This window comes from Manihot esculenta, chromosome 2, assembly GCF_001659605.2.
Source record: "Manihot esculenta cultivar AM560-2 chromosome 2, M.esculenta_v8, whole genome shotgun sequence".
NCBI classification, from domain to species: Eukaryota; Viridiplantae; Streptophyta; class Magnoliopsida; order Malpighiales; family Euphorbiaceae; genus Manihot; species Manihot esculenta.
The window spans coordinates 35,580,148-36,156,863 of NC_035162.2; the positions used below are offsets into that span (position 1 = coordinate 35,580,148).

At 34.1% G+C, this 576,716-nt stretch overlaps 10 protein-coding genes and 4 long non-coding RNA genes across 46 annotated transcripts in view; 4 read left to right on the forward strand and 10 right to left on the reverse strand.

The window, feature by feature from the left end:
- Positions 1–2,696, reverse strand: part of LOC122721296 — a 6,823-nt gene extending 4,127 nt beyond the window's left edge. The window contains exons 1-4 of the mRNA XM_043952110.1: positions 1,929–2,696; positions 1,154–1,843; positions 574–1,017; positions 1–492 (exon numbers count right to left, since the gene is read on the reverse strand). The exon at positions 1–492 is cut by the window's left edge and continues 243 nt beyond it. Of these exons, the coding sequence (XP_043808045.1) occupies positions 1–492; positions 574–1,017; positions 1,154–1,843; positions 1,929–2,696 (2,394 nt within the window). The remainder of the gene's footprint in view (positions 493–573; positions 1,018–1,153; positions 1,844–1,928) is intronic.
- On the reverse strand, positions 2,607–9,408 carry LOC110609187 (disease resistance protein At4g27190). The gene is made up of 6 exons (XM_043952104.1): positions 9,224–9,408; positions 6,397–8,887; positions 5,985–6,315; positions 5,398–5,829; positions 4,567–5,327; positions 2,607–2,744 (listed from the first exon to the last, which is right to left on the reverse strand). The coding sequence occupies exons 2-6, from the start codon at positions 8,796–8,798 to the stop codon at positions 2,720–2,722; spliced, it is 3,951 nt and encodes a 1,316-aa protein (XP_043808039.1). The 5' UTR covers positions 8,799–8,887; positions 9,224–9,408; the 3' UTR covers positions 2,607–2,719.
- Positions 9,409–164,061: 154,653 nt separating this feature from the next.
- On the reverse strand, positions 164,062–269,503 carry LOC110609174. Of its 8 annotated transcripts, none has more exons than XM_043952153.1 (13): positions 269,402–269,503; positions 269,004–269,067; positions 228,673–228,723; positions 225,466–228,371; positions 224,879–225,310; positions 224,047–224,808; positions 220,831–221,646; positions 220,065–220,754; positions 219,485–219,928; positions 218,589–219,311; positions 215,955–216,779; positions 215,769–215,831; positions 215,355–215,586 (listed from the first exon to the last, which is right to left on the reverse strand). In XM_043952153.1, the coding sequence occupies exons 4-12, from the start codon at positions 228,277–228,279 to the stop codon at positions 215,814–215,816; spliced, it is 7,524 nt and encodes a 2,507-aa protein (XP_043808088.1). In that variant the 5' UTR covers positions 228,280–228,371; positions 228,673–228,723; positions 269,004–269,067; positions 269,402–269,503; the 3' UTR covers positions 215,355–215,586; positions 215,769–215,813. The 8 variants fall into 8 exon arrangements, 7 of the variants coding, with proteins under 7 accessions (XP_043808068.1, XP_021604257.1, XP_043808083.1 ...); XM_043952149.1 differs by having other exon boundaries at positions 215,769–215,834; XR_006349063.1 differs by lacking the exons at positions 215,355–215,586; positions 215,769–215,831; positions 215,955–216,779; ... (7 more) ...; positions 269,004–269,067; positions 269,402–269,503 and adding exons at positions 164,062–164,329; positions 164,524–164,586; positions 164,703–165,531; ... (6 more) ...; positions 175,447–178,335; positions 229,022–229,177 and having other exon boundaries at positions 228,363–228,371.
- LOC110609179 lies at positions 203,983–206,889 on the forward strand. Its single transcript, XR_002486989.2, has 2 exons — positions 203,983–206,318; positions 206,443–206,889. It is a non-coding gene; the product is annotated as an uncharacterized LOC110609179 (long non-coding RNA).
- LOC110609192 (disease resistance protein UNI) lies at positions 266,629–268,931 on the reverse strand. Its single transcript, XM_021748609.2, has 2 exons — positions 268,832–268,931; positions 266,629–268,655 (listed from the first exon to the last, which is right to left on the reverse strand). Exon 2 carries the CDS (start codon positions 268,633–268,635, stop codon positions 267,814–267,816), a length of 822 nt encoding a protein of 273 aa, XP_021604301.1. The 5' UTR covers positions 268,636–268,655; positions 268,832–268,931; the 3' UTR covers positions 266,629–267,813.
- On the reverse strand, positions 266,629–297,404 carry LOC122722173. Of its 7 annotated transcripts, none has more exons than XR_006349098.1 (11): positions 297,304–297,404; positions 294,059–296,955; positions 293,472–293,903; positions 292,640–293,401; positions 290,069–290,884; positions 289,294–289,983; positions 288,714–289,157; positions 287,786–288,439; positions 284,637–285,468; positions 284,455–284,517; positions 283,998–284,261 (listed from the first exon to the last, which is right to left on the reverse strand). XR_006349098.1 is itself a non-coding variant. In XM_043952192.1 (11 exons), the coding sequence occupies exons 2-10, from the start codon at positions 296,867–296,869 to the stop codon at positions 284,500–284,502; spliced, it is 7,455 nt and encodes a 2,484-aa protein (XP_043808127.1). In that variant the 5' UTR covers positions 296,870–296,955; positions 297,304–297,404; the 3' UTR covers positions 283,998–284,261; positions 284,455–284,499. The 7 variants fall into 7 exon arrangements, 5 of the variants coding, with proteins under 5 accessions (XP_043808159.1, XP_043808127.1, XP_043808124.1 ...); XR_006349096.1 differs by having other exon boundaries at positions 284,455–284,520; XM_043952192.1 differs by having other exon boundaries at positions 284,641–285,468.
- A 27,254-nt stretch (positions 297,405–324,658) lies between these two features.
- LOC110609176 lies at positions 324,659–463,167 on the reverse strand. Of its 12 annotated transcripts, XM_043952159.1 has the most exons (12): positions 463,088–463,153; positions 462,800–462,864; positions 462,627–462,677; positions 459,491–462,352; positions 458,904–459,335; positions 458,072–458,833; positions 454,390–455,205; positions 453,615–454,304; positions 453,035–453,478; positions 452,204–452,953; positions 374,299–375,123; positions 373,709–373,929 (listed from the first exon to the last, which is right to left on the reverse strand). In XM_043952159.1, exons 4-12 carry the CDS (start codon positions 462,347–462,349, stop codon positions 373,840–373,842), a joined length of 7,668 nt encoding a protein of 2,555 aa, XP_043808094.1. In that variant the 5' UTR covers positions 462,350–462,352; positions 462,627–462,677; positions 462,800–462,864; positions 463,088–463,153; the 3' UTR covers positions 373,709–373,839. The 12 variants fall into 12 exon arrangements, 8 of the variants coding, with proteins under 8 accessions (XP_043808103.1, XP_043808094.1, XP_043808100.1 ...); XR_006349070.1 differs by lacking the exons at positions 373,709–373,929; positions 462,627–462,677; positions 462,800–462,864; positions 463,088–463,153 and adding exons at positions 324,659–324,915; positions 325,102–325,168 and having other exon boundaries at positions 459,491–462,424; XR_006349073.1 differs by lacking the exons at positions 373,709–373,929; positions 462,627–462,677; positions 462,800–462,864; positions 463,088–463,153 and adding exons at positions 324,659–324,915; positions 374,113–374,178 and having other exon boundaries at positions 374,295–375,123; positions 459,491–462,424.
- On the reverse strand, positions 329,051–387,219 carry LOC110609191. Of its 4 annotated transcripts, none has more exons than XM_043952225.1 (8): positions 337,267–337,330; positions 337,149–337,199; positions 333,898–336,799; positions 333,313–333,747; positions 332,490–333,242; positions 329,996–330,685; positions 329,467–329,860; positions 329,051–329,191 (listed from the first exon to the last, which is right to left on the reverse strand). In XM_043952225.1, the coding sequence occupies exons 3-7, from the start codon at positions 335,848–335,850 to the stop codon at positions 329,504–329,506; spliced, it is 4,188 nt and encodes a 1,395-aa protein (XP_043808160.1). In that variant the 5' UTR covers positions 335,851–336,799; positions 337,149–337,199; positions 337,267–337,330; the 3' UTR covers positions 329,051–329,191; positions 329,467–329,503. The 4 variants fall into 4 exon arrangements, with proteins under 4 accessions (XP_043808160.1, XP_043808166.1, XP_043808167.1 ...); XM_043952231.1 differs by having other exon boundaries at positions 333,898–336,714; positions 337,267–337,302; XM_043952232.1 differs by lacking the exons at positions 337,149–337,199; positions 337,267–337,330 and adding an exon at positions 386,937–387,219 and having other exon boundaries at positions 333,898–336,717.
- Positions 347,355–349,056, forward strand: LOC110609194. The gene is made up of 2 exons (XR_002486993.2): positions 347,355–348,485; positions 348,610–349,056. It is a non-coding gene; the product is annotated as an uncharacterized LOC110609194 (long non-coding RNA).
- On the reverse strand, positions 382,726–384,770 carry LOC122722177. The gene is made up of 3 exons (XM_043952235.1): positions 383,741–384,770; positions 383,154–383,585; positions 382,726–383,083 (listed from the first exon to the last, which is right to left on the reverse strand). Exons 1-3 carry the CDS (start codon positions 384,752–384,754, stop codon positions 382,874–382,876), a joined length of 1,656 nt encoding a protein of 551 aa, XP_043808170.1. The 5' UTR covers positions 384,755–384,770; the 3' UTR covers positions 382,726–382,873.
- Positions 463,168–480,888: 17,721 nt separating the features above from the next.
- On the reverse strand, positions 480,889–492,746 carry LOC122721276. Its single transcript, XM_043953849.1, has 9 exons — positions 489,933–492,746; positions 489,346–489,777; positions 488,514–489,275; positions 485,881–486,696; positions 485,106–485,795; positions 484,526–484,969; positions 483,731–484,444; positions 481,024–481,848; positions 480,889–480,903 (listed from the first exon to the last, which is right to left on the reverse strand). The coding sequence occupies exons 1-9, from the start codon at positions 492,744–492,746 to the stop codon at positions 480,889–480,891; spliced, it is 7,512 nt and encodes a 2,503-aa protein (XP_043809784.1).
- Positions 492,747–517,788: 25,042 nt separating this feature from the next.
- LOC110608237 lies at positions 517,789–527,249 on the forward strand. 6 transcript variants are annotated; one of them, XR_006349110.1, is made up of 7 exons: positions 517,789–520,028; positions 520,146–520,212; positions 520,372–520,644; positions 524,406–524,524; positions 524,625–524,697; positions 525,660–525,730; positions 527,073–527,249. It is a non-coding gene; the product is annotated as an uncharacterized LOC110608237 (long non-coding RNA). The 6 variants fall into 6 exon arrangements; XR_006349111.1 differs by lacking the exon at positions 524,406–524,524; XR_006349109.1 differs by lacking the exons at positions 524,406–524,524; positions 524,625–524,697.
- A 17,244-nt stretch (positions 527,250–544,493) lies between these two features.
- Positions 544,494–558,580, reverse strand: LOC110607877. Its single transcript, XM_043952183.1, has 9 exons — positions 555,715–558,580; positions 555,128–555,559; positions 554,296–555,057; positions 549,288–550,103; positions 548,513–549,202; positions 547,933–548,376; positions 546,874–547,608; positions 544,852–545,676; positions 544,494–544,731 (listed from the first exon to the last, which is right to left on the reverse strand). Exons 1-9 carry the CDS (start codon positions 558,526–558,528, stop codon positions 544,714–544,716), a joined length of 7,536 nt encoding a protein of 2,511 aa, XP_043808118.1. The 5' UTR covers positions 558,529–558,580; the 3' UTR covers positions 544,494–544,713.
- Positions 558,581–567,523: 8,943 nt separating this feature from the next.
- Positions 567,524–570,400, forward strand: LOC110607876. The gene is made up of 3 exons (XR_006349113.1): positions 567,524–568,870; positions 569,728–569,829; positions 569,954–570,400. It is a non-coding gene; the product is annotated as an uncharacterized LOC110607876 (long non-coding RNA).
- The last annotated feature ends 6,316 nt before the right edge of the window (positions 570,401–576,716 follow it).

A 576,716-nucleotide genomic window follows, 5' to 3' on the forward strand; every position in this document is an offset into this window, starting at 1 on the left:
TCCTTGGTGCTGAGCAACAATTTCCTCCACCCCACCACAACTTTCCACATCTAGTGTCTCTAGCTGCAGCAGATTTTTAGCTATCGTAGCTGGAAAAATAGCTTTTAGATTTGGACAATCCAAAACCACCACTGAACTTAGGTTATCAAACAAGACAAGTCCCATAGGATCCTTATTCCATACATGCTTCAAATTAGGGAGGTTTCTTATGTTCAGAGTTCTCAACTGAATGTTCACTGTTTCTTTCAATCTTATTATCTCTTGTAGATCAAATACCTCTTCCAGTGAATCACAATTGCCTATGATCAAATCCTCAAGATTCTGGAGGCGTCTCAACAACATGGATGGAAAGATTTTAAGTAGTTCTTCACAGTGCTCTGCCGTTAATGCTTTTATTTTGCAAAAAGAATCTGAATGGAGTTGATTATGCCATAGCATGTTCAAATAATCCATGTTAAGAATCTGCATTTTCTCCAAGTTTGGGAATGCAACCTGTATCAAAAGTCAATAGTCTCGGTGAATAAGCAAAAGGCTACATGTTAAGAATCATTGTTAAGGGAAGGAACAACATACCTTTTCATCAAATAAAGCAGAGTTTATAATTTCGAGTTCATTATTTGATGTTGGAGAATTGGAAACAAATGTTCTCATTTGAGGGCAGTTTTGTATGCAAATCTCTTTTAAGGCAGAGCATTCAACTAAATTAGTTGTGCAGAATCGGGTGAGTTTTGGCAGATCTTTGAGCTTCAGGGACTCTAGTTGATGGAGTAACATGATTTCTTCATCCAATCCCTCCCTGAGTATCACTTGCTCCATCATCTTACAATTGCATACCTCAAGTCTCTTCAGATGCACAATACTTGATGATGATAATAGACATTTTAGACTCCTACATCCATCCACAATCAAGCTTGTTAAATTCTCAGTATAAGAGGACATCTTCAAGTGTTGAGCATGCCACATCATCTCAACATCAATTGATGACAGTTTCAGGTCCTTCAGATTAGGAAAAAATACCTGCAGTGAAATGTTTTGCTTAATCACCATTCGTCCATATTTTCTAAGACTATCACTAGTCACCATATACTTCTTATGCCAGAAATTAAAGCATACTCAAAGTAAAGTTCTTAACAATTAGAAATAGACTACCAACCTTTCGCTCAACAATTTTATCAATTGCTGCATCTGCTTCCCTAAAGAATGAACAAGTGAATGTGGTTGGGCAATCAACTACAGCAATCTCTTTCAGAGATGGACAATGCACAGTACCGCTGCCGGAACTGAAATTGATTAATCTGGGCAAGGATTCAAGAATAATGGAGTTTAGTTGAGGAAATCTAATCTCATCCATAGATTCTTCTGTGATGATTTCTTCAACCATAGCACAACTTTTCACTTCAAGCACTTGGAGTTGCTCAAGGCCACAGCAGATGGTAGGAGTAAATATATATCTCAAACTGCTACAATTGTAGATTTTGAGCAGTTTAAGGTTTCTGAGATCTAAAATTCCTTTGGGAATCTCAATCCACACAAGCCTCAAAATTGGAAGATTTATCAATTTTAGCTCACTCAACTTGAACAAATTCCCAAATGGTCCATCAAAGTTTGGCCATTCTAGGCCAAATACTTGTTCCACTGAATCACAATTTCTGACCTCAAGCTTTTCCAAATCATTTAGAATTGGCAGTAGATTGGATGGAACAGCAACAGAGGAAAATGCAACCTCGTCTACTTCCAAGGAACTTAAATTGTAAAAGAAATTGACTGGAAGTTGGGTTTTCCATGCCTCTTTTAGTTGAGAAAATTCAGAGAGTTTCAAATGTTGTAGGCCACTGAATCCAACCTACCAAAGCAAAACAAGGAATTAATGATTATGTAAACAAAAATTACTTCAAGTACCTAACTATTATCTAGAGCAATGAACTTACCTTATCTGCATACAATTGTTTTATAGTGGAATTAAGATCCCCAACCCAACGCCACTTATCTCTTTCTTCTGTAAAATTTACTCTCTTTAGCCTTGGTGTGCTTATAGATCCTTGAGAAAAAACCTTCATTTTAGGGCACTGTGAGAGATCTACAACTTCCAAAGCTGGAAATTTTAATGTGCAACGTGCGGATGAGCAGAAAGTTTCGAGGCTTTTTAAGCAGTGAAGTCTCAAAGTTGTTAATTTCCACAAAATAATCTCATTTTGGGATTGGAAATTATTTTTGTCGCTTGACACAATTTCTTCAATCGTATCGCTTTCTTCTATAATCATTGTAGCGAGATTGTGCATACTTTCAGCAGTAGAAGAAGATACTATGCTTGACAATCCATTACACCTCCTCACAATCAGAGTCGTAAGATTTTGGAAAGTTGCAGAGGATGGTGCCAGATTAGTCAAACCATTGCAACTCCGTATTTGAAGAGTTTCAAGATTCTGAAAAAATGGAGAATCTTGATTCCATACATGTCTAATATTAGGAAGCCGAGACAGCTGTAAGCATCGGATCTGTGATAGAACTGGATCATGACCATGACCATGTTGCAGTAATTCTTCGAAATAGCATTCTCTCAAAACAAGTTTTTCCAAATTTGGAAACTTCTGAAGAAGATTAAGTGGCAAATTCAAGAAAGAATAACCAAAGCTTTGCAAGTGAAGAAATTTTAGTTTGACAAAGAGATCCATTGGAAATTGGCTTTGTTGTATCATTGCAGCATCCTGGTCATTTATTACTAATTCCTCCAAATTGCCAATAATCTGTTAATCATTCAAAAGAAAAAGTAGTTAGATCGAGGCAAAACAATTGAGAGGGATGAAATCAAGAACGAAAGCTTTTATAAAATATAATTAAATTAAAATTTTGAAATGTTTATACAAATCAAAATTACAAGATTGTTAAATAAAAAAATTAAAGTCTTTTTTGCACTTAGAAAAGAAAAGGATAGCATTATATGTAAGGGAATAAAATTTAGTTTTTAATTTCTTACAATGAAAATATTAATAAATTATTTTAACATATTGAGAATTAGAATTTTATAATATAATAAATTATATATTTATTTTGATATAATAAATTATGCAATGAGATTACGTTGATATATAAATGCATTATAGATAGGTTTGCTATTTTATTTTAAAATGCTTTTTTTTAATTTATTAAATAAAAAATCTATTATTAATAACGTTATAATCAAATACCATATAAATTTTAAAAAGAAATAAAATATATTAAAAAAGACTATAAATTATAAAATAATTCAATGAAGTAGTATAATAAACAAAACATGAATATTTTCTTTAAAAACTAACTAAAATATATTTTAATGTTCTTTTTTAATAAAATTTAATAGTAGTAAATTAACATTTTCTTTAAAAACTAACTAGTAATAGCAATTAAAGCTAAATTTAATTAATTTATTGTTCTATATATTATAATTATTGATAAGAAACATAATTGAAAAAAAAAAAAAAGAAACCGATAGTATATAAATTAAAAAACATAGGCCCAAACCGATAGTATCCATTTTTACAAATAAATTCTGTATATTAAATTTATTATGTATGATTTCAATATACTTATATATTTACATGCAATTAAATATATAGTAATAAATAATATATTTATTTATAATAATAAATGATATATATATATATATATATATATAATTTAAAATACACACAACATATTTTAAAACTTATAATATACATAAAAATACGCATAAGGGATGAACTCATCAATCGATTAATATACTTTTAAAATATACATAAAAATACTAAAAGACCATTAATTTTTATGTCATTTATTATAACTATAAATTTTACTAAAAGTAAAAAATAAAAATTACAAAAATGGATTACAAATAAATATTATAAAAATATAAAAGCCCCGTCTGAACTTGAAAAATGAAAATAAATAATATTATGTGAATGAAAATATATATTTTTATTTTTTCAATGATTTTATTATAATGCTAAAATTTTAGTATTATTTAATAAATTGACAATTTAAAATTTATAATATAATAAAGACTCAGTATATAATTTGCCCTTCAACCTTTACACAAAAAGATAGTGGCACCTTGATATTTTTTTAGCAAAATTTTTAACACGTAAAACTTATAAAAATATAATTATTTAATCTTTATACACATACAATTTACCCACATTTTAAATTTTTAAAAATTAAATAATTATAAAAATTAAGATATTAAATAGTTAAATTTTTATATAAGTTAAGTGTCAAATGTTAATAACAAAAACATCATAATACCAACTGATTTTTTATATAAATATCAAGAGTTACATTTATTTTTTATACAATCTCAGTAATCTTTTGTAATTTTATAATTATTATTATAAAATAAATTATTTATTTTGTGATGTGTGGACAGCATAATTAACAATTGAGTTAATTATTTTTAGAATTAAATATATTAATTAACTGTAATTAAGTGAGAATTAATATTGTTGACCAAAATTATAACTAGATATAAACATTAGGTCAATTCATTCAAATGCAAAATAACATAATTATTGGCATTTTACAGCAAATTAGCCAAATAAATATAGTGACACGTACCTCTCTAAATGAGAAAAGTGGTTGTGGAATTTGAAGTTCCAGTTCGTCCTCTTGCTTATCCATGAGCATTTCTTGTATTTCTTGAGATTTAAAATTGAAAGTTTGCAGATTTGCGCAGAAAACACATTTAAATGTTTTAGTTGTGGACAGTCTAGAGTGTGCTTTCCTGAGTAAAAATACTTCATTTCATCTAATCCCACAAGGACCATGGTCTTTAGCCCACGAAATTCAAACTTGGGAATAATAGCAAGTGCCTCTGCTCTTTCCTCCTTAGTAACGATTTCCTCCATTCCACAATCACCTATGCTTAGAAATTCAAGATGCGGTAGACATTGAGCTACTGAAAATGGGAAGAGTTTTTTCAAATTTGGACAATACCAAGCACACACTTCACGTAGGTTATAAAAGGAGAGAATCCCATGAGGATCCCTATTCCATATTTGAATTAAATTCGGAAAATTCTCAATATCCAAAGTTCTCAATTGAGTGTGCCTTACAACATGTACTTCTCTTTCTTTTATTATTGCTTGGAGATCAAACACCTCTTTCACTGAATCACAATTTTTTACGGTTAATGATTCTAGATTCACCAAGAACTTTTCCAACAATTTAGACGGAAAGATTTCCAGTAGCTGTTTTCCATTTAGTACCTTTAGCACTTTTAATCTACCAAAGGAATCTGCTAGGACTTCATCACACCATATCATCTTCAACATATGCATGTCCTCAACATGCAATTCCTCCAAATTAGGAAACCAAACCTAAAAATACAAACATTAGAGAAAAATATTTTAAATATGACATGAAGGAAGGATTGATAAAGATTAGAACCTTTTCATCGAAGAGAGCTGCGTTCACTTGTGTGGAGACAAATGTTTGCAAACGAGGACAATTCCCCATCTTCAACACTTTCAAGGAGGGACATTCAATTAACTTAGCTATGCAGAACCTTACAAGCTTGGGAAGACCTTTGAGCTTTAGAGAGTCTAATTTAGGTAATAATATTTTGTTCATCGTTTCTCCTTCTCCTGCTGCAAGTATTACTTCTTCCATAGATTTGCAGTCACATATCTCAAGCACTTTAAGATGTGCAAGACTTCCAACAATAGAAGATGTGAATAGAAAGTTCAAATTCCCACACCCATCTACAATCAATGTTGTTAATTTTTCAATACTCGGAGACAATGCTTTATGTTGACAAGGCCATATCATTTCCACATTAATTCCAACCAAGTTCATGTCTGCCAAATTAGGAAATCGAATCTGCAGGCACAATTTTTATTTCATGAGAAATATAATATTATCATTTAAAAGGAAGCCTGACAGAAGTAACAGAAGATTAGAGAATTAAAAAGTAAATTTCTTTAATGTCTAAAACATAGATAATTAGCAAAACAAAAATAGAGAGTGGATGAAACCTTTTCGTTGAAAAGTGCCACCAGAACTTCCGCATCAGCTTCACATACAATTTCATTGGAGGCCGTAGAAGCTATTTCTTGATTTCGTGCTCTTTGGGATGTAGAATGCACCTTCACTTGGGAACAAAAGCTTGTAAATCGGGGTAGATTTTCCAACGTTAAGGATCGCAGTTGCGTCAACTCACATTCTTCATCATCTTCACCTTCCTTAGCTACTATCACTTGTATAATTTCGCAATTATTCACATTCACTTCTTCTAGCTTCTTAAGGACATTAAACATAGAAAATGAGAAGAGACTCCTCAATGCATTACAATTTTCTACCTTTAATTTTCTCAAATCGCTAAAAGATCCCACTGTATAAGGCCCTCGATAAATCTTCTCCAAATTATTCAAATTGTGAAGAAATAATGACTCCAACTTGGGAAAAGCAGTGAAATAGTTCATTTTCATCCAGTCTACGATATATTGAATATCAAGGCTATTTTGAACATGAAGATGCTTTAACTCAGGAAAGCCTTGATCATCTAATTCATACAGAACACTTCTCACGCCCTTCAAGTCGTCCAAATATAGACTTTCGGTTTTCATCAGCAACACTTTTACTCTCTCCAACAAGGCGCTTCTATTCAGCTTGAGTTTCAATGATCTTGAGGTCTCATACTCATTATTAGCCCAATCCCACCCATCTCCAATGAATACTCTAAAACTTTCCAATTTTTCAGAAAATATATCTTTAGGCATGATATTTGCATCTATGATATGTATCTCAAGAGTGGACAATTTTGACAAAAGCTTCAATTCGGACAAGTTAGCGTTGTTGCTTCCTTCATCATGCCCTTCACCCTCCCATTGCACAAGGCTTCCCCCCAAGTATAATTCCTCCAATTGGGCTAGTGTTGATAGGACATTTGGCGGAATCACTTTAAGTCTTTGACATCTACTCAAATCCAAAAGTCGCAAACAAGTCAATTTTCTTACTTCATTCGGCAATTGAATAATTTTAGATCCCATCAAGCTGAGAACTTGCAGCTGTTTTAGCTCTCCAATTGCAGCTATGTCTTCCAAATCACAGAAATCCAAGCATAATGTTTGGAGGTTCTCAAGAGATTGAAGTGAGGAAGGCAGTGGTGACAAATTTATTTCCGTCAAATCCAAGACTTTGAGTTCTTTCATTCTACTGAATAAATTCTCTGAGATTTTAATTGTGAGATCTTGATTGAACAAAAAAAATGACTTGAGTTTTGGGCATTCAAATACTTCAGGGAGCTTAGGGATTTTGCAATATGCCAAAGAGATTGATGTGCACTGCTTAAAGAAGTCCTCGTTCGGCCATTCTTCCAATTCAGCTTCATATGCTGCAGCGAGCACTTGATCGTGCTTGGACACAAATGAGGCTGCAAAGCTGTGAACCACATCATGCATTTTGACTCGCTTATGGTCCCCATCTTCAAGTAACAAACAAGACAGCTTTAGATCACTGATTACTTTAAGCAGTCTATTTCTTGTTGCTTCTACTGTGATGAGTTCATTATATAAGCCCAACCCCACTACATATTTCAACAAGTCTTGGATGAGCACAACAGGTCTGAGTTGTCCTAAAAGTAGCAACAAAGACTTCTCCTCATTTCTCAAAAAGTTGTAACTTAACTCTAGGGCTGAGTAAAGTCTCTCTTCATATCCCTTGCCATCAAATTTTTTAAGACTTTCCAATGTATCCTTCCATTCAAACAACTGCTTGTTTTTCAATGCCGTCGCTACTGTCACAATTAAAATGGGCAAGCCTGCACATCTCTTTGCTACTTCCATAGCTATAGATTGTAAGTTGGAATCTTTAAGGTCTCCCACCTTCTTCTCAAATAGATTCCATGCCTCTTGATGCTCTAAAGCTTCAAGCCTTAAATCTCTCTGTACACCCATTTCCGACAATACAGATTGATTTCTGGACGTCATAAGTATTTTGCTTCCATTATGATCAGTGCCGTAAGGAATTCCTATCTCATCTAGTTTGATTGCTGCCCATATATCATCAAGAATTATTAGAATTTTCTCCTCCTTTTTTATTCGCTCACTCAATCGAGCTGCTCGTACCTCAATAGAGACTGCACCAAGTTCGAAGTGTAGCCATTCTGCAATTTCTTGCTGAACACTTCTCAAATCCACCATGTGGGTGACATTTGCTTTAACCACCAATTTGAAGATTCCGAGTTCCCTGACCAGAGTGGCAATGTGTTTCACAAGTGTGGTTTTACCCACGCCTCCCATTCCGTACACTCCAATGAGATTGACGTGAGCATCTTTTAAAGCATTCAAGATTTCATCTACAACAGATGTTCTTGATTCAAAGGCTTCACACTCTTTGACTGCCCCTATGCCCTGTGGTGGAGCACGGTAGGAAACTCTGGGAAAATTTCCCCCTTCTCGGGCTCCAACAATGATTGGTATTTCTTTACTGGCTTTTCTACTAATCTGGTGGCGCGTGATCAAATTTGGACACAATCCCATGAAGCACCTCCTTTTTCCTCCATCTTTATATTGAAGAAGAATTTTATCTGCATCTTCAGCGACACTATCCACCTTAGCCAACCAATGCTGAACATCTTGTTCAATTTGTTCTAGTGGATTCCGCCCAGCCACCTCCACAGTGTGCTTAACCCTTTGTTTAGCATCACTGAGCTTTTGAACTTCTTCTTCGAGATTGTGGATGTTGGCACTGTAGTTGAATACATATTTGATCTGACGCACAACAGGATTAACCAACAGTTCGAAAACTTTGGATACAATGGGATCCACCACTAAGCTTGCAAACTCCATTTGCTGCTTCTTTTTTTTTTTTTTGTAGAGAATAACAGCTACAGGTTACTAGAATAAAAAGAGAGGTGAAAACGAACAGAGTTGACTGTCTAAGATAAGCACAGAAAATAAATAATTAACGCTCATACAAAATCAAATGTGTAATGTAAAACAAACTCTTAAGTAATTTGCAAATAATAAGCAGGTAAAATAATAGAGTAGAGATTTCTAAGCATATATTTTAAATAAAAACAATATATAATGAAAGCATCTTTTGTTTTTACTGAGAAAAAAGTTTTAAAAAAAATTAATATTAAAATCAAATGCAAAACCCACTTTTTTAATTGAGAAATAAAAAGCAAAAGAATTCTAAAATAAGTCTATCTTAAAAATGAGACAAAGATACTATAGAATTGAGTGATAAAAATAAAAGGAGAGCTTGTTACCTTTAGCAATCAAAGAGAGACAGATCCAGCAAGATGATCAGCTGATTACCACTAAAGAGAGACAATGTACATAATTGAAGAAATGGTATCAAAGCAAATTAATATGAAAAAAAATAAATAAATAAAGTATCAAAGAAACTGATGGAGCAATATGATCAATTGATTACTATCGAAAATAATTAAACAAAATGATAAATAGAAACCAAACAGTAAAATAATTTTTATGTACAGATTTTTAAATAAAAATATAATACGAGAGACTAACAAAAACACCCCTTTTATCATATGAACAGATTTAAGGTAAAGGGAAATAATTAAATAACTGAAAAATAAAAAAAAATCAAAAGGGTTTCTTTTTTGCAAATCTATCATAAAAAAAAGGCATAAAATATGACCAAATAAATAAATAAAAAATTTGAATAAACAGACAACCAGTATCAAAGAAATTATGAAATTAAGTATTACATTTAAAAGAAACTTGTTACCTTCGGCAATCAGAGTTTTTTTTCGTTGAACAGCAATAGGAGTATGTAGAGCGACAGAGAGCAAAATGAATGGTTGATTTCTACTGAGAATTAAATCATTTATAGTCAATATGCTGAGCTCAATTATCATATGGGCTCCACACAATTGATTCCTCTGTTCTTTCCCATAGAAAAATTAAAATTATATTAAAATTATAAAATCAAGAATCACATTCCCCTTATTTAGGAAAGCAATGTCTTGCATAAATACTTCACTACGAATAAAGAAATTCTTCCACAATCTATCTTTGATATTACTTTTCTGTTTGATATCACCTTTTTGTTGATAATTTAATATTCTCTAACATTCTTTACATTATCAAAAATATTTAAATTTAATATTTTCTAACATTCTTTACATCATTAAAAATATTTAAAAACAACAATGTCAAGATTAAAAAGAAAATATATGTAATGTAATTATTTTATAGCTTATAAAGAAGTGGGAATTTGATTAGTTAACACATACATATCATTCTGTAAATAATTATTGTACATATTTATAAAATCTATATGATAAAATTAAAATAACAATCAATTTAGTTTATTGAAAATAGTTGCTTTTAGTCTAATTTATGATTTATTTATTTTCTTTTAATAATCTCAGTTATTTTGAGTTAATTAAATTGATATTGGCCTTTTAACCCTTATATTAAAATTTAAAAAAATTAATTTTGAGTATATTTATAAAGAAAAATTTAGAATATAATTATTAAAATTAAAAAGTTTAGATTTATTTTACGTACAATTATTCTTTTTAAATTATACTAAACTATTAATTTATGGTGCTTAATTAATATGATGATTTATTATTTTCATTAAAATTGATTTTTCAATTTAATAATATGATATATATAAATTTAAGTAGGAATATATATATATATATATATATTAAAACACGAATGGATTAAAATTATTTGCTATTATCTCTTATTGATAAATGCAATTAATTCAATAGTCATAAATTCAAAAGGAAAAAGAAAAGAAAAGAAGAAAAGTTATGGCAAGTGCAGAGGTCTATTATAGTGGCTCCACAACTATAAGGTAAACTAGTCAAACAGTATAACGCTTTTAAAGAGAGTTTGACTACCACACTTCAGGGAAGCCATTATTTACCACTGAAAATATGAAAATATTTTTATTATTTATTTTTAAAATTAAAATTATTAAAGAATTAAGGTTTCATTTATTTTTTTGTCGTTTATTAAAATTTAAAAAAAAATAAATTCTTAGTAATTTTTGTCTAAATTATTATATTCAACTATTCTTTATTACTTTTATCCTTTAATTTATATTTTAATATTTAATAACTTTAAAACTTTTTTAAATTACTTTTTCATTCAATTTTCATAAAAAATATGTTTTTAACCATTTTTAAGTAATACTTAGTAAGCTGAAGTAGGTTGTAAATTTTTATAAAAAATATTTTAAAAAAAAAAATTATTTTCAAGAGTTTAACCACCTATTGGCTTTAAACTAATATCTACAATAGATGGAATGAATGTAATTTTATGTGGATTAAATATAAATGACTTTAAAAAAATTAATTTTAAAAATATAAGTATTCATCAATTAATTATACTAAATTTTAAAAATTAAATTATAATTTTTTTAAAATGAAATATTTATCTACGTTTGTAGAGATTTAAGTAGTCATGATAATATTTTAAATATTTAAAATATTTATTCTCTGTTTAATTTATTGACTAATAAAATTATGAATAGAAAAAAATTTAATTCATTGTTAAAAACACATTAAAAAAAATCTTGAAAAATTAATATTTTAATGTAATTATAAAAGAAATTTTAATTTTATCAATTTGAGCGATTATTACTCTAAACTTTATTTTTTTTTCTTAATAAATATTCAAAATTAGTTTTAGTTTTATTAGGTTTAATTTTTTAATTTTAATTCAATTTATTTATAATTTTAAATAATATATTTTATGAATAGATAACTTACTTCCTAACACCTTTTGCATTGATAATATAATTTATGCATCATTATAGGTTGTGAGTATTAATGATACTACTTTTAAAAAATCAAGAATCACATTCTCCTTGTCTAGAAAAGTAATATCTTGCATAAATACTTTCATTATAAATAAAAAAGCCATTTCACGATCTATCTTTGATATGATTTTTATGCTTGGCATCACTTTTGCACCGATAATTTAATATTCTCTAACATTCTGCACATCATCCAAAACAAATATTTAAGGATAACAATGTCAGAATCAAAAAAAAAATACATGTAATGTAAGTATTCTATGACTTAGAAAGAAGTGGGTATTTGATTAATTAATAAATACATGCCATTTATGCAAACAATTATTGTACATACTTATCAAATCTATATAATAAAATTAAAATAACAATCAATTTAATTTATCGAAAATAGCTACTTTTAATCTAATTTATGATTTTTTTTTTCTAATAATCTCAGTCATTTTGAGTTAATTAAATTGATATTAACCTTTTAACTATTATATTAAAATTAAAAAAAATTAATTTTGAGTATATTTATAAAAAAATTTAGAATATAATTAATAAAATTAAAAAATTTAAGTTTTATTTTACGTACAATTATTCTTTTTGAATTATACTAAACTATTAATTTATAGTATTAATTAATATGATGATCTATTATTTTTATTAAATTTAATTTTTTAATTTAATAATATAATATATATAAATTTAAATAGGAATATATATATTAAAACACGAATGGATTAAAATTATTTGCTATTATTTCTTATTGATAAATGTAATCAATTTAATAGTCATAAATTCAAAACAAAAAAAAAAAGAAAAGAAGGAAAGAAAAAAAAGTTATGAGTCCATTATCATAAAAGAAAAGAAGAAAAGTTATGGCAAGTGCAGAGGTCTTTTACACTGGGCTCTACAAATAAATAATCAATCAATTTGAATTATTAAAAACTGAGTGGATTATTTGAATTTTAAATAAATTTTTTATGTTTTACTTTTTATTTTTAATATTTTAAAATTTAATTAAAATATTTTAATTTTAATATGATTTAATTTCTCTATATTATTAAAAATAATATATTATTATCATTAAATTAATTCGATTTTTTTAATTTTTTACTGATTAAAATTAAATTAAATTAAAATAATTAAAATTTTTAAAATTAAAAATCGAATCAAATTGAAATAAATAAAAGATTAAATTAAATTTTTAAATTAATTTAATATAATCAATTTTTTTAATTTGAATAGAATAATACTCATTCATCCTGTCCACTTGTTTATTCATTTTCTTGTCCTCTAATGACTATTTGTAATTAAATTAAAAATCTAGAAGAAGAAGAGTTGTGGATAAGTGCAGAGCTCAATTATTGAGTTTTTCGTATGGAAAAAAATTATTAAGATTTTTTTAATTAAATAAAAAAATTATATAAAATATATTTTCTTTTAAAATTAGACTGAAAGTTATTGTATATCTATAAAATATGATAGTGTTTAATTATTTTTTTTTTTAAAAATAACTCTTACCACACTTTTTTTTAAGACATCTCTTAACAAACTTTTTTTAAAAAATTTTATTTATACTTTTTTAATTACTAAATAATTTAGTGTTTAAAATTTTATTTTATTAATAAAATTATCATTATATTAATAAAATAGTCATTATATTAAAAATTGCATATTTAATTTGCAGTATAATCTACCATATAAATTTTAAACCTATAACCTTTAATTCTCTAATCTCCCATTTATATCAAAATATTTTATAACAATCTTATATTAAATATTTTTTAAATATATTAAATTAATAATTTTAACACAAATAAACAAATTAATTTTAAAAATTTATATACGTCTTTAATTTTGTAGATGTATGAAATAAAAAAAATATAAATATAAATACTTAAATAAATTACTTATATTAATATGATTGAAAAAATACTTAATGCAATAATGATATAAAATATGAAACAATTTAATTTTTAAAGTTGGATTTATTAATAAAATAATTATTTTGTTAAATTTTAATGTTGGACTATAGTAATTTAATTTTTTATAATTTTAATATTTATAATAATTTAATCTCTTCTATTTAAATTAATTTTTTTAATTAATAGTTAACTAGATAAAATTTAAAATTTAAAATATTTATTAATAAAAAATATAAATTTGATAAAGTCAGAAAATAAGAGTTGTATCTTATTATTACAAGATATAATTGTTAAAAAATTAGGGTATAATTACAAGATTTATAAAGTTTAAGTTTTTTTATTATTTTTCTTATTTTTTTAAATTAATTATAATAATTTTTTTCTATTTTTACTTTTTTTAAACTAGTATCACTACCGTACTATATGACTTAAATGATTAAAAAAATTATATTTATTGATATAAAAATGTGTCAAAAAGTAAGTTATTAATTTTTGTCATTAGAATTTATAAGTAAACTAAATTGAAATTAAAAAATTATATTAAATCAAAAAATTAAATTTGAGTATATTTGTAAAAAAAATTTAGAATATAATTATTAAAATTAAAAAGTTTAGATTTTATTTTACATACAATTATTTTTTTAAAATTATATTAAACTATTAATTTATGGTGCTAATTAATATAATAATCTGTTATTTTCATTAAATTTAATTTTTTAATTTAATAATATAATATATATAAATTTAAGTAGGAATATATATATATTAAAACACGAATAGATTAAAATTATTTGCCATTTTCTCTTATTGATAACCATAAAATGTAATTAATTCAATAGTCATAAATTTATAAGAAAAAAAAAAGAAAAGAAAAGAAGGAAAGAAAAAAAAAAAAAAAAAAGGGTTATGATTCCATTATCATAAAAGAAAAGAAAAAAAAAAAGAAAAGTTATGGCAAGTGCAGAGGTCTATTATAGTGGGCTCCACAAAGACCACGAATATATCCACTTGTTTAGCTACATTGACTATCAGTATCTTTATTTATTCATTTATTTCCTTATCCTATAATGACTATTTATATCTTAATTAAATTAATGTAACTTTGTGTACTAAAAAAAAAAAATCTACAAGATGAATAGTTGTGGGCAAGTGCAGGGGTCAATTATTGGGCTTTTGTCCAATCAAATAAAAAAAACTCTATATTTATACCAAAATTTAAAAAATAAATTTTCTTATATTAGAGTGAAAATTACCGTATATTTATAAAATATGATAGTATTTATTTTTTAAAAAAAAATAAAATAATTTTTACCATATTTTTAAAATTCGTTAAAGGTTATGTAATAAATTTAATATGAAAAAATTATTATTTGATTTTTTTAATATAAAAAATATACTAGTTGATTTATTGATTTTAAAAAATACATTAAAATATTTTTAACATTTTAAAAAATTTATTAATTAATTTTTCTATCCATTTTAATTTTTAAATATTGTAAAAAAATTTAAAATTCTCATGATATAAGAAAATTAATTAATAAATTTTTAAAAAATTTAAAAAAATTAATTAATAAATTTTTTAAAATCATAAAAATTAAATAATAAAAGGTGTAACAGTTAAAATTAATAAAAAAACTAATTTATAAATTTTTTAAAGTATTAAATACATTTTAATGTCTGGTTAGATTTTTTTTATTATAAAAATTAAATAATAATTTTTCATTTAATATTTATCATTGCCCTTACTACACTTTAAAACTATGTGGTAAGAGTAGTATTATGGATAATGTTTTATGTATATAATATTTAAAAACTTAAAACTTACGACTTTTTTAGTTATCAAATAATTTAGTGTTTAAATTTTTATTTTGTTAATAAAATAGTTATTATATTAAAAATTACATATTTAATTTGCAGTATAATCTACTATATAAATTTTAAATCCATAGCCTTTAATTCTCTAATATTTAATTTATATCAAAATATTTTATAATAATTTTATATTAAATATTTTTTAAATATATTAAATTAATAATTTTAATACAAATAATAAATTAATTTTAAAAATTTATATACGTCTTTATTAAATTTGTAGATGTATGAAATTAAAAAAAAATACAAGTACTTAAATAAATTACTTATATTAATATGATTGAAAAAAATACTTAATGCGACAATGATATAAAATACGAAACAAGTTAATTTTTAAAGTTGCATATTATTAATAAAATAATTATTTTGTTAAATTTTAATGTTTGACTATAATAATTTAATTTTTTATACTTTTAATATTTATAATAATTTATTTTTCAATTTAAATTAATTTTTTCAATTAATAGTTAACTAAATAAAATTTTAAAACTTAAATTATTTACTAACTAAAAAATATAGAGTTGATGAGGTTAGAAAACAGAACTGCGCTTTTATTAATTAGACGTGCTGAAAAGAAAGTGTGAGATAGTGGGTGCCCATGGTAGACACTCTGATACTTAAGCCAGTATATTGGAGGATAAGGCAAGTATAATGAATTGTTTAGAACTTGAATAGTGTAGAGAATAACTTATCTTTATCTTTGTGATTCTTCTCCTTTTATACTATAAGAAGATGAAGATAAATATAACATTTTCCTAATAATCTAGCGACAATGTGACTAACTGCTTGGTAAGAGATATTGTCAGTTAATAGGTCGGTGATCTCGCGATTATAGGCGTAATAGAGATACACTGGGCTATACCTAATGATGACCGCTGGATTTCTTTACTCCGGTCAGGGGCCAAGCCCATGGTATCAGCCCATTACTTAAAGGCCCTTAAGCCTCACTGATGCACTCGGCCCGGTCCGCTTAGCCTAGAGCCCGGACTCCTGTTGGTTTCTTTAACCAGGCCGGCTTAGCGCTTTCGGCTCAGCAGACAGATCCTCTTTGGGCCCAGTCCTAATCTTATCTTTCGGCCCAGCCCGGAACTAGAAAGGAGATCAACCCACTCGTCTTGTGGGGCCAATCGCATGCGCGCCCAGAGAGAATAAGAGGCCGTTACGCATAAAGCAGAGATCTGATATTCTCGTACGTCCAAATCAATGTGGCAGGGACGGGTGGTCTAATGATTGGCAGCTTATTTCACGTCACTAGCGGACAAAAGGAGATAGACAAAGGAAGGAGGATTCTCCTCTAGTTCTAAGTTTTATCCATTATTACAGAACCTCTGTAAAACCCTATTTTTTGGATCTTAGATCATCAATTGGCGCCGTCTGTGGGAACGAAGGAAATCTTTTCATCGCCGGAGTTCCACTCTTACAATACCCACTGAGATCCTAGATGGCTAATCATAATGAAAACAATGTTGTTAACACTCCAAATGACCTGAGTTCTGCCCAAGAGGGGCAACAGTTCTCTTTTTCCAGTCTTACAATTTCAAGCAACCAAATACCCATTCCGCACGTTTGAAGTACTGTAGTATTATTTTATATATAAAATAATATTATTATATATATATATATAATATATAAAAATAAAAATTAAAAATACTATTCTTACCGCACGTTTGAAGTACTATATGGATAATGTTTTATGTATATAATATTTAAAAACTTAAAACTTACGACTTTTTTAGTTATCAAATAATTTAGTGTTTAAATTTTTATTTTGTTAATAAAATAGTTATTATATTAAAAATTGCATATTTAATTTGCAGTATAATCTACTATATAAATTTTAAATCCATAACCTTTAATTCTCTAATATTTAATTTATATCAAAATATTTTATAAAAAATTTATATTAAATATTTTTTAAATATATTAAATTAATTTAGTGTTTAATTATTTTTTTTAAAAAAATAAAATAATTCTTACCATATTTTTAAATTTTGTTAAAGGTTATGTAATAAATTTATTATGAAAAAATTATTACTTGATTTTTTTAATATAAAAAATATACTAATTGATTTATTGATTTTGAAAAATACATTAAAATATTTTGACATTTTAAAAAATTTATTAATTAATTTTTTTTGTTAATTTTAATTTTCAAATATTGTAAAAAAATTTAAAATTCTCCTCAATTAAATCGTCAATCAGTCTGTTATTAAATCCTCAATCGGTTAATCATTTAATCAACATTTCATAATTTATGTACTCCTACATTAATGACTAATTAATAGAGTCAACATTTGAAGACAATTTCATCTATTATTTTAAGTAATATTAAAATAAATATATTGGTAAATTTTTGAATAGAAATTATTATTTAATTTTTATATTATAAAAATATTCATTTTAAAAAATATATTATAATATTTTTAATATTTTTAAAAAATTTATTAATTAATTCCTACATTAATTTTAATCGTTAAATATAAAAAAAATTTAAGATATTCTCTAAATAGAAAGTTAAACACAATTAAATAAGGCTACATAAACACAATTAATCTATACTCCTATGAAAGTTTATTAAATTTGGAAAAATCTTCCAACAAAAAAACCTTGGACAAATATAAGGTAAACTAGTAAAAAAGTAAAATGCTCTTTTAAAAAGAGGTTGACTACCACATCAGCAAAGCCCTTAACTGATGCAAGATACATAAAAAAAAAATAAAAATAAAATAAAAATAAAAATAAAAATAAAATAAAAAAACTTCCTATTTTATTTTGTCAGGCATATTAAAAAAATATTTTTATTAATTTTTTAAATATTTCTATTTTAAAAATATTAATTTAATTAAATATTAAAAAATAATTTTGAAAAATTTTTAAAAAATAAAATAAAATTAAATAGAACTATAATAGTTAATAAATATATTATTATAATAAAAAAATGAACAATAATTTTACAATAGCTAAAAAAATATAAATAAAAATTATAGGATTAAAAAAAATAACTAATATTAAATATGACAGACACAACAATAATATCTTATAAAAAAATAAAAGACTATTATCGAGAAATATTAGCGACAGTAAGTAAAATTAAATTTTAACCGAAATAATATATCAAATCGAATCAAAATAAATTTTTAAATTGATTTATTAAAAATTTGGTTCCCTTTTACTTTTAAAAAAATAAATTTAATTAATTTGATTCGATTTTGAAAAATAAAATTCATTTTTAACTGAACTAAATCACTATATTACATATGTCTTTATAATAGGTAAGTATATAGTATGGTGAAAAATGTTCATTTTAGACATTCAAAGATCTTGACTTCCATAAGATCTTTGACGCTTAGAATTGTAATGTATCTTTTATTTTTTTTAATAACTTAATACCAGAGGATTTTAACCATTTATTTTAATTAGAATGATCCAAGCTATATTTTTATTTTCATCGTCTTTCTCTTTTTTCTCTTCTCTAAATTCTCGATCTCTGATAACTTAATATTTTTCTTCCTTTGTCGCCTCTCTCCCTCTCACCATCACTCTCCCTCTCACTGCCTCTCTCCCTCTAGCCCGTCGCTCTTTTCTCTTGTGCTTGCCTACTGCTCTCCCTCATTTGTTACTGTAATGGTCCGGTTACCGGCGCTAGAATTTAGATCGACTTAAAGTCGCCGGAACCCGTAGCAAACTTATTATGCATTCAGTATACCTGATAAAATCTCATACATAATCATACATTTTCATAAAAATTTAACCGAACTAAATCATTGTATTATATATTGTTATATGTCTTTATAATGGGTAAGTTTATAATGGGTAAGCATATAGTGTGGTGGAAAGTGTTCATTTTAGACATTCAAAGATCTTGACTTCCATAAGATCTTTGACGCATAGGATTGTAATGTATCTTTTATTTTTTCCATTAACTTAATACCAGAGGATTTTAACCATTTATTTGAATTGGAATGATCCAAGCCATATTTTTATTTTCATCATTTTTCGCTTTTTTCTCTTATCTAAACTCTCGCTGATAACTTAATGTTTTTCCTCATTTATCGCTGCTCTCCCTCTCACTGTCTCTCTCCCTCTAGCCCGTCGCTCTTTTCTCTTGCCCTTGCCCGCTGCTCTCCCTCGTTTGTTACTCTCCTCTTATCCATCGCCGTCTTATCAGGAGTTTCGAAGCCCGACGCAAATCCATCCTGTCCTCCCCCCTTATCCTTCATTTTGCTATCATTGTCGCATTCTTTTGATCCTTCATTCATCTTCATATGTAATTTTGAATCTGAGTTCTTGTGATCTTGATTTGTAATAAATTTATTGAATTTTTATTACATTTGTAATAAAAATGAACATTTGTAATTCTTAATTTGTAATTATTTAGATCTTTGAAATTTTATATTTGATTTGTTAGTTGCTGGTTGCATTTTTTGAATTTGATAATTTCTTAAGCATGATTATTTCAATTCAGTGAAGAGACTGAATAATCAAACTGTATTGAACCAAATAAATTTAATTCGATTCAATTTAGTTATTTATTTTGAGGTTTGATTCGGTTTATAAAATTTTAATATTTCGATTTAATTTTTTAATTCAATTTGATTTTGAAATAAACTGACCGAATATTCAGCCCTAATCACTTAAGGTGACTGTTCAATACTCTATCTCTTATTAATTGAAATGTATAATAATTAATAATTAATTGCGTTGAGAAAAAATAATAATAAATATATTTCAATCAATAAAATGGAGAGTGGTAAATATCATAAACTTATAATGGATGCTTTTATTATGAATAATGGAAAATGGATGCCCGTGAATGTAGTCCAATGTAGAGGCAGCACTACAATAAAATTTTGTAATTTTCTTTTAATTGTTAATAAATTACACTTTAATATTTAAATTTAGTACAATTAAAGGATTTGATTTCTATATTTTTTAAATTAAATATTTAAATCTTTCTGACATTCAAACTCTAATTTTTCTATCGATTTCTTGCGGTTGAAAGTGTGAAAATATTTGTATTGGCCTTTTCAAAAAATGAATAATACTTTAGTGTTTAAGTTTTAATATAATTAATAGATTGATTCATATATTTTTACGGTTGAATACTTAAATTTCTATATAATTAGTCTGTCCAAACTTTATTTATTCTTTTTAATATTTGTTGCATAAAAATATAAAAATATCTTTATTGCCCTTTTTAAAATTAGAACTATTAAAAAGTTAGGATTCCATTTATTTTTTCTCGATCTATTAAAATTTAAAAAACACTCAAGTTCCTAATAACTTTTGTCCAAATTATCATATTCAACTATTTTTTTTTATCACTTTTATGCTTCAATTTCTATTTATTAAAATATTTCAGTATTTGATAACTTCAAATCTTTTTTAAATGGCTTTTTCATTCAATTTTCACAAAAAAAAAATTATATTTTAAACCATTTTTAAGTAGTACTAAGTAAGTTTAAGTAAGTCTAATTAAGTAAGTCGTAGATTTTTATAAAAAAACATTTTAGAAAGAAAATTATTTTCAAGAGTTTGACCATCCATTGGCTTTGAACTAATGTCTATAATAAATGGAATGAATGTGATTTTGTGTGGATTAAATATACATGGCTTTAAAGGATCGATTTTAAAAATATAAGAATTGATTTATTAATTATATTAAAATTTAGAGATTAAATTGTAATTTTTTTCAAAATAAAAGGTTAATCCACATTTGTAGGGACTTAAGTAGTCATGATGATATTTTAAATATTTAAAATATTTATTCTGATTAATAGAATTATGAATAAAAAAATTTTTAATTTGAAAGAATTAATTATAAAAAAATTTAATTGTTTTATTTTAAAAATATAGAGATCAATATGTTAATTATGATAAAAATTTAAGGATTAAAACGTATAATAATATTTTTTATTTATTTTTCAATCAAATAAAAGTAAGAAAATAATATTAGGAATATTATTTATATTTCTCTATTTATTGACAAAGAATTTTACATCTAAATTAAAATTTTATGTTTTATTCTCTTTTTTTTTTTATCTTCTGCTCAAAATGATAAAAAAACGCATCTCTCTCTTTTTTTTTTAACTACTATTTCAAAATAATTTAAATTTTTTTATTTTAATTTAAATGTAAAATTTTAATTATGAAAAATTAATTTTTTAATAATACTATTTTTAAAAATAAAAAAAATTTACAATATCATCTTTAAATATTATCATTATTTACAAATTAATCTTATATTTTTCCAAAGCATTCCTTATTTTTTTATTTGATTAATAATTTAATCCTTTCATTTAATTTCAATTTACTTTCCATTAAAAGATTTGGTCAAATAATAGAGAAAGAGTTTGAAAACCTAAAATTATCTTCTCTCATCAACTCTCACCAATTTTCTCTCTTTCCTTAAAGTTCCAGAATGGTATCAATATCTTGCCAATAATAGTAGTTAACGGCTATTAATTTTAATCAATATTGTTAGAAACATGTTAAAAAACAAAACTTGAATTATTCGCATTTTAATAAAAAAATAACTAATCATTTAAATTTATTTATATTATTAAAATAAACTATTAAATTTAATAAAAAAATCTCGTCATTCTTTAATCCACATTTTAAATTAATATTTTAATATAATTATAAAAAATTTAAAATTTACCAATTTCAGTGATTATTATTTAAACATTGTTTTTTTTCTTAACAAATGTCCAAAATTAATTTTAATTTTGTTAGGTTTAATTTTTCAATTTTAATTCAATTTATTTATAATTTTAAATGACATATTTTATGAATAGGTTATGAGTATTAATGATACTATCTGTAAAAAAATCAAGAATCACATTTTCCTTATTTAAAAAATTAGTTATATTTATCATATTTATATGATAAAACTAAAATAACAATCAATTTAATTTATTGAAAATAGTTTACTTTTAATCTAATTTATGACTTATTTAATTTTTTAATAATCTCAGTCATTTTGAGTTAATTAAATTGATATTAGCTTTTTAATTTTGTCGAATGAATATAGAAAGTATAATTAATTTTACAAATAAAAAATATGGTATTCTTGATTTCTTAGAACTAATATCAGTATAGTAATATGACTTAAATAATCCAAAAAATTACATTTATTGATGTTAAAAAGTAAGTTATTAATTTTTAAAAATGTATCATTGAAATTTATAAGTAAACTAAATTAAAATTAAAAAATTATATTAAATTAAAAAAATTAAATTTGAGTATATTTATAAAAAAAATTAGAATATAATTATTAAAATTAAAAAGTTTAGATTTTATTTTATTCATAATTATTTTTTTAAATTATACTAAATTATTAATTTATAGTGCTAATTAATATGATGATTTATTATTTTCATTAAATTTAATTTTTTAATTTAATAATATGATATATATAAATTTAAGTAGGAATATATATATTAAAACACGAATTGATATATGAAAAAAAAAAAAACACGAATAGATTAAATTATTTGCTATTATCTCTTATTGATAAATGTAATTAATTCAATAGTCATAAATTCAAAAGAAAAAAAAAAAGAAGGAAATAAAAAAAAGTTATGAGTCCATTATCATAAAAGAAAAGAAAAGAAGAAAAGTGCAGAGGTCTATTACAGTGGGCTCCACAAATCAATAATCAATCAATTTTTATTATATATATATCCACTTGTTTAGCCACATTGATTATCAGTATCTTTATTTATATCTTAATTGAATTAATGTAACTGTGTAGTGAGAAAAAAAAAAAATCTAGAAGAAGAAGAGTTGTGGGCAAGTGCAGGGGTCAATTATTGGGTTTTTATCCAATCAAATAAAAAAAAAAACTCTATATTTATAACAGAATTTAAAAAATAATTTTTATTTTAAATTAAAGTGAAAATTACCGTATATCTATAAAATATGATAGTGTTTAATTATTTTTTTAAAAAAATAAAATAACTCTTATCACACTTTGATAATGGTTATGTAATAAATTTAATAAAAAAAATTATTACTTAATATTTATAATATAAAAAACTTATTAGTTGATCTATTAATTTTAAAAAATATATTAAAACGTTTCTAATATTTTAAAAAATTTATTAGTTAATTTATTTTTTAATGTTAACTTTCAAATATTATAAAAAACTCTAAAATTTTTCGAATATAAAATGACTAATTAGTAAATTTTTTAAAAATTTAAGAAATGAATTGATAAATTTTTTAAAATCATAGGAATTAAATAATAAAATACGTAATAACTAAAATTAATAAAAAGACTAATTTATAAACTTTTTAAATGTTAGGAATGTTTTAATATATTTTTTAAAATAAAAAAACTAACTGATTAGTTTCTTCGTATTATAAAAAATTTTAAAACTTAAATTATTTACTAATTAAAAAATATAGAGTTGATGAGGTTAGAAAACAGATTTGTGCTGTGATTAATTAGACCTGCAGGAAAGAGAGCGTGAGATGGTGGGTGCCTATGACAGCCACTCCGATACTCAAGTTAGTATATTGGAGTATAAAGCGAGTATAATGAATTATTTAGAACTTGAGTACTGTGAGAGAATAACTTATCTTTACTTTTGTGATTCTTCTTTTTTATATTATAAGAAGATGAAGATAAATATAACATTTTCCTGATAATCTAGCGACGATGTGGCCGGTTACTTGATAAGAGATATTGTCAGTGAATAAGTCGGTAATTCCGCGATTATAGGCGTAATAAAAATACAGTGAACTGTTATAACATCCTTAAACTCATAGTTAGAGTAGTGACATCACTAGGTATGGGTTAGGCTATTTCACTATTAGAGTAAGTGACATTAGGGGAGGTACTAGCTTACCCTGAGCTATTTAGAAGAAGTACTAACATAATTCTACATTACTCATAGCAGAATCATAGAAAATTCAAAGAAAGAAACAGACATATTCAGAAATAAAATAGACAGTATGATTAGCGAGTCGGAAGCGAGTCGGAAATGAGTCACTTTCAGGAGATGTTTAGAGTTTTCCGACGTACTTGCTTGAGGTGTTTATTAAAATCCGTCATACTTACTTAAGTGAAGATAACTTCTAAAAACTAAAAGCATAATTTAGTATGTCAATCTATGAATATCGAAAGTTTGAAAACTAAAATGAAACATGGTAAAGAATTCAGTAAGTTAAAGTGTAAATATAGAAAATTTAAAGATATAATTCAGTTTAATCCTTCATGTTTTTTACCTTTTCACCTAAACCCTTCATGTGTCACCTAACTATGCATGAAAGAAATGATAAAGCAAATGAAAGATGGGTTGTGTTCTTCCCTTATGGCCATAGCTTACACCATTGAAAAACCAAAATCTTGTTTTGTCTTTCTTCCACCATATCCAAGCCAAACTCTCATCAAATCAACTTTCTTTTTTTTTAACAAAAATTCACCCTAAGATCAAGAGTTAAAGAAAGAGCCATATATTAAAAGAATTGAAGAAGAAGAGTTTAGGGTTCCATATACACCAAGCTTGAAAATCATAGGTGAGTTTAGAAATGTGTAGGAAATAACATCTTCTCATTTTTTCATGCATGAATTTGAATTATAAAGTTTTAATTTTCAATTTATTCAATCCTTCCCTAAGATATAAATTTACCTAGGTGAAAGAACATCAAAGGGAACGAACATCAAAGGGAAAGGAGATAGTTAGAGAGTAGAAGTGGAAAAGAAAGAGAAATTCAAGAAAGAAGCTACCGGCACAATATTTGCTAATTCATCCCATAGTTGTTTTAATTTAGTGTAGTATGTTGTCATCGAGAGATTCTCTTGAAAGATTGTTGCTATCCTCCACTTAATTTGATAAATCATCAGTCCGTTACTCTTACCATACCGTTCTCCCAATTCGATCCAAAGTTCTCGAGCAGTGGTGGCGTAGAGAAAGCTTTCAACCAAATTATTTGAGATAGAGTTGAGAATCCATGACGCTACCATGAAATTGCAGCGTCTTCACTTCTCGTAGTCTTCAGATCCATCTTTTGATATAACAAATTTTTCTTCCATGAACGCGAGCTTATTCTTAGCTCTGAGAGCCATTTTCGTCGCTTAATTCCAGCCTCTATAATTGACACCATTTAGTTGAACGGAGACAAGAATCATCATTAGATTATCAGACTTTTACAAGTCAAGGTGTCGTCGGTGATTGTCTTAGAGATGTCTTGCGTTGGAGCTGATTGGCTCTGCGACCTAACATAGCTACTTTCTTCCATTTTCTCGATCTAAGGGAGATTCTTTGAGGCAAGAGAAGAAAAGAAAGAAAAAAAAATCTAACGACCTACTCTGACACCATCTTAGTTTGATGAAAAATACTCTACTATAATGAGTATTATAAAGTAAAAAGTATATTTAATATATGTACAACACACCTATTTATAGGACGTTTAGATACAAAGGAAACTATAAGAATACACTATAATAATATGAGATTTGATGAATTCTCTAGGACATGACATTTGGATTAAAGTTTTGATCTCACGGGGAAATCAATGTGACATGGAGCAACTAGTCTTGGACTTTACTGCAGACTTGGACTGAACCTAACTTTTGCTGTCAACGTTCGATGGAGACCCACAATAGTTTTTCGGAAAGGAAATTTCGAGGCGCATGACTTTCAAAAGTGTGACTAAGGCCGCAGGCCTAGTTACCAAGTTCGATATAGAAATTCCATCGTTTAGGGGGTCAATTTTGTATTTTATTTTTTGGATATTTTGAATATTTTCATAAATTTGCATATTAGGATTTTGTTTCTATCATAAATAGCCTTCCTTGACTATTAGAAACTCACTTTTTCAATCTTTGAAGAATTTCAATAAGACTGTTCGTCTTTTCAGCCTATCTTTTCTCTTATATCGTCTTAGCCAAACAATATTGGTTAAAACTCTTGATGGAGTCTAATTAGTCCTTTATCAGATTGTTATCAGAGCAAATTTCAACCATGGCAGATAACTAAGAGGCGCGACTTGCTGCGATTGAGACATCTTTGGCAGAATTGAAGGAGATGATCGGACAGCTGACTCTACAGCAGAGATTCCACCAACCCACTGCCGCCGCACACCTCTAACTAGTCGCCAATCCTGTGCCTGCAAATCCCCAACAGAATTATCAGGAAGGTTACAAGATCAACATAGACCTTCAAAACTTTTCTGGTTCGTTAGATGTGGAATCTATTCTTGATTGATTGACAGAGGTTGAACGTTTCTTCGAAGTTATGAATGTGGAAGAGGATCGTAAAGTTCCGATTGTGGCCTATAAGTTTAAAGGGGGTGCAAAAGCCTGGTGGAATTTGATTCAAAACGAACGCTATTGAAGGAGGCTGGAACCCATACGAAACTGGGTGTTAATGAAGCAGATGATTGAACAACGGTTCTTGCCTAGCGATCACGCTCAAGTTTTGTATAAACGGTATCATAATTGTGTACAGGGGAACCAAAGGATAGATGAATATATCGATGAGTTTTTGAGGTTGCAGGCAAGGAGTGAAAATTGTGAGAACAAAGCCTAGCAGGTTGCTTATTATTAGAGAGGCCTGAATCACGAAATTCATTGTATGATGGGAGTAGCTGTGATTTTCACTTTGGCAGACGCCATTGAGATGGCAAAAAGAGCAGAAGAGCGTGTTGATTGGCAGCCACGACAGCAGTATAACTAGAATTTTAATTATAGAAATTCTGGTTCGACCGGGACACAGCAATATAGAGGCAATTACAGTGAACAACCTTCTAAGGTTGTAAATTCTGGCAATCTTCAGAATATTATGGAAGAAAGGAGAGATAATAAGGGAAAATAGTCACCACTACAGCATAAAAATGAGGCAAAACTAATCCTTATCAGAAGCCAATGGGAGACATATGTTACAGCTGCAGGCAACCTAGTCATCGATCGAATAATTGTCTCGAACGTAGAGGAGTTAATAATGATCGCCAACAGGTTAATATGGTTCTCTGTAACAGCCCGTAAATCCGGACCGCTACCGGCGCTAGGATACAGATCAGCGTAAGGCCGTCGGGACCCGTAGCAAGCCTGACATGTAACCTATAAACCTATAAATCCCATACATGATCAAACAAACTCAAAGAATCTATAAACATTCTCATATATCGACCAAGCTCAACCTGTGTATTACATAAACATAAACATAACTATACATTAATCCTCTAGGGATCTCATCATTTCCCCAAATGGGCAACATTCATACGTTGAGCTGGTTTACATCCATATCATGAAACATCTGAGATCATGTAATAAAAGGGATAACAAAACTCATATGGTCAAGCACAATCTCTAATCCTCCATACATTATACATAACATGTCTAATCACAACATTACATCATTATACAATTTGTCATGTCCACTTTCTATCTATTACATAAGCACGACTTTACTCTTCTTGACTTCTCTGTCTACCCTGTACCTGCAAGCCTGGGGGTTAAGGGAATGGGGTGAGCTACAAGAGCCCAGTGAGCAGAATAATAAAAACAATTTATTTTATTTCATGCTTTCATGAAATGCAACATAGCACAGACAAGTCACAACAAGGATGAACTTGTCACCACTAGTTCTCAACATAGTCCAATCATGCCAGGGGCGTAGAATGGGCCTCACTGGTCTTTCTCTTACTCTACATAACATAACATAACATTCCAATATGCCAGGGGCATAGAATGGGCCTCACTGGTCTTTCTCTTACTCTGTGCCAGGGGCGTAGAATGGGCCTCACTGGCCTTTCGTACCATAACATCATCACATCATAACATAAGAGGACTAGAGGATCATTCAACATTCATCCACAACATCATCAAGTATGCAATGCAACATATTCGTGGAATCTAATGCAAACAACCTAAAGTATCACATGGTATTCATGATGCATGTGTCATGCTCTGATTTCATATGTCGTTAATTTAAAAACATAAGGTTTATTCCACTCACCTCTGGCTAGCTCTGACAACTCTGTAGCAGCTGGCTCACTGCTGGGGTCATCGGTTCCTCGGGTCCGAACCTACACAGGTGGACTCCAATGAGGGACCAAACATACATAAACACAACTCTAATATCCTCCCCAAAAACCCCCTAAAACATCATGAAATAATCATAGGAACACATGCATGAAATGGCTGAACAGGGCACTTTCGGCGGCAGGTTCGGCGGCCGAAAGTCCCTCCAGAGCCGAAATTCAAGCACTTTCGGCGGCACCTTCGGCGGCCGAAAGTCCTAGACAGAGACGAAAGTCTTCTTTCAGGTGCAGGCTTCGGCAGCCGAAAGCTGCCTCCATAAGAGGGTTCGGCGGCCGAAAGTCCCTTCGGCGGCCGAACCTGAGCTTCTCCCGAATGGCAGAAACTCAGCTCTCCTATGCACATTTCGCCTCCCAAGCTTAAATCATGCATACCACTCAACAAAAACATGCATACAAGCTCCTAGGGGCCTCAAACAAACATATACCCCAACTACAACACTTCAAACATACTCAAACATGCCACATTGTCCATAAATCACATAAAACCTAACATAGCTCAACTAACTTAAACATGCATTTCTACCCCATAAAACTTCATAAAACTTGTTTAAAACATACATGGAGCTTAAGATCGGCTCTTACCTCTTGAAGATCGAGAATGAGACGACCAAAACTCGGAGATCCAAGCAAATGAGCTCCTGAGTTTCCAAAACTCCAAAACTTGTTTTAAATGCTCAAAACTTGCAATGTGAGGTTAAAACTCAAGAAAAATGGAGGAGATTTGGAGAAAGAACACAAGATTTGGGGAGAGGGAGGTCGAAAGCTAGCTGTGGCCGAAAATGGGAGAAAGCTCGCCCATTTCGGCTAAGTGCCCCTTTTATAGGTGGCTGGCCAGGCCACGTTCGGGGGCCGAAAGTGCCTCCGCATGCATGCCATGTTCGGCGGCTGAACTTGAGTTTCGGCGGTCGAACCTGGACTTCCCTCACTCATGCTTTCGGAGGCCTAACGTGCCTCCAAAAAGCATGCATGTTCGGCGGCCAAACTTGACTTTCGGAGGCCGAACCTGGGTTTTCCTCCAAAGATTTTTCATGTAAAAACTCCTTTAATTTCATACTTAAAACCATTAAAATACATGAAAACATTTTATAAAAAAACATGTTTCTACCCTTCTAGAGGTCTCCGACATCCAAATTCCACCGGACGGTAGGAATTCCGATACCAGAGTCTAGCCGGGTATTACATTCTCCCCCCCTTAAGAACATTCGTCCCCGAATGTTCCTCAACTAGTACATGCATAACACAATACATAACATACATATCTAACATATAAGCACATAGAGGTCTAACCTTAAAAGAGATGGGGATATTGCTGGAGCATGGACTCCCGTGTCTCCCAGGTGCATTCTTCTATATTGTGGTGGTTCCAAAGGACTTTCACCATCGGGATTTCCTTGTTCCTTAGCTTTCTGATCTGAGTGTCAAGAATCCGTACTGGCTGCTCTACATAGGTGAGATCCTCTTGGATCTCCACATCAGGCTCGCTAAGAACCTTGCCCGGATCTGACACAAACTTCCTTAACATGGAAACATGGAAAACCGGATGGATTCTTTGCATTGAAACAGGTAAATCCAGCTTGTACGACACATTCCCAACCTTTTGCAAGATCTCGAAGGGTCCGATGTATCGTGGAGCTAGCTTACCTTGCTTCCCGAACCGAACCACCCTTTTCATTGGAGACACCTTGAGCAATACTAGATCCCCCTCCTGAAACTCTACCTATTTTCTACGGATGTCTGCATAGCTTTTCTGCCTGCTTGTAGCAGTCTTGATCCTTTCTCTGATTATGGGCACCACTCTGCTGGTGATCTCTACTAACTCAGGCCCTGCCAAGGCCTTCTCTCCTACTTCTTCCCAACAGACGGGCGATCTGCACTTCCTCCCATACAAAGCTTCATATGGAGCCATCCCTATGCTGGCATGATAGTTGTTATTGTAGGCGAACTCCACCAAGGGTAGATGTTGCCTCCAAGAACTGCCAAAATCCAGCACACACATCCTGAGCATATCCTCTATAGTATGGATGGTCCTCTCTGACTGTCCATCAGTCTGGGGGTGAAAGGCAGTACTGAAATCCAACCTGGTACCCATAGCACTCTGCAGACTCCGCCAAAACCTAGAGGTGAACTGGGGCCCTCTATCTGACACTATAGACACTGGGACCCCGTGCAGTCTGACAACTTCATCCACATAGACCTGCGCTAACTTATCCACAGAGTAGTTGCTCCTAACAGGGATGAAGTGAGCAGATTTGGTGAGTCTGTCCACAATCACCCATATGGAGTCTAATCTGTTGGATGTTGCCGGTAACCCCACTACGAAATCCATAGCAATATTCTCCCATTTCCACTCTGGAATAGGTAGCGGGTTAAGCATCCCAGTCGGCTTCTGATGTTCCAGCTTCACCCTTTGACACACTTCGCAGGCTGACACGAACTGTGCCACTTCCCTCTTCATAGCTGGCCACCAATACACTCTCTTCAGATCTTGATACATCTTGGTGGCTCCTGGGTGAACACTGTACCTGGCATTATGAGCCTCTCTCATAATGTCTCCCTTTAGCCCTATGTCATCTGGTACACATAGTCTGTTCCCATAGCGGAGGATCCCCTTATTGTCAAATCTGAATTCACTATCTTTGCCTAACTGAACAGTCCTGGCAATCTTCACTAACTCTGGGTCCTCATGCTGTTTCTGAGCCACCTGCTCCAGAAACACGGGTGCCACTCTCATCTGTGCGATCAAAGCACCTGTACCAGACAACTCCAACTGTAGGCCTTCATTCATGAGTGTAATACCCGACTAGACTCCGGTATCGGAATTCCTACCGTCCGGTGGAATCTCGGATGTTGGAGACCTCTAGAAGGGTAAAAGCATGTTTTCATGAAATGTTTTCATGTTTTAATGATTTTAAATATGATTTTAAAAGAGTTTTTGCATGAAAATAGCTTGGAGGAAAACCCAGGTTCGGCCGCCGAACTTCACTTTCGGCCGCCGAACTTGCATGCGTTTTGGAGGCACGTTAGGCCCCCGAAAGCATAAGTGAAGGGAGTCCAGGTTCGGCCGCCGAATCTCATGTTCGGCCGCCGAACATTGCATGGATTCGGAAGCGCTTTCGGCCCCCGAACGTGGCCTGGCCAACCACTATAAAAGGGACCCTTAGCCGAAAATTCGCGAGTTTTCTCCCATTTTCGGCCACAGCAAGCTTCCGACCTCCCTCTCCCAAATCTTTTGTTCTTCCTCCAAATCCCCACCATTTTTCTTGAGTTTTAACCTCGCATTGCAAGTTTTGAAGTTTTGAAACGAGTTTTGGAGCTTTGGGAACTCAGGAGCTCATTTTCTTGGATCTCCAAGTTTAGGTCGTCTCTCTCTCGATCTTCAAGAGGTAAGAGCCGATCTTAAGCTCCTTGAATGTTTTAAGCAAGTTTTTATGAGTTCTTTGAGTAGAAATGCATGTTAGGTTATATGTTGAGTTTATGGGTTATATTGATGATTTGAGCAATGTGTGTTGATTTTGTGTGTTTGAAGTGTTGTAGTTGGGGTATATGCTAGTTTGAGACCCCTAGGAACTTGTATGCATGTTTTAGTTGAGCTATATGCATGATTTAAGGTTTGGAGGCGAAATGTGCAAAGGGAGCCAAGTTTCTGCCCTTGGCAGAAACCAGGTTCGGCAGCCGAAGGCACTTTCGGCCGCCGAACATGGCTGGGAAGGCAGCCTTTCGGCTGCCGAAGCTTGCCCCCGAAAAGGAGACTTTCGTCTCTGTCGGGCAGTTTCGGCCGCCGAAGGTGCCGCCGAACCTGCCTGACTTTCGTCTCTGGAGGGACTTTCGGCCGCCGAACCTGCCGCCGAAGGTGCCCTGTTCAGCCATTTCTTGCATGTTTCTATGTGATGTTTTCAGGGTGTTCTAGGGGGTTTTTGGGGAGTATATTAGAGTTGTAATTATGTATGTTTGGTCCCTCATTGGAGTCCACCTGTGTAGGTTCGGACCCGAGGAACCGAGGACCCCAGCAGTGAGTTCAGCTGCTTCGGTATTGTCAGAGTCAGCCAGAGGTGAGTGGAACTAAAACTCAATCTTTTAAATTAAATGCTTTATCATGTTTCATGCATCATGATTATGCAATAGGATGATTGCATTAGTTTTCACGAATATGCCGCATTGCATAAATTGTTGTTGTTGTGGGTGAATGTCGGATGACCCAGTTAGTCCATGACAGGAAGACCAGGCCCCATGCTACAGGCCTGGCACAGAGTAAGAAAGACCAGGCCCCAGTCTACAGGCCTGGCACAGAGTAAGGGAAGACCAGGATCTCATCCTATGGTCTAGCACAGTTATGGGACTTGAAGACCAGGAGCCAGAGGAGGCCCTGGGAAAATGGTAAGTAATGTATGTTCTGACAGGAAAGACCAGGACCCCATTCTACAGGCCTGGCACAGAGTTAACTTGGACTAATTGGTGACGAGTTCACCCAACCCTTATGTGAATTGTTTGTGTTATGATGCATTTCATTAAAGCATAGTGTTAAAATGTTTTATAGTTCAGCTCACTGGGCTTTTAGCTCACCCCTCTCCCTTTACCCCCAGGCTTGCAGGTACAGTATAGTGCGGGAGTCCGGATAGAGTAAAGAAGTCATGCTTATGTAATAGTTAGCAATGGACATGATCAAATTGTAATGTAATGTCTTAATCAGTATAGATATGTAAAGAGATGATGTATATGGATAATAGAATTGTGCTTGACCATAGATTGTTGTTATCCCTTGTTAATTACATGATCTGAGAGATTCTTATGATGTTTATGTAAACCAACTCAACAGAGGTTATGTCACCCATTGGGGGCACAGATGAGATCCCACAGAGGGATCAAAGTTATGTTTATGTTTATGCACAGGTTGAGTTTGGTTGATATTCATGAAAAGAATAGTTTTAATTTTTATGTATGTTGTTGATCATGTATGGGATTATACAGGTTTACAGGTTATATGTCAGGCTTGCTACGGGTCCCGGCGGCCTTAAGCCGATCTGGATCCTAGCGCCGGTAGCGGTCCGATTTTCGGGTCGTTACAGAATGGAATCAGAGCCCTAGGTTCATATGGTCGGACCTAGAGTGTCGGGCTCATAGATGTCATAGAAGGTCAAGCACAATAGGAAGATCATGTCCACTAGGATAGGATGTGGAGTCCTGTCTTGCATGATGATGTGAAATGCCATGACTTTACGCATGTGCATTAATGATATGCTATGCTATATGATGTATGTGAGGAGGGTTCATGTGTGCCCACATGAACCATATGATGCTAATGTCTATGTGTTGTGCACTGTTTTTCAGAAAACAGGATGAGAGGAACTCGTCGATCAGCAAGATTGACTGGAGTACCACCTGAGGATGAGGGCATGAGCGCCCGTCCCCCAGCATTGCCTAGGGCAATGTCTAGCAGGTCTAACAGAGAAAGAGCAGTAAGAGACCCTAGAAGGTCTTTGGATCTGGGAAGAAGCAGATCAGTAAGGGGGACTGTTCAAGGCGGTATGTCAGAAGATGTGGGAGATGACATGGATGTGGACCAGAGGAGGGATGGCAGTTTGGGGATAAGTATGTCAGAGGAAGGCATGGGAGAGTCCCAAGGAGGCACTCAGGCCTCGGGTTTTGTTCAACCACCTCATTACCCACCTTTCTCACAGAATCCCGGGTATTCGATGGGAGGTACATCGGATTACCCTAGTTTTACCCCTTATCCCACACAGATGCCATACCCACCATACTACCCACCATACTCTCAGTACCCAATGTATCCACCTCCACCCTACTATCCAAATCCAGCAAACCCTACCTCAGAAAATGTTGCACCACCTCCACCACCTACATAACCAGCAGCCCCAGTTACCCAGCCCCCTAGACCTAGCTCAGCCAGTGGGAGCAAGGTCAAGATGACAGACTACATGAAGTTGGGTGCTCCTCAGTATGAAAAAGGGGATGACCCATTTGTGTATCTGGAAAGGGTTAAGGCAATTACAGATGAGATTGGGGCTGATGACAGTAGAGCCATTCAGATGGCTGGGTTCACGCTTAAGTGCAAGAAGGCACGAGAGTGGTTCAAGAATTATGTGAACCCGAGAGTGGACAGCATGACTTGGGAAGAGTTTGCAAACGAGTTTGCAGGATGGGCTTTTCCCGATAGTTCAAGGGAGCTGAAGATGATAGAGTTTGAACAGTTGAGACAGACGGATGAAATGGGTGTGGAGGAGTTCACCGACAGATTTATGGAGCTGTTGCCTTTTTCTGGGCAGAGTCTGGATACAGATTCGAAGAGGTCAAGGAGGTATGTTATGAAACTCCATTCCAGGTATTCCTCCTTGATTCAGTCAGTGGACAGGGAGAGCTTCCATGCCATAGTAGATATGGCCAGGAAAATGGAGGCCAGTGCCATTGTTCAGGGGACAGTCAAGCAGTCAGTGGCACAGTCTTCCGGTTCTAAAACTCCGGGTGGGGGAAGGTTAGATCCCTCTACCCTGAGTGCAGCAGCTTCAGGCAGCAAGAGATGGGGTAAGCCCAAGGGTAAGAAGAACAAGTTCTGGAACAAAGTTAAGTCTAGTCTGGGATTTGGAAGTGGCTCAAGCTCTGGTGCGGATATTCCAAATTGTGCACGGTGTGGTAGACCACACAAGGGAGTGTGTTGACTAGGGACTACAGCCTGCTTTAGATGTGGTCAGGAGGGGCATATAGCTCGAGATTGTCCAAGAGCGGCCCCGATGGCTCAGTCCCAGCAGACAGCTTCAGGCAGTGTAGCGCAGCCAGCAGCTCCAGCCATGACTCAGGCCAGTGGCAGAGGCAGAGGGAGAGGAGCAGCCTCTTCTTCAGCGGGTTTCAGAGGTGAAGGTCCATCAGCCCCAGCACGGATCTTCACAATGACACAGCAGGAGGCAGACGCATCCAACACCGTGGTGGCAGGTAATCTCGTCATAGGTTGTTCGGATGTTTATGCATTGATGGACCCTGGTGCATCTCATTCTTTTATTGCTCCGAGGGCCGTAGAGAGGTTGGGATTGATGACCTCTGGGTTAGAGTGTCCTCTCTGGGTCAGTGGACCCAAGTGTGATCCATTAGTGGCAGAGTCAGTCTGTCAGTGTAGTCCAGTTTTTGTTGAGGGGAGATGCATGTCCGCCGACCTTGTGGTTCTAGATTTGACAGACTTTGACGTCATTCTAGGGATGGACTGGTTATCTACCCATGGTGCTACCTTGGACTGCAGGGACAAGGTAGTCAGGTTCAGAGGTCAGGATGGATCAGAGGTTGTCTTCAGAGGAGACAGGAGGGGTACACCTAGAGGTATGATCTCAGCTCTTCAGGCTCGTAGGTTGCTTAGGAGGGGATGTCAGGGGTATTTGGCTCATGTGAGAGAGCTTAATAGTCAGGTTAGAGAGCCCGCCTCGGTGCCAGTGGTTAGAGAGTTCTTAGATGTGTTCCCAGACGAGCTGCCAGGTTTACCACCTGCTAGGGAGATAGAGTTCGAGATAGAACTGATGCCTGGAACCCGACCGATCTCTATCCCTCCCTATAGGATGGCGCCAGCAGAATTGAAAGAGTTGAAGGAGCAGTTACAGGAGTTGGTAGACAAGGGCTTCATCCGACCGAGTACCTCACCCTGGGGTGCTCCAGTGTTGTTTGTGAGAAAGAAGGATGGATCCCTTAGACTTTGTATCGACTACAGGCAGTTGAACAAAGTCACTACCAAGAACAAGTACCCATTGCCAAGGATCGATGATCTATTCGACCAGCTTGCAGGAGCGGGTTGTTTCTCCAAAATAGATCTGAGATCGGGGTACCATCAGTTGAGGATCAGGGAAGAGGACATACCAAAGACGGCTTTCCGGACCAGATATGGGCATTTTGAGTTTCTTGTGATGCCGTTCGGGTTAACCAACGCCCCTGCAGCATTCATGGATCTCATGAATAGAGTGTTTGGTCAGTACCTAGATCACTTCGTTATTGTCTTCATAGACGATATCTTGGTGTATTCCAGGAATGCAGAGGAGCATGCCCATCATCTGAGGTTGGTTCTACAGACTTTAAGGGAGCATGGCTTGTATGCCAAGTTCTCTAAATGTGAGTTCTGGCTGAGGAGCATTTCGTTCTTGGGGCACGTAGTGTCAGAAAATGGAATAGAAGTGGACCCCAAGAAGACAGAAACTGTGGCTAACTGGCCTAGACCCACTTCAGTGACAGAGATCAGGAGTTTCTTGGGTTTGGCAGGTTACTACAGGAGGTTCGTTCAGGACTTCTCAAAAATAGCAGCTCCTCTGACCAGACTAACCAGGAAAAATCAGAAATTTCTGTGGACCGACCAGTGCGAGGAGAGTTTTGAAGAGCTCAAGAAAATATTGACTTCGGCACCAGTTTTAGCTCTGCCATCTAGTGGTGAGGACTTTACAGTCTTTTGTGATGCGTCCCGTGTGGGACTGGGTTGTGTGCTTATGCAGAATGAGAGGGTGATTGCTTATGCTTCTAGGCAGTTAAAGAAGCATGAGTTGAATTACCCCACACATGACCTAGAGATGGCAGCAGTAATCTTTGCACTCAAGATGTGGAGGCACTACCTCTATGGGGTAAAATGTGAGATCTTTACAGATCATAAAAGCCTGCAGTACATCCTGAGTCAAAGAGATTTGAATTTGAGACAGAGGAGATGGGTAGAGTTGCTGAGTGACTATGATTGCAAGATTCAGTATCATCCGGGTAAGGCGAATGTCGTGGCAGACGCCCTAAGCCGGAAGTCACTAGGCAGTCTATCCCACATCACGGCAGAGAGGAGACCAGTGGTGAAGGAGTTTTACAAGCTCATTGAGGAAGGTCTACAGTTGGAGTTGTCTGGTACAGGTGCCTTGGTTGCTCAGATGAAAGTGACACCCGTGTTTCTGGAGCAGGTGGCTCAGAAACAGCATGAGGACCCAGAGTTAGTGAAGATTGTCAGGACGGTTCAGTCAGGCAAGGACAGTGAGTTCAGATTTGAAGAAGGTTTATTGGTGGCCAGCGATGAAGAAGGAAGTGGCACAGTTTGTGTCAGCCTGCGAAGTATGTCAGAGGGTGAAGCTGGAACATCAGAAGCCGGCTGGAATGCTTAACCCGCTACCTATTCCAGAATGGAAATGGGAGAATATAGCTATGGACTTTGTAGTGGGGTTACCGGCGACGTCCAACAGATTGGACTCCATATGGGTGATTGTGGACAGACTCACCAAATATGCTCACTTCATCCCTGTCAGGAGTGGCTACTCTGTGGACAAGTTGGCGCAGGTGTATGTAGATGAGATAGTCAGACTGCATGGGGTTCCTGTTTCTATAGTGTCAGATAGAGGGCCCCAGTTCACCTCCAGGTTTTGGCGGAGTCTGCAGAGTGCTATGGGTACCAGATTGGACTTCAGTACTGCCTTCCATCCCCAGACTGATGGACAGTCAGAGAGGACCATCCAGACGATAGAAGATATGCTCAGAATGTGCGTGCTAGATTTTGGCGGTTCTTGGAGGCAGCATCTACCTTTGGTGGAGTTTGCCTACAATAACAGTCATCATGCTAGCATAGGGATGGCTCCATATGAAGCTTTGTACGGGAGGAAGTGCAGATCACCCGTCTGTTGGGAAGAAGTTGGAGAGAGGTCCTTAGCAGGGCCTGAGCTTGTTGAGATCACCAGCAGGGTGGTACCCATTATCAGAGAAAGGATCAAGACTGCTATGAGTAGGCAGAAGAGTTATGCAGACCTCCACAGGAAATAGGTAGAGTTTCAGGAGGGAGATCTGGTATTGCTCAAGGTGTCTCCTATGAAAGGAGTGGTTCGGTTCGGGAAGAAGGGTAAACTAGCCCCACGATACATCGGACCCTTTGAAGTCCTGCAAAGGATTGGGAATGTGTCGTACAAGCTGGATTTACCTGCTTCAATGCAAAGAATCCATCCGGTTTTCCATGTTTCCATGTTGAGGAAATTTGTGTCAGATCCGAGCAAGGTTCTTAGTGAGCCTGATGTGGAGATCCAAGAGGATCTCACCTATGTTGAACAGCCAGTACGGATCCTAGACACCCAGATCAGAAAGTTGAGAAACAAGGAAATCCCAATGGTGAAAGTCCTTTGGAACCACCACAATATGGAAGAGTGCACCTGGGAGACACGAGAGTCCATGCTCCAGCAATACCCTTATCTTTTCTAAGGTTAGTTCCTTGTGAGTTTTGTGTGCTTTGTGCGTTTGTTATATGTATGCCTTGCATGTGCTAGTTGAGGAACATTCGGGGACGAATGTTCTTAAGGGGGGGAGAATGTAATACCCGGCTAGACTCCGGTATCGGAATTCCTACCGTCCGGTGGAATCTCGGATGTCGGAGACCTCTAGAAGGGTAAAAGCATGTTTTCATGAAATGTTTTCATGTTTTAATGATTTTAAATATGATTTTAAAAGAGTTTTTGCATGAAAATAGCTTGGAGGAAAACCCAGGTTCGGCCGCCGAACTTCACTTTCGGCCGCCGAACTTGCATGCGTTTTGGAGGCACGTTAGGCCCCCGAAAGCATAAGTGAAGGGAGTCCAAGTTCGGCCGCCGAATCTCATGTTCGGCCGCCGAACATTGCATGGATTCGGAAGCGCTTTCGGCCCCCGAACGTGGCCTGGCCAACCACTATAAAAGGGACCCTTAGCCGAAAATTCGCGAGTTTTCTCCCATTTTCGGCCACAGCAAGCTTCCGACCTCCCTCTCCCAAATCTTTTGTTCTTCCTCCAAATCCCCACCATTTTTCTTGAGTTTTAACCTCACATTGCAAGTTTTGAAGTTTTGAAACGAGTTTTAGAGCTTTGGGAACTCAGGAGCTCATTTTCTTGGATCTCCAAGTTTAGGTCGTCTCTCTCTCGATCTTCAAGAGGTAAGAGCCGATCTTAAGCTCCTTGAATGTTTTAAGCAAGTTTTTATGAGTTCTTTGAGTAGAAATGCATGTTAGGTTATATGTTGAGTTTATGGGTTATATTGATGATTTGAGCAATGTGTGTTGATTTTGTGTGTTTGAAGTGTTGTAGTTGGGGTATATGCTAGTTTGAGACCCCTAGGAACTTGTATGCATGTTTTAGTTGAGCTATATGCATGATTTAAGGTTTGGAGGCGAAATGTGCAAAGGGAGCCAAGTTTCTGCCCTTGGCAGAAACCAGGTTCGGCAGCCGAAGGCACTTTCGGCCGCCGAACATGGCTGGGAAGGCAGCCTTTCGGCTGCCGAAGCTTGCCCCCGAAAAGGAGACTTTCGTCTCTGTCGGGCAGTTTCGGCCGCCAAAGGTGCCGCCGAACCTGCCTGACTTTCGTCTCTGGAGGGACTTTCGGCCGCCGAACCTGCCGCCGAAGGTGCCCTGTTCAGCCATTTCTTGCATGTTTCTATGTGATGTTTTCAGGGTGTTCTAGGGGGTTTTTGGGGAGTATATTAGAGTTGTAATTATGTATGTTTGGTCCCTCATTGGAGTCCACCTGTGTAGGTTCGGACCCGAGGAACCGAGGACCCCAACAGTGAGTTCAGCTGCTTCGGTATTGTCAGAGTCAACCAGAGGTGAGTGGAACTAAAACTCAATCTTTTAAATTAAATGCTTTATCATGTTTCATGCATCATGATTATGCAATAGGATGATTGCATTAGTTTTCACGAATATGCCACATTGCATAAATTGTTGTTGTTGTGGGTGAATGTCGGATGACCCAGTTAGTCCATGACAGGAAGACCAGGCCCCATGCTACAAGCCTGGCACAGAGTAAGAAAGACCAGGCCCCAGTCTACAGGCCTGGCACAGAGTAAGGGAAGACCAGGATCTCATCCTATGGTCTAGCACAGTTATGGGACTTGAAGACCAGGAGCCAGAGGAGGCCCTGGGAAAATGGTAAGTAATGTATGTTCTGACAGGAAAGACCAGGACCCCATTCTACAGGCCTGGCACAGAGTTAACTTGGACTAATTGGTGACGAGTTCACCCAACCCTTATGTGAATTGTTTGTGTTATGATGCATTTCATTAAAGCATAGTGTTAAAATGTTTTATAGTTCAGCTCACTGGGCCTTTAGCTCACCCCTCTCCCTTTACCCCCAGGCTTGCAGGTACAGTATAGTGCGGGAGTCCGGATAGAGTAAAGAAGTCATGCTTATGTAATAGTTAGCAATGGACATGATCAAATTGTAATGTAATGTCTTAATCAGTATAGATATGTAAAGAGATGATGTATATGGATAATAGAATTGTGCTTGACCATAGATTGTTGTTATCCCTTGTTAATTACATGATCTGAGAGATTCTTATGATGTTTATGTAAACCAACTCAACAGAGGTTATGTCACCCATTGGGGGCACAGATGAGATCCCACAGAGGGATCAAAGTTATGTTTATGTTTATGAACAGGTTGAGTTTGGTTGATATTCATGAAAAGAATAGTTTTAATTTTTATGTATGTTGTTGATCATGTATGGGATTATACAGGTTTACAGGTTATATGTCAGGCTTGCTACGGGTCCCGGCTGCCTTAAGCCGATCTGGATCCTAGCGCCGGTAGCGGTCCGATTTTCGGGTCGTTACAATGAGCTTATGAAACTCCTTCACCACCGGTCTCCTCTCTGCCGTGATGTGGGATAGACTGCCAAGTGATTTCCGGCTTAAGGCGTCAGCCACCACGTTAGCCTTACCCGGATGGTACTAGATCTTGCAATCATAGTCACTGAGCAGCTCTACCCATCTTCTCTGTCTCAAATTCAGCTCTCTCTGACTCAAAATGTGCTGCAGGCTCTTATGATCTGTAAAGATCTCACATTTTACCCCATAGAGGTAGTGCCTCCACATTTTGAGTGCAAAGATAACCGCTGCCATCTCAAGATCGTGTGTGGGGTAATTCAACTCATGCCTCTTTAGCTGTCTAGAAGCATAAGCGATCACCTTACCATTTTGCATCAACACACAACCCAAGCCTACTCTGGATGCATCACATAATACTGTGAAGTCCTCATTGCTGGTTGGCAGAGCTAACACTAGTGCTGAAGTCAACCTCTTCTTGAGCTCCTTAAAGCTTTCTTCACACTGATCGGTCCACTCAAACCTCTGATTCTTTCTGGTCAATCTGGTTAGAGGAGCTGCAATCTTTGAGAAGTCCTGAACGAACCTCCTGTAATAACCAGCTAAACCCAAGAAACTTTTGACCTCTGTCACTTAGGTGGGTCTAGGCCAGTTAGTCACAGCCTCTATCTTCTTGGGGTCTACTTCAATACCGTTCTCTGACACTACATGCCCCAAGAATGAGATGCTCCTCAACCAAAATTCACACTTGGAGAACTTGGCATATAAGCCATGTTCCCTCAAGGTCTGTAGAACTATCCTCAGATGATGGGCATGCTCCTCTGCATTCCTGGAATACACTAAGATATCATCTATGAAGACAATAACAAAGCGATCCAGGTACTGTCTCAACACTCTGTTCATGAGGTCTATGAATGCTGCAGGGGCGTTGGTTAACCCGAACTGTAACGCCCCGGAAATCCGGACCGCTACCGGCACTAGGATCCAGGTCGGCTTAAGGCCGCCGAGACCCGTAGCAAGCCTAACATACATCTTGAGAACCTGTTTAATCCTATACATGATCAACAATCACACATAAACATTAAAACTTTTCTTTCATACATTTTCTCATACACCAAACTCAACCTGTGCATGCACTGAACATAAACATAACTGTAAACATTGACCCCTCTGTGGGATCTCATCAAGCCCCAATGGGCAACATATCATGCGTTGAGTTGGTTCACATTAGTATCATAAGACATCTGAGATCATGTAATAAAAGGGATTATCAATATACATGGTCAAGCACAACTCTAATCCTCGAAGGACATCAATGTTACATAACTTAAACAATACTTTACATCATAATACAATTTATCATGTCCACAGCTACTCTATTACATTATCATGACATAATTCCTGCTGACCTCCCGGTCTAACCCGTACCTGCAAACCTGGGGATTAGGGGAGAGGGGTGAGCTATAAAGCCCAGTGAGCAGAATAGTAAAAACATTATATTATAATTCATGTTTTCATGAAATGCATCACATCACAAGTAAATCACATAAGGATGAATTTGTCACCAATAGCCCCTTACATAATCCATAGTGCCAGAACGTAGAATGGGTCCTGGTCTTTCTCTTAACATGCATACATAACATTCCAAAATGCCAGAACGTAGAATGGGTCCTGGTCTTTCCCTTAACATGGTGCCAGCGAACGTAGAATGGGTCCCACTGGTCTTTCATTCCGTACCGTACATAATCATATCATCTCATCATAGACTGAGGGCTATGGATCATCCTCATTCATCCACATCCTCAACATAAAATGCAATGCAACATATTCGTGATTACTAATGCAAACACCCTAGAATATCACATGGCATATATGATGCATGATCATGCTCAAAAGGTTATATTTCATTTATTTAAAACTTAAGAGTTTATTCCACTCACCTCTGGCTGAAGCTCTAAAGACTCTGAAGCAGCTAGCTCACTGCTGGGGTCTCTGATTCCTCGGGTCCGATCCTACATAGGTGGACTCAAATGAGGGACCAAACATACATGAACATCACTCTAAACATCTCCCCAAAAACCCCCTAAAAGATCACAAAACAATCATGGAAGAACATGTAAGAATCGGCTGGACAGGGCACTTTCGGCGGCACCTTCGGCGGCCGAAAGTGCCTCCAGAGCCGAAAGTCAGCAAGGTTCGGCGGCACCTTCGGCGGCCGAACCTCCCAGACAGATCCGAAAGTCATTTTTCGGGGGCAAACTTCGGCAGCCGAAGGCTGCCTTCCCAGGCAGGTTCGGCGGCCGAAACTCCTTTCGGCTGCCGAACCTGGTTTCTCCCGCAAGGGCAGAAACTCGGTTCTTCAAGCCTCCATGCCTCCCAAACTTCACATCATGCATTTAACTCATCCAAAACAAGCATACATGCATATAACAACACCTAGGGGTCTCAAACTATCATATACCCCATCTACAACACTTCAAACACACAAACACAACCCATATTGTTCATTAAAACATCAAAACTCATAAACTCATCAACAAGCCAAAACATGCATCTCTACCCATAAAACAACTTAAAGCTTGCTTAAAACACATAATGAGGGTGGATTCGAGCTTACCTCTTGAAGAAACAAGAGGAAGGGCGATCCTAGCTTGGAGATGGAGAGGTTGAGCTCTTTGAACCTCCAAGTACCCAAAACTTGCTCTTTGCTCACAGATCTTCAAAACAAATGTAAAAAGCTTGTCAAAACATGATAGATTTGAAGGAAAAGGTGCAAGATTGGTGAGGGGCGGCGGAGTGCTCACCTTGGCCGAAAAGGGGAAGAAAGCTCGCCCGTTTTCGGCTAAGGGACCCTTTTATAGGTGGCTGGCCAGGCCACGTTCGGGGGCCGAATGTGCCTCCGCATGCATGTAATGTTCGGCGGCCGAACTTGAGTTTCGGCGGCCGAACCTGCACTCCCCTCACTCATGCTTTCGGGGCCTAACGTGCCTCCCGAACGCATGCATGTTCTGCGGCCGAACTTGGCTTTCGACGGCCGAACCTGGGTTTTCCTCCAAAGAATTTTCATGCAAAACTCATTTAATTTCATACTTAAAAACATTAAAATACATGAAAACATTTTATGAAAACATGCTTTTACCCTTCTAGAGGTTTCCGACATCCAACTTCCACTGGACGGTGGGAATTCCGATATCGGAGTCTAGCCGGGTATTACATTATTCCCCCCTTAAGAACATTCGTCCTCGAATGTTCCTCAACAAGCATAATCATGGCATAACATAAACATAACATAACATATCATGCATACAAACACAGAACACACACCTCAGAAAAGATAGGGGTACTGCTGGAGCATAGACTCCCGTGTCTCCTAGGTGCACTCTTCCAAATTGTGGTGGTTCCAAAGGACCTTCACCATCGGAATTTCCTTGTTCCTCAATTTTCTGATCTGAGTGTCTAGAATCCGCACTGGCTGCTCAACATAGGTGAGATCCTCTTGGACCTCTACATCAGGCTCACTAAGAACCTTGCCCGGATCTGACACAAACTTTCGTAGCATAGAAACATGGAAAACCGGATGGACTCTCTCCATAGAAGCAGGCAAGTCTAACTTATACGACACATTCCCAATCTTTTGCAAGATCTCAAAGGGTCCGATATATCGTGGAGCTAGCTTACCTTTCTTCCCGAACCGAACCACCCCTTTCATTGGAGACACCTTGAGCAAAACCAGATCCCCCTCCTGAAACTCAATCTGCCTTCTGCGGAGGTCTGCATAACTCTTCTGTCGGCTAATAGCCGTTCTGATTCTCTCTCTGATCATGGGCACCACCCTGCTGGTGATCTCAACTAGCTCGGGCCCTGCCAAGGCCTTCTCTCCCACTTCTTCCCAGCAAACCGGTGACCTGCACTTCCTCCCATACAAAGCTTCATATGGGGCCATCCCTATGCTAGCATGATAGCTGTTATTGTAGGCAAACTCCACCAGAGGTAGATGTTGCTTCCAAGAACCGCCAAAATCTAGCACACACATTCTGAGCATATCTTCTATGGTCTGGATGGTCCTCTCTGACTGTCCGTGCGTCTGAGGGTGGAAGGCAGTACTGAAATCTAACCTGGTACCCATAGCCTCTTGCAAACCCCGCCAAAATCTGGAGGTGAACTGGGGTCCTCTATCAGACACTATAGACACAGGAACCCCATGCAACCTGACAATCTCATCCACGTACACCTGTGCCAACTTATCCACAGAATAGTTGCTCCTGATAGGGATGAAGTGAGCAGATTTGGTGAGTCTGTCCACAATCACCCATATGGAGTCTAGTCTGTTGGTCGCTGCCGGTAATCCCACTACGAAGTCCATAGCTATATTCTCCCATTTCCATTCTGGAATAGGTAGTGGGTTCAACATCCCAGCCGGCTTCTGATGTTCCAGCTTCACCCTCTGACATATCTCACAGGCAGACACGAACTGTGCTACCTCCCTCTTCATAGCTGGCCACCAATAAACTCTTTTCAGATCCCGATACATTTTGGTGGCTCCAGGGTGAACGCTGTACCTCGCATTATGAGCTTCTCTCATAATGTCTCCTTTTAGCCCAACGTCATCTGGTACACATAATCTACTCCATAGCGGAGGACTCCTTTGTCATCAAACCTGAATTCTTCATTCTTGCCTGACTGAACAGTCCTGGCAATTTTTACTAACTCTGGATCCTCGTGCTGTTTCTGAGCCACCTGCTCCAGAAACACTGGTGTTACTCTCATCTGAGCTATCAAAGCACCTGTACCAGACAACTCTAACTGTAGCCCCTCATTCAAAAGCTTATAGAACTCCTGTACCACTGGTCTCCTCTCTGCTGTGATGTGGGATAAACTGCCAAGTGACTTCCGGCTTAAGGCGTCGGCTACCACATTCGCCTTACCCGGATGGTACTGAATTTTACAATCATAATCACTAAGCAGCTCCACCCATCTCCTCTGCCTCAAATTCAGCTCTCTCTGACTCAAGATGTACTGCAGGCTCTTATGATCTGTGAAGATCTCACACTTAACCCCATAGAGGTAATGCCTCCACATCTTGAGTGCAAAGATTACAGCTGCCATCTCCAGATCGTGTGTCGGGTAATTCAACTCGTGCTTCTTCAGCTGCCTAGAAGCATAAGCAATCACTTTCCCATTCTGCATTAACACACAACCCAGTCCCACTCGGGATGCATCACAGAACACTGTGAAATCTTCACTACCAGTAGGCAGAGCCAACACTGGTGCTGACGTCAATCTCTTCTTTAACTCTTCAAAGCTCTCTTCGCATTGGTCAGACCATACAAACTTCTTACCCTTCTGAGTCAACCTGGTCATAGGAGCGGCGATTTTTGAGAAATCCTTTACGAACCTCCTGTAGTAACCTGCTAAACCCAAAAAGCTCTTGATCTTTGTCACTGTGGTGGGTCTAGGCCAATTAGCTACAGCTTCCACTTTCTTGGGGTCTACCTCAATCCTATTCTCTGACACAACATGCCCCAAGAAGGCTATGCTCCTTAACCAGAACTCACACTTGGAGAACTTGGCGTACAAGCTGTGTTCTCTCAATGTCTGCAATACTATCCTCAGATGCTGGGCATGCTCCTCTGCATTCCTGGAATACACTAAGATATCATCTATGAAGACAATAACGAAGTGATCCAGGTATTGACTGAAAATCCTATTCATGAGATCCATGAATGCTGCAGGGGCATTTGTTAACCCGAACGGCATTACTAGGAACTCATAATGCCCATATCTGGTCCTGAATGCTGTCTTGGGTACATCTTCTTCCCTGATCCTTAGCTGATGATACCCCGATCTCAGATCTATTTTGGAGAAACAACCTGCTCCGGCTAGCTGGTCAAATAGATCGTCGATCCTCGGTAACGGGTACTTGTTCTTGATAGTGACTTTGTTCAACTGCCTGTAGTCGATACAAAGTCTGAGGGATCCATCCTTCTTTCTCACAAAAAGCACTGGAGCACCCCAAGGTGAGGTACTCGGTCGGATGAAGCCCTTGTCTACCAGATCTTGCAACTATTCTCTTAACTCTTTCAATTCAGCTGGGGCCATCCTGTAGGGAGGGATAGATATCGGTCTGGTACCAGGCATCAATTCAATTTCGAACTCTATCTCCCTAGCAGGGGGTAATCCTGGAAGTTCGTCTGGGAACACATCTAGAAACTCATTAACTATGGGCACTGAGGCGGTCTCTCTGACATGACTATCCAGCTCTCTCACATGAGTTAAGAAACCCTGACAACCCCTCCTGAGCAGCCTACGAGCCTGTAGGGCTGATATCAAACCTCTAGGTGTACCCCTTCTGTCTCCTCTGAAGACAACCTCTGATCCATCCTGACCTCTGAACTTAGCTACCTTGGCTCTACAGTCCAAGGTAGCACCATGGGTAGATAGCCAATCCATCCCTAGAATGACGTCAAAATCTGTCAAATCTAGAACCACAAGGTCGGCGGACAAGCATCTTCCCTCTATAAAAACAGGACTACATAGACAGACTGACTCTGTCACAGACGGATCACATTTGGGTCCACTAACCCATAGGGGACACTCTAACCTGGAGACCATCAACCCCAACCTCTCGACGGCTCTCGGAGCAATAAAAGAATGAGATGCACCAGGGTCCATCAATGCATACACATCAGAACAACCAATGATGAGATTACCTGCCACCACGGTGTTGGATGTGTTAGCCTCTTGCTGCGTCATTGTGAAGATCCATGCTGGAGCTGACGGACCCTCACCTCTGAAACCCGCTGAAGAAGAGGCTGTCCCTCTCCCTCTACCTCTGCCACTAGCCTGAGTTGCTGCTGGAGCAACTGGCTGAGCTACACTGCCAGAACCTGTTTGCTGGGACCGTGCCATAACAGCTGCTCTAGGACAATCCCGAGCCATATGTCCCTCCTGCCCACATCTGAAGCAGGTCCTGGACCCATAAAGACACACTCCTCTGTGTGGCTTACCACACCTTGCACATTCTATGTTGTCTGCACCAGAGCTCGAACCACCTCCAAAACCCAGACCTGACTTGATCTTGTTCCAGAATTTGTTCTTCTTTGGCTTCTTGGTGGTATTACTCCACCTCTTGCTGCCTGAAGCTGCAGCATTCAAAGATGAGGGATCTAGCCTTCCCCCTCCTGGAGTCTTGGAACCCGAAGGCTGTGCCACTGACTGTTTAACTCTCCCTTCGATGATTGCACTAGCCTCCATTCTCCGAGCCATATCCACTATGGCATGGAAACTCTCTCTGTCTGCTGACTGGATCAAGGAGGAATACCTGGAGTGAAGCCTCATGATATACCTCCTTGACTTCTGCTGATCTGTGCCCAGATTTTGCCCTGCAAATGGCAGCAGCTCCAAAAATCTGTCCGTGTACTCATCTACACTCATCTCTTCCGTCTGCCTCAACTGCTCAAACTCCACCATTTTCATTTCCCTTGAACTGTCGGGAAAAGCCCATCCTGCAAACTCATTTGCAAACTCATCCCATGAAAGACTGTCCACCCTTGGTTTCACATAATTCTTGAACCACTCACGGGCCTTTTTACACTTTAGGGTGAATCCAGCCATCTGAATGGCTCTACTGTCATCCGCCCCTATTTCATCTGTTATCATCTTGACCCTCTCCAGATACACAAATGGGTCATCACCGGTTTCATACTGGGGAGCACCCAGTTTCATGTAGTCGGTCATCTTGACCTTGCTCCCTCCAGATGAGCTAGGGTTAGGTATTTGGGTTTCTGGGACAGTAGGTGCTACTGATGGTGGAGGAGGTGCAGCATCCCCAGGGGTAGGGTTTGCTGGATTTGGATGGTAAGGCGGGGGTGGGTACATAGGGTACTGTGTGTATGGGGGGTAGTAAGGTGGGTACGGCATGTGGGAAGGATAGGGTTAAAGCTGGGGTAATCCGATGTGCCTCCCATCGAATACCCTGGATTCTGTGAAAAAGGTGGGTATTGGGGTGGTGGAACAAACCCCGAGGCCTGAGTGCCTCCCTGTGACTCACCCATGCCCTCTTCTGACATACTTACTCCAAGGTCACCATCCCTCCTTCGATCCACATCCATACTATCCTCCACATCCACTGACATTCTCCTCTGTACTGTTCCCCTCACTGATCTGCTTCTGCTCAGATCCATAGACCTTCTAGGGTCTCTCACCGCTCTTTCTCTGTTGGACCTGCTTGACATCGCCCTAGGCAATGTAGGAGGACGGGCATCAGTACCCTCGTCCTGCGGTGGTACTCCAGTCAATCGTGCAGATCGACGAGTTCCTCTCATCCTGTTTTCTGAGAAACAACACACATCTCATAAACATTAGCATTAAATGGTTCATGTGGGCAAACATGAACCCTCACAGCTACATTACACACATAGCATATCATCATAGCATATCACACAATCATACAAGACAGGACTCCACATCCTATCCTAGTGGACATGATTTTTCCTATTGTGCTTGACCTTCTATAACATCTATGAGCCCGAGACACTATAGGTCCGATCATATGAACCTAGGGCTCTGATACCAATCTGTAACGCCCCGGAAATCCGGACCGCTACCGGCGCTAGGATCCAGGTCGGCTTAAGGCCGCCGGGACCCGTAGCAAGCCTAACATACATCCTGAGAACCTGTTTAATCCTATACATGATCAACAATCACACATAAACATTAAAACTTTTCTTTCATACATTTTCTCATACACCAAACTCAACCTGTGCATGCACTGAACATAAACATAACTGTAAATATTAACCCCTCTGTGGGATCTCATCAAGCCCCAATGGGCAACATATCATGCGTTGAGTTGGTTCACATTAGTATCATAAGACATCTGAGATCATGTAATAAAAGGGATTATCAATATACATGGTCAAGCACAACTCTAATCCTCGAAGGACATCAATGTTACATAACTTAAACAATACTTTACATCATAATACAATTTATCATATCCATAACTACTCTATTACATTATCATGACATAACTCCTGCTGACCTCCCGGTCTAACCCGTACCTGCAAACCTGGGGATTAGGGGAGAGGGGTGAGCTCTAAAGCCCAGTGAGCAGAATAGTAAAAACATTATATTATAATTCATGTTTTCATGAAATGCATCACATCACAAGTAAATCACATAAGGATGAATTTGTCACCAATAGCCCCTTACATAATCCATAGTGCCAGAACGTAGAATGGGTCCTGGTCTTTCTCTTAACATGCATACATAACATTCCAAAATGCCAGAACGTAGAATGGGTCCTGGTCTTTCCCTTAACATGGTGCCAGCGAACGTAGAATGGGTCCCACTGGTCTTTCATTCCGTACCGTACATAATCATATCATCTCATCATAGACTGAGGGCTATGGATCATCCTCATTCATCCACATCCTCAACATAAAATGCAATGCAACATATTCGTGATTACTAATGCAAACACCCTAGAATATCACATGGCATATATGATGCATGATCATGCTCAAAAGGTTATATTTCATTTATTTAAAACTTAAGAGTTTATTCCACTCACCTCTGGCTGAAGCTCTAAAGACTCTGAAGCAGCTAGCTCACTGTTGGGGTCTCTGATTCCTCGGGTCCGATCCTACACAGGTGGACTCAAATGAGGGACCAAACATACATGAACATCACTCTAAACATCTCCCCAAAAACCCCCTAAAAGATCACAAAACAATCATGGAAGAACATGCAAGAATCGGCTGGACAGGGCACTTTCGGCGGCACCTTCGGCGGCCGAAAGTGCCTCCAGAGCCGAAAGTCAGCAAGGTTCGGCGGCACCTTCGGCGGCCGAACCTCCCAGACAGATCCGAAAGTCATTTTTCGGGGGCAAACTTCGACAGCCGAAGGCTGCCTTCCTAGGCAGGTTCGGCGGCCGAAACTCCTTTCGGCTGCCGAACCTGGTTTCTCCCGCAAGGGCAGAAACTCGGTTCTTCAAGCCTCCATGCCTCCCAAACTTCACATCATGCATTTAACTCATCCAAAACAAGCATACATGCATATAACAACACCTAGGGGTCTCAAACTATCATATACCCCATCTACAACACTTCAAACACACAAACACAACCCACATTGTTCATTAAAACATCAAAACTCATAAACTCATCAACAAGCCAAAACATGCATCTCTACCCATAAAACAACTTAAAGCTTGCTTAAAACACATAATGAGGGTGGATTCGAGCTTACCTCTTGAAGAAACAAGAGGAAGGGCGATCCTAGCTTGGAGATGGAGAGGTTGAGCTCTTTGAACCTCCAAGTACCCAAAACTTGCTCTTTGCTCACAGATCTTCAAAACAAATGTAAAAAGCTTGTCAAAACATGATAGATTTGAAGGAAAAGGTGCAAGATTAGTGAGGGGCGGCGGAGTGCTCACCTTGGCCGAAAAGGGGAAGAAAGCTCGCCCGTTTTCGGCTAAGGGACCCTTTTATAGGTGGCTGGCCAGGCCACGTTCGGGGGCCGAATGTGCCTCCGCATGCATGTAATGTTCGGCGGCCGAACTTGAGTTTCGGCGGCCGAACCTGCACTCCCCTCACTCATGCTTTCGGGGCCTAACGTGCCTCCCGAACGCATGCATGTTCGGCGGCCGAACTTGGCTTTCGACGGCCGAACCTGGGTTTTCCTCCAAAGAATTTTCATGCAAAACTCATTTAATTTCATACTTAAAAACATTAAAATACATGAAAACATTTTATGAAAACATGCTTTTACCCTTCTAGAGGTTTCCGACATCCAACTTCCACCGGACGGTGGGAATTCCGATACCGGAGTCTAGCCGGGTATTACACGAACGGCATCACAAGGAACTCATAGTGCCCATATCTAGTCCTGAAAGCTGTCTTCGGTATGTCTTCTTCCCTTATCCTCAGCTGATGGTACCCTGATCTCAGATCTATCTTGGAGAAACAATCCGCTCCTGCTAGCTAGTCGAATAGATCATCGATCCTTGGCAATGGGTACTTGTTCTTGGTCTTGACTTTGTTCAACTGCCTGTAGTCGATACAAAGTCTGAGGGATCCATCCTTCTTTCTCACAAAAAGCACTGGAGCACCCCAAGGTGAGGTACTCGGTCGGATGAAGCCCTTATCTAGCAGATCTTGCAACTGCTCTTTCAACTCTTTCAACTCAGCTGGTGCCATCCTGTAGGGAGGGATAGAGATTGGTCTAGTTCCAAGCATCAACTCTATCTTGAACTCTATCTCCCTAGCAGGTGGTAAACCTGGCAGCTCGTCTAGGAAAACATCTAAGAATTCTCTGACCACTGGCACTGAGGCGGGCTCTCTAACCTGACTGTCTAGCTCTCTCACATGAGCCAAAAACCCCTGACATCCCCTCCTAAGCAACCTACGAGCCTGAAGAGCTGATATCAGACCTCTAGGTGTACCCCTTTTGTCTCCTCTGAAGACGACCTCTGACCCATCCTGACATCTGAACTTAACTACCTTGTTCCTGCAGTCCAAGGTAGCACCATGGGTAGATAGCCAATCCATCCCTAGAATGACGTCAAAGTCTGTCAAATCTAGAACCACAAGGTCGGCGGATAAGCATCTTCCCTCTATAAAAACTGGACTACACTGGCAGACTGACTCTGCAACTGACGGGTCACACTTTGGTCCACTAACCCATAGGGGACACTCTAACCCAGAGACCATCAACCCTAACCTCTGAACGGCTCTCGGTGCAATAAAAGAATGAGATGCACCCGGGTCCATTAATGCATACACATCAGAACACCCAATGACGAGATTACCTGACACCACGGTGTTGGATGTGTTCGCCTCCTGCTGTGTCATGGTGAAGATCTGTTGTCCCTTGAGGCAACCCAAGAGGGGGGGTGAATTGGGTTTATAAAAAATTTAATTGCAAAGACAAGAAATTAGAAGAGAATAGGGAAGAGAAAAATCAACACAATGATTTATAGAGGTTCAGCTATCCAAGCCTACGTCCTCTCCTCAAGGTCCACCTTGAGAGTTCAACTCCACTATCAAATCTTCTTTGGGTGAAGATCAAAACCCTTACAATCTTAGAGCAAGCCTTTGCTCTTTACAAATCTCTTTTTCAACTCAAGAGCAATACTTTGCTCAATGTCACACTCACAACAACAGAGTCTCTCAACAACCTTTACTCACTCTGAAAAGCCAACCAATTACAACTCAAAACGAGCTTTCAAGAAATCAATGCTTTGGCTCAAGGTTTTGAGAGAGAGAGAGAATGAAAAATGCTGTAATTTCAATAAATATTTTCTTAGATGGTTGTTGTAACCCCACAACAACAAAAACAAGTTGTATTTATAGCTCAGTCATAAATATGGCCGTTGGGGGTGCATTAAATGCAAATAGAGCCGTTTATGTTCAGAAATAACCGTTACACCGTGTTCAGAAAAACTCAGGTTCGGTGGCCTAAGCTTAGAGTTCGGCGGCCGAACCGTTTGGGGTGAAGAAACTATTCTCTTAAAACTGAACTTTCGGCGGCCTAAACTCAAGGTTCGGCGGCCGAACCTACTGGACTTTCGTTTCTGTCCCTCACTTTCGGAAGCCAAACTTTAGGCTTTGGAGGCAGAACCAAAACATACTTTCGGCGGCCGAAGGTTAAAAGTTCGACGGCCGAAAGTGTGGGACTTTCGTCTCTGTCCCTCACTTTCGGAAGCCGAAGGTTACACTTTGGCTGTAAAAAGAAAAACACACTTTCGGCGGCCGAAAGTCAATGTTCGGCGGCCGAACATGTGGGACTTTCGTCTCTGTCCCTGACTTTCGGAAGCCGAAAGTTGAGTTTAGGGGGCACAAAAATCCTTTCTTTAAAACTTTGAAAAATCATAACTTAGGCTATAAAAACCCATTTTTCAATCCGTTTGAATTTTTGCAACCTATATTTTTAGATCTTTCACTTTGACAAAAAATAATTTCAGAATCAGTTCTTTTAGAAAATTTCATTTTGGTCCCTGAAAGTCAAGTACTTCAACATTGGCCATATTTTAAAAAACTTTTTAGAGATGAAAGAAACCTTGAGCCATCACAATCAATTACTTGAAATTCACAATGAATAGAATGACAAGCATAATAAATAAAAATACTTTATGATCCCTTTCTTGTAGTATGCTTCCAAAAATGGCACTTTTCACTTTTTTGACTGAAGCAATATCATTTGTTTCAATAAGGGACCTGCAAGCTTAATACAAACACTTTTGGAAATAATTAGTAGCACACCAATTGTTTATTAATCATCAAAACAAGGATTAGGACATTTAGGTCCAACAATCTCCCCCTTTTTGATGATGACAAACAATTGGTAAACATAAGGATAATAATCATAAGTGTAGTGTGTGCATTTTAAAAAAAATTTCTCCCCCTTAATGTGCTCCCCCTGTCAAAAATACTTTATGCCATATTTAAAAAGTGAGAAGGCACATAAGGGAGGTTTTGACTCAATGCAATGCTATGAGATGTAATGGTTCCTATATGAATGAATGAGTCCAACAAAAAAGCATCTCAAATGAATACACACAATACTCACAAACCAAGAGAGAAAAATACTTAATCCAAAAGAGTCAAACAAAAATAGCCAAAATCCAAAAAAAATAGCCAATATCCACAAAAATAGCCAATATCCATAAAAAAGCTAATATCCATAAAAAGAGTCAAAGTATACATGAGTAATACCAACCATCTCTCCCCCTTTTGACATCATCAAAAAGTTACCACAATATCAAAAGGAAAAGAGTAAAAACAACTAGATAAACAAAACAGCAAAAAAATATCACTGAGGCGGCTGAGGAGGTGGCACGCCCGATGACTGCTGAATGAAGTGCAAAATCTGTCTCTGCTGCTCAATCATGGTTTGCTGCTGGTCTGTAAGGTGTGCTAACTGCTGCTCCATCTGAGTCTGGCGATCAGACATCTGAGCAACCTGCAGCTCCAGACAACCAATGGCATCATATAGATCAGATGCTGTCCAAGAAGATGTACCCTGCTCGGTGGACCGCCCGGTACTAGTATCGCCTCTGGGAGCTCGCTCTGTCTCAAGGTCAGCAGGAGAAACATCATCTGACTCCTCATCAGAACTATCATGTGCCTGTGCTGCTTCGTGTGCTGCTCTTCGGGCTGCAAAATCTCTCCTAGAATTATAAAATTCATTGCCTCTCCTAATAAGACCCATGTGGTGGAGGGTAGCCTCAGTGTAAGGAATGTACTCACTAGACAATGGTAAGGCAGACTCTGTGCCTTGATCAACCCCTAGAGCTCGGAGAATGAGAGTAAGATGACGACCAAAGGGGAGACAGCCCCTACTCAGCCTAAGGGAGTCAGCGATAGTGTGAATCATAATATGGGGCAGGTTAAGGGCTCGACCCTCTATCAAGCAGGATACTACAAACATGTCTGAGTAGGTGAGAGCAGTCCTATGACCCGCCCTAGGGAGAACCTCATATGTGACTATGTGGTGAACAACCTTAGGGAGAGTGGTGAGGTCACAGGCCATAAGCCTAGAGGGTGCCTCACGGTCTGCGTCTCCTGAAACAACCCTAGTCTGATGAAGGGAAGAGACCTCACCTGTAATCCACTTATGAGTGGTAGAGACAACAGCCCCAGAGTTGGGGATACCTAGGTGATGAGCAATTATGTCAGGAGTGAGGTAGACTCTCTGACCATTTACAAAACTGATCAGGTGGGGGGGAGTGTGACGGGTGAAGGTGTGTAGGTTTGCATAAAATTCCCTAACAATCCTAGGGTGGGTGTCTGCTGGAGTGATAAGAAGGTGCTCCCATCCCTGGACAATGAAGGGCTCTAGGAAACCCTGAGTGCGAAAAAGACGAATGCTATTGGGATGAATTGTTCTCCCAGGGTGAACAAACCTGAGAGAAAAAGGCTGAAAAGCAGGGTCACCCTCTCTAACTATAGGAAACTCAAAGGGTGGAGAGGCAGGAGGATCTGGGGAGGGGGACCTAGGAGCTCTACTGGATTGACCTCTAAAATATGGATGTCTACGTGCTGTGGTTTTTCTACCCATTCTAACCAAACAAAAGCTACAGAGGCAATGACAAAAACAGAAAAATTAACCATAAGCAACACAGTACCACAAACTCAACCCATAAACCATACAAATTCTCAACCTATAATCAACACAAAGTCTCATATATAAAACTAGGCATTGATATATAAAGATTGTATGTACCCAGCCAACAATATAAGAACTTAGCTGAACAGTTATTACACCATATCAATATTTAAAAAAAATTGAATTGCCTCATAAAATGCAGAACCACAAAAGAAATTTGTAAACCAAAGCAAACCAAAAAAAAATTAGGCAGTTTGTACACAAACTCAGCTATTAGTTAATCAACCCAGCTAACAGCTAACAGAGCAACTAAACAGAAAAAAAAATATAGGCAGTTTAAAAAATATATAATCATAGCTATCAATAGCCCAGCAAATCAGCCAAAAAAAAATGAGAGCTTCCTAATATGCAAAACAACCCAATTGGTAAAACAAAAACAACCCAGCTAACAGAGCAACAAAACAAAAAAAAATATTCAGCAGATTTTGAATACCCATATCAACAAATTCATCAAATACCCAACCCTAGACAAATCAGAGAGCTAAAGGCAAGATTAAATCAACAGAATAAAACAGCCCAGCTAACAATCAGCAACATAACAACAATAAAATAATAACAAAAAAATAACCAGCAGATTGTACATATATACCCATTTCAACAAAAACCCAACAAGAACACAACCCTAGTCATATTAGGAACTAAACACAAGACAAATCAACAGAAAATAGATCGAAAAAGCAAAAAAAAAAAAAACAGAAAACTTACCCAAATGAAAAAACTTGAAATGGGTTCCGTGAGAAGCAAAAAAAAAAAATGTGTTTTTCGGCGTTTAAGAGAAGAACAAGACGAAAAAAGGAAGGTTTTGGGAAAAAATGGCTTGGATCAGCCGATTTTCGAAGAGGGAGTTGAAGAGAGTTTCGGGAGAGAGAGAAAGCTTCGGGGAGAGGGAGAAGATGCGCGAGGAAGACGATGAGCTGTCGCGGGGGGTTTTTAAGGGACGCGCAGTTTCGGCGGCCGAACTAATCTTCAGCGGCCCAACCTGGGCAGGTTTAGGAGGCCGAACTTAATCTTCGGCGGCCGAACTTCACAATGTTCGGCGGCCGAATAAAATGTTAGGCGGCCGAAAAAGAGAAAAGAAAAAGACAACAAAAAATTTCCCGCTTTTCATATTGCCCTTGAAATTGAAGGTTAGGGGGCCGAAAGTGCCTCCGAACCTGGAATTTTTGGGCTTCCCCTCTCCCTTTTTTTTTTTTAAAAAAAAAAAAAATTAAAAACTATATCAAACAATTTTGACATGCTTTCAAAAAGATACACAAAAAAAAATACACTCAACAACCACCATCTAGCATTCCCAATTCCCTTTTAATGAAGTTAAATCTTTCTTCATTCAAAGGTTTAGTGAAAATATCAGCTAGTTGGTTGTTTGTATCCACAAACTCAAGAACAACATCACCATTTAACACATGATCACGAATGAAATGATGTCTAATGTCAATATGCTTAGTTCTAGAATGTTGAATGGGGTTCTTGGTTAGATTGATTGCACTTGTATTATCACATTTAATAGGAATGTGATCAAGAGATACTTCAAAATCTCTTAATTGTTGTTTAATCCAAAGGACTTGACTACAACAAAGACCCGCCGCCACATATTCGGCTTCGGCGGTTGAAAGTGCAACCGAATTTTGTTTCTTGCTACACCAAGAAACAAGAGATTGTCCTAGAAGTTGACAAGTACCCGAGGTACTCTTCCTATCAAGAATGCTTCCGGCAAAGTCGGCATCCGAGTAGGAACATAAACTAAAGGATGAACTTCTAGGATACCATAACCCCAAATGCAATGTGCCATGCAAATATCTAAGAATGCGTTTAACGGCATGCAAATGAGACTCTTTAGGACATGATTGAAAACGTGCACATAAACATACGGAAAACATGATATCCGGTCTAGATGCGGTGAGATATAAAAGGCTTCCGATCATACCTCTATAGAGCTTTTCATCAATAGGCTTACCCTTTTCATCCTTATCAAGCTTGGTGTTTGTGCTCATTGGAGTTCTACTTGGCTTGCTATTCTCCATTCCAAACCTTTTGATTAGCTCCTTTGTGTATTTGGCTTGGTTGATGAAGATGCCATCCTTAGCTTGTTTGATTTGAAGCCCAAGGAAGAATTTGAGTTCTCCCATCATGCTCATCTCAAACTCGCTTTTCATAACTTTTGAAAACTCTTCACACAAACACACATTAGTAGCACCAAATATAATATCATCAACATATATTTGCACTACAAGGATGTCATTTCCATGATTTTTGACAAAAAGAGTTGTATCCACTTTGCCTTTTGAAAAACCATTTTGCAAAAGAAAATTACTTAGTCTTTCATACCAAGCTCTAGGAGCTTGTTTTAAACCATATAAAGCTTTAGACAATTTAAAAACATGATTTGGAAATTCATGATTTTCAAACCCCGGAGGTTGCTCAACATAAACCTCCTCCTCAATAAAACCATTTAAAAAGGCACTTTTCACATCCATTTGAAAGAGATTAAAATTCATGTATGATGCATATGCAAGCAAGATTCTAATGGCTTCTAATCTAGCTACGGGGGCAAAGGTTTCATCATAGTCTATACCCTCCTCTTGGTTATAGCCTTTAGCTACCAACCTAGCTTTGTTCCTTATGATATTGCCATCTTCATCAAGCTTATTTCTAAACACCCATTTGGTGCCTATGGTGGGGTGATGTTTTTGTCTAGAAACTAAGGTCCAAACCTTGTTCCTTTCAAATTGGTTGAGTTCTTCTTGCATAGCAAGAACCCAACTCTCATCACCAATAGCCTCATCTATAGATTTTGGCTCTATATGAGATATGAATGCAATGTTATTACATACATGTCTAAGAGAGGATCTAGTAGTTACCCCTTGTGATGTATCACCAATTATTTGATCCTTGGAGTGATCCTTCTTGTAGGCCCAATCCTTTGGCAAGTCATGTTGGACTCCTTGACTTTGTGTAATTTGCATTTGTTGCTCTTGAGGTCCAACTTCATCTTCCTTTGCCTCTATTGAATCCTCCTTGGGTTGACTTTGATCTCCATGAGGTTGAGGATCTTCAATGGTCAACTCATCAAGGTTACCTACAAGATCATCATCACAAGATATCTCCTTTCTAGGAGCAAAGGGATTAGATTCATCAAAAACAACATGCATTGACTCTTCAACAATCAAGGTTCTTTTATTGAATACTCTATATGATTTACTAGATGTAGAGTATCCTAAAAAGATACCTTCATCGGTTTTGGAGTCAAATTTGCCTAGATTATCCTTGTTGTTTAATATGAAGCATTTACATCCAAAAACTCTAAAGTAACTAACTCTAGGTTTCCTTCCATTCCAAAGCTCATAAGGAGTTTTATTTAAGATAGGTCTAATTAAAACTCTATTTGAAACATAACAAGCCGTATTTATGGCTTCCGCCCAAAAATAAGTAGGTAAATTATATTCTCTTAACATAGTCCTCTCCATATCTAAAAGAGTTCTATTTTTTCTTTCAACAACACCATTTTGTTGGGGAGTCCTAGGAGATGAAAAATTATGAGTGATCCCTATCTTATTGCAAAAAGTTTCAAATTTTTCATTTTCAAATTCTCTACCATGATCACTCCTTATAGAAGAAATTTGAAAACCCTTTTCATTTTGAACTTTCTTTGTAAAACTTTTAAAAGCATCAAAACAATCATCCTTATGAGCAAGGAACACAACCCAAGTATACCTAGAGTAGTCATCAACTATAACAAACCCATAATGCATGCCACCAAGACTAGCTACTCTAGTTGGACCAAATAAATCCATATGCAAGAGTTGCAAGGGTCTAGAAGAGATTACCTTATTGATAGCTTTAAAAGAACTCTTAACTTGCTTACCCATTTGACATGCATCACATACTTTGTCCTTTTCATATTTGATCTTTGGAAGACCTTCAACTAGCTCATCTTTGCTCAAGTTTTTGAGGAGATCCATGCTAGCATGTGAAAGCCTTCTATGCCAAATCCAAGAGTTATCACTAATAGACACAAAGCACTTCATATCTTGGTTAGTCATAGCTTGTAAATCAATAAGATAAATATTTTCAACTCTTTCACCAACAAACAATATTTTGTTATCCGACATTCTAGAAACAAAACATGATTTTGGTTCAAAGATAACTCTACAACCTTTATCACATAATTGACTTACACTTAATAAATTATGCTTCAAACTATCAACTAAGAGAACTTTATCAAGAATAGGAGAGTTTTCCTTACCGACTTTACCTATACCAACAATTTTACCTTTTCCATTGTCTCCAAAGGTTACTTGTCCACTTCCGTCTTTCTTTTCAAGAGAGATGAAGTGACTTGAATATCCGGTCATGTGCCTTGAACATCCACTATCTAGATACCATTTGCTTTCAATTTTTGAGGATTTCAAGCACACCTAAAAGAAAGAATTCAAACACTTTTAGGTACCCAAATGTACTTGGGTCCTTGGGGGTTAGTCATTCCACTATCCAATTTCCATATGCTACCATATCCAAGATGCAATTTTCTAATAGAACATTTATAATTGGTATGACCAAACTTGCCATAATAGTGACAATGACCATTGAACCTTCTTACTCTAGGTCCATAGGTGAGTGAGTGTGTTTGAGTTCTCATGTGGCCATTTCTCCTTTGCTTATTAAAAGCATGTGAGCAAGAGATGTGATTAGAATGGTGATTTTGTGAACTATAAGTGTGTGTTCTATAATGATCATTTCTCTTATATGCAAAAGGCCTAGGTGTGTGTCTTATATGAGTGTTGTAACTAGTGGATTGGTGTACATGTGCATTCCTAGTAGGTGCATTCCTCATAGACAAATTGCTACTAGAAACTTTAGGCACATTTTCATTTGAGCTAGAAACCTTAGGTTCATGTGAGTTAGTAGCTTTAACAAAAACGATTTTAGAAAAGTTTGCTTGAGTTGATTTATCATAGCCAAGGCCATACTTGATGCTAGGAGACCTTTGAGAGTCTAAAATTTCATCAAGTTTGTCCTTGCCTTTTAAAAATTTTGAAAGAGAATTTTTCAACTCAAGGATTTCATTTTTCAAATTTTTATTTTCTAGTGAGAGCTCATCTAAGGATTTTTGTAAAGAATCATTTGAGGGCAAAGGTTCCTTAGGTGAGTTCTCACTTTCCTTTTTAAAGCTAGCTAACTCACATTTCAAAATTTTATTTTTCCTATGACTCTTTTCAAGCTCATCATTCATCAATTTTAAAGCACCTACAAGTTCATCATATGAAAACTCAACATCATCATCATTTAAAGTAAAGTCATCAAGAGTAGTTACCTCATCGGAGCTTTCTTCTAGAGCCATGAAGCACATGTTGGCAATTTCATCACCAACCTCTTCCTCTTCGGAATCACTTGACTCATCCCATGTTGCTTTGAAGGCCTTCTTCTTGAACTTCTTGATAGGCTTCTTCAACTTGGGACAATCCACTTTGTAGTGACCCGGCTTATTGCACTCATAGCAAGTGACCACTTTCCTTTTGCTTGATTCACCCTTTTCCTTTCTAAAATTCTTCCTTGGGATGAACCTTTTATTTTGGAGAAGCAAATTCCTTATTCTCCTAGTTACCAAAGCCAATTCTTCCTCACTTATCTCTTCTTCTTCCTCACTAGTATCTTCGGAGGCTACCCTTAGAGCAATGTTCTTTTTCATCTTGCTAGGTTCCTCCACTTGCTCTCTCTTTAGAGTCATCTCATAGTCAATGAGATTCCCCAAGAGTTCATCCAATTGCACTTTGGTCAAGTCTTTGGCATCCTTTAAGGAAGTTACCTTTGGTAGCCATTCTTTAGGTAGACATCTAAGGATCTTCTTCACCAACTCTTAATTTGTGAATGTCTTCCCAAGAGATTTCATCCCTCCAATGATCTCAATGAACCTATCATACATTTGGCTAATAGTTTCATCGGATTTCATCTTGAACAACTCATATTGATAGATGAGGGATTCCATCTTGTTTTCCTTGACTTGATTGGTACCTTTATGAGTGACAACCAAAGCATCCCAAATTTCCTTGGCGGTGGACTTCATGCATACTTTGTTGTACTCACTTCTACTAAGAGCACAAAACAAGATGTGAATGGCTTTGTCATTGAGGGCTACCCTTCTCTTCTCTAGCTCACTCCATTCACTCTTAGGTTTTTGCTCTTGGTTTCCATCAATGAATCTTGTGGGAAAGAAAGGACCATTCTCTACAATGTCCCACAAATCAACTCCTTCCGATTTAAGGAAATAATACATTCTATTTTTCCAATATAGAAAGTCATTTCCATCAAAGAAAGGTGGTCTCACAACCGATTGACCTTCTTGAGAATTGAGGGCTGCCATTTGATCTTTACTCCAAGATAATTATATCTTCAAGATAGGGAGACTTAGCTCTGATACCACTTGTTGTCCCTTGAGGCAACCCAAGAGGGGGGGTGAATTGGGTTTATAAAAAATTTAATTGCAAAGACAAGAAATTAGAAGAGAATAGGGAAGAGAAAAATCAACACAATGATTTATAGAGGTTCAGCTATCCAAGCCTACGTCCTCTCCTCAAGGTCCACCTTGAGAGTTCAACTCCACTATCAAATCTTCTTTGGGTGAAGATCAAAACCCTTACAATCTTAGAGCAAGCCTTTGCTCTTTACAAATCTCTTTTTCAACTCAAGAGCAATACTTTGCTCAATGTCACACTCACAACAACAGAGTCTCTCAACAACCTTTACTCACTCTGAAAAGCCAACCAATTACAACTCAAAACGAGCTTTCAAGAAATCAATGCTTTGGCTCAAGGTTTTGAGAGAGAGAGAGAATGAAAAATGCTGTAATTTCAATAAATATTTTCTTAGATGGTTGTTGTAACCCCACAACAACAAAAACAAGTTGTATTTATAGCTCAGTCATAAATATGGCCGTTGGGGGTGCATTAAATGCAAATAGAGCCGTTTATGTTCAGAAATAACCGTTACACCGTATTCAGAAAAACTCAGGTTCGGCGGCCTAAGCTTAGAGTTCGGCGGCCGAACCGTTTGGGGTGAAGAAACTATTCTCTTAAAACTGAACTTTCGGCGGCCTAAACTCAAGGTTCGGCGGCCGAACCTACTGGACTTTCGTTTCTGTCCCTCACTTTCGGAAGCCAAACTTTAGGCTTCGGAGGCAGAACCAAAACATACTTTCGGCGGCCAAAGGTTAAAAGTTCGGCGGCCGAAAGTGTGGGACTTTCGTCTCTGTCCCTCACTTTCGGAAGCCGAAGGTTACACTTTGGCTGTAAAAAGAAAAACACACTTTCGGAGGCCGAAAGTCAATGTTCGGCGGCCGAACATGTGGGACTTTCGTCTCTGTCCCTGACTTTCGGAAGCCGAAAGTTGAGTTTAGGGGGCACAAAAATCATTTCTTTAAAACTTTGAAAAATCATAACTTAGGCTATAAAAACCCATTTTTCAATCCGTTTGAATTTTTGCAACCTATATTTTTAGATCTTTCACTTTGACAAAAAATAATTTCAGAATCAGTTCTTTTAGAAAATTTCATTTTGGTCCCTGAAAGTCAAGTACTTCAACATTGGCCATATTTTAAAAAACTTTTTAGAGATGAAAGAAACCTTGAGCCATCACAATCAATTACTTGAAATTCACAATGAATAGAATGACAAGCATAATAAATAAAAATACTTTATGATCCCTTTCTTGTAGTATGCTTCCAAAAATGACACTTTTCACTTTTTTGACTGAAGCAATATCATTTGTTTCAATAAGGGACCTGCAAGCTTAATACAAACACTTTTGGAAATAATTAGTAGCACACCAATTGTTTATTAATTATCAAAACAAGGATTATGACATTTAGGTCCAACAATCTCCCCCTTTTTGATGATGACAAACAATTGGTAAACATAAGGATAATAATCATAAGTGTAGTGTGTGCATTTTAAAAAAAATTTCTCCCCCTTAATGTGCTCCCCCTGTCAAAAATACTTTATGCCATATTTAAAAAGTGAGAAGGCACATAAGGGAGGTTTTGACTCAATGCAATGCTATGAGATGTAATGGTTCCTATATGAATGAATGAGTCCAACAAAAAAGCATCTCAAATGAATACACACAATACTCACAAACCAAGAGAGAAAAATACTTAATCCAAAAGAGTCAAACAAAAATAGCCAAAATCCAAAAAAAATAGCCAATATCCATAAAAAAGCTAATATCCATAAAAAGAGTCAAAGTATACATGAGTAATACCAACCATCTCTCCCCCTTTTGACATCATCAAAAAAATACCACAATATCAAAAGGAAAAGAGTAAAAACAACTAGATAAACAAAACAGCAAAAAAATATCACTGAGGCGGCTGAGGAGGTGGCACGCCCGATGACTGCTGAATGAAGTGCAAAATCTGTCTCTGCTGCTCAATCATGGTCTGCTGCTGGTCTGTAAGGTGTGCTAACTGCTGCTCCATCTGAGTCTGGCGATCAGACATCTGAGCAACCTGCAGCTCCAGACGACCCATGGCATCATATAGATCAGATGCAGTCCGAGAAGATGTACCCTGCTCGGTGGACCGCCCGGTACTAGTATCGCCTCTGGGAGCTCGCTCTGTCTCAAGGTCAGCAGGAGAAACATCATCTGACTCCTCATCAGAACTATCATGTGCCTGTGCTGCTTCGTGTGCTGCTCTTCGGGCTGCAAAATCTCTCCTAGAATTATAAAATTCATTGCCTCTCCTAATAAGACCCATGTGGTGGAGGGTAGCCTCAGTGTAAGGAATGTACTCACTAGACAATGGTAAGGCAGACTCTGTGCCTTGGTCAACCCCTAGAGCTCGGAGCATGAGAGTAAGATGAAATTCAAATTTCAAATCACCAAGTTGCCTTTTCCTTATTCTAGAAGCCACATCTCAAGCTGCCATAATTGAAGAGCCAAAGAAGGAAAGTATTTTGAAATTCAAATCTCCAAGATTCATATTCAGATATTGGATTTCAAGATCCCACTCATTAAGGAAGCCAAATCTCAAGATCACATGTTTCCCACTTTATGCCATGCACATTCAAGTTTCCATAAAAGGCTCCACCTTCCTCTTTAGTGAATGGGCACACTCCAAAAACGTGGGCAGCCTCTTGGACACACCTTGGGCAGTATCTTGAAGATCTTGGACAGCAATTAAAAGACTAAAGAGCCCCCACTTGCATGCTCCACGTTTTTGCCTTCACCCATGCACAAAGAAGGCACATAACTCACTAAGAGCACTTTGGGAAGCCTCCAAAAGACTCATGGATACTAAAAAGGAAATAGGCAGCCTCTCAACACCTATTTAAAGGCCTCAAGAACACAAGAAGAGAGAGAATTCCTCCTCTCGGCAGCCCGGCGCAAGGCTCGGTTCTTTTCTTCTTTTCTCTTTTATTTTTATTTTTCTGTTTTTAATTCAGCCAATGAGTGGCTGATTTCTTTTATCTAGTTGAATATTGGTTGAAACTTTAGTTGGTTAATGGGTTGTGAGACTTGATCAAATATTGTTTAATTTTTGGGAATTCAATATTCATGCAATTTCATATTTAATTCTCATATTATTTTGTTATTGAGATCTACGTTGATTTTTGATTGCAAAATAATTATTTGTTAGTTTGAATGATTTAAGTCCGTAATTGCTTAGATTATTCTTACATGAGAACACTTGGGATCAAACCCAAGGAAATTGCATGATCTAGCATTGTCTCCATACGTTTGGGTAGCTAGGATTGGATCTCTCTATTTCTTAATGCAATTGACAATTGTTTTGATGCCTAAGGCCTAAGGACGTTCCTTGGCAATTTGTTAATTAGTAATTAATTAGAGGACGTTCCCTAATTAATTTATTCCTAAGGAGAGATAATGGTGGTGAGAAGCGTCTTCCATCTCCATAACTGATCTATTGAATCAACCCAAAAGAATAAAGTGTCTGTGATCAATCCCGACAACTAAAGTGGATCCAATACTTCAACTAGATCTTTCTTATTATTTATTTCTCTTTTATTTTATTATTCACTTTATTTTTATTGCTTTCAGTTTTAGATTAATTAAATCAATCTCAAAACCCCCCATTTTACTTTCAGTTTAGTTGGTTTCAATTTTATCTCGTTTCAAGTTTATTTTGCTTTCTGTTTATTTCTCTTTCAGTTTTATCTCATTTCAGATTTATCTCGTTTCAGTTTTATCTCGTTTTAGTTTTATCTCGTTTCAGTTTATCTTGTTTTCAGTTTATCTCGTTTTCAGTTTTCTTCTTTTTCAATTTATTTTTGTTTCAGTTTATTTTATTGGTCTTGATAAGGAAAATAGGTAAGTTCTCAATTCCCTGTGGATTCGATCCTTTCACTGCTATCTGCAGTTGTAAATTGTTGATAACCAGAAAGGTTATTTTTGACCGGCTTCGACAACCGCGAGTCAAAAATTGGCGCCGTTGCCGGGGAATTGATCTAACTTGTTTATTTTTCTTTTAGGGCCAAATCTGCACTCAAGGACATTCTTCCTTAAGATTCCAAAAAAAAAAAAAAAAAAAATTTGAGCACAAAAAGCTTCCATCGCAGATCTGAATCATGGATGAGGTAAGTACATCTGATCTTGATTTTCGAATTTCAAAACTAACCGCTCTTGTGGATAGCTATATCGTAGGTCGAGCTCAACACTTTCAGCCACCAAGACATGATCCCTACCATGACACATACAATCCATATTGGAGAGACCATCCAAATTGTGGCTATGCAAGGGACCAACAAGCACATGCGTATGGAAGATACTATGAACAGCCAAGGCATGATCCACGCTATAACACATATAGTCCATATTGGGGAGACCAACCGAACTACGGCTATATTGAGGCTAACTACTACCAGGATTATCAAGGATATCAAGTCCAACCAGAACCTCACAGTTCCAATCTTGATAAGATTATGAAGACTTTGCAAAGTATCCAACAGCAATAGGATCAATGGAACAAATCATTGAATGCAACCATGTTAAGTAGAGAGGAAGAGCTTCAAGATGTGTGGGATGATGATGAAAGTTCGCAAGTTCAAGAACAAGTTACTGAAAAAACACAGCCAGAAAATTGTTTGCCTAAACAAACTGATCAAACAGAACCTGTTGTTGAATTAGATGTCATTGATTATTTGAGCAAATATATTTTTTATACAAATCAAGATGATATACTAAACAATGATCCTTGCAGGGAAGAGAGTCAAAAAGAGCCAGAACTGAAAGAAACTAATTGTTACATCCAACAGGTGGACTGCGAATATGCACAGAACAAAGGAGAGCCAATCACACCTCTTCAGATCAATCTTGCGCAGTCAGAAGGAACTCCAACTGAACCACCTCAGCTTGGACCGCAGGACAGTCCTGCAACTCTTCTAGTTGCACCTCTTCAGCTTCCATCGCATGAAACTCCTTTCATTCTTCCATTGCAGATCAATCTTGCGCAAGAAGGAGTACCTGAAATCCTCTCAGGCGCGTCCTTTCAGCCTCCAACGCAGATCAGTCTTCCACCTCAGTTAGGTCCTATGCAGAAGGAGGAAACTGAAACTCCTTTCATCCTTCCAATGCAAACAGTCCATGCCCAGGAGGAACAAATGGTAGTCCAATGGCCCAAACCAAAGGAGCATGCAGATCAATGCCTTCCCAAACCTCCGGATAAGGTAGAATTTGTTTTGCCTGAATTCGGCACTAAATTGCAGCTAGCCATGAAGAAACATGAATTGGAGTTCAAAGTTCTTCCCAATCATCTCAAGAATGCAAACATAAGGGCTAGAGGCTGTTGGGAAATCCCGAGATTAATTGCAATCTAATTGCGCAGCGGAAAAATAAAATTTTGGATTTCCTTTCCCAGAATCCGAGTGCTCCGTTTAAATCATAAGAAAGATGTGAGACTAACCTGTTAATCTCGTAGTGAAGATACACTGGCGGACTGATGGTGCTGCCTTTTCAAACGAACACCCTCTATGGTATCCACACGAACGTCTTCTATCCTTCTAGAGTGCTAGCTCTTTTCAAGATGGATAGATTATGTGCTCTATGATCTACAATCTTTTAGATTGAGTTTTCTCAAAACTTTACAAAACCCACTACTCAATCTGTAGAAGGAGTATTTATAGGCCTCAGTCTTTTTGTAACGACCCGGAAACCGATACCCCTCTGTAACGGCCCGAACCGCCACCGGCGCTAGGATCCAGATCGGCTTAAGGCCGCCGGGACCCGTAGCAAGCCAAACATACATACTATTACCTGGTCAAATCCCATACATGATTAAAACTTAAACATAAAACGTGAAACTGAACATACACCAAGCTTGACCTGCATGCTACCTCATAACTGAAAACATAAACTTCCCCATGCTAGAGCCCTCATCAAATGCTCTAGCTGGGTCAACATTACATACTTCAAGCCTGGTTCTCAACTTAACATAAAAAAAAACATAAACATAACCATGCGATAGCAGGGATTAACCAGACTATAGGGCCAAGCACAACTAATCCATAAACATAAACTTTACTTAACATTACATTACATCTCATTAACTTATAATACATGTCCACTCTAACGTACTAAACATAAACATAAACTAAGCTATTACATGCATACTTCACTTAGCCTTGACTTTACCCTGAAAACTTCTGAACTCAACTTCAGACCTGCAAAACTGGGGTTAGGGGAAAGGGGTGAGCTATAAAGCCCAGTGAGTAGAAACAGAGAAAACAGTTCATTAATTATGATTTTATCTTACTAAAAACATTTGCTTTAATTCCTCCATTTTTAGGTATATTATTATTCATTTAACTTCTTCTTTCTTTCTTATTCATGCTTTCATGAAATGCGTCATAACACAGAGAAATCACATAATCTTGTCCGTCTCGGGGCTTATGCAAGATGTATTCCCCACGGACCCTGGTTTCTGAGAGTCTGACTTTTTGCATGCATCTTTCCTCTCAGAGGATGGACATGACATCAAAAATCCCTCTGTCGGTGCCCGGCTCCCCCATAGGAGCTCACAAAGGCCTGTAACATACATGACATGGTGTCTGGTCCACTGAGAGCTCACATGGACTTTCCTACAGGTACTTGTCCGGCTCTCAAAGGACTAAGACAAGACTCGTGACAGATATGGGCTATTGAAGTCGCCTCGGTCCACCCTACCTCAACATCAACATGAAATAATGCAATGCAACATATTCGTGAACTAGTGCAATCAACCTACTATACATAATCATGATGCATGCTCATGCTTTAGGCATTAGATTTTGTGCATAAAAGATTAAGTTTAGTTCTACTCACCTCCTGGCAGACGCTGACTGACTCTGCAACTGCTAGCACTACTGGCCTCCTCGGTCCCTCGGGTCCGATCCTACACAGGTGGACTCGAATGAGGTGCCAAACATACTCTATACAACTCATAAACATACCCCCAAAAACCCCTCTAAACATCACTTAAACATGCAGGGAAAACGCCCAAGAAAAGGCTGGACAGGGCACTTTCGGCGGCACCTTCGGCGGCCGAAAGTCCCTTCCAGAGACGAAACTCGGGCAGGTTCGGCGGCACCTTCGGCGGCCGAAACTCCCAGACAGAACCGAAACTTCACTTTCGGGGGCAGGCTTCGGCAGCCGAAACTGCCTCCAAAAGAGGGTTCGGCGGCCGAAACTCCTTTCGGCGGCCGAACCTGGTTTCTGCCAAAGGGCAGAAACTCGGCTCCAACATGCATTTTCGCCTCCCAAACACAACCAACAACCACAAACCTATTCTACAACACTCACAAACATGCATAACACATCATACATGCATATAGGGGCCTAAACCTTTACCACATTGCATCAAACACTTAGAATCCATCAATATTGATCAAGAACACATAACCCTCCTCATGAACTAAAACATGCATTTCTCTTCCAAATCCTCACATAATCTCCCCCAATCATGCATACTCACTCCCACAAGCATAAAGGAGCATAAACTAACATAAACTCCTCAACACAAACATCACATAACATACATTGGGTATAAAACCCACATAAGCCTAAACATGCATATCTACCCAAACTCAACCATAAAACTTACTTAAAACTTCATAAAAACACTAAGGAAGCAAGGATCTACACTTACCTCTTGAAGATCGAGGGGTGGTGTGAACCCTAACTCGGGGGTGTGGAGGATCCAAGCTCCAAAAGCCTCCAAACTCCCAAAACTCCTTTTAAGCTTTAAATCTCCAACACAAGGGTAGAAATCATGAAAAACTTGAGAGATGGGTAGAGAAAACACGAAAACGACCAAAGGAAGGCATAAACTCACCTGAGCTCGAGAATGGGGAGAAAACTCACCCATTTCCGATCTGAGGGCCCTTTATAGGTGGCCTGGTCGAAGACCTTCGGCAGCCTAACGTGCCCCCTAAACTCATGCATGTTCGGCGGCCGAACTTGACTTTCGGCGGCCGAACCTTGGCTCGTTTAAACAAGACTTTCGGAGGCCAAAGGCGCTCCCGAAGCCTTCCCATGTTCGGCGGCCGAACTTCACTTTCGGCGGCCGAACCTGGCAATTGCCTCCTTGGTCTTTTTCCTTTCAAAACTCAATTCTCTTTCAATTAAAACCATTGAAATCATTATAAAAACATTTAGAAAATACATTTTACCCCTTCTAGAGAGATCCAACACCCTAGATTCCGCCGGAGGGCAGGAATTCCGATGCCGGATTCTAGCCGGGTATTACATTCTTCCCCCCTTTAAGAACATTCGTCCCCGAATGTTCCTCAACTACTCATGCATAAAAACATAACATAAGAACATATCATCGTACATACACATCAAGCAAGCAATCAAGCAAGCAAGACCTCTAACTTTCTCCTAAAAGAGACACGGCATTGCCGGAGTCAAAACTCCTGGTTCTCCTAAGAACACTCCTCAAACTGGGGTGATTCTACAGGACCTCTCCATCTGAATCTCCTTGTTCCAAAACTAACTAACTGATGTGTCCATGATCCACAATAGCTGCTCAACTCAGGTGAGATCCCTTGGGACCTCCACCTCTAGTTCCTCAAGAACCCTACTTGGATCTGACACGAACTTTCATAAAGTGGAACGTGGAAATCTGAATGGATTCTCTCCCTTATGAATCGCCCTTCGCAAAGGAGACACCTCAAGCAATACCTCAACCTCCTTCTGAAACTCCTCCTACTTCCACTGCGCTACTCTGATCTTCTCTTCTGATCCGCAAGGATCCATCCTTCTTTTCCACAAAAACCGGCACTAGAACACCCCAAGGAGAGTGACTAGGTCGGATGAAACTCTCATCTACTAACTCCTGCAGTTGCTCCTCCAACTCAAAACTCTGCAGGTGCCAACCTGTAGGGAAGGATAGAAATGGTTCTGGGTCCAGACACCACTCCTATTCCAAGCTCTAACTCCCTAACAGATGATAAACCTGACAGCTCGCCTGGGAATACATCCACGACTTCTCTCGAACAACTGGCACTGAGGCTGGTTCCCCGACCTGACTGTTGAACTCTCAAACAAGAGCTAGGACCCTCTGACAACCCCTCCTACGCACCCTACGAACCTTACAGGCTGGCATCAAACCTCTAGGCATCCTTACTGTGTCCCCACAGAAGAAAATCTTTGACCCATCCTGTCCTCTGAACCAGACTACCTTGTCTTTGCAGGCCAAGATAGCACCACGAGTAGAAAAACCAAATCCATCCCTCGATTGACGTCCAGACAATCAAGTCTAGGACCTCAAAGTCGAGTGGAAGGCATCTACTCCCAACTGACACAGAACTGGACCGGCAGACTGACTCTGCCATAGATGAATCACACGAGAGTCTACTGACCAAAGAGAACACTCTAGCCCAGAAGCTATCAACTCAACCTCTCGACGGTTCCTAGAGCAACTAAAGAAAGAGAAAAACACTAGGGTTCACAAAACATACACATCAGAACATTCAAAAGTGAGCATACCTGGCACCACCATGTTCGATGTGTCTGCCTCTTGCTGAGCTTGGGTGAAGATCCGAGCTGAAGCTGACGGACCTTCTCCATGGGAACCTGAAGAATGAGGGACTGACCCTCTTCCTCTGCCTCGACCACTAACCTGAACTATGGCTGGAGCTACTGGCTGAGCTGATCTACCTGAAACTGCTTGCTGGGACAGAGCCAACCTGGGCGCAGTAGGACACTCACGTGCTATGTGCCCCTCCTGTCTGCACCTGAAACAAGCTGTAGTCCCCGCCAGACAGACTCCCTTGTGCGGCCTTCCGCACCTCAAGTATCTTGAACTGCCTGAGCCAGAGCTTGAGCCACCAAAACCCAAACTAGCCTTCAAATTCTGCCAAAACTTCTTCTGCGACTTCCTGAGACCTCTCTTCCATTTCTTACCTCTCGTGGCAGCTGTACTCAGAGTGGAGGGATCAATCCCTCCTGAACCTGAAATCCTAGAATCCTGAGTCTGAGCATCCTCCTGAGAATCTCCCATACCTTCTTCAGGTACTCTGACTCCCATACTGACATCCCTTCTCTGAACATCTGACTCTACTTCCCTCATACTAGCTGACATCCTTCTTGGAGCCATCGCTTCTCTGCTTGCATCAAAAGACCTTCCAGGGTCCCTTGATGTTTCCCATCTGCTAACTCCCCAAGACTGCGCTCTTGGCAGAGCAGGGGGAAAGGTGTCCATACCTTCCCTCTCAGATGGAACTCCAGTCGATTCCACAGATCGACGAGCACCTCGCATTCTGGCTCCTCTGAAGAACAACACACAAGCATACAATCCATCATTAGCATCATACGGTTCATATGAAAACACATGAACCCACACATACATAGCATATCATACATAACATTAATGCACATGCATAAAATCATGGCATATCACATCATCATAGCAAGACAGGACTCGACATCCTATCCTAGTGGACATGCTCTTACTCTTAATCTTTCTTAATGTGCTTGCCCTACTATGACCTCTAAGTCAACCTCTTTCCGATGTGCAACACACCGTACTCTCGAGGCCCAAAGCTCTGATACCACTCTGTAACGACCCGGAAACCGATACCCCTCTGTAACGGCCCGAACCGCCACCGGCGCTAGGATCCAGATCGGCTTAAGGCCGCCGGGACCCGTAGCAAGCCAAACATACATACTATTACCTGGTCAAATCCCATACATGATTAAAACTTAAACATAAAACGTGAAACTGAACATACACCAAGCTTGACCTGCATGCTACCTCATAACTGAAAACATAAACTTCCCCATGCTAGAGCCCTCATCAAATGCTCTAGCTGGGTCAACATTACATACTTCAAGCCTGGTTCTCAACTTAACATAAAAAAAAACATAAACATAACCATGCGATAGCAGGGATTAACCAGACTATAGGGCCAAGCACAACTAATCCATAAACATAAACTTTACTTAACATTACATTACATCTCATTAACTTATAATACATGTCCACTCTAACGTACTAAACATAAACATAAACTAAGCTATTACATGCATACTTCACTTAGCCTTGACTTTACCCTGAAAACTTCTGAACTCAACTTCAGACCTGCAAAACTGGGGTTAGGGGAAAGGGGTGAGCTATAAAGCCCAGTGAGTAGAAACAGAGAAAACAGTTCATTAATTATGATTTTATCTTACTAAAAACATTTGCTTTAATTCCTCCATTTTTAGGTATATTATTATTCATTTAACTTCTTCTTTCTTTCTTATTCATGCTTTCATGAAATGCGTCATAACACAGAGAAATCACATAATCTTGTCCGTCTCGGGGCTTATGCAAGATGTATTCCCCACGGACCCTGGTTTCTGAGAGTCTGACTTTTTGCATGCATCTTTCCTCTCAGAGGATGGACATGACATCAAAAATCCCTCTGTCGGTGCCCGGCTCCCCCATAGGAGCTCACAAAGGCCTGTAACATACATGACATGGTGTCTGGTCCACTGAGAGCTCACATGGACTTTCCTACAGGTACTTGTCCGGCTCTCAAAGGACTAAGACAAGACTCGTGACAGATATGGGCTATTGAAGTCGCCTCGGTCCACCCTACCTCAACATCAACATGAAATAATGCAATGCAACATATTCGTGAACTAGTGCAATCAACCTACTATACATAATCATGATGCATGCTCATGCTTTAGGCATTAGATTTTGTGCATAAAAGATTAAGTTTAGTTCTACTCACCTCCTGGCAGACGCTGACTGACTCTGCAACTGCTAGCACTACTGGCCTCCTCGGTCCCTCGGGTCCGATCCTACACAGGTGGACTCGAATGAGGTGCCAAACATACTCTATACAACTCATAAACATACCCCCAAAAACCCCTCTAAACATCACTTAAACATGCAGGGAAAACGCCCAAGAAAAGGCTGGACAGGGCACTTTCGGCGGCACCTTCGGCGGCCGAAAGTCCCTTCCAGAGACGAAACTCGGGCAGGTTCGGCGGCACCTTCGGCGGCCGAAACTCCCAGACAGAACCGAAACTTCACTTTCGGGGGCAGGCTTCGGCAGCCGAAACTGCCTCCAAAAGAGGGTTCGGCGGCCGAAACTCCTTTCGGCGGCCGAACCTGGTTTCTGCCAAAGGGCAGAAACTCGGCTCCAACATGCATTTTCGCCTCCCAAACACAACCAACAACCACAAACCTATTCTACAACACTCACAAACATGCATAACACATCATACATGCATATAGGGGCCTAAACCTTTACCACATTGCATCAAACACTTAGAATCCATCAATATTGATCAAGAACACATAACCCTCCTCATGAACTAAAACATGCATTTCTCTTCCAAATCCTCACATAATCTCCCCCAATCATGCATACTCACTCCCACAAGCATAAAGGAGCATAAACTAACATAAACTCCTCAACACAAACATCACATAACATACATTGGGTATAAAACCCACATAAGCCTAAACATGCATATCTACCCAAACTCAACCATAAAACTTACTTAAAACTTCATAAAAACACTAAGGAAGCAAGGATCTACACTTACCTCTTGAAGATCGAGGGGTGGTGTGAACCCTAACTCGGGGGTGTGGAGGATCCAAGCTCCAAAAGCCTCCAAACTCCCAAAACTCCTTTTAAGCTTTAAATCTCCAACACAAGGGTAGAAATCATGAAAAACTTGAGAGATGGGTAGAGAAAACACGAAAACGACCAAAGGAAGGCATAAACTCACCTGAGCTCGAGAATGGGGAGAAAACTCACCCATTTCCGATCTGAGGGCCCTTTATAGGTGGCCTGGTCGAAGACCTTCGGCAGCCTAACGTGCCCCCTAAACTCATGCATGTTCGGCGGCCGAACTTGACTTTCGGCGGCCGAACCTTGGCTCGTTTAAACAAGACTTTCGGAGGCCAAAGGCGCTCCCGAAGCCTTCCCATGTTCGGCGGCCGAACTTCACTTTCGGCGGCCGAACCTGGCAATTGCCTCCTTGGTCTTTTTCCTTTCAAAACTCAATTCTCTTTCAATTAAAACCATTGAAATCATTATAAAAACATTTAGAAAATACATTTTACCCCTTCTAGAGAGATCCAACACCCTAGATTCCGCCGGAGGGCAGGAATTCCGATGCCGGATTCTAGCCGGGTATTACACTTTTTATTTTCCCACAACTCTTTTCCTAAAAGAGTTGTGCTTAGAACCCACTATCACAATCTCACAGATACTCAAATATCTTTATGTGATAGAGTCCTTTATCTGTAACACTTACAGATAGACTGCAGATCTTTTAAATATTATTATCTCATAATAAATTATTATTATTAATAATAATAACACTTATTATTATTAATTATATTAATAATTAATATTAATAATAATATTAATAATAATAACACTTTATTATTATTAATTATACTAATGGGCTTTTAGCCCATTAATATAGCACATCAACAACGTTCTTGTGTGTGACCCAATAGGCTCATATTAATTGGCAATAGGCCCAGTCCAACAAGGCCTATAAGTCATAAGTGGCCTCTAGCAAGACATTATGACTACCCAACTAATATGAGGATCAATAGTCCGATAAAGCCTATTAAATAGAACATGTATTAATCCCTTTGTCTCACGATATCTAGTTTGAACATAAGTCATGGTCAATGTCAAACTTATAATGTTCAAACTTATGATTTCTCGATCTCTAAGTAGACTGATAAATTCAAATGATATTGATCACACTATCAATTCATTTGAGCACGGCCATGCATTTCTCAGTCTCACTTATCGAGGGGCCCAGAAGATATCTCTCTCATAGAGAGGGACAAATCCTATCTTGATTGTTCATTTTCCTCTACATAATTTCTATTATGCTCAATCATAACCTTTATGATTGTCCGATTAAAGACAACGTTTGATTATGTCAAAACATAACAGTCCTTATGTTGGAAACTATGACAATCTCAAGTCAAAGGATTAAGACATAACTACTTTGAGATTCACTTATGACAATGACCCATGTAGTGATCTCAATGCGGGTCCATCCAATACTTTGTTCTCTAACAAGTATTTATGATTATTGATTTATATCAACATATACATAATCATCTCATGATTATCAATCAATAATCATACTAGTTATATTTTATTATTATCAACATAATAATAAGTAACCAGGGATGATAATCATTATTATGTAACATGCAAACAAATAATAATGATAAAAACCTCTTTTATTTATAACAAAAATGACATACAAAAAGGTACAAGATAATGGCCTAGGGCATATACACTAACAATCTCCCACTTGCACTAGGCCTAATCATATAAGTATCTAATACCCATAGACCTAGCGTGCTGATCATGCTTGATCTGTGAAAGAGGCTTGGTCAGTGGATTTGCAATGTTGTCATTTGTGTCTACTTTGCATATTTTGATATCTCCTCTATCAATGATCTCTCGAATAAGGTGATATCGTCTGAGTATATGTTTAGATCTCTGGTGAGATCTAGGCTCCTTTGCCTGTGCTATGGCACCGTTATTATCACAATAAAAGTCCATAGGTTTTGCAATGCTGGGAACCATTCCCAACTCTGAGATGAATTCCTTCAACCAGACTGCCCTTTTTAGCTGCATCTGATGCTGCTATATACTCAGCTTCTATTGTAGAATCTGCTATAGTGCTATGCTTGGAACTCTTCCAACTAACAATTCCACCATTTAAAAATGAATATGAATCCTGACTGCGATCTTAACTCATCTATGTCGGTTTGGAAACTAGCATCTGTGTAACCACTTACAACTAGCTCGTCTTCCAACCCTCCATAAACTAGGAATGCATCCTTAGTCCTTCTAAGGTACTTTAGGATATTCTTAACAGCTATCTAGTGACTTTCACCGGGATCTGCCTGATATCTGCTTGTTGTGCTCAAGGCATATGAGACGTCTGGTCTAGTACATAACATGGCATACAAGATAGATCCAATAGCGGAAGCATAAGGGATCTTATTCATCCGTTCTCGCTCATCAGATGTCATAGGACATTGATTCTTGCTAAGATGAATACCATGAGACATGGGCAAGAATCCTCTTTTGGAATCTTGCATGCTGAACCTTTTCAGCACCTTGTCAATATAAGTACTTTGACTCAGACCGATTATCCTCTTGGATCTATCCCCATAGATCTTAATACCAAGGATATATGCAGCCTCACCTAAGTCCTTCATTGAAAAAGAATTCCCTAATCAAGTCTTAACCTTTTGCAAGGTAGGGATATCATTTCCAATGAGTAATATGTCATCTACATATAGGACTAGAAACACAACTGCACTCCCACTAACCTCTTTGTAAACACAAGATTAATGAGCAAAAGTTCACGATTATCAGTCATGAGAAATCCATATCTCTCAGGCTGATGACGTGTCTTATCAGATCTGCATGGGACTTGTGTCACCCTTTCAGTCTCCACAACTGTTTGTGGTACTGGAAGTGGTTCTACTGGCGGTTCAATGCTCTCTTGTGGTGCTTGAGTTTCCTCAAGTCGCACTGTACTCCCACTGAATCTCTGAGAGATAAATTCCTTTTCCAAAAAGGTACCATTTCGAGCAACAAACACTTTGTTCTCTGAGGGAGTATAGAAGTAGTATCCTTTGGTTTCACTAGGATACCCCACAAAATTGCACTTGATAGATTTTGGAGCTAGCTTATCTGAAATTGGACATTTCACATAAGCTACACAACGCAAATCTTAAGGAAAGACAAACTGGGCATTTTCCCAGTCCATAACTCATATGGTGTCTTTTCAACCGCTTTCATGGTACTCGGTTCAGAATGAATACAGCTGTTTCCAAGGCGTAACCCCAAAACTATAAAGGGAGATCTGTTTGACTCATCATAGATTGAACCATATCTAATAAAGTTCGAATTTTCCTTTTAGAAACACCAATCCATTGTGGAGTTCTTGGAGGAGTTAATTGTGAAACAATTCCACAGTTTCTAAGATATTCGTCAAACTCTTGGCTCAAATATTCACCACCTCGATCAGATCGAAGCATCTTAATAGTTCTACCAAGTTGATTTTGTACTTCATTTTGAAAAGTTCTAAACATTTCAAAAGATTCATGCTTATGTTTCATTAGGTAGACATAGCCATACCTACTGAAATCATCAGTGAATGTAATGAAGTACTGATAACCTCCCCTAGCACTAATGCTTAGTGGGCCACAAACATCTGTATGTATTAAGCCCAATAAGTCTGAAGCCCTTTGACCTTGTCCAGTAAAAAGGTCCTTTGTCATCTTACCTAGCAAACAAGATTCACAATTTTCAAATGATTCAAAATCAAACGAATCTAATAAACCATCTTTATGGAGCTTAGATATGCGATTCTCATTTATATGACTAAGATGATAGTGCCATAAATATATTGGGTTTAACTCATTTGGCTTAGTTTTCTTAGAAGTTATGTTATAGATATTGTTGTCTCTAGAATCATCTAGATTAAGGACATAAAGGCCATCATATGAATTTGCAATACAATAAAGCAAATCATCTTTATTAATGGAGCATTTCTTATTCTTAACAAGAAATGAAAAGCCTTCATCGTCCAAAACAGAAACTGAGATAATATTTCTACTCAAAGTAGGAACATAAAAGCAATTGTTCAGAACTAGCAAAAACCCATTGGGCAACACAAGTTCATATGTCCCTACAGCTATGGCAGCAACTCTTGCTCCATTGCTTACACGTAGGTCCACTTCGCCTTTTCAGTTTTCTACTCCTTTTGAGACTCTGCACATTTGTACAAATGTGAGAACCATATCCGGTATCTAATACCCATGAAGTAGAAATATATCTATAACATAAATACCTGAAGTCGTAGTCTTACTACTCTTCTTCTTCTTGCACTCATCCAAATAGAGTTTGCAATTTCTCTTCCAATGCCCTGGTTCCTTGCAATGGAAGCAGATTCCTTCCTTAGGAACTATTTCCTTAGGAACTTTTGCCTTGGATTGCCATTTAGGTTTGCCTCGTCCCTTAGGCCCATTTCCACCTTTAGACTTGGGCTTCCCCTTATTTTTCATGGGCTTACCCTTATTGACATTCAAAATTTGGGTAGGCCTTTTCTTAATATTTACCTCAGCTGTCTTTAGCATCCCATGCAACTCAGGAATGGATTTCTCCATATTGTTCATGTTATAGTTCATGACAAATTGAGAAAAACTGCTAGGTAAAGAATGTAGGATCAGATCCGTAGAAAGTTCTAAACTCAAAGGATAGCCAAGCCTAGCAAGGTGATCAATGTAGCCTTTCATCTTTAAAACATGAGCACTAACTGAATCACCTTCAGCCATTTTGCAATCATGCAATGCAATGGTAGTTTCATACCTATCCTGCCTAGCTTGTTGTTGGAAAGCTTGTTTGAGATGGACACTCATCTCATAGGCCTCAAGGTGCTCCAGATCTTTCTGAAGTTCTGGGCACATAGTCGCCAACATAAGACATCCAATGTCATTAGAATCATCCATATGCTTCTTATGCTTGTTCTTAACAGCATTAGTAGCATCAGCAGGAGGTGGTTCAGGGACAGCTTCATCAAGCACGTAGGACTTTTTCTCTTGCTTGAGAACAATTCTCAAGTTTCTAAACCAGTCAATAAAATTAGTCCCATTTTCTTTCAGTTTATCCTTCTCAAGGATAGATCGCAGTGATAAGGTGGAATTGTTATTAGCAGCTATAATTATCTACAAAAATATGCAAATATAATTAATCTAGTAGACAAATTAATATTGAGGTGATAATAATCTCCCACTAAAATATAACCCTCAAAATAATAATATTTTAGTGGGCTAAGATCCATATTTCACCTAATTCTAAGTCAGCTTTGGCATGACGCTTAGAATTAAGTTATTTAGGTAGGTAACCCCTTACCAATTACATCTAATGTAACTCTTAAATTATGAGGTATTGACATCATATGTCAAATGCATGTTATACCTCATCTAATGCCTTAGGCCCAAAACCGTTTTGATAGCCTAATTAAGCTCAACCAAAATTAAATAAATGAGTAACCATTACTCATCCTACCTTACTAGGATAATCCTAATGCACTTTGCTTTGGCAAAACCTGCATTTTGGTGATCTTAGTCTTGATAGGTTTTTAATATATGGGTGGCATTAAAACTTAAAATTTTAGAGTGAGGGTTTAACTTTTAATTTTAATTATTTTGTCTTGCATATATATATTATAGCATCCAATATGCATACATATATAAACCATCATGCATAGTATCTCATACTAATGTATAACAAAATAATAAAATTATTTTACATAGTCATTTAAATCTGATTTAAAGACTAAAATAAAATAATTTATTTTCTATTTTCTTATAATTATTTTGTCTTGCATATATATATTATAGCATCCTATATGCATACATAATGCATAGTATCTCATACTAACATATGACAAAATAATAAAATATAGTCATTTAAATCTGATTTAAAGACTAAAATAAAATAATAAAATATAGTCATTTAAATCTCATTTAAAAGACTAAAAATAATAATAAAACATAGCCATTTAAATCTAATTTAAAGACTAAAGAAAATAATTTAAAATATAGTCATCTAAATCTAATTTAAAGACTAATAATTTTAAAATTTATTTTCTTATTATTATTATTTTAAATGTTAATTTATTTTCCTTTTTTTTTTTTAATTTTTATTCAGGGGCAGTATGGTAATTTAGGGCTTCTTCTTCCTCAGGAAGAAGCCCTACCCGACATCCAGCAGCCCGCTCCTCTTCGCCAGCACGGATTGCCGTCGACGGTGAGGTCAACCACCAGATCGCGCAACAGTTGCGCAATCCCGATCTTCCATTCGCAGTTGAGCTCGAAAACGACTCCGGCGGCTCGCGATTCGAAGAAATCACGAGGAGCCGAGACACATCTCGGCTTCGAAGCCCCGGCGGCCCACCGGACATTCCTTGGCCGCTCAAGCCACCAGCCCCAGAGGCTGGAGACGGCGCAACACTTGCGCTCCCCGGAGACGTCGAGGCTGTTGGGTTCATCCTGCGATCGCTGCCGAGGAAACGCCAATCCCCGGGGCGCGCAACCCACTGGGCGCCCGACCCACGGGGCGCGCCACCGACGGGGCGCGCGACCCACGGGGCACACGACCCACGGGGCGCGCGGTCCACCGTCCATGCAACGCCGATTGACAGGCGTGCAACATCCGTTGTTTGGGCGTACTCAAACTGTCCATGCCCGCAAGAATAGTGTTCATTGTGAACACGATTTCCAGAAATTGAATTTCCCTTTTTTTTTTATTTAATGTTGTTGCTTTAATTTTAACAATTAAAATATAAAACAACGAATCAAAACAATTTTGATTCTAGATCCAAAAAGAAAAATTTTAATTTAATTTTTCTAACAATCTTAACGATCCAATCATTCATTCATAAATTTAACCATAATTATCATGCCATTCTAATAAATATATATCGCATATATAATTTCAATCATGGCATAATTAATTTAAACGAAAAGCACAGGTAGGCTCTGATACCACTGTTGGGAAATCCCGAGATTAATTGCAATCTAATTGCGCAGCGGAAAAATAAAATTTTGGATTTCCTTTCCCAGAATCCGAGTGCTCCGTTTAAATCATAAGAAAGATGTGAGACTAACCTGTTAATCTCGTAGTGAAGATACACTGGCGGACTGATGGTGCTGCCTTTTCAAACGAACACCCTCTATGGTATCCACACGAACGTCTTCTATCCTTCTAGAGTGCTAGCTCTTTTCAAGATGGATAGATTATGTGCTCTATGATCTACAATCTTTTAGATTGAGTTTTCTCAAAACTTTACAAAACCCACTACTCAATCTGTAGAAGGAGTATTTATAGGCCTCAGTCTTTTTATTTTCCCACAACTCTTTTCCTAAAAGAGTTGTGCTTAGAACCCACTATCACAATCTCACAGATACTCAAATATCTTTATCTGATAGAGTCCTTTATCTGTAACACTTACAGATAGACTGCAGATCTTTTAAATATTATTATCTCATAATAAATTATTATTATTAATAATAATAACACTTATTATTATTAATTATATTAATAATTAATATTAATAATAATATTAATAATAATAACACTTTATTATTATTAATTATACTAATGGGCTTTTAGCCCATTAATATAGCACATCAACAACGTTCTTGTGTGTGACCCAATAGGCTCATATTAATTGGCAATAGGCCCAGTCCAACAAGGCCTATAAGTCATAAGTGGCCTCTAGCAAGACATTATGACTACCCAACTAATATGAGGATCAATAGTCCGATAAAGCCTATTAAATAGAACATGTATTAATCCCTTTGTCTCACGATATCTAGTTTGAACATAAGTCATGGTCAATGTCAAACTTATAATGTTCAAACTTATGATTTCTCGATCTCTAAGTAGACTGATAAATTCAAATGATATTGATCACACTATCAATTCATTTGAGCACGGCCATGCATTTCTCAGTCTCACTTATCGAGGGGCCCAGAAGATATCTCTCTCATAGAGAGGGACAAATCCTATCTTGATTGTTCATTTTCCTCTACATAATTTCTATTATGCTCAATCATAACCTTTATGATTGTCCGATTAAAGACAACGTTTGATTATGTCAAAACATAACAGTCCTTATGTTGGAAACTATGACAATCTCAAGTCAAAGGATTAAGACATAACTACTTTGAGATTCACTTATGACAATGACCCATGTAGTGATCTCAATGCGGGTCCATCCAATACTTTGTTCTCTAACAAGTATTTATGATTATTGATTTATATCAACATATACATAATCATCTCATGATTATCAATCAATAATCATACTAGTTATATTTTATTATTATCAACATAATAATAAGTAACCAGGGATGATAATCATTATTATGTAACATGCAAACAAATAATAATGATAAAAACCTCTTTTATTTATAACAAAAATGACATACAAAAAGGTACAAGATAATGGCCTAGGGCATATACACTAACAGAGGCACACCTCATCTGAAAGAGGAGAGGCTAATCATGTTGCTTCATGAGTACATGGAAAAAATAGGATGGGCTATGACAAAATCAAAAGGAGTGCTACACTTTTTGCTCAATGCAGTTGGGACTCTTTTCCCTTCGCCAATCACTTGAGCCTTGATCAAATGGATCACGCCATGCACACCACACCCAGGGAAGTACTTAGTTTCCTTTGTTCTTTTATGTTTCCAATACATTGAGGACAATGCATGATTTAGGTGTGGGGGTGCATATCTCTGAATTTTTATTTTTAAGTCTGTTTTTGCTTTAATTTTTAGTTTGCTTGCATTAGGTGAAATTTTTTCATTTTTGTTATTTTTGCTTTCAATAAAACACACACAACCACAACCTTCTTTTTCTTTTTGTTTTGCTCTACTCAAACTGATGAACTATGTTAGATGAGTCCTTTCTTGCCATGACCCCATTGATGTGATAACTCTTTAAACTTATGTTGAATCAATTGCAGTGAGCTATATTCATGTTTGAGAATTACCTTTTGAATTGAATCTTAGAGCTTGCTAATGGTGAAAAATATACTGATGACCCTCGATTGAAGTGGACTAAAATAAAATTGTGTGAATGAACTTAACATGACTTGCTTTAGCAATAGGTGTTGATTTGCCCAAATCATTGAGAGAAAGAAAATTCAGCAAAGGCAAAGCCTTCAAAAGCACATAAAATAAAAAATAAAAAAATAAAAAAAAAACTGTTCCAATGGTCAAAAGACTATGAACAAGGCTAGTAGCCACTTGGATAGGTGACCAACTGAAATATCTAAAAGTATATCAAAAATAGGTTGGTGACCTTTCCAAGCAAGATCTAAAGTGCAAAAGCCTGAATAAAGTACTTCAAGGTAAGGGCAAGTCACACCAAAAGCTAGAAAAAGTCTTAACATATAATGTGCATGGTCCCTCTTGAGGAAAACAAATCCTAGCCATGGTAAGCAAAGGGAAACAAGGAGAAAGGTGAGTAATCTTCATGCATATATTCTTCACTGCAATGCTTCAAAATGGGTGTCTAGAGTAAGATCTTAAGTGGTAATAAGGATCTAGAGCAAGGAAAGCTTATTTGACTATGTTTATTTGCTTGAGGACAAGCAAAAGCTTAAGTGCGGGGGTATTTGATAGAGCATAATTTAGTCCATTTTATACTAATATTATTGATGAATATTTACATAATTTCTGCTTAATTTATTGCTTTTAATATTATTTTGCAGAAAATGGTATAAAAGGACACTTTGGAGAAAATACCCCTAAAACTACCTTATTAGGAGCAAAAGAGAGCAAGCCTGCCAAGTTGAAATCAAGTCAAGCTAAATATGGAAAGTTCTAAATAAGGAAAGTGGTAAAGAAGGAAAGAACATTCAGCCAAAGCAATTTGAAATTCAAATTTCAAATCACCAAGTTGCCTTTTCCTTATTCTAGAAGCCACATCTCAAGCTGCCATAATTGAAGAGCCAAAGGAGGAAAGTATTTTTGAAATTCATATCTCCAAGATTCATATTCAGATATTGGATTTCAAGATCCCACTCATTAAGGAAGCCAAATCTCAAGATCACATGTTTCCCACTTTATGCCATGCACATTCAAGTTTCCATAAAAGGCTCCACCTTCCTCTTTAGTGAATGGGCACACTCCAAAAACGTGGGCAGCCTCTTGGACACACCTTGGGCAGTATCTTGAAGATCTTGGACAGCAATTAAAAGACTAAAGAGCCCCCACTTGCATGCTCCACGTTTTTGTCTTCACCCATGCACAAAGAAGGCACATAACTCACCAAGGGCACTTTGGGAAGCCTCCAAAAGACTCATGGATACTAAAAAGGAAATAGGCAGCCTCTCAACACCTATTTAAAGGCCTCAAGAACACAAGAAGAGAGAGAATTCCTCCTCTCGGCAGCTCGGCGCAAGGCTTGGTTCTTTTCTTCTTTTCTCTTTTATTTTTATTTTTCTGTTTTTAATTCAGCCAATGAGTGGCTGATTTCTTTTATCTAGTTGAATATTGGTTGAAACTTTAGTTTGTTAATGGGTTGTGAGACTTGATCAAATATTGTTTAATTTTTGGGAATTCAATATTCATGCAATTTCATATTTAATTCTCATATTATTTTGTTATTGAGATCTACGTTGATTTTTGATTGCAAAATAATTATTTGTTAGTTTGAATGATTTAAGTCCGTAATTGCTTAGATTATTCTTACATGAGAACACTTGGGATCAAACCCAAGGAAATTGCATGATCTAGCATTGTCTCCATACGTTTGGGTAGCTAGGATTGGATCTCTCTATTTCTTAATGCAATTGACAATTGTTTTGATGCCTAAGGCCCAAGGACGTTCCTTGGCAATTTGTTAATTAGTAATTAATTAGAGGACGTTCCCTAATTAATTTATTCCTAAGGAGAGATAATGGTGGTAAGAAGCGTCTTCCATCTCCATAACTGATCTATTGAATCAACCCAAAAGAATAAAGTGTCTGTGATCAATCCCGACAACTAAAGTGGATCCAATACTTCAACTAGATCTTTCTTATTATTTATTTCTCTTTTATTTTATTATTCACTTTATTTTTATTGCTTTCAGTTTTAGATTAATTAAATCAATCTCAAAACCCCCCATTTTACTTTCAGTTTAGTTGGTTTCAGTTTTATCTCATTTCAAGTTTATTTTGCTTTCTGTTTATTTCTCTTTCAGTTTTATCTCGTTTCAGATTTATCTCGTTTCAGTTTTATCTCGTTTTAGTTTTATCTCGTTTCAGTTTATCTTGTTTTCAGTTTATCTCGTTTTCAGTTTTCTTCTTTTTCAATTTATTTTTGTTTCAGTTTATTTTATTGGTCTTGATAAGGAAAATAGGTAAGTTCTCAATTCCCTGTGGATTCGATCCTTTCACCACTATCTGCAGTTGTAAATTGTTGATAACCAGAAAGGTTATTTTTGACCGGCTTCGACAACCGCGAGTCAGTTCTGCCCAGCAAATGGCAACAACTCCATGAACCTGTCAGTGTACTCATCTACACTCATATCATCTGTTTGCCTCAGCTGCTCAAACTCTATCATCTTCAGCTCTCTGGAGCTTTCAGGGAAAGCCCATCCTGCAAACTCGTTTGCAAACTCCTCCCAAGACATGCTGTCCACCCTAGGGTTCACATAGTTCTTGAACCATTCACGAGCCTTCTTACATTTCAATGTGAACCCGGCCATCTGAATGGCTCTACTGTCATCCGCCCCTATCTCATCTGTAGTCACCTTGACTCTCTCAAGGTACACGAAAGGATCATCACCGGTTTCAAACTATGGGGCACCCAACTTTATGTAGTCAATCATCTTGACCTTACTCCCTCCAGATGAAGTAGGTCTAGGTGCTTGGGTTTCTGGGACAGTAGGTGCTGGTGGTGGTGGTGGAGGTGCAGCATCCCTTGGGGTAGGGTGTGCTGTATCTGGATAATATGGTGGGGGTGGGTACATGGGGTACTGTGTGTATGGTGGATAAGGCATGTAGGTAGGGTAGGGGTTAAAACTGGAGTAATTCGATGTGTTGCCCATCGGATACCCTGAACTCTGTGCAAAGGGTGGGTAATAGGGTGGAAAAATATACCCCGAGGCCTGTGTGCCTCCTTGTGACTCCCCTGTCCCTTCTTCCGACATGCTAACATCCAGATCCCCATCCCTCCTCTGATCTTCTTCCATAACCTCCCTCACATCTGAAAAACTTCCTCCTCTTTCTGTCCCCCTTCTGCTAGTATCAAAGGACCTTCTAGGGTCCCTTGGCACTCTTTCTCTGTTTGCTCTACATGACATTGCCCTAGGCAATGCTAGAGGACGGGCGCTCGTGCCCTTATCCTCTGGTGGTACTCCAGTCAATCGTGCAGATCGACGAGTTCCTCTCATCCTGTTTTCTGAAAAGCAGCACATAACTCATAAGCATTAGCATCATATGGTTCATGTGGAAACACATGAACCTACATCACATACATAGCATACATAACATATCATTTATGCTCATGCATATTATCATGGCATATCACATCATCATGGCAAGACAGGACTCTACATCCTATCCTAGTGGACATGACCTTTCCTATTGTGCTTGACCTTCTATAACCTCTATGAGCCCAACACGCTAGGTCCGACCATATGAACCTAGGTGCTCTGATACCACTCTGTAACAGCCCGGAAATCCGGATCGCTACCGGCGCTAGGATCCAGATCAGCGTAAGGCCGTCGGGACCCGTAGCAAGCCTGACATGTAACCTGTAAACCTGTAAATCCCATACATGATCAAACAAACTCAAAGAATCTATAAACATTCTCATATATCGACCAAGCTCAACCTGTGTATTACATAAACATAAACATAACTATACATTAATCCTCTAGGGATCTCATCATTTCCCCAAATGGGCAACATTCATACGTTGAGCTGGTTTACATCCATATCATGAAACATCTGAGATCATGTAATAAAAGGAATAACAAAACTCATATGGTCAAGCACAATCTCTAATCCTCCATACATTATACATAACATGTCTAATCACAACATTACATCATTATACAATTTGTCATGTCCACTTTCTATCTATTACATAAGCACGACTTTACTCTTCTTGACTTCTCTGTCTACCCTGTACCTGCAAGCCTGGGGGTTAAGGGAATGGGGTGAGCTACAAGAGCCCAGTGAGCAGAATAATAAAAACAGTTTATTTTATTTCATGCTTTCATGAAATGCAACACAGCACAGACAAGTCACAACAAGGATGAACTTGTCACCACTAGTCCTCAACATAGTCCAATCATGCCAGGGGCGTAGAATGGGCCTCACTAGTCTTTCTCTTACTCTACATAACATAACATAACATTCCAATATGCCAGGGGCGTAGAATGGGCCTCACTGGTCTTTCTCTTACTCTGTGCCAGGGGCGTAGAATGGGCCTCACTGGCCTTTCGTACCATAACATCATCACATCATAACATAAGAGGACTAGAGGATCATTCAACATTCATCCACAACATCATCAAGTATGCAATGCAACATATTCATGGAATCTAATGCAAACAACCTAAAGTATCACATGGTATTCATGATGCATGTGTCATGCTCTGATTTCATATGTCGTTAATTTAAAAACATAAGGTTTATTCCACTCACCTCTGGCTAGCTCTGACAGCTCTGTAGCAGCTGGCTCACTGCTGGGGTCCTCGGTTCCTCGGGTCCGAACCTACACAGGTGGACTCCAATGAGGGACCAAACATACATAAACACAACTCTAATATCCTCCCCAAAAACCCCCTAAAACATCATGAAATAATCATAGGAACACATGCATGAAATGGCTGAACAGGGCACTTTCGGCGGCAGGTTCGGCGGCCGAAAGTCCCTCCAGAGCCGAAAGTCAGGCACTTTCGGCGGCACCTTCGGCGGCCGAAAGTCCCAGACAGAGACGAAAGTCTTCTTTCGGGGGCAGGCTTCGGTAGCCGAAAGCTGCCTCCACAAGAGGGTTCGGCGGCCGAAAGTCCCTTCGGCGGCCGAACCTGAGCTTCTCCCGAATGGCAGAAACTCAGCTCTCCTATGCACATTTCGCCTCCCAAGCTTAAATCATGCATACCACTCAACAAAAACATGCATACAAGCTCCTAGGGGCCTCAAACAAACATATACCCCAACTACAACACTTCAAACATACTCAAACATGCCACATTGTCCATAAATCACATAAAACCTAACATAGCTTAACTAACTTAAACATGCATTTCTACCCCATAAAACTTCATAAAACTTGTTTAAAACATACATGGAGCTTAAGATCGGCTCTTACCTCTTGAAGATCGAGAATGAGACGACCAAAACTCGGAGATCCAAGCAAATGAGCTCATGAGTTTCCAAAACTCCAAAACTTGTTTTAAATGCTCAAAACTTGCAATGTGAGGTTAAAACTCAAGAAAAATGGAGGAGATTTGGAGAAAGAACACAAGATTTGGGGAGAGGGAGGTCGGAAGCTAGCTGTGGCCGAAAATGGGAGAAAGCTCGCCCATGTCGGCTAAGTGCCCCTTTTATAGGTGGCTGGCCAGGCCACGTTCGGGGGCCGAAAGTGCCTCCGCATGCATGCCATGTTCGGCGGCCGAACTTGAGTTTCGGCGGCCGAACCTGGACTTCCCTCACTCATGCTTTCGGAGGCCTAACATGCCTCCAAAACGCATGCATGTTCGGCGGCCGAACTTGACTTTCGGCGGCCGAACCTGGGTTTTCCTCCAAAGATTTTTCATGTAAAAACTCCTTTAATTTCATACTTAAAACCATTAAAATACATGAAAACATTTTATAAAAAAACATGTTTCTACCCTTCTAGAGGTCTCCGACATCCAAATTCCACCGGACGGTAGGAATTCCGATACCGGAGTCTAGCCGGGTATTACAGTTGAGCAGGTGGCTGAAAATGACAAGGAAGTGGAAGACAATGATGGATCCATTGCTGGTTCCGAAGATGGAGAGGTCACCTATATGGTGAAGAAAATCTTATGCTCAACAAAACAGGAGGATGAGATGCAAAGGAGGAAGATTTTCCAAGCAAAGTATCGAGTAGGAGAAGCAATTTGCAGGCTAATTATAGATAGCTACAGTTATGAGAATCTGATAGCTAAGCAATTAATGGAGAAATTGCAGTTGCCTACACAGCCACACCCTTCACCATACAAAGTTGGATGGATTAAGGAAGGTCCGACAATTGTGGTCAACAGAATCTGTAGCGTGTCTATCTCGATCGGTAAATATTCTACTCAACCCGTTAATTGAGAAGTTATGGATATGGATTGCTGAGGAATTTTGCTAGGTCGCCCTTGGCAGTTCGATGTTGATGCTTTGCATAAGAGGAAGGAGAATTCATAATGTTCACGTGGAATCAAAAAAAGATGACTATCTTGCCTTCCGGTTTTGCGAAACATTCTAAAGTGGAAGGGAAGAATGTTGCTATTTCCAAGGGAGTGCAAAGGCTATCAGGTGCAGTTGAAAAGTCTAGAGGCACACTGGCTTTATTGGTGAGAGCAAAAGGTGCAATGAAGGATGTAGCCTCTTTACCACCACCCGACAAAGAGCTATTGAAGGAGTTTCCTAAGATAGTGGAGGAATCATCTAAGCTTCCACCTCTGCGGGATATCCAACATCAGATTAATCTCATTCCTAAATTAAAATTACCAAATCTGCCTCATTATAAGATGAGTCCAAAGGAGAGTGAAATCCTCCAAGAACAAGTTGAAGAATTACTGAAGAAGGGGCATATTTGGGAGAGCATTAGCCCTTGTGGAGTACCTGCAATATTAGTTCCAAATAAAGATGGGACTTGGAGAATGTGCGTGGATAGTAGGGCCATCAACAAAATTACAGTTCAGTATCGATTTCCTATTCCACGATTGGATGACATGCTGGATCAGCTATCCGGGTCTAAAGTCTTCTCTAAGATCGATCCTAAAAGTGACTATCACCAAGTTCGGATCAAGGAGGGAGATGAATGGAAGACCGCTTTTAAGACTAAGGAAGGCTTGTATGAGTGGCTAGTTATGCCCTTTGGTTTGACGAATGCACCTAGCACATTTATGTGATTTATGAACTAAGTTTTGCGTCATTTTTTACGCAAATTTGTGGTTGTTTATTTTGATGACATCTTGATTTTTAGTCGCAGCGAAGAACAACATTTACAGCATCTCCGTCAAGTCATGACAGCCTTGCAAGAAGGTGAGTTAGTGATAAATCTTAAGAAGTGCATTTATATGACGGAGCGCATTCTATTCCTGGGATTCGTTGTTAGTGCAAAAGGGATACATGTTGATGAGAATAAGGTAGAAGCAATACAGAATTGGCCCATCCCAAAAACTATTTCTAAAGTTTGCAGCTTTCATGGCCTTGCTACTTTCTATCGACGGTTTATCAGAAATTTCAGTAGCATCGTTGCCCCTATCACAAATGACTTGAAGAAAGAGAGAGTGCAAAAATTTGCTTAGACTGATGCTACCAACAATATCTTTCAAGAGATTAAAGATAAGCTTACTTCTGCCCCTATTCTTGCTCTACCCGATTTTGATAAATTGTTTGAGGTTGAATGTGATGCTTGTGGAGTTGGGATTGGCAGAGTATTGTCACAGTCTAATAGGCCTATTGCTTTCTTTAGTGAGAAATTGAATGAAGCTAGAAAGAAGTGATCCACTTATGAGCAAGAGTTATATGCAGTATTCCGAGCTTTTAAAACTTGGGAGTAGTATCTGATGGGGCGAGAGTTTATTATTCACAAAGATCATCAATCTTTGATCCATTTTAAAACTCAAAAAATATGCGAATAAGATGCATGCTCAATAGGCAGCTTACTTTGGAGCCTTTCATTATGTCATAAAACAAAAGGCTGGCCATAGTAATAAGGTGGCAAATACTTTGAGTAGGAGGGCTGCTCTGTTGATTACAGTGAATCAAGAGGTTGTAGGTTTTGAATTTCTGAATGATTTGTATGCTACAGATGATGACCTTGTTGATTTATGGGCTAGAGTCCAGGCTCACCAGCCTGCTGATGGGTTCTTAATACATGATGGCTTTCTTTTTAAGGAGAACAGGTTATGCATTTCTCGATCTTCTTTGCGGGAAAAGCTGATTTGGGAGGTCCATGGAGGAGGTTTGAGTGGTCATTTGGGGCGTGATAAGACTATTGCTGGGTTGGAGGAGCATTTTTACTGGCCACAATTAAAAAGGGATACAGGTCGGATGGTCCAAAAGTGCCCAGTTCAGACTCAAAAGGGATATTCGCAAAATACAGTCTTATACACTCCACTGACTGTTCCTGTACATCCTTGGGAGGATTTGTCTATGTATTTTGTTCTTAGTCTTCCACGTACTCAACGTGGATCTGATGCCATTTTTGTTGTTGTTGACAGGTTCTCCAAAATTGCGCATTTCATTCCTTGCAAGAAAACTAATAATGCTTCTCATGTTGCAAAACTATTTTTCTAGGAGGTTGTTCGCTTACATGGCGTCCCTAAGACCATTACTTCTGACAGAGATGTGAAGTTTTTAGCTCACTTTTGGGTGACTTTATGGAAACATTTTGGAACTGAACTTCAATACAGCAGTGCTGCCCATCTCCAATATGATGGACAAACTGAAGTGGTGAAGCGCACACTTGGCAATCTTTTGTGCTGCATCTGCAGTAATAAGAAAACTGATTGGGATCTTGCTCTTGCACAAGTAGAATTTGTTTATAACAGTGTTGTCCACAGCTCCTCAAAGATATCACCATTTGCAGTTGTGTACAGGAAAGTCCCAGTGCATACAGTTGATCTTATTGCCCTTCCTACAGGTTCTCACAACAGTATTGCAGCAAGCAACTTGGCAAAGCAGCACGTGGATGTTTTCAAACAGGTACAACAATGCCTTACAAAAGCCAATGACAAATATAAAGCTATAGCTAATAAACATAGGCGTTTCAAGTCATTCAATGTCGGTGACCAAGTTATGGTGTATTTACGCAAAGAGCGTGGTGGAGGATAGAAATAACTTGACGCCAAGAAAATTGGCCCATTCCGGATCATTAGAATATTAATGACAATGCCTATGTTCTTGACCTCGCACATGAGATTAAAATTTCCAAGACGTTTAACGTGGCAGATCTATTTCAATACTACCCTGCTGATGATAACTCGAGGTCGAGTTCTTTACAAGTGGAAGGGAATGACATGGAGTAACTAGTCTTGGATTTTACGGTAGACTTGGACCAAACCTAACTTTTGCTGTTGATGTTCGATGGAGACCCACGATAGCTTTTCGGAAAGGAAATTTCAAGGTGTACGACTTTCAAAAATATGACAAGGATCGTAGGCCTGTCACAAAGTTTGATATGGAAATTCCATCATTTAGGGGTAAATTTTGCATTTTAATTATTTTTTGAATATTTTAGATATTTTCATAATTTTGCATATTAGGGTTTTGTTTCTATTATAAATAGCCCACCTTGACTATTAGAAACTCATTTTTTCAATATTTGAAGAATTTCAATAAGACTGTTCGTCTTTTCAGCCTATTTTTTTCTCTTATATCGTCTTAACCAAACGATATTGGTTAAAATTTCTGACGGAGTCTAATTAGTCATTTATCACAACGAGTTGGGATTGGTAGTTGGGGTATTAATAGAGCTGATCGTTGATGTAATACCCGGCTAGACTCCGGTATCGGAATTCCTACCGTCCGGTGGAATCTCGGATGTCAGAATCCTCTAGAAGGGTAAAATCATGTTTTTATGAAATGTTTTTATGTATTTTATGGTTTTAAGTAAGAAAGAAATTGAGTTTTGAATGAAAAAGACCATAGAGGGAAATCCAGGTTCGGCCGCCGAACATTGTGGAGTTTAGAGAGCACCTTTGGCCTTCGAAGGTGGTCTGGCCAGCCACCTATAAAAGGCCCCATGTCCGAAAACGGGCAAGTTTTCTTCCCCATTTTCGATCAACGGTGAGTCCATGCCCTCTCATGGTTGGTTTTGATGATTTTCCTCAAATCTTTCAAGTTTTAACAAGATTTAACTTGGTTTTTGAAGATTTTGAGCTTAGATTGAAGTTGTGAAGCTTGGAGATCTCCAGAACCCGTTTTCCCCAAATCTCCAAGTTAGGTCACACCTTCTCTCGATCTTCAAGAGGTAAGCGTCGATCCTTATCTTCTTCGATGTTTTAAGCAAGTTTTATGAAGGTTTATGGGGTAGAAATGCATGTTTAAGCTAGTTGTTGTTTAAGTTAGTTGTTTAATGTTAGGGTTTATGTGAGTTATATGGATAATGTATGTTGTATGAGTTGCTATATGTGTTGTTGTTGGGGTTTAGGCTAGTTTGAGACCCCTATATGCTTATGTGTGTGTATATGCATGTTTTGGAAGTGTTGGATGTGAGTTTGGAGAGTTGGGAGGCATAGATGCATTGAATGGCTGAGTTCTGCCATTTCTGGAAGAACTCAGGTTTGGCAGCCGAAGCCATATTCGGCCACCGAACGTACCTGTGGAGGCATGTTTTGGCCGCCTAAGCTTGCCCCCGAAAGTTTGGACTTTCGGCTCTGGAGGGCAGTTTCGGCCGTCGAACCTGCTGCCGAACATGCATGAGTTTCGGATCTGGAGGGAACTTTCGGCCGCCGAAGGTGCCGCCGAAGGTGCATGACTTTCAGATCTGGAGAGGGGTTCGGCCGCCGAAGGTGCCGCCGAAGGTGCCCTGTCCAGCCTTCCTTTGCCTGTTTTGCATGAAAGTTTTGAGGTGTTTTAGGGGGTTTTTGGGGAGTTGTTTAGAGTCATGTTAGTCTATGTTTGGTCCCTCATTCGAGTCCACCTGTGTAGGATCGGACCCGAGAAACCGAGGACCCCATGTAATATCCGGCTAGAGTGCGGCGTCGAAATTCCTGTAGTCCGGTGGATTCTAATGTCGGAATGCCCTAGAAGGGTCCGGGGTATGTTTTTATATGTTTTTAACAAGTTTTAAATGTTTTAAAGTGTTTAAAGGAATGAGTTTTTGAAAGAAAAGCACCAAGGCAGAACAGCCAAGGTTCGGCCGCCGAAGGTCACTTTCGGCCGTCGAACTTGCATGGCTTTCGGGTTTCACGTTTGGCCGCCGAAGGTGGTCTGGCCAGCCACCTATAAAAGGCCCTAGGTCGGTCAAATGGATAAGGTTTCCTTTCCATTTGCACGAGCTGAGGTGAGACTTGATCCTCCTTGTGTGATTCATGTGTTTTCTCAAATCTTTCATGGTTTTGAGTGATTTTCTTATGGTTTTGAAGTTTTTGAGCAAAAAGAGCAAGTTTGGAAGCTTGGAGATTTTGGGAGAAGAGTTCTTCATATCTCCACGTTAGGATCGTTGTTTTCCTTGTTTGATAGAGGTAAGTGAAGATCCTGAACTTCCTTTCTTAGTTTTTAAAGGTTTTAAGGGAGTTGTATGGGTAGTATGCATGATTAGGTTTTATGGAAGTTTTTGGTGATTTGTGTGTTTATGCATGTTTCAGTGTTGTTTGCTATGTTTGTTGGGGTTATAGGTTAGTTTTAGACCCCTTTGTGCATGTTATATGGCATGTGCTAGTTGGGAGTAGTTGATATGCATGTTGAATAGGTTTTGAGGTAAGTTTACATGAAACAGAGCAGGCTATTGCCCAACGGGCAAAGCCAAGTTCGGCCGCCGAAGGAAGGTTCGGCCGCCGAACCCTTTGTGGAGGCAGTTTCGGCTGCCAAAGCTTACTTCCGAAAATTGGGACTTTCGTCTCTGGAGGCAAGGTTCGGCCGCCGAAAGTGCCGCCGAAGGTTTGAGTTTCGTCTCTGGATGAGACTTTCGGCTGCCGAAGGTGCCGCCGAACATGCATGAGTTTCGTCTCTGGAGGGGGGTTTCGGCCGCCGAACCTGTCGCCGAAAGTGCCCTGTCCAGCCTTCTTTTGCATGTTTTATGTGATTGTTTTAGGATCTTTTAGAGGGCTTTTGGGGGAGTTTTTAGAGATGTTCTTGTGTTAGTTTGGTCCCTCATTTGAGTCCACCTGTGTAGGTACGGACCAGAGGAATCAGGGAGCTCAGCAGTGAGCATTGTTCAGAACCTGCAGAGTTAGTACAGAGTCAGCCAGAGGTGAGTGGAACTGAACTTAAACTCATTTTAACATGAGAAAATATATGTTTTAGCATTTTCCATGCATCATGATATATAGTAGGGTGTTTGCATTAGAACTCACGAAGATGTGCATTGCATAATTTGTTGTATGTGCGGATGGATATAGAGTTGATTCATTAGCCCTTACTCTTTAATAAAGACCTGAGGAGCCTCTTGAAGGCCGGGCATTGCATGATTATCAAGTCCTGAGGAGCCCGAAGGGCCGGGCAACTGCATGAGTAATAAAGACCTGAGGAGCCCCTTTGAGGGCCGGGCATTAATAAAGACCTGAGGAGCTCCTTTGCGGGCCGGGCATAGAGATGGGAGTTTTGTTTCAGTCCATCCGGAAGATGATTACTTGTGATGTGATGCATTTCATGAGATCATGTTTTATTCACATGTTTTACATGTTCTACTCACTGGGCTAGTATAGCTCATCCCTCTCCCTTAACCCCAGTTTTGCAGGTTCAGTCTTCAGAGTCCAGAGGTCTATAGAAGGGTGCAGCAGAGAGAGAAGAGATGTGTAATAGATAGTGTGGACATGTATTTGTAAAGAGATAGTGTATGTACAGTGTATAGAATGGTGCTTGATATATAAGAGTTGTTATCCCTTTTTGTATATACATGGTCTGTTTTATGCAAATGTTTTATTTCATATGTATTAAAAGCCAGACTTAATAGGTTATAGATTTGGCCCGCCTAGAGCAAAGATGAGAGCTCTAGCAGGGGTTTTACAGCACAGAGATAGAGTATGCACAGGTTAAGCCATGGTACAGAGAAAGTTTCAAATTTTTACAGAAAATATATGATCATGTATGGGATTTCACAGGTACACAGAGTTCACAGCAGGCTTACTACGGGTCCCGGCGACCTTAAGTCGATCTGGATCCTAGTGCCGATAGCGGTTCGGTTTCCGGGCTGTTACACCCCAGCAGTGAGATAACTGCTTTTGAGTCAGCCTGAGGTGAGTAGAACAGAACTATGTTTTAAATTATGAAAGTTTTAGCATGATTCATGCATCACGAATGCCATGAGATATATTAGGTTGTTTGCATTAGAGTTCACGAATATGTTGCATTGCATAATATGATGTTGATGTGGATGAACATTGGATGATCCATTAGCCCTCGTATGAAATAATATGATATGATGATGATACGTTATGGAAGTCCAGGAAGACCCATTCTACGTCCCTGGCACTATGTAAGAGAAAGTCCAGGAAGACCCATTCTACGTCCCTGGCACATTGGAATGTTATGATATGCTATGTAAGGGAAAGACCAGAGACCCATTCTACGTCCTGGCACTATTGGATATGTAGAGGGCTATTGGTGACAAGTTCATCCTTGATGTGATTTGTCTGTGATGTGATGCATTCCATGAATACATATGTTTTAAATAATATGTTTTACTATTCTGCTCACTGGGCTCTAGTAGCTCACCCCATTCCCCTAACCCCAGGTGTGCAGGTCAGAGACAGTCTCGGAAGTCGTCAAGGGTAAAAGAGAGGTCTATGTAATAGAATAGTAGTGGACATGATGAATTGACATGTAATGTAAAGAATAGTACAATGATGTAATGTAATGATGTTTTTGAGGTTTAGTATTGTGCTTGACCCTAGTATGTTTAGTTAATCCCTTTTGTATATATGATCTATGTAATGCTTTATGATGTTTATGTAAACCAAGCTTAATGTATGTTATGTTACCCCATTGGAGCATTTGATGAGTGTAATACCCAGCTAGACCCCGGCTTCGGAATTCCTACTTTTCGGTGGATTTTCCATTGGAATCCGGGATTCAAGGATGTCGGAGCCTTCCAGAAGGGTAGAACAGAGGTTTTTCAAAATGTTTTTACATATTTTTATGTTTTGTTTTAATAAAATTGAGTTTTGAAAAGGAAAAGACTAAGGAGGCAATTGCCAGGTTCGGCCACCAAAGGTGAAGTTCGGCCGCCGAACGTTGCATGGTTTTGCATGCAGCTTTGGTCGCCGAAGGAGAGGTGGTTGGCCACCTATAAAAGCCCTTTGACCGGAAATGGAGGGTGTTGAACTCTCTGTTTTTGGGTCAAAGGTAGGTATTGTCCTCCTTGGGGTGTTTTCTTGGTTTTTCTCTAAATCTTGCATGTTTTCACATGTTTTGAACTTGGTTTTTAGAGTGTTGAGCAAAGAAAGCAAAGTTAAGGAGCTTGGAGACTTTGGATCGTATTCCACCACAACTCTGAGTTAGGACCATCGATCCTCTCATTCTTCAAGAGGTAAGCATGGATCCTCACCTCCCCTTATGTTTAAAGCATGTTTTTAAGAGTTTAAGAGAGTTTTATGGGTTGGTTTTAAGTAGATCTTAAGGTTGAGGCATATGTTGATCATATGCTATTTGATGATGTTTGATGTTAGTTGTGGGGTTTGAGCTTGTTTTTAGGCCCCTATATGCATGATATATGATATGTGTAAGTTGTTGAGAGTTGGTATGCATGATATGGGTGTTTTTAGGTTTTTGGAGGCTGGAGACTTGAGTTGAGCATGGGTTCTGCCTTTCTGGAGAATCCAAGTTCGGCCGCCGAAGCAAGGTTCGGCCGCCGAACCCCTTGTGGAGGCTGTTTCGGCTGCCTAAACTTGCCCCCGAAAGTTTGGACTTTCGTCTCTAGAGGGGGGGTTTCGGCCGCCGAACATGCCGCCGAAGGAGGGTGACTTTCGTCTCTGGAAGGACTTTCGGCCGTCAAACCCGCCCCCGAAAGTGCCTGACTTTCGGATCTGGAGGGACCTTCGGCTGCCGAACCTGCCGCCGAAAGACCCCTGTCCAGCCTTCCTTTGCCCATTTTTCTATGCATGCTTATGATGTTTTAGAAGGGTTTTAGGGAGATGTTCAGAGTTATGTTAGAGTATGTTTGGTCCTCATTTGAGTCCACCTATGTAGGTGCGGACCCGAGGAACCAAGGAGGCCCACAGAGTTAGAGTTACAGAGACTGTTACAACAGTTGACAGAGGTGAGTGGAACAGAACTATGTTTTTAAATTTAATGAATGTTTTAGCATGATCCATGCATCATAAATGCCATGTTTATGATAGGGTGTATTGCATTGCATTAGTATACACGAAGATGTTGCATTGCATTATTACTTGACTATGGGACGGGCACAGTGTGGACCTATTAGCCTTCGAACGTGTATGTATAGAAGTCCTGAGGAGCTCCAGGAGGGCCGAGCACAGTGTATGATTACAGAAGTCCTGAGGAGCTCCTTTGAGGGCCGGGCAATTATAGAGGGAATTTTGGTGTCAGTCCGTCCGTGATGTGATTTACTTGTGTTGTGACGCATTTCATGATAGCATGTTTTAAATGTTTTATTGTTCTGCTCACTGGACTCGGGTAGCTCACCCCTCTCCCTAACCCCATGTTTTCAGGGCCTCAGAAAAGACAGGGTAACAGCAAGGGTAAAGGCATATGTAATAGTATAGAGTAGTGGACATGATGTAGAGTATAGAGATTGATGTAACAATTATGTAATGTACAAAGTTATAGTATTGTGCTTGACCCTAATGTATGTTTATCCCTTTTGTACATGATCAGTTTTTATGTTTTATGATGAGATATGATGAACCAGGCTTAACACATGATATGTTGACCCAACTGGAGCATTTGATGAGGGCTCCAGTAATGGGTTTCTATGTTTTTAGCTTCTGTATGGTGCCACAGCAGGTATCACTCTCTGAGTGCATACAGAGTATGCTCAGGTTAAGCCTGGTATATAGAGAAAAGTTGAAAATTTTTATGGAAATGTATGATCATGTGTGGGATTTATCAAGTACACAGAGTTCACAGTAGGCTTGCTCTGGGTCCCGGCGGCCTTAAGCCGATCTGGATCCTAGCGCCGGTAGCGGTTCGGTTTCCGGGCTGTTACAGGTTGGTATCAGAGCCCTAGATTCATATGGTCTGACCAGTGCGAAGAGAGCTTTGAAGAGCTAAAGAGGAGGTTGACTTCAGCACCGGTGTTAGCTCTACCTACTAATGGCGAAGATTTCACAGTGTTTTGTGATGCATCCCGAGTGGGATTGGGTTGTGTGCTGATGCAGAATGACAGAGTAATAGCTTATGCTTCTAGACAGCTGAAAAAGCACGAGCTGAACTATCCTACACATGACCTTGAGATGGCAGCTATTATCTTTGCACTCAAGATGTGGAGGCATTACCTCTATGGGGTTAAATGTGAGATCTTCACAGATCATAAGAGCCTGCAGCACATCTTGAACCAGAGAGAGTTATACTTGAGGCAGAGACGGTGGGTAGAACTGCTCAGTGACTATGATTGTAAGATACAGTATCATCCGAGTAAGGCTAATGTTGTGGCTAATGCCTTAAGTCGGAAATCACTTGGCAGTTTGTCCCACATCACAGTAGAGAGGAGGCCGGTGGTGAAGGACTTCTACAGGCTTATTGATGAAGGGTTACAGTTAGAGTTATCTAGTACAGGTGCTTTGATTGCATAGATGAGAGTTACACACGTGTTTCTGGAGCAGGTAGCTCAGAAACAGCATGAGGACCCAGAGTTGGTCAAGATTGCCAAGACTGTTCAGTCAGGCAAGAGCGAAAAGTTCAGATTCGACGACCAAGGGATTCTCCGCTACGGGAACAGACTATGTGTGACAGATGACATCAGTTTAAAGGGAGACATTATGAGGGAAGCTCATTATGCTAGATATAGCGTTCACCCTAGAACCACCAAGATGTATCAAGATCTGAAAAGAGTGTATTGGTGGCCAGCTATGAAGAAAGAAGTGGCACAGTTTGTGTCAGCCTGCGAAATATGTCAAAGGGTGAAGCTAGAAAATCAGAAGCTGGCTGGAATGCTTAACCCACTGCCGATTCCAGAGTTGAAATGGGAGAACATAGCTATGGACTTTGTAGTGGGGTTACGGGCGACGTCCAATAGGCTAGACTCCATATGGTGATTGTGGATAGACTGACTAAATCTGCTCACTTCATTCCTGTTAGGAGTAACTACTCTGTGGACAAACTGGCGCAGGTGTATGTTGAGGAAGTTGTCAGGTTGCATTGGGCTCCCAGTTCTATAGTGTCAGATAGAGGACCCCAGTTCACCTCCAGATTTTGGCGGAGTCTGCAAGATGCTATGGGCACAAGGTTGGACTTTAGCACTGCTTTTCATCCACAAACTGACGGACAGTCAGAGAGGACCATCCAGACTATAGAAGATATGCTCAGAATGTGTGTGCTAGATTTTGACGATTCTTGGAGGCAGCATCTACCCTTGCTGGAGTTTGCCTACAATAACAGCTATCATGCTAGCATAGGGATGGCTCCATATGAAGCTCTTTATGGGAGGAAGTGCAGGTCACCTGTTTGTTGGGAGGAAGTTGGAGAGAGGTCCCTAGCAGGGCCTGAGTTGGTAGAGATTACCAACAGAGTGGTGCCCATTATCAGAGAGAGACTCAAGACTGCTGTTAGCCGGCAGAAGAGCTATGCAGATGTCCGCAGGAAGCACATAGAGTTCCAGGAGGGAGATCTGGTATTGCTGATGGTGTCTCCAATGAAAGGGGTGGTTCGTTTTGGGAGGAAAGGTAAGCTAGCTCCAAGGTACATCGGACCTTTCGAGATCTTGCAGAAGGTCGGGAATGTGTCGTACAAGTTAGATTTACCTGCTTCTATGGAAAGAATCCATCCGGTCTTCCTTGTTTCTATGCTACGGAAGTTTGTGTCAGATTCGGGTAAGGTTCTCAGTGAGCCAGATGTGGAGATCCTAGAAGATCTCACCTATGTAGAGCAACCAGTACAGATCATTGACACTCAGATCAGAAAGTTAAGAAACAAGGAGATCTCGATGGTGAAAGTCCTCTGGAACCACCATAATCTAGAAGAGTGCACCTGGGAGACACGGGAGTCTATGCTCCAGCAGTACCCTACCTCTTTTGAGGTTAGTTTTTGTTGTTTTGTTGTTTCTTTATGTGCTTTTATGTTATGTTTATGGTATGCATGTGATAGAGGAGGAATATTCGGGGACGAATGTTTTTAAGGGGGGAGAATGTAATACCCGGCTAGACCCCTGCATCGGAATTCCTACTTTTCGGTGGATTTTCCATTAGAATCCGGGATTTAAGGATGTCGGAGCCTTCCAGAAGGGTAGAACAGAGGTTTTTCAAAATGTTTTTACATGTTTTTATGTTTCGTTTTAAGAAAATTGAGATTTGAAAAGGAAAAGACTAGGGAGGCAATTGCCAGGTTCGGCCGCCGAAGGTGAAGTTCGGCCGCCAAACATTGCATGGTTTTGCATGCAGCTTTGGCCGCTGAAGAAGAGGCGGTTGGCCACCTATAAAAGCCCTTTTACCGGAAATGGAGGGTGTTGAACTCTCTGTTTTTGGGTCAAAGGTAGGTCTTGTCCTCCTTGGGGTGTTTTCTTGGTTTTTCTCCAAATCTTGCATGTTTTCACATGTTTTGAACTTGGTTTTTAGAGTGTTGAGCAAAGAAAGCAAAGTTGAGGAACTTGGAGACTTTGGATCGTATTCCACCACAACTCCGAGTTAGGACCATCGATCCTCTCATTCTTCAAGAGGTAAGCATGGATCCTCACCTCCCCTTATGTTTAAAGCATGTTTTAAGAGTTTAAGAGAGTTTTATGGGTTGGTTTTTAGTAGATCTTAAGGTTGAGGCATATGTTGATCATATGCTATTTGATGATGTTTGATGTTAGTTGTGGGGTTTGAGCTTGTTTTTAGGCCCCTATATGCATGATATATGATATGTGTAAGTTGTTGAGAGTTGGTATGCATGATATAGGTGTTTTTAGGTTTTTTGAGGCTGGAGACTTGAGTTGAGTATGGGTTCTGCCTTTCTGGAGAACCCAGGTTCGGCCGCCGAACCCCTTGTGGAGGCTGTTTCGGCTGCCTAAACTTGCCCCCGAAAGTTTGGACTTTCGTCTCTAGAGGGGGGTTTCGGCCGCCGAACATGCCGCCGAAGGAGGGTGACTTTCGTCTCTGGAAGGACTTTCGGCAGCCGAACTCGCCCCCGAAAGTGCCTGACTTTCGGATCTGGAGGGACCTTCGGCTGCCGAACCTGCCGCCGAAAGACCCCTGTCCAGCCTTCCTTTGCCCATTTTTCTATGCATGCTTATGATGTTTTAGAGGGTTTTGGGGAGATGTTCAGAGTTATGTTAGAGTATGTTTGGTCCTCATTTGAGTCCACCTGTGTAGGTGCGGACCCAAGGAACCAAGGATGTAACAGCCCGGAAACTGAACTGCTACCGGTACTAGGATCCAGATCGACTTAAGGTCGCCGGGACCCGTAGTAAGCCTCCTGTGAACTCTGTGTACCTGTGAAATCCCATACATGATCATACATTTTCCATAAAAATTAAAACTTTCCCTGTACCAAGGCTTAACCTGTGCATACTCTATCTCTGTACTGTGAAACCCCTACTAGAGCTCTCATCTTGGCTCTAGGAGGGTCATCTCATATAATGTCAAGCCTGGTTTTCATACATAAAACATAAAACATTTTCATAAACAGACCATGTACATATACAAAAAGGGATTACACTCTTATAAGTCAAGCACCATTCTATACACATTATTCTATCTCTTTACAATTACATGTCCACTCTAGCTATTACATATCTCTTCTCTCTGCTGCACCCTGCTATAGACCTCTGGACTCTGAAGACTGAACCTGCAAAACTGGGGTTAAGGGAGAGGGATGAGCTATACTAGCCCAGTGAGCAGAACTATAAAACAAGTTATCAAAATCATGATCTCATGGAATGTATCACATCACAAGTAATTCATAGCAAGGATAGTATTGTCACTAATAGTCCTCAAGCTCTCCAAAAGTGCCAGGGGCGTAGAATGGGCCTCGACCTGGTCTTTCTCTTCCATAACATAGCATAACATAACATATGCCAGGGGCGTAGAATGGGCCTTGACCTGGACTTCCATACCGTATCATCATATCACATGAGAACTATTAGATCATTCAATAACCATCCACAACAACATCATAAAATGCAATGCAACATCTTCGTGAGTACTAATGCACTAATGCACACATCCTATAACATAGTCATGATGCATGGAACATGCTAAAAATATTTAAGTTCTCATATTAAAACATTAAGTTTAGTTCCACTCACCTTTGGCTGACTCTGAACTAACTTTGCAGGTTCTGAAGCAGTGCTCACTGCTGACTCCCCTGATTCCTCTGGTCCGTTCCTACATAGGTGGACACAAATGAGGGACCAAACTAACTCAAGAACATCTCTAATAATGTAACAGCCCGGAAATCCGGACCGCTACCGGCGCTAGGATCCAGATCGGCGTAAGGCCGCCGGGACCCGTAGCAAGCCTGACCTGTAACCTGTAAACCTGTAAATCCCATACATGATCAAGCAAACTCAAAGAATCTGTAAACATACTCATATATCAGCCAAGCTCAACCTGTATCATACATAAACATAACTATACATTAATCCTCTAGGGATCTCAACAATGCCCCAATGGGCAACATACATACGTTGAGCTGGTTTACATTCGTATCAAGATACATCTGAGATCATGTAATAAAGGGATAACAAACTCATATGGTCAAGCACAATCTCTAATCCTCCATTACATTTTACATAACATGTCTAATCATAACATTACACCATAATACAATTTGTCATGTCCACATTCTATCTATTACATAAGCATAACTTTACTCTTCTTGACTTCTCTGTCTACCCTGTACCTGCAAGCCTGGGGTTAGGGGAGAGGGGTGAGCTATAAAGCCCAGTGAGCAGAATAGGGAAAAACATATATTAAAATTTTATTTTATGCTTTCATGGAATGCAGCACATCACAAACAAATCACATAAGGATGGTATTGTCACCTATAGCCCTCAACATAATCCAATCGTGCCAGGGGCGTAGAATGGGCCTCACTGGTCTTTCTCTTACTATAACTGTAACATAACATAACATTCCAATATGCCAGGGACGTAGAATGGGCCTCACTGGTCTTTCTCTTACTCTGGCCAGGGGCGTAGAATGGGCCTCACTGGCAATCCGTACCATATCATCATCATATCATAACATAAGAGGACTAAAGGATCATCCAATAACCAATCCACATCCACAACATATTATGCAATGCAGCATATTCGTGAATACTAATGCAAACAACCTACTATATCTCATGGCATATATGATGCATGAACATGCTCAAAAAGTTATATTTCATTTATTTAAAACTTAAGGTTTATTCCACTCACCTCTGGCTACCTCTGACAAATTCTGTAGCAGCTGGCTCACTGCTGGGGTCCTCGGTTCCTCGGGTCCAAACCTACACAGGTGGACTCCAATGAGGGACCAAACACATATAAACATCACTCTAATATACTCCCCAAAACCCCCCCTAAAACATCATGAATTAATCATAGAAACATATGCATGAAATGGCTGAACAGGGCACTTTCGGCGGCACCTTCGGCGGCTGAAAGTCCTGGACAGATCCGAAAGTCAGGCACTTTCGGCGGCACCTTCGGCGGCCGAAAGTCCCAGACAGATCCGAAAGTCCTCTTTCGGGGGCAAGCTTCGGCAGTCGAATGCTGCCTCCACAAAGGGGGTTCGGCGGCCGAAACTCCCTTCGGCTGCCGAACCTGGTTTCTGCCAAAGGGCAGAAACTTGGTTCAAACGAACCTCTTGCCTCCCAAAGCCTCAAATCATGCATATTTCTCCTCCAAGACTTACACACACAGCATACATCACACCTAGGGGTCTCAAACTAACATATACCCCATCTACAACACTTCAATCAACACATAACAAGCTACATTATTCATCAAAACATCAAAACCCATAAACCCATCAACAAGCCTAAACATGCATCTCTACCCATAAAACAACTTAAAGCTTGTTTAAAACACCTAACAAGGGTGGATCCGAGCTTACCTCTTGAAGAAACGAGAGGAAAGGTGATCTTAGCTTGGAGATGGAGAGATTGAGCTCTTTGAACCTCCAAGTACCCAAAACTTGCTCTTTACTCACAGATCTTCAAAACAGAAGTTAAAACCCATGAAAACCATGGAAGATTTAAGGAAAAACACTCTAGATCGAGGGAGGAGCGGTGGAGACTCACCTTGGCCGACAACGGGGGAGAAAAAGGTCGCCCGTGCGGACCTAAGGGACCCTTTTATAGTGGCTGGCCAGGCCACGTTCGGGGGCCGAATGTGCCTCCGCATGCATGCCATGTTCGGCGGCCGAACTTGAGCTTCGGCGGCCGAACCTGGACTTCCCTTGCTCATGTTTTCGGGGCCCTAACGTGCCTCCTAATCACATGCATGTTCGGCGGCCGAACTTGACTTTCGGCGGCCGAACCTGGGTTTTCCTCCAAAGACTATTCATGCAAAACTCTTTTAATTTTTATACTTAAAATCATTAAAAACATGAAAACATTTTATAAAAACATGATGTTACCCTTCTAGAGGTTTCCGACATCCAAATTCCACCGGACGGTAGGAATTCCGATACCGGAGTCTAGCCGGGTATTACAAATAACTCCCCCAAAATCCCTCTAAAAGATCCTAAAACTATCACATAAAACATGCAAAAGAAGGCTGGACAGGGTACTTTCGGCGGCAGGTTCGGCGGCCGAAACCCCCCTCCAGAGACGAAACTCATGCATGTTCGGCGGCACCTTCGGCAGCCGAAAGTCTTGTCCAGAGATGAAACTCAAACCTTCAGCGGCACTTTCGGCGGCCGAACCTTGCCTCCAGAGATGAAAGTCTAAATTTTCGGAGGCAAGCTTTGGCAGCCGAAACTGCCTCCACAAGGGGTTCGGCGACCGAACCTTCCTTCGGCGGCTGAACCTGGCTTTGCCCGTAGGGCAGAAGCCTGCTCTGTTTCATGCAAAACTCACCCAAAACCTATCCAACATGCATATCAACTACTCCCAACTAGCACATGCCATATATGTAATACCCGGCTAGAGTTCGACATCGGAACTCCTGTAGTCCGGTGGAATCTCGGGTGTCGGAATTCTCTAGAAGGGTAATACATATGTTTTAAAGTATTTTTAAGAAAGTTTTTTAAAAGAGTTTTAGTGCCTTTAAAGAGTTTTAAGTATGTTTTTTAAAGAGTTTTAAGGTTTTAAAGGGTTAGAGAAGTGAGTTTTTGAAAGAAAAATAATAAGGGAGAAATGTTAATGTTCGGCCGCCGAAGGTCACTTTCGGCCGCCGAACATTGCATGGTTTCGGCTTCACGTTCGGCTGCCGAAGGTGGTCTGGCCAGCCACCTGTAAAAGGCCCGAGGGTCGGTGAGAGGAGAATATTTCTCCTCCCACCAGCAGCCAAAGGTGAGCAAAACCTCTCCATGTTGACTTTCATGATTTTTGAGTTTCTCACTAAATCTTCCATGAGTTTTAAAGGTTTTGTGGTTGTTTTGAAGTTTTGAGCAAAAAGAGTGAGTTTTGAAGTTTGGAGCTTGGAGAGCTGAGATCTTCACAGCTCCACGTTAGAGTCGTTTAACCTCAAGTTTCCAAGAGGTAAGGGATAGATCCTAAGCTTTTAACATGATTTTTAAAGGTTTTATGAAAGTTTATGTGGTAGTATGCATGATTAGGTTTATAGGAGGTTTTTGATGATTTTTGAGGTTCAAGCATGTTTAAGTGTTATATGTTGTGTTTGTTAGGGTTATAGGCTAGTTTTAGACCCCTTTGAGCATGTACAAGTGTATATGCATGTTGAGGAGTTGTGTGTGCATGTTGAGAGAAGGATAGGAGGAGTTGTGCATGAAGCAGAGCAGGTTTCTGCCCTTCGGGAGAAACCAGGTTCGGCCGCCGAAGAAGGTTTCGGCCGCCGAATGTGCTGAGGAGGTGGTTTCGGCTGCCTAAGCTTGCCTCCGAAAAATGGGACTTTCGTCTCTGGAGGGAAGGTTCGGCCGCCGAAAGTGCCGCCGAAGGTTGAGTTTCATCTCTGGACGAGACTTTCGGATGCCGAATGTGCACCCGAAGGAGTAGTAATAGGACTTTCGGCCGCCGAACGTAGAGGTTCGGCCGCCGAAAGTAGGTGAATTTCGTCTCTGGAGGGGAGTTTCGGCCGCCGAACCTGCCGCCGAAAGTGCCCTGTGCAGCTTTCTTTTGCATGTTTTATGTGATAGTTCTAAGGTCTTTTAGAGGGCTTTTGGGATAGTTAGTAGAGATGTCATGAAGTTAGTTTGGTTCCTCATCTGAGTCCAATTGTGTAGGAACGGACCAGGGAAACCAGGGAGATCAGCAGTGAGCATTGCTACAGAACCTGCAAAGTCAGTCTAAAGTCAGCCAGAGGTGAGTGGGACTAACTATGCATGATTTGAAATGATGTTTAAAGATAATAACTGCATGAGCATGAGACACGCATCATGGGTGCCATGTAATATTAGGTTGTTGCATTAGAATCCACGAAGATGCTGCATTGCATAATTTAATGAATATGCGGATGAACGTTGAATGATCCTGTAGCCCTCAGTATAGTATGCTATGATATGATATGAATGAATTAAAGAGTCAAGCATGACAGGTATGTGAGCAGGGAGGCCTGACCGCCCCTGTTATTATGTTAATGTAGTCAGGAGGCCTAATCGCCCTGATCAGGAGGCCTAATCGCCCTGACAAAACCTTTTCAGAAAATTAAGTCCTGGAGGAGGCCTAATCGCCCCAGGCACTATGCTTAGTAAAGTGCCACATGTGAGTCAGTTATGTGGAGGGCTATAGGTGACAACTTCTTCCTTGATGTGTATTTTTGTGAAGTAATGCATGGCATAAAGGCATATGTTTTATAAACTGTTTTTATAGTTCCTGCTCACTGGGCTATAGAAGCTCACCCCTCTCCCTTAACCCCAGTTTTGCAGGTTCTGAGTTCGGAAGAGAGTAAGAAGGGTACAGGAAGAATGTATAGAGACTATGTAATAGTTAGAATGGACATGTATTTGTAAAGAGATAATGTAATGTATAGTGTATAGATGGTACTTGACGTACAAGAGTTGTTATCCCTTTGAGTTTGTACATGATCTTTTTATGTAAATGTTCTATGTTTTATGTATGAAAAACCAGGCTTAACATAGTATGAGTTTGAGCTGCCTTGAGCTAAGAGGAGAGCTCTGGCAAGTTTTTTCAGTATAGAGATAGAGTATGCACAGGTTACGCCGTGTAAAAAGAAAAGTTTTAATTGTTACAGAAAGTGTATGATCATGTATGGGATTTCACAGGTACACAGAGTTCATAGTAGGCTTACTAGGGTCTAGGCGGCCTTAAGCCGATCTGGATCCTAGTGCCGGTATCAGTTCGGTTTTCGGGCTATTACAGAGTGGTATCAGAGCAGTTAGGTTCACATGGTCTGACCTAGATGGTATGAGATGGGTTCATAAAGGTTACAGTGAGTCAAGCACCATAGGAAGACAAGTCCATTAGGATAGGATGTTAGTCCTGTCTGTATGATGATGTGGAGTGCCATGATTCATGCATGTGCATTCTTTATATGTGATGTATGCTAGAGGTTCATGTGTTTCACATGGATTATAAGTCATTGATGTGTATGCTATGTGTTGTTTTCCAGATAGTTAAGATGAGAGAAACCCGTCGATCCGCGAGATTGACTGGAGTACCACTAGATAGAAAGGGAACAGCTGCTCGTCCTTCTGCAGTTCCAAGGGCAAGGACACATAGGTTAAGCAGGGAGGGAACGTCACAAGACCCTAGGAGGTCTCCGGACGAGAGCAGAAGAGGAGTAAGTAGAGGAAGAAGATTAGAGGAAGTAAGAGAAGCTGTAGAAGTAGAGCAGAGAGGAGATGAAAGCATGGGTGTGAGAAGATCAGAGGAAGGTATGGGGGAGTTTCAAGGAAGAGCACAGGGCCCTGAGTATCCGATGGGAAGTACGTCAGATTACTCCAGCTATGCCCCATATCCACCCTACATGCCTTATATGCCATATCCTTCTTTTTATCCACCCTACTACATGTATCCACCCCCACCTTTTCAACCAGGTCCAGCATATTCTGAACCTAGAGAAACAGTACCTCCACCACCACCACCAGAAACAGTAATCCCTGCGGTGGAAGTACAGTAACCTGGTTCTTCAGGGGGAAGTAAGGTGAAGATGACTGAGTACTTAAAGTTGGACGCTCCTAAGTTTAATACTGGAGATGATCCCTTTGAGTATCTCAATGCAGTCAGGATGATAACAAGCGAGTTAGGAGCAGATGACTGTAGGGCCATAGAGATGGCAGGGTTCACATTAAAATGTAAGAAAGCCAGAGAATGGTTTAAGAACTATGTAGACCCCCGGATAGACAGTATGTCTTGGGAGGAGTTTGCGAATGAGTTCGCCGGCTGGGCTTTTCCGGACAGTTCCAGGGAACGGAAGGTAGTAGAGTTTGAGCAGCTCTGACAGACGGAATAAATGAGCGTGGATGAGTATACGGACAAGTTCCTGGAATTGTTACCATACATGGGTCAAGCGTATGATACGGACCAGAAAAAGGCGAGGAGATATGCCACAAGGCTTCATCCTAGGTATTTCTCCTTGATCCTTCCGGTGGAGAAGGAGAGTTTCCACTCAATAGTGGATGCAGCTAGGAAGATGGAGGCCAGTGCCATTATACAAGGGACAGTCAAGCAGTCCGTGGCACAGTCTTCAGGTCCCAAGAACCTGGAGACAGGTGATGTTGATCTCTCCTCTTTGAACGAAGCAGTTACTAAGAGTAAAAAGGGAGGAAGAGGTCTTAGGAGATCAAAGAGGGGTAAGTTTTGGGATAAGACGAAAGCAGGATTGAGTTTAGACAGTGGCTCGAGCGCAAGCTCAGAGGTTCCAGCATGTGGGAAGTGTGGTAGGAGGCATGGAGGAGTTTGTCTATTTGGGACTTCAGTATGTTTCAGGTGCGGCCAGGAAGGACACATGGCTCGTGAGTGCCCTCAGGCATTTTTCACAGCACCGTCCCATCAGACAACTTTGGGAAGTGTACCACGACCAGTAGCTCCAGCCACGACACAGAGCAGAGGTAGAGGAAGAGGGTCAACCTCTTCACAGATGGGTTCCCGAGGTGAAGGTCCGTCAGCTCCGGCTCGGATCTTTACTATGACACAACAAGAGGCAGACACGTTTAACACCAGGGTGTCAGGTAACTACATCTTTGGATGTTTTGATGTGTATGTCTGTTTAAGCCCTAATGTTTTTCCCCTGTTGGTTTTAGAACCATAGAGAGAGTAGGTCTAATAGCTTCTGGGCTTAGAGTGTTGTGGAGTTAGTAGACTCCAGAGTGGTCCATCAGTAGTAGAGTCAGTTAGTGGTGAGTAGATGCCTTTTTTCTAACATTATGGTTATAGATTGGACAGTTTTGATGTCCTTCTAATGATAGATTGGCTAGCTACTCGTAGTACTGTCGAGTCTGCAGAGACAAGGTAGAGATGTTCAGAGTATAGGATGGATCAGAGGTAGTCCTTTAGAGGGACAGAGTATAGATGCTCAGAGGTTTGATATCAGCCCTACAGGCTCATAGGTTGCCCAGGAAGGGGTGAACAGGGGTTTGTAGCTCATGAAAGGAAGTAAGATGATCAAGATAGGAAAATAGTTTCAGTGCCTGTAGATAGAGTTAACGTTTAGCACGAGTAAAGCTAAGAGAGTTAGGAGTAGTTGAGAGACTTGGTAGAAAAGGGTTTAATCCGACTTAGTACCCCACTCTAGAGTGTTTAGTATGAATAGGGGGAAACGAAGGATTAATCCTTAAGACCTTGTACGTTTGAGAGCAGTTGAACGGGGATACGACCCGTTGAGAGTTAAAAAGGAAGCCAGGTTAGAAGAGATGAAGAGAGAAGGGCAAGGATCAGAGTGCACAGCGAAAGCTTGTAGAGCTTAGAGGATAGGTGATGAAGGATGGATATGTAGAGTATTGGGTACTAATGCGTGAAGGGCACAGATGGAAGTTACACCAGTGTTTCTAGAGCAAGTAGCTCAGAAACAAGTAGAAGAACACAGAGATGGTCAAGTTGCCAGGTATGGAGGTTCAGGCGGGAGATATGGTATTGCTGAAGGTGTCTTCGATACAAGGGAGGTTCACTATAGGAGGAATGAGCAGGAAGCTGAGAAACAAAGAGGTTTCGATGGTTAAGGTTTTGGTGAACCACTATTATTTAAAAGAAGTGCACCGGGGAGACACAGGAGTTATGTTTCAGCAATACCTATGTCTGTTTAGAGTTAGTTTTGCCCTTTTCTATGTGTTTATAAGTTTGAGGAACATTCGGGGACGAATGTTCTTAAGGGGGGAGAATGTAATACCCGGCTAGAGTCCGGCATCGGAACTCCTGTAGTCCGGTGGAATCTCGGGTGTCAGAATTCTCTAGAAGGGTAATACATATGTTTTAAAGTATTTTTAAGAAAGTTTTTTAAAAGAGTTTTAGTGCCTTTAAAGAGTTTTAAGTATGTTTTTTAAAGAGTTTTAAGGTTTTAAAGGGTTAGAGAAGTGAGTTTTTGAAAGAAAAATAATAGGGGAGAAATGTTAATGTTCGGCCGTCGAAGGTCACTTTCGGCCGCCGAACATTGCATGGTTTCGGCTTCACGTTCGGCTGCCGAAGGTGGTCTGGCCAGCCACCTATAAAAGGCCCGAGGGTCGGTGAGAGGAGGATATTTCTCCTCCCACCAGCAGCCAAAGATGAGCAAAACCTCTCCATGTTGACTTTCATGATTTTTGAGTTTCTCACTAAATCTTCCATGAGTTTTAAAGGTGTTGTGGTTGTTTTGAAGTTTTGAGCAAAAAGAGTGAGTTTTGAAGTTTGGAGCTTGGAGAGCTGAGATCTTCACAACTCCACGTTAGAGTCATTTAACCTCAAGTTTTCCAAGAGGTAAGGGATAGATCCTAAGCTTTTAACATGATTTTTAAAGGTTTTATGAAAGTTTATGGGGTAGTATGCATGATTAGGTTTATAGGAGGTTTTTGATGATTTTTGAGGTTCAAGCATGTTTAAGTGTTATATGTTGTGTTTGTTGGGGTTATAGGCTAGTTTTAGACCCCTTTGAGCATGTACAAGTGTATATGCATGTTGAGGAGTTGTGTGTGCATGTTGAGAGAAGGATAGGAGGAGTTGTGCATGAAGCAGAGCAGGTTTCTGCCCTTCGGGAGAAACCAGGTTCGGCCGCCGAAGAAGGGTTCGGCCGCCGAAGAAGGGTTCGGCCGCCGAATGTGCTGAGGAGGTGGTTTCGGCTGCCTAAGCTTGCCTCTGAAAAATGGGATTTTCGTCTCTGGAGGGAAGGTTCGGCCGCCGAAAGTGCCGCCGAAGGTTGAGTTTCGTCTCTGGATGAGACTTTTGGATGCCGAATGTGCACCCGAAGGAGTAGTAATAGGACTTTTGGCCGCCGAAAGTAGAGGTTCGGCCGCCGAAAGTAGGTGAGTTTCGTCTCTGGAGGGGAGTTTCGGCCGCCGAACCTGCCGCCGAAAGTGCCCTGTCCAGCTTTCTTTTGCATGTTTTATGTGATAGTTCTAAGGTCTTTTAGAGGGCTTTTGGGGGAGTTAGTAGAGATGTCATGAAGTTAGTTTGGTTCCTCATCTGAGTCCAATTGTGTAGGAACGGACCAAAGAAACCAGGGAGATCAGCAGTGAGCACTGCTACAGAACCTGCAAAGTCAGTCTAAAGTCAGCCAGAGGTGAGTGGGACTAACTATGCATGATTTGAAATGATGTTTAAAGATAATAACTGCATGAGCATGAGACACGCATCATGGATGCCATGTAATATTAGGTTGTTGCATTAGAATCCACGAAGATGCTGCATTGCATAATTTAATGAATATGCGGATGAACGTTGAATGATCCTGTAGCCCTCAGTATAGTATGCTATGATATGATATGAATGAAGTAAAGAGTCAAGCATGACAGGTATGTGAGCAGGGAGGCCTGACCGCCCCTGTTATTATGTTAATGTAGTCAGGAGGCCTAATCGCCCTGACAAAACGTTTTCAGAAAACAGTCAGGAGGCCTAATCGCCCTGACAAAACCTTTTCAGAACATTAAGTCCTGGAGGAGGCCTAATCGCCCCAGGCACTGTGCTTAGTAAAGTGCCACATGTGAGTCAGTTATGTGGAGGGCTATAGGTGACAACTTCTTCCTTGATGTGTATTTTTGTGAAGTGATGCATGGCATAAAGGCATATGTTTTATAAACTGTTTTTATAGTTCCTGCTCACTGGGCTATAGAAGCTCACCCCTCTCCCTTAACCCCAGTTTTGCAGGTTCTGAGTTCGGAAGAGAGTAAGAAGGGTACAGGAAGAATGTATAGAGACTATGTAATAGTTAGAATGGACATGTATTTGTAAAGAGATAATATAATGTATAGTGTATAGATGGTGCTTGACGTACAAGAGTTGTTATCCCTTTGAGTTTGTACATGATCTTTTTATGTAAATGTTCTATGTTTTATGTATGAAAAACCAGGCTTAACATAGTATGAGTTTGAGCTGCCTTGAGCTAAGAGGAGAGCTCTGGCAAGTTTTTTCAGTATAGAGATACAGTATGCACAGTTTAAGCCGTGTAAAAAGAAAAGTTTTAATTGTTACAGAAAGTGTATGATCATGTATGGGATTTCACAGGTACACAGAGTTCACAGTAGGCTTACTACGAGTCTAGGCGGCCTTAAGCCGATCTGGATCCTAGTGCCGGTATCAGTTCGGTTTTCGAGCTGTTACAATATAACATGCACAAAGGGGTCTAAAACTAACCTATAACCCCAACAAACATAGCAAATAACACTTAAACATGCATATACACCATAAAACTCCCTTAAAACCTTCAAAAATCAAGAAAGGAAGTTCAGGATCTTTACTTACCTCTTCCAAACAAGGAAATAAACGATCCTAACATGGAGTTATGAAGAAATCTTCTCCCAAAATCTCCAAGCTTCCAAACTTGCTCTTTTTGCTCAAAACCTTCAAAACCCCATGAAAATCATTCAAAACCATGAAAGATTTGAGAAAACACACAAATCACCCAAGGAGGATCAAGTCTCACCTCAGCTCGTGCAAATGGAAAGGAAATCTTATCCATTTGACCGACCTAGGGCCTTTTATATGTGGCTGGCCAGACCACCTTCGGCGGCCAAACGTGAAATTCGAAAGCCATGCAAGTTCGGCGGCCAAAAGTGACATTCGGCGGCCGAACCTTGGCTTTTCTGCCTTGGTGCTTTTCTTTCAAAAACTCATTCCTTTAAACACTTTAAAACATTAAAACTCTTTAAAAAAAACACATAAAAACATACCCGAACCCTTCTAGGGCATTCCGACATCAGAAATCCACCGGACTACAGGAATTCCGATGCCGGACTCTAGCCGGGTATTACATTCTCCCCCCTTAAGAACATTCATCCCCGAATGTTCCTCAAACATATAAACACACATAGCACATAGAAAAGGGGAAAGCTAGCTGACTAACCTCAAAACAGATATGGGTACTGCTGAAGCATTGATTCCCGTGTCTCCCAGGTGCACTCCTCTAGATTGTGGTGGTTCCACAGGACTTTTACCATCGGGATTTCCTTGTTTCTCAACCTTCTGATCTGAGTGTCGATGATCCGCACTGGCTGTTCTGCATAGGTGAGATCTCCTAGGATCTCTACATCAGGCTCACTTAGAACCTTACCAGGATCTGACACAAACTTCCGTAGCATGGAAACATGGATAATCGGATGGATTCTTTCCATAGAAGCAGGTAAATCCAGCTTGTATGACACATTCCCAATTCTCTGCAGAATCTCAAAGGGACCAATGTATCGTGGAGCTAGTTTACCCTTCCTCCCAAAGCGAACCACTCTCTTCATTGGAGACACCTTCAGCAATACCATATCCCCCTCCTGGAACTCTATCTGCTTCCTACGGACGTCTGCATAGCTCTTCTGTCTGCTTACAGCTGTTCTGATCCTCTCTCTGATGACAGGCACTAGTCTGCTGGTAATCTCCACTAACTCTGGCCCTACAAGAGCCTTCTCTCCTACTTCTTCCCATCAAACAGGTGTTCTGCACTTCCTTCCATACAAAGCTTCATAAGGAGCCATCCCTATGCTAGCATGATGGCTGTTATTGTCAAACTCCACCAAAGGTAGATGCTGCCTCCAAGAATCGCCAAAGTCTAACACGCACATTCTCAACATATCCTCTATGGTCTGGATGGTCCTCTCTGACTGACCGTCTGTCTGTGGATGGAAAGCCGTGCTGAAATCCAACCTTGTGCCCATAGCAGCTTGCAGACTCCGCCAAAACCTGGAGGTGAACTGAGGTCCTCTATCTGAGACTATCGACACTGGAACTCCATGCAGCTTCACTATCTCTTCTACATACACCTGCGCAAGTCTGTCCACAGAGTAGTTACTCTTGACTGGAATGAAGTGAGCAGATTTAGTCAGTCTATCCACAATCACCCAGATAGAGTCTAGTCTGTTGGACGTCGCTGGTAACCCCACTACAAAATCCATGGCTATGTTCTCCCATTTCCACTCTGGAATCGGCAGTGGGTTAAGCATTCCAGCCGGCTTCTGGTGCTCTAGCTTCACCCTTTGACATGTTTCGCAGGCTGACACAAACTGTGCCACTTCTTTCTTCATCGCTGGCCACCAATAAACTCTTCTCAGATCCTGATACATTTTGGTGGCTCCAGGGTGAATGCTATACCTTGCATTATGAGCTTCCCTCATAATGTCCTATTTCAAACTGCTGTCATCTGGTACACATAACCTCTTCCCGTGACGAAGAATCCCCTCACTGTCAAATCTGAACTCTGCACTGTTGCCAGACTGAACAGTCCTAGCAATCTTCACTAACTCAAGGTCCTCGTGCTGTTTCAGAGCCACCTGCTCTAGAAACACGGGGGTAACTTTTATCTGTGCGACTAAAGCACCTGTACCAGATAACTGTAACCGTAAACCTTCATCCATGAGCCTATAAAAGTCCTTCACCACCGGTCTTCTCACTGCTGAAATGTGGGATAAACTGCCGAGTGACTTCCGGCTTAAGGCATCAGCTACTACATTAGCCTTTCCCGGATGATATTGGATCTTGCAATCATAATCACTGAGCAATTCTACCCACCGTCTCTGCCTCAAGTTCAGTTCTCTTTGGCTCAAGATGTGTTGCAGGCTTTTATGATCCGTGAAGATCTCACATTTAACTCCGTAGAGGTAATGCCTCCACATCTTAAGTGCAAAGATAACTGCTGCCATTTCCAAATCATGTGTGGGGTAGTTCAACTCATGCTTCTTCAGCTGTCTAGAAGCATAAGCTATCACTCTGTCGTTCTGCATTAATACACAGCCTAACCCCACTCGAGATGCATCACAGAACACTGTGAAGTCCTCATGACTGATTGGCAGAGCTAAAACTGGTGCTGAAGTCAACCGTCTCTTCAGCTCTTCAAAACTTTCTTAACATTCTTCTGACCACACAAACTTCTGGTTCTTTCGGGTCAGTCTGGTCATAGGAGCAGCTATCTTCGAGAAGTCCTGAACGAACCTCCGATAGTAGCCTGCCAAACCCAGAAAACTCTTGATCTCTGTCACTGTAGTGGGTGTAGGCCAGTTGGCTACTGCCTCTACCTTCTTGGGGTCCACTGCTATGCCTTCGTCTGAAACTACATGCCCCAAAAAGGAAATGCTCCTCAACCAGAATTCGCACTTGGAGAACTTGGCATACAAGCCATGTTCTCTCAAAGTCTGCAGGACTATTCTCAGATGTTGGGCATGTTCATCTGCATCTCTAGAATACACCAAGATATCATCTATGAAGACGATCACAAAGCGATCCAGGTATTCTCTGAAAACCCTGTTCATGAGATCCATGAATGCTGCAGGGGCGTTAGTCAACCCGAACGGCATTACTAGGAACTCATAATGCCTATATCTGGTCCTGAAGGCTGTCTTCGGTACATCCTCTTCCCTGATCTTCAACTGATGGTATCCGGATCTCAGATCTATCTTAGAGAAACAACCTGCTCTTGCCATCTGGTCGAATAGATCATCGATCCTGGGTAAAGGGTACTTATTCTTGGTAGTGACTTTGTTCAACTGCCTGTAGTCGATACAAAGTCTCAGAGTTCCATCCTTCTTTCTGACAAACAGCACTGGAGCACCCCAAGGTGAGGTACTCGGGCGGATGAAACCCTTGTCTACCAACTCCTGCAACTGCTCTTTCAACTCTCTCAGCTCTGCTGGTGCCATCCTGTAGGGAGGAATAGAGATCGGTCTGGTACCAGGCATCAATTCTATCTCGAACTCTATTTCCCTATCAGGTGGAAGCCCTGGAAGCTCTTCAGGGAACACGTCTGGGAACTCTCTAACCATTGGTACTGAGGACGATTCCCTAACTCGACTGTCTAGCTCTCTCACATGAGCTAGGAATCCCTGACAACCTCTCCTCAATAACCTACGAGCCTGGAGCGCTGATATCAAACCTCTAAGTGTCCCCTCCTGTCTCCTCTGAAGACACACTCTGACCCATCCTGGTCTCTAAAACTGACTACCTTGTCCCTGCAGTTCAAGGTAGCATCCCATGTAGATAACCAATCCATCCCTAGAATGACATCAAAATCTGTCAACTCTAGAACCACAAGGTCAGCTGGAAAGTATCTACCCTCTATGCACACTGGACTGAATCGACAGACTGACTCTGCTAATGATGGGTCACATCTGGGTCCACTAACCGAAAGAGGACACTCTAACTCGGAGACTATCAAACCCAACCTCTCTGCGGCTCTAGAAGCAATAAAAGAGTGAGAAGCACCGGGGTCCATCAAAGCATACACCTCTGAACACCCAATGATGAGATTACCTGACACCACGGTGTTAGACGTGTCTGCCTCCTGTTGAGTCATGGTGAAAATCCATGCTGGGGCTGACGGACCTGCACCTCGGGAACCTATCCCTGATGAAGAGGTTGCCCCTCTTCCTCTACCTCTGCCACTGCTCTGTGGTACGGCTGAAGCTGCTGGTTGTGCAACACTGCCTGAGGTCATCTGCTGGGATGGTGCAACCAAAGTCGTCTGAGGACATTCCCGTGCATAATGTCCCTCCTGCCCACATCTATAGCAGGCTGTAGATCCCACCAGACAAGCTCCTCTATGCAGTTTCCCACACCTCTTGCAAACTGGATTATCTGTGCTAGAGCTGGAGCCGCTACCCATTCCCAGACTAGATCTGATCTTGTTCCAGAACTTGCCCTTTTTACCTCTCACTTTGTCCCATCTCCTCTTGCCCATACCTGCTGTACTCTGTGAGGAAGAAGCTGGCTTAGAACCAGAAGACTGTGCCTTGGGCTGCTTGACTGTTCCTTGTATAATGCCACTAGCCTCCATCTTCCTGGCGGCATCCACAATCGAGTGGAAGCTCTCCTTCTCTGCTGGAAGGATCAAGGAGAAATACCTGGGGTGAAGCCTTGTGGCATATCTCCTTGCCTTCTTCTGATCCGTGTCATACGCCTGACCCACGTATGGCAGCAACTCCAGGAACTTATCTGTATATTCATCCACGGTCATCTCCTCTGTTTGTCTCAACTGCTCAAACTCCACAACCTTCATCTCCCTGGAACTGTCAGGAAAAGCCCACCCAGCAAACTCATTGGCGAACTCTTCCCACATCATACTGTCTATTCTGGGGTCCACATAGCTTCTGAACCATTCTCTAGCTTTCTTACACTTCAATGTGAACCCTGCCATTTCAATGGCCCTACTATCATCTGCTCCCAACTCACTTGTTATCATCCTGACTGCACTGAGATACTCAAAGGGATCATCTCCTGTGTTGAATTTAGGAGCATCCAACTTTAAGTACTCTGTCATCTTCACCTTGTTCCCCCCTGAAGAACTGGGTTGCTGTGCTTCAACAACAGGGGCTACAGGTTCAGGTGGTGGTGATGGTGGAGGTACTGTTTCTCTAGGTTCTGGTTGTGCTGGACTTGGATGAAAAGGTGGGGGTGGATACATGTGATAAGGTGGATAAAAGGAAGGGTAAGGCATGTAGGGCATATAGGATGGATATGGGGCAAAACTGGAGAAATCCGACGTACCTCCCATCGGATACCCCGGGCCCTGTGGAAAGGGTGGATAGCTGTACCCCGAGGCCTGAGCACCTCCCTGAGACTCCCCCATACCTTCTTCAGACCTTCCTACTCCCATACTCTCATCCCTGTCCTGACTAACATCCATAGCTTCTCTCATCTCTTCTGATCTTCCTCCTCTATCCATTCCCCTTCTGCTCTCATTAGAAGACCTTCTAGGGTCTCGTGATGTTCCCTTCCTGCTTGACCTGTGAGATCTTGCCCTTGGCAATGCAGGAGGACGAGCAGCTGTACCCTCACTTTCAGGTGGGACTCCAGTCAATCTTGCGGATCGACGAGTTCCTCGCATCTTAACTCTCTAGAAAACAGCACATAACATAACACATCAGCAACACATATAGTCCATGTGAAAACACATGAACCTCAAAGATATATCACACATAAGATAATGCACATGCATGAATCATGGCATTCCACATCATCATATAGACAGGACTGACATCCTATCCTAGTGGACATGTTTTCCTATGGTGCTTGAATTACTAGAACCTCTATGAGCCCGACTCTACCTCTATAGGTCCGATCATATGAACTTAGGGCTCTGATACCAATCTGTAACAGCCCAAAAACCGAACTGCTACCGGCACTAGGATCCAGATTGACTTAAGGTCGCCGGGACCCATAGTAAGCCTCCTGTGAACTCTGTGTACTTGTGAAATCCCATACATGATCATACATTTTCCATAAAAATTAAAAATTTCACTGTACCAAGGCTTAACCTGTGCATACTCTATCTCTGTACTGTGAAACCCCTACTAGAGCTCTCATCTTGGCTCTAGGCGGGTCATCTCATATAATGTCAAGCCTGGTTTTCATACATAAAACATAAAACATTTTCATAAACAGACCATGTACATATACAAAAAGGGATTACACTCTTATAAGTCAAGCACCATTCTATACACATTATTCTATTTCTTTACAATTACATGTCCACTCTAGCTATTACATATCTCTTCTCTCTGCTGCACCCTGCTATAGACCTCTGGACTCTGAAGACTGAACCTGCAAAACTGGGGTTAAGGGAGAGGGATGAGCTATACTAGCCCAGTGAGCAGAACTATAAAACAAGTTATCAAAATCATGATCTCATGGAATGCATCACATCACAAGTAATTCATAGCAAGGATAGTATTGTCACTAATAGTCCTCAAGCTCTCCAATAATGCCAGGGGCGTAGAATGGGCCTCGACCTGGTCTTTCTCTTCCATAACATAACATAACATAACATATGCCAGGGGCGTAGAATGGGCCTCGACCTGGACTTCCATACCGTATCATCATATCACATGAAAACTATTAGATCATTCAATAACCATCCATAACAACATCATAAAATGCAATGCAACATCTTCGTGAGTACTAATGCACTAATGCACACATCCTATAACATAGTCATGATGCATGGAACATGCAAAAAATATTTAAGTTCTCATATTAAAACATTAAGTTTAGTTCCACTCACCTTTGGCTGACTCTGAACTAACTTTGCAGGTTCTGAAGCAGTGCTCACTGCTGACTCCCCTGATTCCTCTAGTCCGTTCCTACACAGGTGGACACAAATGAGGGACCAAACTAACTCAAGAACATCTCTAATAACTCCCCCAAAAGCCCTCTAAAAGATCCTAAAACTATCACATAAAACATGCAAAAGAAGGTTGGACAGGGCACTTTCGGCGGCAGGTTCGACGGTCGAAACCCCCCTCCAGAGACGAAACTCATGCATGTTCGGCGGCACCTTCGGCAGCCGAAAGTCTCGTCCAGAGATGAAACTCAAACCTTCAGCGGCACTTTCGACGGCCGAACCTTACCTCCAGAGACGAAAGTCCAAATTTTCGGAGGCAAGCTTTGGCAGCCGAAACTGCCTCCACAAGGGGTTCGGCGGCCGAACCTTCCTTCGGTGGCCGAACCTAGCTTTGCCCATAGTGCAGAAGCCTGCTCTGTTTCATGCAAAACTCACCTAAAACCTATCCAACATGCATATCAACTACTCCCAACTAGCACATGCCATATAACATGCACAAAGGGGTCTAAAACTAACCTATAACCCCAACAAACATAGCAAATAACACTTAAACATGCATATACACCATAAAACTCCCTTAAAACCTTCAAAAATTAAGAAAGGAAGTTCAGGATCTTTACTTACCTCTTCCAAACAAGGAAATAAACGATCCTAACGTGGAGTTATGAAGAAATCTTCTCCCAAAATCTCCAAGTTTCCAAACTTGCTCTTTTTGCTCAAAACCTTCAAAACCCCATGAAAATCATTCAAAAACATGAAAGATTTGAGAAAACACACAAATCACCCAAGGAGGATCAAGTCTCACCTCAGCTCGTGCAAATGGAAAGGAAATCTTATCCATTTGACCGACCTAGGGCCTTTTATAGGTGGCTGGCCAGACCACCTTCGGCGGCCAAACGTGAAACCCGAAAGCCATGCAAGTTCGGCGGCCGAAAGTGACCTTCGACGGCCGAACCTTGGCTTTTCTGCCTTGGTGCTTTTCTTTCAAAAACTCATTCTTTTAAACACTTTAAAACATTAAAACTCTTTAAAAAAACACATAAAAACATACCCGAACCCTTCTAGGGCATTCCGACATCAGAAATCCACCGGACTACAGGAATTCCGATGATGGACTCTAGCCGGGTATTACAAAGGAGGCCCACAGAGTTAGAGTTACAAAGACTGTTACAGCAGTTGACAAAGGTGAGTGGAACAGAACTATGTTTTTAAATTTAATGAATGTTTTAGCATGATCCATGCATCATAAATGCCATGTTTATGATAGGGTGTATTGCATTGCATTAGTATACACGAAGATATTGCATTGCATTATTACTTGGCTATGGGACGGGCACAGTGTGGACCCATTAGCCCTCGAACGTGTATGTATAGAAGTCCTGAGGAGCCCTAGGAGGGCCGGGCACAGTGTGTAATACCCGGCTAGACTCCGGTATTGGAATTTCTACCGTCCGGTGGAATTCGGATGTCGGAAACCTCTAGAAGGGTACAAACATGTTTTTATAAAATGTTTTCATGTATTTTAATGTTTTAAGTATGATTTTTAAATGAGTTTTTACATGAAAATTTTTTAGAGGAAAACCCAGGTTCGGCAGCCGAAAGACAAGTTTGGCCACCGAACATGCATGTGATTAGGAGGCATGTTAGGCCCCTGAAAGCATGAGCGAGGGAAGTCCAGGTTCGGCCGCCGAAGCTCAAGTTCGGCCGCCGAACATGGCATGCATGCGGAGGCATTTTCGGCCCCCGAACGTGGCCTGGCCAGCCACTATAAAAGGGTCCCTTAGGTCCGCACGGGCGAGCTTTTTCTCCCCTGTTGTCGGCCAGGGTGAGTCTCCGCCGCTCCTCCCTCGATCTTGAGTGTTTTCTTTAGATCTTTCAAGATTTTCACTTGTTTTAACTTTGTTTTGAAGATTTGAGCTTTTGAGCAAAGTTTTTTTGGGAGCTTGGAGGTTCAAGAACCCAATCTCTCCCACCCCCGAGTTTTTGGTTGTCTCTCTCTCGATCTTCAAGAGGTAAGAGCCGATCTTAAACCCATTGCATGTTTTAAGTAAGCTTTAAGTGGTTTTATGGGGTAGAATGCATGTTTAGGTTATGGGCATGTTTATGGGTTTATGTTGTGATTTTGAGCAATGTATGTTGATGTTTGTGTGTTTGAAGTGTTGTAGATGGGGTATATGATAGTTTGAGACCCCTAGGTGTAATGTATGTGAAGTATGCATGTTGTAAAACAAGTTTATGCATGATTTGAAGTTTTGGGAGGCAGGAGGTTCGTTTGAACCAAGTTTCTGCCCCTTTGGCAGAAACCAGGTTCGGCAGCCGAAGGGAGTTTCGGCCGCCGAACCCCCTTTGTGGAGGCAGCATTCGGCTGCCGAAGTTGCCCCCGAAAAGAGACTTTCGTCTCTGTCTGGGACTTTCGGCCGCCGAAGGTGCCGCCGAAAGTGCCTGACTTTCGGATCTGTCCAGGACTTTCGGCCGCCGAAGGTGCCGCCGAAAGTGCCCTGTTCAGCCCTTTCATGCATATTTTTTGTATGATGATTTCATGATGTTTTAAGGGGGTTTTTGGGGAGTATATTAGAGAGATGTTTATATATGTTTGGTCCCTCATTAGCGTCCACCTGTGTAGGTTCGGACCCGAGGAACCGAGAACCCCAGCAGTGAGTCAGCTGTGTCAGAGTCTTCAGAGCTAGCCAGAGGTGAGTGGAATAAACCTTAAGTTTTTAAATAAATGAAACATAACTTTTTGAGCATGCTCATGCATCATGTATGCCATGTGATATTATAGGATGTTTGCATTAGCTTTTCACGAATATGTTGCATTGCATAATTTGATGTGGATGTGGATAGGTTATTGAATGATCCTTTAGTCCTCTTATGATATGATATGATGAGGTTATGATAGAGAAAGACCAGTGAGGCCCATTCTACGCCCCTGGCACAGAGTAAGAGAAAGACCAGTGAGGCCCATTCTACGCCCCTGGCACAGTTGGACTATATGTTATGATATGTAAGAGAAAGACCAGTGAGGCCCATTCTACGCCCCTGGCACAGTTGGACTACGTTGAGGACTATAGGTGACAATACCATCCTTATGTGATTTTTTTGTGATGTGTTGCATTTCATGGAAGCATGGAACATTTTTAATATATGTTTTTTTTATATTCTGCTCACTGGGCTTCGCAGCTCACCCCTTTCCCCTAACCCCAGGCGTGCAGGTACAGGGTAGACCAGGAGATCAGCTAGTGTTATGAAGTTTTGTTCATGTAATAGATAGTTTGTGGACATGACAAATGATTAAGATGTAATGTAAAGTCTAGAACAGTTATGTAATTGCAAGTTATGTTATTGAGGTTAGATTTGTGCTTGACCATTATATGTTGTCAATCCCATTGTTATGTACATGATCTTTAAGTTATGATATATGATGTTAAGCTTCAACCAAGTTCATGTATGATGAGATACCCCATTGGAGCATTTGATGAGGGCTCCAGTGGAGGTTTGTGTTTATGTTTATGTTTATATACAGTTTGAGCTTGGTTGATGTAAGAGAGAATGTTTACAGACTTATGAGGATGTATGATCATGTATGGGATGAAACAGGTTCACAGGTTATATGTTAGGCTTGCTACGGGTCCCGGCGGCCTTACGCCGATCTGGATCCTAGCGCCGGTAGCGGTCCGGATTGCGGGGCGTTACAGAGTGGTATCAGAGCCCTAGGTTCACATGATCGGACCTAGCGTGTCGGGCTCATAGATGTTATAGGAGGTCAAGCACAATAGGAAAAGTCATGTCCACTAGGATAGGATGTAGAGTCCTGTCTTGATTGATGATGTGATATGCCATGATTATATACATGTGCATAAATGTTATGCTATGTTTGCCATATATGCGATGCAGGTTCATGTGTTTCCACATGGACCATATGATACTGATGTTTGAAGTTTTGTATGTGCTGTTTTTCAGAAAATAGGATGAGAGGAACTCGTCGATCTGCACGATTGACAGGAGTCCCACCAGAGGATGAGGGCACTAGTGCCCGTCCTCCAACATTGCCTAGGGCAATGTCATGCAGAGCGAACAGAGAAAGGGTACCAAGGGACCCTAGAAGGTCTTTTGATACTAGTAGAAGGGGGACAGACAGAGGAGGAAGTTCTTCAGATGTGAGGGAGGTTATGGAAGAAGATCAGAGGAGGGATGGAAACCTGGATGTCAGCATGACGGAAGAAGGGACAGGGGAGTCACAAGGAGGCACTCAGGCCTCGGGGTATGGTTTTCCACCCCATTATCCACCCTTTGCTCAGGGTACAGGGTATCCGATGGGAAACACATCGGATTACACCAACTATAGCCCCTACCCTACCTACATGCCCTATCCACCTTTCTATCCACCCTACCCACATGACTCGCGGTTGTCGAAGCCGGTCAAAAATAACCTTCCTGGTTATCAACAATTTTACAACTGCAGATAGTGGTGAAAGGATCGAATCCACAGAGAATTGATTACTTATTTATTTTTCTCAACAAGACCAATAAAATGAACTGAAACAATAATAAATTAAAGATGAGATAAAAGACTGAAAGTGGGATCAAATGAGATAAACTGGAAACATAATAAAATTAAATTGCAGTAAAAGTAAAATGGGGGGTTTGAGATTGATTGTAGTAAACTAATAATGAGAATAATAATAAAAAGCAAATAATTAAAATAAAAGAGGGAATCAATATGAGAAAAGTCTAGTTGAAGATATGGATCCACTTTGGTTGTTTGGATTGATCATTGAAACTTAGATTATCTCGATTGGTTCAATAGATTAGTTATGGGGGTGGAAGACGCTTCTCACCACCATGTCTCTCCTTATGATTAAATTAATTAGGGAACGTCCTCTAATTAATTACTAATTAACAAATTGCCAAGGAACGTCCTTGGGCCCTAGGCATCAAACAATTGTCAATTGCATAAAGAAATAGAGAGATCCAATCCTAGCTACCCAAACGTATGGAGATAACGCTAGATCATGCAATTTTCTTGGGTTTTATCCCAAGTGTTCTAAGGTCAGAATATTTCCAGCAATTACGGACTAAAAATAATCCCAACTAACAATCAATTAACTTTGCAATTAAAATCAAGTGGCCAATTTGATCAAAACAACAAAGTAATTATGGAATCAAAGCATCAATTGCATAAATATTGAACAGAACCAAAGACAATAATTTATGTTCAGATCTCACAACCCATTAAACAACCTTAGTTTCAACCAATCCTCAACTAGAATAAAGAAATTAGCCACTCATTGGCTAAATTAAAAACAGAAAATAAATAAAAGGGAAAAGAAAAATAAAACCGAAGAAATCCTTGCGCCGGGCTGCCGAAATCGCCGAACAGGAAATTGAATTTTTCTGTCTTGTTCTGACCACTGAAGGTTCTTTAAATAGAGTGCAGAGGAGTGCGTGACCTAGCTTCCACGTGCGCACAAACGGTGAAGTGCTGTCCGTGTGAAGGGATGCGCGGGTACTGCGTGAGTGGGCTGCGTGTGGTGGGTCCAAGCTGCGCTTGGCCCAAGGTGAATTGCTCCATGGTGCATGTGCGGATGGCTGGAGGTTGCGGACGAATTGATGAAGCTGGCCCACGTGCTTGAAGATTGGAATTATGAAATGTTGGCGGGCCATTGTGCTTGTCAATGTGCGGGCCATGTGCGCTTGGTACCGTGAGAAGCTTTGGCGTGGGAATTGAAGCGCCTTGGTTCTTGATTGTGAGGAATGGGCTGTACATTTATCTAATTGCTGGTGTGGGTCCATGTGCAGGTGAACGTGGGTCCTTAGTCCATTAGCTGCCCAATTGTTTCTTGGCTCCAAATAAGGCGATTTTAAGGAGGTTTTCTCGAGAATGTCTTTTTACACCATTTTCTGCAAAATAATATTAAAAATAATAAATTAGGCAGAAATCATGTAAATATTTATCAATAATATTAATATAAAATGGACTAAATTATGCTCTATCACCACAGTACCCAGCTTATCCACCCTCACCCTTCTATCCTAACCCAGCAAACCCCACCACGGGGAATGCTGCACCCCCACCTCCACCACCTACAGAACCAGCAGCCCCAATTGCTCAACCTACTAGACCTAACCCAGCCAGTGGGAGCAAGGTGAAGATGACAGCTTATCTTAAGCTGGATGCCCCCAAATACAAGTCAGGGGATGACCCTTTTGAATACCTGAGAGCAGTGAAGATGATCACTGATGAACTAGGGGCAGATGACAGGAGAGCCATTGAGATGGCAGGGTTCACCTTAAAGTGCAAGAAGGCACGGGAATGGTTCAAGTGTTATGTGGACCCGAGACTAGACGGCATGACATGGGAGGAATTTGCCAATGAGTTTGCTGGATGGGCTTTTCCAGACAGTTCCAGAGAGCTGAAGATGATTGAGTTTGAGCAGCTGAGGCAGACAGAAGATATGAGTGTAGAGGAGTACACGGATAAATTTCTGGAGCTACTACCTTTCTCAGGGCAAGCTCTAGACACAGATGCAAAGAAAGCCAGGAGATATGTCATGAGATTGCATTCCAGGTACTCCTCATTGATTCAATCAGTTGAGAGGGAAAGCTTTCACACTATAGTGGATATGGCACGAAGAATGGAGGCCAGTGCCATTATTGAAGGGTCAGTGAAGCAGTCAGTGACCCAGCCTACAAGGGTTAAGACCCCAGGCAGAGGAGGGCCAGGACCCTCTACTCAGAGCTCAGGAAGCAAGAGATGGAACAGTACCACCAAGAAACTAAAGAAGAACAAGTTCTGGAATAAGCTGAAATCCGGTTTGGGTTTAGGCGGTGGCTCAAGTTCAGGCTCAGACGGTACAGAATGCCTAAGGTGTGGGAGGCCACACAAAGGAGTGTGTCAAGCTGGGACTAATACATGCTTCAGATGTGGCCAGGAGGGACACATGGCTCGGGATTGTCCTAGAGCACCTTTTATGGGCCAGCCCCAGCAGACAGCTTTAGGTAGTGTGGCACAGCCAGCAGCTCTAGCCACAACTCAGGGCAGTGGCAGAGGTAGAGGGAGAGGGGCAGCCTCTTCTTCAGGTTCCCGAGGTGAAGGTCCATCAGCCCCAGCCAGGATTTTCACCATGACTCAGCAGGAGGCGAACACATCCAACACCGTGGTGTCAGGTAATCTCATTATTGGGTGTTCTGATGTGTATGCATTAATGGACCCGGGAGCATCTCATTCTTTTATTGCACCGAGAGCTGTTGAAAGGTTAGGGTTGATGGTCTCTGGGTTAGAGTGTCCCCTATGGGTCAGTGGACCCAAGTGTGACCCGTCAGTGGCAGAGTCAGTATGCCGGTACAGTCCAGTGTTTGTTGAGGGAAGATGCCTCTCCGCCGACCTTGTGGTTCTAGATTTGACAGATTTTGACGTCATTCTAGGGATGGATTGGCTATCTACCCATGGTGCTACCTTGGACTGCAGGGACAAGGTAGTCAGGTTCAGAGATCAGAACGGGTCAGAGGTCGTCTTCAGAGGAGACAAGAGGGGTACACCTAGAGGTCTGATATCGGCCCTACAGGCTCGTAGGTTGCTTAGAAAGGGATGTCAGGGGTACGTAGCTCACGTGAGAGAGCTAGATAGACAGGTCAGGGAGCCAGCCTCAGTGCCAGTTGTCAGGGAATTTCTGGATGTCTTTCCAGAAGAGCTTCCAGGACTACCACCTACTAGGGAGATAGAGTTTGAAATTTAGCTGATGCCTGGAACTAGGCCTATCTCTATTCCTCCCTACAGGATGGCACCAGCAGAATTAAAAGAGTTGAAAGAACAGTTGCAAGATCTGGTAGACAAGGGTTTCATCCGACCGAGTACCTCACCTTAGGGTGCTCCAGTGCTTTTTGTGAGAAAGAAGGATGGATCCCTTAGACTTTGTATCGACTACAGGCAGTTGAACAAGGTCACTACCAAGAACAAGTACCCATTGCCAAGGATCGATGATCTATTCGACCAGCTAGCAGGAGCGGGTTGTTTCTCCAAGATAGATCTGAGATCAGGGTACCATCAGCTGAAGATAAGGGAAGAAGACATACCGAAGACAGCTTTTAGGACCAGATATGGGCACTATGAGTTCCTGGTAATGCCGTTCGGGTTAACTAACGCCCCTGCAGCATTCATGGACCTCATGAACAGAGTATTCAGACCATACCTGGATCACTTTGTTATCGTCTTCATAGATGATATCTTAGTGTATTCCAGGAATGTAGAGGAGCATGCCCAGCATCTGAGGATTGTGTTACAGACCTTGAGGGAACATAGCTTGTATGCCAAGTTCTCCAAGTGTGAGTTCTGGTTAAGGAGCATCTCATTCTTGGGGCATATAGTGTCAGAGAATGGAATAGAGGTAGACCCCAAGAAAGTAGAGGCTGTGACTAACTGGCCTAGACCCACCTCAGTGACGGAGATCAGAAGTTTCTTGGGTTTGGCTGGTTATTACAGGAGGTTCGTCCAGGACTTCTCTAACATAGCAGCTCCTCTAACCAGATTGACCAGAAAGAATCAGAGGTTCGAGTGGACCGACCAGTGTGAGGAAAGCTTTGAAGAGCTCAAGAAGAGGTTGACTTCAGCACTAGTGTTAGCTCTGCCAACTAGCAATGAGGACTTCACAGTATTCTGTGATGCATCCAGAGTAGGCTTAGGTTGTGTGTTGATGCAGAATGGTAAGGTGATCGCTTATGCTTCTAGACAGCTAAAGAGGCATGAGTTGAATTACCCCACACATGACCTGGAAATGGCAGCAGTAATCTTTGCACTCAAGATGTGGAGGCACTACCTCTATGGGGTAAAATGTGAGATCTTTACAGATCATAAGAGCTTGCAGCACATCTTGAGCCAGAGGGAGCTGAATTTGAGACAGAGGAGATGGGTAGACCTGCTCAGTGACTATGATTGCAAGATCCAGTACCATCCGGGTAAGGCTAACGTAGTAGCTGATGCCTTAAGCCGGAAATCACTTGGCAGTCTATCCCACATCACGGCAGAGAGGAGACCGGTGGTAAAGGAATTTTATAAGCTCATGAATGAGGGTCTACAGTTGGAGTTGTCTGGTACAGGTGCTTTGATTGCACAGATGAGAGTGGCACCCGTGTTTCTGGAGCAGGTGGCTCAAAAACAGCATGAGGACCCAGAGTTAGTAAAGATTGCCAGGACTGTTCAGTCAGGCAAGGACAGTGAATTCAGATTTGACAGTAAGGGGATCCTCCGCTATGGGAGCAGACTATGTGTACCAGATGACATAGGGCTAAAGGGAGACATTATGAGAGAGGCTCATAATGCAAGGTACAGTGTTCACCCAGGAGCCACCAAGATGTATCAAGATCTGAAGAAGGTTTATTGGTGGCCAGCTATGAAGAGGGAAGTGGCACAGTTCGTGTCAGCTTGCGAAGTGTGTCAGAGGGTGAAGCTGGAACATCAGAAGCCGGCTGGAATGCTTAACCCGCTACCTATTCCAGAGTGGAAATGGGAGAATATTGCTATGGATTTCGTAGTGGGATTACCGGCAACATCCAACAGATTAGACTCCATATGGGTGATTGTGGACAGACTCATTAAATCTGCTCACTTCATTCCTGTTAGGAGCAACTACTCTGTGGATAAGTTAACACAGGTCTATGTGGATGAAGTTGTCAGACAGCACGGGGTCCCAGTGTCTATAGTGTCAGATAGAGGGCCCCAGTTCACCTCCAGGTTTTGGCAGAGTCTGCAGAGTGCTATGGGTACCAAGTTGGATTTCAGTACTGCCTTCCACCCCCAGACTGATGGACAGTCAGAGAGGACCATCCAGACAATAGAAGACATGCTCAGAATGTGTGTGCTGGATTTTGGCGGTTCTTGGAGGCAACATCTACCCTTGGTAGAGTTCGCCTACAATAACAGCTATCATGCTAGCATCGGGATGGCTCCATATGAAGCTTTGTATGGGAGGAAGTGCAGGTCACCCGTCTGTTGGGAAGAGGTAGGAGAGAAGGCCTTGGCAGGGCCGGAACTTGTAGAGATCACCAGCCTGGTGGTACCCATCATTAGAGAAAGAATCAAGACTACTACAAGCACGCAGAAGAGTTATGCAGACATCCGCAGGAAACAGGTAGAGTTTCAGGAGGGGGATATGATATTGCTCAAAGTGTCCCCAATGAAAGGGGTGGTTCGGTTTGGTAAGAAAGGTAAGCTAGCTCCACGGTACATCGGACCCTTCGAGATCTTGCAAAAGGTTGGAAATGTATCGTACAAGCTGGACTTGCCTGCATCTATGGAAAGAATCCATCCGGTTTTCCACGTTTCCATGTTAAGAAAGTTCGTGTCAGATCCGAGCAAGGTTCTTAATGAGCCTGATGTGGAGATCCAAGAGGATCTCACCTATATTGAGCAACCAGTGTGGATCCTAGACACCCAGATCAGAAAGTTGAGGAACAAGGAAATCCCGATGGTGAAAGTCCTTTGGAACCACCACAATATGGAAGAATGCACTTGGGAGACACGGGAGTCCATGCTCCAGTAATATCCCCATCTCTTTTAGAGGTCAGTGTTTATATGTTTATGTTACATATATGTTTGTTATGATTGTTGTGATATGCATGTGCTAGTTGAGGAACATTCGGGGACGAATGTTCTTAAGGGGGGGAGAATGTAATACCCGGCTAGACTCCGGTATCGGAATTTCTACCGTCCGGTGGAATTTGGATGTCGGAAACCTCTAGAAGGGTACAAACATGTTTTTATAAAATGTTTTCATGTATTTTAATGTTTTAAGTATGATTTTTAAATGAGTTTTTACATGAAAATTTTTTAGAGGAAAACCCAGGTTCGGCCGCCGAAAGACAAGTTCGGCCGCCGAACATGCATGTGATTAGGAGGCATGTTAGGCCCCCGAAAGCATGAGCGAGGGAAGTCCAGGTTCGGCCGCCGAAGCTCAAGTTCGGCCGCCGAACATGGCATGCATGCGGAGGCATTTTCGGCCCCCGAACGTGGCCTGGCCAGCCACTATAAAAGGGTCCCTTAGGTCCGCACGGGCGAGCTTTTTCTCCCCCGTTGTCGGCCAGGGTGAGTCTCCGCTGCTCCTCCCTCGATCTTGAGTGTTTTCTTTAGATCTTTCAAGATTTTCACTTGTTTTAACTTTGTTTTGAAGATTTGAGCTTTTGAGCAAAGTTTTTTTGGGAGCTTGGAGGTTCAAGAACCCAATCTCTCCCACCCCCGAGTTTTTGGTCGTCTCTCTCTCGATCTTCAAGAGGTAAGAGCCGATCTTAAACCCATTGCATGTTTTAAGTAAGCTTTAAGTGGTTTTATGGGGTAGAATGCATGTTTAGGTTATGGGTATGTTTATGGGTTTATGTTGTGATTTTGAGCAATGTATGTTGATGTTTGTGTGTTTGAAGTGTTGTAGATGGGGTATATGATAGTTTGAGACCCCTAGGTGTAATGTATGTGAAGTATGCATGTTATAAAACAAGTTTATGCATGATTTGAAGTTTTGGGAGGCAGGAGGTTCGTTTGAACCAAGTTTCTGCCCCTTTGGCAGAAACCAGGTTCGGCAGCCGAAGGGAGTTTCGGCCGCCGAACCCCCTTTGTGGAGGCAGCATTCGGCTGCCGAAGTTGCCCCCGAAAAGAGACTTTCGTCTCTGTCTGGGACTTTCGGCCGCCGAAGGTGCCGCCGAAAGTGCCTGACTTTCGGATCTGTCCAGGACTTTCGGCCGCTGAAGGTGCCGCCGAAAGTGCCCTGTTCAGCCCTTTCATGCATATTTTTTGTATGATGATTTCATGATGTTTTAAGGGGGTTTTTGGGGAGTATATTAGAGAGATGTTTATATATTTTTGGTCCCTCATTAGCGTCCACCTGTGTAGGTTTGGACCCGAGGAACCGAGAACCCCAACAGTGAGTCAGCTGTGTCAGAGTCTTCAGAGCTAGCCAGAGGTGAGTGGAATAAACCTTAAGTTTTTAAATAAATGACACATAACTTTTTGAGCATGCTCATGCATCATGTATGCCATGTGATATTATAGGATGTTTGCATTAGCTTTTCACGAATATGTTGCATTGCATAATTTGATGTGGATGTGGATTGGTTATTGAATGATCCTTTAGTCCTCTTATGATATGATATGACGAGGTTATGATAGAGAAAGACCAGTGAGGCCCATTCTACGCTCCTGGCACAGAGTAAGAGAAAGACCAGTGAGGCCCATTCTACGCCCCTGGCACAGTTGGACTATATGTTATGATATGTAAGAGAAAGACCAGTGAGGCCCATTCTACGCCCCTGGCACAGTTGGACTACGTTGAGGACTATAGGTGACAATACCATCCTTATGTGATTTGTTTGTGATGTGTTGCATTTCATGGAAACATGGAACATTTTTAATATATGTTTTTTTTATATTCTGCTCACTGGGCTTCGCAGCTCACCCCTTTCCCCTAACCCCAGGCGTGCAGGTACAGGGTAGACCAGGAGATCAGCTAGTGTTATGAAGTTTTGTTCATGTAATAGATAGTTTGTGGACATGACAAATGATTAAGATGTAATGTAAAGTCTAGAACAGTTATGTAATTGCAAGTTATGTTATTGAGGTTAGATTTGTGCTTGACCATTATATGTTGTCAATCCCATTGTTATGTACATGATCTTTAAGTTATGATATATGATGTTAAGCTTCAACCAAGTTCATGTATGATGAGATACCCCATTGGAGCATTTGATGAGGGCTCCAGTGGAGGTTTGTGTTTATGTTTATGTTTATATACAGTTTGAACTTGGTTGATGTAAGAGAGAATGTTTACAGACTTATGAGGATGTATGATCATGTATGGGATGAAACAGGTTCACAGGTTATATGTTAGGCTTGCTACGGGTCCCGGCGGCCTTACGCCGATCTGGATCCTAGCGCCGGTAGCGGTCCGGATTGCGGGGCATTACACAGTGCATGATTACAGAAGTCCTGAGGAGCTCCTTTGAGGGCCGGGCAATTATAGAGGGAATTTTGGTGTCAGTCCGTCCGTGATGTGATTTACTTGTGTTGTGAAGCATTTCATGATAGCATGTTTTAAATGTTTTATTGTTCTGCTCACTGGGCTCGAGTAGCTCACCCCTCTCCCTAACCCCATGTTTTCAGGGCCTCAGAGAAGATAGGGTAACAGCAAGGGTAAAGGCATATGTAATAGTATAGAGTAGTGGACATGATGTATAGTATATAGATTGATGTAACAGTTATGTAATGTACAGAGTTATAGTATTGTGATTGACCCTAATGTATGTTTATCCCTTTTGTACATGATCAGTTTTTATGTTTTATGATGAGATATGATGAACCAGGCTTAACACATGATATGTTTGTAACGACCCGGAAAACCGACCCGTTACCGGCACTAGGGTCCAGATCGGCTTAAGGCCGCCGGGACCCGTAGCAAGCCTACATACATCCTGTATACCTGTTTAATCCCATACATGGTCAACAAACATACTTAAGAATTAAAACTTTTCTTTTTCTTCATATACCAAACTCAACCTGTGCATGCACTGTATTCATCATATACATAAACACTAATCCCTCTGTGGGATTTCATCAAAGCCTCTATGGCAAAATACATTCAGTGTTGAGTTGGTTCGCATATACATCATAAAATAAGATCATGTACATACCAAGGGATTAACACATACTATGGTCAAGTACAACTCTATCCTCAAAAACATAGTTACATAAACATAACTGTCAAACTTTACATTACATTCTTATCGTATATCATGTCCACATACTCTAGCTATTACATACATATGACTTGACTTCACTCTAGCCGACTTCTTGATCTCTCCTGCACCTGCAACTCTGGGGATAAGGGGAGTGGGGTGAGCTAAAAGCCCAGTGAGCAGAAACTAAAAACATTTGTTTTAATTCCACCATTTTTAGGTATATTATTATTCATTTTTATTTTTATTATCAAATAACTTTTATTTTCATTTCTTTTCTTATTCATGCTTTCATGTATGCGTCATAACACAAACATTCCACAACAAGGATGAACTTGTCACCATTTAGCCCCTATCCTTCTTACTTATACGTGCCGGGGGCGTAGAGCCGTAGCAGGCACACCCGGACTTCCATAAACAGTCATAGTGCCAGGGGCGTAGAGCCGTAGCAGGCACACCTGGGCTCACATAGGCTATCATGACATACAAGGGCTAATGGATCATTCAATGTTCATCCACATCAACAACAAATTATGCAATGCAACATATTCGTGCATTCTAATGCAAACAACCTAATATTGCATGGCATAATGATGCATGGGCAATGCTTTATGATTCATTCATTTATTCATTTACTTTAAAACTTATGGGGTGTTCCACTCACCTGGTAACTGAAGCTTGACAACGAACTCTGAACAACTATCTCACAACCGGGGGTCTCGGTTCCTCGGGTCCGAACCTACACAGGTGGACTCAAATGAGGCACCAAACATACATGAACGTGACTCTGAAAAGCTCCCCAAAAACCCCCTAAAACATCCTGAAAACATCACATGAAAACATGCAAGAAATGGCTGAACAGGGCACTTTCGGCGGCAGGTTCGGCGGCCGAAAGTCCCTCTGCAGCCGAAAGTCATGCAGGTTCGGCGGCACTTTCGGCGGCCGAACCTCCCAGACAGAGACGAACCTTGAGTTTCGGGGGCAGGCTTCGGCAGCCGAAACTGCCTCCACAAGGGGGTTCGGCGGCCGAAAGTCACTTTCGGCGGCCGAACCTGAGTTTCTGCCGAAGGGCAGAAACTTGGCTCCCTTGTGTCCACAGCCTCCAAAACGCCTCAAAACCTGCATAAACTTGCTTCTACTCATGCATACACATCATACAAGTTCCTAGGGGCCTCAAACAAACATATACCCCTTCTACAACATTTCAAACACACATCAAACATGCAACATTGTTCAAAAATCACATAAACCTAACATATGCTCAACTAATTCTAACATGCTTCTCTACCCCTTAAAACTTCATGAAACTCATTTAAAACATACATTGAGCTTAAGATCGGCTCTTACCTCTTGAAGATCGAGAAAGAGACGACTCAACTAGGAGATCCAAGCACGAGAGCTCCTGAGTTTCCAAAGCTCCAAAACTTGCCTTTAAAGCTTAAAACTTGCAATGTGGGTTTAAAACTCAAGAAAGATGGAGGAGATCTAGTGAAAGAACACAAGATTTGAGGAGAGGGAGATCGGAAGCTTGCTGTGGCCGAAAATGGGAGAAAACCTCGCCCATTTCGGCTAAGGGTCCCTTTTATAGTGGCTGGCCAGGCCACGTTCGGGGGCCGAAGGTGCCTCCGCATGCATGCAAGGTTCGGCGGCCGAACTTGGAGTTCGGCGGCCGAACCTGCATTTCCCTCACTCAAAACTTTCGGGCGCCTAAAGTCCCTCCGAAAGCATGCATGTTCGGCGGCCGAACCTCAAAGTTCGGCGGCCGAACCTGGGTTTTCCTCCAAAGATTTTTCATGTAAAAACTCATTCAATTCTTACTTAAAAACATGAAATACATGAAAACATTTCATAAAATCATGGTTTTACCCTTCTAGAGATTTCCGACATCCGAGGTCCCACCGGACGGTAGGGATTCCGATACCGGAGTCTAGCCGGGTATTACATTCTCCCCCCCTTAAGAACATTCGTCCCCGAATGTTCCTCAACTAACATATAAAGCATGGCATGAATCATAACATACAACATATCATACCTGCGACACATAGAACAACTAACACTCACCTCAAAACAGATGGGGGTACTGCTGGAGCATGGACTCCCGTGTCTCCCATGTGCATTCCTCTAAGTTGTGGTGGTTCCAAAGTACCTTTACCATCGGGATTTCCTTGTTCCTCAACTTTCTGATCTGAGTGTCTAGGATCCGCACTGGCTGTTCTACATAGGTGAGATCCTCATGGATCTCCATATCAGGCTCACTAAGAACCTTGCCCGGATCTGACACGAACTTCCTCAACATGGAAACATGGAAAACCGGATGGATTCTCTCCATAGAAGCAGGCAAGTCCAGCTTGTACGATACATTCCCAATCCTTTGCAGGACTTCAAAGGGTCCAATGTACCGCGGAGCTAGCTTACCCTTCTTACCAAACCGAACCACCCCTTTCATCGGAGACACCTTGAGCAACACTAGATCCCCCTCCTGAAACTCTACTTGTTTCCTGCGGATGTCTGCATAACTTTTCTGCCTGCTGGTGGCAGTCTTTATCCTTTCTCTGATCATGGGCACCACCCTGCTGGTAATCTCTACCAGCTCAGGCCCTGCTAAGGACCTCTCTCCTACCTCTTCCCAGCAAACGGGTGACCTGCACTTCCTCCCATATAAAGCTTCATATGGAGCCATCCCTATGCTAGCATGATAGCTGTTATTGTAGGCAAACTCCACCAAAGGTAGATGTTGCTTCCAAGAACCGCCAAAATCTAGCACGCACATTCTGAGCATGTCTTCTACGGTCTGGATGGTCCTCTCTGACTGTCCATCGGTCTGGGGGTGGAAGGCAGTACTGAAATCTAACCTGGTACCCATAGCACTCTGCAGACTCCGCCAAAACCTGGAGGTGAACTGGGGCCCTCTATCTGACACTATAGATACCGGGACCCCATGTAGTCTGACGACTTCATCCACATAAACCTGCGCTAACTTATCCACAGAGTAGTTGCTCCTAACTGGAATGAAGTGAGCAGATTTGGTGAGTCTGTCCACAATCACCCATATGGAGTCTAGTCTGTTGGATGTTGCCGGTAACCCCACTACGAAGTCCATAGCTATGTTCTCCCATTTCCATTCTGGAATAGGTAGCGGGTTAAGCATTCCAGCCGGCTTCTGATGCTCTAGTTTCACCCTCTGACACACATCGCAGGCTGACACGAACAGTGCCACGTCCTTCTTCATAGCTGGCCACCAATACACTCTCTTCAGATCCTGATACATCTTGGTGGCTCCAGGGTGAACACTATACTTGGTATTATGGGCTTCCCCCATAATATCTCCCTTCAGACCAATGTCATCTGGCACACATAATCTGTTCCCGTAGCGGAGGATCCCCTTATCATCAAATCTGAACTCACTATCTTTGCCTGACTGAACCGTCCTGGCAATCTTCACTAACTCTGGGTCCTCATGCTGTTTCTGAGCCACCTGCTCCAGAAACACTGGTGTTACCTTCATCTGTGCAATCAAAGCACCTGTGCCAGACAACTCCAACTGTAATCCCTCACTCATAAGTCTGTGGAACTCCTTCACCACCGGCCTCCTCTCTGCTGAAATGTGGGATAGACTGCCGAGTGATTTCCGGCTTAGGGCGTCTGCCACAACATTCGCCTTACCCGGATGGTACTGAATCTTGCAATCATAGTCACTCAACAGCTCTACCCATCTCCTCTGCCTCATGTTCAGTTCTCTCTGACTCAGGATGTATTGCAGGCTCTTATGATCTGTGAAGATCTCACACTTTACCCCATAGAGGTAATGCCTCCACATCTTGAGTGCAAAGATCACTGCTGCCATCTCCAGGTCATGTGTGGGGTAATTCAGCTCATGCTTCTTCAGCTGTCTAGAAGCATAAGCGATCACCCTCTCATTTTGCATTAGCACACAACCCAGTCCCACACGGGACGCATCACAATATACTGAGAAGTCCTCATCACCTTTTGGCAGAGCTAACACCGGTGCTGAAGTCAACCTCCTCTTAAGCTCCTCAAAGCTTTCCTCACACTGATCGGTCCATATGAACTTCTGATTCTTCTTAGTCAATTTGGTCATAGGAGCAGCAGTCTTTGAGAAGTCCTGAACGAACCTCCTGTAGTAACCTGCTAAACCCAGAAAACTTTTGATCTCGGTCACTGTGGTGGGTCTAGGCCAGTTAGCTACAGCCTCTACCTTCTTGGGGTCTACTTCAATACCCTGTTCTGACACAACGTGCCCCAAGAATGAAATGCTCCTAAGCCAAAACTCACACTTGGAGAACTTGGCATACAAGCCATGCTCTCTCAAGGTCTGCAAAACTGTCCTCAGGTGATGGGCATGCTCCTCTGCATTTCTGGAATACACTAAGATATCGTCTATGAAGACAATAACGAAGTGATCCAGATACTGACTGAATACTCTGTTCATGAGGTCCATGAATGCTGCAGGGGCGTTGGTCAACCCAAACGGCATCACAAGGAACTCATAGTGCCCATACCTGGTCCTGAAAGCTGTCTTCGGTACATCTTCATTCCTTATCCTCAACTGATGGTACCCTGATCTCAGATCTATTTTGGAGAAACAACCTGCTCCTGCTAGCTGGTCGAATAGATCGTCGATCCTCGGCAAAGGGTACTTGTTCTTGATGGTGGCTTTGTTCAACTGTCTGTAGTCGATACAAAGCCTAAGGGATCCATCCTTTTTCTTTACAAAGAGCACTGGAGCACCCCAAGGTGAGGTACTCGGTCGGATGAAACCCTTGTCCACCAGTTCTTGCAACTGTTCCTTTAGCTCTTTCAACTCTGCTGGCGCCATCCTGTAGGGAGGGATAGAGATAGGCCTAGTTCCAGGCATCAGCTCTATTTCAAACTCTATCTCCCTTGCAGGTGGTAGTCCTGGAAGCTCGTCTGGGAAAACATCTAAGAACTCACTCACCACAGGCACTGAGGCGGGCTCTCTGACATGACTATCTAACTCCCTCACATGAGCTAGAAACCCCTGACATCCCCTCCTAAGCAACCTACGAGCCTGAAGAGCTGAGATCAGACCTCTAGGTGTACCCCTCTTGTCTCCTCTGAAGACGACCTCTGACCCATCCTGATCTCTGAATCTGACTACCTTGTCTCTACAGTCCAAGGTAGCACCATGGGTCGATAACCAATCCATCCCTAGAATGACGTCAAAATCTGTCAAATCTAGAACCACAAGGTCGGCGGAAAGGCATCTTCCCTCTATGAAAACTGGACTACATTGGCAGACTGCCTCTGCCACTGACGGGTCACACTTGGGTCCACTGACCCATAGGGGACACTCTAACCCAGAGACCATCAATCCTACCCTCTCCACGACTCTCGGAGCAATAAAAGAATGAGATGCACCCGGGTCCATTAAGGCATACACATCAGAACAACCAATGATGAGATTACCTGCCACCACGGTGTTGGATGTGTTGGCCTCCTGCTGAGTCATAGTGAAGATCCGTGCCGGAGCTGATGGACCTTCACCTCTGTATCCTGCTGATGAAGAGGCTGACCCTCTCTCTCTGCCTCTGCCACTGGCCTGTGTTGCGGCTGGAGCTACTGGCTGCACCACACTGCCGGAGGTTGTCTGCTGAGACGGTGCTGTAAAGGCTCCTCTAGGACAGTCTCGAGCCAAATGACCCGCCTGTCCGCATCTGAAACATGTGTTTGTCCCTGCCAGACATACTCCCTTGTGTGGTCTCCCACATCTCATACATGCTGTAACCTCTGCGCCAGAGCTTGAGCCACTGCCTAAACCCAGACCTGACTTGATCTTGTTCCAGAACTTATTCTTCTTAGATTTTCTGTGGCCTCTGTCCCACTTCTTACTGCCTGCAACTGCTGCACTTAGAGAAGAAGAGTCTACCCTTTCCCCACCTGGGGTCTTGGAACCAGAAGACTGTGCCACTGACTGTTTTACCTTCCCCTCAACGATAGCACTAGCCTCCATTCTCCTAGCCATATCCACTATGGCATGGAAACTCTCTCTCTCTGCTGACTGTACCAAAGAGGAATACCTGGAGTGCAGCCTCATAATATATCTCCTTGACTTCTTTTGATCTGTGTCCAAGTTCAGCCCAGCATATGGCAACAACTCCAGGAACCTGTCTGTGTACTCGTCTACACTCATGTCGTCAGTTTGCCTCAACTGCTCGAATTCTATCATCTTCAATTCCCTTGAACTATCAGGGAAAGCCCAACCTGCAAACTCATTTGCAAACTCCTCCCAATTCATGCTGTCCACTCTCGGGTTCACATAATTCTTGAACCATTCTCGTGCTTTCTTGCACTTAAACGTGAACCCGGCCATCTGAATGGCTCTACTGTCATCGGCCCCTATCTCATCTGTAATTGCTTTGACCCGCTCCAAGTACACGAACGGATCATCACCGGTTTCAAACTGGGGAGCACCCAGCTTCATATAATCGGTCATCTTGACCTTGCTCCCTCCAGATGAGGTAGGTTTGGGTACTTGGGTTTCCGGGACAGTAGATACTGGTGGTGGTGGAGGTACAACATCCCCTGGGGTAGGGTTTGCTGCACTGGTATAGGGAGGTGGAGGTGGGTACATGGGGTACTGAGAGTATGGTGGGTAGTAAGGTGGGTATGGCATATGTGGAGGATAAGGGCTAAAACTGGGGTAATCCGATGTACCTCCCATCGAATACCCTGGATGGTGTGAATAGGGTGGGTAGTGATGTGGCTGGACATAACTCGAGGCCTGAGTGCCTCCTTCTGATTCTCCCATGCCCTCTTCCGGCATGCTCACACCGAGACTGCCATCCCTCCTCTGGTCTACTTCCATATCCTCAGACATTCCTCCCTGCACTGTTCCCCTTACTGATCTGCTTCTTCCCAGATCTAAAGACCTTCTAGGGTCTCTAGCTACTCTGTCTCTGTTGGACCTACTGGACATTGCCCTAGGCAATGCTGGAGGACGGGCATCAGCGCCCTCGTCCTGAGGTGGCACTCCAGTCAATCGTGCAGATCGACGAGTTCCTCTCATTCTATCTTCTGAAAAACAGCACATAACATAGACAATCATTAGCATCATATGGTTCATGTGGAAACACATGAACCCTCATCACATACATAGCATCACATCATAGCATTTATGCACATGCATATCATCATGGCATATCATATCATCATATTGACAGGACTCTACATCCTATCCTAGTGGACATGATTTTCCTAGTGTGCTTGACCTTCTAGAACATCTATGAGCCCGACACTCTAGGTCCGATCATATGAACCTAGGGCTCTGATACCACTCTGTAACGACCCGGAAAACCGACCCGTTACCGGCACTAGGGTCCAGATCGGCTTAAGGCCGCCGGGACCCGTAGCAAGCCTACATACATCCTGTATACCTGTTTAATCCCATACATGGTCAACAAACATACTTAAGAATTAAAACTTTTCTTTTTCTTCATATACCAAACTCAACCTGTGCATGCACTGTATTCATCATATACATAAACACTAATCCCTCTGTGGGATTTCATCAAAGCCTCTATGGCAAAATACATTCAGTGTTGAGTTGGTTCGCATATACATCATAAAATAAGATCATGTACATACCAAGGGATTAACACATACTATGGTCAAGTACAACTCTATCCTCAAAAACATAGTTACATAAACATAACTGTCAAACTTTACATTACATTCTTATCGTATATCATGTCCACATACTCTAGCTATTACATACATATGACTTGACTTCACTCTAGCCGACTTCTTGATCTCTCCTGCACCTGCAACTCTGGGGATAAGGGGAGTGGGGTGAGCTAAAAGCCCAGTGAGCAGAAACTAAAAACATTTGTTTTAATTCCACCATTTTTAGGTATATTATTATTCATTTTTATTTTTATTATCAAATAACTTTTATTTTCATTTCTTTTCTTATTCATGCTTTCATGTATGCGTCATAACACAAACATTCCACAACAAGGATGAACTTGTCACCATTTAGCCCCTATCCTTCTTACTTATACGTGCCGGGGGCGTAGAGCCGTAGCAGGCACACCCGGACTTCCATAAACAGTCATAGTGCCAGGGGCGTAGAGCCGTAGCAGGCACACCTGGGCTCACATAGGCTATCATGACATACAAGGGCTAATGGATCATTCAATGTTCATCCACATCAACAACAAATTATGCAATGCAACATATTCGTGCATTCTAATGCAAACAACCTAATATTGCATGGCATAATGATGCATGGGCAATGCTTTATGATTCATTCATTTATTCATTTACTTTAAAACTTATGGGGTGTTCCACTCACCTGGTAACTGAAGCTTGACAACGAACTCTGAACAACTATCTCACAACCGGGGGTCTCGGTTCCTCGGGTCCGAACCTACACAGGTGGACTCAAATGAGGCACCAAACATACATGAACGTGACTCTGAAAAGCTCCCCAAAAACCCCCTAAAACATCCTGAAAACATCACATGAAAACATGCAAGAAATGGCTGAACAGGGCACTTTCGGCGGCAGGTTCGGCGGCCGAAAGTCCCTCTGCAGCCGAAAGTCATGCAGGTTCGGCGGCACTTTCGGCGGCCGAACCTCCCAGACAGAGACGAACCTTGAGTTTCGGGGGCAGGCTTCGGCAGCCGAAACTGCCTCCACAAGGGGGTTCGGCGGCCGAAAGTCACTTTCGGCGGCCGAACCTGAGTTTCTGCCGAAGGGCAGAAACTTGGCTCCCTTGTGTCCACAGCCTCCAAAACGCCTCAAAACCTGCATAAACTTGCTTCTACTCATGCATACACATCATACAAGTTCCTAGGGGCCTCAAACAAACATATACCCCTTCTACAACATTTCAAACACACATCAAACATGCAACATTGTTCAAAAATCACATAAACCTAACATATGCTCAACTAATTCTAACATGCTTCTCTACCCCTTAAAACTTCATGAAACTCATTTAAAACATACATTGAGCTTAAGATCGGCTCTTACCTCTTGAAGATCGAGAAAGAGACGACTCAACTAGGAGATCCAAGCACGAGAGCTCCTGAGTTTCCAAAGCTCCAAAACTTGCCTTTAAAGCTTAAAACTTGCAATGTGGGTTTAAAACTCAAGAAAGATGGAGGAGATCTAGTGAAAGAACACAAGATTTGAGGAGAGGGAGATCGGAAGCTTGCTGTGGCCGAAAATGGGAGAAAACCTCGCCCATTTCGGCTAAGGGTCCCTTTTATAGTGGCTGGCCAGGCCACGTTCGGGGGCCGAAGGTGCCTCCGCATGCATGCAAGGTTCGGCGGCCGAACTTGGAGTTCGGCGGCCGAACCTGCATTTCCCTCACTCAAAACTTTCGGGCGCCTAAAGTCCCTCCGAAAGCATGCATGTTCGGCGGCCGAACCTCAAAGTTCGGCGGCCGAACCTGGGTTTTCCTCCAAAGATTTTTCATGTAAAAACTCATTCAATTCTTACTTAAAAACATGAAATACATGAAAACATTTCATAAAATCATGGTTTTACCCTTCTAGAGATTTCCGACATCCGAGGTCCCACCGGACGGTAGGGATTCCGATACCGGAGTCTAGCCGGGTATTACAATGTTGACCCAACTGGAGCATTTGATGAGGGCTCCAGTAATGGGTTTCTATGTTTTTAGCTTCTGTATGGTACCACAGCAAGTATCACTCTCTGAGTGCATACAGAGCATGCTCAGGTTAAGCCTGGTATATAGAGAAAAGTTCAAAATTTTTATGGAAATGTATGATCATGTGTGGGATTTATCAAGTACACAGAGTTCATAGTAGGCTTGCTACGGGTCCCGGCGGCCTTAAGCCGATCTGGATCCTAGCGCCGGTAGCGGTCCGGTTTCCAGGCTGTTACAATGAGGGCTCCAGTGTGGGGTTTATGTTTATGAGTATGAGTATGCACAGATTAAGCTTGGTAAAGGAAAGAAAAAAGTTACAGTTTTATGTATATGTATGATCATGTAAGGGATTTAACAGGTATACAGGATGTATGTTAGGCTTGCTACGGGTCCCGGCGACCTTAAGTCGATCTGGATCCTAGCACTGGTAGCAGTTCGATTTCTGGGTCGTTATAGATTGGTATCAGAGCCCTAGGTTTCATATGGTTGGACCTAGAGAGTGTCGGGCTCATAGATGCTATAGAAGGGCAAGCACAATAAGAAAGATCATGTCCACTAGGATAGGATATAGAGTCCTGTCTTGTATGATGATGTGAAATGCCATGATAATATGCATGTGCATTAATGATATGTTATGTATGTGATGCAGGTTCATATGTTTCCACATGACCCATATGATGCTAATGTTTTATGTGATGTGTGCTGTTTTTCAGAAGACAGGATGAAAGGAACTCGTCGATCTGCACGATTGACTGGAGTACCACCTCAGGACGAGGGCACGGATGCCTATCCTCCTGCATTACCTAGGGCAATGTCATGCAGGTCTAGTAGGGAGAGAGTGTCAAGGGACCCTAGAAGGTCTTTTGATGCAAGCAGAAGAGGAGCAGTTCAGGGAGGAGTGTCAGCTGAGGGGGATGATATGGATGTGGATCAGAGGAGGGATGGCAGTCTTGGTGTGAGCATGTCTGAAGAGGGTATGGGAGAGTCACAGGGAGGCACTTAGGCCTCGGAGTTTGTTCAACCACCCCAATACCCACCCTTTTCACAGAATCCAGGGTGTTCGATGGGAGGTACATCGGATTACCCCAGTTTTAACCCTTATCCTTCTTACATGCCATACCCACCTTTCTACCACCATATCCACAGTACCCTATGTACCCACCCCATCTTCTATCCAGGAACAGCAAACCCTAACCCAGGGGATGTTGCACCTCCTCCACCACCAGCAGAACCTATGGTCCCAGAAGTCTAAGTACCTAAACCTAGCTCATTTGGAGGGAGCAAGGTCGAGATGACTGACTACTTGAAGTTGGATGCTCCCAAATATGAAACAGGTGATGATCCGTTTGAGTACCTCAGGACGGTCAAGATGATTACAGATGAGTTAGGGGCTGATGATACCAGAGCCATTCAGATGGCTGGGTTCACATTGAAATGTAAGAAGGCCCGAGAATGGTTTAAAAACTATATGAACCCGAGGTTGGAGAGTCTATCATGGGAGGAATTTGCCAATGAATTTGCAGGATGGGCTTTCCTTGATAGCTCCAGGGAGTTGAAGATGATCGAGTTTGAGCAGCTAAGACAGACGGAGGAGATGAGTGTAGATGAGTACACTAATAATTTCTTGGAGTTGTTGCCGTTTACAGGGCAAACCTTTGACACAGACCGGAAGAAGGCTAGGAGGTATATTATGAGGCTTCATTCTAGGTATTCCTCTTTGATCCAATCAGCAGAAAGGGAGAGCTTCCATGCCATAGTGGATATGGCCCGGAAAATGGAGGCTAGTGCCATCATTCAGGGGACAGTTAAGCAGTCAGTGGCACAGTCTTCTAGTTCCAAGACCCCAGGTGGGGGAAAGTTAGACCCTTTCTTCTTTGAGTGCAGCAGCTTCAGGCAGTAAAGGTGGGCTAATACCACTAAGAAGTCTAAGAAGAACAAGTTCTGGAATCGCTTGAAGTCAGGTCTGGGATTAGGAGGTGGCTCGAGCTCAGGTGCAGATAGTGCAGTATGTATGAGGTGTGGCAAGCCACACAAGGGAGTATATCGGTATGGGATGACGGCCTGCTTTAGATGGGGGCAGGAGGAACACATGGCACGGGAGTGTCCTAGAGCAGCTTATATGGCACAGTCCCAGTAGACAGCTTTTGGTAGTGTGGCTAAGCCAGTAGCTCCAACCGCGACACAGGCCAGCGGCAGAGGCAGAGGGAGAGGGGCAGCCTCTTCTTCAGCGGGTTTCAGGGGTGAAGGTCCATCAGCTCCAGCACAGATCTTCACTATGACACAGCAGGAGGCAAATGCATCAAACACTGTGGTGTCAGGTAATCTCATCATTAGTTGTTCAGATGTTTATGCCTTAATGGACCCTGGTGCATCTCATTCTTTTGTTACTCTGAGAGTCGTTGAGAGGTTGGGTTTGATGGTCTCTGGGTTAGAGTGTTCCCTTTGGGTCAGTGGACCCAAGTGTGACCCATCAGTGGCAGAGTTAGTCTGTCGGTTTAGTCCAGTCTTTGTTGAGGGAAGATGCCTTCCAACCGACCTTGTGGTTCTAGATTTGACGGATTTTGATTTCATTCTAGGGATGGATTGGTTATCTACCCATGGTGCTACCTTGGACTGTAGAGACAAGGTAGTCAGGTTTAGAGGTCAGGATGGGTCAGAGGTTGTCTTCAAGGGAGACAGGAGGGGTACACCTAGAGGTTTGATATCAGCCCTACAGGCTCGTAGGTTGCTCAGGAGGGGTTGTCAGGGTTTTCTAGCTCATGTGAGAGAGCTTGATAGTCATGTTAGAGAGCCCGCCTCAATGCCCGTGGTCAGAGAGTTTTTAGATGTCTTCCCAGACGAACTGTCAGGTTTACCACCTGCTAGGAAGATAGAGTTCGAAATAGAGTTGATGCCTGGAACCAGACCGATCTCTATTCCTCCCTACAGGATGGCACCAGCTGAGTTAAAAGAGCTAAAGGAATAGTTGCAAGAGCTGGTAGACGAGGGTTTCATCCGACCGAGTACCTCACCATGGGGTGCTCCAGTGCTTTTTGTGAGAAAGAAGGATGGATCCCTTAGACTTTGAATCGACTACAGGAAGTTGAACAAAGTCACTACCAAGAAGAAGTATCCGTTACCTAGAATTGACGATCTATTTGACCAGCTAGCAGGAGCAGGTTGTTTCTCCAAAATAGATCTGAGGTCCAGGTACCACCAGTTGAGGATAAGAGAGGAAGATGTGCCGATGACGGCATTCAGGACCAGATATGGGCATTATGAGTTCCTAGTGATGCCGTTCGGGTTAACCAATGCCCCTGCAGCATTCATAGATCTCATGAATGGGGTTTTCAGACAATATCTGGATCACTTTGTTATTGTCTTCATAGATGATATCTTAGTGTATTCCAGAAATGCAGAGGAGCATGCCCAGCATCTGAGGACAGTTTTACAGACCTTGAGGGAACACGGGTTATATGCCAAGTTCTCCAAGTGTGAGTTCTGGTTGAGGAGCATTTCATTCTTGGTTCATGTTGTGTTAGAGAAAGGAATAGAAGTAGACCCCAAGAAGGTAGAAGTTGTAGCTAACTGGCCTAGACCCACTACAGTGACAAAGATCAAGAGCTTTTTGGGTTTGGTAGGTTACTACAGGAGGTTCGTTCAGGACTTCTTGAAGATTGCCGCTCCTATGACCAGATTGACTAAGAAGAATTAGAAGTTTATGTGGACTGACCAGTATGAAGAGAGTTTTGAAAAGCTAAAGAAGAGGTTAACGTCAGCGCCGGTGTTAGCTCTGCCAACCAATAATGAGGATTTCACAGTGTTTTGTGATGCGTCCCGTGTGGGAATGGGTTGTGTGTTAATGCGGAATGAAAGGGTAATTGCTTATGCTTCTAGGCAGTTGAAGAAGCATGAGTTGAATTACCCTACACATGAACTAGAGATGGCAGCTGTGATCTTTGCACTCAAGATGTGGAGGCATTACCTTTATGGAGTTAAATGTGAGATCTTTACAGATCATAAAAGCCTGCAGTACATCCTGAGTCAGAGAGAGTTGAACCTGAGACAGAGGAGATAGGTAGAACTGCTTAGTGACTATGATTGCAAGATTCAGTACCATCCGGGTAAGGCTAACGTTGTGGCAGACGTCTTAAGCCGAAAATCACTTGGCAGTCTATCCCATATCATAGCAGAGAGGAGACCGATGGTGAGAGAGTTTCATAAGCTCATTAATGAAGGTCTACAGTTAGAGTTGTCTGGTACAGGTGCTTTAATAGCTCAGATGAGAGTGACACTTGTGTTTCTGGAGTAGGTGGCTCAGAAACAGCATGAGGACCCAAAGTTAGTGAAGATTGCCAGGACTATTCAGTTAGGCAAGAATGATGAGTTCAGATTTGACAACAAAGTGATCCTTCGCTATGGGAATAGATTGTGTGTACCAGATGAAGTCTGAAGGGAGACATTATGAGGGAAGCTCATAATGCTAGATACAGTGTTCACCCTGGAGCCACCAAAATGTACCAGGATCTGAAAAGAGTCTATTGGTGGCCAGCTATGAAAAGAGAAGTGGCACAGTTCGTGTCCGCCTACGAAGTATGTCAGAGGGTGAAGCTGGAACATCAGAAGCCGGCTGGAACATCAGAAGCCGGCTGGAATGCTTAACCCACTGCCGATTCCATAGTGGAAATGGGAGAATATAGCTATGGATTTCGTAGTGGGGTTACCGGCAACGTCCAACAGATTAGACTCCATATGGGTGATTGTGGATAGACTGACCAAATCTACTCATTTCATCCCTGTCAAGAGTGGATATTCTGTGGATAAGTTGGCGCAGGTATATGTTGATGAAGTTGCCAAGTTGCATGGGGCTCCTGTTTCTATAGTGTCTCATAGGGGACCCCAGTTCACCTCCAGGTATTGGCAGAGTCTGCAGAATGCTATGGGTGCCAGGCTAGACTTTAGCACTGCTTTCCATCCCCAGACTGATGGACAGTCAGAGAGGACCATCCAGACTATAGAAGATATGCTCAGAATGTGTGTGCTAGATTTTGGCGGTTCTTGGAGGCAGCATCTACCCTTGGTAGAGTTTGCCTACAATAACAGCTACCATGCTAGCATAGGAATGGCTCCATATGAAGCTTTGTATGGGAGGAAGTGCAGGTCACCTGTCTGTTGGGAAGAAGTTGGAGAGAGGTCCTTAGCAGGGCCTGAGTTAGTAGAGATCACCAGCAGGGTAGTGCCCATTATCAGAGAGAGTATCAGAACTGCTATGAGTCGGCAGAAGAGTTATACAGATGTCTGCATGAAGCATGTAGAGTTTCAGGAGGGAGATTTGGTGTTGCTTAAGGTGTCTCCTATGAAAGGAGTGATTCATTTTAGGAAGAAAGGTGAGCTAGCCCCACGGTACATCGGACCTTTTGAGATCTTGCAGAAGATTGGGAATGTATCGTACAAGCTGGACTTACCTGCTTCTATGGAGAGAATCCATCCGAATTTCCATGTTTTGAGGTTACAGAAATTCGTGTCAGATCCGAGCAAGATTTTTAGTGAGCCTGATATAGAGATCCTAGGAGATCTCACCTATATTGAGTAGCCAGTACGAATTCTTGACACACAGATCAGAAAGTTGAGGAACAAGGAAATCCCGATGGTGAAAGTCCTTTGGAATCACCACAACATCGAGGAATGTACTTGGGAGACACGGGAGTCTATGCTCCAGCAGTACCCTTATCTCTTCTAAGGTGAGTGTTATGTGTTTTGTATGTATATTTATGTTTTATGCTATGTTATGCTTGTTTGGTGAACATTCGGGGACGAATGTTCTTAAGGGGGGAGAATGTAACACCCGGTTAGACTCTGGTATCAGAATTCCTACCGTCCGGTGGAATCTCGGATGTCGAAATCCTCTAGAAGGGTAAAATCATATTTTTATGAAATGTTTTTATGTATTTTATGGTTTTAAGTAAGAAAGAAATTGAGTTTTGAATGAAAAAGACCATAGAGGGAAATCCAGGTTCGGCCGCCGAACCTCATGTTCGGCCGCCGAACCTCATGTTCGGCCGCTAAACCTCATGTTCGGCCACCGAACATTGTGGAGTTTAGGGAGCACCTTTGGCCTCCGAAGGTGGTCTGGCCAGCCACCTATAAAAGGCCCCATGTCCGAAAATGGGCAAGTTTTCTTCCCCATTTTCGGTTAACGGTGAGTCCATGCCCTCTTATGGTTGGTTTTGATGATTTTCCTCAAATCTTTCAAGTTTTAATAAGCTTTAACTTGGTTTTTGAAGATTTTGAGCTTAGATTGAAGTTGTGAAGCTTGGAGACCTCCGGAACCCGTTTTCCCCAAATCTCCAAGTTAGGTCACGCCCTCTCTCGATCTTCAAGAGGTAAGCGTTGATCCTTATCTTCTTTGATGTTTTAAGCAAGTTTTATGAAGGTTTATGGGGTAGAAATGCATGTTTAAGCTAGTTGTTTAATGTTAGGGTTTATGTGAGTTATATGGATAATGTATGTTGTATGAGTTGCTATATGTGTTGTTGTTGGGGTTTAGGCTAGTTTGAGACCACTATATGCTTATGTATGTGTATATGCATGTTTTGGAAGTGTTGGATGTGAGTTGGAGAGTTGGGAGGCATAGATGCATTGAATGGTTGAGTTCTGCCATTTCTGGAAGAACTCAGGTTTGGCAGCCGAAGCCATATTCGGCCGCCGAACCTACCTGTGGAGGCATGTTTTGGCCGCCTAAGCTTGCCCCTGAAAGTTTGGACTTTCGGCCGCCGAACCTGCCGCTGAACATGCATGAGTTTCGAATCTGGAGGGAACTTTCAGCCGCCAAAGGTGCTGCCGAAGGTGCATGACTTTCGGATCTGTAGAGGGGTTCGGCCCCCGAAGGTGCTGCCGAAGGTGCCCTGTCCAGCCTTCCTTTGCCTGTTTTGCATGAAAGTTTTGAGGTGTTTTAGGGCGTTTTTGGGGAGTTGTTTGGAGTCATGTTAGTCTATGTTTGGTCCCCCATTCAAGTCCACCTGTGTAGGATCGAACCCGAGGAACCGAGGACCCTAGCAGTGAGATAACTGCTTCTGAGTCAGCCTGAGGTGAGCAGAACAGAACTATGTTTTAAATTAATGAAAGTTTTAGCATGATTCATGCATCACGAATGCCATGAGATATATTAGGTTGTTTGCATTAGAGTTCACGAATATGTTGCATTGCATAATATGATGTTGATGTGGATGAACATTGGATGATCCATTAGCCCTCGTATGACATTATGATTAGGGCTGAGCAATTCTCGGTCTAAACCGAAAAACCGAACCGAACCGATTAAATTCGGTTTATCGGTTCGGTTAATCAGAAAGATCGGTTTGGTTCGGTTAGTAGATTTAAAATTATTCGGTTTTCGGTTCGGTTCGGTTTAAACATGTTAAATAACCGATCAAACCGAAAAACCGAACCCAACCCAGCCCAACCCAACCCAACCCAACCCAACCCAACCCAACCCAACCCAGCAGGCCAGCAACCCAACCCCCTCCATACCTTTCGCCGAATCCCTCCCCTCCATCCCATTTTCCACATTCTCCAATCTCCCAATTCCCCCACCCCTATTCTCCCGAAAGATGAGGACGACGAAGACTACGAACCGGTTCAGTCGGCGGACGACGACGAGGATGACGATGAAGATGACGATGGTGAAGGCGGAGACGACGATGACGATGACGATGACGATGACGATGACGACGACGACGACGAGGAGGAAGACGGTGACGAGGATGAAGACGGTGAAGAAGAGTTTGGCTCTCGACATCCAGCTCTTCGTCTACACCGTCGAAACGGCTCACACGCGAGAAGGGCCTGATCTCTCACCCTCCGATCCACAATGGAGGTCTAGTACAATTCCTGGACCAGACGAAGCCAAGCACTCAATCCTTCTAGAGAGACTTAGATTGAGGCACCTCAAGCACTCCTCAAAACCCTCACAAGCTAAAACCCAATCCCCACCAAAACCAGTTGTTGCTATCGAGAAGGATGAAGATGGTTTTAAGTCGAAGAAGGGGAAAAAGATGGTGGGAAGCTTTGAGGAGATTGGGCTTAGTGAAGAGGTGATGGGGGCTGTGAGGGAGATGGGGATTGAGGTTCCTACTGAGATACAGTGCATTGGGATTCCTGCTGTTTTGGATGGAAAAAGTGTGGTCTTGGGGTCGCATACTGGGTCTGGCAAAACTTTGGCTTATATGTTGCCTCTTGTTCAGGTGAATTTGCTTTCATGCTTGATTGATTTTCTTGTTCTATTGCTTTGACTAGAGCCCGCCAGAGCCCCAATAATTTGGCTTCTTAGGCTTCCGGCGGCACGTCCGCTGCTGGATTTAAGCTCGAGGAGAAGGTTTCTGCGTCGGCGTCGGCGCAGGCGGCGATAGAAGTGGAGTTTGAGGGTATTAGATCCAGAGATTAATAGAATATTTATTAAATTATTTTGTTGAAATTAAAAATAAAAAATTAAAAAAAATACAGATTTCGGTTTGAACCGAACCGAACCGAACCGAACCGAACCGATTTTTATCGGTTCGATTCGGTTCGGTTATACCTTCATAATCGGTTTTTTCGGTTTTATAAATTTTAACAAATCGGTTTTCGATTTTATCGGTTCGGTTCGGTTCGGAACCGAACCGACCGATTGCACAGCCCTAATTATGATATGATGATGATACGGTATGGAAGTCCAAGAAGACCCATTCTACATCCTTGGCACATTGGAATGTTATGATATGCTATGTAAGGGAAAGACCAGAGACCCATTCTACGTCCTGGCACTATTAGATATGTAGAGGGCTATTGGTGACAAGTTCATCCTTGATGTGATTTGTCTGTGATGTGATGCATTCCATGAATACATATGTTTTAAATAATATGTTTTACTATTCTGCTCACTGGGCTCTAGTAGCTCACTCCATTCCCCTAACCTCAGGTGTGCAGGTCAGAGACAGTCCAGGAAGTCGTCAAGGGTAAAAGAGAGGTCTATGTAATAGAATAGTAGTGGACATGATGAATTGACATGTAATGTAAAGAATAGTACAATGATGTAATGTAATGATGTTTTTGAGGTTTAGTATTGTGCTTGACCCTAATATGTTTAGTTAATCCCTTTTGTATACATGATCTATGTAATGTTTTATGTTGTTTATGTAAACCAAGCTTAATGTATGTTATGTTATCCCATTGGAGCATTTGATGAGGGTTCCAGTGTGGGGTTTATGTTTATGAGTATGAGTATGCACAGATTAAGCTTGATAAAGGAAAGAAAAAAGTTATAGTTTTATGTATATGTATAATCATGTAAGTGATATAACAGATATACAGGATATATATTAGGCTTGCTACGGGTCCCGGCGACCTTAAGTCGATCTGGATCCTAGCGCCGGTAGCGGTCCGATTTCGTTATAGTTGATTTGAATAAGTTAAGGTTTTTAGGGAAGAATCTTAGTGTATAGTTGAGATTAAAGAACTTCTTTGTTGATCTTATTTTGAATTAAATTTCTGAATGCCCAACAATCGTCAATATATATACCATGGCATCTCTAATAATCTCAGACTTTAATCACTTTCTTTGGTTGGCATCTAATTTTTTTTTTTTTGGAAGGACCAATAATTTTTAGAAAAAATTACTTTTTAGCCCCTGAGATATAAGGTTTAATTTCGTCAAAATTCAAGGTGCTTCCGTAAAAAATTGCTGTTAAGTCAATGATTTTCACTTAGTCAAAGGAAAGAGAATAAATATGATCCCAAAAATACCCTTATCAATAATAAAATGATAAATTACTATTTAATCCCTATAGTATGAAAAAACTCATTATTTAGTCCCTCAATTTTGAAAAATATATTAAAATATCATTGACATTTTAAAAAGTCTACTAGTTAGTTCCTCTATTAATTTTATCACTAAATATTTTGCTATTTAGTCCCTATAATTTAGAAAAAATTATTAGTTGGTCTCTCAAATTATTAAAAGTTTACTAATTAGTCCCTCCATATCAGGGGTATTTTAGATTTTTTTTTATAATACTTAATGACTAAAATTAACGGAAAGTCTAACTAGTAGACTTTTTAAAATGTTAGAAACGTTTTAATGAATTTTTCAAATAGCAAGAATTGATCGATAGCGAATGACATCACAAAAGCAATTTATATTAAGTTTTAACTTTTTATTTTTAATAATTTAAATTTTATATATTTTGACTTTTATTATCTTTACTGAATTGAAATCTTAAATTTATTGAAATTTTTATTTTTTTATAGAAATTGAATTTGAGATTTTCTTTCTTGAATTTTGACGAAATTAAATTTCAGGCACTAAAGTGTTGAATTCGAAAAATAGAGGGACAAATATGTTAATTATGTAATATCTTAGAGATAAAAATGTATTTTTTCCTTCAATTCTTTGAGAGAGTGACCTATAAATTTGTAGGAATTAAATTTCAGGGACTAAAGTGTTGGGTTCTAAAAATGGTAGTTCAGTCATTTTTTTGTCACTAACAACATTTTTGATGGAGGGACCTCGAATTTTGACGGAATTAAATTTCAGAGACGAAAGTGTTGGGTTCTAAAAATAGAGGGATGAATCCGTTAATTACGCTATACTTCAGGAACTAAAAAGTATTTTTCCCTAATTTTTACTTCAAAAGAAAATAAAAAATTTCTTCCACCCTTATTATATCAAAAAAAATATAAAATTATTATTGTATCTCTATAATAATTTGACATAACTAATTAAATTGCTTTTGTATTTTATAAATTATATTAAAATATCTTTATAATTTAATTTCATGATAACCGGTCATTTTTAATTATTTTAACTATTAGTCAATATAGTAAAATTTTCTAATTTTCGAAATACCCTCTATTAAAAATAAAATATGGTACTCCTCTCCTCCACTCTCTTCTCGGATTCCTCTCCTATTGTGCCTCTTACTTCTTTAAAGTAAATAATGCATTTCCATTATTGTCATGTTTGGGTCTTCACTTAGTTGTTTTATCTCTATAGGAGCTAAAGTAGATACCCTTGAGATAGTCCTCTGGTGCGCTTTGGATAACTACTCCTACATTCTTGCTGAATGTCTTGCACACTTCAATTATCTTACCTATATCTTACATTACTATTACATTTGGGGTTACTTTTTTTTTTTTTTTTTTTTTTTGCATCAAAGGCAACTCTTTGTCAAATTGTTGTTCAGTAAGTGCATCTACACAAGTTTTGTCTCTATAAGAACTCTTTTATGGTTCGGATCATGTGGTTTGGTTTCCAGTAATAACTTCTTGTTTTGCTACTATGACTTGATTTATAGTCCAAAACTTTCTCTATCAACGTTGATAAAAAAAAATAAAATTAGGTAATGTAGAATTGTATGTCCCATCAACAAATGAATATTGTATCATTTGATAAAGGCAAGCAGTGTTGAATTTGAGCATTGAGAGTGATGTAGAAATGATCCAATTGAGCATACCAAAATATTGTTTCCTTGCTAAATTAAATTATTATATTGAAACTCTAAAGAGCAACACTATGATCAAAAGTTTATGCGGTGTATTGTTAAAATTTTTTTTAGAGAATCCTAATTTGTAAATGATAGGTAGATAATAATGCTTCTTTATTAAGATTATTAAGTGTAGAAGAATTAAATCATAAAGTATTCATTATTCACTTTAAGTTCCTGTTTTTTTTTATTAATCTAATTCTTGAATTTTTTGCATTACATTCAGGTGAATAAGAAATAACAGTTTTATGAATTGTTTAAATAAAACATATTTGCTATTTTTATTTAATCTAATTCTTGAATTTTTTATTAATTAATTTTTTGTTTCAACTTTATATAAATGAAATATATTCAGAATTTCTCAAAAAATTTCCTAATAAATATACAAAAAGTTATATAATATTTTTTTATTATATCTATTATATTTATTTTAAACTTTTTAAAATAATATATATTAAATTAAGCAATTCAAAGTGAAGCAAGAATTTTTAGTTAATTTAGTTTTCACATAGCTTTCATATTCAATTAAGCATTTATTACTAATTTCAGAAATTAAACCATGATATCATATTTTTTAATATAATAAATATTGATATGTATCTAGCATATAGTAAGTGGTAGAAGATGGATTTTTATTCATTTTCTCATAAACATTAAGTATAAAGAGTCCTTGCTTACCATAGCATTTGAACATAAAAATATTAATTTTTTTCATTATAATTTATTAATCTTTTCTCATAAAGCCACATAAATTAAGTTTGCTATCATATTGGGTATACCAAAGATTTCACTAAAACCAAAACCGAAAGTAAAAGCATTTCTATTTATATAAATATGTCTGGTAGTACTAGAGTCTACCACTCATTTTAACATATTAGTCATAAGAATGCTCGAGAAATAATTAAAATAATTATATTTTATCTTTCAACCAAATTTGTTTTTAGCTAAGGAGGATTGTTATTTTTTTTTTTTTATCATTTTCTTACAATGAGATACAGATGACTTAAATTTTCATAAACAAAATAATTTCCCCTTCTTTTTAAACATAGGATTATTAGATTCAAGTACATAGTGAAATTTTCCATTTTCATATCTTTTTATAATCATTTCACAAATATGGCAATTTTTATGAATAGACCAACAAGTTCCTTTTACAATATTATATTTTTAAATATTAGGACTTTTATTACTTTATGGTACTCATTTATTTTCACTTTTCTATCTTGGTAATATACAATTTTATATCTTTAACACTGTATTTAGTAGTCATTGATTCATTAGAAGGTGCATGGTGAAAGTGCATTGATTCATATAATAATAATATACATGAAAATTGTTTATTAGAAAGTGCATGGTGAACCGTATGTCTATATAACTTATTTGAGTAAACCCACAACACCGACTATTTGGAAGATGATTCAGCTGGTTTAGTATTGTAAGTTCAAAAACAACTCCTTTCATATCTAGAATAGATAAGATTTGTTCTTGCAATCTCTTGAAATTGTCTCCAATAAAAATTTTAATCTTGAATATAGTAAAGGAATAATTTTGAAAAGGGCATAGGTTGGGCAATGGGCATAGCATTCATGATGGCAGCTGCAACTTTTTACCAAGAAGTATTGTTTGTAACAGGAGGTTCCATCATGCAAATTCCTTGAGATTGTTGAAAAGAAAGAGTAAAAGATTGAGAAGAAGACAAATGAGAATACGAAACATTTTGCTCTTAAGAAATTTATTTACAGAAGTTATGAAATCCCCTAAGGTATAATAGGTGTTAATTGGAAACTGTTGAAGTTAATGAGATTTTTTTTTATAGAAAATTGATAAAAATGAAAGTTAAAATTTATCCTATTTTAGAAAGTCTAAAAGTTCACGTAGATACTAAGTATTATATTAATAAAGTCTTTTAGTTTTTCATTAGTATGAATTATGTCTTTTAGGTTTTTTTAAAAAAACTTTTAGTTTTTTGTGCTGAGTTTATTATAATTTTGACCCTATTTATTATTTTATTAAAAAGTAGTCAAGAATCATCTATAAATAGTACTTATAATGTGAAGAAACATAATAAGAAAGTAAATTTCAAAACTCTTTCTATTTTCTCTGAATTTGTAATCTCCTAGTTTTAATTGTGGTACTAAAGCTCTTTATCTTTAAGAATTGTGGAGTTTTTGAAATATTATAAGTTTTTTGGTTATTGAGAGGATATTTTCTGTTAGTATTTATGTGTTATTTTCACTATGTTATGTTTCAGTTTTTCTCCAATTTATTCTCCAATATTTATGTAAGAAATTATTAAATTTGGGCTATCAAAATAAAAGTTAATGTAATACCCGGCTAGTTCAGGCATCGGAATTCCTACCGTCCGATGGAGTTTCGGATGTCGGAGTGTTCTAGAAGGGTATAACATGGGTAAAACAATGTTTTAACAAAGGTTTTCTAAGTAGTATTTAAATGTTTTGATGGTTTTGAAAGGAAAAGGATTTAAGTTTTAAAGAGAAAAGGCCAAGGAGAGTTTTGCCAGGTTCGGCCGCCGAAGTGAAGTTCAGCTGCCGAAGGTGCTTTAGGTTTGGCTTCCGAAACTCCAAGTTAGGCTGCTGAACGTTGCATGGTTTTGCATGCAGTTTAGGCTGCCGAAGGTGAGGCGGTTGGCCACCTATAAAAGGCCCGTTGACCGAAAATTGGAGGAGGTTTCTCTCTCTTTTCTGGCCTAGGTGAGTTTATGCTCTCCTTTGGTGATTTTATGGATGTTTCTTCAAATCTTTCAAGGTTTTTTATGAGTTTTGCTTTGTTTTGAAGAGTTTTGGGTTTTTAAGCAAGGTTTTGGAGCTTGGAGCTTTTAAAGCTTGGTTTCTCCATATTTTGGAGCTAGGATCACACCAACTCTAGTTCTTCAAGAGGTGAGTGTTGATCCTTATGTTTTATGATGTTTTAAGTAAGTTTATAGAGGTTTTATGGGTAGAGATGCATGATTAGGTTAAGGGTGGTTTTGGGGGTTTATGTGTGCAAGCATGCTATGTGATGTTGTGTGTTGTAGTTTTAGGGTGTTTTGAGCCCTATAGGCATGTTTATGGGTCTATGCATGGTTTTAAGAGGTTGTATGCATGATAGAAGGGTTTGGAAGGTTTGGGAGACTTGTTTATGCATGAATCTGGGTTCTGGATGAACTCAGGTTTGGCCGCCGAAAGGGTTTTCGGCCGCCGAACCCGCTTGTGGTAGCTTGTATCGGCTGCCGAAGCCTGCCTCCGAAAATGGACTTTCGTCTCTGGAGGGAAGGTTCGGCCGCCGAAAGTGCCGCCGAAGGTTGAGTTTCGTCTCTGGACGAGACTTTCGGCTGCCGAAGGTGCTGCCGAACATGCATGAGTTTCGTCTCTGGAGAGGACTTTCGGCCGCCGAACTTGCCGCCGAAAGTGCCCTGTCCAGCCTTCCTTTGCAAGTTTTTCCATGCATTTCCATGATGTTTTAGAGGGTTTTTGGGGACATGTTTAGAGCTATGCTAAAGTTGTTTGGCACCTCATGTGAGTCCACCTGTGTAGGATTGGACCTGAGACGAGGTGTTTAGTTCCAGAGTTAGAGTTGGCCCAGAGTTAGCCACTGCTTAGCTTCAGGTGAGTAGAACTGAACCTCATGTTTTAAAGTAAATCAAATGTTTTAAGCATATTCATGCATCATGATTACCATGTTATGAAATAGGTTGTTTGCATTAGAATTCACGAATATGATGCATTGCATAATATTGTGAAAGTGATGTGGATGAATATTGAATGATCCTTTAGCCCTTAATATGATATGATGATATGAAATGACATTTCATGATATGAGATAGAACGACCAGGTCGCCCCTTGTAATATGAAATATGTTAACGGTAAGCGAACACTAGGAGAGGTCTAATCGCCCCTGGTGGATTTGGACTTATTATGATATGAGTAACGAACTAGGTAAGCGAATACTAGGGTGGCCTCATCGCCCCTGGTAGAGTTGGACACGTAGTGATATGTAGAGGGCTATTGGTGACAATTTCATCCTTGATGTGATATGTTTGTGATGTGATGCATTCCATGTTAGCATACAATGATTAAACAGTTTTCTTTTATGGTTTCTGCTCACTGGGCTCTAGTAGCTCACCCCATTCCCTCACCCCCAGTTTTGCAGGGCCAGTATTAGCTATGGAAGATCAGAGTCCATCAGAGTGAGCGATGGAAAAGCAGAGTTTAAGCATGTTTGGATGTAATAGCATAGCTTAGTATTGTTAAGGTTATATGTATATGTATGGGAGAAGTTGGATGTATAAGTTTATGCAAGGGTAAAGCAAGATTAAGTGTTGCTATGTTATGTTTATATGCTATGTATGCTTGTTTAGAAGTTTAGTAGTGGACATGATTGTAAAGAAAAGATGTTTAAAGTGATGATTGTATAATAGATGTATGTTGATATAAGTTCTTAGAGTTGATGTATAGATATGACTATGATGTATAGAAAAGCTATGATATGTTGAGAAAAGTTTAAGTAAGGTTATGAATGTATAGAGCATGTTGTAAAGAGATAGAGTAAAGTTAAGAAAGATATGAGAAAAGTATATGAGACAAGGTATAGAGATGTGCTTTGCCTAGTGTTGGTTTAACCCTTAACCCTTTATGTCATACATGATCATGAGATGTTTTAAGGTAAAATGTTTTCCTTTGTATGAAATGTTTTCATGATGTTTTCATGGTAGCCAAGCTTAATGAGTTTCTACTCCATGGAGCGGCCCTTGTGGACTCCAGAGTGGGGTTGAGTTAAGAGTAAGTGCATGCACGAGTTAAGCTTGGTAAAAAGAAAAGAAAAGTTTTCAGTTACAGTCCATACCCAAGTTAAGCTTGGGATATGGAAAAAAAGTATAAAGTTTTATGAAAAGAGTGATCATGTATGGGTTTAAACCAGATATATAGAGAGAGTATAGCAGGCTTACTACGGGTCCCCGCGGCCTTAAGCCAATCTGGATCCTAGTGCCGGTGGCAGTTTGGGCCGTTACAGAGGGGTACCGGTTCCGGGCTGTTACAGTTAAGGCACGAGTAATGTCTTTGTAGAAAGTTACTAAAACATATGAAAAACCACCACAGTTGAGACGGAATCTAATTATTGCTCAACTAAAAGAAGTAAAAGGCCAAAGGCTTTGAACTACATTCATTTATCAGTGTGAGGCAATTTTCTACAGAATCATGGTTTGAAAAATACTTAAAGAGGCATGGGATAAGTTGAAAAAAATTTGAAAATGGAAAAGGCTGAGCTGGTCAAAGACTGCTCCTCCAGCATTATGGTTAATACTGATGATATAAGTTAATCGTGCCTCAAAATCATAAATAATTGATAATTTTACATTAAACAAAATATATAATTATATACATAAATAAAAGTTCATAAATTGAAAGGTAATATTTATTTTATTATAAAAATAATTTATTTAAATAAACAGGGCAAATTGAGAAAAGTAAATAAAAAAGTAGAGCGGGACACATTAATAGAGGTGGCGGGATCATTGGCAAAATTGAAGGTATATTGACCGGTTTTGTGGACTAGTAAATCAGATCAGATTGTTTGAAGAAAATTTTGAAGATCCAAAAGATGATTAAAAAAAGGGTAAACTGTAATTTAGTCCCTCTGGTTTAGTGAAATACAATCTTTTGTCCCTCTGTTTTAAAAAATCTTTAATTTAGTCACTGTGATTTTTAAAAACTATGACATTAGTCCCTCCCATTAGATTTTCAGTTAAATCACCGTTAATTTTAATTAAAAAGACTAAAATACCCATTCTCTTTCCTTCCTCTTCCTCCTCTTCTTCTTCTTCTTCTCTTTTCCGATCTCCTTCTTCTTCCTCCTCTTCTTCTTCTTCTTCTTCTTCCCGATCTCCCTCCCGGTAGATTTTCAGTTAACCCTAAAAAGACTATAACTATAACATCCACAACAAAAGTAATCATATTATTTTTTTTCCGTTCATCTAAAATCCACAAATAGCATTTAAGCAATATATAGGCAGAGGAATATTGTAAGAATTCAAGAAATCGTGAGAGGAAGAGATTCTTGTAGCATTTTCAGAAGGCCAAAATCAATGGCTAAACCTTTGACCTCTATATCAAATTATCCTTCTTTCACGTTTATGGTCTCTGTAGGGTTAATTTCTTCATTTTTGTTCTTCCACAATCTCATCACAGCAGAAAAAGGAAATCAAAATAACGGCAGTTAAATGTGTATATGATTAAGCTGAAACCTATCAATGAAATTTTAAGTAACCAAATCAAATGATATGTTGAATGAGATTACGATTAAAAAAAAAAGAAAAAAAAAAGGAAGGAAGAAAGAAACCCTTAGATCGAAAAGAGGATAAGAGAAAGCACCCGATAAGAGAAACTAGAGCAGTGTAGAAGAAGAAGAAGAAGAAGAAGCAGAAGAAGGAGATCGGGAAGGAGGAGAAAAAGAAGAAGAAGAAAAGGAGGAAGAGGAAGGAGAGAGAATGGGTATTTTAGTCTTTTTAACTAAAATTAACGGTGATTTAACTGAAAATTTAACGGGAGGGACTAATGTCATAGTTTTTAAAAATCACAGTGACTAAATTGAAGATTTTTTAAAACAGATGGATAAAATGTTACATTTCACTAAACCAGAGGGACTAAATTACAGTTTACCCTTAAAAAAAATTCTGGTCACACCACCAGAAACATTTGAAGCCAAAGTCTCAATTATTAAGAAATTTTGTGATCTCAAAACTATGTTTATTGTGGAGCTCATTAGGAAGCTTTAAGCTTAGGATAGAGATATTTCATGAAAAATAAAAAAGCTAGTGAAATTATCCTTCAAGCAAAGTATAGAGATAGGAAGTTTACCACAAGAGATTCAAGGATGAAGTCAAATGATAAGTTTGAAAAATCCAAAGATGAAAAGTTAGTCAAGTAACAACAAATCAAGAATTGTTATTGCACAGAATCCAATCTAACATGGAAGAATGAAGCACGTTAAAGTCTACATGTTGAGATGTTCAAACACATTAGGCCATTTTGATTCCTAAATATATCACAAAGGCTAATTAACACAAAATATAACTAATGCTGCATTAATGCATATTAAAAATAACTACGAAAAAACTTAACATACATCGTTCATTAAGCATTCGTTATCACACCATCCCAATATACATGTTCTAGGAATATAAAGTAAACACAAACCAGTAAGAATATACAAAATAAATACCAAAGCAGAAGTAACCATAGTTCGATAAGAATCCAATGGTAGACAGAAGCCATAATCCATGATTTTAGCCAAGTTGTTTGCAATAGTACCAAGCTCACATTAACCTAAGACATGACATTAGTGGGATTTGTTTCAGTTATAATTCCAAAAAAAAACAAATATAGAAGGCTTTTAGCAATAATAATATGAGGGCAAAATGGTTCTTATACCATTTTAAAATCTCAGAACAAAAAAAAAAAAAAGCAATATCTTGCATAAATGCTTCCATTATGAATAAAGAAGCCCTTTTACAATTTACCTTTGATATGACTTTTGTGTTTGGCATCACCTTTACACCGATAATTCAATATTCTCTAGCATTTTGTACATCACCCAAAACATTCAAGGACAACAATGTCAGGATCAAGAAGATAATACATATAATGTAAGTATTCTATGGCTTAGAAAGAAGTGGGAATTTGATTAACTAACACATACATACTATTTCTGGAAACAATTGTTGTATGGAAGCATTGAGATTGCCATTCCAATGCCATTGGTCATCTTTTTGTACACCCAGCAGGCTGCTTGTGCTTAAGACTCCTTTTGAAAAAACCTGCAGCTTGGGGCATTGCTTCACAGTTACATTTTTCAAAGAGGGGAATTTGAAGCTGTGTTCTGATGAACAAAAACAAACGAGGCTAGGCAAATAATGAAGTTCCAAACTTTCCAATTTTCTGAAGATAATATCCTCTTTCAATTCAATTTCATCTCCATCATTTGCAACTATCTCTTTCAATCCATCACATTCTTTTATACTCATTGTTGTGAGTCGCACAAGACTTTTTGCTGTGGAAGATGTTACCAGACTAAGTAATCGATCGCATTTCAACACGTTCAACGTGATTAGATTTTGAAAAGTAGAGGATGCTACTAAAGCAACCATACTGTTACACCTCTCAACATGAAGAAGTTCAAGAGACTGTAGAATTTGGTCTAGCTGGGAGTCTTGGTTCCCTATATCCGTCAAATTAGGAAGGTTACTCAACGTTAGTACCCGTACCAGTCTAAGAACCTCAACATATTTTTTCCCATCAACAGAGCCATCACATGGGAACAGCTTCTTGAATTGACTACAACCCACTTGAAGAATTTCCATAGGCTGAAATCTTTCAAGGAGATCAAATGGAAAAACTGCAGATTCATCATGAAAGCAATGTATCCCAATGTTTGTGAGTTTGTGAAAGAGATCAGCTGGAAACTGGCCTTCCAATATCATTGCCGCATCCTTTCTTGTTAGAGTTAACTTCTCCAAGTTGGAGACAACCTGTAAAAATCAATCAAATGAAAACATAGAAAAAATAACCATTTTGCACTCTTTTATAGCGAAAAAGGATCATTACAACTCATATTTAAATTTAATATGGTAATCACAAATTTCAACATATTATAACTATATTGTAAATTTTTATAATTACTTTCGTTAACCATTAATTTTCTTTTAATTCCTTACAATATTATAAGATGAAAAGACTTTAGGATGGGTATAATTAAATATAATTAACATTATTTATTGACTTCACGTGTTTTATGCATTTAAATAATTATATAGTCCAAATTTAATAATTAATTTAATCGACAATCATTTTTTTAGGATAAATTGTAAAAATCCATATTTTACCATTTTTTTTATAATTTTACCCTATATTTTTAAAAATAGCCAATTTAAATTTATATATTTAAATTTTTAAAAATTACACCTAACTATAAGAATTTCCTTTAACTTACTAACATAGATATCACATCAATGCTATATCATCGCCACTTCATTACCACATTATTCCTATATCATCCCAGTATAATGCAAAATGATCATCAAAAAAATTATAAATTTTATAATTTTTTGTAATTTTATCTCATACTTTAAAAATAAACAATTTAATTTTATACTTTAAAATTTCCACCAATTATACTTAACCGTTAAAAAAATATTAATTTATTATTGTCTCATTAATGAAATAAATACCACATTATCATTCACGTACTATAAAATTGGATAAAAAATAAAATTTACTTCAAATTATATAGCAGAGTTAAAATACTAAATTTCATATGTCAATTTAAATTTGCTCATAAACTATAATTAAAGATCAAATAAAACTATTAATCGTCTTTTTTTTTTATCATCAATCCATTTGATCTTATTTAATATTTTAATAATAGTTTATAATCAAACTTTCACTGAAAAATTAAATTTGAAAATTTTGGCATCAATATATAATTTAGGTGAAAATTTGACATTTTTATCTTATAAAATTATCACTTACAGTTTTATTAATTTTAATAATTATTTTATAAATGTAAACCCCATATAAACATAAACATCTCATATTTGATATTATATTATAATAATTCGGTGAGCTAATCCCAGCTTCTTCTATAACAAGTGTCGAGAATGAATTCAAAAAAAAAGTTTTTTAAACAGAAGAATCATAAAAATTGACGAGATAATAATGTGATAATGACATGGCATATCCGTCTTAAAAAATGTGGCATCTATTTGAGTGGATTAATAGTTTTTATTAATAGTTTATGTGGCATCTATTTGAGTGGATTAATAGTTTTTATTAATAGTTTTTTCAATGGTTTGGTATGCTTCGGTATAATTGATAAAAAATTTTAAATATATAAAATTATATTAGCTATTTTTAAAGTATAGAGTAAAATTATAAAAAATTGTAAAATACATAATTTTTTTCAAATATTTTACATTATATTGTAATGATGGGACAAAGATTTGGCGATAATATAATATCTCGGCTAATGGCTGATGGATTAAAGAACAGCCAAGTGCAATTTTTAAAAATTTAAAAATATAGTTTTAAATTGATTATTTCTAAAGTATATAATAGAATGCAAAAAATTATATAATATGGATAATTAATTCTAATAAGCCTAACTACAAAAATAAGTCAAAATTTGACAATTTAATTCAAACATTTATTTTTTTAACGTAATTTGACAAATTTTCAAAAGATATTTTACAAAATTTTGAAAAAATTGTGAAACATTATTAAACTTTATCCAGTTTCATTTAACATATTTATTATTACTGTTAAGTATTAACTAATTCTAAACTTCATTTCAATATTTGTGGCGTATCTATGTTGTTATCCATTTACTCAAATTTTGTACTTTAATTACACATGGCTCTCTCCTCACTTGCACTAAATCTTTATCACAATTTAATGGTCATTAACTTCAAAACTATATGTAAAGATTTCATTAACGAAAATCAAATAAAAGTTTAATAACTTCTAAAAATTTGGATTACTATTTAATCACTATGCTATAGAATTACGGACCAACTAATAAATTTATTCATAATATAAAAATTAAATAGTAGAATACTTAATATTTAAAAATTAACGAAATATTAATTAGTAGATTTTTTTAATAACTCAGAAATATTTTAATATGTTTTTATTCATAATATAAAAAATAAATAATTAGTTTCATGCTTACATGTGATAAGCATGTAATTACAAGAACTGACATTTGAAAATATTACTTATACACAAAATAATACCAAATTTTTTTTAAGATATCAAAAAGGAAAATTTTAATGTTGACATGAGGAAAAGTGGACTGAAGCTCATACCTTTCTAAACGAGAAAAGCGGTTGTGGATCCTGAATCATAGCTTGGCTCTCCCTATCTGTCTCTGGCAAGTTCTCAGATTCAGGGCAAAAGATATTTAATTTCTCACAGTGATACACAATTAAACACTTCAGTAATGGAGACTCCAAAGTGTGTATTCTTGAGTAGAAGCACTTGAGTTCATTTAATTCCCAAAGAATCAAGAACTTTAAGCAAGGAAAAAGAAACTCTATACTTGCTTCTGTTCCTTGGTCCTGAGCAACAATTTCCTCCACCCCACCACAACCTTTCACATTTAGATTCTCTAGCTGCAGCAGATTTTTAGCTATTGTAGCTGGGAAAATAGCTTTTAGATTTGGACAATCCCAAACCACCACTGAACTTAGGTTATCAAACAAGACAAGTCCCATAGGATCCTTATTCCATACATGCTTCAAATTAGGGAGGTTTCTTATGTTCAGAGTTCTCAACTGAATGGTCACTGTTTCTTTCAATTTTATTATCTCTTGTAGATCAAATACCTCTTCCAGTGAATCACAATTGCCTATGATCAAATCCTCAAGATTCTGGAGGCCTCTCAGCAACATGGATGGAAAGATTTTAAGTAGTTCTTCACAGTGCTCTACAGTTAATGCTTTTATTTTGCAAAAAGAATCTGAATGGAGTTGATTATGCCATAGCATGTTCAAATAATCCATGTTAAGAATCTCCATTTTCTCCAAGTTTGGGAATGCAACCTGTATCAAAAGTCAATAAAAAATTTTCTACTAATAAGATAGTCAATTTGTTAGACATTTATCTATTATATTTACAGCTTAGTCCATGCAATTATTCTTTTAAACAAAAGGCTACATGTTAAGAATCATTGTTCAGGGAAGGAACTACATACCTTTTCATCAAATAGAGCAGAGTTTATAATTTCAAGTTCATTATTTGAAGTTGGAGAATTGGAAACAAATGTTCTCATTTGAGGGCAGTTTTGTATGCAAATCTCTTTTAAGGCAGAGCATTCAACTAAATTAGTTGTGCAGAATCGGGTGAGTTTTGGCAGATCTTTGAGCTTCAGGGACTCTAGTTGATGGAGTGACATGATTTCTTCATCCAATCCCTCCCTGAGTATCACTTGCTCCATCATCTTACAATTGCATACCTCAAGTCTCTTCAGATGCACAATACTTGATGATGATAATAGATATTTTAGATTCCCACAGCCATCCACAGTCAGGCTTGTTAAATTCTCAGTATAAGAGGACATCTTCAAGTGTTGAGCATGCCACATCATCTCAACATCAATTGATGACAGTTTCAGGTCCTTCAGATTAGGAAAAAATACCTGCAGTGAAATGTTTTGCTTAATCACCATTCGTCCATATTTTCTAAGACAATCACTAGTCACTATATACTTCTTATGCCAGAAATTAAAGCATACTCAAAGTAAAGTTCTTAACAATTAGAAATAGACTACCAACCTTTCGCTCAACAATTTTATCAATTGCTGCATCTGCTTCCCTAAAGAATGAACAAGTGAATGTGGTTGGGCAATCAACTACAGCAATTTCTTTCAGAGATGGACAATGCACAGTACCACTGCCAGAACTGAAATTGATTAATCTGGGCAAGGATTCAAGAATAATGGAGTTTAGTTGAGGAAATCTAATCTCATCCGTAGATTCTTCTGTGATGATTTCTTCAACCACAGCACAACTTTTCACTTCAAGCACCTGGAGTTGCTCAAGGCCACAGCAGATGGTAGGAGTAAATATATATCTCAAACTGCTACAATTGTAGATTTTGAGCAGTTTAAGGTTTCTGAGATCTAAAATTCCTTTGGGAATCTCAATCCACACAAGCCTCAACATTGGAAGATTTATCAATTTTAGCTCACTCAAGTTGAACAAATTCCCAAATGGTCCATCAAAGTTTGGCCTTTCTAAGCCAAATACTTGTTCCACTGAATCACAATTTCTGACCTCAAGCTTTTCCAAATCATTTAGAATTGGCAGTAGATTGGATGGAACAGCAATGGAGGAAAATGCAACCTCGTCTACTTCCAAGGAACTTAAATTGTGAAAGAAATTGAGTGGAAGTTGGGTTTTCCATGCCTCTTTTAGTTGAGAAAATTCAGAGAGTTTCAAATGTTGTAGGCCACTGAATCCAACCTACCAAAGCAAAACAAGGAATTAATGATTATGTAAACAAAAATTACTTCAAGTACCTAACTATTATCTAGAGCAATGAACTTACCTTATCTGCATACAATTGTTTTATAGTGGAATTAAGATCCCCAACCCAACGCCACTTATCTCTTTCTTCTGTCAAATTTACTCTCTTTAGCCTTGGTGTGCTTATAGATCCTTGAGAAAAAACCTTCATTTTAGGGCACTGTGAGAGATCTACAACTTCCAAAGCTGGAAATTTTAATGTGCAACGTGCGGATGAGCAGAAAGTTTCGAGGCTTTTTAAGCAGTGAAGTCTCAAAGATGCTAATTTCCACAAAATAATCTCATTTTGGGATTGGAAATTATTTTTGTCGCTTGACACAATTTCTTCAATCGTATCGCTTTCTTCTATAGTCATTGTGGCGAGATTGTGCATACTTTCAGCAGTAGAAGAAGATACTAAGCTTGACATTCCATTACACCTCGTCACATGAAGAGTCGTAAGATTTTGGAAAGTTGCAGAGGATGGTGCCAGATTAGTCAAACCATGGCAATCCCATATTTTAAGAGTTTCAAGATTCTGAAAAAATGGAGAATCTTGATTCCATACATGTCTAATATTAGGAAGCCCAATCAGCTCTAAGCATCGGATCTGTGATAGAACTGGATCATGACCATGACCATGTTGCAGTAATTCTTTGAAATAACAAACCGTCAAAACAAGGGTTTCCAAATTTGGAAACTTCTGAAGAAGATTAACTGGCAAATTCAAGAAAGAATAACCAACGCTTTGCAGGTGAAGAAATTTTAGTTTGAGAAAGAGATCCATTGGAAATTGGTTTTGTTGTATCATTGCAGCGTCCTGCTCATTTATTACTAATTCCTCCAAATTGCCAATAATCTGTTAATCATTGAAAAGAAAAAGTAGTTAGATCGTGGCAAAACAATTGAGTGGGATGAAATCAAGAACGAAAGCTTTTATAAAATATAATTAAATTAAAATTTTGAAGTGTTTAAACAAATGAAAAATACAAGATTGTTAAATAAAAAAAAATCATTATAAAGAATTTTATCACCAATGAAGTTATATTTTATCCTCAATAAATAAATTATAGTAAAAAAATTTATTTTGATAAGATTACCTAAGTTAAAATCTTGAAATATTAATTGAATAAAGACAAGTAAAATTATCCTTAACTTTTAAATAATTTTTAGTATTATACATTTTAATAAAAACAAAATAAAATGCAACAATAAAATTAATAACAATAGTAAAATAATTATATAGTATAAATAGTACAATAAAAAAATTAAAATCTTTTTTGCACTGAGTAAATGTGAGTGGTTTTAGATTCTATTATCTCAACTTTCAGTTCCTATTTTAAAAAAAATACAATAAAAAAAATTAAATTCTTTTTTGCACTTAGAAAAGAAAAGGATAGCATTATATGTAAGGGAATAAAATTTAGTTTTTAATTTCTTACAATGAAAATATTAATAAATTATTTTAACATATTGAGAATTAGAATTTTATAATATAATAAATTATATATTTATTTTGATATAATAAATTATGCAGTGAGATTACGTTGATATATAAATACATTATAGATAGGTTTGCTATTTTATTTTAAAATGCTCTTTTTTTAATTTATTAAATAAAAAATCTATTATTAATAACGTTATAATCAAATACCATATAAATTTTAAAAAGAAATAAAATATATTAAAAAAGATTAACCTAAAACTTTTACAATTTAAATTAAAATAATAATAATATCTAAAAACTTATAAGTATTAAATGAAATAAAATAACTAAACTTTTAAGACTATAAATTATAAAATAATTCAATGAAGTAGAATAATAAACAAACATGAATATTTTCTTTAAAAACTAACTAAAATATATTCTAAAGTTTTTTTTAATAAAATTTAATAGCAATCAAAATTAGTAATAGCAATTAAACCTAAATTTAATTAATTTATTGTTCTATTTATTATAATTATTTAGGATTGTATTGTATTAAATAACATTTATAATATTATAATTATTAATTTTCTTGTTCTTATTTTCTTTTGTACTGAATACATGGTCTATACAAAATTAATATATTAAAAATCAAATCATATTGATAAGAAACATAATTGAAAAAAAAACCGATAGTATATAAAAATTTCTTTTCTATTTTCTAGCCATTTTTATGATCATTTAAAAGGAGGGGCACATTCAATCATTGTTTATCCATTAAACCAGGCTCTTACTCTCGAATTCACCGATTCAAATTCAGTTAAAAAAATTCAAACTCACCATAAGAGATTTTCAAAAGGAAAAAAAAAATGCAATCTATTATTAGAAATTTATCTATTTTCTTTAAATGTATGTCTTATGTATTGTTTAGAAAATTTTTACTTCAAACTTTATATTTAATTATTAGGCTATTTACATAAAAAAATATTAAAAATTTTATGTTATTTTATAATTTAATCTAAAATTTTAAAATTTAATAAAATTATTTAAAATTACAAATTTTGTTATAATTATATTCAATCTTAAAACTTGAATTAAAAAGAGAGTGTATTGCTGAAATAGCAAGATTGCATGAATTATTTTATTATACTTATATGTTATATAGATAAATGTTATTAATACGAAAAATTTAAAACTCTTAACTATTTTATAATTTAATTCAAAACTTTAAACATTGATATAATTCAATTCAAAATTTTTAAATTTATCCTTTTTCACTACTAAATTTCTAATACTCTATTATTATTATACTTCACTTCCATTTGTTAAATATAAAAAACTATAATAGAACTTCTTTTGTTACTGAATTTATCCTCTTTTGTTTTCAAGCATTGACTTATACTATTATGTAGCAGTAGAAAATTAATTCCACAACTGTAAATAGTAAGACCATAATTTTTATTTTTTATTATATTGAAAATTAATTTTTATTTTTTATTATATTTTCTTATAATAAATATAATGAAATTTATTGCGATAAACATTCAATAAGTTATTTAAAAAATAAAAATTAATAAATATGAGATTTTTTACAATTTTTATTGAAACTAATTGCAAATACAAATAAATTAAAGTAGAGAAAAATAAATTTAGAGATTTTGAGTTGAATTATATTAATTTTTATTTTTTTTAATTATTTTTGCTAAATTATATATAAGAGTACAAATGATAAGCCAAATTGATTGGCAAATTAAAAGACCATTAATTTTTATGTCATTTATTATAACTATAAATTTTACTAAAAGCAAAAAATAAAAATTATAAAACAATAATATAATGGATTACAAATAAATATTATAAAAATATAAAAGCTCCGTCTGAACTTGAAAAACGAAAATAAATAGTATTATGTGAATGAAAATAAATATTTTTATTTTTCAATTAATTTATTATAATGCTAAAATTTGAGTATTATTTAATAAATTGACAATTTAAAATTTATAATATAATAAAGACTCAGTATATGATTTGCCCTTCAACCTTTACACAAAAAGATAGTGGCACCTTGATATTTTTTTAGTAAAATTTTTAACACGTAAAATTTATAAAAATATAATTATTTAATCTTTATACACACATACAATTTACCCACTTTTAAATTTTTAAAAGTTAAATAATTATATATATATTTTATAAAATTAAGATATTAAATAGTTAAATTTTTATATAATTTAAATGTGAAATGTTAATAACAAAAACATCATAATACCAACTGATTTTTTATATAAATATCAAGAGTACATTTCATTTTTTATACTCTCTCGGTCATCTTTTGTAATTTTATAATTATTATTACAAAATAAATAATTTATTTTGTGATGTGTGGACAGCATAATTAACAATTGAGTTAATTATTAATATTGTTGACCAAAATTATAACTAGATATAAACATTAGGAAAATTCATTCATATGCACAATAACATAATTGTTGGCATCTTTCAGCAAATTAGTAAAAAAATAAAGTAGTGACACGTACCTCTCTAAACGAGAAAAGTGGTTGTGGAATTTGAAGTTTTAGTTCGTCCTCTTGCTTATCCATGAGCATTTCTTGCATTTCTTGAGATTCAAAATTGAAAGTTTGCAGCTTTCCGCATAGATGTACATTTAAATATTTTAGCTGTGGACATTCTAGAGTGTGCTTTCCTGAGTAAAAATAGTTCAATTCATCTAATCCCAAAAGGACCATGGCCTTTAGCCCACGAAATGCAAACTTGGGAATAATAGCAAGTGCCTCTGCTCTTTCCTCCTTAGCAACGATTTCCTCCATTCCACAATCACCTATGGTTAGCAATTCAAGATGCGGTAGACATTGACCTACTGAAAATGGGAAGAATTTTTTCAAATTTGGACAATCCCAAGCAATCACTACATGTAGGTTATAAAAGGAGAGACTGCCATGAGGATCCCTATTCCATATTTGAATTAAGTTGGGAAGATTCCGAATGTCCAAATTTCTCAATTGACTATGCCTTGCAACATGTACTTCTCTTTCTTTTATTATTGCTTGGAGATCAAACACCTCTTTCACTGAATCACAATGTTGTACAGTTAAGAATTCTAGATTCACCAAAAACTTTTCCAATAATTTAGACGGAAAGATTTCCAGTAGCTGTTTTCCATTTAGCACCTTTAGCTCTTTTAATCTACCAAAGGAATCTGCTAGGACTTCATCACACCATATCATCTTCAACATATGCATGTCCTCAACATGCAATTCGTCCAAATTAGGAAACCAAACCTAAAAATACAAACATTAGAGAAAAATATTTTAAACATGACATGAAGGAAGGATTGATAAAGATTAGAACCTTTTCGTCGAAGAGAGATGTGTTCGCTTGTGTGGAAACAAATGCTTGCAAACGAGGACAATTCCCCATCTTCAACACTTTCAAGGAGGGACATTCAATTAACTTAGCTGTGCAGAACCTTACAAGCTTGGGAAGACCTTTGAGCTTTAGAGAGTCTAATTTAGGTAATAATATTTTGCTCATTGTTTCTCCTTCTCCTGCTGCAAGTATTACTTCTTCCATAGATTTACAGTCACATATCTCAAGCACTTTAAGCTGTGCAAGACTTCCAACAATAGAAGATGTGAATAGAAAGTTCAAATTCCCACACCCATCTACAATCAATGTTGTTAATTTTTCAATACTCGGAGACAATGCTTTATGTTGACAAGGCCATATCATTTCCACATTAATTCCAACCAAGTTCATGTCTGCCAAATTAGGAAATCGAATCTGCAGGCACAATTTTTATGTCATGAGAAATATAATATTATCATTTAAAAGGAAGCCTGACAGAAGTAACAGAAGATTAGAGAATTAAAAAGTAAATTTCTTTAATGTCTAAAACATAGATAATTAACAAAACAAAAATAGAGAGTGGATGAAACCTTGTCGTTGAAAAGTGCCACCAGAACTTCCGCATCAGCTTCACATACAATTTCATTGGAGGCCGTAGTAGCTATTTCTTGATTTCGTGCTCTTTGGGATATAGAATGCACCTTCACTTGGGAACAAAAGCTTGTAAATTGGGGTAGATTTTCCAACGTTAAGGATCGTAGTTGCGTCAACTCACATTCTTCATCATCTTCACCTTCCTTAGCTACTATCACTTGTATAATTTCGCAATTATTCACATTCACTTCTTCTAGCTTCTTAAGGACATTAAACATAGAAAATGAGAAGAGACTCCTCAATGCATTACAATTTTCTACCTTTAATTTTCTCAAATCGCTAAAAGATCCCACTGTATAAGGCCCTCGATAAATCTTCTCCAAATTATTCAGATTGTGAAGAAATAATAACTCCAACTTGGGAAAAGCAGTGAAATGGTTCATTTTCATCCAGTCTATGATATATTGAATATCAAGGCTATTTTGAACACGAAGATGCTTTAACTCAGGAAAGCCTTGATCATCTAATTCATAGAGAACACTTCTCACGCCCTTCAAGTCGTCCAAATATAGACTTTCCGTTTTCATCAGCAACACTTTTACTCTCTCCAACAAGGCGCTTCTATTCAGCTTGAGTTTCAATGATCTTGAGGTCTCATACTCATCATTAGCCCAATCCCACCCATCTCCAATGAATACTCTAAAACGTTCCAATTTTTCAGAAAATATATCTTTAGGCATGATATTTGCATCTATGATATGTATCTCTAGAGTGGACAATTTTGACAAAAGCTTCAATTCAGACAAGTTAGCGTTGTTGCTTCCTTCATCATGCCCTTCACCCTCCCATTGCACAAGGCTTCCCCCCAAGTATAATTCCTCCAATTGGGCTAGTGTTGATAGGACATTTGGCGGAATCACTTTAAGTCTTTGACATCTACTCAAATCCAAAAGTCGCAAACAAGTCAATTTTCTTACTTCATTCGGCAATCGAATAATTGTAGATTCCAACAAGCTGAGAACTTGCAGCTGTTTTAGCTCTCCAATTGCAGCTATGTCTTCCAAATCACAGCCATCCAAACATAATGTTTGGAGGTTCTCAAGAGATTGAAGTGACGAAGGAAGTGGTGACAAATAAATTCCCGTCAAATCCAAGACTTTGAGTTCTTTCATTCTACTGAATAAATTCTCTGTGATTTTGAGCGAGCAATCTTGATTGAACAAAAAAAATGACTTGAGTTTTGGGCATTCAAATACTTCAGGGAGCTTAGGGATTTTGCAATATGGCAAAGAGATTGATGTGCACTGCTTAAAGAAGTCCTCGTCCGGCCATTCTTCCAATTCAGCTTCATTTGCTGCAGTGAGAACTTGATCGTGCTTGGACACAAATGAGGCTGCAAAGCTGTGAACCACATCATGCATTTTGACTCGCTCATGGTCACCATCTTCAAGTAACAAACAAGACAGCTTTAGATCACTTATTACTGTAAGTAGTCTATTTCTTGTTGCTTTTAGTGTCATGTGTTGATTAAATAAGCCAAACCCCACTACATATTTAAACAAGTCTCGGATGCCCTCATTAGCTTTGAGTTGTCCCAAGAGTCGGAATAAAGACTTCTCCTCATCTCTCAAAAAGTTGTAACTCAACTCTAGGGCTGAGTAAACTCTCTTTTCATGTCCCCTGCCATCAAATATTTTAAGCTTTTCCAGCGCATCATTCCATTCAAATGCCTGCTTATTTTTCAACGCAGTCGCTACTGCTACAATTAAAATGGGCAAGCCTGCACATCTCTTTGCTATTTCCACAGCTATAGGTCGTAAGTTGGAATCTTTAAGATCTCCCACTTTCTTCTCAAATAGACTCCATGCCTCTTGATGCTCTAAAACTTCAAGCCTGAAATCTCTCTGTACACCCATTTCCGACAATACAGATTGATTTCTGGACGTCATAAGTATCTTGCTTCCATTATGATCAGTGCCATAAGGAATTCCTATCTCATCTAGTTTGATTGCTGCCCATATATCATCAAGAATTATTAGAATTTTCTCTTCTTTTTTGATTCGCTCACTCAATCGAGCTGCTCGTACTGCAATAGACTCCGCACCAAGTTTGAAGTCTAGCCATTCTGCAATTTCTTGCTGAACACTTGTCAAAACCACACTGTGGGTGACAGTTGCTATAACCACTAATTTGAAGATTCCGAGTTCCCTGACCAGAGTGGCAATGTGTCTCACAAGTGTGGTTTTACCCACGCCTCCCATTCCGTACACTCCAATGAGATTGACGTCAGCATCTTTTAAAGCATTCAAGATTTCATCTACAACAGAGTTTCTTGATTCAAAGGCTTCACACTCTTTGACTGCCCCTATGCCCTGTGGTGGAGCACGGTAGGAAACTCTGGGAAAATTTCCCCCTTCTCGGGCTCCAACAATGATTGGTATTTCTTTACTGGCTTTTCTACTAATCTGTTGGCGCCTGATCAAATTTGGACACAATCCCATGAAGCACCTCCTTTTTCCTCCATCTTTATGTTGAAGAAGAATTTTATCTGCATCTTCAGCGACACTATCCACCTTAGCCAACCACTGCTGAACATCAGCTTCAATTTGTTCCAGTGGATTCCGCCTAGCCACCTCCACAGTGTGCTCAACCCTTTGTTTAGCATGACTGAGCTTTTCAACTTCTTCTTCGAGATTGTGGATGTTGGCACTGTAGTTGAATACATATTTGATCTGACGCACAACAGGATTAACCAACAGTTCGAAAACTTTGGATACAATGGGATCCACCACTAACTTTGCAAACTCCATTTGCTGCTCTTTTTTTTTTCTTGGTAGAGAATAACAGCTACAAGTTACTAGAATAAAACGAGAGGTGAAAACGAATAAGTAATTTACAATGTAAAACAAACTATTAAGTAATTTGCAAAGAAAATAAACAATTAATGCTCATACAAAATCAAATGTGCAATGTAAAACAAACTATTAAGTAATTTGCAAATAACAAGCAAGTAAAATGACAGAGTAGAGATTTCTAAGTATATATTTTAAATAAAAACAATATATAATGTGAGATAAATGAAAAGATCTTTCGTTTTTACTGACAAAAAAGTTAAAAAAAAAAAAAAAACAATTAATATTAAAATCAAATGCAAAACCCAGTTTTTTAATTGAGAAATAAAAAGCAAAAGAATCCTAAAATAAGTCTATCTTAAAAATGACACAAAGATACTATGGAATTGAGTGATAAAAATAAAGGAGATCTTGTTACCTTTTGCAATCAAAGAGAGACAGATCCAGCAAGATGATCAGCTGATTACCACTAAAGAGAGACAACGTACATAATTGAAGAAACGGTATCAAAGCAAATTAATATGAAAAAAAAAACAAAGCATCAAAGAAACTGATGGAGCAATATGATCAGCTGATTACTACTGAAAATAATTAAAGAAAATGAAAAATAGAAACCAAACAGTAAAGTAATTTTTGCAAGTAAAGATTTCTGAGTGCAGATTTTTAAATAAAAACATAATACATTGAGAGACACACAAAAACACCTCTTTTATCAGGAACAAATCTAAGGTACAGGGAAATAAATAAATAACTGAGAAATAAAAAAAAAATCAAAAGGGTTTCTTTTTTGCAAATCTACCATAAAAAAATGGCATAAAATATGACTAAATAAATAAAATCTGAATAAATAGACAAACAATATCAAAGAAATTATGAAATTAAGTACTACATTTAAAAGAAACTTATTACCTTCGGCAATCGGAGTTTTTTGAGTATGTAGAACTGACAGAGAGCAAAATGATGTTGATTTCTACTGAGAATTAAAGCCAAATTGAATACACTGAGAAGCACAAGAGCAAGTCAAGAAGTTACAGTCAATATGCTGAGCTCAATTATCATATGCGCTCCACACAATTGATTCCTCTGTCCTTTCCCACAGAAAAAAAAATGGGTCCTCTCTTTTTTTCTGTCGGTGATGCACTTACAAAGCTATAGTCAAATGCACAGTTTAGTAAAGTAAAAAAAAAAAAATAACACAAGAGTTTTTAATTAACTCAAATTAAAATAATATCATTCTAATTAATAAATTTCTTTATAAAATTATATTTTAAATCGTAAGTCATCAGATTAATAGGTCCATTATTAGGTCGTCAATTCATTATTAAATCGTAAGTCATCAGTCAGTCATTAAATTATTAGGTTGTCAAACAATTGTTAGTCAATAAATTATCATTCATATTTAATTGTTAAATCGTTAATCAACATTTCGTGGTTTATATATTTCTAAGTTAATGACTAATTAATAGAATCAACATTAAAAGATAATTCCATATATTATTTTAAGTAAAGTTGAAATAAATATATAGATAATTTTTTTAAATAGAAATTATTATTTAATTTTTATATTATAAAAATATTTATTTTAAAAAATATATTACACTATTTTTAATGTTTTAAAAAAATTTATTAATAAATTTTTATATTAATTCTAATAGTTAAATATTAAAAAAAAATTAAAATGTTGAACACAATAAAGTAAAGCTACATAAACACAGTTAATTCATACTCATATAAAAGTTTATTAAATTTAGATAAATCTTTTGAAAATTCAGTTCAGTTTATTTTTATTAAATCTATTTAGTTTAATTTAAAAAAAATTAATTTAATCGAACCAAATCACTATATTATATATTATTATATATTTTCATATTGAGTAAGCATATGTAGTGTATTGGAAAGTATTTATTTTAGACATTTAAAAATCTGAACTTCAATTTTTATAGGATTATAGTGTATTTTTTATATTTTTTTATATAACTTAATGTCAAAAAATTTTAACCATTCACTTTAATCGATGAATTCAAGCCATTCAAAAACCCTAGCCTTAGCCTTTTTCCTCAACTTCCTCCATATATTGCTATTTTTATTTTCTCATGTTTTCTTTTCTTCTCTCCCTCCATCTTTCATTTCGCTATTATTATCGCGTTCTTTTTATCCATCATTCATATTCATATATAATTTTAAATTTAAATTATTATAATCTTGGTTTGTAATAAATTTATTGAATTTTTATTACATTTGTAAGAAAGATAAACATTTGTAATTCTTGATTTGTAATTATTTAGATCTTTAAAATTTTATATTTATTTTGTTAGTTGCTGGTTGCATTTTCTGAATTTGATAATTTTTTTAAATACTAGTAAATCGAACTGACCGGATATTCAATCCTATCACTTGAAGTGATTTTTAACACTCTACTTTTATTAGTTGAAATGTATAATAATTAATAATTAATTGAGAAGAGATAATAATAAATACATTTCAATGAATGTTAAATAATCACATCTCAAGTGATTGTCACTATTATTTTTCTTAATAATAATTATAAAAAATTATTACGTAGTTTGAAAATAAAATCTTATATTTTAATTTATAATAAATAGGATTTTATATTTTCACGCCCTTAGTAAAATGAGATTTTTTCATCCATGCCATTAAATATTATTGATAAATTATAATTTAATGTATGAAAATTATATTTTAGTTTTTTTATTTTTAAATTTATTTTATTAAATTTTATTTGATTAATAAAATAATTTTTTAATTTAAATTTTATATTTTTAATTGAAATTAATCTGCATATTTTTATAGATATTATAATTACTAATAAATCTTTATATTTATGAATTACTCTTTTTATTTATTAAATTTTAATATCTTGTAGGTGAAAAATAATAAAATAAAATAAAATAAAATAAAAAATATAATATTTTCTTTTTATTTTAATTAATAAAAAATCATTAAAAAAGAAAATTTAGATTATAAACAACTTTTTGTACTTGATTGTAGACGTATATTGTATCAAAATTTTTTATTTAATATTTATTTTATTAATTTATTTTGAAATATTAAATTTAATAAATATGTGAGATTAATTTAGAAAAATATATAAATATTTTTGTAAATAATTATAATATTTAGGGATTAATTTATAAAAATATAAGAATAAATTATAATTAAAAGGATATTTTATTATAAAATAAAATTTTTTAAATAAATTTATAAATATTTGAACTAAATTATATATTTTATAAAAGGAAAAATTACTTTTTAGTCCCTGAGATTTAATGTAATTAACACTTCTGTCCTTCTATTTTGGTGATCCAACACTTAAGTCCCTCACTTTTTCTTCCGTTCAAATTCGTAGTCCTTCCATTCATTTAAGCCGTTTGGTCAAAGAGTCAAATGTGAGAGATGATAATTTTTTCCAAAAATACCCTCCTCTCAACGTGAAATCCCTATCTTTCTTCTCTTTCATATTTTATCCATTTTCTTTTATCCATTGTTAATTCTCCTCTCTTTTTTTTCTCTCTTTCTTTTATCTTTCTTCTCCCTCATATTTTCTCTATTTCTTTTTGACATGGTTGATTTTTCTTTTTTTTTTTTTCTCTTTTTCATCTTTTTTCTCCCTTATATTTTCTCTATTTTTTTTGACATTGTTGATTTTTCTTTTTTTTTTCTCTTTTTCATCTTTTTTCTCCCTTATATTTTCTCTATTTCATTTTGATATTGTTGATTTTTCTTTTTTTTTTTCTCTTTTTCATCTTTGTTCTCCATCATATTTTCTCTATTTCCTTTTGACATTGTTAATTTTTCTTTTTTTTTTTCTCTTTTCCATCTTTCTTCTCCCTAAAACATTATTTGAGAGTTGCAGAAAGGGTAGGAGTTATGGTGAAGAAGAAGGAGGAGGAGGAGAAAAAAGAAGGAAATGTGAAAAAATAGAATGAAAAAGAACTTCTAGAGGAGAAGAAGAAGAAGAAGAAGAAGAAGGAGAAAGAGAAGGAGAATGAGAAGGAGAAGGAGAAGAATGAGAAGAAGGAGAAGAAGAATCTATAGTGAAGAGGCATTGAAATAGCGAGACTTTTAGTGAGAGTCAATTTTATCAATTTTCGTGTCCCAAACAGCTATTTTGGACGGAAGGACTACGAATTTGGACAGAAGAGAAAGTGAGGGACTTAAGTGTTGGATCGCCAAAATAGAGGGATAGAAGTGTTAATTACGTTAAATCTCAGGGACTAAAAAGTAATTTTCCCTTTATAAAATTTCCATTTCAAAAAAAAAATTTATAAAATTTAAAATTAAAATATAATTTACCTTAATTAAAAATTAATTTTAAATATTAATTTATTAATAATATTAAATAAAAAAATATCACTTTATTAACGATTTAAAACTATGAAATTCTTTTTATTGTAAATTAAATTATAAAACTTTATTTTAAAAAATCATTAAACTATAATATAACTTTTTATAATTACCCTTTAAATCAAAAAGTCAATCTCGCACTTTATTATACATTTTTTTTCTTTATTTATACTTGTATTATATTTATTTCTTTCCCATAATTCTAAAAATTTGTTGTTTATTAACCTTTATTGTTCTCGTTATGGAGGTTCATGATCTTCATAATTAATCACAAGTTTCAACAGCAGGAAAATGTGAAAATTTTTTGTTATTTAAATTTTTTTAAATTTAATTTATTTTAAAAAATATAATTCCATTGAATTTTACCTAATTAAAAATTAAATTAATCATGTTGTCAATACCTCTTTGACATCTTAACAATTAGTTTTTGGTTTCCACAACCCCTCCTTTGAACTGTGCTAGAGTTGTTGTTTCAGATCTCATAATTAACCACAGATGGAACGAGAGTTTAATTGCACAGATGTTCAACGAAAGAGATAGAAGTTGTATTTTGAACATCCCTCTTAGTCTTTCATCGTGTTCTGATACATGGTGCTGGAAATTCGAGTCCAAAGGTCACTATTCGGTTAAGAGTGCATATAGGTTCCTGGTTGATGGCTTTCAACATAGGGAAGGGAGCGAGATATGGAAAAGGTTCTGGAAAGCTAAAGTTCCCCCAAAAGTGCTCAATTTCTGTTGGCGGGCTCTAGTTAATGTTGTCTCTTGCCTTTCGTCACTTCAGTCCAAGAGAGTCCCAGTTGATCCTTCATGCCCGTTGTGTCATGTAGCCCCTGAGAATGTCTTGCATATTCTGATTCAGTGCCCTTTTGCCCGCAGCTGCTGGTTAAGTTCGCCGTTGGGTTGGCCTGCGCCTTCTGTATCTTCTTTAAATGAGTGGTTTTCTTTAGCCTTCTCTTCTGCTTCTGTGGAAAATGCCTCCCTTATGCTAATGATCTTATGGGCTTTGTGGCAAAATAGGAACAATGTTGTATGGAAAGGCCAGGGTCAGACTGCGAGTGGTGTGTTCTTCATGGCTCTGAATTTTTTGCAGCAATGGAAAGCAGCCCGGGTCGTGTCCTCAGTAAGCACCATTGTCGACCCGGGTCGCCCGATCTGGTCTCCTCCGCCGCACTGTTGGATCAAGGCGAACATTGACGCCTCTTTAAGCTTGCAACGAGGTTCGGTAGGTTTCGGTTGTGTAATCCGGAAGGATGATGAGAGTTTTGTGGCTGCTAGAGCAGGCTCTTTTTATAGTCAGATGGATGCAAAGTGTGCTGAAGCTATAGCATTCCGGGAAGCATTGAGCTGGATTAAAGAGTGTGGATGGGATCGAGTTCTTTTCGAATTGGATGCTCAGATACTTGTGATGTCAATTAATTGTGATTTGTTAGATGATTTATCGTCTTTTGGCCTTTTGGTTCAATATTGTAAACTGCTTCTATCTAGTTATGAGGAAGCAAAGTGTATTTTTGTTCATAGATCTGCGAATGATGTCGCTCATGTTTTAACAATATCGGCTCATTCTGAGTCAGGTCAAGGAGTTTGGATTGATATCCCTCATCCTCATATTGTTTATTTGTTCTCTTTGAATTAATGAAGTTTTCTTGTTATTTCAAAAAAAAAAAAAAAACAATTAGTTTTTACTTTTTTTGTCACCATCTTCTTGCCATAATTATGATAAAGTAAATTTAAAATAATTTTTAAAAAAAAAAAAACAAATATAGTATGCCTTTTTTTAATTAAAAGAAAAAGGAAATAAAAAAACTCAATTATTATAAGCAATTTCATTTTCCACAAACAATCACTTTAGTTGTAAAGATTATAAAGGCTAATTTACCGCTCTTACAATAATTATTTGCATTTTATTATTTGTAGTCTAATGGTGAAGGTATGTATAAAAAAATTTAAGCTTTCTCAATTTTAATATATTTTTGTTGGAAAATCATAAATTTTTCATGATTATACAACTAAATATTGACCTTACATCACATAGTCTATATATAATTATATGTGAATTATACATATAATTCAGAATTTAAAAATTACATAAATTGTATTATGTTCCACAAGAATTCAAATACATGAATATTTTCAGATTTCATGACGGACGCTTTTCTTATTCCACACAAATATCGGAGGTCATTTAAGGCATAAAAGAGGTAGCCCGGTATTCATGATAAAATAATCAATTAGAAAATAAATTAAAATTAAATTTTTTATTTTGTTATTAAACTGTTTTGATAATTGATATTTTTTCAAGAAAAAAAAAATAGAATTTTTTTTTTCAAGGAGCATTGAGTAAGATTTCTCCATCGTTATTCAAAGAATAGTAAACAAAATTTACAATTAACAACTTTTAATTAACCCGTGAAACTTTAATTACCCCATTCATGGTCAAGTATAAAATTGTTACCAAAATTAGGGTATAATTACAAGATATATAAAGTTTAAGTTTTTTATTATTTTTTTTAATTTTTTTGAATTAATTATAATATTTTTTACCTGTTTTTAATTTTTAGGTTGATTTTATTATTGTGATATTTCTAACTTATAACTCTAATGAGACACTCTTTTGTGAAAGATTTATTTCTTTATAAATAAAGAATTATAAAGGGTAGATTTTTTATTCATGTATTATTCCTAAAATTAGATGAGAACCAAAACGTCTAACACTATAATTAGTAAAGGTATAGTTTTGCTTAGTTGAAGATAAAATTTTGTCCATTATAGTGAGAGACTTTTTTATTGTAGAAAAAATTTTACCCAATTGTGGAGAAAGGATTTTACTCATCACACTATGACACACTTTTATAATATATAATGTAATTATAGTAAATACGTGGGGTTATTCCTAAATTAGAGACACACTTTTATAGTGTATAATGTAATTATAATAAATATGTGGAGTTATTCCTAAATTGGAGATTGAGAGTGAATAATAAATATATTTATTATGATTAATTTTCAATGAGTGTAATTAGATTGATAGATAAATAACATGAGCTTATAATTGATAATGAAAAATAAATGCCCGTGTGGATGTAGTCCTATATTTAGGGGATGCACTACATTAAAATTTTGTATTTTTCTTTTAATTATTAGTAAATTACACTTTAATATTTGAGTTTAGTATAGTTAATGTATTGATTTTTATATTTTTTAAATTAAATATTTAAATCTTTCTATAATTAGGACATTCAAACTCTAATCCTTCTATCGATTTCTTGTGGTTGGAAGCTTGAAAATATTTTTATTACTCTTTTCAAAGAGTAAATAATAATTTAGTTCTTGAGTTTTAATATAATTAATAGATTGATTCATATATTTTTAAAGTTAAATACTTAAATCTCTATATAATCATGTCCAAACTTCATTTATTCTATTCATTATTTATCGTTGAAAATATAAAAATATCTTTATTACCTTTTTAAAATTAGAACCATAAAAGAATTAGGATGACATCTATTTTTTTTCATTTATTAAAATTTAAAAAACACTCAAATTCCTAATAATTTTTGTACAAATTATCATATTCAACTATTTTTTATCACTTTTATCCTTCAATTTCTATTTATTAAAATATTTCATATTTGATAACTTCAAAACTTTCTTAAATGACTCTTTCATTCAATTTTAAAAAAAAAAAAAGTTTAATTTTTAATCATTTTTAAGTGGTACCAAATAAGTTTAAGTAGGTTATAGATTTTTATAAAAATTATTTTAGAAAAAAATTAGATTAATTTTGAACTAATATCTATAATAGATGAAATGAATGTGGTTTTGTGTAGATTAAATATAGAGGGCTTTAAAAGTTTAATTTTAAAAATATAAAAATTAATTGATTCAAAAAAAAATATAAAAATTGATTCATTAATTATATTAAAATTTAGCAATTAAAGTATATTTTTTGTCAAAATGAAATGTTCATCCACGTTTGCAAGGAATTAAGTGGTCATAATAATATTTTAAATATTTTAAATATTTATTATCTATTTAATCTATTGACTAATAATATTTAAAATATTTATTATCTATTTAATTTATTGACTAATAAAATTATAAATAGAAAATTTTTAATTTGTAAAAACTAATTATAGAAAAATTTAATTGTTTGATTTAAAAAATGTAAAAATCGATCCATTAATCATATTAAAATTTAGGGAATAAAATATATTATCATAATAATCTCTTTACATCTAAATTAAAATTTTATGTTAATAATTTGTTGTTCTCATTTTATTTTATCTTCTGCTCAAAATAAGAAAAAAACGCATGTCTCCATATTTTTTTTTACTATTATTTCAAAATAATTTAAATTTTTTGTTTTAATTTAAATGTAAAATTTTAATTATGAAAAATTAATTTTTTGATAATATTATTTTTAAAAATAAAAAAATTTACAATTTTATCTTTAAATATTATCATTATTTATAAATTAATCTTATATTTTTCTAAACTCATTAAAACATTCCTTATTTTTTGTTTGATTAATAATTTAATCCTTTCATTTAATTTCTATTTACTTTCCATTAAAAAATTTGGTCACAAAATAGAGAAAGAGTTTCAAAACCTAAAATTATATTCTCTCACGAACTCTCAGCAATTTTCTTCTCTTTCCTTAAAGTTCCAAATTGGTATCAATATCTTGTTACATCATATACTAACCATTTAAATTTATCTATATTATATTGTTAAGTTAAACAATTAAATCTAATAAAAACATTTTATCATCGTTTAGTTAATATTTTAATATAATTATAAAAAATTTAAATTTTATCAATTTCAATTATTATTACTCTAAACTTTATTTTTTTCTTAACAAATATCCAAAATTAGTTTTAATTTTATTAGGATTATTTTTTTAATTTTGATTCAATTTATTTATAATTTTAAATGACATATTTTATGAATAGTTAACTCACTTCCTCTAACACCTTTTGCATTGATAATATAATTCACGCATCATTATAGATTATGAGTATTAATGATATTACCTCTAAAAAATCAAGAATCATATTTTTTTATTTAGAAAATTAGTCATACTTATTATATTTATACGATAAAATTAAAATAACAACCAATTTAATTTATCAAAAATAGCTACTTTTAATCTAATTTATAACTTATTTATTTTCTTCTATTAATCCATTCGTTTTGAGTTAATTGATATTAGCTTTTTATAAATAAAAAGTAGGGTATTCTTGATTTCTTAGAACAGTATCACATGGTACTATGACTTAAATGATTCACAAAAATTATATTTATTGATATAAAAATGTGTTGAAAAGTAAGTTATTAATTTTTAAAAATGTGTCGGAATTTATAAATAAACTAAATTAAAATTAAAAAATTATATTAAATCAGAACACTAATTTTGAGTAAATTTGTGTAGAAAAATTTAGAATATAATTATTAAATTAAAGTAAATTTGTATAGAAAAATTTTTCAATTTAGTAATATGATATATATAAATTTAAGTGGAATATATATATTAAAACGGGATTAAAATTATTTGCTATTATCTCTTATTGATAAATGTAATTAATTCAATAATCATAAATTTAAAAGTAAAAAAGAAAAAGAAAAGAAAAGAAGGAAAGAAAAAAAAAAAAAAAAAAAAGGTTATGAGTCCATTATCATAAAAGAAAAGAAGAAAAGTTATGGAAAGTGCGGAGGTCTATGACAGTGGGCTCCACAAATAAATAATCAATCAATTTTAATTATTAAAGACCACATATATAAGTTATGAGTCCATTATCATAAAAGAAAAGAAAAGAAAAGAAGAAAAGTTATGGTAAGTGCAGAGGTCTATTATAGTGGGCTCCACAAATAGAATATCAATCAGTTTTAATTATTAAAGACGACGTATATATCCACTTCAGTTGTCGGCAAGTGCAGGGGTCAATTATTGAGCTTTTGTCCAATAAAAAAAATATATATATATTTATACTAGAATTTAAAAAATAATTTTTTTTAAATTAGAGTAAAAATTACCGTATATCTATAAAATATGATAGTGTTTAATTATTTTTTTTAAAATAAAATTATTCTTACCACATTTTAATACAAAAAATTTATTAATTAATTTATAAATTTTAAAAAATATATTAAAATATTTTTGACATTTTATAAAATTTATTAATTAATTTTTCTGTTAATTTTAATTTTTAAATATTATAAAAAAATTTAAAATTTTCTGAATATAAAAAATTAATTAATAGATTTTTTAAAAATTTTAAAAATTAATTAATAAATTTTTTAAAAATTTTAAAAATTAATTAATAAAATATATAACGATTAAAATTAATAAAAAAATTAATTTATAAACTTTTAAAATATTAAATATATTTTAATATATTTTTTAATAAAAAACTAACTTATTAATTTTTTTAATTCAGTGTGATTTTGAAGTAAACTGAACAAATACTCCCCCTAATCATTTAAGGTGATTGTTCAACGCTCTATTTCTCATTAATTGAAATATATAATAATTAATAATTAATTGAGAAGAGAGAAAATAATAATAAATATATTTCCACCAATAAAATGGAGAGTGATAAACAATTGCATTTTAAGTTACTGTTGCTAATATTTTTGTTAGGGATAATTATAAAAAAACTGTTCCGTAGTTTGAAAATAAGATTCTACATTTTAATTTGTAACAAAAAGATTCTATATTTTCATACCATTAGTAAAGTGAGATTTTTCATTAATACCATTAATGTAACAGCTCGGCAATCGAACTGTTATCGGCGCTAGGATCCAGATCGGCTTAAGGCCGCCGGGATCCATAATAAGCCTACTGCTCTGTGTACCTGTGAAAACCCATACATGATCATACATTTTCTGTAAAAAATTAAACTGTTCTCTGTTCTAAGGCTCACCCTGTGCATACCCTTTCTCTATACTATAAAAACCCCTGCCAGAGCTCTCATCTTTGCTCTAGGCGGGTCATATACATATCATGGTAAGCCTGGTTTTTCATACATAACCAATAAAATCCTTTTCATAAAAAGATCATGTATACAAAAGGATTACAACTCTTATAATCAAGCATCATTCTATACACTGTACATTATACACTATCTCTTTATAGTTACATGTCCACACTAACTATTACATAGCTCTTCTCTTTCTCTGTACCCTGCTGACTTCCCTCTGAACTCTGAATCTGCAAAACTGGGGTTAGGAGAGAGGGGTGAGCTACTATAGCCCAGTGAGTAGAACAATAATAAAAATGAGTGATAAATCATGTTCTCATGGAATGCATCACAGCACAAGTAAATCACATCATCTCAGCCGGACGGATCAAAACTCCCTCTAACTATGTCCAGCCCACAAAGGAGCTCTTAGGACTGCATCTCAATCATTAGTACCGTAGTACCCTGTGCCTGGTCCCCTTGGGGCTGTTCCAGGTCTTTCCTACGAGGGCTATTGAATCCAAACTATGTCCGTACCGTACCATAGAAGCAATGTACAAGGAGCAGTGCCAAGTACAAGGTTAAATGCAATGCGTCATATTCGTGTGCACTAATGCAAACAACCTATAGCATTTTCATGATGCATGAAACATGATAAAAATATCCATTTCTCATATTAAAACATTAAGTTCAGTTCCACTCACCTCTGGCTGACTCTGTACTGACTCTGCAGGTTCTGAAACAGTGCTCACTGTTGACTCCCCTGATTCCTCTGGTCCGTTCCTACACAGGTGGACTCAAATGATGGACTAAACTAACTCAAGAACATCTCTAAAACCTCCCCCAAAAACCCTCTAAAAGATCCTAAAACAATCACATAAAACATGCAAAAGAAGGCTGGACAGGGTACTTTCGGCGGCAGGTTCGGCGGCCGAAAGTCTCGTCCAGAGACGAAACTCAACCTTCGACGGCACTTTCGGCGGCCGAACCTTGCCTCCAAAGACGAAAGTCCAAATTTTCGGAGGCAAGCTTTGGCAGCCGAAACTGCCTCCACAAGGGGTTCGGCGGCCGAACCTTCCTTCGGCGGCCGAACCTGGCTTTGCCTATTGGGCAGAGACCAGCTCTGTTTCATGCAAAACTCACCCAAAACTTACCCAACGTGCATATCAACTACTCCCAACTAGCACATACCATATATATGCACAAAGGGTCTAAATCTATCCTAAAACCTCAAACAAACATATCAAACAACACTTAAACATGCTTATACACAAAAATCTCCAAAAACCTCATCTAAACCTAATAATGCATACTACCCATAAAACTTCCATAAAACCTTCAAAAATCATCAAAGAAGCTCAGGATCAACCCTTACCTCCTAAAGAACTTGAGGATGAGTGATCCTAACGTGGAGATATGGAGAAATCCACTCCCAAAGTCTCCAAGCTTCAAAACTTAGTTCTTTTGCTCAAATCTTCAAAACAACAACAAAACTCATCAAAAGCTTGAAAGATTTGAGGGAAAACATGAAAATCTCCCAAGGGGACTCAGAGCCTCACCTCTGGTGGCGAAAATGGAGAAAACTTATCCAAATCACCGACCTTTGACCCTTTTAAAGGTGGCTGGCCAGACCACCTTCGGCGGCCAAACGTGAAGCCGAAACCATGCAAGGTTCGGCGGCCGAAAGTCACCTTCGGCGGCCGAACTTGCCATTTTCTCCCTTGGTGCTTTTCATTCAAAAACTCATTTCCTTTATACTTAAAACCTTAAAAACTCTTTAAAAACCCTTTAAAAACATAACTAATACCCTTTTAGGGAGTGCCGACACCCGAGATTCCACCAGACTACAGGAATTCCGATGCCGGACTCTAGCCGAGTATTACATTCTCCCCCCTTAAGAACATTCGTCCCCGAATGTTCCTAACACAACATAAAAACACATAGAAAAGGGGAAAACTAACCTTAAAACAGATATGGGTATTGCTGGAGCATAGACTCCCGTGTCTCCCAGGTGCACTCCTCTAGATTGTGGTGGTTCCACAAAACTTTTACCATCGGGATCTCCTTGTTTCTCAACTTTCTGATCTGGGTGTCAATGATCCGCACCGGCTGTTCTACATAAGTGAGATCTCCTAGGATCTCCACATCAGGCTCACTAAGAACCTTGCCCAGATCTGACACAAAATTTCATAGCATAGAAACGTGAAAAACCGGATGGATTCTTTCCATAGAAGCAGGTAAATCCAGCTTATACGACACATTCCCGATCTTCTGCAAGATTTCAAAGGGACCAATGTACCGTGGAGCTAGTTTACCCTTCCTTCCAAAGCGAACCACTCCCTTCATTGGAGACACCTTTAGCAATACTATATCCCCCTCTGTAACAGCCCGAAAACCGAACTGCCACCGGCACTAGGATCCAGATCGGCTTAAGGCCGCCGGGACCCGTAGTAAGCCTGACATTCCTTCTATACATCTGGTCTAATCCCATACATGATCAGTCTTTTCATAAAACTTTATATCTTTAAATACCCCAGGCTTACCCCGAGGGACTGTGACTAAAAACTTTTCTTTCCTTTTTCCAAGCTTAACTCATGCATGCTCTTACTTATTAAGCTTGGCCATCATAAAACATCTGTAAAACATTTCATACATCATAAAAGCATTTATTTCAAAACTCATGATCATGTACAACTTCTAGGATTAGCCAACCATAGGCAAAACACAACTCTATACATTAGGCAAAGCACATTTCTAAACCATATTTCTTATACTCTTTCTAGCTTTACTTTATCTCTTTACAACCTCCTCTTTCCATTCACATCATTACTCTTTACATTCATATCTTTTGACATTCCATATCCATATATCATTACTTTACATTACTACTCTTTACATTTCTATACATAATGTCCATACATCATGTCCACAACTATACTCTACTAGCATACAAACATGGCATAACATCACTTGGACTTTACATATAAAAAACCTTTTGAAAACCTTTGCTAAACCCTTACTGGCAACTCCGACATCCAGAATTTCCACCGGACGGTGAGAATTCCGATGCTTGAACAAGCCGGGTATTACACCCTCCTGAAACTCTATCTGTTTCCTACGGATGTCTGTATAGCTCTTCTGTCTGCTTACAGCTGTTTTGATCCTCTCTCTGATGATAGGCACTAATCTGCTGGTAATCTCTACAATCTCTGGCCCTGCAAGAGCCTTCTCTCCTACTTCTTCCCAGCAAACAGGTGTTCTGCACTTTCTTCCATACAAAGCTTCATAAGGAGCCATCCCTATGCTAGTGTGATGGCTGTTATTGTAGGCAAACTCCACCAAAGGTAGATGCTACCTCCAAGAACCGCCAAAGTCTAACACACACATTCTCAACATATCTTCTATGGTCTGGATGGTCCTCTCGGACTGACCGTCTGTCTGTGGATGGAAAGCAGTGCTGAAATCCAACCTCGTGCCCATTTCACTTTGCAGACTCCGCCAAAACCTGGAGGTGAACTGAGGTCCTCTATCTGAAACTATAGACACAGGAACTCCATGCAGCCTTACTATCTTTTCTACGTACACCTGCGCAAGTTTGTCCACAGAGTAGTTACTCCTGACTGGAATGAAGTGAGCAGATTTAGTCATTCTATCCACAATCACCCAGATGGAGTCTAGTCTGTTGGACGTCGCCGGTAACCCCACTACAAAATCCATGGCTATGTTCTCCCATTTTCACTCTGGAATCGGCAGTGGGTTAAGCATTCCAGCCGGCTTCTGGTGCTCTAGCTTCACCCTTTGACATATCTCGCAGGCTGACACAAACTGTGCCACTTCTCTTTTCATCGCCGGCCACCAATACACTCTTCTCAGATCTTGATACATCTTGGTGGCTCTAGGGTGAACGCTATACCTCGCATTATGAGCTTCCCTCATAATGTCTTCCTTCAAACTGTTGTCATCTGGTACACATAGCCTCTTCCCATGACGAAGAATCCCCTCACTGTCAAATCTGAATTCTGCACTGTTGCCTGACTGAACAGTCCTGGCAATCTTTACTAACTCAGGGTCCTCGTGCTGTTTCAGAGCCACTTGCTCCAAAAACATGGGTGTAACTCTCATCTGTGCAATCAAAGCTCCTGTACCATATAACTCTAACTGTAATCCTTCTTCCATGAGTCTGTAGAAGTCCCTCACCACCGGCCTTCTCTCTGCTGTAATGTGGGATAAACTGCCAAGTGACGTCCGGCTTAAGGCATCAGCTACAACATTAGCCTTTCCCGGATGATACTGGATCTTGCAATCATAATCACTGAGCAATTCCACCCACCGTCTCTGCCTCAAATTCAGCTCTCTCTGGCTCAAGATGTGCTGCAGGCTCTTATGATCCGTGAAGATCTCACACTTTACCCCATAGAGGTAATGCCTCCACATCTTAAGTGCAAAGATAACCGCTGCCATCTCAAGATCGTGTGTCGGATAGTTCAGCTCGTGCTTCTTCAGCTGTCTAGAAGCATAAGCTATCACTCTATCTTTCTGCATCAACACACATCCTAATCCCACTCGGGATGCATCACAGAACACTGTGAAGTCTTCATCACTAATTGGCAGAGCTAACACCGGTGCTGAAGTCAACCGTCTCTTCAACTCTTCAAAACTCTCGTCACATTCCTCCGACCATACAAACTTCTGGTTCTTTCTGGTCAGTTTGGTCATAGGAGCAGCTATCTTCGAGAAGTCCTGTACAAACCTCCGATAGTAGCCTGCCAAACCCAGAAAACTCTTAATCTCTGTCACTGTAGTGGGTGTAGGCTAGTTGGCTACTGCCTCTACCTTCTTGGGGTCCACTGCTATGCCTTCATCTGATACTACATGCCCCAAAAAGGAAATGCTCCTCAGCCAGAACTCGCATTTGGAGAACTTGGCATACAAGCCATGCTCTCTCAAAGTCTGTAAGACTAAACCTCAGATGCTGGGCATGCTCCTCTGCATCCCTGAAGTACACTAAGATATCATCTATGAAGATAATAACAAAGTGATCCAGGTATTCTCTGAAAACCCTGTTCATGAGATCCATGAATGCGGCAGGGGCGTTAGTCAACCCGAACGGCATTACTAGGAACTCATAATGCCCATATCTGGTCCTAAAAGCGATCTTAGGTACATCTTCTTCCCTGATCTTCAACTGGTGGTATCCGGACCTCAGATCTATCTTAGAAAAACAACCTGCTCCTGCCAGCTGGTTGAATAGATCATCGATCCTAGGTAAAGGATACTTGTTCTTGGTAGTGACTTTATTCAACTGCCTGTAGTCGATACAAAGTCTAAGAAATCCATCCTTCTTCCTGACAAACAATACTGGAGCACCCCAGGGTGAGGTACTCGGGCGGATGAAACCCTTGTCTACCAACTCCTGTAACTGTTCTCTCAACTCTCTCAGCTCTGCGGGTGCCATCCTGTAGGGAGGAATAGAGATCGGTCTGGTACCAGGCATCAACTCTATCTTGAACTCTATTTCCCTATCAGGTGGTAATCCTGGAAGCTCTTCAGGAAACACGTCTGGGAACTCTCTAACAACTGGTACTGAGAACGGTTCCCTAACTTGACTGTCTAGCTCTCTCATATGAGCTAGGAACCCCTGACAACCCCTCCTCAACAACCTATGAGCCTGGAGGGCTGATATCAAACCTCTAGGTGTCCCCCTCCTGTCTCCTCTGAAGACACACTCTGACCCATCCTGGTCTCTGAGATTAACTACCTTGTCCTTGCAGTTCAAGGTAGCATTATACGTAGATAATCAATCCATCCCTAGAATGACATCAAAATCTGTCAACTCTAGGACCACCAGGTCAGCTGGAAGGTATCTACTCTCTATACACACTGGATTGAACTGACAGACTGACTCTGCCAATGATGGGTCACATTTGGGTCCACTAACCCAAAGGGGACACTCCAGCTCGGAGACTATCAAACCCAATCTCTCTGCGGCTCTAGAAGCAATAAAAGAGTGAGAAGCACCGGGGTCCATCAAAGCATACACCTCTGAACACCCAATGATGAGATTACCTGACACCACTGTGTTCGAAGTGTCTGCCTCCTGCTGAGTCATGGTGAAAATCCGTGCTGGGGCTGACGGACCTGCACCTCGGGAACCCATCCCTAATGAAGAGGCTACCCCTCTTCCTCGACCTCTGCCACTGCTCTGTGGTACGGCTGAAGCTGCTGACTGAACTACACTACCAGAGGTCATCTGCTGAGATGGTGCCACCAAAGTTGCCTGAGGACATTCCCGTGAGAAATGTCCCTCCTGCCCACACCTGTAGCAGGCTGAGGATCCCAACAGATAAACTCCTCTGTGTGATCTCCCACACTTCTTGCACACTGTACTGCCTGTGCCAGAACTGGAGCCACTACCCATTCCCAGACCAGATCTGATTCTGTTCCAGAACTTTCCTCTCTTAGACTTGAACTTCTCTCCCTTTTTGCTGCCAGAAACTGCTATACTAGGGGCCTTAAAACCCGAAGACTGTGCCACCTGCTGCTTCACTGTTCCCTGTATGATGGCACTCGCCTCCATCTTTCTGGCTGCATCCACAATAGAGTGGAAACTCTCTTTTTCTGCTGGAAGGATTAAGGAGAAATACCTGGGGTGAAGCCTTGTGGCATATCTCCTTGCCTTTTTCTGGTCAGTATCATAAGTCTGACCCACAAACGGTAACAACTCCAGAAACTTATACGTATACTCATCCACGCTCATATCCTCTGTTTGTCTCAATTGTTCGAACTCTACAACCTTCCTCTCCCTGGAACTGTCAGGAAAAGTCCACCCAGCAAACTCATTGGCGAACTCTTCCCAAGTCATGCCATCTATTCTGGGGTCCACATAGTTTTTGAACCATTCTCTTGCTTTCTTGCACTTCAATGTGAACCCTGCCATCTCAATGGCTCTGCTATCATCTGCTCCCAACTCACTTGTTATCATTCTGACTGCACTGAGATACTCAAAGGGATCATCTCCCGTATTGAATTTAGGAGCATCCAACTTTAAGTACTCTGTCATCTTCACCTTACTTCCCCCTGAGGAACTAGGCTGCTGTGCTTCAACAACAGGGGCTACTGGTTCGGGTGGTGGTGGTGGTGGAGGTACTGTTTCTCTAAATTCAAGGTGTGATGGACTTGGATTACAAGGTGGGGGTGGATACATGTGATATGGTGGATAAAAGGAAGGATAAGGCATAAAGGGCATATAGGGTGGATATGGGGCAAAGCTGGAGTAATCCGACGTACCTTCCATCGGATACCCCAGGCCCTGAGCACCTCCCTGAGACTCCTCCATACCTTCTTCAGACCTTCCCACACCCATACTTACATCTTCTCTCTGATCTACATCCATAGCCTTTCTTGCTTCCTCTAATCTTCCTCCTCTGTTTACTCCTCTTCTGCTCTCGTCAGAAGACCTTCTAGGGTCTCGTGACGTCCCCTCCCTGCTTGATCTGTGAGTCCTTGCCCTTGGCAATGCAGGAGGATGAGCAGCTGTACCCTCACTTTCTGGGGGGACTCCAGTCAATCTTGCGGATCGACGAGTTCCTCGCATCTTAACTCTCTGGAAAATAGCATATAACATAGCACATCAGTAAGATATAGCCCATATGGGAACACATGAACCCTCTAACATACATCACATATAATATAATGCACATGCATGAATCATGGCACTTCACATCATCATAAAGACAGGACTGGCATCCTATCCTAGTGGACATGTTTCCCTATGGTGCTTGACCTGCTAAAACCTCTATAAGCCCAACTCTGTCTATATAGGTCCGACCATGTGAACCTAGTACTCTGATACCACTCTGTAACAGCCCGGCAATCGAACTGTTACCGGCGCTAGGATCCAGATCGGTTTAAGGCCGCCGGGACCCATAGCAAGCCTACTGAGAACTCTATGTACCTGTGAAAACCCATACATGATCATACATTTTCTGTAAAAAATTAAATTGTTCTCTGTTCCAAGGCTCACCCTGTGCATACCCTTTCTCTATACTATAAAAACCCCTGCCAGAGCTCTCATCTTTGCTCTAGGCGGGTCATATACATATCATGGTAAGCCTGGTTTTTCATACATAACCAATAAAATCCTTTTCATAAAAAGATCATGTATACAAAAGGATTACAACTCTTATAATCAAGCACCATTCTATACACTGTACATTATACACTATCTCGATACCACTCTGTAACAGCCCGACAATCGAACTGTTACCGGCGCTAGGATCCAGATCGGCTTAAGGCCATCGGAACCCGTAGCAAGCCTACTGAGAACTCTGTGTACCTGTGAAAACCCATACATGATCATACATTTTCTGTAAAAAATTAAACTGTTCTCTGTTCCAAGGCTCACCCTGTGCATACCCTTTCTCTATACTATAAAAACCCCTGCCAGAGCTCTCATCTTTGCTCTAGGCGGGTCATATACATATCATGGTAAGCCTGGTTTTTCATACATAACCAATAAAATCCTTTTCATAAAAAGATCATGTATACAAAAGGATTACAACTCTTATAATCAAGCACCATTCTATACACTGTACATTATACACTATCTCTTTATAGTTACATGTCCACACTAACTATTACATAGCTCTTCTCTTTCTCTGTACCCTGCTGACTTCCCTCTGAACTCTGAACCTGCAAAACTGGGGTTAGGGGAGAGGGGTGAGCTACTATAGCCCAGTGAGTAGAACAGTAATAAAAACGGGTGATAAATCATGCTCTCATGGAATGCATCACAGCACAAGTAAATCACATCATCTCAGCCGGACGGATCAAAACTCCCTCTAACTGTGTCCAGCCCACAAAGGAGCTCTTAGGACTGCATCTCAATCATTAGTACCGTAGTACCCTGTGCCTGGTCCCCTTGGGGCTGTTCCAGGTCTTTCCTATGAGGGCTATTGAATCCAAACTATGTCCGTACCGTACCATAGAAGCAATGTACAAGGAGCAGTGCCAAGTACAAGGTTAAATGCAATGCGTCATATTCGTGTGAACTAATGCAAACAACCTATGGCATTTTCATGATGTATGAAACATGATAAAAATATCCATTTCTCATATTAAAACATTAAGTTCAGTTCCACTCACCTCTGGCTGACTCTGTACTGACTCTGCAGGTTCTGAAACAGTGCTCACTGTTGACTCCCCTGATTCCTCTGGTCCGTTCCTACACAGGTGGACTCAAATGAGGGACTAAACTAACTCAAGAACATCTCTAAAAAGTCCCCCAAAAACCCTCTAAAAGATCCTAAAACAATCACATAAAACATGCAAAAGAAGGCTGGACAGGGCACTTTCGGCGGCAGGTTCGGCGGCCGAAACTCCCCTCCAGAGACGAAACTCATGCATGTTCGGCGGCACCTTCGGCGGCCGAAAGTCTCGTCCAGAGACGAAACTCAACCTTCGGCGACACTTTCGGCGGCCGAACCTTGCCTCCAGAGACGAAAGTCCAAATTTTCGGAGGCAAGCTTTGGCAGCCGAAACTGCCTCCACAAGGGGTTCGACGGCCGAACCTTCCTTCGGCGGCCGAACTTGACTTTGCCCATTGGGCAGAGACCAGCTCTGTTTCATGCAAAACTCACCCAAAACTTACCCAACATGCATATCAACTACTCCCAACTAGCACATACCATATATATGCACAAAGGGTGTAAATCTATTCTAAAACCTCAAACAAACATATCAAACAACACTTAAACATGCTTATACATAAAAATCTCCAAAAACCTCATCTAAACCTAATCATGCATACTACCCATAAAACTTCCATAAAACCTTCAAAAATCATCAAAGAAGCTCAGGATCAACCCTTACCTCCTAAAGAACTTGAGGATGAGTGATCCTAACGTGGAGATATGGAGAAATCCACTCTCAAAGTCTCCAAGCTTCAAAACTTAGTTCTTTTGCTCAAATCTTCAAAACAACAACAAAACTCATCAAAAGCTTGAAAGATTTGAGGGAAAACATGAAAATCTCCCAAGGGGACTCAGAGCCTCACCTCTGGTGGCGAAAATGGAGAAAACTTATCCAAATCACCGACCTTTGACCCTTTTAAAGGTGGCTGGCCAGACCACCTTCGGCGGCCAAACGTGAAGCCGAAACCATGCAAGGTTCGGCAGCCGAAAGTCACTTTCGGCTGCCGACTTGCCATTTTCTCCCTTGGTGCTTTTCATTCAAAAACTCATTTCCTTTAACACTTAAAACCTTAAAAAATCTTTAAAAACCCTTTAAAAACATAACTAATACCCTTCTAGGGAGTGCCGACACCCGAGATTCCACCAGACTACAGAAATTCCGATGCCGGACTCTAACCGGGTATTACAATTAAGTATCACTGGTAAATTACAGTTTACTTCTTGTTATTTAACAAAAGTTATATTTTTAATTCTTGTATCTTTAAATTTATTCTATTAAGTTTTGTATGATTAATAAAATATTTTTTTAATAATTTTGTAATTCTTATATTTTTAAATTTATTCTATTAAGTTTTATTTGATTAATAATTTTTCACTAACACTATTAAATATCACTAATAAATTACAATTTACTTTTTATGATTTAACGAGAGCTACATTTTAATTTTTATATTTTTAAATTTATTCTATGTTGTCAATATTTTTTTGACATTTTAACTATTGGTTTTTACTTTTTTGTCACCATCTTCTTGCCCTAATTACGGTGAAGCAAATCCAAAACAACTTTCTTTTTAACAAAAAAAATGGTATGCCTAAAATAGATAAAACTCAATTATTATAAACAGCTCTATTTTCCACAAACAATCACTTCAGTTGTAAAGATTATAAAGGTTAATTTTACCGCTCTTACAATAATTATTTGCATCTTATTGTTTGTAGCCTAACGGTGAAGGGTATGTAAATTACAAATAATAATTATAATAGCAAAAAAATTTAAGCTTTCTCAGTTTTAATGTATTTTTGTTGGAAAATCATAAATTTTTCATGATTAAAATAATTAAATTATACAATTAAATATTGATCTTATATCACATAGTTTATATATAATTACTTATTTTTTGCGAACCATGCATATAATTCAGAGTTTAATAATTATATGGAATTATAGTATGTTTCACAAGAATTTAAATACTTGAATATTTTCAGATTTCACGACGGACGCTTTTTTTTATTCTACACAAATATAGAAGGTCATCATCTAAGGCATACAGGAGGTAGCCCGATATTTACGATAAAATAGTTCGTTAGAAAAATAAATTAAGAGTAAATTTTTTATTCTCCCATTAAATTGTTTGGATAATTAATAGTTTTTTAAGAAAAAAAATCTGTTCAGAGAGCATTGAGCAAGATTTTTTCATCGTTATTCAAAGAACAGTAAACAAAATTACAATTAACAGCCTTTAATTACCCCATTCACGGCAAAGTATAATTGTTATAAAAATTATGGTATAATTACAAGATATATAAAGTTTAAGTTTTTTATTATTTTTCTTAATTTTTTTGAATTAATTTTAATATTTTTTTATTTATTTTTAATTTTTGGATTGATTTTATTATTGTGATATTTCTTACGTATAACTCTAATGAGATAGAGTTATAAAATACTCATTTGTTAAAGATCTAATTCTTCAAGGATAGAGAATTATAAAGAATAGATTTTTTATTCATGTATTATTCCTAAAATTAGATGAGAACCAAAGGGTCTTAAAAGTATAGTTAATAGATTATTTGACTTTGCTTAGTTGAAGATAAAATTTTGTCTATTATAATGAGGAGCTTTTTTATTGTAGAAAAAATTTTACCCAATCATGTAAAATGATTTTTATCCTGACACATTTTTATAGTGTATAATATAATTATAATAAATACGTGGAGTCGCACTCACAGGTTTAATCTGTTAATAAGTGCATCCGAGTAAATCTGAGAGATTTCAGGTTCGAATCCCCCACTTCCTATTTAAAAAAATAATAATAAATACGTGGAGTTATTTCTAAATTGGAGACTGAATAACAAATATGAATAGTTTTGTGTGAATGGTTAATTGCGTATAATTAATATATTATTTTTTTTAATTATTAATAAATTACATTTTAATATTTAAATTTAATATAATTAATATATTAATTTTTATATTTTATAAATTAAATATTTAAATTTTTCTATAATTAAGATATTCAAACTCTAATTCTTCTATCGATTTCTTGGGTTGAAAGCGTGAAAATATTTTTATTGTCCTTTTTAAAAAATAATTATTATTTTAGTACTTAAGTTTTAACATAATTAATAGATTGATTCATATATTTTTACAATTAAATACTTAAATTTCTATATAATTAGTCAGTCTAAACTTTATTTATTCTATTTATTATTTGTTGTATAAAAATATAAAAATATTTTTATTGCCCTTTTTAAAATTAAAACTATTAAAGTGTTAGGATTTCATTTATTTTTTCTTGATCTATTAAAATTTAAAAAACACTCAAGTTTCTAATAACTTTTATCCAAATTATCATATTCAACTATTTTTTACCACTTTTATCCTTCGATTTCTATTTATTAAAATATTTCAGTATCTTATATTTATTAAAATATTTCAGTATTTGATAACTTCAAAACTTTCATAAATGGCTTTTTCATTCAATTTTCACAAAAAAAAAAATTATATTTTTAATCATTTTTAAATGGTATCAAATAAGTTTAAGTAGGTCATAGATTTTTATAAAAAATATTTTTAAAAAAATTATTTTCAAAAGTTTAACCCCCTATTAGTTTTAAACTAATGTCTATAATAAATTAAATAAATGTATTTTTGTATGGATTAAATATAGAAGGTTTTAAAAATTCGATTTTAAAAATATAAGAATTAATTCATTAATTATATTAAAATTCAGTTTGATAATACTATTTTTAAAAATAAAAAAATTTACAATTTTATCTTTAAATATTATCATTATTTATAAATTAATCTTATATTTTTCCAAACTCATTAAAACATTTCTTATTTTTTGTTTGATGAATAATTTAATCCTTTCATTTAATTTCTATTTACTTTCCATTAAAAAATTTGGTCACAAAATAGAGAAAGAGTTTCAAAACCTAAAATTGTATTCTCTCACAAACTCTCAGCAATTTTCCTCTCTTTCCTTAAAGTTTAAAATTGGTATCAATATTTTGTCTCGTATACTAATCATCTAAATTTATTCATATTATATTATTAAATTAAACAATTAAATCTAATAAAAACATTTCGTCATCATTTAGTTAACATTTTAAATTAATATTTTAATATAATTATAAAAAATTTAAATTTTACCAATTTCAACTATTATTACTCTAAACTTTGTTTTTTTCTTAACAAATATACAAAATTAGTTTTAATTTTGTTAGGATTAATTTTTTAATTTAGAATATAATTATTAAATTAAAAAGTTTAAATTTTGTTTAACGTATAATTATTCTTTTTGAATTATATTAAATTATTAATTTATGGTACTAATTAATATGATGATCTATTATTTTCACTAAATTTAACTTTTTAATTTAATAATATAATATATATATATATATATAAATTTAAGTAGGAATATATATATATTAATGGATTAAAATTATTTGCTATTATCTCTTATTGATAAATGTAATTAATTCAATAGTCATAAATTCAAAAGAAAAAAGAAAAGAAAAGAAAAGAAAAAAGAAAAGAAAAGAAGAAAAGTCATGGCAAGTGCAGAGGTCTATTAGAGTGGGCTCCACAGATAAATAATCAATCAATTTTAATTATTAAAGACCACATATATAAGTTAAGAGTCCATTATCATAAAAGAAAAGAAAAGAAGAAAAGTTATAGTAAGTGCAGAGGTCTATTATAGTGGGCTCCACAAATAGAAAATCAATCAGTTTTAATTATTAAAAACGACGTATATATCCACTTCAGTTGTGGGCAAGTGCAGGGGTCAATTATTGAGCTTTTGTCCAAAAAAAAAAAAAACTATATTTATACTAGAATTTAAAAAATAAATTCTCTTAAATTAGACTAAAAATTACCGTATTTCTATAAAATATGATAGTGTTTAATTATTTTTTTAAAAAATAAAATTATTCTTACCACATTTTAATATAAAAATTTATTAATTGATTTATAAATTTTAAAAAATATATTCAATTATTTTTAGTATTTTAAAAAATTTATTAATTAATTTTTTGTCAATTTTAATTTTTAAATATTATAAAAAAATTTAAAATTTTTTGAATATAAAGGGATTAATTAGTAGATTTTTTTAAAAATTTAAAAAATTAATTAATAAATTTTTTAAAATTATTTTGGAGTATTTACAACTTCTACTAGTGGCAGAGCTTTTGAGTCTATTGAAATCTTTGAACAAGACCCATCTGTAAGGAAAGCTTTGATAGTATGCAGAGTAATAGCTGGGAGAGTTCATAAGCCTTTGGATAATATACAAGAAATATCTGGCCAAACAGGGTTTGATTCATTAGCAGGAAAAGTTGGTCTCTACTCAAATATTGAGGAGCTGTATCTTCTAAATCCCAGAGCTCTTCTTCCTTGCTTTGTGGTAATCTGCAAAACCTGACCAGAAGACAGTAAAAGAATCACTTACAATTTGCTATCAAGTTATGTGAATCCCTTTTTTAATCTTTTGATGATAGAAGATTCTTCTCAATCTTCTATTTTGAAGAAATTTGATTCTTCCTCTTACAATCTTTCTGCCCTTTTTTTAGTGTAATTGTTTCTGCCCTTATTTACAGTTGCATAATTTCTTCATTTTCTTGTCCATTTTTAAGATCAATGATGCATATATTTCAAATTAGATTGCTGTTATTTGCACATATATAAACATGGAGACCATTCTTTTTTCTAAGTTGAATATGGTTATCTGTATTGGTGAAGAAATTGAAAGTACATGGATTTTGTAGTATAATAATATGTATAACTTCTGACAAGCTAGAGCATCAAGGCACAATGCAGATGTAGGCATCTCACTTCAGTTATGAGCTGGCAATACAATTTGAAAAGTACTTGGATACAGAGTTTGATTTGATTTACTTGAAAACTCCAAAGAAACAAATAATTATATGAATCATGCCCAGAAGTCACATTTGAGAAACAGAGAAAGTTTATATACCTAGCTTGATTCTACATAGTTTTGAATATAAATTCTTCAATGTAAATTTGTGTGATTTGCTTCACATGCTTGCAAGGCATTATTTGATGTATGTAAACTGGAAAGTTTGCATGTGGGCTTTGTTGGAAGGTTAAGGTTGAAACAAAAGGCTAGCCCAAACCAAGAGGACAATTATGTGCTCACTATATGACTTTGATTTTGTCAGTTCTGTTCCCAGTTTCGGTCACTATTTGAATTTATGCCTGAATATCCTTGTTCTGTTTTTTGCCTTTTTTTCCTTTTTTGGTTTGGTTTTTCCTCTGTAGCTTGACTCAAAAGCTCTGCCACTAGTAAAGATTTCATTGTATGGCTTGTTTCAATGTCTAGATAGTTAGGCTTTTTCTGTAATAAAGATGGTTATTTATTGTGCAAAGAAAAGGGAGCTTGTCATTCATATAGTAGACTATATGTCTATATCTCATGTATTGAATATGCGGATATTGTTTGAAATTCAACGATCTTATCATATTCATGAGGACAGTGTTTGTTTAGGGAGTGAAACAAAGGAAGAGAAGTGATGTCAAATGTAAGTTTGATAGATTTTTTAAATCATTATTGTCTTGTATGTTTAATGAATATCATCGACAAAGAAGTCAGAGATTGAACTGAATAATGCTTATTGTCTTAATTCTGAAAGTTACAAGGCAGTATATTTATACAATAATTCTAATATAGTAATATTCTAAATTAGGAAATTAGGATATACAAAAAATATAAATATTTCTTTTACAACCTTTTAGGAACCTTAGGAAATATCTCATGTCCCATCTTGCAAATTAAATTATGGAAATATTTGCTATTGATTCCCTTAATGAAAATATCAATCAACTGATTCCATAAATCACACAAGCAATATCCGAAACTCCACTATTTAGTTTCTCTTTGATGAAATATTGATTGAATTTTTATGTGTGTTGTTTAATCATGCTGAACTAGAATGTTGGGCAATGCTAATGGCAGTCTTATTATTGCAGTATAAGGACACTTTTTTTTTTTAAATCCAGCAATTCTAGCTCCTGTATTGATCTCTGAATCCATAGAAGTTCACAAACACCTTGAGCCATGACTCTGTATTTAGCCTTTGTACTTGATCTTGTCACTATGTTATGCTTCTTGCTTCTCCATGTGTCTAGATTTCCATTGAAAAATGTGCAATAACCCTATGTAGATCCACCTTAATTTGCATCTATATAGCCTTCTACTTTTAGATGACCATGTTTGGCAAGCAACCGTCTCTTGGAGCTGATTTCAGATAACTTAAAGTACGAAGTACAGCTTCTAAATGTGAATCCGGAGGATTGTATGCATAAATTGACTAATACCACTTGAAGCAAAAGATCATGCATAAATTTTCTTGTCTAAATACGGTTCTGGTGCAGAAATCCACCGCTTTGGGGAACAGTGAAATATCTCTCTGAGAAAATTCCAAAAGATACTTCTAGCAAGGTGCGGATAAATCGCGATCTCTATTCTCATGAAAAGTAAGTGGTGCTTTCAAAAGTTGAGTTTGCTTTCTTCTGATTTGTTTATCTTCAAATTTGCTTCGATAATAATTGTAACGTTGAAACAATCCTGAAACCTTTGTTTTGGTGGTGATGACTGAAGAATAATGGAGACAGCACCGACATTGCCCGATTTTGCTTTGTCCTTGAAACTCGACGAGTATCAACTTCCTTCGCTGGATTCATCTTGGAACGAAGAGAATGTGAATGGAGGGTAAGCCTATTCCGACAAATCAAGAGTGAAGGCTGTTTGTAATCTTTGCAGAAAGAAGCTATACTAGAAAAGCCATCTCAAAAACTTGGAGTGGCCAATTAAACAGGTGTATCATTCTTCAACTGTGTACCAAAGGTCCACTTTAGCCCCACATTTTTTAAGTAAAGTTTTCTTTTTCTTTTCCAAGATTTCTTTTCCAACCTTAAAGCTTTGTAGCTTACCCTGTAATAGAGCTTTGTGCAAGTTCCCGTTGTGTGTAAATTTCTTACTGCGAAAAAAGAATTGTTTTCCTTGCTTGTAAAATTGATTATAGCAATAAACATGATTTTCTCTCTCCCTCTCCCTCTCCCTCTCTAGTATATTAGCTGGTGGAGTTTTTCATATAGAAAACAGCAAGCTATTGGGTTTAGAGTTGGTTAAATGAAAAGATGGTCTTAGTTTTGATGAAAAATACTTATTGTAATGAGTATTGTAGAGTAAAAGGCACATTTAATGTATGTACAATACATTTATTTATAGAACGTTCAGAGACAAAGGAAATTACTAGAACTTAAGGAATCTACTAGAACCTACTTAATTATCTAACGCTATATGCTAACATCCCCTCAAGTTAGATCAGGGGAAAAGCAACCAAATGCTACTCGGAGATAAAAAAAATTTGTGTTGTGGAATGGGAATTGATTTGATGGTGATAATATGTGGGTAGGAGTAATAAAATTTTTTTGTAGTTGTTTTTAGACCAAGTGACAATTAATGTCAAGATACTTGGTTCTCGTGTTTTTCTATATGAATAGTTGCTTGGTTATTACACTGTAGAACCATGGAAAACAGAGTTGTTAACTATATGAATAGTTGCTTGGTTATCACACTGTAGAACCATGAAAAACAGAGTTGTTAACTATATGAATAGTTGCTTGGTTATTACACTGCAAAGAAACATGAAATTATACATTTAACTCGTAAATCTTTGAGTATATATGAAATTTATAAAAGTTCATACACGACGGCTTCTATACTTCGATACTCTACTTCGGCAGAAGATTTAAAAACTATTTTCTATTTCTTGATCTTTCAACTAATAAAAGAGTTTCTAAAAAAAAAAAAAATCCAGTAACAATTGCATAAAAAAGGAACAAGTGGTCTAATTTACATCACAATAAGTTGAAAGATGAGACAAGTTAGATGTAGCAGAAAAATATAATTCTCTAGCTAAACATGTCTGAAGATATATTAAACCATGGCAAGCGGCATCTCGATGTAGTTTTCTACGACTAGACATAAAGTAACTCAAGTAATAAATAGTAAAGCTAATGTTTGGCCTAGTAGTGTGAATGTATAACAATTTGCCAATTAGTCTCTTATATTTATCAGGTTCAGAAAGTAAATCACTAGTAGAAGGATCAAGATTCAAACCTTTGGGCAGCGGAGTGGAGGCACTCTTAGCATGTAACATGCTGGTATCACTTAACACATCAAAAATAAACTTTCTCTGACTGATAAGGGTGTCAGAAGCAAACCTGACGATTTCTAAACCAAGGAAATATTTCAAATGTCCAAGATCTTTGATAGTAAATTCACAATATAGAGCACATTTAATTTGATCGATGATAGAAATAGAGGTACTAGTTGTGATTACATCATCTACATAGATAAGCATAAAAGTGAAGGTACCATTAGCATCCCTCGTGAAAAGACAATTGTCATGTATTGACTGGCTAAAACCAAAAGACCGTAGGAAGGATGTGAAATTCAAGTTCCACTGTTTTAAACTATAAAGCGATCTTTTCAACAAGCAAACTTGACCTAGACTAGCTTTTGAATAACCTGCAAGGGGCTGCATGTATACTTCCTCTTCCAATAAACCATATAGAAAAGCATTATCGATGCCAAACTAAAATATAGGCCAATGTTTAGATGTGGCTAAAGAAATAAAAATTTGAATAGTAACAATCTTGGCTACAGGAGAAAATCTAAATACAAATTTGAATGGTAATGATCTTGGCTATAGGAGAATCTATCTTTAAAATGCAATCCCTCCACTTGATTATATCCCTTGGCCACTAAATAAGCCTTATATCTATTAATCCTCATCCCCATTCGGCTTGCTCTTAACCTTGTAAAACCATTTTGAACCAATGACCTTTTTGCCGAGGTTGGTAAGCATTCATGTTCCATTTTTTTAACAGCTAAAAGCTCACAATACATTGCCTCAACCCAATTAGGATCAACTGAAACTTGAGTTTAAGTATAAGGTTCTTGAATGTGAGAGATTGTGTTGAGATAAATATGATGTGAATTGTAAAGTTAATAGACAAATCAAGATTAGAAGCAGTGGATAAGTGTTTCACAATGAAGTCTTGCATCTAAGATGGTTTATTATGTGTTCTGGTACTCTTTCTTAAAGGTAGGAGAGGAGGAATGACCATTTCTTCTGAATGTGATTGGGAGACACAATCAAACTGTGTGGGAATCTGATCAAAACCAGAAAAAAAAAACTCGAGGTATCATGAGGTAAACTAATGGGAAGAACTAGAACCGAAACAGAAGGCTTCTAAGAAGAATTCTTTTCAAAAGGGGAAATAGACTCATGGAAAAGAACATTTCTACTAACAAATTTTTGTTTTGTGTCTAAATGTATCAAAAGAGAATGCATTTGGCAGATCTAGGATCAAATTTATTTTTCTTACAATTGTGATGATAACAAAGCATAGACAACCAATAGTTCTTAGGTGATCATAAGTAGGTGGCTTGTGAAATAAGGCTTCAAAAGGAGTTAACCAACCTAAAGCTTTGACTAGTATACTGTTAAGAATGTAAGTAGCTGCCAAAATACATTCGGACCGTTAAGTTTTTCAGAATTGAGCCTGGAATTGAATGACCCTAGCTAGATTGAGAATATGTTTATGTTTAATTTCTACTATGCCATTTTGTTGAGGTGCACAATGGTAAGTGGTTTAATGAACAATTTCATGAGAAGAAAATAAGATGCACACTTTTTATTAAGTAATTATCCTCTATTATCAGATCTAATAGTTTTGATGGTTGTGTCAAATTGTGGATTGACATATTGAAGGAAGGAGGTCAGAATAGAATATGTTTGGTCTTTAAATTTAAGCATATAGGTCTATGTTGTTCTAGTTTTATCATTAACAATGGTTAAAAAAATCTAGCATCAATAATAGAATGAACAAAAAAAAAGTCCTCATAAGTCCATATGAACAAGGTCGAAAGGATTAGCAGTGATACTGTTACTGTTATGAAAAGGTATCCTAGACATTTTAGCTAGAGGACACAAAGCACACATGTGATTAGTATCAACAAATTGTTTAAAAATAGGTATATGAGACATTTTATGACAAAGAAGAGTGCCCTAGTCAAGCATGAAAAACAGAAAAGGAACCTTTGTTATAGAATTTTTAAGAGAGGCAACTTTTTATTACAATTATAAAATTCAGTAGGATTTACAATGAGATTTGAAGCAATCAAATTACAAACAGAATCAATATAGGACTGAATAGTGGAATTAAAAAGACTATTATTATCTAAAATGTATAACCCACTTATTATTCTTTCAATAGCTATAATAGATCTAAGCTTCTGGTTCTGAAAGGAGCAACAAGATGAATAAAACTATAATGTCAAATTAGTGTCTTTAAGCTGTTTGGATACAGATAAAAGATTCATAGTAAAATCAGGAACAATGAGAACATCAATTACTTCATGTGTGTATGTAATGCAATAGTTTCAGTATATGAGACTTGTATGGAAGAGCCATTTGGTAAATGCACAGTTATTGGTGCAGAAATAGAACAAATAGACATCATATGGTGTTTATATGCTGTGACATGATCTAATGCATCAATGTTAATAATCCATGCCTTTGTTCCAGTTATCATAGTGCAACAAGTAAAGATTGAGGAAGAAATTTTAAGATTGAGATAGTAAGGGTTGAGGTTATTACCAGAATAATCAGATGGATGATAAGTATAGGCTGAGTGTGAATTAACAGTATTTACTATAGCAACTGCTTTATTTTTTATTAGCCTGCTCATCTCTTGTTGCAGTAGCTCAAGCTTTACACTAACTTCTTCCATTTTGTTCAATTTAGCGGTGACTAGTCTAGTGTCAGCTATTGACGTTTTTGGGATCAATCCTATATTGTGACCTTCGATATGTGACATGTAAGCTGCATATTTTGGTTTGAAGGTCCCTGGATTAATGAAGTTCTTATTCTTATTCTTGAACTATTCTGGATAACCAATTAACTTGAAGCATCCTGCTTGTGTATGTCCATCTAGGTTTCAGTAGTCACAGTGGCCATTTCTCGCATCATATTTCCTGTATTCTCACCTGTTGCTTTGAGATCGAGCAGTGACCTCAGTATGCTCTTTGAGGTTGGTTTGAACTTCCTTTTGAGATTCCACTTGCAGAACCATTGAGAAGGCTTTATTTACCGTCGGTAATGGATCTAGGAGCAATACTTGACTGCGGACTTGATCGAAGGCATCGTTGAGTCCCATAAAAAATTGCATTAGATGATCGACATTATGAATTTCTGTGGTGAGCTTTTCAGACCCAGAGCTGCGTGGAGCTATCGACACAATATTTGCTAATTCATCCCGTAGTTGTTTTAATTTAGTGTAGTATGTTGTCACCGAGAGATTCTCTTGAGAGATTGTTGCTATCCTCCGCTTAATTTGATAAGTCATTGGCCCGTTGCTCTTACCATACCATTCTCCCAATTCGATCCAAAGTTCTCGAGCAGTGGTGGCGTAGAGAAAGCTTTCAACTAGATCCTTTGAGATAGAGTTGAGAATCCATGATGTTACCATGTAATCGCAGCGTCTCCACTTCTCGTATGTTCAGATCCATCTTTTGGTATAATGAATTTGTCTTCCACGAATGCGAGCTTATTCTTAGCTCTGAGAGCGATTTTCATCCCTCGATTCCAGCCTTTATAATTGACGCCATTTAGTTGAACGGAGACAAGAATCATCACTAGATTATCAGACTTTGCAAGTCAAGGTGTCGTCGGTGATGGTCTTAGGGATGTGTTTCGTTGGACCTGATTGGCTCTGCGACCTAGCAGAGCTACTTTCTTCTATTTTCTCGATCTAAAGGAGGTTCTTTGAGACAAGAGAAGAAAAGAAAGAAAAAAAATTCTAACAACCTGCTCTGATACCATCATAGTTTGATGAAAAATACTCTACTATAATGAGTACTATAGAGTAAAAAGTATATTTTATGTATGTACAACACACCTATTTAAGGATGTTTAGATACAAAGGAAACTATAAGAATATACTATAATAATTTGAGATTTGATGAATTCGCTAGGACAGGACACTTGGATTAAGGTTTTGATCTTACGGGGAAATCAATGAGTCGGGATTGGTAGTTGGGGGATTAATAGAGCTCATCATTGATTTGAGTAAGTTGATATTTTTGGGGAAGAATCTTAGTGTATAGTTGAAATCAAAGAACTTATCTGGTAATCTTATTTTGGATTAAATTTTTGAATGGTTCCATGTACCATAACATCTCTAATAAATTCAGACTTTAATCACTTTGTTAGCATCTAATTTTTTTTGGAAGGACCAAAAATTTTTACTTTAAAAAAAATAAAAAATTTCTTCCACACTTATCATATCAAAAAAGTATTGTTATTAAGTAAAATATAATAAGTATTGTTATTAGGTAAAATTATTATCACATCTCTATAATATTTTGATATAACTAACTAATTTACCTTTTATATTTTATAAATTACATTAAAATGTCTTTATAATTTAATTTTGTTAATATAAAAAGACAACCAATATTTTAATTATTTTAACTATTAGTCAATATAATAAAATTTTTTAATTTCGAAAATACCTTCTATTAAAAATAAAATATGATACTACTCTCCTCCACTCTCTTTTTTCGCATCCTTCTCCTGTTGTTTTTTGCTTCTTTAAAGTGGATGGATGCATTTCCATTATTGTCATATTTGGGTTTTCACTTAGTTGTTTTGATCATAAATTTAATTCCTTTGTTTTCTTTGCTTAAAAAAAAAAAAAAATGGAGTTCCCATTTTAGCTCTATTTTACTTCTCTAAAATTTATTTGTCATCTACAGCAATACAAGGAAGCTGACAACAAATAATTATATTTTTGGGCCAACAAGGGAAGTAATTTAAACCATTTCTGCTTTCATGAAATATTAAACAGTGGCCTATCTTTTATTTATTTTTATTAATTTACTACTTTATTTTAGATTTTTTTTTCATTTTTATAATTTCAGCTATTCTATTACCTTACTGCTTAGCCATATCCTATTTATATTTTCTATTCAACACTAATAAAAACTAATATTGATATTGATTCTTCTACTGTTTCCATCAAAATATTTAGAAAATATATTTAGATATATATAATTTGGTTTCATTCAAAATCTCCATTAAATTATTTTGATTAAGCTAAAGACTCGCATTAGTACCTATCCACATGTCTAGTGCTTCGTTGTTAAATTCTTAACACAACGACCTCTTGTCACCCTGCAGTTTCATAATCCACGAAGCATCAAATTTTCTATCTTGCAGGATCATGTCACCAGCACTTTTTGCAGTTGGTTCCTTAGGAGAAGCCAACGATGAAACAATGCATTATTCTAAATAAGGCTTTTTGCTTTTAGTATGATGTCCTTGCTTTGATCGTACTATCATCCTCCATAGATGGTCCCATTGCATCTGGTCATCAGAAAACCCGTTGGGAGCATTTTTTGTCATTTGCCTATTTCAATCCTCATAGATAAGAATGAAAAGGATTGGGGGTTAGGGAATTATTTTGCTATTTTGTGCAATGAGGGCAATTTAGTATTTTATATATAGACTAACAGTAAAAAGAGTTTAAAATTAACCGATGTCCCTTTAAATTGATAGAAATAAATTACAGACATATTTTAATATAATTAAAAAATATATATTTTAATTAGTTAAGTAAAACTATAGGAATACTATATTAATTATCCTTTATTATTATTAAATGCTTTCCTCTTTGGTTAAAAGGGCTTTGCCGGTTTAGATAATGCAGAACAAACATAACTTTCTGCATTAATAAAGTCACCATGGATGTCTTTATCTTTTATGTTTCGTCCTTAGTTGATTTTTCATAATCTCCTGGAAGACTATTTAAAGTTCTTACAGCTTGCATAGGAAGAGCAACAACTTTTGGAGTTGTTTTTCCCTTGTGAGGCGGTTGATAGTGTTGGTTGCTTCTCTTGGAAGCTCCATGTACCTCATTGGATTTTTGGATGTTAGTCGCTGTGTGACCAACGGATGCCCCTGCCTGCCAACTTCAGGTGAAGTTCTCCTTGACCCTTGCCAATTTGTGCTACTAAAGTAGACACCCTTGAGATAGTTCTCCGGTGCATTTTGAATAACTACTACATTCTTGGTGAATGTCTTGCACACTCCAATTATTTTACCTATATCTTGCATTACTATTACATTTGGTGTTACTTTTTTTGCATCAAAGGCAACTCTTTGTCGAATTGTTATTCAATAAGTGCATCTACACAAAGTTTTATCTCTATAGAAACTCTTTTATAGTTCGGATCAGACAGTTCCGTTTCCAATAATAACTTCTTGTTTTGCCACTATGACTTGATTCATAGTCCAAAACTTGTTCTATCAATATTGATAAAAAAAAAAAAAAAAGGGTAATGTAGAATTATATGTCCCATCAAGTGACTAAAGGAATGTTGTGTCATTTGATAAAGGCGAGCAGTGTTGAATTTGTGCATCGAACGAGTGATGTAGAAATGATCCAATTGAGCATGCCAAAATATTTTTACTTTGCTAAATTAAATTATTGTATTGAAACTCTAAAGAGCAACATTATAATCAAAAGTTTATGTGGTGTATTGTTAAATTTTATTTTTAGAGAATCCTAATTTGTAAATGACTGATAGATAACAATGTTTTTCTATCAAGATTATTAAGTGTGGAAGAATTAAATCATAAAGTATTCATTATTCATTTTAAGTTCATGCTTTTCTTTATATTATTACATTACATTCAAATAAATAAAAAATAACAATTTTGTGAATTGTTTAAATAAAATATATTTGCCATTTCTATCTAAGCTAACTCTTGATTTTTCTATTAATTAATTGTTTATTTCAACTTTATATAAATAAAACATATTCAGGATCTCTCGAAGAATTTCTTAGCAAATATACGAAAAGTTATATAATATTTTTTATTAAATCTATTATATTTATTTAAAATTTTTTAAAATAATAAAAATTAATTTTTTATCATTTTCTTGCAGTGAGATATACAATGACCTAAATTTTCATAAACAAAATAATTTCTCTTTTTTTTTTTTTAATATGGGATTATTAGATTTAGGTACATAATCAAATTTTCCATTTTCATATTTTTTTAATAATCATTTCACAAATATGGCAATTTTTATGAATAGACCAACAAGTTATTTTACAATATTATATTTTTTTAATATTGGGACTTTTATTACTTTATGGTACTCATTTATTTTCACTTTTATATCTTTATAAGATACAATTTCATATCTTTAACACTTTGTTTGGTGATCATTGATTCTCAACTTTCACTTGATTTATTATAATAATAATATACATGAAAATAATTCATTAGAAAGTGCATGGAAAACCGTATGTTTACAAAACTTACTTAAGTAAACCCACAACACCGACTATTTGGAAGATGATTAAGGTGGTTTAGTTTTTGTAAGTTCACCTAGCACAAAATATAACTAATGATGCATTCATATATATTAAAAATCACAAGGAAAAAACTTTAACATATATCGTCTATTAAGCACTCGGTATCACACCGTCCCAATATACATGTTCTACGATTATAAAGTACACACAAATCAGTAGGAATATATAAAACAAAGACCCAAGCAGAAATAATCATAGTTCGATAAGAATCCAATGGTAGACAGAAGCCATAGTCCATGATTTTAGCCAGGTTGTTTGCAATAGTACCAAGCTCACATTAACCTAAGACATGACATTAGTGGAGTTTGTTTCAGTTATAATTCCGAAAAAACAAATATAGAACGGTTTTAGCAATAGTAATATGAGGGCAAAATGGTTCTTATACCATTTTAAATTCTCAGAAAAAAAAATATATCTTGCATAAATTCTTCCATTATAAATAAAGAAGCCCTTTCACAATTTACCTTTGATATGACTTTTGTGCTTGGTATCACCTTTGAACCGAGAATTCAATATTCTCTAGCATTTTTCTGTACATCATCCAAAACATTCGAGGGCAACAATGTCAGGATCAAGAAGAGAATACATATAATATAAGTATTGTATGGCTTAGAAAGAAGTGGGAATTTGATTAACTAATACATACATACCATTTCTGCAAACAATTGTTGTATGGCAGCATTGAGATTGCCATTCCAATGCCATTGGTCATCTTTTTGTACACCCAGCAGGCTGCTTGTACTTAAGACTCCTTTTGAGAAAACCTGCAGCTTGGGGCATTGCTTCACAGTTACATTTTTCAAAGAGGGGAATTTGAAGCTGTGTTCTGATGAACAAAAGCAAACGAGGCTCGGCAAATAATGAAGTTCCAAACTTTCCAATTTGCTAAAGATAATATCCTCTTTCAATTCAATTTCATCTCCATCATTGGCAACTATCTCTTTCAATCCATCACATTCTTTTATACTCATTGTTGTGAGTCGCACCAAACTTTTTGCTGTGGAAGATGTTACTAAACTAAGTAATCCATTGCATTTCAACACTTCCAACGTGATTAGATTTTGGAAAGTAGAGGATGGTGCTAAAGCAACCAAACTGTTACACCTCTCAACAAGAAGAAGTTCAAGAGACTGTAGAACTTGGTCTAGCTGGGAGTCTTGGTTCCATATATCCATCAAATCAGGAAGGTTATCCAACACTAGTCCCCGTATCAATTTAAGAACCTCAGCATATTTTTTCCTACCAACAGAGCCATCACAAGGGAACAACTCCTTGAATCGACTACAACCCACTCCAAGAATTTCCATAGGCTGAAATCTTTCAAGGAGATCAAATGGAAAAACTGCAGATTCATCATGAAAGCAATATATCTCAATCTCTGTGAGTTTGTGAAAGAGATCAGATGGAAACTGGCATTCCAATATCATTGCCGCATCCTTTCTTGTTAGAGTTAACTTCTCCAAGTTGGAGACAACCTGTAAAGATCAATCAAATGAAAACATGTTGAACATTTCTATAATTACTTTCATTAACTATTAATTGTCTTTTAGTTCCTTAGTCTATGATGAAAAGACTTTTAGGATGGGTGTAACTAAATACAATTATTATTATTTATTGACTTTCGTGTTTTGAAAAAATTTCACCAATCAATCAATTTTTATACATTTAAATAATCAGTCCAAAATTAATAATTAATTTACTTGACAATCAATTTTTTTTGAGTTAATTATCAAAAAAATTTATGTTTTACAATTTTTTTATGATTCTATTCTATATTTTAAAAATAGCCAATTTAAACTTATATATTTAAATTTTTAAAAATTACACCTAACTATTAAAATTTTCGTTAACTTATTAACATAGATGTCATATCAGCGCCATATCATTACCACTTTATTACCACGTTATTACCATATCATCGCAATATAATGCAAAATGATCGTAAAAGAAATTATATATTTTATAATTTTTTACAATTTTACTTCACACTTTAAAAATAGCCAATTTAATTTTATATTCGGAGTCAAAATGCTAAATTTCATATGTCAATTTAAATTTGCTCATAAACTATAATCAAAGATCAAAAATAACCATTAATTGTCCTTTTTTTTTTGAATCAATAATTGTCTTTTTTTTGTCGTCAATTCATTTGATCTTATTTAATATTTTAATAATAGTTATTACCAAACTTGCACTGAGAAATTAAATTTGAAAATTTTGGCATCAATATATAATTTAGGTGAAAATTTTTTTTTTTGAAATAGGGGTTGGGGGAGTCGAACCTTAGACCTTTCAAGGCTACATGATGCACTTTCCACCAGGCTAAGCCTTGGAGTGCAATTTAGGTGAAAATTTAACTTTTTATTCTATAAAATTACCATTTAAAATTTTATTAATTTTAATAATTATTTCATAAATGTAAACACCATATAAATATAAACATCTCATATTAGATATTATATTGTAATAATATGGCGTTTTGAAAAATTGTAAAATATTATTAAACTTTATCCAGTTTTATTTAGCATATTTTACCATTTAATTTTCTAGCTGAGCTAACCTTATTATTAGTGTTAAGTATTAACTAATTCTAAACTTCATTTCAATATTTGAGGCGTATCTATGTTCTTATCCATTTATTCAAATTTTTTACTTTAATTACACATGGCTCTCTCCTCACTTTGCACCAAATCTTTATCACAATTTAATGGTCATTAACTTGAAAACTATATGTAAAGATATTTCATTAACGAAAATAAAATAAAAGTTTAATAACTTGTAGAAATTTGGATTAAAAAAAACTACTATTAAAGATCAACTAATAAATTTATTCATAATATAAAAACTAAATAGTAGAATACTTAATATTTTAAAATTAACGAAATACTAATTAATAGATTTTTTTATTAACTCAGAAATGTTTTAATGTGGTTTTTAAAATTAATGAACTAACTATTGAGTTTGTCTGTATTATATGAACTAAATAATAAATTATGCTACAAATTGTATTATGATATATATTTTTTTCAAAGTGTATTAAATAAATGAATATAAACACATTATTTTTCTATTTTTCACCATACATTCCAGTAGATGTGTAAAACAAATTCAACCCCATGCTTCCTATATATAATAATTAATATAATGCTCTAATAAGTTTCATGCTTACATGTGATTATGAGAACTGACATATTACTTATATACAAAATAATACCAAATTTTTTTAAGATATGAAAAGGAAAATTTTAATGTTGACACGAGGAGAAATGGACAGAGGCTCATACCTTTCTAAATGAGAAAAGCGGTTGTGGATCCTGAATCATAGTTTGGCTCTCCGTATCTGTCTCTAGCAAGTTCTCAGATTCAGGGCAAAAGATATTTAATTTCTCACAGTGATACACAATTAAACACTTCAGTAATGGAGATTCCAAAGTGTGTATTCCTGAGTAGAAGCACTTGAGTTCATTTAATTCCCGAAGCATCAAGGACTTTAAGCAAGGAAAAAGAAACTCTATACTTGCTTCTGTTACTTGGTCCTGAGCAACAATTTCTTCTACCCCACCACAACTTTTCACATCTAGTGTCTCTAGCTGCAGCAGATTTTTAGCTATCGTAGCTGGGAAAATAGCTTTTAGATTTGGACAATCCGAAACCACCACTGAACTTAGGTTATCAAACAAGACAAGTCCCATAGGATCCTTATTCCATACATGCTTCAAATTAGGGAGGTTTCTTATGTTCAGAGTTCTCAACTGAATGGTCACTGTTTCTTTCAATCTTATTATCTCTTGTAGATCAAATACCTCTTCCAGTGAATCACAATTGCCTATGATCAAATCCTCAACATTCTGGAACATGGATGGAAAGATTTTAAGTAGTTTTTTACAGTGCTCTACCGTTAATGCTTTTATTTTGCAAAAAGAATCTGAATGGAGTTGATTATGCCATAGCATGTTCAAATAATCCATGTTAAGAATCTGCATTTTCTCCAAGTTTGGGAATGCAACCTGTATCAAAAGTCAATAGTCAATTGGTTAGACATTTATCTATTATACGTATCAAAATCCATTTAAGCAAATATTTCATTGAGATTTGAAGCATGCAATTTACTGACCAAAATTATTCTTTTAAACAAAAGGCTACATGTTAAGAATCATGGTTAAGGGAAGGAACTACATACCTTTTCATCAAATAGAGCAGAGTTTATAATTTCAAGTTCATTATTTGAAGTTGGAGAATTGGAAACAAATGTTCTCATTTGAGGGCAGTTTTGTATGCAAATCTCTTTTAAGGCAGAGCATTCAACTAAATTAGTTGTGCAGAATCGAGTGAGTTTTGGCAGATCTTTGAGCTTCAGGGACTCTAGTTGATGGAATAACATGATTTCTTCATCCAATCCCTCCCTGAGTATCACTTGCTCCATCATCTTACAATTGCATACCTCAAGTCTCTTCAGATGCACAATACTTGATGATGATAATAGATATTTTAGATTCCCACAGCCATCCACAGTCAGGCTTGTTAAATTCTCAGTATAAGAGGACATCTTCAAGTGTTGAGCATGCCACATCATCTCAACATCAATTGATGACAGTTTCAGGTCCTTCAGATTAGGAAAAAATACCTGCAGTGAAATGTTTTGCTTAATCACCATTCGTCCATATTTTCTAAGACAATCACTAGTCACTATATACTTCTTATGCCAGAAATTAAAGCATACTCAAAGTAAAGTTCTTAACAATTAGAAATAGACTACCAACCTTTCGCTCAACAATTTTATCAATTGCTGCATCTGCTTCCCAAAAGAATGAACAAGTGAATGTGGTTGGGCAATCAAATACCGCAATCTCTTTCAGAGATGGACAATGCACAGTACCACTGCCGGAACTGAAATTGATTAATCTGGGCAAGGATTCAAGAATAATGGAGTTTATTTGAGGAAATCTAATCTCATCCATAGATTCTTCTGTGATGATTTCTTCAACCATAGCACAACTTTTCACTTCAAGCACTTGGAGTTGCTCAAGGCCACAGCAGATGGTAGGAGTAAATATATATCTCAAACTGCTACAATTGTAGATTTTGAGCAGTTTAAGGTTTCTGAGATCTAAAATTCCTTTGGGAATCTCAATCCACACAAGCCTCAACATTGGAAGATTTATCAATTTTAGCTCACTCAACTTGAACAAATTCCCAAATGGTCCATCAAAGTTTGGCCATTCTAGGCCAAATACTTGTTCCACTGAATCACAATTTCTGACCTCAAGCTTTTCCAAATCATTTAGAATTGGCAGTAGATTGGATGGAACAACAATGGAGGAAAATGCAACCTCGTCTACTTCCAAGGAACTTAAATTGTAAAAGAAATTGACTGGAAGTTGGGTTTTCCATGCCTCTTTCAGTTGAGAAAATTCAGAGAGTTTCAAATGTTGTAGGCCACTGAATCCAACCTACCAAAGCAAAACAAGGAATTAATGATTATGTAAACAAAAATTACTTAACTATTATCTAGAGCAATGAACTTACCTTATCTGCATACAATTGTTTTATAGTGGAATTAAGATCCCCAACCCAACGCCACTTATCTCTTTCTTCTGTAAAATTTACTCTCTTTAGCCTTGGTGTGCTTATAGATCCTTGAGAAAAAACCTTCATTTTAGGGCACTGTGAGAGATCTACAACTTCCAAAGCTGGAAATTTTAAAGTGCAACGTGAGGATGAGCAGAAAGTTTCGAGGCTTTTTAAGCAGTGAAGTCTCAAAGTTGTTAATTTCCACAAAATAATCTCATTTTGGGATTGGAAATTATTTTTGTCGCTTGACACAATTTCTTCAATCGTATCGCTTTCTTCTATAATCATTTTGGCGAGATTGTGCATACTTTCAGCATTAGAAGAAGATACTAAGCTTGACAATCCATTACAGTTCCACACATGCAGAATCGTAAGATTTTTGAAAGCTGCAGAGGATGGTGCCAGATTAGTCAAACCATCGCAACCCCGTATTTTAAGAGTTTCAAGATTCTGAAGAAATGGAGAATCTTGATTCCATACATGTCTAATATTAGGAAGCCAAAGCAGCTCTAAGCATCGGATCTGTGATAGAACTGGATCATGACCATGACCATGTTGCAGTAATTCTTTGAAATAACAATTGGTCAAATCAAGTCTTCCCAAATTTGGAAACTTCTGAAGAAGATTAAGTGGCACATTCAAGAAAGAATAACCAAAGCTTTGCAGGTGAAGAAATTTTAGTTTGACAAAGAGATCCATTGGAAATTGGCTTTGTTGTATCATTGCAGCGTCCTGGTCATTTATTACTAATCCCTCCAAATTGCCAATAATCTGTTAATCATTCAAAAGAAAATTTTGAGTGGGATGAAATCAAGAACGAAAGCTTTTATAAAATATAATTAAATTAAAATTTTAAAATGTTTAAACAAATGAAAAATACAAGATTGTTAAAAAAAAAATCATTATAAAGAATTTTATCACCAATGAAGTTATATTTTATCCTTAATAAATAAATTATAGTAAAAAAATTTATTTTGACAAGATTTTACGAATTATTTATCTAAGTTAAAATCTTGAAATATTAATTGAATAAAGACAAGTAAAATTATCCCTAACTTTTTAGTATTATACATTTTAATAAAAATAAAATAAAATGCAACAATAAAATTAATAATAGTAGTAAAAAAATTATATATTATAAATAGTACAATAAAAAAAATTAAAGTCTTTTTTGCACTTAGAAAAGAAAAGGATAGCATTATATGCAAGGGAATAAAATTTAGTTTTTAATTTCTTACAATGAAAATGTTAATAAATTATTTTAACATATTGAGAATTAGAATTTTATAATATAATAAATTATATATTTATTTTGATATAATAAATTATGCAGTGAGATTACGTTGATATATAAATGCATTATAGATAAGTTTGCTATTTTATTTCAAAATGCTCTTTTTTTAATTTATTAAATAAAAAATCTATTATTAATAACGTTATAATCAAATGCCATATAAATTTTAAAAAGAAATAAAGTATATTAAAAAAGATTAACCTAAAACTTTACAATTTAAATTAAAATAATAATAACATCTAAAAACTTATAAGTATTAAATGAAATAGAATAACTTAACTTTTAAGACTATAAATAAAATAATTCAATGAAGTAGTATAATAAGCAAACATGAATATTTTCTTTAAAAACTAACTAAAATATATTTTAATGTTTTTTAATAAAATTTAATAGTAATAAAAATTAGTAATAGCAATTAAACCTAAATTTAATTAATTTATTGTTCTATATATTATAATTATTTAGAATTGTGTTGTATTAAATTAACATTTATAATATTATAATTATTAAATGTTATAAAAATTAGTAATTAGCAATTAAACCTAAATTAACATTTATAAAATTTATAATAATATTATAAAAATTAGCAATAGCAATTAAACCTAAATTAACATTTATATATGATACCCTATTTTTATACTTCACTTACATCTGTTTAATAAAAACAATTATAAACGAATTTTTTTTTCTATTTTTTAGTTATAATTCTCTTAATTTTTTTTAATTTTAATTATGTCTACTCTTAATATAATATATGCGCTTTTATTTTATATTGACTTATACTATTAAGTAATAACAAAAAATTAATTATATAACTGCAAATAGTAATATTATAATTTTTATTTTTTATTATATTGATATGTTTTCTCATAATGAATATAATAAAATTTATTCCAATAAATATTCAATAAAATATTTAAAAAGTAAAAAATCAATAAATATGAAATTTTTTTACTATTTGTATTGAAATTAGTGGCAAATACAAATGAATTAAAGTTATATTTTTTATATTAAATCAGACAATAAAAAAATAAATTTTAAGATTTTAAGTTGAATTATATCAATTTTTATTTTTTTTATTATTTTAGCTAATTTATATATAAAAGGGCAAATGATAAGCCAAATTAATTGATTGGCAAATTAAAAGACCATTAATTTTTATGTCATTTATTATAATTATAAATTTTACTAAAAGTAAAAAATAAAAATTATAAAAATGGATTACAAATAAATATTATAAAAATATAAAAGCCCCGTCTGAACTTGAAAAATGAAAATAAATAGTATTATGTGAATGAAAATATATATTTTTATTTTTTTCAATGATTTTATTATAATTCTAAAATTTTAGTATTATTTAATAAATTGATAATTTAAAATTTATAATATAATAAAGACTCAGTATATAATTTCCCTTCAACCTTTACACAGAAAGATAGTGGCACCTTGATATTTTTTTAGTAAAATTTTTAACACGTAAAATTTATAAAAATATAATTATTTAATCTTTATGCACACATACAATTTACCCACATTTTAAATTTTTTAAAAATTAAATAATTATATATATATATATATATATATATTATAAAATTAAATATTAAATAGTTAAATTTTTATATAAGTTAAGTGTGAAATGTTAATAACAAAAACATCATAATACCAACTGATTTTTTATATAAATATCAAGAGTACATTTCATTTTATATACTCTCTCGGTAATCTTTTGTAATTTTATAATTACTATTACTAAACAAATCATTTACTTTGTGATGTGTGGACAGCATAATTAACGATTGAGTTAATTATTTTTAGAATTAAATAAATTAATTAACTATGATTAAATGAGACTTAATAAATAAAGTAGTGACACGTACCTCTCTAAATGAGAAGAGTGGTTGTGGAATTTGAAGTTTCAGTTCGTCCTCTTGCTCATCCATGGACATTTCTTGTATTTCTTGAGATTCAAAATTGTAAGTTTGCAGCTTTGCGCAGATACCCACATTTAAAAGTTTTAGTTGTGGACATTCTAGAGTGTGCTTTCCTGAGTAAAAATACTTCAATTCATGTAATTTCGAAAGGAACATGATCTTTAGCCCACGAAATGCAAACTTGGGAATAATAGTAAGTGCCTCTGCTCTTTCCTTCTTAGTAACGATTTCCTCCATTCCACAATCCATTATGCTTAGCAATTCAAGATGCGGTAGACATTGAGCTACTGAAAATGGGAAGAGTTTTTTCAAATTTGGACAATCCCAAGCACGCACTACACGTAGGTTATAAAAGGAGAGAATGTCATGAGGATCCCTATTCCATAATTGAATTAAATTCGGAAGATTCTTAACCTCCAAAGTTCTCAATTGACTGTGCCTTACAACATGTGCTTCTCTTTCTTTTATTATTGCTTGGAGATCAAACACCTCTTTCACTGAATCACAATGTCGTACAGTTAATGATTCTAGATTTACCAAGAACTTTTCCAACAATTTAGACGGAAAGATTTCCAGTAGCTGTTTTCCATTTAGCACATTTAGCACTTTTAATCTACCAAAGGAATCTGCTAGGACTTCATCACACCATATCATCTTCAACATATGCATGTCCTCAACATGCAATTTCTCCAATTCAGGAAACCAAACCTAAAAATACAAACATTAGAGAAAAATATTTTAAACACGACATGAAGGAAGGATTGATAAAGATTAGAACCTTTTCATCAAAGAGAGCTATGTTCACTTGTGTGGAGACAAATGATTGCAAACGAGGACAATTCCCCATCTTCAACACTTTCAAGGAGGGACATTCAATTAACTTAGCTCTGCAGAACCTTACAAGCTTGGGAAGACCTTTGAGCTTTAGAGAGTCTAATTTAGGTAATAATATTTTGCTCATCCTTTCTCCTTCTCCCGCTGCAAGTATTACTTCTTCCATAGATTTGCAGTCACATATCTCAAGCACTTTAAGATGTGCAAGACTTCCAACAATAGAAGATGTGAATAGAAAGTTCAAATTCCCACACCCATCTACAATCAATGTTGTTAATTTTTCAATACTCGGAGACAATGCTTTATGTTGACAAGGCCATATCATTTCCACATTAATTCCAACGAACTTCATGTCTGCCAAATTAGGAAATCGAATCTGCAGGCACAATTTTTATTTCATGAGAAACATAATATTATCATTTAAAAGGAAGCCTGACAAAAGTAACAGAAGATTAGAGAATTAAAAAGTAAATTTCTTTAATGTCTAAAACATAGATAATTAACAAAACAAAAATAGAGAGTGGATGAAACCTTGTCGTTGAAAAGTGCCACCAGAACTTCCGCATCAGCTTCACATACAATTTCATTGGAGGCCGTAGTAGCTATTTCTTGATTTCCTGCTCTTTGGGATGTAGAATGCACCTTTACTTGGGAACAAAAGCTTATAAATTGGGGTAGATTTTCCAACGTTAAGGATCGTAGTTGCGTCAACTCACATTCTTCATCATCTTCACCTTCCTTAGCTACTATCACTTGTATAATTTCGCAATTATTCACATTCACTTCTTCTAGCTTCTTAAGGACATTAAACATAGAAAATGAGAAGAGACTCCTCAATGCATTGCAATTTTCTACCTTTAATTTTCTCAAATCGCTAAAAGATCCCACTGTATAAGGCCCTCCATAAATCTTCTCCAAATTATTCAGATTGTGAAGAAATAATGACTTCAACTTGGGAAAAGCAGTGAAATGGTTCATTTTCATCCAGTCTATGATATATTGAATATCAAGGCTATTTTGAACATGAAGATGCTTTAACTCAGGAAAGCCTTGATCATCTAATTCATAGAGAACACTTCTCACGCCCTTCAAGTCATCCAAATATAGACTTTCGGTTTTCATCAGCAACCCTTTTACTCTCTCCAACAAGGCGCTTCTATTCAGCTTGAGTTTCAATGATCTTGAGGTCTCATACTCATTATTAGCCCAATCCCACCCATCTCCAATGAATACTCTAAAACTTTCCAATTTTTCAGAAAATATTTCTTTAGGCATGATATTTGCATCTATGATATGTATCTCTAGAGTGGACAATTTTGACAAAAGCTTCAATTCAGACAAGTTAGCGTTGTTGCTTCCTTCATCATGACCTTCACCCTCCCATTGCACAAGGCTTCCCCCCAAGTATAATTCCTCCAATTGGGCTAGTATTGATAGGACATTTGGCGGAATCACTTCAAGTCTTTGACATCTACTCAAATCCAAAAGTCGCAAACAAGTCAATTTTCTTACTTCATTCGGCAATCGAATAATTTTAGATCCCATCAAGCTGAGAACTTGCAGCTGTTTTAGCTCTCCAATTGCAGCTATGTCTTCCAAATCACAGCCATCCAAACATAATGTTTGGAGGTTCTCAAGAGATTGAAGCGATGAAGGAAGTGGTGACAAATAAATTCCCGTCAAATCCAAGACTTTGAGTTCTTTCATTCTACTGAATAAATTCTCTGTGATTTTGAGCGAGGAATCTTGATTGAACAAAAAAAATGACTTGAGTTTTGGGCATTCAAATACTTCAGGGAGCTTAGGGATTTTGCAATCCTGCAAAGAGATTGATGTGCACTGCTTAAAGAAGTCCTCGTTCGGCCATTCTTCCAATTCAGCTTCATTTGCTGCAGTGAGCACTTGATCGTGCTTGGACACAAATGAGGCTGCAAAGCTGTGAACCACATCATGCATTTTGACTCGCTTATGGTCCCCATCTTCAAGTAACAAAGAAGACAGCTTTAGATCACTTATTACTGTAAGTAGTCTATTTCTTGTTGCTTTTAGTGTGATGTGTTGATTAAATAAGCCAAACCCCACTACATATTTCAACAAGTCTTTGATGTGCTCATTAGCTGTGAGTTGTCCCAAGAGTCGGAACAAAGACTTCTCCTCATCTCTCAAAAAGTTGTAACTCAACTCTAGGGCTGAGTAAACTCTCTTTTCATGTCCCCTGCCATCAAATATTTTAAGCTTTTCCAACGCATCATTCCATTCAAATGCCTGCTTATTTTTCAACGCAGTCGCTACTGCTACAATTAAAATGGGCAAGCCTGCACATCTCTCTGCTATTTCCACAGCTATAGGTCGTAAGTTGGAATCTTTAAGATCTCCCACCTTCTTCTCAAATAGACTCCATGCCTCTTGATGCTCTAAAACTTCAAGCCTGAAATCTCTCTGTACACCCATTTCCGACAATACAGATTGCTTTCTGGACGTCATAAGTATCTTGCTTCCATTATGATCAGTGCCATAAGGAATTCCTATCTCATCTAGTTTGATTGCTGCCCATATATCATCAAGAATTATTAGAATTTTCTCTTCTTGTTTGATTCGCTCACTCAATCGAGCTGCTCGTACTGCAATAGTCTCCGCATCAAGTTTGAAGTCTAGCCATTCTGCAATTTCTTGCTGAACACTTTTCAAATCCGCGTTGAGGGTGACAGTTGCTATAACCACCAATTTGAAGATTCCGCGTTCCCTGACCAGAGTGCCTATGTGTTTCACAAGCGTGGTTTTACCCACGCCTCCCATTCCGTACACTGCAATGAGATTGACGTCAGCATCTTTTAAAGCATTCAAGATTTCGTCTACAACAGATGTTCTTGATTCAAAGGCTTCACACTCCTTGACTGCCACTATGCCCTGTGGTGGAGCACGGTAGGAAACTCTGGGAAAATTTCCCCCTTCTCGGACTCCAACAATGGTTGGTATTTCTTTACTGGCTTTTCTACTAATCTGGTGGCGCCTGATCAAATTTGGACACAATCCCATGAAGCACCTCCTTTTTCCTCCATCTTTATGTTGAAGAAGAATTTTATCTGCATCTTCAGCGACACTATCCGCCTTAGCCAACCACTGCTGAACATCAGCTTCAATTTGTTCTAGTGGATTCCGCCTAGCCACCTCCACAGTGTGCTCAACCCTTTGTTTAGCATGACTGAGCTTTTCAACTTCTTCTTCGAGATTGTGGATGTTGGCACTGTAGTTGAATACATATTTGATCTGACGCACAACAGGATTAACCAACACTTCGAAAAATTTGGATACAATGGGATGCACCACTAACTTTGCAAACTCCATTTGCTGTTTTTTTTTTTTTTTTTTTTTTTTTTTTTATATATAGAATAACAGCTACAACGAATAAAACTAGAGGCGAAAACCAACAGAGTTGCCTGCGTAAGATAAGCAAAGAAAATAAACAATTAACACTCCTACAAAATCAAATGTGCAATGTAAAATAAACTATTAAGTAATTTGCAAATAACAAGTAAGGAAAAATGATAGAGTAGAAATTTCTAAGTATATATTTTAAATAAAAACAACATAAAATGTGATACAAAATGAAAGGATTTTTTTTTTTACTGAGAAAAGAGTTAAAAAAAAACAATTATTATTAAAATCAAATGCAAAACCCACTTCTTTAATTCAGAAATAAAAAGCAAAAGAATCCTAAAATAAAGGAGAGCTTGTTACCTTTAGCAATCAAAGAGAGACAGATCCAGCAAGATGATCAGCTGATTACCACTAAAGAGAGACAACGTACATAATTGAAGAAATGGTATCAAAGCAAATTAAAATGAAAAAGAAAAAAAAATATCAAAGAAACTGAGTGGTAAAACTGAGAAATAAAGAAAACATAATACAACGAGAGACACACAACAGCACCTCTTTTATCAGGAACAGATCTAAGGTAAAGGGAAATAAATAAATAACTGAGAAACAAAAAAAAAAAAAAAAGAGTTTCTTTTTTGCAAATCTACCATAATATCTGAATAAACAGACAAACAGTATCAAAGCAATTCATTTAAAAGAAATTTGTTACCTTCAGCAATCGGAGTATGTAGAGTGACAGAGCAAAATGATCGGTTGATTTGTACTGAGAATTAAAGCCAAATTGAATACACTGAGAAGCAGAAGAGCAAGTGAAGAAGTTATAGTCAATATGTTTTAGCTCAATTATCATATGGGCTCCACACAATTGATTCCTCTGCCGTCCTCTGTTTTTTTGTGTGTGTTTCTTCTATTATCAGTACCACAAATAATAAATTAATGTAATTAATGGAGTAGGTTGTTCAAAGGTATTTATATTAAGCTTTGAAACTTATCTCGTCCAATGCACAGTATTTTTAAATGACTCAAATTAAAATAATATCATCCTAATTAATAAATTTCACTTACAAAATAATACATTTCGATCATTAAATCAATTATCAGATCATCAGATTAATAAGTCTATTATTAAATCAATTTTCAGGTCATCAGATTAATAAGTCTGTTATTAAATCGTCAATCAGTCTATTATTAAATCCTCAATCGGCTAATCATTTAATCAACATTTCATAATTTATGTACTCCTATATCAATGACTAATTAATAGAGTCAACATTTGAAGACAATTTCATCTATTATTTTAAGTAATATTAAAATAATATATTGATAAATTTTTAAATAGAAATTATTATTTAGTTTTTATATTATAAAAATATTTATTTTAAAAAATATATTATAATATTTTTAATATTTTAAAATATTTATTAATTAATTTTTACATTAATTCTAATCGTTAAGTATAAAAAAATTTAAAATATTCTCTGAACAAAAAGTTAAATACAGTTAAATAAGACTATATAAACATAGTTAATTCATACTATCATGAAAGTATATAAACATAGTTAAAGGCTATATAAACTATATAAACACAGTTCAGGATATTAAAGGATCGATTTTAAAAATATAAGGATTGATTCATTAATTATACTAAAATTTAAGAATTAAATTGTAATTTTTTTGAAAATAAAATGTTAATCCACATTTATAAAGACTTAAGTAGTCATGATGATATTTTGAGTATTTAAAATATTTATTCTGACTAATAGAATTATGAATAAAAAAATTTTTAATTTAAAAGAACTAATTATAAAAAGAATTTAATTACTTGATTTTAAAATATAGAGACCAATCTATTATGTAACAGCCCGGAAATCGGACCATTACCGGCACTAGGATCCAGATCGGCTTAAGGCCGCCGGGACCCGTAGTAAGCCTGCTATGACCTCTGTGTACCTGTAGAAACTCATACATGATCATACATTTTCTGTAAAAATTTAAAACTTTCTCTTTTCCAAGGCTTAACCTGTGCATACTCTGTCTCTATACTGTAAAACCCCTGTTAGAGTTCTCATCTCTGCTCTCAGCAGGTCATAAACTGTTAAGCCTAGTTTTTCTTTCATACATATGCAATAAAATCATTTTCATAAACCGATCATGTATCTACAAAAAGAGATTACAACTCTTATAAGTCAAGCACAAGCCTATATTCTATACAACAGAAACTATCTCTTTACAAGTTCATGTCCACACTAACTATTACATATGTCTTTGCTTCTCTATACCCTGTTGACTTCTCTTTCTGAATTCTGAAGACTAAAACCTGCAAAAACTGGGATGAGGGGAGAGGGGTGAGCTATACTAGCCCAGTGAGTATAAGAATAAAACATGCTCTCATGGAATGCATCATAGCACATTTATTGCATCGTCTGTTATTCATATCCGTATGGGTTCACGCAAGCGTCCTTCCCCAGAGAGTTCACGCAAGCGTCCTTCCTCTCACGGAATGATCATCATTTCATCAACATAGAATAATGCAATGCGTCATCTTCGTGGTTTCTAATGCAACAACCTAAGTACATCATGATGCATGAAACATGCTAAAACAATTAATTTCCATATTAAAATAGTTACGGTTAGTTCCACTCACCTCAGAAAGACTCTTGAACAAACTTAGCAGGTTTTGACACTGTGCTCACTGCTGGACTCCCTGAGTCCTCTGGTCCGTTCCTACACAGGTGGACATACATGAGGGACCAAACTAACACAAAAACATCTCTGATAAACTCCCAAAACCCCTCTAAAAGATCCTGAAACAATCACATAAAACATGCAAAAGAAGCTGGACATGGCACTTTCGGCTGCAGGTTCGGCGGCCGAAACCCCCTTCTAGAGACGAAACTCATGCATGTTCGGCGGCACCTTCGGCGGCCGAAGGTCTCGTCCAGAGACGAAACTCACACACTTTCGGCGGCCGAACTCCCTCTTTCGGCGGCCGAAAGTCCCTTTCTAAATCGAAAGCCTAGCTTTCGGGGGCAAGCTTTGGCAGCCGAAACTGCCTCCACAAGGGGTTCGGCGGCCGAACCTTCCTTCGGCGGCCGAACCTGGTTTTGCCCGAAAGGCAGAACCTGCTCTGTTTCATGCAAAACTCACCCAAACCTTTCTCAACATACATATCAACTACCCCCAACTAGCACATACCATACAACCTGCATCAAGAGGTCTAAGGCTCTCCTAAAACCTCAAACAAACACATCAAACAACACTTAACATGCTTGATCATGAACATCTCCCAAAAACCTCACCTAAACCTAATCATGCATACTACCCATACAACTCCCATAAAACCTTGAGAAAACATGCTAGAAGCTTAGGATCTACCCTTACCTCTTGAAAATCTTGAGGATAAGTGACCCTAACGTGGAGATATGAAGATCCAAGCTTCCAAAACTCCAAGCTTCCAAACTTAGCTTCTTTTGCTCAAAACCTTCAAAACACACCAAAACCCTTGTAAACCTTGAAAGATTTGGTGAAAAACATGAAAATCATGAAAGTCAACTTGGAGAAGGTTGGAGTCACCTCTGGCTGAAGATGGAAGCAAAATATCATGCTTCCACCGACTTAGCGCCCTTTATAGGTGGCTGGCCAGACCACCTTCGGCGGCCAAACGTGCATCCGAAACCATGCAGGGTTCGGCGACCGAAAGTGACCTTCGGCGGCCGAACCTTTGCATTTCTCCCGTATTGCTTTTCTTTCAAAACTCAATCCTTTTAAGTACTTAAACATCAAAAACACTTAAAAACATTTTGAAAAACACATATATTACCCTTCTAGATGCTTCCGACACCCGAAATTCCACCGGACTACAGGAATTCCGATACCAGACTCTAGCCGGGTATTACATATTAATTACGCTAAAATTTAAGAATTAAAACGTCTTATCATAATAATTTTTTTAATTTATTTTTCAATCAAATAAAAGTAAGAAAATAATATTGAGGAATATTATTTATATTTCTCTATTTATTGACAAAGAATTTTACATCTAAATTAAAATTTTATGTTAATTTTATTTTATCTTCTGCTCAAAATGATAAAAAAACGCATCTCCCTTTTTTTTTTAACTACTATTTCAAAATAATTTAAACTTTTTTATTTTAATTTAAATGCAAAATTTTAATTATGAAAAATTAATTTTTTAATAATACTATTTTTAAAAATAAAAAAAATTTACAATATCATCTTTAAATATTATCATTATTTACAAATTAATCTTATATTTTTCCAAACTCATTAAAGCATTCCTTATTTTTTTATTTGATTAATAATTTAATCCTTTCATTTACTTTCCATTAAAAAATTTGGTGAAATAATAGAGAAAGAGTTTGAAAACCTAAAATTATCTTCTCTCATCAACTCTCACCAATTTTTCTCTCTTTCCTTAAAGTTCCAAATTGGAATCAATATCTTGTCAATAATAGTACTTAACGGCTATTAATTTTAATCAATATTGTTAGAAACATGTTAAAAAAAAATTGAATTATTCCCATCTTAATAAAATATATCTCAAATTATAAAAAAATAACTAATACATCATATCTAATCATTTAAATTTATTTATATTATTAATTTAAACTATTAAATTTAATAGAGATGTCTCCTCATTCTCTAATCGATATTTTAAATTAATATTTTAGTATAATTATAAAAAATTTAAATTTTACTAATTTCAGCAATTATTATTTAAACTTTGTTTTTTTCTTTAAAAAATGTCCAAAATTAATTTTAATTTTGTTAGGTTTAATTTTTTTAATTTTAATTCAATTTATTTATAATTTTAAATAACATATTTTATGAATAAGTAACTTACTTCCTAACACCTTTTGCATTGATTGTATAATTTATGCATCATTATAGGTTATGAGTATTAATGATACTATCTCTAAAAAATCAAGAATCAGATTTTCCTTATTTAAAAAATTAGTTATATTTATTATATTTATATGATAAAACTAAAATAAAAATTAATTTAATTTATCGAAAATAGCTACTTTAAATCTAATTTATGACTTATTTATTTTTTTTAATAATTTCAATCATTTTAAGTTAATTAAATTGATATTAATTTTTTAACTCGGTCAAAATAAATATAAAAAGTATAATTAATTTTATAAATAAAAAATATGGTATTCTTGATTTCTTAGAACTAATATCACTATAGTACTATGACTTAAATAACTCAAAAAATTACATTTATTGATGTCAAAAAGTAAGTTATTAATTTTTAAAAATGTATCATTGCAATTTATAAATAAACTAAATTAAAATTAAAAAATTATATTAAATTAGAAAACTAATTTTGAGTAAATTTGTATAGAAAAATTTAGAATATAATTATTAAATTAAAAAGTTTAGATTTTATTTAACGTATAATTATTTTTTTAAATTATATTAAATTATTAATTTATGGTTCTAATTAATATGATGATCTATTATTTTCACTAAATTTAATTTTTTAATTTAATAATATGATATATAAATTTAAGTAGATATATATATATATTAAAATACGAATGGATTAAAATTATTTGCTATTATCTCTTATTGATAAATGTAATTAATTCAATAGTCATAAATTCAAAAGAAAAAAAGAAAAGAAAAGAAAAAGAAGAAAAGTTATGGAAAGTGCAGATCAGTTTTAATTATTAAAGACGACCTATATATCCACTTCAGTTGTGGGCAAGTGCAGGGGTCAATTATTGAGCTTTTCTCCAATAAAACAAAAACTATATTTATAAAATATGATAGTGTTTAATTATTTTTTTAAAAAAATAAAATTATTCTTACCACACTTTAATATAAAAAATTTACTAATTAATTTATAAATTTTAAAAAATATATTAAAATATTTTTTATTTTTTTTAAAATTATTAATTAATTTTTCTGTTAATTTTAGTTTTTAAATATTATAAAAAAATTTAAAAATTTTCTGAATATAAAAACACTGTAAATTTTTTAAAAATTTAAAAAATTAATTAATAAATTTTTTAAAATTATAAAAATTAAATAATAAAATATATAATAATTAAAATTAATAAAAAAATAATTTATAAACTTTTTAAAATATTAAATATATTTTAATATGTTTTTTAAAATAAAAAATTAACTTATTAATTTTTTAATATCATAAAAATTAAATAATAACTTTTTCATTTAATATTTATCATTGCCCTTACCACACTTTAAAAATATGTGGTAAGAGTAGTATTATTTTATATATAAAATAATATTATTATATATATATAATATATAAAAATAAAAATTAAATATATTATTTTTACCGCACGTTTGAAATACTGTATGGGCAATGTTTTATTTATATAATATTTAAAAACTTAAAACTTACGACTTTTTTAATTACCAAATAATTTAGTGTTTAAATTTTTATTTTGTTAATAAAATAGTTATTATATTAAAAATTGCATATTTAATTTGCAGTATAATCTTCTCTAGGAAAAATTATTTTTTAGTTCTTAAAGTTTAACGTAATTAATACTTTTATCCCCTCTATTTTGGCAATTCAACACTTAAATCTCTCACTTTCTCTTTCATTTCAATTTATAGTCCTTCCGTCTAAAATGGTCGTTTGGTCAAAGAGTCTAAAGTGAGAGGTGAAATTTTTTACTAAAAATGCTTTTAATGAGCTTGATAAACCTTTTAAAAGAAGAGTGATGAAGAGTGATGAACGCATAAACTTACGGGTGAAGGATTTGGATGGTCGAAAATATCAAAAGGAAGCGGGGCAACGACAAGTCCATTAAGTGAAGGGTTAAGGAGAGGAAAGGCCTTTGCGGGTTTGTTGTTGTGTTCACCATCGTCTCTCTCTCCTATGTCGGAGTCACAGTCCAGTAGATGGTTCATGATGAAGCAGGCTGCTGGGTCAAGAGACTCCATTTTTTAATAGAGAAAAGTGAAAGTGATTTATCAGAAATAGCAAAGAGAAGGAAGGGTTGGTACTAATAGAGAGAGAAAGGGGGTTTGGGTATATGAATTATCATCAAATCGAGGGATGATAAATTTTGATTTTTTTAATTTTCTTTTTTTATTTTTTATTTATAAAATCTTGCATAGGGTAAGTATCAATATGCACTTCACGCTCTTTTCTTGCAACTTCATTAACATACCCTTCTCTAATTAACTTCGGTAAGCTAAGAAAGAGAGAAGATATGAGGGAGAGAGAAGGATGAAGAAATTTTACGTTGATAAGGGTTTATCAAGTTTATTAAGGGTATTTTTGATAAAAAAATTTCACCTCACTTTAGACTATTTGACCAAACATTCATTTTAGACGGAAGGACTACGAATTCGGACGGAAGAAAAAGTGAGAGATTTAAGTATTGAGTCGCCAAAATAGAGGGACAGAAGTGTTAATTACGTTAAACTTCAATGACTAAATAATAATTTTATATTAAATATTTTTTAAATATATTAAATTAATAATTTTAATATAAATAAATAAATTAATTTTAAAAATTTATATAGGTCTATTTTAACTTTTCTTTTTACGAAGCTAAGTCCCTTCAGAAGATGGATATTACCAAGACAATGAGAAATACTGTTCTGTTTGGTAGATTCATTTGCAGGCGAGTTAGATTAGGGATCCACCAAGACAGTGAGAAATACTGTTCTGTTTGGTAGATTCATTTGCAGGCGAGTTAGATTAGGGATCCTCACCCACCAGCCTTCTTACCCATGGGAGAGTATCTTCTTTAACTGGAAATCAAATATTTTCTTCTTATTTTTTTTTTAGATTTCAAACAACTAAAAAAATTAGAAATTATTGCAATTCAAAATTACACAATGAAAAATAAAGTCTTTATTTCCATTTTCAGAATCTGAGTATTTCACTTATTTCGAAAGAAATAATAAGAGACTAACAATTAAAATTAATATTATTAGAAACATGTTAAAAAAAATCTTCAATTTATTCATATTTTAATAAAATATATCTCAAATTATAAAAAATTAACTAATACATCATATATTAATCATTTAAATTTATCTATATTATTAAGTTAAACAATTGAATTTAATAGAAACATCTAGTCATCCTTTAATCGACATTTTGAATTAATATTTTAATACAATTATAAAAATTTAAATTTTATTAATTTCAACTATTATTATTTAAACTTTATTTTTCTCTTAATAAATATCAAAAATTAATTTTAAATTTATTAAGTTTAATTTTTCAATTTTAATTTAATTTATTTATAATTTTAAATGTAATATTTTATGAATAGGTAACCTACTTCCTCTAACACTTTTTGCATTGATAATATAATTTATGCATGAGTATTAATATATTAACTTTAAAAAATCAAGAATCACATTTTTTATTTAAAAAATTAGTCATATTTATTATATTTATAGGATAAAATTAAAATAACAATCAATTTAATTTATAAAAATAAATACTTTTAATCTAATTTATTATTTATTTATTTTATTTTAATAATCTCAATCATTTTGAGTTAATTAAAGTGATATTAGAGTTTTAACTAAATCCAACTGAATATAAAAAATATAATAATTTTATAAATAAAAAATAGGGTATTCTAAAATTACAGCTACTATGACTTAAATGATTCAAAAAAAAATTATATTTATTGATATAAAAATGTGTCAAAAAATAAGTTATTAACTTTTAAAAATGTGTATTTGGAATTTATAAGTAAACTAAATTACAATTAAAAAATTAAATTTGAGTATATTTATAAAGAAAAATTTAGAATATAATTATTAAAATTAAAAAGTTTAAATTTTATTTTACATACAATTATTTTTTCTAAATTATATAAAACTATTAATTTATAATGCTAATTAGTATAATGATATGTTATTTTCATTAAATTTAATTTTTTAATTTAATAATATAATATATATAAATTTAAGTAGAAATATATATATACTACAGATATAATCTAATAATAAATATAACTCAATAAATTTAAAAAATTTTAAATTCTACCCCTTTAATTTTTAATTTATATATATATATATATATATATATATATATATATATATATATATATATATATATAGATATATATATGAAGAAAAAAAAAAGGGGTTATGAGTCCATTATCATAAAAGGAAATAAAAGAAGAAAAGTTATGGCAAGTGCAGAGGTCTATTATAGTGGACTCCACAAAGACCACGTATATATCCGCTTGTTTAACTTAAAGTGAAAATTACCGTATATCTATAAAATATAATAGTGTTTAATTTTTTTAAAAAAAAATAAAGTAACTCTTTTATTGCACTTTTAAAATTCAATAATAATTATGTAATAAATTTAATAAAAAAATTATTATTTAATTTTATACTATGTAAAACTCATTAATTAATTTATTAATTTTAAAAAATATATTAAAATATTTTTAATATTTTAAAAATTTTATTAGTTAATCTCTTTATTAAATTTAATTTTTAAATATTATAAAAAAATTTAAAATTTTTTGAATATAAATAGACTAATTAATAAATTTTTTAAAATTTTAAAAATTAATAAATAAATTTTTTAAAATTATAAAAATTAAATAGTAAAATATTAAATGATTAAAATTAATAAAAAGACTAATTTATAAATTTTTTAAAATATTAAAGATATTTTAATATATTTTTTATAATCGAAGAACTAACCAATTAATTTTTTAGTATCATAAAAATTAAATAATAATTTTTCTATTTAATATTTATCATTGCACTTAGAAGCTATCAGTATTCGGTTTAAATCGAAAAAATCGATCGAATTAAATTAATTTAAAAATTCAGTTTGATTTTTTATTCATTTCGGTTCGATTCAGTTTTTAATTTCAGAAATTTTGATTATTTCAATTCGGTTCGGTTTTGATAAAAAAATTAAAAAATCAAACCGAACCGATTAGTGATAATAATATATTTTTTTTAATAATATAGAGAAATTAAATCATATTAAAATTAAAATATTTTAATTAATTTTTAAAATATTAAAAATAAAGTATAAAAAATAAAAAGATTTATTAAAAATCAAAATCGACTAAATTGAACCGAATCAAATTGGTTCAGTTCGATTCAATTTTTGATCAAAATCGATTCGATTCAATTTTTGTAAATATTAAAATTTCAGTTTTCAGGTTATTCGATTCGGTTTAATTTTGAACTGAATCAACCGAATACTTACTATATATTTACCTCACTTTAAAAATGTAGTAAGAGTAGTATTATTTTATATATAATAATAATATTATTAAGTATATATATAAAATATAAAAATAAAAATTAAATATACTATTCTTACCGCATGTTTGAAGTATGTATGGACAATATTTTATGTATATAATATTTAAAAACTTAAAACTTACGACTTTATTTAGTTACTAAATAATTTAGTGTTTAAAGTTTTATTTTGTTAATAAAATAGTTATTATATAAATTTTAAATTCATAATCTTTAATTCTCTAATACTCAATTTATATCAAAATATTTTATAATAATTTTATATTAAATATTTTTTAAATATATTAAATTAATAATTTTAATACAAATGAATAAATTAATTTTAAAAATTTATATATGTCCTTATTAAATTTGTAGATGTATGAAATTAAAAAAAAATACAAATACAAATACTTAAATAAATTACTTATATTAATATGATTGAAAAAATACTTAATGCAATAATGATATAAAATATGAAACAAGTTAGTTTTTAAAGTTGCATTTCATTAATAAAATAATTATTGTGTTAAATTTTAATGTTGGACTATAATAATTTAACTTTTCATAGTTTTAATATTTATAATAATTTAGTCTCTTCAATTTAAATTAATTTTTTCAATTAATAGTTAACTAAATAAAATTTCAAAACTTAAATTATTTACTAACTAGAAAATATAGAGTTGATGAGGCTAAAAAACAAAGTTGATGCTGTGATTAGTTAGACCTGCAGAAAAGAGAACGTGTGAGATGGTGGGTGCTCATTGCAGTCACTCTGACGTTCAAATCAGTATATTTGTATACTTGAGGATAAGACAAATATAATGAATTGTTTAGAATTTGAGTATTGTGAGAGAATAGATATTTGTATACTTGAGGATAAGACAAATATAATGAATTGTTTAGAATTTGAGTATTGTGAGAGAACAAAGTATATTTACCTCTGTGATTCTTTTCCTTTTATACTATAAGAAGATATAGTTTTTCTTGATAATCCAGCGATAACGTGGCCTGTGCTTGATGAGAGATATTTCCAGTGAATAGGTAGGTAATCTTGCAATTATAGGCGTAATGGAGATATACTAAACTGTACCTGATAACATTAATTTTATGTTGAGACTCGTCTTATCCAGAGGAGAGCGAGTCTTGATGATAAATTGGATGTTGGAGATGTTCGAGTCTTTATTTCCTTGAGTGAGACCATGTTTCTCATTTATCAGATTCTTGCCACGTGACCCTGTCTTGTGATGCCAGCTCATGGCTTACTTTAGACGATCATTATACAATATCAGAGATCCCACCGCTGATCTTCGATTTTTCAAGTTTGAAGGTGATAATTGTTTTCACGATCCGGGGCACGTGGCTTATGGAAATTGATTTTTTCTGGCTAATGTCGCTTTGCCTACCTAAATTTTCAATGATGGCTGCCTTGTTTCTCGAGTTATATTTAAAGCCTGCCATCAAAACCGTCTTATAAGAACCTTTCTTATTCTTCTCTAAATATTATTTTTGCTCTCAACTGTAATCTTTACTTTCAGAAAGACTTGGTCGCTCCTTCTTTTTCGATCACACTCTCCTTACTTTCACGGTAATTTTTGTTTCTTTTTCTTCTTAAAATGAATAGGAATACTTCTTCTCTTACCCCTAGTGAAGGTTCTGCCTCAAGCTCCTACTCCGATGGCCTTATCCGTACCCGCCCCCTATCGTTCCATTGAGGGAGGCACTAGAAAGTGAAGGTAGCTCGATTAATAACATCTCGTCCACCCTATCAAAGCAAGATGTAGACTGCTTTTATGATACATACCAAATTTCTCGATAGACTTTTCATGTCTTTGCCCATTCCTCACGCGTTTGTATGAATGAATTGATTCCTGAAGAGGATACTATTATGGTCTTCGAGGAGCAGTTGAAGGCAGGTCTTCGGTTCCCTATAGATCCATTTTTTATTGATGTCTTACGGTTCCATAAGCTTTCAGTTGCCCAGTTGCATCCTAATAGCTGGAGAATCTTGGTGGCTTTTCGGTTCGTCTATCTTAATAACCACATCGAATTGAGTGTAGTGCTTTTCTTCCAGCTGTACTAGTTAGGTACCCATAAAAATGAAGATTTCTAGTTTTTTATTCGATGGAAATGCCAGATGATGTTTGACCGGATACCTTCTTTATTAAACCGGTGAAAAAATAAGTTTTTTATCGTCAGACACCGGATGTCCTGGGGTTTTGGACACCTCAACACGAACTGAAATCTATGGGTGGTACTGAGGAAATGTAATACCCGGCTAGACCCCGGCATCGAAATTCCTGCTTTCCGGCAGAATCTCGGATGTCGGAACCCCCCAGAAGGGTAAAATCATGTTTTTATGAAATGTTTTTACATGTTTTATGGTGTAAACAAAGAAAGAATTTGAGTTTTTGAAAGAAAACCACCAAGGAGGAAAACCCAGGTTCGGCCACCGAACCCCATGTTCGGCTGCCGAACTTTGTGGACTTGCGGAAGCTCTTTTGGCCCTCGAAGGTGGTCTGGCCAGCCACCTATAAAAGGCCCCTTGACAGAAAATGGCGAGTTTTTCTCTCCATTTTCTGGCAAAGGTGAGATTTCGCCCTCCTTTGGTCGATTTTGCATTTTCCTTCAATCCTCTTAAGTTTTTAACAAGTTGTCACTTGGTTTTGAAGATTTTTGAGATTATTTTGAAGTTTTGAAGCTTGGAGACTCCGGAACCCGTTTTCCCCCAAACCTCCAAGTTGGGTCACGCACTCTCTCGATCTTCAAGAGGTAAGCGTCGATCCTCACTCCCTTTCTTGTTTTAAACAAGTTTTATGAAAGTTTTTGGGGTAGAAATGCATGTTGAGGATTGTTGTAGAATGATAGGGTTTGATGAGTTTTATGATGAATGTATGTTTTGAGGCATGTTTTATGTGATGTTTTGTTGGGGTTTAGGCTAGTTTGGGGACCCCTATATGTTTATTTTCATGTTTATGCATGTTGGGAGAGTTGTGTGTGAGGTTGGATTGGTTGGAAGGCAATTTGTGCATGAGAGACCCGAGTTCTCCCATTCTGGAAGAACTCAGGTTCGGTAGCCGAAGGGACTTTCGGCCGCCGAACCTGCCTTCGGAGGCATTTTGGCCGCCTAAACTCGCCCCCGAAAGTTTAGACTTTCGGCTTTGGAGGGGAGTTTCGACCGCCGAAGGTGTCGCCGAAGGTGGGTGAGTTTCGGATCTGGAGGCACTTTCGGCCGCCGAAGGTGCCGCCGAAGGTGCTTGACTTTCGGCTCTGGAGGGACTTTCGGCCGCCGAACCTGCCGCCGAAAGTGTCCTGTCCAGCCTTCTTTTGCATGATTTTCTATGCATGTTTGTGATGTTTTAGGGGGTTTTGGGGGATTGTTTAGAGTCATATTAGTATATGTTTGGTCCCTCATTTGAGTCCACCTGTGTAGGTTCAGACCTGAGGAACCGAGGACCCCAGCAGTGAGATAGCTGCTTTAGAGCCAGTCAGAGGTGAGTAGAATAGAACTATATTTTTAAATTAATGAAACTTTTAGCATGATCATGCATCATCAATGCCATGTTATGTAATAGGTTGTTTGCATTAGAATTCACAAATATGTTGCATTGCATTATATGATGTTGGTGTGGATGGACTTTGGATGACCCATTAGCCCTAAAAATGACATGCTATGTTATGAGATGGTTTGAGAGACCAGTGAGGTCCATTCTACGCCCCTGGTACTATGAAAGAGAAAGACCAGTGAGGCCCATCCGACGCCCCTGGCATAATTGGTATGATATGATATGCTATGCTAAGAGAAAGACTAGTGAGGCCTATTCGACGCCCCTAGCATGGTTAGATATGTAAATGGTTAATGGTGACAAATCCATCCTTGATGTGATATGGTTGTGATGTGATGCATTTCATGAATGCATATGTTTTAAATTTAATGCTTTATTATTATACTCACTGGGCTCTAGTAACTCACCCCTTTCCCTTAACCCCCATATTTGCAAGTTCGGAATAGGCCAGGAAGTCAGCACGAGTAAAAGTTCATGTATGTAATAGTTAGTGTGGATATGAAAAGTAATGTAATGTAATGTAATGGAACATGATGTAATAATGTATATTGAGGATTAGTATTGTACTTGACCCTAGAGTTTATGTTAATCCCTTGTACATGATATTGTCAATGAAATGTTTTAATGATGTCTAATGATCGAGAACTGATGAGCCAAGCTTGATATATATTATGTTGATCCACTAGAGCATTTGATGAGGGCTCTAGTTGGGATTTTATGTTATGGTTATAGTGCATGCACAGGTCAAGCTTGGAAAATGTAAAGTTTAAAATTTTTATACAATGTATGATCATGTATGGGATGTTAACAGGTTTACAGAATGTATGTCAGGCTTGCTACGGGTCTCGGCAGCCTTAAGCCGACCTGGATCCTAGCGTCGATAGCTGTTCGATTTTCGGGTCGTTACAGATTGGTATCAGAGCCTTAGGTTCATATGGTCGGACCTAGAGAGTGTCGGGCTCATAGAGGTTATAGAAGGGCAAGCACAATAGGAAAAATCATGTGCACTAGGATAGGATGTAGAGTCATGTCTTGATGATGATGTGAATGCCATGATTTTATGCATGAGCATTAATGATATGATATGTATGTGTGGGTTCATGTGTTTCCACATGAACCATATGGTGCTGATCTTTATGTGTATGTTATGTTGTTTTTCAGAATCAGTATGAGAGGCACTCGTCGATCTGCACGATTGACTGGAGTACCACCAGAGAATGAGGGCATGGATGCCTGTCCCCCTGCATTGCCAAGGACAATGTCATGCAGATCAAGTAGAAAGAGAGTGTCAAGGGACCCTAGAAGGTCTTTTGATGCTAGCAGAAGGAGAACAGATCAAGAAAGGAGGTCTTCAGATGTGATGGAGGCCATGGAAGAGGATCAGAGAAGGGATGGAAACTTGGATGTGGGCATGTCTGAGGAAGGTACAGGGGAGTCTCAGGAAGGCGCTCAGGCCTCGGGGTTTGGTTATCCACCCCAGTATCCACCCTTTCCACAGGGCCCAGGGTATCCGATGGGGGGCACATCGGATTACTCCAGCTTTAACCCCTACCCTACCTTCATGCCCTATCCACCTTTCCACCCACCATACCCACAGTATCCAATGTATCCACCCTCACCTTTCTATCCAGGCATAGCAAACCCTGTCTTGGGGAATGCTGCACCTCCTCCCCTACCTACAGAACCAGTAGCCCCAGTTGCCCAACCTCCTAGACCTAGCTCATCTGGGGGGAACAAGGTAAAGATGACTGACTACCTAAAGATGGATGCTCCCAAATACAAGTCAGGTGATGATCCCTTTGAGTACCTTAGAGTGGTGAAAATGATAACCGATGAGCTGGGGGCAGATGATAGTAGAGCCATTCAGATGGCAGGGTTCACTTTAAAGTGCAAGAAGGCACGAGAGTGGTTTAAGAACTATGTGGACCCAAGACTGGATAGCCTGTCCTGGAAAGAGTTTGCTAATGAGTTTGCTGGGTGGGCGTTTCCAGACAGTTCCAGAGAACTGAAGATTGTTGAGTTTGAGCAGCTAAGGCAGTCAGAGGACATGAGTGTAGAGGAGTACACCGATAAATTCCTGGAGCTTTTGCCATATGTGGGTCAGGCATATGACACGGATCTGAAGAAGGCTAGGAGGTATGTCATGAGACTTCACTCTAGATATTCCTCCTTGATTCAGTCAGTTGAGAGGGAAAGCTTCCACGCTATAGTGGATATGGCCCGAAAGATGGAGGCTAGTGCAATAATTAAGGGGTCAGTGAAACAGTCAGTGGCTCATTCTTTGGGTTCTAAGACCCCAGGCAGAGGAAAGTTGGGTCCCTCTTCTCAGAGTTTAGTAGCTTCAGGTAGTAAAAAGCGGGGCAGTACCACTAAAAAGCTAAAGAAGAATAAGTTCTGGAATAAGTTGAAGTCCGGTTTGGCATTAGGCGGTGGCTCGAGCTCGGGTTTAGACGGTGCAAAATGTTTGAGGTGTGGTAAGCTACACAAAGGAGTATGTCGATTTGGGACGACAGCCTGCTTCAGATGTGGGCAGGAGGGACACATGGCACGGGAGTGTCCTAGGGCACCTTTCATGGCACAGTCCTAGCAGACGGGTTCTGGTAGTGTAGCTCAGCCAGTAGCTCCAGCCACGATGCAGGGCAGTGGTAGAGGCAGAGGGAGAGGGGCAGCCTCTTCTTCAGCAGGTTCCCGGGGTGAAGGTTCATCAGCTCCAGCTCGGATCTTCACAATGACACAGCAGGAGGCGAACACATCCAACACTGTGGTGTTAGGTAATCTCATCATTGGGTGTTCAGATGTGTATGCTTTAATGGACCCTGGTGCATCTCATTCATTTGTTGCTTCGAGAGCAATTGAGAGGTTGGGTTTGATGGTCTCTAGGTTAGAGTGTCCCCTCTGGGTCAGTGGAACCAAGTGTGATCCATCAGTGGCAGAGTCAGTCTGCCGGTTTAGTCCAGTGTTTGTGGAGGATAGATGCCTTCTAGTCGACCTAGTGGTTTTAGATTTGACAGATTTTGATGTCATTATAGGGATGGATTGGCTATCTACCCATGGTGCTACCTTGGACTGCAGAGACAAGGTAGTCAGGTTCAGAGGTCAGGATAGGTCAAAGGTCGTCTTCAGAGGAGACAAGAGAAATACGCCTAGAGGTTTGATATCAGCCCCACAGGCTCGTAGGTTGCTTAGGAGGGGATGTCAGGGGTATTTGGCTCATGTGAGAGAGCTTAATAGTCAGGTTAGGGAGCTCGCCTCAGTGCCCATGGTGAGAGAATTTCAGGATGTCTTCCCAGACCAGCTTCTAGGACTACCACCTGATAGGGAGATAGAGTTTGAAATAGAATTGATGCTAGGAACCAGACCAATCTCTATCCCTCCCTACAGGATGGCACTAGCAGAGTTGAAAGAGTTGAAAGAGCAGTTTCAAGAGTTGGTAGATAAGGGCTTCATCCGACCGAGTACCTCACCTAGGGGTGCTCCAATACTGTTTCTAAAGAAGAAGGATGGATCCCTCAGACTTTGTATCGATTATAGGCAGTTGAACAAAGTCACTACCAAGAATAAGTATCCGTTGCCCAAGATCGATGATCTATTTGACCAGCTAGCTGGGGTGTAACAACCCGGAAACCGGACCGCTACCGGCGCTAGGATCCAGATCGGCTTAAGGCCGCCGGGACCCGTAGTAAGCCTAACATTCAACCTATAAACTTGTGATATCCCATACATGATCATATATTTTCATAAAAATTAAAACTTTTCATTTTCCAAGCTTGACCTGTGCATGCACTAAAAATCAAAATCATAAAATTCCCAATTAGAGTCCTCATCAAATACTCTAGTGGGTCAACATAACATACATCAAACTTGGCTCATTTTTCTCATAAGACATCATTAAAACATTTCATTAAAAGATCATGTATCAAAGGGACAACTCATACATAACTAGGGCAAAGCACAACTCTAACCATTACATATCCTTACAATATCTTACATTACATTATTCTCCAAATCAACGCATTACATTACTATTCATGTCCACACTAACTATTGCATACTTAGAGCTTTACTCTTGCTGAACTCCTGTTCTATCCCGAACCTGCACACTTGGGGGGTTAAGGGAAAGGGGTGAGCTACTAGAGCCCAGTGAGCAGAATAATAAAACATTTAAAACATATGATAGTATGGAATGCATCACATCACAATAAATCACATCAAGGATGGAATTGTCACCAATAGCCCTCTACAATCATTCCAATGTGCCAGGGGCGTAGAATGGGCCTCACTGGTCTTTCTCTTAACATAACATAGCATAACATTCCAATGTGCCAGGGGCGTAGAATGGGCCTCAACCTAGACTTTCTCTTAACATCGTGCCAGGGGCGTAGAATAGGCCTTGACTTGGACTTCCATACCGTATCATCATCATATCATATCATATGAGGACTAAAGGATCATCCAATATCCACCCACATCATCATCATATTATGCAATGCAACATATTCGTGGATTCTAATGCATACAACCTAACATATATATATATCATGGTATTCATGATGCATAAAACATGCTAAAAGCCTTCATTAATTTAAAGTATAGTTCTATTCTACTCACCTCTGGCTGACTCTGAAGCAGTTATCTCACTGCTGGGATCCTCAGTTCCTTGGGTCCAAACCTACATAAGAGGACTCAAATGAGGGACCAAACATGGACTAACATGACTCTAATCAACTCCCTAAAAACCCCTTAAAACACCATAAAACAATCATAGAAATCATGCAAAGGAAGGCTGAACAGAGCACCTTCAGCCGCAGGATCGACGGCCGAAGGTCCCTCTAAAGCCAAAAGTCAGGCAGGTTCGGCAGCACCTTCGGCGGCCGAAAGTGCCAGACAGAGACGAATCTCATGCATGTTCGGCGGCACTTTCGGCGGCCGAAACTCCCTTCCAGAGCCGAAAGTCCAACTTTCGGGGGCAGGGTTCGGCAGCCAAAAGCTTGCCTCCACAGGCAGGTTCGGTGGTCGAAAGTCCCTTCGGTGGCTGAACCTGAGTTCTTCCAAACGGCAGAACTCAGCTCCCTCACATGCACATTGCCTCCCAACTCATCAAACTCACATAAAACACTGCCAAAACATGCATACTCACATACATAAGCATATAGGGGTCCTAAACTAGCCTAAACCCCAACCAAAACACATCTAACATACACATTATCCATAAATACACATAATCCCTATTCAACAAACAACTAACCTAAACATGCATTTCTACCCCAAAAACTTTCATAAAACTTACAAGAAGAGTAGGATCTAAGCTTACCTCTTGAAAATCGAGAGGAGAAATGATCCTTAACTTAGAGGTAGGAGAAATCTAGCTCCTTGGGTCTCCAAGTTCCACAACTTGAAATCTTGCTTAATATCTTCAAAAATCAAGTAAACACTTGTTAAAACTTGAAAGATTTGAGGAAAATCATCGAAACCAACCATGGGAGGGCATGGACTCACCTCTGGCCGGAAATGGGGAAGAAAACTCACCCATTTTCATCCATGGGGCCTTTTATAGGTGGCTGGCCAAACCACCTTCGGAAGCCGAAGGTGACTCCAAAACACATGCAAGTTCGGCGGCCGAACATGAGGTTCGGCGGCTGAACTTGGATTTCCCTCTAAGGTTATATTCATTCAAAACTCAATTTCTTTCTTACTTAAAAACATAAAATACATGAAAACATTTTATAAAAACATGATTTTACCCTTCTAGAGGTTTCCAACACCCGAGATTCCACCGGATGGTAGGAATTTCGGTGCCGGGATCTAGCCGGGTATTACATTCTCCCCCCTTAAGATCATTCGTCCCCGAATGTTCCTCAAACATCTAAACACATAGCAAAACAACAATAAGCACATAAACACAACAAGGAACTAACCTTAAAAGAGATGGCGATATTGCTGGAGCATAGACTCCCGTGTCTCCCAAGTACATTCTTCTACGTTGTGGTGGTTCCAAAGGACTTTCACCATCGGGATTTCCTTGTTCCTCAACCTTCTAATCTGCGTGTCCAGGATCCGCACCGGCTGCTCAACATAAGTGAGATCTCCAAGGATCTCTACATTTGGCTCGCAAAGAACCTTGCCCGGATCTGACACGAACTTTCTTAACATGGAAACATGGAAAACCGAATGGATTCTCTCCATCGAATCAGGCAAGTCCAGCTTGTACGATACATTCCCGACCTTTTGTAGGACCTCAAAGGGACTGATTTACCGTGGAGCTAGCTTACTTTTCTTCCCAAAATGAACCACCCTTTTCATAGTAGACACCTTGAGTAATACCAGATCCCCCTCTTGAAACTCTAACTCCCTCCTGCGGACATCTGCATAACTCTTCTGCCGGCTCGCCGTAGTTCTGATTCTCTCTCTGATAATGGGTACCACCCTGCTGGTGATCTCTGTAACGACCCGTAAATCGGACTGCTACCGGCGCTAGGATCCAGATCGGCTTAAGGCCGCCGGAACCCGTAGCAAGCCTAACATACATCCTAAATACCTGTTGAATCCCATACATGATCAAACATAAACATAAACTGTAAAAAATTTTCATTTTCTTTCCAAGCTTAACCTGTGCATGCACAACTCATAAACATAGACCACACACTGGAGCCCTCATCAAATGCTCCAATGGGGTATCACAATATACATTAAGCTTGGATAACATAAAACATCATAAATCATTTTATAAATCATGTCTCAAGGGATCAACTCAACATACTAGGGTCAAGCACAACTCTAATCCTCAATACATCATATCATTACATCATAATACTATTCTTTACATTACATAACAATTTGTCATGTCCACAACTATTCTATTACATTAAACTTCCTCTACTCTTGCTGACCTCCTGAACTAGCCCGTACCTGCAAACCTGGGGGTTAAGGGAGAGGGGTGAGCTACTAGAGCCCAGTGAGCAGAATAGCAAAACATTATATTATAATTCATGCTTTCATGAAATGCATCACATCACAAACATATCACATCAAGGATGAACTTGTCACCAATAGCTCTCTACTCATTTCCAATAGTGCCAGGGGGGCGTAGAATGGGCCTCCCTGGTCTTTCTCTTACATAGACATACATAACATAACATTTCCAATAGTGCCAGGAGGCGTAGAATGGGCCTCCCTGGTCTTCCATACCATATCACATCATACCATAGTGGGGGCTAAAGGATCATTCAACATTCACCCACATCAACAACATAATATGCAATGCAACATATTCGTGATCTCTAATGCAAGCACCCTAATATATCTCATGGCATTCATGATTCATGGGTCATGCTAAAAATTTCATTAATTTACTTTAAAAACATAAGGAATTATTCCACTCACCTCTGGCTAGCTCAGACCAGACACTGAAGCAGCTGACTCACTGTTGAGGGCCTTGGGTCCGAACCTACACAGGTGGACTCAAATGAGGGACCAAACATACATGAACATGACTCTAAAATACTCCCCAAAAACCCCCCTAAAACACCTTAAAACAATCATCAAAATCATGTAAAAGAAGGCTGGACAGGGCACTTTCGGTGGCAGGTTCGGCGGCCGAAAGTCCCTCTAGAGCCGAAACTCAGTGACTTTCGGCGGCACCTTCGGCGGCCGAAAGTCCCCTCCAGAGACGAAACATGCATGTTCGGCGGCACCTTCGGCGGCCGAAACTGCCCTCCAGAGACGAAAGTCATCTTTCGGGGGCAGGCTTCGGCAGCCGAAAGCTGCCTCCACAAGCGGGTTCGGCGGCCGAAAGTCCCTTCGGCGGCCGAACCTGAGTTTCTCCAAAGTGGCAGAAACTCAGCTCCACATGCACAATCAAGCCTCAATCCAATCAAACATGCATAAACCTATTCTACAACATGCATACTCACATACATCAGCTCATAGGGGTCTCAAACTATCCTAAACCCCAAACAAAACACCTAAAACACATTCACACAATCCACATTGTACATAAACTCAAAAATCACCAAAACTCAATAAAATCCTACACATGCATTTCTACCCCATAAATCAACTTAAAACTTACTTAAAACATGCAAGGAGGGTCGGATCTAGGCTTACCTCTTGAAAACCGAGAGGAGAAGCGATCCAAACTCGAAGATGAGGAGAAATCCGCTCTAGATCTCCAAGTTCTCAAAACTCGTTCTTTTACTCAAAATCTTCAAACACCAAGTTAAAACTTGTGAAAAATCATAAAATCTAGAAGGAAGAAACTCAAAATCAGCAAGGGATGGCATAGGACTCACCTTGGCTGAAAATGGGGAGAAAAACTCGCCCGTTCGGACATGGGGACCCCTTTATAGTGGCTGGCCAGGCCACTTTCGGGGGCCTAACGTGCCTCCGCATGCATGCCATGTTCGGCGGCCGAACATAAGGTTCGGCGGCTGAACCTGGACTTCCCTCACTTATGCCTTCGGGGGCCTAAAGCACTCCCAAAGCGCATGTATGTTCGGCGGCCGAACCTGGGTCTTCCTCCAAGGCTAATTTCATGCAAAAACCCATTTAATCTCTTACTTAAAAACATGAAATACATAAAAACATTTCATAAAACATGATTTTACCCTTCTAGAGGTTTCTGACATCCGAGATTCCACCAGACGGTAGGAATTCCGATACTGGAGTCTAGCCGGGTATTACATTCTCCCCCCCTTAAAAACATTCGTCCCCGAATGTTCCTCAACTAGCACAACATAATATAGCATCAACATAACATACAGCAAAAGCACACATACTAACCTCAAAACAGATGGGGATATTGCTGGAGCATAGACTCCCGTGTCTCCCAGGTGCATTCTTCGATGTTGTGGTGGTTCCAAAGGACTTTCACAATCGGGATTTCCTTGTTCCTCAACTTTCTGATCTGGGTGTCTAAGATCTGTACTGGCTGCTCCACATAGGTGAGATCCTCAAGAATCTCTACATCAGGCTCACTAAGAACCTTTCTCGGATCTGACACGAACTTTCGTAGCATGGAAACATAGAAAACTGGATGGATTCTCTCCATCGAAGCAGGCAAGTCTAGCTTGTACGATACATTCCCGACCCTCTGAAGGACCTCAAAAGGACCGATATACTGTGGAGCTAACTTACCCTTCTTCCCAAAGCGAACCACCCCCTTCATAGGAGACACCTTGAGCAAAACCAAATCCCCTTCCTAAAACTCTAGCTGCCTTCTGCGGACATCTGCATAACTCTTCTGCCGGCTAGCAGCAGTTCTGATCTTTTCTCTGATTATGGGCACTACCCTGCTGGTAATCTCTACTAGCTCTGGGCCCGCAAGAGCCCTTTCTCCCACTTCTTCCCAGCAGATAGGTGACCTGCACTTCCTCCCATACAAGGCTTCATAAGCAGCCATCCCTATGCTAGCATGATAGCTGTTATTGTAGGCAAACTCCACCAAGGGTAGATGTTGCCTCCAAGAACCGCCAAAATCTAGCACATACATTCTGAGCATATCTTTTATTCTCTGGATGGTTCTCTCTGACTGTCCATCAGTCTGTGGGTGGAAAGCAGTACTAAAATCTAACCTGGTACCTATAGCGTTCTGCAGACTCCGCCAAAACCTGGAGGTGAACTGGGGCCCTCTATCAGACACTATTGAAACAGGAACTCCATGCAACCTGACAATCTCATCAACATACACCTGCGCCAACTTATCCACAGAATAGCCACTCCTGACAGGAATGAAGTGAGCAGATTTGGTGAGTCTGTCCACAATCACCTATATGGAGTCCAATCTGTTGGACGTTGCCGGTAATCCCACCACGAAATCCATGGCTATGTTCTCCCATTTCCACTCTGGAATCGGTAGTGGGTTAAGCATCCCAGCCGGCTTCTGGTGTTCCAACTTCACCCTCTAACACACATCGCAGGCTGACATGAACAGTGCCACATCTTTCTTCATAGCTGGCCACCAATATACTCTCCTCAGATCCTGATACATTTTGGTGGCTCTGGGGTGAATGCTATATCTGGCATTATGGGCTTCTCCCATAATGTCTCCCTTCAGACTGATATCATCTGGCACACATAATCTGTTCCCGTAGCAGAGGATCCCCTTATCATCAAATCTGAATTCATCACTCTTGCCTGACTGAACAGTCCTGGCAATCTTGACCAACTCTGGGTCCTAATGTTGTTTCTGAGCCACCTGCTCCAGAAACACGGGTGACACTCTCATCTGGGCTATCAAAGCACCTGTGCCAGACAACTCTAATTGCAACCCTTCATTCATAAGCCTATGAAATTCCCTCACCACTGGCCTTCTCTCTGCTGAAATGTGGGATAGACTGCCAAGTGATTTCCGGCTTAGGGCGTCTGCCACAACATTCGCCTTACCTAGATGGTACTGAATTTTGCAATCATAGTCACTCAACAGTTCTACCCATCTCCTCTGCCTCAAATTCAGTTCTCTCTGACTCAGGATGTACTGCAGGCTCTTATGATCTGTGAAGATCTCACACTTAACCCCATAAAGGTAATACCTCCATATCTTGAGTGCAAAGATAACCGCTGCCATCTCTAGGTCATGTGTGGGGTAATTTAACTCATGCTTCTTCAGCTGCCTAGAAGCATAAGCAATCACCCTATCATTCTACATTAACACACAACCCAGTCCCACACGGGACGCATCACAATACACTGAGAAGTCCTCATCACTACTGGGCAGAGCTAACACCGTGCTGAAGTTAACCTCTTCTTCAGTTCCTCAAAGCTCTCTTCACACTAGTCGGTCCACACGAATCTCTGGTTCTTCTTAGTCAGCTTGGTCATAGGAGCGGCAATTTTTGAGAAGTCCTGAACGAACCTCCTGTAGTAACCTGCCAAACCCAGAAAGCTCTTGATCTCGGTCACAGTAGTGGGTCTAGGCCAGTTAGCTACAACCTCAACCTTCTTGGGGTCTACCTCAATACCTTGTTCTGACACAACGTGCCCTAAGAATAAAATGCTCCTAAGCCAAAATTCACACTTGGAGAACTTGGCATACAAGCCATGATCCCTCAAGGTCTGCAATACTGTCCTCAGGTGATGGGCATGCTCCTCTGCATTTCTGGAATACACTAAGATATCATCTATGAAGACAATAACAAAGTGATCCAAGTACTGACTGAAAACTCTGTTCATGAGATCCATAATGCTGCAGGGGCATTGGTTAACCCGAATGGCATCAAAAGGAACTCATAGTGCCCATACCTGGTCCTGAACGCCGTCTTCGGCACATCCTCTTCCCTTATCCTCAGCTGGTGGTACCCTGATCTCATATCTATCTTGGAGAAACAACCGGCCCCAACTAGCTGGTCAAATAGATCGTCGATTCTGGGCAACGGGTACTTATTCTTGGTAGTGACCTTGTTCAACTGCCTGTAGTTGATACAAAGTCTGAGGGATCCATCCTTCTTTCTCACAAAAGCACTGGAGCACCCTAAGGTGAGGTACTCGGTCGGATGAAACCCTTGTCTACCAACTCTTGCAACTGCTCCTTCAACTCTTTCAACTCAGCTGGTGCCATCCTGTAGGGAGGGATAGAGATCGGTCTGGTTCCAGGCATCAATTCTATCTCGAACTCTATCTCCCTAGCAGGTGGTAAACCTGGCAGCTCGTCTGGAAAAACATCTAAAAACTCTCTAACCACAGGCACTGAGGCGGGCTCTCTGACATAACTGTCCAGCTCTCTCACATGAGCTAAAAATCCCTGACATCCCCTCCTAAGCAACCTACGAGCCTGAAGAGCTGAGATCGGACCTCTAGGTGTACCCCTCTTGTCTCCTCTGAAGACGACCTCTGACCCATCCTGACCTCTGAATCTGACTACCTTGTCCCTGTAGTCCAAGGTAGCACCATGGGTAGATAACCAGTCCATCCCTAGAATGACGTCAAAATCTGTCAAGTCTAGAACCACTAGGTCGGCGGACAGGCATCTTCCCTCAATAAAAACTGGACTACACTGGCAGACTGCCTCTGCCACTGACGGGTCACACTTGGGTCCACTGACCCATAGGGGACACTCTAACCCAGAGACCATCAATCCTACCCTCTCGACGGCTCTCGGAGCAATAAATGAATGAGATGCACCAGGATCCATCAAGGCATAAACATCTGAACAACTAATGATGAGATTACCTGACACCACGGTGTTGGATGTATTAGCCTCCTGCTGAGTCATGGTGAAGATCCGTGCTGGAGCTGATGGACCTTCACCTCTGAAACCTACTGAAGAAGAGGCTGCCCCTCTCCCTCTGCCCCTACCACTAGCCTGTGTCGCTGCTGGAGCTACTGGCTGAGCTATACTACCAGAAGCTGTTTGCTGGGGCTGTGTCCCAAAAGCTGCTCTAGGACAATCTCTTGACATATGCCCCTCTTGCCCACATCTGTAGCAGGCTGTCGTCCCAGCCCGGCAGATCCCTTTGTGTAGCTTACCACACTTCACACATGTAGCACTGTCTGCCCCTGAGCTTGAGCCACTTTCTAGTCCCAGACCTGACTTGATCTTGTTCCAGAACTTGTTCTTCTTGGACTTTTTGGTGGTACTGCCCCACCTCTTACTGCCTGAAGCTGCTGAACCCACAGAAGAGGGGTCTATCTTTCCCCCACCTGGGGTCTTGGAACCAGAAGGCTGTGCCACTGACTGTCTAACCTTCCCATCAATGATTGCACTAGCCTCCATTCTCCGAGCCATATCCACTATGGCATTGAAACTCTCCCTCTCTGCTGACTGTATCAAAGAGGAATACCTGGAGTGAAGCCTCATGATATACCTCCTAGACTTCTTCTGTTCTGTATCCAGATTCTGCCCAGCAAATGGCAACAACTCCAAGAATCTGTCTGTGTACTCATCTACACTCATCTCATTAGTCTGTCTCAATTGTTCAAATTCAACCATCTTCTGTTCCCTGGAGCTTTCAGGGAAAGCCCATCCTGCAAACTCATTTGAAAATTCCTCCCAGGACATACTGTCCACCCTCGGGTTCACATAGTTTTTAAACCAGTCACGGGCCTTTTTGCACTTCAATGTAAACCCAGCCATCTGAATGGCTCTGCTATCATCAGCCCCTATCTCATCTGTGATCATTTTGACCCTCCCAAGGTACTCAAATGGGTCATCACCTGTTTCATATTGAGGAGCACCCAGCTTCATATAGTCGGTCATCTTGACCTTGCTCCCTCCAGATGAGGTAGGTTTAGGTACTTGGGTTTCTGGGACAGTAGGTTCTGGTGGTGGTGAAGGAGGTGCGACATTCCCTGGGGTAGGGTTTGTTGTACCTGGAAAGTAAGATGGGGGAGGGTACATAGGGTACTGAGAGTATGGTGGATAGAAAGGTGGGTATGGCATGTGGGAAGAATAAGGGTTAAAGCTGGGGTAATCCGATGTACCTCCCATCGAATACCCTAGATGCTGAGAAAAGGGTGGGTATTGGGGTGGCTGAACAAACCCCGAGGCCTGAGTGCCTCCCTGTGACTCTCCCATGCCCTCTTCTGACATGCTCATTCCAAGACTGCCATCCCTCCTCTGATCCACATTCATATCATCCCCCACATCCTCTGACATACCTCCCTGCACTGTTCCCCTCACTGATCTGCTTATGCCCAAATCCAAAGACCTTCTAGGGTCTCTTAGTGCTCTTTCTCTGCTGGACCTACTGGACATTGCCCTAGGCAATGCTGGAGGATGGGCATCAGTGCCCTCGTCCTAAGGTGGTACTCCAGTCAATCATGCAGATCGACGAGTTTCTCTCATCCTATCTTCTGAAAAACAACACATAACACATAGAATCATTAGCATCACATGGTTCATGTGGAAACACATGAACCTGCATCACATACATAGCATACATCTCATAGCATTTATGCACATGCATATCATCATGGCATATCACATCATCATTCAAGACAGGACTCTACATCCTATCCTAGTGGACATGATCCTTCCTATTGTGCTTGACCTTCTAGAACATCTATGAGCCCGACACTCTAGGTCCGACCATATGAACCTAGGGCTCTGATACCACTCTGTAACGACCTAAAAATCGAACCGCTACCGGCGCTAGGATCCAGATCGGCTTAAGGCCGCCAGGACCCGTAGCAAGCCTAACATACATCCTAAATACCTGTTGAATCCCATACATGATCAAACATAAACATAAACTGTAAAAAATTTTCATTTCCTTTCCAAGCTTAACCTGTGCATGCACAACTCATAAACATAGACCACACACTGGAGCCCTCATCAAATGCTCCAATGGGGTATCACAATATACATTAAGCTTGGATAACATAAAACATCATAAATCATTTTATAAATCATGTCTCAAGGGATCAACTCAACATACTAGGGTCAAGCACAACTCTAATCCTCAATACATCATATCATTACATCATAATACTATTCATTACATTACATAACAATTTGTCATGTCCACAACTATTCTATTACATTAAACTTCCTCTACTCCTGCTGACCTCCTGAACTAGCCTGTACCTGCAAACCTGGGGGTTAAAGGAGAGGGGTGAGCTACTAGAGCCTAGTGAGCAGAATAGCAAAACATTATATTATAATTCATGCTTTCATGAAATGCATCACATCACAAACATATCACATCAAGGATGAACTTGTCACCAATAGCCCTCTACTCATTTCCAATAGTGCCAGGGGGGCGTAGAATGGGCCTCCCTAGTCTTTCTCTTACATAGACATACATAACATAACATTTCCAATAGTGCCAGGGGGGCGTAGAATGGGCCTCCCTGGTCTTCCATACCATATCACATCATACCATAGTGGGGGCTAAAGGATCATTCAACATTCACCCACATCAACAACATAATATGCAATGCAACATATTCGTGATCTCTAATGCAAGCACCCTAATATATCTCATGGCATTCATGATGCATGGGTCATGCTAAAACTTTCATTAATTTACTTTAAAAACATAAGGAATTATTTCACTCACCTCTGGCTAGCTCTGACCAGACACTGAAGCAGCTGACTCACTGCTGGGGGCCTCGGTTCCTCGGGTCCGAACCTACACAGGTGGACTCAAATGAGGGACCAAACATACATGAACATGACTCTAAAATACTCCCCAAAAACCCCCTAAAACACCTTAAAACAATCATAGAAATCATGCAAAAGAGGGCTGGACAGGGCACTTTCGGCGGCAGGTTCGGCGGCCGAAAGTCCCTTCAGAGCCGAAACTCAGTGACTTTCGGCGGCACCTTCGGCGGCCGAAAGTCCCCTCCAGAGACGAAAGTCATCTTTCGGGGGCAGGTTTCGGCAGCCGAAAGCTGCCTCCACAAGCGGGTTCGGCGGCCGAACCTGAGTTTCTCCAAAGTGGCAGAAACTCAGCTCCACATGCACAATCAAGCCTCAATCCAATCAAACATGCATAAACCTATTCTACAACATGCATACTCACATACATCAGCTCATAGGGGTCTCAAACTATCCTAAACCCCAAACAAAACACCTAAAACACATTCACACAATCCACATTGTACATAAACTCAAAAATCACCAAAACTCAATAAAATCCTATACATGCATTTCTACCCCATAAATCAACTTAAAACTTACTTAAAACATGCAAGGAGGGTCGGATCTAGGCTTACCTCTTGAAAACCTAGAGGAGAAGCGATCCAAACTCGAAGATGAGGAGAAATCCGCTCTAGATCTCCAAGTTCTCAAAACTCGTTCTTTTACTCAAAATCTTCAAACACCAAGTTAAAACTTGTGAGAAATCATAAAATCTAGAAGGAAGAAACTCAAAATCGGCAAGGGACGGCGGAGGACTCACCTTGGCCGAAAATGGGGAGAAAAACTCGCCCGTTCGGACATGGGGACCCCTTTATAGTGGCTGGCCAGGCCACTTTCGGGGGCCTAACGTGCCTCCGCATGCATGCCATGTTCGGCGGCCGAACATGGACTTCCCTCACTTATGCCTTTGGGGGCCTAAAGCACTCCCGAAGCGCATGCATGTTCGGCGGCCGAACCTGGGTCTTCCTCCAAGGCTAATTTCATGCAAAAACTCATTTAATCTCTTACTTAAAAACATGAAATACATAAAAACATTTCATAAAATATGATTTTACCCTTCTAGAGGTTTCCGACATCCGAGATTCCACCGGACGGTAGGAATTCCGATACCGGAGTCTAGCCGGGTATTACAATCTCTACTAGCTCTGGGCCTGCCAAGGCCCTCTCTCCCACTTCTTCCCAACAAACAGGTGACCTGCACTTTCTCCCATACAAAGCTTCATATGGAGCCATCCCTATGCTAGCATGATAGCTGTTATTGTAGGCAAACTCCACCAAAGGTAGATGCTGCCTCCAAGAACCTCCAAAATCTAGCACGCATATTCTAAACATATCTTCAGTTGTCTGGATGGTCCTCTCTGACTGTCCATCAGTCTGTGGCTGGAAGGCAGTACTAAAATCTAATCTGGTACCCATAGCACTCTGCAGACTCCGCCAAAACCTGGAGGTGAACTGGGGTCCCCTATCTGACATTATAGATACTGGAGCCCCATGCAGCCTTACTACCTCATCAACAAAAACCTGAGCCAACTTGTCCACAGAATAGCCACTCCTGACAGGGATGAAGTGAGCAGATTTGGTGAGTCTGTCCACAATCACCCATATGGAGTCTAACCTGTTGTACGTCGCCGGTAACCCCACCACAAAATCCATAGCTATGTTCTCCCATTTCCACTCTGGAATCGGTAGTGGGTTAAGAATTCCAGCCGGCTTCTGATGTTCCAGCTTCACCCTCTGACATACCTCACAAGCGGACATGAACTGTGCCACCTCTCTCTTCATAGCTGGCCATCAATAAACTCTCTTCAGATCCTGATACATTTTGGTGGCTCCTGGGTGAACACTGTACCTCGCATTATGGGCTTCTCTCATAATGTCTCCTTTCAACCCAATGTCATCTGGTACACATAATATGTTCCTATAGCGGAGGATTCCTTTGCTGTCAAACTTGAATTCATCATTCTTGCCTGACTGGACAGTCCTGGCAATCTTCACTAGCTTGGGGTCCTCATGCTATTTCTGAGCCACCTGCTCCAAAAACACAGGTGAAACCCTCATCTGGGCTACTAAAGCACCTGTACCAGACAACTCCATCTGCAACCCCTCATTAACAAGCTTGTAGAACTCTCTCAACATCGGTCTTCTCTCTGCCGTGATGTGGGATAAACTGCTAAGTGATTTCCGACTTAGGGCATCTGCCACAACATTTGCCTTACCCGGATGATACTGGATCTTACAATCATAGTCACTAAGCAATTCTACCCATCTTCTCTGCCTCAGATTCAACTCCCTCTAACTTAAGATGTATTGCAAACTCTTATGATCTGTAAAGATCTCACACTTCACCTCATACAGGTAATGCCTCCATATCTTAAGTGCAAAGATCACTGTTGCCATCTCTAGGTCATGTGTAGGATAATTCAACTCATGCTTCTTCAGCTGCCTAGAAGCATAAGCAATTACCCTATCATTCTGCATCAGCACACAACCTAGTCCCACTCGGGACGCATCACAAAATACTGTGAAGTCCTCATCACTGGTCGGCAGAGCTAACACCGGTGCTGACGTCAATCTCCTCTTCAGCTCTTCAAAGCTCTCTTCACAATGATCAGACCACACAAACCTCTGGTTCTTCTTGGTCAATCTGGTCATAGGAGCGGCAATCTTGGAGAAATCCTAGACAAATCTCCTGTAGTAACCTGCCAAACCCAGAAAACTCTTGATCTCGGTCACTGAAGTGGGTCTAGGCCAATTAGCTACAGCCTCTACTTTCTTGAGGTCTACTTCAATTCCTTGTTCTGACACAACATGCCCCAAGAATGAAATGCTCCTCAGCCAGAATTCATATTTAGAGAACTTGGCATACAAGCCATGCTCCCTCAGGGTCTGCAAAACTATCCTCAGATGCTGGGCATGCTCCTTTGCATTTCTGGAATATACTAGGATATCATCAATGAAGACAATAATGAAGTGATCCAGATACTGACTGAAAACTCTGTTCATGAGATCCATGAATGCTGCAGGGGTATTGGTTAGCCCAAACGGCATTACAAGGAACTCATAATGCCCATATCTGGTCTTGAAAGCTGTCTTCGGTACATCTTCCTCTCTAATCCTTAACTGGTGGTACCTCGATCTCAGATCTATCTTGGAGAAACAACCGGCCCCAGCTAGCTGGTCAAATAGATCATCGATTCTAGGCAACGGATACTTGTTCTTGGTAGTGACTTTGTTCAACTGCCAGTAGTCGATACAAAGTCTGAGGGATCCATCCTTCTTTCTCACAAACAGCACAGGAGCACCCCAAGGTGAGGTACTCGGTCGGATGAAACCCTTATCTACCAGCTCTTGTAACTACTCCTTCAACTCTTTCAGTTTTGCTGGTGCCATCCTGTAGGGAGGGATAGAGATCGGTCTGGTTCCAGGCATCAATTCTATTTCAAACTCTATCTCCCTAGCAGGTGGTAGTCCTGGAAGCTCCTCTGGGAAAACATCCTGAAATTCTCTGACAACTGGCACTGAGGCTGGCTCCCTGACCTGACTATCTAGCTCTCTCACATGAGCTAAATACCCCTGACATCCCCTCCTAAGCAACCTACGAGCCTGTAGGGCTGATATCAGACCTCTAGGCGTACCCCTCTTGTCTCCTCTGAAGACGACCTCTGACCCATCCTGACCTCTGAACCTGACTACCTTGTCTCTGCAGTCCAAGGTAGCACCATGGGTAGATAGCCAATCCATCCCTAGAATGACGTTAAAATCTGTCAACTCTAGAACCACAAGGTCGGCTGGAAGGCATCTATCCTCAATAAACACTGGACAAAAATGACAGACTAATTCTGTCACTGATGGATCACACTTGGGTCCATTGACCTAGAGGGGACACTCTAACCCAGAGACCATCAAACCCAACCTCTCAACTGCTCTCGGGGCAACAAAAGAATGAGATGCACCAGGGTCCATTAATGCATACACATCTGAACAACCAATGATGAGATTACCTGACACCACGGTGTTGGATGTGTTTGCCTTCTGCTGTGTCATGGTGAAGATCCTGGCTGGAGCTGACGGACCTTCACCTCGGGAACCTGCTGAAGAAGAGGCTGCCTCTCTCCCTCTGCCTCTGCCACTACCCTGAGTCATGGCTGGAGCTGCTGGCTGTGCCATGCTACCCGAAGCTGTCTACTGGGACTGTGCCATAAAAGGTGCTCTAGGACACTCCCGAGCCATGTGTCCTTCCTGTCCACATCTGAAACATGCATTTGTCCCCGCCCGACACACTCCCTTGTGTGGCTTACCACACCTTAAACACTCTGTACCATCTAAGCCTGAGCTCGAGCCACCGCCAAATCCCAGACTGGACTTCAACTTATTCCAGAACTTGTTCTTCTTAGTCTTGGCCTTGTCCCACTTCTTACTACCTGAAGCGGCTGCACCCTGAAACGAAGGATCTGACTTTCCTCTACTTGGGGTCTTAGAACTTGAAGACTGGGCCACTGACTGTTTCACTGACCCCTCAATTATAGCACTGGCCTCCATCTTCCGGGCCATATCCACCACAGTGTGGAAGCTTTCCCTCTCAACTAACTGAATCAAGGAGGAATATCTAGAGTGCAGTCTCATGACATACCTCCTAGCCTTCTTCGAATCTGTGTCAAGAGCTTGCTGCAAATGGCAACAGCTCTAAGAACTTATCTGTGTACTCCTCCACACTCATCTCCTCTGTCTGCCTCAGCTGCTCGAACTCAATCATCTTCAGTTCCCTGGAACTGTCTGGAAATGCCCACCCAACAAACTCATTGGTAAACTCTTCCCATGACAGGCTATCCAGTCTTGGGTCCACATAGCACTTGAACCATTCTCGTGCCTTCTTGCACTTTAAAGTAAACCCTGCCATTTGAATGGCGCTGCTATCATCTGCCCCTAGCTCATCAGTTATTATCTTCACTACTCTTAAGTACTCAAAGGGATCATCCCCTGACTTGTATTTGGGAGCATCCAGCTTCAGGTAGTCAGTCATCTTTACCTTGCTCCCACCAGATGAGCTAGGTCTAGGAGGTTGAGCAACTGGGGCTACTGGTTCTGTAGGTGGGGGAGGAGGTGCAGCATTCCCCGAGATAGGGTTTGCTATGCTAGGGCAGAAAGGTGAGGGTGGATAAGCTGGGTACTGTGGGTAAGGTGGGTAGAAAGGTGGATAAGGCATGTAGGTAGGGTAGGGGTTAAAACTGGAGTAATCTGATGTGCCCCCCATCGGATACCCTGAGCCCTGTGGAAAGGTGGATCATATACTTTTCTTTCTATCTTCTTTTAGATTTCAAATTGCCTTACTTACTTTTCAATTTATGCAGATATAGCTGGGTCAGAAAGCAGATTTGCTTAGATGGTGCGTGCTGTTCGTAAAGGCAAAACTGTTGTCTGGGCAACCGGTCCTTCTGTTAAGCGTTCTCGTCAAGAAGAAGTGGTCATACTTCCTTCTCCTCCTCAACTTACAGTAGAAGAGTCAGCTCCCTCAAAGCCTGAATCTTTCGCCATAGGTATTTTTGGACAAATCTTTTGAGAAAAAAAAAAAACACTTGGACAAATCTAAGTTGGACAAATCTAAGGTAAACTAGTCAAAAAGTAAAATACTTTTAAAAAGAGTTTGACTACCACTTCAGCGAAGCCATTATTTATCGCTGAAAATATAAAAATGTCTTTATTACCCTTTTTAAAATTAGAACCATTAAAAAGTTAGGATTTCATCTATTTTTTCTCATCTATTAAAATTTAGAAAACACTCAAGTTCTTAGTAACTTTTGTCCAAATTATAACATTCAACTATTTTTTATCACTTTTATCCTTCTATTTATTAAAATATTTCAGTATTTGATAATTTCAAAACTTTCTTAAATCACTTTTTCATTCAAATTTTACAAAAAAAAATTTATATTTTTAATCATTTTTAAGTGGTATTTAGTAAGTTTAAGTAGGTTATAAATTTTTATAAAAAGTATTTTAGAAAATTTGACCATCCATTAACTTTAAATTTATATCTACAATAAATAGAATGAATGTGATTTTGTGTGAATTAAATATAAAGGACTTTAAAGAATCAATTTTAAAAATATAAGGATTAATCCATTAATTATACTAAAATTTAGGAATTAAAATATTTTTTTTGAGATGAAATGTTCATCACATTTGTCGGAATTTAAGTGGTCATAATGATATTTTAAGTATTTAAAATATTTATTATCCGTTTAATTTATTGACTAATAAAATTATAAATAGAAAAATATTTAATTTAGAAGAATTAATTATAAAAAAATTTAATTGTTTGATTTTAAAAATACAGAGATTGATCCGTTAATTATATTAAAATTTAGGGACTAAAACATATTATCATAATAATTTCTTTACATCTAAATTAAAATTTTATGTTAATAATTTTTTGTTCTTTTTTATTTTATCTTCTGCTCAAAATAAGAAAAAATGCATGTCTCTTTTTTTTTTACTACTATTTCAAAATAATTTAAATTTTTTTATTTTAATTTAAATGTAAAATTTTAATTATGAAATTAATTTTTTGATAATATTATTTTTAAAAATAAAAAATTTTTACAATTTTATTCTTTAAATATTATCATTATTTACCAATTAATCTTATATTTTTCTAAACTCATTAAAACATTCCTTATTTTTGTTGGATTAATAATTTAATACTTTCATTTAATTTCAATTTACTTTCCATTAAAAAATTTGGTCAAATAATAGAGAAAAGTTGAAAACCTAAAATTGTCTTCTCTCACAAACTCTCAGCAATTTTTCTCCATTTCCTTAAAGTTCCAAATTATAAAAAATTAACTAATACATCATATACTAATCTTCTAAATATATTTATGTTTTTAAGTTAAATAATTAAATTTAATAAAAACGTCTCGCCATCTTTTAGTCAATATTTTAAATTAATATTTTAATATAATTATAAAAAAATTTTAATTTTACCAATTTGAGCGATTATTACTCTAAATTTTTTTTAATAAATATTCAAAATTAGTTTTAATTTTTTTAAGTTTAACTAACACAATACATACCATTTCTGCAATTGTACACACTTATAAAATCTATATTATAAAATTAAAATAACAATCAATTTAATTTATCAAAAATAGCTATTTTTAGTTTAATTTATGACTTATTTTTTTCTAATAAACTCAGTAATTTTGAGTTAATCAAATTTATATTAACCTTTTAACTATCATATTAAAATTAAAGAAATTAATTTTGAGTATATTTATAAAGAAAAATTTAGAATATAATTATTAAAATTAAAAAGTTTAGATTTTATTTTATGTACAATTATTTTTTTTTAATTATACTAAATTATTAGTTTATGGTGCTAATTAATATGATGATCTATTATTTTCATTAAATTTAGAAATATGATATATATAAATTTAAGTAGGAATATATGTATTAAAACACGAATGGATTAAAATTATTTGCTATTATCTCTTATTGATAAATGTAATTAATTCAATAGTCATAAATTCAAAAGAAAAAAAAAAGAAAAGAAGAAAAGGAAAAAAAAAAAAAGTTAGGAGTCCATTATCATAAAAGAAAAGAAGAAAGGTCACGGCAAATGGAGAGGTCTATGGGCTCCACAAATAAATAATCAATCGATTTTAATTATATATATATATATCCACTTGTTTAGCCACATTGATTATTTATTTGTCTTTATAGGAATTTTTTTATGGTTGGATCATGGGGTTTCGTTTTCAATAATAATTTTTTATTTTGCCATTGTGACTTAATTCATAGATCAAAACTTGTTTTATCAATATTGATTAAAAAAAATTGAGTAATGGAGAATTGTATGTTCCATCAAGTGATCAAAGAAATGTTTGTTTGTGTCATTTGGTAAAGACAAGCACTGTTGAATTTGTGCATTGAATGAGTGATGTAGAAATAATCCAATTGAGTATGCTAAAATATTATTACATTGTTAAATTAAATTATTGTATTAAAACTCTGAAGAATAATACTATGGTCAAAAGTTGATGTGGTGTATTGTTAATTTTTTTTAGAGAATTCTAATTTGTAAATGACAGATAAATAACAATGCTTCTCTTTTAAGATTCTTAAGTTTAGAAGAATTAAAGCATTCATTATTCACTTTAAGTTTCTGTTTTTCTTTTATGATGTTGTATTACATTCAGATGAATAAAAAATGACAGTATTTAAACAAAATATATTTGCTATTTTTATTTAATTTAACTCTTTATTTTTTGTTAATTAATTTTTTGTTTTAACTTTATATAAATTAAATATATTAAGAATCTCTTGAAAAATTTCTTACCAAATATACCAAAAGTTATATAATATTTTTTTATTACATTTATTATATTTATTTTAAATTTTTAAAAATAATATATATTAAACTAACAATTCAAAGTGAAGTAAGAATTTTTAGTTAATTTAGCTTTCGCATAGCTTTCGTGAAGAAGATTCCTTGCTTACAAGACATCTATAAATAGTACTTATAATGTGAAAAAACATAATGAGAAAGTAAATTTCAAAACTCTTTTTATTTTTTCTAAATTTGTAGTCTTCTAGTTTTAATTGTGGTATTAATGCTCTTTTCTTTAAGAGTTGTGAAATTTTTAAAATATTATAAGTTTTTTTGGTTGTTGAGAGAATATTTTCTATTAGTTTTTATGTGTTATTTTTACTATATTATGTTTCTGTTTCTCCTCAATTTATTCTCAATATTTATGAAGAAAATTATCGCGTTTGGTCTATCAAAATAAAGGTTTACGCAAGAGTAATGCCTTTGTAAAAAATTTCTAAAATATATGAAAAACTCTTTCTATTTTCTCTGAAGAAACATAATACCTCTGAAAAATATATGCAATTTTCTACAGAATCATTTGTAAAATATGTAAAGAGGCATGGGATAAGTTGAAAAAAATTTGAAAATGGAAAAGGCTGAGCAGCATTATGGGTTAATACTGATGATATAAGTTAATCGTACATAATTAAGTTCATGCCTCGAAATTATAAATAATTGATAATTTTACATCAAATAAAATATATAATTACAAATAAAAGTTCATAAATTGAAAGAAAATATTTATTTTATTATAAAAATAATTTATTTAAATAAAAAGGGAACATTTAGAAAAAAGTAAATAAAAAAAGATAGAGCGAGACACGTTAATAGAGATGGCGGAACCTTCAGCAGAATTGAAACTATCCTTGAAGCAAAGTATAGAGATAGAAAGTTTACCACAAGAGATTTAAGGAAGAAGTCAAATGAAAGTTTGAAAAATGCAAAGAAGAAAAGTCTAATCATGTAACAAGGAATCAAGAATTGTTATTGCACAAAATCCTATCTGACATGGAAGAATGAAGCACGTTAAAGTCTACATGTTAAGATGTTCAAACACATTAGGCCATCTTGATTCTCAAATATATCACAACGGGCAGTATATTAGTACAAAATATAACTAATAATGTATTCATAAATATTAAAAATCACTAGGAAAAAACTTAACATACATCGACCATTAAGCACTCGGTATTGAGATTGCCATTCCAATGCCATTGGTCATCTTTTTGTACACCCAGCAGACTAGACTAATTTTGAGAAAACCTGCAGCTTGGGGCATTGCTTCACAGTTACCTTTTTCAAAGAGGGGAATTTGAATCTGTGTTGTGATGAACAAAAGCAAACGAGGCTCGATAAATAATGAAGTTCCAAACTTTCCAATTTGCTGAAGATAATATCCTCTTTCAATTCAATTTCATCTCCATCATTTGCAACTATCTCTTTCAATCCATCACATTCTTTTATACTCATTGTTGTGGGTTGTACCAGACTTTTTGTTGTGGAAAATGTTACTAGACTAAGCAATCCATTGCATTTCAACACTTACAACGTGATTAGATTTTGGAAAGAAGTAGAGGATGGTGCTAAAGCAACCAGACTGTTACACCTCTGAACATGAAGAAGTTCAAGAGACTGTAAAACTTGGTCAAGTTGGGAGTCTTGGTTCCATATATCCGTCAAATCAGGAAGGTTATCCAACAATAACGACAGTATCCATCCAAGAACCTCAGCATATTTTTTCCTACCAACAAAGCCATCACATGGGAACAGCTCCTTGAATTGACGACAACCCACTCCAAGAATTTCCATAGGCTGAAATCTTTCAAGGAGATCAAATGGAAAAGCTAGATTCATCATGAAAGCAACATATCCCAATGGCTGTGAGTTTGTGAAAGAGATCAGCTGAAAACTGGCCTTCCCATTTCGTTGCCGCATCCTTTATTGTTAGAGCTAACCTCTCCAAGTTGGAGACAACCTGTAAAGATCAATCAAATGAAAACATGTTGAACATTCATGTTGCATCTAAAAGTTTGCAAATATATAGAAGAAATAACTATTTTACACTGCCTCTTGATGCTCTAAAACTTCAAGCCTGAAATCTCTCTGTACACCCATTTCCGACAATACAGATTGATTTCTGGACGTCATAAGTATCTTGCTTTCCGACAATACAGATTGATTTCTAGACGTCATAAGTATCTTGCTTCCATTATGATCAGTGCCATAAGGAATCATATCTCATCTAGTTTGATTGCTGCCCATATATCATCAAGAATTATTAGAATTTTCTCTTCTTTTTTGATTCGCTCACTCAATCGAGCTGCTTGTACTGAAATAGACTCCGCACCAAGTTTGAAGTCTAGCCATTCTGCAATTTCTTGCTGAACACTTGTCACAACCACACTGTTGGTGAAAGTTGCTATAACCACCAATTTGAAGATTCCGAGTTCCCTGACCGGAGTGGCAATGTGTTTCACAAGTGTGGTTTTACCCACGCCTCCCATTCCGTACACTCCAATGAGATTGACGTCAGCATCTTTTAAAGCATTCAAGATTTCATCTACAACAGATGTTCTTGATTCAAAGGCTTCACACTCTTTGACTGCCACTATGCCCTGTGGTGGAGCACGGTAGGAAACTCTGGGAAAATTTCCCCCTTCTCGGACTCCAACAATGATTGGTATTTCTTTACTGGCTTTTCTACTAATCTGGTGGCGCCTGATCAAATTTGGACACAATCCCATGAAGCACCTCCATTTTCCTCCATCTTTATGTTGAAGAAGAATTTTATCTGCATCTTCAGCGCCACTATCCACCTTAGCCAACCCCTGCTGAACATCAGCTTCAATTTGTTCTAGTGGATTCCGCCCAGCCACCTCAACAGTGTGCTTAACCCTTTGTTTAGCATCACTGAGCTTTTGAACTTCTTCTTCGAGATTGTGGATGTTGGCACTGTAGTTGAATACATATTTGATCTGACGCACAACAGGATTAACCAACAGTTCGAAAACTTTGGATACAATGGGATCCACAGCTAACTTTGCAAACTCCATTTGCTGCTCTTTTTTTTTCTCTAGGTAGAGAATAACAGCTATAAGTTATTAGAATAAAATGAGAGGTGAAAACGAACAGAGTTTTCAAAGCAAATTGAGAAATAAAAAGCAAAAGAATACTAAAATAAGTCTATCTTAAAAATGACACAAAGATACTATGGAATTGAGTGATAAAAATAAAAGGAGATCTTGTTACCTTTAACAATGAAAGAGAGACAGATCCAGCAAGATGATCAGCTGATTACCACTAAAGAGAGACAACATACATAATTGAAGAAACGGTATCAAAGCAAATTAATATGGAAAAAAAAAAAAAACAAAGTATCAAAGAAACTGAGTGGTAAAAAGATAAAAGGAACGCTTGTTACCTTTAGCATTATCAAAGCATGTAAAGAGAGAGACAGATGGAGCAATATGATCAGCTGATTACTACTGAAAATAATTAAAGAAAATGAAAAATAGAAACCAAACAGTAAAGTAATTTTTGCGAGTAAAGATTTTTGAGTGCAGATTTTTAAATAAAAACATAATATAACGAGAGACATACAAAAGCAACTCCTTTATCAAGCATAGACCTAAGGTAAAGAGAAATAAATAAATAACTAAAAAATAAAAAAAAAAAATCAAAAGGGTTTCTCTTTTGCAAATCTACCATAAAAAATGGCATAAAATATGAGCAAATAAATAAATGAAAAATCTGAATAAACAGATAAACAGTACCAACAAATTATAGAATTAAGTACTACATTTAAAAGAAACTTGTTACCTTCAGCAGTTGAACAGCAATCGGGGTATGCAGAGCGACAGAGAGCAAAGTGATCGGTTGATTTCTACCGAGAATTAAAGCCAAATTGAATGCACTGAGAAGCAGAAGAGCAAGTGAAGAAGTTATAGTCAATATGCTCAGCTCAATTATCATATGGGCTCCACACAATTGATTCCTCTGTCCTTTTCCATAGGAAAAATGGGTCCTCTGTTTTTTTCTGTCGGTGTTTCTTCTGTTACCGCAAACAATAAATTAATGTAATTAATAGAGAAGGTTTTTTAATTGTTAATACCTCAGATATATCTATATTAAGCCTTGAAACTTATCTCGTCCAATGCACAGTATTTTTAAATAACTCAAATTAAAATAATATCATCCTAATTAATAAATTTCACTTACAAAATAATATATTTCAGTGAATAATCATCAAATCAATCGTCCTATCATCAAATTAATCAGTCTGTTATTAAATTGTCAATCGGTTAATCATTTAATCAACATTTTATAATTTATGTACTCCTACATTAATGACTAATTAATAGAGTCAACATTTGAAGACAATTTCATCTATTATTTTAAGTAATATTAAAATAAATATATTGGTAATTTTTTAAATAGAAATTATTATTTAATTTTTATATTATAAAAGTATTTATTTTGAAAAATATATTATAATATTTTTAATATTTTAAAAAATTTATTAATTAATTCCTACATTAATATTACTCGTTAAGTATAAAAAAAAAAAAATTTAAGATGTTCTCTTAACAGAAAATTAAACACAGTTAAGTAAGCCTACATAAACACAGTTAATCCATACTCCTATGAAAGTTTATTAAATTTAAACAAATCTTCGGACCAAAAAAAACTTGGACAAATCTAAGGTAAACTAGTAAAAAAGTAAATTGCTCTTTTAAAAAGAGTTTGACTACCACTTCAGCAAAGCCCTTAACTGATGCAAGGTACATAAAAAAAAAAAAATACTTCCTATTTTATTTTGTCAGGCATATTAAAAAAATATTTTTATCAATTTTTAATTATATGTATTTTAAAAATATTAATTTAATTAAATATTAAAAAATAATTTTAAAAAATTTTTAAAAAATAGAATTAAATTAAATAGAATTATAATAGTTAATAAATATATTATTATAATAAAAAAGTGAACAATAATTTTATATTAGCTAAAAAATATAAATAAAAATTATAAAATTGATAGAATAAAAATTGAAAGAAATAACTAATATAAAGTATGACAGATACAAGAGTAATATTTCATAAAAAAAATAAAAGATTATTATTGAGAAATGCTAGTGACAGTAAACAGAATTAAATTTTAACCAAAATAATATATCGAATCGAATCGAAATAAATTTTTAATTTGATTTATTAAAAATTTAGTTCTCTTTACTTTTAAAAAAATAAATTCAATCAGTTTGATTTGATTTTAAAAAATATAAATTCATTTTAACTGAATTAAATCACTATATTATATATTGTTATATGTCTTTATAATGGGTAAGTTTATGATGAGTAATTATATAGAGTGGTGGAAAGTATTCATTTTAGACATTCAAAGATCTTAACTTCCATAAGATCTTTGACACTTAGGATTGTAATGTATCTTTTATTTTTTCCATTAACTTAATACGGAGAATTTAAACCATTTATTTTAATTGGAATGATTCAAGCCATATTTTTATTTTCATCATCTTTCCCTTTTTTGTCTTTTTGAAATTCTCGATCTCCGATAACTTAATATTTTTCCTCCTTTATCGCCGCTCTCCCTTTCACCACCACTCTCCCTCTCATTGCCTCTCTCCCTCTAGCCCGTCGCTCTTTTCTCTTGCCTTGCCTGCTGCTCTCCCTCGTTTGTTACTCTTCTTGCCCGTTGCGGTCTTATCAGGAGTTTCGAAGCCAAACGCAAATCTATCATATTCTCCCCCTTTATCCTTCATTTTGCTATCATTGTCGCACTCTTTTAGTCCTTCATTCATCTTCATATGTAATTTTGAATTTGAGTTCTTGTGATCTTGATTTCTAATAAATTTATTGAATTTTTATTACATTTATAACAAAAATGAACATTTGTAATTCTTAATTTGTAATTATTTAGATCTTTAAAATTTTATATTTGATTTGTTAGTTGTTGGTTGCATTTTCTGAATTTGATAATTTCTTAAGCATGATTATTTCAATTCAGTGAAGAGATTGAATAATTAAACTGAATTGAATTAAAAAAAATTTAATTTGATTCAATTCAATTATTTATTTTGATTGGTTTGATTCGGTTTATAAAATTTTAATAATTCGATTTAATTTTTTTAATTCAATTTGATTTTGAAGTAAATTGATCGAATATTCAGCTCTAATCACTTAAAGGTGATTGTTTAACACTCTATCTCTTATTAGTTAAAATGTATAATTAATAATTAATTGAGTTGAGAAAAAATAATAATAAATATATTTCAACCAATAAAATGGAGAGTGATAAACAATTACATTTCAAGTGAATATTGCTAATATTTTTGTTAGGGATAATTATAAAAAGCTATTTTGTAGTTTGAAAATTGAAATACATGAGGTTATCTGAATCATACAGGAAGTAGTCCGATACTCACGACAAAATAGTCTATTAAAAAAATAAATTAAAAGCAGATTTTTTGTTTTTTCATCAATCTGTTTAAATAATCGATAGCTTTTTGAGAAAAAAGAGTAGAATTTTTTTTTTAGAGAGCATTGAGCAAGATTTCTCCATCGTTATTCAAAGAGCAGTAAATAACCTTTAATTATCTCATTCACGGCAAAGTATAATTGTTACAAAAACTAGAGTATAATTACAAGATATATAAAGTTTAAGTTTTTTATTGTTTTTCTTATTTTTTTTTTGAATTAATTATAATATTTATTTATTTATTTTTAATTTTTAGGTTGATTTTATTATTGTGATATTTCTGACTTATAACTCTAATAAGATAGAGTTATAAAATACTATTTTGTGAAGGATATATTTCTTTACGGATAGAGAATTATAAATGGTAGAAAAAATTTTACCCAATTATGGAAAATGACTTTTACCTATTGTGTTGTGATGCACTTTTGTAGTGCATAATATAATTATAATAAATACATAGAGTTATTCTTAAATTGGAAACTGAGAGTGAATACCAAATATATTTACTATGATTAGTTTTCGGTGAATGATTGATTGTGTATAATTGGATTAATAGATAAATAACATAAATTTATAATGGATGCTTTAATTATGGATAATGGAAAATTGATGCCGGTGGATGTAGTTCTATATAGGGACCGCATCGATTTCTTGCGATTGAAAGCATGAAAATATTTTTATTACTCTTTTCAAAAAATAAATAATACTTTAGTGCTTAATTTTTAACATAATTAATAGATTGATTCATATATTTTTATAACTAAATACTTAAATTTCTATATAATTAGTCTGTCCAAATTTTATTTATTTTATTTATTATTTGTGGCATAAAAATATAAAAATATCTTTATTGCCCTTTTGAAAATTAAAACTATTAAAGAGTTAGAATTCTATTTATTTTTTTTCGATCAATTAAAATTTAAAAAACACTCAAGTTCTTAATAATTTTTGTCCAAATTATCATATTCAATTATTTTTTATCACTTTTATCCTTTGATTTCTATTTATTAAAATATTTCAGTATTTGATAACTTCAAAATTTTCATAAATGGCTTTTTCATTCAATTTTCACAAAAAAAAAAAAAATTTACATTTTTAACAATTTTTAAGTGGTATTAAGTAAGTTTAAGTAAATTGTAAATTTTTATAAAAATTTATTTTAGGAAGAAAATTATTTTCAAGAGTTTGACCACCCATTGGCTTTGAGCTAATGTCTACTATAAATGGAATGAACATAGTTTTGTGTAGATTCAATATACTAAAATTTAGAGATTAAATTGTGATTTTTTTCAAAATAAAATGTTAATCCATATTTGTAGGGACTTAAGTAGTCATGATGATATTTTAAGTATTTAAAATATTTATTTTGAGTAATAGAATTATGAATAAAAAAATATTTAATTTGGAAGAACTAATTATAAAAAATTTACATGCTTGATTTTAAAAATATAGAGATCAATTCGTTAAATATGCTAAAATATAAGGATTAAAACGTATTATCATAATAATTTTTTATTTATTTTTCAATCAAATAAAAGTAAGAAAATAATATTTAGGAATATTATTTATATTTCTCTATTTATTGACAGAGAATTTTACATCTAAATTAAAATTTTATGTTAATAATTTTTTATTCTCTTTTTATTTTATCTTCTGCTCAGAATGATAAAAAAACGGCATCTCCCTTTTTTTTAACTACTATTTCAAAATAATTTAAATTTTTTTATTTAAATTTAAATGTAAATTTTAATTATGAAAAATTAATTTTTTAATAATACTAAAATAACAATCAATATAATTTATCGAAAATAGTTACTTTTATTTTAATTTATAACTTATTTATTTTTTTAATAATCTCAATCATTTTGAGTTAATTAAATTGATATTAATTTTTTAACTATGTCGGAATGAATATAAAAAGTATAATTAATTTTACAAATAAAAAATATAGTATTCTTGATTTGTTAGAACTAATATCACTATCGTACTATAACTTGAATAACCCAAAAAATTACATTTATTGATGTGAAAAAGTAAGTTATTAATTTTTAAAAATGTATCATTGCAATTTATAAGTAAACTAAATTAAAAATTAAAAAATTATATTAAATCAGAAAACTAATTTTGAGTAAATTTGTATAGAAAAATTTAGAATATAATTATTCAATTAAAAAGTTTAAATTTTGTTTAACGTATAATTATTCTTTTTGAATTATATTAAATTATTAATTTATGGTGCTAATTAATATGATGATCTATTATTTTCAATAAATTTAATTTTTTTAATTTAATAATATGATATATATAAATTTAAGTAGGACTATATATATTAAAACACGAATGAATTAAAATTATTTGCTATTATTTCTTATTGATAAATGTAATTAATTCAATAGTCATAAATTCAAAAGGAAAAAAAAAAGGAAAGAAAAGAAGGAAAGAAAAAAAAAAAGTTATGAGTCCATTATCATAAAAGAAAAGAAAAGAAAAGTTATGGTAAGTGCAGAGGTCTATTATAGTGGGCTCCACAAATAGAATATCAATCATTTTTAATTATTAAAGACGACGTATACATCCACTTCAGTTGTGGGCAAGAGCAGGGGTCAATTATTGGGCTTTTGTCCAATAAAAAAAAACTATATCTATACTAAAATTTAAAAAATAATTTTTTTAAATTAGAGTAAAAATTACCGTATATCTATCAAATATGATAGTGTTTAATTATTTTTTAAAAAAATAAAATTATTCTTACCACATTTTAATATAAAAAAATTTATTAATTAATTTATAAATTTTAAAAAATATATTAAAATATTTTTAATATTTTAAAAAATTTATTAATTAATTTTTCTACAATTTTAATTTTTAAATATTATCAAAAAATTTAAAATTTACACTAATTTCATTTTACACTAATTTATTCTAATATTATTTTTCAAAAATTCTACTGTTTAATCTCTAAAATTCTAGGATCTTAATACACCGGATCCGAGATGGATCCCACCAGATTCACCACACATGAAAATTTTTTTTAGATGTTGAATTGAAAGGTAGAGATAGAGAGAAAGCTAACAAGCTTATTTGCAGGCTATAACAATGCCCACGTATAGCCTAGCGCATACCCAGCTTCTGGCCTTATTAATCCAGGGTGAATTCTTATAATCTTGATTTGTAATAAATTTATTAAATTTTTATTACATTTGTATTCAAGATAAAAATTTGTAATTCTTGATTTTTAGCTATTTAAATCTTTGAAATTTTATATTTATTTTGTTAGTCGTAGCACGATTTTTTCAGTCCAGTGAAGAGATTGAATAATCGAACTGAATTTAATCAAAAAAATTCAGTTAGATTTAATTTAGTTATTTATTTCAATTGATTTGATTTGATTTATAAAATTTTAATAATTTAATTTAATTTTTTTAACTCGGTTTGATTTTAAATCAAACTGATCGGATATTCAGTCCTTGTGACAATTATTTGAAGTGATTTTTCAATGCTTTATCTCTTATTATTAGTTGAAATGTATAATAATTAATAATTAATTGAGAAGAGATAATAATAAATGTTGAAATAATGGAGAGTGTTAAATAATCACATTTCATGTACGTAATTGTAGCTAATATTTTTTTTTAATGATAATTATAAAAAACTATTCTATGGTTTGAAAATAGAATACAATAGAGTAAAAGTTATATTTTAGTTTTTATATTTTTAAATTTATTTTATTAAATTTTATTTGATTAATAAAATAATTTTTTAATTTAAATTTTATATTTTTAATTGAAATTAATTTGTATATTTTTATAGATATTGTAATTACTAATAAATCTTTATATTTATGAATTAATCTCTCTATTTATTAAATTTTAATATTTTAAAATATGAAAAATAATAAAATAAAATAAAATAAAAAATAAAATATTTTCTTTTTATTCTAATTAATAAAAAATCATTAAAAAAAATTTAGATTATAAAGAACTCTTTATACTTGATTGTGGACGTATATTGTATCAAAATTTTTTATTTAACATTTATTTTATTAATTTATTTTGAAATATTAAATTTAATAAATATGTGAGATTAATTTAGAAAAATATATAAATTTTTATGTATAAATAATTATAATATTTATGGATCAATTTATAAAAATATAAGAATAAATTATAATTAAAAGGACATTTTATTATAAAATAAAATTTTTTAAATAAATTTATAAGTATTTGAATTAAATGATATATTTTATAAAATTTTAAAAATTAAAATATAATTTACCTTAATTAAAAATTATTTTTAATTAATTTTAAATATTAATTTATTAATAAAATTAAATAAAAAAATATCACTTTATTAACGATTTAAAATTATGAAACTCTTTTTATTGTAAATTAAATTATAAAACTTTATTTAAAAAAATCATTAAACTATAATATAATTTTTTATAATTACCCTTTTTCTGATGTAGAATCAAGAAGTCAATCTCGCACTTTATTATACATTTTTTTTTTCTTTATTTCGTACTTGTATTATATTTATTTCCTTCACATAATTCTGAAAATTTGTTGTTTATTCTCGTTATGGAGGTTCATGATATTCATAATCAATCACAAGTTCCAACAACAGGAAAATGTGAAAATTTTTTATTATTCAAATTTTTTTAAATTTAATTTATTTTAAAAAATGTAATTCCATTGAATTTTACCTAATTAAAAATTAAATTAATCATGTTGTTTTGACATCTTAACTATAGGTTTTTCCTTTTTTGTCACCATCTTCTTGCCATAATTATGATAAAGCAAATTCAAAATAATCTTTTTTTTAATTAGAAGAAAAAGGAAATTAAAAAAAAAAAACTCAATTATTATAAGCAGCTTCATTTTCCACAAACAATCACTTTAGTGGTAAAGATTATAAAGGCTAATTTACCGCTCTTACAATAATTATTTGTATCTTATTATTTATAGCCCAATAGTGAAGGGTATGTAAATTACAAATAATAATTATAATAGTAAAAAAATTTAAGATTCCTCAGTTTTAATATATTTTTATTGAAAAATCATAAATTTTTTATGATCAAAATAATTAAATTATATAATTAAATATTGACTTTATATCACAGAGTCAATATCACTTATTTTTTGTGAATCATACATATAATTTAGAGTTTAAAAATTATACGGAAGTGCAGTATATTCCATTAGAATTCAAATACCTAAATATTTTCATATTTTATGATGTACGCTTTTTTATTCCTAAAAAAATACTAGAGGTCATAAGGAGAAAATAGTCCATTAAAAAAATAAATTAAGAGCAATTTTTTTATTTTTTTCATCAAACTGTTTTAATAATTGATAGTAAAAAAATTTATTTTCAAAGAGCATTAAGCAAGATTTCTTCATTATTACTCAAAGAGCAGTAAACAAAATTTCTCTATGACCATTAACAGTCTTTAATTACCCCATTCACGGCAAAATATAATTGTTACAAAAGTTAGGGAATAATTACAAAATATATAAAGTTTAAGTTTTTAATTATTTTTAAATTAATTATAATATTTTTTATTTGTTTTTAATTTTTAGGTTGATCTTATTATTGTGATATTTCTGATTTATAACTCTAATGAGATACTCTTTTGTGAAATATTTATTTCTTTATATATAGAGAATTATAAAGGGTAGATTTTTTATTCATATATTATTCCTAAAATTAGATGAGAACCAAAAAGTATAAAACTATAATTAGTAAAGGTATAGTTTTGCTCAATTGAATATAAAATTATAGTGAGAGACTTTTTAATTGTAGAAAAAATTTTACTCAATTGTGGAGAAGGGTTTTTATTCCTCGCAATGTGACACACTTTTGTAATATATAATGTAATTATAGTAAATATGTGGGGTTATTTTTAAATTGGAGATCTAGAGTGAATAATAAATATATTTACTATGATTAGTTTTCGGTGAATGATTGATTGCATGTAATTAGATTGATAGATAAATAACATAAATTTATAATGGATGCTTTTATTATGGATAATGGAAAATAAATGCTAGTGGATATAGTTCCATGTTTAAGGCTACATTACATTAAAATTTTATGTTTTTCTTTTAATTATTAATAAATTATACTTTAATATGTGAGTTTAGTATAATTAACGGATTGATTTCTATATTTTTTAAGTTAAATATTTAAATCTTTCCATAATTAGTACTCTAAACTATAGTCCTTCTATCGATTTCTTACTATTAAAAGCGTGAAAATATTTTTATTATTCTTTTTAAAGAGTAAATCATACTTTTAATTTTTAAATTTTAACATAATTGATAAATTGATTCATATATTTTTAAAATTAAATATTTAAATTTTTGTATAATCAATCTGTCTAAACTTCAGTTCTTTTATTCATTATTTTTTATTAAAAATATAAAAAATATTTTTATTGCCCTTTTTAAAATTAAAACCATTAAAGAATTAGAATTCCATCTATTTTTTTTCACCTATTAAAATTTAAAAAACACCCAAGTTCCTAGTAACTTTTATCTAAATTATTATATTCAACTATTTTTATCACTTTTATTCTTTAATTTTTATTTATTAAAATATTTCAGTATGTGATAGCTTCCAAACTTTCGTAAATGGCTTTTTCATTCAATTTTCACAAAAAAAGTTTAATTTTTAATTATTATTAAATGGTATCTTACTTAGGTTGTAGATTTTCATAAAATATATTTGCAGAAGTATAACTATCTATTAATTTTGAACTAACATCTATAATAAATGAAATGAATGTGGTTTTGTGTGGATTAAATATAGAGGGTTTTAAAGGTTCGATTTTAAAAATATAAGTATTGATTCATTAATTATACTAAAATTCAAGAATTAAAGTATATTTTTTTCGAAATAAAATGTTGATCCACGTTTGCAGGTACTTAAGTGGTCATATTTTAAATATTTAAAATATTTATTATATTTTTAATCTATTGGTTAATAGAATTATTAATAGAAAAATCTTTAATTTTAAAGAATTAATTATAAAAAAATTTAATTATTTGATTTTAAAAATACAAAGATCGATTCGAGATTAAATTTAAAATTTACCAATTTCAGCGAATATTACTCTAAACTTTGTTTTTTTCTTAACAAATATTCAAAATTAAATTTAATTTTGTTAGGTTTAATTTTTCAATTTTAATTCAATTTTCGTATAATTTTAAATGACAGTAGTTTATTTTCTAACACCTTTTGCATTGTATGAGTATTAATGATACTATCTCTAAAATATCAAGAATCACATTCTCTTTATTTAGAAAATTAGTCTTACTTATCATATTTATAGGATAAAACTAATAACTTCAGTCATTTTGAATTAATTAAATTAATATGAGCCTTTTAATTCAGTCGAAATAAATATAAAAAATATAATTAATTTTACAAATAGAAAATATAATATTTTTAATTTCTTAGAACTAATATCATCACAGTATTATGACTTAAATGACCCAAAAAAAATTACATTTATTGATATAAAAATGTGTCAGAAAGTAAGTTATTAACTTTTAAAAATAGGCGTTTTTGTAATTTATAAGTAAATTAAATTAAAATTAAAAGATTATATTAAATTAAAAAAATTAATTTTGAGTATATTTATAAAGAAAAATTTAAAATATAATTATTAAAATTAAAAAATTTAGATTTTATTTTATTGTACAATTATTTTTTCAATTATATTAAATTATTAATTTATACTACTAATTAATATGATGATATAGTATTTTCGTTAAATATAATTTTTTTAATTTAATAATATGATATATATAAATTTAAGTAGGAATATATATATTAAAACAAGAATAGATTAAAATTATTTGCCATTATCTCTTATTGATAACTATAAAATGTAATTAATTCAATAGTCATAAATTCAAAAGAAAAAAAAACTTTATATTTATATCAGAATTTAAAAAATAATTTTTCTTAAATTAGAGTGAAAGTTACCCTATATCTATAAAAGATGATAGTGTTTAATTATTACTATTTAATTTTAAATTATTCAAATTTTAATAAAATATATTTTAAATTATAAAAAATTAACTAATACTATTGTATACTAAATATCTAAATTTATTTATATTATATTATTAAGTTAAATAATTAAATCTAATAAAAACGTTTTGGCATCATTTAGTCAATATTTTAAATTAATATTTTAATATAATTATAAAATAATTTAAATTTTATCAATTTCAGCGATTATTACTCTAAAATTTTCTTTTTTTTCTTAACAAATATCCAAAATTAATTTTAATTTTGTTAGGTTTAATTTAGTCATATTTTTTTTTTTGAAACAGGGGTTGGGGGAGTCGAATCTTAGACTTCTCAGGTCCATCAGGATGCACTTTCCACCAGGCTAAGCCTTATCATATTTATATAATAAAATTAAAATAATAATCAATTTAATTTATAAAAAATAACTACTTTTAATTTAATTTATGACTTTTTTTTAATACTTTCAGTTATTTTTAATTCTCTTGGTGTGAATATGAAAAAATATAATTAATTTTACAAATAAAAAATATAGTATTCTTGATTTCTTAGAACTAATATCACTGCAGTACTATGACTTAAATAACCCAAAAAATTACCTTTATTGATATTAAAAAGTAAGTTATTAATTTTTAAAAATGTGTCAATTGGAATTTATAAGTAAACTAAATTAAAATTAAAAAATTATATTAAACCAGAAAACTAATTTTGAGTAAATTTGTATAGAAAAATTTAGAATATAATTATTAAAATTAAAAAATTTAAATTTTGTTTAATGTATAATTATTCTTTTTGAATTATATTAAATTATTAATTTATAGTGCTAATTAATATGATGATCTATTATTTTCATTAAATTTAATTTTTTAATTTAATAATATGATATATATAAATTTAAGTAGGAATATATATATTAAAACACGAATGGAATTAAAATTATTTGCCATTATCTCTTATTGATAGTGGGCTCCACAAATAAAAAATCAATCAGTTTTAATTATTAAAGACCACATATATAGTTTAGCTACATTGATTATCAGTATCTTTATTTATTCATTTCCTTATCCTATAATGACTATTTGTATCTTATAATTGAATTAAAAATCTAGAAGAAGAAGAAGAGTTGTGGGCAAGTGCAGGGCTCAATTATTGGGTTTTTGTCCAATCAAATAAAAAAAAAAACAACTCCATATTTATACCAGAATTTAAAAAATAATTTTTCTTAAATTAGAGTCAAAATATAATAGTGTTTAATTATTTTTTTTAAAAAAATAAAATAACTTTTATCACATTTTTAAAATTCAATAATAATTATATAATAAATTTAATAAAAAAAAATTACTACTTAATTTTTATAATATAAGAAACTCAATTAGTTGATCTATCGAATTTAAAATATATATTAAAACGTTTCTAATATTTTAAAAAATTTATTAATTAATCTCTCTATTACTTTTTACTTTCAAATATTATAAAAAAATTTAAAATTCTGAATATAAAGGGACTAATTAGTAGATTTTTTAAAAATTTGAGAAATTAATTAATAAATTTTTTAAAATTATAGAAATTAAATAATTTTTTAAAATTAAAAAAAAACTAATTTATAAATTTTTAAAAATTTTTAAAATATTTTAATATATTTTTCAATTAAATGAAAGTGAGAAAATAATATAAAGGAATATAATTTATATTTCTCTATTTATTGACAGAGAATTTTACATCTAAATTAAAATTTTATGTTAATAAATTTTTATTCTCTTTTTATTTTACCTTCCGCTCAAAGTGATAAAAAAACGCATATCTCCCTTTTTTTTTTTTTTTAACTACTAAATATTTATATGTATCTAGCATATAGTAAGTGGTAGAAGATGGATTTCTATTCATTTTCTCATAAATTCCTTCCTTACAATAGCATCTGCACATAAAAATATTTTTTTTTTCATTATAATTTATTAGTCTTTTCTAATAAAACCACATAAATTAAGTTTGCTATTATATTGGGCACGTCAAGAATTTTACTAAACTTGTACATATATGTCTAATAGTATCAGAATTTACCACTCATTTTAGTACATTAGTCATAAAAAAAATAATCGGAATAACTATATTATCTCTTTAAACTAAATTTGTCTTTCACTTAAGAGGATTATTATTTTTATTATTCTTTTCTTGCAATGAGACACAGGATGAACTAAATTTTCATAAACAAAATAATTTTCCTTCTTTTTGAATATGTGATTATTAGATTTAGGTACATAATTAAATTTTCCATTTTCATATTTTTTTATAATCATTTCACAAATATGGCAATTTTTATGAATAGACCAACAAGTTCTTTTATAATATTATATCTTTTTAATATTGGAACTTTTATTACTTTGTAAGATACAATTTCATATCTTTAACACTGTATTTGGTGGTAATTGATTCTCAACTTTCATTTGATTTATTGTAATAATAATATACATGAAAATAATTCATTAGAAAGTGCATGATGAACGATATGTCTATATAATCTATTTGAGCGAACCCACAACACAGACTATTCGGAAGATTATTCGGCTGGTTTTGAAAAAATGAATCATCTATAAATAGTACTTATAATGCGAAAAAATATAATGAGAAAGTAAATTTCAAAACTCTTTCTATTTTATCTGAATTTGTAGTCTCTTAGTTTTAATTGTAGTACTAAAACTCTTTATCTTTAAGAGTTGTGGAGTTTTTAAAATATTATAAGTTTCTTGGTTATTGAGGGAATATTATCTGTTAGTTTTTATGTGTTATTTACACTATGTTATGTTTCAGTTTCTCCCTAATTTATTCTCCGATATTTATGAAGAAAATTATCAAGTTTGGACTATTAAAATAAAGGCTCATCTACAAGTAATGTCTTTATAGAAAAATACTCAAATAGACTAAAAACCACCACAATTGAGACAGAATCTAATTATTGCTCAACTAAAAAAAAGTAAGAAGGATTTAGTAAAAAAGCCAAAGGCTTTGAACTACATTCATTTAGCATTGTTTGAGGTAATTTTCTATAGAATCATGGCCTGTAAAATACTTAAAAGAGGCATGGGATAAGTTGAAAAAAATTTGAAAATGGAAAAGGTTGAGGTAGTAAAAGACTACTCTTCTAGCATTATGGGTTAATACTGATGATATAAGTTAATCTCCTCTAGCATTATGGGTTAATACTGATAATATAAGTTAATCGTACATAATTAAGTTCATGCCTCGAAATTATAAATAATTGATAATTTTACATCGAACAAAATATATAATTACATACATAAATAAAAGTTCATAAATTGAAAGGAAATATTATTTTATTATAAAAATAATTTATTTAAATAGAAAAGGTAAATTGGAAAAAGTAAATAAAAAAAGGTAAAACGAGACACATTAATAGAGGTGGTGGGATCATTGGTAGAATTGAAGCGATATTGACCGGATTTTAACCGATTTTGTGGACTAGTGAATCAAATCAGATTATTTGGAGAAAATTTTGAAGATCTAAAAGGTGATTGAAAAAATTTTAGTCACACCACCAGAAAAGTTTAAAGTCAAAATCTTAGTCATTACGGAATCTTATGATTTCAAAACTCTATCTATTATGGAGGTCATTAGTAAAGCTTCAAGCTTAGGAGTAGAGATCTTTCATGAAAAATAAAAAAGTTGGTGAAGCTATCCTTCAAGCAAAGTATAGAGATAGGAAGTTTACCACAAGAGATTCAAGGAAGATGTCCAATGACCAGTTTGAAAAATCCAAAGAAAAAAAGTATAGTCATATAATAACAAATCAGAAATTGTTATTGCACAAAATCCAATCTAACATGAAAGAATGAAGCACATTAAAATCTACATGTTAAGATGTTCAAACACAAAATATAACTAATCCTGCATTCATGCATATTAAAAATTACCAGGAAAAAACTTAACATACATCGTTCATTAAGCACTCGGTATCACACCGTCCCAATATACATGTTATAGGAATATAAAGTAAACACAAACCAATAGGAACATACAAAACAGAGACCAAAGCAGAAATAATCATAGTTCGATAAGAATCCAATAGTAGACAGAAGCCATAATCCATGATTTTAGCTAGGTTGTTTGCAATAGTACCAATCTCACATTAACCTAAGACATGGCATTAGTGGAGTTTGTTTAAGTTATAATTCCGAAAAAACAAATATAGAATGCTTTTAGCAATAGTAATAATATGAGGGCAAAATGATTCTTATACCATTTTAAAATCTCAAAAAAAAAAAAAAAAAGCAATATCTTGCATAAATGCTTCCATTATGAATAAATAAGCCCTTTCACAATCTACCTTTGATATGACTTTTGTGCTTGGCATCACCTTTGCGCCGATAATTCAATATTCTCTAGCATTCTTCTGTATATCATCCAAAACATTCAAGAACAACAATGTCAGGATCAAGAAGAGAATACATGTAATGTAAGTATTCTATGGCTTAGAAAGAAGTGGAAATTTGATTAACTAACACATACATACTATTTCTGCAAACAATTGTTGTATGGCAGCATTGAGATTGCCATTCCAATGCCATTGGTCATCTTTTTGTACACCCAGCAGGCTACTTGTGTTTAAGACTCCTTTTGAGAAAACCTGCAGCTTGGGGCATTGCTTCACAGTTACATTTTTCAAAGAGGGGAATTTGAAGCTGTGTTCTGATGAACAAAAGCAAACGAGGTTCGACAAATAATGAAGTTCCAAACTTTCCAATTTGCTAAAGATAATATCCTCTTTCAATTCAATTTCATCTCCATCATTTGCAACTATCTCTTTCAATCCATCACATTCTTTTATACTCATTGTTGTGAGTCGCACCAGACTTTTTGCTGTGGAAGATGTTACTAGACTAAGTAATCCATTGCATTTCAACACTTTCAACGTGATTAGATTTTGGAAAGAAGTAGAGGATGGTGCTAAAGCAACCAGACTATTACACCTCTGAACATTAAGAAGTTCAAGAGACTGTAAAACTTGGTCTAGTTGGGAGTCTTGGTTCCATATATCCGTCAAATCAGGAAGGTTATCCAACAATAACGACCGTATCCATCCAAGAACCTCAACATATTTTTTCCTACCAACAGAGCCATCACATGGGAACAGCTCCTTGAATTGACTACAACCCACTAGAAGAATTTCCATAGGCTGAAATCTTTCAAGGAGATCAAATGGAAAAACTGCAGATTCATCATGAAAGCAATGTATCCCAATGGTTGTGAGTTTGTGAAAGAGATCAGCTGGAAATTGGCCTTCCAATATCATTGCCGCATCCTTTCTTGTTAGAGCTAACTTCTTTAAGTTGGAGACAACCTGTAAAGATCAATCAAATGAAAACATGTTGAACATTCATGTTGCATCTAAATATTATTATTTATTGACTTCTCGTGTTTTAAAAAAATTATACCAATCAATCAATTTTTATGCATTTAAATAATTATATAGTTAAAAATTGACAATTAATTTACTCGACAATCAATTTTTTTTATAATTAAATCTAAAAAAAAATCTATATTTTATAATTTTTAGGATTAATTGTAAAAAAATCTATATTTTATAATTCTTTTATAATTCTATCATATATTTTAAAATAGTCAATTTAAACTTATATATTTAAATTTTTAAAATTATACCTAACTATTAAAATTTCCATTAACTTACTAACATAAATATTACATCAGGGTCATATCATCGTCACTTCATTACCACGTTATTACTACATCACCGCAATATAATACAAAATGATCATAAAAAAAATTGTGTATTTTATAATTTTTTATAATTTTACGGCATACTTTAAAAATAGCCAATTTAATTTTATACTTTAAAACTTCTACCAATTATACCTCACCATTAAAAAATATTAATTTATTGTTGTCTCATTAATGAAAATACGACATTATCATTCACATACTAAAAAATTGGATAAAAAGTAAAATTTACCTCAAATTATATAGCGGAGTCAAAATACTAAATTTCATATGTCAATTTAAATTTATTCATAACTATAATTAAAGATCAAATATGATTATTAATTGTCTTTTTTTTTTTCTCGTCAATTCATTTGATCTTATTTAATATTTTAATAATAGTTATTACTAAACTTGCACTAAAAAATTAAATTTGAAATTTTTGGCATCAATATATAATTTAAGTGAAAATTTGAAAATTTTTATTAATTTTAATAATTATTTCATAAATATAAACACCATATAAATATAAATCTCTCATATTAGATATTATATTGTAATAATATGGGTGCTAACTACTGCTTCTTCTATAGCACGTGTCGAGAAAGAATTCAAATATGAAAATTTTTTAAACGAAACCAGAATAAAAATTAATGAGACAATAATGTTACAATGACATGATATATTCGTCTTTAAAAAAATGTGGCATCTCTATGAGTGAATTAATGGTTTTTTCTAACAGTTCGATATAGTTGGTGAACATTTTAAAAGTTTAGGATTAAATTGGCTATTTTTAAAGTATAAAACAGAATTGCAAAAAATTATAAAATATATAATTTTTTTAATAAATATTTTATATTATATTACGATGATGTCACAATGACGTGGGATCATCTCCGTTTAACTGAAATTTTAACGGCCATATACAATTTTTAAAAATTTAAAAATATAGTTTTAAATTAACTATTTTTAAAGTACATAATAGAATTGCAAAAAATTATATAATATGAGATTTTTTTGTCAATTAACTTTTTTATTTACATGAACTTGTTATAATTAATTCTCATTAAGCCTAATTACAAAAATAAGTCAAATATTTTCACATTTTGACAATTTAATTCAAACATTTATTTTTTTTAGCGTAATTTGACAAATTTTCAAAAAACTATTTTACAAAATTTTGAAAAATTGTGAAATATTATTAAACTTTATCCAGTTTTATTTAACATATTTTACCATATAATTTTCTAGTTGAGCTAACCTTATTATTACTGTTAAGTATTAACTAATTCTAAACTTCATTTCAATATTTGTGGCGTATCCATTTATTCAAATTTTGTACTTTAATTACACATGGCTCTCTCCTCACTTGCACTAAATCTTTATCACAATTTAATGGTCATTAACTTCAAAACTATATGTAAAGATTCCATTAAGGGAAATCAAATAAAAGTATTCTAAAAGTTTAATAACTTCTAGAAATTTGGATTAAAAAAAAAATACTATTTAACCACTATACTATAGAATTAAAGACCAACTAATAAATTTATTCATAATATAAAGACTCAATGGACTAATTATTGAGTTTCTCTATACTATAAGAACTAAATAATAAATTACCCTTTTGTACAAATTGTATTATGATATATATTTCTTTCAAAGTGTATTAAATAAATGAATATAAATACATTATTTTTCTATTTTTCACCTTGCATTCCAGTAGATGTGTAAAATAAATTCAACCCCAGTGCTTCCTATATATAATAATAAATATAATGCTCTATTTAGCTTAGCTTTAGTGTATAATAAGTTTCATGCTTACATGTGATTATAAGAACTGACATTTGAAGATATACAAAATAATACCAATTTTTTTTTAAGATATGCAAAGGAAAATTCTAATGCTGTTGACATGAGAAAAAGTGGATTGAGGCTCATACCTTTCTAAACGAGAAAAGCGGTTGTGGATCCTGAATCATAGCTTGGCTCTCCGTCTCTGTCTCTAGCAAGTTCTCAGATTCAGGGCAAAGGATGTTTAATTTCTCACAGTGATACACAGTTAAATGCTTCAGTAATGGAGATTCCAAAGTGTGTATTCCTGAGTAGAAGCACTTGAGTTCATTTAATTCCTGAAGCTTCAAGAACTTTAAGCAAGGAAAAAGAAACTCTATACTTGCTTCTGTTCCTTGGTCCTGAGCAACAATTTCCTCCACCCCACCACAACTTTGCACATCTAGTCTCTCTAGCTGCAGCAGATTTTTAGCTATTGTAGCTGGGAAAATAGCTTTTAGATTTGGACAATCCCAAACCACCACTGAACTTAGGTTATCAAACAAGACAAGTCCCATAGGATCCTTATTCCATACATGCTTCAAATTAGGGAGGTTTCTTATGTCTAGAGTTCTCAACTGAATGGTCACTGTTTCTTTCAATTTTATTATCTCTTGTAGATCAAATACCTCTTCCAGTGAATCACAATTGCCTATGATCAAATCCTCAAGCTTCTGGAGGCGTCTCAGCCACATGGATGGAAAGATTTTAAGTAGTTCTTCACAGTTAAGAATCTTCATTTTCTCCAAGTTTGGGAATGCAACCTGTAAAAAATGTCAATAGTCTCGGTGAATAAACTAGACATGATAATTTTATTTTGAGTAGGCCAGTCATGTGCCTCATCAAAAGTCAATATTTACAGTCTAGTCCATGTAATTCTAATTGGATTTGGATGGACTATATATATATATATATATCAAAATCCATTTAAGCAAATATTTCATTGAGATTTGAAGCATGCAATTTACTGACCAAAATTATTCATTTAAACAAAAGGCTACATGTTAAGAATCATTGTTAAGGGAAGGAACTACATACCTTTTCATCAAATAGAGCAGAGTTTATAATTTCAAGTTCATTATTTGAAGTTGGAGAATTCGAAACAAATGTTCTCATTTGAGGGCAGTTTTGTACGCAAATCTCTGTTAAGGCAGAGCATTCAACTAAATTAGTTGTGCAGAATCGGGTGAGTTTTGGCAGATCTTTGAGCTTCAGGGACTCTAGGTGATGGAGTGACATGATTTCTTCATCCAATCCCTCCCTGAGTATCACTTGCTCCATCATCTTACAATTGCATACCTCAAGTCTCTTCAGATGCACAATACTTGATGATGATAATAGATATTTTAGATTCCCACAGCCATCCACAGTCAAGCTTGTTAAATTCTCAGTATAAGAGGACAACTTCAAGTGTTGAGCATGCCACATCATCTCAACATCAATTGATGACAGTTTCAGGTCCTTCAGATTAGGAAAAAATACCTGCAGTGAAATGTTTTGCTTAATCACCATTCGTCCATATTTTCTAAGACAATCACTAGTCACTATATACTTCTTATGCCAGAAATTAAAGCATACTCAAAGTAAAGTTCTTAACAATTAGAAATAGACTACCAACCTTTCGCTCAACAATTTTATCAATTGCTGCATCTGCTTCCCTAAAGAATGAACAAGTGAATGTGGTTGGGCAATCAACTACAGCAATCTCTTTCAGAGATGGACAATGCACAGTACCACTGCCAGAACTGAAATTGATTAATCTAGGCAAGGATTCAAGAATAATGGAGTTTAGTTGAGGAAATCTAATCTCATCCATAGATTCTTCTGTGATGATTTCTTCAACCATAGCACAACTTTTCACTTCAAGCACTTGGAGTTGCTCAAGGCCACAGCAGATGGTAGGAGTAAATATATATCTCAAACTGCTACAATTGTAGATTTTGAGCAGTTTAAGGTTTCTGAGATCTAAAATTCCTTTGGGAATCTCAATCCACACAAGCCTCAACATTGGAAGATTTATCAATTTTAACTCACTCAACTTGAACAAATTCCCAAATGGTCCATCAAAGTTTGGCCATTCTAGGCCAAATACTTGTTCCACTGAATCACAATTTCTGACCTCAAGCTTTTCCAAATCATTTAGAATTGGCAGTAGATTGGATGGAACAACAATGGAGGAAAATGCAACCTCGTCTACTTCCAAGGAACTTAAATTGTAAAAGAAATTGACTGGAAGTTGGGTTTTCCATGCCTCTTTTAGTTGAGAAAATTCAGAGAGTTTCAAATGTTGTAGGCCACTGAATCCAACCTACCAAAGCAAAACAAGGAATTAATGATTATGTAAACAAAAATTACTTCAAGTACCTAACTATTATCTAGAGCAATGAACTTACCTTATCTGCATACAATTGTTTTATAGTGGAATTAAGATCCCCAACCCAACGCCACTTATCTCTTTCTTGTGTCAAATTTACTCTCTTTAGCCTTGGTGTGCTTATAGATCCTTGAGAAAAAACCTTCATTTTAGGGCACTGTGAGAGATCTACAACTTCTAAAGCTGGAAATTTTAATGTGCAACGTGCGGATGAACAGAAAGTTTCGAGGCTTTTTAAGCAGTGAAGTCTCAAAGTTGTTAATTTCCACAAAATAATCTCATTTTGGGATTGGAAATTATTTTTGTCGCTTGACACAATTTCTTCAATTGTATCGCTTTCTTCTATAATCATTGTGGCGAGATTGTGCATACTTTCAGCAGTAGAAGAAGATACTAAGCTTGACATTCCATTACACCTCCTCACACTCAGAGTCCTAAGATTTTGGAAAGTTGCAGAGGATGGTGCCAGATTAGTCAAACCATCGCAATCCCATATTTGAAGAGTTTCAAGATTCTGAAAAAATGGAGAATCTTGATTCCATATATGTCTAATATTAGGAATCGAAATCAGCTGTAAGCATCGGATCTGTGATAGAACTGGATCATGACCATGACCATGTTGCAGTAATTCTTTGAAATAACATCCTCTCAAAACAAGTTTTTCCAAATTTGGAAACTTCTGAAGAAGATTAAGTGGCAAATTCAAGAAAGAATAACGAAAGCTTTGCAGCTCAAGAAATTTTAGTTTGACAAAGAGATCCATTGGAAATTGGCTTTGTTGTATCATTGCAGCGTCCTGGTCATTTATTGTTAATCCCTCCAAATTGCCAATAATCTGTTAATCATTGAAAAGAAAAAGTAGTTAGATCGTGGCAAAACAATTGAGTGGGATGAAATCAAGAACGAAAGCTTTTATAAAATATAATAAAATGCAACAATAAAATTAATAATAGTAGTAAAAAAATTATATATTATAAATAGTATAATTAAAAAAATTAAAGTCTTTTTTGCACTTAGAAAAGAAAAGGATAGCATTACATGTAAGGGAATAAAATTTAGTTTTTAATTTCTTACAATGAAAATATTAATAAATTATTTTAACATATTGAGAATTAGAATTTTATAATATAATAAATTATGCAATGAGATTACGTTGATATATACATGCATTAAAGATAGGTTTGCTATTTTATTTTAAAATGCTCTTTTTTAATTTATTAAATAAAAAATCTATTATTAATAACGTTATAATCAAATACCATATAAATTTTAAAAAGAAATAAAATATATTAAAAAAGATTAACCTAAAACTTTTACAATTTAAATTAAAATAATAATAATATCTAAAAACTTATAAGTATTAAATGAAATAAAATAACTTAACTTTTAAGATTATAAATTATAAAATAATTCAATGAAGTATAATAAACAAACATGAATATTTTCTTTAAAAACTAACTAAAATATATTCTAAAGTTTTTTTAATAAAATTTAATAGCTTTCAAAATTAGTAATAGCAATTAAACCTAATTCTAATTAATTTATTGTTCTATATATTATAATTATTTAGAATTGTATTGCTTTAAATTAACATTTACAATATTATAATTATTAATTTTCTAGTTCTTATTTTCTTTTGTACTAAATACATGGTCTATACAAAATTATGATTTCAATATAGTTATATATTTACATGCAATTAAATATATAGTAATAAATAATATATTTATTTATCCATTAGATTAGTCTTATACTCTCGAATTCAAAAAATTCATTAGATTAGTCTTATACTCTCGAATTCAAAAAATTCAAACTCATAATAGGAGATTTTCAAAAGAAAAAAAATGCAATCTATTATTAGAAATTTATTTTTTTTATATGTATGTTTTATGTATTGTTTAAAAAATTTATACTTCAAACTTTATATTTAATTGTTTAGTAAAATTTAGTAAAATTATTCAAAATTGTAAATTTTGTTATAATTATATTCAACCTTAAAAAAAAATTTTATTAATACAATAAATTTAAAATTCTTAGCTATTTTATAATTTAATCTAAAATTTTAAACATTAATATAATTCAATTCAAAATTTCTAAAATGTATCATCTTTCACTTCCATCTATTTAGTATAATAAACTATAATAAAAAAAATTTTCTACTTTTTAGTTATGATTCTCCTAATTTTTTGAGTTTTGATCATATATACTAATACCTAAAATTTATAAAAATATAATTATTTAATCTTTATACACGCATACAATTTACACACATTTTAAATTTTTAAAAATAAAATAATTATATTTTATGATTTTAAAAATTAAATAGTTATATATATATTTTATAAAATTAAGATATTAAATAGTTTTAATCATTTTTTATACTCTCTTGGGTGCGATGTGTGGACAGCATAATTAACAATCGAGTTAATTATTTTTAGAATTAAATATATTAATTAATTACGATTAAATGAAAATTAATATTATTGGGCAAAATTATAACCACATATAAACATCAAATCAATTCATTCAAAATTTAAATATTTAAATTAAAATGCAAAATTAGCCAAATAAATGAAGTAGTGACACTTACCTCTCTAAATGAGAAAAGTGGTTGTGGAATTTGAAGTTTCAGTTCGTCCTCTTCCTTATCCTTGAGCATTTCTTGTATTTCTTGAGATTCAAAATTGAAAGTTTGCAGTTTTGTGCACAAAAACACATTTAAATCTTTTAGTTGTGGACATTCTAGAGTGTGCTTTCCTGAGTAAAAATACTTCAACTGATCTAATACCCAAAGGCTCATGGTCTTTAGCCCACGAAATGCAAACTTGGGAATAATAGCAAGTGCCTCTGCTCTTTCCTCCTTAGTAACGATTTCCTCCATTCCACAACCAATTATGCTTAGCAATTCAAGATGCGGTAGACATTGAGCTACTGAAAATGGGAAGAATTTTTTCAAATTTGGACAATCCCAAGCATTCAATGCACGTAGGTTATGAAAGGAGAGAATGCCATGAGGATCCCTATTCCATATTTGAATTAAGTTGGGAAGATTCCGAATTTCCAAAGTTCTCAATTGACTGTGCCTTACAACATGTACTTCTCTTTCTTTTATTATTGCTTGGAGATCAAACACCTCTTTCACTGAATCACAATGTCGTACAGTTAATGATTCTAGATTCACCAAGAACTTTTCCAACAATTTAGACGGAAAGATTTCCAGTAGCTGTTTTCCATTTAGCACCTTTAGCACTTTTAATCTACCAAAGGAATCTGCTAGGACTTTATCACACCATATCATCTTCAACATATGCATGTCCTCAACATGCAATTCCTCCAAATTAGGAAACCAAACCTAAAAATACAAACATTAGAGAAAAATATTTTAAACATGACATGAAGGAAGGATTGATAAAGATTAGAACCTTTTCATCGAAGAGAGCTGTGTTCACTTGTGTGGAGACAAATGCTTGCAAACGAGGACAATTCTCCATCTTCAACACTTTCAAGGAGGGACATTCAATTAACTTAGCTATGCAGAACCTTACAAGCTTGGGAAGACCTTTGAGCTTTAGAGAGTCTAATTTAGGTAATAATATTTTGCTCATCGTTTCTCCTTCTCCTGCTGCAAGTATTACTTCTTCCATAGATTTGCAGTCACATATCTCAAGCACTTTAAGCTGTGCAAGACTTCCAACAATAGAAGATGTGAATAGAAAGTTCAAATTCCCACACCCATCTACAATCAATGTTGTTAATTTTTCAATACTCGGAGACAATGCTTTATGTTGACAAGGCCATATCATTTCCACATTAATTCCAACCAACTTCATGTCTGCCAAATTAGGAAATCGAATCTGCAGGCACAATTTTTATTTCATGAGAAATATAATATTATCATTTAAAAGGAAGCCTGACAAAAGTAACAGAAGATTAGAGAATTAAAAAGCAAATTTCTTTAATGTCTAAAATATAGATAATTAACAAAACAAAAATAGAGAGTGGATGAAACCTTGTCGTTGAAAAGTGCCACCAGAACTTCCGCATCAGCTTCACATACAATTTCATTGGAGGCCGTAGTAGCTATTTCTTGATTTTGTGCTCGTTGGGATGTAGAATGCACCTTCACTTGGGAACAAAAGCTTGTAATTTGGGGTAGATTTTCCAACGTTAAGGATCGTAGTTGCGTCAACTCACATTCTTCATCATCTTCACCTTCCTTAGCTACTATCACTTGTATAATTTCGCAATTATTCACATTTACTTCTTCTAGCTTCTTAAGGACATTAAACATAGAAAATGAGAAGAGACTCCTCAATGCATTACAATTTTCTACCCTTAATTTTCTCAAATCGCTAAAAGATCCCACTGTATAAGGCCCTCGGTAAATCTTCTCCAAATTATTCAGATTGTGAAGAAATAATGACTCCAACTTGGGAAAAGCAGTGAAATAGTTCATTTTCATCCAGTCTATGATATATTGAATATCAAGGCTATTTTGAACATGAAGATGCTTTAACTCAGGAAAGCCTTGATCATCTAATTCATAGAGAACACTTCTCACGCCCTTCAAGTCGTCCAAATATAGACTTTCGGTTTTCATCAGCAACACTTTTACTCTCTCCAACAAGGCGCTTCTATTCAGCTTGAGTTTCAATGATCTTGAGGTCTCATACTCATTAGCCCAATCCCACCCATCTCCAATGAATACTCTAAAACTTTCCAATTTTTCAGAAAATATATCTTTAGGCATGATATTTGCATCTATGATATGTATATCTAGAGTGGACAATTTTGACAAAAGCTTCAATTCAGACAAGTTAGCTTTGTTGCTTCCTTCATCATGCCCTTCACCCTCCCATTGCACAAGGCTTCCCCCCAAGTATAATTCCTCCAATTGGGCTAGTGTTGATAGGACATTTGGCGGAATCACTTTAAGTCTTTGACATCTACTCAAATCCAAAAGTCGCAAACAAGTCAAATTTCTTACTTCATTCGGCAATCGAATAATTTTAGATCCCATCAAGCTGAGAACTTGTAGCTGTTTTAGCTCTCCAATTGCAGCTATGTCCTCCAAATCACAGAAATCCAAACATAATGTTTGGAGGTTCTCAAGAGATTGAAGTGACGAAGGCAGTGGTGACAAATTTATTTCCGTCAAATCCAAGACTTTGAGTTCTTTCATTTTACTGAATAAATTCCCTGAGATTTTAAGTGAGGGATCTTGATTGAACAACAAAAATGATTTGAGCTTTGGGCATTCAAATACTTCAGGGAGCTTAGGGATTTTGCAATATGGCAAAGAGATTGATGTGCACTGCTCAAAGAAGTCCTCGTTCGGCCATTTTTTCAACTCAATTTTATTTGCTGCAGTGAGCACTTGATGATGGTTGGATGCAAATGAGGCTGCAAAGTTGTGAACCACATCATGCAATTTGACTCGCTTACGGTCATCATCTTCAAGTAACAAACAAGACAGCTTTAGATCACTTATTACTTTAAGCAGTCTATTTCTTGTTGCTTCTACTGTGATGAGTTCATTATACAAGCCCAACCCCACTACATATTTCAACAAGTCTTGGATGAGCACAATAGGTCGGAGTTGTCCTAAAAGTAGGAACAAAGACTTCTCCTCATTTCTCAAATAGTTGTAACTCAACTCTAGGGCTGAGTAAATTATCTCTTCATATCCCTTGCCATCAAATTTTTTAAGACTTTCCAATGTATCCTTCCATTCAAACAACTGCTTGTTTTTCAATGCCGTCGCTACTGTCACAATTAAAATGGGCAAGCCTGCACATCTCTTTGCTACTTCCATAGCTATAGATTGTAAGTTGGAATCTTTAAGGTCTCCCACCTTCTTCTCAAATAGATTCCATGCCTCTTGATGCTCTAAAACTTCAAGCCTGAAATCTCTCTGTACACCCATTTCCGACAATACAGATCGCTTTCTGGACGTCATAAGTATCTTGCTTCCATTATGATCAGTGCCATAAGGAATTCCTATCTCATCTAGTTTGATTGCTGCCCATATATCATCAAGAATTATTAGAATTTTCTCTTCCTTTTTTATTCGCTCACTCAATCGAGCTGCTCGTACCGCAATAGAGACTGCACCAAGTTCGAAGTCTAGCCATTCTGCAATTTCTTGCTGAACACTTGTCAAAACCACACTGTGGGTGACAGTTGCTATAACCACCAATTTGAAGATTCCGAGTTCCCTGACCAGAGTGGCAATGTGTTTCACAAGTGTGGTTTTACCCACGCCTCCCATTCCGTACACTCCAATGAGATTGAAGTCAGCATCTTTTAAAGTATTCAAGATTTCATCTACAACAGAGGTTCTTGATTCAAAGGCTTCACACTCTTTGACTGCCACTATGCCCTGTGGTGGAGCACGGTAGGAAACTCTGGGAAAATTTCCCCCTTCTCGGGCTCCAACAATGATTGGTATTTCTTTACTGGCTTTTCGACTAATCTGGTGGCGCCTGATCAAATTTGGACACAATCCCATGAAGCACCTCCTTTTTCCTCCATCTTTATGTTGAAGAAGAATTTTATCTGCATCTTCAGCGACACTATCCACCTTAGCCAACCACTTCTGAACATCAGGTTCAATTTGTTCTAGTGGATTCCGCCCAGCCACCTCCACAGTGTGCTTAACCCTTTGTTTAGCATCACTGAGCTTTTGAACTTCTTCTTCGAGATTGTGGATGTTGGCACTGTAGTTGAATACATATTTGATCTGACGCACAACAGGATTAACCAACCGTTCGAAAACTTTGGATACAATGGGACCCACCACTAACTTTGCAATCTCCATTTGCTGCTTTTTTTTTTTTTTTTAGAGAATAACAGCTACAAGTTACTAGAATAAAACGAGAGGTGAAAATGAATAGAGTTGACTGCCTAAGATAAGCAAAGAAAATAAACAATTAACGGTCATACAAAATCAAATGTGCAATGTAAAACAAACTATTAAGTAATTTGCAAATAACAAGTAAGTAAAATGACAGAATAGAGATTTCTAGGTATACATTTTAAATAAAAACAACAAATAATGTGAGACAAATGAAAGGATTTTTTTTTTTTACTGAGAAAAAAGTTTTTAAAAAAAATTAATATTAAAATCAAATGCAAAACCCACTTTTTTTAATTGAGAAATAAAAAGCAAAAGAATCCTAAAATAAGTCTATCTTAAAAATGATACAAAGATACTATGGAATTGAGTGATAAAAATAAAGGAGATCTTGTTACCTTTAGCAATCAAAGAGAGACAGATCCAACAAGATGATCAGCTGATTACCACTAAAGAGAGACAACGTACATAATTGAAGAAACGGTATCAAAGCAAATTAATATGAAAAAAAAAAAACAAAGTATCAAAGAAACTGAGTAGTAAAAAAATAAAAGGAAAGTTGTTACCTTTAGCATTATCAAAGCATGTAAAGAGAGAGACAGATGGAGCAATATGATCAGTTGATTACTATTGAAAATAATTAAAAAAAAATGAAAAATAAAAACCGAACTGTAAAGTAATTTTTGCGAGTAAAGATTTCTGAGTACAGATTTTTAAATAAAAACATAATATAACGAGAGACACACAAAAAGAACCTCTTTTATCAGTAACAGATCTAAGGTAAAAGAAAATAAATAAATAACTGAGAAATAATAAAAAATCAAAAGGATTTTTTTTTTGCAAATCTACCATAAAAAATGACATAAAATGTAACCAAATAAATAAATAAAAAATCTGAATAAACAGACAAACATTAGCAAAGAAATTATGGAATTAAGTACTTCATTTAAAAGAAACTTGTTACCTTCAGCAGTTGAACAGCAATCGGAGTATGCAGAGCGGACAGAGAGCAAAATGATCGGTTGATTTCTACTGAGAATTAAAGCCAAATTGAATGCAGTGAGAAGCAGAAGAGCTAAGTCAAGAAGTTATAGTCAATATGCTGAGCTCAATTATCATATGGGCTCCACCCAATTGTTTCCTCAGTCCTTTTCCATGGAAAAAAATGGGTCCTATGTTTTTTTCTGTGGGTGTTTCTTCTATTACCACAAACAATAAATTAATGTAATTAATAGAGTAGGTATTTATATGAATCAGTCTTGTATTAAAGGTATTTATATTAAGCCTTGAAACTTATCTCGTCCAATGCACAGTATTTTTAAATAACTCAAATTAAAATAATATCATCCTAATTAATAAATTTCACTTACAAAATAATACATTTCATTGAATGATCATCAAATCAATTGTCAGGTCATCAGATTAATAAGTCTGTTATTAAATCCTCAATCGGTTAATCATTTAATCAACATTTCATAATTTATATTCTCCTACATTAATATTAAAATAATATATTGGTAAATTTTTAAATAGAAATTATTATTTAATTTTTATATTATAAAAATATTTATTTTAAAAAATATATTATAATATTTTTAATATTTTAAAATATTTATTAATTAATTTTAATCGTTAAATATAAAAAAATTTAAAATATTCTCTGAACAGAAAGTTAAACACAATTAAGGCTATATAAACATAATTAATTCATACTCCTATGAAAGTTTATTAAATTTGGATAAATCTTCCAACAAAAAAAAACTTGGACAAATCTAAGGTAAACTAGTAAAAAAGTAAAATGCTCTTTTGAAAAGAGGTTGACTACCACATCAGCAAAGCCCTTAACTGATGCAAGATACATAAGAAAAAAAAAATACTTCCTATTTATTTTGTCAGGCATATTAAAAAAAATATTTTTATCAATTTTTTTAATTATATCTATTTTAAAAATATTAATTTAATTAAATATTAAAAAATAATTTTGAAAATTTTTTAAAAAATAAAATAAAATTAAATAGATCTATAATAGTTAATAAATATATTATTATAATAAAAAAATAACAATAATTTTACAATAGCTAAAAAAAATATAAATAAAAATTATAGGATTGAAAAAATAAAAATGAAAAAAAATAACTAATATAAAGTATGATAGACACATCAGTAATATCTCATAAAAAAATAAAAGACTATTATCGAGAAATGCTAGCGAGAGTGAGCGGAATTAAATTTTAATCGAAATAACATATCGAATCGAAATAAATTTTTAATTTGATTTATTAAAAATTTGGTTCCCTTTACTTTTAAAAAAATAAATTAAACCAGTTTGATTCAATTTTGAAAAATGAAAATTCATTTTAACTGAACCAAATCACTCTATTATATACTCTTATATGTCTTTATAATTGATAAGTATATAGTGTGGTGGAAAATGTTCATTTTAGACATTCAAAGATCTTGACTTTTATGAAATCTTTGATGCTTAGGATTGTAATGTATCTTTTATTTTTTTCATTAACTTAATATCGGAGGATTTTAACCATTTATTTTAATTGGAATGATCCGAACTATATTTTTATTTTCATCGTCTTTCTCTTTTTTCTCTTCTCTAAATTCTCGATCTCTGATAACTTAATATTTTTCTTCCTTTGTCGCCTCTCTCCCTCTCACCATCACTCTCCCTCTCACTGCCTCTCTCCCTCTAGACCGTCGCTCTTTTCTATTGTCCTTGCCCGCTGCTCTCCCTCATTTGTTACTCTCCTCTTGACCAACGTTGTTTTATCAGGGGTTTCAAAGCCAGACGCAAATTCATCCTGTTCTCCCCTTATCCTTCATTTTGCTATCATTGTCGCACTCTTTTGGTCCTTCATTCATCTTCATATCCCCTTATCCTTTATTTTGCTATTATTGTCGCACTCTTTTAATTCTTCATTCATCTTCATATGTAATTTTGAATCTGAGTTCTTGTGATCTTGATTTATAATAAATTTATTGAATTTTTATTACATTTGTAACAAAAATGAACATTTGTAATTCTTAATTTGTAATTATTTAGATCTTTGAAATTTTATATTTGATTTGTTAGTTGCTGGTTGCATTTTCTGAATTTGATAATTTCTTAAGTACGATTATTTCAGTTCAATGAAGAGACCGAATAATCAAACTGAATTGAACAAAAAAAGTTTAATTTGATTCAATTCAGTTATTTATTTTGATTAGTTTGATTCGATTTATAAAATTTTAATAATTCGATTCAATTTTTTTAATTCAGTTTAATTTTAAAGTAAACTAACTGAATATTCAGCTCTAGTCAATTAAGGTGATTGTTCAACATTCTATCTCTTATTAGTTGAAATGTATAATAATTAATAATTAATTGAGTTGAGAAAAAATAATAATAAATATATTTCAACCAATAAAATGGAAAGCGGTAAATAATTACATAAGTGACTGTTGCTAATATTTTTTTTAGGGATAATTATAAAAAACTGTTTTGTGGTTTGAAAATAAAATTCTACATTTTAATTTATAATAAAATTATCTTGTACTTTCATGCACTTAACAAAGTGAGATTTTTCATTAATACCATTAAATTTCACTGATAAATTATAATTTACTTATTATTATTTAATGAAACTTATATTTTAATTCTTGTATTTTTAAATTTATTCTATTAAGTTTTGTATGATTAATAAAATAATTTTTTAATTCTTATATTTTTAAATTTATTCTATTAAATTTTATTTGATTAATAATTTTTTTACTAATACCGTTAAATATCGCTAATAAATTATAATTTACTTTTTATGATTTAACGAAAGCTATATTTTAATAACGATTGGTTTTTACTTTTTTGTCACCATCTTCTTGCCCTAATTATAGTGAAGCAAATTCAACATAACTTTCTTTTTAACAAAAAATGGTATGCCGTTTTTTTAAAAGAAAAGAAAAATAGATAAAACTCAATTATTATAAACAGCTTTATTTTCTACAAACAATCACTTTAGTTGTAAAGATTATAAAGGCTAATTTTACCGCTCTTACAATAATTATTTGCATCTTATTGTTTGTAGCCTAATGGTGAAGGCTATGTAAATTACAAATAATAATTATAATAGCAAAAAAATTTAAGCTTTCTCAGTTTTAATATATTTTTGTTGGAAAATCATAAATTTTTCATGATTAAAATAATTAAATTATACAATTAAATATTGATCTTATATCACATAGTTCATTTATAATAACTTATTTTCTGCCAACCATACATATAATTCAAAATTTAAAAATTATATAGAATTGCAGTATGTTCTATAAGAATTTAAATACCTGAATATTTTCATATTTCACGATAGATGCTTTTTTTATTCCACACAAATACAGGAGGTCATCTGAGATATACAGGAGGTAGTCCGATATCCACGACAAAATAGTCTATTAGAAAAATAAATTAAGGGCAAACTTTTTATTTTTCCATCAAACTGTTTGGATAAAGGATAGTTTTTTGAGAAAAAAAAAAGAGCAGAATTTTTGTTTTTAGAGAGCATTGAGCAAGATTTCTCCATCGTTATTCAAAGAGCAGTAAATAAAATTACAATTAACAGCCTTTAATTACCCCATTCACGGCAAAATATAATTATTACAAAAATTAGGGTATAATTACAAGATATATAAAGTTTAAGTTTTTTATTATTTTTCTTAATTTTTTTGAATTAATTATAATATTTATTTATTTATTTTTAATTTTTAGATTGATTTTATTATTGTGATATTTCTTACTTATAACTCTAATGAGATAGAGTTATAAGATACTCTTTTGTGAAAGATATATTTCTTTACGGATAGAAAATTATAAAGGATAGATTTTTTATTCATGTATTATTCCTAAAATTAAATAAGAATGAAAGAGTCTTAAAAGTATAGTTAATAGATTATTTGACTTTATTTAGTTGAAAATAAAATTTTGTCTATTATAGTGAGGAGCTTTTTTATTGTAGAAAAAATTTTACCCAATTATGAAAAAGGACTTTTACCCATTGTGATGTGACGCACTTTTATAGTGCATAATATAATTATAATAAATACGTGGAGTTATTCCTAAATTGCAGACTGACTGAGAGTGAATAACAAATATATTTACTATGATTAATTTTCAGTGAATGATTGATTGCGTATAATTGGATTGATAGATATGCTTTTATTATGAATAATAAAAAATGGATGCCGGTGCATGTAGTCCTATGTAGGGGCAGTACTACATTAAAATTTTATATTTTTCTTTTAATTATTAATAAATTACACTTTAATATTTAAATTTAATATGACTAACAGATTGATTTCTATATATTTTAAATTAAATATTTAAATCTTTCTATAATTAGTAGATCCAAACTTTAATCCTTCTATCGATTTCTTGCGGTTGAAAGCGTGAAAATATTTTTATTATCATTTTTAAAAAATAAATAATAATTTAGTGCTTAAATTTTAATATAATTAATAGATTGATTCATATATTTTTACAATTAAATACATAAATTTTTATATAATTAGTCTGTCCAAATTTTATTTATTCTATTTATTATTTGTCGCATAAAAATATAAAAATATCTTTATTATCCCTTTTAAAATTAAAACCATAAAAGATTTAGAAAAATATCTTTATTATCCTTTTAAAAATATCTTTATTATCCACTCTTTATTTTATCTTATGCTCAAAATAGAAAAAAAAAAAAGCATGTCTCCTTTTTTTGTTACTACTATTTCAAAATAATTTAAATTTTTTATTTTAATTTAAATGTAAAATTTTAATTATGAAAAATTAATTTTTTGATAATATTATTTTTAAAAATAAAAAAATTACAATTTTATCTTTAAATATTATCATTATTTACAAATTAATCTTATATTTTTCTAAACTCATTAAAACATTCCTTATTTTTGTTCGATTAATAATTTAATCCTTTCATTTAATTTCAATTTACTTTCCATTAAAAAATTTGATCAAATAATAGAGAAAAAGTTGAAAACCTAAAATTGTCTTCTCTCACCAACTCTCAGCAATTTTTCTCTCTTTCCTAAGTTCCAAATTGGTAGTTAACGGCTATTAATTTTGATCAATATTGTTAGAAACATGTTTAAAAAAATCTTGAATTATTCTCATTTTAATGAAATATATCTCAAATTATAAAAAATTAATTAATACATAGTATACTAATTATTTAAATTTATCTATATTATTAAGTTAAATAATTAAATTTAATAGAAACATCTCATTATTTTCTAGTCAATATTTTAAATTAATATTTTAATATAATTATAAAAAAAATTTTAATTTTACCAATTTGAACAATTATTACTCTAAACTTTATTTTTTTTCTTAATAAATATCCAAAATTTGTTTTAATTTTGTTAGGTTTAATTTTTTAATTTTGATTCAATTTATTTATAATTTTAAATGATATATTTTATGAATAGATAACTTACTTCCTAACACTTTTTGCATTGATAATATAATTTATGTATCATTATAGATTATGAATATTAATGATGTTACCTCTAAAAAATCAAGAATCACATTTTCCTTATCTAGAAAAGCAATATCTTACGTAAAGAAGCCATTTCACGATCTATCTTTGACATGACTTTTGTGTTTGGCATCACCTCTGTGTTGATAATTCAATATTCTCTAACATTCTTCTATACATCATCCAAAATATTCAAGGACAACAATGTCAAGATTAAGAAGAGAATACATGTAATGTAAGTATTCTAAGAAGTGAGAATTTGATTAGCTAACACATACATACTATTTTTGCAAACAATTGTTGTACATACTAATAAAATCTATATGATAAAATTAAAATAACAATTAATTTAATTTATCGAAAATAGCTACTTTTAGTCTAATTTATAACTTATTTATTTTCTTCTAATAATCTCAATCATTTTGAGTTAATTAAATTGATATTAGCCTTTTAACTATTATATTAAAATTAAAAAAAAATTAAATTTGAGTATATTTATAAATTAAAATTTAGAATATAATTATTAAAATTAAAAAGTTTAAATTTTATTTTACATCCAATTATTTTTTTGAATTATACTAAACTATTAATTTATGGTATTAATTAATATGATGATCTATTATTTTCGTTAAATTTAATAATATGATATATATAAATTTAAGTAGGAATATATATATATATATATTAAAACACGAATGGATTAAAATTATTTGCTATTATCTCTTATTGATAAATGTAATTAATTCAATAGTCATAAATTCAAAAGAAAAAAAAAAGGAAAAGAAAAGAAGAGAAGGAAAAAAAAATTATGAGTCCATTATCATAAAAGAAAAGAAGAAAGGTTATGGCAAGTGCAGAGGTCTATTACAGTGGGCTCTACTGTAATAAATTTTTTGTTAATTTTATTTTTTAAATATTATAAAAAAATTAAATACAAAGAGATTAATTAGTAAATTTTTTAAAAATTTAAGAAATTAATTAATAAATTTTTTAAAATTATAAAAATTAAATAGTAAAATATATAATGATAAAAATTAATAAAAGAATTAATTTATAAATTTTTTAAAATATTTAAAATATTTTAATATATTTTTTAAAATTAAAAAATAAACCAATTAATTTCTTTATATCACTAAGTAGCAATTTTTTATTTAATAATTATCATTACTCTTGCCACGCTTTTAAAATGTGGTAAGAGTAGTATTATTTTATATAATAATAATATTATTAAATATATATATATAATATATAAAAATAAAAATTAAATATACTATTCTTACCGGACGTTTGAAGTACTGTATGGACAATATTTTATGTATATAATATTTAAAAACTTAAAACTTACAATCTTTTTAGTTACCAAATAATTTAGCCTTTAAATTTTTATTTTATTAATAAAATAATTATTATATTAAAAATTGCATATTTAATTTGCAGTATAATCTACTATATAAATTTTAAATCCATAACCTTTAATTCTCTAATATTTAATTTATATCAAAATATTTTATAATAATTTTATATTAAATATTTTTTAAATATATTAAATTAATAATTTTAATACAAATAAATAAATTAATTTTAAAAATTTATATACGTCTTTATTAAATTTGTAGATGTATGAAATTAAAAGTAATACAAATACAAATACTTAAATAAATTACTTATATTAATATGATTGAAAAAAATACTTAATGCAATAATGATATAAAATATGAAACAAGTTAGTTTTTAAAGTTGCATATCATTAATAAAATAATTATTTTGTTAAATGTTAATGTTAGACTATAATAATTTTATTTTTTTTATAGTTTTAATATTTATAATAATTTATTTTTTTCAATTCAAATTAATTTTTTCGATTAATAGTTAACTAAATAAAATTTTAAAACTTAAATTATTTACTAACTAAAAAATATAGAGTTGATGAGGTTAAAAAATAGAGTTGTACTATGATTAGTTAGACCTGCAGGAAAGAGAGCGTGAGATGGTGGGTGCCCATGACAGCCACTCTGATACTCAAGTTAGTATATTGGATGATAAAGTGAGTATAATGAATTGTTTAGAACTTGAGTAGTATGAGATAATAGCTTATCTTTTCTGTGATTTTTCTCCTTTTATACTGTAAGAAAATAGAGATAAATATAACATTTTCCTGATAATCTAGCGACGATGTGGCCGGCTGCTTGATAAGAGATATTGTCAGCGAATAGGTCGGTAATTCCGCGATTACAGGCGTAATAGAGATACAGTGGACTCTTGTAATATCTTTAAACTCATAGTTAGAGTAGTGACATCACTAGGTATGGGTTAAGTTATTTCACTATTGGAGCAAGTGGCATTAGGGAGAGGTACTAGCTTACCCCGGGTTATTTAACGGAAGTGCTATCATAACTCTAAACGTCTAATAACTGAATCATAGAAAACTCAAATAAAGAAACATATATATTCAGAAATAAAGTAGACAGTATGATTAGCGAGTCGGAAACGAGTCCCATAATTAGAGCAGTGACATCACCAGGTATGGGTTAGGCTATTTCACTATTAGAGCAAGTGGCATTAGGGGAGGTGCTAGCTTACCCCGAGCTATTTAGGGGAAGTGCTATCATAACTCTAAACTGCTAATAATTGAATTATAGAAAACTCAAATAAAGAAACAGACATATTCATAAATAAAGTAGACAGTATGATTAGCGAGTCGGAAACGAGTCACTTTCAGAAGGTGCTTAAGGTTTTCTTGACGTACTTGTTTGAGGTGTTTATTAAAATCCGTCATACTTACTTAAGTGAAAAGGACTTCTAAAGACTAAAAAATAATTTAGTAGGTCAATCTATGAACATCGAAAGTTTGAAAACTAAATTGAAACATGGTAAAGAGTTTAGTAGGTTAAAGTGTGAATATGGAAAGTTTAAAGATAAAATTTAGTTTAGTCCTTCATATTTTTTACCTCTTCACCTAAACCCTCCATGTGTCACCTAGCTATGCATGAAAGAAATGACAAAGCAAATGAAAGATGGGTTGTCTTCTTCAACCCACCTTATGGTCGTAGCTTACACCATTGAAAAACCAAAATCTTGTTTTGTCTTTCTTCCATCATATCCAAGCCAAACTCTCACCAAATCAACTTTTTTTTTAAACAAAAATTCACCCTAAGATCAAGAGTTAAAGAAAGAGCCATATATTGAAACAATTGAAAAAGAAAAGTTTAGGATTCCATATGCACCAAGCTTGAAAATCATAGGTGAGTTTAGAAATATGCAGGAAATAGCATCTTCTCGTTTCTTTATGCATGAATTTGAATTATAAAGTTTTAATTTTCAATTTCTTCAAATCCTTCCCTAAGATATAAATTTACCTAGGTGAAGGAACATCAAAAGGAAAGGAGATAGCTAGAGAGTAGAAGTGGAAAAGAAAGAGAAATTCAAGAAAGGAGCTACCGGCACAATATTTGATAATTCATCCAATATTTGTTTTAATTTAGTGTAGTATGTTGTCACCGAGAGATTCTTTTGAAAGATTATTGCTATCCTCTGCTTAATTTGATAAATCATCAACCGGTTGAAATAGTCGGGCCCAAACCGGCTCAAATAACTTTTGGATCCACTTTTCACTTGACCCAAAATAATTAACCCAAGTTGTTTAGTAGTTTCGTGCTAACTATTATATACAATTCCAATTTTCTATAATCGGACTGTGGGACGGAAGCTCCAAGCAGGCAGCTGACCATTACAACATGCGTTTGTGTGAATGACTTGATTCCTGAAGAGGATACTATTATGGTCTTCGAGGAGTAGTTAAAGGCGAGTCTTCGATTTTCCATAGATCCATTTTTTGTTGATGTCTTACGGTTCCATAAGCTTTCAGTTGCGTAGTTGCATTCTAATAGTTGGAGAATCTTGGTGGCTTTTCGGTTCGTCTATCTTTTGTACTAGTTGGGTACCCACAAAAATGTAGGTTTCTGATTTTTTATTCGACGCAAATGCCAGATGATGTTCGACCGGATATCTTCTTCATTAAACTGGTAAAAAAAAATAAGTTTTTTGTCCTCCAACATCTGACGTCTAGGGGTTTTGGGCGCCTCAACACGAACTGAAACCTGTGGGTGGAACTGAGGAAGGATCAGGTCTAGTTGAGGAGGGATAAGGACAAGGCTTTAGCTTTCCTTTTGACGAAGGTTGCGTCCCTTCAAAAGATGGATATCAGCAAGGCAGTGAGGAACACCATTCTGTCTTGTCAGAGTCTTTTCTTGATTGATAAGAACTTGTAGATGAGGTAAGTGAGTATCGATCCCACAGAAATCTTAATTCTGTTTAATTTAGATGATCAATTGGAATAGAAGAATGGTTTAATACAAAAAAATAAGAAGAAGAAAATTTTTTATGAAAATGATTTTGCCTTGGACAAGCCAATAAAAATAAACTTAAAAGAAAAAAAAATAATGCAATTGAAAATTGAGAAACAAATAATTAATTAAAACTTTCTGCTGAAAGTAATCAAATTGAGGTGTTTTGCAGTCTACCATTAGTTAGAAAAATAATTCATATTATTAACTATTTTTTGGTTATAGTAGTTAAATACACAAATCTCACCAATTCTTTTTTATGAATAAATTAATCCGCTTCGCATTTAAATTAATTCCTAATTAATTAACAACCCCAACACACGTATAGATTTAATTAGTCAACTGCATTAAGAGAGAAGAACTCAAACTTGATCAATAAAAATACGCGATTTATTTAAATAAAATCTATCAATTTCTTAACATAAACTAATATGTTAATTACTACTTGTTATTAATTCAATTAAATAATTACAGATTTAATTAAATTAATTAACTGTATGTTGTTTTTCCAAGAGATTCAATAGATCTCTTGAATTCTCAAGAAAATAACAATGGAAGTGGTATTCCTCAAAATCAGAAATTAACAGAAAATAGAAATAAGATTAAGAGAATTAAAGTATATAACCTCACAACTTAAAGAGTTGTCTCCGACTGGGAAGTGGGAGATGTCGCCACACTGGAGAGAGAGAAGGAGATATCGCTGACCGGAGAGAGAGAAGATTTATCGTCAACTGGAGAGAGAAAGGAGACGTTGCCGGTGCCGACTGAACTGCCGGCACTCGTCAAGTGAAGTGGGGGAGAGATGCGTTGACTGGGAAGTGGGAGATATCTCCGACTGGAGAGAGAAGGAGATATCGCTGACTGGGGAGAGGAAGCAGATGTCGTCGGTGCCGATTGAGCTGTCGGCAGTCGTCAGTGAAGTGGGGGAGAGGCGTCGATGGGAAATTATGGGAAGGGAAGGGGGGAGAGAGACGCCGAGAGAGAGAAGCTCGAGTAAAATGAGAAAATGAATTTGGGATAAGGAATTAGGGTTAGTATAGCTAAACGAGTTCGGGTAACGGGTATCCGATCACCTAATCCCGAACACTACCCGAATCCGAGACGGGTAAAATTTTTCAAACCCGAATCCGCCCAAATCCGTTTTGTAAATACCCAAATCCGTCTTAATAGGGTTTGGGCGGATCGGGTACCTGTGAAAACCCGCCCGCCTGCCATCCCTAATCCTCAACTTCACAAACTAAATCAATTAAATTTCTCTTGGTTGTGGTGGTGTAGTTTTTCTTTTTAGTTTAATCGAGTTTGTTTTTTTTTTGTTTTAATAGGAGATCTTCTTTGCCTCTTTCGAGTCCGAGAATATCTTTTCTTAATTCGACAATAAATTGCCCTCTCCACTTGTAAGTATATATATTTTCAAAGGTAACATATTTAACTAATTGGCTAATAATTGGTTGTGGCGGTGTTATCCACGCTAATCCTTAGATGCATGCATAGTATTGATTGAATTCGGAACTCCCCTTGTGGCAATGGTGATTAATTTGAATTTTTTGGTTGATTCTTCATCTCCTGTCCTCCATTTTGGTTGTCTATGACTGTCTTAACTACAATAGGGAGTAAATCTTACTCCTTTTTTTTTTTTTTTTTTTTTTTTTTTTTTTTTTTTTTTTTTTTTTTTTTTTTTTACTTCCGGTGACGTAGATAATGCTTGGACGACCGGATTTGTCTAGAGAAGTTAATGTTGGAGCTACCAAATTGAAATTGGGTCTTTCTGCAAAATGGATGTTAAGAGTTTTCAGTACATGAGCTTTATTTGTATGGTTCTATCAATATGTAAGTCTCAATTTAATTTAACTTTTAACTAAAAATAATTATTTTACCCTCTAAAAACCATAATAAAATTATAATAATTAAAAAAAAGAAAAACAATGGAGAAAAAGGGGCGGCATCAAGAGAGAAAAGAAGGAGAGAGGTAAAATATGATGTTCTAGATTTAACTCTAGAAGCTTTTATATAAATACAAAAAATTAAAATTTAATAATTTAAAATAAAATTTACTACTCTTATTTTATTTTTATTCTAGTTTAATTGATTTTAATTTAATTTAATTCAATTTGAAATTAATATTTATCCCTACTTAGTTGGCTGTTGAGCTGATCTTATCCAACTTGTACTGAGAATTAAAGCCAAATTGAATACACTCTGAAGCAGAAGAGCAAGTCAAGAAGTTATAGCTCAATTATCATATGGGCTCCACACAATTGATTCCTCTGTTTTTTTCTGTCGGTGTTTCTTCTATTACCAAAACCACAAATAATAAATTAATGTAATTAATAGTGTAGGTTGTTTAATTGTTAATACCTCAAATATATTTATATGAATCAGTCTTGTATTATACTAAGCTTAGAAATCTGTCTAGTGAAATGCACAGTTTAGAAGTCAAAAAAAAAAAAAAAAAACACACAAGTATTTTTAAATAATTCAAATTAAAATAATATCTTCCTAATTAATAAAACTCATTTACAAAATAATATTTAAAATAATACAACACAATTAATAATTATCAAATTAATCATCAAATCATTAAATTAATAGATCGATTATTAAGTCGTTAATTGATTATTAAATTGTTAAGTTATCCCGATCATTAAAATATTAAATAAATTAATGTTAATCGATAAATTATTATTCATATTTGATTGTCAAGTCATTAATCAGTATTTTGTGAGTTATATATTTTTACATTAATGATTAATTAATAGAGTCAACATTCAGAGATAATTTCATCTATTATTTTAAGTAATGTTGAAATAAATATATAGGTGTTTTTTTTTAAATAGAAATTATTATTTAATTTTTATATTATAAAAATATTTATTTTAAAAAATATATTATAACATTTCTAATATTTTAAAAAATTTATTAATTAATTCCTATATTAATTCTAATAGCTAAGTATTACATTAATTCTACTAGCTAAGTATTGCAAAAAAAATTTTAACATGTCCTCAAAACATAAAGTTGAACACGGTTAAATAAGACTACATTAACACAGTTAATCATATCAAAATTTATTAAACACACAATTGGCTATTGTAAATTTTTTAAAAGTATTTTAAGAAAAATATATTGTAAATTTTTATAAAAAGTATTTTAAGAAAAAAAATTATTTTCAAGAGTTTAATCACCTATTGGCTTTAAACTAATATTTACAATAGATGGAATAAATGTGGTTTTGTGTGAATTAAATATAGAGGACTTTAAAGGATCGATTTTAAAAATATAAGGATTAATTTATTAATTATACTAAAATTCAGAGATTAAATTATAATTTTTTTTTAAAATGAAATATTTATCTATATTTAATTATGAATAGAAAAATTTTTAATTCAAGAAGAACTAATTATAAAAAAGTTTAATTGCCTGATTTTAAAAATATAGAGATTGATAGTTAATTATACTAAAATTTTATTACTATTTCAAAATAATTAAATTTTTTATTTTAATTTAAATGTAAAATTTTAATTATGAAAAATTAATTTTTTATAATATTATTTTTAAAAATAAAAAAATTTACAATTTTATCTTTAAATATTATCATTATTTACAAATTAATCTTATATTTTTCCAAACTCATTAAAACATTCCTTATTTTTTAGTTGATTAATAATTTAATCCTTTCATTTAATTTCTATTTACTTTCCATTAAAAAACTTGGTCAAATAATAGAGAAAAAGTTGAAAACCTAAAATTGTCTTCTCTCATCAACTCTCAGCAATTTTTCTCTCTTTCCTTATAGTTTCAAATTGGTATCAATATCTTGCCAATAATGGTAGTTAACGGCTATTAATTTTGATCAATATTGTTAGAAATATGTTTAAAAAAATCTTGAATTATTCTCATTTTAATGAAATATATCTCAAATTATAAAAAATTAATTAATACATCGTATACTAATTATTTAAATTTATCTATATTATTAAGTTAAATAATTAATTTTAATAAAAACATCTCATTATTTTCTAGTTAATATTTTAAATTAATATTTTAATATAATTATAAAAAAATTTTAATTTTATCAATTTGATCAATTATTACTCTAAACTTTATTTTTTTTCTTAATAAATATCCAAAATTAGTTTTAATTTTATTAGGTTTAATTTTTTAATTTTAATTCAATTTATTTATAATTTTAAATGATATATTTTATGAATTGATAATATAATTTATGCATCATTATAGATTATGAGTATTAATGATACTACCTCTAAAAAATCAAGAATCACATTCTCTTTATCTAGAAAATTAGTCATACTTATCAAATTTATATGATAAAATTAAAATAACAATCAATTTAATTTATCAAAAATAGCTACTTTTGGTCTAATTTATGACTTATTTATGTTTTTCTAATAACCTAAGTTATTTTGAGTTAATTAAATTGATATTAGTCTTTTAACTATTATATTAAAATTAAAAAAATAATAATTTTGAGTATATTTATAAAGAAAAATTTAGAATATAATTATTAAAATTAAAAAGTTTAGAAATTATTTTACGTACAATTATTTTTTTGAATTATACTAAACTATTAATTTATGGTGCTAATTAATATGATGATCTATTATTTTCATTAAATTTAATTTTTCAATTTAATAATATGGTATATATAAATTTAAGTAGGAATATATATATTAATGGATTAAAATTATTTGCTATTATCTCTTATTGATAAATGTAATTAATTCAATAGTCATAAGAAAAAAAAAAAGAAAAAGAGAAGAAGGAAAGAGAAAAAAAAGTTATGAGTCCATTATCATAAAAGAAAAGAAGAAAAGTCCATTATATTATATAATCTACCATATAAATTTTAATCCCATAACCTTTAATTCTCTAATCTCCCATTTATATCAAAATATTTTATAACAATTTTATATTAAATATTTTTTAAATATATTAAATTAATAATTTTAACACAAATAAATAAATTAATTTTAAAAATTTATATGTATGAAATAAACATGTCTTAAGACTCTGGGTGTTAGTTCTGATTCGGATGCCTTCACTCCTTGATGATCGTACCCTAACCGTCCTATTAACCAAAAAAGCTCTAAGATCCGAGAATTATCGCTGCTTGAATGAGTTCGAGACGGAAGATGATAGTGTTTAATTATTACTACTTAATTTTGAATTATTCACATTTTAATAAAATATATTTTAAATTATAAATAATTAACTAATACTATTGCATACTAAATATCTAAATTTATTTATATTATATTATGAAGTTAAATAATTAAATCTAATAAAAACGTTTTAGCATCATTTAGTCAACCTTTTAAATTAATATTTTAATATAATTATAAAATAATTTAAATTTTATCAATTTCAGCTATTATTACTCTAAAATTTTCTTTTTTTTCTTAACAAATATCCAAAATTAATTTTAATTTTGTTAGGTTTAATTTTTGAATTTTAACTCAATTTATTTATAATTTTAAATGATATATTTTATAAATAGATAACTTACTTCCTAACACCTTTTGCATTGGTAATATAATTTATGCATCATTATAGGTTATGAGCATTAATGATACTACCTCTAAAAATTCAAGAATCACGTTCTCTTTATTTAAAAAATTAGTCATATTTATCATATTTATACAATAAAATTAAAATAATAATCAATTTAATTTATCAAAAATAGCTATTTTTAGTTTAATTTATAATTTTTTTTAATATTCTCAGTCATTTTGAGTTAATTAAATTGATATTAACTTTTAATTCTGTCGGACGGAATATGAAAAAGTATAATTAATTTTACAAATAAAAATATAGTATTCTTGATTTCTTAAAACTAATATCACTGCAGTACTATGACTTAAATAACCCAAAAAATTACCTTTATTGATATCAAAAAGTAAGTTATTAATTTTTAAAAATGTGTCAATTGGAATTTATAAGTAAACTAAATTAAAATTAAAAAATTATATTAAACCAGAAAACTAATTTTGAGTAAATTTGTATAGAAAAATTTAGAATATAATTATTAAAATTAAAAAATTTAAATTTTGTTTAATGTATAATTATTCTTTTTGAATTATATTAAATTATTAATTTATAGTGCTAATTAATATGATGATCTATTATTTTCATTAAATTTAATTTTTTAATTTAATAATATGATATATATAAATTTAAGTAGGAATATATATATTAAAACACGAATGGAATTAAAATTATTTGCCATTATCTCTTATTGATAGTGGGCTCCACAAATAAAAAATCAATCAGTTTTAATTATTAAAGACCACATATATAGTTTAGCTACATTGATTATCAGTATCTTTATTTATTCATTTCCTTATCCTATAATGACTATTTGTATCTTATAATTGAATTAAAAATCTAGAAGAAGAAGAGTTGTGGGCAAGTTATTGTGTTTTTGTCCAATCAAATAAAAAAAAAAATTTTTCCTTAAATTAAAGTAAAAGTTACCGTATATCTATAAAATATAATAGTGTTTAATTATTTTTTCTAAAAAATAAAACAACCCTTATAAATTTGATAATAGCTATGTAATAAATTTAATAAGAAAAAATTCCAACTTAATTTTTATAATATAAGAAACTTATTAGTTGAGCTATCGATTTTAAAAAATATATTAAAACATTTCTAATATTTTAAAAAATTTACTAATTAATTTCTCTATTAATTTTAACTTTCAAATATTATAAAAAAGTCTAAAAACTCTGAATATAAAGAGATTAATTAATAAATTTTTTAAAAATTTAAGAAATCAATTAATAAATTTTTTAAAATCATAGAAATTAAATAATAAAATACGTAATGGTTAAAATTAATAGAAAGACTAATTTATAAACTTTTTAAAATATTAGGAATATGTTAATATATTTTTTAAAATTGAAGAACCAACTGATTGGTTTCTTCGTATTATAAAAAATTTTAAAACTTAAATTATTTACTAACTAAAAAATATAGAGTTGATGTGGTTAGAAAACATAGTTGTGTTGTGATTAGTTATACCTACAAGAAAGGGAGCGTAAGATAGTGGGTGCCCATGGCAACCACTCTGATACTCGAGTTAGTATATTGGAGGATAAGACGAGTATAATGAATTGTTTAGAACTTGAGTAGTGTGAGAGAATAGCTTACATTTACCTCTGTGATTCTTCTCCTTTTATATTATAAGAAGATGAAGATAAATATAACATTTTCCTAATAATCCAGCGACGATATGACCGGCGGCTTGATAAGAGATATTGTCAGCGAATAGGTCAGTAACTCTGCGATTATAAGAGTAATAGAGATACAGTGGACTGTTATAACATTCTTAAACCCATAGTTAGAATAGTGACATCTCTAGGTATGAGTTAGCCTATTTCACTATTAGAGCAAGTGGTATCAGGGGAAGTGCTAGCTTACCCTGAGCTATTTAGGGAAAGTACTAGCATAACTCTAAGCTGCTAATAATTGAATTATAAAGAACTCAAATAAAGAAATAGACATATTCAGAAATAAAGTAAACAATATGATTAGCGAGTCGGAAATGAGTCATTTTCGGGAGGTGCTTAGGGTTTCCCGACGTACTTGCTTGAGGTGTTTATTAAAATCCGTCATGCTTACTTAAGTGAAAAGGACTTCTAAAGATTAAAAGTATAATTTAGTAGGTCAATCTATGAATATCGAAAGTTTGAAAACTAAATTGAAACATGGTAAAGAGTTTAATAGGATAAAGTGTAAATATGAAAAGTTTAAAGATATAATTCAGTTTAATCCTTCATGTTTTTCATATTTTCACCAAAACCCTCCATATGTCACTTAGCTATGCATGAAAGAAATGACAAAGCAAATGAAAGATGGTTGTCTTCTTCCCTTATGGCCGTAGCTTACACTATTGAAAAACCAAAATCTTATTTTGTCTTTCTACCACCATATCCAAGCCAAACTCTCAGCAAATCAACTTCTTTTTTAACAAAAATTCACCCAAAGAGCAATATATTGAAAGAATTAAAGAAGAAAAGTTTAGGGTTCCATATGCACCAAGCTTGAAAATCATAGGGGAGTTTAGAAATGTGTAGGAAATAACATCTTCTCATTTTTTTATGCATGAATTTGAATTATAAAGTTTTAATTTTCAATTTATTCAATCCCTAAGATATAAATTTACCTAGGTGAAGGAACATCAAAGGGAAAGGAGATAGTTAGAGAGTAGAAGGGGAAAAGAAAGAGAAATTCAAGAGAGGAGCTACCGGCACAATATTTGCTAATTCATCCCATAGTTGTTTTAATTTAGTGTAGTATGTTGTCATCGAGAGATTCTCTTGAAAGATTGTTGCTATCCTCCGCTTAATTTGATAAATCATCGGCCCGTTGCTCTTACCATACCGTTCTTCCAATTCAATCCAAAGTTTTCGAGCAGTGGTGGCGTAGAGAAAGCTTCCAACCAGATCATTTGAGATAGAGTTGAGAATCCACGATATTACCATGAAATCGCAGCGTCTCCACTTCTCGTAGTCTTCAGATCCATCTTTTGGTATAACAAATTTTTCTTCCATGAACGCGAGCTTATTCTTAGCTCTGAGAGAGATTTTCGTCGCTCGATTCCAGCCTCTGTAATTGACGCCATTTAGTTGAACGGAGACAAGAATCATCACTAGATTATCAGACTTTTGCAAGTCAAGGTGTTGTCGGTGATTGTCTTAGAGATGTCTTTCGTTAGAGCTTATTGGCTCTGCGACCTAACAGAGCTACTTTTTTCCATTTTCTCGATCTAAAGGAGGTTCTTCGAGGCAAGAGAAGAAAAGAAAGAAAAAAAATCTAACAACCTGCTCTGATACCATTTTAGTTTGATGAAAAATACTCTACTATAATGAGTATTATAGAGTAAAAAGTATATTTAATGTATGTACAACACACCTATTTATAGGATGTTAATAATATGAGATTTGATGAATTCGCTAGGACAGAACATTTGGATTAAGGTTTTGATCTTACAGGGAAATCAATGTGACATAGAGCAACTAGCCTTGGAATTTACGACAGACTTGGACCGGACCTAATTTTTGCTGCCGACGTCCGATGGAGACTCACAATAGCTTTTCGGACAGGGAATTTCAAGGCGCACGATTTTTAAAAGTGTGACTAACACCATAGGCCTAGTCACAAAGTTCGATATGGAAATTCTATTGTTTAGGGGGTCAATTTTGCATTTTAATTATTTTTAAATATTTTGGATATTTTCATAATTTTGCATATTAGGGTTTTGTCTCTATTATAAATAGCATCCGTTGACTATTAGAAACTCACTTTTTCAATTTTTGAAGAATTTCAATAATACTGTTCGTCTTTTCAGCTTATATTTTCTCTTATATTATCTTAACCAAATGATATTAGTTAAACTTTCTAACGGAGTCTAATTAGTCCTTTATCAGATTTGTATCAGAGTAAAGTTCAACCATGACAGATAACCAAGAGGTGCGATTTATTGCGATTGAGACATCTTTAGCAGAATTGAGGGAGATGATCGGACAATTGACTCTTAGCTAAACAATCAATTTAATTTATCGAAAATAGCTACTTTTAGTCTAATTTATGACTTATTTATTTTCTTCTAATAACATCAGTCATTTTGAATTAATTAAATTGATATTAACCTTTTAACTATTATATTAAAATTAAAAAAAATTAATTTTGAGCATATTTATAAAGAAAAATTTAGAATATAATTATTAAAATTAAAAAGTTTAGATTTTATTTAACGTACAATTATTCTTTTTAAATTATACTAAACTATTAATTTATGGTGCTAATTAATATGGTGATCTATTATTTTCATTAAATTTAATTTTTTAATTTAATAATATGATATATATAAATTTAAGTAGGAATATATATATATTAAAACACGAATGGATTAAAATTATTTGCTATTATCTCTTATTGATAAATGTAATTAATTCAATAGTCATAAATTCAAAAAAAAAAAAAGAAAAGAAAAGAAGAAAAGAAAAGAAGAAAAGTTATGGCAAGTGCAGAGGTGTATTACAGTGGGCTGCACAAATAAATAATGAATCAATTTTAATTATATATATTCACTTGTTTAGCTACATTGATTATCAGTATCTTTATTTATATCTTAATTGAATTAATGTAACTTTGTGTAGTAAAAAAAAAAATCTAGAAGAAGAAGAAGAGTTGTGGGCAAGTGCAGGGGTCAATTATTGGGTTTTTGTCCAATCAAATAAAAAAAACTCTATATTTATACCAGAATTTAAAAAATAAATTTTCTTAAATTAGAGTGAAAATTACTGTATATCTATAAAATATGATAGTGTTTAATTATTATTTTTTATAAAATAAAATAACTCTTATCAAACTATTAAAATTGATAATGGTTATGTAATAAATTTAATAAAGAAAAATTACTACTTAATCTTTATAATATAAGAAATTCATTAGTTGGTTTATTGATTTTAAAAAATATATTAAAGTGTTCCTAACATTTTAAAAAATTTACTAGTTAATCTCTCTATTAATGTTAACTTTCAAATATTATAAAAAACTCTAAAATTTTTCGAATATAAAAAGACTAATTAGTAAATTTTTTAAAAATTTAAGAAATAAATTGATAAGTTTTTCAAAATTATAGAAACTAAATAATAAAATACGTAATATATTTACATTATTGTCATATTTGGGGTCTCCTCCACTCTCTTCTCGCATCCTTCTCCTGTTGTGTCTCTTCTTTAAAGTGGATGAATGCATTTCCATTATTGTCATATTTGGGGTCTTCACTTAGTTGTTTTATTTCTATAGGAACTAAAATAGATACCCTTGAGATAGTTCTCTGGTGCGTTTTGGATAACTACTCCTACATTCTTGCACAATTCAATTATTTTACATCTTACATTACTATTGCGTTTGGTGTTACTTTTGCATCAAAGGAAACTCTTTGTTGAATTATTGCTCAATAAGTGCATCTACACAAACTTTTGTCTCTATAGGAACTGTTTTATGGTTCGGATCATGCGGTTTCATTTCCAATAATAACTTCTTATTTTGCCAATGTGACTTGATTCATAGTCCAAAACTTGTTCTATCAATGTTGATAAAAAAAAAAAGGGGCAATGTAGAATTGTATGTCCCATCAAGTGACCAAAGGAATGTTATGTCATTTGATAAAGGCGAGTGGTGTTGAATTTGTGCATCGAACGAGTGACGTAGAAATGATCCAATTGAGCATGCCAAAATATTGTTACTTTGCCAAATTAAATTATTGTATTGAAACTCTAAAGAGCAATACTATGATCAAAAGTTTATGCGGTGTATTGTTAAATTTTTTTTTTTAGAGAATTCTAGTTTGTAAAAGATAGGTAGATAATAATACTTCTCTATTAAGATTATTAAGTGTAGAAGAATTAAATCATAAAATATTCATTATTCACTTTAAGTTCCTATTTTTCCTTTATGATGCTATATTACATTCAAGGTAAATAAGAAATCACAGTTTTATGAATTGTTTAAATAAAATATATTTGTTATTTCTATCTAATTTAACTCTTAATTTTTTTGTTAATTAGTTTTTTATTTCAACTTTATATAAATGAAATATATTAAGAATCTCTTGAAAGATTTCTTAACAATTGATGACTGCCGGGTTTCGTGCGTCCCAGATGGGGTCAAGCCTAAAAGAGGCGAAACCGGCCCAAAACTCCCAGAAGCCTGTTTCGTTAGGCCGGCCCAACACTCTTCGGACTTGACTCAGACCCAGAGAATAAGCCGGGCCACCCACGAGCCCGGGTCTCGCAAAGAAGAATCCAACCCGGTGACATGACAGGAGGAAAGACATCAGACCCGGTCACTTCGCAGCCCTGTCCGCATGCGCACCGCAGGGAATTAAATGGCCGTCTGATATGGAGATGACCTTTGGAGTATTCGTACATACGGGCCTGGGTGACAAAGACGGGTGACACTGTAGCAAAGAGGGGTCATTGGACGTCATTAGCAGACAAAAAGAAAGGAATAAAAGAAAATAACTCTCTTTTCTCCATCCAAATTTACACAATTACTGTAAATTCTATTCTCTGGATTTCAAGACATCAGCAAATATACTAAAAGTTATATAATATTTTTTATTATATCTATTATATTTTTTTTAAATTTTTTAAAATAATATATATTAAACTTAAAAATTCAAAGTGAAGCAAACAATTTTTATTTAACTTAGCTTTCATATTCAATTAAGCATTTATTACTAAATTTAGAAATTAAACCATGATATCATATTTTTTAATATAATAAATATTGATATGTATCTAGCATAGAAGATGGATTTCTATTCATTTTCTCATAAATTCTTTGCTTACAATTAGGGGTGAGCATTCGGTCGGTTCGGTTCAAAACCGAACCGAACCAAATAAATTGAAAACTGAAATTTTAGTATTTATAAAAACCGAACCAATTTTGATCAGAAACCGAATTGAACTGAACTGGTCTGATTCGGTTTGATTTGGTTCGGTTTGATCGGTTTCGATTTTTAATAAATTTTTTATTTTTTACACTTTATTTTTAATATTTTAAATTTTAATTAAAATATTTTAATGTTTAATTTCTCTATATTATTGAAAAAAATATATTATTATCACTAATCAGTTCGGATTATTATCACTAATCAGTTCGGTTTGGTTTTTTCGATTTTTTCTGATCAAAACCGAACCGAACCGAAATAATAGAAATTTCTGAAATTAAAAATCGAACCGAACCAAAATAAATAAAAAACTGAACTGAATTTTCAAATTAATTCGGTTCGGTCGGTTTTTTCAATTTGAACCGAATACTGCTCACCTCTACTTACAATAGCATTTGCACATAAAAATATTAATTTTTTTTTCATTATAATTTATTAGTCTTTTCTAATAAAGCCACATAAATTAAGTTTGCTATTATATTGGGCACACCTAGAATTTCACTAAACTTGTACAGATATATCTAATAGTATTAGAGTCTACTTCTCATGAATCGCTCGAGAAATAATCGGAATAATTATATTATCTTTTTCAATTAAATGTGTCTTTGACTTAGGAGATTTGTTATTTTTGTTATCCTTTTCTTGCAATGAGATACATGATGACTTAAATTTTCATAAACAAAATAATTTCCCTTGTTTTTGAATATGAAATTATTAAGGATTATCAAATTTAGCTACGTAATCAAAATTTCCACTTTCATACTTTTTTATAATCATTTCACAAATATGGCAATTTTTATGAATAGACCAACAAGTTTCTTTTACAATATTATATTTTTTTAATATTGGGACTTTTATTACTTTATAGTACTAATTTATTTTCACTTTTATATCTTTGTAAGATACAATTTCATATCTTTAATATTGTATTTAGTGGTCATTGATTCTTAACTTTCACTTGATTTATTGTAATAATAATATACATGAAAATAATTCATTAGAAAGTCCATAGTGAACTATATATCCACAACACCGACTATTTGGAAGATGATTCAACTGGTTTAGTTCTTGTAAGTTCAAAAGCAACTCCTTTCATATCTAGAATGGATAAAATTTGTTCTTGCAATCTCTTGAAATTGTCTCCACTAAAAATTTTAATCTTGAATATAGTAAAGGAATAATTTTTAAAAGGGCATAGGTTGGGCAATGGACATAGCATTTATGACGGCAGCCGCAACTTTTTATCAAGAAGCATTGTTTGTAATAGGAGGTTCCATCATACAAATTCCTTGAGGTTGTTGAAAAGAAAGAGTAAAACATTGAGAAGAGGACAAATGAGAACATGAAACATTTTGTCCATAAGAAATTTATTTACAAATGTTATGAAACGTTATGGTGTAATCGAATCCACGAGTTTTATAAAATTCAAGTTTGTTTATTAAAAATTTTTATAAGTTTGAGCACGACTCGAGTTTTAATATTTAACTCGACCTCTAAATTTTTAATTAATTATATAAAATATATTTAATATAAAATTAACGATATAATATTAAATTTAATAATTATTTATTTAAATATTTATATTACATAAAAAATTAATTGAAGTATATATAATAAATATATAAATTTATGTATAAACAATTTATACAGGTAAGAGAGAGAGGTGGATTTTTTTTAAATTATATAATTTTAATTAAATTTATATAAGTTTATTATTAGTATCAAATAGACATTTTTATATAAAATTTATTAATATATTATCATTCATTATTCATAAATCATACATAGTTAATTTGATTAAAACTATGTAATTTTAATGTTAGTATCAAAAAATATTTTTATATTAAATTTGTTAATGTAATATATTATTAATAATATATTTTTTAATTTTAATTCAAATACATTATTTATATTAAATTATTATATACAATATAAAAATTACTACTATAATACAAATATAAACTATTGTATGGAATGAATATATTAATGCAAGTATAATCAATTTAATTACACAATTATATATAATATTATACTATATTACATCAATATTATTATATTGAATTATATTATATTAATAATTTAATTTATAAAATTAAAGTTGGTAATAAATTAAAGTAATATTACGTATGAAAATAATTATAAAAGTGGACACACACAAATATATATATACAATAACAATAGTCGATTGTGAGAATTTAAGAGAGATACTTTTTAAGCGTACAAAAATTATATTTACTTCAAAAGGTATAGCCGTAAAAAAATATATAGACTAATAGTGTAGTTACTCGATCAGAAGGAAAGATATATAGACTAACAATATATATACTTATTTAATTTATTATTATTTCATATTTTAAAAATTTAAAATTAATAAATAAATAAATATTAAAAAATAAAGAAAATTTATGATAATATCACTTATATCATTATTGATATAATATTTATAATTTATTTTTGTTAAAAAATATTTATATTATTACTTAATTCTTTCTAAAATTATTACTTAATATTTATTATAAAATATTTATTATTTTATATTAAAATTATATTTATATTTAATATACTACATTTATTCTCATATATATATCATTAATTTCTTTATTTTAAATTTAAAATTAAATTATAAGTTATTGTAATTTATAAAATATATTTTTTGTGATTATTGTAATATAATTTTAAATAATAAATTATTAAAAAAAATTAATATAATTACACATTTATAAAATATAACATTAATATAAATTTTTAAAGGATAAATGATATAACTTATGATCTTATTTAATAATTTATAAATAAATATTTATTAAATCTATTTATAAGTCTTGTAAATGAACTTGTTCACGAGCTTGACAAACGAGTATATTCACGAGTCTACTCACGAGCTTGTTCGCGAGCTTGCTCATAAACTTGAAAATGAGACGAGTTCGCGAGTTTGAACGAGCCGAATACTACTAAACTCAAGTTCGGCTCGTTTATTAAACGAAGCTAAAAAGTGAGCTCAAGAACGAACTGAGTCCGATCAAACTTTTATCGAGTCTAGTCTCGAATAACTCATAAATAGTTTGATTCATTTACACTCCTAGAAATCAACTAAGGTATAATAGGAGTGTTAATTGGAAACTGTTGAAGTTAATGAGACTTTGTTTTTTAGAAAATTAATAAAAACGAAAAGTTAAAATTTATCCTATTTTAGAAAGTATAAAGTTTATTATATTAAGTATTATATTAATAAAGTCTTTTAATGATAAGTTTTTTAGTTATTGAGAGAATATTTTCTGTTAGTTTTTATGTGTTATTTTCACCATGTTAAGTTTCAGTTTCTTCCTAATTTATTCTCCAATATTTATGAAGAAAATTATCAAGTTTGAACTATCAAAATAAAGGTTTATCTAGGAGCAATGTCTTTGTAGAAAGTTATTGAAACCGATGAAAAACCACCACAGTTGAGACAAAATCCAATTATTGCTCAACTAAAAAAAGTAGGAGAATGATTTAGTAAAAAAACCAAAAGCTTTGAACTATATTCATTTAGCAGTATCTGAGGTAATTTTCTACATAATCATGGCTTGTAAAATACTTAAAGAGGCATGGGATAAGTTGAAAAAAATTTAAAAAAGGAAAAGGGTGAGCTAGTCAAAGACTACTCCTCCAGCATTATGGGTTAATACTGATTATATAAGTTAATCATACATAATTAAGTTCATGTCTTGAAATTGTAAATAATTGATAATTTTACATTGAATAAAATATATAATTACATACATAAATAAAAGCTCATAAATTGTAAGGAAATATTTATTTTATTATAAAAATAATTTATTTAAATAGAATGGGGAAATTGGGAAAAGTAAATAAAAAAAGTAGATGGGACACATTAGTAGAGGTAACGGGACCATTGGCAGAATTGAAGGGATTTTTATCAGATTTTGATCGGTTTTGTGGATTAATGAATGAGATCAGGTTGTTTGGAGAAAATTTTGAAAATCTAAAGGTTATTAAAAAAATTCTGGTCACACCACCAGAAAAGTTTGAAGGCAAAATCTCAATCATTAAGGAATTTTGTTATCTCAAAACACTGTCTATTGTGGATTTCATTAGTAAACTTCAAGTTTAGGAGTAGAGATCTTTAATGAGAAATAAAAAAGTTGATGCAACTATCCTTCAAGCAAAGTTCAGAGGTAGAAAGTTTACCACAAGAGATTCAAGGAAGAAGTCAAATGACAAGTTTGAAAAATCCATAGAAGAAAAGTCTAGACATATGACAACAATCAGGAATTTTTATTGCACAAAATCCAATCTAACATGGAAGAATGAAGCACATTAAAGTCTACATGTTAAGATGTTCAAATACATTAGGCCATCTTGATTCCCAAATATATCACAAAGACAGTACATTAGCACAAAATATAACTAATGCTGCATTCATGCATATTAAAAATTACCAGGAAAAACTTTAACATACATCGTCTATTAAGCACTCGGTATCACACCGTCCCAATATACATATTCTAGGAATATAAAGTAAACACAAACCAGTAGGAATATACAAAACAAAGATCAAAGCAGAAGTAATCATAGTTCGATAAGAATCCAATGGTAGACAGAAGCCATAATCCATGATTTTAGCCAGGTTGTTTGCAATAGTACCAAGCTCACATTAACCTAAAACATGGCATTAGTAGAGTTTGTTTCAGTTATAATTTCGAAAAAACAAATATAGAACGCTTTTAACAAAAGTAATATAAGGGCAAAATGATTCTTATACCATTTTAAAATCTCAGAAAAAAAAAAAGCAATATCTTGCATAAATGCTTCTATTCTGAATAAAGAAGCCCTTTCACAATCTACCTTTGCTATGACTTTTGTGCTTGGCATCACCTTTGCCCCAATAATTCAATATTCTCTAGCATTTGTACTTCATTCAAAACATTCAAGGACAACAATGTCAGGATCAAGAAGAGAATACATGTAATGTAAGTATTCTATAGCTTAGAAAGAAGTGGGAATTTGACTAACTAACACATACATACCATTTCTGCAAACAATTGTTGTATAGCATCATTGAGATTGCCATTCCAATGCCATTGGTCATCTTTTTGTACACCCAGCAGGCTGCTTGTGCTTAAGACTCCTTTTGAGAAAACCTGCAGCTTGGGGCATTGCTTCACAGTTACATTTTTCAAAGAGGGGAATTTGAAGTTGTGTTCTGATGAACAAAAGCAAACGAGGCTCGGCAAATAATGAAGTTCCAAAGTTTTCAATTTGCTAAAGATAATATCCTCTTTCAATTCAATTTCATCTCCATCATTCGCAACTATCTCTTTCAATCCATCACATTCTTTTATACTCATTATTGTGAGTTGCACCAGACTTTTTGCTGTGGAAGATGTTACCAGATTAAGTAATCCATTGCATTTCAACAATTTCAACGTGATTAGATTTTGGAAAGTAGAGGATGGTGCTAAAGCAACCAAACTGTTACACCTCTCAACATGAAGAAGTTCAAGAGACTGTAGAACTTGGTCTAGCTCGGAGTCTTGGTTCCATATATCCGTCAAATCAGGAAGGTTATTCAACTTAAGTCTTCGTATCAGTCTAAGAACCTCAACATATTTTTTCCTACCAACGGAGCCATCACATGGGAATAGCTCCTTGAATCGACTACAACCCACTTGAAGATTTTTCATAGGCTGAAATCTTTCAAGGAGATTAAATGGAAAAACTGCAGATTCATCATGAAAGCAATATATCCCAATGGCTGTGAGTTTGTGAAAGAGATCAGCTGGAAACTGGCCTTCCAATATCATTGCCGCATTCTTTCTCGTTAGAGCTAACTTCGCCAAGTTGGAGACAACTTGTAAAGATCAATCAAATGAAAACATGTTGAACATTCATGTTGCATCTAAAATTTTGCAGATATATAAAAGAAATAACTATTTTGCACTCGCTCTTTTATAGCGAAAAAGATCATTACAATCCATATTTAAATTTAATATGGTAATCACAAATTTTAACATAGTTACTTTCGTTAACTATTAATAGTCTCTTAGTTCCTTAGTATATTTTCATCTCCTTAGCATATTATAAGATGAAAAGACTTTAGGGCGAGTGTAATTAAATACAATTAATATTATTTATTGACTTCTCGTCTTTTATGCATTTAAATAATCATATAGTCTAAAATTGATAATTAATTTACTCAACAATCAATTTATTTTTAGGATTATTTGTAAAAATATCCATATTTTACCATTTTTTTTATAATTTTACCCTATATTTTTAAAATTAGCCAATTTAAATTTATATATTTAAATTTTTAAAAATTACACCTAACTATTAAAATTTCTACTAACTTACTAACATAGATGTCACATTAACGCTATATCATCGCCACTTCATTACCAAGTTATTGCTATATTATCGCAATATAATACAAAATGACCATCAAAAAAATTATGAATTTTACAATTTTTTATAATTTTACCTCATACTTAAAAAATAGACAATTTAATTTTATACTTTAAAATTTTCGCCAATTATACCTAATCGTTAAAAAAATATTAATTTATTATTAACTCATTAATGGAAATATTGCACTATCATTCACGTACTATAAAATTGGATAAAAAGTAAAATTTACCCCAAATCATATAGCAGAGTCAAAATACTAAATTTCATATGTAAATTTAAATTTGCTCGTAAACTATAATTAAAGATCAAATAAAACCATTAATCGCCTTTTCTTTTTTATTGTCAATCCATTTGATCTTATTTAATATTTTAATAATAGTTTATAACCAAACTTTCACTGAAAAATTAAATTTGAAATTTTTGGCATCAATATATAATTTAGATGAAAATTTGACATTTATATCTTATAAAATTACGGCTTACAGTTTTATTTAATAATTATTTTATAAATGTAAACCCCATATAAATATAAACATCTCATATTTAATATTATATGGTAATAATACGGTAAGCTAACCGCGGCTTCTTCTATAGCAAGTGTTGAGAAAGAATTTAAATAGGAAAATTTTTTAAATAGCAGAATCAAAATAAAAATTGACGAGATAATAATGTGATAATGACATAACATATCCGTCTTAAAAAAATGTGGCATCTATTTGAATGGATTAATAGTTTTTTCAATGGTTTGGTATGTTTCGATATAATTAATAAAAATTTTAAATGTATAAAATTAAATTAGCTACTTTTTAAAGTATAGGACAAAATTGTAAAAAATTGTACAGTACATAATTTTTTTTCAAGTATTTTATATTATATTGTGAAGATGTGATAAGAATTTGGCTATAATATAATATCTCGATTAATGGATTAAAGAACAGCTGTGTGCAATTTTTAAAAGTTTAAAAATATAGTTTTAAATTGACTATTTTTAGAGTATGTAGTAGAATGGTAAAAAATTATATAATATGAGATTTTTTTAATAATTAATTTTTTTTTATTTACATGAACTTGTTATAATTAATTCTAATAAGCCTAATTACAAAAATAAGTCAAAATTTGACAATTTAATTCAAACATTTATTTTTTTAACGTAATTTGATAAATTTTCAGAAAGATATTTTACAAAATTTTGAAAAATTGTGAAATATTATTAAACTTTATCCAGTTTCATTTAACATATTTTACCATTTAATTTTCTAGTTTAGCTAACCTTATTATTACTGTTAAATATTAACTAATTCTAAACTTCACTTCAATATTTGTGGCGTATCTATGTTCTTATCCATTTACTCAAACTTTGTACTTTAATTACACATGGCTCTCTCCTCACTTTGCACTAAATCTTATCACAATTTAATGGTCATTAACTTGAAAATTATATGTAAAGATTCCATTAACAAAAATCAAATAAAAGTTTAACAACTTCTAGACATTTGGATTAAAAAAAAAAATACTATTTAACCACTTATGCTATAGAATTAAGGAATAATTAATAAATTTATTCATAATATAAAGACTAAATAGTAGAATACTTAATATTTAAAAATTAACGCTAATTAATAGATTTTTTAAATAACTCAAAAATATTTTAATAAGTTTTATACTTGCATGTGATTATAAGAACTAACATTTGAAGATATTATTTATATACAAAATAATACCAAATTTTTTTTAAGATATGAAAAGGAAAATTTTAATGTTGACATGAGTAAAAGTGGATAGAGGCTCATACCTTTCTAAACGAGAAAAGCTGTTGTGGATCCTGAATCATAGCTTGGCTCTCCGTATCTGTCTCTAGCAAGTTCTCAGATTCAGGGCAAAAGATGTTTAATTTCTCACAGTGATACACAGTTAAATACTTCAGTAATGGAGATTCCAAGGTGTGTATTCCTGAGTAGAAGCACTTGAGTTCATTTAATTCCTGAAGCTTCAAGAACTCTAAGCAAGGAAAAAGAAACTCTATAGTTGCTTCTGTTCCTTGGTCCTGAGCAACAATTTCCTCCACCCCACCACAACCTTTCACATTTAGTGTCTCTAGCTGCAGCAGATTTTTAGCTATTGCAGCTGGGAAAATAGCTTTTAGATTTGGACAAACCCAAACCACCACTGAACTTAGGTTATCAAACAAGACAAGTCCCATAGGGTCCTTATTCCATACATGCTTCAAATTAGGGAGGTTTCTTATGTCCAGAGTTCTCAACTGAATGGTCACGGTTTCTTTCAATTTTATTATCTCTTGTAGATCAAATACCTCTTCCAGTGAATCACAATTGTCTACGATCAAATCCTCAAGATTCTGGAGGCGTCTCAGCAACATGGATGGAAAGATTTGAAGTAGTTCTTCACAGTGCTCTACCGTTAATCCTTTTATTTTGCAAAAAGAATCTGAATGGAGTTGTTTATGCCATAGCATGTTCAAATAATCCATGCTAAGAATCTGCATTTTCTCCAAGTTTGGGAATGCAACCTGTATCAAAAGGCAATAGTCTCGGTGAATAAACCAGACATGATAATTTTATTTTGAGTAGGCTAGTCATGTGCCTCATCAATGTTGTAAATAAATTAATTCATAAAAAAATTTATCTATTCTAATTGGATTTGGATGGACTATATATATATATCAAAATCCATTTAAGCAATTATTTCATTGAGATTTGAAGCATGCAATTTACTGACCAAAATTATTCATTTAAACAAAAGGCTACATGTTAAGAATCATTGTTAAGGGAAGGAACTACATACCTTTTCATCAAATAGAGCAGAGTTTATAATTTCAAGTTCATTGTATGCAAATCTCTTTTAAGGCAGAGCATTCAACTAAATTAGTTGTGCAGAATCGGGTGAGTTTTGGCAGATCTTTGAGCTTCAGGGACTCTAGTTGATGGAGTAACATGATTTCTTCATCCAATCCCTCCCTGAGTATCACTTGCTCCATCATCTTACAATTGCATACCTCAAGTCTCTTCAGATGCACAATACTTGATGATGATAATAGATATTTTAGACTCCCACATCCATCCACAGTCAAGCTTGTTAAATTCTCAGTATAAGAGGACATCTTCAAGTGTTGAGCATGCCACATCATCTCAACATCAATTGATGACAGTTTCAGGTCCTTCAGATTAGGAAAAAATACCTGCAGTGAAATGTTTTGCTTAATCACCATTCGTCCATATTTTCTAAGACAATCACTAGTCACTATATACTTCTTATGCCAGAATTAAAGCATACTCAAAGGAAAGTTCTTAACAATTAGAAATAGACTACCAACCTTTCGCTCAACAAATTTATCAATTGCTGCATCTGCTTCCCTAAAGAATGAACAAGTGAATGCGGTTGGGCAATCAACTACAGCAATCTCTTTCAGAGATGGACAACGCACAGTACCGCTGCCGGAACTGAAATTGATTAATCTGGGCAAGGATTCAAGAATAATGGAGTTTAGTTGAGGAAATCTAATCTCATCCATAGATTCTTCTGTGATGATTTCTTCGACCATAGCACAACTTTTCACTTCAAGCACTTGGAGTTGCTCAAGGCCACAGCAGATGGTAGGAGTAAATATATATCTCAAACTGCTACAATTGTAGATTTTGAGCAGTTTAAGGTTTCTGAGATCTAAAATTCCTTTGGGAATCTCAATCCACACAAGCCTCAACATTGGAAGATTTATCAATTTTAGCTCTCTCAACTTGAACAAATTCCCAAATGGTCCATCAAAGTTTGGCCATTCTAGGCCAAATACCTGTTCCACTGAATCACAATTTCTGACCTCAAGCTTTTCCAAATCATTTAGAATTGGCAGTAGATTGGATGGAACAACAATGGAGGAAAATGCAACCTCGTCTACTTCCAAGGAACTTAAATTGTAAAAGAAATTGACTGGAAGTTGGGTTTTCCATGCCTCTTTTAGTTGAGAAAATTCAGAGAGTTTCAAATGTTGTAGGCCACTGAATCCAACCTACCAAAGCAAAACAAGGAATTAATGATTATGTAAACAAAAATTACTTCAAGTACCTAACTATTATCTGCATACAATCGTTTTATAGTGGAATTAAGATCCCCAACCCAACGCCACTTATCTCCTTTTTCTGTGAAATTTACTCTCTTTAGCCTTGGTGTGCTTATAGATCCTTGAGAAAAAACCTTCATTTTAGGGCACTGTGAGAGATCTACATCTTCCAAAGCTGGAAATTTTAATGTGCAACGTGCGGATGAGCAGAAAGTTTCGAGGCTTTTTAAGCAGTGAAGTCTCAAAGTTGTTAATTTCCACAAAATAATCTCATTTTGGGATTGGAAATTATTTTTGTCGCTTGACACAATTTCTTCAATTGTATCGCTTTCTTCTATAATCGTTGTGGCGAGATTGTGCATACTTTCAGCAGTAGAAGAAGATACTAAGCTTGACAATCCATTACACCTCCACACATTCAGAGTCGTAAGATTTTGGAAAGTTGCAGAGGATGGTGCCAGATTAGTCAAACCATCGCAATCCCATATTTGAAGAGTTTCAAGATTCTGACAAATGGAGAATCTTGATTCCATACATGTCTAATATTAGGAAGCCGAGTCAGCTCTAAGAGTCGGATCTGTGATAGAACTGGATCATGACCATGACCGCGTTGGAGTAATTCACTGAAATAACATCCTCTCAAAACAAGTTTTCCAAATTTGGAAACTTCTGAAGAAGATTAAGTGGCAAATTCAAGAAAGAATAACCAAAGCATTGCAGGTGAAGAGATTTTAGTTTGACAAAGAGATCCATTGGAAATTGGCTTTGTTGTATCATTGCAGCGTCCTGGTCATTTATTGCTAATCTCTCCAAATTGCCAATAATCTGTTAATCATTCAAAAGAAAAAGTAGTTAGATCGTGGCAAAACAATTGAGTGGGATAAAATCAAGAACGAAAGCTTTTATAAAATATAATTAAATTAAAATTTTGAAATGTTTAAACAAATCAAAATTACAAGATTGTTAAAAAAATCATTATATAGTAATAAATAGTATATTTATTATTAATAATAAATGACATATATATATATATATGAAACACTAAATTTTAAAACTGATAATATATATAAAAATACCGAGAAAGAGTGAATTAATCAACCGATTAATATGCTTTTAAAATATTTAATACAGTTACACAAATTTAATTTTTTTTTATATTAATTAGTTACTACATAAATCTAGCTAAATAAAATTTTAAAACAGTAATCTAATAATAATATTATTAATATTTTACAATTTTTATTGAAATTAGTGGCAAATACAAATGAATTAAAGTCGTGTTTTTTTATACTAAATCAGACGAGGATAAAAAAAAATAAATTTAGAGATTTTGAATTGAATTATATTAATTTTTATTTTTTTATTATTTTAGCTAATTTATATATAAGAGTACAAAATGATAAGCCAAATTGATTGGCAAATTAAAAGACCATTAATTTTTATGTCTTTTATTATAACTATAAATTTTACTAAAAGTAAAAAATAAAAATTATAAAACAATAATATAATGGATTACAAATAAATATTATACTCTCTCGGTAATCTTTTGTAATTTTATAATTATTATTACAAAACAATGCAATGGGTGGACAGCATAATTAACAATTGAGTTAATTATTTTTAGAATTAAATATATTAATTAAGTAAAAATTAATATTGTTGGCCAAAATTATAACCAGATATAAACATTAGGTTAATTCATTCAAAATTTAAATATTTGAATTAGTCAAATAAATAAAGTAGTGACACGTACCTCTCTAAATGAGAAAAGTGGTTGTGGAATTTGAAGTTTCAGTTCGTCCTCTTGCTTATCCATGTGTATTTCTTGAGATTCAAAATTGAAAGTTTGCAGTTTTGCGCAGAGATGCACCTTTAACATTTTTAGTTGTGGACATTCTAGAGTGTGCTTTCCTGAGTAAAAATACTTCAATTCATGTAATCTCCAAAGGGTCATGTACTTTAGCCCACGAAATGCAAACTTGGGAATAATAGCAAGTGCCTCTACTCTTTCCTCCTTAGTAACGATTTCCTCCATTCCACAACGAATTATGCTTAGCAATTCAAGATGCGGTAGATCTTGAGCTACTGAAAATGGGAAGAGTTTTTTCAAATTTGGACAATCGCAAGCTTCCACTTCACGTAGGTTATAAAAGGAGAGAATGCCATGAGGATCCCTATTCCATATTTGAATTAAATTCGGAAGATTCTTAATCTCCAAAGTTCTCAATTGACTGTGCGTTACAACATGTGCTTCTCTTTCTTTTACTATTGCTTGGAGATCAAACACCTCTTTCACTGAATCACAATGTCGTACAGTTAATGATTCTAGATTCACCAAGAACTTTTCCAGCAAATTAGACGGAAAGATTTCCAGTAGCTGTTTTCCATTTAGCACCTTTAACACTTTTAATCTACCAAAGGAATCTGCTAGGACTTCATCACACCATATCATCTTCAACATATGCATGTCCTCAACATGCAATTCCTCCAAATTAGGAAACCGAACCTAAAACTACAAACATTAGAGAAAAATATTTTAAACATGACATGAAGGAAGGATTGATAAAGATTAGAACCTTTTCATCGAAGAGAGCTGTGTTCACTTGTGTGGAGACAAATGCTTGCAAACGAGGACAATTCTCCATCTTCAACACTTTCAAGGAGGGACATTCAATTAACTTAGCTATGCAGAACCTTACAAGCTTGGGAAGACCTTTGAGCTTTAAAGAGTCTAATTTAGGTAATAATATTTTGCTCATCGTTTCTCCTTCTCCTGCTGCAAGTATTACTTCTTCCATAGATTTGCAGTCACATATCTCAAGCACTTTAAGATGTGCAAGACTTCCAACAATAGAAGATGTGAATAGAAAGTTCAAATTCCCACACCCATCTACAATCAATGTTGTTAATTTTTCAATACTCGGAGACAATGCTTTATGTTGACAAGGCCGCCATATCATTTCCACGTTAATTCCAACCAACTTCATGTCTGCCAAATTAGGAAATCGAATCTGCAGGCACAATTTTTATTTCATGAGAAATATAATATTATCATTTAAAAGGAAGCCTGACATAAGTAAGATTATAAAATTAAAAAGTAAATTTCTTTAATGTCTAAAATATAGATAATTAACAAAACAAAAATAGAGAGTGGATGAAACCTTGTCGTTGAAAAGTTCCACCAGAACTTCCACATCAGCTTCACATACAATTTCATTGGAGGCCGTAGTAGCTATTTCTTGATTTCGTGCTCTTTGGGATGTAGAATGCACCTTCACTTGGGAACAAAAGCTTGTAAATTGGGGTAGATTTTCCAACGTTAAGGATCGTAGTTGCGTCAACTCACATTCTTCATCATCTTCACCTTCCTTAGCTACTATCACTTGTATAATTTCGCAATTATTCACATTCACTTCTTCTAGCTTCTTAAGGACATTAAACATAGAAAATGAGAAGAGACTCCTCAATGCATTACAATTTTCTACCTTTAATTTTCTCAAATCGCTAAAAGGTCCCACTGTATGACGTCCTCGATAAATCTTCTCCAAATTATTCAGATTGTGAAGAAATAATGACTCCAACTTGGGAAAAGCAGAGAAATGGTTCATTTTCATCCAGTCTATGATATATTGAATATCAAGGCTATTTTGAACATGAAGATGCTTTAACTCTGGAAAGCCTTGATCATCTAATTCATAGAGAACACTTCTCACGCCTTTCAAGTCGTCCAAATATAGACTTTCGGTGTTCATCAGCAACACTTTTACTCTCTCCAACAAGGCGCTTCTATTCAGCTTGAGTTTCAATGATCTTGAGGTCTCATACTCATTATTAGCCCAATCCCACCCATCTCCAATGAATACTCTAAAACTTTCCAATTTTTCAGAAAATATATCTTTAGGCATGATATTTGCATCTATGATATGTATCTCTAGAGTGGACAATTTTGACAAAAGCTTCAATTCAGACAAGTTAGCGTTGTTGCTTCCTTCATCATGCCCTTCACCCTCCCATTGCACAAGGCTTCCCCCCAAGTATAATTCCTCCAATTGGGCTAGTGTTGATAGGACATTTGGCGGAATCACTTTAAGTCTTTGACATCCACTCAAATCCAAAAGTCGCAAACAAGTCAATTTTCTTACTTCATTCGGCAATCGAATAATTGTAGATTCCCTCAAGCTGAGAACTTGCAGCTGTTTTAGCTCTCCAATTGCAGCTATGTCTTCCAAATCACAGAAATCCAAACATAAGGTTTGGAGGTTCTCAAGAGATTGAAGTGACGAAGGCAGTGGTGACAAATTTATTTTCGTCAAATCCAAGACTTTGAGTTCTTTCATTTTACTGAATAAATTCCCTGAGATTTTAAGTGAGGGATCTTGATTGAACAACAAAAATGATTTGGGTTTTGGGCATTCAAATACTTCAGGGAGCTTAGGGATTTTGCAATATGGCAAAGAGATTGATGTGCACTGCTCAAAGAAGTCCTCGTTCGGCCATTTTTTCAACTCAATTTTATTTGCTGCAGTGAGCACTTGATGATGCTTGGATGCAAATGAGGCTGCAAAGTTGTGAACCACATCATGCAATTTGACTCGCTTATGGTCACCATCTTCAAGTAACAAACAAGACAGCTTTAGATCACTGATTACTTTAAGCAGTCTATTTCTTGTTGCTTCTACTGTGACGAGTTCATTATACAAGCCCAACCCCACTACATATTTCAACAAGTCTTGGATGAGCACAATAGGTCGGAGTTGTCCTAAAAGTAGGAACAAAGACTTCTCATCATTTCTCAAATAGTTGTAACTCAACTCTAGGGCTGAGTAAATTATCTCTTCATATCCCTTGCCATCAAATTTTTTAAGACTTTCCAATGTATCCTTCCATTCAAACAACTGCTTGTTTTTCAATGCCGTCGCTGCTGTCACAATTAAAATGGGCAAGCCTGCACATTTCTCTGCTATTTCCATAGCTATAGATTGTAAGTTGGAATCTTTAAGGTCTCCCACCTTCTTCTCAAATAGATTCCATGCCTCTTTATGCTCTAAAACTTCAAGCCTGAAATCTCTCTGTACACCCATTTCCGACAATACAGATTGATTTCTGGACGTCATAAGTATCTTGCTTCCATTATGATCATTGCCATAAGGAATTCCTATCTCATCTAGTTTGATTGCTGCCCATATATCATCAAGAATTATTAGAATTTTCTCTTATTTTTTGATTCGCTCACTCAATCGAGCTGCTCGTACTGCAATAGACTCCGCACCAAGTTTGAAGTCTAGCCATTCTGCAATTTCTTGCTGAACACTTTTCAAATCCGCCTTGAGGGTGACATTTGCTTTAACCACCAATTTGAAGATTCCGAGTTCCCTGACCAGAGTGGCGATGTGTTTCACAAGTGTGGTTTTACCCACGCCTCCCATTCCGTACACTCCAATGAGATTGACGTCAGCATCTTTTAAAGCATTCAAGATTTCATCTACAACAGATGTTCTTGATTCAAAGGCTTCACACTCTTTGACTGCCCCTATGCCCTGTGGTGGAGCACGGTAGGAAACTCTGGGAAAACTTCCCCCTTCTCGGGCTCCAACAATGATTGGTATTTCTTTACTGGCTTTTCTACTAATCTGGTGGAGCCTGATCAAATTTGGACACAATCCCATGAAGCACCTCCTTTTTCCTCCATCTTTATGTTGAAGAAGAATTTTATCTGCATCTTCAGAGACACTATCCACCTTAGCCAACCACGGCTGAACATCATCTTCAATTTGTTCTAGTGGATTCCGCCTAGCCACCTCCACAGTGTGCTCAACCCTTAGTTTAGCATGACGGAGATTTTTAACTTCTTCTTCGAGATTGTGGATGTTGGCACTGTAGTTGAATACATATTTGATCTGACGCACAACAGGATTAACCAACAGTTCGAAAACTTTGGATACAATGGGATCCACCACTAACTTTGCAATCTCCATTTGCTGCTCTTTTTTTTTTTTTCTAGAGAATAACAGCTTACAAGTTATTAGAATAAAACGAGAGGTGAAAACCAACAGAGTTGACTGCCTAAGATAAGCAAAGAAAATAAACAATTAACGCTCTTACAAAATCAAATGTGAAATGTAAAACAAACTATTAAGTAATTCGCAAATAACAAGTAAGTAAAACGACAGAGTAGAGATTTTTAAGTATATATTTAAATAAAAACAACATATAATGTGAGAGAAATGAAAGGATTTTTTTTTTTTTTTACTGAGAAAAAAGTTTAAAAAAAAAAGTAATATTAAAATCTAATGCAAAACCCACTTTTTTAATTGAGAAATAAAAAGCAAAAGGATCCTAAAATAAGTCTATTTTAAAAATGACACAAAGATACCATGGAATTGAGTGATAAAAATAAAAGAGACCTTGTTACCTTTAGCAATCAAAGAGAGACAGATCCAGCAAGATGATCAGCTGATTACCACTAAAGAGAGACAACGAACATAACTGAAGAAACTGAGTGGTAAAAAAATAAAACGAAAGCTTGTTACCTTTAGCATTATCAAAGCATGTAAAGAGAGAGACAGATGGAGCAATATGATCAGCTGATTGCTACTGAAAATAATTAAAAAAAATGAAAAATAGAAACCAAACAGTGAAGTAAATTTTGTGAGTAAAGATTTCTGAGTGCAGATTTTTAAATAAAAACATAATATAAGGAGAGACACACAAAAGCACCTCTTTTATCAGAACCAGATTTAAGGTAAAGAAAAATAAATAAATAACTGAGAAATAAAAAATAAATAAAAAGGTTTCTAAATCTATAATAAAAAAGGCATAAAATATGACCAAATAAATAAATAAATAATCTGAATAAACAGACAAAAACAGTATCAAATAAATTATAGAATTAAGTACTATATTTAAAAAAACTTGTTACCTTCAGCAACGGGAGTTTTTTTTCGTTAAACAGCAATCGGAGTAGGTAGAGCGAGAGAGAGCAAAATGATTGGTTGATTTCTACTGAGAATTAAAGCATTTATAGTCAATATGCTGAGCTCAATTGTCACATGGGCTCCATACAATTGATTCCTCTGTCCTTTCCCATAGAAAAATTAAAATTATAATAAAATTAAAAAATCAAGAATCACATTCTACTTATTTAGAAAAGCAATGTCTTGCACAAATACTTTAATTATAAATAAAGAAATTCTTTCATACTTTTATGTTTGGCATCAGCTTTGTGTGAATAATTTAAAGACAATAATATCCTGGTCAAGAAAAGAATATATGCAATGTATGTATTCTATGATTTAAAAAAAATAGAATTTCATAATTCATTAGTTAACACATACAGATTATTTTTGCAAATAATCATTGTACATACTTATAAAATTTAATTTATAATTTATTTATTTTCTTCTAATAGATTGATATTAGCCTTTTAACTATTATATTAAAATTAAAAAAAATAATTTTGAGTATATTTATAAAGAAAAATTTAAAATATAATTATTAAAATTAAAAGGTTTAGATTTTATTTTACGTACAATTATTCTTTTTAATTATAATAAACTATTATTTTATGGTACTAATTAATATGATAATTTATTATTTTCATCAAATTTAATTTAATAATATGATATATATAAATTTAAGTAGGAATATATATATATTAAAACACAAATGGATTAAAATTATTTGCTATTATCTCTTATTGATAAATGTAATTAACTCAATAGTCATAAATTCAAAAGAAAAAAGAAAAAAGAAAAGAAAAGAAAAGAAAAGAAAAGGAAAGAAAAGAAGAAAAGTTATGGCAAGTGCAGAGGTCTATTACAGTGGGCTCCACAAATAATTAATCAATCAATTTTAATTATATATATCCACTTGTTTAGCTACATTGATTATCAGTATCTTTATTTATATCTTAATTGAATTAATGTAACTTTGTGTAGTAAAAAAAAAAAAAAATCGAGAAGAAGAAGAGTTGTGGGCAAGTGCAGGGGTCAATTATTGGGTTTTTGTCCAATCAAATAAAAAAAAAACTCTATATTTATATCAGAATTAAAATAAATAATTTTTTTTTTAAATTAGAGTGAAAATTATCGTATATCTATACAATATAATAGTGTTTAATTATTTTTAAAAAAATAAAATAACTTTTATCAAACTATTAAAATTGATAATGGTTATGTAATAAATTTAATAAAAAAAATTATTATTTAATTTTTATAATATTAGAAATTCATTAATTAATTTATTAATTTTAAAAAATATATCAAAACATTGTTAACATTTTAAAAAATTTATTAGTTAATCTCTTTCTTAATATTAACTTTTAAATATTATAAAAAAATTTAAAATTCTCTAAATATCAAGTGATTAATTAATAAATTTTAAAAATTTAAAAAATTAATTAATAAATTTTTTAAAATTATAAAAATTAAACAATAAAATATATAATAGCTAAAATTTATTAAAAGCCTAAATTATAAACTTTTTAAAATTTTAAAAATATTTTAATATATTTTTAAAATTAAAAAATTAATTAATTAATTTTTCCGTATCATAAAAATTAAATAATAATTTTTTATTTAATATTTATCAGTGCTCTTACCACATTTTAAAAATGTAGGAAGAGTGGTATAATTTTATATAAATAATAATATTATTAAATATATATATATATAATGTATAAAAATAAAATTAAATATACTATTCTTACCGCATGTTTGATGTATGCAGGGACAATGTTTTAAAAAAATTTCAGTCTAGTGAAGAGATTGAATAATCAAATTGAATTTAAAAAATTCAGTTCGATTCAATTCGCTTATTTATTTTAATTGGTTTGATTTGATTTATAAAATTTTAATAATTTAATTTAATTTCTTTAATTTGATTTGATTTTAAATCAAACCGAACAAATACTCGGTTCTAGCCACAGTCACGTGAAATCGAAATGATTTTTCAATGAGTGTGAAATAATCACATCTCTAAATGATTGTTACTATTATTTTTCTTAATAATAATTATAAAAATTATTGTGTAGTTTGAAAATAGGATCTTATATTTAATTTATAATAAAAAAGGTTTAGTCCCATAGGTTTTATATTTTTATGCTCTTAGCAAAATGAGATTTTTTTACAACCTCATTAAATATCATTGATAAATTATAATTTAATTTATAAAAATTATATTTTAGCACTTGTTTTTTTAAATTTATTCTATTAAGTTTTATTTGATTAATAAAATAATTTTTTAATTTAAATTTTATATTTTTTATTGAAATTAATCTGTATATTTTTATAAATATTGTAATTACTAATAAATCTTAATATTTATGAATTAATCTTTTTATTTATTAGATTTTAATATCTTACACGTGAAACATAATAAATCTTAATATTTATGATCTTCATGATCTCGTGAAAATTTTTTGTTATTTAAATTTATATATTCATTTATTTATACTATAATGACTATTTATACCTTAATTGAATTACTGTAACTTTGTATACTAAAAAAACAATCTAGAAGAATTTAAAAAAACTCTATATTTATATCAGAATTTAAAAAATAAATTTTTTAAATTAAAGTGAAAATTACCGTATATCTATAAAATATAATAATATTTATTTTTTAAAAAAAATAAAATAACTCTTTTATTACACGTTTAAAATTCGATATATATATATCTATAAAATATAATAGTGTTTATTTTTTTAAAAAAATAAAATAACTCTTTTATTATACTTTTAAAATTCAACAATAATTATATAATAAATTTAATAAGAAAAAATTATTATTCAATTTTATACTACATAAAACTCACTAGTTAATGTGTTAGATTTTAAAAAATATATTAAAATATTTTTAACATTTTAAAAACTTTATTAGTTATTCTCTTTATTAATTTTAATTTTCAAGTATTATAAAAATTCTAAAATTTTTCGAATATAAATAAATTAATTAATAGATTTTTTAAAATTTTAAAAAATTAATAAATAATTTTTTTTAAAATTATAAAAATTAAATAGTAAAATATATAATGATTAAAATTAATAAAAAGACTAATTTATAAATTTTTTAAAATATTAAAAATATTTTAATATATTTTTCATAATAAAAAAACCAACCAATCAATTTTTCAGTATCATAAAAATTAAATAATAATTTTTCTCTTTAATATACTCTTCTTACAGCACGTTTGAAGTATGTATGAACAATCTTTTATGTATATAATATCTAAAAACTTAAAACTTACGACTTTATTTAGTTACTAAATAATTTAGTGTTTAAAATTTTATTTTGTTAATAAAATAGTTATTATATTAAAAATTGCATATTTAATTTGCAGTATAATCTATTATATAAATTTTAAATTCATAATCTTTAATTCTCTAATATTCATTTTATATTAAATATTTTTTAAATATATTAAATTAATAATTTTGATACAAATAAATAAATTAATTTTAAAAATTTATATATGTCTTTATTAAATTTGTAGATGTATGAAATTAAAAAAAATACAAATACAAATACTTAAATAAATTACTTACATTAATATGATTGAAAAAATACTTAATGCAATAATGATATAAAATATGAAACAAGTTAGTTTTTAAAGTTGCATTTCATTAATAAAATAATTATTTTGTTAAATTTTAATGTTGGACTATAATAATTTAATTTTTTTATAGTTTTAATATTTATAGTAATTTATTTTTTTAATTAATAGTTAACTAAATAAAATTTTAAATTTTAAATTATTTACTAACTAAAAATATAGAGTTGATGAGGCTAGAAAACAGAGTTGGTGCTGTGATTAGTTAGACCTGTAGGAAAGAAAACGTGTGAGATGGTAGGTGCTCATGGCAGTCACTCCGATACTCAAATCAGTATATTGAATGATAAGAAAAATATAATAAATTGTTTAAAACTTGAGTACCTCGGTCATTCTTTTCCTTTTATATTATAAGAAAATATAGTATTTTTTGATAATTCAGCGATAATGTGGTCTCTGCTTGATAAGGGATATTGCCAGTGAATAGGTCGGTAATCCTGCAATTATAGTACTTGATAACAATAACTTTATGTTGAGACTCGTCTTATCCGGGGGAAAGCGAGTCTTGATGATAAATTGGGTGTTAGAGATGTTCGAGTCATTCTTTCCTTGAGTGGGACCATATTTCTCATTTATCAGATTCTTGCCACGTGACCCTATCTTGTGATGCCAGCTCATGCTTATTTTAGATGATCATTATACAATATCAGAGGTCCCACCGTTAATTTTCAATTCTTCAAGTTCGAAGGTCACAGTTCTTTTCACGATCTGGGGCACGTGGCTTATGGACATTGATTCTTCAAACCTGGTAATTGCTGCCTTTGTTAAAAAAAATAGACTCGCTAATAGAACATTACACTTGGTCACCGGTCTAACTAGTGCCCTCCTTCACAGCCATAAAATAACTTGAAGTTTTACAAGACGGAACCAACACTCGATCATAGGTGACAAACACTTGATAGTCGAGTCTAGCGGAACCTGCCTTGTAACTCTTCATGAACGCTTTGTTTAGTGGGACCAAAACCCGATATTGTACTTTCATGCGTTAGCAAAGTAAAATTTTTTTACTAACACCTTTAAATATCACTGATAAACTGTAATTTAATTCATAAAAGTTATATTTTAGTTATTGTATTTTTAAATTTATTCTATTAAATTTTGTTTAATTAATAAAATAATTTTTTAATTTAAATTTTATATTTTTAATTGAAATTAATCTCTATATTTTTATAGATATTGTAATTACTAATAAATCTTTATATTTATGAATTAATCTCTTTATTTATTAAATTTTAATATCTTGCAGGTGAAAAATAATAAAATAAAATAAAATAAAAAATATAATATTTTCTTTTTATTCTAATTAATAAAAAAATCATTAAAAAGAAAAATTTAGATTATAAAGAACTTTTTGTACTTGATTGTAGACGTATATTGTATCAAAAATTTTTATTTAATATTTATTTTATTAATTTATTTTGAAATATTAAATTTAATAAATATCTGAGATTGATTTAGAAAAATATATAAATATTTATTTGTAAATAATTATAATATTTAGAGATTAATTTATAAAAATATAAGAATAAATTATAATTAAAAGGACATTTTATTATAAAATAAAAATTTTTAAATAAATTTATAAATATTTGAACTAAATTATATATTTTATAAAATTTTAAAAATTAAAATATAATTTACCTTAATTAAAAAATATTTTTAATTAATTTTAAATATTAATTTATTAATAATATTAAATAAAAAAGATCACTTTATTAACGATTTAAAACTATGAAACTCTTTTTATTGTAAATTAAATTATAAAACTTTATTTAAAAAAATCATTAAACTATAATATAATTTTTTATAATTACCCTTTAAATCAAGCTTTATTATACATTTTTTTTTCTTTATTTCATACTTGTATTATATTTATTTCCTTCACATAATTCTAAAAATTTGTTGTTTATTCTCGTTATGGAGGTTCATGATATTCATAATCAATCACAAGATCCAAATGTGAAAATTTTTTGTTATTTAAATTTAATTTATTTTAAAAAATGTAATTCCATTGAATTTTACCTAATTAAAAATTAAATTAATCATGTTGTCAATATCTCTTTGACATCTTAACGATTGGTTTTTACTTTTTTTGTCACCATCTTCTTGCCATAATTATGGTGAAGCAAATTCAAATTAACTTTAAAAAAAAAAAAACAAATATGGTATGCTTTTTTATTTAATTAAAAGAAAAAGGAAATAAAAAAAACTCAATTATTATAAGCAGCTTCATTTTCCACAAACAATCACTTTGGTTGTAAAGATTATAAAGGCTAATTTACAGCTCTCACAATAATTATGTGCATCTTATTGTTTGTAGCCTAATGGTGAAGGCTATGTAAATTACAAATAATAATTATAATAGTAAAAAAATTTAAGCTTTCTCAATTTTAATATATTTTTATTGGAAAATCATAAATTTTTCATGATTAAAATAATTAAATTATACAACTAAATATTGACCTTACATCACATAGTCCATATATAAATTATAATCACTTATTTTTTATAAACTATGCATATAATTCAGAATTTAAAAATTATATGGAATTGCATTATGTTCCACAATAATTCAAATACATAAATATTTTCAGATTTCACAACGGACGCTCTTTTTATTCCACACAAATATAGAAGGTATCTGTGGTATAATCTTTTGTGAAAGATTTATTTCTTTATAAACAGAGAATTATAAAGGGTAGATTTTTTATTCATGTATTATTCTTAAAATTAGATGAGAACCAAAAAGTCTAACACTATAATCAGTAAAGGTAATTGAAGATAAAATTTTATCCATTATAGTGAGAGACTTTTTTATTGTAGAAAAATAACATGAGCTTATAATGGATAATGGAAAATGGATGCCAGTGGATGTAATCATATGTTCAGAGGATGCACTACATTAAAATTTTGTATTTTTCTTTTAATTATTAGTAAATTACAATTTTAATATTTTAATTTAGAATAATTAACGGATTGATCTCTATATTTTTTAAATCAAATATTTAAATTTTTCTATAATTAGTACATTCAAACTCTAATCCTTCTATGTATTTCTTGTGGTTGGAAGTTTGGAAATATTTTTATTTGCCTTTTTAAAGAGTAAATCATACTTTAATCTTTGAATTTAACATAATTGATAGATTGATTCACATATTTTTAAAATTAAATACTTAAATATTTGTATAATCAGTCTGTCTAAATTTTAGTTGTTCTATTCATTATTTGCTGTTTAAAACATAAAAATATCTTTATTATCTTTTTTAAAATTAGAACCATTAAAGAGTTAGGATTCCCTCTATTTTTCCACATCTATTAAAATTTAAAAAAACACTCAAGTTTCTAGTAACTTTTATTCAAATTATTATATTCAATTATTTTTTATTATTTTTATTCTTCAATTTCTATTTATTAAAATATTTCAGTATTTGATAACTTTCAAACTTTCGTAAATGACTTTTTCATTCAATTTTCAAAAAAAAGTTTACTTATTAACCAATTTTAAGTGGTACCAATTAAATTTAAGTAGGTTGTAGATTTTTATAAAAAATATTTTAGAAAAAAAATTATTTTCAGGAATTTAACTACTTATTAGTTTTGAAATAATGTCTATAATAAATGGAATGAATGTGGTTGTGTGTGGATTAAATATAGAGGGCTTTAAAGGTTTGATATTAAAAATATAATAATTGATTTCTTAATTATATTAAAATTCGAGAATTAAAGTATAATTTTTTTCGAGATGAAATGTTTATTCACATTGCAGGAACTTAAGTGGTTGATATTTTAAGTATTTAAAATATTTATTATCTATTTAATCTATTCACTAATAAAATTATAAATAGAAAAATTTTTAATTTGAAAGAACTAATTATGGAAAAATTTAATTGTTTGATTTTAAAAATATAAAAATTGATCCGTTAATTATATTAAAATTTAAGGACTAAAACGTATTATCATAATAATTTCTTTACATCTAAATTAAAATTTTATGTTAATAATTTTTTATTCTCTTTTTATTTTATCTTATGCTCAAAATAAGAAAAAAAACGCATGTCTCCTTTTTTTTTTTACTATTATTTCAAAATAATTTAAATTTTTTATTTTAATTTAAATGTAAAATTTTAATTATGAAAAATTAATTTTTTAATAATACTATTTTTAAAAATAAAAAAATTTACAATTTTATCTTTAAATATTATCATTATTTATAAATTAATCTTATATTTTTCCAAACTCATTAAAACATTCCTTATTTTTTGTTTGATGAATAATTTAATCCTTTCATTTAATTTCTATTTACTTTCCATTAAAAAATTTGGTCACAAAATAGAGAAGGAGTTTCAAAACCTAAAATTGTATTCTCTCACGAACTCTCAACAATTTTCCTCTCTTAAAGTTTCAAATTGGTATCAATATTTTATCTCTACATCATATACTAACCATCTAAATTTCTCTATATTACATTGTTAAATTAAACACTTAAATCTGATAAAAATATTTCATCATCGTTTAGTCAACATTTTAAATTAATATTTTAATATAATTATAAAAAATTTAAATTTTACTAATTTCAGCTATTATTACTCTAAATTTTGTTTTTTTCTTAACAAATATCCAAAATTAGTTTTAATTTTGTTAGGATTAATTTTTTAATTTTGATTCAATTTATTTATAATTTTAAATGACATATTTTATGAATAGGTAACTCACTTTCTCTAACACCTTTTGCATTGATAATATAATTCATGCATCATTATAGATTATGAGTATTAATGATATTATTTCTAAAAAATCAAGAATCACATTTTTTTTTTTAGAAAATTAATTATACTTATTATATTTATACGATAAAATTAAAATAATAACCAATTTAATTTATAAAAATAGCTACTTTTAATTTAATTTATGACTTATTTATTTTCTTCTATTAATCCATTTATTTTGAATTAATTAAATTGATATTAGTCTTTTTAACTCAGGTAGATTGAATATAAAAAATATAATTAATTTTATAATTATTTTTTTTTTAAATTTTATGAAATTATTAATTTATGGTGCTAATTAATATGATGATTTATTATTTTCAATAAATTTAATTTTTTTAATTTAATAATATGATATATATAAATTTAAGTAGGAATAGATATATATTAAAACACGAATGGATTAAAATTATTTGCTATTATTTCTTATTGATAAATGTAATTAATTCAATAGTCATAAATTCAAAAGAGAAAAAAAAAAAAAAGTTATGAGTCCATTATCATAAAAGAAAAGAAAAGAAGAAAAGTTATGGTAGGTGCAGAGGTCTATTATAGTGGGCTCCACAAATAGAAAATCAATCACTTTTAATTTCCACTTCAGTTGTGGGAAGTGCAGGGGTCAATTATTGGGCTTTTGTCCAATAAAAAAAAACTATATTTATACTAGAATTTAAAAAATAAATTTTCTTAAATTACAGTAAAAATTACCGTATATCTATAAAATATGATAGTGTTTAATTATTTTTTAAAAAAAATAAAATTATTCTTACCACATTTTAATATAAAAATTTATTAATTGATTTATAAATTTTAAAAAATATATTAAATTATTTTTAATATTTTAAAAAATTAATTAATTAATTTTTCTGTCAATTTAAATTTTTAAATATTATAAAAAAATTTAAAATTTTTTAAATATAAAGAGATTAATCCGTAGATTTTTAAAAAATTAAAAAAATTAATTAATAAATTTTTTAAAATTATTTTGGAGTATTTACAACTTCTACTAGTGGCAGAGCTTTTGAGTCTATTGAAATCTTTGAACAAGACCCATCTGTAAGGAAAGCTTTGATAGTATGCAGAGTAATAGCTGGGAGAGTTCATAAGCCTTTGGATAATATACAAGAAATATCTTGCCCAACAAGGTTTGATTCATTAGCAGGAAAAGTTGGTCTCTACTCAAATATTGAGGAGCTGTATCTTCTAAATCCCAGAGCTCTTCTTCCTTGCTTTGTGGTAATCTGCAAATCCTGACCAGAAGACAGTAAAAGAATCACTTACAATTTGCTATCAAGTTATGTGAATCCCTTTTTTAATCTTTTGATGATAGAAGATTCTTCTCAATCTTCTATTTTGAAGAAATTTGATTCTTCCTCTTACAATCTTTCTGCCCTTTTTAAGATCAATGATGCATATATTTCAAATTAGATTGCTGTTATTTGCACATATATAAACATGGAGACCATTCTTTTTTCTAAGTTGAATATGGTTATCTGTATTGGTGAAGAAATTGAAAGTACATGGATTTTGTAGTATAATAATATGTATAACTTCTGACAAGCTAGAGCATCAAGGCACAATGCAGATGTAGGCATCTCACTTCAGTTATGAGCTGGCAATACAATTTGAAAAGTACTTGGATACAGAGTTTGATTTGATTTACATGCAAAATAATAGTTGAAAACTCCAAAGTTCTTCAACACAAGCATCATAATCTAGACAAAACAATTAAACAAATCCAGCTGCTGAATACTATTTTATATTAATTTCTGTCTCACTTGAAGATTGAATTTTTATGTGTGTTGTTTAATCATGCTGAACTAGATTGTTGGGCAATGCTAATGGCCGTCTTATTATTGCAGTATAAGAGACTTTTCTTTTTTTTTTTAAATCCAGCAATTCTAGCTCCTGTATTGATCTCTGAATCCATAGAAGTTCACAAACACCTTGAACCATGACTCATGTATTTAGCCTTTGTACTTGATCTTGTCACTATGTTATGCTTCTTGCTTCTCCATGTGTCTAGATTTCCATTGAAAAATGTGCAATAACCCTATGTAGATCCACCTTAATTTGCATCTATATAGCTTTCTACTTTTAGATGACTATGTTTGGCAAACAACAGTCCCTTGGAGCTGATTTCAGATAACTTAAAGTACGAAGTACAGCTTCTAAATGTGAATCCTGAGGATTGTATGCATAAATTGACTAATACCACTTGAAGCAAAAGATCATGCATAAATTTTCTTGTCTAAATACTGTTCTGGTGCAGAAATCCACCGCTTTGGGGAACAGTGAAATATCTCTCTGAGAAAATTCCAAAAGATACTTCTAACAAGGTGCGGATAAATCGCGATCTCTATTCTCATGAAAAGTAAGTGGTGCTTTCAAAAGTTGATTTTGCTTTCTTCTGTTTTTTTTATCTTCAAATTTGCTTCGATAATAATTGTAACGTTGAAACAATCCTAAAACCTGTGTTTTGGTGGTGATGACTGAAGAATAATGGAGACAGCACCGACATTGCCTGATTTTGCTTTGTCCCTGAAACCCGACGAGTATCAGCTTCCTTCGGTGGATTCATCTTGGAACGAAGAGAATGTGAATGGAGGGTAAGCCTATTCCGACAAATCAAGAGTGAAGGCTGTTTGTAATCTTTGCAAAAAGAAGCTATTCTACAAAAGCCATCTCAAAAACTTGGAGTGGCCAATTAAACAGGTGTATCATTCTTCAACTGTGTACCAAAGGTCCACTTTAGCCCCACATTTTTTAAGTAAAGTTTTCTTTTTCTTTTCCAAGATTTCTTTTCCAACCTTAAAGCTTTGTAGCTTACCCTGTAATAGAGCTTTGTGCAAGTTCCTGTTGTGTGTAAATTTCTTGCTGCGGAAAAAGAATTGTTTTCCTTGCTTGTAAAATTGATTATAGCAATAAACATGATTTTCTCTCTCCCTCTCCCTCTCCCTCTCTAGTATATTAGCTGGTGGAGTTTTTCATATAGAAAACAGCAAGCTATTGGGTTTAGAGTTGGTTAAATGAAAAGATGGTCTTAGTTTTGATGAAAAATACTTACTGTAATGAGTATTGTAGAGTAAAAGGCACATTTAATGTATGTACAATACATTTATTTATAGAACGTTCAGAGACAAAGGAAACTACTAGAACTTAAGGAATCTACTAGAACCTACTTAATTATCTAACGCTATATGCTAACATCCCCTCAAGTTAGATCAGGGGAAAAGCAACCAAATGCTACTCGGAGATAAAAAAAAATTTGTGTTGTGGAATGAGAAATGATTTGATGGTGATAATATGTGGGTAGGAGTAATAAAATTTTTTTGTAGTTGTTTTTAGACCAAGTAACAATTAATGTCAAGATACTTGGTTCTCGTGTTTTTCTATATGAATAGTTGCTTGGTTATTACACTGTAGAACCATGGAAAACAGAGTTGTTAACTATATGAATAGTTGCTTGGTTATCACACTGTAGAACCATGAAAAACAAAGTTGTTAACTATATGAATAGTGTAACGATCCGAAAATCGGACCGCTACCGGCACTAGGATCCAGATCGGCTTAAGGCTGCCGGGACCCGTAGCAAGCCTGACATATAACCTGAAAAACCTGTATAATCCCATACATGATCAACAACATACATAAAAATTAAAACTTTTCTTTCCATTCAAACTCCAAACTCAACCTGTGCATGCACTGTATATAACATAAATCATAAACATTGATCCCTCTGTGGGATCTCATCAGTGCCCCCAATGGGTAACATAACATATGTTGAGTTGGTTTACATAAAACATCATAAAAATCTCTAAGATCATGCATTAAAAAGGATAACAACAATCTATGGTCAAGCACACCTCTAACATCCATAAACATCATCTCATTACATAACTAAACTATACTTTTACGTTACATCAAGATCATTTATCATGTCCACACTAACTATTACAATATCAAAACTTCATTACTCTATCCGGACTCCTGCTCTATCCTGAACCTGCAAGCCTGGGGGTAAAGGGAGAGGGGTGAGCTAAAAGCCCAGTGAGTAGAACTATAAAAACATATTAACACTATGCTTCATGAAATGCATCATAACACAGACAATTCACATAAGGGTTGGGTGAACTTGTCACCAATTAGTCCCAGCTATCTCTGTGCCAGGCCGTAGCATGGGGTCTTGGTCTTCCTGTCATATCATACATTACTTACCATTGCCCCAGGGCCTCCTCTGGGCTCCTGGTCTTCGAGTCCCATATCCGTGCCAGGCCGTAGAATGGGGTCCTGGTCTTTCTTACTCTGTGCCAGGTCGTAGAATGGGGTTCTGGTCTTCCTGTCAGGGACTAATTGGGTCATCCAATATTTACCCACATCAACAACAAATGATACAATGCGGCATATTCGTGAAAACTAATGCAATCATCCTATTGCATAATCATGATGCATGAAACATGATAAAAACATTTAATTACCCAATTTAAAAGATTAAGTTTAGTTCCACTCACCTCTGGCTGACTCTGACAACACCGAAGCAGCTGAACTCACTGCTGGGGTCCGCAGTTCCTCGGGTCCGAACCTACACAGGTGGACTCACATGAGGGACCAAACATACTAGAACATATCTCTAAACTACTCCCCAAAAACCCCCTAAAACATCATGAAACAACCATAGAAAAACATGCAAAGGAGGCCTGGACAGGGCACTTTCGGCGGCAGGTTCAGCGGCCGAAAGTCCCTCCAGAGCCGAAAGTCAGGCAGGTTCGGCGGCACTTTCGGCGGCCGAAACTCCCAGACAGAGACGAAAGTCTCCTTTCGGGGGCAGGCTTCGGCAGCCGAAAGGCTTGCCTCCCCAGCCATGTTCGGCGGCCGAAAGTCCTTCGGCTGCCGAACCTGGTTTCTGCCAAAGGGCAGAAACTTGGCTCCCTTTGCACATTTCGCCTCCAAACCTTCCAAACATGCATCAAACCTATTCTACAACACACAAACACAAGCATACATGTTCCTAGGGGCCTCAAACCATCATAAACCCCATCTACAACACATCAAGCATCCACATTGTTTAAGAACACACATTAAACCCATAAACATAACCATAACCTAAACATGCATTCTACCCCCATAGATCTACTTAAAACTTACTTAAAACATGCAATGAGCTTAAGATCGGCTCTTACCTCTTGAAGATCGAGAGAGAGACGACCTAAAACTCAAAGGTGGGAGAGATTGGGTTCTTGAACCTCCAAGCTCCAAAACTTGCTCAAAACTTGAAAATCTTCAAAACAAGATGGAAACTAATGAAAATCGTGAAAGATTTGAAGGAAAGGACTCAAGATCGGTGAGGGATGGCGGAGAACTCACTTTGGCCGACGACGGGGAGAAAAACTCGCCCGTTTTCGGCTAAGGGACCCTTTTATAGTGGCTGGCCAGGCCACGTTCGGGGGCCAAACGTGCCTCTGCATGCATGCCATGTTCGGCGGCCGAACTTGAGGTTCGGCAGCCGAACCTGGGCTTCCCTCACTTATGCCTTCGGGGGCCTAAGGCACGCCCGAAATGCAAGCATGTTTGGCGGCCGAACCTGGGTTTTCCTCCAAGGTAGTTTTCATGCAAAAACTCATTTTCTTTCATGCTTAAAAACATAAAACTCATTAAAACATTTTATGAAAACATGGTTTTACCCTTCTAGAGGTCTCCGACATCCGAGATTCCACCGGACGGTAGGAATTCCGATACCGGAGTCTAGCCTGGTATTACATTCTCCCCCCCTTAAGAACATTCGTCCCCGAATGTTCCTCAACTAGCACATGCAAGGCATACAACATATCATACACATAAAACACATAGAGACTAACCTTAAAAGAGATGAGGATATTGCCGGAGCATAAACTCTCGTGTCTCCCAAGTGCACTCTTCCAGATTGTGGTGGTTCCAAAGGACTTTCACCATCGGGATTTCCTTGTTCCTTAGCTTCCTGATCTGGGTGTCTAGGATCCGTACTGGCTGCTCCACATAGGTGAGATCTTCTTGGATCTCCACATCAGGCTCACTAAGAACCTTGCTCGGATCTGACACGAACTGCCTTAACATGGAAACATGGAAAACCGGATGGATTCTTGCCATTGAAGCAGGCAAATCTAGCTTGTACGATACATTCCCAATCTTCTGCAAGATTTCAAAGGGTCCTATGTATCGTGGGGCTAGTTTACCTTTCTTCCCAAAGCGAACCACTCCTTTCATTGGAGACACCTTGAGCAATACCAGATCCCCCTCCTGAAACTCTACTTGCCTCCTGCGGATGTCTGCATAACTCTTCTGTCTGCTTGCAACAGTCTTGATCCTTTCTCTGATTATGGGTACCACCCTGCTGGTGATCTCTACAAGCTCAGGCCCTGCCAAGGCCTTTTCTCCAACTTCCTCCCAGCAAACGGGTGACCTGCACTTCCTTCCATATAAAGCTTCATATGGAGCCATCCCGATGCTAGCATGATGGCTGTTATTGTAGGCAAACTCCACCAAAGGTAGATGCTGCCTCCAAGAACCGCCAAAGTCCAGCACACACATTCTAAGCATATCCTCTATTGTCTGGATGGTCCTCTCCGACTGTCCGTTCGTCTGTGGATGGAAAGCAGTGCTAAAATCCAACCGGGTACCCATGGCATCCTGCAGACTCCGCCAAAACCTGGAGGTGAACTGGGGTCCTCTATCGGACACTATAGAAACAGGGACCCCATGCAGTCTGACGATCTCATCAACATACACCTGCGCCAACTTGTCCACAGAATAGCCATTCCTGACAGGGATGAAGTGAGCAGATTTGGTGAGTCTGTCCACAATCACCCATATGGAGTCCAATCTGTTGGACGTCGCCCGTAACCCCACTACGAAGTCCATAGCTATATTCTCCCATTTCCACTCTGGAATAGGTAGCGGGTTAAGCATTCCAGCCGGCTTCTGATGTTCCAGCTTCACCCTCTGACATACTTCGCAGGCTGACACAAACTGTGCCACTTCTCTCTTCATAGCTGGCCACCAATAAACTTTCTTCAGATCTTGATACATCTTGGTGACTCCGGGGTGAACGCTGTATCTTGCATTATGAGCCTCCCTCATAATGTCTCCTTTTAGCCCTATGTCATCTGGTACACACAATCGACTCCCATAGCGGAGGACCCCCTTGTTGTCGAATCTGAACTCACTGTCTTTGCCTGACTGAACAGTCCTGGCAATCTTCACTAACTCTGGGTCCTCATGCTGTTTCTGAGCCACCTGCTCCAGAAACACGGGTGTCACTCTGATCTGAGCAACCAAAGCACCTGTACCAGACAACTCCAACTGTAGACCTTCATCAATGAGCTTGTAAAACTCCTTCACCACTGGTCTCCTCTCTGCCGTGATGTGGGATAGACTGCCTAGTGACTTCCGGCTTAGGGCGTCTGCCACAACATTCGCCTTACCCGGGTGATACTGAATCTTGCAATCATAGTCACTCAGCAGCTCTACCCATCTTCTCTGTCTCAAGTTCAAATCTCTTTGACTCAGGATGTACTGTAGGCTTTTATGATCTGTGAAGATCTCACATTTAACACCGTAAAGGTAATGCCTCCACATCTTGAGTGCAAAGATAACTGCTGCCATTTCTAGGTCATGTGTGGGGTAATTCAACTCATGCTTCTTTAGCTGCCTAGAAGCATAAGCAATCACCCTTTCATTCTGCATTAGCACACAACCCAATCCCACTCGGGATGCATCACAGAACACTGTGAAGTCCTCATTGCTAGCTGGCAGAGCTAGCACTGGTGCTGAAGTCAATCTCTTCTTAAGCTCTTCAAAACTCTCTTCGTACTGGTCGGTCCACACAAACTTCTGATTCTTCCTGGTTAACCTGGTCAGAGAAGCTGCAATTTTCGAGAAGTCCTGAACGAACCTCCTGTAGTAACCTGCCAAACCCAAGAAACTTCTGATCTCTGTCACTAAAGTGGGTCTAGGCCAGTTAGCCACAGCTTCTACCTTCTTGGGGTCTACCTCTATTCCATTTTCTGACACCACATGCCCCAAGAATGAAATGCTCCTCAGCCAGAACTCACACTTGGAGAACTTGGCATACAAGCCATGTTCCCTCAAGGTCTGTAGAACCAACCTCAGATGATGGGCATGCTCCTCTGCATTCCTGGAATACACCAAGATATCATCTATGAAGACAATAACGAAGTGATCCAGGTACTGGCTAAACACTCTGTTCATGAGATCCATGAATGTTGCAGGGGCATTGGTTAACCCGAACGGCATCACAAGGAACTCAAAATGCCCATATCTGGTCCTGAAAGCTGTCTTTGGCACATCTTCTTCTCTGATCCTCAACTGATGATACCCAGACCTCAGATCTATTTTAGAGAAACAACCCGCTCTTGCTAGCTGGTCGAATAGATCATCGATCTTTGGCAAAGGGTAACTGTTCTTGGTAGTGACTTTGTTCAACTGCCTGTAGTCGATACAAAGTCTGAGGGATCCATCCTTCTTTCTCACAAACAAAACTGGAGCACCCCAGGGTGAGGTACTCGGTTGGATGAAGCCCTTGTCTACCAGCTCCTGTATCTGCTCCTTCAACTCTTTCAATTCTGCCGACGCCATCCTGTAAGGAGGGATAGAGATCGGTCGGGTTCCAGGCATCAATTCTATCTCGAACTCTATCTCCCTAGCAGGTGGTAAACCTGGCAGCTCGTCTGGGAACACATCCAAAAACTCTCTGACCACTGGCACTGAGGCGGGCTCTCTAACCTGACTGCTAAGCTCTCTCACATGAGCCAAATACCCCTGACATCCCTTTCTAAGCAACCTACGAGCCTGAAGAGCTGATATCAGACCTCTAGGTGTACCCCTCCTGTCTCCTCTGAAGACAACCTCAGACCCATCCTGACTTCTGAACCTGACTACCTTGTCCCTGCAGTCCAAGGTAGCACCATGGGTAGATAACCAGTCCATCCCTAGAATAACGTCAAAGTCTGTCAAGTCTAGAACCACAAGGTCGGCGGACAAGTATCTTCCCTCAACAAACACAAGACTACACTGGCAGATTGACTCTGCCACTGATGGATCACACTTGGATCCACTGACCCAGAGAGGACACTCTAACCCAGAAGTCATCAACCCTAACCTCTCAACGGTTCTCGGTGCAATAAAAGAATGAGATGCACCAGGGTCCATCAAGGCATACACATCTGAACAACCAATGACTAAATTACCTGCCACCACGGTGTTAGATGCATCTGCCTCCTGCTGAGTCATTGTGAAGATCCGTGCTGGAGCTGATGGACCTTCACCTCTGAAACCCGCTGAAGAAGAGGCTGCCCCTCTTCCTCTACCTCTGCCACTGGCCTGAGTCGTGGCTGGAGCTGCTGGCTGTGCTACACTACCTGAGGCTGTCTGCTGGGACTGTGCCATCGGGACTGCTCTTGGACATTCTCGAGCCATATGCCCCTCCTGACCACATCTGAAACAGGCTGTCGTCCCAAACCGACATACTCCCCTGTGCGGCCTACCACACCTTGCACAAACTGCATTATCAGCACCAGAGCTTGAGCCACTCCCAAATCCCAGACTGGACTTGACCTTGCTCCAGAACTTGTTCTTCTTGCCTTTGGCCTTATTCCATCTCTTACTACCTGAAGCTGCTGCACTCAGGGTAGAGGGATCTAACCTTCCCCCACCCGGAGTTTTAGGACCAGAAGACTGTGCCACTGACTGCTTAACTGTCCCCTGAATGATGGCACTGGCCTCCATTTTCCTGGCCATATCTACTATGGCATGGAAGCTCTCCCTGTCCACTGACTGAATCAAGGAGGAATACCTGGAATGAAGTTTCATGACATACCTCCTTGACTTCTTCGAATCTGTATCCAGACTTTGCCCAGCAAAAGGCAACAGCTCCAAGAATCTGTTGGTGTACTCCTCTACACTCATTTCATCTGTCTGCCTCAACTGCTCAAACTCTATCATCTTCAACTCCCTTGAACTATCGGGAAAAGCCCATCCTGTAAACTCGTTTGTGAACTCCTCCCATGATAAGCTTTCCACCCTCGGGCTCACATAACTCTTAAACCACTCTCAGGCTTTCTTGCATTTTAATGTGAACCCAGCCATCTGGATGGCTCTACTGTCATCCGCCCCTAACTCCTCTGTAATAGTCTTGACCCTCTCAAGATACACAATGTAATACCCGGCTAGACTCCGGTATCGGAATTCCTACCGTCCGGTGGAATCTCGGATGTCGGAGACCTCTAGAAGGGTAGAATCATGTTTTTATGAAATGTTTTCATGTTTTTAATGGTTTTGAATATGAAATTGAATGAGTTTTTGCATGAAAAGTCCTTGGAGGAAAACCCAGGTTCGGCCGCCGAAAGTCAAGTTCGGCCGCCGAACATGCATGCGTTCTGGAGGCACGTTAGGCCCCCGAAAGCATGAGTGAGGGAAGTCCAGGTTCGGCCGCCGAACATGGCATGCATGCGGAGGCACATTCGGCCCCTGAACGTGGTCTGGCCAGCCACTATAAAAGGGTCCCTTAGCCGAAAACGGGCGAGCTTTTTCCATTTTCGGCCAAGGTGAGCTCTTCGCCGTCCCTCACCCATTTTTGATGTTCTTCCTCTAAATCTTTCAAGATTTTCACTTGTTTTCACTTGGTTTGGAAGATTTAAGCTTTTGAAACAAGTTTTGGAGCTTTGGGAACTCAGGAGCTCATTTTCGTGGATCTCCAAGTTTAGGTCGTCTCCCTCTCGATCTTCAAGAGGTAAGAGCCGATCTTAAGCTCCTTATGTGTTTTAAATAAGTTTTATGCAAGATCTATGGGTAGAAATGCATGTTAGGTTATATGTTGAGTTATGGGTTAATATTGATGTTTTGAACAATGTGGCTTGCTTGAGTATGTTTGAAGTGTTGTAGTTGGGGTATTTGATGTTTTGAGGCCCCTAGGAACTTGTATGCATGATTTGGTTGAGATATATGCTTGATTTGAGGTTTTGGGAGGCAAGAGGTTCGTTTGAACCTAGTTTCTGCCCTTCTGGCAGAAACCAGGTTCGGCCGCCGAACCCCCTTTGTGGAGGCAGCATTCGGCTGCCGAAGCTTGCCCCCGAAAGAAGACTTTCGTCTCTGTCTGGGACTTTCGGCCGCCGAAGGTGCCGCCGAAAGTGCCTGACTTTCGGATCTGTCCAGGACTTTCGGCCGCCGAAGGTGCCGCCGAAAGTGCCCTGTTCAGCTATTTCATGCATATCTCTATGTGATATTTTCAGGATGTTTTAGGGGGTTTTTGGGGAATATTTTAGAGTTATGTTCAAGTATGTTTGGTCCCTCATTTGAGTCCACCTGTGTAGGTTCGGACCCGAGGAACCGAGGACCCCAGCAGTGAGTTCAGCTGCTTCGGTATTGTCAGAGTCAGCCAGAGGTGAGTGGAACTAAAACTTAATCTTTTAAATTAAATGCTTTATCATGTTTCATGCATCATGATTATGCAACAGGATGATTGCATTAGTTTTCACGAATATGCCGCATTGCATAAATTGTTGTTGTTGTGGGTGAATGTCGGATGACCCAGTTAGTCCATGACAGGAAGACCAGGCCCCATGCTACAGGCCTGGCACAGAGTAAGAAAGACCAGGCCCCAGTCTACAGGCCTGGCACAGAGTAAGGAAAGACCAGGATCCCATCCTATGGTCTAGCACGGTTATGGGACTTGAAGACCAGGAGCCAGAGGAGGCCCTGGGAAAATGGTAAGTAATGTATGTTCTGACAGGAAAGACCAGGACCCCATTCTACAGGCCTGGCACAGAGTTAACTTGGACTAATTGGTGACGAGTTCACCCAACCCTTATGTGGATTGTTTGTGTTATGATGCATTTCATAGAGCATAGTGTTAACGTGTTTTACTAGCTCTACTCACTGGGCTTTTAGCTCACCCCTCTCCCTTTACCCCCAGGCTTGCAGGTACAGTATAGTGCGGGAGTCCGGATAGAGTAAAGAAGTCATGTTTATGTAATAGCTAGTAATGGACATGATCAAATTGTAATGTAAAAGTACAGTATAGTTATGTAATGAGTTTTATGGATGTTAGTGTGTGCTTGACCATAGTTTGTTGTATCCCCTTGTATACATGATCTTAGAGATCTTTATATGATGTTTATGTAAACCAACTCAACAGATGTATGTTACCCATTGGAGGCACAGATGAGATCCCACAGAGGGATCAAAGTTATGTTTATGTTTATGCACAGGTTGAGTTTGGTTGATGTTCATGGAATGAAAAGTTTTAATTTTTGTGCATGTGGTTGATCATGTATGGGATTATACAGGTTTACAGGATGTATGTTTGGCTTGCTACGGGTCCCGGCGGCCTTAAGTCGACCCGGATCCTAGCGCCGGTAGCGGTCCGATTTTCGGGTCGTTACACACAAATGGGTCATCACCCGATTCAAACTGGGGAGCACCCAACTTCATATATTCGGTCATCTTGACCTTGCTCCTGCCAGATGAGCTAGGCCTAGGTAGTTGAGTTTCTGGAACTGGGGTTTCTGCTGATGGTGGAGAAGGTGCAACATTCTCTGTGGTAGGGTTTGCTGGATTTGGATAGTGGGGTGGAGGTGGATACATCGGGTACTGTGAGTATGGTGGATAGTAAGGTGGGTAGGGTATGTGTGTGGGATAAGGGGTAAAGATAGGGTAATCCGATGTACCTCCCATCGAATACCCGGGATGTGGTGAGAAGTGTGGGTAGTGGGGTGGCTGAACAAATCCCGAGGCCTGAGTGCCTCCTTGGGACTCTCCCATACCTTCTTCTGACATGCTAACTGTAACGACTCGGAAACCGATACCCCTCTGTAACGGCCCGAACCGCTACCGGCGCTAGGATCCAGATCGGCTTAAGGCCGCCGGGACCCGTAGCAAGCCAGACATACCTCCTATTACCTGGTCAAATCCCATACATGAACAAAACTTAAACATAAATGCTTAAACCTCTGATGTAAATACCGAGCTTGACCTGTATGCAACATAACTGGAAATATAAAGAACCCCCTACTAGAGCCCTCAAAACTCTAGCTGGGTCAACATAACATATATCAAGCTGGGATCACATCCAAAGAACTAGAACCTGACCTGTGCATGCATCAAACCACAAACATAAGACCTCCACAAGGGTCCTCATCAAATATTCTAGCGTGGTAAACAACACATGCCACTAGTTTGGTTCAACTCAACTCAACATAAAACCATAACATACATCATGTACTAAACAGAGACTAACCAAGTCTTAGGGCCAAGCACAGAACTAATCCATAAACATAACTCTACTTTAAATTACATTTCATTACTGTACATTATCTTACAATGCATTATATCAATTATATTACATGTCCACACTAAACTTACTAATCTATTACATTAAGCAAAGCCTTAACTCTTGAAACTTCCCGAACGACCTCATACCTGCAACACTAGGGTTAGGGGAGAGGGGTGAGCTAAAAAGCCCAGTGAGTAGAAACAAAGAAAACAGTTCATTAATTACATGCTTTCATGAAATGCGCCACAGCACAAACAATTCACATCACGGATTGGACATGACCTCAAAACTCCCTCTGTCGGTGCCCGGCCCCAAAGGAGCTCACACAGGACTTTCATAATGCCCGGTCCACAAAGAGCTCACACAGGACTTTCAATACATAGTATGGTGCCCGACCCTAAAAGGGCTCACACAGGACTTATCCATCAAATGCCCGGCTCTCAAAGGACTCACACAGGACTTTCAATCATGACAGATCTATGGGATATTGGGGTCGCCTTGGTCCATCCACATCAACAGTAAACAATGCAATGCTTCATATTCGTGAAGCTAGTGCAATCAACCTATTACATATAAACATGATGCATGAACATGCTTTAGGCATTTGATTTCTTTAAAGTAAAAGATTAAGTTAGTTCTACTCACCTCTGGCAGACGCTGGACTGACTCTGCAACTGCTAGCACTGATGGCCTCCTCGATCCCTCGGGTCCAATCCTACACAGGTGGACTCGAATGAGGTGCCAAACACACTCTAAAACAACTCATAAATAATTCCCCAAAAACCCTCTAAAACATCACTTAAACATGCATAGAAAACAACCATGAAAAGGCTGGACAGGCCACTTTCGGCGGCACCTTCGGCGGCCGAAAGTCCCTCTCCAGAGATGAAAGTCAGACACTTTCGGCAGCCGAACCTTCCTTCGGCAGCCGAAAGTCTGCTTTCAAGCCAAAACTCAACTTTCGGGAGTAAGGTTAGGCGGCCAAACCATGCATCCATAGGCAGGTTCGGCGGCCGAAAGCCCTTTCGGCGGCCGAACCTGAGTTCTTCCCAGAAGGGCATAACTCAGCCTTCACATGCATAACAGCCCCCAAACCTTTTCCAAACACCCCAAAACGAGCACCCAACCTCCTAAAACATGCATAAACCCTTAACCATGCACAAAAGAGCTTAACAACTTGATTAAACTCCAAAAACAACATCAAAAGCATACCTAGATAGCTTATGACCCACATAGGCCAAAACCATCAAAACAACCCATAACCTCACTTGCTCTCTCCCAATCATGCATACACTCTCCCACATGCATAAACTAGCATAACCCTTCAACATAGCATCATATAAACATACATGAGCATCACATAACATACATTGGGCATAAAACCCACAAAAACCTAAACATGCATATCTACCCATACCCAACCATTAAAACCTTCATAAAACTTCATAAAAACACTAGGAAAGCAAGGATCTACATTTACCTCTTGAAGATCGAGGGGTGGTGTGATCCCTAACTCGGAGGTGTGGAGGATCCAAGCTCCAAAAGCCTCCAAGCTCCCAAAACTCCTTTTTAAGCTACAAATCTTCAAAACAAGGGTAGAACTCATGAAAAACTTGAGGAATGGGTAGAGAAAACATGAAAACGGCCAAAGGAGCACAAGAACTCACCTGAGCTCGAGAATGGGGAGAAAACTCGCCTATTTCCGATCTGAGGGCTCTTTACAGGTGGCCTGGTCAGAGACCTTCGGCAGCCTAACGTGCCCCCTAAACTCATGCATGTTCGGCGGCCGAACCTTGGCTTGTTCAAACAAAGCTTTCGGAGGCCAAAAGCGCTCCCAAAGTCTTCCCATGTTCGGCGGTCGAACTTCACTTTCGGCGGCCGAACCTGGCAAACGCCTTCTTGGTATTTTCTTTTCAAAACTAAATTCTTTTCCATTTAAAACCATGAAATCAGTAAAAACATTTTAGAAAACCCATTTTACCCCTATAGAAGACTCTGGCATCATCAGAAATTTCAGATTCCAACGGAGATTCCGTCGGAAGATAGGGATTCCGATGTCGGAATCTAGTCGGGTATTACACTAACTCCCAAACTGCCATCCCTTCTCTGCTCTACATTCATATCATCCCCCATATCCTCTGACATTCCTCCCTGAACTGTTCCCCTTACTGATCTGCTTCTACCCAGATCCAGAGACCTTCTAGGGTCTCTTACTGCTCTTTCTCTGTTAGACCTACTTGACATTGCCCTAGGCAATGTTGGAGGACGGGCACTCATGCCCTCATCCTCAGGTGGCACTCCAGTCAATTTTACAGATCGATGAGTTCCTCTCATCCTGTTTTCTGAAAAACAGCACACATAGCACAAACATTAGCATCATATGGTTCATGTGGGAACACATGAACCCGCATCACATACATCATACAAGACAGGACTCCACATCCTATCCTAGTGGACATGATCTTTCCTATTGTGCTTGACCTTCTATAACATCTATGAGCCCGACACTCTAGGTCCGACCTTATGAACCTAGGGCTCTGATACCACTCTGTAACGACTCAAAAATCAGACCGCTACCGGCGCTAGGATCCAGATCGGCTTAAGGCCGCCGGGACCCGTAGCAAGCCTGACATATAACCTGAAAACCTGTATAATCCCATACATGATCAACAACATACATAAAAATTAAAACTTTTCTTTCCATTCAAACTCCAAACTCAACTTGTGCATGCACTGTATATAACATAAATCATAAATATTGATCCCTCTGTGGGATCTCATCAGTGCCCCCAATGGGTAACATAACATATGTTGAGTTGGTTTACATAAAACATCATAAAAATCTCTAAGATCATGCATTAAAAAGGATAACAACAATCTATGGTCAAGCACACCTCTAACATCCATAAACATCATCTCATTACATAACTAAACTATACTTTTACGTTACATCAAGATCATTTATCATGTCCACACTAACTATTACAATATCAAAACTTCATTACTCTATCCGGACTCCTGCTCTATCCTGAACCTGCAAGCCTGGGGGTAAAGGGAGAGGGGTGAGCTAAAAGCCCAGTGAGTAGAACTATAAAAACATATTAACACTATGCTTCATGAAATGCATCATAACACAGACAATTCACATAAGGGTTGGGTGAACTTGTCACCAATTAGTCCCAGCTATCTCTGTGCCAGGCCGTAGCATGGGGTCCTGGTCTTCCTGTCATATCATACATTACTTACCATTGCCCCAGGGCCTCCTCTAGGCTCCTGGTCTTCGAGTCCCATATCCGTGCCAGGCCATAGAATGGGGTCCTGGTCTTTCTTACTCTGTGCCAGGCTGTAGAATGGGGTCCTGGTCTTCCTGTCAGGGACTAATTGGGTCATCCAATATTCACCCACATCAACAACATATGATGCAATGCGGCATATTCGTGAAAACTAATGCAATCATTCTATTGCATAATCATGATGTATGAAACATGATAAAAACATTTAATTACCCAATTTAAAAGATTAAGTTTAGTTCCACTCACCTTTGGCTGACTCTGACAACACCGAAGCAGCTGAACTCACTGCTGGGGTCCGCGGTTCCTCGGATCCGAACATACACAGGTGGACTCACATGAGGGACCAAACATACTAGAACATATCTCTAAACTACTCCCCAAAAACCCCCTAAAACATCATGAAACAACCATAGAAAAACATGCAAAGGAGGCCTGGACAGGGCACTTTCGGCGGCAGGTTCGGCGGCAGAAAGTCCCTCTAGAGCCGAAAGTTAGGCAGGTTCGGCGGCACTTTCGGCGGCCGAAACTCCCAGACAGAGACGAAAGTCTCCTTTCAGGGGCAGGCTTCGGCAGCCGAAAGGCTTGCCTCCCCAGCCATGTTCGGCGGCCGAAAGTCCTTCGGCTGCCGAACCTGGTTTCTGCCAAAGGGCAGAAACTTGGTTCCCTTTGCACATTTCGCCTCCAAACCATCCAAACATGCATCAAACCTATTCTACAACACACAAACACAAGCATACATGTTCCTAGGGGCCTCAAACCATCATAAACCCCATCTACAACACATCAAGCATCCACATTGTTCAAGAACGCACATTAAACCCATAAACATAACCATAACCTAAACATGCATTCTACCCCCATAGATCTACTTAAAACTTACTTAAAACATGCAATGAGCTTAAGATCGGCTCTTACCTCTTGAAGATCGAGAGAGAGACGACCTAAAACTCAGAGGTGGGAGAGATTGGGTTCTTGAACCTCCAAGCTCCAAAACTTGCTCAAAATTTGAAAATCTTCAAAACAAGATGGAAACTAATGAAAATCGTGAAAGATTTGAAGGAAAGGACTCAAGATCGGTGAGGGATGGCAGAGAACTCACCTTGGCCGACGACGGGGAGAAAAACTCGCCCGTTTTCGGCTAAGGGACCCTTTTATAGTGGCTGGCCAGGCCACATTCGGGGGCCGAACGTGCCTCCGCATGCATGCCATGTTCAGCGGCCGAACTTGAGGTTCGGCAGCCGAACCTGGGCTTCCCTCACTTATGCCTTCGGCGGCCTAAGGCACGCCCGAAATGCAAGCATGTTCGGCGGCCGAACTTGAGGTTCGGCGGCTGAACCTGGGTTTTCCTCCAAGGTAGTTTTCATGCAAAAACTCATTTTCTTTCATGCTTAAAAACATAAAACTCATTAAAACATTTTATAAAAACATGGTTTTACCCTTCTAGAGGTCTCCGACATCCGAGATTCCACCGGACGGTAGGAATTTCGATACCGGAGTCTAGCCGGGTATTACATTAGACAAAGGAAACTACTAGAACTTAAGGAATCTACTAGAACCTACTTATTTATCTAACGCTATATGCTAACATCCCCTCAAGTTAGATCAGGGGAAAAGCAACCAAATGCTACTCGGAGATAAAAAAAATTTGTGTTGTGGAATGGGAAATGATTTGATGGTGATAATATGTGGGTAGGAGTAATAAAATTTTTTTGTAGTTGTTTTTAGACCAAGTAACAATTAATGTCAAGATACTTGGTTCTCGTGTTTTTCTATATGAATAGTTGCTTGGTTATTACACTGTAGAACCATGGAAAACAGAGTTGTTAACTATATGAATAGTTACTTGGTTATCACACTGTAGAACCATGAAAAACAAAGTTGTTAACTATATGAATAGTTGCTTGGTTATCACACTGCAAAGAAACAGGAAATTATACATTTAACTCGTAAATCTTTGAGTATATATGAAATTTATAAAAGTTCATACACGACGGCTTCTGTACTTCGATACTCTACTTTGGCAGAAGATTTAAAAACTATTTTCTATTTCTTGATCTTTCAACTAATAAAAGAGTTTCTAAAAAAAATAAAAAAATCCAGTAACAATTGCATAAAAAAGGAACAAGTGGTCTAATTTACATCACAATAAGTTGAAAGATGAGACAAGTTAGATGTAGCAGAAAAATATAATTCTCTAGCTAAACATGTATGAAGATATATTAAACCATGGCAAGCGGCATCTCGATGTGGTTTTCTACGACTAGACATAAAGTAACTCAAGTAATAAATAGTAAAGCTAATGTTTGGCCTAGTAGTGTGAATGTATAACAATTTGCCAATTAGTCTCTTATATTTATCAGGTTCAGAAAGTAAATCACTAGTAGAAGGATCAAGATTCAAACCTTTGGGCAGCGGAGTGGAGGCACTCTTAGCATGTAACATGCTGTTATCACTTAACTCATCAAAAATAAACTTTCTCTGACTGATATGGGTGTCAGAAGCAAACCTGACGATTTCTAAACCAAGGAAATATTTCAAATGTCCAAGATCTTTGATAGTAAATTCACAATATAGATCACATTTAATTTGATCGATGATAGAAATAGAGGTACTAGTTGTGATTACATCATCTACATAGATAAGCATAAAAGTAAAGGTACCATTATCATCCCTCGTGAAAAGACAATTGTCATGTATTGACTGGCTAAAACCAAAAGACCGTAGGAAGGATGTGAAATCCAAGTTCCACTGTTTTAAACTATAAAGCGATCTTTTCAATAAGCAAACTTGACCTAGACTAGCTTTTGAATAACCTACAAGGGGCTGCATGTATACTTCCTCTTCCAATAAACCATATAGAAAAGCATTATCGATGCCAAACTAAAATATAGGCCAATGTTTAGATGTGGCTAAAGAAATAAAAATTTGAATAGTAACAATCTTGGCTACAGGAGAAAATCTAAATACAAATTTGAATGGTAATGATCTTGGCTATAGGAGAATCTATCTTTAAAATGCAGTCCCTCCACTTGATTATATCCCTTGGCCACTAAATAAGCCTTATATCTATTAATCCTCATCCCCATTCGGCTTGCTCTTAACCTTGTAAAACCATTTTGAACCAATGACCTTTTTGCCGAGGTTGGTAAGCATTCATGTTCCATTTTTTTAACAGCTAAAAGCTCACAATACATTGCCTCAACCCAATTAGGATCAACTGAAACTTGAGTTTAAGTACAAGGTTCTTGAATGTGAGAGATTGTGTTGAGATAAATATGATGTGAATTGTAAAGTTAATAGACAAATCAAGATTAGAAGCAGTGGATAAGTGATTCACAATGAAGTCTTGCATCTAAGATGGTTTATTATGTGTTCTGGTACTCTTTCTTAAAGGTAGGAGAGGAGGAATGACCATTTCTTCTGAATGTGATTGGGAGACACAATCAAACTGTGTGGGAATCTGATCAAAACCAGAAAAAGAACTCGAGGTATCATGAGGTAAACTAATGGGAAGAACTAGAACCGAAACAGAAGGCTTCTAAGATGAATTCTTTTCAAAAGGGGAAATAGACTCATGGAAAAGAACATTTCTACTAACAAATTTTTGTTTTGTGTCTAAATGTATCAAAAGAGAATGCATTTGGCAGATCTAGGATCAAATTTATTTTTCTTACAATTGTGATGATAACAAAGCATAGACAACCAATAGTTCTTAGGTGATCATAAGTAGGTGGCTTGTGAAATAAGGGTTCAAAAGGAGTTAACCAACCTAAAGCTTTGACTAGTATACTGTTAAGAATGTAAGTAGCTGCCAAAATACATTCGGACCGTTAAGTTTTTCAGAATTGAGCTTGGAATTGAATGACCCTAGCTAGATTGAGAATATGTTTATGTTTAATTTCTACTATGCCATTTTGTTGAGGTGTACAATGGTAAGTGGTTTAATGAATAATTTCATGAGAAGAAAATAAGATGCACACTTTTTATTAAGTAATTATCCTCTATTATCAGATCTAATAGTTTTGATGGTTGTGTCAAATTGTGGATTGACATATTGAAGGAAGGAGGTCAGAATAGAATATGTTTGCTCTTTAAATTTAAGCATATAGGTCTATGTTGTTCTAGTTTTATCATTAACAATGGTTAAAAAAATCTAGCATCAATAATAGAATGAACAAAAAAAAAAAGTCCTCATAAGTCCATATGAACAAGGTCGAAAGGATTAGCAGTGATACTGTTACTGTTATGAAAAGGTATCCTAGACATTTTAGCTAGAGGACACAAAGCACACATGTGATTAGTATCAACAAATTGTTTAAAAATAGGTATATGAGACATTTTATGACAAAGAAGAGTGCCCTAGTCAAGCATGAAAAACAGAAAAGGAACCTTTGTTATAGAATTTTTAAGAGAGGCAACTTTTTATTACAATTATAAAATTCAGTAGGATTTACAATGAGATTTGAAGCAATCAAATTACAAACAGAATCAATATAGGACTGAATAGTGGAATTAAAAAGACTATTATTATCTAAAATGTATAACCCACTTATTATTCTTTCAATAGCTATAATAGATCTAAGCTTCTGGTTCTGAAAGGAGCAACAAGATGAATAAAACTATAATGTCAAATTAGTGTCTTTAAGCGGTTTGGATACAGATAAAAGCTTCATAGTAAAATCAGGAACAATGAGAACATCAATTACTTCATGTGTGTATGTAATGCAATAGTTTCAGTATATGAGACTTGTATGGAAGAGCCATTTGGTAAATGCACATTTATTGGTGTAGAAATAGAACAAATAGACATCATATGGTGTTTATATGCTGTGACATGATCTGATGCATCAATGTTAATAATCCATGCCTTTGTTCCAGTTATCATAGTGCAACAAGTAAAGAATGAGGAAGAAATTTTATGATTGAGATAGTAAGGGTTGAGGTTATTACCAGAATAATCAGATGGATGATAAGTATAGGCTGAGTGTGAATTAACAGTATTTACTGTAGCAACTGCTTTATTTTTTATTAGCTTGCTCTTCTCTTGCTGCAGTAGCTCAAGCTTTACACTAACTTCTTCCATTTTGTTCAATTTAGCAGTGACTAATCCAGTGTCAGCTATTGACGTTTTTGGGATCAATCTTATATTGTGACCTTCGATATGTGACATGTAAGCTGCATATTTTGGTTTGAAGGTCCCTGGATTAATGAAGTTCTTATTCTTATTCTTGAACTATTCTGGATAACCAATTAACTTGAAGCATCCTGCTTGTGTATGTCCATCTAGGTTTCAGTAGTCACAGTGGCCTTTTCTCGCATCATATTTCCTGTATTCTCACCTGTTGCTTTGAGATCGAGCAGTGACCTCAGTATGCTCTTTGAGGTTGGTTTGAACTTCCTTTTGAGATTCCACTTGCAGAACCATTGAGAAGGCTTTATTTACCGTCGGTAATGGATCTAGGAGCAATACTTGACTGTGGACTTGATCGAAGGCATCGTTGAGTCCCATAAAAAATTACATTAGATGATCGACATTATGAATTTCTATGGTGAGCTTTTCAGACCCACAGCTGCGTGGAGCTATCGACACAATATTTGCTAATTCATCCTGTAGTTGTTTTAATTTAGTGTAGTATGTTGTCATCGAGAGATTCTCTTGAGAGATTGTTGCTATCCTCCGCTTAATTTGATAAGTCATTGGCCCGTTGCTCTTACCATACCATTCTCCCAATTCGATCCAAAGTTCTCGAGCAGTGGTGGCGTAGAGAAAGCTTTCAACTAGATCCTTTGAGATAGAGTTGAGAATCCATGATGTTACCATGTAATCGCAGCGTCTCCACTTCTCGTATGTTCATATCCATCTTTTGGTATAATGAATTTGTCTTCCACGAACGCGAGCTTATTCTTAGCTCTGAGAGCGATTTTCATCCCTCGATTCCAGCCTTTATAATTGACGCCATTTAGTTGAACGGAGACAAGAATCATCACTAGATTATAAAACTTTGCAAGTCAAGGTGTCGTCGGTGATGGTCTTAGGGATGTGTTTCGTTGGAGCTGATTGGCTCTGCGACCTAGCAGAGCTACTTTCTTCTATTTTCTCGATCTAAAGGAGGTTCTTTGAGGCAAGAGAAGAAAAGAAAGAAAAAAAATTCTAACAACCTGCTCTGATACCATCATAGTTTGATGAAAAATACTCTACTATAATGAGTACTATAGAGTAAAAAGTATATTTTATGTATGTACAACACACCTATTTAAGGATGTTTAGATACAAAGGAAACTATAAGAATATACTATAATAATTTGAGATTTGATGAATTCGCTAGGACAGAACACTTGGATTAAGGTTTTGATCTTAGGGGGAAATCAATGAGTCGGGATTGGTAGTTAGGGGATTAATAGAGCTCATCATTGATTTGAGTAAGTTGATATTTTTGGGGAAGAATCTTAGTGTATAGTTGAAATCAAAGAACTTATCTGGTAATCTTATTTTGGATTAAATTTTTGAATGGTTCCATGTACCATAACATCTCTAATAATTTCAGACTTTAATCACTTTGTTAGCGTCTAATTTTTTTTGGAAGGACAAACAATTTTTACTTTAAAAAAAAATAAAAAATTTCTTCCACACTTATCATATCAAAAAAGTATTGTTATTAAGTAAAATATAATAAGTATATTGTTATTAGGTAAAATTATTATCACATCTCTATAATATTTTGATATAACTAACTAATTTACCTTTTATATTTTATAAATTATATTAAAATGTCTTTATAATTTAATTTTGTTAATATAAAAAGACAACCAATATTTTAATTATTTTAACTATTAGTCAATATAATAAAATTTTTTAATTTCGAAAATACCTTCTATTAAAAATAAAATATGATACTACTCTCCTCCACTCTCTTTTCTCGCATCCCTCTCCTGTTGTCTTTTGCTTCTTTAAAGTGGATGGATGCATTTAGGGCTGAGCATTATTCGGTTTAAACCGAAATAACCGACCAAACTGATTAATTTTGAAAATTTGGTTAGGTTTTATTTTTAATTCGGTTCGGTTCGGTTTTAATTTTCTGAAAAATCGGTGATTTCGGTTCGGTTCGGTTTTAGATTCAAAATCTTCAATTAGACTGAACCGAACCGAAATCACCTATACCACGTCGTTTCGTTTTGAAATGTACCCTTATTTACCCTAGATCTAAAACCCGTGCCACACTCTTCACGCTATGACGCTAAATCGCTAATCTCCATTCCTGCATTCCACGCCGCCTCACATCCCTGTGCCTCTTCTCTGAGCTCCACCACTTCCAGCGGGTCCAATGTCCACCGTCCAACCTCCACTCTCCTCTTGACATCGACCGATTAACCATCGCGGCTAACTCCGGTCATCGATCTTCACTACGTTGCGGATGCGCGACTTAGCAAAGCCGACTCCTCCTCACCTCACCGTCGCTCTCTAATCTCTCTCTCCACACAATCGTCGGCGTCGGTTGTCGCTCTCCATGCAATCGTCGGCCGTCTCTCTCCAGTCCATCGGCTCTCCGCACCGTCAGCAACTCAGTCTTCCTCAGTCCTCGATCTTCAGTCCTCAGTCCTCAGTCTTCCTCAGTTCTCTATCTTCCGTCCTCAGTCCTCATCAACAACTGTAAAAGGTAAGTAAATTTTTTTTATAAAGAGTATTGAGTCGTTGTTGAGAAAAGTGTTGGTTGTATAACTTTCTTGTTTGAGGTATCTTGTTAAATGTCCTAAGACAGAGTCTAACACAGCTAAGAAAAGAGACTTTGTACTTGTTACTAAAAATCTCCTTAATTCCTTTCAAATTCTTCTGATGCTGTCATGCTTTCTGGAGAAACTACCCATGGAAAGTAAATGAACTGTGAACTTGGCTCATTTACTGATCAAATTCTTCAATTGAATTTTAGAACACAAAATCAATGTAAAAAAAATAATGAAAAATTTGAAAATCAGTTCAACCGATCAAACCGACTGAACCGAACCGAACCGAATCAAATCGGTTCGATTCGATTATTCCTCTTATTCGGTTCGGTTCGGTTTATATAAAATACTGCAATTCGATTTTCGGTTATTTCGGTTCGGTTCGGTTTTGAACCGAACCGACCTTATGCTCACCCTAGATGCATTTCCATTATTGTCATATTTGGGTCTTCACTTAGTTGTTTTGATCATAAATTTAATTCCTTTGTTTTCTTTGCTTAAAAAAAAAAAAAAAATGGAGTTCCCATTTTAGCTCTATTTTACTTCTCTAAAATTTATTTGTCATCTACAGCAATACAAGGAAGCTGACAACAAATAATTATATTTTTGAGCCAACAAGGGAAGTAATTTAAACCATTTCTGCTTTCATGAAATATTAAACAGTGGCCTATCTTTTATTTATTTTTATTAATTTACTACTTTATTTCAGATTTTTTTTTCATTTTTATAATTTCAACTATTCTATTACCTTACTGCTTAGCCATATCCTATTTATATTTTCTATTCAACACTAATAAAAACTAATATTGATATTGATTCTTCTACTGTTTCCATCAAAATATTTAGAAAATATATTTAGATATATATAATTTGGTTTCATTCAAAATCTCCATTAAATTATTTTGATTAAACTAAAGACTCGCATTAGTACCTATCCACATGTCTAATGCTTCGTTGTTAAATTCTTAACACAACGACCTCTTGTCACCCTGCAGTTTCATAATCCACGAAGCATCAAATTTTCTATCTTGCAAGATCATGTCGCCAGCACTTTTTGCAGTTGGTTCCCTAGGAGAAGCCAACGATGAAACAATGCATTATTCTAAATAAGGCTTTTTACTTTTAGTATGATGTCCTTGCTTTGATCGTACTATCATCCTCCATAGATGGTCCCATTGCATCTGGTCATCAGAAAACCCGTTGGGAGCATTTTTTGTCATTTGCCTATTTCAATCTTCATAGATAAGAATGAAAAGGATTGGGGGTTAGGGAATTTTTTTGCTATTTTGTGCAATGAGGGCAATTTAGTATTTTAAATATAGACTAACAGTAAAAAGAGTTTAAAATTAACCGATGTCCAATTAAATTGATAGAAATAAATTACAGACATATTTTAATATAATTAAAAAATATATATTTTAATTAGTTAAGTAAAACTATAGGAATACTATATTAATTATCCTTTATTATTATTAAACGCTTTCCTCTTTGGTTAAAAGGGCTTTGCCGGTTTAGATAATGCAGAACAAACATAACTTTCTGCATTAATAAAGTCACCATGGATGTCTTTGTCTTTTATGTTTCGTCCTTAGTTGATTTTTCATAATCTCCTGGAAGACTATTTAAAGTTCTTACAGCTTGCATAGGAAGAGAAACAACTTTTGGAGTTGTTTTTCCCTTGTGAGGCAGTTGATAGTGTTGGTTGCTTCTCTTGGAAGCTCCATGTACCTCATTGGATTTTTGGATGTTAGTCGCTGTGTGACCAACGGATGCCCCTGCCTGCCAACTTCAGGTGAAGTTCTCCTTGACCCTTGCCAATTTGTGCTACTAAAGTAGACACCCTTGAGATAGTTCTCCGGTGCATTTTGAATAACTACTACATTCTTGGTGAATGTCTTGCACACTCCAATTATTTTACCTATATCTTGCATTACTATTACATTTGGTGTTACTTTTTTTGCATCAAAGGCAACTCTTTGTCGAATTGTTATTCAATAAGTGCATCTACACAAAGTTTTATCTCTATAGAAACTCTTTTATGGTTCGGATCATACAGTTCCGTTTCCAATAATAACTTCTTGTTTTGCCACTATGACTTGATTCATAGTCCAAAACTTGTTCTATCAATATTGATAAAAAAAAAAAAAAATTGGGTAATGTAGAATTATATGTCCCATCAAGTGACCAAAGGAATGTTGTGTCATTTAATAAAGGCGAGCAGTGTTGAATTTGTGCATCGAACGAGTGATGTAGAAATGATCCAATTGAGCATGCCAAAATATTTTTGCCTTGCTAAATTAAATTATTGTATTGAAACTCTAAAGAGCAACATTATAATCAAAAATTTATGTGGTGTATTGTTAAATTTTATTTTTAGAGAATCCTAATTTGTAAATGACAGATAGATAACAATGTTTTTCTATTAAGATTATTAAGTGTGGAAGAATTAAATCATAAAGTATTCATTATTCATTTTAAGTTCATGCCTTTCTTTATATTATTACATTACATTCAGATAAATAAAAAATAATAATTTTGTGAATTGTTTAAATAAAATATATTTGCCATTTCTATCTAAGCTAACTCTTGATTTTTCTATTAATTAATAGTTTATTTCAACTTTATATAAATAAAACATATTCAGGATCTCTCGAAGAATTTCTTAGCAAATATACGAAAAGTTATATAATATTTTTTATTAAATCTATTATATTTATTTTAAATTTTTAAAATAATAAAAATTAATTTTTTATCATTTTCTTGCAGTGAGATATACGATGACTAAATTTTCATAAACAAAATAATTTTTCTTTTTTTTTTTTAATATGGCATTATTAGATTTAGGTACATAATCAAATTTTCCATTTTCATATTTTTTTAATAATCATTTCACAAATATGGCAATTTTTATGAATAGACCAATAAGTTATTTTACAATATTATATTTTTTTAATATTGGGACTTTTATTACTTTATGGTACTCATTTATTTTCACTTTTATATCTTTCTAAGATACAATTTCATATCTTTAACACTTTGTTTGGTGATCATTGATTCTCAACTTTCACTTGATTTATTATAATAATAATATACATGAAAATAATTCATTAGAAGGTGCATGGATAACCGTATGTTTACAAAACTTACTTGAGTAAACCCACAACACCGACTATTTGGAAGATGATTAAGGTGGTTTAGTTTTTGTAAATTCACCTAGCACAAAATATAACTAATGATGCATTCATGTATATTAAAAATCACAAGAAAAAAACTTTAACATACATCGTCTATTAAGCACTCGGTATCACACCGTCCCAATATACATGTTATAGGAATATAAAGTACACACAAATCAGTAAGAATATACAAAACAAAGACCAAAGCAGAAGTAATCATAGTTCGATAAGAATCCAATGGTAGACAGAAGCCATAGTCCATGATTTTAGCCAGGTTGTTTGCAATAGTACCAAGCTCACATTAACCTAAGACATGACATTAGTGGAGTTTGTTTCAGTTATAATTCCGAAAAAATAAATATAAAACGGTTTTAGCAATAGTAATATGAGGGCAAAATGGTTCTTATACCATTTTAAATTCTCAAAAAAAAAATATATATCTTGCATAAATTCTTCCATTATAAATAAAGAAGCCCTTTCACAATCTACCTTTGATATGACTTTTGTGCTTGGCATCACCTTTGAACCGAGAATTCAATATTCTCTAGCATTTTTCTGTATATCATCCAAAACATTCGAGGGCAACAATGTCAGGATCAAGAAGAGAATACATGTAATATAAGTATTCTATGGTTTAGAAAGAAGTGGGAATTTGATTAACTAATACATACATACCATTTCTGCAAACAATTGTTGTATGGCAGTATTGAGATTGCCATTCCAATGCCATTGGTCATCTTTTTGTACACCCAGCAGGCTGCTTGTACTTAAGACTCCTTTTGAGAAAACCTGCAGCTTGGGGCATTGCTTCACAGTTACATTTTTCAAAGAGGGGAATTTGAAGCTGTGTTCTGATGAACAAAAGCAAACGAGGCTCGGCAAATAATGAAGTTCCAAACTTTCCAATTTGCTAAAGATAATATCCTCTTTCAATTCAATTTCATCTCCAACATTGGCAACTATCTCTTTCAATCCATCACATTCTTTTATACTCATTGTTGTGAGTCGCACCAAACTTTTTGCTGTGGAAGATGTTACTAGACTAAGTAATCCATTGCATTTCAACACTTCCAACGTGATTAGATTTTGGAAAGTAGAGGATGGTGCTAAAGCAACCAGACTGTTACACCTCTCAACAAGAAGAAGTTCAAGAGACTGTAGAACTTGGTCTAGCTGGGAGTCTTGGTTCCATATATCCATCAAATCAGGAAGGTTATCCAACACCAGTCCCCGTATCAATTTAAGAACCTCAGCATATTTTTTCCTACCAACAGAGCTATCACAAGGGAACAACTCCTTGAATCGACTACAACCTACTCCAAGAATTTCCATAGGCTGAAATCTTTCAAGGAGATCAAATGGAAAAACTGCAGATTCATCATGAAAGCAATATATCTCAATCTCTGTGAATTTGTGAAAGAGATCAGATGGAAACTGGCCTTCCAATATCATTGCCGCATCCTTTCTTGTTAGAGTTAACTTCTCCAAGTTGGAGACAACCTGTAAAGGTCAATCAAATGAAAACATGTTGAACATTTCTATAATTACTTTCATTAACTATTAATTGTCTTTTAGTTCCTTAGTATATGATGAAAAGACTTTTAGGATGGGTGTAACTAAATACAATTATTATTATTTATTGACTTTCGTGTTTTAAAAAAATTCCACCAATCAATCAATTTTTATACATTTAAATAATCAATCCAAAATTAATAATTAATTTACTTGACAATCAATTTTTTTTTGAATTAATTGTCAAAAAAATTTATATTTTACAATTTTTTTATGATTCTATTCTATATTTTAAAAATAGCCAATTTAAACTTATATACTTAAATTTTTAAAAATTACACCTAACTATTAAAATTTTCGTTAACTTATTAACATAGATGTCATATCAGCGCCGTATCATTACCACTTCATTACCACATTATTACCATATCATCGCAATATAATGCAAAATGATCGTAAAAGAAATTATATATTTTACAATTTTTTACAATTTTACTTCACACTTTAAAAATAGCCAATTTAATTTTATATTTTAAAACTTCCACCAATTATACCCAACCATTGAAAAAATATTAATTTATTGTTGTCTCATCAATAAAAATATGATATTATCATTCACATTCTATAAAATTGGATAAAAAGTAAAATTTACCTCAAATTATATAGCGGAGTCAAAATGCTAAATTTCATATGTCAATTTAAATTTGCTCATAAACTATAATCAAAGATCAAATATAACCATTAATTGTCCTTTTTTTTTTTAATCAATAATTGTCCTTTTTTGGTCATCAATTCATTTGATCTTATTTAATATTTTAATAATAGTTATTACCAAACTTGCACTCATGAGAAATTAAATTTGAAAATTTTGGCATCAATATATAATTTAGGTGAAAATTTAACTTTATATTCTATAAAATTACCATTTAAAATTTTATTAATTTTAATAATTATTTCATAAATGTAAACAACATATAAATATAAACATCTCATATTAGATATTATATTGTAATAATATGGCGTTTTGAAAAATTGTGAAATATTATTAAACTTTATCCAGTTTTATTTAACATATATGTTCTTATCCATTTATTCAAATTTTTTACTTTAATTACACATGGCTCTCTCCTCACTTTGCACCAAATCTTTATCACAATTTAATGGTCATTAACTTCAAAACTATATGTAAAGATATTTCATTAACGAAAATGAAATAAAAGTTTAATAACTTGTAGAAATTTGGATTAAAAAAAATACTATTAAAGATCAACTAATAAATTCATTCATAATATAAAGACTAAATAGTAGAATACTTAATATTTCAAAATTAACAAAATACTAATTAATAGATTTTTTTATTAACTTAGAAATGTTTTAATGTGTTATTTAAAATTAATGAACTAACTATTGAGTTTCTTTGTATTATATGAACTAAATAATAAATTATCCTACAAATTGTATTATGATATATATTTCTTTCAAAGTGTATTAAATAAATGAATATAAACACATTATTTTTCTATTTTTCACCATACATTCCAGTAGATTTGTAAAACAAATTCAACCCCATGCTTCCTATATATAATAATTAATATAATGCTCTAATAAGTTTCATGCTTACATGTGATTATAAGAACTGACATATTACTTATATACACAATAATACCAAATTTTTTTTAAGATATGAAAAGGAAAATTTTAATGTTGACACGAGGAGAAGTGGACAGAGGCTCATACCTTTCTAAACGAGAAAAGCGGTTGTGGATCCTGAATCATAGTTTGGCTCTCCGTATCTATCTCTAGCAAGTTCTCAGATTCAGGGCAAAAGATATTTAATTTATCACAGTGATACACAATTAAACGCTTCAGTAATGGAGATTCCAAAGTGTGTATTCCTGAGTAGAAGCACTTGAGTTCATTTAATTCCCGAAGCATCAAGGACTTTAAGCAAGGAAAAAGAAACTCTATACTTGCTTCTGTTACTTGGTCCTGAGCAACAATTTCTTCTACCCCACCACAACTTTTCACATCTAGTGTCTCTAGCTGCAGCAGATTTTTAGCTATCGTAGCTGGGAAAATAGCTTTTAGATTTGGACAATCCGAAACCACCACTGAACTTAGGTTATCAAACAAGACAAGTCCCATAGGATCCTTATTCCATACATGCTTCAAATTAGGGAGGTTTCTTATGTTCAGAGTTCTCAACTGAATGGTCACTGTTTCTTCCAATTTTATCATCTCTTGTAGATCAAATACCTCTTCCAGTGAATCACAATTGCCTATGATCAAATCCTCAAGATTCTGGAACATGGATGGAAAGATTTTAAGTAGTTTTTTACAGTGCTCTACCGTTAATGCTTTTATTTTGCAAAAAGAATCTGAATGGAGTTGATTATGCCATAGCATGTTCAAATAATCCATGTTAAGAATCTGCATTTTCTCCAAGTTTGGGAATGCAACCTGTATCAAAAGTCAATAGTCATGTGCCTCATCAATGTTGTAAAATTTTCTACTAATAAGATAGTCAATTTGTTAAACATTTATCTATTATATTTATATATATATATATATATATATATCAAAATCCATTTAAGCAAATATTTCATTGAGATTTGAAGCATGCAATTTACTGACCAAAATTATTCATTTAAACAAAAGGCTACATGTTAAGAATCATTGTTAAGGGAAGGAACTACATACCTTTTCATCAAATAGAGCAGAGTTTATAATTTCAAGTTCATTATTTGAAGTTGGAGAATTGGAAACAAATGTTCTCATTTGAGGGCAGTTTTGTATGCAAATCTCTTTTAAGGCAGAGCATTCAACTAAATTAGTTGTGCAGAATCGGGTGAGTTTTGGCAGATCTTTGAACTTCAGGGACTCTAGTTGATGTAATAACATGGTTTCTTCATCCAATCCCTCCCTGAGTATCACTTGCTCCATCATCTTACAATTGCATACCTCAAGTCTCTTCAGATGCACAATACTTGATGATGATAATAGATATTTTAGATTCCCACAGCCATCCACAGTCAGGCTTGTTAAATTCTCAGTATAAGAGGACATCTTCAAGTGTTGAGCTTGCCACATCATCTCAACATCAATTGATGACAGTTTCAGGTCCTCCAGATTAGGAAAAAATACCTGCAGTGAAATGTTTTGCTTAATCACCATTCGTCCATATTTTCTAAGACAATCACTAGTCACTATATACTTCTTATGCCAGAAATTAAAGCATACTCGAAGTAAAGTTCTTAACAATTAGAAATAGACTACCAACCTTTCGCTCAACAATTTTATCAATTGCTGCATCTGCTTCCCTAAAGAATGAACAAGTGAATGTGGTTGGGCAATCAACTACAGCAATCTCTTTCAGAGATGGACAATGCACAGTACCACCGCCGGAATTGAAATTGATTAATCTGGGCAAGGATTCAAGAATAATGGAGTTTAGTTGAGGAAATATAATCTCATCCATAGATTCTTCTGTGATGATTTCTTCAACCATAGCACAACTTTTCACTTCAAGCACTTGGAGTTGCTCAAGGCCACAGCAGATGGTAGGAGTAAATATATATCTCAAACTGCTACAATTGTAGATTTTGAGCAGTTTAAGGTTTCTGAGATCTAAAATTCCTTTGGGAATCTCAATCCACACAAGCCTCAACATAGGAAGATTTATCAATTTTAGCTCACTCAACTTGAACAAATTCCCAAATGGTCCATCAAAGTTTGGCCATTCTAGGCCAAATACTTGTTCCACTGAATCACAATTTCTGACCTCAAGCTTTTCCAAATCATTTAGAATTGGCAGTAGATTGGATGGAACAACAATGGAGGAAAATGCAACCTCGTCTACTTCCAAGGAACTTAAATTGTAAAAGAAATTGACTGGAAGTTGGGTTTTCCATGCCTCTTTCAGTTGAGAAAATTCAGAGAGTTTCAAATGTTGTAGGCCACTGAATCCAACCTACCAAAGCAAAACAAGGAATTAATGATTATGTAAACAAAAATTACTTAACTATTATCTAGAGCAATGAACTTACCTTATCTGCATACAATTGTTTTATAGTGGAATTAAGATCCCCAACCCAACGCCACTTATCTCTTTCTTCTGTAAAATTTACTCTCTTTAGCCTTGGTGTGCTTATAGATCCTTGAGAAAAAACCTTCATTTTAGGGCACTGTGAGAGATCTACAACTTCCAAAGCTGGAAATTTTAAAGTGCAACGTGAGGATGAGCAGAAAGTTTCGAGGCTTTTTAAGCAGTGAAGTCTCAAAGTTGTTAATTTCCACAAAATAATCTCATTTTGGGATTGGAAATTATTTTTGTCGCTTGACACAATTTCTTCAATCGTATCGCTTTCTTCTATAATCATTTTGGCGAGATTGTGCATACTTTCAGCATTAGAAGAAGATACTAAGCTTGACAATCCATTACAGTTCCACACATGCAGAATCGTAAGATTTTTGAAAGCTGCAGAGGATGGTGCCAGATTAGTCAAACCATCGCAACCCCGTATTTTAAGAGTTTCAAGATTCTGAAGAAATGGAGAATCTTGATTCCATACATGTCTAATATTAGGAAGCCAAAGCAGCTGTAAGCATCGGATCTGTGATAGAACTGGATCATGACCATGACCATGTTGCAGTAATTCTTTGAAATAACAATTGGTCAAATCAAGTCTTCCCAAATTTGGAAACTTCTGAAGAAGATTAAGTGGCACATTCAAGAAAGAATAACCAAAGCTTTGCAGGTGAAGAAATTTTAGTTTGACAAAGAGATCCATTGGAAATTGGCTTTGTTGTATCATTGCAGCGTCCTGGTCATTTATTACTAATCCCTCCAAATTGCCAATAATCTGTTAATCATTCAAAAGAAAATTTTGAGTGGGATGAAATCAAGAACGAAAGCTTTTATAAAATATAATTAAATTAAAATTTTAAAATGTTTAAACAAATGAAAAATACAAGATTGTTAAAAAAAAATCATTATAAAGAATTTTATCACCAATGAAGTTATATTTTATCCTTAATAAATAAATTATAGTAAAAAAATTTATTTTGACAAGATTTTACGAATTATTTATCTAAGTTAAAATCTTGAAATATTAATTGAATAAAGACAAGTAAAATTATCCCTAACTTTTTAGTATTATACATTTTAATAAAAATAAAATAAAATGCAACAATAAAATTAATAATAGTAGTAAAAAAATTATATATTATAAATAGTACAATAAAAAAAATTAAAGTCTTTTTTGCACTTAGAAAAGAAAAGGATAGCATTATATGCAAGGGAATAAAATTTAGTTTTTAATTTCTTACAATGAAAATGTTAATAAATTATTTTAACATATTGAGAATTAGAATTTTATAATATAATAAATTATATATTTATTTTGATATAATAAATTATGCAGTGAGATTACGTTGATATATAAATGCATTATAGATAAGTTTGCTATTTTATTTTAAAATGCTCTTTTTTTAATTTATTAAATAAAAAATCTATTATTAATAACGTTATAATCAAATACCATATAAATTTTAAAAAGAAATAAAGTATATTAAAAAAGATTAACCTAAAACTTTACAATTTAAATTAAAATAATAATAACATCTAAAAACTTATAAGTATTAAATGAAATAAAATAACTTAACTTTTAAGACTATAAATAAAATAATTCAATGAAGTAGTATAATAAGCAAACATGAATATTTTCTTTAAAAACTAACTAAAATATATTTTAATGTTTTTTTAATAAAATTTAATAGTAATAAAAATTAGTAATAGCAATTAAACCTAAATTTAATTAATTTATTGTTCTATATATTATAATTATTTAGAATTGTGTTGTATTAAATTAACATTTATAATATTATAATTATTAAATGTTATAAAAATTAGTAATTAGCAATTAAATCTAAATTAACATTTATAACATTTATAATAATATTATAAAAATTAGTAATAGCAATTAAACCTAAATTAACATTTATATATAATACCCTATTTTTATACTTCACTTACATATGTTTAATAAAAAAAATTATAAATGAATTATTTTTCTATTTTTTAATTATGATTCTCTTAATTTTTTTTTAATTTTAATTATGTCTACTCTTAATATAATGTCTGCGCTTTTATTTTATATTGACTTATACTATTAGTATAAAGTAATAACAGAAAATTAATTATATAACTGTAAATAGTAATATTATAATTTTTATTTTTTATTATATTGATATGTTTTTTCATAACGAATATAATAAAATTTATTACGATAAATATTCAATAAAATATTTAGAAAGTAAAAAATCAATAAATATGAGATTTTTTTTACTATTTGTATTAAAATTAGTGGTAAATACAAATGAATTAAAGTTATATTTTTTTATATTAAATTAGAAAATAAAAAAATAAATTTTGAGATTTTAAGTTGAATTATATCAATTTTTATTTTTTTATTATTTTAGCTAATTTATATATAAAAGGGCAAATGATAAGCCAAATTAATTGATTGGCAAATTAAAAGACCATTAATTTTTATGTCATTTATTATAATTATAAATTTTACTAAAAGTAAAAAATAAAAATTATAAAAATGGATTACAAATAAATATTATAAAAATATAAAAGCCCCGTCTGAACTTGAAAAATGAAAATAAATAGTATTATGTGAATGAAAATATATATTTTTATTTTTTTCAATGATTTTATTATAATTCTAAAATTTTAGTATTATTTAATAAATTGATAATTTAAAATTTATAATATAATAAAGACTCAGTATATAATTTGCCGTTCAACCTTTACACAAAAAGATAGTGGCACCTTGATATTTTTTTAGTAAAATTTTTAACACGTAAAATTTATAAAAATATAATTATTTAATCTTTATGCACACATACAATTTACCCACATTTTAAATTTTTTAAAAATTAAATAATTATATATATATATATTTTATAAAATTAAGATATTAAATAGTTAAATTTTTATATAAGTTAAGTGTGAAATGTTAATAACAAAAACATCATAATACCAACTGATTTTTTATATAAATATCAAGAGTACATTTCATTTTATATACTCTCTCGGTAATCTTTTGTAATTATCTTTAGAATTAAATAAATTAATTAACTATGGTTAAATGAGACTTAATAAATAAAGTAGTGACACGTACCTCTCTAAATGAGAAGAGTGGTTGTGGAATTTGAAGTTTCAGTTCGTTCTCTTGCTCATCCATGGACATTTCTTGTATTTCTTGAGATTCAAAATTGTAAGTTTGCAGTTTTGCGCAGATACCCACATTTAAATGTTTTAGTTGTGGACATTCTAGAGTGTGCTTTCCTGAGTAAAAATACTTCAATTCATGTAATTTCGAAAGGAACATGATCTTTAGCCCACGAAATGCAAACTTGGGAATAATAGTAAGTGCCTCTGCTCTTTCCTTCTTAGTAACGATTTCCTCCATTCCACAATCCATTATGCTTAGCAATTCAAGATGCGGTAGACATTGAGCTACTGAAAATGGGAAGAGTTTTTTCAAATTTGGACAATCCCAAGCACGCACTACACGTAGGTTATAAAAGGAGAGAATGTCATGAGGATCCCTATTCCATAATTGAATTAAATTCGGAAGATTCTTAACCTCCAAAGTTCTCAATTGACTATGCCTTACAACATGTGCTTCTCTTTCTTTTATTATTGCTTGGAGATCAAACACCTCTTTCACTGAATCACAATGTCGTATAATGATTCTAGATTTACCAAGAACTTTTCCAACAATTTAGACGGAAAGATTTCCAGTAGCTGTTTTCCATTTAGCACATTTAGCACTTTTAATCTACCAAAGGAATCTGTTAGGACTTCATCACACCATATCATCTTCAACATATGCATGTCCTCAACATGCAATTTCTCCAATTCAGGAAACCAAACCTAAAAATACAAACATTAGAGAAAAATATTTTAAACACGACATGAAGGAAGGATTGATAAAGATTAGAACCTTTTCATCAAAGAGAGCTATGTTCACTTGTGTGGAGACAAATGATTGCAAACGAGGACAATTCCCCATCTTCAACACTTTCAAGGAGGGACATTCAATTAACTTAGCTCTGCAGAACCTTACAAGCTTGGGAAGACCTTTGAGCTTTAGAGAGTCTAATTTAGGTAATAATATTTTGCTCATCGTTTCTCCTTCTCCCGCTGCAAGTATTACTTCTTCCATAGATTTGCAGTCACATATCTCAAGCACTTTAAGATGTGCAAGACTTCCAACAATAGAAGATGTGAATAGAAAGTTCAAATTCCCACACCCATCTACAATCAATGTTGTTAATTTTTCAATACTCGGAGACAATGCTTTATGTTGACAAGGCCATATCATTTCCACATTAATTCCAACAAACGTCATGTCTGCCAAATTAGGAAATCGAATCTGCAGGCACAATTTTTATTTCATGAGAAACATAATATTATCATTTAAAAGGAAGCCTGACAAAAGTAACAGAAGATTAGAGAATTAAAAAGTAAATTTCTTTAATGTCTAAAACATAGATAATTAACAAAACAAAAATAGAGAGTGGATGAAACCTTGTCGTTGAAAAGTGCCACCAGAACATCCGCATCAGCTTCACATACAATTTCATTGGAGGCCGTAGTAGCTATTTCTTGATTTCCTGCTCTTTGGGATGTAGAATGCACCTTCACTTGGGAACAAAAGCTTATAAATTGGGGTAGATTTTCCAACGTTAAGGATCGTAGTTGCGTCAACTCACATTCTTCATCATCTTCACCTTCCTTAGCTACTATCACTTGTATAATTTCGCAATTATTCACATTCACTTCTTCTAGCTTCTTAAGGACATTAAACATAGAAAATGAGAAGAGACTCCTCAATGCATTGCAATTTTCTACCTTTAATTTTCTCAAATCGCTAAAAGATCCCACTGTATAAGGCCCTCCATAAATCTTCTCCAAATTATTCAGATTGTGAAGAAATAATGACTTCAACTTGGGAAAAGCAGTGAAATGGTTCATTTTCATCCAGTCTATGATATATTGAATATCAAGGCTATTTTGAACATGAAGATGCTTTAACTCAGGAAAGCCTTGATCATCTAATTCATAGAGAACACTTCTCACGCCCTTCAAGTCATCCAAATATAGACTTTCGGTTTTCATCAGCAACCCTTTTACTCTCTCCAACAAGGCGCTTCTATTCAGCTTGAGTTTCAATGATCGTGAGGTCTCATACTCATTATTAGCCCAATCCCACCCATCTCCAATCAATACTCTAAAACTTTCCAATTTTTCAGAAAATATATCTTTAGGCATGATATTTGCATCTATGATATGTATCTCTAGAGTGGACAATTTTGACAAAAGCTTCAATTCAGACAAGTTAGCGTTGTTGCTTCCTTCATCATGCCCTTCACCCTCCCATTGCACAAGGCTTCCCCCCAAGTATAATTCCTCCAATTGGGCTAGTGTTGATAGGACATTTGGCGGAATCACTTTAAGTCTTTGACATCTACTCAAATCCAAAAGTCGCAAACAAGTCAATTTTCTTACTTCATTCGGCAATCGAATAATTGTAGATTCCATCAAGCTGAGAACTTGCAGCTGTTTTAGCTCTCCAATTGCAGCTATGTCTTCCAAATCACAGAAATCCAAACATAATGTTTGGAGGTTCAAGAGATTGAAGTGACGAAGGCAGTGGTGACAAATTTATTTTCGTCAAATCCAAGACTTTGAGTTCTTTCATTCTACTGAATAAATTCTCTGATTTTGAGCGAGGAATCTTGATTGAACAAAAAAAATGACTTGAGTTTTGGGCATTCAAATACTTCAGGGAGCTTAGGGATTTTGCAATACTGCAAAGAGATTGATGTGCACTGCTTAAAGAAGTCCTCGTTCGGCCATTCTTCCAATTCAGCTTCATTTGCTGCAGTGAGCACTTGATCGTGCTTGGACACAAATGAGGCTGCAAAGCTGTGAACCACATCATGCATTTTGACTCGCTTATGGTCCCCATCTTCAAGTAACAAAGAAGACAGCTTTAGATCACTTATTACTGTAAGTAGTCTATTTCTTGTTGCTTTTAGTGTGATGTGTTGATTAAATAAGCCAAACCCCACTACATATTTCAACAAGTCTTTGATGTGCTCATTAGCTGTGAGTTGTCCCAAGAGTCGGAACAAAGACTTCTCCTCATCTCTCAAAAAGTTGTAACTCAACTCTAGGGCTGAGTAAACTCTCTTTTCATGTCCCCTGCCATCAAATATTTTAAGCTTTTCCAACGCATCATTCCATTCAAATGCCTGCTTATTTTTCAACGCAGTCGCTACTGCTACAATTAAAATGGGCAAGCCTGCACATCTCTCTGCTATTTCCACAGCTATAGGTCGTAAGTTGGAATCTTTAAGATCTCCCACCTTCTTCTCAAATAGACTCCATGCCTCTTGATGCTCTAAAACTTCAAGCCTGAAATCTCTCTGTACACCCATTTCCGACAATACAGATTGCTTTCTGGACGTCATAAGTATCTTGCTTCCATTATGATCAGTGCCATAAGGAATTCCTATCTCATCTAGTTTGATTGCTGCCCATATATCATCAAGAATTATTAGAATTTTCTCTTCTTGTTTGATTCGCTCACTCAATCGAGCTGCTCGTACTGCAATAGTCTCCGCATCAAGTTTGAAGTCTAGCCATTCTGCAATTTCTTGCTGAACACTTTTCAAATCCGCGTTGAGGGTGACAGTTGCTATAACCACCAATTTGAAGATTCCGCGTTCCCTGACCAGAGTGCCTATGTGTTTCACAAGCGTGGTTTTACCCACGCCTCCCATTCCGTACACTGCAATGAGATTGACGTCAGCATCTTTTAAAGCATTCAAGATTTCGTCTACAACAGATGTTCTTGATTCAAAGGCTTCACACTCTTTGACTGCCACTATGCCCTGTGGTGGAGCACGGTAGGAAACTCTGGGAAAATTTCCCCCTTCTCGGACTCCAACAATGGTTGGTATTTCTTTACTGGCTTTTCTACTAATCTGGTGGCGCCTGATCAAATTTGGACACAATCCCATGAAGCACCTCCTTTTTCCTCCATCTTTATGTTGAAGAAGAATTTTATCTGCATCTTCAGCGACACTATCCGCCTTAGCCAACCACTGCTGAACATCAGCTTCAATTTGTTCTAGTGGATTCCGCCTAGCCACCTCCACAGTGTGCTCAACCCTTTGTTTAGCATGACTGAGCTTTTCAACTTCTTCTTCGAGATTGTGGATGTTGGCACTGTAGTTGAATACATATTTGATCTGACGCACAACAGGATTAACCAACACTTCGAAAATTTTGGATACAATGGGATGCACCACTAACTTTGCAAACTCCATTTGCTGTTTTTTTTTTTTTTTTTTTTTTTTTTTTATAGAATAACAGCTACAACGAATAAAACTAGAGGCGAAAACCAACAGAGTTGCCTGCGTAAGATAAGCAAAGAAAATAAACAATTAACACTCCTACAAAATCAAATGTGCAATGTAAAATAAACTATTAAGTAATTTGCAAATAACAAGTAAGGAAAAATGATAGAGTAGAAATTTCTAAGTATATATTTTAAATAAAAACAACATAAAATGTGAGACAAAATGAAAGGATTTTTTTTTTACTGAGAAAAGAGTTAAAAAAAACAATTATTATTAAAATCAAATGCAAAACCCACTTCTTTAATTCAGAAATAAAAAGCAAAAGAATCCTAAAATAAAGGAGAGCTTGTTACCTTTAGCAATCAAAGAGAGACAGATCCAGCAAGATGATCAGCTGATTACCACTAAAGAGAGACAACGTACATAATTGAAGAAATGGTATCAAAGCAAATTAAAATGAAAAAGAAAAAAAAAATATCAAAGAAACTGAGTGGTAAAACTGAGAAATAAAGAAAACATAATACAACGAGAGACACACAACAGCACCTCTTTTATTAGGAACAGATCTAAGGTAAAGGGAAATAAATAAATAATTGAGAAACAAAAAAAAAAAAGAGTTTCTTTTTTGCAAATCTACCATAAAATCTGAATAAACAGACAAATAGTATCAAAGGAATTCATTTAAAAGAAATTTGTTACCTTCAGCAATCGGAGTGACAGAGCAAAATGATCGGTTGATTTGTACTGAGAATTAAAGCCAAATTGAATACACTGAGAAGCAGAAGAGCAAGTGAAGAAGTTATAGTCAATATGCTGAGCTCAATTATCATATGGGCTCCACACAATTGATTCCTCTGCCGTCCTCTGTTTTTTTGTGTGTGTTTCTTCTATTATCAGTACCACAAATAATAAATTAATGTAATTAATGGAGTAGGTTGTTCAAAGGTATTTATATTAAGCTTTGAAACTTATCTCGTCCAATGCACAGTATTTTTAAATGAATCAAATTAAAATAATATCATCCTAATTAATAAATTTCACTTACAAAATAATACATTTCATTGAATGATCATTAAATCAATTAGTCATCAGATTAATAAGTCTGTTATTAAATCAATTAGTCATCAGATTAATAAGTCTGTTATTAAATCGTCAATCAGTCTATTATTAAATCCTCAATCGGCTAATCATTTAATCAACATTTCATAATTTATGTACTCCTATATCAATGACTAATTAATAGAGTCAACATTTGAAGACAATTTCATCTATTATTTTAAGTAATATTAAAATAAATATATTGGTAAATTTTTAAATAGAAATTATTATTTAGTTTTTATATTATAAAAATATTTATTTTAAAAAATATATTATAATATTTTTAATATTTTAAAATATTTATTAATTAATTTTTACATTAATTTTAATCGTTAAATATAAAAAAAATTTAAAATATTCTCTGAACAAAAAGTTAAATACAGTTAAATAAGACTATATAAACATAGTTAATTCATACTCCAATGAAAGTATATAAAGTATATAAACATAGTTAAAGGCTATATAAACTATATAAACACAGTTCATGATATTAAAGGATCGATTTTAAAAATATAAAGATTGATTCATTAATTATATTAAAATTTAAGAATTAAATTGTAATTTTTTGAAAATAAAATGTTAATCCACATTTATAGAGACTTAAGTAGTCATAATGATATTTTAAGTATTTAAAATATTTATTCTGACTAATAGAATTATAAATAAAAAAATTTTTAATTTAGAAGAATTAATTATAAAAAAAATTTAATTACTTGATTTTAAAAATATAGAGATCAATATGTTAATTATGCTAAAATTTAAGAATTAAAACGCATTATTATAATAATTTTTTATTTATTTTTCAATCAAATAAAAGTAAGAAAATAATATTGAGGAATATTATTTATATTTTTCTATTTATTGACAAAGAATTTAGAAAAATTTTATGTTAATTTTATTTTATCTTCTGCTCAAAATGATAAAAAAACGCATCTCCCTTTTTTTTTAACTACTATTTCAAAATAATTTAAACTTTTTATTTTAATTTAAATGTAAAATTTTAATTATGAAAAATTAATTTTTTAATAATACTATTTTTAAAAATAAAAAAAATTACAATATCATTTTGAAATATTATCATTATTTACAAATTAATCTTATATTTTTCCAAAGCATTCCTTTTTTTTTTATTATTAATAATTTAATCCTTTCATTTAATTTCAATTTACTTTCCATTAAAAAATCTGGTCAAATAATAGAGAAAGAGTTTGAAAACCTAAAATTATCTTCTCTCATCAACTCTCACCAATTTTCTCTCTTTCCTTAAAGTTCCAAATTGGTATCAATATCTTGCCAATAATAGTACTTAACGGCTATTAATTTTGATCAATATTGTCAGAAACATGTTAAAAAAAAAAAACTTGAATTATTCCCATCTTAATAAAATATATCTCAAATTATAAAAAATTAACTAATACATCATATTTAATCATTTAAATTTATTTATATTATTAAGTTAAACTATTAAATTTAATCGAAACGTATCGTAATTCTCTAATTGACATTTTAAATTTAATATAATTATAAAAAATTTTAATTTTACCAATTTATGCCATTATTACTCTAAACTTTAATTTTTTTTCTTAATAAATATCCAAAATTAGTTTTAATTTTGTTAGGTTTAATTTTTTAATTTTAATTCAATTTATTTATAATTTTAAATGACATATTTTATGAATAGATAACTTACTTCCTAATACTTTTTGCATTAATAATATAATTTATGCATCATTATAGGTTATGAGTAATAATGATACTACCTCTAAAAAATCAAAAATCACATTTTTCTTATTTGAAAAATTAGTCATATTTATCATATTTATATGATAAAACTAAAATAACAAACAATTTAATTTATTAAAAATAGCAACTTTTAGTCTAATTTATGGTATTCTTGATTTTTTAGAACTAATATCACTATAGTACTACGACTTAAATAATCCAAAAAATTACATTTATTGATGTTAAAAAGTAAGTTATTAATTTTTAAAAATGTATCATTGGAATTTATAAGTAAATTAATTAAAATTAAAAAATTATATTAAATCAAAAAGTTAAATTTGAGTATATTTATAAAAAAAAAATTTAGAATATAATTATTAAAATTAAAAAGTTTAAATTTTATTTTACGTACAATTATTCTTTTTGAATTATATTAAACTATTAATTCATAGTGCTAATTAATATGATGATTTATTATTTTCATTAAATTTAATTTTTCAATTTAATAATATGATATATATAAATTTAAGTAGGAATTTATATATTAAAATACGAATGGATTAAACTATTTGCTATTATCTTTGATTGATAAATGTAAATTTTTTTTTGGTAGTCAAATAGGGTCAAGCCCTAAAAAATAACAGCATTAAGCTAAAAACATGCTTTTTGGCATGTGAGTTCTAACTTTGCCAAGTCTGTTTTCTTCCAGAATTGGTCGAAACACAGGAGGGCAGTAGTCATCGAGCAAATGAATACCCTATGATTGGGATTTGACATCTTAGCCATGCTATCGGCCACAAGATTCGCTTCACGGAATATATGTTGAAACATCACAATCAAATCCCGATTGGGCAGCTCTTTAATTCTCGCCAATAAACTACTAGTGATAACAACTTCATTTACAGTTTTTAACAGCTTGACAAGTCTAGCATTATCACAGTCGACCATCAATCGTCAGTAATTCATATTCCATGCCAGCGTTAGGCCATCAAAAATTGCCCATAATTCAGCATTGTGAATGGATCTAATGCCCACCAATCGATTGTATCCCACGAGCCAAGAGCCCTCCGAATTCCTTATGACACCGCCCGCCTTGCCGATACCCATTTAACAGCGATAGCACTGCTGTTGTTGCTTTGCTTGTTTCGACTGTACCCAACTTCAGCAACATGTCTTGCCCAAATAAAGCTGGTATCGAGAATATCCCATGCTTCTTGCAAACCACCATTGAAAACTAAATCATTCATCTGTTTCCATGCAAACCAACATACAATAGAAAAGATTGAACACCAAGAAAAACCCTCATTATTGAATTTAACCGAAGAGCAAATGTTTGCATTCAACTATTCAGTTAAAGAAAGGGAAAAGAACACTCCCTGTTTGGCAGGTGCCACCACTTCTCTCCACACCGATTTAATCATTTGACAGTCCCGCAAAACGTGAAGCACACTTTCCTGATGAGTGCCACAAAGGCCACAAGCCTTATTGTTTGTCAAACCACGTCGAAATCTCTCTTCATTCGTGAGGATCTTTCCCGGCAAGCTAGCCAGATGAAGTTCCTGGACCCATTAAGGGCATTTTAGGGCCCAGATATGCTCCCAGATTTTTCACTTTATCGTCCCAACTAGCTTTCATCATAAGGCTGTAGGCTTCGCTAACTGAAATTGCTCCCTCTTTAGCACCTTTCCAACCAATATTGTCTTCACCTACAAAAGGGCTAGGAGGACAAATATTTGATATATGTAGCAGAGCATTAGGGGTTAAAAATTTATTCAGCACTTCCCAATTCCAATCGTGATTATTAGTAATCACATCAGCAACTTTCCATTCATTTGGAATCATCACTCCCGGTTTTTTATGTTGCCACAATGGGCCTAACTCGGGAATCCAATCCTCAAACCAAAAACTAGTACGTTTGCTATCACGAATAGAAACAAAAATATTGTGACGAATTTCATCCCATATCTTTGCCAAACAATTACCAGTAACCACATTATCTAGAATAAAGTCACCAACACGATGTTTTTCACGAAGAATGTCACCCATAACTCCCCCCGTCTGGTTAAGACTTTGTTGTGTTCCTTGAGCTTTCGAAAACCCAAGCCACTATGATATAAGGGTTGGCAACAAGAATTCCAACTAACGCCAATTTGGTCTTACCCTCCTTAGCGCCCCAAATAAATCGTCGGATTATGGTCTCAATCTCATTGATGACACTAACTGGGAGTAAGGCTATCTGCATGAAGTAGTTTGGGAAGGCCGCAATAACCGCTTTCGCCATCGTAATTTGACCAGCCATAGAAAGAGAGCTAGCATTCCAACCACTCAACTTTCTTTGAATTTTATCGAGCAAAAACTGGTACGTCGCGTTCGTAACTCTCTTATGGAACAAAGGGACACCCAAATACATTCCTAAGTCCTCAACCATCTGATAACCCAATTTATTACTAATGGCAGAAGCCGTCTCGCTGGGTGTATTTGGGGAAAAGAACACTTGGGTTTTGTTGGCATTCACTTTGTGTCCAGATGCATCACAAAAACCCTTGAGAATATCAGCAACAACCTCAGCTTGGTAGAGATCTGCATGACAGAATAGAACCAAGTCATCAGCAAAAAATAAATGCGACAAAGGCTTACCATTCTTCACAAGCGAAATAGGTTTCCATCTAGAATCATGGACCACCTGTGTAATGCTTTGCCCCAGTCTTTCCATGCCAAGAATAAAAAGACACGGCTAGAGAGGATCTCCTTGCCGTACTCCGCGTGAGGGACGAAACTCATCAGTCATGTAACGACCCGGAAACCGGACCGCTACCGGTGCTAGGATCCAGATCGACTTAAGGCCGCCGGGACCCGTAGCAAGCCTAACATACATCCTGTGAACCTGCTTAATCCCATACATGATCAACAGCATACATAAAAATTTTAAACTTTTCTTTTTCATACATAAACCAAACTCAACCTGTGCATGTACTATACATAGACATTAACTTTAAACCCACCTTGGAGTCCTCATCAATGCTCCAATGGGGTGACATAATCATGCATTAAGTTTGGTTAAACATAAACATCAACAAACATCTAAGATCATGTATCTAAAAAGGGATTAACAACATACTATGGTCAAGCACAACTATAACTTCCATAAACATCATTACATAACTTTTCAATACTATACTTTTACATCATATTCATGTCCACTCTAGCTATTACATAAAACGTATGACCTTACTCTTCTTGACTTTCTGACCTAGCCCGTACCTGCAAACCTAGAGGTTAAGAGAGAGGGGTGAGCTATAAAGCCCATTGAGCAGAATAATAAAAACATTATATTATAGTTCATCCATTCATGAAATGCAACACATCACAAACATATCACATCAAGGATGGTATTGTCACCTATAGTCCTCTACATTCCAAAGTGCCGGGACGTAGAATGGGTACAACCGGACTTTCTCTTATATAACATAACATAACATTCCAACATGCCGAGAAGTAGAATGGGTACAACCGGACTTTCTCTTACATAGTGCCGGGACGTAGAATGGGTCAACCGGACTTTCATACCATAACATAACATATCACATCATGCCGTATCATATCGAGGACTAAAGGATCATTCAATGCCCATCCACATCATCATCAAATTATGCAATGCAGCATATTCGTGAATACTAATGCAAACACCCTAACATATCACTTGGCATTCGTGATGCATGATTCATGCTCAAACTTTTCATATTTATTTGATTTAAAACATAAGAGTTTATCCTACTCACCTCTGGCTAGCTCTGACAAGACTCTGTAGCAGCTGACTCATTGCTGGGGTCCTCGGTTCCTCGGGTCCGAACCTACACGGGTGGACTCAAATGAGGGACCAAACATACATGAACATGACTCTAAACTAATCCCCAAAAACCCCTAGAACATCATGAAACAACTATAGAAAACATGCAAGGAATGGCTGAACAGGGCACTTTCGGCGGCAGGTTCGGCGGCCGAAAGTCCCTCCAGAGCCGAAAGTCAGGCAGGTTCGGCGGCACTTTCGGCAGCCGAAACTCCCAGACAGAGACGAAACTCATGCATGTTCGGGGGCACCTTCGGTGGCCGAAACTGCCCTCCAGAGACAAAAGTCCTCTTTCGGGGGCAGGCTTCGGCAGCCGAAAGCTGCCTCCACAAGCGGGTTCGGCGGCCAAAAGTCCCTTCGGCGGCCGAACCTGAGTTTCTCCAAAGTGGCAGAAACTCAGCTCCAACATACACAAACGCCTCCCAAACCTTTCAAACATGCATAAACCTATTCTACAACATGCATTCTCAAGCATACAAGCTCCTAGGGGCTTCAAACTATCCTAAACCCCAACTACAACACATCAAACATCCACATCCAACATACATTGCTCATAACATCAACATGAACCCAAAAACTCAAACACACCCTAACATGCATTTCTACCCCAAGAAACTTCATAAACTTTCTTAAAACATGGAAGAATGGTAGGATCGAAGCTTACCTCTTGAAGATCTAGAGGAGGAACGATCCTAGCTTGGAGAGGGGAAGATCTAGCACTTTGGTCTCCAAGCTCCAAACTTGCTCTTTTTGCTCAAATATCTTCAAATCTACATAGAGCTTGTTAAAACATGAAAGATCGGAGGAAAAATTATTAAAAACGAACCATGGAAGAGCAGAAACTCACCGTGGCCGAAAATGGGGAGAAAACTCGCCCGTTTTAGCCATGGAGCTCTTATATAGGGGCTAGCCAGACCACCTTCAGAGGCCTAAAGTGCCTCCTAAACTCATGCAAGTTCGACAGCCGAACATGGGGTTCGGCGGCTGAACCTGAGCCAACTTTTAGGAGCCTAACTTCCCTCCTAAACTCTCAAATGTTCGGCGGCCGAACTTTGAGGTTCGGCGACCGAATCTGGAAATGCCTCCATGGTCTTTTTCATTCAAAACTCAATTTCCTTTTTATTTAAAATCATCAAATACATGAAAACATTTTATGAAAACATGATTTTACCCTTCTAGAGGTTTCCGACATCCCAATTCCATCGGACGGTAGGAATTCCGATACCGAAGTCTAGCCGGGTATTACATTCTCCCCCCCTTAAGAACATTCATCCCCGAATGTTCCTCAACTAGCACATGCATAGCATACAACACATAAAACACATAGAGACTGACCTTAAAAGAGATGAGGATATTGGCGGAGCATAAACTCCCGTGTCTCCCAGGTACACTCCTCGATGTTGTGGTGATTCCAAAGGACTTTCACCATCGGGATTTCCTTATTCCTTAACTTTCTGATCTGGGTGTCTAGGATCCGTACTGGTTGCTCAACATAGGTGAGATCCTCTTAGATCTCCACATTAGGCTCACTAAGAACCTTGCCCGGATCTGACACGAACTTCCTCAACATAGAAACATGGAAAACCGGATGGATTCTTTCCATAGATGCAGGCAAGTCTAGCTTATACGATACATTCCCAATCTTTTGCAAGACTTCGAAGGGTCCAATGTACCATGGAGCTAGCTTACCTTTCTTCCCGAATTGAATCACCCCTTTCATTGGAGACATCTTGAGCAATACCAGATCCCCCTCCTGAAACTCTACCTGTCTTCTATGGATATCTGCATAGCTCTTCTGTCGACTCGTGGCCGTTCTAATCCTTTCTCTGATCATGGGCACCACCCTATTGGTGATTTCTACTAACTCGGGCCCTGCTAAGGACCTCTCTCCTACTTATTCCGAACAGACAGGTGACCTGCACTTCCTTCCATACAAAGCTTCATATGGAGCCATCCCAATGCTAGCATGATAGCTGTTATTGTATGCAAACTCCACCAAAGGTAGATGCTGCCTCCAAGAATCGCCAAAATCTAGCACACACATTCTGAGCATATCCTCTATAGTCTAGATGGTCCTCTCTGACTGTCCATCAGTCTGAGGATGGAAAGCAGTGCTGAAGTCTAGCCTGGTACCCATAGCATCCTACAGACTCCGCCAAAACCTGGAGGTGAACTGTGGCCCTCTATCCGACACTATAGAAACAGGGACCCCGTGCAGCCTAACGATCTCATCAACATACACCTGCGCCAACTTGTCCACAGAATAGTTGCTCCTGACAGGGATGAAGTGAGCAGATTTGGTGAGTCTGTCCACAATCACCCATATGGAGTCTATCCTGTTGGACGCTGCCGGTAACCCCACTACGAAATCCATAGCTATATTCTCCCATTTCCACTCTGGAATAGGTAGCGGGTTAAGCATTCCAGCCGGCTTCTGATGTTCCAGCTTCACCCTCTGACACACTTCGCAGGCTGACACAAACTGTGCCACTTCTCTTTTCATAGCTGGCCACCAATAAACTTTCTTCAAATCTTGATACATTTTGGTGGCTCCGGGGTGAACGCTGTATCTTACATTATGAGCCTCTCTCATAATGTCTCCCTTTAGCCCTATGTCATCTGGTACACATAGTCGGCTCCCATAGCGGAGGATCCCCTTACTGTCGAATCTGAACTCACTATCTTTGCCTGACTGAACAGTCCTAGCCATCTTTATTAACTCTGGGTCCTCATGCTGTTTCTGAGCCACCTGCTCCAGAAACACGGGTGCCACTCTCATCTGGGCAATCAAAGCACCTATACCAGACAACTCCAACTGTAGACCTTCATCAATGAGCTTGTAAAACTCCTTCACCACCGGTCTCCTCTCTGCTGATATGTGGGACAAACTGCCAAGTAATTTCCGGCTTAAGGCATCCGCCACAACAATCGCCTTACCCGGATGGTACTAAATCTTGCAATCGTAGTCACTAAGCAGTTCTACCCATCTCCTCTGCCTCAGATTCAGCTCTTTCTGACTCAGGATGTACTGCAGGCTCTTATGATCTGTGAAGATCTCACATTTTACCCCATAGAGGTAGTGCCTCCACATCTTGAGTGCAAAGATTACTGCTGCCATTTCCAGGTCATGTGTGGGGTAATTTAACTCATGCTTCTTCAGCTGTCTTGAAGCATAAGTAATCACCCTTTCATTCTGCATTAGCACACAACCCAGTCCCACACGGGACGCATCGCAAAAGACTGTGAAGTCCTCATTACTAGTCGGCAGAGCTAACACCGGTGCTGAAGTCAACCTCTTCTTTAGCTCCTCGAAGCTTTCCTCACATTGGTCCGACCACACGAACCTCTGGTTTTTCTTAGTCAGTCTGGTCATGGGAGCTGCAATCTTAGAGAATGTAATACCCGGCTAGACTCCGGTATCGGAATTCCTACCGTCCGGTGGAATCTCGGATGTCGGAGACCTCTAGAAGGGTAGGATCATGTTTTCATAAAATGTTTTCATGTTTTTAATGATTTTAAGTAAGAAAGAATTGAGTTTTTATATGAAAAAGACCAAGGAGACTTTTCCAGGTTCGGCCGCCGAACATGGGATGGTTTTAGAGGGCAAGTTAGGCTTTCGAAAGTTTCAAAGGTTCGGCAGCCGAACCTCATGTTCGGCCGCCGAACATGCATGAGATGTGGGGGCACGTTCGGCAGCCGAAAGGTGGTCTGGCAGCCCCTATATATGAGTTCCATGGTCGAAACGGGCGAGCTTTTCTCCCCATTTTCGGCCACGGTGAGTTCATACCCTCCTAAGGTTGTTTTCACTGCTTTTCCTTCTGATCTTTCATGTTTTAATAAGGTTTTTGTCGATTTGAAGGTTTTGAGCATAAAGAGCAAGTTTTAGAACTTGGAGACCCAAGGAGTTAAATCTCTCCCAACTTCGAGTTAGATCGCCTCTACCCTCGATCTTCAAGAGGTAAGAGTCGATCTCTAGCTTACATTATGTTTTAAACAAGTTTTATGCAAGTTCATGGGGTAGAAATGCATCAGTAGGCTTAAGTGGAGTTTATGGGTTTTATGTATGTTTATGGACAATGTGGCTTGTTTGTGTGTGTTTGAAGTGTTGTAGTTGGGGTTTTAGGTAGTTGGAGACCCCTAGGAGCTTGTATGCATGTTTGGGAGTGTTGTAGAGTAAGTTCGTGCATGTTTGAGAGGTTTGGGAAGCTTTGTGCATGTTTGAACCAAGTTTCTGCCACTTGGGAGAAACTCAGGTTCGGCCGCCGAAGGGGACTTTCGGCCGCCGAACCCTCTTGTGGAGGCAGTATTCGACTGCCGAAGCCTGCCCCCGAAAGAGGACTTTCGTCTCTATCTGGGAGGTTCGGCCGCCGAAAGTGCCCCCGAACATGCATGAGTTTCGTCTCTGTCTGGGAGTTTCGGCCGCCGAAGGTGCCGCCGAACCTGCCTGACTTTCGGATCTGGAGGGACTTTCAGCCGCCGAACCTGCCGTCGAAAGTGCCCTATTCAGCCATTCCTTGCATGTTTTTCTATGATTATTTCATGATGTTTTAGGGGGTTTTTGGGGAGTAGTTTAGAGTTATGTTCATGTATGTTTGGTCCCTCATTTGAGTCCACCTGTGTAGGTTCGGACCCGAGGAACCGAGGACCCCAGCAGTGAGTCGTTCGCCCCAGTGTCTGGTCAGAGCTAGCCAGAGGTGAGTGGAATAAACTCTTATGTTTTAAATTAAATAATGAATGTTTTAGCATGATTCACGCATCACGAATGCCATGAGATGTACTAGGTTGTTGCATTAGAATTCACGAACATGTTGCATTGCATAATATGTTGTTGATGTGGATGGACATTGGATGATCCCTTAGCCCTCGTATGATATGATATGATGATACGGTATGGAAGACCAGTGAGGCCCATTCTACGCCCCTGGCACGATGTAAGAGAAAGACCAGTGAGGCCCATTCTACGCCCCTGGCACAGTTGGACTGTTATGTTATGTTATGTAAGAGAAAGACCAACGAGGCCCATTCTACGCCCCTGGCACAGTTGGACATTGTAGAGGGCTATTGGTGACAAGTTCATCCTTGATGTGATATGTTTGTGATGTGTTGCATTTCATGACAGCATGATTTGTAATTTAATGTTTTTACTATTCTGCTCACTGGGCTCTTGTAGCTCACCCCACTCCCTTAACCCCCAGGTGTGCAGGTACAGGGTAGACCAGGAAGTCAGCAGGAGTAGAGTAAAGTCTTGGTCATGTAATAGCTAGTAGTGGACATGATGAATATTGTAATGTATTGTTGAGACATATAATGTAATGATGACATTGAGGTTTAGATGTGTGCTTGACCATAATATGTTGTTATCCCTTTGTTACATGATCTATAGAATGTTTTTATGATGATGTTCATGATAGTCCAAGCTTAATGTATGATGAGATACCCCATTGGAGTATTTGATGAGAACTCCAGTGGAGGTTTATGTTTATGCTCTTGAGTTTATACAGGTTAAGCTTGGTTGATGAAAGAAAATTTTTTACAGGTTTATGTTCATGTATGATCATGTGTGGGATTAAACAGGTTCACAGGATGTAAGTTAGGCTTGCTACGGGTCCCGGCGGCCTTAAGCCGATCTGGATCCTAGCGCCGGTAGCGGTCCGATTTCCAGGTCGTTACAGAGTGGTAGCAGAGCCCTAGGTACATATGGTCGGACCTAGCGTGTCGGGCTCATAGATGTTCTAGAAGGTCAAGCACAATAGGAAAGATCATGTCCACTAGGATAGGATGTTGAGTCCTGTCTTGTATGATGATGTGAAATGCCATGATAATATGCATGTGCATTAATGCTATGATATGTATGATGTGCATGTGATGCAGGTTCATGTGTATCCACATGAACCATATGATGCTGATGTTCTATGTGTTATGTGCTGTTTTTCAGAAAACAGGATGAGAGGAACCCTGTCTTTCTGCACGATTGACTGGAGTACCACCCCAGGACGAGGGCACTGATGCCCGTCCTCCTGCATTGCCTAGGGCAATGTCATGTAGATCAAGCAGAGATAGAGTGTCAAGGGACCCTAGAAGGTCTTTTGATGCTAGCAGAAGGGGGACAGATAGAGGAGGAAGTTCTTCAGATGTGAGGGAGGTTATGGAAGAGGATCAGAGGAGGGATGGAAATCTGGATGTCAGCATGTCGGAAGAAGGGACAGGGGAGTCTCAGGGAGGCGCTCAGGCCTCGGGGTATGGTTTTCCACCCCAATATCCACCCTTTCCACAGGGTTCAGGGTATCCGATGGGGGGCACATCGGATTACTCCAGCTTTCACCCCTACCCTACCTACATGCCTTATCCACCTTTCTACCCACCTTACCCACAATACCCAGCTTATCCACCCTCACCCTTCTATCCTAACCCAGCAAACCCCACCTCGGGGAATGCTGCACCCCCACCTCCACCATCTACAGAACCAGCAGCCCCAGTTGCTCAACCTCCTAGACCTAGCTCAGCCGGTGGGAGCAAAGTGAAGATGACAGATTACCTTAAGCTGGATGCTCCCAAATACAAGTCAGGGGATGATCCCTTTGAGTACTTGAGGGCAGTGAAGATGATAACTGATGAGCTAGGGGCAAATGACAGTAGGGCCATCCAGATGGCAGGGTTCACTTTAAAGTGCAAGAAGGCACGGGAATGGTTCAAGTGCTATGTGGACCCAAGACTAGACGGCATGTGGTGTCAGGTAATCTCATCATTGGGTGTTCTGATGTGTATGCATTAATGGACCCGGGTGCACCTCATTCTTTTATTGCACCGAGAGCCGTCGAGAGGTTAGGTCTGATGGTCTCTGGGTTAGAGTGTCCCCTATGGGTCAGTGGACCCAAGTGTGACCCGTCAATGCCAGAGTCAGTCTGCCAGTACAGTCCAGTTTTTGTTGAGGGAAGATGCCTCTCTGCCGACCTTGTGGTTCTAGATTTGACAGACTTTGACGTCATTCTAGGGATGGATTGGCTATCTACCCATGGTGCTACCTTGGACTGCAGAGACAAGGTAGTCAGGTTCAGAGATCAGAACGGGTCAGAGGTCGTCTTCAGAGGAGATAAGAGGGGTACGCCTAGAGGTCTGATATCAGCCCTACAGGCTCGTAGGTTGCTTAGGAAGGGATGTCAGGGGTATGTGGCTCATGTGAGAGAGCTAGATAGACAGGTCAGGGAGCCAGCCTCAGTGCCAGTTGTCAGAGAATTCCAGGATGTTTTTCCAGAGGAGCTTCCAGGACTACCACCTGTTAGGGAGATAGAGTTTGAAATTGAATTGATGCCTGGAACTAGACCGATCTCTATCCCTCCCTACAGGATGGCACCAGCTGAGTTAAAGGAGTTGAAAGAACAGTTGCAAGATCTGGTAGATAAGGGCTTCATCCGACCGAGTACCTCACCTTGGGGAGCTCCAGTACTCTTTGTGAGAAAGAAAGATGGATCCCTTAGACTTTGTATCGACTACAGGCAGTTGAACAAAGTCACTACCAAGAATAAGTACCTGTTGCCAAGGATCGACGATCTATTCGACCAGCTAGCAGGAGCAGGTTGTTTCTCCAAGATAGATCTGAGATCAGGGTACCATCAGCTGAGGATAAGGGAAGAGGATGTACAGAAGACAGCGTTCAGGACCAGATATGGGCACTATGAGTTCCTTGTAATGCCGTTCGGGTTGACCAATGCCCCTGCAGCATTCATGGATCTCATGACCAGAGTGTTTAGCCAGTACCTGGATCACTTTGTTATTGTCTTCATAGATGATATCTTAGTGTATTCCAGGAATGCAGATGAGCATGCCCATCATCTGAGGATAGTTCTGCAGACCTTGAGGGAACATGGCTTGTATGCCAAGTTCTCCAAGTGTGAATTCTGGCTGAGGAGCATCTCTTTCTTGGGGCATGTGGTGTCAGAAAATGGAATTGAGGTAGACCCCAAGAAAGTGGAAGCTGTAGCTAACTGGCCTAGACCCACCACAGTGACAGAGATCAAGAGCTTCTTGGGTTTGGCTGGATACTACAGGAGGTTCGTTCAGGACTTCTCCAAGATTGCAGCTCCCATGACCAGATTAACTAAGAAGAATTAGAGGTTTGTGTGGACCGACCAGTGTGAGGAAAGCTTTGAAGAGCTAAAGAAGAGGTTGACTTCAGCACCGGTGTTGGCTCTGCCAACTAGTAGTGAGGACTTCACAGTGTTCTATGATGCATCCCGAGTGGGATTGGGTTGTGTGTTGATGCAGAATGACAGAGTGATAGCTTATGCTTCTAGACAGCTGAAGAAGCACGAGCTGAACTACCCTACACACGATCTTGAGATGGCAGCGGTAATCTTTGCACTCAAGATGTGGAGGCATTACCTTTATGGGGTAAAATGTGAGATCTTCACAGATCATAAGAGCCTGCAGTACATCCTGAGTCAGAGAGAGCTGAATCTGAGGCAGAGGAGATGGGTAGAGCTGCTTAGTGACTATGATTGCAAGATACAGTACCATCCGGGTAAGGCGAATGTTGTGAAGGATGCCTTAAGCCAGAAATCACTTGGTAGTTTGTCCCACATATCAGCAGAGAGGAGGCCGGTGGTGAAGGAGTTTTACAAGCTCATTAACGAAGGTCTACAGTTGGAGTTGTCTGGTACAGGTGCTTTGATTGCCCATATGAGAGTGGCACCCGTGTTTCTGGAGCAGGTGGCTCAGAAACAGCATGAGGACCCAGAGTTAGTGAAGATTGCCAGGACTGTTCAGTCAGGCAAAGACAGTGAGTTCAGATTTGACAGCAAGGGAATCCTCCGCTATGGGAACCGTTTATGTGTACCAGATGACATAGGGCTAAAGGGAGACATTATGAGAGAGGCTCATAATGCAAGATACAGCATTCACCCTGGAGCCACCAAGATGTATCAGAATTTGAAGAAAGTTTATTGGTGGCCAGCTATGAAGAGGGAAGTGGCACAGTTTGTGTCAGCCTGCGAAGTGTGTCAGAGGGTGAAGCTGGAACATCAGAAGCCGGCTGGAATGCTTAACCCACTACCTATTCCAGAGTGGAAATGGGAGAGCATAGCTATGGACTTTGTGGTGGGGTTACCGGCAGCGTCCAATAGATTGGACTCCATATGGGTGATTGTGGACAGACTCACCAAATCTGCTCACTTCATCCCTGTCAGGAGTGGCTATTCTATGGACAAGTTGGCGCAGGTGTATGTGGATGAGATTGTCAGGCTGCATGGGGTTCCTATTTCTATAGTGTCTGATAGAGGGCCCCAGTTCACCTCCAGGTTTTGGCAGAGTCTGCAGGAGGCTATGGGTACCAGGTTAGACTTCAGCACTGCTTTCCATCCTCAGAACGATGGACAGTCAGAGAGGACCATCCAGACTATAGAAGATACGCTCAGAATGTGTGTGCTGGATTTTGGCGGTTCTTGGAGGCAGCATCTACACTTGGTGGAGTTTGCCTACAATAACAGCTATCATGCTAGCATCGGGATGGCTCCATATGAAGCTTTGTATGGAAGGAAGTGTAGGTCACCTGTCTATTGGGAAGAGGTAGGAGAGAGGTCCTTAGCAGGGCCCGAGTTAGTAGAGATCACCAGCAGGGTGGTGCCCATGATCAGAGAGAGGATTAGAATAGCCATGAGTCGACAGAAGAGTTATGCAGACATCTGCAGAAGACAGGTAGAGTTCCAGGAGGGGGATTTGGTATTGCTCAAGGTGTCTCCAATGAAAGGGGTGATTCGGTTCGGGAAGAAAGGTAAGCTAGCCCCACGGTACATCGGACCCTTTGAAATCTTACAAAAGATTGGGAATGTATCGTACAAGCTAGACTTGCCTGCTTCAATGGAGAGAATCCATCTGGTTTTCCATGTTTCTATGTTACGAAAATTCGTGTCAGATCCGGGCAAGGTTCTTAGTGAGCCTGATATGGAGATCCAAGGGGATCTCACCTATGTTGAGCAGCCCGTACGGATCCTAGACACCCAGATCAGAAAGCTAAGGAACAAGGAAATCCCGATGGTAAAAGTCCTTTGGAATCACCACAACATCGAGGAGTGTACCTGGGAGACACGGGAGTCCATGCTCCAGCAATATCCCCATCTCTTTTAAGGTTAGTATCTATGTGTTTTATGTGTTAGTTGAGGGACATTCGGGGACGAATGTTCTTAAGGGGGGAGAATGTAATACCCGGCTAGACTCCGGTATCAAAATTCCTACCGTCCGGTGGAATCTCGGATGTCGGAGACCTCTAGAAGGGTAGGATCATGTTTTCATAAAATGTTTTCATGTTTTTAATGATTTTAAGTAAGAAAGAATTGAGTTTTTATATGAAAAAGACCAATGAGACTTTTCCAGGTTCGGCCACCGAACCCCAAGTTCGGCCGCCGAATATGGGATGGTTTTGGAGGGCAAGTTAGGCTTCCAAAAGTTTCAAAGGTTCGGCCGCCGAACATGCATGAGATGTGGGGGCACGTTCGGCAGCCGAAAGGTGGTCTGGCAGCCCCTATATATGAGTTCCATGGTCGAAACGGGCGAGCTTTTCTCCCCATTTTCGGCCACGGTGAGTTCATGCCCTCCTAAGGTTGTTTTCACTGCTTTTCCTTCCGATCGTTCATGTTTTAATAAGGTTTTTGTCGATTTGAAGGTTTTGAGCATAAAGAGCAAGTTTTAGAACTTGGAGACCCAAGGAGTTAAATCTCTCCCAACTCCGAGTTAGATCGCCTCTACCCTCGATCTTCAAGAGGTAAGAGTCGATCTCTAGCTTACATTATGTTTTAAACAAGTTTTATGCAAGTTCATGGGGTAGAAATGCATCAGTAGGCTTAAGTGGAGTTTATGGGTTTTATGTATGTTTATGGACAATGTGGCTTGTTTGTGTGTGTTTGAAGTGTTGTAGTTGGGGTTTTAGGTAGTTGGAGACCCCTAGGAGCTTGTATGCATGTTTGGGAGTGTTGTAGAGTAAGTTTGTGCATGTTCGAGAGGTTTGGGAAGCTTTGTGCATGTTTGAACCAAGTTTCTGCCACTTGGGAGAAACTCAGGTTCGGCCGCCGAAGGGGACTTTCGGCCGCCGAACCCTCTTGTGGAGGCAGCATTCGGCTGCCGAAGCCTGCCCCCGAAAGAGAACTTTCGTCTCTGTCTGGGAGGTTCAGCCGTCGAAAGTGCCCCCGAACATGCATGAGTTTCGTCTCTGTCTAGGAGTTTTGGCCGCCGAAGGTGCCGCCGAACCTGCCTGACTTTCAGCTCTGGAGGGACTTTCAGCCGCCGAACCTGCCGCCGAAAGTGCCCTATTCAGCCATTCCTTGCATGTTTTTCTATGATTGGTTCATGATGTTTTAGGGGGTTTTTGGGGAGTAGTTTAGAGTTATGTTCATGTATGTTTGGTCCCTCATTTGAGTCCACCTGTGTAGGTTCGGACCCGAGGAACCGAGGACCCCAGCAGTGAGTCGTTCGCCCCAGTGTCTGGTCAGAGCTAGCCAGAGGTGAGTGGAATAAACTCTTATGTTTTAAATTAAATAATGAATGTTTTAGCATGATTCACGCATCACGAATGCCATGAGATGTACTAGGTTGTTGCATTAGAATTCACGAATATGTTGCATTGCATAATATGTTGTTGATGTGGATGGACATTGGATGATCCCTTAGCCCTCGTATGATATGATATGATGATACGGTATGGAAGACCAGTGAGGCCCATTCTACGCCCCTGGCACGATGTAAGAGAAAGACCAGTGAGGCCCATTCTACGCCCCTGGCACAGTTGGACTGTTATGTTATGTTATGTTATGTAAGAGAAAGACCAGCGAGGCCCATTCTACGCCCCTGGCACAGTTGGACATTATAGAGGGCTATTGGTGACAAGTTCATCCTTGATGTGATATGTTTGTGATGTGTTGCATTTCATGACAACATGATTTGTAATTTAATGTTTTTACTATTCTGCTCACTGGGCTCTTGTAGCTCACCCCACTCCCTTAACCCCCAGGTGTGCAGGTACAGGGTAGACTAGGAAGTCAGCAGGAGTAGAGTAAAGTCTTGGTCATGTAATAGCTAGTAGTGGACATGATGAATATTGTAATGTATTGTTGAGACATATAATGTAATGATGACATTGAGGTTTAGATGTGTGCTTGACCATAATATGTTGTTATCCCTTTGTTACATGATCTATAGAATGTTTTTATGATGATGTTCATGATAGTCCAAGCTTAATGTATGATGAGATACCCCATTGGAGTATTTGATGAGGACTCCAGTGGAGGTTTATGTTTATGCTCTTGAGTTTATACAGGTTAAGCTTGGTTGATGAAAGAAAATTTTTTACAGGTTTATGTTCATGTATGATCATGTATGGGATTAAACAGGTTCACAGGATGTAAGTTAGGCTTGCTATGGGTCCCAGCGGCCTTAAGCTGATCTGGATCCTAGCGCCGATAGCGGTCCGATTTCCGGGTCGTTACAGAGAAGTCTTGAACGAACCTCCTGTAGTAACCTGCCAAACCCAAAAAGCTCTTGATCTCTGTCACTGTGGTGGGTCTAGCCCAGTTAGCTACAACTTCCACTTTCTTGGGGTCTACCTCTATTCCATTTTCTGACACCACATGCCCCAAGAAAGAGATGCTCCTCATCCAGAACTCACACTTGGAGAACTTGGCATACAAGCCATGTTCCCTCAAAGTCTGTAAAACTGTCCTCAAACTCTCCTCTGCATTCCTGGAATACACTAAGATATCATCTATAAAGACAATAACAAAGTGATCTAGGTACTGGCTAAACACTCGGTTCATGAGATCCATGAATGCTGCAGGGGCATTGGTTAACCCGAACGGCATTACAAGGAACTCATAGTGCCCATATCTGGTCCTGAATGCTGTCTTCGGTACATCCTCTTCCTTTATCCTCAACTGATGGTACACTGATCTCAGATGTATCTTGGAGAAACAACCTACTCCTGCTAGCTGGTTGAATAGATCGTCGATCCTTGGCAACGGGTACTTATTCTTGGTAGTGACCTTGTTCAACTGCCTGTAGTCGATACAAAGTCTGAGGGATCCATCCTTCTTTCTTACAAAGAGCACTGGAGCACCCCAAGGTGAGGTACTCGGTCGGATGAAGCCCTTATCTACCAGATCTTGCAACTGTTCTTTCAACTCTTTCAACTCAGCTGGGGCCATCCTGTAGGGAGGGATAGAGATTGGTCTGGTTCCAGGCATCAATTCTATCTCGAACTCTATCTCCCTAGCAGGTGGTAAACCTGGCAGCTCGTCTGGGAAAACATCTAAGAACTCTCTGACCACTGGCACTGAGGCGGGCTCTCTAACCTGACTGTTAAGCTCTCTCACGTGAGCCAAAAACCCCTGACATCCCCTCCTAAGCAACCTACGAGCCTGAAGAGCTGATATCAGACCTCTATGTGTACCCCTCTTGTCTCCTCTGAAGACGACCTCTGACCCGTTCTGATCTCTGAACCTGACTACCTTGTCCCTGCAATCCAAGGTAGCACCATGGGTAGATAGCCAATCTATCCTTAGAATGACGTCAAAGTCTGTCAAATCTAGAACCACAAGGTCAGCTGAAAGGCATCTTCCCTCCATAAGAACTGAACTACATTGGCATACTGACTCTGCCACTGACGGGTCACACTTGGGTCCACTGACCCATAGGGGACACTTTAACCTAGAGACCATCAACCCTAACCTCTCAACGGCTCTTGGTGCAATAAAAGAATGAGATGCACCTGGGTCCATTAATGCATACACATTAGAACACCCAATGATGAGATTACCTGACACCACGGTGTTGGATGTGTTAGCCTCCTGCTGTGTCATGGTGAAGATCCGTGCTGGAGCTGATGGACCTTCGCCTCTATAACTCGCTGAAGAAGAGGCTGCCCCTCTTCCTCTACCTCTGCCACTGGCCTGTGTCGCGGCTGGAGCTACTGGTTGTGCTACACTACCTGATGCTGTCTGCTGAGACTGTGCCATAGGAACTGCTCTCGGACACTTCCGTGACATGTGTCATTCCTGCCCACATCTGTACCAGACTGTTGTCCCAAACCGGCACACTCCCTTGTGTGGCTTACCACACCTCGCACATACTGCGTTATCTGCACCAGAGCTTGAGCCACTACCTAATCCCAGACCTGACTTGATCTTGCTCCAGAACTTGTTCTTCTTTGATTTCCTGGTAGTATTACTCTACTTCTTACTGCCTGAACTCAGAGATGAAGGGTCTAACCTTCCCCCACCTGGGGTCTTAGAACCAGAAGGCTGTGCTACTGACTGCTTAACTTTTCCCTCGATGATAGCACTAGCCTCCATCCTCCGAGCCATATCCACTATGGCATGGAAACTCTCCCTTTCGGCTGACTAGATCAAGGAGGAATACCTGGAATGGAGTCTCATGATATACCTCCTTGACTTCTTCTGATCTGTGTCCAGATTCTGCCCAGCAAACGGCAACAACTCCATGAACCTGTCTGTGTATTTATCTACACTCATCTCATCTGTCTGCCTCAACTGCTCAAACTCAATCATTTTCAGCTCCCTGGAGCTTTCAGGAAAAGCCCATCCTGCAAATTCGTTTGCAAACTCTTCCCAAGACATACTCTCCACCCTCGGGTTCACGTAGTTCTTAAACCATTCACGTGCCTTCTTGTATTTCAGTGTGAACCCAGCCATCTGAATGGCTCTACTGTCATTGTAATACCCGGTTAGACTCCGGTATCGGAATTCCTACCGTCCGGTGGAATCTCGGATGTCGGAAGCCTCTAGTAGGGTAGAAACATGTTTTCATAAAATGTTTTAAGGTATTTCATGGTTTTAAGTATGAAAATTAAATGAGTTTTTGCATGAAAAGTCCTTGGAGGAAAACCCAGGTTCGGCCGCCGAAAGTTAAGTTCGGCCGCCGAACATGCATGCGTTTTGGAGGCACGTTAGGCCCCCGAAAGCATGAGTGAGGGAAGTCCAGGTTCGGCCGCCGAAACCCAAGTTCGGCCGCCGAACGTGGCATCATGCGGAGGCACTTTCGACCCCCGAACGTGGCCTGGCCAGCCACCTATAAAAGGGTCCCTTAGGTCCGCACGGGCGAGCTTTTTCTCCCCCGTTGTCGGCCAAGGTGAGTCTCCACCACCCCTCCCTCGATCTTGAGTGTTTTCCTTAGATCTTCCATGATTTTCATGGGTTTTAACTTCTGTTTTGAAGATCTGTGAGAAAAGAGCAAGTTTTGGGTACTTGGAGGTTCAAAGAGCTCAATCTCTCCATCTCCAAGCTAGGATCGTCTTTCCTCTCGTTTCTTCAAGAGGTAAGCTCGGATCCACCCTTGTTATGTGTTTTAAACAAGCATTAAGTTGTTTTATGGGTAGAGATGCATGTTTAGGCTTGTTGATGAGTTTATGGGTTTTGATGTTTTGATGAACAATGTATGTTGATTTTTGTGTGTTTGAAGTGTTGTAGTTGGGGTATATGCTAGTTTGAGACCCCTAGGTGTAATGTATGGTATGTATGCATGTTTTAGAACTAGTTTATGCATGTTGGAAGAGTTTGGAGGCAAATGTGCATAAATGAGCCAAAGTTTCTGCCCTTTGGCAGAAACCAGGTTCGGCAGCCGAAGGCACTTTCGGCCGCCGAACATGGCTGGGGAGGCAGGCCTTTCGGCTGCCGAAGTTGCCCCCGAAAAGAGACTTTCGTCTCTGTCTGAGACTTTCGGCCGCCGAAGGTGCCGCCGAACCTGCCTGACTTTCAGCTCTGGATGGACTTTCGGCCGCCGAACCTGCCGCCGAAAGTGCCCTGTCCAGCCATTTCTTGCATGTTTTTAGGTAGTTGTTTTATGATGTTTTAGGGGGTTTTTGGGGAGTATATTAGAGTTATGTATATGTATGTTTGGTCCCTCATTGGAGTCCACCTGTGTAGGTTCGGACCCGAGGAACCGAGGACCCCAGCAGTGAGCCAGCTGCTACAGAGTTTGTCAGAGCTAGCCAGAGGTGAGTGGAATAAACCTTAAGTTTTAAAATAAATGAAATATGAATTTTGAGCATGATCCATGCATCATGAATGCCATGAGCTATAGTAGGTTGTTTGCATTAGTATTCACGAATATGTTGCATTGCATTTATGATATTGATGTTGATGTGGATTGGTTATTGGATGATCCTTTAGTCCTCATATGATATGATGATGTTATGGCATGATATGGTATGGAAGTCCAGGTTGTACCCATTCTACGTCCCTGGCACGATGTAAGAGGAAGTCCAGGTTGTACCCATTCTACGTCCCTGGCACAGTTGGACTGTATGATATGTTATGTTAAGAGAAAGACCGGTTGTACCCATTCTACGTCTCGGCACAGTTGGACTATGTAGAGGACTATTGGTGACAATACCATCCGAGATGTGATTTGTTGTGATGTGTTGCATTCCATGAAAGCATGAAATTTTAATATATTGTTTTCACTATTCTGCTCACTGGGCTTTGTAGCTCACCCCTCTCCCCTAACCCCAGATGTGCAGGTACAGGGTAGACCAGGAGGTTAGCCAGAGTTTTGAAGTATGTCTATGAAATAGTTAGATTGTGGACATGACAATTGTACTAATGTAATGTAAAAGATTCAGTATGTTATGTAATGAGGTTTATTGAGGTTATAGATGTGCTTGACCCTATGAGTATTGTAATCCCTTGTTGATGCATGATCTTAGATATTGATGATACAGATGTTAGCCAACTCATCTCATGTTGTATCGCCCGTTGGGGCATTGATGAGATCCCACAGAGGGATCATGATTATGATCATGACTATGTACATGTATGTTCAGGTTGAGTTGGATGTTTAAAAGAAAAGTTTTAAATTTTTATGCTTGTTGTTGATCATGTATGGGATTATACAGGTTTACAGGTTATGTGTCAGGCTTGCTACGGGTCCCGGCGGCCTTAAGTCGACCCGGATCCTAGCGCCGGTAGCGGTCCGATTTTCGGGTCGTTACAGAATGGTATCAGAGCCCTAGGTTCATATGGTCGGACCTAGAGTGTCGGACTCATAGATGTTATAGAAGGTCAAGCACAATAGGAAAGGTCATGTCCACTAGGATAGGATGTGGAGTCCTGTCTTGTATGATGATGTGAAATGCCATGACTTTATGCATGTGCATTAATGATATGCTATGATAAGAATGATGTATATGTGATGAGGGTTCATGTGTGCCCACATGAACCATGTGATGCTAATGTTTGTATGATGTGTACTGTTTTTCAGAAAATAGGATGAGAGGAACTCGTCGATCTGCACGATTGACTGGAGTGCCACCTGAGGATGAGGGCACGAGCGCCCGTCCTCCTACATTGCCTAGGGCAATGTCGTGTAGAGCTAACAGAGAAAGAGTGTCAAGGGACCCTAGAAGGTCTTTTGATGCTAGCAGAAGGGGGACAGATAGAGGAGGAAGTTCTTCAGATGTGAGGGAGGTTATGGAAGAGGAGCAGAGGAGGGATGGGAACCTGGATGTGAGCATGGAGGAAGAAGGGATAGGGGAGTCTCAGGGAGGCGTTCAGGCCTCGGGGTATGGTTTTCCACCCCATTATCCACCCTTCCCACAAGGTTCAGGGTACCCGATGGGAGGTACATCGGATTACTCCAGCTTTAACCCCTACCCTACCTACATGCCTTATCCACCTTTCTATCCACCTTACACACAGTACTCAGCTTATCCACCCTCACCTTTCTATCCAAACCCGGCAAACCCCACCTCGGGGAATGCTGCACCTCCACCTCCACCACCTACAGAACCAGCAGCCCCAGTTACTCAACCTCCTAGACCTAGCTCAGCTGATGGGAGCAAGGTAAAGATGACAGATTACCTCAAGCTGGATGCTCCCAAATACAAGTCAGGGGATGACCCCTTTGAGTATCTGAGAGTGGTGAAGACAATAACTGATGAGCTAGGGGCAAGTGATAGTAGGGCCATTCAGATGGCGGGGTTCACCTTAAAGTGCAAAAAGGCACGGGAATGGTTCAAGTGTTATGTGGACCCGAGACTAGACGGTATGACATGGGAAGAATTTGCGAATGAGTTCGCTGGATGGGCTTTTCCAGACAGTTCCAGAGAACTGAAGATGATTGAGTTTGAGCAACTGAGGCAGTCAGAGCACATGGGTGTTGAGGAGTTCACGGATAAATTCTTAGAGCTATTGCCTTTCTCAGGGCAAGCTCTAGATACAGATATGAAGAAAGCCAAGAGGTATGTTATGAAGCTGCATTCCAGGTACTCCTCGTTGATTCAGTCAGCAGAGAGAGAAAGTTTCCACACTGTGGTGGATATGGCTCGAAGAATGGAAGCAAGTGCCATAGTTGAGGGGTCCGTGAAGCAGTCAGTGACCCAGTCTTCAGGGGTTAAGACCCCAGGCAGAGGAGGACCAGGTTTCTCTTCTCAGAGCTCAGGTAAGAAGAGGTGGGATAACACCACCAGGAAGTCGAAGAAGAATAAGTTTTGGAACAAGTTGAAATCCGGTCTGGGATTTGGCGGTGGCTCGAGCTCAGGCTCAGATGGTACAGAATGCCAGAGATGTGGAAGACCGCACAGGGGAGTGTGTCGAGTTGGGACTAATACATGTTTCAGATGTGGACAGGAGGGACACATGGCTCGGGATTGTCTTAGAGCACCTTTTATGGGCCAACCCCAGCAGATAGCTTCCGGTAGTGTGGCACAGCCAGCAGTTCCAGCCACGACTCAGGGCAGTGGCAGAGGTAGAGGGAGAGGGGCAGCCTCTTCTTCTGGTTCCCGAGGTGAAGGTCCATCAGCTCCAGCCAGGATCTTCACCATGACTCAGCAGGAGGCTAACACATCCAACACCGTGGTGTCAGGTAATCTCGTCATTGGGTGTTCTGATGTGTATGCATTAATGGACCCGGGTGCATCTCATTCATTTATTGCTCCGAGAGCCGTTGAGAGGTTAGGTCTGATAGTCTCTGGGTTAGAGTGTCCCCTATGGGTCAGTGGACCCAAGTGTGACCCGTCAGTGGCAGTGTCAGTCTGCCAGTACAGTCCAGTTTTTGTTGAGGGAAGATGCCTCTCCGCCGACCTTGTGGTTCTAGATTTGACAGACTTTGACGTCATTCTAGGGATGGATTGGCTATCTACCCATGGTGCTACCTTGGACTGCAGAGACAAGGCAGTCAGGTTCAGAGATCAGAATGGGTCAGAGGTCGTCTTTAGAGGAGACAAGAGGGGCACACCTAGAGGTCTGATATCAGCACTTCAGGCTCGTAGGTTGCTTAGGAAGGGATGTCAGGGGTACTTAGCTCATGTGAGAGAGCTAGACAGCCAGGTTAGGGAGCCGGCCTCGGTGCCAGTTGTCAGAGAGTTTCAGGATGTTTTTCCGGATGAGCTTCCAGGTTTACCACCTGCTAGGGAGATAGAGTTCGAGATAGAGTTGGTGCCTGGAACTAGACCGATCTCTATCCCTCCCTACAGGATGGCCCCAGCCGAGTTAAAGGAGTTGAAAGAGCAGTTGCAAGAGCTGGTAGAAAAGGGTTTCATCCGACAGAGTACCTCACCTTGAGGTTCTCCGGTCTTGTTTGTGAGGAAGAAGGATGGATCCCTTAGACTTTGTATCGACTACAGGCAGTTGAACAAAGTCACTACCAAAAATAGGTACCCTCTGCCAAGGATCGACGATCTATTCGACCAGCTAGCAGGAGCGGGTTGTTTCTCCAAAATAGATCTGAGATCGGGGTACCATCAGCTAAGGATAAGGGATGAGGATGTGCCGAAGACAGCTTTCAGGACCAGATATGGGCATTTTGAGTTCCTTGTGATGCCGTTCGAGTTAACCAATGCCCCTGCCGCATTCATGGATCTCATGAACAGAGTGTTTAGCCAGTACCTGGATCACTTCGTTATTGTCTTCATAGATGATATCTTAGTGTATTCCAGGAACGCAGAGGAGCATGCCCATCATCTGAGGTTGGTCTTGCAGACTTTGAGGGAACATGGCTTGTATGCCAAGTTCTCTAAATGTGAGTTCTGGCTGAGGAGCATTTCGTTCTTGGGGCATGTAGTGTCAGAGAATGGGATAGAGGTAGACCCCAAGAAGACAGAAACTGTGGCTAACTGGCCTAGACCCACTTCAGTGACAGAGATTAGAAGTTTCTTGGGTTTGGCAGGTTACTACAGGAGGTTCGTTCAGGACTTCTCGAAGATAGCAGCCCCTCTGACTAGACTAACCAGGAAGAATCAGAAGTTTGTGTGGACCGACCAGTGTGAAGAGAGTTTTGAAGAGCTTAAGAAGAGGTTGACTTCAGCACCAGTTTTAGCTCTGCCATCTAGTGATGAGGACTTTACCGTCTTTTGTGATGCGTCCCGTGTGGGAATGGGTTGTGTACTGATGCAGAATGAGAGGGTGATTGCTTATGCTTCTAGGCAGCTGAAGAAGCATGAGTTGAATTACCCCACACATGACCTAGAGATGGCAGCAGTAATCTTTGCACTCAAGATGTGGAGGCACTACCTCTATGGGGTAAAATGTGAGATCTTCACAGATCATAAAAGCCTGCAGTACATCCTGAGTCAAAGAGATCTGAATTTGAGACAGAGGAGATGGGTGGAGCTGCTGAGTGACTATGATTGCAAGATTCAGTATCATCCGGGTAAGGCGAATGTTGTGGCAGACGCCTTAAGCCGGAAATCACTCGGTAGTTTATCCCACATATCGGCAGAGAGGAGGCCAGTGGTGAAGGAGTTCTACAAGCTTATTGAGGAAGGTTTACAAATGGAGTTGTCTGGTACAGGTGCCTTGGTGGCCTAGATGAGAGTGGCACCCGTGTTTCTGGAGCAGTGGCTCAGAAACAGCATGAGGACCCGGAGTTAGTGAAGATTGCCAGGACTATTCAGTCAGGCAATGATAGTGAGTTCAGATTTGACAGCAAGGGGATCCTCCGATATGGGAGCAGACTATGTGTACCAGATGACATAGGGCTAAAAGGAGACATTATGATAGAGGCTCATAATGCAAGATACAGCATTCACCCCGGAGCCACCAAGATGTATCAAGATCTAAAGAAGGTTTATTGGTGGCTAGCTATGAAGAAAGAAGTGGCACAGTTTGTGTCCGCCTGCGAAGTATGTCAGAGGGTGAAGCTGGAACATCAGAAGCCGGCTGGAATGCTTAACCCGCTACCTATTCCAGAATGGAAATGGGAAAATATAGCTATGGACTTCGTAGTGGGGTTACCGGCGGCGTCCAGCAGAGTGGACTCCATATGGGTGATTGTGGACAGACTCACCAAATCTGCTCACTTCATCCCTGTCAGGAGTGGCTACTCTGTGGACAAGTTGGCGCAGGTATATGTGGATGAGATTGTCAGGCTGCATGGGGTTCCGGTTTCGATAGTGTCGGATAGAGGGCCCCAGTTCACCTCCAAGTTTTGGCGGAGTCTGCAGAATGCCATGGGTACTCGGTTGGATTTCAGTACTGCCTTCCACCCCCAGACTGATGGACAGTCAGTAAGGACCATCCAGACTATCGAGGATATGCTCAGAATGTGTGTGCTGGACTTTGGCGGTTCTTGGAGGCAGCATCTACCTTTGGTGGAGTTTGCCTACAACAACAGCCATCATGCTAGCATCGGGATGGCTCCATATGAAGCTTTGTACGGAAGGAAGTGCAGATCACCTGTTTGCTGGGAAGAAGTTGGAGAAAAGGCCTTGGCAGGGCCTGAGCTAGTAGAGATCACCAGCAGGGTGGTACCCATAATCAGAGAAAGAATCAAGACTGCTGCAAGCAGACAGAAGAGTTATGCAGACGTCCGTAGAAGACAGTTAGAGTTTCAGGAGGGGGATCTGGTATTGCTCAAGGTGTCTCCTATGAAAGGAGTGGTTCGCTTTGGGAAGAAAGGTAAACTAGCCCCACGATACATCGGACCCTTTGAAATCTTGCAAAAGATTGGGAATGTGTCGTACAAGCTGGATTTACCTGCTTCAATGGAAAGAATCCATCCGGTTTTCCATGTTTCAATGTTGAGGAAGTTTGTGTCAGATCCGAGCAAGGTTCTTAGTGAGCCTGATGTGGAGGTCCAAGAGGATCTCACCTATGTTGAACAGCCAGTTCGGATCATAGACACCCAGATCAGAAAGTTAAGGAATAAGGAAATCCCGATGGTGAAAGTCCTGTGGAACCACCACAATTTGGAGGAATGCACTTGGGAGACACGGGAGTCTATGCTCCAGCAGTACCCTCATCTCTTTTAAGGTTAGATCTCTTTGTGTTTATGTGCTAAGTATGTATGTTATGTTTTATGCCATGTTATGTGTGCTAGTTGAGGTACATTCGGGGACGAATGTTCTTAAGGGGGGGAGAATGTAATACCCGGCTAGACTCCGGTATCGGAATTCCTACCGTCCGGTGGAATCTCGGATGTCGGAAGCCTCTAGTAGGGTAGAAACATATTTTCATAAAATGTTTTAAGGTATTTCATGGTTTTAAGTATGAAAATTAAATGAGTTTTTGCATGAAAAGTCCTTGGAGGAAAACCCAGGTTCGGCCGCCGAAAGTTAAGTTCGGCCGCCGAACATGCATGCGTTTTGGAGGCACGTTAGGCCCCCGAAAGCATGAGTGAGGGAAGTCCAGGTTCAGCCGCCAAAACCCAAGTTCGGCCGCCGAACGTGGCATGCATGCGGAGGCACTTTCGACCCCCGAACGTGGCCTGGCCAGCCACCTATAAAAGGGTCCCTTAGGTCCGCACGGGCGAGCTTTTTCTCCCCCGTTGTCGGCCAAGGTGAGTCTCCGCCACCCCTCCCTCGATCTTGAGTGTTTTCCTTAGATCTTCCATGATTTTCACGGGTTTTAACTTCTGTTTTGAAGATCTGTGAGAAAAGAGCAAGTTTTGGGTACTTGGAGGTTCAAAGAGCTCAATCTCTCCATCTCCAAGCTAGGATCGTCTTTCCTCTCGTTTCTTCAAGAGGTAAGCTCGGATCCACCCTTGTTATGTGTTTTAAACAAGCATTAAGTTATTTTATGGGTAGAGATGCATGTTTAGGCTTGTTGATGAGTTTATGGGTTTTGATGTTTTGATGAACAATGTATGTTGATTTTTGTGTGTTTGAAGTGTTGTAGTTGGGGTATATGCTAGTTTGAGACCCCTAGGTGTAATGTATGGTATGTATGCATGTTTTAGAACTAGTTTATGCATGTTGGAAGAGTTTGGAGGCAAATGTGCATAAATGAGCCAAAGTTTCTGCCCTTTGGCAGAAACCAGGTTCGGCAGCCGAAGGCACTTTCGGCCGCCGAACATGGCTGGGGAGGCAGGCCTTTCGGCTGCCGAAGTTGCCCCCGAAAAGAGACTTTCGTCTCTGTCTGAGACTTTCGGCCGCCGAAGGTGCCGCCGAACCTGCCTGACTTTCAGCTCTGGATGGACTTTCGGCCGCCGAACCTGCCACCGAAAGTGCCCTGTCCAGCCATTTCTTGCATGTTTTTAGGTAGTTGTTTTATGATGTTTTAGGGGGTTTTTGGGGAGTATATTAGAGTTATGTATATGTATGTTTGGTCCCTCATTGGAGTCCACCTGTGTAGGTTCGGACCCGAGGAACCGAGGACCCCAGCAGTGAGCCAGCTGCTACAGAGTTTGTCAGAGCTAGCCAGAGGTGAGTGGAATAAACCTTAAGTTTTAAAATAAATGAAATATGAATTTTGAGCATGATCCATGCATCATGAATGCCATGAGCTATAGTAGGTTGTTTGCATTAGTATTCACGAATATGTTGCATTGCATTTATGATATTGATGTTGATGTGGATTGGTTATTGGATGATCCTTTAGTCCTCATATGATATGATGATGTTATGGCATGATATGGTATGGAAGTCCAGGTTGTACCCATTCTACGTCCCTGGCACGATGTAAGAGGAAGTCCAGGTTGTACCCATTCTACGTCCCTGGCACAGTTGGACTGTATGATATGTTATGTTAAGAGAAAGACCGGTTGTACCCATTTTACGTCCCGGCACAGTTGGACTATGTAGAGGAATATTGGTGACAATACCATCAGAGATGTGATTTGTTGTGATGTGTTGCATTCCATGAAAGCATGAAATTTTAATATATTGTTTTCACTATTCTGCTCACTGGGCTTTGTAGCTCACCCCTCTCCCCTAACCCCAGATGTGCAGGTACAGGGTAGACCAGGAGGTTAGCCAGAGTTTTGAAGTATGTCTATGAAATAGTTAGATTGTGGACATGACAATTGTACTAATGTAATGTAAGAGATTCAGTATGTTATGTAATGAGGTTTATTGAGGTTATAGATGTGCTTGACCCTATGAGTATTGTAATCCCTTGTTGATGCATGATCTTAGATATTGATGATACAGATGTTAGCCAACTCATCTCATGTTGTATCGCCCGTTGGGGCATTGATGAGATCCCACAGAGGGATCATGATTATGATCATGACTATGTACATGTATGTTCAGGTTGAGTTGGATGTTTAAAAGAAAAGTTTTAAATTTTTATGCATGTTGTTGATCATGTATGGGATTATACAGGTTTACAGGTTATGTGTCAGGCTTGCTACGGGTCCCGGCGGCCTTAAGTCGACCCGGATCCTAGCGCCGGTAGCGGTCCGATTTTCGGGTCGTTACAGTCATCAGCTCCTATCTCATCTGTAATCACCTTGACCCTCTCAAGGTACACAAACAGGTCATCACTGGTTTCATACTGGGGAGCACCCAGCTTCATGTAATCAGTCATCTTGACCTTGCTCCCTCAAGATGAGCTAGGTTGAGGTATTTGGGTTTCTGGGATATTAGGTGCTGCTGGTGGTGTAGGAGGTGCAGCATCCCCTGGGGTAGGGTGTGCTGTACCTGGATAGAAAGATGGGGGTGGGTATATAGGGTACTGTGGATAAAAAGGTGGGTATGGCATGTGTGAGTGGTAAGGTTTAAAGCTGGGGTAATCCGATGTACCTCCTATCGAATACCCGGGATTATGTGAAAAGGGTGGGTAGTGGGGTGGCTGAACAAATCCCGAGGCCTGAGTGCCTCCTTGGGACTCTCCCATTCCCTCTTCAGACATACTCATTCCCAAACTGCCATCCCTCCTCTAATCCACATCCATCTGATCCCCCAAATCCTCTGACATACCACCTTGCACTGTTCCCCTTACTGATCTGCTTCTTCCCAGATCTAAAGACCTTCTAGGGTCTCTTGCTGCCCTATCTTTGCTGAACCTACTTGACATTGCCCTAGGCAATGTTGGAGGACGGGCATCAGTGTCCTCGTCCTGAGGTGGTACTCTAGTCAATCGTGCAGATCGACGAGTTCCTCTCATCCTGTTTTCTGAAAAACAGCACATATCACATAAAACATCAGCATCATATGGTTCATGTGGAAACACACGAACCTGCATCACATACATAACATACATATCATAACAGTAATGCACATGCATATTATCATGGCATTTCACATCATCATACAAGACAGGACTCCACATCCTATCCTAGTGGACATGATCTTTCCTATTGTGCTTGACCTTCTAGAACATCTCTGAGCCCGACACTCTAGGTCCGACCATATGAACCTAGGGCTCTGATACCACTCTGTAACGACCCGGAAACCGGACTGCTACCGGTGCTAGGATCCAGATCGGCTTAAGGCTGCCGGGACCCGTAGCAAGCCTAACATACATCCTGTGAACCTGCTTAATCCCATACATGATCAACAACATACATAAAAATTTTAAACTTTTCTTTTTCATACATAAACCAAACTCAACCTGTGCATGTACTATACATAGACATTAACTTTAAACCTGCCCTGGAGTCCTCATCAATGCTCCAATGGGGTGACATAATCATGCATTAAGTTTGGTTAAACATAAACATCAACAAACATCTAAGATCATGTATCTAAAAAGGGATTAACAACATACTATGGTCAAGCACAACTATACTTCCATAAACATCATTACATAACTTTTCAATATTATACTTTTACATCATATTCATGTCCACTCTAGCTATTACATAAAACGTATGACCTTACTCTTCTTGACTTCCTGACCTAGCCCGTACCTGCAAACCTGGGGGTTAAAGGAGAGGGGTGAGCTATAAAGCCCAGTGAGCAGAATAATAAAAACATTATATTATAGTTCATGCATTCATGAAATGCAACACATCACAAACATATCACATCAAGGATGGTATTGTCACCTATAGTCCTCTACATTCCAAAGTGCGGGGACGTAGAATGGGTACAACCGGACTTTCTCTTACATAACATAACATAACATTCCAACATTCCGGGACGTAGAATGGGTACAACCGGACTTTCTCTTACATAGTGCTGGGACGTAGAATGGGTCAACCGGACTTTCATACCATAACATAACATATCACATCATGCCGTATTATATCGAGGACTAAAGGATCATTCAATGCCCATCCACATCATCATCAAATTATGCAATGCAGCATATTCGTGAATACTAATGCAAACACCCTAACATATCACATGGCATTCGTGATGCATGATTCATGCTCAAACTTTTCATATTTATTTGCTTTAAAACATAAGAGTTTATCCTACTCACCTCTGGCTAGCTCTGACAAGACTCTATAGCAGCTGACTCACTGCTGGGGTCCTCGGTTCCTCGGGTCCGAACCTACACAGGTGGACTCAAATGAGGGACCAAAAATACATGAACATGACTCTAAACTACTCCCCAAAAACCCCCTAGAACATCATGAAACAACCATAGAAAACATGCAAGGAATGGCTGAACAGGGCACTTTCGGCGGCAGGTTCGGCGGCCGAAAGTCCCTCCAGAGCCGAAAGTCAGGCAGTTTCGACGGCACCTTCAGAGGCCGAAACTCCCAGACAAAGACGAAACTCATGCATGTTCGGGGGCACCTTCGGCGGCCGAAACTGCCCTCCAGAGACGAAAGTCCTCTTTCGGGGGTAGGCTTCGGCAGCCGAAAGCTGCCTCCACAAGCGGGTTCGGCGGCCGAAAGTCCCTTCGGCGGCCGAACCTGAGTTTCTCCAAAGTGGCAGAAACTCAGCTCCAACATGCACAAACGCCTCCCAAACCTTTCAAACATGCATAAACCTATTCTACAACATGCATTCTCAAGAATACAAGCTCCTAGGGGCTTCAAACTATCCTAAACCCCAACTACAACACATCAAACATCCACATCCAACATACATTGCTCATAACATCAACATGAACCCAAAAACTCAAACACACCCTAACATGCATTTCTACCCCAAGAAACTTCATAAACTTTCTTAAAACATGCAAGAATGGTAGGATCGAAGCTTACCTCTTGAAGATCTAGATGAGGAACGATCCTAGCTTGGAGAGGGGAAGATCTAGCTCTTTGGTCTCCAAGCTCCACACTTGCTCTTTTTGCTCAAATATCTTCAAATCCACATAGAGCTTGTTAAAACATGAAAGATCGGAGGAAAAATCATTAAAAATGAACCATGGAAGAGCAGGAACTCACCGTGGCCGAAAATGGGGAGAAAACTCGCCCGTTTCAGCCATGAAGCTCTTATATAGGGGCTGGGCAGACCACCTTCGGAGGCCTAAAGTGCCTCCTAAACTCATACAAGTTCGGCGGCCGAACAGGCCGAACCTGAGCCAACTTTCGGGAGCCTAACTTCCCTCCTAAACTCTCAAATGTTCAGCGACCGAACTTTGAGGTTCGGCAGCCGAACCTGGAAATGCCTCCATGGTCTTTTTCATTCAAAACTCAATTTCCTTTTTATTTAAAATCATCAAATACATGAAAACATTTTATGAAAACATGATTTTACCCTTTTAGAGGTTTCCGACATTCCAATTCCACCGGACGGTAGGAATTCCGATACCGGAGTCTAGCCGGGTATTACAAGTCATGGACCCATTCCAGAGCACCTGCATACGAACAGAAGTAGTGCATCTCATAATAGTATCCACCAGGCTAGAAGGCAACTGATAGGCGGTTGTCGAAGCCGTCAAAAATAAACCTATTATCAATCAACAAATAAATTTGCAGATAGTGGCAATAGGGTCGAACCACAGGGAATTGACACCAAGTATCTTCCTAATAATGACTAAGGCAAGTAATAACAAATAAGTAAAAGAGGGGGGTTTGTTTTGATGAGTTAAAAGCTAAAAGCAAAAGAGAAGAATAATTTAAATAAGTGAGAATATCAATGGGAAAGAGATTCTAGCTGAAGTGTGAGCCTAATTCAGTTTGTTCAGAATTGATCATTGATTATTAAAGACTCCTATTTGATTTCAATAAATCAGTTTTGGTTGTGGAAGACGCTTCTCACAATCCAAATTCCTCCTTAGTTCTAGTTTGATTAGGAAACGTTCGCTAATCAAACACTGATCAACAAGTTGCCAAGGAACATCCTTGGGGCATTTAGCATCGAAAAACCGTTGATCGCATTAAAACTTAGAGAAACCCAATGTGTTATTTTCACTATGTTATGTTTCAGTTTCTCCCTAATTTATTCTTCAATATTTATGAAGAAAATTATCAAGTTTAGACTATTAAAATAAAGGTTTACGTACGAGTAATGTCTTTATAGAAAATTACTGAAACAGACTAAAAACCACCACAATTGAGACAGAATTTAATTATTGCTCAACTAAAAAAAGTAAGAAAATGATTTAGTAAAAAAGCCAAAGGCTTTGAACTACATTCATTTAGCATTGTCTGAGGCAATTTTCTATAGAATCATGGCCTGTAAAAAACTTAAAAGAGACATGGGATAAGTTGAAAAAAATTTGAAAATGGAAAAGGCTGAGCTAGTAAAAGACTACTCTTCTAGCATTATGGGTTAATACTGATGATATAAGTTAATCTCCTCTAGCATTATGGGTTAATACTGATGATATAAGTTAATCGTATATAATTAAGTTCATGCCTCGAAATTGTAAATAATTGATAATTTTACATTGAACAAAATATATAATTACATACATAAATAAAAGTTCATAAATTGAAAGGATATATTTATTTTATTATAAAAATAATTTATTTAAATTGAAAGGGTAAATTAGAAAAAGTAAATAAAAAAAGGTAGAGTGAGACATATTAGTAGAGATGGCAAGACCATTGGCAGAATTGAAGCGATTTTGACCAGTTTTGTGAACTAATCTAGCTTCAAGTTTAGGAGTAGAGATCTTTCATGAGAAATAAAAAAAGTTGGTGAAACTATCCTTCAAGCAAAGTATAGAGATAGGAAGTTTACCACAAGAGATTCAAGGAAGAAGTCAAATGACAAGTTTGAAAAATCCATAAAAGAAAAGTATGGTCATGTGACAACAAATCAGCAATTATTATTGCACAAAATCCAATCTAACATGGAAGAATGAAGCGCATTAAAGTCTACATGTTAAGATGTCCAAACACGTCAGGCCATCTTGATTCCCAAATATATCACAAAGGCAATACATTAGCACAAAATATAACTACTATTAAAAATCACCAGGAAAAAACTTAATATCGGCCATTAAGCACTCGGTATCACACCATCCTAATATACATGTTCTAGGAATATAAAGTAAACACAAACCAGTAGGAATATAGCAGAAGTAATTATAGTTCGATAAGAATAAAATAGTAGACGGAAGCCATAATCCAAGATTTTAGCCAGGTTGTTTGCAGTAGTACCAAGCTCACATTAACCTAAGACATGGCATTATTGTAGTTTGTTTCAGTTATAATTTCGAAAAAATAAATATATAACGGTTTTAGCAATAGTAATATGAGGGCAAAATGGTTCTTATACTATTTTAAAATCTCAGAAAAAAAAAAAAAGAAAAAAAGCAATATCTTGCATAAATTCTTCCATTATGAATAAAAAAGCCCTTTCATAATCTATCTTTGATATGACTTTTGTGCTTGGCATTACCTTTGTGCCGATAATTCAATATTCTCTAGCATTCTGTACATCATCCAAAACATTCAAGGACAACAATGTCAGGATCAAGAAGAGAATACATGTAATGTAAGTATTCTATGGCTTAGAAAGAAGTGGGAATTTGATTAACTAACACATACATGCCATTTCTGCAAACAATTATTGTATGGCAGCATTGAGATTGCCATTCCAATGCCATTGGTCATCCTTTTGTACACCCAGCAGGCTGCTTGTGCTTAAGACTCCTTTTGAGAAAACCTGCAACTTGGGGCATTGCTTCACAGTTACATTTTTCAAAGAGGGGAACTTGAAGCTGTGTTCTGATGAACAAAAGTAAACGAGGCTCGGCAAATAATGAAGTTCCAAACTTTCCAATTTGCAAAAGATAATATCCTCTTTCAATTCAATTTCATCTCCATCATTTGCAACTATCTCTTTCAATCCATCACATTCTTTTATACTCATTGTTGTGAGTCGCACCAGACTTTTTGCTGTGGAAGATGTTACTAGACTAAGTAATCCATTGCATTCCAACACTTCCAACGTGATTAGATTTTGGAAAGAAGTAGAGGATGGTGCTAAAGCAACCAGACTGTTACACCTCTCAACATGAAGAAGTTTAAGAAACTGTAGAACTTGGTCTAGCTGGGAGTATTGGTTCCATATATCCGTCAAATCAGGAAGGTTATTCAACGTAAGTCCCCCTATCAGTCTAAGAACCTCAGCATATTTTTTCCTACCAACAGAGCCATCACATGGGAGCAGCTCCTTAAATTGACTACAACCCACTACAAGACTTTCCATAGGCTGAAATCTTTCAAGGAGATCAAATGGAAAAACTGCAGATTCATCATGAAAGCAATGTATCCCAATGGTTGTGAGTTTGTGAAAGAGATCAGCTGGAAACTGACCTTCCAATATCATTGTCGCATCCTTTCTTGTTAGAGTTAACTTCTCCAAGTTGGAGACAACCTGTAAAGATCAATAAAATGAAAACATGTTGAACATTCATGTTGCATCTAAAAGTTTGCAGATATAGAAGAAATAACTATTTTGCACTCTTTTATAGCGAAAAAGGATCATTACAACCCATATTTAAATTTAATATGGTAATCACAAATTTCAACATATTATAACTATGTTGTAAACTTCTATAATTACTTTCGTTAATCATTAAGTGTCTTTTAGTTCCTTAGTATCTTATAAGATGAAAAAACTTTTAGAGTGGGTATAACTAAATACAATTAATATTATTTATTGACTTCTCGTGTTTTAAAAAAATTACACCAATCAATCAATTTTTATGCATTTAAATAATTATATAGTTCAAAATTGATAATTAATTTACTCGACAATCAATTTTTTTAGGATTAATTGTAAAAAAATTCTATATTTTATAATTTTTTTTATAATTCTATCATATATTTTAAAATAGTCAATTTAAACTTATATATTTAAATTTTTAAAAATTATACCTAATTATTAAAATTTCCGTTAACTTACTAACATAAATACCACATTAGCGTCATATCATCGCCACTTCTTTGCCACGTTATTACCATATCACCGCAATAGAATGCAAAATAATTATCAAAAAAATTATGTATTTTATAATTTTTTATAATTTTACCCCACACTTTAAAAATAGCCAATTTAATTTTATACTTTAAACTTCTACCAATTATACCCAACCATTAAAAAATATTAATTTATTGTTATCTCGATAACGGAAATACGACATTATCATTCACATACTAAAAAATTGGATAAAAAGTAAAATTTACCTCAAATTATATAGCGGAGTCAAAATACTAAAGTAAAATTTACCAAAAATACGACATTATTATTCACATACTAAAAAATTGGATAAAAAGTAAAATTTACCTCAAATTATATAGCAAGTCAAAATACTAAAGTAAAATTTACCTCAAATTATATAGCGGAGTCAAAATACTAAATTTCATATGTCATTTTAAATTTGATCATAAACTATAATTAAAAATCAAATATGACCATTAATTGTCTTTCTTTTTATCGTCAATTTATTTGATATTGTTTAATATTTTAATAATAGTTATTACCAACATTTTAATAATAGTTATTACCAATATTTGAATAATAGTTATTACCAAACTTGCACTGAAAAATTTAATTTGAAATTTTTGGCTGTGAAAATTTGACATTTTTATTCTATAAAATTACCACTTAAATTTTTATTAATTTTAATAATTATTTCATAAATATAAACACCATATAAATATAAACATCTCATATTAGATATTATATAGTAATAATATAGCGTGCTAACTGCCGCTTCTTCTATAGTAAGTGTCGAAAAGGAATTCAAATATGAAAATTTTTTAAACAGCGGAAGCAAAAGTTAATGAGACAATAAAGTTATAATGACATAACATATCCATCTTTAAGAAAATGTGACATCTCTATGAGTGGATTAATGGTTTTTTCTAACAGTTCAGTATAATTGATGAAAATTTTAAAAGTATAGAATTAAATTGACTATTTTTAAAGTATAGAGTAGAATTGCAAAGAATCCTAAAATATATAACCTTTTTTTACAAATATTTTATATTATATTATGATGAGGTGGCGATGATGTGTCATTTCCGTTAAAAATAAATATTTTATATTATATTATGATGATGTAACAATGATGTATCATCTCCGTTTAACTGAAATTTTAATGGTCATATGTAATTTTTAAAAATTTAAAAATACAGTTTTAAATTGACTTTTTAAAATTCATAGTAGACTGGTAAAAAATTGTATAGTATGAAATTTTTTTGTCAATTAACTTTTTTTATTTACATGAATTAATTAATTCTCAATAAGCCTAATTATAAAAATAAGTCAAATATTTTTCACATTTTGACAATTTAATTCAAACATTTATTTTCACATTTTGACAGTTTTATTTAACATATTTTACCATTTAATTTTTCTAGTTGAGCTAACCTTATTATTAGTGTTAAGTATTAACTAATTCTAAACTTCATTTCAATATTTGTGGCATATCTATGGCTCTCTCCTCACTTGCACTAAATCTTTATCACAATTTAATGGTCATTAACTTCAAAACTATATGTAAAGATTCCATTAACCAAAATCAAATAAAAGTTTAATAACTTCTAGAAATTTGGATTAAAAAAAAAATACTATTGAAATAAGGACCAACTAATAAATTTGTTTATAATATAAGGATTAAATACTAAAATACTTAATATTTAAAAACTAACAAAATACTAATTAGTAGATTTTTTTCATAACTCAGAAATATTTTAATATGTTTTCTAAAATTAATGGACTAATTATTGAGTTTCTCTATACTATAAGAACTAAATAATAAATTATCCTTGTATATTGTATTATGGTATATATTCCTTTCGGAGTGTATTAAATAAATGAATATAAACACATTATTTTTCTATTTTTCACCATACATTCCAGTAGATGTGTAAAACAAATTCAACCCCAGTGCTTCCTATATATAATAATAAATATAATGCTCTATTTAGCTTAGCTTTAGTGTATAATAAGTTTCATGCTTACATGTGATTATAAGAACTGACATTTGAAAATATTACTTATATACAAAATAATATCAAAATTTTTTTAAGATATGAAAAGGAATATTTTAATGTTGACATGAGGAAAAGTGAACTGAGACTCATACCTTTCTAAATGAGAAAAGCGATTGTGGATCCTGAATCATAGCTTGGCTCTTCGTCTCTGTCTCTAGCAAGTTCTCAGATTCAGGGCAAAAGATGTTTAATTTCTCACAGTGATACACAGTTAAATGCTTCAGTAATGGAGATTCCAAAGTGTGTATTCCTGAGTAGAAGCACTTGAGTTCATTTAATTCCTGAAGCTTCAAAAACTTTAAGCAAGGAAAAAGAAACTCTATACTTGCTTCTGTTCCTTGGTCCTGAGCAACAATTTCCTCCACCCCACCACAACTTTCCACATATAGTGTTTCTAGCTGCAGCAGATTTTTGGCTATCGTAGCTGGGAAAATAGCTTTTAGATTTGGACAATCCCAAACCACCACTGAACTTAGGTCATCAAACAAGACAAGTCCCATAGGATCCTTATTCCATACATGCTTCAAATTAGGGAGGTTTCTTATGTCCAGAGTTCTCAACTGAATGGTCACTGTTTCTTTCAATTTTATTATCTCTTGTAGATCAAATACCTCTTCCAGTGAATCACAATTGCCTATGATCAAATCCTCAAGATTCTGGAGGCGTCTCAGCAACATGGATGGAAAGATTTTAAGTAGTTCTTCACTGTGCTCTACCGTTAATGCTTTTATTTTGCAAAAAGAATCTGAATGGAGTTGATTATGCCATAGCATGTTCAAATAATCCATGTTAAGAATCTGCATTTTCTCCAAGTCTGGGAATGCAACCTGTATCAAAAGTCAATAGTCTCGGTGAATAAACTAGACATGATAATTTTATTTTGAGTAGGCTAATCATGTGCCTCATCAATGTTGTAAAATTTTCTACTAATAAGATAGTCAATTTGTTAAACATTTATCTATTATATTTACAGTTTAGTCCATGTAATTCTAATTGGATTTGGATGGACTATATATATATATATATATATATATATATCAAAATCCATTTAAGCAAATATTTCATTGAGATTTGAAGCATGCAATTTACTGACCAAAATTATTCATTTAAACAAAAGGCTACATGTTAAGAATCATTGTTAAGGGAAGGAACTACGTACCTTTTCATCAAATAGAGCAGAGTTTATAGTTTCAAGTTCATTATTTGAAGTTGGAGAATTGGAAACAAATGTTCTCATTTGAGGGCAGTTCTGTATGCATATCTCTTTTAAGGCAGAGCATTCAACTAAATTAGTCGTGCAGAATCGGGTGAGTTTTGGCAGATCTTTGAGCTTCAGGGACTCTAGTTGATGGAGTAACATGATTTCTTCATCCAATCCCTCCCTGAGTATCACTTGCTCCATCATCTTACAATTGCATACATCAAGTCTCTTCAGATGCACAATACTTGATGATGATAATAGATATTTTAGATTCCCACAGCCATCCACAGTCAGGCTTGTTAAATTCTCAGTATAAGAGGACATCTTCAAGTGTTGAGCATGCCACATCATCTCAACATCAATTAATGACAGTTTCAGGTCCTTCAGATTAGGAAAAAATACCTGCAGTGAAATGTTTTGCTTAGTCACCATTCGTCCATATTTTCTAAGACAATCACTAGTCACTATATACTTCTTATGCCAGAAATTAAAGCATACTCAAAGTAAAGTTCTTAACAATTAGAAATAGACTACCAACCTTTCGCTCAACAATTTTATCAATTGCTGCTTCTGCTTCCCTAAAGAATGAACAAGTGAATGTGGTTGGGCAATCAACTACAGCAATCTCTTTCAGAGATGGACAATGCACAGTACCACTGCCGGAACTGAAATTGATTAATCTGGGCAAGGATTCAAGAATAATGGAGTTTAGTTGAGGAAATCTAATCTCATCCATAGATTCTTCTGTGATGAATTCTTCGACCATAGCACAACTTTTCACTTCAAGCACTTGGAGTTGCTCAAGGCCACAGCTGATGGTAGGAGTAAATATATATCTCAAACTGCTACAATTGTAGATCTTGAGCAGTTTAAGGTTTCTGAGATCTAAAATTCCTTTGGGAATCTCAATCCACACAAGCCTCAACATTGGAAGATTTATCAATTTTAGCTCACTCAACTTGAACAAATTCCCAAATGGTCCATCAAAGTTTGGCCATTCTAGGCCAAATACTTGTTCCACTGAATCACAATTTCTGACCTCAAGCTTTTCCAAATCATTTAGAATTGGCAGTAGATTGGATGGAACAACAATGGAGGAAAATGCAACCTCGTCTACTTCCAAGGAACTTAAATTATAAAAGAAATTGACTGGAAGTTGGGTTTTCCATGCCTCTTTTAGTTGAGAAAATTCAGAGAGTTTCAAATGTTGTAGGCCACTGAATCCAACCTACCAAAGCAAAACAAGGAATTAATGATTATGTAAACAAAAATTACTTCCAAGTACCTAACTATTATCTAGAGCAATGAACTTACCTTATCTGCATACAATTGTTTTATAGTGGAATTAAGATCCCCAACCCAACGCCACTTATCTCTTTCTTCTGTCAAATTTACTCTCTTTAGCCTTGGTGTGCTTATAGATGAACTTACCTTATCTGCATACGATTGTTTTATAGTGGAATTAAGATCCCCAACCCAACGCCACTTATCTCTTTCTTCTGTCAAATTTACTCTCTTTAGCCTTGGTGTGCTTATAGATCCTTGAGAAAAAACCTTCATTTTAGGGCACTGTGAGAGATCTACAACTTCCAAAGCTGGAAATTTTAATGTGCAACGTGCGGATGAGCAGAAAGTTTCGAGGCTTTTTAAGCAGCGAAGTCTCAGAGTTGTTAATTTCCACAAAATAATCTCATTTTGGGATTGGAAATTATTTTTGTCGCTTGACACAATTTCTTCAATCGCATCGCTTTCTTCTATACTCATTGTGGCGAGATTGTGCATACTTTCAGCAGTAGAAGAAGATACTAAGCTTGACAATCCATTACACTTCCACACACGCAGAGTCGTAAGATTTTGGAAAGTTGCAGAGGATGGTGCCAGATTAGTCAAACCATGGCAATCCCATATTTCAAGAGTTTCAAGATTCTGAAAAAATGGAGAATCTTGATTCCATACATGTCTAATATTAGGAAGCCGAATCAGCTCTAAGTATCGGATGTGTGATAGAACTGGATCATGACCATGACCATGTTGCAGTAATTCTTTGAAATAACAATCCGTCAAAACAAGGGTTTCCAAATTTGGAAACTTCTGAAGAAGATTAAGTGGCAAATTCAAGAAAGAATAACCAAAGCTTTGCAGGTGAAGACATTTTAGTTTGAGAAAGAGATTCATTGGAAATTGGCTTTGTTGTATCATTGCAGCGTCCTGGTCATTTATTGCTGATTTCTCCAAATTGCCAATAATCTGTTAATCATTCAAAAGAAAAAGTAGTTAGATCGTGGCAAAACAATTGAGTGGGATGAAATCAAGAACGAAAGCTTTTATAAAATATAATTAAATTAACATTTATACTGTTATAATTATTAATTTTCTTGTTCTTATTTTCTTTTGTACTAAATACATGGGCTATAATTATATTTTATGATTATACACAAAAAAAATAGTGGCACCTTGATATTTTTTAGTAAATTTTTAACACGTAAAATTTATAAAAATATAATTATTTAATCTTTATAAACCCATACAATTTACACACATTTTAAATTTTTAAAAATTAAATAATTATATTTTATGATTTTAAAAATTAAATAATTATATATATATATATATATATATTATAAAATTAAGATATTAGATAGTTAAATTTTTATAAAAATTAAGTGTCAAATGTTAATAAAAACATCATAATACCAACTGATTTTTTATATAAATATCAAGAGTTAAATTTCTTTTTTTTTTACTCTCTCAGTAATTTTTGTAATTTTACAAAATTATTATAAAATAAGTTATTTACAATTATTTTTAGAATTAATTATTTAAATGAGAATTAATATAGTTGGTCAAAATTATAACCACATATAAACATCAATCAATTTATTTAAAATTTAAATTTAAACTAAAATTTAAATATTTAAATTAGAATGCATAATAACATAATTGCCGGCATCTTTTAGCAAATTAGCCAAATAAATAAAGTAGTGACATGTACCTTTCTAAATGAGAAAAGTGGCTGTGAAATTTGAAGTTTCAGTTCGTCCTCTTGCTTATCCATGAGCATTTCTTGTATTTCTTGAGATTCAAAATTGAAAGTTTGCAACTTTCCGCAGAGATTCACATTTAATTGTTTTAGTTGTGGACATTCTAGAGTGTGCTTTCCTGAGTAAAAATACTTCAATTCATCTAATCCCCGAAGGACCATGGCCTTTAGCCCACGAAATGCAAACTTGGGAATAATAGCAAGTGCCTCTGCTCTTTCCTCCTTAATAACGATTTCCTCCATTCCACAACGAACTATCCTTAGAAATTCAAGATGCGGTAGATCTTGAGCTACTGAAAATGGCAAGAGTTTTTTCAAATTTGGACAATCCCAAGCAAACACTTCACGTAGGTTATAAAAGGAGAGAATACCATGAGGATCCCTATTCCATATTTGAATTAAGTTGGGAAGATTCCGAATGTCCAAAGTTCTCAATTGATTGTGCCTTACAACATGTGCTTCTCTTTCTTTTATTATTGCTTGGAGATCAAACACCTCTTTCACTGAATCACAATTTCGTACAATTAATAATTCTAGATTCACCAAGAACTTTTCCAACAATTTAGACGGAAAGATTTCCAGTAGCTGTTTTCCATTTAGCACCTTTAGCACTTTTAATCCATCAAAGGAATCTGCTCGGACTTCATCACACCATATCATCTTCAACATATGCATGTCCTCAACATGCAATTCCTCCAAATTAGGAAACCAAACCTAAAAATACAAATATTAGAGAAAAATATTTTAAACCAAACCTAAAAATACAAATATTAGAGAAAAATATTTTAAACATGACATGAAGGAAGGATTGATAAAGATTAGAACCTTTTCATCGAAGAGAGCTGTGTTCAATTGTGTAGAGACAAATGCTTGCAAACGAGGACAATTCCCCATCTTCAACACTTTCAAGGAGGGACATTCAATTAACTTAGCTATGCAGAACCTTACAAGCTTGGGAAGACCTTTGAGCTTTAGAGAGTCTAATTTAGGTAATAATATTTTGCTCATCGTTTCTCCTTCTCCTGCTGCAAGTATTACTTCTTCCATAGATTTGCAGTCGCATATCTCAAGTACTTTAAGATGTGCAAGACTTCCAACAATAGAAGATGTGAATAGAAAGTTCAAATTCCCACACCCATCTACAATCAATGTTGTTAATTTTTCAATACTCGGAGACAATGCTTTATGTTGACAAGGCCATATCATTTCCACATTAATTCCAACCAAGTTCATGTCTGCCAAATTAGAAAATCGAATCTGCAGGCACAATTTTTATTTCATGAGAAATATAATATTATCATTTAAAAGGAAGCCTGACAAAAGTAACAGAAGATTAGAGAATTAAAAAGTAAATTTCTTTAATGTCTAAAACATAGATAATTAACAAAACAAAAATAGAGAGTGGATGAAACCTTTTCGTTGAAAAGTGCCACCAGAACTTCCGCATCAGCTTCACATACAATTTCATTGGAGGCCGTAGTAGCTATTTCTTGATTTCGCGCTCTTTGGGATGTAGAATGCACCTTCACTTGGGAACAAAAGCTTGTAAATTGGGGTAGATTTTCCAACGTTAAGGATCGTAGTTGCGTCAACTCACATTCTTCATCATCTTCACCTTCCTTAGCTACTATCACTTGTATAATTTCGCAATTATTCACATTCACTTCTTCTAGCTTCTTAAGGACATTAAACATAGAAAATGAGAAGAGACTCCTCAATGCACTACAATTTTCTACCTTTAATTTTCTCAAATCGCTAAAAGATCCCACTGTATAAGGCCCTCGATAAATCTTCTCCAAATTATTCAGATTGTGAAGAAATAATGACTCCAACTTGGGAAAAGCAGTGAAATGGTTCATTTTCATCCAGTCTATGATATATTGAATATCAAGGCTATTTTGAACACGAAGATGCTTTAACTCAGGAAAGCCTTGATCATCTAATTCATAGAGAACACTTCTCACGCCCTTCAAGTCGTCCAAATATAGACTTTCCGTTTTCATCAGCAACACTTTTACTCTCTCCAACAAGGCGCTTCTATTCAGCTTGAGTTTCAATGATCTTGAGGTCTCATACTCATCATTAGCCCAATCCCACCCATCTCCAATGAATACTCTAAAACGTTCCAATTTTTCAGAAAATATATCTTTAGGCATGATATTTGCATCTATGATATGTATCTCTAGAGTGGACAATTTTGACAAAAGCTTCAATTCAGACAAGTTAGCGTTGTTGCTTCCTTCATCATGCCCTTCACCCTCCCATTGCACAAGGCTTCCCCCCAAGTATAATTCCTCCAATTGGGCTAGTGTTGATAGGACATTTGGCGGAATCACTTTAAGTCTTTGACATCTACTCAAATCCAAAAGTCGCAAACAAGTCAATTTTCTTACTTCATTCGGCAATCGAACAATTGTAGATCCAACCAAGCTAAGAACTTGCAGCTGTTTTAGATCTCCAATTGCAGCTGTGTCTTCTAAATCACAGAAATGCAAACATAAGGTTTGGAGGTTCTCAAGAGATTGAAGTGACGAAGGCAGTGGTGACAAATTTATTTTCGTCAAATCCAAGACTTTGAGTTCTTTCATTTTACTGAATAAATTCCCTGAGATTTTAAGTGAGGGATCTTGATTTAACAACAAAAATGATTTGAGTTTTGGGCATTCAAATACTTCAGGGAGCTTAGGGATTTTGCAATATGGCAAAGAGATTGATGTGCACTGCTTAAAGAAGTCCTCGTTCGGCCATTCTTCCAATTCAGCTTCATATGCTGCAGTGAGCACTTGATCGTGCTTGGACACAAATGAGGCTGCAAAGCTGTGAACCACATCATGCATTTTGACTCGCTCATGGCCCCCATCTTCAAGTAACAAACAAGACAGCTTTAGATCACTTATTACTGTAAGTAGTCTATTTCTTGTTGCTTTTAGTGTGATGAGTTGATTAAATAAGCCAAACCCCACTACATATTTCAACAAGTCTCGGATGTCCTCATTAGCTGTGAGTTGTCCCAAGAGTCGGAACAAAGACTTCTCCTCATCTCTCAAAAAGTTGTAACTCAACTCTAGGGCTGAGTAAACTCTCTTTTCATGTCCCCTGCCATCAAATATTTTAAGCTGTTCCAACGCATCATTCCATTCAAATGCCTGCTTATTTTTCAACGCAGTCGCTACTGCTACAATTAAAATGGGCAAGCCTGCACATCTCTTTGCTATTTCCACAGCTATAGGTCGTAAGTTGGAATCTTTAAGATCTCCCACCTTCTTCTCAAATAGACTCCATGCCTCTTGATGCTCTAAAACTTCAAGCCTGAAATCTCTCTGTACACCCATTTCCGACAATACAGATTGATTTCTGGACGTCATAAGTATCTTGCTTCCATTATGATCAGTGCCATAAGGAATTCCTATCTCATCTAGTTTGATTGCTGCCCATATATCATCAAGAATTATTAGAATTTTCTCTTCTTTTTTGATTCGCTCACTCAATCGAGCTGCTCGTACTGCAATAGACTCCGCACCAAGTTTGAAGTCTAGCCATTCTGCAATTTCTTGCTGAACACTTGTAACAACCACACTGTGGGTGACAATTGCTATAACCACCAATTTGAAGATTCCGAGTTCCCTGACCAGAGTGGCAATGCGTTTCACAAGTGTGGTTTTACCCACGCCTCCCATTCCGTACACTCCAATGAGATTGACGTCAGCATCTTTTAAAGCATTCAAGATTTCATCTACAACAGATGTTCTTGATTCAAAGGCTTCACACTCTTTGACTGCCACTATGCCCTGTGGTGGAGCACAGTAGGAAACTCTGGGAAAATTTCCCCCTTCTCGGACTCCAACAATGATTGGTATTTCTTTACTGGCTTTTCTACTAATCTGGTGGCGCCTGATCAAATTTGGACACAATCCCATGAAGCACCTCCTTTTTCCTCCATCTTTATGTTGAAGAAGAATTTTATCTGCATCTTCAGCGACACTATCCACCTTAGCCAACCACTGCTGAACATCAGCTTCAATTTGTTCTAGTGGATTCCGCCTAGCCACCTCCACAGTGTGCTCAACCCTTAGCTTAGCATGACTGAGCTTTTCAACTTCTTCTTCAAGATTGTGGATGTTGGCACTGTAGTTGTATACATATTTGATCTGACGCACAACAGGATTAAGCAAAAGTTCGAAAACTTTGGATACAATGGGATACACCACTAACTTTGCAATCTCCATTTGCTGCTCTTTTTTTGTTTTTTTTTTCTGTAGAGAATAACAGCTAGGAGTTTCTAGAATAAAACACGAGAGGTGAAAACGAACAGAGTTCACTGCCTAAGATAAGCAAAGAAAATAAACAATTAACGCTCATAAAAAATCAAATGTGAAATGTAAAACAACATATAATGTGAGACAAATGAAAGGATTTTTTTTTTATTGAGAAAAAAGTTAAAAAAAAACAATTAATATTAAAATCAAATGCAAAACCCAGTTTTTTAATTGAGAAATAAAAAGCAAAAGAATCCTAAAATAAGTCTATTTTAAAAATGACACAAAGATACTATGGAATTGAGTGATAAAAATAAAAGGAGAGACAGATCCAGCAAGATGATCAGCTAATTACCACTAAAGAGAGACAACGTACATAATTGAAGAAACGGTTTCAAAGCAAATTAATATGAAAAAAAAAAAAAAAGTATCAAAGAAACTGAGTGGTAAAAAAATAAAAGGAAAAGTTGTTACCTTTAGCATTATCAAAGCATGTAAAGAGAGAGACAGATGGAGTAATATGATCAGCTGATTACTACTGAAAATAATTAAAGAAAATAAAAAATAGAAACCAAACAGTAAAATAATTTTTGCGAGTAAAAATTTCTGAGTGCAGATTTTTAAATAAAAACATAATACAACGAGAGACACACAAAAATATTTCTTTTTATCAGGAACAGATCTAAGGTAAAAGGAAATAAATAAATAGCTGAGAAATTAAAAAAAAAAATCAAAAGGATTTCTTTTTTGCAAATCCACCATAAAAAAAATAGTATAAAATATGACCAAATAAATAAATGAAAAATCTGAATAAAGTGAGAAACAGTACCAAAGAAATTATGAAATTAAGTACTACATTTAAAAGAAACTTGTTACCTTCAGCAGTTGAACAGCAATCGGAGTATGCAGAGTGACAGAGAGCAAAATGATCGGTTGATTTCTACTGAGAATTAAAGCCAAATTGAATGCACTGAGAAGCAGAAGAGCAAGTGAAGAAGTTATAGTCAATATGCTGAGCTCAATTATGATATGGGCTCCACACAATTGATTCCTCTGTCCTTTTCCATGGAAAAAAATGGGTCCTCTGTTTTTTTCTGTGGGTGTTTCTTCTATTACCACAAACAATAAATTAATGTAATTAATAGAGTAGGTTTTTTAATTGTTAATACCTCAGATATATTTATATGAATCAGTCTTGTATTAAAGGTATTTATATTAACCTTAGAAACATATCTAGTCAAACGCACAGTTTAGAAAAGTCAAAAAAAAAAAAAATAACACAAGTATTTTTAAATAACTCAAATTAAAATAATATCATCATAATTAATAAAACTCATTTACAAAATAATATTTAAAATAATACAACTCAATTAATAATTATTAAATTAATCGTCAAATCATTAAGTTAATAGTTCGATGATTATTAAATCATAAATCATTATTAGATCATCAAGTCGGTCATTAAAATATTAAATAAATTAATATTAATCGATAAATTATTATTCATGTTTAATTGTCTAAGTCATTAATCAGTATTTTGTGATTTATATATTTTTGCATTAATGATTAATTAATAGAGTCAACATTTAGAGATAATTTCATCTATTATTTTAAGTAGTGTTGAAATAAATATATAGGTAATTTTTTTAAATAGAAATTATTATTTAATTTTTATATTATAAAAATATTTATTTTGAAAAATATATTATACCATCTCTAATATTTTAAAAAATTTATAAATTAATTCCTACATTAATTCTAATAGCTAAGTATTATATTAATTCTATTAGCTAAGTATTGCAAAAAAAATCTAAAATGTCTTTAAAACATAAAGTTGAACACGGTTAAATAAGACTACATTAACACACAGTTAATCATATCAAAATTTATTAAATTTGGATAAATCTTTCAAAAAAAACTTAGGACAAATCTAAAATAAACTAGTCAAATAGTAAAATGCTTTTAAAAAGAGTTTGACTAACACTTCAGTGAAGCCAATATTTATCGCTGAAAATATAATAATATTTTTATTTTTATTTTTAAATTAAAACCATTAAAGAGTTAGAATTTTATTTTATTTTCATCTATTAAAATTTAAAAATTATTTAAATTCTTAATAATTTTTATCTAAATTATTATATTCAACTATTTTTTATTACTTTTATCCTTCGATTTCTATTTATTAAAGTATTTTAATATTTAATAACTTCAAAAAATTTTTAAATGACTTTTTCATTCAATTTTTTTTAAAAAGAAATTTATATTTTTAACCATTTTTAAGTGGTATTTAGTAAGTTGAAGTAGATTGTAAATTTTTATAAATGTGGTTTTGTGTGGATTAAATATAGAGGACTTTAAAGGATCAATTTTAAAAATATAAGAATTGATTTATTAATTATTTTAAAATTCAGAAATTAAATTATAATTTTTTTTAAAATGAAATATTTATCTATATTTACAAATACAGAGACTTAAATAATTAATGATATCTTAAATATTTAAAATATTTATTTTTCGTTTAATTCATTGACTAATAAAATTATAAATTGAAAAACTTTTAATTCAAGAAAAACTAATTATAAAAAAATTTAATTGTCTGATTTTTAAAATATAGAGATCGATCGTTAATTATACTAAAATTTTACTATTATTTCAAAATAATTTGAATTTTTTATTTTAATTTAAATGTAAAATTTTAATTATGAAAAATTAATTTTTTGATAATATTATTTTTAAAAATAAAAAAAATTTACAATTTTATCTTTAAATATTATCATTATTTACAAATTAATCTTATATTTTTCCAAACTCATTAAAAAATTCCTTATTTTTCATTTGATTAATAATTTAATTTCTATTTACTTTCCATTAAAAAACTTGGTCAAATAATAGAGAAAAAGTTGAAAACCTAAAATTGTCTTCTCTCAGCAATTTTTCTCTCTTTCCTTATAAGTTCCAAATTGGTATCAATATCTTGTCAATAAAGGTAGTTAACGGCTATTAATTTTGATCAATATTGTTAGAAACATGTTTAAAAAAATCTTGAATTATTCACATTTTAATAAAAATATATCTATGTAACGACCCGAAAACCGGTACCCCTCAGTAACGGTCCGAACCATCACTGGCACTAGGATCCAGATCGGCTTAAGGCCGCCGGGACCCGTAGTTAGCCAACTATACTTGCTGTGTACCTGATAAATCCCATACATGATACAGAACGACTCAACAATCCTGGACAACTCTGTAGGCTTAACTACTGCTACTCAGATATGTCAATCTGAAATGGCCCTCAGGGCCTATACCAGGGACTACCATCTGCTGTGGCTCAAGGGATTGAAACCCTTTTTAATCTGTAACACATCCCACTGGTATCTCATCCAAGCCATGCATTAAGCCTAACTCACACATTTCTCATCAAGAAACGTAAAACAAGATTCATGTACAAGGGATTAATCATACATCACACTGTAGCAATGACACTAGGGAAAGCATAAGTCTATCCAGTATATGACAGTACATATCTATACATTACATTACAACTAATCTTTTAATTACATCATGTCCACTATGCTATTACAAACATACATTCATGCATAACTTTCTTCTGTACTCTTGCTGACTTTGACTTCCCATAGCTATCTCAGAACCTGCAAAACTGGGGTTAAGGGAGTGGGATGAGCTCTAGAGCCCAGTGAGGAGGAACAATAAAAACAGTTCATTCATTATATGCTCTCATGAAATGCATCACATCACAAACATATCATCTCAAGGATGAATTTGTCACCAATAACCCTCAACTACATGTTATAATAATGCCAACTGTGCCAAGGAGACTATGTCATCACCTGGTCTACACTTATCTCTCTGATATCATAACATGACCAACTGTGCCAAGGAGACGAGGTCTCACCTGGTCTACACTTAACTCTGATTTGACAGCCCAGCTGTCTCACGCATAGTACCAGGAGCGACCTGGACTATCCAGGGGCGACCTGGTATGGCTATCTCATGCCATAAATCTGTATCTGCTCTCTGTCAAGGGCTAAGGATCATCCACCATTCATCCACAGGAACAACAACATATGCAATGCATCATATTCGTGAATTCTAATGCAACACAACCTAAGACATAACATGGCAGTTTATGATGCATGGATCATGCTAGAATCGTGTCATTTCTCAAAATAAAATATTCAGTTTAGTTCCACTCACCTCTGCTCTTCTGGCAGATCCTGTACTGACTCTGATATCTCTAACTCTGATGACCTCCTCGAACTCTCGGGTCCAATCCTACACAAATGGACTCGAATGAGGTGTCACACATACTTTGAATAGCTCTTAAACAAATCCCCATAATCCCCTCTAAACCTCTGAACATAATCACATAACTCATGCAAAAGAAGGCTGGACAGAACACATTCGGCAGCAGGTTCGGCGGCCGAATGTCCTCTCCAGAGCCGAAACTCATGCATGTTCGGCGGCACCTTCGGCGGCCGAATGTGCATGACAGATCCGAAAGTCCATTCTTTCGGAGGCAACCTTAGGCAGCCGAAACTACCTCCACAAGGGGTTCGGCGGCCGAATCTTCACTTCGGCGGCCGAAGCTGGGTTCTCCAGAAGGCAGAACCTTGCTTCCTCTCATGCACAACGTCTCCAACACACTCTAACATGCATAACTCAGCGTCTTCACTCACATATACTCTGGTATATGCACAAAGGGGTCCCAAACTACCTATTAACCCCAACAAAAACAACTAACACAACACATAATCATGCTTTCACCATTAACACATCAAAACTAAACTCTAAACCCTAAACATACAACTCTACCCGTAACCGCTTTAAAAGCTGTTAAAACCATAAAACAAGTATCAAGACCTCTCTTACCTCCTGAAACTAGAAGAGGAACAACTTGAACTCACCAAATCCCCTTCACAAGCTTCAAACCACCAAAACCTCTCTTTTCTCTCAAAACCTTCAAAACCTCTTGCAAACGAGCAACCCTCTGCATGAGCTGCTTAAAAGCTTGCAGATGAGTCAAGGGAGACGTGGCCTAACCTCTGATCATGATCTGGAGGTGAACACCTGGCCAAACCACGGACTGAGGAGCGTGCACAACTAACCGACCACCTCAGCTTCGGCTGCCGAAACTGCATGCAAAACCATGCAACTTTCGGGGGCCGAACTTAACCTTCGGGGGCCGAACTTGACAGAAATTCCTTTGGCCAATTCTCCACAAAACTCAACTCGTTTTCTACCCTAACCCTTTAAAACACTTGAAAACATTTGAGAAAACTTTCTCGTACCCTTCCAGAGACCTCTGACATCCTCAAATTCCACCGGACGGTAGGAATTCCGATGTCTGAATCTAGCCGGGTATTACATTCTTCCCCCCTTTAAGAACATTCGTCCTCGAATGTTCACACAACAAACACATATGCAAAGAAGCAATTAAGGAAAGCTTAACACTTTCCTCTGAGAAGAGATACAGATACTACTGGAGTAAAACTCCCGGGTTATCTCACTTCCTGATTCTTCACTGCTTACTCTGTGTTCGCACGTTACACTGCTTGCTAACTTTTTCTTTCTCTTTGACTCTTCTGGCTTTATTCACACTACTCTGGTTATACGATCTCTTTACTCAACCCGGTCAGAGGAGCAATAACTCTAAGGAAATGCTAGATGACTTGGTTATAGCTTTCTCTCTCTCCACTTACTTTAGAACGCGGATGGTGACACATCACGAGTTACTACACAAACATACCTCGAAACCGAACTCAGATTACAGAACTTGGCCTCCACGCCGTGTTCTCTTAAACTCTACACCGCTTAGTAGATAATGGGCATGCTTCTCTGTTTCTCTGACCTATTCGACGCTTTTGCTGCGCACTCTGATCCTTGCCCGCCTTTCTTCTTCTGTACTATCCTGGCTTTTTCTTTCACTCTCTCTCTAATGCTCAACTTCTAGTTCCCATCTCTTAGCTTTCTCGTGGAGGATAATCAGCTCCAACTAGCTGTCTCCACTGATCAGTACTCCTATGTGGAAATATCCGTCCTTGGTAGTGACTTTGTGCAACTGTTCACAGTTGTGACAAAGTCTCTAGGTTTCCTCCTTCCGTTCTCACACCGACACTGGTACATTCCAGGGTGTGTAGTACTAAGTCGGATAGAATCCTTCGCTACCAAGTTCACACTGCTCTACTATCTTCTCACTTATGCAACAGCTTTTCTCGTTCTTACAACTTTTTCAACTTTTCGTAGGAAGAGGTGAAGATGAGTCTAGTCTCCATCCTCACTTAACGTCCAGACTCTATTGGTAATCCTGCTAGCTTATCTGGGATACCACATATAACTCTCTTTCTCTCTTTCTAATTATGGGTACTGAGACTGGTTCCCTGACCTGGCTCCTATGTTCTCACCCAAGAGCAAGAAAACCCCTGACTACCTTTCCGAAAGCGTTCACGAGCCTGTAGGGCTGCTAGCAAACTTCTGGGTATGCTATACTGTCCCCTCAAAGGACTACCTCTGACCCATCCGAGCCTCTAAACTTTGAACTTTTCTACCTTGTCTTTGCAGACTTGGTAGTACCTCGAGTAGCTAGCCCATCCGCCCTAGGGTGACATCACCAGTCATCCCTAGAACCATAAGGTCAGCTGAAAGGCATCTACTACTCTCACCAACCTCTGATCTATACTGACTCACTGACTCTACCTCAGATGGATCACAATCGGGTTCACTAACCCAGAGAAAACACTCTAAGCCCAGAAGTTATCAACCCTCCTCTATCTATGGCTTTCAAACCACAGGGAAAGAAACATCAGGGTCCACTATAACCTACACATCTGCACATTCTCAAGTGAACGTATCTGACGTCACCGTGTTCGATGTGTTAGCCTCCTCTAGAATCAGGGTGAAGATCCAAGCCAAAGCTAACGGAACTTCCCTCGGGAACCGATCAAAGAAAAAGAGAACTCTTTTCTCCTGCCTCACCCACTGTCCTGAAATATGGCTAGAGCTACAGGCTAAGTTACACTACTAGAAGTCATCTGCTGGGACTGTGCTAATCAGGGCCGCAGTAGAACACTCACATAATATGAGTCCTTTCTGCTCGCATCTATACATGCCGTAGTCCCATACCATCAGACTACTTTTGTGTAAACTCCACGCCTCACGTATCCAAAACTATCTGAACTATCTGAACTAGAGCTCAATCGCCATCTAATCCCAGACTAAACTGAAATCTCTTTCTACACTTTCTTACTTTACATTTATTCTATTCTGTTCTTTTTCTGCTCTCTTCTATGTCATACTCTTCTCTTATTCTTTTTCTTACTTTTCACGTTCTTACACTATGCTCTGCCTTAAGGTCTACACTAAAAAATGAGAGCTCACTCTCTCTCTACCTGGATTAATACCATCCACGGCTATAGCTCTCGAGCTCTTTCCTGGTTCACTAACCTTTAGCGACTCACTCGTCTCTGAACATCTAACTCTATTATACTTTACTATTTTCACATCAACTGATATTCTATACACATTAGAACACTCAAAAGTGAGTTTACCTGGCACCACTGTGTTCCGTGTGTCTGTCTCTGGCTGATCCTGGGTGAAAATCCGAGCCGGAACTAACGGACGTCCACTGAAGGAACCTCCTGAAGAAGGGACTACCCCTCTTTCTCTACCTCTGCCCTGCACCGAGGCTGGAGCTTCTGGTGGAATGATATGGTCTGAGGATGTCTGCGGAAATTGGGCTGACAAGGTCATAGTGGGACACTCTCGTGCCATGTGCCCCTCCTGTCCGCACCCGAAACATGCTGTTGTCCCAGCCCGACAGACTCCTTTGTGCCTCCTACCGCACCTCGTACAGCTAGAACTACCCCAACCAGAACTCGAACCCTCGCGACAACCCATGCCAAACTGTACCCTATTCCAGAACTCTCTTTTCTTTGATCCTTTCAGGCCTCTCACTTTGGTTTTTTTATTCGTTGCAGCAGCCTTACCCAAAGGGAAACGATCACTATTCTCTGGGTCATTTTCTACACTCATGTTTTCTGTCTGCCTTGGCTGCTCACAGTCACTCTCTTTATGCTCCCTTGAGCTATCTGAACAAACCCATCCTGCAAACTCTATAGCAAACCGTTCCCAGGATAAGTTTTCTACCCTCGGGTCCACATACTGGGTGAACCATTCCCTTGTCTTCTCACATTTCACTGTGACCCCTGCCATCTGAATGGCTCTACTCTCACTGGCTCCCAACTCGTCAGTTATCATCTTGACCGTTCTAAGATACTCAACAGGGTCATCACCTGTCTCAAATTTGGGAACATCCAACCTCAAATAAGCTGTCATCTGCACCATACTTTCCCCAGGTGAACTAGGCTTGGGTGTTTGAACAATTGGGGCTACGGGTTCTCCTAGTGGTGGAGGAGATGCAACATGCCCTAGGTTAGGGTTTACTGACCCTGGGTAACAAAAGAAGGGTGGAAACATAGTATACTGTGGATATGACGGTGGATTTGGCGGGTAAAAGGAAGGATAGGGCAGAAAGGTGGGATATGGGTTATACCTAGGAAACTCTGATGTACCTCTCATCGGGTACTCTGCCTCCCACTGGTAGGGTGGATACTGAGGTGGAACAAATCTCGAGGCCTGAGTGCCTCCTTGGGACTCACCCAAATCTCCTCCTGACCTGCTCATGCCAAAGCTACCCTCTCTACTCTGCTCATTCTCCTCTATTTCTCTCATAAACCCTGACATACCACTCTGGACAACTCCCCTTCTACTCTCATCAACAGACCTTCTAGGGTCCCTTGATGTACCTTCTCTGCTTATACTATCTGATGTTGCCCTTTGCAGAACGGGGAGATGAGCATCCATGTCCTCATCCTCCGGCGGAGCTCCTGTCAATCTAGCAGATCGACGAGTTCCTCTCATCCTACCTCTGAAAAGCACAACATCACACACAATATCATCAAATGATCCATGTGAAAACACATGAATCCTTAACACATATCAAACATATCAATAATGCACATGCAACTCATCATGGCATTTCACATCAGCATGCAAGACAGGACTCCTCATCCTATCCTAGTGGACATGATTTTAACTTATTGTGCTTTCCTTCCTATACAAGACAACACCTCTTTCCGATGTGGGATATCTCAACACACCGTACTCTTGAGGCCCTATGCTCTGATACCAATCTGTAACGACCCGAAAACCGGTACCCCTCAGTAACGGTTCGAACCATCACTGGCACTAGGATCCAGATCGGCTTAAGGCCGCCGGGACCCGTAGTTAGCCAACTATACTTGCTGTGTACCTGATAAATCCCATACATGATACAGAACGACTCAACAATCCTGGACAACTCTGTAGGCTTAACTACTGCTACTCAGATATGTCAATCTGAAATGGCCCTCAGGGCCTATACCAGGGACTACCATCTGCTGTGGCTCAAGGGATTGAAACCCTTTTTAATCTGTAACACATCCCACTGGTATCTCATCCAAGCCATGCATTAAGCCTAACTCACACATTTCTCATCAAGAAACGTAAAACAGGATTCATGTACAAGGGATTAATCATACATCACACTGTAGCAATGACACTAGGGAAAGCATAAGTCTATCCAGTATATGACAGTACATATCTATACATTACATTACAACTAATCTTTTAATTACATCATGTCCACTATGCTATTACAAACATACATTCATGCATAACTTTCTTCTGTACTCTTGCTGACTTTGACTTCCCATAGCTATCTCAGAACCTGCAAAACTGGGGTTAAGGGAGTGGGATGAGCTCTAGAGCCCAGTGAGGAGGAACAATAAAAACAGTTCATTCATTATATGCTCTCATGAAATGCATCACATCACAAACATATCATCTCAAGGATGAATTTGTCACCAATAACCCTCAACTACATGTTATAATAATGCCAACTGTGCCAAGGAGACTATGTCATCACCTGGTCTACACTTATCTCTCTGATATCATAACATGACCAACTGTGCCAAGGAGACGAGGTCTCACCTGGTCTACACTTAACTCTGATTTGACAGCCCAGCTGTCTCACGCATAGTACCAGGAGCGACCTGGACTATCCAGGGGCGACCTGGTATGGCTATCTCATGCCATAAATCTGTATCTGCTCTCTGTCAAGGGCTAAGGATCATCCACCATTCATCCACAGGAACAACAACATATGCAATGCATCATATTCGTGAATTCTAATGCAACACAACCTAAGACATAACATGGCAGTTTATGATGCATGGATCATGCTAGAATCGTGTCATTTCTCAAAATAAAATATTCAGTTTAGTTCCACTCACCTCTGCTCTTCTGGCAGATCCTGTACTGACTCTGATATCTCTAACTCTGATGACCTCCTCGAACTCTCGGGTCCAATCCTACACAAATGGACTCGAATGAGGTGTCACACATACTTTGAATAGCTCTTAAACAAATCCCCATAATCCCCTCTAAACCTCTGAACATAATCACATAACTCATGCAAAAGAAGGCTGGACAGAACACATTCGGCAGCAGGTTCGGCGGCCGAATGTCCTCTCCAGAGCCGAAACTCATGCATGTTCGGCGGCACCTTCGGCGGCCGAATGTGCATGACAGATCCGAAAGTCCATTCTTTCGGAGGCAACCTTAGGCAGCCGAAACTACCTCCACAAGGGGTTCGGCGGCCGAATCTTCACTTCGGCGGCCGAAGCTGGGTTCTCCAGAAGGCAGAACCTTGCTTCCTCTCATGCACAACGTCTCCAACACACTCTAACATGCATAACTCAGCGTCTTCACTCACATATACTCTGGTATATGCACAAAGGGGTCCCAAACTACCTATTAACCCCAACAAAAACAACTAACACAACACATAATCATGCTTTCACCATTAACACATCAAAACTAAACTCTAAACCCTAAACATACAACTCTACCCGTAACCGCTTTAAAAGCTGTTAAAACCATAAAACAAGTATCAAGACCTCTCTTACCTCCTGAAACTAGAAGAGGAACAACTTGAACTCACCAAATCCCCTTCACAAGCTTCAAACCACCAAAACCTCTCTTTTCTCTCAAAACCTTCAAAACCTCTTGCAAACGAGCAACCCTCTGCATGAGCTGCTTAAAAGCTTGCAGATGAGTCAAGGGAGACGTGGCCTAACCTCTGATCATGATCTGGAGGTGAACACCTGGCCAAACCACGGACTGAGGAGCGTGCACAACTAACCGATCACCTCAGCTTCGGCTGCCGAAACTGCATGCAAAACCATGCAACTTTCGGGGGCCGAACTTAACCTTCGGGGGCCGAACTTGACAGAAATTCCTTTGGCCAATTCTCCACAAAACTCAACTCGTTTTCTACCCTAACCCTTTAAAACACTTGAAAACATTTGAGAAAACTTTCTCGTACCCTTCCAGAGACCTCTGACATCCTCAAATTCCACCGGACGGTAGGAATTCCGATGTCTGAATCTAGCCGGGTATTACAATCTCAAATTATAAAAAATTAACTAATACATCATATATTAATTATCTAAATTTATCTATATTATTAAGTTAAACAATTAAATTTAATAGAAATATCTCGTTATTTTCTAGTCAATATTTAAATTAATATTTTAATATAATTATAAAAAAATTTTAATTTTACCGATTTGAGCGATTATTACTCTAAATTTTATTTTTTTTCCTTAATAAATATTCAAAATTAAATTTAATTTTATTAGGTTTAATTTTTTTAATTTCGATTCAATTTATTTATAATTTTAAATGATATATTATATGAATAGATAACTTACTTTCTAATACTTTTTGCATTGATAATATAATTTATGCATCATTATAGATTATGAATATTAATAATGTTACCTCTAAAAAATCCAAGAATCACATTTTCCTTATCTAGAAAAGCAATATTTTGCATAAAGAAGTCATTTCACAATATATCTTTGATATGACTTTTGTGTTTGGCATCACATTTGTGTTGATAATTTAATATTCTCTAACATTCTATGCATCATCCAAAACATTCAAGGACAACAATGTCAGAATCAAAAAGAGAATACACGTAATGTAAGTATTTTAAGATGTGAGAATTTGATTAGCTAAAACATACATACCATTTCTGTAAATAATTGTTGTACATACTAATAAAATCTATATGATAAAATTAAAACAACAATTAATTTAATTTATCGAAAATAGCTACTTTTAGTCTAATTTATAACTTATTTATTTTCTTCTAATATCCTCAATCATTTTGAGTTAATTAAATTGATAGTAACGTTTTAACTATTATATTAAAATTAAAAAAATTAAATTTGAGTATATTTATAAAGAAAAATTTAGAATATAATTATTAAAATTAAAAAGTTTAGATTTTATTTTACATACAATTATTCTTTTTAAATTATACTAAACTATTAATTTATGGTACTAATTAATATGATGATCTATTATTTTCGTTAAATTTAATAATATGATATATATAAATTTAAGTGGGAATATATATATTAAAACAGGAATGGATTAAAATTATTAGCTATTATCTCTTATTGATAAATGTAATTAATTCAATAGTCATAAATTCAAAAGAAAAAAAAAGAAAAGAAAAGAAAAGAAGGAAAGTTATGGCAAGTGCAGAGGTCTATTACAGTGGTCTCCACAAATAAATAATCAATCGATTTTAATTATTAAAGACCACATGTATATATATATATATATCCACAAATAAATAATCAATCGATTTTAATTATTAAAGACCATAAATTCAAAAGAAAAAGAAAAGAAGAAAAGAAGAAAAGTTATGGCAAGTGCAGAGGTCTATTACAGTGGGCTCCACAAATAAATAATCAATCAATTTTAATTATATATATCCACTTGTATCTGATAATTGAATTAAAACCTCTATATTAAAACCTCTACATTGATTATCAGTATCTTTATTTATTCATTTCCTTATCCTATAATGACTATTTGTATCTTATAATTGAACTAAAAATCTATTGTGGAGCTCATTAGTAGCTTCAAGTTTAGGAGTAGAGATCTTTCATGAGAAATAAAAAAGTTGGTGAAACTATACTTCAAGCAAAGTATAGAGATAGAAAGTTTACCACAAGAGATTCAAGAAAGAAGTCAAATGACAAGTTTGAAAAATCCATAAAAGAAAAGTATGGTCATGTGAGAACAAATCAGCAATTATTATTGCACAAAATCCAATCTAACATGGAAGAATGAAGCGCATTAAAGTCTACATGTTAAGATGTTCAAACACGTTAGGCCATCTTGATTCCCAAATATATCACAAAGGCAATATATTAGCACAAAATATACCTACTATTAAAAATTACCAGAAAAAAACTTAATATACATCGGCCATTAAGCACTCAGTATCACACCATCTCAATATACATGTTTTAGGAATATAAAGTAAACACAAATCAGTAGGAATATACAAAACAAAGATCAAAGCAAAAGTAATTATAGTTCGATAAGAATAGAATAGTAGACAGAAGCCATAATCCAAGATTTTAGCCACGTTGTTTGCAGTAGTACCAAGCTCACATTAACCTAAGACATGGTATTAGTGGAGTTTGTTTCAGTTATAATTCCGAAAAAATAAATATATAACGGTTTTAGCAATAGTACTATGAGGGAAAAATGGTTCTTATACCATTTTAAAATCTCAGAAAAAAAAAAGAAAAAAAGCAATATCTTGCATAAATTCTTCCATTATAAATAAAGAAGCCCTTTCATAATCTACCTTTGATATGACTTTTGTGCTTGGCATCACCTTTGTGCTGATAATTCAATATTCTCTAGTATTCTGTACATCATCCAAAACATTCAAGGACAACAATGTCAGGATCAAGAAGAAAATACATGTAATGTAAGTATTCTATGGCTTAGAAAGAAGTGGGAATTTGATTAACTAATACATACATGCCATTTCTGCAAACAATTGTTGTATGGCAGCATTGAGATTGCCGTTCCAATGCCATTGGTCATCTTTTTGTACACCCAGCAAGCTGCTTGAGCTTAAGACTCCTTTTGAGAAAACCTGCAGCTTGGGGCATTGCTTCACAGTTACATTTTTCAAAGAGGGGAACTTGAAGCTGTGTTCTGATGAACAAAAGCAAACGAGGCTCGGCAAATAATGAAGTTCCAAACTTTCCAATTTGCTAAAGATAATATCCTCTTTCAATTCAATTTCATCTCCATCATTTGCAACTATCTCTTTCAGTCCATCACATTCTTTTATACTCATTATTGTGAGTCGCACCAGACTTTTTGCTGTGGAAGATGTTACTAGACTAAGTAATCCATTGCATTTCAACACTTCCAACGTGATTAGATTTTGGAAAGTAGAGGATGGTGCTAAAGCAGCTAGACTGTTACACCTCTCAACATGAAGAAGTTCAAGAGACTGTAGAACTTGGTCTAGCTGGGAGTCTTGGTTCCATATATCCGTCAAATCAGGAAGGTTATTCAACGTAAATCCCCGTATCAGTCTAAGAACCTCAGCATATTTTTTCCTACCAACAGAGCCATCACATGGGAGCAGCTCCTTAAATTGACTACAACCCATTACAAGACTTTCCATAGGCTGAAATCTTTCAAGGAGATCAAATGGAAAAACTGCAGATTCATCATGAAAGCAATGTATCCCAATGGTTGTGAGTTTGTGAAAGAAATCAGCCGGAAACTGGCCTTCCAATATCATTGTCGCATCCTTTCTTGTTAGAGTTAACTTCTCCAAGTTGGAGACAACCTGTAAAGATCAATCAAATGAAAACATGTTGAACATTCATGTTGCGCCTAAAAGTTTGCAGATATAGAAGAAATAACTATTTTACACTCAAAAAAGAATCATTACAACCCATATTTAAATTACAACCCATATTTAAACTATAACTATATTGTAATCACAAATTTCAACATATTATAACTATATTGTAAACTTCTATAATTACTTTCATTAATTATTAATTGTCTCTTAGCCTTAGTATATTATAAGATGAAAAGACTTTTAGAGTGGATGTAACTAAATACAATTAATATTATTTATTGACTTCTCGTGTTTTAAAAAAATACACCAATCAATCAATTTTTATGCATTTAAATAATTATATAGTTCAAAATTGATAATTAATTTACTCGACAATTAATTTTTTTTTGCATTAATTGTAAAAAAAAATCTATATTTTATAATTTTTTTATAATTCTATCGTATATTTTAAAATAGTCAATTTAAACTTATATATTTAAATTTTTAAAAATTATACCTAACTATTAAAATTTCTATTAACTTACTAACATAAATATCACATCAGCGTCATATCATCACCGCAATATAATGCAAAATAATCATAAAAAAATTATATATTTTACAATTTTTTATAATTTTACTCCACATTTTAAAAATAGCCAATTTAATTTTATATTTTAAAATTTCTACCAATTATATCCAACCATTAAAAAATATTAATTTATTGTTGTCTCATTAATGGAAATACGACATTATCATTCACGTACTAAAAAATTGGATAAAAAATAAAATCTACAAAATACTAAATTTCATATGTCAATTTAAATTTGATCATAAACTATAATTAAAAATCAAATATGACCATTAATTGTCTTTCTTTTTATCGTGAATTCATTTGATCTTATTTAATATTTTAATAATAGTTATTACCAAACTTGCACTGAAAAATTAAATTTGAAATTTTTGGCATCAATATATAATTTAGGTGAAAATTTGACATTTTTATTCTATAAAATTACCACTTAAATTTTTATTAATTTTAATAATTATTTCATAAATATAAACACCATATAAATATAAACATCTCATATTAAATATTATATTGTAATAATATGGCGTGCTAACCGCTGCTTCTTCTATAGCAAGGGTCGAGAAGGAATTCAAATATGAAAATTTTTTAAACAATACAATCAGAATAAAAATTGATGAGACAACAATGTTACAATGATATGATATATGCGTCTTAAAAAAATGTGACAATGATACGGAGATGATGTGTCATCTCCGTATTAACTGAAATCTTAATGGCTATGTGCAATTTTTAAAAATTTAAAAACACAGTTTTAAATGGACTATTTTTAAATTACATAGTATAATTGTAAAAAATTATATAGTATGAGATTTTTTATCAATTAAGTTTTTTATTTACAGAACTTGTTATAATTAATTCTCAATAAGCCTAATTACAGAACATCTCACATTTTGAAAATTTAATTCAAACATTTATTTTTTTAGCGTAATTTGACAAATTTTTTAAAAAATATTTTACAAAATTTTGAAAAATTGTGAAATATTATTACACTTTATCCAGTTTCATTTAACATATTTTACCATTTAATTTTCTAGTTGAGCTAACCTTATTATTACTGTTAAGTATTAACTAATTCTGAACTTCATTTCAATATTTGCACTTTAATTACAATGGCTCTCTCCTCACTTGCACTAAATCTTTATCACAATTTAATGGTCATTAACTTCAAAACTATATTATAAAAATTTAAAGTACAAATTGTAAAATCAATGCACTAACTATTGAGTTTCTTTATATTATAAAAATTAAATAATAAATTACTCTTTTGGACAAATTGTATTATGATATATATTTCTTTCAAAGTGTATTAAATAAATGAATATAAACACATTATTTTTCTATTTTTCGCCAAACATTCCCGTAGATGTGTAAAACAAATTCAACCCCAGTGTATAATAAATATAATGCTCTATTTAGCTTAGCTTTAGTGTATAATAAGTTTCATGCTTACATGTGATTATAAGAACTGACATTTGAAAATATTACTTATATACAAAATAATACCAAATTTTTTTTAAGATATGAAAAGGAAAAGTGGACTGAGGCTCATACCTTTCTAAACGAGAAAAGCGGTTGTGGATCCTGAATCATAGCTTGGCTCTCCGTATCTGTCTCTAGCAAGTTCTCAGATTTAGGGCAAAAGATATTTAATTTCTCACAGTGATACACAGTTAAATGCTTCAGTAACGGAGATTCCAAAGTGTGTATTCCTGAGTAGAAGCACTTGAGTTCATTTAATTCCTGAAGCTTCAAGAACTCTAAGCAAGGAAAACGAAACTCTATAGTTGCTTCTGTTCCTTGGTCCTGAGCAACAATTTCCTCCACCCCACCACAACTTTCCACACCACAACTTTCCACATCTAGTGTCTCTAGCTGCAGCAGATTTTTAGCTATCGTAGCTGGGAAAATAGCTTTTAGATTTGGACAATCACAAACCACCACTGAACTTAGGTTATCAAACAAGACAAGTCCCATAGGATCCTTATTCCATACATGCTTCAAATTAGGGAGGTTTCTTATGTTCAGAGTTCTCAACTGAATGGTCAGTGTTTCTTTCAATTTTATTATCTCTTGTAGATCAAATACCTTTTCCAGTGAATCACAATTGCCTATGATCAAATCCTCAAGATTCTGGAGGCGTCTCAGCAACATGGATGGAAAGATTTTAAGTAGTTCTTCACAGTGCTCTACCGTTAATGCTTTTATTTTGCAAAAAGAATCTGAATGGAGTTGATTATGCCATAGCATGTTCAAATAATCCATGTTAAGAATCTGCATTTTCTCCAAGTTTGGGAATGCAACCTGTATCAAAAGTCAATAGTCTCGGTGAATAAGCAAAAGGCTACATGTTAAGAATCATTGTTAAGGGAAGGAACAACATACCTTTTCATCAAATAAAGCAGAGTTTATAATTTCGAGTTCATTATTTGAAGTTGGAGAATTGGAAACAAATGTTCTCATTTGAGGGCAGTTTTGTATGCAAATCTCTTTTAAGGCAGAGCATTCAACTAAATTAGTTGTGCAGAATCGGGTGAGTTTTGGCAGATCTTTGAGCTTCAGGGACTCTAGTTGATGGAGTAACATGATTTCTTCATCCAATCCCTCCCTGAGTATCACTTGCTCCATCATCTTACAATTGCATACCTCAAGTCTTTTCAGATGCACAATACTTGATGATGATAACAGATATTTTAGATTCCCACAGCCATCCACAGTCAGGCTTGTTAAATTCTCAGTATAAGAGGATATCTTCAAGTGTTGAGCATGCCACATCATCTCAACATCAATTGATGACAGTTTCAGGTCCTCCAAATTAGGAAAAAATACCTGCAGTGAAATGTTTTGCTTAATCACCATTCGTCCATATTTTCTAAGACAATCACTAGTCACTATATACTTCTTATGCCAGAAATTAAAGCATACTCAAAGTAAAGTTCTTAACAATTAGAAATAGACTACCAACCTTTCGCTCAACAATTTTATCAATTGCTGCATCTGCTTCCCTAAAGAATGAACAAGTGAATGTGGTTGGACAATCAACTACAGCAATCTCTTCCAGAGATGGACAATGCACAGTACCACTGCCGGAACTGAAATTGATTAATCTGGGCAAGGATTCAAGAATAATGGAGTTTAGTTGAGGAAATCTAATCTCATCCATAGATTCTTCTGTGATGATTTCTTTAACCATAGCACAACTTTTCACTTCAAGCACTTGGAGTTGCTCAAGGCCACAGCAGATGGTAGGAGTAAATATATATCTCAAACTGCTACAATTGTAGATTTTGAGCAGTTTAAGATTTCTGAGATCTAAAATTCCTTTGGGAATCTCAATCCACACAAGCCTCAACATTGGAAGATTTATCAATTTTAGCTCACTCAAGTTGAACAAATTCCCAAATGGTCCATCAAAGTTTGGCCATTCTAGGCCAAATACTTGTTCCACTGAATCACAATTTCTGACCTCAAGCTTTTTCAAATCATTTAGAATTGGCAGTAGATTGGATGGAACAACAACGGAGGAAAATGCAACCTCGTCTACTTCCAAGGAACTTAAATTGTAAAAGAAATTGACTGGAAGTTGGGTTTTCCATGCCTCTTTTAGTTGAGAAAATTCAGAGAGTTTCAAATGTCGTAGGCCACTGAATCCAACCTACCAAAGCAAAACAAGGAATTAATGATTATGTAAACAAAAATTACTTCAAGTACCTAACTATTATCTAGAGGAATGAACTTACCTTATCTGCATACAATTGTTTTATAGTGGAATTAAGATCCCCAACCCAACGCCACTTATCTCTTTCTTCTGTCAAATTTACTCTCTTTAGCCTTGGTGTGCTTATAGATCCTTGAGAAAAAACCTTCATTTTAGGGCACTGTGAGAGATATACAACTTCCAAAGCTGGAAATTTTAATGTGCAACGTGCGGATGAGCAGAAAGTTTCGAGGCTTTTTAAGCATCGAAGTCTCAAAGTTGTTAATTTCCACAAAATAATCTCATTTTGGGATTGGAAATTATTTTTGTCGCTTGACACAATTTCTTCAATGGTATCGCTTTCTTCTATAGTCATTGTGGCGAGATTGTGCATACTTTCAGCAGTAGAAGAAGATACTAAGCTCGACATTCCATTGCACCTCATCACAAGCAGAGTCGTAAGATTTTGAAAAGTTGCAGAGGATGGTGCCAGATTAGTCAAACCATTGCACCTCCACATTTGAAGAGTTTCAAGATTCTGAAAAAATGGAGAATCTTGATTCCATACATGTCTAATATTAGGAAGCGAATCCAGCTGTAAGCTTCGGATCTGTGATAGAAGTGGATCATGACCATGACCATGTTGGAGTAATTCTTTGAAATAACAATTCATCAAAACAAGTTCTTCCAAATTTGGAAACTTCTGAAGAAGATTAAGTGGCAAATTCAAGAAAGAATAACCAAAGCTTTGCAGGTAAAGAATTTTTAGTTTGACAAAGAGATCCATTGGAAATTGGCCTTGTTGTATCATTGCAGCGTCCTGGTCATTTATTGCTAATCTCTTCAAATTGCCAATAATCTGTTAATTATTCAAAAGAAAAAGTAGTTAGATGAAATCAAGAACGAAAGCTTTTATAAAATATAATTAAATTAAAATTTTGAAATGTTTAAACAAATAAAAAATACAAGATTGTTAAATAAAAAAAATCATTATAAAGAATTTTATCACCAATGAAGTTATATTTTATCCTTAATAAATAAATTATAGTAAATAAATTTATTTTGATAAGATTTTACGAATTATTTATCTAAGTTAAAATCTTGAAATAGTAATTGAATTATTTATCCTTAATAAATTTAGTATTATACATTTTAATAAAAATAAAATAAAATGCAACAATAAAAATAAAATAAAAATAAAATAAAGATAAGGATAGCATTATATGTAAGGGAATAAAATTTAGTTTTTAATTTCTTACAATGAAAATATTAATAAATTATTTTAACATATTGAGAATTAGAATTTTATAATATAATAAATTATATATTTATTTTGATATAATAAATTATGCAGTGAGATTACGTTGATATATAAATGCATTATAGATAGGTTTGCTATTTTATTTTAAAATGCTCTTTTTTTAATTTATTAAATAAAAAATCTATTATTAATAACGTTATAATCAAATACCCTATAAATTTTAAAAAGAAATAAAATATATTAAAAAAGATTAACCTAAAACTTTTACAATTTAAATTAAAATAATAATAATGTCTAAAACTTATAAGTATTAAATGAAATAAAATAACTTAACTTTTAAAGACTATAAATTATAAAATAATTCTTTAAAAACTAAACATGAATATTTTCTTTAAAAACTAACTAAAATATATTTTAATGTTTTTTTTAATAAAATTTAATAGTAATAAAAACTAGTAATAGTAATTAAACCTAAATTTAATTAATTTATTGTTCTATATATTATAATTATTTAGAATTGTATTGTATTAAATTAACATTTATAATATTATAATTATTAATTTTCTTATTCTTAATATATATAAAAATATATATACTAGTAATAGTAACATTTATAATACTGATAATATATATAAAAATATAAACAACGGTAGAGCTCATCAACCGATTAATATACTTTTAGAATATTTAGTACAATTACACAAATTTAATTATTAATATTAATTAGTTAATACATAAATCTAGCTAAATAAAATTTAAAAACAGCGATCTAATAATATTTTTTTTAATATTTTGCAAAACATAATTACAATTTTTCATCTATTATAAATATTAATTCAAAACTAGTGAATAGTCAAACTTATTCTGAAAGTATAATTTTTTCTTAAAAATTATAATGTATAATGTATTTTTTGAAATTATTAAAATAGATTTAATAAAACATGATTAAATTATGATTAAAAACTTCAATAATTAAAAGCTAACCGAAACAAACGCAAATGAGAATTTTAATATTCTTTTTATATTAGTAAATAAAATATTGTAAATAAATTTGTGATGAAAATAATTTATATTTTATTCAATTATTTTAAAATTAGAAATACTAAATGAATTTGACAAAAAAATTAAATGAATAAAAAATATCATCATTTTATTAATATTAATTAAAATAATAAATAAATATTTAAAATTTAATACTGAATTGTAAATTTTTTTTAATAATAATAATTACTATTACTATTATTATTTACAAACCATTAATCTGCAAAACAAATAATATTTTATTAAACTATTATTAGCAATTATTCTCAAATTGATAATGATATTAATGAACTAAATTAAATAAAATATTATTTTCTTTATATGTATGTCTTATGTATTGTTTAGAAAATTTTTGCTTATGTTTAAATATTTAACTTTATTCATTTGTGAAGTTTTAAACACAAAAATAATGAGAAATATAATAATAAATAAAGAGAAAAATTAGTTCAACAATATTATATATGTTAAAATTTTTAATTAACAAGTTTAAAAGGAATAACTAAAATTAATCAATAAAAGTAATACTTTTGGCCAAAATTTATCATTGACATAAAGTTTTTTTTTCTTTTTTTATTTTTTTTTTGTTATTTTGGCTAAGTTATATATAAGAATACAAATATATAAGCCAAACTGATTGGCAAATTAAAATACAATCAACTTTTATATAACTATAAATTTTACTAAAAGTAAAAAATAAAAATTATAAAAAAATAATATAATGGATTACAAATAAATATTATAAAAATCATAGCCCCAACTGACTTTTTATATAAATTGGTAGAACTAAACATAAAAAAGAGTTTAAAGAATACTAATATATGTTTTAAAAATAAATTAAACTAAACCCTCGATAGTAATTGAAATTAAAATAACGATTATACCTATAAAATTATGAATATTAAATAAAAACAAATATTAAGACTATTAATTATGAAATAATTAAATAAAATAATATAAATTTAAAATATTAATTTTGAGTGAATGGACTAAAAAAATACCATTTATATCATTTTATATTTTAATCTAAATATTTAAATTTTATATAAATTGATCCAATATTTGTGAGTATAATTTTAGTTAATTTTTAAAATTTAAAATGTAATAATTTAAAAGTAAATATAAACCAATTTCAATTGTAAAAATAATATCGACTATTATTTAATCATAATTAACTAATATATTTAATTTAAAAAATAATTCATAATAGATGAATTTTATTTAGTAATAATAATTATGAATATTTTATTTAATAATTGAGTTATTTATTTTTTAAATTAAATATATTATAGGCTAAAATTATATCCATATGTAATCATTAAGCCGATTCATAATTACATTCAAAATTTAAACATTAAACATTTGAATTAGAATGCAAAATAACTTTCTAACAAATTAGTCAAATAAATAAAGTAGTGACACGTACCTCTCTACATGAGAAAAGTGGTTGTGGAATTTGAAGTTTCAGTTCGTCCTCTTGCTTATCCATGAGCATTTCTTCTATTTCTTGAGATTCAAAATTGAAAGTTTGCAGCTTTCCGCAGAGATTCACACTTAAATGTTTTAGTTGTGGACATTCTAGGGTGTGCTTTCCTGAGTAAAAATACTTCAATTCATCTAATCCCCAAAGGAACATGGCCTTTAGCCCACGAAATACAAACTTGGGAATAATAGCAAGTGCCTCTGCTCTTTCCTCCTTAGTAACGATTTCCTCCATTCCACAACGACCTATGCTTAGAAATTCAAGATGCGGTAGACATTGAGCTACTGAAAACGGCAAGAGTTTTTTCAAACTTGGACAATTCCAAGCATACACTTCACGTAGGTTATAAAAGGAGAGAATGCCATGAGGATCCCTATTCCATATTTGAATAAAGTTGGGAAGATTCTGAATCTCCAAAGTTCTCAATTGACTGTGCCTTACAACATGTGCTTCTCTTTCTTTTATTATTGCTTGGAGATCAAACACCTCTTTCACTGAATCACAATGTCGTACAGTTACTGATTCTAGATTCACCAAGAACTTTTCCAACAATTTAGACGGAAAGATTTCCAGTAGCTGTTTTCCATTTAGCACCTTTAGCACTTTTAATCTACCAAAGGAATCTGCTAGCACTTCATCACACCATATCATCTTCAACATATGCATGTCCTCAACATGCAATTCCTCCAACTTAGGAAACCAAACCTAAAAATACAAACATTAGAGAAAAATATTTTAAACATGACATGAAGGAAGGATTGATAAAGATTAGAACCTTTTCATCGAAGAGAGCTGTGTTCACTTGTGTGGAGACAAATGCTTGCAAACGAGGACAATTCTCCATCTTCAACACTTTCAAGGAGGGACATTCAATTAACTTAGCTATGCAGAACCTTACAAGCTTGGGAAGACCTTTGAGCTTTAGAGAGTCTAATTTAGGTAATAATATTTTGCTCATCGTTTCTCCTTCTCCTGCTGCAAGTATTACTTCTTCCATAGATTTGCAGTCACATATCTCAAGCACTTTAAGCTGTGCAAGACTTCCAACAATAGAAGATGTGAATAGAAAGTTCAAATTCCCACACCCATCTACAATCAATGTTGTTAATTTTTCAATACTCGGAGACAATGCTTTATGTTGACAAGGCCATATCATTTCCACATTAATTCCAACCAACTTCATGTCTGCCAAATTAGGAAATCGAATCTGCAGGCACAATTTTTATTTCATGAGAAATATAATATTATCATTTAAAAGGAAGCCTGACAAAAGTAACAGAAGATTAGAGAATTAAAAAGTAAATTTCTTTAATGTCTAAAACATAGATAATTAACAAAACAAAAATAGAGAGTGGATGAAACCTTTTCGTTGAAAAGTGCCACCAGAACTTCCGCATCAGCTTCACATACAATTTCATTGGAGGCCGTAGTAGCTATTTCTTGATTTCGTGCTCTTTGGGATGTAGAATGCACCTTCACTTGGGAACAAAAGCTTGTAAATCGGGGTAGATTTTCCAACGTTAAGGATCGCAGTTGTGTCAACTCACATTCTTCATCATCTTCACCTTCCTTAGCTACTATCACTTGTATAATTTTGCAATTATTCACATTCACTTCTTCTAGCTTCTTAAGGACATTAAACATAGAAAATGAGAAGAGACTCCTCAATGCATTACAATTTTCTACCTTTAATTTTCTCAAATCGCTAAAAGATCCTACTGAATAAGGCTCTTGATAAATCTTCTCCAAATTATTCAGATTGTGAAGAAATAATGACTCCAACTTGGGAAAAGCAATGAAATGGTTCATTTTCATCCAGTCTATGATATATTGAATATCAAGGCTATTTTGAACACGAAGATGCTTTAACTCAGGAAAGCCTTGATCATCTAATTCATAGAGAACACTTCTCACGCCCTTCAAGTCGTCCAAATATAGACTTTCCGTTTTCATCAGCAACACTTTTACTCTCTCCAACAAGGCGCTTCTATTCAGCTTGAGTTTCAATGATTTTGAGGTCTCATGCTCATCATTAGCCCAATCCCACCCATCTCCAATGAATACTCTAAAACGTTCCAATTTTTCAGAAAATATATCTTTAGGCATGATATTTGCATCTATGATATGTATCTCTAGAGTGGACAATTTTGACAAAAGCTTCAATTCAGACAAGTTAGCGTTGTTGCTTCCTTCATCATGCCCTTCACCCTCCCATTGCACAAGGCTTCCCCCCAAGTATAATTCCTCCAATTGGGCTAGTGTTGATAGGACATTTGGCGGAATCACTTTAAGTCTTTGACATCTACTCAAATCCAAAAGTCGCAAACAAGTCAATTTTCTTACTTCATTCGGCAATCGAACAATTGTAGATCCAACCAAGCTAAGAACTTGCAGCTGTTTTAGCTCTCCAATTGCAGCTGTGTCTTCTAAATCACAGAAATGCAAACATAAGGTTTGGAGGTTCTCAAGAGATTGAAGTGACGAAGGCAGTGGTGACAAATTTATTTTCGTCAAATCCAAGACTTTGAGTTCTTTCATTTTACTGAATAAATTCCCTGAGATTTTAAGTGAGGGATCTTGATTTAACAACAAAAATGATTTGAGTTTTGGGCATTCAAATACTTCAGGGAGCTTAGGGATTTTGCAATATGGCAAAGAGATTGATGTGCACTGCTTAAAGAAGTCCTCGTTCGGCCATTCTTCCAATTCAGCTTCATATGCTGCAGTGAGCACTTGATCGTGCTTGGACACAAATGAGGCTGCAAAGCTGTGAACCACATCATGCATTTTGACTCGCTCATGGCCCCCATCTTCAAGTAACAAACAAGACAGCTTTAGATCACTTATTACTGTAAGTAGTCTATTTCTTGTTGCTTTTAGTGTGATGAGTTGATTAAATAAGCCAAACCCCACTACATATTTCAACAAGTCTCGGATGTCCTCATTAGCTGTGAGTTGTCCCAAGAGTCGGAACAAAGACTTCTCCTCATCTCTCAAAAAGTTGTAACTCAACTCTAGGGCTGAGTAAACTCTCTTTTCATGTCCCCTGCCATCAAATATTTTAAGCTGTTCCAACGCATCATTCCATTCAAATGCCTGCTTATTTTTCAACGCAGTCGCTACTGCTACAATTAAAATGGGCAAGCCTGCACATCTCTTTGCTATTTCCACAGCTATAGGTCGTAAGTTGGAATCTTTAAGATCTCCCACCTTCTTCTCAAATAGACTCCATGCCTCTTGATGCTCTAAAACTTCAAGCCTGAAATCTCTCTGTACACCCATTTCCGACAATACAGATTGATTTCTGGACGTCATAAGTATCTTGCTTTCCGACAATACAGATTGATTTCTGGACGTCATAAGTATCTTGCTTCCATTATGATCAGTGCCATAAGGAATTCCTATCTCATCTAGTTTGATTGCTGCCCATATATCATCAAGAATTATTAGAATTTTCTCTTCTTTTTTGATTCGCTCACTCAATCGAGCTGCTCGTACTGCAATAGACTCCGCACCAAGTTTGAAGTCTAGCCATTCTGCAATTTCTTGCTGAACACTTGTAACAACCACACTGTGGGTGACAGTTGCTATAACCACCAATTTGAAGATTCCGAGTTCCCTGACCAGAGTGGCAATGCGTTTCACAAGTGTGGTTTTACCCACGCCTCCCATTCCGTACACTCCAATGAGATTGACGTCAGCATCTTTTAAAGCATTCAAGATTTCATCTACAACAGATGTTCTTGATTCAAAGGCTTCACACTCTTTGACTGCCACTATGCCCTGTGGTGGAGCACAGTAGGAAACTCTGGGAAAATTTCCCCCTTCTCGGACTCCAACAATGATTGGTATTTCTTTACTGGCTTTTCTACTAATCTGGTGGCGCCTGATCAAATTTGGACACAATCCCATGAAGCACCTCCTTTTTCCTCCATCTTTATGTTGAAGAAGAATTTTATCTGCATCTTCAGCGACACTATCCACCTTAGCCAACCAATGCTGAACATCAGGTTCAATTTGTTTTAGTGGATTCCGCCCAGCCTCCTCCACAGTGTGCTTAACCCTTTGTTTAGCATGACTGAGCTTTTCAACTTCTTCTTCGAGATTGTGGATGTTGGCACTGTAGTTGAATACATAGTTGATCTGACGCACAACAGGATTAACCAACAGTTCGAAAACTTTGGATACAATGGGATCCACCACTAACTTTGCAATCTCCATTTGCTGCTTTTTTTTTTTTTTCGGTAGAGAATAACAGCTACGAGTTACTAGAATAAAATGAGAGGTGAAAACTAACAGAGTTGACTGCCTAAGATAAGCAAAGAAAATAAACAATTAACGCTCATACAAAAAAAATAATTAATATTAAAATCAAATGCAAAACCCAGTTTTTTAATTGAGAAATAAAAAGCAAAAGAATCCTAAAATAAGTCTATCTTAAAAATGACACAAAGATACTATGAAATTGAGTGATAAAAATAAAAGAAGATCTTGTTACCTTTAATAATCAAAGAGAGACAGATCCAGCAAGATGATCAGCTGATTACCACTAAAGAGAGACAACGTACATAATTGAAGAAACGGTTTCAAAGCAAATTAATATGAAAAAAAAAAAAAAAACAAAGTATCAAAGAAACTGAGTGGTAAAAAAATAAAAGGAAAAGTTGTTACCTTTAGCATTATCAAAGCATGTAAAGAGAGAGACAGATAGGAGCAATATGATCAGCTGATTACTACTGAAAATAATTAAAGAAAACATAATACAACGAGAGACACACAACAGCACCTATTTTATCAGGAATAGATTTAAGGTAAAAGAAAATAAATAAATAACTGAGAAATAAAAAAAAAATCAAAAGAGTTTCTTTTTTGCAAATCTATCCTAAAATCTGAATAAACAGACAAACAGTATCAAAGAAATTATAAAATTAAGTACTAAATTTAAAAGAAACTTATTACCTTCAGCAATCGGAGTATGTAGAGCGACAGAGAGCAAAATGATGGGTTGATTTCTACTGAGAATTAAAGCCAAATTGAATGCACTGAGAAGCAGAAGAGCAAGTGAAGAAGTTATAGTGAATATGCTGAGCTCAATTATCATATGGGCTCCACACAATTGATTCCTCTGTCCTTTCCCATAGAAAATAAAATGGGTCCTCTGTTTTTTTCTGTGGGTGTTTCTTCTATTACCAGTACCACAAATAATAAATTAATATCTCAGATATATTTATATGAATCAGTCTTGTATTAAAGGTATTTATATTAACCTTAGAAAAGTAAAAAAAAAAAAAACACAAGTATTTAAAATAATACAATTTAATTAATAATCATCAAATCATTAAATTAATAGATAAGTTATTAAATCGTCAATCGATTTAATAGAGTCAACGTTAGAAGACAATTCCATCTATTATTTTAAACAATGTTGAAATAAATATATAGATAATTTTTTTAAATAGAAATTTTTATTTTTATTTTTTTAAATAAAAATATTTATTTTAAAAAATTTATTAATTAATTGTAATTGTTAAGTATTAAAAAACAAATTTAAAATGTTGAATAAGGTTAAATAAGATTACATAAACACAATTAATCCATACTCATATCAAAATTTATTAAATTTGGACAATTTTTCTGAAAAAAAAAAATCTTGAACAAATTTATTTAGGGCTGAAAATATAAGAATATTTTTATTATCCTTTTTAAAATTAGAATCATTAAAGAATTAGAATTCTATCTATTTTTTCTTAACTATTAAAATTTGAAAAATATTCAACTTCTTAGTAATTTTTATTCAAATTATAATATTCAACTATTTTTTTATCACTTTTATTCTTCAATTTTTATTTATAAAAATATTTCAATATTTAATAACTTCAAAACTTTTTTAAATAGCTTTTTCATTGAATTTTCAAAAAAAAAATTTACATTTTTAATTATTTTTAAATGGTACTTAATAAGTTTAAGTAAGTTGTAAATTTTTATAAAATGTATTTTAAAAAAAATTATTTTAAAGAGTTTGACCACTCATTAGGTTTAAACTAATATTTATAATAAATAAAATGGATGTGGTTTTGTATGGATTAAATATAAGGGACTTTAAAGAATCGATTTTAAAAATATAAAAATTAATTCATTAATTATACTAAAATTTAGAGATTAAATTATAATTTTTTTAAAATAAAATATTTATCTATATTTGCAGAGATTTAAGTAGTTATATGATATTTTAAGTATTTAAAATATTTATTATCTATTTAATCTATTGACTAATAAAATTATGAATAGAAAAACTCTTAATTCGGAAGAACTACTTATAGAAAAATTTAATTACTTAATTTTAAAAATATAGATATCGATCCGTTAATTATATTAAAATATAAGGATTAAAACGTATTATCATAATAATTTCTTTTCCTTTAAATTAAAATTTTATATTAATAATTTTTTATTCTCTTTTTATTTTATCTTCTGCTCAAAATGTGAAAAAAGCATGTTTCTTTTTTTTTTTTAACTACTATTTCAAAATAATTTAAATTTTTTATTTTAATTTAAATGTAAAATTTTAATTATGAAAAATTAATTTTTTAATAATATTATTTTAAAAATAAAAAAAAAATTTACAATTTTATCTTTAAATATTATCATTATTTACAAATTAGTCTTATATTTGTAATGGTAGTTACAAATTGGTATCAATATCTTGCCAATAATGGTAATTAACGGCTATTAATTTTGATCAATATTGTTAGAAACATGTTAAAAAAATCTTAAATTATTCACATTTTAATAAAATATATCTTAAATTATAAAAAATTAACTAATACATCATATACTAATTATCTAAATTTATCTATATTATTAAGTTAAATAATTAAATTTAATAAAAACGTACACTCATAGGTCTAATTGGTAGTAAGTGCATCTGAGTAAACATGAGAGATCTCAAATTCTACTCCTTTAATTCTCAATTCTCAATTCAAAAAAAATTTAATAAAAACATTTCGTCATATCAATATTTTAAATTAATATTTTAATATAATTATAAAAAAATAAATTTTAGCAATTTTAGCAATTATTATTTAAATTTTATTTTTTTCTTAACAAATATCCAAAAATTAATTTTACTTTTGTTAGGTTTAATTTTTTAATTTTAATTCAATTTATTTATAATTTTAAGTGACATATTTTATGAATAGATAACTTACTCCCTAACACCTTTTGCATTGATAATATAATTTATGCATAGTTATAGGCTATGAGTATTAATGATATTACAATAAAACTAAAATAACAATCAATATAATTTATCAAAAATAGCTCTTCTTAATTTAATTTATGACTTTTTTTTAATAAACTCAGTCATTTTGAATTAATTAATTTGATAATAGCCAATTAATTTCGTCGAACTAAATATGAAAAATATAATTAATTTTACAAATAAAAAGTAATGTATTCTTGATTTCTTATAACTAGTATCATATGGTACTATGACTTAAATGATTCAAAAAAATTATATTTATTAATATAAAAATATGTCAAAAAATAATTTATTAATTTTTAAAAATGTGTGATTGAAATTTATACATAAACTAAATTAAAAATTAAAAATTATATTAAATCAAAAAATTAAATTTGAGTATATTTGTAAAGAAAAATTTAGAATATAATTATTAAAATTAAAAAATTTAGATTTTATTTTACGTACAATTATTCTTTTTAAATTATACTAAACTATTAATTTATGGTGCTAATTAATATGATGGTTTATTATTTTCATTAAATTTAATTTTTCAATTTAATAATATGATATATATAAATTTAAGTAGGAATGTATATATTAAAACACGAATGAATTAAAATTATTTGCTATTATCTCTTATTGATAAATGTAATTAATTCAAAAGCCATAAATTAAAAAGGAAAAAAAAAAGAAAAGAAGGAAAGAAAGAAAAAGGTTATGAGTACATTATCATAAAAGACCACAAGTGTTTTTAAATAACTCCGATTAAAATAATATCATTCTAATTAATAAAATTTATTTATAAAATAATATTTAAAATAATGTAACTCAATTAATAAAACTATAATAATACTTAAATAAATTTGGAGTGTTTCTCTCTTCTGTCACACATTTATATCTATGAGTTTTATTTAAGGTGAGTTGTATAATTTTATATTCATTATATCACTTTTAAATATAATATAAAATTATATTATAAAAAATACTTAAATATTTACATTTTTATTATAAATATCATAACATAGATTTTGTAAAAATTATAATATTATAATTATGTATAAAAATTTTAAATATATAATTAACTTAATCAATCTCTACTTTGTCATTTTTATATGTATAAACCATTTCATTGTTAAGTATTTTCAATATAATACAAAAATTATAATATATATTTTATGATTTTTATACTCTTCTCATTTTAATATATAATATAAATTTATATGTAAATTAAAAAATAATAAAAAATTATATAAATTTATTATAGATAACAATTAAATTAATTAATATTTGATTAAATGATTTTTATTTTATTTCTAAATGTAATATATTATAGAGTTTTACGTGTTCTTAAGTATTTTAAAATAGAATAATTTTTATTAATATTATTATAAATATTTTAATATTTTTTTTATAAAATCCACTTAATTGAAAGGAAAAAAAGACTTTTATATATATGAAACTGTTATAATTTTAATCGGTTAGAGCTAATTTTTTAAAATTAAATTATAATAAAAATAATTATAAGAATTTAAGGAGTTAAAATTTATATAAACTCAATAATTAATTTAATTAATAAAATTTAAATTAAATTAGATTAAATTTTTTGAAAAATCTTGAATATCTATCTAATAAAATTATTATTTTTTATTAACTCTAATTCACATAAAATAACTAAAATTGGCTAAATATTAGAAAAAGAAAAATCTAAAATATCCTTAAAACAGAAAGTTAGACGGTTAAATAAGGCTACATAAACACAGTTAATCCATACTCGTATCAAAATTTATTAAACTTGGACAAATTTTCCAAAAAAAACAAAAACTTGGATAAATCTAAGATAAGCTAGTCAAACAGTAAAATACTTTTAAGAAGAGTTTGACTATCACCCCAGAGAAGCCATTATTTATCACTAAAAATATAAAAATATTTTTATTACTTGTTTTTTAAATTAAAACCATTAAAGAGTTAAAATTTTATTTATTTTTTCTCATTTATTAAAATTTAAAAATCACTTAAATTCTTAGTAATTTTTGTTCAAATTATTATATTCAACTATTTTTTTATCACTTTCATCCTTCAATTTCTATTTATTAAAATATTTCAATATTTGATAACTTCAAAACTTTCTTAAATGATTTTGCATTTAATTTTCACAAAAAAATTTTATATTTTTAACTATTTTTAAATGATATTCAATAAGCTAAAATAAATTGTAAATTTTTATAAAAAATATTTAAAAAAAATAATTTTTAGGAGTTTGATCATCTATTGGCTTTAAACTAAAATTTACGATAAATGAAATGAATATGGTTTTATATGGATTAAATATAGAGAATTTTAAAGTATTGATTTTAAAAATATAAGAATTGATCTATTAATTGTATAAAAATTCAGAGATTAAATTATAATTTTTTTAAAATGAAATATTTATCTAAATTTACAGGGACTTAAGTAGTTATGATAATATTTTAAATATTTAAAATATTTAATTTTTATTTAATTCATTTCATTGATTAATAAAATTATAAATAAAAAACTTTTAATTTAGGAATAACTAACTATAAAAAAGTTTAATTGGTTGATTTTAAAAATATAAAGATTTATTTATTAATTATATTAAAATTTAAAAATTAAAACATACTATCATAATAATTTCTTTTCATTTAAATTAAAATTTTATGTTAATAATTTTTTATTCTCTTTTTATTTTATCTTCTGCTCAAAATGAGAAAAAAAAGCATGTCTCCTTTTTTTTTTTTACTACTATTTCAAAATAATTTAAATTTTTTATTTTAATTTAAATGTAAAATTTTAATTATGAAAAATTAATTTTTGATAATATTATTTTTAAAAATAAAAAACTTTAAATATTATCATTATTTACAAATTAATCTTATATTTTTCCAAACTCATTAAAACATTCCTTATTTTTTATTTGATTAATAATTTAATCCTTTCATTTAATTTCAATTTACTTTCCATTAAAAAATTTGATCAAATAATAGAGATAAAGTTGAAAACCTAAAATTGTCTTCTCTCACCAACTCTCAGCAATTTTTCTCTCTTTCCTAAGTTCCAAATTGGTTGTTAACGGCTATTAATTTTGATCAATTGTTAGAAACATGTTAAAAAAAATCTTGAATTATTCTCATTTTAATGAAATATATCTCAAATTATAAAAAATTAATTAATACATCGTATACTAATTATTTAAATTTATCTATATTATTAAGTTAAATAATTAAATTTAATAGAAACATCTCGTTATTTTCTAGTCAATATTTTAAATTAATATTTTAATATAATTATAAAAAATTTTTAATTTTATCAATTTGAACAATTATTACTCTAAACTTTATTTTTTTTCTTAATAAATATCCAAAATTAGTTTTAATTTTCTTATATTTAATTTTTTAATTTTGATTCAATTTATTTATAATTTTAAATGATATATTTTATGAATAGATAACTTACTTCCTAATACTTTTTGCATTGATAATATAATTTATGCATCATTATAGATTATGAATATTAATGATGTTACCTCTAAAAAATCAAGAATCACATTTTCCTTATCTAGAAAAGCAATATCTTGCATAAAGAAAACCCTTCCACAATCTATTTTTGATATGATTTTTATGCTTGGCATCACCTTTGCGTTGATAATTCAATATTCTCTAGCATTCTTCTACACATCATCCAAAACATTAAGGATAACAATGTCAAGATCAAGAAGAGAATACATATAATGTAAGTATTCTAAGAAGTGAGAATTTGATTAGCTAATACATACATACAATTTCTGCAAATAATTGTTGTACATACTAATAAAATCTATATGATAAAATTAAAATAACAATTAATTTAATTTATCGAAAATAGCTACTTTTAATCTAATTTATAACTTATTTATTTTCTTCTAATAACCTCAGTCATTTTGAGTTAATTAAATTGATAGTAACCTTTTAACTATTATATTAAAATTAAAAAAAATTAAATTTGAGTATATTTATAAAGAAAAATTTAAAATATAATTATTAAAATTAAAAAATTTAGATTTTATTTTACATACAATTATTCTTTTTGAATTACACTAAACTATTAATTTATGGTACTAATTAATATGATGATCTATTATTTTCATTAAATTTAATAATATGATATATATAAATTTAAGTAGGAATATATATATATATATATATATATATATTAAAACACTAATGGATTAAAATTATTTGCTATTATCTCTTATTGATAAATGTAATTAATTCAATAATCATAAATTCAAAAGAAAAAAAAAAGAAAAGAAAAGAAGAAAAGGAAAAAAAACAAAAAAAGTTATGAGTCCATTATCATAAAAGAAAAGAAGAAAGGTTATGGCAAGTGCAGAGGTCTATTACAGTGGACTCCACAAATAAATAATCAATCGATTTTAATTATTAAAGACCACATATATATATATATATATATATCCACTTCCTTATCCTCTAATGACTATTTATATCTTAATTGAATTAATGTAATTTTGTGTAGTAAAAAAAAAAAAAAAAGAAAATCTAGAAGAAGAAGAGTTGTGGGCAAGTGCAGGGGTCCATTACTGGGTTTTTGTCTAATCAAATAAAAAAAAAACTCTATATTTATACCAGAACTTAAAACATAATTTTTTTTTAAATTAAAGTGAGAATATCGTATATCTATAAAATATGATAGTTTTTAATTTAATAAGTACAACATACTATTTAATCTTTATAATATAGAAAATTCATACTTAGTTGATCAATTTTAAAAATTGCATTAATTCAATTAAGGCTTTTCCCCTGTCCGCTGCCTCTTTGGTGAATCTGCTTGTTATTAAGGTATCGTTCTACCTTATGTATTTCTCCGCCCTTTTCATCAGCTCTGCCAGCGAAGTCGACGGTTTCCTGCTTAACGAGCCAAAGAACTCTGGGAAGGTCGTCCCTTTTTACATTGCTTCCACAGCTTGGTTTTCATTCAGCTCGGGGATTTGCAGGGCTTCCGTGTTAAAACGGGCGACGTACTCCCTTAAAGACTCATTTCTCCTCTACCTAACTGTCTCCAAGTAACTCGTCTTTCTGTCCGCAGGTACTCCGGCAATGAACCGGCTGATGAAGATATTGGCCAAATCTCCGAAGCTTCTAATACTTCTAGCCTCCATACTGTTAAACCACGCTCGTGCTGGCCCTGTGAGCGTAGTGGGGAATACCTTGCACATCAAGGCATCTGATAGAGTTTGCAGCTCCATGAAAGTTTTGTAGTTAAGGACATGTTCCCTTGGGTTTCCCGCTCCGTCATACGCCGCCATAGGTGGCATTATGAATTTCTTGGGGATAGTCTCATGTTGCACCCATTTCGAGAAAGGCGAGGACGTAAATAAGAGGGCTTGGTTATGGTCCTTCGCCCCCAACTCAGTTAGGAGCTACTCCATCAGTTTCTACAGTTTCTTATCTACATTCTCTTCTTCTTGTCTAGGCCTCTTCTCCAGATGATACTCTTCTTCTTGCGCTTCACTCTCCATCCTCCTGGTTATTCTGGCAGAATAACTGTCTGCCTCGTCGTTCTCTATCAACTCCCTCACTCTTATTCTATGAACTCTAGCTTCTGGTTCTTCTTCTCCCCCTTTCTCTGGTTTCTCTGCTGTTTATTTGAAGATGGTTAAAGGTAGGCTGAGGTTCGTTGGTTCGGGACTCTTCTACCACAGGCAACACATTCATTGGGGTACTGAGGCCCCTCTGCTGCATCATCTGCCCCAGCCAGTGAGCGGTGTTTTGCAGTTGAAGGGCCATGGTTTGGAGGTCTTGGTTGGATAGAGTGTTTCCGGGTGCATTGCCTACCAAGCTCGGCGAGGGATTGAAAGGGATTGGCGGTTGGTTGTTAGGAGTTGTGGGACTGGAAAAAGAGAACTGTTGCCTCTCCTGAGTAGAACTCAGGTCATTAGGGGTGTTGACGATATTATTTTCGTTATGGTTAGCCATTGTGGATCTCAGTGGGTGTTGTAAGAGTGGAACTCTGGCGATGAAAAGATCTCCTTCGTTCCCACATACGGCGCCAATTAATGATCTGAGATCCAGAAAATAGGGTTTTACAAGGGTTGAGTGAACTTAGTCTGAGAGGAGAATGCCTCTCCCCTTTTATTCTTTTCCTTTGTCTGTCAGTGACGTGTAACGGCCTTACTGCCATTGGGCCACCTGTCTCTACCATACAGATACGGATGTACGACAATATCAAATCTTTGCTCCATGCGCAACTGCCATTTAATTCTCCTCGGGTACGCATGCAGAGGGACCCACAAGGCGAATGGGTTGGCCACCTTTTCTCCTCCGGACTAGGCTGGGAGGTGAGATTAGGACTGAAATCCAGGGGAGGTCTGAGCTTAGGGCTGAAAGGACTGGACCGGCCCGATTGAGAGGTTTTAGAAGGAGTCCGGTCTTAGGGCTGAGTGGGCTGGACCTGATTCATGCAGGGGGCTTAAGAGCTTTCAGGTAAAGGGCTGTCATCATGGGTCGGGCCTCAGACCGGGGTGGTGAAATCCCGCGGTCATCACAAATTAATCTTATATTTTTTCCAAACTCATTAAAACATTCCTTTGATTAATAATTTAATCCTTTCATTTAATTTATATTTACTTTCCATTAAAAAATTTGGTAGAGAAAGAGTTTGAAAACCTAAAATTGTCTTCGCTCACAAACTCTCAGCAATTTTTCTCTCTTTCCTTAAAGTTCCAAATTGGTATCAATATCTTGTCAATAAAGGTAGTTAACGGCTATTAATTTTGATCAATAGTGTTAGAAACATGTTTAAAAAATTCTTGAATTATTCACATTTTAATAAAATATATCACAAATTATAAAAAATTAACTAATACATCATATACTAATTATCTAAATTTGTCTATATTATTAAGTTAAACAATTAAATTTAATAGAAATATCTCGTAATTTTCTAGTTAATATTTTAAATTAATATTTTAATATAATTATAAAAAAATTTTAATTTTACCAATTTTAGCGATTATTACTCTAAATTTTTTTTTTCTTAATAAATATTGAAAATTAGTTTTAATTTTGTTAGGTTTAATTTTTTAATTTTGATTCAATTTATTTATAATTTTAAATGATATATTTTATGAATAGATAACTTACTTCCTAACACTTTTTACATTGATAATATAATTTATGCATCATTATAGATTATGAATATTAATGATGTTACCTCTAAAAAATCAAGAATCACATTTTCCTTATCTAGAAAAGCAATATCTTGCATAAAGAAACCTTTTACAATCAATCTTTGATATGACTTTTGTGTTTGGCATCACCTTTGCGTTAATAATTCAATTGTTGTACATACTAATTGTTGTACATACTAATAAAATCTATATGACAAAATTAAAATAACAATTAATTTAATTTATCGAAAATAGTTACTTTTAGTCTAATTTATAACTTATTTATTTTATTCTAATAACCTCAGTCATTTTGAGTTAATTAAATCGATAGTAACCTTTTAATTATTATATTAAAATTAAAAAAATTAAATTTGAATATATTTATAAAGAAAAATTTAGAATATAATTATTAAAATTAAAAAGTTTAGATTTTATTTTACATACAATTATTCTTTCTGAATTATACTATGATTAATATGATGATCTATTATTTTCATTAAATTTAATAATATGATATATATAAATTTAAGTAGGAATATATATATATTAAAACACAAATGGATTAAAATTATTTGCTATTATCTCTTATTGATAAATGTAATTAATTAAATAGTCATAAATTCAAAAGAAAAAAAAAAGTTTATGAGTCCATTATCATAAAAGAAAAGAAGAAAGGTTATGGCAAGTGCAGAGGTCTATTACAGTGGTCTCCACAAATAAATAATCAATCGATTTTAATTATTAAAGACCACATATATATATATATATATCCACTTCCTTATCCTATAATGACTATTTATATCTAGAAGAAGAAGAGTTGTGGGCAAGTGCAGGGGTCAATTATTGGGATTTTTCCAATCAAATAAAAAAAAAAAACTCTATATTTATACCAGAACTTAAAAAATAAGTTTTTTTTTTTCTAAATTAGAGTGAAAATTATGTATATCTATAAAATATGATAATTTTTAATTATTTTTAAAAAAATAAAATAAATCTTACCATATTTTTAAATTTTGATAATGGTTATGTAATAAATTTAATAAGTAAAACTTACTACTTAATCTTTATAATATAGAAAATTCATAGTTAGTTGATCAATTTTAAAAATTGCATTAAAATATTTTTAATATTTTAAAAAATTATTAATTAGCCTTTTTATTAATTTTATCATTTAAATATTATAAAAAGATCTAAAATTTTATTAAAATTCCTCGAATACAAAGATGTTAATTATTAAATTTTTTAAAAATTTAAGAAATCAATTAATAAATTTTTTAAAATCATAAAAATTAAATAACAAAATATATAATGGCAAAAATTAATAAAAAAAATTAATTTATAAATTTTTTAAAATATTTAAGATATTTTAATATATTTTTTAAAATGAAAAAATAAACTGATTAATTTCTTTATATTACTAAGTAGCAATTTTTTATTTAATAATTATCATTACTCTTGCCACGCTTTTAAAATGTGATAAGAGTAGTATTATTTTATATAATAATATTATTATTACATATATATATAATATATAAAAATAAAAATTAAATATACTATTCTTACCGGACGTTTGAAGTACTGTATGGACAATATTTTATGTATATAATATTTAAAAACTTAAAACTTACAATCTTTTTAGTTACCAAATAATTTAGCCTTTAAATTTTTATTTTATTAATAAAATAATTATTATATTAAAAATTACATATTTAATTTGCAGTATAATCTACTATATAAATTTTAAATCCATAACCTTTAATTCTCTAATATTTAATTTATATCAAAATATTTTATAATAATTTTATATTAAATATTTTTTAAATATATTAAATTAATAATTTTAATACAAATAAATAAATTAATTTTAAAAATTTATATACATCTTTATTAAATTTGTAGATGTATGAAATTAAAAGTAATACAAATGCAAATACTTAAATAAATTACTTATATTAATATGATTGAAAAAAAATACTTAATGCAATAATGATATAAAATATGAAACAAGTTAGTTTTTAAAGTTGCATATTATTAATAAAATAATTATTTTTGTTAAATTTTAATGTTAGACTATAATAATTTAATTTTTTTATAGTTTTAATATTTATAATAATTTATTTTTTCAATTTAAATTAATTTTTTCAATTAATAGTTAACTAAATAAATTTTAAAACTTAAATTATTTACTAACTAAAAAATATAGAGTTGATGAGATTAGAAAATAAAGTTGTGCTGTGATTAGCAAGACCTGCAGGAAAGAGAGTGTGAGATGGTGGGTGCCCATGATAGCCACTCCGATACTCAAGTTAGTATATTGGAGGATAAGGCGAATATAATGAATTGCTTGGAAGTTGAGTGGTGTAAAAGAATAATTTACCTTTAGCTCTGTGATTCTTTTCCTTTTATATTATAAGAAGATAGAGGTAAATATAATATTTTCTTGATAATCCAGCGACGATGTGGCCGGCTGCTTGATAAGAGATATTATCAGCGAATAGATCGATAATTCCGCGATTATAGGCGTAATAGAGATACAGTGGACTGTTGTAACATCCTTAAACCTATAGTTAGAGTAGTGACATCACTATGTATGGGTTATGTTATTTCACTATTAGAGTAAGTGGCATTAGAGGAGATGCTAGATTACCTCGAGCTATTTAGGGGAAGTGCTAGCATAACTCTAACCTGCTAATAACTGAATCATAGAAAACTCAAATAAAGAAACGGACATATTCAGAAATAAAATAAACAGTATGATTAGCGAGGAAAAAATGAGTCACTTTTGGGAGGTGCTTAGGGTTTCCCGACGTACTTGCTTGAAGTGTTTATTAAAATCCGTCATGTTTACTTAAGTGAAAAGGATTTTTAAAGACTAAAACTATAATTTAATATCGAAAGTTTAAAAACTAAATTGAAACATGGTAAAGAGTTTAGTAGGTTAAAGTGTGAATATAAAAAGTTTAAAGATAAAATTCAATTTAGTATTTCATGTTTTTCACCTCTTCACCTAAACCCTTCATATGTTGAAAATATATTAAAATATCATTGACATTTTAAAAAGTCTACTAGTTAATTCCTCTATTAATTTTATCACTAAATATTTTACTATTTAGTCCCTATAATTTAGAAAAAATTATTAGTTGGTCCCTCAAATTATTAAAAAGTTTACTAATTAGTCCCTCCATATCAAGAGTATTTTATATATTATTTTATAATACTTAATGACTAAAATTAACGGAAAGTCTAACTAGTAGACTTTTTAAAATGTTAGAAACGTTTTAATGAAGTTTTCAAATAGCGAGAAGTGATCGATAGCGAATGATATCACAAAAGCAATTTATATTAAGTTTTAACTTTTTATTTTTAATAATTTAAATTTTATATATTTTGATTTTTATTATCTTTACTGAATTGAAATCTTAAATTTATTGAAATTTTTATTTGTTTATAGAGATTGAGTTTGAGATTTTCTTCCTTGAATTTTGACGAAATTAAATTTCAAACACTAAAGTGTTGAATTCGAAAAATAGAGGGACAAATATGTTAATTATGTAATATCTTAGGGATGAAAACGTATTTTTTCCTTCAATTCTTTGAAAGCGTGACCTATAAATTTGTAGGAATTAAATTTCAGGGACTAAAGTGTTGAGTTCTAAAAAGGGTAGTTCGGTCATTTTTTCTGTCACTAACGATATTTTTGATGGAGGGACCTATAATTTTGACGGAATTAAATCTCAGGGACGAAAGTGTTGGGTTCTAAAAATAGAGGGACAAATCCGTTAATTACGCTATACCTCGGGAACTAAAAAGTAATTTCCCTAATTTTTACTTCAAAAGAAAATAAAAATTTTTTTCGACCCTTATTATATCAAAAAAATATAAAATTATTATTGTATCTCTATAATAATTTGACGTAACTAATTAAATTGCCTTTGTATTTTATAAATTATATTAAAATGTCTTTATAATTTAATTTCATGATAACCGGTCATTTTTAATTATTTTAACTATTAGTCAATATAGTAAAATTTTCTAATTTCCGAAATACCCTCTATTAAAAATAAAATATGGTACTCCTCTCCTCCACTCTCTTCTCGGATTCCTCTCCTGTTGTGTCTCTTACTTCTTTAAAGTGGATAGATGCGTTTTCATTATTGTCATGTTTGAGTCTTCACTTAGTTGTTTTATCTCTATAGGAGCTAAAGTAGACACCCTTGAGATAGTCCTCTAGTGCGCTTTGGATAACTACTCCTACATTCTTGCTGAATGTCTTGCACACTTCAATTATTTTACCTATATCTTACATTACTATTACATTTGGTGTTACTTTTTTTTTGCATTAAAGACAACTCTTTGTCGAATTGTTGTTCAATAAGTGCATCTACACAAAGTTTTGTCTCTATAAGAACTCTTTTATGGTTCGGATAATGTGGTTTGGTTTCCAATAATAACTTCTTGTTTTGCTACTATGACTTGATTCATAGTTCAAAACTTGCTCTATCAACGTTGATAAAAAAAAAATAAAATTAGGTAATGTAGAATTGTATGTCCCATCAACTGATCAAATGAATGTTTTATCATTTGATAAAGGCGAGCAGTGTTGAATTTGTGCATTGAGAGTGATGTAGAAATGATCCAATTGAGCATACCAAAATATTGTTTCCTTGCTAAATTAAATTATTGTATTGAAACTCTAAAGAGTAACACTATGATCAAAAGTTTATGCGGTGTATTGTTAAAATTTTTTTTAGAGAATCCTAATTTGTAAATGATAGGTAGATAATAATGCTTCTTTATTAAGATTATTAAGTGTAGAAGAATTAAATCATAAAGTATTCATTATTCACTTTAAGTTCCTGTTTTTCTTTATTAATCTAATTCTTGAATTTTTTGCATTACATTCAGGTGAATAAGAAATAACAGTTTTATGAATTGTTTAAATAAAACATATTTGCTATTTTTATTTAATCTAATTCTTGAATTTTTTATTAATTAATTTTTTGTTTCAACTTTATATAAATGAAATATATTCAGAATTTCTCAAAAAATTTCCTAATAAATATACAAAAAGTTATATAATATTTTTTTTATTATATCTATTATATTTATTTTAAACTTTTTAAAATAATATATATTAAATTAAGCAATTCAAAGTGAAAGCAAGAATTTTTAGTTAATTTAGTTTTCACATAGCTTTCATATTCAATTAAGCATTTATTACTAATTTCAGAAATTAAACCATGATATCATATTTTTTAATATAATAAATATTGATATGTATCTAGCATATAGTAAGTGGTAGAAGATGGATTTTTATTCATCTTCTCATAAACATTAAGTATAAGAGTCCTTGCTTACCATAGCATTTGCACATAAAAATATTAATTTTTTTCATTATAATTTATTAATCTTTTCTCATAAAGCCACATAAATTAAGTTTGCTATCATATTGGGTTTACCAAAGAATTCACTAAAACCAAAACTGAAAATAAAAGCATTTCTACTTGTATAGATATATCTAGTCTACTACTCATTTTAGCATATTAGTCATAAGAATGCTCGAGAAATAATTGAAATAATTATATTTTATCTTTCAACTAAATTTGTTTTTGGCTCAGGAGGATTGTTATTTTTTTTTTATCATTTTCTTACAATGAAATGAGATACAGATGACTTAAATTTTCATAAACAAAATAATTTTCCTTCTTTTTAAACATGGGATTATTAGATTCAAGTACATAGTGAAATTTTCCATTTTCATATTTTTTTATAATCATTTCACAAATATGGAAATTTTTATGAATAAACCAACAAGTTCCTTTTATAATATTATATTTTTTTAATATTGTGACTTTTATTACTTTATGGTACTAATTTATTTTCACTTTTATATCTTTGTAATATACAATTTCATATTTTTAACACTGTATTTAGTAGTCATTGATTCATTAGAAGGTTTTTATTATAATAATAATATACATGAAAATAATTTATTAGAAAGTGCATGGTGAACTGTATGTCTATATAACTTATTTGAGTAAACCCACAACACCGACTATTTAGAAGATGATTCAGCTGGTTTTGTTCTTGTAATTTCAAAAGCAACTCCTTTCATATCTAGAATAGACAAGATTTATTCCTGCAATCTCTTGAAATTGTCTCCAATAAAATTTTTAATTTTGAATATAGTAAAGGAATAATTTTGAAAAGGGCATAGGTTAGGCAATGGGCATAGAATTCATAATGGCAGCTGCAACTTTTTATCAAGAAGTATTGTTTGTAACAGGAGGTTCCATCATACAAATTCCTTGAGATTATTGAAAAGAAAGAGTAAAAGATTGAGAAGAAAACAAATGAGAATACGAAACATTTTGTCCTTAAGAAATTTATTTACAGAAATTATGAAATCCCCTAAGGTATAAGAGGTGTTAATTGGAAACTATTGAAGTTAATGAGATTTTTTTTTAGAAAATTGATAAAAATGAAAGTTAAAATTTATCCTATTTTAGAAAGTCTAAAAGTTCACTTAGATACTAAGTATTATATTAATAAAGTCTAGATCTTTTAGTTTTTCATTAGTATGAATTATGTCTTTTAGGTTTTTTTAAAAAAACTTTTAGTTTTTTGTGTTGAGTTTATTATAATTTTGACCCTGTTTATTATTTTATGAAAAAGTGGTCAAGAATCATCTATAAATAGTACTTATAATGTGAAGAAACATAATGAGAAAGTAAATTTCAAAACTCTTTCTATTTTCTCTGAATTTGTAGTCTCCTAGTTTTAACTTTGGTACTAAAGCTCTTTATCTTTAAGAATTGTGGAGTTTTTGAAATATTATAAGTTTTTTGGTTATTGAGAGGATATTTTCTGTTAGTTTTTATGTGTTATTTTCACTATGTTATATCTCAGTTTTTCTCCAATTTATTCTCTAATATTTACGTAAGAAAATTATCAAATTTAGGCTATCAAAATAAAAGTTAAGGCGCGAGTAATGTTTTTGTAGAAAATTACTAAAACATATGAAAAACCACCACATATGAGACAAAATCCAATTATTGCTCAACTAAAAGAAGTAAAAGGCCAAAGACTTTGAACTACATTCATTTAGCAGTGTGAGGCAATTTTCTACAGAATCATGGTTTGAAAAATACTTAAAGAGGCATGGGATAGGTTGAAAAAAATTTGAAAATGGAAAAGGCTGAGCTGGTCAAAGACTACTCCTCCAGCATTATGGTTAATACCTATAATATAAGTTAATCGTACATAATTAAGTTCATGCCTCAAAATTATAAATAATTGATAATTTTACATTGAACAAAATATATAATTATATACATAAATAAAAGTTCATAAATTGAAAGGTAATATTTATTTTATTATAAAAATAATTTATTTAAATAGACAAGGCAAATTGAGAAAAGTAAATAAAAAAAATAGAGCAGGACACGTTAATAGAGGTGGTTAATAGAGGTGGCGGCATCATTGGCAAAATTGAAGCTATATTGACCGGTTTTGTGGACTAGTAAATCAGATCAGATTGTTTGGAGAAAATTTGAAGGTCCAAAAATATTTCATGAAAAATAAAAAAGCTGGTGAAACTATCCTTCAAGCAAAGTATAGAGATAGGAAGTTTACAACAAGAGATTCAAGGAAGAAGTCAAATGAAAAATCCAAAGAAGAAAAGTTAGTTATGTAACAACAAATCAAGAATTGTTATTGCACAGAATCCAATCTAACATGAAAGAATGAAGCACATTAAAGTCTACATGTTGAGATGTTCAAACACATTAGGCCATCTTGATTCCCAAATATATCACAAAGGCAGTACATTAGCACAAAATATAACTAATGCTGCATTCATGCATATTAAAAATCACCACAAAAAAACTTAACATACATCGTTCATTAAGCACTCGATATCACACCATCCCAATATACATGTTCTAGGAATATAAAGTAAACACAAACCAGTAGGAATATACAAAACAAAGACCAAAGTAGAAGTAATCATAGTTTGATAAGAATCCAATGGTAGATAGAAGCCATAATCCATGATTTTAGCCAAGTTGTTTTCAATAGTACCAAGCTCACATTAACCTAAGACATGGCATTAGTGGGGTTTGTTTCAGTTATAATTCCCAAAAAAACAAATATAGTAGGCTTTTAGCAATAGTAATATGAGGGCAAAATGATTCTTATAACATTTTAAAATCTTAGAAAAAAAAAAGCAATATCTTGCATAAATGCTTCCATTATGAATAAAGAAGCCCTTTCACAATCTACCTTTGATATGACTTTTGTGCTTGGCATCACCTTTGCGCCAATAATTCATTATTCTCTAGCATTCTGCACATCATCCAAAACATTCAAGGACAACAATGTCAGGATCAAGAAGAGAATACATGTAATGTAAGTATTCTATGGCTTAGAAAGAAGTGGGAATTTGATTAACTAACACATACATACTATTTCTGGAAACAATTGTTGTATGGAAGCATTGAGATTGCCATTCCAATGCCATTGGTCATCTTTTTGTACACCCAGCAGGCTGCTTGTGCTTAAGACTCCTTTTGAGAAAACCTGCAGCTTGGGGCATTGCTTAACAGTTACATTTTTCAAAAAGGGGAATTTGAAGTTGTGTTCTGATGAACAAAAGCAAACGAGGCTAGGCAAATAATGAAGTTCCAAACTTTCCAATTTTCTGAAGATAATATCCTCTTTCAATTCAATTTCATCTCCATCGTTTGCAACTATCTCTTTCAATCCATCACATTCTTTTATACTCATTGTTGTGAGTTGCACAAGACTTTTTGCTGTGGAAGATGTTACTAGACTAAGTAATCCATTGCATTTCAACACTTTCAACGTGATTAGATTTTGAAAAGTAGAGGATGGTGCTAAAGCAACCAGACTGTTACACCTCTCAACATGAAGAAGTTCAAGAGACTGTAGAACTTGGTCTAGCTGGGAGTCTTGGTTCCCTATATCTGTCAAATTAGGAAGGTTATTCAACGCTAGTACCCGTACCAGTCTAAGAACCTTAGCATATTTTTTCCTACCAACAGAGCCATCATATAGGAATAGCTTCTTGAATTGACTACAATCCACTTGAAGAATTTCCATAGGCTGAAATCTTTCAAGGAGATCAAATGGAAAAACTGCAGATTCATCATGAAAGCAATGTATCCCAATGTTTGTGAGTTTGTGAAAGAGATCAGCTGGAAACTGGCCTTCCAATATCATTGCCGCATCCTTTCTTGTTAGAGTTAACTTCTCCAAGTTGGAGACAACCTATAAAGATCAATCAAATGAAAACATGTTGAACATTCATGTTGCATCTAAAAGTTTGCAAATATATAGAAGAAATAACCATTTTGCACTCTTTTATAGCGAAAAAGGATCATTACAACCCATATTTAAATTTAATATGGTAATCACAAATTTTAACATATTATAACTATATTGTAAACTTCTATAATTACTTTCGTTAACCATTAATTTTCTCTTAGTTCCTTAGTATATTATAAGATGAAAAGACTTTAGAGTAAGTGTAAATACAATTAATATTATTTATTGACTTATTTTATGCATTTAAATAATCATATAATCCAAATTTGATAATTAATTTACTCGACAATCAATTTTTTTTTAGGATTAATTGTAAAAAAATCCATATTTTACCAATTTTTTATAATTTTACCTTATATTTTTAAAAATAGCCAATTTAAATTTATATATTTAAATTTTTAAAAATTACACCTAACTATTAAAATTTTCATTAACTTACTAACATAGATGTCACATCAATGCTATATCATCGCGACTTCATTACTACATTATTACTATATCATTGCAATATAATGCAAAATGATCATAAAAAAATTGTGAATTTCACAATATTTTGTAATTTTATCTTATACTTTAAAAATAAACAATTTAATTTTATACTTTAAAATTTCCACCAGTTATACCTATCCTTTAAAAAAATATTAATTTATTATTGTCTTATTAATAGAAATATCATATTATCATTCACGTACTATAAAATTGGATAAAAAAGTAAAATTTACTTCAAATTATATAATAGAGTCAAAATACTAAATTTCGTATGTCAATTTAAATTTACTCATAAACTATAATTAAAGATCAAATAAAACTATTAATCATCTTTTCTTTTTTTATCGTCAATCTATTTGATTTCATTTAATATTTTAATAATAGTTTATAACCAAACTTTTACTGAAAAATTAAATTTGAAAATTTTGGCATCAATATATAATTTAGGTGAAAATTTGACATTTTTATCTTATAAAATTATCGCTTACAGTTTTATTAATTTTAATAATTATAAAATTATCACTTACTGTTTTATTAATTTTAATAATTATTTTATAAATATAAACCCCATATAAATATAAACATCTCATATTTGATATTATACTGTAATAATATGGCCAGCTAACCGCGGCTTCTTCTATAACAAGTGTCGATAAGGAATTCAAATAGAAAAATTTTTTAAACAGTGGAATCAGAGTTCTCAACTGACATATCCGTCTTAAAAAAATGTGGCATCTATTTGAGTGGATTAATAGTTTTTATTAATAGCTTTTTCAATGCTTTGGTATGCTTCAGTATAATTGATGAAAATTTTAAATGTATAGAATTAAATTAGCTATTTTTAAAGTATAGGACAAAATTACAAGAAATTATAAAGTACATAATCTTTTTCAAGTATTTTATATTATATTATAATGATGTGACAAAGATTTGGCGATAATATAATACCTCAGTTAATGGACTAACTATTGAGTTTCTTTATACTATAAGAACTAAATAATAAATTACTCTTTTATACAAATTATATTATGATATATTTCTTTCAAAGTGTATTAAATAAATGAATATAAACACATTATTTTTCTATTTTTCACTTTATATTCCAGTAGATGTGTAAAACAAATTCAACCCCAGTGCTTCCTATATATAATAATAAATATAATGCTCTATTTTATTTAGCTTAGCTTTAGTGTGTAATAAGTTTCATGCTTACATGTGATTATCAAACTGACATTTGAAGATATTACTTATATATAAAATAAGACCAAAGTTTTTTTAAGATATGAAAAGGAAAATTTTAACGTTGACATGAGGAAAGGTGGACTGAGGCTCATACCTTTCTAAACGAGAAAAGCGGTTGGCTCTCCGTATCTGTCTCTAGTAAGTTCTCAGATTCAGGGCAAAAGATATTTAATTTCTCACAGTGATACACAATTAAATGCTTCAGTAATGAAGTTTCCAAAGTGTGTATTCCTGAGTAGAAGCACTTGAGTTCATTTAATTCCCGAAGAATCAATAACTCTAAGCAAGGAAAAAGAAACTCTATACTTGCTTCTGTTCCTTGGTCCTGAGCAACAATTTCCTCCACCCCACCACAACTTTGCACATTTAGAGTCTCTAGCTGCAGCAAATTTTTAGCTATCGTAGCTGGGAAAATAGCTTTTAGATTTGGACAATCCCAAACCACCACTGAACTTAGGTTATCAAACAAGACAAGTCCCATAGGATCCTTATTCCATACATGCTTCAAATTAGGGAGGTTTCTTATGTTCAGATTTCTCAACTGAATGGTCACTGTTTCTTTCAATTTTATTATCTCTTGTAGATCAAATACCTCTTCCAGTGAATCACAATTGCCTATGATCAAATCCTCAAGATTCTGGAGGCGTCTCAACAACATGGATGGAAAGATTTTAAGTAGTTCTTCACAGTGCTCTGCCGTTAATGCTTTTATTTTGCAAAAAGAATCTGAATGGAGTTGATTATGCCATAGCATGTTCAAATAATCCATGTTAAGAATCTGCATTTTCTCCAAGTTTGGGAATGCAACCTGTATCAAAAGTCAATAGTCTCGGTGAATAAGCAAAAGGCTACATGTTAAGAATCATTGTTAAGGGAAGGAACAACATACCTTTTCATCAAATAAAGCAGAGTTTATAATTTCGAGTTCATTATTTGATGTTGGAGAATTGGAAACAAATGTTCTCATTTGAGGGCAGTTTTGTATGCAAATCTCTTTTAAGGCAGAGCATTCAACTAAATTAGTTGTGCAGAATCGGGTGAGTTTTGGCAGATCTTTGAGCTTCAGGGACTCTAGTTGATGGAGTAACATGATTTCTTCATCCAATCCCTCCCTGAGTATCACTTGCTCCATCATCTTACAATTGCATACCTCAAGTCTCTTCAGATGCACAATACTTGATGATGATAATAGATATTTTAGACTCCTACATCCATCCACAATCAAGCTTGTTAAATTCTCAGTATAAGAGGACATCTTCAAGTGTTGAGCATGCCACATCATCTCAACATCAATTGATGACAGTTTCAGGTCCTTCAGATTAGGAAAAAATACCTGCAGTGAAATGTTTTGCTTAATCACCATTCGTCCATATTTTCTAAGACTATCACTAGTCACTATATACTTCTTATGCCAGAAATTAAAGCATACTCAAAGTAAAGTTCTTAACAATTAGAAATAGACTACCAACCTTTCGCTCAACAATTTTATCAATTGCTGCATCTGCTTCCCTAAAGAATGAACAAGTGAATGTGGTTGGGCAATCAACTACAGCAATCTCTTTCAGAGATGGACAATGCACAGTACCGCTGCCGGAACTGAAATTGATTAATCTGGGCAAGGATTCAAGAATAATGGAGTTTAGTTGAGGAAATCTAATCTCATCCATAGATTCTTCTGTGATGATTTCTTCAACCATAGCACAACTTTTCACTTCAAGCACTTGGAGTTGCTCAAGGCCACAGCAGATGGTAGGAGTAAATATATATCTCAAACTGCTACAATTGTAGATTTTGAGCAGTTTAAGGTTTCTGAGATCTAAAATTCCTTTGGGAATCTCAATCCACACAAGCCTCAAAATTGGAAGATTTATCAATTTTAGCTCACTCAACTTGAACAAATTCCCAAATGGTCCATCAAAGTTTGGCCATTCTAGGCCAAATACTTGTTCCACTGAATCACAATTTCTGACCTCAAGCTTTTCCAAATCATTTAGAATTGGCAGTAGATTGGATGGAACAGCAACAGAGGAAAATGCAACCTCGTCTACTTCCAAGGAACTTAAATTGTAAAAGAAATTGACTGGAAGTTGGGTTTTCCATGCCTCTTTTAGTTGAGAAAATTCAGAGAGTTTCAAATGTTGTAGGCCATTGAATCCAACCTACCAAAGCAAAACAAGGAATTAATGATTATGTAAACAAAAATTACTTCAAGTACCTAACTATTATCTAGAGCAATGAACTTACCTTATCTGCATACAATTGTTTTATAGTGGAATTAAGATCCCCAACCCAACGCCACTTATCTCTTTCTTCTGTCAAATTTACTCTCTTTAGCCTTGGTGTGCTTATAGATCCTTGAGAAAAAACCTTCATTTTAGGGCACTGTGAGAGATCTACAACTTCCAAAGCTGGAAATTTTAATGTGCAACGTGCGGATGAGCAGAAAGTTTCGAGGCTTTTTAAGCAGTGAAGTCTCAAAGTTGTTAATTTCCACAAAATAATCTCATTTTGGGATTGGAAATTATTTTTGTCGCTTGACACAATTTCTTCAATCGTATCGCTTTCTTCTATAATCATTGTAGCGAGATTGTGCATACTTTCAGCAGTAGAAGAAGATACTATGCTTGACAATCCATTACACCTCCTCACAATCAGAGTCGTAAGATTTTGGAAAGTTGCAGAGGATGGTGCCAGATTAGTCAAACCATTGCAACTCCGTATTTGAAGAGTTTCAAGATTCTGAAAAAATGGAGAATCTTGATTCCATACATGTCTAATATTAGGAAGCCGAGTCAGCTGTAAGCATCGGATCTGTGATAGAACTAGATCATGACCATGACCATGTTGCAGTAATTCTTCGAAATAGCATTCTCTCAAAACAAGTTTTTCCAAATTTGGAAACTTCTGAAGAAGATTAAGTGGCAAATTCAAGAAAGAATAACCAAAGCTTTGCAAGTGAAGAAATTTTAGTTTGACAAAGAGATCCATTGGAAATTGGCTTTGTTGTATCATTGCAGCATCCTGGTCATTTATTACTAATTCCTCCAAATTGCCAATAATCTGTTAATCATTCAAAAGAAAAAGTAGTTAGATCGAGGCAAAACAATTGAGAGGGATGAAATCAAGAACGAAAGCTTTTATAAAATATAATTAAATTAAAATTTTGAAATGTTTATACAAATCAAAATTACAAGATTGTTAAATAAAAAAATTAAAGTCTTTTTTGCACTTAGAAAAGAAAAGGATAGCATTATATGTAAGGGAATAAAATTTAGTTTTTAATTTCTTACAATGAAAATATTAATAAATTATTTTAACATATTGAGAATTAGAATTTTATAATATAATAAATTATATATTTATTTTGATATAATAAATTATGCAATGAGATTACGTTGATATATAAATGCATTATAGATAGGTTTGCTATTTTATTTTAAAATGCTTTTTTTTAATTTATTAAATAAAAAATCTATTATTAATAACGTTATAATCAAATACCATATAAATTTTAAAAAGAAATAAAATATATTAAAAAAGACTATAAATTATAAAATAATTCAATGAAGTAGTATAATAAACAAAACATGAATATTTTCTTTAAAAACTAACTAAAATATATTTTAATGTTCTTTTTTAATAAAATTTAATAGTAGTAAATTAACATTTTCTTTAAAAACTAACTAGTAATAGCAATTAAAGCTAAATTTAATTAATTTATTGTTCTATATATTATAATTATTGATAAGAAACATAATTGAAAAAAAAAGAAAAAAAAAGAAACCGATAGTATATAAATTAAAAAACATAGGCCCAAACCGATAGTATCCATTTTTACAAATAAATTCTGTATATTAAATTTATTATGTATGATTTCAATATACTTATATATTTACATGCAATTAAATATATAGTAATAAATAATATATTTATTTATAATAATAAATGATATATATATATATAATTTAAAATACACACAACATATTTTAAAACTTATAATATACATAAAAATACGCATAAGGGATGAACTCATCAATCGATTAATATACTTTTAAAATATACATAAAAATACTAAAAGACCATTAATTTTTATGTCATTTATTATAACTATAAATTTTACTAAAAGTAAAAAATAAAAATTACAAAAATGGATTACAAATAAATATTATAAAAATATAAAAGCCCCGTCTGAACTTGAAAAATGAAAATAAATAATATTATGTGAATGAAAATATATATTTTTATTTTTTCAATGATTTTATTATAATGCTAAAATTTTAGTATTATTTAATAAATTGACAATTTAAAATTTATAATATAATAAAGACTCAGTATATAATTTGCCCTTCAACCTTTACACAGAAAGATAGTGGCACCTTGATATTTTTTTAGCAAAATTTTTAACACGTAAAACTTATAAAAATATAATTATTTAATCATTATACACATACAATTTACCCACATTTTAAATTTTTAAAAATTAAATAATTATAAAAATTAAGATATTAAATAGTTAAATTTTTATATAAGTTAAGTGTCAAATGTTAATAACAAAAACATCATAATACCAACTGATTTTTTATATAAATATCAAGAGTTACATTTATTTTTTATACAATCTCAGTAATCTTTTGTAATTTTATAATTATTATTATAAAATAAATTATTTATTTTGTGATGTGTGGACAGCATAATTAACAATTGAGTTAATTATTTTTAGAATTAAATATATTAATTAACTGTAATTAAGTGAGAATTAATATTGTTGACCAAAATTATAACTAGATATAAACATTAGGTCAATTCATTCAAATGCAAAATAACATAATTATTGGCATTTTTCAGCAAATTAGCCAAATAAATATAGCGACACGTACCTCTCTAAATGAGAAAAGTGGTTGTGGAATTTGAAGCTCCAGTTCGTCCTCTTGCTTATCCATGAGCATTTCTTGTATTTCTTGAGATTCAAAATTGAAAGTTTGCAGATTTGCGCAGAAAAACACATTTAAATGTTTTAGTTGTGGACAGTCTAGAGTGTGCTTTCCTGAGTAAAAATACTTCATTTCATCTAATCCCACAAGGACCATGGTCTTTAGCCCACGAAATTCAAACTTGGGAATAATAGCAAGTGCCTCTGCTCTTTCCTCCTTAGTAACGATTTCCTCCATTCCACAATCACCTATGCTTAGAAATTCAAGATGCGGTAGACATTGAGCTACTGAAAATGGGAAGAGTTTTTTCAAATTTGGACAATACCAAGCACACACTTCACGTAGGTTATAAAAGGAGAGAATCCCATGAGGATCCCTATTCCATATTTGAATTAAATTCGGAAAATTCTCAATATCCAAAGTTCTCAATTGAGTGTGCCTTACAACATGTACTTCTCTTTCTTTTATTATTGCTTGGAGATCAAACACCTCTTTCACTGAATCACAATTTTTTACGGTTAATGATTCTAGATTCACCAAGAACTTTTCCAACAATTTAGACGGAAAGATTTCCAGTAGCTGTTTTCCATTTAGTACCTTTAGCACTTTTAATCTACCAAAGGAATCTGCTAGGACTTCATCACACCATATCATCTTCAACATATGCATGTCCTCAACATGCAATTCCTCCAAATTAGGAAACCAAACCTAAAAATACAAACATTAGAGAAAAATATTTTAAATATGACATGAAGGAAGGATTGATAAAGATTAGAACCTTTTCATCGAAGAGAGCTGCGTTCACTTGTGTGGAGACAAATGTTTGCAAACGAGGACAATTCCCCATCTTCAACACTTTCAAGGAGGGACATTCAATTAACTTAGCTATGCAGAACCTTACAAGCTTGGGAAGACCTTTGAGCTTTAGAGAGTCTAATTTAGGTAATAATATTTTGCTCATCGTTTCTCCTTCTCCTGCTGCAAGTATTACTTCTTCCATAGATTTGCAGTCACATATCTCAAGCACTTTAAGATGTGCAAGACTTCCAACAATAGAAGATGTGAATAGAAAGTTCAAATTCCCACACCCATCTACAATCAATGTTGTTAATTTTTCAATACTCGGAGACAATGCTTTATGTTGACAAGGCCATATCATTTCCACATTAATTCCAACCAAGTTCATGTCTGCCAAATTAGGAAATCGAATCTGCAGGCACAATTTTTATTTCATGAGAAATATAATATTATCATTTAAAAGGAAGCCTGACAGAAGTAACAGAAGATTAGAGAATTAAAAAGTAAATTTCTTTAATGTCTAAAACATAGATAATTAGCAAAACAAAAATAGAGAGTGGATGAAACCTTTTCGTTGAAAAGTGCCACCAGAACTTCCGCATCAGCTTCACATACAATTTCATTGGAGGCCGTAGAAGCTATTTCTTGATTTCGTGCTCTTTGGGATGTAGAATGCACCTTCACTTGGGAACAAAAGCTTGTAAATCGGGGTAGATTTTCCAACGTTAAGGATCGCAGTTGCGTCAACTCACATTCTTCATCATCTTCACCTTCCTTAGCTACTATCACTTGTATAATTTCGCAATTATTCACATTCACTTCTTCTAGCTTCTTAAGGACATTAAACATAGAAAATGAGAAGAGACTCCTCAATGCATTACAATTTTCTACCTTTAATTTTCTCAAATCGCTAAAAGATCCCACTGTATAAGGCCCTCGATAAATCTTCTCCAAATTATTCAAATTGTGAAGAAATAATGACTCCAACTTGGGAAAAGCAGTGAAATAGTTCATTTTCATCCAGTCTACGATATATTGAATATCAAGGCTATTTTGAACATGAAGATGCTTTAACTCAGGAAAGCCTTGATCATCTAATTCATACAGAACACTTCTCACGCCCTTCAAGTCGTCCAAATATAGACTTTCGGTTTTCATCAGCAACACTTTTACTCTCTCCAACAAGGCGCTTCTATTCAGCTTGAGTTTCAATGATCTTGAGGTCTCATACTCATTATTAGCCCAATCCCACCCATCTCCAATGAATACTCTAAAACTTTCCAATTTTTCAGAAAATATATCTTTAGGCATGATATTTGCATCTATGATATGTATCTCAAGAGTGGACAATTTTGACAAAAGCTTCAATTCGGACAAGTTAGCGTTGTTGCTTCCTTCATCATGCCCTTCACCCTCCCATTGCACAAGGCTTCCCCCCAAGTATAATTCCTCCAATTGGGCTAGTGTTGATAGGACATTTGGCGGAATCACTTTAAGTCTTTGACATCTACTCAAATCCAAAAGTCGCAAACAAGTCAATTTTCTTACTTCATTCGGCAATTGAATAATTTTAGATCCCATCAAGCTGAGAACTTGCAGCTGTTTTAGCTCTCCAATTGCAGCTATGTCTTCCAAATCACAGAAATCCAAGCATAATGTTTGGAGGTTCTCAAGAGATTGAAGTGAGGAAGGCAGTGGTGACAAATTTATTTCCGTCAAATCCAAGACTTTGAGTTCTTTCATTCTACTGAATAAATTCTCTGAGATTTTAATTGTGAGATCTTGATTGAACAAAAAAAATGACTTGAGTTTTGGGCATTCAAATACTTCAGGGAGCTTAGGGATTTTGCAATATGCCAAAGAGATTGATGTGCACTGCTTAAAGAAGTCCTCGTTCGGCCATTCTTCCAATTCAGCTTCATATGCTGCAGCGAGCACTTGATCGTGCTTGGACACAAATGAGGCTGCAAAGCTGTGAACCACATCATGCATTTTGACTCGCTTATGGTCCCCATCTTCAAGTAACAAACAAGACAGCTTTAGATCACTGATTACTTTAAGCAGTCTATTTCTTGTTGCTTCTACTGTGATGAGTTCATTATATAAGCCCAACCCCACTACATATTTCAACAAGTCTTGGATGAGCACAACAGGTCTGAGTTGTCCTAAAAGTAGCAACAAAGACTTCTCCTCATTTCTCAAAAAGTTGTAACTTAACTCTAGGGCTGAGTAAAGTCTCTCTTCATATCCCTTGCCATCAAATTTTTTAAGACTTTCCAATGTATCCTTCCATTCAAACAACTGCTTGTTTTTCAATGCCGTCGCTACTGTCACAATTAAAATGGGCAAGCCTGCACATCTCTTTGCTACTTCCATAGCTATAGATTGTAAGTTGGAATCTTTAAGGTCTCCCACCTTCTTCTCAAATAGATTCCATGCCTCTTGATGCTCTAAAGCTTCAAGCCTTAAATCTCTCTGTACACCCATTTCCGACAATACAGATTGATTTCTGGACGTCATAAGTATTTTGCTTCCATTATGATCAGTGCCGTAAGGAATTCCTATCTCATCTAGTTTGATTGCTGCCCATATATCATCAAGAATTATTAGAATTTTCTCCTCCTTTTTTATTCGCTCACTCAATCGAGCTGCTCGTACCTCAATAGAGACTGCACCAAGTTCGAAGTGTAGCCATTCTGCAATTTCTTGCTGAACACTTCTCAAATCCACCATGTGGGTGACATTTGCTTTAACCACCAATTTGAAGATTCCGAGTTCCCTGACCAGAGTGGCAATGTGTTTCACAAGTGTGGTTTTACCCACGCCTCCCATTCCGTACACTCCAATGAGATTGACGTGAGCATCTTTTAAAGCATTCAAGATTTCATCTACAACAGATGTTCTTGATTCAAAGGCTTCACACTCTTTGACTGCCCCTATGCCCTGTGGTGGAGCACGGTAGGAAACTCTGGGAAAATTTCCCCCTTCTCGGGCTCCAACAATGATTGGTATTTCTTTACTGGCTTTTCTACTAATCTGGTGGCGCGTGATCAAATTTGGACACAATCCCATGAAGCACCTCCTTTTTCCTCCATCTTTATGTTGAAGAAGAATTTTATCTGCATCTTCAGCGACACTATCCACCTTAGCCAACCAATGCTGAACATCTTGTTCAATTTGTTCTAGTGGATTCCGCCCAGCCACCTCCACAGTGTGCTTAACCCTTTGTTTTGCATCACTGAGCTTTTGAACTTCTTCTTCGAGATTGTGGATGTTGGCACTGTAGTTGAATACATATTTGATCTGACGCACAACAGGATTAACCAACAGTTCGAAAACTTTGGATACAATGGGATCCACCACTAAGCTTGCAAACTCCATTTGCTGCTTCTTTTTTTTTGTTTGTAGAGAATAACAGCTACAGGTTACTAGAATAAAAAGAGAGGTGAAAACGAACAGAGTTGACTGTCTAAGATAAGCAAAGAAAATAAATAATTAACGCTCATACAAAATCAAATGTGTAATGTAAAACAAACTCTTAAGTAATTTGCAAATAATAAGCAGGTAAAATAATAGAGTAGAGATTTCTAAGTATATATTTTAAATAAAAACAATATATAATGAAAGCATCTTTTGTTTTTACTGAGAAAAAAGTTTAAAAAAATAATTAATATTAAAATCAAATGCAAAACCCACTTTTTTAATTGAGAAATAAAAAGCAAAAGAATTCTAAAATAAGTCTATCTTAAAAATGAGACAAAGATACTATAGAATTGAGTGATAAAAATAAAAGGAGAGCTTGTTACCTTTAGCAATCAAAGAGAGACAGATCCAGCAAGATGATCAGCTGATTACCACTAAAGAGAGACAATGTACATAATTGAAGAAATGGTATCAAAGCAAATTAATATGAAAAAAAATAAATAAATAAAGTATCAAAGAAACTGATGGAGCAATATGATCAATTGATTACTATCGAAAATAATTAAACAAAATGATAAATAGAAACCAAACAGTAAAATAATTTTTATGTACAGATTTTTAAATAAAAATATAATACGAGAGACTAACAAAAACACCCCTTTTATCATGAACAGATTTAAGGTAAAGGGAAATAATTAAATAACTGAAAAATAAAAAAAAATCAAAAGGGTTTCTTTTTTGCAAATCTATCATAAAAAAAAGGCATAAAATATGACCAAATAAATAAATAAAAAATTTGAATAAACAGACAACCAGTATCAAAGAAATTATGAAATTAAGTATTACATTTAAAAGAAACTTGTTACCTTCAGCAATCAGAGTTTTTTTTCGTTGAACAGCAATAGGAGTATGTAGAGCGACAGAGAGCAAAATGATTGGTTGATTTCTACTGAGAATTAAATCATTTATAGTCAATATGCTGAGCTCAATTATCATATGGGCTCCACAGAATTGATTCCTCTGTTCTTTCCCATAGAAAAATTAAAATTATATTAAAATTATAAAATCAAGAATCACATTCCCCTTATTTAGGAAAGCAATGTCTTGCATAAATACTTTCACTACGAATAAAGAAATTCTTCCACAATCTATCTTTGATATTACTTTTCTGTTTGATATCACCTTTTTGTTGATAATTTAATATTCTCTAACATTCTTTACATTATCAAAAATATTTAAATTTAATATTTTCTAACATTCTTTACATCATTAAAAATATTTAAAACCAACAATGTCAAGATTAAAAAGAAAATATATGTAATGTAATTATTTTATAGCTTATAAAGAAGTGGGAATTTGATTAGTTAACACATACATATCATTCTGTAAATAATTATTGTACATATTTATAAAATCTATATGATAAAATTAAAATAACAATCAATTTAGTTTATTGAAAATAGTTGCTTTTAGTCTAATTTATGATTTATTTATTTTCTTTTAATAATCTCAGTTATTTTGAGTTAATTAAATTGATATTAGCCTTTTAACCCTTATATTAAAATTTAAAAAAATTAATTTTGAGTATATTTATAAAGAAAAATTTAGAATATAATTATTAAAATTAAAAAATTTAGATTTATTTTACGTACAATTATTCTTTTTAAATTATACTAAACTATTAATTTATGGTGCTTAATTAATATGATGATTTATTATTTTCATTAAAATTGATTTTTCAATTTAATAATATGATATATATAAATTTAAGTAGGAATATATATATTAAAACATGAATGGATTAAAATTATTTGCTATTATCTAATAGTCATAAATTCAAAAGAAAAAAGAAAAGAAAAGAAGAAAAGTTATGGCAAGTGCAGAGGTCTATTACAGTGGCTCCACAAGTAAATAATCAATCAATTTTAATTATATATATCCACTTGTTTAGCTACATTGATTATCAATATGTTTGGACAAATCTTCCGAGAAAAAAAACACTTGGACAAATATAAGGTAAACTAGTCAAACAGTAAAACGCTTTTAAAGAGAGTTTGACTACCACACTTCAGGGAAGCCATTATTTACCACTGAAAATATGAAAATATTTTTATTATTTATTTTTAAAATTAAAATTATTAAAGAATTAAGGTTTCATTTATTTTTTTCTCATTTATTAAAATTTAAAAAAATTTAAATTCTTAGTAATTTTTGTCTAAATTATTATATTCAACTATTCTTTATTACTTTTATCCTTTAATTTCTATTTATTAAAATATTTTAGTATTTAATAACTTTAAAACTTTTTTAAATGACTTTTTCATTCAATTTTCATAAAAAAATATGTTTTTAACCATTTTTAAGTAATACTTAGTGAGCTAAAGTAGATTATAAATTTTTATAAAAAATATTTTAAGAAAAAAAATTATTTTCAGGAGTTTAACCACCTATTGGCTTTAAACTAATATCTACAATAAATAGAATGAATGTAATTTTGTGTGGATTAAATATAAAGGACTTTAAAAAATTAATTTTAAAAATATAAGCATTGATCAATTAATTATATTAAATTTCAAAAATTAAATTATAATTTTTTTAAAATAAAATATTTATCTACGTAGAGATTTAAGTAGTCATGATAATATTTTAAATATTTTAAATATTTATTCTCTATTTAATTCATTGACTAATAAAATTATGAATAGAAAAAATTTTAATTCATTGTTAAAAACACATTAAAAAAAATCTTGAAAAATTAATATTTTAATGTAATTATAAAAGAAATTTTAATTTTATCAATTTGAGTGATTATTGCTATAAACTTTACTTTTTTTTCTTAATAAATATCCAAAATTAGTTTTAGTTTTATTAGGTTTAATTTTTTAATTTTAATTCAATTTATTTATAATTTTAAATAATATATTTTTTGAATAGATAACTTACTTCCTAACACCTTTTGCATTGATAATATAATTTATGCATCATTATAGGTTATGAGTATTAATGATACTACTTTTAAAAAATCAAGAATCACATTCTCCTTGTCTAAAAAAGTAATATCTTGCGTAAATGCTTCCATTATAAATAAAAAAGTCATTTCACGATCTATCTTTGATATGATTTTTATGTTTGGCATCACTTTTGCACCGATAATTTAATATTCTCTAGTATTCTGCACATCATCCAAAACAAATATTTAAGGATAACAATGTCAGAATCAAGAAAAAAATACATGTAATGTAAGTATTCTATGACTTAGAAAGAAGTGGAAATTTGATTAATTAACACATACATACCATTTATGCAAACAATTGTTGTACATACTTATCAAATCTATACAATAAAATTAAAATAACAATCAATTTAATTTATCGAAAATAGCTACTTTTAATCTAATTTATGATTTATTTTTTTTTTCTAATAATCTCAGTCATTTTGAGTTAATTAAATTGATATTAACCTTTTAACTATTATATTAAAATTAAAAAAAAATTAATTTTGAGTATATTTATAAAAAGATTTAGAATATAATTAATAAAATTAAAAAATTTAAGTTTTATTTTACGTACAATTATTCTTTTTAAATTATACTAAACTATTAATTTATAGTATTAATTAATATGATGATTTATTATTTTTATTAAATTTAATTTTTTAATTTAATAATATAATATATATAAATTTAAATAGGAATATATATATTAAAATACGAATGAATTAAAATTATTTGCTATTATTTCTTATTGATAAATGTAATTAATTTAATAGTCATAAATTCAAAACAAAAAAAAAAAGAAAAGAAGGAAATTAAAAAAAAGTTATGAGTCCATTATCATAAAAGAAAAGAAGAAAAGTTATGGCAAGTGCAGAGGTCTATTACACTGGGCTCTACAAATAAATAATCAATCAATTTGAATTATTAAAAACTGAGTCGATTGGGTTTGATTGATTTTAATTTTAAATAAATTTTTTATTTTTTATTTTTAAATTTTTAATATTTTTAAATTTAATTAAGATATTTTAATTTTAGTATGATTTAATTTTTTTATATTATTAAAAATAATATATTATTATCACTAGATCGGCTCGATTTTTTTAATTTTTTATTGATTAAAATTGAATCGAATTGAAATAATTAAAATTTTTAAAATTAAAAATTAAATCAAATTAAAATAAATAAAAATTAAATTAAATTTTTAAATTAATTTAGTACGATCAATTTTTTAATTTGAATAGAATAATACTCATTCTGTACACTTGTTTATTCATTTTCTTGTCCTCTAATGACTATTTGTATCTTATAATTGAATTAAAAATCTAGAAGAAGAAGAGTTGTGGATAAGTGCAGAGCTCAATTATTGAGGTTTTTGTATCGAAAAAAATTATTAAGATTTTTTCAATTAAATAAAAAAATTATATAAAATATATTTTCTTTTAAAATTAGACTGAAAGTTATTGTATATCTATAAAATATGATAGTGTTTAATTATGTTTTTAAAAAAATAACTCTTACCACACTTTTTTTTAAGACATCTCTTAACAAACTTTTTTTAAAAAATTTTATTTATACTTTTTTAATTACTAAATAATTTAGTGTTTAAAATTTTATTTTAGTAATAAAATTGTCATTATATTAATAAAATAGTCATTATATTAAAAATTACATATTTAATTTGCAGTATAATCTACCATATAAATTTTAAACCTATAACCTTTAATTCTCTAATCTCCCATTTATATCAAAATATTTTATAACAATCTTATATTAAATATTTTTTAAATATATTAAATTAATAATTTTAACACAAATAAACAAATTAATTTTAAAAATTTATATACGTCTTTAATTTTGTACAAATATAAATACTTAAATGAATTACTTATATTAATATGATTGAAAAAATACTTAATGCAATAATGATATAAAATATGAAACAATTTAATTTTTAAAGTTGTATTTCATTAATAAAACAATGATTTTATTAAATTTTAATGTTGGACTATAGTAATTTAATTTTTTATAGTTTTATTATTTGTAATAATTTAGTATCTTCAATTTAAATTTATTTTTTTAATTAATATTTAACTAAATAAAATTTAAAATTTAAAATATTTATTAATAAAAAATATAAATTTGATAAAGTCAGAAAATAAGAATTGTATTGTGATTAGTTAAACTTATTATTACAAGATATAATTGTTACAAAAATTAGGGTATAATTACAAGATCTATAAAGTTTAAGTTTTTTTATTATTTTTCTTATTTTTTTAAAATTAATTATATTTTTTTTTCTATTTTTACTTTTTTAAACTAGTATCACTACCGTATTATATGACTTAAATGATTAAAAAAATTATATTTATTGATATAAAAATGTGTCAAAAAGTAAGTTATTAATTTTTGTCATTAGAATTTATAAATAAACTAAATTGAAATTAAAAATTTATATTAAATCAAAAAATTAAATTTGAGTATATTTGTAAAAAAAAATTTAGAATATAATTATTAAAATTAAAAATTTTAGATTTTATTTTACATACAATTATTTTTTAAAATTATATTAAACTATTAATTTATGGTGCTAATTAATATAATAATCTGTTATTTTCATTAAATTTAATTTTTAATTTAATATTATAATATATATAAATTTAAGTAGGAATATATATATTAAAACACGAATAGATTAAAATTATTTGCCATTTTCTCTTATTGATAACTATAAAATGTCATTAATTCAATAGTCATAAATTCATAAGAAAAAAAAAAAGAAAAGAAAAGAAAAGAAGGAAAGAAAAAAAAAAAAAAAAGGATATGAGTCCATTATCATAAAAGAAAAAGAAAAGAAGAAAAGTTATGGGAAGTCCAGAGGTCTATTATAGTGGGCTCCACAAAACCCACGTATGTATCCACGTATGGGCAATTCCAGGGGTCAATTATTGGGCTTTTGTCCAATCAAATAAAAAAAAAAAACTCTATATTTATATCAGAATTTAAAAAATAATTTTTTTAAAATTAAAGTGAAAATTACCGTATATTTATAAAAATATAATAGTGTTTAATTATTTTTTTAAAAAAATAAAATAATTCTTACCATATTTTTAAAATTGGTTAAAGGTTATGTAATAAGTTTAATATGAAAAAATTATTACTTAATTTTTATAATATAAAAAATTTACTAATTAATTTATTAATTTTAAAAAATATATTAAAATATTTTTAACATTTTAAAAAAATTATTAATTAATCTTTTCATCAATTTTAATTTTTAAATATTATAAAAAAATTTAAAATTTTTTATATAAAAAACTTAATTAATAAATTTTTTAAAAATTTAAAAATTAATTAATAAATTTTTAAAAATTATAAAAATTAAATAATAAAATATATAACGGTTAAAATTAATAAAAAGATTAACTTATAAATTTTTTAAAATATTAAATACATTTTAATATATTTTTTAAAATTAAAAAATTAACTAATTAATTTTTTAATATTATAAAATTAAATAATAATTTTTTCATTTAATATTTATCATTGCCCTTACTACGTGGTAAGAGTAGTATTATTTTATATCTAAAATAAGATTATTATATATATATAAAATATATAAAATTAAAAATTAAAAATACTATTCTTACCGCACGTTTAAAGTACTGTATGGATAATGTTTTATGTATATAATATTTAAAAACTTAAAACTTATGACATTTTTAGTTATCAAATAATTTAGTGTTTAAATTTTTATTTTGTTAATAAAATAGTTATTATATTAAATATTGCATATTTAATTTGCAGTATAATCTACTATATAAATTTTAAATCTCTAATACTTAATTTATATCAAAATATTTTATAACAATTTTATATTAGATATTTTTTAAATATATTAAATTAATAATTTTAATACAAATAAATAAATTAATTTTAAAAATTTATGTACGTCTTTATTAAATTTGCAGATGTGTGAAATTTAAAAAAAAAATACAAATACTTAAATAAATTACTTGTATTAATATGATTGAAAAAAATACTTAATGCAATAATGATATAAAATATGAAACAAGTTAATTTTTAAAGTTGCATATCATTAATAAAATAATTATTTTTATTAAATTTTAATGTTAGATTATAATAATTTAATTTTTTTATAGTTTTATTATTTATAATAATTTATTTTTTTCAATTTAAATTAATTTTTTTAATTAATAGTTAACTAAATAAATTTTAAAATTTAAATTATTTACTAACTAAAAAATATAGAGTTGATGAGATTAGAAAATATAGTTGTGAGATTAAAGCCAATCGGAGTATGTAGAGCGACAGAGAATTAAAGCCAAATTGAATACACTGAGAAGCAGAAGAGCAAGTGAAGAAGTTATAGTCAATATGCTGAGCTCAATTATCATTTGGGCTCCACACAATTCATTCCTCTGTCCTTTCCCATAGAAAAGAAAATGGGTCCTCTGTTTTTTTTCTGTCGGTGTTTAATTGTTAAAACCTCTTATATGAATCAGTCTTGTATTAAAGGTATTTATATTAAGCCTTGAAACTTATCTCGTCCAATGCACAGTATTTTTAAATAACTCAAATTAAAATAATATCATCCTAATTAATAAATTTCACTTACAAAATAATACATTTCATTGAATGATCATTAAATCAATTATCAGATCATCAGATTAATAAGTCTGTTATTAAATCCTCAATCGGTTAATCATTTAATCACATTTCATAATTTATGTACTCCTACATTAATGACTAATTAATAGAGTCAACATTTGAAGACAATTTTATCTATTATTTTAAGTAATATTAAAATAATATATTGGTAAATTTTTAAATAGAAATTATTATTTAGTTTTTATATTATAAAATTATTTATTTTAAAAATTATATTATAATATTTTTAATATTTTAAAAAATTTATTAATTAATTCCTACATTAATTTTAATAGTTAAATATAAAAAAAATTAAGATATTCTCTAAATATAAAAAAAACTTGGACAAATCTAAGGTAAACTACTAAAAAAGTAAAATGCTCTTTTAAAAAGAGTTTGACTACCACTTCAGCAAAGCCCTTAACTGATGCAAGGTACATAAAAAAAAAAAAAAAAACTTCCTATTTTATTTTGTCAGGCATATTAAAAAAAATATTTTTATCAATTTTTTAATTATATTTATTTTAAAAATATTAATTTAATTAAATATTAAAAAATAATTTTGAAAATTTTTTAAAAAATAAAATAAAATTAAATAAAACTATAATAATAAATAAATATATTATTATAATAAAAAAATGAACAATAATTTTACAATAGTTAAAAAAATATAAATAAAAATTATAAAATTAATCAAATAAAAGTTGAAAGAAATAACTTATAAAAAGTATGACAGATATAACAGTAATATCTCATAAAAAAAATAAAAAATTATTATAAAAATTATAAAATTAATCAAATAAAAATTAAAAAAAATAACTAATATAAAGTATGACAGATATAACAGCAATATCTCATAAAAAAAATAAAAAGGTATTATTGAGAAATGTTAGTCATAGTGAACAGAATTAAATTTTAATTGAAATAACATATTGAATCGAATCAAAATAAAATTTTAATTTAATTTATTAAAAATTTAACTCTATTTACTGTTTAAAAAAATAAATTTAATTAATTTAATTTAATTTTAAAAAATAAAGATTTATTTTAACTGAATCAAATCACTATATTATATATTGTCATATGTCTTTATAATGGGTAAGTTTATAATGGGTAAATATAGTGTGGTAGAAAGTGTTCATTTTAGACATTTAAATATCTTCACTTCCATAAGATCTTTGATGATTAGGATTGTAATGTATCTTTTATTTTTTTCATTAACTTAATACCAGAGGATTTAAACTATTTATTTTAATTGGAATGATCCGAGCTATATTTGTATTTTCATCATCTTTCCCTTTTTTTCTCTTTTTTAAATTCTCGATCTCCAAGCCCTCTCACCACAACTCTTCCTCTCACTGCCTCTCTCCCTCTAGCCCGTCGCTCTTTTCTCTTGCCCTTGCCCTTGCCCTTGCCTTTGCCCGCTGCTCTCCCTCGTTTGTTACTCTCTTCTTGCCCGTCCCCATCTTATCAGGAGTTTCGAAGTCAGACGCAAATCCGTCCTATTCCCCCCCCTTATCCTTCATTTTGCTATCATTGTCTCACCCTTTTGTCCTTCATCTTCATATGTAATTTTGAATCTGAGTTCTTGTGATCTTGATTTATAATAAATTTATTGAATTTTTATTACATTTGTAACAAAAATAAACATTTGTAATTCTTGATTTGTAATTATTTAGATCTTTGAAATTTTATATTTGATTAGTTAGTTGCTAGTTGCATTTTCTGAATTTGATAATTTCTTAAGCACGATTATTTTAATTCAGTGAAGAGACCGAATAATCAAACTGCATTGAACCAAATAAATTTAATTCGATTCAATTCAGTTATTTATTTTGATTGGTTTGATTCAATTTATAAAATTTTAATAATTCGATTTAATTTTTTTAATTCAATTTGATTTTAAAATAAACTATCGAATATTCAGTCCTAGTCACTTAAGGTGATTGTTCAATACTCTAACCCTTATTAATTGAAATGTATAATAATTAATAATTAATTGCGTTGAGAAAAAATAATAAAAAATATATTTCAATCAATAAAATGGAGATAGGTAAACAATTACATTTTAAGTGACTGTTGCTAATATTTTTCTTAGGGATGATTATAAAAAAGTTCTATAGTTGCACTCCAAGACTTAGCCTGGTGGAAAGTGCATCTCTTAGACTTGAGAGGTCTAAGGTTCGACTTCCCCAATCCCCTATTTCAAAAAAAAAAAAAAAATTCTATAGTTTGAAAATAGAATTTTACATTTTAATTTGTAACAAAAAGATTTTATACTTTCATACCATTAGCAAAGTGAGATTTTTCACTAATACCATTAAATATTACTGATGAGTTACAATTTACTTCTTATTATTTAATGAAACCTATATTTTAATTCTTGTATTTTTAAATTTATTCTATTAAGTTTTGTATGATTAATAAAATAATTTTTTATTTTTTATATTTTTAAATTTATTCTATTAAATTTTATTTGATTAATAATTTTTTTATTAATACCGTTAAATATCACTAATAAATTACAATTTACTTTTATGATTTAATGAAAGCTATATTTTAATAAGGATTGGTTTTTTTGTCACCATCTTCTTCTTATGGTGAAGCAAATTCAAAATAATTTTCTTTTTAACAAAAAAATGGTATGCGGTTTTTTTTTTAAAAAAAAAAATAGATAAAACTAAATTATTATAAACAACAATCACTTTAGTTGTAAAGAATATAAAGCCTAATTTTACGCTCTTACAATAATTATTTGCATCTTATTGTTTGTAGCCTAATGGTGAAGGCTATGTAAATTATAAATAATAATTATAATAGCAAAAAAATTTAAGCTTTCTCAGTTTTAATATATTTTTGTTAGAAAATTATAAACTTTCTATTATCAAAATAATTAAATTATATAATTAAATATTGCCATTATATCACATAGTTGATATACAATCACTTATTTTCTGCTAACTTCACTTATTTTCTGCTAACCATACATTAATTTAGAACTCAAAAATTACATGGAATTGCAGTATATTCTATAAGAATTTAAATACCTGAATATTTTTATATTTCACGATGAATACTTTTTTTATTCCACACAAATACAGGAGATCATCTGAGCCATACAGAAAGTAGTCCGGTATCCATGACAAAATAGTCCATTAGAAAAATAAATTAAGGGAAAACTTTTATTTTCGCATCAAACCGTTTGAATAATTTATAGTTTTTTGAGAAAAAAGAGCAGAATTTTTTTTAGAGAGCATTGAGTAAGATTTCTCCATCGTTATTCAAAGAGCAGTAAACAAAATTACAATTAACAGCCTTTAATTACCCCATTCACGGCAAAGTATAATTGTTACAAAAATTAGGGTATAATTACAAGATATATAAAGTTTAAGTTTTTCATTATTTTTCTTAATTTTTTTGAATTAATTATAATATTTATTTATTTATTTATTTTTAATTTTTAGGTTGATTTTATTATTGTGATATTTCTTACTTATAACTCTAATGACATAGAGTTATAAGATACTCTTTTGTAAAGATATATTTCTTTACGGATAGAGAATTATAAAGGGTAGATTTTTTATTCATGTATTATTTCTAAAATTAGATGAAAATCAAAGAGTTTTAAAGGTCTAGTTAATAGATTATTTGACTTTATTTAGTTGAAAATAAAATTTTGTCTATTATAGTGAGGAGCATTTTTATTGTAGAAAAATTTTTATCCTATCATGGAAAATGACTTTTATCCATTGTGATGTGACGTATTTTTACAGTGCATAATATAATTATAATAAATATGTGGGGTTATTCTTAAATTGGAGGCTGAGCGTGAATAACAAATATATTTATTATGATTAGTTTTAAGTGAATGATTAATTGTATATAATTGGATTGATAGAAAAATAACATAAATTTATAATGAATACTTTAATTATGGATAATGAAAAATGGATGCCCGTAGATATAGTTTTATATAGGAGCGGCACTACATTAAAGTTTTATATTTTTCTTTTAGTTATTAATCAATTACACTTTAATATTTAAATTTAATATAATTAACAGATTAATTTTTATATATTTTAAATTAAATATTCAAATCTTTCTATAATTAGAACATTCAAACTCTAATTTTTCTATTGATTTTTTGCGGTTGAAAGCGTAAAAATATTTTTATTGCTCTTTTTAAAAAATAAATATAATACTTTAGTACTTATTTTTTAACATAATTAATAGATTGATTTATATATTTTTATAACTAAATACTTAAATTTCTATATAATTAGTCTATCCAAACTTTATTTATTATATTTATCATTTGTCGCATAAAAATATAAAAATATTTTTATTATCCTTTTTAAAATTAAAACTATTAAAGAGTTAGAATATCATTTATTTTTTCTCTATCAATTAAAATTTAAAAAACACTCAAGTTTTTAATAATTTTTGTCCAAATTATCATATTCAACTATTTTTTATCACTTTTATCCTTTAATTTCTATTTATTAAAATATTTCAGTATTTGATAACTTCAAAACTTTCGTAAATGACTTTTTCATTCAATTTTCACAAAATAAAATTTACATTTTTAATAATTTTTAAGTGGTACTAAGTAAATTTAAATAAATTATAAATTTTTATAAAAATTTATTTTAGGAAGAAAATTATTTTCAAGAGTTTGACCACCCATTGGTTTTGAGCTAATGTCTACTATAAATGGAATGAATATAGTTTTGTGTGGATTCAATATACTAAAATTTAGAGATTAAATTGTAATTTTTTTCAAAATAAAATGTTAATCCATATTTGTAAGGACTTAAGTAGTCATGATGATATTTTAAGTATTTAAAATATTTATTCTGAGTAATAGAATTATGAATAAAAAATTTTTTAATTTGGAAGAACTAATTATAAAAAGTTTAATTGTTTGATTTTAAAAATATAGACATCAATCCGTTAAATATGCTAAAATATAAAAATTAAAATGTATTATCATAATAATTTTTTATTTATTTTTCAATCAAATAAAAGTAAGAAAATAATATTTAGGAATATTATTTATATTTCTCTATTTATTGACAGAGAATTTTACATCTAAATTAAAATTTTATGTTAATAATTTTTTATTCTCTTTTTATTTTATCTTCTGCTCAGAATGATAAAAAAAACGGCATCTCCCTTTTTTTAACTACTATTTCAAAATAATTTAAATTTTTTTATTTAAATTTAAATGTAAATTTTAATTATGAAAAATTAATTTTTAATAATACTAAAATAACAATCAATATAATTTATCAAAAATAGTTACTTTTATTTTAATTTATGACTTATTTATTTTTTTAATAATCTCAATCATTTTGAGTTAATTAAATTGATATTAATTTTTTAACTCTGTCGGAAGGAATATAAAAAGTATAATTAATTTTACAAATAAAAAATATAGTATTCTTGATTTGTTAGAACTAATATCACTATCGTACTATAACTTGAATAACCCAAAAAATTACATTTATTGATGTGAAAAAGTAAGTTATTAATTTTTAAAAATGTATCATTGCAATTTATAAGTAAACTAAATTAAAAATTAAAAAATTATATTAAATCAGAAAACTAATTTTGAGTAAATTTGTATAGAAAAATTTAGAATATAATTATTAAATTAAAAAGTTTAAATTTTGTTTAACGTATAATTATTCTTTTTGAATTATATTAAATTATTAATTTATGGTGTTAATTAATATAATGATTTATTATTTTCACTAAATTTAATTTTTTTAATTTAATAATATAATATATAAATTTAAGTAGGAATATATATATTAAAATACGAATAGATGAAAATTATTTGCTATTATCTCTTATTGATAAATGTAATTATTTCAATAGTCATAAATTCAAAAGAAAAAAAAAAAGAAAAGAAAAGAAGGAAAGAAAAATAAAGGTTATGAGTCCATTATCATAAAAGAAAAGAAAAGAAGAAAAGTTATGGTAAGTGCAGAGGTCTATTATAGTGGGCTCCACAAATAGAATATCAATCATTTCTAATTATTAAAGACGACGTATACATCCACTTTCAGTTGTGGGCAAGAGCAGGGGTCAATTATTGGGCTTTTGTCCAATAAAAAAAAAACTATATCTATACTAAAATTTAAAAAATAATTTTTTTAAATTAGAGTAAAAATTACCGTATATCTATAAAATATGATACTGTTTAATTATTTTTTTAAAAAATAAAATTATTCTTACCACATTTTAATATAAAAAATTTATTAATTAATTTATAAATTTTAAAAAATATATTAAAATATTTTTAATATTTTAAAAAATTAATTAATTAATTTTTCTACAATTTTAATTTTTAAATATTATCAAAAAATTTAAAATTTACACTAATTTCATTTTACACTAATTTATTCTAATATTATTTTTCAAAAATTTTACTGTTTAGTCTCTAAAATTCTAGAATCCTCACACCGAATCCGAAATGGATCCCACCGAATCCACCACGCCTGAAAATATTTTTTGGATGTTAAATTGAAAGGTAGAGATAGAGAGGAAGCCAACAATTTTATTTGCAGGCTATAACAATGCCCACTTATAGCTTAGCGCATATTCAAACTCTGGCCTTACTAGTCCGGGGTGAATTCTTATAATCTTGATTTGTAATAAATTTATTAAATTTTTATTACATTTGTATTCAAGATAAATATTTGCAAGTCTTGATTTCTAATTATTTAGATCTTTGAAATTTTATATTTATTTTGTTACTCGTTGGTTGCATTTTTTGAATTTGATAATTTCTTCAAGCACGGTTATTTTAGTCCAATGAAGATATTGAATAATTGAACCGAATTTAATAAAAAAATTCAGTTGGATTTAATTCAGTTATTTATTTAAATTGATTTGATTTGATTTATAAAATTTTAATAATTTAATTTAATTTTTTTAATTCGATTTGATTTTAAATTAAATTAACCGAATATTTATTCCTTGTGACAATTATTTGAGGTGATTTTTCAATGCTTTTATCTCTTATTATTAGTTGAAATGTATAATAATTAATAATTAATTGAGAAGAGATAATAATAAATGTTGAAATAATGGAGAGCGTTAAATAATCACATTTCATGTACGTAATTGTAGCTAATATTTTTTTTTAATGATAATTATAAGAAACTATTCTATGGTTTGAAAATAGAATACAATAGAGTAAAAGTTATATTTTAGTTTTTATATTTTTAAATTTATTTTATTAAATTTTATTTGATTAATAAAATAATTTTTTAATTTAATTTTTATATTTTTAATTGAAATTAATTTGTATATTTTTATAGATATTGTAATTACTAATAAATCTTTATATTTATGAATTAATCTCTCTATTTATTAAATTTTAATATTTTAAAATATGAAAAATAATAAAATAAAATAAAAAATAAAATATTTTCTTTTTATTCTAATTAATAAAAAATCATTAAAAAAAATTTAGATTATAAAGAACTCTTTATACTTGATTGTGGACGTATATTGTATCAAAATTTTTTATTTAACATTTATTTTATTAATTTATTTTAAATTATTAAATTTAATAAATATGTGAGATTAATTTAGAAAAATATATAAATTTTTATTTATAAATAATTATAATATTTATGGATCAATTTATAAAAATATAAGAATAAATTATAATTAAAAGGACATTTTATTATAAAATAAGATTTTTTAAATAAATTTATAAGTATTTGAATTAAATTATATATTTTATAAAATTTTAAAAATTAAAATATAATTTACCTTAATTAAAAATTATTTTTAATTAATTTTAAATATTAATTTATTAATAAAATTAAATAAAAAAATCAATTTATTAACGATTTAAAATTATGAAACTCTTTTTATTGTAAATTAAATTATAAAACTTTATTTAAAAAAATCATTAAACTATAATATAATTTTTTATAATTACCCTTTTTCTGATGTAGAATCAAGAAGTCAATCTCGCACTTTATTATATATATATTTTTTCTTTATTTCATACTTGTATTATATTTATTTCCTTCACATAATTCTAAAAATTTGTTGTTTATTCTCGTTATGGATGTTCATGATATTCATAATCAATCACAAGTTCCAACAGCAGGAAAATGTGAAAATTTTTTGTTTTTTAAATTTAATTTATTTTAAAAAATGTAATTCCATTGAATTTTACCAAATTAAAAATTAAATTAATCATGTTGTTTTGACATCTTAACGATAGATTTTTACTTTTTTGTCACCATCTTCTTGCCATAATTATGGTAAAGCAAATTCAAAATAACTTTTTTTTTTAATTAAAAGAAAAAGAAAATAAAAAAACTCAATTATTATAAGCAGCTTCATTTTCCACAAACAATCACTTTAGTGGTAAAGATTATAAAGGCTAATTTACCGCTCTTACAATAATTATTTGTATCTTATTGTTTGTAGTCTTAAGGGTATGCAAATTACAAGTAATAATTATAATAGTAAAAAAATTTAAGATTTCTAACTTTTAATATATTTTTATTGAAAAATCATAAATTTTTCATGATCAAAATAATTAAATTATATAATTAAATATTGACCTTATATCACAGTGTCAATATATAATCACTTATTTTTTAGAAACTGTACATATAATTTAGAGTTTAAAGATTACATGGACTAGTAGTATATTCCACCAAAATTTAAATATCTAAATATTCTCATATTTTATGATGGATGCTTTTTTATTCTACACAAATACTAGAGGTCATATGAGATATACAGGAGCTAGTCCGAAGTCTAAGAGAAAATAGTCTATTAAAAAATACATTAAAAATAAATTTTTTATTCTCCAATCAAACTATTTTGATAATTGATAATTTTTTGAGAAAAAAAAACAAAACTTTTGTTTTCAAAAAGCATTGAGCAAGATTTCTCCGTCGTTGTTCAAAGAGCAGTAAACAAAATTTCTCTATGACCATTAACAGCCTTTAATTATCCCATTCACGGCAAAGTATAATTATTATAAAAGTTAGGGTATAATTACAAGATATATAAAGTTTAAGTTTTTTTTATTATTTTTCTTAATTTTTTTAAATTAATTATAATATTTTTTATCTGTTTTTAATTTTTAGATTGATCTTATTATTGTTGTGATATTTCTAACTTATAACTCTAATGAAATACTCTTTTGTGAATATTGGAGATAATAACAAACAAAGATAATGTTAGTTAGATGTGTATATTTAAAGTATATTTGTATTTTGTAATTCCTAAGATATAGGGACTCAACTGTGTATTTATACCTCTGTATTCTTTATGAAGTGATATACAAAAACCACTTCTCTCATCTCATTCACATGGTATCAGAGCCACGATGAGTACCTCTCCTCAAATTTCTGAAACAAACATTCCAGTTCTTCCTGTATCTCCTTCTCTTTCATCTCTTACATCACCCATTCTTCCTATTCAAACATCAAATTTATTCACCACACCACCTCATGCTCAACTCTCTTTCTCATTAAAATTGAAAGAGACAAACTATTTAGCCTGGAAAACCCAGTTCCTACCTATCATCAAATGCTATAATCTCAATCAGCATATTGATGGAACACCAGCCTCTCTTCCTATTATTACCGATTCAACAACAAATCTACCTTCTCCAAATCCGGAGTATATCAAATGGGTTCAAGAAGATCAACTTCTACTCAGTTGGATTTGTTCGTCATTAACTGAGGAGGTTATGCCCTATGTCACTGGAATTGAGAATGCTCGTGACGCTTGGGTATCTCTTTCAGATGCGTTTGGAACTAGCAATAGTGCCGTACGGGTTCAGCTCCATATCGCCTTGCAGAATCTGTCCTTTGGTGATAAATCGGTTGCTAAATTTTTGCGCGAAGCTAAGGTGATTTCAGATGCGCTAGCTGCTGCAGGGACACCCATCTCCACAGATGAGTTTAATGCTACTATTTTTCGTTTATTGCCCTCTGAATATCATCCTGTTATTGCTACACTGTCTGCTAGTAAAACAAAAATAACTTTTTCCGAGTTGTCTAGTCAGTTGATGTCGCATGAGATTTTGATTCAAAATTCCAATCGGGCTTCTCCTATTCTTGCTAATTTTGCAAGACAAAACAATTCTGGGTCTCACTCTGGCAGTAAGAATTATCAACGTGGCAGTAATAATCGCAATTCTGGGGCGCATTCTGGAACTAATTCAAAGAGTTCCAAACGATGGTACCCTAATCCCTGTCAAATGGTGTCGAAAACGGTACGATCAGGATTCCAATCAGATTACTGCTAATATTGCTAATGTTTCAGATTCTTCTGATTCACAGAATTGGTTTGCCGACACTGGTGCCTCTCACCATATGACACCAGACTTGTCAGCTTTGGATATTACTGATAAATACAAAGGAACTGACAAAGTTACCATAGGTAATGGTTTTGGCTTATCTATTGCACATGTTGGAAAACGCCTTGTTCCCACTTCCACTGCACATATTAAACTCAATAATATTCTTCATGTGCCATCTCTGCAACATCAACTTTTGTCTGTTTATCGATTTGCCAAAGATAATGCTTGTTCATTTGAATTTGATTCTGATGGATTTGTTGTGAAGCACAAGCCAAGTAAACAAGTGTTGTTTCAAGGGCCGGCTGAGGATGGTGTGTACAAGCTTGTTTTGCCTTCACATGAATCACGAAAGCAAGCTTTCTATTCTGCTCGCAGTACAACTCCAGATTGGCACTAACGCCTTGGTCATCCTCAACAAACAACAGTGTCATTTGTTATTTCCACGTTTAATTTGTCTAGTTCGTCAATAAAACAACAGCATAGTCTTTGTGAAGCCTGCTGTTTAGGAAAGCATAGTCAAATTCATTTGTCTCTTACTGGTTCTGTTTCAAACAAACCTTTGGAATTAATTCATGGTGATGTTTGGGGTCCTGCTCCCGAATTATCTTTTCATGGTGATCGCTATTTTGCAATATTTGTTGATGATTTTTCTCGCTTCTGTTGGTTATTTCCACTTAAGAGGAAAAGTGATGTGTGTTCGGTATTTGTTAATTTTCATAAAGCAGTGGAACGGCAGTTTAATGCAAAAATACTGAATTTTCAATCAGACTGGGGTGGGGAATTTAGAGCTGTTCATACCTATCTCAAAGAACATGGTATACATCATCGAATTACATGTCCACACACCCATCAGCAAAATGGAACTGTCGAAAGGAAAATTAGACATGTTGTGGATACTTGTTTAACTATGCTAGCTCATTCTTCTGTTCCCAGGCGGTTTTGGAATTTTGGAGTAACTACTGCTGCTTATTTGGTGAATCGACTTCCTTCTCCTGTACTCAAACAGTCTTCACCTTATGAGAAATTATTCAGCACATCACCAGATTATAATTTCTTACGGGTTTTTGGATGCACAATGTATCCTTTACTTCGTCCTTTCAATCGGAATAAATTCTCATATAGAAGTGCTGCCTGTGTTTTTCTTGGCTATTCTAATCATCATCTTGGGTATATATGTTTTAATCCTACAGATCAAAAGATATATCTTAGCCGACATGTTCGTGTGGATGAATCTCGGTTTCTTTATAAAGAATGTGATAATGTTGCTGATTCTCTTTTGGGAAAACCTCCATCTGAACATTCAGTGCCGTGGCTTACATGTACTGCTGCAGCTCCTTCTTTTTCTCCACAATCATCATCTCCAACACTTGTTTCTGCTCCTTCTAGTGATGAACATACAGCCCCAGCTGTTACCGATTCTGCTACTGATATATCACTTTCAATACCGCATCACTCTGAACCTTCTATTATTGAACAGACAGCAGCTGCAGAAATTGAATCTGCAGAACCACTACAAGTTGCTCTCACATCTGCTCCTTCTGCTCCTCCAATTCGTACTCATCCAATGCTGTTACGACCGAATCCAAAGAAGAAGAAATTTTTTGGTTTACAAACAAAGGTGGATATTTTACAGGAATCAATTACAGAACCTTCTTGTTACTCCAAAGCTATTAAAATACCAATTTGGCGAGAGGCTATGAGTAAGGAAATTTCAGCTTTACTTCAACATCAAACTTGGACGTTGGTTCCAAAGCCTTTACATACAAATATTGTTGGAAACAAGTGGGTCTTCAAAGTGAAACGCAATCCGGATGGTACTATTGAACGATGTAAAGCGCGATTAGTAGCGAAGGGTTATAATCAAGTCGAGGGGATTGATTATGAAGCTACTTTTAGTCCGGTAATTAAATCGCAAACTATTCGTATTATTCTTTCACTTGCTGTTTCACATAAATGGGAAATGCGACAGCTTGACATATCTAATGCGTTTCTCCATGGTTATTTGGAAGAGACTGTGTACATGTCGCAGCCACCTGGATTTACAGATCCTAGATGTCCATCCTATGTTTGTAAGCTCAACAAATCTATATATGGGTTAAAACAAGCTCCGCGAGCTTGGTTCCAACGGCTGAGTGCTTATTTAGTCAGTATTGGGTTTGAAGGTTCTCACACGGATTCCTCTCTTTTTATTTACAAGAGTGATGCAGTAGTTCTCTATATTCTTCTCTATGTGGATGACATAGTTATTACTGGGAATAGTTCAGTTGCAATTACTACTTGTCTCAAACAGCTCTCTACTGAATTTAAACTCCGTGATCTAGGACGGCTGCATTATTTTTTGGGTATTGAGGTACTTCATCTTCCGAAAGGAATCTTGCTTTCTCAACAGAAATATCTTCAAGATTTGCTCAAAGAGACGACAATGGATCAAGCGACTGCTGTTAAGACACCTATGGCTCCTTCTTGTCAGTTACATATCAGTGATGGTGAGCCTATGGACAATCCAACTTTGTATCGAAAGACTGTGGGTGCATTACAATACGCTTGTTTAACGCGGCCAGATCTTGCGTTTGCAGTGAATAAGCTATGTCAATTTTTATCTGCCCCTACCACAATACATTGGGCAGCCTGTAAAAGAGTCCTTCGGTATGTCAAAGGTACCATTTGACATGGGTTGTTTGTTACACCATCACCTGCAGCTACTTTACAAGCATTCTGTGATGCTGACTGGGCAGGGAATGCTATTGATCGTCGTTCAACAGGTGGTTTTGCAATTTATTTGGGACCAAACTTAATTTCATGGTCAGCTAAGAAGCAACCAACCGTTGCAAGGTCTTCGACAGAGGCTGAATATCGTTCAGTCGCCAATACAGTTGCTGAATTAATTTGGATCCGGTCACTGCTTACAGAATTGAAACAGCCACTACGCAACCCAACTGTAGTTTGGTGTGATAATATAGGAGCCTCTTATCTTGCAATAAACCCTTGTTTTAAAGCACGAACAAAGCACATTGAGGTAGACTTCCATTTTGTTCGTGAGCAAGTTAAAGAGGGTCATATAAGTGTTCACTATATTTCTTCACTAGATCAGTTGGCTGATATTTTCACAAAACCATTGAGTTCAACCAGATTCTTGCAACACAAAAACAAGCTGCGAATTCTTGACAGAGATTCTTAGCTTGAGAGGGGGTATTGGAGATAATAACAAACAAAGATAATGTTAGTTAGATGTGTATATTTAAAGTATATTTGTATTTTGTAATTCCTAAGATATAGGGACTCAACTGTGTATTTATACCTCTGTATTCTTTATGAAGTGATATACAAAAACCACTTCTCTCATCTCATTCACAGTGAATATTTATTTCTTTATAAATAGAGAATTATAAAGGGTAGATTTTTTATTCATGTATTATTCCTAAAATTAGATGAGAACCAAAAAGTCTAACACTATAATTAGTAAAGGTATAGTTTTGCTTAGTTGAATATAAAATTTTGTTCATTATAGTGAGAGACTTTTTTATTGTAGAAAAAATTTTACCCAATTGTGGAGAAGAGTTTTCATCCATCCTGATGTGACACACTTTTGTAATATATAAAGTAATTATAGTAAATATATTGGGTTATTTTTAAACGGGAGATCTAGAATGAATAATAAATATATTTACTATGATTAGTTTTTAGTGAATGATTGATTGCGTGTAATTAGATTGATAAATAAATAATATAAACTTATAATGAATGCTTTTATTATGGATAATGGAAAATAAATGCTAGTGGATATAGTCTCATGTTTAAAGGCTACACCACATTAAAATTTTGTATTTTTCTTTTAATTATTAATAAATTACACTTTAATATTTGAGTTTAATATGATTAATGGATTGATCCCTGTATTTTTTAAATCAAATATTTAAATTTTTCTATAATTAGTACTCTAAACTATAGTTTTTCTGTCGATTTCTTATTATTAAAAGCGTGGAAATAATTTTATTGTTATTTTTAAAGAGTAAATCATACTTTAGTTCTTAAATTTTAACATAATTAATAAATTAAATCACATATTTTTAAAATTAAATATTTAAATTTTTATATAATCAGTCTGTCTAAACTTCAGTTTTTCTATTCATTATTTTTCATTAAAAATATAAAAATATTTTTATTGCTCTTTTTAAAATTAAAACCATTAAAGAGTTAGGATTCCATCTATTTTTTTTCATCTATTAAAATTTAAAAAACACTCAAGTTCCTAGTAACTTTTGTCCAAATTATCATATTTAACTATTTTTTATCACTTTTATCCTTCAATTTCTATTTATTAAAATATTTCAGTATTTTAGAACTTTCAAACTTTCCTAAATGGCTTTTTCATTCAATTTTCACAAAAAAAATTTTAATTTTTAATTATTTTTAAGTGATATCAAATAAGTTTAAGTAGGCGTTATATTTTTATAAAGAATATTTTAGAAAAAAAATTATTTTTAGGAGTTTAATCACCTATTAATTTTAAACTAATTTCTATAATAAATGGAATGAATGTGATTTTGTGTGAATTAAATATGGAGAGTTTTAAAGTTTCGATTTTAAAAATATAAAAATTGATTCATTAATTATATTAAAATTTAAGAATTAAAGTATAATTTTTTTTAAAGATGAAATATTCATCCACATTTGCAGGGTCTTAAGTGATCATAATGATATCTTAAGTATTTAAAATATTTATTATCTATTTAATCTATTGATTAATAAAATTATAAATAGAAAAATCTTTAAATTGAAAGAACTAATTATAAAAATTTATTTTAATTGTTTATTTTAAAAATATAAAAAGTAATTCGTTAATTATATTAAAATTTAGGGACTAAAACATATTATCATAATAATTTCTTTACATTTAAATTAAAGTTTTATGTTAATAATTTTTTAGTCTCTTTTTATTTTATTTTCTGATCAAAATAAGAAAAAAACGCATGTCTCCTTTTTTTTTACTATTATTTCAAAATAATTTAAATTTTTTATTTTAATTTAAATGTAAAATTTTAATTATGAAAAATTAATTTTTTGATAATACTACTTTTAAAAACAAAAAAATTTACAATTTTATCTTTAAATATTATCATTATTTATAAATTAATCTTATATTTTTCCAAACTCATTAAAACATTCCTTTTTTTTTGTTTGATTAATAATTTAATCCTTTCATTTAATTTCTATTTACTTTCCATTAAAAAATTTGGTCACAAAATAGAGAAAGAGTTTCAAACCCAAAATTGTATTCTCTCACAAACTCTCAGCAATTTTCCTCTCTTTCCTTAAAGTTCCAAATTAGTATCAATATCTTCTCGAAACATTATATACTAACCATCTAAATTTATTTATATTATATTATTAAATTAAACAATTAAATTTAATAAAAACATTTCGTCATCATTTAATCAATATTTTATATTAATATTTTAATATAATTATAAAAAATTTAAATTTTACCAATTTCAGCTATTATTACTCTAAACTTTGTTTTTTTCTTTAACAAATATCCAAAATTAGTTTTAATTTTGTTAGGATTAATTTTTTAATTTTGATTCAATTTATTTATAATTTTAAATGACATATATTATGAATAGGTAACTCACTTTCTCTAACACCTTTTGCATTTATAATATAATTCATGCATCATTATAGATTATGAGTATTAATGATATTACCTCTAAAAAATCAAGAATCACATTTTTTTATTTAAAAAATTAGTCATACTTATTATATCTATACGATAAAATTAAAATAACAACCAATTTAGTTTATCAAAAATAGCTACTTTTAATCTAATTTATTACTTATTTATTTTCTTCTATTAATCCATTCGTTTGAGTTAATTGATATTAGCTTTTTACAAATAAAAAGTAAGATATTCTTGATTTTTTAGAACAGTATCACACGGTACTATAACTTAAATAATTCACAAAAATTATATTTATTAATATAAAAATGTGTTGAAAAGTAAGTTATTAGTTTTTAAAAATGTGTCGGAATTTATAAATAAACTAAATTAAAATTAAAAAATTATATTGAATCAGAACACTAATTTTGAGTAAATTTGTATAGAAAAATTTAGAATATAATTATTAAATTAAAGTAAATTTGTATAGAAAAATTTTTCAATTTAGTAATATGATATATATAAATTTAAGTGGAATATATATATTAAAACGGGATTAAAATTATTTTGCTATTATCTCTTATTGATAAATGTAATTAATTCAATAATCATAAATTCAAAAGTAAAAAAGAAAAATAAAAGAAAAGAAGGAAAGAAAAAAAAAAAAAAAGGTTGTGAGTCCATTATCATAAAAGAAAAGAAGAAAAGTTATGGAAAGTGCGGAGGTCTATGACAGTGGGCTCCACAAATAAATAATCAATCAATTTTAATTATTAAAGACCACATATATAAGTTATGAGTCCATTATCATAAAAGAAAAGAAAAGAAAAGAAGAAAAGTTATGGTAAGTGCAGAGGTCTATTATAGTGGGCTCCACAAATAGAAAATCAATCAGTTTTAATTATTAAAGACGACGTATATATCCACTTCAGTTGTGGGCAAGTGCAGGGGTCAATTATTGAGCTTTTGTCCAATAAAAAAAAACTATATTTATACTAGAATTTAAAAAATAAATTTTTTTAAATTAGAGTAAAAATTACCGTATATCTATAAAATATGACAGTGTTTAATTATTTTTTTTAAAAAAATAAAATTATTCTTACCACATTTTAATATAAAAATTTATTAATTGATTTATAAATTTTAAAAAATATATTAAATTATTTTTAATATTTTAAAAAATTTATTAATTAATTTTTCTATTAATTTTAATTTTTAAATATTATAAAAAAATTTAAAATTTTTTGAATATAAAGAGATTAATTATTAGATTTTTTTAAAAAATTAAAAAATTAATTAATAAATTTTTTAAAATTATTTTGGAGTATTTACAACTTCTACTAGTGGCAGAGCTTTTGAGTCTATTGAAATCTTTGAACAAGACCCATCTGTAAGGAAAGCTTTGATAGTATGCAGAGTAATAGCTGGGAGAGTTCATAAGCCTTTGGATAATATACAAGAAATATCTGACCAAACAGGGTTTGATTCATTAGCAGGAAAAGTTGGTCTCTACTCAAATATTGAGGAGCTGTATCTTCTAAATCCCAGAGCTCTTCTTCCTTGCTTTGTGGTAATCTGCAAAACCTGACCAGAAGACAGTAAAAGAATCACTTACAATTTGCTATCAAGTTATGTGAATCCCTTTTTTAATCTTTTGATGATAGAAATTCTTCTCAATCTTCTATTTTGAAGAAATTTGATTCTTCCTCTTACAATCTTTCTGCCCTTTTTTAGTGTAATTGTTTCTGCCCTTATTTACAGTTGCATAATTTCTTCATTTTCTTGTCCATTTTTAAGATCAATGATGCATATATTTCAAATTAGATTGCTGTTATTTGCACATATATAAACATGGAGACCATTCTTTTTTCTAAGTTGAATATGGTTATCTGTATTGGTGAAGAAATTGAAAGTACATGGATTTTGTAGTATAATAATATGTATAACTTCTGACAAGCTAGAGCATCAAGGCACAATGCAGATGTAGGCATCTCACTTCAGTTATGAGCTGGCAATACAATTTGAAAAGTACTTGGATACAGAGTTTGATTTGATTTACATGCAAAATAATAGTTGAAAACTCCAAAGTTCTTCAACACAAGCATCATAATCTAGACAAAACAATTAAACAAATCCAGCTGCTGAATACTATTTTATATTAATTTCTGTCTCACTTGAAGACAAAAACAAATAATTATATGAATCATGCCCAGAAGTCACATTTGAGAAACAGAGAAAGTTTATATACCTAGCTTGATTCTACATAGTTTTGAATATAAATTCTTCAATGTAAATTTGTATGATTTGCTTCACATGCTTGCAAGGCATTATTTGATGTATGTAAACTGGAAAGTTTGCATGTGGGCTTTGTTGGAAGGTTAAGGTTGAAACAAAAGGCTAGTCCAAACCAAGAGGACAATTATGTGCTCACTATATATGACTTTGATTTTGTCAGTTCTGTTCCCAGTTTCGGTCACTATTTGAATTTATGCTTGAATATCCTTGTTCTGTTTTTTGCCTTTTTTTTTCTTTTTTGGTTTGGTTTGGTTTGGTTTTTCCTCTGTAGCTTGACTCAAAAGCTCTGCCACTAGTAAAGATTTCATTGTATGGCTTGTTTCAATGTCTAGATAGTTAGGTTTTTTCTGTAATAAAGATGGTTGTTTATTGTGCAAAGAAAAGGGAGCTTGTCATTCATATAGTAGACTATATGTCTATATCTCATGTATTGAATATGCGGATATTGTTTGAAATTCAACGATCTTTTCATATTCATGAAAACAGTGTTTGTTTAGGGAGTGAAACAAAGGAAGAGAAGTGATGTCAAATGTAAGTTTGATAGATTTTTTAAATCATTATTGTCTTGTATGTTTAATGAATATCATCGACAAAGAAGTCAGAGATTGAACTGAATAATGCTTATTGTCTTAATTCTGAAAGTTACAAGGCAGTATATTTATACAATAATTCTAATATAGTAATATTCTAAATTAGGAAATTAGGATATACAAAAAATATAAACGTTTCTTTTACAACCTTTTAGGAACCTTAGGAAATATCTCATGTCCCATGTTGCAAACTAAATTATGGAAATATTTGCTATTGATTCCCTTAATGAAAATATCAATCAACTGATTCCATAAATCACACAAGCAATATCCGAAACTCCACTATTTAGTTTCTCTTTGATGAAATATTGATTGAATTTTTATGTGTGTTGTTTAATCATGCTGAACTAGATTGTTGGGCAATGCTAATGGCAGTCTTATTATTGCAGTATAAGGACACTTTTTTTTTTTTTAAATCCAGCAATTCTAGCTCCTGTATTGATCTCTGAATCCATAGAAGTTCACAAACACCTTGAGCCATGACTCTGTATTTAGCCTTTGTACTTGATCTTGTCACTATGTTTTGCTTCTTGCTTCTCCATGTGTCTAGATTTCCATTGAAAAATGTGCAATAACCCTATGCAGATCCACCTTAATTTGCATCTATATAGCCTTCTACTTTTAGATGACCATGTTTGGCAAGCAACAGTCCCTTGGAGCTGATTTCAGATAACTTAAGGTACGAAGTACAGCTTCTAAATGTGAATCCTGAGGATTGTACGCATAAATTGACTAATACCACTTGAAGCAAAAGATCATGCATAAATTTTCTTGTCTAAATACTGTTCTGGTGCAGAAATCCACCGCTTTGGGGAACAGTGAAATATCTCTCTAAGAAAATTCCAAAAGATACTTCTAGCAAGGTACGGATAAATCGCGATCTCTATTCTCATGAAAAGTAAGTGGTACTTTCAAAAGTTGAGTTTGCTTTCTTCTGATTTATTTATCTTCAAATTTGCTTTGATAATAATTGTAACGTTGAAACAATCCTGAAACCTGTGTTTTGGCGGTGATGACTGAAGAATAATGGAGACAGCACCGACATTGCCCGATTTTGCTTTGTCCCTGAAACCCGACGAGTATCAACTTCTTTCGGTGGATTCATCTTGGAACGAAGAGAATGTGAATGGAGGGTAAGCCTATTCCGACCAAATCAAGAGTGAAGGCTGTGTGTAATCTTTGCAGAAAGAAGCTATACTACAAAAGCCATCTCAAAAACTTGGAGTGGCCAATTAAACAGGTGTATCATTCTTCAACTGTGTACCAAAGGTCCACTTTAGCCCCACATTTTTTAAGTAAAGTTTTTCTCTTTTCCAAGATTTCTTTTCCAACCTTAAAGCTTTGTAGCTTACCCTGTAATAGAGCTTTGTGCAAGTTCCTGTTGTGTGTAAATTTCTTGCTGCGGAAAAAGAATTGTTTTCTTTGCTTGTAAAATTGATTATAGCAATAAACATGATTTTCTCTCACCCTCTCCCTCTCTAGTATATTAACTGGTGGAGTTTTTCATGTAGAAAACTGCAAGCTATTGGGTTTAGAGTTGGTTAAATGAAAAGATGGTCTTAGTTTGATGAAAAATACTCTACTATAATGAGTATTGTAGAGTAAAAGGTACATTTAATGTATGTACAATACATCTATTTATAGGACATCCAGATATAAAGGAAATTACAAATTACAAGAATACACTAGAACCTAAGGAATCTACTAGAACCTACTTAACTAACCATCTAATGCTATATACTAATATCCCCTTAAGTTGGATCGAGGTAAAGCAATTAGATGCAATTTGGAGATAAAAAAAAATTGGAATTGTAGAGGGCAATGATTTAGTGAAGACATCTGCATAAGTTGATAATACGTGGATAGGAGCAACAAAATCTTTTTGCAGCTGTTTCTGGACCAAGTAACAATCAATATCAAGATACTTAGTTCTCTCATGGAAAACAAAGTTGTTAGCTATAGCTGTTTGGTTATCATATTGCAAAGAATTAGGAAATTGTACATTTAACTCGTAAATCTTTGACTATATATGAAATTCATAAAAGTTCATACACAATGCTCCCATGCTTCGATACTCTGCTTTGGTAGAAGGTTTAGAAACTAATTTCTATTTTTTGGTTTTCCAACTAATAAGAGAGTTCCTAAAAAAACACAAAATTCATTAACAAATTGCCTAGAAAAAGAATAAGTGGCCCAATCTGCATTACATTAAGCTCAAAGATGAGACAAGTTAGATGTAGCAGAAAAATATAATTCTCTACTTGGACATGTATGAAAATATCTTAAAATATGGCAAGTGGCATCCCAATGTGTTTTTCTAGAACTAGACATAAATTAACTCAGGTAATGAATAGTAAAGCTAATGTCTGGCCTAGTAATGTTAATGTATAACAATCTGTCAATTAGTCTCTTATATTTATCAGGTTCAGAAAGTAAATCACCAGTAGAAGGATCAAGATTCAAATACTTAGGTACAGGAGTGGAGGCACTCTTAGCATGTAACATGCAGGTATCACTTAACACATTAAGAATAAACTTTTTCTGACTGATAAGGGTGCTAGAAGCAGACCTGGTGATTTCTAAACTAAGGAAATATTTCAAATGTCCAAGATCTTTGATAGTAAATTCACAATGTAGTGCACATTTAATTTGATCGATGACAGAAATAGAGGTACTAGTTATGATTACATCATCTACATAGATAAGCATAACAGTAAAGGTACCATTAGCATCCCTCGTGAAAAGACAATTGTCATATATTGACTGGCTAAAATCCAAAGACTGTAGGAAGGATGTTAATTCCAAGTTCCACTGTCTTAAACTATAAAGCGACCTTTTCAACAAGCAAACTTGACCTGGACTAGCTTTTAAATAACCTGCAAGGGCTGCATGTATACTTCCTCTTCCAAGAAACCATGTAGAAAAACATTATCGACGTCAAACTAAAAAATAGGCCAATATTTAGATGTAGCTAAAGAAATAAAATTTTGATGTAGAAAAACATTATCGACGTCAAACTAGAAAATAGGCCAATGTTTAGATGTAGCTAAAGAAATAAAAATTTGAATGATAGCAATTTTGGCTACAGGAGAAAATCTAAATAAAAATTCGAATGGTAACGATCTTGGCTACAGGAGAAAATCTATGTTGAAAATGTAATCCCTCCACTTGATTATGTCCCTTGGCCACTAAATGAGCCTTATATCTATTATCTCCCACCCCATTAGGCTTACTCTTAATCTTGTAAAACCATTTTGAACCAATGACCTTTTTGCCGAGGTTGGTAAGCACCCATGTTCCATTTTTTTTTTCAAGAGCTAAAAGCTCACAATGCATTGCCTCAACCCAATTAGGATCAACTGAAACTTGAGTTTAAGTACAAGGTTCTTGAATGTGAGAGATTGTGTTGAGGTAAGTATAATGTGAAGGTGTAAAGTTAATGGACAAATCAAGATTAGAAGCAGTAGATAAGTGATTTACAATAAAATCTTGCATTCAAGATGGTTTATTATGTGTTCTAGTGCTCTTTCTTAAAGGTAGGAGAGGAGGAATGATCCTTTCTTCTGAATGTGATGGGAGACACAATTAGACTATGTGGGAATCTGATCAAAACTAGAAAAAGAACTCGAGGTATCATCAGGTAAACTCATGGGGAGAATTGGAACCGAAACAGAAGGCTTCTAAGAAGAATGCTTTTGAAAAGGGGAAATAGACTCATGGAAAAGAATATCTCTGCTAACAAAAATTTATTTTGTGTCTAAATTTTGTAGTCTATATCCCTTTTGAGTGTTAAAGTATCCAAGGAGAATGCATTTGGCAAATCTAGGATCAAATTTATCTTTCTTACGATTGTGATTGACAGCAAAGTATAGACAACCAATAGTTCTTATGTGATTATAAGTAGGTGGCTTGTGAAATAAGGCTTCAAAAGGAGTTAACCAACCTAAAGTTTTGACTGGTATACTGTTAAGAATGTAAGTAGTTGCCAAAATACATTCAGACCATTAAGTTTTTGGAAATTGAGCTTGGAATTGAATGGCCCAAGCTATATTGAGAATATGTTTATATTTAATTTCTACTATGCCATTTTGTTGAGGTGTATAAGGGCAAGTGGTTTAATGAACAATTTCATGAGAAGAAAATAAGGATGCACACTTTTTATTAAGAAATTATCCTCTATTATCAGATTTGATAGTTTTAATGGTTGTGTCAAACTATGGAATGACATATTGAAGGGAGGAGGTTAGAACAGTATATGTTTGGTCTTTAAATTTAAGCATATAGGTCTATATTTTTCTAGTTTTATCATTAACAATGATTAAAAAAAAAAATCTAGCATCAATGATAGGATGAACAAAAAAAAAGTCCCCATAAGTCCATATGAATAAGGTCAAAAAGATTAACAGTGATACTGTTACTGTTATGAAAAGGTAGCCTAGACATTTTAGTTAGATGATACAAAGCATGCATGTGATTAGCATCAACAAATTGCTTAAAAATAGGTATATGAGACATTTTATGACAAGAAGAGTGCCCTAGTCTAGCATGAAGAACAGAAAAGAGAACCTTTGTTATAAAATTTGTAAGAGAAGCAACTTTTTATTACAATTATGAAATTCAATAGGATTTACAATGAGATTTGAAGCAATTATATTACAAACAGAATCAATATAAGACTGAATAGTGGAATTAAAAAAAACTATTATTATCTAAAATATATAATCCACTAATTATTCTTTCAATAGCTATAATAGATCTAATCTTCTGGTCCTAAAAGAAGCAACAAAATGAATAAAATTATAATGTCAAATTAGTGTCTTTAAGCACTTTGGATACAGATAAAAGATTCATGGTAAAATCAGGAACAAGGAGAACATCAATTACTTCATGCGTGTATGTAATGCAATAGTGTTAGTGTATGAGACTTGTGTGGAAGAGCCATTTGGTAAATGCACAGTTATTGGTGCAGAAACAGAACAAATAGACATCATATGGTGTTTATGTGGTGTGACATGATCAGATGCATCAGTGTCAATAATGCATACCTTTGTTCCAGTTATCACAGTGCAACAAGCAAAGACTGAAGAAGAAATTTTATGATTGAGATAGTAAAGGTTGAGGTTATTACCAGAACAATCAGATGGATGATAAGTATAGGCTGAGTGTGAATTGACGGTATTTACTGTAGCAACTACTTTACTTTTGATTAGCCTGCTCATCTCTTGCTGCAATAGCTCAAGCTTTGCATTAACTTCTTTCATTTTGTTCAATTCAGCGGTGACTAATCTAGTGTCAGCTATTGGTGTTTTTGGGATCGATCCTGTATTGTGACCTTCGATATGTGACATGTAAGCTGCATATTTTGGTTTGAAGGTCCCTAGATTGGTGAAGTTCTTATTCTTATTCTTGAACCATTCTGGATAATCGATTAACTTGAAGCATCTTGCTCGTGTATGTGTAACATCCTCAAACCCATAGCTAGAGTAGTGCCATCATTAGGTATGAGTTAAACTATTTCTCTACTAGAGTAAGTGGCATTAGGGGAGGTGCTAGCTTACTCCGAGCTACTTAGGGGAGGTGCTAGCTTAACTCTAATATGCTAATAACTGAATCATAGAAAACTCAAATAAAGAAACGGACATATCCAGAAATAAAGCAGACAGTGTGATTAGCGAGTCGGGAACGAGTCACTTTCGGGAGGTGCTTAGGGTTTTCCGACATGCTTGCTTGAGGTGCTTGTTTAAATCCGTCATGCTTGCTTAAGTGAAAAGGGCTTCTAAAGGCTAAGTGTATAGTTTAGTAGGTCAATCTATGATTATTGAAAGTTTGAAAACTAAATTGAAACATGGTAAAGAGTTTAGTAGGTCAAAATGTAAATATGGAAAGTTAAAACATAAAATTCAGTTTACCTTTCCATGTGTCACCTAGCTATCCATGAATGAAATGACAATGCAAAAGAAAGAAAAGGGATTGTCTTCTTCCTTTGTCCATGTTGCCGTAGGTCATCCAATTTCAAAGAAGAAAAATTTGCTTTTCTTTCTCCCACCAAAGCCAAGCCAAAACCTTACCAAAATAACTTCTTCCTTTAACCAAAATTTACCCTAAGACCAAGAGCTAAAGGAACAGCCATATAGTGAAAGAATTGAAGAAGAAAAGTTTAGGGTTCCATAGACACCAAGCTTGAAAGTCAAAGGTAAGCTTAGAAAGGTGTAGGAAATAACATCTTCTCATTTCTTCATGCATGGATTTGAATTATAAAGCTTTAATTTATAGTTTATTCAATCCTTTTCTAAGATATAAATTGACCTAGGTGAAGGAACATCAAAGGGAAAGGAGATAGCTAGAGAATAGAAGAGGAAAAGAAAGAGGAATTCAAGAAAGGTTTGGTGTTTGTATCATTTTCTGTTTTCCTTTGATTCTGCCATGAATAAGTGAAATTAGGGGTTGATTTTACTTGCTGAAAATGTTTCTTTGATTGTATAAATATGTTATATGAATGCTAAAATGATGTTTGAAAGGCTTTGAGTAAAGAAATTTAACATAAGAGCTAAAAGTGCAAACCTGGCAGAATAGGTTGTAACAGGGCAGCTTCTGTTGACAACTTCATAACTTATTGTGTGTTTATTGAAATTAGGCCTAAGATATACCAAATGAAAGCTAAGACAAAGATATAAAACTTTTATGAATTGACTAAATACTGAATTTGTAGGTAAGATAATGAAAATTTCAAGTGAACCTAAACTGGATACAGAGTTAGTGTATCCGGAACAGTGTGTATTGGTTATACCATAACTAATTATGTACTTAATGAAATTTGTTAAGACCAGTGCCAAATGAATCCTAAAACGTATACCTAAAACTTTTTAGAAGACACTTAAGCTTGAATTTGTATGGAAATATATGAAACTGATAAGTTTTGTAATACTATAAACAAGTACCAATACTGGACTGGTTAAGACCTTATTGAGCAGCTTGTAAAGAAAAATTCATAACTTAAGATAGGGTGATCAGAATTGCATGAATTATACCTTGTTGGAAAGATAAGACACAGATGTACATTTGTTATGAAGAAACTGAAGTCAGATTGTGACTTTAAATGGTTTGAAAAGTTTATGCAATATATGGCAGAATGCAATTTCCTGTATTGGAATGCTAAGTCAATAAAGTTTTGCACCATTTGTCATGAATTTCTCATCTTGTTGACTTTGACATATGATATATATGTACTTTGAAAATGAATTCAAATAGCTTCAATTGATATGCAATTACATTGAATTAATGATACTTGGCCCTGGTAAACGTAATAGGAGTCGAGGTTAGCTTAAGGGTATGGCATGCCATATAAACATACAGAGTTCACAGTACTGCTACCGATACATGATGTATATTTGAGGTTACATAACTGGTACCTCATAAGCATAGCCACAGAGCCCTGCTATCACAGTTTTGGCCTCTGAGCCTACCGTTCGGCACCCTGTGCCTATCGTTATAACTCCTTATCTACCTAGTCGATCCTACTATGTGTTTATAAGGGCTAAGATCTTAATTAAGTTTGATACTTGATTTTGTGAACTTATTGGTGAATGTTAACATGTTTGCATCTACTAGTTTGTAATTGTTTACTTGATTATCTATATATATGAACTTGTTTGTTTTATTCTGTTATTTGTTTTCTATCACCCACTGAGCATTAGCTCAGCGTGTTGATTTTTACCTCACACAGGTTGTAGATAAAGTAGATACGCGGAGTTCATCAGAGGTCTACATCAGATATCAAGGCTATTATCATAGCTGGTAGTTTTGAGTCTTTGAGTCATAGTACAATTATATTTTGGCAAGTACATATTTAATAGAGTGAGTTGTAAAGGTTATGTAATCAAAGAATAGTAAGATATCAAATGACAGTTGTTAGTGTAATTATAAGTGTGATTTTCATATGTATTACAGGTTAAAGTGCTAATGAAATAGAGGAAACTCTGCCGAAAATTTTGGTTTAAAAATATCACATTTGTTTTAATCACTTGATGAAATTTACATGCATTACCAAAAAACTTGGTATTTACAGATAAAAGAAATTGTTTAGTTTTGATATATCTGGATAGGTATAGTTTGTGACATTCCTTGCTCTGTCTACTCTTTGATAGGGTAAGGGGTGTTACAGTATGTCCATCTAGGTTTTAGTAGTCACAGTGGCCTTTCATCGCATCATGTTTCCTCTATTCTTGCCGGTTGTTTTGAGATCGAACAGCTAGAGCAATGACCTCAGTATGCTCTTTGAGGTTGGTTTGAACTTCCTTTTGAGATTTCACTCACAGAACCATCAAGAAGGCTTTATTCACCGTCGGTAATGGATTCAGGAGCAATACTTGACTATGAACTTGATCGAAGGTATCGTTGAGTCCCATAAAAAATTTCATTAGATGATCGGCATTATGAATTTCTGTGGCGAGCTTTTCAGAACCACAGCTGCATGGAGCTATCGGCACAATATTTGCTAATTCATCCCTGTAACGCCCCGGAAATCCGGACCGCTACCGGCGCTAGGATCCAGATCGGCATAAGGCCGCCGGGACCCGTAGCAAGCCTAACATATACCTGTAAACCTGCTTAATCCCATACATGATCAACCATCATACAAAAAAAAAAAAAAAAAAAATTAAAACTTTTCTTTTATACATGTGATCAATCACCAACTCAACCTGTGCATACTCTGAACATATACATAAAAGAAGTCCCTCTGTGGGATCTCATCAAAGCCTCGGAGGGCTATACATCATGTGTTGAGTTAGTTTTGCATAAACATCATATCATAAGATCATGTACTTAAAATAAACGGGATTAGCAATACATTGTAGTCAAGCACAACTCTATCCTCAATAACATAATTACACAACTGTTCAAAACTCTACATTACATTCTTATCATTGTCATGTCCACAAACTCTAACTATTACATACATATGACTTTTCTCTTCTTTGCTTCTCTATCAAACCCGTACCTGCAAACCTGGGGGTTAGGGGAGAGGGGTGAGCTAGATGCCCAGTGAGTAGAACTATATAAAAAAAAAGATATTTAAAACATGCTATAATGGAATGCATCATTGCACAAACATTTCACATCATGGAAGGACCGACCCAAAAAAATCCCTCAGCTCCATGCCCGGCCCTATTATGGGCACCACAGGACTTCGTATTGCCCGGCCCTATTATGGGCACCACAGGACTTCGTAAATCGGAGCTATTGCCCGGCCCTATTATGGGCACCACAGGACTTCGTACACAGGACTAGTGAGTCGTGCAATGTCCCTCCTCATCAACCACAATACAATAATGCAATGTAGCATATTCGTGATTCTAATGCAAACAACCTATATTATAGTCATGATGCATGAAACATGATAAAACATTCACTTTATTAATTTAAAAGGTTAAGTATAGTTCCACTCACCTCTGGCTGACTCTGTCAAACTCTCAGCAGCTGGCTCACTGCTGGGGTCCTTGGTTCCTCGGGTCCGAACCTACACAGGTGGACTCCAATGAGGGACCAATATATATAATCATAACTCTAATGTATCCCCCAAAAACCCCCTAAAATATCATGAAAACATCACAGAAAATATGCATGAAATGGCTGAACAGGACACCTTCGGCGGCACCTTCGGCGGCCGAAAGTCCTGGACAGAGACGAAACTCAGCTAGGTTCGGCGGCACCTTCGGCGGCCGAAAGTGCCAGACAGAGACGAAAGTCTCTTTTCGGGGGCACCTTCGGCAGCCGAAAGCTGCCTTCACAAGAGGGGTTCGGCGGCCGAAACTCCCTTCGGCTGCCGAACCTGGTTTCTGCCAAATGGCAGAAACTTGGTTCAAATGAACCTCCTGCCTCCCAAAGCCACAGATCATGCATATTTCTCAACCAAAACATACATACAAGTTCCTAGGGGCCTCAAACATGCATATACCCCATCTACAACACTTCATACACACACAATCAAGCTACATTGCTCAAAAACTCAACATAACCCATAAACTCAACATATGTCCTAAACATGCATTTCTACCCATAGATCTTACTTAAAACTTGTTTAAAACATAAAAAGGGTTCAAGATCGACCCTTACCTCTTGAAGAAACGAGAGGAAAGTGATCCTAGCTTGGAGATGGAGAGATTAAGCTCTTTGAACCTCCAAGCACTCAAAACTTGCTCAAAACTTGCTCAAAGCTCACAAATCTTCAAAACGAAGTTATAAACTCGTTAAAACCATGAAAGATCTAAAGGAAACACTCAAGATCGAGGGAGGAGCGGTGGAGACTCACCTTGGCCGACAATGGGAGAGAAAAAGCTCGCCCGTGCGGACCTAGGGGACCCTTTTATAGTGGCTGGCCAGGCCACGTTCGGGGGCCGAATGTGCCTCCGCATCCATGCAATGTTCGGCGGCCGAACATAAGGTTCGGCGGCCGAACCTGCACTTCCCTCTCTTAGACTTTCGGGGGCCTAACGTGCCTCCCAAAGTCCATGCATGTTCGGCGGCCGAAAGTGAGTTTCGGCGGCCGAACCTGGGTTTTCCCTTAAAGAAATTTTCATGCAAAAACTCATTTAAAATCATACTTAAAACATTAAAAACATGAAAACATTTTATAAAAACATGCTTTTACCCTTCTAGAGGTTTCCGACACCCAAATTCTACCGGACGGTAGGAATTCCGGTACCGGAGTCTAGCCGGGTATTACATTCTCCCCCCCTTAAGAACATTCGTCCCCGAATGTTCCTCAACTAGCACATGCATAGCAAAACAACATAACATACATATATAACACATAGAGACTAACCTTAAAAGAGATGGGGATATTGCTGGAGCATGGACTCCCGTGTCTCCCAGGTACATTCTTCCATATTGTGGTGGTTCCAAAGGACTTTCACCATCGGGATTTCCTTGTTCCTTAGCTTTCTGATCTGAGTGTCTAGAATCCGCACTGGCTGTTCAACATAAGTGAGATCCTCTTGGATCTCCACATCAGGCTCACTAAGAACCTTGCCCGGTTCTGACACGAACTTCCTCAACATGGAAACATGGAAAACCGGATGGATTCTCTCCATAGAAGCAGGCAAGTCCAGCTTGTACGATACATTCCCAACTTTTTGCAAGACCTCAAAGGGCCCGATGTACCGTGGAGCTAACTTACCTTTCTTTCCGAACCGAACCACCCCTTTCATTGGGGACACCTTGAGCAATACTAGATCCCCCTCCTGAAACTCTACCTGTCTCCTGCGGATGTCTGTATAACTCTTCTGCCTGCTTGTGGCAGTCTTTATCCTTTCTCTGATCATGGGCACCACTCTGCTGGTGATCTCTACAAGCTCGGGCCCTGCTAAGGACCTCTCTCCAACCTCTTCCCAGCAAACGGGTGACCTGCACTTCCTCCCATACAAAGCTTCATATGGAGCCATCCCAATGCTAGCATGATAGCTGTTATTGTAGGCGAACTCTACCAAGGGTAGATGTTGCCTCCAAGAACCGCCAAAATCTAGCACACACATCCTAAGCATATCCTCTATTGTCTGGATGGTCCTCTCTGATTGTCCATCAGTCTGGGGATGGAAGGCAGTACTGAAATCCAACCTGGTACCCATAGCATTCTGCAGACTCCGCCAAAACCTGGAGGTGAACTGGGGCCCTCTATCTGACACTATAGAAACTGGGACCCCATGCAGCCTGACAACTTCATCCACATAAACCTGCGCTAACTTATCCACAGAGTAGTTGCTCCTAACAGGGATGAAGTGAGCAGATTTGGTGAGTCTGTCCACAATCACCCATATGGAGTCTAGTCTGTTGGATGTTGCCGGTAACCCCACTACAAAATCCATAGCGATATTCTCCCATTTCCACTCTGGAATCGGCAGTGGGTTAAGCATTCCAGCCGGCTTCTGATGTTCCAGCTTCACCCTCTGACATATTTCGCAGGCTGACACGAACTGTGCCACTTCCCTCTTCATAGCTGGCCACCAATACACCCTCTTCAGATCCTGGTACATCTTGGTGGCTCCAGGGTGAACACTGTACCTTGCATTATGAGCCTCTCTCATAATGTCTCCTTTAAGCCCGATGTCATCTGGTACACATAGTCTGTTCCCATAGCGGAGGATCCCCTTATCATCGAATCTGAACTCACTGTTTTTGCCTGACTGAACAGTCCTGGCAATCTTCACTAACTCTGGGTCCTCGTGCTGTTTCTGAGCCACCTGCTCCAGAAACACGGGGGTTACTTTCATCTGTGCAATCAAAGCACCTGTACCAGACAACTCCATCTGTAGACCCTCATTGATGAGTTTATAAAATTCCTTCACCACCGGTCTCCTCTCTGCCGTGATGTGGGATAGACTGCCAAGTGATTTCCGGCTTAAGGCATCAGCTACTACATTAGCCTTACCCGGATGGTACTGGATCTTGCAATCATAGTCACTCAACAGTTCTACCCATCTCCTCTGCCTCAAGTTCAGCTCTCTCTGGTTCAAGATGTGTTGCAGGCTCTTATGATCTGTGAAGATCTCACATTTTACCCCATAGAGGTAATGCCTCCACATCTTGAGGGCAAAGATAACTGCTGCCATTTCCAGGTCGTGTGTGGGGTAATTCAACTCATGCCTCTTCAGCTGTCTAGAAGCATAAGCGATCACCCTACCATTCTGCATCAACACACAACCCAGGCCTACTCTGGATGCATCACAGAACACTGTGAAATCCTCATTGCTGTTTGGCAGAGCTAACACTGGTGCTGAAGTCAACCTCTTCTTGAGCTCCTCAAAGCTTTCTTCACACTGATCGGTCCACTCGAATCTCTGATTCTTTCTGGTTAATCTGGTTAAAGGAGCTGCAATCTTAGAGAAGTCCTGAACGAACCTCCTGTAGTAGCCAGCCAAACCCAAGAAGCTTCTGATCTCTGTCACTGAGGTGGGTCTTGGCCAGTTAGTCACAGCTTCAACCTTCTTGGGGTCCACTTCTATCCCATTCTCTGACACTATATGCCCCAAGAATGATATGCTCCTTAACCAGAACTCACACTTGGAGAACTTGGCATACAAGCCATGTTCCCTCAAGGTCTGTAATACAATCCTCAGATGCTGGGCATGCTCCTCTGCATTCCTGGAATACACTAGGATATCATCTATAAAGACAATAACGAAGTGATCCAGGTATGGTCTGAATACTCTGTTCATGAGGTCCATGAATGCTGCAGGGGCGTTAGTTAACCCAAACGGCATTACAAGGAACTCATAGTGCCCATATCTGGTCCTGAAAGCTGTCTTTGGTGTGTCTTCTTCCCTTATCCTCAGCTGATGGTACCCTGATCTTAGATCTATCTTGGAGAAACAACCCGCTCCTGCTAGCTGGTCGAATAGATCATCGATCCTTGGCAATGGGTACTTGTTCTTGGTAGTGACCTTGTTCAACTGCCTGTAGTCAATACAAAGTCTGAGGGATCCATCCTTCTTTCTCACAAAAAGCACTGGAGCACCCCAAGGTGAGGTACTCGGTCGGATGAAGCCCTTATCTACCAGATCTTGCAACTGTTCTTTCAGTTCCTTCAATTCTGCTGGTGCCATCCTGTAGGGAGGGATAGAGATCGGTCTAGTTCCAGGCATCAGTTCAATCTCGAACTCTATCTCCCTAGCAGGTGGTAGTCCTGGAAGTTCTTCTGGAAAGACATCCAGAAATTCTCTGACAACTGGCACTGAGGCTGGCTCCCTGACCTGACTATCTAGCTCTTTCACGTGGGCTACATACCCCTGACATCCCTTCCTAAGCAGCCTACGAGCCTGTAGGGCCGATATCAGACCTCTAGGCGTACCCCTCTTGTCTCCTCTGAAGACAACCTCTGACCCGTTCTGATCTCTGAACCTGACTACCTTGTCCCTGCAGTCCAAGGTAGCACCATGGGTAGATAGCCAATCCATCCCTAGAATGACGTCAAAATCTGTCAAATCTAGAACCACAAGGTCGGCGGAGAGGCATCTTCCCTCAACAAACACTGGACAGTACCGGCAGACTGACTCTGCCGCCGTCGGGTCACACTTGGGTCCACTGACCCATAGGGGACACTCTAACCCAGAGACCATCAACCCTAACCTCTCAACTGCCCTCGGAGAAATAAAGGAATGAGATGCACCCGGGTCCATTAATGCATACACATCAGAACACCCAATGATGAGATTACCTGACACCACGGTGTTGGATGTGTTCGCCTCCTGCTGAGTCATTGTGAAGATCCTGGCTGGAGCTGATGGACCTTCACCTCGGGAACCAGAAGAAGAGGCTGCCCCTCTCCCTCTACCTCTGCCACTGCCCTGTGTTGTGGCTGGAGCTGCTGGTTGTGCCACACTACCCGAAGCTGTCTGTTGGGGCTGGCCCATGAAAGGTGCTCTAGGACAATCCCGAGCTATGTGTCCCTCCTGGCCACATCTGAAACATGCATTGGTCCCCCATCGACACGCTCCCTTGTGTGGCCTCCCACACCTTTGGCATTCTGCACCATCTGAGCCTGAACTCGAGCCACCGCCAAATCCTAGACCGGATTTCAGCTTGTTCCAGAACTTGTTCTTCTTGGGCTTCTTAGTGCTACTCCATCTCTTACTACCTGAACTCTGAGTAGAGGGTCCTAGCCCTCCTCTGCCTGGGGTCTTAACCCCTGAAGACTGGGTCACTGACTGCTTCACTGACCCCTCAACTATGGCACTGGCCTCCATTCTTCGAGCCATATCTACCACTGTGTGAAAACTCTCCCTCTCAGCTGATTGAATCAATGAGGAGTACCTGGACTGTAATTTCATGACATATCTCCTGGCCTTCTTCACATCTGTATCTAGAGCTTGCCCTGAGAAGGGTAATAGCTCCAGAAATCTGTCTGTGTACTCCTCTATGCTCATGTCTTCTGTCTGTCTCAGTTGTTCAAACTCAATCATTTTCAACTCTCTGGAACTATCTGGAAATGCCCATCCAGCAAACTCATTGGCGAATTCCTCCCATGTCATACTGTCTAGTCTCGGGTCCACATAGCACTTGAACCATTCCTTTGCCTTTTTGCACTTCAGGGTGAACCCTGCCATCTCAATGGCTCTTCTATCATCCGCCCCTAGCTCATCAGTGATCGTCTTCACTGCTCTCAGGTATTCAAAGGGATCATCCCCTGACTTATATTTAGGAGCATCCAGCTTAAGGTAAGCTGTCATTTTCACCTTACTCCCACTGGCTGAGCTAGGTCTAGGAGGTTGAGTATCTGGGGCTACTGGTTCTGTAGGTGGTGGAGGTGGGGATGCAGCATTCCCCGGGGTGGGGTTTGCTGGGTGAGGATGGAAGGATGAGGGTGGATAGGCTGGGTACTGTGGGTACGGTGGATAGAAAGGTGGATAAGGCATGTGAGTAGGGTAGGGATTAAAGCTGGAGTAATCCGACGTACTTCCCATCGGATACCCGGGACTCTGTGCATAGGGTGGGTAATAGGGTGGAAAACCATACCCCGAGGCCTGAGTGCCTCCTTGTGACTCCCCTGTCCCTTCTTCTGACATGCCAACATCCAGATTCCCATCCCTTCTCTGATCTTCTTCCATAACCTCCCTCACATCTGAAGAACTCCCTCCTCTTTCTGTCCCCCTTCTGCTAGTATCAAAAGACCTTCTAGGGTCCCTTGATACTCTTTCTCTGTTTGTTCTGCATGACATTGCCCTAGGCAATGTGGGAGGACGGGCGCTTGTGCCCTCATCCTCTGGTGGGACTCCTGTCAATCGTGCAGATCGACGAGTTCCTCTCATTCTGTTTCTGAAAAACAGCACATAACTCACAAGCATTAGCATCATATGGTTCATGTGGAGTCACATGAACCTACATCACATACATGGCAAACATAGCATATCATTTATGCGCATGCATATAGTCATGGCATATCACATCATCATAGTAAGACAGGACTCTACATCCTATCCTAGTGGACATGACCTTTCCTATTGTGCTTGACCCTCTAATACTTCTATGAGCCCGACACGCTAGGTCCGACCATGTGAACCTAGGGCTCTGATACCACTCTGTAACGCCCCGGAAATCCGGACCGCTACCGGCGCTAGGATCCAGATCGGCATAAGGCCGCCGGGACCCGTAGCAAGCCTAACATATACCTGTAAACCTGCTTAATCCCATACATGATCAACCATCATACAAAAAAAAAAAAAAAAAAAATTAAAACTTTTCTTTTATACATGTGATCAATCACCAACTCAACCTGTGCATACTCTGAACATATACATAAAAGAAGTCCCTCTGTGGGATCTCATCAAAGCCTCGGAGGGCTATACATCATGTGTTGAGTTAGTTTTGCATAAACATCATATCATAAGATCATGTACTTAAAATAAACGGGATTAGCAATACATTGTAGTCAAGCACAACTCTATCCTCAATAACATAATTACACAACTGTTCAAAACTCTACATTACATTCTTATCATTGTCATGTCCACAAACTCTAACTATTACATACATATGACTTTTCTCTTCTTTGCTTCTCTATCAAACCCGTACCTGCAAACCTGGGGGTTAGGGGAGAGGGGTGAGCTAGATGCCCAGTGAGTAGAACTATATAAAAAAAAAGATATTTAAAACATGCTATAATGGAATGCATCATTGCACAAACATTTCACATCATGGAAGGACCGACCCAAAAAAATCCCTCAGCTCCATGCCCGGCCCTATTATGGGCACCACAGGACTTCGTATTGCCCGGCCCTATTATGGGCACCACAGGACTTCGTAAATCGGAGCTATTGCCCGGCCCTATTATGGGCACCACAGGACTTCGTACACAGGACTAGTGAGTCGTGCAATGTCCCTCCTCATCAACCACAATACAATAATGCAATGTAGCATATTCGTGATTCTAATGCAAACAACCTATATTATAGTCATGATGCATGAAACATGATAAAACATTCACTTTATTAATTTAAAAGGTTAAGTATAGTTCCACTCACCTCTGGCTGACTCTGTCAAACTCTCAGCAGCTGGCTCACTGCTGGGGTCCTTGGTTCCTCGGGTCCGAACCTACACAGGTGGACTCCAATGAGGGACCAATATATATAATCATAACTCTAATGTATCCCCCAAAAACCCCCTAAAATATCATGAAAACATCACAGAAAATATGCATGAAATGGCTGAACAGGACACCTTCGGCGGCACCTTCGGCGGCCGAAAGTCCTGGACAGAGACGAAACTCAGCTAGGTTCGGCGGCACCTTCGGCGGCCGAAAGTGCCAGACAGAGACGAAAGTCTCTTTTCGGGGGCACCTTCGGCAGCCGAAAGCTGCCTTCACAAGAGGGGTTCGGCGGCCGAAACTCCCTTCGGCTGCCGAACCTGGTTTCTGCCAAATGGCAGAAACTTGGTTCAAATGAACCTCCTGCCTCCCAAAGCCACAGATCATGCATATTTCTCAACCAAAACATACATACAAGTTCCTAGGGGCCTCAAACATGCATATACCCCATCTACAACACTTCATACACACACAATCAAGCTACATTGCTCAAAAACTCAACATAACCCATAAACTCAACATATGTCCTAAACATGCATTTCTACCCATAGATCTTACTTAAAACTTGTTTAAAACATAAAAAGGGTTCAAGATCGACCCTTACCTCTTGAAGAAACGAGAGGAAAGTGATCCTAGCTTGGAGATGGAGAGATTAAGCTCTTTGAACCTCCAAGCACTCAAAACTTGCTCAAAACTTGCTCAAAGCTCACAAATCTTCAAAACGAAGTTATAAACTCGTTAAAACCATGAAAGATCTAAAGGAAACACTCAAGATCGAGGGAGGAGCGGTGGAGACTCACCTTGGCCGACAATGGGAGAGAAAAAGCTCGCCCGTGCGGACCTAGGGGACCCTTTTATAGTGGCTGGCCAGGCCACGTTCGGGGGCCGAATGTGCCTCCGCATCCATGCAATGTTCGGCGGCCGAACATAAGGTTCGGCGGCCGAACCTGCACTTCCCTCTCTTAGACTTTCGGGGGCCTAACGTGCCTCCCAAAGTCCATGCATGTTCGGCGGCCGAAAGTGAGTTTCGGCGGCCGAACCTGGGTTTTCCCTTAAAGAAATTTTCATGCAAAAACTCATTTAAAATCATACTTAAAACATTAAAAACATGAAAACATTTTATAAAAACATGCTTTTACCCTTCTAGAGGTTTCCGACACCCAAATTCTACCGGACGGTAGGAATTCCGGTACCGGAGTCTAGCCGGGTATTACAATCCCATAGTTGTTTTAATTTAGTGTAGTATGTTGTCACCGAGAGATTCTCTTGAGAGATTGTTGCTATCTTCCGCTTAATTTGATAAATCATCGGCCCGTTGCTCTTACCATACCATTCTCCCAATTTGATCCAAAGTTCTCAAGCAGTGGTGGCATAGAGAAAGCTTCCAACTAGATCCTTTGAGATAGAGTTGAGAATTCACGACGTTACCATGTAATCACAATGTCTCCACTTCTCGTAGTTTTCAGATCCATCTTTTGGTATAATGAATTTTCTTTTCACGAACGCGAGCTTATTCTTAGCTTCGAGAGCGATTTTCATTGCTTGATTTCAGCCTCTGTAATTGACGCCATTTAGTTGAATGGAGATGAGAACCATTGTTGGATTATCAGACTTTTGCAGGTCAAGGTGTCGTCGGCGATCGTCTTAGGGATGTCTTTCGTTGGAGCTGATTGGCTCTGCGACCTAACAGAGCTACTTTCTTCCATTTTCTCGATATAAGGGAGGTTTTTCGAGACAAGAGAAGAAAAGAAAGAAAAAAAAAATCTGACGACCTGCTCTGATACCATCTTAGTTTGATGAAAAATACTCTACTATAATGAATATTATAGAGTAAAAAGTATATTTAATGTATGTACAACACACCTATTTGTAGAACATTTAGATACAAAGGAAACTATAAGAATACACTATAATAATTTCATATTTAATGAATTCGCTAGGACAGGACACTTGAATTAAAGTTTTGATCTCACAGGGAAATCAATGAGTCAAGATTGGTAGTTGGGGAATTAATAGAGCTGATCGTTGATTTGAGTACATTGAGGTTTTTGGGGAAGAGTCTTAGTGTATAGTTGAAATCAAAGAACTTCTATGTTAACTTTATTTTGGATTAAATTTCTGAATGTCCAACAATCGTCAATATATATAATGGTTCCATGTACCAAGGCATCTCTAATAATCTTGGACTTTAATCACTTTCTTTTGTTAGTATCTTTTTTTTTTTTTGGAAAGACCAACAATTTTTACTTTAAAAGAAAATAAAAAATTTCTTCCACACTTATTATATCAAAAGAATAGTAACATATCAAAAGAATATTGTTACTAGGTAAAATATAATAAGTATATTATTATTAGGTAAAATTATTATCATATCTCTATAATATTTTGACATAACTAATCAAATTACCTTTATATTTTATAAAGTACATTAAAATGTCTTTATAATTTAATTTCGTTGATATCAAAAGATAATCAATATTTTTAAATATTTTAAATACTAGTCAATATAGTAAAATTTTCTAATTTTGGAAATACCCTTTATTAAAAATAAAATATGATACTCCTCTCCTTCACTCTCCTTTATTGCATCCCTCTCCTGTTGTGTCTCTTGCTTCTTTAAAGTGGATGGATGCATTTCCATTATTATCATGTTTGGTGTCTTCACTTAGTTGTTTTGATCATAAATTTAAGTCCTTTGTTTTCTTTGCTTAAAAGAAAATGGAGTTCCCATTTTAGCTCTATTTTACTTTTCTAAAATTTATTTGTCATTTACAGCATACAAGGAAGCTGACAACAAATAATTATATTTTTGGGCCAACAAGGGAAATAATTTAAACCATTTCTGCTTTCATGAAATATTAAACAGTGGCCCATCTTTTATTTTATTTATTTTGTGCGTTAATTTTTTTATTAATTTACTACTTTATTTAGGATTTTTTTTTCATTCTTATAATTTCAACGAATTCCGTCACCTTACGGCTTAGCCATATCCACTTGTATTTTTTATTCACCACTAATAAAAACTAATATTGATATTAGTTCTTTGTCAGTTACATCAAAATATTTAGAAAGCATCAAATTTTCTATCTTGCAGGATCATGTCGCCTGCACTTTTTGCAGTTGGTTCCCTAGGAGAAGCCAGCGATGAAACAATGCATTATTCTAAATAAGACTTTTTGCTTTTAGTATGATGTCCTTTCTTTGATTGTACTATCATCCTCCATAGACGGTCCCATTGCATCTTGATCATCAGAAAACCCGTTGATAGCATTTTTTTGTCATTTGCCTATTTCAATCTTCATAGATAAGAGTGAAAAGGATTGGGGGGTTAGGGATTTCTTTTGCTATTCTGTGCAATGAGGGCAATTTAGTATTTTATATATAGACTAACGCCAACAAGAATTTAAAATTAACTGATATCCCATTGATAGAAATAAATTGCAGAGATATTTTAATATAATTTAAAAAAGTATATTTTAAATAGTTAAGTAAAACTATAGAAATATTGTATTAATTATCCTTTATTATTATTAAAGCTTTCTTGCTTAGTTCAAAGGGTTTTGCCGGTTTAGATAATGCAAAACAAACATAACTTTCTACATTAATAAAGTCACCATGGATGTCTTTCTCTTTTATGTTTCGTCCTTCGTTGATTTTTCATAATCTCCTGGAAGACTATTTAAAGTTCTTACAGCTTGCATTGGAAGAGAAACAACTTTTGGAGTTGTTTTTCCCTTGTGAGGCAGTTGATACTGTTGGTTGCTTCTCTTGGAAGCTCCATGTACCTCATTGGCTTTTTGGATGTTAGTCGCTGTGTGACCAACGGATGCCCCTGCCAACTTCAGGTAAAGTTCTCCATGACCCTTGCCAATTTGTGATACTAAAGTAGACACCCTTGAGATAGTCCTCTGGTGCGTTTTGGATAACTACTCCTACATTCTTGCTGAATGTCGCACACTTAAATTATTTTACCTATATCTCGCATTACTATTACATTTGGTGTTACTTTTTTAGCATCAAAGGCAACTCTTTATTGAATTGTTATTCAATAAGTGCATCTACACAAAGTTGTCTCTATAGGAACTTTTTTATGATTCGGATCATGCGGTTTTGTTTCCAATAATAACTTCTTGTTTTGCTACCATAACTTGATTCATAGTCCAAAACTTGTTCTATGAATGTTGATAGAAAAAAAATTGGATAAAGTAGATGTAATACCCGGCTAGAATCCGGCATCGGGATTCCTGCCTTCCGGCGGAATCTAGGGTGTTGGATCTCTCTAGAAGGGTAGAATGTGTTTTCTAAAAATATTTTCAAATGATTTTAAGGGTTTTAATTGAAAGAAAAATTGAGTTTTGAAAAGAAAAAGAACAAGGAGGCATTTGCCAGGTTCGGCCGCCGAAAGTGGAGTTCGGCCGCAGAACATGGAAAGGCTTCGGGAGCGCCTTTGGCCTCCGAAAGTCTTGTTTGAACGAGCCAAGGTTCGGCCGCTGAAAGTCAAGTTCGGCCACCGAACTTGCATGAGTTTAGGGGGCACGTTAGGCCGCCGAAGGTCTTCGACCAGGCCACCTATAAAAAGGCCCTCAGACCGGAAATGGGAGAGTTTTCTCCCCATTCTCGAGCTCAGGTGAGTTTTTGTCCTCCCTTGGCCGTTTTCACGTTTTTCTTCATCTCCTTCATGTTTTCATGAGTTCCATGGTTATTTTGAAGAGTTTTAAAGCTTAGATCGAAGTTTTGGGAGCTTGGAGCTTTTGGAGCTTGGATTCTCCACACCTCCGAGTTAGGGATCACACCACCCTCGATCTTCAAGAGGTAAGTGTAGATCTTTGCTTCCCTAGTGTTTTCATGAAGTTTTATGAAGGTTTTGATGGTTGAGTATGGGTAGATATGCATGTTTAGGTTTATGTGGGTTTTATGCCCAATGTATGTTATGTGATGTTTGTGTTGAGGAGTTTATGTTAGTTTATGCTCCTTTATGCTTGTGGGAGTGAGTATGCATGATTGGGAAAGAGTGTGTGAGGATTTGGTTGTTTTGATGGTTTTGGCCTATGTGGGTCATAAACTATCTATGCATGCTTTGATGTTGTTTTTGGAGTTTAATCTAGTTGTTAAGCTCCTTTGTGCATGGTTAGAGGTTTATGCATGTTTTGGTTTAGTTGGGTGCTTGTTTTGGGGTGTTTGGAAGGTTTGGGAGGCTTGAATGCATGTTGAAGCTGAGTTCTGCCCTTCTGGGAACAACTCAGGTTCGGCCGCCGAAGGTGGTTTCGGCCGCCGAACCTGCCTTTGGATGCATGGTTTGGCCGCCTAACCTTGCCCCCGAAAGTTGAGTTTTGGCTTGAAAGCAGACTTTCGGCCGCCGAAGGAAGGATTCGGCCGCCGAAAGTGCCTGACTTTCGTCTCTGGAGTGGGACTTTCGACCGCCGAAGGTGCCGCCGAAAGTGCCCGAGTTTCGTCTCTGGAGGGAGGGTTCGGCCGCCGAAGGTGCCGCCGAAAGTGCCCTGTCCAGCCTTTTCATGGGTGTTTTCTATGCATGTTTAAGTGATGTTTTACGGGGTTTGTGGGCAGTTGTTTATGAGTGGTTAGAATGTGTTTGGCACCTCATTCGAGTCCACCTGTGTAGGATCGGACCCGAGGGATCGAGGAGGCCATCAGTGTTAGCAGTTGCAGAGTCGGTTCAGCGTCTGCCAGAGGTGAGTAGAACTAAACTTAATCTTATATATACAAAATCAAATGCCTAAAGCATGCTCATGCATCATGATTATATGTAATAGGATGACTGCACTAGTTTCACGAATATGGCGCATTGCATTATTTGATGTTGATTCAGGAGGTTTGGACCAAGGCGACTTCAATAGCCCATTTCTGTCATTGAGTCTTGGGTAAGTCCTTTGAGAGCCGGACAAGTACATATAGGAAAGTCCCTGTGAGCTCTCTGTGGACTAGGTACCCTGTCATGTATGTGAAAGTCCTGTGTGAGCTCCTTTGGGGGAGCCGGGCACCGACAGAGGGATTTTTGAGGTCATGTCCGATCCTTGAGAGTAAAGGATGCTAGCAAAGAAAGAAACTCTCAAAAAGCAGTCCGTGGGGAATATTTATTTGCATGAACCTCGAGACGGACCCAGATATGTGATTTCTTTGTGATATGACGCATTTCATGAGAGCATGTAATTAATGAACTGTTTTCTATGTTTCTACTCACTGGGCTTTTTAGCTCACCCCTCTCCCCTAACCCCAGTGTTGCAGGTTTGAGGTTGATCGGGAAGTCTCAAGAGCAGAGGTTATGCTTTTGTAGTAGTATTAGATTAGTACTGTTAGTATGGACATGATGTAATGTAACTGAGTTATTGTAATGTAAAGTTAAGTGGAGTTATGCTTATGGTTAGTACTGTGCTTGGCCCTGAAACTTGGTTAGTCCCTGTTTAATACATGATGTATGTTATGTTTAGTGTTGAGTTGTGTTTGAACTAATCTTGTGGCATGTGTTGTTTACCACGCTATGGTAATGGATGAGGACCCTAGTGGAGGTCTTGTTTTGTGGTTTGATGCATGCACAGGTTAGGTTTGGTCCTTTGAATGTGACTCCGGCTTGATGTATGTTATGTTTTCAGTTATGTCGCGTACAGGTCAAGCTCGGTATTTACATCAGATGTTTCAGTTTTTATGTTAAAGTTTTGATCATGTATGGGATTTGACCGGGTGATAGGAGGTATGTTTGGCTTGCTACGGGTCCCGGCGGCCTTAAGCCGATCTAGATCCTAGCGCCGGTGGCGGTTCGGGTCGTTACAGAGGGGTATCGGTTTCTGGGTCGTTACAGTAGAATTGTATGTCCCATCAAGTGACCAAAGTAAAGTGGTATCATTTGGTAAAGGTGAGCAGTGTTGAATTTGTGCATCCAACGTGTGATGTAGAAATGATCCAACTGAGCATGCCAAAATATTGTTATCTTGCTAAATTAAATTTTTGTATTGAAACTCTAAAGAGCAACACTATGATCAAAAGTTTATGTGGTGTATCGTTAATTTTTTTTTAGAGAATCCTAATTTGTCAATGAAAGATAGATAACAATGCTTTTCTATTAAGTTAAGTGTAGAAGAATTAAATCATAAAGTATTCATTATTCATTTTAAGTTCATGTTTTTCTTTATATTATTACATTACATTCAGGTAAATAAAAAATAGCAGTTTTATAAATTGTTTAAATAAAATATATTTGCCATTTTTATCTAAGCTAACTCTTAATTTTTTTTATTAATTAATTTTTTATTTTAACTTTATATAAATGAAACATATTCAGAATCTCTTGAAGAATTTCTTAGCAAATATACGAAAAGTTATATAATATTGTTTATTACATCTATTATATTTATTTTAAATTTTTTAAAATAATAGAAAGTGAGATACACGATGATCTAATAATCAAATTTTCCATTTTCATATTTTTTTATAATCATTTCACAAATATGACAATTTTTATGAATAGAACAACAAGTACCTTTTACAATATTATATTTTTTTAATATTGAAACTTTTATTACTTTATAGTACTCATTTATTTTCACTTTTATATCTTTATAAGATACAATTTTATATCTTTAACACTGTATTTGGTGGTCATTGATTCTCATCTTTCATTTGATTTATTATAATAATAATATACATGAAAATAATTCATTAGAATGGAGAATCGTATATCTACAGAACTTATTTGAGTAAACCCACAACACCAACTATTTGAAAGATAATTCAGCTAGTTTAGTTCTTGTAAGTTCACTTAACACAAAATATAACTAATACTGCATTCATGTATATTAAAAATCACAAGGAAAAAATTTTAACATACATCGTCCATTAAGCATTTGGTATCACACCGTCCCAATATACATGTTCTAGGAATATAAAGTACACACAAACCGGTAGGAATATACAAAACAAAGACCAAAGCAGAAGTAATCATAGTTCGATAGAAGTAATCATAGTTCGATAAGAATCCAATGGTAGACAGAAGCCATAATCCATGATTTTAGCCAGGTTGTTTGGAATGGTACCAAGCTCACATTAACCTAAGACATGGCATTAGTGGAGTTTGTTTTAGTTATAATACCAAAAAAACAAATATAGAACGCTTTTAGCAATAGTAATATGAGGGCAAAATGGTTCTTATACCATTTTAAAATCTCAGAAAAAAAAAAGCAATATCTTGCATAAATGCTTTCATTATGAATAAAGAAGCCCTTTCACAATTTACCTTTGATATGACTTTTATGCTTAGTGTCGCCTTTGTACCGATAATTCAATATTCTCTAGCATTCTGTACATTATCCAAAACATTCAAGGACAACAATGTCAGGATCAAGAAGAGAATACATGTAATGTAAGTATTCTATGGCTTAGAAAGAAGTGGGAATTTGATTAACTAACACATACATACCATTTCTGCAAACAATTGTTGTATAGCAGCATTCAGATTGCCATTCCAATGCCATTGGTCATCTTTTTGTACACCCAGCAGGCTGCTTGTGCTTAAGACTCCTTTTGAGAAAACCTGCAGCTTGGGGCATTGCTTCACAGTTACATTTTTCAAAGAGGGGAATTTGAAGCTGTGTTCTGATGAACAAAAGCAAACGAGGCTCGGCAAATAATGAAGTTCCAAAGTTTTCAATTTGCTAAAGATAATATCCTCTTTCAATTCAATTTTATCTCCATCATTTGCAACTATCTCTTTCAATCCATCACATTCTTCTATACTCATTGTTGTGAGTCGCACAAGACTTTTTGCTGTGGAAGATGTTACCAAACTAAGTAATCCATTGCATTTCAACACGTTCAACGTGATTAGATTTTGAAAAGTAAAGGATGGTGCTAAAGCAACCATACTGTTACACCTGTGAACATGAAGAAGTTCAAGAGACTGTAGAATTTGGTCTAGCTGGGAGTCTTGGTTCCCTATATCCGTCAAATTAGGAAGGTTACTCAACATTAGTACCCGTACCAGTCTAAGAACCTCAGCATATTTTTTCCCATCAATAGAGCCATCACATGGGAACAGCTTCTTGAATTGACTACAACCCACTTGAAGAATTTCCATAGGCTGAAATCTTTGAAGGAGATCAAATGGAAAAACTGCAGATTCATCATGAAAGCAACGTATCCCAATGTTTGTGAGTTTGTGAAAGAGATCAGCTGGAAACTGGCCTTCCAATATCATTGCCGCATCCTTTCTTGTTAGAGTTAAATTCTCCAAGTTGGAGACAACCTGTAAAGATCAATCATATGAAAACATGTTGAACATTCATGTTGCATCTAAAAGTTTGCAGATATATGGAAGAAATAACCATTTTGCATTCTTTTATAGCGAAAAAGGATCATTACAACCCATATTTAAATTTAATATGGTAATCACAAATTTTAACATATTATAACTATACTGTAAACTTTTATAATTACTTTCGTTAACCATTAATTTTCTCTTAGTTCCTTATTATATTATAAGATGAAAAGATTTTAGAGTGAGTGTAATTAAATACAATTAATATTATTTATTGACTTATGGTGTTTTATGCATTTAAATAATCATATAATCCAAATTTGATAATTAATTTACTCGAGAATCAATTTTTTTTTAGGATTAATTGTAAAAAAATCCATATTTTACCATTGTTTTATAATTTTACCCTATATTTTTAGAAATAGCCAATTTAAATTTATATATTTAAATTTTTAAAAATTACACCTGGCTATTAAAATTTCCATTAATGCAAAAAATTATATAATATGGATAATTAATTCTAATAAGCCTAATTACAAAAATAAGTCAAAATTTGACAATTTAATTCAAACATTTATTTTTTTAACGTAATTTGACAAATTTTCAAAAGATATTTTACAAAATTTTGAAAAATTGTGAAACATTATTAAACTTTATCCAGTTTCATTTAACATATTTATTATTACTGTTAAGTATTAACTAATTCTAAACTTCATTTCAATATTTGTGGCGTATCCATTTATTCAAATTTTGTACTTTAATTACACATGGCTCTCTCCTCACTTGCACTAAATCTTTATCACAATTTAATGGTCATTAACTTCAAAACTATGTGTAAAGATTCCATTAACAAAAATAAAATAAAAGTTTAATAACTTTTAGAAATTTGGATTAAAAAAAAACTATTATTCAACTAATAAATTTATTCATAATATAAAAACTAAATAGTAGAATACTTAATATTTAAAAATTAACGAAATACTAATCAGTAGGTTTTTTTAATAACTCTGAAATATTTTAATGTATTTTTATTCATAATATAAAGACTAAATAATAAATTTCATGTAATTATAAGAATTGACATTTAAAAATATTACTTATACACAAAATAATACCAAAATTTTTTAAGATATGAAAAGGAAAATTTTAATGTTGACCTGAAGAAAAGTGGACTGAGACTCATACCTTTCTAAATGAGAAAAGCGGTTGTGGATCCTGAATCATAGCTTGGCTCTCCTTATCTGTCTCTAGCAAGTTCTCAGATTCAGGGCAAAAGATATTTAATTTCTCACAGTGATACACAATTAAACGCTTCAGTAATGGAGACTCCAAAGTGTGTATTCCTGAATAGAAGCACTTGAGTTCATTTAATTCCCCAAGAATCAAGAACTTTAAGCAAGGAAAAAGAAACTCTATAGTTGCTTCTGTTCCTTGGTCCCGAGCAACAATTTCCTCCACCCCACCACAACTTTCCACATATAGTGTTTCTAGCTGCAGCAGATTTTTGGCTATCGTAGCTGGGAAAATAGCTTTTAGATTTGGACAATCCAAAACCACCACTGAACTTAGGTTATCAAACAAGACAAGTCCCATAGGATCCTTATTCCATACATGCTTCAGATTAGGGAGGTTTCTTATGTCCAGAGTTCTCAACTGAATGGTCACTGTTTCTTTCAATTTTATTATCTCTTGTAGATCAAATACCTCTTCCAGTGAATCACAATTGCCTATGATCAAATCCTCGAGATTCTGGAAGCGTCTCAGCAACATGGATGGAAAGATTTTAAGTAGTTCTTTACAGTGCTCTACCGTTAATGCTTTTATTTTGCAAAAAGAATCTGAATGGAGTTGATTATGCCATAGCATGTTCAAATAATCCATGTTAAGAATCTGCATTTTCTCCAAGTCTGGGAATGCAACCTGTATCAAAAGTCAATAGTCTCGGTGAATAAACTAGACATGATAATTTTATTTTGAGTAGGCTAGTCATGTGCCTCATCAATTTGTTAGACATTTATCTATTATATTTACAGTTTGTTAGACATTTATCTATTACATTTATCTATTATATTTACAGTAATTCTAATTGGATTTGGATGGACTCTATATATATATATATATATCAAAATCCATTTAAGCAAATATTTCATTGAGATTTGAAGCATGCAATTTACCGACCAAAATTATTCATTTAAACAAAAGGCTACATGTTAAGAATCATTGTTAAGGGAAGGAACTACATACCTTTTCATCAAATAAAGTAGAGTTTATAATTTCAAGTTCATTATTTGAAGTTGGAGAATTGGAAACAAATGTTCTCATTTGAGGGCAGTTTTGTATGCAAATCTCTTTTAAGGCAGAGCATTCAACTAAATTAGTTGTGCAGAATCGGGTGAGTTTTGGCAGATCTTTGAGCTTCAGGGACTCTAGTTGATGGAGTAACATGATTTCTTCATCCAATCCCTCCCTGAGTATCACTTGTTCCATTATCTTACAATTGCATACCTCAAGTCTCTTCAGATGCACAATACTTGATGATGATAATAGATATTTTAGATTCCCACAGCCATCCACAGTCAGGCTTGTTAAATTCTCAGTATAAGAGGACATCTTCAAGTGTTGAGCTTGCCACATCATCTCAACATCAATTGATGACAGTTTCAGGTCCTTCAGATTAGGAAAAAATACCTGCAGTGAAATGTTTTGCTTAATCACCATTCGTCCATATTTTCTAAGACAATCACTAGTCACTATATACTTCTTATGCCAGAAATTAAAGCATACTCAAAGTAAAGTTCTTAACAATTAGAAATAGACTACCAACCTTTCGCTCAACAATTTTATCAATTGCTGCATCTGCTTCCCAAAAGAATGAACAAGTGAATGTGGTCGGGCAATCAACTACAGCAATCTCTTTCAGAGATGGACAATGCACAGTACCACCGCCGGAACTGAAATTGATTAATCTGGGCAAGGATTCAAGAATAATGGAGTTTAGGTGAGGAAATCTGATCTCATCCATAGATTCTTCTGTGATGATTTCTTCAACCATAGCACAACTTTTCACTTCAAGCACTTGGAGTTGCTCAAGGCCACAGCAGATGGTACGAGTAAATATATATCTCAAACTGCTACAATTGTAGATTTTGAGCAGTTTAAGGTTTCTGAGATCTAAAATTCCTTTGGGAATCTCAATCCACACAAGCCTCAACATTGGAAGATTTATCAATTTTAACTTCCTCAACTTGAACAAATTCCCAAATGGTCCATCAAAGTTTGGCCATTCTAGGCCAAATACTTGTTCCACTGAATCACAATTTCTGACCTCAAGCTTTTCCAAATCATTTAGAATTGGCAGTAGATTGGATGGAACAACAATGGAGGAAAATGCAACCTCGTCTACTTCCAAGGAACTTAAATTGTAAAAGAAATTGACTGGAAGTTGGGTTTTCCATGCCTCTTTTAGTTGAGAAAATTCAGAGAGTTTCAAATGTTGTAGGCCATTGAATCCAACCTACCAAAGCAAAACAAGGAATTAATGATTATGTAAACAAAAATTACTTCAAGTACCTAACTATTATCTAGAGCAATGAACTTACCTTATCTGCATACAATTGTTTTATAGTGGAATTAAGATCCCCAACCCAACGCCACTTATCTCTTTCTTTTGTCAAATTTACTCTCTTTAGCCTTGGTGTGCTTATAGATCCTTGAGAAAAAACCTTCATTTTAGGGCACTGTGAGAGATCTACAACTTCCAAAGCTGGAAATTTTAATGTGCAACGTGCGGATGAGCAGAAAGTTTCGAGGCTTTTTAAGCAGTGAAGTCTCAAAGTTGTTAATTTCCACAAAATAATCTCATTTTGGGATTGGAAATTATTTTTGTCGCTTGACACAATTTCTTCAATCGTATCGCTTTCTTCTATAATCATTGTGGCGAGATTGTGCATACTTTCAGCAGTAGAAGAAGATACTAAGCTTGACATTCCATTACACCTCCTCACAATCAGAGTCGTAAGATTTTGGAAAGTTGCAGAGGATGGTGCCAGATTAGTCAAACCATGGCAATCCCATATTTGAAGAGTTTCAAGATTCTGAAAAAATGGAGAATCTTGATTCCATACATGTCTAATATTAGGAAGCCAATTAAGCTCTAAGCATCGGATCTGTGATGGAACTGGATCATGACCATGACCATGTTGCAGTAATTCTTTGAAATAACAATCTTTCAAAACAAGGATTTCCAAATTTGGAAACTTCTGAAGAAGATTAAGTGGCAAATTCAAGAAAGAATAACCAAAGCTTTGCAGGTGAAGAAATTTTAGTTTGACAAAGAGATGCATTGGAAATTGGCTTTGTTGTATCATTGCAGCGTCCTGGTCATTTATTGTTAATCCCTCCAAATTGCCAATAATCTGTTAATCATTCAAAAGAAAAAGTATGCACAATCAAAATTTTGAGTGGGATGAAATCAAGAACGAAAGCTTTTATAAAATATAATTAAATTAAAATTTTGAAATGTTTAAACAAATCAAAATTACAAGATTGTTAAATAAAAAAAAAATCATTATAAAGAATTTTATCACCAATGAAGTTATATTTTATCCTTAATAAATAAATTATAGTAAATAAATTTATTTTGATAAGATTTTACGAATTATTTATCTAAGTTAAAATCTTGAAATAGTAATTGAATAAAGACAAGTAAAATTATCCTTAACTTTTAAATTACTTTTAGTATTATACATTTTAATAAAAATAAAATAAAATGCAACAATAAAATTAATAATAGTAGTAAAAAAATTATATATTATAAATAGTACAATAAAAAAATTAAAGTCTTTTTTGCACTTAGAAAAGAAAAGGATAGCATTATATGTAAGGGAATAAGATTTAGTTTTTAATTTCTTACAATGAAAATATTAATAAATTATTTTAACATATTGAGAATTAGAATTTTATAATATAATAAATTATATATTTATTTTGATATAATAAATTATGCAGTGAGATTACGTTGATATATAAATGCATTATAGATAGGTTTGCTATTTTATTTTAAAATGCTCTTTTTTTAATTTATTAAATAAAAAATCTATTATTAATAAGTTATAATCAAATACCATATAAATTTTAAAAAGAAATAAAATATATTAAAAAAGATTAACCTAAAACTTTTACAATTTAAATTAAAATAATAATAATATCTAAAAACTTATAAGTATTAAATGAAATAAAATAACTTAACTTTTAAGACTAAATTATAAAATAATTCAATGAAGTAGTATAATAAACAAACATGAATATTTTCTTTAAAAACTAACTAAAATATATTCTAAAGTTTTTTTTAATAAAATTTAATAGCAATCAAAATTATTAATAGCAATTAAACCTAAATTTAATTAATTTATTGTTCTATTTATTATAATTATTTAGAATTGTATTGTATTAAATTAACATTTATAATATTATAATTATTAATTTTCTTTTGTACTAAATACATGGTCTATACAAAATTAATATATTAAAAATCAAACCATATTGATATGATTTCATAATTGAAAAAAAAAAAAAGAAACCAATAATATATAAATTAAATAACATAGTTCAAACCTTTTCTATTATTTTAATAAGATTTTGATTTTTATCAATAATTGAACTAAAAATATACCAATATCAAAAAAATTAATTTTTACAAATAAATTTTGTATATTAAATTTATTATATATGATTTCAATATAATTATATATCTACATGCGATTAAATATATAATAGTAAGTAGTATATTTATTTATATTGATAAATGACATATATATCTATAATTTGAAATACACATATATTTCAAAGACTGATAATATATATAAAAATATAAACAATGGGAGAACTCATCAACCGATTAATATACTTTTAAAATATTTAATACAATTACACAAATTTAATTATTAATATTAATTAGTTAATACATAAAGCTAACTAAATAAAATTTAAAAACAGCAATCTAATAATATTTTTTTAATATTTTATAAAACATAATTAGATTATTAATTAAATGGTAAATTATACTTTAATTTTTGAATTTTAACATAACTAATAAATCGATCTCTATATTTCTAAAATCAAACATTTCAAATACCTAAAATATTCTCATGAATGCTTAAATAATTTTCAATATAGATAAAAAATTTTATATTGTATAAACTACACTTTAATATTTAAATTTTAGCATAATTGATGGATCAGTTTTTCTACCTTAAAAACTAAATTCTTAAATCCCTTTATATTTAATCCATCTAAAATTATAGTTCTTCCGTCTATTATAAATATTAATTCTAAACTAGTGAATGGTCAAACTTTTTCTGAAAGTATAATTTTTTTCTAAAAAAGTTTATAACCTATTTAAAAGTTACTTAGTATCACTTAAAAATAGATAAAATATAATGTATTTTCTGAAAGTATTAAAATTATAAGCAAATTAAAAAATAAAAAGTATTAAAAATTAATTAAATAAGATATTATAAATAAAAGTTAATGGTGATTTAAGTATTCTTTTAAATAAAAAAATAAAGGACCAAAATGTTTAAATTATAATAGATAAAGACAGACCAATTTATTAATTATGCTAAAATTTAATAATTTATCCTATTAAACACTTTTAACAGAAAAAAATAGATGAAAGAATCACTGATTTGGACGGATCAATTATAGAAAAATTTAAGTGTTTGGTTTTAAAAATACAAGATCAGATCCATTAATTATATTAAAATTTAAGGATTAAAATGTAATTTACTCTTAATTAAAAAAAAAACCTTAAAAGCTTAATAAAATTCAAGAGACTTTCAAAAGAAAAAAAAAATATAATTAGGTCTTTATCTATTTGTATTTAATAAAACATAATTAAATTATGATTAAAAACTTCAAAAATTAAAAGCTAACTGAAACAAACGCAAATGGGAATTTTAATATTCTTTTTATATTAGTAAATAAAATATTGTAAATAAATTTGTGATGAAAATAATTCATATTTTATTCAATTATTTTAAAATTAGAAATACTAAATGAATTTGAAAAAAAAAATAACTCAAGGATTAAAATGAATTTGCTTATGTTTAAATATTTAACTTTATTCATTTGTGAAGTTTTAAACACAAAAATAATAAGAAATATGTGAATTAGGAATATAATAATAAATAAAGAGAAAAATTAGTTCAACAATATTATATATGTTAAAATTTTTAATTAACAAGTTTAAAAGGAATAACTAAAATTAATCAATAAAAGACGATATGAAAACTCTATAATTCAATCAATAAAATTAATAATTTTGGCCAAAATTTATCATTGACATAAAGTTAATTTTTTTTTAATTTTTTTTTGTTATTTTGGCTAAGGTATATATAAGGATGCAAATATAAGCCAAACTGATTGGCAAATTAAAATACAATCAACTTTTATATCATTTATTATAACTATAAACTTTACTAAAAGTAAAAAATAAAAATTACAAAAAAATAATATAATAGATTACAAATAAATATTATAAAAATATAAAAGCACTGCGTGAACTTAGAAAATGAAAATAAATAGTATTATGTGGATGAAAATATATTTTTTTATAATTTTTTTTATGATCTTGTTATAATACTAAAGTTTTTGTATTGTTTAATAAATTGACAATTTAAAATTTTATAATATAATAAAAATTCAATATATAATGGTGGCATCCTGATAATTTTTTAATAAATTTTTAATATATAAATTTATAAAAATATAATTATTTAATCCCTATACACACATTCAACTTTTCTGTATTTTAAATTTTTAAAAGTTAAATAGTTATATTTTATGATTTTAAAAATTAAATAATTATATATATATTTTATGATTTTAAAAATAAATTAAACTAAACCCTCGATAGTAATTGAAATTAAAATAACGATTATACCTATAAAATTATGAATATTAAATAAAAACAAATATTAAGACTATTAATTATGAAATAATTAAATAAAATAATAATGATAAAAAATAATATAGATTTCAAATATTAATTTTGAGTGAATGGACTAAAAAAATACCATTTATATCATTTTATATTTTAATTTAAATATTTAAATTTTATATAAATTGATCCATGTATAATTTTAGTTAATTTTTAAAATTTAAAATGTAATAATTTGAATGTAAATATAAATCAATTTCACTTGTAAAAATAATATTAACTATTATTTAATCATAATTAACTAATATTTTGTACTAAATCTAAGAGTAACATGTTTTATAATTATTACTACAAAATAAATGATTCCCTGTGGTATATTTAATAATTGAGTTATTTATTTTTTAAATTAAATATATTAATTAACCATAGTTATGTGAAAATTAATATTATAGACTAAAATTATATTCATATATAATCATTAAACCGATTCATAATTACATTCAAAATTTAAATATTTGAAGTTAAATAAATAAGCAGTGATACGGCACTTACAGATTTAGTCTGCTGGTAAATATATCTAAGTAAATTTTAGAGATTTCAAATTCTATTTTCTAATTTTTAATTTTCATTTAAAAAAAAAAAAACAAGAAATAAGTAGTGACACTCACCTCTCTAAATGAGAAAAGTGGCTGCGAAATTTGAAGTTTCAGTTCGTCCTCTTGCTTATCCATGAGCATTTCTTGTATTTCTTGAGATTCAAAATTGAAAGTTTGCAGCTTTGCGCCGACATACACATATAAATGTTTTAGTTGTGGACATTCTAGAGTATGCTTTCTTGAGTAAAAATACTTCAATTCATCTAATCCCCAAAGGACCATGGTCCTTAGCCCACGAAATGCAAACTTGGAAATAATAGCAAGTGCCTCTACTCTTTCCTCCTTAGTAACGATTTTCTCCATTCCACAGCGAATTATGCGTAGCGATTGAAGATCCGGTAGACATTGAGCTACTGAAAATGGGAATAATTTTTTCAAATTTGGACAATCCCAAGCATACACTACACGTAGGTTATGAAAGGAGAGAATGCCATGAGGATCCCTATTCCATATTTGAATTAAGTTGGGAAGATTCCGAATGTCCAAAGTTCTCAATTGACTGTATCTTACAACATGTGCTTCTCTTTCTTTTACTATTTCTTGGAGATCAAACACCTCTTTCACTGAATCACAGTGTCGTACAGTTAATGATTCTAGATTCACCAAGAACTTTTCCAACAATTTAGACGGAAAGATTTCCAGTAGCTGTTTTCCATTTACCACCTTTAGCACTTTTAATCTACCAAAGGAATCTTCTAGGACTTCATCACACCATATCATCTTCAACATATGCATGTCCTCAACATGCAATTCTTCCAAATTAGGAAATCGAACCTAAAAATACAAACATTAGAGAAAAATATTTTAAACATGACATGAAGGAATGATTGATAAAGATTAGAACCTTTTCATCGAAGAGAGCTGTGTTCACTTGTGTGGAGACAAATGCTTGTAAACGAGGACAATTCTCCATCTTCAACACTTTCAAGGAGGGACATTCAATTAACTTAGCCATGCAGAACCTTACAAGCTTGGGAAGACCTTTGAGCTTCAGAGAGTCTAATTTAGGTAATAATATTTTGCTCATCGTTTCTCCTTCTCCTGCTGCAAGTATTACTTCTTCCATAGATTTGCAGTCACGTATCTCAAGCACTTTAAGCTGTGCAAGACTTCCAACAATAGAAGATGTGAATAGAAAGTTCAAATTCCCACACCCATCTACAATCAATGTTGTTAAATTTTCAATATTTGGAGACAATGCTTTATGTTGACAAGGCCATATCATTTCCACATTAATTCCAACCAAGTTCATGTCTGCCAAATTAGGAAATCGAATCTGCAGGCACAATTTTTATTTCATGAGAAATATAATATTATCATTTAAAAGGAAGACTGACAAAAGTAACAGAAGATTAGAGAATTAAAAAGTAAAATTCTTTAATGTCTAAAACATAGATAATTAACAAAACAAAAATAGAGAGTGGATGAAACCTTGTCGTTGAAAAGTGCCACCAGAACTTCGGCATCAGCTTCACATACAATTTCATTGGAGGCCGTAGTAGCTATTTCTTGATTTCGTGCTCTTTGAAATGTAGAATGCACCTTCACTTGGGAACAAAAGCTTGTAAATTGGGGTAGATTTTCCAACGTTAAGGATTGTAGTTGCGTCAACTCACATTCTTCATCATCTTCACCTTCCTTGGCTACTATCACTTGTATAATTTCGCAATTATTCACATTCACTTCTTCTAGCTTCTTAAGGACATTAAACATAGAAAATGAGAAGAGACTCCTCAATGCGTTACAATTTTCTACCTTTAATTTTCTCAAATCGCTAAAAGATCCCACTGTATAAGGCCCTCGATAAATCTTCTCCAAATTATTCAGATTGTGAAGAAATAATGACTCCAACTTGGGAAAAGCAGTGAAATGGTTCATTTTCATCGAGTCTATGATATATTGAATATCAAGGCTATTTTGAACATGAAGATGCATTAACTCAGGAAAGCCTTGATCATCTAATTCATAGAGAACACTTCTCACGCCCTTCAAGTCGTCCAAATATAGACTTTCGGTTTTCATCAGCAACACTTTTACTCTCTCCAACAAGGCGCTTCTATTCAGCTTGAGTTTCAATGATCTTGAGGTCTCATACTCATTATTAGCCCAATCCCACCCATCTCCAATGAATACTCTAAAACTTTCCAATTTTTCAGAAAATATATCTTTAGGCATGATATTTGCATCTATGATATGTATCTCTAGAGTGGACAATTTTGACAAAAGCTTCAATTCAGACAAGTTAGCGTTGTTGCTTCCTTCATCATGCCCTTCACCCTCCCATTGCACAAGGCTTCCCCCCAAGTATAATTCCTCCAATTGGGCTAGTGCTGATAGGACATTTGGCGAAATCACTTTAAGTCTTTGACATCTACTCAAATCCAAAAGTCGCAAACAAGTCAATTTTCTTACTTCATTCGGCAATTGAATAATTGTAGATTCCAACAAGCTGAGAACTTGCAGCTGTTTTAGCTCTCCAATTGCAGCTATGTCTTCCAAATCACAGCCATCCAAACATAATGTTTGGAGGTTCTCAAGAGATTGAAGTGACGAAGGAAGTGGTGACAAATAAATTCGCGTCAAATCCAAGACTTTGAGTTCTTTCATTCTACTGAATAAATTCTCTGTGATTTTGAGCGAGGAATCTTGATTGAACAAAAAAAATGACTTGAGTTTTGGGCATTCAAATACTTCAGGGAGCTTAGGGATTTTGCAATATCCCAAAGAGATTGATGTGCACTGCTTAAAGAAGTCCTCGTTCGGCCATTCTTCCAATTCAGCTTCATATGCTGCAGTTAGCACTTGATCGTGCTTTGACACAAATGAGGCTGCAAAGCTGTGAACCACATCATGCATTTTGACTCGCTCATGGTCCTCATCTTCAAGTAACAAACAAGACAGCTTTAGATCACTTATTACTGTAAGTAGTCTATTTCTTGTTGCTTTTAGTGTGATGAGTTGATTAAATAAGCCAAACCCCACTACATATTTCAACAAGTCTCGGATGCCCTCATTAGCTGTGAGTTGTCCCAAGAGTCGGAACAAAGACTTCTCCTCATCTCTCAAAAAGTTGTAACTCAACTCTAGGGCTGAGTAAACTCTCTTTTCATGTCCCCTGCCATCAAATATTTTAAGCTTTTCCAACGCATCATTCCATTCAAATGCCTGCTTATTTTTCAACGCAGTCGCTACTGCTACAATTAAAATGGGCAAGCCTGCACATCTCTTTGCTATTTCCACAGCTATAGGTCGTAAGTTGGAATCTTTAAGATCTCCCACCTTCTTCTCAAATAGACTCCATGCCTCTTGATGCTCTAAAACTTCAAGCCTGAAATCTCTCTGTACACCCATTTCCGACAATACAGATTGATTTCTGGACGTCATAAGTATCTTGCTTCCATTATGATCAGTTCCATAAGGAATTCCTATCTCATCTAGTTTGACTGCTGCCCATATATCATCAAGAATTATTAGAATTTTCTCTTCTTTTTTGATTCGCTCACTCAATCGAGCTGCTCGTACTGCAATAGACTCCGCACTAAGTTTGAAGTCTAGCCATTCTGCAATTTCTTGCTGAACACTTGTCAAAACCACACTGTGGGTGACAGTTGCTATAACCACCAATTTGAAGATTCCGAGTTCCCTGACCAGAGTGGCAATGTGTCTCACAAGTGTGGTTTTACCCACGCCTCCCATTCCGTACACTCCAATGAGATTGACGTCAGCATCTTTTAAAGCATTCAAGATTTCATCTACAACAGATGTTCTTGATTCAAAGGCTTCACACTCTTTGACTGCCCCTATGCCCTGTGGTGGAGCACGGTAGGAAACTCTGGGAAAATTTCCCCCTTCTCGGACTCCAACAATGATTGGTATTTCTTTACTGGCTTTTCTACTAATCTGGTGGCGCCTGATCAAATTTGGACACAATCCCATGAAGCACCTCCTTTTTCCTCCATCTTTATGTTGAAGAAGAATTTTATCTGCATCTTCAGCGACACTATCCACCTTAGCCAACCAATGCTGAACATCAGGTTCAATTTGTTCTAGTGGATTCCGCCCAGCCACCTCAACAGTGTGGTTAACCCTTTGTTTAACATCACTGAGCTTTTGAACTTCTTCTTCGAGATTGTGGATGTTGGCACTGTAGTTGAATACATATTTGATCTGACGCACAACAGGATTAACCAACAGTTCGAAAACTTTGGATACAATGGGAAACACCACTAACTTTGCAATGTCCATTTGCTGCTTTTTTTTTTTGTTTTTTGGGCAGAGAATAACAGCTACAAGTTACTAGAATAAAACGAGAGGTCAAAATGAAGAGAGTTGACTGCCTAAGATAAGCAAAGAAAATAAACAATTAACGCTCGTACAAAATCAAATGTGAAATGTAAAATAAAATTTTAAGTAATTTGCAAATAACAAGCAAGTAAAATGACAGAGTAGAGATTTCTAAGTATATATTTTAAATAAAAACAACATATAATATCAGACAAATGAAATGATTTTTTTTTTACTGAGAAAAAAGTTAAAAAAAAACAATTAACATTAAAATCAAATGCAAAACTCACTTTTTTAATTGAGAAATAAAAAGCAAAAGAATTCTAAAATAAGAAATAAAAAGCAAAAGAATTCTAAAATAAATCCATCTTAAAAATGACACAAAGATACTATGGAATTGAGTGATAAAAATAAAGGAGATCTTGTTACCTTTAGCAATCAAAGAGAGCCAGATCCAACAAGATGATCAGCTGATTACCACTAAAGAGAGATAATTGAAGAAACGGTATCAAAGCAAATTAATATGAAAAAAAAAAAAAAAACGAAGTATCAAAGAAACTGATGAAGCAATATGATCAGCTGATTACTACTGAAAATAATTGAAGAAAATGAAAAATAGAAACCAAACAGTAAAGTAATTTTTGCCAGTAAAGATTTCTGAGAAACACCTCTTTTATCATGAACAGATTTAAGATAAAAGGAAATAAATAAATAACTGAAAAATAAAAAAAAATCAAAATAATTTTTTTTTTCAGATCTACCATAAAAAAAATGGCATAAAATATGATCAAATAAATAAATGAAAAATCTGAATAAACAGATAAACAGTAAAAAAAATTATGAAATTAAATACTATATTTAAAAGAAACTTGTTACCTTCAGTAATCGGAGTTTTTTTCGTTGAACAGCAATCGGAGCATGTAGAGCGACAGAGAACAAAATGATGGGTTGATTTCTACTGAGAATTAAAGCCAAATTAAATACACTGAGAAGCACAAGACCAAGTCAAGAAGTTATAGTCAATACGCAGTAGGTTGTTTAATTGTTAATACCTCAGATATATTTATATGAATCAGTCTTGTTATTAAAGGGATTTATATTAAGCCTTGAAACCTATCTCGTCCAATGCAAAGTTTAGAAAAGTCAAACAAAAAAAAAAACACAAGTATTTTTAAATAACTCAAATTAAAATAATATCGTTCTAATTAACAAATCTCATTTACAAAATAGTATTTAAATGATTGTCAAATCAATTCTTAAGTCATTAGATTAATAGGTCGATTATTAGCTCGCCAATTAGTTATTAAATCGTCAAGTTACCAGTTGGTCATTAAATTATTAGGTAGTCAAAAATAATTGTTAGTCGGTAAATTATCATTTATATTTAATTGTCCAATCTTAATTAGTATTTCGTGATTTATATATTTCTACATTAATGACTAATTAATAGAGTCAACATTGAAAAGGTAATTACATCTATTATTTTAAGTAATGTTGAAATAAATATATAGGTAATTTTTTAAATAGAAATTATTATTTAATTTTTATATTATAAAAATATCTATTTCAAAAGATACATTACAATATTTTTAATGTTTTAAAAAAATTTATTAATTAATTTTTATATTAATTCTAATCATTAAATATTAAAAAAAATAATTTATGTTGGACACAGTTAAATATAGCTACATAAACACAGTTAATTTATACTCATTTAAAAGTTTATTAAATTTGAACAAATCTTTTGATAATTCAGTTCAGTTTACTTTTATTAAATTTATTTGGTTTGATTTTAAAAAAAATTATTTTAATCGAACCAAATCATTATATTATATATTATTATATGTTTTCATATTGAAAAAGTATATGTAGCGTGAAAGTATTTATTTTAGACATTAAAAAATTTGGATTTCGATTCTTAATATTGTAGTGTATCTTTTATATTTTTTGATGTAACTTAATACCGAAAGATCTTAACCATTCACTTTAATTGGATGGATCCAAGCCATTCAAAAACCATAACCTCAGCCTTCCTCCTCAACTTCCTTCATAGGCTGCTATTTTTCTTTTCATCATATTTTCTTTTGGTCCTTTATTCATATTTATATGTAATTTTGGATTTGAATTTTTATAATTTTGGTTTGTAATAAATTTATTGAATTTTTATTATATTTGTAACAAAAATAAACATTTGTAATTCTTGATTTGTAATTATTTAGATCTTTGAAATTTTATATTTATTTTGTTAGTTGCTGTTGTATTTTCTGAATTATGATAATTTCTTGAAGGAGGATTGTTTTAGTTCAGCGAAGAAATGAAAATTAAATTGAATTTACTTAAAAAAATTCAATTTGATTCGATTTAATTCGATTATTTATTTTAATTGATTTAATTTAATTTATAAAATTTTAATAATTTCATTTAATTTCTTTAATTCGATTTGATTTTAAATCAAACTGATTGGATACTCAACCCTAGCGATATTCACTTAAATCTTATTAATTGAAATGTATAATAATACATTTTAATCAGCGTTAAATGATTGTCGCTATTATTTTTCTTAATAATAATTATAAAAGTTTACTTTGTAATTTGAAAATATAATCTTACATTTTAATTTATAATAAAAAGGGTTTAATTCTATATTATAATTTATAATAAAAATGATTTTATATTTTCACGCCCTTAGCAAAATGAAATTTTTTCACTAACGATATTAAATATCACTCATAAATTATGATTTAATTTATAAAAATTATATTTTAATTTTTATATTTTTAAATTTATTCTATTAAGTTTTATTTGATTAATAAAATAATTTTTTAATTTAAATTTTATATTTTTAATTAAAATTAATCTGTATATTTTTATAGATATTGTAATTATTAATAAATTTTTATATTTATGAATTAATCTTTTTATTTATTAAATTTTAATATATTGCATGTGAAAAATAATAAAATAAAATAAAAAATATAATATTTTCTTTTTATTCTAATTAATAAAAAAATCATTAAAAAAGAAAATTTAGATTATAAAAAACTTTTTGTACTTGATTGTAGACGTATATTGTATCAAAATTTTTTATTTAATATTTATTTTGAAATATTAAATTTAATAAATATGTGAGATTAATTTAGAAAAATATATAACTATTTATTTGTAAATAATTATAATATTTAGAGATTAATTTATAAAAATATAAGAATAAATTATAATTAAAAGGACATTTTATTATAAAATAAAATTTTTAAAATAAATTTATAAATATTTGAACTAAATTATATATTTTATAAAATTTCCATTTCAAAAAAATATTTTATAAAATTTAAAATTAAAATATAATTTACCTTAATTAAAAATTATTTTTAATTAATTTTAAATATTAATTTATTAATAATATTAAATAAAAAATATCACTTTATTAACGATTTAAAACTATGAAACTCTTTTTATTGTAAATTAAATTATAAAATTTTATTTAAAAAAATCATTAAACTATAATATAATTTTTTTATAATTACCCTTTAAATCAAGAAGTCAATCTCGCACATTATTATACATTTTTTTTTCTTTATTTCATACTTGTATTATATTTATTTCCTTCACATAATTCTAAAAATTTGTTGTTTATTCTCGTTATGGAGGTTCATGATATTCATAATTAATCACAAGTTCCAACAGCAGGAAAATGTGAAAATTTTTTGTTTTTTAAATTTAATTTATTTTAAAAAATTTAATTCCATTGAATTTTACCTAATTAAAAATTAAATTAATCATGTTGTTTTGACATCTTAACGATAGATTTTTACTTTTTTGTCACCATCTTCTTGCCATAATTATGGTAAAGGAAATTCAAAATAACTTTTTTTTTAATTAAAAGAAAAAGGAAATAAAAAAATTCAATTATTATAAGCAGCTTCATTTTCCACAAACAATCACTTTAGTTGTAAAGATTATAAAGGCTAATTTACCGCTCTTACAATAATTATTTGTATCTTATTGTTTGTAGCCTAATGGTGAAGGGTATGTAAATTACAAGTAATAATTATAATAGTAAAAAAATTTAAAATTTATAACTTTTAATATATTTTTATTGAAAAATCATAAATTTTTTATGATCAAAATAATTAAATTATATAATTAAATATTAACCTTATATCACAAGGTTAATATATAATTACTTATTTTCTGAAAACTATACATATAATTTAGAGTTTAAAGGTTAATTACATGGAAGTGTAGTATATTCCACCAAAACTCAAATATTTAAATATTCTCATATTTTGTGATGGATACTTTTTTATTTTACATAAATACTAGAGGTCATAGGAGATATACAGGAGCTAGTTCGATGTCTAGGAGAAAATAGTCCATTAAAAAATAAATTAAGAGTAAATTTTTTATTCTCTCATCAACCTGTTTTGATAATCGATAATTTTAAAAAAAAAAAACAAAAAATTTATTTTCAAAGAGCATTGAGCAAGATTTCTCCGTCGTTGTTCAAAGAGCAGTAAACAAAATTTCTCTATGACCATCCTATTCACGGCAAAGTATAATTGTTACAAAAGTTAGGGTATAATTACAAGATATATAAAGTTTAAGTTTTTTTATTATTTTTCTTAATTTTTTTAAATTAATTATAATATTTTCTATCTGTTTTTAATTTTTAGATTGATATCTTATTATTATTATGATATTTCTGACTTATAACTCTAATGAAATACTCTTTTGTGAAAAATTTATTTTTTTTATAGATAGAGAATTATAAAGGATAGATTTTTTATTCGTGTATTATTTCTAAAATTAGATGAGAATCAAAAAGCCTAATACTATAATTAGTAAAGGAGAGACTTTTTTATTGTAGAAAAAATTTTATCCAACTGTGGAGAAGGGTTTTTATCCATCGTGATATGACACACTTTTATAATATATAATGTAATTATAGTAAATATGTGGGGTTATTTTTAAATTGGAGATTTAGAGTGAATAATAAATATATTTATTATGATTAGTTTTAAGTGAATGATTGATTGCATGTAATTAGATTGACAGATAAATAACATAAGTTATAATGGATGCTTTTATTATGGATAATGGAAAATAGATGCCAATTCAGAGGCCGCACTACATTAAATTTTTGTGTTTTTCTTTTAATTATTAGTAAATTACACTTTAATATTTGAGTTTAGCATAATTAACGAATTGATTCCTATATTTTTTAAATCAAATATTTAAATCTTTCTATAATTAGTACTCTAAATTATAGTCCTTCTGTCGATTTGATTTTTTACTATTAAAAGCGTGAAAATATTTTTATTGCATTTTTTATAGAGTAAATCATATTTTAGTTTTTAAATTTTAACATAATTAATAAATTAATTCACATATTTTTAAAATTAAATACTTAAATCTTTGTATAATCAATCCGTCTAAACTTCAGTTCTTCTATTTATTATTTATCGTTAAAAATATAAAAATATCTTTATTATCCTTTTTAAAATTAAAACCATTAAAGAGTTAAGATTCTATCTATTTTTTTCATCTATTAAAATTTAAAAAACACTCAAGTTCCTAGTAATTTTTGTCTAAATTTATCATATTCAACTATTTTTTATTACTTTTATCCTTCAATTTCTATTTATTAAAATATTTCAGATAACTTTCAAACTTTCCTAAATGGTTTTTTTATTCAATTTTCACAAAAAAAAAATTAATTTTAATCATTTTTAAGTGATACTAAGTAAGTTTAAGTAGGCAGTATATTTTTATAAAAAAATATTTTAGAAAAAAAATTACTTTTAGGAGTTTAACCACCTATTAATTTTGAACTAATATCTATAATAAATGGAATGAACGTAATTTTGTGTGGATTAAATATTGAGGGATTTAAAGTTTTAATTTTAAAAATATAAAAATTAATTTATTAATTATATTAAAATTTAAAAATTAAAGTATAATTTTTTTTTTCGAGATGAAATGTTGATCCACATTTGCATTTGCAGGGACTTAAGTGGTCATAATGATATTTTAAGTATTTAAAATATTTATTATTGTTTAATCTATTCACTAATAAAATTATAAATAGAAAAATCTTTAATTTGAATCAACTAATTATAGAAATTTTTTTAATTATTTAATTTTAAAAATATAAAAATCAATCCATTAATTATACTAAAATTTAGAGACTAAAACATATTATCATATAATTTCTTTACATGTAAATTAAAATTTTATGTTAATAATTTTTTATTCTCTTTTTATTTTATCTTCTGCTCAAAATAAGAAAAAATTGCATGTCTCCTTTTTTTTTTTTACTATTATTTCAAAATAATTAAAAATTTTTATTTTAATTTAAATGTAAAATTTTAATTATGAAAAAATAATTTTTTGATAATACTATTTTTAAAAATAAAAAAATTTACAATTTTATCTTTAAATATTATCATTATTTATAAATTAATCTTATATTTTTCCAAACTCATTAAAACATTCCTTATTTTTTGTTTGATTAATAATTTAATCCTTTCATTTAATTTCTATTTACTTTCCATTAAAAAATTTGGTCACAAAATAGAGAAAGAGTTTGAAAACCTAAAATTGTCTTCTCTCACAAACTCTCAGCAATTTTTCTCTCTATCCTTGAAGTTCCAAATTGGTATCAATATCTTGTGGATACATTATATATTAACCATCTAAATTTATTTATATTATATTATTAAATTTATTTATGTTATATTGTTAAGTTAAACAATTAAATCTCATAAAAACGTTTCGTCATCATTTAGTCAACATTTTAAATTAATATTTTAGTATAATTATAAAAAATTTAAATTTTACCAATTTCAGCTATTATTAGTCTAAACTTTGTTTTTTTTTAACAAATATCCAAAATTAGTTTTAATTTTGTTAGGATTAAATTTTTAATTTTAATTCAATTTATTTATAATTTTAAATTGACATTTTTTATGAAAAGGTAACTCACTTCCTCTAACACCTTTTGCATTGATAATATAATTCATGCATCATTATAGATTATGAGTATTAATGATATTACCTCTAAAAAATCAAGAATCACATTTTTCTTACTTAAAAAATTAGTCATACTTATTATATTTATACGATAAAATTAAAATAACAATTAATTTAATTTATCAAAAATAGCTACTTTTAATCTAGTTTATTACTTATTTATTTTCTTCTATTAATCCATTTATTTTGAGTTAATTAAATTGATATTAGCCTTTTTAACTCAGTCAGATTGAATATAAAACAATATAATTAATTTTATAAATAAAAAATAAGGTATTCTTGATTTTTTAGAACTAGTATCACACGGTACTATGACTAAATGATTCAAAAAAGTTATATTTATTGATATAAAAATGTGTTAAAAAGTATGTTATTAATTTTTAAAAATGTGTCAGAATTTATAAATAAACTAAATTAAAATTAAAAAATTATATTAAATCAGAAAACTAATTTTGAGTAAATTTATATAGAAAAATTTAGATATAATTATTAAATTAAAAAGTTTAGATTTTGTTTAACGTATAATTATTCTTTTTGAATTATATTAAATTATTAATTTATGGTGCTAATTAATATGATGATCTATTATTTTTAATAAATTTAATTTTTTTAATCTAATAATATGATATATATAAATTTAAGTAGGACTACATAAATTAAAACACGAATGAATTAAAATTATTTGCTATTATTTCTGATGATGGATGGATTTCTTTATCCCGGTCTGGGGCCAGACCCATGACAATAGCCCATCACCTGGAGGCCCTCATATCTCCCGCGCAAACTAGATCTAGTCCACTCAAACCTTAAGATTGGGCTCCATCTGAATTTTTCAACCAGATCAACCCAACCTTCATAGCCCTTCAAGCAGGTCCTTTCTGTGCCCAGTTTTAATCTTATCTTCTGGTCCAGCCAGGAACTAGAAAGAAGATCAACTCATCTGTCTTGTGGGACTATTCGCATGCGTGCCCGAAGAGAATTAGAGGCGTTACGCATGGGGTAAAAATCTAATATTTTCATACGTCCGTATCAATATGGCAGGGACAGGTAGCCCAATAATAGACAGTTTGTTATGTGTCACTGGCAAATAAAAAAATAGATAAAAAGAGGATAACTCTTCTCTAGACCTAAGTTTTTTCCAAATTTTATAAAATCCTTATAAAATTTTACTTTTGAATATCAGAAAATCAATTTTTTATTGATAAATATAATTAATTCAATAGTCATAAATTCAAAAGAGAAAAAAAAAGTATTTACAAGTTTAGCCTAATGATAAGTGCATCCGTGTAAATCTGAGAGATTTCATGTTCTAATTACAAAACTCATTTCAAAAAAAAAAAAAAAAAAAAAAGTTATGAGTCCATTATCATAAAAGAAAAGAAAAGAAGAAAAGTTATGGTAGGTGCAGAGGTCTATTATAGTGGGCTCCACAAAAAAGAAAATCAATTAGTTTTAATTATTAAAGACGACGTATATATCCACTTCAGTTGTGGGAAGTGGGTCAATTATTGGGCTTTTGTCCAATAAAAAAAAACTATATTTATACTAGAATTTAAAAAATAAATTTTCTTAAATTAGAGTAAAAATTACCGTATATTTATAAAATATGATAGTGTTTAATTATTTTTAAAAAAATAAAATTATTCTTAACACATTTTAATATAAAAATTTATTAATTGATTTATAAATTTTAAAAAATATACTCAATTATTTTTAATATTTTAAAAAATTTATTAATTAATTTTTCTGTTAATTTTAATTTTTAAATATTATAAAAAAATTTAAAATTTTCTGAATATAAAGAGATTAATTAGTAGATTTTTTTAAAAATTTAAAAAATTAATTAATAAATTTTTTAAAATTATTTTGGAGTATTTACAACTTCTACTAGTGGCAGAGCTTTTGAGTCTATTGAAATATTTGAACAAGACCCATCTGTGAGGAAAGCTTTGATAGTATGCAGAGTAATAGCTGGGAGAGTTCATAAGCCTTTGGATAATATACAAGAAATATCTGGCCAAACAGGGTTTGATTCATTAGCAGGAAAAGTTGGTCTCTACTCAAATATTGAGGAGCTGTATCTTCTAAATCCCAGAGCTCTTCTTCCTTGCTTTGTGGTAATCTGCAAAACCTGACCAGAAGACAGTAAAAGAATCACTTACAATTTGCTATCAAGTTATGTGAATCCCTTTTTTAATCTTTTGATGATATAAGATTCTTCTCAATCTTCTATTTTGAAGAAATTTGATTCTTCCTCTTACAATCTTTCTGCCCTTTTTTAGTGTAATTGTTTCTGCCCTTATTTACAGTTGCATAATTTCTTCATTTTCTTGTCCATTTTTAAGATCAATGATGCATATATTTCAAATTAGATTGCTGTTATTTGCACATATATAAACATGGAGACCATTCTTTTTTCTAAGTTGAATATGGTTATCTGTATTGGTGAAGAAATTGAAAGTACATGGATTTTGTAGTATAATAATATGTATAACTTCTGACAAGCCAGAGCATCAAGCACAATGCAGATGTAGGCATCTCACTTCAGTTATGAGCTGGCAATACAATTTGAAAAGTAATTGGATACAGAGTTTGATTTGATTTACATGCAAAATAATAGTTGAAAACTCCAAAGAAACAAATAATTATATGAATCATGCCCAGAAGTCACATTTGAGAAACAGAGAAAGTTTATATACCTACCTTGATTCTACATAGTTTTGAATATAAATTCTTCAATGTAAATTTGTATGATTTGCTTCACATGCTTGCAAGGCATTATTTGATGTATGTAAACTGGAAAGTTTGCATGTGGGCTTTGTTGGAAGGTTAAGGTTGAAACAAAAGGCTAGTCCAAACCAAGAGGACAATTATGTGCTCACTATATATGACTTTGATTTTGTCAGTTCTGTACCCAGTTTCGGTCACTATTTGAATTTATGCTTGAATATCCTTGTTCTGTTTTTTGCCTTTTTTTTCTTTTTTGGTTTGGTTTGGTTTGGTTTTTCCAGCTTGACTCAAAAGCTCTGCCACTAGTAAAGATTTCATTGTATGGCTTGTTTCAATGTCTAGATAGTTAGGCTTTTTCTGTAATAAAGATGGTTATTTATTGTGCAAAGAAAAGGGAGCTTGTCATTCATATAGTAGACTATATGTCTATATCTCATGCATTGAATATGCGGATATTGTTTGAAATTCAACGATCTTATCTTATTCATGAGGACAGTGTTTGTTTAGGGAGTGAAACAAAGGAAGAGAAGTGATGTCAAATGTAAGTTTGATAGATTTTTTAAATTATTATTGTCTTGTATGTTTAATGAATATCATCGACAAAGAAGTCGAGATTGAACTGAATAATGCTTATTGTCTTAATTCTGAAAGTTACAAGGCAGCATATTTATACAATAATTCTAATATAGTAATATTCTAAATTAGGAAATTAGGATATACAAAAAATATAAACGTTTCTTTTACAACCTTTTTGGAACCTTAGGAAATATCTCATGTCCCATCTTGCAAACTAAATTATGGAAATATTTGCTATTCATTCTCTTAATGAAAATATCAATCAACTGATTCCATAAATCACACAAGCAATATCCGAAACTCCACTATTTAGTTTCTCTTTGATGAAATATTGATTGAATTTTTATGTGTGTTGTTTAATCATGCTGAACTAGAATGTTGGGCAATGCTAATGGCAGTCTTATTATTGCAGTATAAGGACACTTTTTTTTTTTTTTTTAAATCCAGCAATTCTAGCTCCTGTATTGATCTCTGAATCCATAGAAGTTCACAAACACCTTGAGCCATGACTCTGTATTTAGCCTTTGTACTTGATCTTGTCACTATGTTATGCTTCTTGCTTCTCCATGTGTCTAGATTTCCATTGAAAAATGTGCAATAACCCTATGTAGATCCACCTTAATTTGCATCTATATAGCCTTCTACTTTTAGATGACCATGTTTGGCAAGCAACAGTCCCTTGGAGCTGATTTCAGATAACTTAAAGTACGAAGTACAGCTTCTAAATGTGAATCCGGAGGATTGTATGCATAAATTGACTAATACCACTTGAAGCAAAAGATCATGCATAAATTTTCTTGTCTAAATACTGTTCTGGTGCAGAAATCCACCGCTTTGGGGAACAGTGAAATATCTCTCTGAGAAAATTCCAAAAGATACTTCTAGCAAGGTGCAGATAAATCGCGATCTCTATTCTCATGAAAAGTAAGTGGTGCTTTCAAAAGATGAGTTTGCTTTCTTCTGATTTGTTTATCTTCAAATTTGCTTCGATAATAATTGTAACGTTGAAACAATTCTGAAACCTGTGTTTTGGTGGTGATGACTGAAGAATAATGGAGACAGCACCGACATTGCCTGATTTTGCTTTGTCCCTGAAACCCGACGAGTATCAGCTTCCTTCGGTGGATTCATCTTGGAACGAAGAGAATGTGAATGGAGGGTAAGCCTATTCCGACAAATCAAGAGTGAAGGCTGTTTGTAATCTTTGCAGAAAGAAGCTATACTACAAAAGCCATCTCAAAAACTTGGAGTGGCCAATTAAACAGGTGTATCATTCTTCAACTGTGTACCAAAGGTCTACTTTAGCCCCACATTTTTTAAGTAAAGTTTTCTTTTTCTTTTCCAAGATTTCTTTTCCAACCTTAAAGCTTTGTAGCTTACCCTGTAATAGAGCTTTGTGCAAGTTCCTGTTGTGTGTAAATTTCTTGCTGCGGAAAAAGAATTGTTTTCCTTGCTTGTAAAATTGATTATAGCAATAAACATGATTTTCTCTCTCCCTCTCCCTCTCCCTCTCTAGTATATTAGCTGTTGGAGTTTTTCATATAGAAAACAGCAAGCTATTGGGTTTAGAGTTGGTTAAATGAAAAGATGGTCTTAGTTTTGATGAAAAATACTTACTGTAATGAGTATTGTAGAGTAAAAGGCACATTTAATGTATGTACAATACATTTATTTATAGAACGTTCAGAGACAAAGGAAACTACTAGAACTTAAGGAATCTACTAGAACCTACTTAATTATCTAACGCTATATGCTAACATCCCCTCAAGTTAGATCAGGGGAAAAGCAACCAAATGCTACTCGGAGATAAAAAAAAATTTGTGTTGTGGAATGGGAAATGATTTGATGGTGATAATATGTGGGTAGGAGTAATAAAATTTTTTTGTAGTTGTTTTTAGACCAAGTGACAATTAATGTCAAGATACTTGGTTCTCGTGTTTTTCTATATGAATAGTTGCTTGGTTATTACACTGTAGAACCATGGAAAACAGAGTTGTTAACTATATGAATAGTTGCTTGGTTATCACACTGTAGAACCATGAAAAACAGAGTTGTTAACTATATGAATAGTTGCTTGGTTATCACACTGCAAAGAAACAGGAAATTATACATTTAACTCGTAAATCTTTGAGTATATATGAAATTTATAAAAGTTCATACACGACGGCTTCTATACTTCGATACTCTACTTCGGCAGAAGATTTAAAAATTATTTTCTATTTCTTGATCTTTCAACTAATAAAAGAGTTTCTAAAAAAAATAAAAAATCCAGTAACAATTGCATAAAAAAGGAACAAGTGGTCTAATTTACATCACAATAAGTTGAAAGATGAGACAAGTTAGATGTAGCAGAAAAATATAATTCTCTAGCTAAACATGTCTGAAGATATATTAAACCATGGCAAGCGGCATCTCGATGTGGTTTTCTACGACTAGACATAAAGTAACTCAAGTAATAAATAGTAAAGCTAATGTTTGGCCTAGTAGTGTGAATGTATAACAATTTGCCAATTAGTCTCTTATATTTATCAAGTTCAGAAAGTAAATCACTAGTAGAAGGATCAAGATTCAAACCTTTGGGCAGCGGAGTGGAGGCACTCTTAGCATGTAACATGCTGGTATCACTTAACACATCAAAAATAAACTTTCTCTGACTGATAAGGGTGTCAGAAGCAAACCTGACGATTTCTAAACCAAGGAAATATTTCAAATGTCCAAGATCTTTGATAGTAAATTCACAATATAGAGCATATTTAATTTGATCGATGATAGAAATAGAGGTACTAGTTGTGATTACATCATCTACATAGATAAGCATAAAAGTAAAGGTACCATTAGCATCCCTCGTGAAAAGACAATTGTCATGTATTGACTGGCTAAAACCAAAAGACCGTAGGAAGGATGTGAAATCCAAGTTCCATTGTTTTAAACTATAAAGCGATCTTTTCAACAAGCAAACTTGACCTAGACTAGCTTTTGAATAACCTGCAAGGGGCTGCATGTATACTTCCTCTTCCAATAAACCATATAGAAAAGCATTATCGATGCCAAACTAAAATATAGGCCAATGTTTAGATGTGGCTAAAGAAATAAAAATTTGAATAGTAACAATCTTGGCTACAGGAGAAAATCTAAATACAAATTTGAATGGTAATGATCTTGGCTATAGGAGAATCTATCTTTAAAATGCAATCCCTCCACTTGATTATATCCCTTGGCCACTAAATAAGCCTTATATCTATTAATCCTCATCCCCACTCGGCTTGCTCTTAACCTTGTAAAACCATTTTGAACCAATGACCTTTTTGCCGAGGTTGGTAAGCACTCATGTTCCATTTTTTTAACAATACATTGCCTCAACCCAATTAGGATCAACTGAAACTTGAGTTTAAGTCCAAGGTTCTTGAATGTGAGAGATTGTGTTGAGATAAATATGATGTGAATTGTAAAGTTAATAGACAAATCAAGATTAGAAGCAGTGGATAAGTGATTCACAATAAAGTCTTGCATCTAAGATGGTTTATTATGTGTTTTGGTACTCTTTCTTAAAGGTAGGAGAGGAGGAATGACCATTTCTTCTGAATGTGATTGGGAGACACAATCAAACTGTGTGGGAATCTGATCAAAACTAGAAAAAGAACTCGAGGTATCATGAGGTAAACTAATGGGAAGAACTAGAACCGAAACAGAAGGCTTCTAAGAAGAATTCTTTTCAAAAGGGGAAATAGACTCATGGAAAAGAACATTTCTACTAACAAATTTTTGTTTTGTGTCTAAATGTATCAAAAGAGAATGTATTTGGCAGATCTAGGATCAAATTTATTTTTCTTACAATTGTGATGATAACAAAGCATAGACAACCAATAGTTCTTAGGTGATCATAAGTAGGTGGCTTGTGAAATAAGGCTTTAAAAGGAGTTAACCAACCTAAAGCTTTGACTAGTATACTGTTAAGAATGTAAGTAGCTGCCAAAATACATTCGGACCGTTAAGTTTTTCAGAATTGAGCTTGGAATTGAATGACCCTAGCTAGATTGAGAATATGTTTATGCTTAATTTCTACTATGCCATTTTGTTGAGGTGTACAATGGTAAGTGGTTTAATGAACAATTTCATGAGAAGAAAATAAGATGCACACTTTTTATTAATTATCCTCTATTATCAGATCTAATAGTTTTGATGGTTGTGTCAAATTGTGGATTGACATATTGAAGGAAGGAGGTCAGAATAGAATATGTTTGGTCTTTAAATTTAAGCATATAGGTCTATGTTGTTCTAGTTTGATCATTAACAATGGTTAAAAAAATCTAGCATCAATAATAGAATGAACAAAAAAAAAAGTCCTCATAAGTCCATATGAACAAGGTCGAAACGATTAGCAGTGATACTGTTACTGTTATGAAAAGGTATCCTAGACATTTTAGCTAGAGGACACAAAGCACACATGTGATTAGTATCAACAAATTATTTAAAAATAAGTATATGAGACATTTTATGACAAAGAAGAGTGCCCTAGTCAAGCATGAAAAACAGAAAAGGAACCTTTGTTATAGAATTTTTAAGAGAGGCAACTTTTTATTACAATTATAAAATTCAGTAGGATTTACAATGAGATTTGAAGCAATCAAATTACAAACAAAATCAATATAGGACTGAATAGTGGAATTAAAAAGACTATTATTATCTAAAATGTATAACCCACTTATTATTCTTTCAATAGCTATAATAGATCTAAGCTTCTGGTTCTGAAAGGAGCAACAAGATGAATAAAATTATAATGTCAAATTAGTGTCTTTAAGCGGTTTGGATACAGATAAAAGATTCATAGTAAAATCAGGAACAATGAGAACATCAATTACTTCATGTGTGTATGTAATGCAATAGTTTCAGTATATGAGACTTGTATGGAAGAGCCATTTGGTAAATGCACAGTTATTGGTGCAGAAATAGAACAAATAGACATCATATGGTGTTTATATGCTGTGACTTGATCTGATGCATCAATGTTAATAATCCATGCCTTTGTTCCAGTTATCATAGTGCAACAAGTAAAGATTAAGGAAGAAATTTTATGATTGAGATAGTAAGGGTTGAGGTTATTACCAGAATAATCAGATGGATGATAAGTATAGGCTGAGTGTGAATTAACAGTATTTACTGTAGCAACTGCTTTATTTTTTATTAGCCTGCTCATCTCTTGCTGCAGTAGCTCAAGCTTTACACTAACTTCTTCCATTTTGTTCAATTTAGCGGTGACTAATCCAGTGTCAGCTATTGACGTTTTTGGGATCAATCCTATATTGTGACCTTCGATATGTGACATGTAAGCTGCATATTTTGGTTTGAAGGTCCCTGGATTAATGAAGTTATTATTCTTATTCTTGAACTATTCTGGATAACCAATTAACTTGAAGCATCCTGCTTGTGTATGTCCATCTAGGTTTCAGTAGTCACAGTGGCCTTTTCTCGCATCATATTTCCTGTATTCTCACCTGTTGCTTTGAGATCGAGCAGTGACCTCAGTATGCTCTTTGAGGTTGTGATCAAACATAATTTAGCCACATTTTTATGATCTTTATTATTGTTTATTTATACATTATTTAGCTTAATTTATGGTTTTTACCTTGTTTTTACAGAAAAGGAAGAAATTGAAAAAATGAAAAAAAAGTGCAGAAAATAACAGAAATGTGATTGGGTCAGTGATTTGCCCAAATCATTGCCCAAATCAAGCTGAAGCAGAAACCTGGAGGCAACAGGCAGAAGTGATTGGGTCAGTGATTTGCCCAAATCACTCGTAGAAACTGGTCAAATCACTCGCAGAGACAGAGACAGAAATTGGACTGAATCCCAAAGAATGATTGGGGCAGATTGGGCGAGTGATTTGCCCAAATCACTCGCAGAAACTGCCCAAATCACCTTGACAGTAGAATTTACAGCAGAGGCAGGAAAAGAGCAGAAAATCTAAATTCAAAGAAAAGAAGTCCAAATCCACTTCAAACACCACAAGATCAGTCCCAAGAGCCACGCCCTTCACTTAGAGAGTTCCATTCTCAATCAAATACAAAATCCAAAGAGGAATCAAAGACTACAAAGAAGACCAAATCAAATTGAGATTCCAAAACCCTAATCAAATTGGAATTGGGATTCTCCAGCTATATAAGGGCAGCATCCAAACCAACATCTCATCATCTCATCTTCAGCAATACTGCAGAAAATTACAGCAGCTTTCTTCCTTTCTTTTCTTTTCTTTCTTTTGAGATTTTGTCCACCATGAATGGCTAAATTCCATCCTTTTCTAATTGAAGTTGGTGAATTTCAGATTTTGTGATGAATTGGGAGATTTAAATCTCCATTGTTAAACTTCTATTTATTATCAATATTTATGCAATTTGAGCTTTCCATAATTATTACTTTGCTTTTAGAATCAATAAGGACCCATTGCTTTAAATTGCTTAAGTAATATTGTTTGAATGATTTAGGTCCGTAATTGCTTAGGTTGTTCAAATACACATTTAATCAAATTGCATAATCTAAACTTGACCACGCGATTGGCAAGGATAGAATTGGGTTTCTCTAAGTTTTAATGCAGTCAACAGTTGTTCGATGCCAAAGGCCCCAAGGACGTTCCTTGGCAACTTGTTAACTAGTGTTTGATTAGCGAACGTTTCCTAATCAAACTAGAACTAAGGAGGAATTTGGATTGTGAGAAGCGTCTTCCACATCCTAAACTAATTTGTTGAGATAAATAGGAGTATTAAAGAATCAATGATCAATTCTAAACAATCTGAAAAAGATCCATACTTCAACTAGAAGCTTTTCTCTTATTGATTTACTCATCTTTAAATTATTGCTTTCTTTTGCTATTTAATTTTAATCATCAAATCAAAACCCCCCTCTTTTATTTACTTGCTATTTACCTAGTCATTATTAGGAAAATCTTTGGCGTCAATTCCCTGTGGTTCGACCTTATTGCCACTATCTACAAGTTTATTGTTGATTGATAATAGGTTTATTTTTGACTGCTTCGACAACCGCTTATCAAAAATTGGCGCCGTTGCCGGGGAGTTGATTTAAACTAACGTATTTTCCCTTTATGACCAGGTCTGGCCGTAAAGACACTCTTCTTTATGACCCTGAGATTGAGAAAACTGCCAAGCACTTAAGGAAGCAAGTAAATTTGAGAAACCAAGCCTCAAAAGCATCTTCATCAGCAACACCATCTCACAGAGCTGTTGTTATACCTGCTGATTTTTCTGCACTAGCAAATTCACCTACCTTTGCACCAGCTGAAGCACTTGCTGTCACATCTGCCCCTGCTGCAGAAATTTTTGCACCAGCAGACTCTCCTACAGCCACTACTGCATTTGAACCTGATACCCGATTCCAGGTTATGGCAGAAAATCCAGCAATGGCGCAACAACCTGCTGTCCGTGAGGAAGCTGAACTTCAAGCTGGAAATTTGTTTATCCCTGTCCAAGTACTACAGCCACATCCACGGGAAAGAACTCTCGGAGAGCTAGCTGAACCAGCAGGAGACCTAGCACCCTTATGCATTACATATCCCCCATTAACAGCACCTTTTGAGCTTAAGACAGGTCTGATCCATCTCCTTCCCAAATTCAGAGGCCTAGAAAATGAAGATCCTCACAAGCATTTGAAGGCATTCCACATTGTGTGCTCCACCATGAGACCTCAAGGTATTCCCGAAGAGGATGTCAAACTTAGAGCCTTCCCTTTTTCCCTTGATGACTATGCCAAGGAATGGCTATTCTACTTACCACCCGGATCCATCACATCATGGGCTGGTATGG

Excerpts from the sequence above, each read along its gene's own strand:
- LOC110609187 (XM_043952104.1), bottom strand. The coding sequence starts at position 8,798 with ATGGAGTTTGCAAGCTTAGTGGTGGATCCCATTGTATCCAAAGTTTTC. Across the intron at positions 5,830-5,984 it reads TGGCACTTTTCAACGAAAAG|ATTCGATTTCCTAATTTGGC; the intron begins GTTTCATCCACT and ends TTGTGCCTGCAG. Across the intron at positions 2,745-4,566 it reads CACTTTTCTCATTTAGAGAG|ATTATTGGCAATTTGGAGGA; the intron begins GTACGTGTCACT and ends AATGATTAACAG.
- LOC110609192 (XM_021748609.2), bottom strand. The coding sequence starts at position 268,635 with ATGGAGTTTGCAAAGTTAGCTGTGGATCCCATTGTATCCAAAGTTTTC.
- LOC122721276 (XM_043953849.1), bottom strand. The coding sequence starts at position 492,746 with ATGGAGTTTGCAAGCTTAGTGGTGGATCCCATTGTATCCAAAGTTTTC. Across the intron at positions 489,276-489,345 it reads CAGCTCTCTTCGATGAAAAG|GTTTGGTTTCCTAATTTGGA; the intron begins GTTCTAATCTTT and ends TTGTATTTTTAG. Across the intron at positions 484,445-484,525 it reads CTGCTTTATTTGATGAAAAG|GTTGCATTCCCAAACTTGGA; the intron begins GTATGTTGTTCC and ends CTTTTGATACAG.
- LOC122722173 (XM_043952189.1), bottom strand. The coding sequence starts at position 296,869 with ATGGAGATTGCAAAGTTAGTGGTGGGTCCCATTGTATCCAAAGTTTTC. Across the intron at positions 290,885-292,639 it reads CACTTTTCTCATTTAGAGAG|ATTATTGGCAATTTGGAGGG; the intron begins GTAAGTGTCACT and ends AATGATTAACAG. Across the intron at positions 284,521-284,640 it reads AACAATTGTTTGCAGAAATA|AAGAATGCTAGAGAATATTG; the intron begins GTATGTATGTGT and ends GATGATATACAG.
- LOC110609174 (XM_043952133.1), bottom strand. The coding sequence starts at position 229,162 with ATGATAATTGAGCTAAAACATATTGACTATAACTTCTTCACTTGCTCT. Across the intron at positions 168,601-168,752 it reads CTGCTCTATTTGATGAAAAG|GTTGCATTCCCAAACTTGGA; the intron begins GTATGTAGTTCC and ends CTTTTGATACAG. Across the intron at positions 165,532-167,865 it reads CGCTTTTCTCGTTTAGAAAG|GTTGTCTCCAACTTGGAGAA; the intron begins GTATGAGCTTCA and ends TGATTTTTACAG.
- LOC110609191 (XM_043952232.1), bottom strand. The coding sequence starts at position 335,850 with ATGACGTCCAGAAATCAATCTGTATTGTCGGAAATGGGTGTACAGAGA. Across the intron at positions 333,748-333,897 it reads TGGAACTTTTCAACGACAAG|ATTCGATTTCCTAATTTGGC; the intron begins GTTTCATCCACT and ends TTGTGCCTGCAG. Across the intron at positions 330,686-332,489 it reads CACTTTTCTCATTTAGAGAG|GTTGGATTCAGTGGCCTACA; the intron begins GTACGTGTCACT and ends TTGCTTTGGTAG.
- LOC110607877 (XM_043952183.1), bottom strand. The coding sequence starts at position 558,528 with ATGGACATTGCAAAGTTAGTGGTGTTTCCCATTGTATCCAAAGTTTTC. Across the intron at positions 547,609-547,932 it reads CTACTTTATTTGATGAAAAG|GTTGCATTCCCAGACTTGGA; the intron begins GTATGTAGTTCC and ends CTTTTGATACAG. Across the intron at positions 545,677-546,873 it reads CGCTTTTCTCATTTAGAAAG|GTTGTCTCCAACTTGGAGAA; the intron begins GTATGAGTCTCA and ends TGATCTTTACAG.
- LOC110609176 (XM_043952165.1), bottom strand. The coding sequence starts at position 462,349 with ATGGAGATTGCAAAGTTAGTGGTGGATCCCATTGTATCCAAAGTTTTC. Across the intron at positions 454,305-454,389 it reads AACAATTGTATGCAGATAAG|GTTGGATTCAGTGGCCTACG; the intron begins GTAAGTTCATTC and ends TTGCTTTGGTAG. Across the intron at positions 375,124-452,203 it reads CGCTTTTCTCGTTTAGAAAG|GTTGTCTCCAACTTGGAGAA; the intron begins GTATGAGCCTCA and ends TGACCTTTACAG.
- LOC122722177 (XM_043952235.1), bottom strand. The coding sequence starts at position 384,754 with ATGGAATCTACAATTATTCGATTGCCGAATGAAGTAAGAAAATTGACT. Across the intron at positions 383,586-383,740 it reads TGGCACTTTTCAACGACAAG|ATTCGATTTCCTAATTTGGC; the intron begins GTTTCATCCACT and ends TTGTGCCTGCAG. Across the intron at positions 383,084-383,153 it reads TAGCTCTCTTTGATGAAAAG|GTTTGGTTTCCTGAATTGGA; the intron begins GTTCTAATCTTT and ends TTGTATTTTTAG.